Below are 576,716 nucleotides of genomic sequence, written 5' to 3' on the forward strand. Positions count from 1 at the left end.
TACAATAATAAGATTCGATTCCAGCAATAAAATTGCTGGTAAATAACTTTTCCTTGTATTTTGCTAATTAGCCCAGAGTATTAGATAAAACTTTAAACATAATTAAAACTAAATTAGAAAATGATAATACATTGACAACTAGGACAAGACTAAATGTATCAGCTATAATGGAGTTATTGACATTATTTACCTACTAATAATTCATATTTTCAACTAAATAATGAATTCTATAAACAAAATTTTTTTCTAGCAATGGGCTCTTCTTTATATCCATTATTGGCTAATATATTTATGGAGGATTTCGAAACTAATATCATTTCTAAACAAAATTTAAAACCCACAGTATGGTGGAGATACGTAGATGATGTGTTTTCAATATGGCCTCATAGGTCAGAATTGTTGGATACATTCCTGAATATTATAAACGATCAAGAAGAGACAATAAAATTTACAATTGAAAAGGAATACAATAACAGCCTACCTTTTTTCGATGTTTTTGGTCTCAAAGAAGGATACTGGATATGAGACTCAAGTGTATAGAAAACCAACACACACCAACAGATATTTCAATTATTACAAATCAAATCACAACATCAACGTTAAAAAGGGAATCATTAAATCCTTATATGATAGAGCCAAACTTACTTGTTCTAACGAAAATTCATTCTTAGAAGAAAAACCATTAAGTGTTAACATCTGTTTTATTAAAAAATGATTATCCTTTATCGTTTATAAATAAGGAATTGTCAAGATTGGATCGAATGGAACAGAACAACTTAGAACGGGATCCTACAACATTCACAAGAAATAATACGAGGAAAATATCAATACCATATATAAAAGGACTATCCGAGAAACTTAAAAACAATAGGAAATAAATTCAACATTTCAGCAACATTCAAAACAACAAACACATTGAGATCTATTCTATCTAAAACTAAACCTAACAATGAACAAGAAAGAACACAGAATTGCATTTACAAAATACCTTGTGAATGCGAACAATTTTATTTAGGTGAAACATCAAGACCATTAAACGTTAGAATAAGTGAACATCAGTCTTATATTAAAAATAGATAATTTGATAGATCTCAAATATGTCAACACGCATGGGATAATGAACATAGAGTTCAGTGGAGGGATTCAAGTATAGTCCTGAAAGAATCAGATAGTAAAAAGAGAAAAATCAAAGAAGCGGCTCTAATTATGCTAAATGAAACCAATTGTGTCGCAAATTCCTCGGTAGAATGCAGTAGGACGTGGTTACCCATACTGAAAGAGGAAGTCAATAGAAAGAAAATACCACGATTAGTAAGTCAATAACATATCGAGTTAGTACAAATTTTATATTTTAGTATTACTTATTGTATATTAATATTATTTATATATTTATATATTATTAATATTATTTATAATTTAAACATATTAAGTCAGAATTTGGTATTAGTTTTTTGAAAGTAAATTAAATTTTGAAAGTAAAAAAGACCAAATACTTACGATGTCGGGGTAGTATCACGAGGTTTTTTCCTGGTTTTCTCTCGTGATTTATTATGGAATCTCTAACGCGAGAATTTTACTGTCATCGTTGCATTTGGTTGTCTTTTTAAAGACAGATCACATGCTATGATTTTTTTGTGACGGATATTCTTGAGTTGGGATTGATTTCATGTAATCGAATGAACTATCTTTTAGTAAAGTCCTCCCAGGAATACAACTCATAAATATTGGCGATATCATTTTAAATTCTTATACTTTAAAATGTATAATATACGTCTGAATTGCCAATATAAATGAGTTAGATTAAATAAATTATTAGAAGAATTTTTTTTACTTAGCAACAACATTTTTGTTTATTTTAGTAGTATTTTGTATTTTGACAATGAAACCCGATTTGGGCTTCGAAACGGTAATAAAATCTTTTTTTGGTAAAATTGTGGCTTATTTCCCATTGAAAATAGTTGATTGTAAAAATGCCACAAGGAAATAGCTTCAGAACAATATCATTATTTATCATAGAAAAAGCTAAAGTAACTTGAATAAACAAATTATCTTCAATTAATAATTACCTACTAAAAATAATTTATTTATTAAATAGACCAGGAAGGATCTGTTTTTAGGTGGATGCGAGAGGTGGCATTCGGATTTTTGTCGATAAAGTTAGGTGATAACTTCGTTAATAATAATTGACTTATGCTCCTTCTTAAGTATGCTCGGAACATTAATAAAAAAAATTAAATATTTAAAAATTTCAAAAAATTTCGTTGTTTTTTCTACCTTCTTTGCTTATAACTTTAAAACAATTCATTTTGGAACAAAGTCGTATAGAAATAAAACAAAGATAATTAAATTTTCTATCAGATACGATTGGTTACAAATGTCTTAACTTATCACCCTTGCTGAAAAATATCAGTATATATAAAATAAGGGGGCAAAACAAGCCTGTCATTATTCAATGTTTTTCCAATACTTAGGTTACACTTGGAACCTTCCTAATTCGCTTAGAAAATTTGCATAATGTGTTAAAGCCGTCCACCAAACTTCATTAAAATTGACTTACTAGATTTTGCATAATAATTTTGCAATCTAAACTTTGTTAAAAATATTAAAATTTTTAAAAATCTTGCACAACAAAAACTAGAACATACAAAGATTTGTTAATTTTTTTACTTATAAAGAATCACTGCACCTATCTAATGCACTTTACAGAATTGAAATCGGATTATTTAAGCAACCTCAGCAATGTGTTAAAGTTATAAACAATTTTTTGGCTTATAAACAAATTAGTGCTGTGACCAGGAGGGGGTGCTACGGGCTCCTTTATTTAGATGGACTTGCCCTAGTTTTATTATGTATTTTGACCCGTAGAACACGAATTTTTTGGGTAACAGTTGATCCGGATGTCGATAAGATTGTTACAAACAAAGAACTTGAGGAATCACATAACATCGATTTTTCGCAAAATAAAACATTTTTTTGTATTTCTTGGGTAATTCTAAGCAAAAAATGTTCTTACAAGTTTTTTCGTAGGATGCATAGTTTTCGAGATAACCGCGGTGAAACTTTCAAAAAATCGAAAAATTGCAACTTTTGAACGCGAATAACTTTTGGTCTAGCTTTTAAGAGCTAGCAAGGTTTTCGAGAAATCATTTTAAAACGGCTGATTCTTTCATATGTTGTTCCCTATGCTGCCTCGAACACCGTAGTGGCCATCTGGCGGCTGATACAGGTTGCGTTCATCACTGCGCAGCACACCTGTACAGGTAAACACAAAATCAGGGTGATTGATTAGTGTGAAAAAGCTTAGTAGATCCGCTATATTAATAGATAGCAATAAAAGTAAATAACAAAAATTGTAGCTAACTTTGCGCTTCACATTACAAAATTAGTTAGAATGTTACAGGGTGTTCGATAACATAGTGGCAGACCAAACTTTTGTTTTTTTAAATAGAACACCCCATATTTTATTTTATATTCGAAATCATCTTAACTTCCCCATCACAAAAATATAAAGGTTTGCTATGTTATATAGGGTATTTACAAAGTTATAACCAATGTTTTATGAAAATCGTAATAAGTTCTGCTCCCTGTAGTAAAATAAAATTAATGTAAATAAAATAAAGCACAATAGTATGGTATAGTTAGACCCAAACCCAGACATCCAAAATGAAAGTTATCCTCCAACACCAAATTGTTCTATATGGTCCACATAATGTTCAGAAAAAAGTCACACCATTTTGAGCGTCGGGTTCGGGGGGAGAGGGGGGAGAAATCTGCAAATTCGTAGTTTTTTACGTTTTTCGTCAATATTTCTAAAACTAAGCTGTTCAGCATGAACAACCCTCTACACAAAATTGTTCTACATTAAATTTGAAATAAAACAAGCCCTATGCAAAACTCTTCTAAAATGATAAGGGTTCCAAAGTTACGGAGGTAGTATAGTATAATTCGTCCAAAAAAGGCCTAACCCAGACATTCAAAGTAAAAGTTTTCCTTCAACTCCAAATTGTTCTATATGGTCCACATATTGTTCAGTAAAAAGTTACACCATTTTGAGCTTCCGGTTTGGGGGGGAGATGGGGGAGAAGTCGGTAAATTAGTAGTTTTTTTAAGTTTTTCGTCAATATTTCTAAAACTATGCTTTAGCGTAAGGAATGTCCTATAGAAAAATGTTCTACATAAAATTTAAAACAAAAAAGGTTGTATACATACTTGTTATAAAATCAACGGTTCCAGAGTTACGGAGGGTTGAAAGTGGAGGTTTTCTATACTTTTTATATTTACCGATTTCTCCCCCTCTACCCCCCAAACTCGACGATCAAAATGGTGTGACTTTTTTCTGAACATTATGTCGACCATATAGAACAATTTGGTGTTGGAGGATAACTTTCACTTTGGATGTCTGGGTTTTTGGTATAGTTATATCCTAAATATTGCCCAAAAAATATAAAAAGTATCGAAAACCTCGACTTTTCACCCTCCGTAACTCTGGAACCGTTGATTTTATAACAATTATGTATAGAACATTTTTGTTTTAAATTTGATGTAAAACATTTTTGTATATAACATTGTTTACGCTAAAGCATAGTTTTAGAAATATTGACGAAAAACTAAGAAAAACTACTAATTTACCGGCTTCTCTCCCATCTCCCTCCCAAACCGGACGCTCAAAATGGTGTAATTTTTTACTGAACAATATGTGGACCATATAGATCATTTTGGTGTTGGAGGAAAACTTTTTCTTTGGATGTTTGGGTTAGGCCTTTTTTTTTTGACCAGTTATATTATACTACCTCCGTAACTTTGGAACCATTTATTTTAGAAAGATTATGCATAGGGCCTTTTTTATTTCAAATTTAATGTAGAACAATTTTGTATAGAAGGTTGTTCATGCTAAACCGCATAGTTTTAGAAATATTTGCGAAAAACTTAAAAAACTACGAATTTACCGATTTCTCCCCCCAAACCCGACTCTCAAAATGGTGTGCCTTTTTTCTGGACATTGTGTGGACCATATAGAACAATTTGGTGTTGAAGGATAACTTTCACTTTGGATGTCTGGGTTATGCCATCTTTTGGATCAACTATACTACAACAGAATGGTTTATTGGTGCCATATTTTTTTGTTGATTGTCAAAATTTATAAAAATGGTTGATTTGATATTGCTAATTTTCTTTATATCGAATACAGGGTGAGTCAAAACGCAAGTACATTATTTTCACAGTAATTTTAAATAGAACACCCTTATTAATAACTTGCTCGGAAAAATGAGAATATCTCGAAAACTGACAAATTTAGGCATAGGGAATATTATGCAAAAATTAAAGTACAATAAGGATATTTTTCGATAGTAATATAAAATACAGGGTGTTTCATTTAAAATTTCTGAGAAAAGAATGTTCTTGCGTTTTGACTCACCCTGTATTCTTACTTAGCAATATCAACAATTCTTAAAAATTTTCACTATCAAGAAAAAAATATGGCACCAATAAACCATCGTTGTTGTGCTTGTTTTTATTTATACAGGGAGTTGAACTTGTAACGACTTTTCATAAAAAATTGGTTCTAACTTTGTAAAAGCCCTATATAACATAACAAACCTTTATATTTTTGTGATGGGGAAGTTAAGAGGATTTCGAATATAAAATAAAATATAGGGTGTTCCATTTAAAAAAACATAAGTTTGGTCTGCCACTATGTTATCGAACACCATGTAACAAACAATCTAACTAATTTCGTAATGTAAAGTTGAAAGTTAGCCACAATTTTTATTATTAAATTTTATTGCTATCTATTACTATAGCGGATCTACTGAGCTTTATCACACTCATCAATCACCCTGTATATAGAATTTAAATTATATTAGGACGAAACATTTTTTTGCCATTACTTTTTAAACGACAGAAATGTCTGGCAATAACAGTTCATATTTCTAATAATGTTTAAAAAGTAATGACAAAAAAATTTTTCACCTTACAATAATTTTAAATTCGATATATTTACATGTACAAGTGTGTTGCGCAGTAATGAAAGCAACCTGTATCATTAGCCAGATGGCCGGTACGGTGTTCGAGGAAGCATAGGGAACAATATATGAAAAAATCAGCCGTCTTAAAATGATTTTTTCCGACGTTTGATTATGGACCTCTTGGTCCATTTTGATTAAAAAATAAAATAGCAATTCTGTTAACAGCATTTATAAGTCAAATTATATAGTCAATTATATTATATAGTCAAATTATACCGGTTTTAATTACTTGCATTGCTAAAAATTAATTTTTTTATTATTAAACAAAGCTATTTGTTTATAAGCCAAAAAATTGTTTATAATTTTAAAACATTGCTGAGGCCCCTTAAATAATCCGATTTTAATTCTGTAAAGTGTATTAGATAGGTAGAGCACCTCTTTATATGTAAAAAAATTAGCCAACTTCTAAATGGTCTACTTTTTGTTCAGAAAGATTTTAAAAAATTTAAACTTTTTTAACAACATTTAGATTGCAAATTTATTATGCAAAATCTATTAGGTCGATTTTAATGATATTTGGTAGACCGTTTAAGTTATAAGAATTTTCTAAGCGAATTACTAAGGTTCTAAGTGCCATTAAAGTGGTTAAGAAACATTGAATAACAACAGGCGTATTTTGCCCCCTTATTTTGTATTTATTGCTATATTGCAGAGAAGGTAATACCTTCAGACATTTTTGACAAGTCGTATATCATACAAAATTCAAATATCTTTATTTTATTTCTGTACGGCTTTTGTCCAAAATGAATCGTTTTATAGTTATAAGCAAAGAAAGCAGAAAAAGATCGATGTTTTTTTGAAATTTTTAAATATTTTAATTTTTTTATTAATGTTCCGGGCATATTTGAGAAGGAGCATAAGTCAATTATTATTACTGAAGGTGTCACCTAACTTTATCTGCAAAAATCCGAATGCCACCTCTCACATCCAAAAATAGACGTTTTTTACAGATTAGTCCTGGTCTATAAACTGTAATTAAACTTTTTCTATGAATATTAATCATAATCTTATTAAAAAATAGATTTTTGAAAGAAAATTTGTTTTTCAAAAATTGCTTAGATGAACAAATTGGGTAGATTGTTTATTAATCGATAAATTTATAAACACATTGCATATTTGTAATGTACGTACAAATTACATGCACATTAAAACAATAAAGATCAAAATCCATTGAGTACACTCGGAGATATAGAAAATTTTAGTAGTTTAAAATTGTTTTTTCGGTATTTGAACTCGGTGAATTTGTAGGTTCCCCCTAGTCATCATTTAAACTACATTTTTTTAAATTCGTAGAGGGTCTTATGAAGGTACAATGTTTGTGCAATTTTTTTGACAAAAGATACGAATCCCATTCTTTAAAATGGCATTAACTACGAATTAAACAAACATGCCTAACTTTGGCTCAAGTTGACCTAACAAATTGTTTTGTTCGAAAATTCGTGTTATAATGATAGCTTCGCGAATTAGGGCAGTCAATGAGGTTGTTTGGGTCCGAATTCCATCCTACTACATCGATTTACTTGATTGTTCACAATAAGTAGATAATAGCCCAAGAAACAAAGTCTACCCTATGCCGATGTGCGCTTTTAGCTTGGGGGGTGGTTACCACCCCTTCTCGGGGGTGTAAAAATTTTTGGTTAAAATTACCACGGAAGTGGCTAGAGAACCTAATTCTAAGCAAAAATTGTTCAATACCTTTTTTTTAAACTCAATAATTTTTGAGTTATTCGTGGCTGAAAATTGGCAGTTTTCATTGAATAATGACACCTTTTCGTGCGATTTTTTGCGAATACCTTAAAATCTATGCATCTATCGAAAAAAACTATAGAAAACGTTTTTGTAGCTTATAAAAAAAACAAAAAGATTCGTTCTTTCATATATCTTCTAGTTATAATACAAAAAGAGATATGGTAGGTGAGAAGAGTTTGTTTTTTTTTGGTGCATGTTGAAATCGGTGTATTCAACTTGAAATAAAAGAGAAACGGTCGATTTTAGTTGTATAATGCTACCAATACCTTTTGTAGTGATTGAAGAGACCTTTAGAATGAGTAACATTAAAAATGTCGATTACATTCAAAATAAGCGTGATATGCTGCAAAAAAAAATTGATGACTAATGGAATTAAAAAAAATGTGAAGTACATTTAACCCCTCATCCATCAGAATTTAAATGCATCGTTTTCCTTCTACAATACTTTTTATTATAGTGTTATTTCTATGTTCAAAAAGTTGGAAGGGTTTAAAATGAATAGTTTTTGAAAAAAATAAGATCAAATTATAGAACGCATTTTTAAATTTTCTTAAGAATATTCCTTTTTCTCCATGTAACTCGAAAATGATAAGAGATACGAAAAAAAGGTACAATAGAAAAATGTAGAATTTTGTTGAATAAAAATTTTGTTTTGTGTTTCATTATTGTATCTCTTATCATTTTCAAGTTACATGTAGAAAAAGAAGATTTTTAAGGAAATCTAAAAATACGCTCTATAAATTGACCTTATTTTTTTTTCAAAAACCATTCATTTTAAACCCGTCCAACTTTTTGAACCCGTCCATAATACTATAATAAAAGGTATTGTAGAAGCAAAATGATGCATTAAAATTCTGGTGTATGAGAGGTTAAAAATATACTTCTCATTTTTTCTTAAAATGCATTAATCATCAAATTTTTTGCAGCATATTTCGCTTAGTTTGAATGCAATATACCTTTAATATTGCTCATTTTAAAGATCTTTTTAACCCCTACAAAAAGTGTTGTTAACATTATACACCTGAAATCGACCGTTTGTCTATTATTTCAAGTTGAATACAACGATTTGAGCATGCACCAAAAAAACAAACTATTTTCACCTACCATATCTCTTTTTATATTATAACTAGAAGATTTGTGAAGAAACTAGTCTCTTTGATTTTTTATAAGCTACAAAATTGTTTTATATATAGTTTTTTTAGTTAAATGTATGGTTTTTAAGATATTTGCAAAAAACCGTTCGAAAAGGTGTTATGTTTCAATGAAAATGGCCAATTTTCAACCACGAATAACTCAAAAAATATTGAGTTTTAAAAAAAAAAAATTATACAACAGTTTTTGCTTACAATTAAGTTATCTAGTTACTTCCGTGGTTATTGTAACCAAGAAATTTTCTACCCCCGAGAAGGGGTGGGAACCACCCCCAAGATAAAAGCACACATCGACATAGGGTAGACTTTGAATTAGGAGATAAGTCTATTCCCAAAATTTCATTAGAATCCATGCAGTAGGATAGAATTCGGAGATAATATCCTATTTTTGCTCCCATTGACTGGCGTAAATATGTAAATAGTATATTAAGTATGGAGAACGGTAAGGGTTTTATACCGATCGAAGACAATTGTTTGGAGGAGGAGCGGCGCGACGACTCCAATTATTGTCTGAGATCGGTTACCCTTAACGTTCGACATGCTTATAACGTTTTTTGCACGATTGATACCATTATAAATTATAAAATTAAACATTTTCGTCATATTGACTAGTTTCATTCATGTTATCAAGATAGATACTTTGGTTGTTAGGTAGTAACTAGAGTGCATAACAACAATGGAGAATTGAGTTTTTATTTAGTTGTTAATAATTTTAAGTACAATTTTGATTATTATAAATTAAAATATGAGCGAAAGTGAATTTGAAGAAATTGAACGGGCTTGGGAAGAAGGGTGTTCGGCAAATATTCCCGAAAAATCCAAAATCCGTTATCAAAATACCTACCAAAGTTTTAAAAAATGGTGCGAAGGTAAGAATTTAAGAATCGAAGAAAAGACTCTATTGGCATATTTCGTTCAAAGACATATGCAGTTGAAAGCTCCTGGAAGCCTCTGGGCAGAATATTCAATGATTAAATCCACCGTTTTTCTTTATAATGGCATTGATATTTCCAAGTTTTCAACTTTGATCGCGTATTTGAAGAGAAAAAATGTTGGCTATAGGCCTAAGAAAGCGAGCATTTTTACACGGGAGCAATTTGAAAAATAATTCGTTAGTTTTCTTTATTCTTTCAAAAAATAAATTACAATTAAGAGATTTTTTAACTCGACGGTAAGTGAATTACTTACCGTCGAGTTGGAGTACTTACCGTCGAGTTGGATTACTTACCGTTGAGTTGCTAGTAAATGACGTAAATGCTACTGACGTAAAATCTGTCACGGTAAACAGTCAAAAATGATCAATCGTGCAAAAAAGATTTTTTCTATTGACAATATTTTTAAAGTTATTCTAAATGTTTATAAACTACAAAATTTTAAAAATGTGTCATTATTTTTTTTTTGATTATAATAAGTAATTATTTTATCTTTTTTTATTACATTCTGATGGTGTAAGTCTTCTACTTTCATTTGGCATTCGCAGAATTGCCGTATCTTCATTATTTTCTCTGTTATGCTATTGCAAAAAATAGGTATATGGGATAAACAAATATGATAACTTTTAAACTAATGAATCTATCGGTCACAAATTTTGAGGGTTTGTTAAGTACCCCAATACACAACTTTCTACGTTAGTTTTAATAAAAGTTATTAACAAATAACGATTTTACTTTATTTTGCAGTTTGTGAAGCGACAAATTGACTTTTTAACTTTCAAAAATCGGCATTGTGAAACATTTTCAATTTTTTAAAAAATCAAATTTTGTAATTTAATGTCAACTATTTAGCTTTTTTTAATAGGGTGCAAAAAATCGAAAAAAAAACGGGTTTGGTTTGCACTAAATTGTTAATAATTAAAAAAAGGCCCCGAACTATAGGCAGGAAACAGGTATAGGTTTTCTTTCTATATGTCTACAATAACTAAAAAAATTATCAGCTACCTGGATCCTATTCCTTCGTATGCTAGGAGGCGTTGTTCTAATTTTTTAATTTTAGCTAAAGCTGCCTCTAACTCGCTTTTTGAATTGCAACTGCAACCTGCTTCGGCTGGAACAAAAATAATTTATCAAAATTGACAAATTGGCACAGTACTCCGACACGATCGGACTCAGAATAAACACAGAGAAAACCAAACTCTTAAACAATAATAACCACCCAAATAATAAAATAATGATCAATAGGTAGTAAGGAAGTAGAAGAGGTAGACAAGTTCACACATCTGGAATCAGTCATGGAAAAGAGCGGGCGGTGTAAAAATGATATACAGACGAGAATAATTAAATAGAAAAAGACTGACTTGTACACACTTCTATAATATAAATCAATACGGGAACTGGTGTATGTTTTCAAAAAAACTGATAGTGTGTAAATAAAGGACCCCGCAACACTCCTTATGGAAAAGTGGTCCGGGTCAAAGGACATCGCACACATCTTATGGAAAATACACTCAAATTTAATAAAATTTATACGAATAGATTAGTTTTAAATTAACGGTAAAATCTTATCATTGCGCCAACTCTGTATTTTCAATAATAAGAGCAGAAATTGATACAAATAAATCTGAAATCAAATGGGTACGTACATAAGTTAGAGAGAGAAAAAATATTTTAAAATACCCAGATTATCGGTACTCCATAAATCAGCAGATTAGTTTCACTAATCCGCTTAGGCCCAGCGGGGTTTAAGCTGTTTTGAATAGCACTCAGAGCAATAATGATTGTAACTAACACTTAATGGACTCCAAAAATGTGATTTCGATAAACTTTAATTGCAATTTGTGCCGTAATTAATCATAATTAAGAGTTGGCGCAATGATAAGAATTGACCGTTAATTTAAAACGAATCTAATCGTATAAATTTTATTGAATTTGAGTGACATTATATTTTCCATAAGATGTGTGGGATGTCCTTTAACGAAACTTTGGTCAATGATAGTTCTCAGTGAGTAGATTAAAAAGTCCATGGCACCTGGGTCTGAAAAACTATTATTTTCGAGGTATAGCCTTCTGAAGTTCTTAAATTCAGGTACTCTGTTTGCATTAAGTGCACTAATTCACGGTTAAGTTGTAGCATTACAAATTTCTGCTACAATGTTTTGTTAATAGTATTCATTAATTTTGTATCCTATCTCAAGAAAAATATCTATTTTTCTAATATATTTGGTGAGTTTATATATCATTAAAATTTCCTAAGCCGCTCCTGTTCGAAATATTTCAAAATATTTCGCAGCATTGTAAAACTTAGGAAAATTCCTATTTATTTGTGTACGCATTTATTAACTGCGTAGATAATTCCTTGAAAAGTTCTGGTATATATCCTTAAAAGCTTTAAGCGCGAAAAATACTATGATATTATTGGATTAGATTTTAAATATCCTGTAGTTTCTCTCCGCCGATTGGCAATGTTTTCAGCCGAAAGAATGATCGGTTTGACGCGAGAGAGACGTGGCGATGCAAGAGTTAGTTCTGAAAGCATGTTTGAAAGGTGAAGACCTTTTTTTGCTAGAACTCACAAAGAAATGCACTTGCCGGTTTAAATTTGGCTTTTTTTGTTATGGTAAACGAAATGAAGGGCATTCAATTTGTCCAGTAAATGTTAAGGAATGTAGGTACAAAATTTCACAGCATTACATTGGATATATTCATGTGAAAATCGAGTACCTATACAGTATTATTGTGATGAAGTTTAGTTATGCCGATAGAAAAGTGCGTGGTTGCTGTTTTTATGATGTTATGGTAAGGTTCCTGTATTCAATTCCTGATTCCTGGATGAGATTTCCGATTTGGTATCAACTGTATCCTGTTTGGTTAAAATTGAATGTCTTCCCTCCACGCCCTTCTTGAATGGAAAATTTTGGTTAGGTGCGAAGTGACGATTGGATTTTGTTTTAAAAATAAAGGTATGAAATAATGTTGGTTTTAAATATTTAAATAGTTTGTTTTCAACATGGTAACTAATGGAAAGCTTTATGTAAAGTCATGTAAAGTAAATAAAATGGCAGTGACTTTTGACAGCCATAAGTCAAATTTTTGTTTAGAGATACACTGCTAAAAATAAGGTTAAGAATTGTAAAATCATATATTTGTTTTTATTATTCATTTCTTGTTTGAGAATATGTTAATTCTCAAAGTAAAAATAATAAGGTCTAAAGGTTTGAATAAACATTGTAAAATGTACCTATTTTTATTTCTGTAACCTTTTGTTTTGGAAAATTATTAACCAGATGTCTAATACAAATGAAATAAGTTTTAGAGTAAAGAAAAAGTAATGGCATAGAAGCCATAGGATGGTAAATAAGTAGCCCAGTTTGACCCAACAGAGGAATCTCAGATGAATGTCCCTAAATTGGTTCCCATAAGTACGGAATATGTCCAGTAAGTACTCGATATGTGAATTTGAGGATTTTTCAAACGGTGTCCAAATTTCTTTAAATAGTAGGAAAGTCCTCAAGTCTGTGTAAGTATCCTTTGCTTATTTGGTTATAGTAGTTAGTCTTCTTTTAAACCCCCTCACCCCCCCCCCCCCAACGAACCTATGACCCGCCACCGCACAAAAAATGAGCTGCCGTATCGCAAGAAGCTTTATATGTCTGTTCATTCTTCTACTAGCCCCATTTCGACCCCCAGTATCTATATAGGTAGTTCTATCCCTGATCTCATTAGAGCAGACATAGTAAAACGCTTCAAAGTGAATGAAAATATCTATTATTGAAAGAAGAAGGACTCACTTTCTTCACGCATATTTGCATGTTGCACATGAATTCGTGGTCAAAAATAGATGCATCGTATTTTAATCTTCAACAAAAACTTCCAAAGGTCCTCAGAAAACTAAAGAAGTGCGATAGAAAATGTGCTTCTATAGCGGCATGACAATTATTATCATGTTTTCATGAATGCTTCACACTTATCCAATACCAGCATTGCTGCAGTTCCACCTTATCTTTAGAAAACTACTGAACAGTGGCGGATTTAGGGGGGAAATATGGGAATTCCCCTCGTACCATGGTCCAGAATTAAAGAAAAAATTATTGAAACATGATCCTTACACGTTGAAATATATGTTAGCTTACAGACATACAAATTCAACACAATTAACTCGACAGTTAGGAAATAAAGGGAATTGGTTGCACATGTTATTAACTATGTCTTTTATGTAGTTTGGGTTTATCTATTTTATATATTTTTGGGTTGGTGTTTTTATTGGAAGCCGCCTCCTTCCCCTAAGAGCCGTTTTACATGACCGAGATTTACTTCGAAACTGACGCTGATAACTACCATGAAAAGTTATCTAATAAAAATATTAGATGTAAAACACAAGATTTACTCTGAAATTTACCATGATAATTTCCAATATAAAAATTTAGAACCTGTTCTATATTCTAGAAAGTTTTCAGAGTAAACTGCGCGAGTTTCTGCGCAGAACGTTAAATAACGCCGTGGTGTTTACGATAACATTACCTTTATAATTACAACCATTACAACAAGTGCTGATTTGTTTATTCAGTGCTTTGTTCAAATTAATTATTTTTGCACAAGAATTTACATCTCTGTCCAAATATATTACTAAAAAATAAACAAATGAAAGTTGTAACTTATAGCCTTAAAATGTCATTTCACATTTCTTCTTTTCTTATGTTACCTCTAACTTAGTTTTCTTTCATCAGTGGCCTTTTATTTATAATAAAATTCTATTTAATGTCAGTCACATTAGACACTACGCATGCGTTTCACAACAATTATGTTAAGATTTAACTATAGGTGTAAAACAAGAAACAATGGAAAATTGTATAATTTTACTACATAAATTTTCGTAATTATTCTTGAAATAATTCGAAGTAAATCTCGGTCATGTAAAACGGCTCTAAGGCAAATGTTCTGCATTGCTATACCGAATAAACCCGATTTTTCCAAGAAGTAACCGTAATAACCGTTGTAATTAATATTTCGCGTTTACCAACTACCATGTATGTACTTTGTTTTTTCTTTTCGTATTGAGATCAAGTCCATTTTCTCTACTCATATCTGATATGCTGGAGATTATTCTTTGCAAATCATCTAAGATATTTGCAAGAACTACTGCTTCGTTGGCATATCTAATGATTTTTAGAGGCACTCTATTCTGCATGCATGAAAACGTGAGATGTGTTCTGCTCTAGCAGCACTTATGGCGGTCGTTCCTCAATTTTTTGAATGCGCTTTAGTAGCAGTGGCGGAACATTTGCCTCGGGAGAGGGGGCGACTTCCAATAAAACACCAATCCCTAAGTACATAAAACAGATAAACCCAAACTACAAGACATAGATAATAACATGTGCAATAAGTTCCCTTAATTTTCCTAACTGTCGAGTTAATTGGGTTGAATTTGTCTGTCTATAGTAAGTTTCATCATCATTCAGCCTGTACTTGTCCACTGCTGAACGTAGGCCTCCCTTAGTTCACTCCACAAATTCCTATCCTAAGCCGCTCGCATCCACTTTTGGCATATATCCGCTTCAGGTCATCTGTCCATCTTGTTGGTGGTTGTCCTCTGCTTCGAAAGGTGTCCTGTCTGGGTCTCCAGACAGGACGAGAATACGTTTCGTACATCTGCCGTCCTTCGTTCGCGCGATATGCCCCGCCCAGTTCCATTTTAAGGTCGATATTCTTTTGATTGCGTCGGTTATTCCTGAACTTCGGCGCAATTCTGTGTTGGTTATTCGGTCTCTTAGGGTTAATCCTAACATGAACCATTATATTACCCTCTGTGTTGTTCGAATTTTGTTTTATGTTACATGTAAGTGTAAATATAACGAGTATTACGTGTTTTGTTTAAGTCTCATATCAGCTAATATATTTTTTATGTTTTAACATTTTTTTCTCTAATTCTGGGCCGTGTTACGGGGAGAATTACGCTATTTCCCCCCAGATCCGGCGCTGTTCAGTAGTTTTTTAAAGATAAGGCGGAACTGCAGATATGCTGGTATTGGATAAGTCTAAAACATTCCTGAAAACATGATAATTCTTATGTCGCCGTAGCAACACATTTTCTATCGCACTTCTTCAGTTTTCTGAGTACTTTTCGGAGGTTTTCTGAAGACTAAAATATGATGCATCTATTTTTAACCACGAATTCATATGCAACACGCAAATATGCATGAAGAACATGAGTCTTTCTTCTTCCAATAATATATATTTTTATTCACTTGACCGTGAATTAATGCACTTAATCTAAACTGATAGTCTAAGAGCTAGTGAACCCTCCAACTAACGGTCTTCTTGTAAGGCTAGAAATTTGTATAGTGATAATTCGTAGCACACTAAGGCTAAAAGCCATAACCTGGCAGGCATCAGCCCTGCACGTGTATCTACCAGGTGAATCGGCAAGTGCAAATTTAGTGGGTAAAATAAACTTTCTCCTGTAAGGTTTAAATTTAAGTATGTGTTTGAGTAAGTCATTTATAAGAAATGTGTACAATGACAGGCGATTCTGAACAGCATAAGACCTTGCCAGGCGAGGGGAAAGATTAGGGGTTTTTCCTAAAAAATTTTTTTGCATCGAACAAAGTTTTTTTAGGGATTTTGAATCATTCCAACCAGAAAAGGTCTTTAGTGAGTTTTCTCTTAGGTTAATAGTTTTTGACATAATATAAGCGATTAAAAATTTACAAAATCGCGAAATTGGCATTTTTTAACCCTGAATCAGACATTTAACTGATAATTTCAATGATTTCAAGGTAGGTAGATAAATTCATTATCCCAAGAATGGGCAAATTTGAAGAGAAATCCTCAGATAGGTTGATTTTTATTTTAGATTAGAACTTTTTGGCATATATATGTATATATATATATATATATATATATATATATATATATATATATATATATATATATATATATATATAAATCCTACTATCAATTTGGCATCGATACATTATGCATTTACCATCAATTTGGCATCGTCTTGCAAAGTGGCATCTGTATATCGATGCCACTTTACACTACCTTAATAACTTTTTTCCTGTACTTGTTAGCAGAAGTCTAATCAACTCTGTAGTTAGAGATTTGATTCCTTGATGTTACTTTAATATATCAGCTTTCTTTGTTTATTCCTTACTGACTTATATAAGTTTATTCCATAAAATGTTTGAGTTCAAAATGATGGCACAGTGAAAATATTATATACATTTAGTTCAGTGTTTTACCGTTTTGTCGCTGCCGCTATATACATGAAAACGTATATCCCACTTTCATTATCAATCATTTTGGCATCAGAAATTTGGCATCACTGTTGAATACAATATTATCCACAACGAAAAATAGGCAATTTGAGAATGTATATATTATTTTCATCAACAAATCATTCTGGCATCAAGTTGTTTTCACCCAATTTTGAAAAAATGTGAAAGCTTATAATCCAAGGATGGTACTAAAGGTGAGAAATTTGACCTAAACTATCTGTCCGTCGGTCTGTCCGACCGCGAATATAACTCTTACGTCATTATACCAGGTAGAATGACAAATGAGGTGTCAAATGAAAGCGTATAATCCAAGGATGGTACTAAAGGTGAGATATTTGACTTAAACTTTCTGTCCTTCGGTCTGTCCGACCGCAAATATAACTCCTCCGTCATTATACCAGGTAGAATGACAAATGAGGTGTCAAATGAAAGCTTATAATCCAAGGATGGTACTAAAGGTGAGAAATTTGACTTAGGCTGTCTGTCCGTCGGTCCGACCGACCGCGAATATAGCTCCTCCGTCATTATACCAGGTAGAATGACAAATGAGGTGTCAAATAGAAGCTTATAATCCAAGGATGGTACTAAAGGTGAGACATTTGACTTAGGCTGTCGGTCCGTCCGACCGCGAATATAACTCCTCCGTCATTATACCAGGTAGAATGACAAATGAGGTGTCAAATGAAAGCTTATAACCAAAGATGGTACTAAAGGTGAGAAATTTGACTTAGGCTGTCTGTCCGTCGCGTCGGTCAGTCCGACCCCGAATATAGCTCCTCCGTCATTATACCAGGTAGAATGACAAATGAGATGTCAAATGAAAGCTTATAATCGAAGTATGGTACTAAAGGTGAGACGTCGGTCCGTCCGACCGCGAATATAACTCCTCCGTCATTATACCAGGTAGAATGAAAAATGAGGTGTCAAAAGAAAGCTTATAATCCAAGGATGGTACTAAAAGTGAGAAATTTGACTTAGGCTGTCTGTCCGTCTGTCCGTCCGACCGCGAATATAGCTCCTCCGTCATTATACCAGGTAGAATGACAAATGAGATGTCAAATGAAAGCTTATAATCCAAGGATGGTATTAAAGGTGAGAAATTTAACTTGGGCTGTCTGTCCGTCGGTCCGTCCGACCGCGAATATAACTCCTCTACTATACCAGGTAACATGACAAAAGAGGTGTCAAATGAAAGCTTATAATCCAAGGATGGTACTAAAGGTGAGAAATTTGACTTACGCTGTCTGACCGTCGGTCCGTCCGACCGCGAATATAGCTCCTCCGTCAATATACCAGGTAGAATGACAAATGAGGTGTCAAATGAAAGCTTATAATCCAAAGATGGTACTAAAGGTGAGAAATTTGACTTAGGCTGTCTGTCCGTCGCGTCGGTCAGTCCGACCCCGAATATAGCTCCTCCGTCATTATACCAGGTAGAATGACAAATGAGATGTCAAATGAAAGCTTATAATCGAAGTATGGTACTAAAGGTGAGACGTCGGTCCGTCCGACCGCGAATATAACTCCTCCGTCATTATACCAGGTAGAATGAAAAATGAGGTGTCAAAAGAAAGCTTATAATCCAAGGATGGTACTAAAAGTGAGAAATTTGACTTAGGCTGTCTGTCCGTTTGTCCGTCCGACCGCGAATATAGCTCCTCCGTCATTATACCAGGTAGAATGACAAATGAGATGTCAAATGAAAGCTTATAATCCACGGATGGTATTAAAGGTGAGAAATTTGACTTGGGCTGTCTGTCCGTCGGTCCGTCCGACCGCGAATATAACTCCTCTACTATACCAGGTAGAATGACAAAAGAGGTGTCAAATGAAAGCTTATAATCCAAGGATGGTACTAAAGGTGAGAAATTTGACTTACGCTGTCTGACCGTCGGTCCGTCCGACCGCGAATATAGCTCCTCCGTCAATATACCAGGTAGAATGACAAATGAGGTGTCAAATGAAAGCTTATAATCCAAGGATGATACTAAAGGTGAGACATTTGACTTAGGCTGTCGGTCCGTCCGACCGCGAATATAACTCCTCCGTCATTATACCAGGTAGAATGACAAATGAGGTGTCAAATGAAAGCTTATAACCAAAGATGGTACTAAAGGTGAGAAATTTGACTTAGGCTGTCTGTCCGTCGCGTCGGTCAGTCCGACCCCGAATATAGCTCCTCCGTCATTATACCAGGTAGAATGACAAATGAGATGTCAAATGAAAGCTTATAATCGAAGTATGGTACTAAAGGTGAGACGTCGGTCCGTCCGACCGCGAATATAACTCCTCCGTCATTATACCAGGTAGAATGAAAAATGAGGTGTCAAAAGAAAGCTTATAATCCAAGGATGGTACTAAAAGTGAGAAATTTGACTTAGGCTGTCTGTCCGTCTGTCCGTCCGACCGCGAATATAGCTCCTCCGTCATTATACCAGGTAGAATGACAAATGAGATGTCAAATGAAAGCTTATAATCCAAGGATGGTATTAAAGGTGAGAAATTTAACTTGGGCTGTCTGTCCGTCGGTCCGTCCGACCGCGAATATAACTCCTCTACTATACCAGGTAACATGACAAAAGAGGTGTCAAATGAAAGCTTATAATCCAAGGATGGTACTAAAGGTGAGAAATTTGACTTACGCTGTCTGACCGTCGGTCCGTCCGACCGCGAATATAGCTCCTCCGTCAATATACCAGGTAGAATGACAAATGAGGTGTCAAATGAAAGCTTATAATCCAAAGATGGTACTAAAGGTGAGAAATTTGACTTAGGCTGTCTGTCCGTCGCGTCGGTCAGTCCGACCCCGAATATAGCTCCTCCGTCATTATACCAGGTAGAATGACAAATGAGATGTCAAATGAAAGCTTATAATCGAAGTATGGTACTAAAGGTGAGACGTCGGTCCGTCCGACCGCGAATATAACTCCTCCGTCATTATACCAGGTAGAATGAAAAATGAGGTGTCAAAAGAAAGCTTATAATCCAAGGATGGTACTAAAAGTGAGAAATTTGACTTAGGCTGTCTGTCCGTTTGTCCGTCCGACCGCGAATATAGCTCCTCCGTCATTATACCAGGTAGAATGACAAATGAGATGTCAAATGAAAGCTTATAATCCACGGATGGTATTAAAGGTGAGAAATTTGACTTGGGCTGTCTGTCCGTCGGTCCGTCCGACCGCGAATATAACTCCTCTACTATACCAGGTAGAATGACAAAAGAGGTGTCAAATGAAAGCTTATAATCCAAGGATGGTACTAAAGGTGAGAAATTTGACTTACGCTGTCTGACCGTCGGTCCGTCCGACCGCGAATATAGCTCCTCCGTCAATATACCAGGTAGAATGACAAATGAGGTGTCAAATGAAAGCTTATAATCCAAGGATGATACTAAAGGTGAAAAATTTGACCTAGGCTGTCTGTCCGTCGATCCCTCCGACCGCGAGTATAAATCCTCCGTCATTATACCAGGTATAATGGCAAATGAGGTGCCAAATGATAGCTTATAGTTCAAGCATGGTATTAAAGATGAAAAATTTTACCTAGGCTGTCTGTCCGTATGTCTGTCCATCCGCGAATACAACTCCTCCGTTATTAATACAGATAGAATGACAAATCGGGTGTCGAATGAAAGCTTTTAACTTAAGGATGGTATTATTAAAGATGAGAAATTTGACGTCGGAGTTCCGGTTTTAGAGTTGCAACCGTAAGTATTTACTATTTTAAAGTTGCCGAAAGAGAATAAGTGATATATTATTCAACGTGGCTTAGCAAGATGAGAACAAATGTAAAATTTTGGTTTTTACGTAATTTCCGCTTAAAAAGTTATAACCGGAAATGCCATTATTCGCGGTGTGCAAGTACTTGGAACGGATACGAGAAACGATCGTGCGCGAATAGCGGAGAAATATTGCAACTTTCTTAAATAATTCATATTGTCCATTGAAATTGTCAAATTGACGTACATTTCATACCTACTGTCATTGAAGAAGAAGAATTATATGTTGCTCTGCAATATTGATATTATATGCAATTATTATATGAAGGCAAATTAAATTAATTGTATTTTGCTTGCAGTACTGCATTTTAATAACTAATTTTATTTACTACATACAATTGTTTACGTTTTAATAACATAACCTGAATCTTATTTTTTCTTCTTATTATTTTTTTGGATTATGGCCTTGACAATTATCCAGTAACCAGGACTAATATAATTGGCCAATATAATTAAAAGTGCGAATAAAGTTGCAGAGCGTAGAAACCAGGTGTCGTTTTGCCGAACTTGCACGGTCCCAATAGACTCAGAAATAGTATACGAACACATAAATCGAAGCGTATTGAAAGGTTTGAATCTTTAGAGTTATTTCTGTGTAAACAGTTTAGTAAAAATGACTCAAAATTAGTAAATTTGTATATCAATCCACGCAAAGTTACACGAAGAATTCAAATATCGACTTCCAATTCTACTTTCGATTACTTTGGGTGAAAACCTAGGACTTACGAAGTCCAATTACTTGTTTTCTTTAAAAATAAGACATGTCATAAATATGCCTTAGGCATCATAGAAGACAATGACACAGAAAAATCAAACAAGCAGCAGGTCAAAAGGGCCTTAGTTATGTATCTTCGGTCCTATTGGTTCAATCGTGACGTACAGCGCCTGAAACGATGGGATTTAACTGGCAGAATACGATGGTGTAGACAAATGAAAATGACGGCATGTAATAACACTTTAAAATTGTAGAAATAAAATGGATTAACGCACATGGTATGACATATTATGTGAGAGTATTTAACAAATAGAATACGATTACATACGTCCAGTTTTTGACAAGCGACTTCTCTACATATGATAAACGCGAAAGGGCCCCAACGTTCACTGTTCGACATAGGCCTCCCGTTCACTGCATATACCCACTGCTTTCTGACGCTGTGACTTAAGAGGATAGGATTTAACGAATAAAACGACAAAGAAGACTAAACAAGGCAGATCACGGGAAAAACACAACTGTCCGTTTTATACTCCACAGGGAAGCATCAAATATTCAACGTAAGGATATATTATAGTATAACGGTATGATAAATCTTTTTCTTTTTTTTTTCATTTAGTGCATTCCGTACGTTTTTTAAACATAATCAGGAGAAGTTGTTGAATTTCTGAAGTCTATAAAAGAATTTCTTAACAAACCTTTTTTTAATTGTGTTATGGATTATTTTTAAGAATGTGTTTAAAAGGTAGCTCACAGGCTTATTGTTCAATGGTCTTATCACTTTTAAACGCCTGTCTTTTTTGTAGGACTATTAATTGTGATTTCAAACATTCTAGCGGGACAATGCCTTTTGTGTAACTGAAATAAATATTGTTATCCATTTAATTTTTTTCCTCAATTAATTGAATGCCTCCTACTGGTGTTTGGTCTAAGCTTACCGCTTTTCCCCATTTAAGCTAAACTGCTCGTCAAAAGTTAGGGATATAGAAAATTATGCTCATTTTCATAGCTAATTTTTTCGAGAACAGATTAACGGATTCCACTAATTTTTTTTAATATTTTAGATTTTTCGTTAGTATTTACACAGTTGTGCAAAAGTTTACCCAAACTTTTTTTTGTACTTTTACCGAGTGGTATAAGTACAAAAAAGAAGTTTGAGTAAACCTCTTGTTAGGTATTAGTTACGTATCTTCACTCCCATTGGTCCAAACGTGTCGTACGGCGGCTCAAATGATAGGAATCAGTCAACAGAATACAATGACACAGAAAAATCAATTACAGTAAAATATTGAAAGGGCCTTAGTTACGTATATTCGCTGCTATTTTTCCAATCATGACGTACGGTGGCTAAAATGGTAGGAATTAACCAACAGAATACAATGACACCCAAATCCGGTGTCGGAAAGCTGGTCGAGAACACTTCGTCGACGGAAAATTGGTCGACAACAGTTGGTCGACAAACAGTTGGTCGAATGCACAATTCATCGAATGGACAATTCATCGACGAACATTTGATCGAATGGAATTTTCGTCGACAAACTGTTATTTATCTTTAGGATAAAGGGATTAATGGTGACAAACGACGGGTAACTGGAATATTGTATTATATATTTTTTTTTGGGTTTTGTTAATTTTGTACCTAAATCTTACCGGAGGTATTGCGCCTTTTATAAATGTGTAGTTGTGAATTAAGTTTTTGATAATAAAATCAAGAGGGTAAGAATCGCTTTACTTTTAAACTCTTCACTTTTGGCGCATCATGGACGGCTCGTTTTTAAAAGAATCGTTTTAATTTTTTTTTGTATAAACATGCTCTTTCATTCGTTTAAATGTTGCTTTTCAAATTTTCTAATATTTATAAACAAAGCCCCGGTGAATTTTTGAAAAAAGTGGCTAACTCGGGTTTTAAGGGTTGTAGGGCATTAAATTTTTGTTTCAGTTTCTATAAGAATACCAACATGTCGAATAAAAAAAATTAACTTCCTACGTGTTGTTGTTCTGAAGCTATTTTCTTGTGGCATTTTTGGAATTAACTAGTTTTGATGGGAAATAAGCCACAATTTTACTAAAAAAACTGATTTTATTAACGTTTCGACGCTCAAATCGGGTGTCGTTGTCAAAATAAAACCATTTTTTTTAGTAAAATTGTGGCTTATTTCCCATCAAAATTAGTTAATTCCCACATGTTAATGCGGTTGTTATTTTAATTGTTTATTCGCGAACTCAATCGACTATAGGTGGCAGTGCAGTTGCATGAAAATGGCCGATGTAATTGGGATAATGCATTTTGATATAATTAATATTTTTATTGATGTAATTAATTAATATAAATAAATCATTCATTAAATGAACACACCAGACAAGCATTCAATCGACATTGATATATAGGTTAACGGATGTTTTGTTTAAATCTTCATCCCAATTCCTCTAGTTCAAAATAAGCGGCAGCACCCTCGCTTGAGTTCGCGAATAAGCTTAAAATAACACTACTTTTTCAAAATTATTTTATAATTATTTATAATATTTATTATAAACTTTTTATTCAAGACTTGATCTAATTTGATAAATTGAACCTTTCTCTTTGGTTTGATGTCTTTAGAATTTATGTTGACCTAATAGTTTATGCATAATAACGCTGTAGATAGAAGCTTTTTGGGATAAACAATTTCAATTTTGCAATAACTATTAGGTAAAACTTCTTGAAATTTTAACGGCTGAATACTTCTAATATTGTTCCTTTACTTACGCGAAAATAAAGCTTTTAGTGTATTTTTAGAAAAGTTATTAATTATTTTCAAAAAATCGACTTTTGAAGCTATTTTCCCAATAACTAAGCAACAAATTAACAAAAAGAACTTTCCAAACACTCATTTTAAAGAATTTTCTATGCTCTTCAGTAAAATTGTATCACCTTTCCATACAGCATACCGGTCTCCACCTTTAATATTTACAATCAAATAGCGATCTTTAATTGTTTATATATTGTTTATAAGTTAAAAAGTACGTTTGATTTTTTGCATAATTTTTATATTGGATACTGTTGTAACTAAATTTACCCTAATGCCATAAGCAGTTCTTAGATACCTGTATCAACGGATGTCACGAAAGAGGCCATTTATTTGCTAATTTCTCTGGTCTATCACACCCTTTCTTATCTGTGTTTACAATCCAAATCATTAAGCCACATAAAGAGGTAGGGCAATAAACTCACTATAGCTATAGAAATGCTTTTACTACAAAATTTTAAAAGATAAGAGTTATAACGGAACAAGTATGCATACCTGCATTTTAAGACCCAGGTAGATTTTTGGGGATGACACAATGACACTAAAAGATGGCTTTGCCGATGATTGCATTCAATTGAGATGGTAAGTAGGTATGAATCACCTCTAGTTATATTTTAATGGCTTTGTAATTTAACTTCATGGGGTACGAAAGAATTAAGAAACTTTTAAGAATTTGAAAAAACATAGTTTTTGGGGGGTTTAGGTGTTTTACACAATTTTTGAATATCCCTAAAAACTCAGTTATTTCAAATTATATATACGTAACCTATAAAAAACCTTGAGTTAGTCTATTTTGAAGTATATAAAATGGAGAAAATCCCAAAAAACTACCGAAAAAACCAGTTTTCCGGATTTTTGAAGATGGCGCACCTTACGAATAAATCTGAAAAAAGTCAGAAATACAGATTTTGATAAAATTCACAAAACGCAAAAAAATTAGACATGCAGCCATCGCCAAAAAAAGTTATACGTACCTATTAAAAAAACAAAAAACATTGAGGTTATGTACACTCGACCTTCGGGTCCATAAAAATATATGTTTTGTAAAAGCCTCAGCTGTGCGTGTGAATTTTTTGTAATTTATAATTTAATTGCAAACCAACTTAAAAAAAAAAATAAAATCGAAAAATTGACATTTTTTGATGTGGGGAAAGGGGAAGGGGGTGGTGGGCTAAAATTGCGGTGATTCTTAATTTTTTTAATCACATAGAACGTAAAAAAATAAAAAAAAATATTCAGGCTGTATCGACTTCAAAATAATACAGCATCATGCCAAAAGGGCCTTAGTTATGTATGTTCGGCCCTATTGATCCAATCGTGACGTACGTCGGCTGAAATGATAGGAACTAACCAATAGCATACAATGACATAGAGAAATCAAATACAGCCTCATGTCAAAAAGAATAGAATAAACAAAAATTTCTTTTGAATTAAATATTTGAAATAAAAAATCACACTAAATTTTCTTTTTTTTTCACCCTTTCACTTATCAATATAAACATAAAAGTTTTTAGAGAGTTTCGCCCTCGGTTATAATGTAATCTTTCATTCTGCGTTTAAATTTTTCCAAAATTCTTATTAGTTTTCTCAGGATTCGAATAAACTGAATGCATTTAAATAGCATTGGTCATAATTTTGCGCCTACTCCCTCAAGGCTTAAAAAATGTAACATTTCAAAGGAATGGAGATATTTCAAAGATTCGCTGAGACTATAATTTTTATCTAATATACATATATCTGTAGTCCATCCACTCACGGTAAATATTGCAAAACCTCCGAATTTTAAACAACCGCTTGGATTGACATGAAATTGGGTATGCACATAGCTGACAGGTCAAAGAAAAAGTGATATTGTGCCGACGTGTGCTTTTGCCTTGGGAGTTAGTACAACCACTTTTATAATGTGAAAAGACATACATTCAAAATAAGTCCTAAAGTGGATAAACTGAGTAATTCTAAGCTAGTTTTTGTTCTATAGATTTTTTCTTAACATACTGTTTGAGTTATTTGCAAGTGAATATATTATGTTCGTTTTTCAACAAAAAAGTCACGTTTTTAGACGGTTTTAGAAAAAAACTCAAAAAGTATTTTAACGAAAAATATTCTTAGCAAAAATATAGCGTATAAAAAAGTGAAAACAATGGTGTATGTATGAAGTCTGTAGACCCTGTAAAAGTAGAGTTGTAGTTAAGAGGAAACAGTAGCGATCAACAGGTAGCGAAAACGCGTTCCAAGATTGCGGCTGTAATTTTGAATATTTTTTCGAGATATTTGGCACACGTATTCGTAATATAATAAAGAATGGCGGTACAGAGCCCAATTTGAAAAATATATGAATATGTGGAAATTACTCTGTAATTAAATACAATATTTAAAAAACGAGCCTGTACCGCCATTAAGAAGAACAAAAAAATACACTTTCTTCAAATGAACTTTTTTATCCGATGCCTAGATTTTGTGTCATTTTGGAACTACTAAAATTTTGTATTTCATTAGTAGTTCCAAAATGACACAAAATCTAGGCATCGGATAAAAAGTTTATTTGAAGAAAGTGTATTTTTTTGTTCTTCTTAATGGCGGTACAGGCTCGTTTTTTTAATATTATATTTAATTACAGAGTAATTTCCACATATTAATATATTTTTCAAATTCGGCTCTGTACCGCCATTCTTTATTATATTACGAATACGTGTGCCAAATATCTCGAAAAAATATTCAAAATTACAGCCGCAATCTTGGAACGCGTTTTGGCTACCTGTTGATCGCTACTGTATCACCTTAATGAAAAGCAGGTTCTACTTCGTCAAAATACAAATCGAATATTTTAACATGAAATAACCATAAAACGAAGCACTTTTCGGGAAAAACTCATGACTTACAACTGTTATAAAATGTCTAAAAAGTTTTATTTGTATTTTTATAAACGTTTCTAGCATCAAAAGTTAGTTAGCATCAAAATGAAGTCTCTTTTTTGTTAAAAAAATGTAAAAATCACCGCCTAATTTACTTATATATTGTTTATGTGATATGTACATTTTTTACTCTTTGAGATATTTAGTATCACTAATGTTTAAGTTATTTTAAACCAAGGCATTTTTTTTCAAAATTAAAATTTTTTTATTTTAAAACCAATTTTTTTTAATAAGCATTTCTTGCCAATAAATCTTATAGATCATATAAACAGTATAATATAAGTAAATTAACTAGGGCGGTAACTATTAATTTCATATGGAATGCTAATTAGGTGGTGATTTTCACGATTTCTTTTAGCAAAAAAAGGGACATATTTTATTTAAAGCGTAACTTACTTTTGATGCTGATGGTGATAGAATAGATACTTTTTAAATAACAAAAATAAAACTTTTTTAAACACTTTAAAAAATTTGTGGCGAGTTTTCCCCGAAAAGTGCGTTATTTTTTGGATATTTTACGTTGAACTAGTCGATTTGGAATTCGACGAATAAGAACCAACTGTTGTTCAGCTCCAACTCTGTTTTTATTGTGTGTCCAGACTTCATACATACATAATTTTTTTTACTGTTTTATAAGCTTTATATTTGCTAAGAATAGTTTTTTCGATCAAATACTTACTTTTTGATTTATTTACGAAAAACCATCTAAAAACAAAAAATACAAGGAATTTAATTAGTTTATCCACTTACGGACATATTTTTACCTATATTTTTTCACACTCGAGAAGGGGGTGGTACTCATCCCCAGAAAAAAGCACACACTGGCACAATATCACTTTTTTCTTTGACATGTTAGCTATGCTTATGTCAAATTTCATGCCAATCCAAGCGATTTTGTAAAATCCAAAAACAGTGAGTAAATTGTCCAATGATATCTTTAAAAAAGACTAGTGCATTTTACAAAAACTTAGGTCAATAAATAATATGAAAACAGCGGAATATCAACCAATGTTGAATGTTTTTACAAAGTATTGTTTATTTTTCGCTACTCGAAGGGGACAACTATTAAACTGGTTTCTTCCACTTCCAGACATAGGCGTAACCAGGATGATCCTAAGGGGGGGTTACAACTACCTGAAAGGGGGGGGTTACAACTAGTGGAAGGTCTCTGAGGGCTATGGTGTTAAGCGTATAGAGCTCAAAGTCATCCCAATGGGGGGGGTTACAACCCCCAAAACCGCCCCCTGGTTACGCCTATGCTTCCAGACAATTTTTTAACCGCATATGACATCAAAACCAGAATTAAAAAAATTCGGTTTCGACCTCTTAATACACGTAAATTGATCAAGTATATTTTTCTGTGACTATGTGTGTCACTTCCGGGTACACCATTTTAACCGGAAGTGGTGTAAAACTAAAAAAAGTATTTCTTTGTTCTCATTTTTCTAATGCGCGTCAAATTTCTAATCGCTAGTACCATCTATGGGTTATAATCTTTCATTCAACCTCTGTGATTATATCTGACAGACGGACGGACAGACAGGCATAAATATTTGTTCTCGTCTTTCTAAGGCGCGTCGAGTAATACATAGTTTGTACTATTTCTGCGAATTTAGAACAATACTTCGGGTTGCAACTCTTTATCCTGAAGTCGGAGGCCAAATTTCTCACCTTTAGTACCATCTTTGGGTTATAAGCTTTCATTCCACATCTAATTTGTCATGTTTTAACCCGGCATCCGACAGGTGAACTTTTTTGCCACTAACAGACAGGTGGGATGTGACAAACCCCAGCATTGAAAGAGTTAAAGAATCTCAAAAAATATCTCTACGTTTAGATTAGTTAACAGAAACAGTAAAGATGCAGTAGAAATAAACAAACCAAGACACGTTAAATGATACTAGGAGCACTCCCGAATCATAATTTACAATGTGTAAACTTTGGAAATCATGACTTGGAATTTACAATGTATATACTGATGTGATCTTGATTATTGATATGAGATAATATTCTTATATGTCACTTAATTTAATCAATGTATTAATACTAATCTAATTAATTAACCAGATCACATATCAATATGTTTTCAATCTCAGGGCGAATTATAAATTAATTACTTACTTTCGTGGCTTCTGAATATTTCTTAATGGTTCCTAATCGGGATAGAAAAGAAAAGAGTAAAAAAAAATACAAATATGGGTTACAATTATAATCAAAATATTTTTTATTTTATTCAAAAGGCAATCAATGCTTAATATTTGCTATTTCTTATTATTCTTAAACATAACATTTACAACTGGGAATTTTATTTCCTTTTGGTTTTCTATTGAAAGTTTTTATTAACATTTAACTATTAGGAGTTATTAGGGACAACTCTATTTAAGTTTGATGAAGCTTTTCTGATATTATTGATTATGTTATTCAATTTTTTATGTGGAATTTAATACGAAAAACCCATACATTCATGTCCAAACAAATGAGACTGACCTTTTCCTGGTGAACTGAAAATGTCCTCACACAAAACCCTTTCCTGCTATCCTTGGCTGCGATCAAACCTCGTCCTGGCTTCCAGTGATGTTCTCCTTTGAAAAACTAGCTCGAATAGCTCTCGTTCCTGCTTTTGTCGTGATGCTGTGTTCTACCTTTTTCGAAACTGCTATCAGCTACCGGGACACTCTGGGCTCAAGGAGGTTCTTTTACTCTCGACCTGGCCTACTTCTCGTTCCACGATAGATACTCCACACTCACGGAACTACCGGCTTTCTCACTCCTCGAACACTACCGTCTACTACTCGACTTCACTTCTCGACAGCTCAAAACATTCTGATCCCACTTTGTCATTCATTCACCTACTTTCTCAATATCCCTTCCAGATTCACAAATCAACCTTCCACCACCAACTCTCATTCTCAGTATTCCTCAAAAACCAATTTTTAATCTTTCTAAATATGCTTAATGGATTTCAAAAGAAAATATTTAATTCCCATTCTAAAATCACTTTCTACTATTTACAAATTTTAATGACCTATTCTCTCTTTCAAATGAGTCTTATTTAGCATAGGCTAATGATCGAAACCTTCCGCGAAAAACGATAATGAACTATCATCTATTTCACTGAGTTTTATTTAGCATAGGCTAATGATCGACCTTCCGAGAAGAACGATAATGGTACGCGTCATTCACTTTGTTTATTTTAAGCGCACTGTCCCGAGTTCCGTCTAATCACTTCTTAAAATTAAATATAACAATTTGTTGTATACAGGGTGTTCTAAATTTATATGCCCGTGGTTGAGAAAATTGAAAATATTTTATATTAAATTGAATCCTGTTTACAACCATCAAAATTTAATTTTCATATCAAATAGAAATATAACAATACATTGTAAATAATTATGATTCGGGAGTGCTCCTAGTAGCATTTAACGTGTCTTGGTTTGTTTATTTCTACTGAATCTGGATTTTAAATTTAGTATAAATTTCTACGTATTATGACTGTTTCTTGTTGAGAATAAAGAAAAAACTTCACCAATTATGGTTTCATTTCGAAAACAACGCACACATCTTATGGAAAATATAATGTCACTCAAATTCAATAAAATTTATACGAATAGATCCGTTTTAATTTACCGATCAAATCTTATCATTGCGCCAACTCTCTATTTTCAAAAATAAGAGCAGAAATTGATACAAATAAATCTGAAATCAAATGGGTAGGTACATAAGTTAGAGAGAGAAAAAATATTTTAAACTACCCAGATTTTCGGTACTCCATAAATCAGCGGATTAGTTTCACTAATCCGCTTAGGCCCAGCGGGATTTAAGCTCTTATGAATAGCACTCGGAGCAATAATGATTGTAACTTTAACACTTTTAACACTTTATGGACTCCAAAAATGTGATTTCGATAAACTTTAATTGCAATTTGCGCCGTAATTAATCATAATTAAGAGTTGGCGCAATGATAAGATTTGATCGGTAAATTAAAACGGATCTATTCGTATAAATTTTATTGAATTTGAGTGACATTATATTTTCCATAAGATGTGTGCGTTGTCCGTATTATGACTGTTTCTTGTTGAGAATAAAGAAAAAACTTTACCAATTATGGTTTCATTTCGAAAACAACATAAGTCCACAAACTTTAAAACATAATATCAAAAAAATAAGCAACATTTAAACTTTTTTGGTCTTTCAGATATAGGTCTGGATCCCGCGTATGAAAAAAAAGTTGATTAATAGCAAGCTGAAAATTTGTTAATAGCTTAAGGGTGTCTAGTCGGATAAACTTTGATATATGGGAACACTGGAACAGGGGCAGTTTTAATTTTGGAACAGGTTAAAAATTTGAAACGGTCACACCACGAAAACGGCACATGTATTTTGTCCGACAGAACAGACTTAAACTCTTCGAACAGAGATTAAACTCTCATGCAAAAATTAGACTGCTATTTATCACCAAATGGGCCTTTTAATGAGTAGAGCATGTAGAATATGTCAAATGACAGGAATTATGACAGGTGATAAATAGCAGTCTAATTTTTGCATGAGAGTTTAATCTCTATTCGGAGAGTTTAAGTCTGTTATGTCGGACAAAATAAATGTGCCGTTTTCGTGGTGTGACCGTTCCAAATTTTCAACCTGTTTCACAATTAAAACTGCCCCTGTTCCAGTGTTCCCATATATAAAAGTTTATCCGACTAAACACCCTTAAGCTATTAACAAATTTTCAGCTTGCTATTAATCAACTTTTTTTTCATACGCGGGATCCAGACCTAATAGATGCATTTATAACCCATAATACTTATATAAAATATAGTATTACTATCAGAATCTCTAACTACTAATGGAAAGATTTTTACGTTTCCTGAAAAATTTACACATTGTAACATACAGTGCTTCCATAAAGTAACGCATAATTTCATTATTTCGTAAACCGGCGACTTTAAGGAAAATTTTCGAAACAGGTCGATTTTTATTTTTAAATTACAATTTTTTGGCATATTACATATCATACTAGTGATGTCATCCATCTGGGCTTGATAACGTAATCGATGAATTTTTTAAATGAGAATAGGGGTCATGTGATAGCTCATTTGAAAGGGTATTTAATTCTCTATTTACTAATACAAACAATAACATAATTATATATACAGGGTGTCCAAAAAGAATTCTTTAATTAAATTAATTGAGACAAAAAGAAAAATGTATGTAACTTATTTAATTCAAAATTCGTTTTACTTTTGTCAGAAAATTAAATGTTAGAGCTGCCATCCACCTGCCTCTTGGAAGTTTAAGATTACGCTTAAGCGAAAATCAATATTTAGGTTTTAAATAAAACATTTTTATGTTTGCTGGCACCAATAAAATATATTTAGAATTAAACAAATTACATACATTCATCTTTTTATACCAATTAATTTAATTTAAATAACATTTTTTGGACACCCTGTATAAATAATTATATTAACAATTATATTATTGAATAGAGAATTACATACCCTTTCAAATGAGCTATTACATGCCCTTTATTCTTATTTAAAAAAATCAACGATTACGTCATCACGCCCAGATGGATGACGTCACTAGTATGATATGTATGCCAATAAATTGTAATTTAAAAATAAAAATCGACCTGTTTCGGTCTTTTTCCTGAAAGTGTCCGGTTTGTGAAATAATGAATTTATGCGTTACTTTATGGACGCACTGTATATTGTTTCGCAATGACCCATTAAATTATTATAAATGCAATTAACCATTGACCATGTCATGAAAATGGCAATATAAAATTAATTTTTCAAATGTCAAACTTTAAAATTTGTTTTTGTTAACAAAAAAATAATTTAAATATCTATTATGAAATTCGTTACAAACAAAATCTGATATTTCAACTAAACGAAACAAAATACACAATAAAAGTGAATTATTAAACTCATTCAGGGACCCGTTCAGACAAAAGAGCCTACAACTGGTTTTTACCTGAGTGCGAGTGGAAGACTTGTAACGTGAAGCGATCGATATTATGTATCTAACTAGGTACTGTCTTTTCCGTAAAAATGTATATCTTGGCAACATCCTGTTGTTGCCAAAGTGATGTTTAAGCAATGTTTTTGACCTACGGGGGTCAAATTGTCGTTATAGTGTAAGGAATAAAATATATAAATAAATCGGATTACTGAAAATCCGACAACGGTGCCAAGCTTAAAGAAGTGTACTAAGCGAACATTCACGGATTATACCTAGAAAATGATAGCATTTCTAGGTGATGCCAAATGACTGCAACGTGAAAAGATGCCAATTTAATAGCGGGATGTATATATATATATATATATATATATATATATATATATATATATATATATATATATATATATATATGAATTAAAACGCCATAATACATGACATTGGAGCACAAATTCGTCAAAACTTCCGTGATTTAACTGTAATATATATATATATATATATATATATATATATATATATATATATATATATATATATATATATATATGTTGATGTGCTCTTGATTATTGATATGAGATAATATTCTTATATGTCATTTAATTTAATCAATGCATTAATAATAATCTAATTAATTTACCAGATCACATATCAATATGTTTTCAATCTCAGGGCTTTTTATAAAATTAATTACTTACTTACGTGGCTTCTCAGTATTTCTCAATGGTTCCTAATCGGGATAGGAAAGAAAAGAGTAAAATAATACACACATATGGGTTACAATTATAATCAAAATATTTTTTATTTTATTTAAATGGCAATCACTGCTTAATATGTGCTAGATCTTATTATTCTTAAACATAACATTTACAAATGGGAATCTTATTTCCTTTTGGTTTCCAATTGAAAGTTTTTATTAACCTTTAACTATTAGGATTTATTAGCAACAATTCTATTTAAGTTTGATGAAGCTTTTCTGATATTATTGATTATGTTCTTCAATTTATAATGTGGTATTTAATACGAAAAACCCATACATTCATATCCAAACAAATGAGACTGACCTTTTTCTGGTGAACTGAGAATGTCTTCACACAAGACCCGTTTCCTGCTATCCTTGGCTGCGATCAAAACCTCGTCCTGGCTTTCAGTAATGTTCTCCTTTGAAGATTAGCTCGTATAGCTCTCGTTCCTGCTTCCGTCGTGATGCTGTGTTCTACCTTTTTCGAAACTGCAATCAGCTACCGGGACACTCTTGGCTCAAGGAGGTTCGTTACTCTCAACCTGGCCTACCTCTCGTTCCACGATAGATCTCCACACTCACGGAACTACACCGGCTTTCTCACTCTCCGTACACTACCGTCTACTACTGGACTTCACTTCTCGACAGCTCCTAACATTCCGATCTATATTTGTCATTCATTTCCCTACTTTCTAAATATCCCTTCCAGATTCACAAATCAACCTTCCACCACCAACTCTTATTCGCAGTCTTCCTCAAAACCAATTTTTAATCTTTCTAAATATGCTTAATGGATTTCCAAAAAAAAATAGTTAATTCCCATTCTAAAATTACTTTCTACTATTTACAAAATTTAATGACCTATTATCTACTTCAACTGAGTCTTATTTAGCATAGGCTAATGATCGAACCTTCCGCGAACAACGATAATGACCTATTATCTCTTTCAACTGAGTCTTATTTAGCATAGGCTAATGATCGAACCTTCCGCGAACAACGATAATGGTACGCGCCATTCACTTTGTTTATTCACATCGAGGCTATTTTTGAGAGAATTACAGGATCACATAATTTTTTCTAAAATTGACTTAAAACATAGTTTTTGGTTGATACCTTTAGCAGAAAAATGTAGAAACTACACCGCTTTTTCGATCGATGGTATTGTGTACCGATTTAAAGTAGTGCCTTTTGGGTTACAAAGTGCTTGTGCAGCATTGGTAAGAGCTCTGCATACAATATTAAACAGGTATGAAGATTTTATAGTACACTACATTGACGACTTACTAATTTTTTCACCAGATAAATCGAGTCATTTAAAACACATAAAAATTATATTAGAAGAGCTGGACAAGGCCGGATTAAAATTGAATATTGAAAAATGTCAATTTTTTCAAAAAGAAGTGAAATATTTGGGTTTTAAATTGGAAACAAAAACAGTTAGTTTAGCCGAGGACCGGATAAAACTCATAGATGAATACCCAAGGCCAACGAATTTAAAAACATTGAGAGGTTTTCTTGGTACGATCAACTATTTCAAAAAACTAATTTCTGATTTAAGCCAGAAGGAGATTCCATTGATAAAATTACTGAAAAAAGGTGTTAAATGGAATTGGAAAGAAGAACAAGAGAAAGCTTTCCAAATATTAAAAGAAGAATTCTCGAAAGGAACTAAAATATATCATCCCATGTACAATTTACCTTTCATATTACGAACTGATGCGTCCATCGAAAAATTCGCGGGAGTTTTGTCGCAGATACAAAACAATCAAGAAGTGCCAATTTGTTTTATTTCCCGGGTGGCAAAAACACACGAAAGAAAATACAGTGTGACTGAATTAGAGTTTGCTAGCCTACTTTTTTGTGTAAATAAGTTATGGTTTTATCTATTGGGAGCAGAATTTACAATTGAAACAGATCACGCAGCTTTAGTGCATATCATGAAAAATCGACTGGTTAACAATCGTATACATCGAGGAATTTTGTTGCTGCAGGAGTATGATTTTGAGTTTCGATACATAAAAGGAAAAGACAACATTATAGCCGACGCTCTCACACGTGATGAAGACACTGGAAAAAAGGAAGGAATTGTTTTTCAGGTGGGACTAAATATCTTGACACAAGAGGAAGGTTTATTTTCGTTAAACGAAATAAGAATAAATCAAGAAGAACTGGAGGAAAAAGAAAAAAGAAGAGCGGAGAGAGAAAATGACATATTCTTCAAAAGAATCGATGGAAAGGAACTATATTTGGTAACACAGACATGGGCAGAGAGGATCATACAAAAATTACACAATGACAATGGGCATATCGGTAGCAGGAAGGTATGGCTGGTTTTTCGAGAAAACTATATCTGTCGAAAGGATTACCGGATTGCCAAAGAAGTGACCCAAAAATGCGAAATATGTCAAAAATATAAAAGCAGAAATTTCAGAAATGAAAATATTGCTAAAAATATTGTATCCCGTCAAAAATTGGATATTGTGGCAATAGATATGTTAAGTGACCTGATAATGACCACGCAAAGGAACAAGCATATTTTGGTGATGTTTGATATTTTTTCAAAATACGTAAAGTTATACAGTTGCCGTACAACAAAGGGGGAAGAAATAATGAGAAAGATTGACAATTTTATAGCCACCGTAGGAACACCAAGAAGAATTCTTTTAGACAATGCGACGTATTTCCGGAGTGAGCGTTTCAAGGGACAGCTTCAAGACAGGGGAATAGGGACAAATTTCGTCAGTATCCGACATCCTCAAAGTAATCCTTCAGAGCGTTTTATACAGGAGACTACGAAATTCCTTCGCATTGCTGCAAATGGACAACATAGACGATGGGACAGGAAAGTGGCAGAAATAGAAAACTACTTAAACACGATTCCAAGTACGGTGACAAAAGATACTCCGGAATATATCATGAAGGGTGTTATGCCATTACGGCCATGGGAAGAACCTGAGCAGAGGGAATACCAACGAGTCTTGGAAATTGTGCAAAGGAGGCTGCAGCGCAGTAATGAAAAATATCTCCAAAGACAAAATCATAATAGGAGACGACGCCCAGTGACTTTTCAGAAGGGAGAAAAGGTGCTGGTAAGGGCATTACGAGTATCAAATCTCACTGGGGACGTTTGCGCAAAACTAATGCCTATTTTCGAGGGTACATACATCGTGCACAATGAAAATGGAATAAACAGTTATGTCCTGAGGCATGTGGATTCAGAAAAGATACGAGGAGTTTACAATATCCATGATGTGTACAAATACCACGAATAAAGACAAATGCATAAAATTTAAGGTAGGATAAGAGAATTAGGTTAGGATAATATGATAACAAGAGAAAAGTGTTGTTGTCGAGAGAAAATAAAATTTTTTTGTTGCACTTAATAATACTGATTTTATCTCAAAACACGGCGGGGATGTTATTGTGTTTGCATTTTATCAATCAAAAGCAAAATAAAAATTAAATTAAATTTTTTTTTAATAACGCGGGCACATAAATTTGATACACCCTGTATATTGAGCTGTTTTAAAATTTATTAGAATTTAGTTAGGATGTAAATAGATTTCTCTTTTAACGAGCTTTCCGCGGAACCATTAAAGACTTTTGTGAATAATTAAAGTGAAAAGAATTATGTATTTAGATTTAAAATGGAAAAAAAATTGTTTACTGTATAGGTAATTATCAATATTTCTCGAAATTGATAATTGAAAAGAAAGTTGGAATTTTAATATCTTCATTTCAATACGAGTATATGTGGGAGAGTTTCTCCGAAAGTAATTAGGATTGTCGGAACAAATTTGAGGGTGACTGTTGTTTGTCAAATGGAGAAGTCAATGTTTTGATTCTTGGAATGTGGAAGGGGAAAAGATGGATTGGATGATGGAGAGAGGTTGAAAAATTATTCATTATGTTGTTGGCAGCGAGAAAGAGCGGTTTCGACGTGTTAAGTGAAGAGATAGTTAGCATATATCAGTGGCTGGTTGATAGTGGAGAATAGTGTTGAAAAGTGGAACGAGAGACAGATCAAATCGAGACGAAATACCTCTTTGATTCTGTATTATTGTGAGAAGGAGAGCAGAGAATTTTTGGAGTTTTGTTTGAATCGAGAACGTGTCAAAGAGACACGGTTTGTTGGAGAATTAGTGCTGGTATGCTGATAGTTTTGAAGCTGGACAACGGAGAGAGGCTTTGAGGAGTAGCCTTTAACATAATCAACGAGGGAGAGCTGTTTGGGGTCACGAGAAGATATCCGAGTGAGGGAAGCAAAAGGTCAGTCAATTTATGTGAAAGAGATTTTTATGTTCGGGAAATAAATTTTTGAGTAAAAAGCATATGAATTAAAATTCAAATATTTCAAAATATAAATAGTAAATATAGGTAATCTTGCGAAGACATAAATTTGTTTGGTTTAGTTTGTTTTACCAAAGTCATCGGGAACAAACCGATAAATTGTTTTTTTGTAACGATAATAAATTTAAGTGGTATAAATTTCATTCGGACATCTGTGTCCACAGGTTTTTAGATTCGATAGATTTCAGAGTATTAATTTGATAAATAAAAGACAATTCTGTATTTTTATTTTAATATTTTGCTTTATATCTTTTCCCTATTTTATCCCGATTAGGATCAACTCAGAGATACTGAACCCACGAGAGAAGTTAAGTATAACGTGAGATAATTTGGATTGTTTTTTTATAGTATAAAAAAGCACCCTGAGATATTTTATTCAATTTTGATGTATGATTTGCGACAATTAAATAATTAATCAAATAAATAATAATTAATATAAAATAAATAAGAAGCAGATCACAACAATATATATATATATATATATATATATATATATATTTACTCCCAGCGTATGAAGTGAGCCACATATCAAAAGAAACTGCGGTTGAAGTGAGGTCCTGTACAAAGTGAGGTCCAGTATACGGACCTCACTTAGTCAATCAATGTAAGACTTTTTCGTAGACATGTACTGATAGCAAACACTGTTTTTTTACAAAAAAAAGTGGGACCTCACTTTGTATGGTCCACATCAATTTTTAGTTCAGAGATTTTCCGCATAGAGGCGCTGACTTTGGCGTATATTTTCTAACCATGTATATTCTATGCCCTGTTGAATAACTTACGATACACATAGTGAGGACCATACAACTGGCAACATCTGTTCAACCAATCTTTAAAACAGTGGATCGTCAATCGTCGCATAAATTCAAACAGTACAAAAATGTTTAATACTTTAATCCTTTTTGAGAGCCTAGGCGCAAAATTTCGGTCGAGTTCTTTTTAAACGCATTTATTTTTTTCGAATCCTGAGATAACTAATAGGTATTTTAAAAAAATTTAAACGCAAAATAGAAAACTACATTATTCCCGAGGGCAGAAAGTCCCTTATAATGAACAAAAAGTTTCTTTTGAATGATATATTTAAAATTAAAAATCAGACTATTTTTTTTCACCCCTGTGACTTATTAAAATAAATATTTATAGAAGTTCTCAAGGACTTTCGACCATGGATAATACAGTAATATTTCTTTCTGCGTTTACATTTTTTAAAAATACTTAAGGTTTTCTCAGTATTCGAAAAAAATGAACGCATTTAAAAATAATTCGAGCGAAATTTTTGCGCATATGCTCTCAGAAAGGCTTAAAATACTATAAATTTTTGTAATCAGTATTTCAATAGTTATTTATGATATAAGTGTTAAAAGTACACGTTTAAGGCACGCATGTGAAAGTTTGCAGAATGAGCGACAGCGAGTTCTGCAATTCACATGAGTGCCTTAAAAATGCACTTTTTAACAGACATATCATGCAATATTTTTTCTACAAACGTAATTACAGGACAATATCTACAAAAACTTTTACTTGAACTTGACTGACATTCCATTTTTATATTTTTTTGACATTACATCAAAATTGCCTATACGATCAATACGAATTGCAGTGCCATAAAAATTTTAAAGCACTAGTGCCTTAAAGCAGCGCCGGATAAAGGGGCGGGCGAGCCGGGCGACCGCCCGGGGCGCCAGAATTTGGGGGCGCCAAATTTTGAGAGACGCTGATATATAAATATAATATTTACCCCCCTCCGTGGCTCAGTGGTAAGAGCGCCTGCCTGTGGATCTAAAAAATCCGAAAGGTTGTGGGTTCGAATCTCACCAGGGTCGGAAATTTTTCATTTATTATAAATTAATATATGAATATAGTTTCTGTCCTCGTGGGATCGGTTCTCACCGGAGGGACCGCAGACGTTCGGATACAATTAGCGTCTCTTTGCAAAGACAACGACGTCGACATTGTAAAGTAACAAGGCGCTTACTCAACACACACTACTTACACATAACACTAGGTACCTAACTGTTCAAAATTACCGTACCTACCATGCCAATGGCCATTAGTTGTCGAGGCATTAGCTAAACAAAAAAAAAAATATAATATTTTTTACATTCATTATTTTTTTGGACTTTATAGATTATCTTTGGGCTAAGATTACTCCTAAGACAATTAATATTAAATAATTGTAACAATAAGAAAACTATTTCTAGCTCACAAAAATTCTCTAATAAAAATAATGCAACCTAAAAATTGTTATGGCTTTTAAAGGTCATTTGTCAGGTAATACCTATCACTTTTATGGTATTACAATGTTATACATACATACTTAAAATACACGAAGATCAGATTTACGAAGTATCAACAAATTTATGAATAGTCAGTGATATTATTATACTGCTGCTTGTCATTATAGCCTCAATGGTTAAATAGTTTTGTCTTCCTGTTCTGTAAACTTTGCTTTATCAACATTGTCGTGTGTCCGTGGGTGTGTAATTTGAAATAAAAAAAAAAACAAACCAGGTATATCTATATGAATTAGAATTGACAAGTTCTTTTTCATAATATGAATATATAGAAATTTATTTCGAATACTTTGTACGCGTTAAGATGTTTCACTTTTTGCATAAAAACGGCACGAACGACGTATGAAAAAAAGGAATAATAGATTTTTGTATATATCATAAATTGAAGGAGTAATTCCAAAATGATTTGTTATTTGAAATATCTCAGTGGCGTACTATGTTTTTCTTTAAAAAAATTCACACCATTTCAACAGTAGATATAAAATTATTAATTTTATGTCAAAAAATGCGCAATAATTACCTCTTAAAACACATCCAATTTCATTTGCATATCTGAACCGGTTTTAGAACAATAAAGAAATCGTCAGTTTGTAAGAAAAATGTCAACACCCCATATCTCGGAAACGAAGTATTTGCTGACATATGCTTATAGAGCAAACTGTCATTATTTTTTCATATAGAATTACCCTTTAAAGTTTGTCGCATTTATTTAGAAACATCCTGTTTTTTCTTGACCACCCTGGATTTCCATAGTTTTTCCTGTATTATTTCACTTGACCGTTATTTTCAGTTCTTTCTGTTTTTCCAGTCCTGCAGGTTTCTTTTCTAATATTGCTTCGTCCATTTTATCTCTAAAAGATTTTCGGGGTCTGTCTCTCTTCCTTCTTATATACTCGATAGGTTATAATGTTAATATAATGTTATATGTTACATACATTTATATTGCAATTCAGTTTGCTCAATTTTCCTCCCGAAAAATTCCCCAACCAATTCAACCTATAAAAATTTTCCCATGTGCTTTCAAATTACCCTAAAAATGGGCGAAAGTACCCCAATCTGGCATCTCTGATTCGTCGCTCGTTGTAGACGGCGTCGGTGTATATTGCGTTGTCAATTGGGATATTCCCAAAACTCCCAAAAGTGATGATCCTACCGATCTACCGACATGTCCCTAGGATCTATCGAGTTTAAAAAAATATCCAAATGACATATTTTACTTAAGAGGAAACAGTAGCGATCAACAGGTAGCGAAAACGCGTTCCAAGATTGCGGCTGTAATTTTGAATATTTTTTCGAGATATGTGGCACACGTATTCCTAATATAATAAAGAATGGCGGTACAGAGCCCAATTTAAAAAATATATTAATATGTGGAAATTACTCTGTAATTAAATACAATAGATATTAAAAAAACGAGCCTGTACCGCCACTAAGAAGAACAAAAAAATACACTTTCTTCAAATAAACTTTTTTATCCGATGCCTAGATTTTGTGTCATTTTGGAACTACATACTAAAATTTTTTATTTCATTAGTAGTTCCAAAATGACACAAAATCTAGGCATCTGATAAAAAAGTTTATTTGAAGAAAGTGTATTTTTTTGTTCTTCTTAATGGCGGTACCGACTCGTTTTTTTAATATTGTATTTATTTACAGAGTAATTTCCACATATTAATATATTTTTCAAATTGGGCTCTGTACCGCCATTCTTTATTATATTATAAATACGTGTGCCAAATATCTCGAAAAAATATTCAAAATTACAGCCTCAATCTTGGAAAGCGTTTTGGCTACCTGTTGATCGCTACTGTATCACCTTAAAAATAAATTCGATAAACCAATTCATCATTTATTGCCATCAAAAAATTTCAGTAGGTAGTATTTTTTAACACGTTTGTATAATACCTTTCATTTCCTAAGAATTATGTATTATTTAAAAATTACATAATGGAGATTCCTAATCGTATTTCGGTATTCACATTTCATACAAGAGTCTCAAAGTACTCATGTATAAACAATTTTTAGATGATTTTGGGAATATCGATTTCAAGCAGATCACATACCTTTTTATGTAAATATTCATGTGTTTCATAAAAGCTGATGTGACACTTTCGTCCAGTTCTTTATTAGTAAATAAAAGTTGAATTATGGTTGTTTGGGTTAATAATTACTTCGCATATTATTTATAATACATATAGTAGGGGAGCAAAGTATGCTAAATGTGCAGTCACTCGAGCGCTTTGGGGACCTATTGGGTTGTGATTATTAGGTTCTAAAACCAAAAAATTTAAGTAAAATTTTCCATTTTAGTGGGGACTTTCCATATTTTAATTTAATTTTCCATTTCCAACACCCGTTTTCTCCGATTATAGCGCCACCTATCCGTAATTAGAAAAAACGTTTCGAATAAAAGTTGCTTATTTTTACGCAAAGAATCCAAATCTGAAATAAAAAAAGGAGTTCCTATTTAAGATTTTAAAGTAACCCCCCCCCCCCACCTCCGTGGGGGTCGTGTTTGGTACCATTCGATAGATTTCAGAAAAAATATTCAGAAATTGTAGTGTATTACCTATAAGCAGTTACCGTTAAGCCGGGTCCAGACTATGTAACAAAACATGTTAAATAACAAAGTTTTGTAACTTGTTACATAATTTTAAAAAAACAAGTTTTAAAACACAGTGTTGTATAACATTTTTCTGGTTATATAGCATGTTTTATGTTATCCAACAGATGTCGGTAAACATCAAAGAAAGTTATAAAACCGCACCGCGACTGATCTACACCTAAAAACATGTTATTGAAACATTCTCTGGCATAGTACCTACGCGAGCAGCAACCGTTGGAGTCATATCGCCTTGTTCATTCTGGAGTGATTGTGCTAGATTTTTCTTTGCTCTGTTCACGTAGGGTCATTTACGCGATGAAATTGTCGAAAGAACTGACTACTCATTTAATTGAGCTATTTCGTAAGTAACGAGTATTATGGGATTGCTATGGGATGAGCTACATTTATTGATTTAAAAAACAAATAAAAAACACGATGAATAGACTGAAATAGAAGTGAAAATAGATACAGAAACTGTAGTTAAAACTAATGCACGTACGCCTATAACTCAAGCCAACAAAAGAAAAGCAGTACGCGGAACCTTAACAGCAAATCGGTGCAAATCAACTCTAAATTTGACATAAATACTATTCTCTACAGAGCAGAGTGTTCAGACATAAAACCTGTAACATTCACTTCATTCGCTACACAGATGCAGACTGCTTCATCAGCTACTCAAACAGGCACTCAAACATACAATATATCTGAGCCTTTCTATTCCGTCCACTACACCTACATCCGCTACTTCTCCAGCTACACCAATTCAAACAGACAGTGACACTCAATCATGAACAGGTGAAGACGATAATACTGAGGAATTAAATTTTACACAAATGTTATACTTCCTCTCTGAAACAATGAGTAAAAAGTTTAAAAAATATACTTTGCTAATAATATAACTGTTAATCTTTCTCTTATTGGAATTGCATCTCGAAATGTCTTTCCTGCCTATTTTATGGCCGATGTCATTTATAAGAAATTCAAAATCAGAACTTTCTATTCTTAAGAAGTTTTTAAAACTGCCATCACATTTAATGTCTCCTGTCGATGGGTCTATGTTATCTCTTTCCAGATCAGCTAAAAGAGCTGTACCACTACCTATATTTTGCTCGAGCTGCTAATGAAGGACACATCCAAAATATTAATTTAACACGCCGGTGTCGCCTCCACAATATTACACAAGCTGCTGTTGCTATGAAGAGATCCTCCATACTTATATGACGCAATTCTATATACTACCTAACCTACCAGCTATCCATCTAAAATGCTGCAAAATTTATGCGCATGTTGTTGTTTTGTTTTTTGTTATATAGTCTGGATACTCATGCTATATTATACCAAGTTACATAACAAAGTTGTACAACAAATTTGTTGTACAACTTTGTTATTAGCATGTTTTGTTACATAGTCTAGACCCGGCTTTAGAAGTTCCCCGTTTCAGGAAAAAATATTGTCTTAAGAGCGATAGCCTAGTGACCTAGTGGGTAGACCTCGGATCTCGGATTCGTAAAGCAGAGGTTTCGATTTCAAATCCGGGGTGTGGATCTCCGATTTTTTTATTTATTGTTACTGCATTCATGTCTGTAGACAATGTTGCAATCTATTATGAGCACAATAAAAAAATATAGTAATAAAATAATAAATAAATATTTCAAAAAAAAAACAAGAAAAAAAATACAATCACTGGAAGCGAAACTAAACAATACGGAAGAAATATAACCACTGGATTCGGAACTGGATATGGAACTGGATAATATTAGAAAACTGATATTATAATATGTAAGCAGTACGAGCCTAGTAGGCCCATGGCTTGATGTACTATTCTTTTCCACTCCCTTTTGTCAGTCGCTTTTGTTTCCCAGTTCCTTAAGTTAATTCTTCTCATATCTTCTCTAACTCCATTACTCCATCGTGACCTCGGTCTTCCTCTTCGTCTTTTCTCTGCCAATGCACTAGATAGTACCATTCTGGGAATTCTAGATGGAATCATCCTCTGCACATGGTCCAACCATCTAAGTCTTTGCGCCTTAATTACTGCTAGTATGTTAGGATCTTGATAGAGCTCAGTTTCCCACCGGGTGGAACAACAACTCTTGATGTTTTTTTGTTGTGACCCATGTTTCAGAAGCATACGTTACTATCGGCCTTATTACGGTCTTGTAAGTTCTTAGTTTTGCTCTTCGTGATATATGTTTACTTCTTAACAACCCATTAAAAGCAAATATAGCGCGGTTGCCCGACATAATTCTCTTTTGTATTTCTTCTTCACAGTTAGGATCTCTTGTGAAGACAGTTCCTAAGTACTCAAATCTCTAAACTTCTTCGAATTTATACTGTGTTCCCTTCGCTGTTGTCATTGTTATGTATTGCCCCCGAACGAATTGCTTATTTGTTCATTCCATATACTTTGTTTTTGCTTCATTTATATACAATCCTTTGGTTGCTGCCCTCTCCTCGAGTTTCATGACTGTTTCTATAAGTTCTATTTTGCTCCTAGCCAAGATTACCAAATCGTCTGCGAATGCCAAGCACTGATGTTTTTTGTGGTAGATCAGACCTGTTCTATTAATGTTTGCTTCCTGTATAACCTTTTCTAGTAATATGCTAAACATTATAGACGATAATGGATCACCCTGCCGCAGTCATTGTTTGACCTCAAAGCTTTCTATTATAGTATTGTTTATCTTGACTTTATCATACTGATATATCATACTGATATTGTTTAAAAACACTAATAATATTGATATAAAATGTTAATCAATTTTATTTATTGTTATAAGAATCAAAGGTAAATATGATTAGGCGAATGAAGCCTTAGGTTTCGCAGTCAATATCCCAACCACACACACATGTTGCAATCTATTTCAATACGGTTTATAGTACAAACTATACACTTAGTATTAAAATAGTCTGATATATTTTTTTAGTTGAGGACACTTGTTCACATTGCATTGTTTCAGGATAAGGTGAAATATCTTCAATAAATGGAAAAAAGCATGTATGTCATATATTATAATACTTTCTATACTCTTAATATGTAGTCTCGTATAAATTTGTAGTGACATGATTTTAAGTATAAGAACAAGAAGCTTGCAACAATTTTCAGAGAAAATAGAAAACTAAAACTATTTTAAAATGATTATTCGAAATAAAACATATGATCATATTCACTGTATTTGCCATCTAGTGGAATAACTGTAAAATTAAGTCAGTAAAAAAGGTACATTAAGTTTAATTAAATTAAGTAAATCATCTTGTATACTAAAATTAAGGTTGGAAAATTGTCGTTTCAAAATGAAAATCGACAGGGGCAACAGTACCTATACTAAAATACACTCTGTATAGATAATTATGTCAATGTTAATAATACTGGATAGAGAATTGAATATCGTTTCAAATGAGCTAGCACACGCCCCTATTCCCTATTTAAAAATAAGGGGTGGGGGAAATGGAAGGGAGGGGGTTGACAAATGACAGATATGTATGTACCGTAAAAACTGTGTTCCCCTTAGATCAAAAGTCGGGCTTTTATATTTATATGTTAAGTTCAATATAAATTTCACATAACTGAACTATCACTGTATCCTCCATTTTGATTATTATTGTTCTCAACTAACGCTATTTTCAAAATTCTTGCTTTCCTATCCATCTTTAACGTAAATTATTAAAAAATATACCCGGATGATAGCACCCTGTAAGGGCCCCTGCCTAGGGTACAGGCGAAGCTGCTGCCTTGTAGTTAGATGCTGAACCATCAAAGGCTAGAGGAAGAAAACCTTGACAACAAATCACCCGGTCCTCCAGGTTGGGGGTTGAGGCATTGGGCTAACTCCTCAATACTCAGAAAAATGTATAAATGTTAAAAAGCCAAATCTACAGCCTCGGAACGGATGGAATAAAACACGACGACTTAAGCTACGAAAATGGATCAAGAATATAGGAACATGGAACGTACAGGGTCTCTCTACAAAACTCAATGAAGTAATGTATGAAACAAAGAAGCTCAATATGGACATAGTGGTGTTAACAGAAACCAAGAAAAGAGGTACAGGGTCAGAAAACTTAGGGCATTACGACCATTTCTATAGCGGCATATCAAAAGAAAAAAGAGCACAACAAGGTGTCTCAATAATTATTCGTAAAAGCCTAAGAAGGTATATCACCACTTGGGAAGCCATAGATGAAAGACTAATTAAAATAAACCTCAATATACATGGTCATAAACTAACGATAATAGGTGTATATGCAGTTAACGAAGATGCATTGGTTAACAAGAAAGAAGAATTCTACGAGAAACTAAACCGAGAAATAACATCGATAGGAAATACGAGGGAATTAATCTTACTTGGAGATTTTAATGGCAGGGTCGGAAAAAAACAAAACAATAAAATAGTTGGTCCTTACGGAGAAAACATAACAAATGACAATGGGACCAGACTCATCACAATATGCGAACAGAACCAGCTCCGTATTACAAATGGATTCTATCAACATCGAGAAGTACATAAATACACCTGGGGACAGAGAACAAGGAATCTAAAATCTATAATAGATTACTTGATTGTACGCCAAAGATCAAATCTTAAAATCTACGACGTAAGAGCTTATAGAGGTGCAGTTTGTGGAAGCGATCACCATTTCTTAAAAGCAAAAATAATGTTTTCAAGAAGATGCCAGAAGGAACAACCAGTAGTTCGCTCAGAGATGGCAGATGACGTAAGATATAATCTTATAAGCCTAGAACAAGATAGTGTAAAAATATTGTATCAAAACAGACTAAACGAGAAACTTAAAAACATAACTTTCAATAACATCGAGGACCACTACAATTACATTAAAGAAAGTATTCACTCTGCAGCAAAAGAAGCCCTTGGATATTACGAAAAGAAAAACAAAAATACTCCATACTGGTGGGATGAAGAAATAGACACAGCGATAAAACAAAAGAAACAAAAGTATGAACAATATTTAAGTGCAAAAACAGATACCAATTGGTCTAATTACAAAAACCAACAAGCTAAGGTGAGACAAATGATAAGACAGAAAAAAAATGAATCCTGGGATCAAAACTGTCAAAAAATAAATACGTACATAGGAGGAACCAGAAGTACACAAAGCTGGAAACTTATTAAATCTCTTAGGACCAACGACAAGAAAAAAGATTTAATCTCACCAATTTCGTTAGAAGCATGGGACATGTACTTCAGTAAACTGTTACAAGAAGATCGAGTAGAATTCAAAATAAAAGATAATAACCAAAACATACGCGTTGAAGCATCTCCTATAAGAATCACGAAAAAGGAAGTAAAGGATATTTGTACTTCACTCAAAAACAAAAAAGCACCCAGACCTGGCAATATACCCTCAGAACTAATAAAAAATGGAACTGAAAAACTATATGAGCACCTGACAATACTCTTTCAAAACTGCATAAACAAAGTAGAGGTTCCAGCCGAATTTAAAACCTCTACCATTTCAACTTTACATAAAAAAGGAAACAAACAAAATTGCGATAATTACCGTGGAATAGCAGTTACTAGTACCATTAGTAAAATCTATGGGAAAATGATCAAAAATAGAATAGAAAGAGAATACACTGATATGGAGGCAGAAGAACAGGCAGGTTTTAGAGCTGGTAGATCGACCATAGACCACCTTTTTTGTATCACTCAACTTATAGAAAAAAAGGTTGCCGTAAATCAAGAAGTCCACTTTTTGTTTGTTGATCTAAAAAAGGCCTACGATAGCATCCCCCAAAATAAGTTATGGAACACTCTAAGACAAACGAACATCAACTCAAATCTCATAACAGCAGTGGAAAAACTGTATGATAACGCCAACGCCAAAGTTAAAATAGGAACGAATGTTTCCAAAGGTTTCGTAGTAGACAAAGGACTGAAGCAGGGATGCTGCCTATCGCCGACACTTTTCAAAATATATCTGGAACAAGCATTGAAACTTTGGAAGCGGAAATGCAGCGGCATGGGTATACAATTAAATAATAACAACCTGTACACTCTATGTTTTGCTGATGATCAAATTGTGATTGCTAACGAATATGACGATCTGGAATACATGACTCGAAAATTAATCGAAGAATACAAAAAATGGGGATTAGAAGTTAACATAGATAAAACAATGTACATGAACATCGGTGGCAACGAGCAGAGTCTAATTTTAAATGACGGACAACACATTAAGTACAACAATAAATATTCTTATTTAGGAGTAGAAATCACGGACGACGGCAAATCAGATCAGGCTATAAAAAAACGAAACATTCAAGGTAGAAGGGCCATATCGCAACTAAATAGTATTATTTGGGATCGACATATATCCAAAAAAAAATAAACATCGAATATACAACACTATTATAAAGAGCATAGTAATGTATGGAAGTGACGTGTGGCAATTAAAGACAACTACTGAAAGAACACTACAAGCCACGGAGATGGATTACTGGAGACGTGCCGCAGGAAAATCAAAACTCGAAAGAGTTAATAACCAACGTATACGAGAGATTATGGGAGTCACACATACGATTGTCGAAGATATAAAAGTACAACAATTAAAGTGGTATGGACATGTGCAGAGAATGCCAGAACACCGTCTGCCCAAACAGATTCTAGATTGGTCACCAAATGGAAAAAGAAAAAGAGGCCGACCCAGAAAGAGCTGGAGAGAAGGAATAGACAGAGAGATCCGAGAGAGAGGTTTAGACGAAGACCTTTGGGAAGATAGAGATGCATGGAGATTGGGCATCGGAAGACGTCGGAGGACGTTTTAAACCGATTATATATATATATTAAAAAATATAAAACTATTTCTTTATTAACGCTAGTCTCCGATAAGGCTACCGTGATTTAATGCTGAGGTACTAAAATGTTATAAAATTAACAAACAGTACGAGCAAGAACAAAGAGTCCACATCCTTCTTATAACTACAAGTGACTGAAACAACGAAACAATAATAATTCTTACTGTGTTATACAGAAAAAGGCAGTAGAAACGATTAATCTCATATTTATCGACAACACTGTATGGTCCTCACTTGATGAGCTGTAAGGAAATATACACGTAAAGTTGTCCTCACTTTGTGCGCATAACGAAAAAGTATATACAGTCTCACTTTAATAGCTGCGTGTAATGGCCTCACTTGGGTGGCAATATACTTGAACAATACGGGGCACATATACGTAATCTTTTTTGTGTATACTCGTCATTTTTTAATTGCTATTTACTTGTCAAGGTCACTATGAAGAGTTGAAACGATTATGTCTACGTTTTCTACCGGTCCTCACTAAGTGCGCGTAATGTCAGGACCTCACTTTGATATCTGTGCATAAATATATATATATATATATATATATATATATATATATATATATATATATATATATATATATATATATATATATAAGTAGTATAGCAGACGGGGTTCTAACTCACTTTGGTAACCTGTCCATCAGGGTCTCCGAAGCTGATGGACAGAAGAGCCTCCTTTGACCTTGGGGGTGTACAAGAATTACAAGAAGTGATCGTCAATGACCAGAGGGTTGTAAGAAGTGGTCGCTTATCTCTACATCTCTTCTTCTTTCCCGAAGAATTGTCACCTTGTCACCTGTCTCACCTGTATTTTCTTTGTCTTAAATGTTATGAAGAAGTAAAAGAAGCGGTCGGCAATGACCAGAGGGCTGTGTATTTGACCACCTTGTATATCGAGTGCAAAACTCATCGCTTATCGCTTCATCTCCTCTTCTTTTAGTTAAATTTGTACAGGGTGATCGAAATTTGAGACTTTAAAATTGTTTTTGTAGGTGTTGGTGAGTAAAAAAAAGAACTTGTGTGACTTGCTTAGTCGTATCCAACCCAGCCTAGCCTAGCCTAGCCAGATAGAAATGTTTTAAATTTGGAACTTAAAGAAAAAGCAACGTACCAAATCTAAAAGTTTGAGGGAAGTTAATGGTAGAAAAGAAAAACAAAAAATAACTATAAATATTTATTAATTAGAAACAATACAAACTATACAATATACTTAACTAAAATTAACCCTATGCAGCTCCACCAACGGAAAAGGTAACTGCCGCTCTCTTGTCCCAATTGGAAAGTCTCTGTCGTTGTGCAACTCTATTATCCGGCGACGCCCCTGTGGTGGTTGAACTGTAGGAACTTTTATTCTGCAAAATGTAGCTAATTATAATTTTCAAAATCATCTTGTTTTACTGATTGACGTCAATATAAATGATAACTGCATTTTTACGGGTCAAAAAGGTGAACAACTGATGTAAATAAGTATGCATTTTTCCAGGTCAAAAAGGTGAACTTTGATGTAAATAAGTTTTCATTGTTTATAAAATTTACATTTTTACAGGTCAAAAAGGTGAACTATGTTTCCGCTGGTGGTTTTGTTATCGTCCATGGTTGAATATGTCCTAGTGGATATGTTCTATCACTAATATGTAGGTTCTCTAATTGTTTAATAATTTTTCTTAAATCCTGATATACTTTAATATCTTTTTGTAACTCAATGACTTTCTCTTGAAACTGTGCAACTTTATGTCTATACTCACTCAAAGACATGATGCTACTAATAAATGAGTTGGTATCAAACTATACATTGTATTTTATTTTTTTATTTGGTTGGTTATACGTAGTATCATTATCATCACGTTTTCGTTTAGGGGTATTGTTCAATATTTCGTTTACATCAGTTTTTTGTTTTTTAGCATCAATAACGATATTTTCATCATTTATTTTTCGTTTTTCTCTTGTGTCTCCTCTGTTTATAGAGTCATTAGCGAACTCATTTGAAATGTCTACATTCATATCATCTAAAATTTGTTGTTTTGCTCTTTTGTGATTTAATAGCTTTTGTTGTATTTTCTGCTTATTTCTATGCTTGACATTTTGTGTGCGTTTTCTTGATTTTGAAATAGTTAATCCCTGTAGTAATAAGGTACAGTGGTTTATACTTGCAGCTAGTTTTTCTAACATATCTTTAGATTTATTTAATTCTTTAGTACAACTTTTTGTTACAGCTTTATAATTAACAGAACTAAGACCCATACCTAATTTCACTTTTGCTTTCATTGCTCCAGCTACACCAAGTGCTGCCAACTTTTCAGAAAATGCTGTATTTTTTGATCGAAACTGTTCAAGAGCTTTTTCAGCTAGAATCTTATCAGCTTCATGTCGTTTTGATAACTCTTTATTTTGAGAGTATGCAATATCATGTTCACGACACGCTTCATCTAACCCATTTATTCCCCTATCTCCTCTTGCTAATCGTTTATGCAATTTGGTTCCTGGTCCACAAAACCTATATCCACCAGGGATGTGCAGCTCAAAAGGTAGTTTATTAATGGCAGCGTTTAACATCTTCATCAACGACTTACAAATTAGTAAATAAATAGTCTAAGATAAGTGTTTATATATATATTTTTTCTATTCTTTAAACAAATAACCTCACATTTCCCCAAACATACTACTTGGTATATTCTTAGCACCAGATTTCGATTTCAATAATTTTATGTACTCACAATTTATACAATTTAAATTAGGTATATCAGTCTCTCCTCCACACTTTGGACATTTATACTTCACAGGTACAGGCATAATTTTATGTTTTACAGGTACAGGCCTCACTCAAAATTTTCTTTATTGTTGTTGATTTTAAGAAAAATAGGATACACTCTTTTTACAAAAGTACAATCAGGACTGAATTTTTTGTGATCTCCGATTATATTGTCATTTGATTCCCATTTGTATATTTCTACACCACATTTGAAACACTTAACTATATCTTCTACTTGAAGAAAGTAAAATCCACAAGCAGCTAACTCTACTTCTGATTTCTTCCCCTTCCAATTGTTAAAAGTTGAAAGTCTTGAATAGAAATCTTCCGGGTTAAGCGTGTACACCTCGAGACACATATTAATTACTGACTGACAAAATGTCGCTGAATACGCTTATTATATACCCGTAGGACAGTAACATGAAATTTGAATATAAAATCAGATCAAATGCACAATACAGTTAGTTCATTAGAAACTGTTAACATGAATGCTAGTAAGAAAAAGACAAGAAAGACCTCTAAAAGGAAGGTCTCTAAGAAAAAAGGTTCTAAAATTCCAAAACAAAAGTATTTCAGTTTAGTTAAAGTAATTCGAGACATTAGAAAGAAACTATTGGAAAGCAAACCAAGAACGTTAAGGGAAGCTATTCAACAAGCATTGCGAATTGTGAAATCTTACAAGAACATAAAAAAACCACGTGGTCGAGTAATTCAGGTTCCGAAAACTGGAGGTATATTACCTTTAATACCCATATTTGCAGGATTAAGCGCTTTGGGCACTATTGCCGGTGGCACCTCCGCCATCGTGAAGACGATAAACGATGCAAAAGCAGCTAAAGAAGATTTACTTGAAAAACAACGTCATAATCGTAAAATGGAAGCATTAGCAATTGGAAAAGGTTTATACTTGAAACCATATAAAAGTGGAATGGGTATTTTTTTATGAAGAAGGCGGATCAAATAAATATTCCAAAACATGCTTTGACAAATGTAGAGTTACAAAAATACGCAAAATTAATGAAAATTCCATATTTCAGAGGTGTATTTATGAGAAACGCGTTTCCGAAAAAAATTTGGCAACATGAGAGTGGAATTATTAATTTAGATAATAAAGACGGTCCTGGAACTCATTGGACAGCGTACAAGAAGAACAAATCTAAAGTTGTGTATTTTGATAGTTTTGGAAACTTGAGACCGCCTATGGAAGCTATATCATACTTTAATTCAAATGGCTATTGTCACATTGTATATAATCATAAAATTTATCAATCTTATAACACTGTAAATTGTGGACAATTGTGTTTAGATTTTTTAAATAAATACCTGTTTTAAAAGAATAATTTTTATTTACTGTATGATCTCCGTTTGAACATGTCGTTCACTTTTGTGTTATCTGGAAGAGAATCGGTGTTATCAACAAAAATTTATCCACCAATTATTTTAAACGAAAATGAACAGTATGTACTGGGTTTAATTGATTTTATGACATACAATACAATTCCAAATATAGACCAAACAAACAACAAGTTTTATATAAATGGTCACGATATAACGATTCCACATGGTGCTTATGAAGTTGATGATCTTTCAAAATATTTAACTGAAAAAATAACTGAATTAGAATTAAAATTAGATCAAACACCAGGTAAAGATGATACAGAAATTGATAAAAATATAATACAGAAACCACTGCAAGGAAACGTAGTAAAAAGTGTGGCTAAAAAACATCATCATAGTGAACAACCTACAAGTCTGGAAATGAGAATTAATAACAATACACTCAAATGTGAAATAAAAAGCAACAAAGTAATTCATTTTGAAAAACCACATACAATTGCCTCCTTATTGGGATTTACATCAAAACGGCTTTCACCTTCAAAGACTCACGTAGCCGAGAATCCTGTGCATATCACAAAGGTTAATTCTATTTGTGTGGAATGTAATCTAATCACTAATTCATACGTCAATGAAAATCAAGGTCATATCATTCACATGTTTTATCCAAATGTCTTACCGGGATACAAAATTGTTGAAATTCCAAAAAAAGTAATTTATCTACCTGTCACAAATAGATATATTGATGAAATTTTCATTAAAATAGTTGACCAGGATGGTAATCTTGTTAATTTCACACGAGAAGTTATTACGTTAAGACTACATTTAAAAAAAATATAATAATGGTTGTAATTTATAACTCTAATCCAGGTGTGAACAGTGTATATAATACTAAAAGTTTTGACAATAATATTAGTGATAAGCAGACGCTCAAACAGTTGACAACTGAAAACAAAGTATTTTTAACCTCACTGGGATTTAGAATAAAAAACAACAACAACAACGTCAGGAAAAAAGAAAAGCATAAGAAATACTTGGTGCAGAATTAGATTTTTTATAAATACTAGAATACTTAGGATTTTCTTGAGGTGTACTTGTAAAAAGAGCGAATATGAGTTTTAACATTTTGAATATTGGAGGTCATGTATTGGTTGATAACTCAGTTGTGAGTCGAGAAATGCATAGTCATTTACCCTATGCCAACGCAACTTTTAACCATTGTGATGAAATAAGGATACCTATTCAGACTCAAGATATATACACCTTACCTTCTGAGAGTTATCTGTATATTGAAGGGCGTCTAACGGATGATGGGAAAGAAAGCACTACTTTGCGTTTTGTTAATAATGGTTTGATGTATTTATTTGATGAGATACGATATGAAATTGGAGGCTGTGTAATAGATAGAGTGAGAAATTTAGGTATAACAACGACAATAAAAAACTATGTTTCGTTTACGCAAAGTGAATCTAACCGATACAAAAGTATAGGCTGGAACTATGAAAAACCATCATCAATAACAACTGACGCAAAAGGAAATTTTAGTGCGTGTATTCCACTCAAACTGTTACTTGGTTTTTCAGAAGATTATACTCGAATCCTGGTTAACATCCGCCAGGAACTTGTATTGATAAGAAGTTCAACAGATTTAAATGCAGTGACGTCTACAATGGAAAATGCAAAACCAAAAATTGAAATATTTAAATTTATATGGAAAATGCCGCATATTCAAGTGTCAGATTCGGAAAAGTTACGTTTATACAAATTTATTGAAAATGGATCTAATTTAGAACTTGCATACAGAAGTTGGGAATATCATGAAATTCCGCTACTACCACAAACAATGAAATTTAACTGGAACGTAAAAACTACTAGTCTACTAGAAAGACCACGATTTGTTTTGTTTGCTTTACAGACTGCCAAAAAGAATGCCATAAAAGAAGATGCGAGCCATTTCGATCATTGTAATATTACAAACTTAAAACTATTTCTAAATTCTGAAATGTACCCGTATGACAATTTGAACTTGAACTTTGATAAGAAACAGTATGCCATTGCATATGAAATGTATGCACAATTTCAACAGTCGTACTATTATAAAGTTGGAGATCCATGTCTTAGTTTGGAGCAATTTGGTTCTTTTGCCCCCATATTTGTTATTGACTGCAGCAGACAAAATGAATCAGTTAAGTCGGGAAGTGTTGATATGAGAATAGAAATTGAAACCAATAAGAATATACCAGTTAATACAGCAGCTTATTGTATAATTATACATGACCGTATTGTTAATTATAATCCGCTAACTAATGTAGTTCAAATGTTTTAACTGTATTTTATCTATTGTGAAATAAATATGTAATTTTTTAAATAAAAAGTTTAAAAAAAAAAATATTGTTTTTTTTTGCTGACACTACAATTTTATGATATAAAAGCCGGTAACAATCTCATAAACAGTTAAATGAATAAAATCCATCAAAGATGTTACTACACAAAATATTTTGGTTCGTCGCATTGTTAAATGTGTGTTTTGCGTTTAACGTTTTTAGAGAACCATTTATTATTAATAGGCAACGAATAACATGGTGTACTTTAAATGCAGACTCTTCAATTACTAGAGTAGTCCATAAAGCTATCAATACATGGAGCAATGCAAGTGGAATTAAGTTTAAGCAAGTTAATTGTACAGCAGAAGAAGCACCAAAGCTATCAATTTTATTTGATACGCATACCCATAGAATAACAGGTTTATGTTTACCAGCCGAGGAATGTAAGTTATTTTTTGACATTCAAAATGTTAGAAATGAAATAGCCCATACAATAGTTCCTACGTTGAATAATCAAATTCCATGTGGGGAAATACATATATTAAAAAATGTTTTATGGAACTTAAAACTAAACGACTTTGAGACACCAGGTTTTAATTTGCAATTGGTTTTAACGCACCAAATTGGTCACTATTTAGGGCTAACCGATAACCGAAACTACAATTCGATAATGAATAAATTATATCTAGAACGCCGTCCTCAAGAACTGAGCAACGATGATATAAGTGCTATAGAATATCTTTATAAAAATGGAACGGTTAAACCCCAACATAAACTAAACTTTACCTACGTTCCTAATCATCATCATCATTCTTATGGAATCTCAAGGATCCGTTATAGGGCATTAAAAATGTATTCATTTGTATAAATAATTGTTTCTCAATAAAAATATTTACTTTTTTTTTTTTTTTTGTGTAATACTTATTTAACACCATGTACACAATAAATAATTTCATAACTGTTCTGATATCGAACAAATATATTTAGACCAGTTTGAAACCTGTTCAAACCTGTTCAAACCTGTTCAAGACCTGATCAAAACCTGATCAAACCTGTTCAAGACCTGATCAAGACCTGATCAAAACCTGATCAAAGCTGTTCAAGACCTGATCGAGACCTGATCGAGACCTGTTCGAGACCTGATCGAGACCTGTTCGAGACCTGATCGAGACCTGTTCGAGACCTGATTCAAAGCTGTTCAGAGGTTGCGAGCCCTACAATGAATAAGGATATAAAGAGACAACTTATAACTAAACGAAAAAACATTCAAAGTAAATTGAGACAACTAAAGCAAGGACAAATAATCCAAGAAGATTTATTTAATCCAATTACAAAACACTTAAAAAATATTGAGACCAAGTTGAATAAGAATTCAGGTTCTGAAAATGAAACAACCAAATATGAACCTTTAAGGTACATTAAAAATGATGATGACATCAAAGAAGACAACATTGAAGTGGATGATGAAATCAAAGAAGACAACATTGAAGTGGATGATGAAATCAAAGAAGACAACATTGAAGTGGATGATGAAATTGATGAAGCAGAAGGAGACAACATTGAAGTGGATGATGATGAAATTTATGAAACAAGTGATATTAAAAACTCTATATTAGAAAACATTGAAGTGGATGATATAAAAGAACAGATTAAAAATGATAAAAACTCTGAAACTCGATTTGAAGCTAACCAGGAACGTACACTTTTTTTGGATCAGTATGATCCATTACCTAGGAAATATATTACAGAGATGCAGGCTGATTTTTTAAATAAAGAATTTGATCATAAATATGGAGTTAGATTTGATGAAACATCTGAAAAGCTGCTGATTGGGAATTCCGAAATCAACATAGATGGTGCTGATGTTCTTTTAAAAAACAAAAGATATAAAGGTACGTCTGGATTATATGAGCTTTTGTTTAAGAAACACCCAGCTAATTTTACAGATCAAGATGTAAATAACTATGCAAAAATAGTTGTAGCTACGAATGCTCACAGAAGACATTATTTATCAAGTAAACAGATAGATGGTAGTAAATTAAAAAAATATAAAAAAATAATTGCACCAATAACAGAAGGTAAAGGACTACTTATGGAAGTAAACAACAATAAAATAGATTACGTCCACTGGGATGATCCAAACGAACTTGTAGCTAGATTGAGGTTATTACTATCATCACAGTTAGCTGGGCATACAGGACATACAAATGAAATAAATTCAATTATTGAAGAACTAAAAGAGGCAAACATTATAGAATAAATATCATGTCTGTTAAAAGAGATATTGTTAATGAGTTACACAAACCTGCAAGAATTAACTTTAAAAGACGAAGAATTATTATAAAATCTCTTAATGATTTATTCCAAGCTGACTTGATTGATATGCAAAAGTATTCAAATACAAACAGAGATTTCAAATATATCTTGGTTGTAATAAATTGTTTCTCAAAATTTTTATGGGCTTTACCTCTGAAAAATAAATCAGGTGTCGAAGTAGCTAAATGTATGGAGCATGTGTTTAAAGAACAAACACCAAATAATCTTCAAACAGATATGGGAACGGAATTTTTTAATCCATATATGAAAACATTGTTGAAAAAATATAACATTAATCATTACAATGTATACAGTGAGAAAAAGGCTGCGATTGCTGAGCGAGTTATTCGCACGATTAAATCAAAGATTTGGAAACAGTTTAGTTTCAATGGTAACTACAAATGGATTAATAATTTACATCAAGTTGTTAATGAATACAATAACAAAGTTCACACAACAATAGGCATGAAACCGGTTGATGTTAAAAAGAAACATGAAAAATTATTGTTGAATACTGTATACAATCACATTAAAATGGTTGATTTGGAAAGTCAAAAATTTCATATCGGTGATCATGTACGCATTTCAAAATATCGAGGAGTTTTTGACAAGAAATACAATCCAAATTGGTCTAATGAAATTTTCATTGTTTATAAAATAAAACTTGGGAACCCTATTACATACTTGTTAAAAGATTATAGAGGTGAAGAAATTCTAGGAGGATTTTATAAAGAGCAATTGCAGAAAGTTAAACACAAAGATAGTTATTTAGTAGAAAAAATATTGAAGAAAAAAGGAAACAAAGTTTTTGTCAAGTGGCTAGGTTTTGACGATTCTCACAACTCTTGGATAAATAAAAGTGATGTAATATAAGAAGTGGGGATAGAAAAATATTTAAAAGACATTCCACTTGCAAGATTTTGTTGGTTGTTAAAGAATATCGAGAGTGAAAACATGTTCATTGTAGATATCCAAGGTTTCTCTTTTCCTGCGGAAGATGTCTTTCTTTGCAGGGAAATTGCTATTTTAGATCCTACTACAGAAAAGATGATACACAGAATGGTTGTGTTACCAGTAACAGAAGCTATGGTAAATAAATCGTATATGAAATGTATCGAACAACAATTTGTTCAAAACCATGGTTTAAGTTGGCAATCGTGGCATTGTGATACTCATCTAAAATATGAAGACATCTCAAAATTTTTACACGACAACATACTGGATGAAACAATATTGGTGAGAAATCATGAAACAAAGAAATATTTGGAACAATTCATGGAAAACCGCATTGATTGTGTAGAAGATGAACCTAATATACTTTCAGATGAAACTATGAAACATATTTTTAAAGCTCATACGTGTTTTCAACATACCAATGAAAATTTGCAATGTGCTCTAAACAATGTATTTAATATTCATTATTGGTATAAATATTGTAGAAAATGTTGATAATAAATAATAAAAATTAAAAATGGTCTTTTATTAATAGATGCACAACACATTTATTTTCAAATTGATACCAGACATGAAGCTTGTAAAACAAAAGACTACGCTTGATGTGGAGAATAATTTATTGGAGCCAATTGAGAATAAATTTAAAAAGCATGGAGTTTTGTTTCCTTCAACTATTAGATGTCTTATAGTTGGTCCTTCAAATTGTGGTAAGACCAATGTGATGATAAGTTTATTGGAACATGCTAATGGAGTAAAATTTGAAAATGTGTATATTTACTCAAAATCATTAATGCAACCAAAGTACAAATATTTAGAAACTTTATTAGAACCAATTAAAGGAATAGGATATTATACTTACAGTGGAAGTACTGATATAATGCACCCATCTGAAGCGAAGCCCAATTCCATTTTTATCTTTGATGATGTTGCGTGTGACAACCAAGATGTTATTCGGGAATATTTTAGCATGTCTCGACATTCTCAGGTGGATCCATTTTATTTGAGTCAGAGTTATGCAAAAATACCTAAGCATCTTATAAGAGACAATGCAAATATTTTAATTGTATTTAAACAAGACGATTTAAATCTAAAACACATTTACAACGATCACGTTGGAACAGATATGACTTTTGAAGATTTAAAAAAAATATGTTCAATATGTTGGAATGAAAATTACGGATTCTTATCCATTTTCAAAGATAGCGACATAAATGATGGTCGATATCGCAAAAAGATTGATCACTATTTTTTAATCAAGTAAAAGGTGTAAATGAGAAATAAAAGAGATAATAATTAAAAACGCATTTTATTTAATAAATCTACATACTTTTTCCCAATTTTTCTATTTCTGACTCAGGAAATGATCTATATTAAGTTCGTCAAGATCTAGTACCTCCTCTGGGTTTTGTGATGTCGTCGTCCTCGTCATTTTTCGTTTTTGTTTTTTTGCTGGTGATTCTGCTGATGTTGTTGCCCAATTCGTTGGTGGAGCAGTTGAATTCGTTGGTGTAGAAGATGAAGTCATTGGTAGAAGAGAAGAGTGACCAAAATGAGAAGGAGGACGAGGAGGAGGAGGAGAAAGAAATGGTCGCTTTATACCCACCAGCTGTTTTTTTTCTTGGTACCTTTCAAATTCCTCCACCTCATCGTCCAGAAGGTTGAAGCGGTATCTTTTGCAGATATCTTCCAGTACATGGAACTCCTCCTCGTTGTCTATTTTAATTCTCATATACCTTATTGGAAGGTATCCAAACTTCTTTTTTAATGTCTTATTATTAGGTGAGTACGATAGTTTGACAAATATTTTATCTCCCTTAAGTGACACATCCTCTACACCATATCTGAAATAAAAAAAAAAACAGAATCAACCAACAGTCTTTCAAAGAAAATCAGAAATCAAATCAGAACATAAAATTTACAAATGTAATGATCTGGAATAACTTATAATGCTCCAATAAAATATTCATAATAAAAAAAAAATTAAACAGTCAGACGAAATAAAATCATGTAGAACAAATAAAAAATTAAATAAGTAAAATACTTACATAAATAACTGCTTTACAATAACAAAGGCGTCCTTTATTGGTAAGTTATCTGGATCCTCGGAAATAATCACTAATTGACAAGGTACTCCGGTCATTTTGCTAGTGTTTAGTTATTCGTTTACTGACTAACTGATGGATTCATTTAAAATTACACGAGTTTAAGTAGTAAGAATAAAAAAATAAATTAACGTCAGTGATATCATTGACCTATTTGATCTTTATTGAAATGCAGAAAACATGTTTATCATTAAAACGTTTATTATTACAAACTTTGCTTATTTTGAATAAAATGTGCTTATCTGCATATAATGTATTTTCGTGAACTATTTGACTTAAAAATGTATTAACGTCAGCGTTAACCTTCAATGTGTTTTCGATAATATAATCACGTTGAATAGCGTGTTGTAGAAATGCGTCACTGTATTTTTTTTTTCTGAAATGCATAAATACAGGATTTTATTGGTATAACGGTTTGGTCTGTATAACGTTTTGGTCAACATGAGTGCTAAAGTGATCGATGAAATTTCCACTGAAATGGTGAAGAAGATTGAAACAGTAAGTAGATTAATTAAAACTAAAACTGATTTACAAAAATATATAAAATATTTGAAAAAACAAATTTTACTTTTAAAAAAATGTATAAAAAATAGGGCTACCTGTATTAGAAATTTTCATTGTGTAGAGGCGAACATGTCCATCCTTAAAACCTATGTAGAAAATTTTAAAAACAGATTACATGTTAGAAAAAATAGTAATAGAGGGTTATTGTGGCAGGATTTGGAATCTTGTTTTAATAGCAGAGTTAAGACAGGCGTTATTATAAATTTAAAATATAAAGACCCCAAACTATTTATGGAAAAGGCTTTTAAAAGTTTTTCAGTTCAAATTAAGAAAAATTTAGTTTCATGTATGTTAAAAGTTAATGTAATTTTTTATGGACTTTTCATCAAACCTCAAGATGGGGAAACGTCTGTTAAACATTTTTCCACGAAAAATGAAATAATTGATCAAAATACAAACATAAAGGATTGGTATAAAATCAATTGTATAGATCGAGTTTTAAGAAAGTTTGAAGATTTTCAAGAAAAAGACAGTGGATGGGCACTATCTCACATTTTAAACTTAAAAGTTAATATAAACAAATATGATCCATTACTTGGTGGTATTTCAACATACGTTGAGCTACCTAAGTCTATAAAAAATACTAGAAGTGTAATTAATGTTAGGAATTCTGATCCTTATTGTTTTCTTTGGTCCGTTGTTGCTGCCTTACATCCTGCCACAAAAAATGTTGACCGAACATCATCCTATCCTCACTTTAGTAAAATATTAAACTTTAATAACATCAGTTTTCCCATTGATCTTAAAGATATTCCAAAATTTGAAAAATTAAATAAACTTGCTATAAATGTCTTTACATTAGGAACAAGAAACGAAATTCTACCTTTGATATTTAGCCAGACAAATTTTTCTCCTCGTATAAATCTACTTGTATTAAATGCCATGGAGAATAGTGTAAGTGATGATAATGATGAGGAGGAGGACATAAAACAGAGGGTATTTCATTTTGCTTATATTAAACATTTTTCAAGATTATGTGGTAAAAACATTGGGAACATTCGAAATAAAAAATGGTTTTGTGAGCGATGTTTTAATCATTTTAGTAGTGAGACATATTTACAAAATCATTTAGACGATTGTTTTAAGCTAAATTCTGTTAAAATGGTTTTACCTACCGAAAAAAATTATATAATGAAATTTAAAAATTTTAATCACAAAGAACGTGTTCCGTTCGTTATATATGCAGATCTTGAAAGTATTCTTACCAAATGTAATAATAATATTAATTTGAAAACTTGTTTCACTGAAAAGCATGAAGCTTTCAGTATAGCTTATTATTTTAAATGTTCTTATGATGATTCTTTATCCTATTTTAAAATATATACGGGTCGTGATTGTCAAACATGGTTTGTAAAAGAACTGGAAGAGATTGCTTGGAAAATATATAGAGAAAATTTATTTCAAAAATTTCAAAAAGTTATAACATTAACTGATAAAGAACAGAAAGATTTTAATTCCAGTAATTATAGGACTTCGTACACAATTCCTGTCACATTTCATAATCTCTCTGGCTACGACGCCCATTTTTTAATTAAAAGTCTTAACTCTGATATAAAAGGACATCTATCACTATTACCGATAAACAAAGAGAGGTATATATCATTTACCAAATTTATCCATGGCACTAATATTAGTTTTAGATTTATTGATTCCTTTAGATTTATGTCTTGTTCATTAGATCAACTTTCCTCATATCTAGATGATAACCAAAAAAATATTACACGCAGATATTTTAATGATGATTCGAAGTTTAATTTGGTTAAAAGAAAGGGTATTTTCCCTTATGAGTATTTAGACAGTTGGGAGAAGTTACAGGTCACTTGTCTTCCATCTATTGACGATTTTTATAGTAAAGTCAATAACGAGGGAATTACTAAAGAGGACTATCAACATGCCTGCAACGTTTGGACTAGATTTCAGATAAAAAACCTGCAGGAATATGCAGAATTGTATTTAAAAACAGACGTACTACTTTTGACTGATATTTTTGAGAATTTTCGATCTATGTGTTTAAAAACTTATGGATTGGATAGTCTTCATTATTATACTTTACCAGGATTAGCCTTTGATGCTATGTTAAAAGTAACCAATATCGAATTGGAATTATTAAGAGAGAGTGAGATGGTTTTGTTTTTTGAAAAAGCAAAACGAGGAGGAGTTTCACAATGTAGTAATAGATATGGAGAAGCTAATAATAAATATATGAAAGATAAATACAATCCTGATAAAGAAGTCTCTTATCTAATATATTGGGATTTTAATAATCTTTATGGTACAGCGATGAGTTACGCGTTGCCATATGCAGGCTTTGAATGGATTAATTTGACTGATATTTATAAGGAAAACATATTAGATTGTCCCAATGATGGAGAATATGGATACATACTTGAGATAGACATCGAATATCCAAAAGAACTTTTTAATTTACATAAAGATTTGCCTCTTTGTCCTGAACACATAATCCCACCATCTTCTAATTCAACAATTCCTAAATTATTAACCACATTGTACGATAAAAAAAAATATGTTATTCATTATATATATTTGAAACAGATTGTTAGCTTAGGTTTGAAAATAATAAAAATTCATCGATGTTTGAAATTTAAACAATCCCCTTGGTTAAAAAAATATATTGATCTAAACATTGACTTGCGAAAGAAAAGCAAAAATGAATTTGAAAAAAACTTATTTAAACTTTTTATCAATGCCCCATACGGAAAAAGTATTGAAAATGTAAGAAAACATAGAGAAATAAAAATTGTTAACAAATATAATGGAAGATATGGAGCAAATTTCTATATCTCACAACCTAATTTTCATAGTTGTACTATTTTCGATGAACAGACTGTAATAATTGAAATGACAAAACAAAAAGTCAATTTTAATAAACCAATATATATAGGGATGTGTATTTTGGATATTTCCAAAACCATTTTATATGACTTTCATTATAATTATGTCATAAAAAAATTTAAAGATCAAGCAAAATTGTTATATACCGATACAGATAGTTTAATATATCAGTTTTTTGTTGATGATTTATATAAACATATTAAAGAAGATATTGACAAATTTGACACATCAGACTACAAAGAGGATAATGTATATAGTATTCCATTACGGAATAAAAAAGTATTAGGTCTCATGAAAGATGAGAACCAAGGGGAATTGATGACACACTTCATAGGATTACGTTCGAAAATGTACACTATGAAAATTTTAAATCAGCAAGCGGAAATAAAAAAGGCTAAAGGAATCAAAAAATCTGCATTAAAAGAACTGTCATATGATGATTATTATGCAAGTTTATTTAATAAAGTAATAGTGGAAATTTACCAAAATTCAATCATTTCGAAAAAGCATGATGTTTATACAATGTCTCAAATAAAGGTAGCACTCAGTCCATACGATGATAAGAGAATAATAAATTATTTATCCCCTGACACTCTTCCATGGGGTTTCAATGATAAATAATTTATTATTATTATTTTATAAAATTTTGTAAATCGTTTTTTAATTAATCTACAGCCACTCAACACGAAGCTCAGCTGGTACGGTATTTATACATTGAATAAAATATGTTTTTAAATAAAGCTCCTTTTTATTTTAGTCTCAATTAAATAAATGGGAGGCAGTTTTCATAGACCAAAAACGATTTGTAAAATTAAAATTTAAGACTGAAAAAACCATAATACCTCAAACTCTACCTACAATCTTCTGGGATACAAAAACATATGGAACAATACCATGTTTTGATTGTAAGAGATTTTTTTGTTTTTGTGACAGATCCTTAGAAATTCACAAGGACACTAATATGTATTGTTATGAAACTATGCCTGATTCATAAAAAGGTACACTAGTACGAAATATTCATCTATTAGTGATTAATTTTTTTTATTATTTCAGCCCTTAATCCATCGACCATTACCAGCTTCTGGTGTGGGTGTACTTAAAATTAAAGAAGAGATTTTGTCCGATGAAGATTTTAATTATAGAAAAAATTACAATGCCCAAATACCAGATGACCATCCACTACACAGAGACGACTTAATTTGGGCCCGGTACATTGATCAGGTGACGTGGTCGTATTGGATGGATATTAAAACAACCTTATGGAACGACATAGCTGTGTATCACTATTATGAATTAAACTATCTTGTATAATAAACTTTTAGATTTGGTACGTTGTTTTTTCTTTCAGTTCCTCAAAAAAAAAAAAAAAATGTAAATTGATCGATCTTGTATAATAAACTTTTAGATTTGGTACGTTGCTTTTTCTTTAAGTTCCAAATTTAAAACATTTCTATCTGGCTAGGCTAGGCTAGGCTGGGTTGGATACGACTAAGCAAGTCACACAAGTTCTTTTTTTTACTCACCAACACCTACAAAAACAATTTTAAAGTCTCAAATTTCGATCACCCTGTACAAATTTAACTAAAAGAAGAGGAGATGAAGCGATAAGCGATGAGTTTTGCACTCGATATACAAGGTGGTCAAATACACAGCCCTCTGGTCATTGCCGACCGCTTCTTTTACTTCTTCATAACATTTAAGACAAAGAAAATACAGGTGAGACAGGTGACAAGGTGACAATTCTTCGGGAAAGAAGAAGAGATGTAGAGATAAGCGACCACTTCTTACAACCCTCTGGTCATTGACGATCACTTCTTGTAATTCTTGTACACCCCCAAGGTCAAAGGAGGCTCTTCTGTCCATCAGCTTCGGAGACCCTGATGGACAGGTTACCAAAGTGAGTTAGAACCCCGTCTGCTATATTATTGAGAACCTACATATTAGTGATAGAACATATCCACTAGGACATATTCAACCATGGACGATAACAAAACCACCAGCGGAAACATAGTTCACCTTTTTGACCTGTAAAAATGTAAATTTTATAAACAATGAAAACTTATTTACATCAAAGTTCACCTTTTTGACCTGGAAAAATGCATACTTATTTACATCAGTTGTTCACCTTTTTGACCCGTAAAAATGCAGTTATCATTTATATTGACGTCAATCAGTAAAACAAGATGATTTTGAAAATTATAATTAGCTACATTTTGCAGAATAAAAGTTCCTACAGTTCAACCACCACAGGGGCGTCGCCGGATAATAGAGTTGCACAACGACAGAGACTTTCCAATTGGGACAAGAGAGCGGCAGTTACCTTTTCCGTTGGTGGAGCTGCATAGGGTTAATTTTAGTTAAGTATATTGTATAGTTTGTATTGTTTCTAATTAATAAATATTTATAGTTATTTTTTGTTTTTCTTTTCTACCATTAACTTCCCTCAAACTTTTAGATTTGGTACGTTGCTTTTTCTTTAAGTTCCAAATTTAAAACATTTCTATCTGGCTAGGCTAGGCTAGGCTGGGTTGGATACGACTAAGCAAGTCACACAAGTTCTTTTTTTTACTCACCAACACCTACAAAAACAATTTTAAAGTCTCAAATTTCGATCACCCTGTACAAATTTAACTAAAAGAAGAGGAGATGAAGCGATAAGCGATGAGTTTTGCACTCGATATACAAGGTGGTCAAATACACAGCCCTCTGGTCATTGCCGACCGCTTCTTTTACTTCTTCATAACATTTAAGACAAAGAAAATACAGGTGAGACAGGTGACAAGGTGACAATTCTTCGGGAAAGAAGAAGAGATGTAGAGATAAGCGACCACTTCTTACAACCCTCTGGTCATTGACGATCACTTCTTGTAATTCTTGTACACCCCCAAGGTCAAAGGAGGCTCTTCTGTCCATCAGCTTCGGAGACCCTGATGGACAGGTTACCAAAGTGAGTTAGAACCCCGTCTGCTATACTACTTATATATATATATATATATATATATATATATATATATATATTGTTATATTTCTATTTGATATAAAAATTAAAATTTGATAATTATAAACAAAATTCACTTTAATATAAAATATTTTTAATTTTCTCAACCTCGGGCATATAAATTTAGAACAACCTGTATACAACAAATTGTTATATTTAATTTTAAGAAGTGATTAGAATAAGCGTACGAAACTCGGAACAATGTGCTTAGATAAACAAAGTGAATGACGCGTACCATTATCGTTCTTCTCGGAAGGTCGATCATTAGCCTATGCTAAATAAAACTCAGTGAAATAGATGATAGTTCATTATCGTTTTTCGCGGAAGGTTTCGATCATTAGCCTATGCTAAATAAGACTCATTTGAAAGAGAGAATAGGTCATTAAAATTTGTAAATAGTTAGAAAGTATTTTAGAATGGGAATTAAATATTTTCTTTTGAAATCCATTAAGCATATTTAGAAAGATTAAAAATTGGTTTTGAGGAATATTACGAATGAGAGTTGGTGGTGGAAGATTGATTTGTGAATCTGGAAGGGATATTTGGAAAGTAGGGGAATGGATGACAAAGTGAGAGCAGAATGTTTGGAGCTGTCGAGAAGTGAAGTCGAGTAGTAGACGGTAGTGTACGGAGAGTGAGAAAGCCGGTAGTTCCGTGAGTGTGGAGTATCTATCGTGGAACGAGAAGTAGGCCAGGTCGAGAGTAAAAGAACCTCCTTGAGCCAAGAGTGTTCCGGTAGCTGATAGCAGTTTCGAAAAAGGTAGAACACAGCATCACGACCGAAGCAGGAACGAGAGCTATTCGAGCTAGTTTTTCAAAGGAGTACATTACTGGAAGCCAGGACGAGGTTTGATCGCAGCCAAGGATAGCAGGAACGGGTTTTGTGTGAGGACATTTTCAGTTCACCAGGAAAAGGTCAGTCTCATTTGTTTGGACATGAATGTATGGGTTTTTCGTATTAAATTCCACAAAAAAAATTGAATAACATAATCAATAATATCAGAAAAGCTTCATCAAACTTAAATAGAGTTGTTCATAATAACTCCTAATAGTTGAATGTTAATAAAAACTTTCAATTGATTTACAAAAGGAAATAAGATTCCCATTTGTCAATGTTATGTTTAAGAATAATAAGAAATAGCAAATATTAAGCATTGATTGCCTTTTAAATAAAATAAAAAATATTTTGATTATAATTGTAACCCATATATGTGTATTATTTTACTCTTTTCTTTTCTATCCCGATTAGGAACCATTAAGAAATATTTAGAAGCCACGAAAGTAAGTAATTAATTTATAATTCGCCCTGAGATTGAAAACATATTGATATGTGATCTGGTTAATTAATTAGATTAGTATTAATACATTGATTAAATTAAGTGACATATAAGAATATTATCTCATATCAATAATCAAGATCACATCAACATATATATATATATATATATATATATATATATATATATATATATATATATATATTGTTATATTTCTATTTGATAGGAAAATTAAATTTTGATAATTATAAACAAAATTCAATTTAATATAAAATATTTTCAATTTTCTCAACCACGGGCATATAAATTTAGAACAACCTGTATACAAAAAATTGTTATATTTAATTTTAAGAAGTGATTAGAATAAGCGTACGAAACTCGGAACAATGTGCTTAGAAAAAACTCAGTGAAATAGATGATAGTTCATTATCGTTTTTCGCGGAAGGTTTCGATCATTAGCCTATGCTAAATAAGACTCATTTGAAAGAGAGAATAGGTCATTAAAATTTGTAAATAGTAGAAAGTGATTTTAGAATGGGAATTAAATATTTTCTTTTGAAATCCATTAAGCATATTTAGAAAGATTAAAAATTGGTTTTGAGGAATACTGCGAATGAGAGTTGGTGGTGGAAGACTGATTTGTGAATCTGGAAGGGATATTTAGAAAGTAGGTGAATGAATGACAAAGTGGGATCAGAATGTTTTGAGCTGTCGAGAAGTGAAGTCGAGTAGTAGACGGTAGTGTACGGAGAGTGAGAAAGCCGGTGTAGTTCCGTGAGTGTGGAGTATCTATCGTGGAACGAGAAGTAGGCCAGGTCGAGAGTAAAAGAACCTCCTTGAGCCAAGAGTGTCCCGGTAGCTGATAGCAGTTTCGAAAAAGGTAGAACACAGCATCACGACAGAAGCAGGAACGAGAGCTATTCGAGCTAGTTTTTCAAAGGAGAACATTACTGGAAGCCAGGACGAGGTTTGATCGCAGCCAAGGATAGCAGGAAACGGGTCTTGTGTGAGGACATTTTCAGTTCACCAGGAAAAGGTCAGTCTCATTTGTTTGGACATGAATGTATGGGTTTTTCGTATTAAATTCCACATAAAAAATTGAATAACATAATCAATAATATCAGAAAAGCTTCATCAAACTTAAATAGAGTTGTTGCTAATAACTCCTAATAGTTAAAGGTTAATAAAAACTTTCAATTGAAAACCAAAGGGAAATAAGATTACCATTTGTAAATGTTATGTTTAAGAATAATAAGAAATAGCAAATATTAAGCATTGATTGCCTTTTAAATAAAATAAAAAATATTTTGATTATAATTGTAACCCATATGTGTGTATTGTTTTACTCTTTTCTTTTCTATCCCGATTAGGAACCATTAAGAAATATTTAGAAGCCACGAAAGTAAGTAATTAATTTATAATTCGCCCTGAGATTTAAAACATATTGATATGTGATCTGGTTAATTAATTAGATTAGTATTAATACATTGATTAAATTAAGTGACATATAAGAATATTATCTCATATCAATAATCAAGATCACATCAACTGTCGTCCAACGTGGAAAGCATTGAAAAGTATTTCTAGTGGCAAATTTGAAGGATAGAAAGAGTAACGCCGGTATATGAAAATTTATATGCCTGTGGTAAAAAGGGAGATACTTACATTTGATAACATAAAATTTTAGATCTCTTTAGGTACAAATTTTACATAACTGATTTAATATTTTATTTTTACGATATTTACATTTGATATATTTATTGACAATTTATAATATTTGGGTGAGAAAAAGTCGTCTTGGTAACATACTAGTAAAAAATTTCATATTTGGCGGGGACAGTACTTCGTGAAAACAAATGTCTGTGACAAGAAGCCAAAGCAAAGACAACAAAAAACAAAAAGAACATTCAGACCAAGAAGATATTTTAGACACGACAATCATGGCATCAGAACAGCAAGAATTATCAGGAATAGATAAACTATTACAACTGATGCAACTCCAGTCACAAAAAATGGATGAAGCAAAAAGGACAATGGATAAAAATCAGGAGGAAACAAAACAGGCAATGGATAAAATGCAAGAAAATCAGGAAGAAACATCAAAAAAAATGGATGAATCACAACAAAAAATGGAACAGAAAATGGATAAAGTGGAGAAAAAAATGGATGACAATCAACAGGAAACAAAACAAGCGATAGAAGAGAACAATAAGAAAATAGAGGAACGCATAGAAAAGTATGAAATGAAAATTAAAGATCACATGCAAAAACAAGAAATGAGAATGAAGGACCACATGAAAGAACAAGAAATGAAAATTCAAAATAAAATGAAGGAGTTAACGAATTGCCAGAAAAAAGAAATGGAAAGTTTGGAAAACAAGTTGCAAAACGCTATTCAAGCAGACATAGAAGAAGTGGAAAGAAAGATTGCGGAAATCAATACTCAACAGAATGTCGGAGAAAGAAGAGAAATGGTTATACATAGCACAGATGACGTGAAGATAAGGTTTGGCGGGGATGTAAGAAGATTACACCCAGTGCCGTTCATAAATAGCCTGAAAAAGAAAATACAGCACATCGGAAATTTCGAAACGGCAAAAGAAACTATCAGAAACCATCTAAAATATGAAGCAAGCCTATGGTTCGATTGCAAAGAAGAAGAATTTGACAGTTGGCAACAATTTGAACAAAAATTTTTGAATTATTTCTGGGGAAAAGTCCAACAATTGGAAATTAACAAGGAATTGCAAAATGGGAAATACAATGATAGGATGGGTATATCAGAAAGGACATATGCATTACAAATTTACTATAACGCAAAACATTTACAATATAATTACTCATCGGAACAATTAGTCGAACTGATTGCAAGACATTTCGAAGAAACGCTGGAAGACCATATCACATTGCAAAACTACAAAGACATAGATAGTTTATGCCAATTCCTACAAATAAGAGAATTGCGTTTAAGAGAAAGAAAATCAAGAAGGTCGCGAGAAGATTACAGGCCCCGAGAAACACAGGAGTACAGAGATAGAAATGAAAATAGGAGGGACTATACAAGACGAGAATTTAATCCCAGAAGGGAAAACGAAAATAGAGACAACGGAAGAGGAAATTATGAACAAAGAAATAGGCAATGGAATGAGGACAGAAATCGAGAATACCAGAATAGAAACACCACACGCTCAAATCAAGAAAACAGAAATAATGGTAGACAAAATGAACAGGGATATCGAGAAAACCGAAACAGATCCGACAGACCAAGAGAAAATAGAAGAGAAGTAAATAATACCCAGACAGATGGATATGACGGAGAGAGACATTATGACGAAAATATAAACAACGATGAGCAACCGGCGTTTCTTCACGACGGCGCTCACTAAAAACCAAAAATCAAACAGGAATCTTTTGTAACCCCAAGGAGTTTATTAAATTGGCAAGAAACAACGAAAAGAAAAATGGAGTTAATTTAAAATTTGTGGATGGATTTATCAACGAGAAACCAATTAAAATTATGATAGACACTGGATCTGAAATAACATTGGTCAACAGAAAACTAATAGAAGAAGTTAACTTAACAAATTTAATTTACAAAATACCTAGGGTAAATTTAGTGGGCGCAAACAAACGGACATTGGCAACTATAAATGAAGGCATACGAGTAATGGTACGACTGGGTAAGAAGATGTATGCACTACAATGTGTAATAATGCCAAACATGTCACATGACATGATAGTAGGAGTTGACGAATTGGCGGAAAAACATGTAGTGATAGATTTTAAAAATAATACGATGAATCTAACAGAAGAAAAAGAAGAAGAACAGGACAAGGAACAGGAGAAACAAAATACGGACGAATCAGGTAAAGAACAAACAGTGGAAATGAATTTGGCAATGAAGCAAGGACAAAGAAGAAAAGGGAGAAAAAGTCAGAAAAAGACAAAAGAAAATGAAACCTGTGGCTCCTCAAAAGAAGAGCTGAGCCCAGAAGAAGAAAATTTGAGAGTATCAGAAACAAAGGAAACCTGGGATTCCTCAAAAGAGGAGACGAGCTCAGGAGAAGAAGAAATAAAGCAAAAAAATGAAAGCGAAAAAGATATGATCGAAACAGTGGCATTTGAAGAGGAGGCATATGAAAACGAGGATGCAGAATACACGGTAAAAGTATGTGAAAAATCTGAGGAAAAAGACAGAAGATTGATATGGGAAAAAGGGAAAGACAACATAATAGCCGACACTCTAACACAGGGTGAGGACACTGAAAATAAGGAAACAATTACTCTACAGGTGGGACTAATTAGAGTAATACAAGAAGAAGGGGTATAAGACGTAGATTAAAGTAAGGAAATATACAGGGAGTTGGTTTTGCCTCGAGAAAATTTATTTAAAAATGCAGATAAATTTTATCGAATACAAGGCGGGGATTGGTTATATTTCTATTTGATAGGAAAATTAAATTTTGATAATTATAAACAAAATTCAATTTAATATAAAATATTTTCAATTTTCTCAACCACGGGCATATAAATTTAGAACAACCTGTATACAAAAAATTGTTATATTTAATTTTAAGAAGTGATTAGAATAAGCGTACGAAACTCGGAACAATGTGCTTAGAAAAAACTCAGTGAAATAGATGATAGTTCATTATCGTTTTTCGCGGAAGGTTTCGATCATTAGCCTATGCTAAATAAGACTCATTTGAAAGAGAGAATAGGTCATTAAAATTTGTAAATAGTAGAAAGTGATTTTAGAATGGGAATTAAATATTTTCTTTTGAAATCCATTAAGCATATTTAGAAAGATTAAAAATTGGTTTTGAGGAATACTGCGAATGAGAGTTGGTGGTGGAAGACTGATTTGTGAATCTGGAAGGGATATTTAGAAAGTAGGTGAATGAATGACAAAGTGGGATCAGAATGTTTTGAGCTGTCGAGAAGTGAAGTCGAGTAGTAGACGGTAGTGTACGGAGAGTGAGAAAGCCGGTGTAGTTCCGTGAGTGTGGAGTATCTATCGTGGAACGAGAAGTAGGCCAGGTCGAGAGTAAAAGAACCTCCTTGAGCCAAGAGTGTCCCGGTAGCTGATAGCAGTTTCGAAAAAGGTAGAACACAGCATCACGACAGAAGCAGGAACGAGAGCTATTCGAGCTAGTTTTTCAAAGGAGAACATTACTGGAAGCCAGGACGAGGTTTGATCGCAGCCAAGGATAGCAGGAAACGGGTCTTGTGTGAGGACATTTTCAGTTCACCAGGAAAAGGTCAGTCTCATTTGTTTGGACATGAATGTATGGGTTTTTCGTATTAAATTCCACATAAAAAATTGAATAACATAATCAATAATATCAGAAAAGCTTCATCAAACTTAAATAGAGTTGTTGCTAATAACTCCTAATAGTTAAAGGTTAATAAAAACTTTCAATTGAAAACCAAAAGGAAATAAGATTCCCATTTGTTGTTTGTTGTTTATTTGGGTTTATATGACTGCGGACACTAAATCCATTCGCCAAAATTCCCATTTGTAAATGTTATGTTTAAGAATAATAAGAAATAGCAAATATTAAGCATTGATTGCCTTTTAAATAAAATAAAAAATATTTTGATTATAATTGTAACCCATATGTGTGTATTGTTTTACTCTTTTCTTTTCTATCCCGATTAGGAACCATTAAGAAATATTTAGAAGCCACGAAAGTAAGTAATTAATTTATAATTCGCCCTGAGATTTAAAACATATTGATATGTGATCTGGTTAATTAATTAGATTAGTATTAATACATTGATTAAATTAAGTGACATATAAGAATATTATCTCATATCAATAATCAAGATCACATCAATATATATATATATATATATATATATATATATATATATATATATATATATATATATATATATATATATATATATATATATATATATATATATATATATATACATCCCGCTATCATTATGTCATCTTTTCATGTTGCAGTCATTTGGCATCACCAAGAAATACTATCATTTTCGAATTTTAATTCGTGTATGTTTGTTGAGCGCATTTTTTAACGCCCTGTATCGTTCTCAGTTTTCTAAAATTTTAATTTTAAAAATTTAAATTATATACAAAAATTTTTACACTTCATAACCATTTTGACTTCCACCACATAAAAATGTGTATTTCCCATCATTTTGCCGCTTTTCGACGTTGCCACGAGTTAAAAATACCGATCTTTTGAGGACAGGTAGAAAAGGTCTATTGTAAACTTAGAGGATGGAATATTTTGGTAAAATATTCCATCCTCTCAGATTATAAACTACATAAAAGGTAGGTTCTTTACCTGTTCAGCTGGATTACCAAGCAAGGGTCTAAATATTTTACGAGTTGAATTGTGTTTATTTGATTTCATCTGATAAATTAAAATTTCTCATACCGACTTAAAATATTTGTTTGAAAAATTCATTTTATATTTTCGTTTAATTTACTTAGGGTTTTTGGTGAGAATTTTGAAGAAACGCTTGGTTTGACATAAAATTTGGGACACGTACCTATAGCTAATATGTTAAAGAAAAAAAGTGATATTGTGCCGATATGTGCTTTTGATCTGGAGGTGAGTTTCGTCGGTTATAGGGTATGAAAACAAATACGTTCAAATAAGTCCGGAATTGGATAAACTGACTAATTCTAAGCAACTTCTATTTTATAGCGTTTTTCACTAAGTCAATACTTTTAGAGATATTTGCGAGTGAATATGTTCATTTTTCAACAAAAAAAAAAAAACGTTTTTATACGGTTTTTCGCAAATAACTCAAAAAGTAGGTACTTTATTGAAAAAAAATTAGCAAATAGTAAATATAGCTTATAAAAAAGTGAAAAAATGGTATATGTGTCAGGTCTGTAGACCCAGTAGAAGCAGAGTTATTGCTAAGCTTTGTTTTAAAACCAAGAGGAGTAGGTAAACTAAATGGCAGATTCACACCCAAGAAAGTCACTAGAAAAATCTTCTTTTTTGGTTGATCATATCGGCCTTTGACGGTATGACTAAAAATCTAAAAATAAAAGGAAGAACGCAGAAAATACAAAAATTGCTGATAAAATAAATAAACTAACCTATGAAATGCCAATAGTGTCAAAATTTGATATGAGTAAAATTGCCTGAGGTTGTACCAATTACAAACAAGGTGTACGGCGCGGGAAATTTGAATAACTCCTCTTGTTTAAAAACAGACTATAGTGAAAAATAAGCTCTTATATCTCAAATTCCAAATCGAATATTTTAACGTGAAATAAAAAAAAATGAAACACTTTTCTGGGAAAACTTATTACAACTTTCTTAAAGTGTTTAAGAAAACGTTTATTTTTATTTTTTTTTAAGTTTCCAGCAGCAAGAGTAAGCAGGTTACGCTCAAAATACAGTTGTTCTTTTTTTTTGGTTAAAAATATTCTAAAAACTCCCTCTAATTAACAGCCCAAATGGAATTAATCGTTACCACTTCACAAGTAACTTTATGTATTGTTTGTGTTTGTAAGTTTCATCAGTTCAAAGTGCTTATTTGTGGAAAAATTTGGTTTTAAAGTAAATTTTTTTAAATCTTTAATTTTGAAAAAAAAGACTTTTGTCAAAATAACTTAAAAATTATTAGTGATACCAAATATCTTAAAGAGTAAAAAATGTAGGTGTTGCTTTTTTAAATATTTGGAATTTTTTGATTTTCTGGAAGACAAAAATTGGTTAAGATATGGCTGTTCAAAATTTGCATATACATACTCGTGACTAGTGATTCGTTCGAGGCCTTTCAACAAAACCCCTTTCAAAAATAAGCATTTTGAACCAATGCAACTTACAGATCATATACAGGGTTTCCCCGAAAATAGTGCGTTCCTTAAAGGTATAGATAGAAAGCACAATGTAGAGCAAAAAAGTCTTATAACATTTTATTCTAAATTCAGCCGTTTGACCAAAAAACGAAAATACATTTTGATATGAAAATTGATACTCAATTAGTAAATAAACAAGGGGTCCCATTAGATTAAATTTCACAGTCACAGGTTCTTCTACGCCATGTTGCCAGGTCATATAAATTTATGAAAATAAAAATTTACTCTTATGGAGAACAACGTAATTTTTGTTGAAACGGTTAACTTTAGGAAAAAATGTTACAACACCTTTTTGTTCTAAATTGTGTATTATATCCACACCTTAAAGGAACGCACTATTTTCGGAGACACCCTGTATAAACAATACATTTATCTAAAGTAACGTGTGAAGCGGTAACAATTAATTTTCATGACTTTCTTTTGCCAAAAAAAAGGGAACGATTTTATTTTCAGCGTAACTTGCTTACTTTTCACGCTAGAAACTGTTTTAAAAACACCAAAAAAAATTTTTTTTAAACACTTTAAAAGAGTTATGATGAGTGTTTCCCGAAAAGTGCTTTGTTGAAATATTCGATTTGGTATTTGACGAATAAGAACCTATTTTTCATTAGCTGCAACCCTGCTTCTACTGGGTCTACAGACCTTATACTGACACCTCTTTTTCATAAGCTATATTATTGCTAGGAATATTTTCTTCGATAAAATATGTACATACTTACTTTTTGAGTTATTTGCGAAAATCCGTCCAAAACGTGTTTTTCTATGAAAAATAAACATACTCACTCGCACATACCTCGAAAAGTATTGACCTAAAACTTTTATAGAACAAAATTTGCTTAGAATTAGAATTAGTCAGTTTATCCACTTCCGGACTTATTTTGCACGTATGTTTTTTCACCTCCAAGAAGGGGTGAAAGTCACATCCAGGACAAGAGAACATATCGGCATAATCTCACTTTTTTCTTTGGCATTTTAGCTACGTGTGTGCCAAATTTTATGTCAATCCAAGCGGTTCTTTAAAATCTGGAGGTTTTGCGATATTTTATCGTGAGTGAATGGAATAATAATTATTACAACGGCAATTATTGCCGTTGTCACTTTTAGATAAGAAGTCATTATCACAATGATATAGTCAGGTTAACTGAATTGTATAATTATTGTTTTTATCATTAAATGTGAAAACCTAGAATTATCCATGTCTGTCCGTCAATAAACACAACTCGTCTATTAGTAGGACAGAAAGAATGACAAATAAGGTGTCAAATGAAAGCCTATAACCAAAATATGATATTAGATGTGAGAAGTTTGACCTCGGACTGCCTGTTCCAGAGTTGCAACCGAAAGTACTGTTTTAAATTCGTCGAAATAGTACAAACTATTGGTCAACACGACTAAGAAAGACCAGAACAAATACATACTTCCGGTTTCATGCCTGTCTGTTCGTCCATATCTGTAGGTGAACAAAATTCATCCGTCATATCAGCTGACAAAAAGTTACACGAAGGGTTCAAATATCGACTGCCGGTTCAACTTCCGGTCACTTTTTGTGAAAAATTAGAACTTACGATGTCCAATTGCTTGTTACAATTTTTTTTATAAGTGTTCTACTCTATCTATTCTGACTTTTCATTAACTTACTTAGATCACATATAATTTAATACAGTTTTGATGTCAGGGTCTTCAAAATTTATGTGGTGAGTTCCGGTATGTGATGAATGAAAAACGACTCCATAAGCAGAAGAAAAAAGTGTTCTCAAGACCTAAGACAATACATCGACTCACAAGAGCGTTGTGACAGTAGCAAAAATTCGAGTTGGGGTTCTAATTACTTTCTCATGCGGCTTACTCTCCTGACTTGGCCCCCTCCGATTATTAAGTGTTCCCAAATCTGAAGAAATGATGGGCGAGTCACAAAGTTTCACAAAAAAGCGAATATTTCGCGAAATGAACGTCAGATCGAAAAACTAAAAAATGCGTGTTCAATATTTTTCAAAAGTCTATCGAATGATACCAAAAACGAACCCCCACGGAAAGGGGTGAGGAGTAAATTAAAAATTTTAAATACGAACCCTGCGATATTTCGCGAAATGAACATCAGAGTGCCAGTGTGTGCTTTTTTTCTGGGGATGAGTACCACCCCCTTCTCGAGTGTGAAAAAATATAGGTCCAAATAAGTCCGTAAGTGGATAAACTAATTAAATTCCTTGTAACTTTTGTTTTTAGATGGTTTTTCGCAAATAAATCAAAAAGTAAGTATTTGATCGAAAAACTATTCCTAGCAAATATAAAGCTTATAAAACAGTAAAAAAAATGATGTATGTATGAAGTCTGGACACACAATAAAAACAGAGTTGGAGCTAATCAAAAGTTGGTTCTTATTCGTCAAATTCCAAATCGACTAGTTCAACGTAAAATGTCCAAAAAATAACGCACTTTTCGGGGAAAACCCGCCACAAATTTTTTAAAGAGTTTAAAAAAAGTTTTATTTTTGTTATATAAAAAGTATCTATTCTATCACCATCAGCATCAAAAGTAGACCGGGCAGTATCGTCGCCCCCGCTAGCGAAATTATTCCGATTCGATTTTTTTGCACAAACTTACTCAAAAAGAGGTCCTTATAACATATCCAAAGGGTGCCGGGCGGTGCATTGGTCGAAAAATTGTTTAAAAAATTTTTTTGAAACAAATTCACAAAAACAATTTTTTCATTTCGAACAATTTTTTTTAGATAACTTGTGTCATTCTGGGCAAAAAAGGTGTCTTGCCATTTTTGTTTAAAATTGATTGTTGTCGAGTTATATGCGATTAAAAATTTGAAAAATGCGAAAATGGCCATTTTTAAGTCTTAATAACTCGATTAAAAGTTATTATTATGAAATTAAAAAGTGAGCAGATCAAGTTTCAAACCCTTGCTTCAAGGTCCTTAAGAGATTTTTGTCATTATTTTATTACAAAGCTGTTATTTTTAATTATTAATAATTAGCGCTATAGTCCCGGATTTATCGTCGCCCCTGTTAGTGAAATTATTCCGATTCGATTTTTTTGCACAAACTTACTCAAAAAGAGGTCCTTATAACATATTCACAAGGTGCCGTGGTCGAAAAATTGTTTAAACAATTTTTTAAACAAATCCACAAAAATAATTTTTTCACTTTGAACAATTTTTTTTTAGATAATTTTGGACATTCTGAACAAAAAAGGTCTCTTGTCAATTTTCTCTAAAATTGATTGTTGTCGAGTTATACGCGATTTAAAACCTGAAAAATGCGAAAATGGCCATATAACTCGACAAAAATCAATTTTAGAGAAAAATCTCAAGATACCTTTTTTGCTCAGAATAACCCAACTTATCTAAAAAATCGTTCGTAATGAAAAAATTATTTTTGTGAATTTGTTTAAAAAATTGTTTAAGGTGATACAGTAGCGATCAACAGGTAGCCAAAACGCGTTCCAAGATTGCGGCTGTAATTTTGAATATTTTTTCAAGATATTTGGCACACGTATCCGTAATATAATAAAGAATGGCGGTACAGAGCCCAATTTGAAAAATATATTAGGTAATATTTGAAAATTATTCTGTAATTAAATACAATATTAAAAAAACGAGCCTGTACCGCCATTAAGAAGAACAAAAAAATACACTTTCTTCAAATAAACTTTTTTATCCGATGCCTAGATTTTGTGTCATTTTGGAACTACTAAAATGTTTTATTTCATTAGTCCAAAACAAAATTTAAATTTTTTAATTCGACAAAATATTTCCACGCACAGGCTGTGGTCTGTATTAATTCGAGAACCAAGAGAGACAGCTCATTAACCGCCTTTCATTTTTTCTTAGAAAATAAACGATCTCTACACAAAGTACTTATAGGATAATACGCCGCCGTTATGAAATGATTGTAGGATGTTAAAATGACGAAGGATGTTTTACCCGGAAATCCGAATTTTATATACTTTTGTTATATTTAATACCCTAATAGCACACGACGTCCTTTGGACGTCCAAAATAGGTCAATTTTTGGTCCTAACGTCCATGGACCATAAACGGACGTCCTTTGGACGTCCGACGCTGGACGTACTTCGGGTGTACTAAATATGTACGTCCTTTGGACGTCCGGCGTTGGACGTCCGGCGTTGGACGTCCTTCAGGTGGACTAAATATGTACGTCCTTTGGACGTCCGGCGTTGGACGTCCTTCGGGTGGACTAAATATGTACGTCCTTCGGACGTCCGGTGTTGGACGTCCTTCGGGTGGAATAAATATGAACGTCCTTTGGACGTCCGTACTCGGACGAAATACGGACCTTTTCCAATCGTCCATATTGGACATATTCTACCAATAAGGGGATTAAACAGCAAAATTATTTAATAAAATATTAACTTAATTATGTTAATAAAATAGTTTAAATGGAAAAGATTATAAATCATATTTAATTCAAAACTGTATATGTAGTTTAATATCTAATACATGTTTTTGTTTTTATGTAAAGTGTGAAAATCTGATCGGTAAATTATTCGTTATGTCCACTCTACATCAACAATAAATTGAACAAGAAATTGACTAAGTTATTCAAGGCCAAATTTGACGAGTACAAAATGTATGATTTGTAAAAGAAAATGAAGGAATTTGATGAAATAGAACAATTGGATATGTTTTATTTTGTCAAATTTCTTTATTTTCTGTTTATTCACGGCAAAATTGGAAGTAGAATTGTGTTTTGTATAAGCCAAATTTGACCTTGAATAACTTGTCGTTAATTTCTTGTTCAATTATTGTTGATGTAAAGTGGACTTTATAATGTTTTATTATTCCCGTTACCAAGATGATAGAAGTTTGGTGGTTAATTCTAATAAGCAAAAATATAATTTTTATCAATGTATCCTTACTACAGATGAATATTGAGAGCATCTTTTTGAAGTTGAGCGTACGTGTGCCCAAAATAGATCCAGTTTTAGTCCTAATGCGGATGGACTATAAATGAACGTCCTTCGGACGTCCGACGTTGGACGTACTTACGTGTTGAATAAATATGAACGTCCTTTGGACGTCCGTGCTCGGACGTCCGTTGGACATTGACATCGATCCGTGAGCGTCATCTGCAAAGAAGAAAATCACAAGCCAGGACAACCAATCCAAATAGTGAGTGTTTCAAACTTTTGTGTTGTGTTGTCAAAAGTTTATTTAATTATTTATGTTTTTCCTTACATACTTACATATTTTTTCAAGCTTTTTGGTATATTTTTCATATTTTTTACTATATTTCGATAAAAAAATTCTTCGCAGTTTTATCCTAATCAACATCATCATCATTCTATCCAAAAAGGCAAATCGCCAAAATCGCAATTTTATCATAATATGATATGTATATTTGCATTTTACCACATTTTTTCGATGTTTTGAAACATTTTTGTATATCTTTTGTGTATCTATCTATATTTTGTATATCACCCCTCCTCGGGGTGAAACTCACCCCCCAAATTCACATACTAATTTGTAAGTACACATACTTTGTAAGTATGGAATAAAGGTTGCTTAATATTAATCAGTTTATCGAAGTCCGGACTTATTTTGAACGTTTTTCACCCCAGAGAAAGAGTGAAACTCACCCCAGGGCAATAGCACACATTGGCACAATATCACTTTTTTTCTTTGGCATGTTAGCTATGCGTATGCCAAATTTCATGTCAATCCTTTAAAATTTACAGCAAAAACCATCAAAGAATGTAGTAATACTTGTTTTCATGAAGTCGGTGATAGAGTTTGACAAATCTTTATGGTTGTTAAATATCTTTTAATTTGTGTATTCGATTTTTAAAGGTAGGTACTATATACGTCCATTTGACACAATAAAAAATAACCTTCGACCGGTACATATTGCTTGTATCGATGCTCGGTGCATTGTTCAGTCATAAATTTTACCTGTCCCTATAGCGTCGGCCGTCGGGTCCTATTGTAAATTATTATAATAATAGTCCGTCTCGGTATTTTATTATTTCTGTCATAAGTATCTCTGTGGAAATGCAAATGCTGCTTGTAACATCCCAAAAACCAGCTCTACTATTAATTGTACTCGTATAAATAAGTGTATAATATGTACCTACCTACTTATTTATTGTATTCATTTATAGACCTGGATCCCGCGTAATAAAAAAAGTTGATTAACAGCAAGCTGAAAATTTGTTAATAGCTTCACGGTGTCTAGTCGGACAAACTTTGATGTACGGGAATACTGGAACCGGGGAAGTTTTAATTGTGGAACAGGTTAAAAACTTGGAACATCAGACTACCGAAAACGTTCCATGTATTTTGTCGGACAGAACTTCCAATTGATTTGTTACCATTTCATTAAACTCTTATGCAAAAATCAGACTGCGTACCAGTCTACTTTTATTCTCTTAATATTTTTACTTAAAAAAAGTGTACTACAATCATCTCGCTTAACTTAATATAACTGTTTTCGAGATAAACCCATTTTAAATCTGCGATATAACATAATTTTTTGCATAATATTGTAGTTAAATCCGAAAAATCAACTTAAAACCATAATAATAATTGTGCCAATTCTCATTTATGTCATTTATATTTTTGGAGATTTTTATGGTTTATAAGTTATTTTTCGAGTTTAGCGAGACGAATGTAGTATATATTTTTTAAGTAATAATATTAAGAGAATAAAAGTTTTGATTCGAAAAGTATATGTAATGTAGAGTTCCCTCAGCGATGTGATATAATATTATTACAGTATAGCTCCCCGTGCATGACAAGCTTATGGAGGTAGCCCATATAGCCTAGGCTATAATATTATTAAAAAAATCACTTAGATGGGACAATGGCTTTAGGAAATTCGAGACATCAAAAATGGCCCATTTTTAAGGTGGTGCGTTAATTTCTTGGAGAAATGTAATTATAATTTAATGTAAATAATCTAATATTCAATAATTGTAAATTAATATAAGATGTAATATAAGTTCCTTAAAAAATATATTTTTTATTTCCCACAATACATTCTCCACAGGTATAAATATCGTCTCTAGACGTCCACCGAACGTCCTCCCAGGACGTTAGATGGATGATCGGCAGCAATACATTGGACCAAACTGGGACGTCCTATGAAGGCCCAATTGACGTCCACCGAACGTCCCTTCGGACGTTAGGTGGACCTCCATTGGGCGTTTGGCAACGTGGAATTTGGACCAAAATTGGACGTCCTGTTAAGGTCCAATTCACGTCCCCTAAGACGTCCGATTAAGATCCAATTTACTTCGATTAAGGTCCAATTTACGTCCAATTAAGGTCCCATTTACGTCCGATTAAGGTCAAATTTACGTCCGATTAAAGTCCAATTTACGTCCGATTAAGGTTCAATTTACGTCCGATTAAGGTCCAATTTACGTCCGATTAAGGTTCAATTTACGTCCGATTAAGGTCCAATTTACGTCCGATTAGGGTCCAATTTACGTCCCCTAGGACGTCCGATTAAGGTCCAATTTACGTCCGATTAAGATCCAATATATGTCCCCTCGGACATTAGATGGACGTCCAATGGACGTTCGGTAGCGCGACATTTGGACCAAAATAGGACGTATAAAGGACGTTCCTCGGACGAAAACGGACGTCCAATGGACGTCCCTAAAGTCCGTGAAGGACGTCCATTGGACGTCCTTGTGCTATTAGGGTAGGTACCTACCTATAATTCTGGTGATTTTTTAAATCCTCTATTGTTAAGAGAATTTACACCTTTAGCCAAAGTTTTACGATTTTCTAACGGAAATTAACAAGTTATTTTAAATACGCACCAATTATCGATGTTGAAAGGAGTTTTTCAAGTTATAAAAATATTTTGTCTGATCAAAGAATATGTTTCCTCGTAAAGAATTTGGAAAAACACATTGTAGTGAATTATAATCGAAGATATATTTATAGTGATATTGTTGTTTTATTTTAAATAGGTAACTATTGGTAGCAGTTTTTGTAAAAACTGTGAATAAATTGCATATATAAAAAATGATTTTATTTGAAAAATAATAAATAAGATTACTAAATAAGACAGAAAATTTGTGGTTTCCCGAAATGCGCATTTTTTGAATTTTTGTGCATATCTTGCGCATATTTCGTAATTTTTTACCGCATATATATGCGAATATTTCATCAAAATTGATCGCATATAAATCCGCTCCCTAGTCATTGTATTCTGTTGGCTGATTCCAATGATTTGAGCCGCCGTACGACACGTTGGGACCAATGGGAGTGAAGATACGTAACTAATACCTATCAAGAGGTTTACTCAAACTTCTTTTCTGTACTTATACCTACCACTCGGTATAAGTACAAAAAAGAAGTTTGTGTAAACCTTTGCACAACTGTGTAAATACTAAAGAAAAATCTAAAATATTAAAAAAAAATAGTGGAATCCGTTAATCTGTTCTCGAAAAAATTAGCTATGAAAATGAGCATAATTTTCTATATCCCTAACTTTTGACGAGCAGTTTAGCTTAAATGGGGAAAAGCGGTAAGCTTAGACCAAACACCAGTAGGAGGCATTCAATTAATTGAGGGAAAAAATTAAATGGATAACAATATTCATTTCAGTTATAGAAAAGGCATTGCCCCGCTAGAATGGTTGAAATCACAAGTAACAATTAATAGTCCTACAAAAAAGACAGGCGCTTGAAAGTGATAAGACCATTGAACAATAAGCCTGCGAACTGCCTTTTAAACACATTCTTAAAAATAATCCATAACACAATTAAAAAAAGGTTTGTTAAGAAATTCTTTTATAGACTTCAGAAATTCAACAACTTCTCCTGATTATGTTTAAAAAACGTACGGAATGCACTAAATGAAAAAAAGAAGAAAAAGATTTATCATACCGTTATACTCTAATATATTCTTACGTTGAATATTTGATGCTTCCCTGTAGATTATAAAACGGACAGTTGTGTTTTTCCCGTGAGCTGCCTTGTTTAGTCTGCTTTGTCGTTCTATTCGTTAAATCCTATCCTCTCAAGTCACAGCGTCAGAAAGCAGTGGGTATATGCAGTGAACGGGAGGCCTATGTCGAGCAGTGAACGTTGGGGCCCTTTCGCGTTTATCATATGTAGAGAAGTCGCTTGTCAAAAACTGGACGTATGTAATCGTATTCTATTTGTTAAATACTCTCACCTAATATGTCATACCATGTGTGTTAATCCATTTTATTTCTACAATTTTAAAGTGTTATTACATGCCGTCATTTTCATTTGTCTACACCATCTTATTCTGCCAGTTAAATCCCATCATTTCAGACGCTGTACGTCACGATTGAACCAATAGAACCGTAGATACAAGACTAAGGCCCTTTTGACATGATGCTGTAATTGATTTTCATACGTCATTGTATTATATTAGTCAAATCCAGTTATTTTAGGTGCTGTACGCCACGATTGGACCAATAGGAGCGAAGATACGTAAATAAGGCCCTTTTGACATATTGCTGTATTTGATTTTTCTGTGTCATTGTATTCTGTTCATTAAACCCTACCATTTGAGCTGCTGTACGTCACAATTGGACCAATAGGACTAGATATACATAACTAGGGCCCTTTTGACTTGTTGCTGTATTTGATTTTTCTGTGTCATTGTATTTTATTTGTCAAGTCCTATTATTTGAGATGCCGTACGTCACGATTGGTCTTATAGGACCGAAGATACGCGACTAAGGCCCTTTTGACATGAGGTTGTATTTGATTTTTCTCTCATTGTATTCTGTTTGTCAAATCCTATCATTTGAGGTGCTATACATCACGATTGGACCAACAGGACCGAAGATACATAACTAAGGCCCTTTTGACATATTGCTTGTTTGATTTTTCTGTGTCATTGCCTTCTATGATGTCTAAGGCATATCTCTGATATGCCCTATTTTTAAATTGGACTTCGTAAGTCCTAGGTTTTCACCCACAAGCTTTTATTTGACACCTCATTTGTCATTCTACCCGGTATAATGGCGGAGGAGTTATATTGGCGGTCGTACGGACCGACAGAAAGAGTACCCAGCTCAAATATCTCACCTTTAGTACCATCCTTGGATTATAAGCTTTCATTTGACACCTCATTTATTATTATAGCTGGTATAATGATAGAGGAGTTACATTCGCGGTCGGACGGACCCACCGACAGACCGCCTAGGTCAAATATCTCACCTTTAGTACCATCCTTGTATTACCAGCTTACATTTGACACCTTATTTGTCATTCTACCTGGTATAATGACGGAGAAGTTATATTCGCGGTCGTACGGACCGACAGAAAGATTGTCTAGGCCAAATATCTCACTTTTAGTACCATCCTTGGATTATAAGCTTTCATTTGACACCTTATTTATCATTCTACTTGGTATAAAGACGCAGAAGTTATAGTCGCGGTCGTACGGACCGGCGGAAAGACAGCTTAGGTCAAATCGCTCACCTGTAGTACCATCATTGGATTATCAGCTTTCATTTGACACCTCATTTGTCATTCTACTTGGTATAAAGACGCAGAAGTTATAGTCGCGGTCGTACGGACCGGCGGAAAGACAGCCTAGGTCAAATCGCTCACCTGTAGTACTATCATTGGATTATCAGCTTTCATTTGACACCTCATTTGTCATTCTACCTGGTATAACGACGGAGGGGTTATATGCGCGGTCGTACGGACCGACGGAAAGACAGCCTGGGTCAAATATCTCACCTTTAGTACCATCCTTGGAATATAAGCTTTCATTTGACACCTCATTTGTCATTCTACCTGGTATAATGACGGAGAAGTTATATTCGCGGTCGTACGGACCGACAGAAAGATTGCCTAGGCCAAATATCTCACCTTTAGTACCATCCTTGGATTATAAGCTTTCATTTGACACCTCATTTATCATTCTACCTGGTATAATGATTGAGGAGTTATACTCGCGGTCGGACGGACCGACGGACAGACCATGTAGGTCAAATATCTCACCTTTAGTACCATCCTTGGAATATCAGCCTTCATTTGACACCTCATTTCTCATTCTACATGGTATAATGACGGAGGAGTTATATTCCCGGTCGTACGGACCGTCGGAAAGACAGCCTAGGTCAAATATCTTACCTTTATTACCATCCTTGGAATATAAGCTTTCATTTGACACCTCATTTGTCATTCTACCTGGTATAATGACGGAGGAGTTATATTCGCGGTCGGAGGGACCGACGGAAAGACAGCCTAGGTCAAATATCTCACCTTTAGTACCATCCTAGGATTATCAGCTTTCATTTGACACCTCATTTGTCATTCTACCTGGTATAATGACGGATAAGTTATATTCGCGGTCGGAGGGACCGAGTCACAGACCGCCTAAGTCAAATATCTCACCTTTAGTACCATCCTTGTATTATAAGCTTTCTTTTGACACCTCATTTGTCATTCTACCTGGTATAATGACGGAGGAGTTATATTTGCGGTCGGAGGGACCGACGGAAAGACAGCCTAGGTCAAATATCTCACCGTTAGTACCATCCTTGGATTATATGCTTTCATTTGACACCTCATTTGTCATTCTACCTGGTATAATGATGGAGGAGTTATATTCGCGGTCGTAAAGACCGACGGACAGACCGCCAAGGTCAAATATCTCACCTTTAGTACCATCCTTGGATTATCAGCTTTCATTTGATACCTCACTTGTCATTCTAGCTGGTATATTGACGGAGGAGTTGTGGTTACAGACAGACGGACAGACGGACGTGGATAATACAAAGTTTTCACATTTTTTCAAAATTGGGTGAAAACAATAAAATATGATGCCAGACTGATTTCTTTATGAAAATAATATATACATTCTCAAATTGTCTATTTTTCGTTGTGAATAATATTGTATTCAACAGTGATGCCAAATTTCTGATGCCAAAATGATTGATAATGAAAGTGGGATATACGTTTTCATGTATATAACGGCAGCGACAAAACGGTAAAACACTGAACTAAATGTATATAATATTTTCACTGTACGATCATTTTGGACTCAAACATTTTATGGAATAAACTTATATAACTTAGTAAGAGGTAAACAAGGAAAGCTGATATATTAAAGTAACATCAAGGAATCAAATCTCTAACTACCGAGCTGATTAGACTTCTGGTAGCAAGTACAGGAATAAAGTTATTAAGGTAGTGTAAAGTGGCATCGATATACAGATGCCACTTTGCAAGACGATGCCAAATCGATGGTAAATGCATAATGTATCGATGCCAAATTGATAGTAGGATGTATATATATATATATATATATATATATATATATATATATATATATATATATATATATATATATATATATATTTTTGTTTCCACTTTATTAGCAACTCTGTATTTTAGCTCTTGAAAAGGAATGTAATTAACATTCGAAAGCTTGAGAGATATAAAATAGTTTTCTAAAAGCCCTTTTTTATTGACTCCAACCCACAGAAACTTAAAATTGTTTTTTTAAATAAGTCAACATAGTACTTCTTTTTCTTTACTTTATATATATATATATATATATATATATATATATATATATATATATATATATATATATACATAGTACTAGTGACCACATCCATCTGGCCGTGATGACGTAATCGATGTTTTTTTAAATAAGAGTAGGGGTTGTGTGACAGCTCATTTGAAAGGCTATTTAATTCTCTATTTAGTAATATAAACATTAACATAATTGTTTATACAGTGTGTACAAAAAAATTTTTTTTATTAAATAAATTTACACAAAAAGAAGAAAAATTTTTTGCACACCCTGTATAAATAATTATGTTAACGTTTATATTACTAAGTAGAGAATTAAATAGCCTTTCAAATGAGCTATCACACAACCTCTACTCTCATTTAAAAAAATCATCGATTACGTCATCACGCCCAGAAGGATGACGTCACTAGTACTATATATATGCCAAAAAGTCCTAATTTAAAAATAAAAACCGACGTGTCTGAGGATTTCTCTTCAAATTTGCCCATTCTTGAGATAATGAATTTATGAACTCGAACTGTATATTACATATATACATATCACTGTATACTACAGTGTCGCGCCGGCTTGATTAGCAATTAAAAAACAAAGGGGTTTTCGATAGTGTATTGCAAGAAACTCTTCGGGATTTCATCAATCGATGTTTAAAGAATATCTACTTACCTTGGCAATATTGAAATTTTCAGTTAAATGTCCGATTCAGGGTCAAAATGGCCAATTTCGCGATTTTGTAAATTTTTAATCGCTTAATGTCAAAAACTATTAACCTAAGAGAAAAGTCACTAAAGACCTTTTCTGTTTGGAATGATTCAAAATCCCTAAAATAACTTTGTTTCATGCAAAAATAATAATTTTAGGAAAAACCCCTAATCTTTTCCCTCGCCTGGCAAGGTTTTATGCTGTTCAGAATCGCCTGTCATTATATACATTTCTCCTAAATGACTTACTCAAACACATACTTAAATTTAAACCTTACAGGAGAAAGTTTATTTTACCCCCTAAAGGACATCGCACACATCTTATGGAAAATATAATGTCACTCAAATTCAATAAAATTTATACGATTAGATTCGTTTTAAATTAACGATCAATTCTTATTATTGCGCCAACTCTTAATTATGATTAATTACGGCGCAAATTGCAATTAAAGTTTATCGAAATCACATTTTTGGAGTCCATAAAATGTTAGTTACAATCATTATTGCTCTGAGTGCTATTCATAACAGCTTAAATCCCGCTGGGCCTAAGCGGATTAGTGAAACTAATCCGCTGATTTATGGAGTACCGAAAATCTGGGTATTTTAAAATATTTTTTCTCTCTCTAACTTATGTACCTACCCATTTGATTTCAGATTTATTTATATCAATTTCTGCTCTTATTTTTGAAAATAGAGATTTGGCGCAATGATAAGATTTGATCGTTAATTTAAAACGAATCTATTCGTATAAATTTTATTGAATTTGATTGACATTATATTTTCCATAAGATGTGTGCGATGTCCTTTGCACATTCCGATTCACCTGGTAGATACACCTGCAGGGCAGATGCCTGCCAGGTCATGGTTTTTAGCCTTACTGTGCCATGAATTATCACTAAACAAATTTCTGGCCTTACAGGAAGACCTTTAGTAGGAGGGTTCACTAGCTTTTAGACTACGAGTACCTGAATTTAAGAACTTCGGAAGGCTGTATCTCGAAAATAATAGTTTTTTAGACCCAGGTGTCATGGACTTTTTTATCCACTCACTGAGAAATATCATTGACCAAAGTTTCGTTAAATTTGACCGGGACCACTTTTTTAATGCCATCATTAGAGCTATCCTATAAAAAGTGTAACTTTAAGAATCTTATTCATAAAAACTATAAAGTGAAACTTACGTCTTATAGTTGTAAATACCTCAAATGAAGAGTAATCATTGAACAAACACATTCCAATCTTAAAATTGACCCAGGGATCAAACCACTGGTCAGGGTAAAAACCCTTAATAGGTATATAAATTAATCACATTAAAGGCTTGTTTACACGGGTAGAGTTTTGAGGAGGGTAGAGTAGCGAGGAGAGTAGACTCTACTCGCTACTCTACCAAAAATGGCTTGATACCGTTCACTGTACTGAAACTGATGGCTTGATACTAGTACTGATACTAGTATAGTGAACCCGATTTTTTTATTTTTGTATTTTTAACCACTCTTGCTTATAAGTGCACCTTAAATTCTTAATTTTTTGCTTGAGCTCGTTTACTCCAAAGCCCCCCTTTGCCATTCTTTCGACGATTTCATCCTCCGCAGCTTGCCCCATACTTTTATTTCTGTAGTGTACACTACCGAAATTCCATAAACACTGGTATTCGCCATACAGCTCTACAAGTTTTAAAGTTTCATTTTCGGTGAACTTCGTTGTCACTATTTACACAAAACACAATTCCAGCCGGAATGACAGCGTCCCTATGTACTCTTCCTACCTACTCTACTCTACCAGAATTGAGCGCGTTCCATGGGTAGAGTGCACAGGCGAGTGGTCATTTTGGCGGTGGTGGTGGTGGTAGTGGTGGTAGTGGTGGTAGTAGAGTAGAGTTACTTTGCCACATGTTGCTAGTCACTCTACTTTACCACCTACTATACACTCTACTTGCTACTCTACTGTGCTGAGCGTTTTTACGGGTAGAGTTACTCTACTCTATCAAGTACTTGCATCATTACTCTACCCGTGTAAACAAGTCTTAACAGTCGGAAAAATGAAAGAATAGGGTTTTTCATCGATTGTCATTTGTTTTGAGCTTCTGTTATGTGTCACAAAATATTAATATATCTACGTCATACGTCTTTGTTTTGTATCATTGGTATACGACAATAACGTATGACGTAGATATATTAATATTATGTGACACATGACAGAAGCTCGAAACAAATGACTGTGAATGAAAAGCCCTATACCCATGAACGATCACATTAATCACTTATTTTGTATTTGCTGTTTTTTTTTTCTATAAATAACAAACGTTTGTTATAGAAAAAGACAGCAAATAGGGCTTTTCATTCACAGTCATTTGTTTCGAGCTTCTGTCATGTGTCACAAAATATTAATACACTACGTCATACGTTATTGATATAAAAAATGATACAAACCAAAGACGTATGACGTAGATATATTAATATGTGACATATGACAGAAGCTTGAAAAAATGACAATCGATGAATGATGTGATCGTTCATGGGTATTCTTTCGTTTTTCCGACTGTAATGTGTTTTAAAAAATGTCCACCATTTTACAACTAACAGCTGTTATTGACAATATTGCAAAGATGAGGACGGAAACAAACTTCCTAGCGACATCTGTCTTATTAAATAATAATTAAAATTTGAAAATGACTAAGTTGTCATATGTAGGTTAAATGGGTTTGAAGTTAGAAGTTAATATGAAATTCTAAGGTTAAATTTAAATTACAATCGTTAAGTTTAAAGTAAAAAGTTGAATGTGTGAAATTATCAAAATTATCAAAGTTTATTATTAAAGACAAAACAGTCAATTCTGACTAAATATAGACGTGAGATAGATGAAAACCAAGAAGAAGCACCGTTGGACAAGCTCAAAGTTCCAAAGCTGTTTCTTAAAAAACAATATTATTAGTAAATTAAGCCAAATCTAAAATATTTACTTATTTGTAATCAATGAAAGAAAATTCAAGTATATTATAAAGTAATATTAAAAAAAATGATAAACTATGTATGATATTGATCTATACATAACTGCTGTATTGGAATTGTTAAGGACAGAATTGTAAGCTAGGGATCTATTCCTTTTATTCCTTAATTTGTTAAGTATGTCATCAACCTAACTAATTCTGACTTGAAATTAGTCTCTGATAATGGCAGACTAAGTAAACGATAGATATAGCAATTCTGTTGAAAAGGATGGTTAGAAGATCTGGGGTTAGTATGGTCAGTCTGAGTAGGTTTGTTAAAGACTGAACAACTTAAATTATTGTCCATTCTAGTTAAAGTTAGGTCTAGAAAATTAATAGACTTTTTGTACTCGGCTACTAGAGTGAAATTATTTATAGCTGGATGTAAATTGTTGAGCGAAACTAGAATATTTTCAGCATCTGAGGAATTGCCATTTATAATAGCCAATACATCATCCACATATCTGAACCATAATAAGATTTTTTGGAAAGAGTTTTGTTTCGAAGAATTAATTACCAATTGTCAAAGATGTTAATCTCGAGGTTATTAAGAAATAAATCTGCTAGCAAGTGTGATAAAGGATTGCCCTTGTGCCTTTCCAAGCCTTGTGCTTGTCTATAAATAATATTGTTAAAGGAAAAGAAATCTTGTGATAAACAAAATTTAAGTAAACCCAACAAGTGAGAAATTGTAACTCTATTAATATCACTTTTAATAAGTAAATTCTCCACTATAGGAATGGTTTCATCTCTAGGTACATCAGTAAACAAATTACATACTTACATGAAAAGAAACTATAAAGAAGTCTCTAGGTAAATTTACAACTGGCAACTTATTTACTAGATCAGTAGAATTTTTGACAGAATAAGAGGGTTGTAAAGTTATTGTAGATTGTAAAATGGAATTAATGAATTTAGACAATGTAACAACTGGTGTGTTGTAACAGCTAACCACTGGTCTCATAGGAACATTCGGTTTGTGAATTTTTGGTAAACCGTATAGTCTAGGTATTTGCGGATTCGACAAAATGAAGGTTTTTTAAGAAATAACAACTTTGACGTTCGAGATAGAAATCCTCTAAATAAACGAATCACTAACCTAAAAAATACCTTATCTAAACATAAAGATTTCCTACAATTACATAAAATGAAAGAAAAAACCTTCATTTTGTCAAATCCTTAAATATGTACCTAGACTATGCGCATTACCAAAAATTCACAAACCGAATGTTTCTATGAGACCAGTGGTTAGCTTTTACAACACACATTGTTGTTACATTGTCTACTACTACTATTGGTTTACAGCGTTCTCCGACGCCTTCCGACTCCTAACCGCCATTCTTCTCTGTTTAACCATAGACCTGGAGGGATTTCTTTTACTCTAGTTCTTTTTCAATTCCCTCCCTCCAGCTTCTTCTCGGCCTTCCTCTTTTTCTTCTCCCTTGTGGTGTCCATGCCAAAATCTGTTTAGGGATCCTGTCATCTGGCATTCTCTGTACATGCCCGTACCATAACAGTTGTTTTGTTTTTATGTCATCAATTATTGTATGTGTTACTCCCATCATTACTCGTATTTTCTCGTTCGGTATCCGATCTCTTCTTGATTTGCCTGCTGCTCTTCTCCAGAAGTCCATTTCTGTTACTAGTAACATTTTCTGCGCTCTTTGTTTCAGTGGCCAAACTTCACTGTCATATGTGATTATACTTTTAAGTATGCTATTGTATATGAGCTGTTTGTTCGCTTTAGATATTGTCTGGTCCCACAGAATGCCGTTCATCGTGGATATGGCTTTTCTACCCTGTATGTATCAGTATCTATCGCTAGTAGATTAACGACACACGTACATTTTTGTGCTCCTAGTAATTTTCAAGATTACGCTGTAAATAATAATAATTTCGCAAAGAAATTTTGCATACCAGTTCCATATACCAATAGTCATTAGTGGTTGTAAAAAATTTTGTGTAAAAAAAGTGCAATTACAGTGAACATAAACAACTGTGAGTACCATTTCACAATTTATTAATAAAAACAAACTATACTAATTACATACCAGTAAAAAACCCGATCATGCCTTCTACCTCAGTTTGTTCTAACTGCTCCAAAAACATAGCAACAGCTGACCGTAAACTTCAGTGCGATGGTTGTAAGCGACAAATACATATCACATGCACGGATCTTTCTTCCGACGATCGCGTTACTCGACAGAAAATTCGTGGGATAGGTATCCTATGTAATTCTTGCAGCTCAAATATCTCTAATTTTTCGGAAATAAAAGATCTTTTGCTGGACTTTAAAATGGAAATTCGTACGAAAATTAATGATTTTGAAAGTAAAATAACTGAGTTAAATAATAACCTCAGCCAAATTGATTTGTTTAAGTCTACCGAATTCACGGATAATATTGCAAACGAAGCTGTAGATCGCATGACACGTGCGAAGAATATTCTAATCAGAGGCGTTCCAGAATCTTCCTCTGGGGATGCACAACGCAGAAAAGATGACGACGCAAATAAGATTAACCTTGTCTTTGTATTTTAATTTGTATGCACAGTGCAACTTCTTCAGCCACACATTATTTGTATTGCTGAATCCTGGCTTAAACCCTCAATTCCTGATTCTTCTGTTAACATCAATGGATATACAATTTATCGTAAAGACAGAGAAAATCGTGTCGGTGGTGGTGTATGCATTTATTTATCTAATATTATTACCACAACTTTCAAAATTAACATTAACCCATTAGATATTCCTGGAATAGATGCTATTCACGTGTCTATTACTAAAAATCCATTTTGCCTTAATTTAGTCTGTATATACCGTCCACCTCTTACAGTACTTGCACACGATAATATTATGTTTACTAAACTTGAAGAACTATCATCTCTCGATAATCTCATTATTACTGGAGATTTTAATTTTCCGGAGATCACCTGGCCAATAACTTCGTTATCTGACACCGAAAACTCTCATAATTTATTTAAAAGTTTTGTAGTAAATTCGAACTTAATACAGCTCATTACAGAACCTACCAGATTTAGAACTAATAACCAACCATCTACTTTAGATCTGGTGCTTATTAACGACGAACAGCTGATTTCATCTCTCGAAATCAGCTCTCCTATAGGAAAGTCAGATCATGCAGTTATAACGGCTCACATCCAATTCAATCAAATTCTACCCCGCAAAAATAATATTGTAACATACACCACAACAGATTTTTCTGAAGTCGACGCTGAATTCTCTCAAATCAACTGGAATTTGTTTTTTGCTGACTTAAACGACCCTTCATCAATGTGGACTGCATTTCTCGATACCGTCCACAATATAATTTCTAAAAATACTACCATCCGTAAGACTTATAAAAACAATCTTAAACCGTGGATTAATCAAACGGCAACAGAAAAAATTAATCACAAACGACATCTCTGGCGGAAATTTAAACAGACCGGGCTTTACAGCGATTTTCAAAACCACCGCAGATTTTCAAATAACTTACAAACATTTCTAAAAACTTTAAGACGTAATTTTGAAACAAGTGTTATTGAAAGCGGTAACATTAAAAAAGTTTACAAATATATAAGATCCTCATTGACATCTAAAGTGTCCATACCTTTACTACAAAAACCTAATCAGACTTTATGCTCTTCTGACACAGATTCTTTCGAAACCCTCTCCTTAGCATTTTCACAGGTGTTTACTAAAGAATCGAATGATAGCAATCTACCTCCTTTAGGTGTAACCGTGTCGGCGCATCCTTAGAGCAAGTCGAATTTACAGTGGATCATGTCAAACAACATTTAATGAAACTTCGCACAGTCGCTTCACCTGGTTGGCTGGTTTAGATGGTTTAACACCAAAAATGTTAAAAAGATGCGCAGACACGCTTGCAATACCTTTAACGTTAATTATGCAGACTTCTTTTACCCAGAATTCCTTACCCCCTAGTTGGAAATTAGCATCCGTCACCCCTATTTTTAAAAAAGGCAACAAACTCGGTCCCAACAATTATCGTCCGATTAGCTTGCTGTCAGTAGTTGGTAAGGTCATGGAAGCAATTATTTCCGAGGAGATGACTAAATTCCTTCTCCAGGAACATGTCATTCCAACACAACAACATGGATTTGTGTCTGGCCGCTCTACTCTAACCAATCTCCTACATTGTGTTAACGACTGGACGCTATCCCTTAACAGTTCGCAGCCGGTCGACGTTGTTTATCTAGACTTCTCTAAAGCCTTTGACCGTGTCCGTAAGCGCAGACTTCTACATAAGCTAGAACATTTCGGAGTTCGCGGTACTTTGCTTCGTTGGATAGATGATTTCCTGACAGATCGACATTACAAAGTTAGAGTTGGCGAATCTTTCTCACAGGACAGGTTAGTGGAAAGTGGAGTGCCTCAGGGTTCTGTCCTCGGACCTCTGCTTTTTACGGTTTATACCAGCGATGTTCCTTATTATGTTTCCAGTAAAATATCGTTCTATGCTGATGACACAAAAATATATGCCAATCCTATGACAAACCAGTTAACCCTCCAAAGGGACTTGGACTCTATCTTTACTTGGTGTTCCCAATGGTTACTACCCTTAAACGCAGAAAAATGTGTAGTGCTTAGAATTGGTAAAAATAACCCACTTGTGCCGTATTTTGTTAACGGGCGACATTTAGATTCAGTGTTCTCGTATAACGACCTTGGTGTTATCGTAAACAGCAGTCTAACGTGGTCCGACCACATTACTTCTATTTGTAAACGTGCGAACTCCAGACTATATCTTATTCGGAGATGTTTTGCGAGAGTTTCAATGCAGTCATTCTGTAAACTTTACACTATTTACGTAAGACCGATTCTTGAATACGCTGGTCCAACGTGGCATCCTGATTTGGTTCGAGACAAAACATTGTTGGAAAACGTCCAAAGAAAAGCAACTCGAATTCCATTGGGACTGAGAAGACCCTCCTATGCAGAGCGACTTAGTATGGCCAATCTAACTTCCTTCGAACTTCGTCGACAACGTGGAGACTTAATAACCACTTTTAAAATATTAAAATTCAGTTTCGGAAATCTCGACGAAATGTTTACTATAAACCAAGATGAACGCCTCAGAGGTCACCAGTTCAAACTTAAAAAAGAGAACTTTTCTACGAGATCAAGGCAGAACTTCCTACCAAATAGAGTGTTCGAGAGTTGGAATAACCTTAGTGATAACATTGTCACGGCCCCCTCTACTAACACGTTTAAAAACAGACTTGACCGTTTCTTATTATAGCTGAACTATTTTATTTTTTTTTTATGTAAACAAAAATTATATCTTTACTTTCGTTTTATATTGTATCTACTAGTAGGTTAGTTATGTAATTTCTTTGTTTTTGGGCATAATAGGGACTTGTCCCTCTGCCCTTGCTTATGTATAATAATAATAATAATAATAATGTTTCTGTGTGTGATCCAGAAAATAACACAGCTCAACAGTGTCTGGATACATTAAAACAAAAACTCTCCGTCTATTCAGGACGATTAAGAAGGTATAAAGTTAGTAACAACCGAAAATGTGACAATGCACTTTTTGAGAACTCTGAGAAGGCGTTCTACCGAAAACTCAATTCCACCGTAGAAAGTGTCGACAAGTCTTACCCAAGCCAAGAAGAAATTCATGAATTTTGGGGAAATCAACTTTCCACACCAGCTGCTTTTAACAACAATGCTGGCTGGATAGAAGATACGACGCACAACTGTCACCACTACGTCACTGCTAACTACGAACCATTCACGACTGAAGAAGTCTCAAATGTCATCAAAGAGCTTCATAACTGGAAATCTCCTGGACCAGATGGAGTTCAGAACTTCTGGCTTAAAAAGTTTTGGAGTATTCATGAGTGCTTATCAACATTAATTAATCATGTTATTTCTAATCCGCAGGAATTACCATCATTTCTAACTCAGGGAACTACTTATTTAATACCCAAGGATCAAAATAACACCCAAGATCCATCCAAGTACCGCCCAATTACTTGTCTTCCAACTTTGTATAAATTGGTCACATCCTGTGTAACCCGGCGTATCTACCAACACTGTGCTCTAAACAATATCATAGAGCCTCAACAGAAAGGATGCGCTAAGGGTTCCATGGGTTGCAAAGAACAGCTTATCATCGACTCAGTCATTTCTAACCAGGCATTCACTAAAAAAAGGAACCTTTTTACTGCTTTTATTGACTATAAAAAGGCCTTTGATTCAGTACCGCATGAATGGCTAATAGATATATTGAAAATATACAAAGTAGATGATAGCATAGTGACCTTTTTAAGGCATATAATGAGAGATTGGAAGACTAACATTCACCTCCAAATACCTGGTGAAAACAATATCGAAACCGAAAATATCGCAATCAACCGGGGCCTGTTTCAAGGAGACTCGTTGAGTCCACTGTGGTTCTGTTTAGCTTTGAACCCCCTTTCCCAACTATTAAACTCCACTGACTCAGGTTTTAGCATTAAAAGCAATAATACTGTAGTAGCGAAGCTCAATCATCTGTTGTATATGGATGATTTGAAATTAATTTCTTCCACTCGAGAACACCTAGAAGAGATGCTAAAAACTGTAGAAACATTCTCTAATGATATTAGTATGCAGTTCGGTCTAGACAAGTGCCGTGTTTTGAATATAGTCAGAGGAAAGGTACAGCCCGGTGGATTCGATATGCAAAATGGCCAGAACATCGAGGCCATGGGCGATAACGATATGTACAAATATCTTGGAGTAAAGCAGGCGCGCAAAATTGACCATAAGCAAATGAAAACTGAGATAACAACTGAGTTTATAAGAAGGGTAAAACAACTGCTTCGTTCACAGCTTAACAGTAAAAATTTGTTTAAGGCACTGAACACCTACGCTTGTTCCGCGCTTAGCTATTCATTTGGTATTGTTAAGTGGACAAAAACGGATATAGAAAATCTTCAGCGAAAAGTACGAACACACCTCACAAAGGCACAAAAACACCACCCTAAAAGTGCAGTAGAACGAACGACATTACCCCGGTATTTAGGAGGAAGAGGACTTATGGATATAGGTGAGCAATTAGATAAACAGATTGCTAATTTAAGAACTTATTTTCAGATGCAAGCTGAGACATCTACTCTACACCGCGCAATTTGCGCAGTAGATGACACAACACCGATCAAACTGAGGGAACCAGAAATGCGCATAAACCACCTTACTAAGGACGAAAAACTGCGCACCTGGATGGGTAAACCACTGCACGCGCGACATCCCAATGAGGTTAGCCAAGACTATGTCGACAATACAGCGTCGAACTATTGGTTGACATCAGGAAAGATGTTCCCTGAAACGGAGGGTTCATTACTGGCCATTCAGGATCAGGTTATACCAACCAGAAATTACCTGAAATATATCGTCAAAGACCCTCAGGTTCAAAACGACAGATGCCGATATGGATGTCAAGCCCAAGAAACCATCCAACATATTACAGGGGGCTGCCAGGCATTTGCTGCAACTGAATACAAGGAACGGCATGACGCAGTGGGAAAAATCCTTCATCAAGAGATAGCTAACAAGCTGGGTCTTCTAAAAACGGACCATCTCCCATATTATCAATACGTTCCTGAGAGTATGCTTGAGGATGGCAACTACAAGCTATACTGGGACCGCAGTGTGCTCACAGACCAAACAGTGGCACATAATAGACCAGATCTCGTAATTAATAATCTCGTAGTTAATAAATTAACAAGACAAACAACACTAATTGATGTGGCGATACCTAACAACAATAATCTACGTAGTAAATTTATTGAAAAGATCGCCAAGTATAGAGATCTGGAAATTCAAATACGGAGACAATGGAGAATGCAAAGTACCCAGACGATACCTATTGTTATGTCTACTACTGGAGTCATTCCGAAGACCCTCCTCGAAAGCATAAAAAAGCTGGGTCTCAATGAACATATTTATAAGACCATGCAGAAAGCTGTACTACTTGCGACGGCCAGAAGTGTAAGAAAATTTTTGGGAGATACACCTGCATTCCAAGTCACCTAGGGCTCGATAACACGGAAAGAGTCCCACCAGAGCTCAATCCTTTTGATACCGTAGGTATCTGGGATGAGTCAATTTTCCCCTCAGAGGGAGTGTGAGCCGTATGGCTAAATCTGGATATGTTTCTGTCATTTATAGCAGCATCGAGTGTTCCATCTTGAGTTATCTTCATGCCAAAGTACTTGTATTCATCGCAGTGCTTAATTTCTACCCCATCGTCTAATGTAATGGACTGCTTTGTTCCTCCAATACACATGGCTTCAGTTTTCTTAATGTTGACTTCGAGACCCCATTTGTTATATTCTTCTATTAGCTTCCGCGTCATGTAACTTAAGTCGTCATGATCTTGAGCAATCAGAATTTGGTCATCAGCGAAACATAAAGTGTATAGTGTTATAGTGTATAGTGTATAGTGTCGTCATTATAGTGTCGTCATATAGTGTCGTCATTATAGTGTCGTCATAGTGTCGTGGTATAGTGTATAGTGTCGTCATTGAGAGGGATTCCCATGCCATTACATTTTCTTTTCCACAGCTTGAGTGCTTGTTCCAGATAAATTTTAAAAAGGGTAGGCGAAATACAACAACCCTGCTTCAATCCTTTCGTGACCTTAAATCCTTCAGACATCCTTGATCCAGTTTTAATTTTTGCAGTCGTTCCATTATACAGACTTTGGACTGCTTTGATAAGAACATGTTTAATGTTGGTTTGATGTAGGGTTGACCATAGTTTGCTGAGGGGTACACTGTCATATGCTTTTTGTAGGTCTACGTATACCAGGTGAACTTCTTTATTGACGGCTGTTTTTTTCTCAATAACTTGCGTAATAGAGTACAGGTGGTCTACTGTGGACCGCCCAGCTCTAAAGCCAGCTTGCTCCTCTGCTTCGTAATCTCTATAGTCATTTTCTATTTTGTTCTTAAAATGTTTCCCATACATCCTACTTATTGTGCTGTTTACCGCAATTTCTCTGTAATTTTCACATTTGTTACATTGTCTAAATTCATTAATTCCATTTTACAATCTACAATAACTTTACAACTCTCTTATTCTGTCAAAAATTCTACTGATCTAGTACATAAATTGTCAGTTTTAAATTTACCTAGAGCCTTCTTTCCAGTTTCTTTTGATGTAAGTATGTAATTTTTTTACTGATGGACCTAGAGATGAAACCATTCCTATAGTGGAGAATTTACTTATTAAAAATAATATTAATTTACAGTTACAATTTCTCACTTGTTGGGTTTACTTAAATTTTGTTTATCACAAGATTTCTTTTCCATTAACAATATTATTTATAGACAAGCACAGGGCTTGGCAATGTGCCAAGCCAATCCATTATCACACTTGCTAGCAGATTTATTTCTTAATAACCTCGAGATTAACATCTTTGACAATAATTCTTCGAACCAAAACTCTTTCCAAAAATTTTTATATTGGTTCAGATATGCGGATGATGTATTGGCTATTATAGTCTAAAAGAGCTAGTGAACCCTCCGACTAACGGTCTTCCTGTAAGGCTAGAAATTTGTCTAGTGATAATTCATAGCACACCATGGCTAAAAACCATGACCTGGCAGGCCTCAGCGGTGCACGTGTATCTACCAGGTGAATCGAAAAGTGCAAATTTAGGGGGTAAAATAAACTTTCTCCTGTAAGGTTTAAATTTAAGTATGTGTTTGAGTAAGTCATTTAGAAAAAAATTGTACAATGACAGGCGATTTTGAAGAGCATAAGACCTTGCCAGGCGAGGGGAAAGATTAGGGGTTTTTCCTAAAATTATTCTTTTTGCATCGAACAATTTTTTTTTAGGTTTTTTGAGTCATTCCAAAAAAAAGGTCTTTAGTAATTTTTCTCTTAAGTTAATAGTTTTTGTTATATAAGCGATTGAAATTTTTGAAAATTGCGAAATCGGCCATTTTTAACCCTAAATCGGACATTTATCTAAAAATTTCAATGTTGCCAAGGTACGTAGATATTCTTTAAACATTTATTGATGAAATCCCGAAGAATTTTTTGCAGTAAAATATCGAAAACTCCTTTGTTTTTTTAATTGCTAATCAAGCGGGCGCTACGCTGTAGTATAAGTGAGGACGTTTGAGTTGGCATAAATTTATTATCTCGAGAATGAGCAAATTTCAAGAGAAATCCTCAGACAAATCGATTTTTATTTTTAAAATAGGACTTTTTGGCATATATATGATACTAGTGACGTCATCGATCTGAGCGTGATGACGTAATCGATGATTTTTTTAAATGAGAGTAGGGGTTGTGTGATAGCTCATTTGAAAGGTTATTTAATTCTCTATTCACTAATATAAACATTAACATAATTATTTATACAGGGTGTACAAAAAATTTTTTTTAATTCATTACCTTTGATTAAATAGAAGAAAAAAAAATTTTGTACACCCTGTATAAATAATTGTGTTAATGTTTATATTACTGAATAGAGAATTAAATAACTTTTCAAATGAGCTATCACACAACCCCTACTCTTATTTAAAAAAATCATCGATTACGTCATCACGCCCAGATGTATGACGTCACTAGTATTATATATATACCAAAAAGTCCTAATTCAAAAATAAAAATTGACCTGTCTGAGGATTTCTCTTGAAATTTGCCCATTGTCGAGATAACGAATTTAGGCAAACTCAAACGTCCTCACTTATACTACAGTGTAGCGTCCGCTTGATTAGCAATTAAAAAAACAAAGAGGTTTTCGATATTTTATTGCAAAAAACTCTTCGGGATTTCATCAATCAATGTTTAAAAAATATGTACATACTTTGGCAATATTGAAATTTGTAGATAATTGTCCGATTTAGGGTTAAAAATGGCCGATTTTGCAATTTTCAAAATTTTCAATCGCTTATATAATAAAAACTATTAACTTAAGAGAAAAATTACCAAAGACCTTTTTTGTTTGGAATGACTCAAAAAACCTAAAAAAATTGTTCGATGCAAAAAGAATAATTTTAGGAAAAACCCCTAATCTTTCCCCTCGCCTGGCAAGGTCTTATGCTCTTCAGAATCGCCTGTCATTGTACACATTTTTTCTAAATGACTTAAACAAACACATACTTAAATTTAAACCTTACAGGAGAAAGTTTATTTTTTACCCCCTAAATTTGCACTTTTCGATTCACCTGGTAGATACACGTGCACCGCTGAGGCCTGCCAGGTCATGGTTTTTAGCCTTGATGTGCTATGAATTATCACTCGACAAATTTCTAGCCTTACAGGGCGACCGTTAGTCGGAGGGTTCACTAGCTCTTAGACTATTATAGGTGGAAATTCCTCAGAGGCTGAAAATATTCTAGTTTCGCTCAACAATTTACATCCAGCTATAAATAATTTCACTCTAGAAACCGAGTACAACAAGCCTATTAATTTTCTAGACCTAACTTTAACTATAACAATAATTTAAGTTTTTCAGTCTTTAGAAAACCTACTCAGACTGACCATACCATCCCTAGATCTTCTAACCATCCTTTTCAACAGAAGATGGGTTCTTTTTATTGATATATACATCGTTTACTTAGTCTGCCATTATCAGATACCAATTTCAAGTCACAATTAGATATTATCAAACAACTTTCATATAGTAATGGTTACTCCCTACTTTGGTTTATAACATACCCAACAAATTAAGGACTAAAAGGAATAGATCCCTAGTTTACAATTCTGTCCTTAACAATTCCAATACAGCAGATATGTATAGATCAATATCATACATAAGTTATCCTTTTTTTTAACATTACTTTATAATATACTTGAATTTTCTGTCATTGATTACAAATAAGGAAATATTTTAGATTTGGCTTAATTTAATAATAATATTGTTGTTTAAGAAACAGCTTTGGAACTTTGAGCTTGTCCAACGGTGCTTCTCCTTGGTTTTCATCTATCTCACTTCTATATTTAGTCAGAATTGACTGTTTTGTCTTTAATAATAAACTTTGATAATTTTGATAATTTCACACATTCAACTTTTTACTTTAAACTTAACGATTGTAATTTAAATTTAACTTTAGAATTTCATATTAACTTTTAACTTCAAACCAATTTAACCTACATATTATGACAACTTAGTCATTTTCAAATTTTAATTATTATTTAATAACACCGATATCGCTAGGAAGTTTGTTGCCGTCCTCATCTTTGCAATATTGTCAATAACAGCTGTTAGTTGTAAAATGGTGGCCATTTTTTAAAACACATAAAATGTGATTAATTTATAATATTTGAAGTGTTTTTACCCTGACCAGTGGTCTGATCCCTGGGTTAATTTTAAAATTGGAATGTGTTTGTTCAATGATTACTCTTCATTTGAGGTATTTACAACTATAAGACGTAAGTTTCACTTTATAGTTTTTATGAATAAGATTCTTAAACTTAGTCTTTTTATAGGATAGCTCTGATGATGGCATTAAAAATGCTGAAAGTACTTAGCTGATTTATAATAAATTTATTTACACACTATCAGTTTTTTTAAACATACACCAGTTCCCGTTTTGAGAATAATAAAGGCTCAACATGCATTCAACGATTCAAATAGAATGTGGCACAGAATTACGGAGAAGAACAAAGCAAACTAGCATATCTACTACAGTCAAGGCAAAAATGGAAATGGTTGGCCACACTTTGAAGAACGATCAAAGCAAGACAGCAAAATCAACATAGCAACATAACTTGGATACCAACCAGAGGGGCAAAGAAAGAGAAAAAGACTAGAAAACAGCTGGAAAAGAACTATAACGAAAGAACACAAAAAAATTGGACGAAGATGGGGTGAAGTCAAAAACAGAACAAAAATGTAGAAGAGAATGGAAGGAACTAGTCTACAGTTTATCCAGAGGATAAAAACAAAAGAAGATGCGCTCTCCCAGCCAAACAGCAATCTTAGGGAGCTCGCAAACCAAAGCGATATCCCTACATCGCATAACATACATTGCGGAAAGATACGCACTGAGTGTCACATCTGGTTTTCGGTTAACGAAATTCCACCGAAAGCCACCGAAGATTCACCGAAAACCAGATGTGACACTCAGTGCGTATATTTTTGCAATGCATGCCACATGCGATGTAGGATATTGCTTCGGTATGCGAGCTCGCTTACACTTTTGGCCAAGAAACGCATAAGCACCCAATACTTATCAAGGAGGGGTGAAACTAGCGAGAGAGAGAGAGAGAGAGAGATTTCTTGTGTATATACAAACGGCTGGACCGCATAAAAATAATTTATCATTTTAATTTTTTATGTATTTCCATTATGCAAGGTATACTTTTTTTGAACACACCTATAATGTTGAAAGGAAGCTATAATTAGCTTACCTCATCTTAGTATCATCTTTTTAATTTCAGTACTTATTTTTTACATCTCAACTGAACTAATTTTTCTTCGTTATTGATATTCTATTGACTTTACGGTCTTTAAATGTGTATTCTTCTTAATTAGTCATGTTTTGACTGGCTGATTGACAGAGATGCCACCACAAGAGAAAACTTGTATGAACACCTTCAGATTGCAACAAGATCCCAAATGACGAACATATAATCATTATGGGTGATTTTAATGACCGTGTTAGAGGTCATTAGGAGACAATGTAAGATACACTGAATAAACGAATGGACACTAAATAGAAAAAAGAATGGAATAACCACATAAGCAGAATGAGGGAGGCACGTGTGGTCAAAATAGCAAGAAATAGATCACCAATCGGTAGAAGAAGTATTGACCGATGGAGACGGAGTGACAACCTTCCATAGAGGTTATCAATCCGCCAATGAACAAGCAGAATTGCTTATAAAGAGGAAAATAAGAAGGTATAACTAGTACGACAATGGATCTATATGGAGGGGCTAAATATAATTCACAAGAGAGAAATTGCAGTGATTAGGTCCTCTAAAGCTGCAAGGAAAAATAATAGCAGAGAAGATTGAGGAGAATGGAATACTAGAAAACGATATGATCGACGAAAGCTGGGAAAAAGTCAAAGGTTGAAGAAAAGAAGAAAACTTTTTTACCATACAGAACAAAACAAACAACAGGCATATAACCACTATAAACAAATATGTAAATATTAAAGTTAAAAAAGCGGCTTTAAACAGCGTCAGTACTCACAATGAGCGGCTGAATTAAAAAAATCCCCAAACTGCCTTGCCAACGTGGTGTTTCAAGGCACATGCCTCCCAACAAAATGTCCGATTTTAAAACAATAACGGATGCACCCCAGATGAGCACAGCGAGAAATCGAAAATCTCACACTGATTCATCAGCCTGTCTGGGAGGGGGGGCGGGGGGGGCGAAAAAATTGACGACGCAAAAGAAGACGAAAAACGCTTAACACTCTTTTTCGGGTACCTACAATGCTAGAACATTATTATCTAAAGAAAAATACCGAAACGGAAATCGAGATGACAAAAGTAAAATGGGACATCATAGGAGTCAGTAAAGGAGACACGAAGAAAACCTGGCAACACTCAAATCAGAGCAAATATATCACAGTATAGGTAGTGAAAGCGAATCAATCGGGGGCGTCGGTTTCTTTATACACAGAAGACTTACAGATGCAGATGACACAGTAAGTACAAAAAGCATATTCACAAGAGTAGCCTATTTAATCGTAAAGCTAAACCGAAGATATAAAATAAACATTAATCAAGTATACGCTCTAACAACAGATCATCCGGATGAGCAGAATGAAGATTTCTACGATGATATCTCAATGACAGTGAAAGAAACACCAACACACTACACGATTATATTATTCAGCGACTTTAACGCAAAGATCAGTCTAAAGCGGGATTAACAGGAAACAGGACTAGGTAAATTTGGTTCCAAAGGCAGAAACGGGCGTGAACAAAAAATAGTTTTTTTTTTATAAAAAGACCACAGGAGATGGACGTGGAAAAGCACAGATGGCAAGACCAGAACCGACATAGACTACATAATCAGTAACAAAAAATATATATTCGACGATGTCACAGTGCTTAATAGATTTACCATAGGCAGTGATCATAGAATGGTAAGAGCCAAAGTAAATTTAGACTTAATAACACAAAGATCCAAAATAATTAGGAAGAAAGCCAACCCAACATGGAACGACTCAACGAATGTAAATGAATACCAAGACAATATCAATATAATCCTTCAACTAAATGAATGCATGAATAATGTAAATACCCTAAACGAAAAGATCGTAGAAACTATTCTAAAGGCCTAAGTAAAATACTGCCTTAAGAGATGTCAAGACGAAAGAATAACCGCTGAAACAAAGCTACTAATGGAAACTAGAAGAAAAACCAAGGGAAACGAAAGAATTGACGAAGAAAAACTGCGAAAAATGAACAAAGAAGTATCCAAAGTTATAAGGAAAAATTTAAGGAAATTTAAGAATGAAAAGGTCCACCGAACTATAGTAGAGAATAAAAGTCTGAAAGGCCACAGAAGACGGCTAAACAATGGAAAATGTGAAACACACATACTAAAGATCAAAGGAGTCCCAACATCAAATAGAAAAGAACTACTACACATAGTTAAAGACTTCTATTAATAACTATACACAAGTCAAAGAGAAGACAAAACGAACTTGGAAGCCATTACGCAAAATTATCAACCATGGTTCAGGGCTCATGCCAGACATCACACTAGGTGAAATCCAGAACGCGATGAAGAAGATGGAAAACAACAAAGCATCACGAGAAGATGGAATCGTTATAGAGGCTATAAAGATGGGCGAACGTGTCCTTCTTAACCAAATAAAAAATTTTTTTAACCTTTCTCTAATAGACTGTTGCTTACCAGAAACATGGAACAATGCTGTACAATTTTACTATACAAGTTTTGGGGTAATCGCTTCGTTGGATAAAACTCGCTTCTGTTAAAAACTCATACACTTGATTTTACTTAACTTTACTAAAAAAACAAGCTTATAAAATAATTGATTACAGTAATAATGTACTTCTACATTGTGAAGTCATTTCCAACAGTGAACTGCCAATACGTATCGACACCGTGCAACTAGACAGCACTATAACTGCTTTGAACAACAGTAGAATGTAGAATAGACTATCGCTTTACAAAGTTAGTACAAACATTGTACCAGAACGCCACAATGCATGTAAAACTACATGATACCACCAGAGAAATTCATATCAAGCGAGGTGTGAGACAGGGCGACACTCTCTCGCTCACCTGAATTATTTATAAAATAATTATGTAAGGAAAATAGAGGAATGAAAATAGATGGAAAAATGCTCAATCATCTGCGTTTTGCCGACGATATAGTACTTATTGACGAAGACCTGGGTGGAGCACAACAAATGCTACAAGAATTAGAAAACGTATCTTCAACAATAGGTCTAAAAATGAACCTCAGTAGTACCAAATTTATGACAAATTTAGTTCCCAGCGAACACCTAACCATCCTAAATCAAGTGATCGAATTGAAAGAAAAGTACATATATCTCGGTCATGAAATCAGAATAAGCAAGGATAATCAGACCTGTGAATTTCAACGACGAATAGCACTTGATTGGGCGGCGTATGGTTAACTAAGAGACATCTTTAAGAGCAACCTCCCCATAGCTATGAAACGGAAGACATTTGACCAATGCGTTCTTCATATTATGACATACGGATCAGAAACTCTCACGCTCACAAAAACCACACAACTAAAAATGCGAGTGGTACAAAGGCGCATGGAAAGATTGATTCTCAGCGTGACAAAAAAAAACAAAATAAGTTACCAATACCTAAGGAAAAGGACAGGTGTCACTGATGTCGTTGAGCGCATAGCCAAGCTAAAAAGGAATTGAGCAGGTCACGTAGCGAGACTAAGAGACTCAAGATGGACCAGAAAACTAATTGACTGTCGCCCAAGAGAAGACAAAGCAGCAGAGGACGACCACCAACACGCCGGACGGACGACATTAAACGAATGTCCAAGAAATGGCAACAAGACGCACAGAACCGTGAAGAGTGGCGAAAAATGGGAGATACCTATGTCCAACATTGGACGGAAGAGGTTGCATGATGATGATGATGATGAAAGTTATAATAACACTATAAAACTTGTAAACTTGTATCAATTGATTACCTTTTCCTGGTGTCTCCCTAACTGTTGGATTGTTCTTAATTTGTGTCGCTTTGTTCGCATATTTTAATGTGGAGATGGTTTCATCCGCATGGCAATCCGCCATACTCACACAGGCAATCAGTAGTGTATGGCAGTTACCACCGAGAGAATCTAAAAAAAAAATAACAATAATTGGGAGTAATTTTAAAACTATAGACCACGAATTAGTAGTAGAGGATCCGATATAAGAACGACCTTCACCGTTCTATTTATAGTGCACTTACTGAAGGAGGATATGAGCTATTACCTCCGATTTCGTTGAACCTCCATCGATGTTCATGAAAATTAGCGAGTAGTTAGAGGATACCTCAACAAACAAAAGTGACATATTGCCAACTGTAGCTTTTATCCTGGAGGTGGATGCCACTCCTTCTCGTGGGTGAAAATTATTATTTTAATAAGAATAAAGCCCATAAATCAATAGAGGGACAAATTCTAAGCAAAATTTGTTTTATCAAGTTATTAAAATAAATCAATATCGAGTGCTTTTGGAATTATTATTATAAAAAAAATGAAATTTACGGAAATTTTAAAAATTCAGATTTTTGAAGATATTCTTCTTTAGCGGCGAATCGATTGAGGGTAAAATTGTACATAGATCTGCGCGCCTGCGCACACTGACAGTATGTAGTTCTGACAGTATGTAGTTCATTGCTAATCTTTCAAGATAGGTATGTATGTATCTGTAACCGTGCAAATAAGTCATTAAAAGAATATATTAGTGTTTTTAGGAAATGTATTATTTATTATAATTCTTGTGTTTTTGGATTTGTGTTTCTCTGTAGTAAAATAATAAAATATTATGTAAGCATAACATTTTTACACTATATGTCGCCGTGTTGTGTAATTATATCCGAAACTTACATGTCCATTCCTAGGGCCTCGCTGGAGTAGTGGGTAATGCGTTAGCTCTAAGACTGGAATGACGCGGGTTCAATTCCTGGGCGATTCATATTTTTTTTTATTTTTGGTTGTTTTAATAAAAATTTTTTGAAAGTGGTAGATAAGAAAGTTAGTTTGCTTTTTAAATAAAATACAAATAACCTTTTAAGTATATTTACTTCGTTTATATTACCTATTATACAGGGTGTCCCGAAAAGATTGGTCATAGATTATACCACAGATTCTGGGGTCAAAAATAGGTTGACTGAACCTCACTTACCTATATACAATAGTGCACACAAAAAAAGTTACAGCCCTTTGAAGTTACAAAATGAAAATCGATTTTTTTTCATATATCGAAAACTTTTAACGATTTTTTAATGAAAATAGACATGTGGCATTCTTATGGCAGTAACATCATAAAAAAAAATTAAAGTGCAATTTGTGCACCCCATCAACATTTTATGGGGTTTTTGTTCCCTTAAACCCCCCCCAAACTTTTGTGTACGTTCCAACTAAATTATTATTGTGGCACCGTTAGTTAAACACAATATTTTTAAAACTTTTTTGCCTCTTAGTACTTTTTCGATAAGCCAGTGTTTATCGAGATATTTTGAATATTTGTCGAATCTACCACATATTTGTATTCGGTTTAAGTACGATTATAAAAACCTGTTAATAATCTGAAAATTTATTTATAATTTACATTCTTAGGTATATTTTGAAAAAGAAGCCAAATCTCGATAAAAGGGGACTTATCAAAAAAAGACTAAGGGGCAAAAAAGTTTTAAAAACACTGTGTTTAACTAACGGTACCACAATAATAGTTTAATTGTAACGTACACAAACATTTGGGGGGTTTAAAGGAACAAAACCCCCATAAAATTTTTATGTAAATATATTAAAAACGAAGCCGCATCTCGATAAAAACTGGCTTATCGAAAAAATACTAAGAGGCAAAAAGTTTTAGAAACGTTGTGTTTAACTAATGGAATCACAATAATGAATTAATTGCAACGTACACAAAAGTTTGGGGGGGTTTAAGGGAACAAAACCCCCATAAAATTTTTATAGGGTGGACAAATTTCACTATAATTTTGTTTTAAGATGTTCCTGTCATAAGAATGATACATGTTCATTTTCAATAAAAAATCTCTAATAGTTTTCGATATATTGAAAAAAATCGATTTTCATTTTGTAACTTCAAAGGGCTGTAATTTTTTTTACGAGCACATTTGTACTAAGGTAAGTTAGGTTCAATCGAACTATTTTTGACCCCAGAATGTGTGGTATAATTTATGACCAATCTTTTCGGGACACCCTGTATAATAGAAGAATATCTTCTTACGTACGTACAAAGTACACACACATTCTTTTTTTTTTTTCTAAATCAGTCGAAATGTTTGAGGTCATTATTTATGTTAAAATAAATAAATTCTTATAGGTATTACTACATATTTTAATTTTTGTGGAAATGACTGTTTTATTTTTCACTTTTTCCCGAAAAATTCGAAAGGGTTTTCTTATTTTCATCAATTTTGATGCTATCAGCTTCTTATGGGGCTCATTTGATAGGTATTCCTAAGTACCTTAACAAATGTTTAATAAGTAGATATATTTTATAAAATGCATAGTTTTCCCGTTATTTAAGCTAGAATATTTAGATTTGACTACTCGCCAAAAAAATTTACATTCAATTAGCAATAACTCACTTCAAATGAATATTAAAAGGTTTTTCTAGAAAGTAATTTATCGATTTTTTATTAGCTTCAATTTTGATTATAACTTTTTTGTAAAAACTTGTAGTTTTTGAGTTATTTATGAAAAACCGCTTTAACCCTTTTCTTGGCAAACCGATAAAAAACGCTGGATGGAAGGGCAGCCCGAGAACTTTCTCGTACCGATCTATTATCATTATGGTACTAGATACTGGCATTCTATAAAAATAACAAAATTACTCGTTATTTTGATATTTTAGAAACACCTTCTGTACTTGAAAGTATTTTATGGTTCTACGCATCATTAATTCCTGCATTTGAGAAAATGTTCGATGCCATATTTCGGGGACACACTATAGATGTAGGTATAGATTATTGCATATAGGTATCAATAGAATATTATAGTCATACTTTCATTTCAAATTAGTTCATTTTTCTGAGAAATTAATAGTTTACAATAGGTATTTGCATTTCATTCTATTTCGATTATGCCGCCAGTCAATGCCCGAGATTAAGAACAAGATATTATCTCCGAATTCTATCCTACTGCATGGATTTTAATGAAATTTTGGGAGTAGCCCAATCTCCTAATTCAAAGAGATTGCTCTTAATTCAAAGTCTATCCTATATACTATGGCGCTTTTATCATGGGGGCGGTTCCCACCACTTCTCAGGGGTGAAATATTTTTATTTTCGAATTACATGGAGAAAAAGGAAGATTTTTAAGAAAATTTAAAAATTCATTCTTGGATCACATTTTTTACAAAAACCATTCATTTTAAACCCGTTCAACTTTTTGAAAGTAGAAATAACACTATATTAAAAGGTATTGCAAAAGAAAAACAATGCATTTAAATTATGGTGGATGGGGAGTTAAATGTACATACTTTTCATTTTTCCTTAAAGTACATTAGTCATATATTTTTTTTGCACCATATCTAGCTTAGTTTGTATGTAACCGACATTTAACGGTGCTCGTTTTAAAGGCCTTTTCAAACACTACAAAAGGTGTTGGTAGCATTATATACCTAAAACCTACCGTTCCTCTGTTATTTCAAGTTGAATACACCAATTTGAGCATGCACCAAAAAACAAACTATTTTCACCTACCATATCTCTTTTTGTATTATAAATAGAACATTTACGAAGGAACGAATCTCTTTATTATTTATAATCTAAAAAATGTTTTATATAGTGTTTTAAAAATCCGTCCGAAAAGGTGTCATTTTTCAATGAAAATGGCCAATTTTCAACTACGCATAACTCAAAAAGTATTGAGTTCTCAAAAAAAAGTATAGATCAGTTTTTGCTTAGAAATAGGTTCTTTAGCAACTTCCGTGCTTATTTTGACAAACAAATTTTCCACCCCCTTGAAGAAGTGGGAACCGCCCCAAGATAAAAAGCGCCATAGTATAGGGTAGATTTTGTTTCTTGAGCTATTCCCTACTTACTGTGAAAATATCAAGTAGGTATATAAATTTAGTAGGATGGAATTCGGAGCCAAATACCCTCATTGACTGCCCTACAATAATGCTCTGCTATGATCGCGTGAGAGAGGACACACATATTATAGCAAAATTTCTATTTATCGTAACTTTTCGAGTTTTTGAGCTACAGCAATGAATTTTATGTCATTGGAAAGGTAATTTTGCATTCTTTCAAAATGTGTAAAAATATACAGGACGTATCTAAAAAAATTAAGATTTTTTATTCATTTCCGGTTGAAGCCATATTTTTGGTAAAATTTATTGTGATAATAGATAATAAAGTACCATATACGTCTGCAAAATTTCAAATTTTAGTTTCTTTTAAGAAAGATTACGGGCACTCGAATATTTTTTTATAAAAAAGTCATAACTCCCCTCCTATGGGGAGTTAAGAAATCTGACTAATGTCATTTAATTTACCGATAGGATATCAAAAATATATCAAAAAATAAAAAAATTCCTTGGAGCCTGTTTTGAGAAAATCTAGTTCAAATTTATGTCAAATTTTGACCCCTTAAATATAGGCAACCCGTAACTTTTTCTGAAAAAGATAATATTCTTCCTATAGCCCCACCTTTAGGCTATATAACGACTTTTTCAAATTAAACTTATCTTAAACAAGTTTTTAGATAGGTAGGGAAATATGTCGGGTGGGCGGTCGGCCATGTTGGCCGCCATTTTGAATTTGGAAATGTCAAATTCCGTATTTTTATTTACCTATCGATGAACTTACTTTGAGTTGAATTTCATTCATTTCGGTCAAAATTTGCAAAAATGGGCCCTAAATAACCCCCCTATTTCGGCCTCCCTTTGAGAGGTTTTTTTTAAAAGCTTAGTTTCTCGACAAAATTCTCTTAAACTTACTCATACCGAATTTCATCAAAATCGGTCTGGTAGTTTTTGCTGGGCGGTGGCGACATACGTACGTACGTACATACTTCCGACATGTTTTTTTTATTTGCTATTTAGACTCAGGGGGACTCAAATCGTCGAAAGAAAGTGAAATCTGAAATTTTTTTTTGCACGATCCTATAACTTTATCTATTATACTATACTATACTACGTATATAGTACGATAAAGTAAAAATGAGAAAACTGTGTTTTCTTTCTATCAATGCCCTTCTAGAATTTTTTAAAAAATTTATGAAATAAATATTTCACCTTTAATATATTCCTAAGTACCAAATTTGAATTTGTTACAAATTTTTTACATTGCCAAGAATACCATACCCCTTATTATCACTGATGGTCCATGCATTTTCTAAGGTTTGAACCGATTTCTCAGAACAAAGTTGAAATTTCTTTTATCTGAGTTTATGGGAGTGCTCTCGCGTCACAACACCCCCTCCCCCATTAAATTTTATAAAAATTATTTTTTTTTAAATAAAAAAAGTTTGTAATTTTAAAATAGAATTATTTATTTATAAAATATAATTATTATACAATAAATAAAATCCTTTTAATTTAGGTAAACTCCTAACTCCTTATTTGTGATGATTTGATGATATACGTAACAACAGTTTCCTTTGCCAAACGTAAAAAAAATTAAAAATCTACATTGAGAAAAAAATATAACCGTAACCGGCAATTTAACAAATTTGTTACAAATGTTTGATGACGTTTTTTAATAGTTCAATAAACAAAAAAACAACTAAATCGTACACGCTCTATTTGTAGGATAATTGAACAATATAAAACAATCACCAAAATACTAAAAAACACACTATTTTTATAAAAATTAAAAGTTTGTAAAAAGAGTGGAGAACATTCTCGAAAATACAATAGGTGACAGATGGCATCAATTAGAAGTTGTAAGAAATCGGTAGTAATAAAAATATAAGATAACTATTGCCATCCACGGAGAGTTTTAAGTTATTAGTACAAAATGTGAGTAACAAAATGCACCTCAAGTCACCTAGAACTAACCTAGGACCTAAAATGAAAATGTTACAAATTTGTTACATTGTCAAGAAGAGGAACATGAAGTTTTTCACGAAAAATTAAAATCTTTGATCTTTAATAGCTCAAAAAGTATTGGTATATTTTAATAAATTAATATAACAAATTTTTGGTGATCTATGGTGTTAGTTTTACTAAAAAAATTTCACCCTCGAGAAGGGGTCGCATCCACTTCCAGTGTTAAAGAACAAGTTGGCTCCAATCACTTTTGTGATAAAATCTATAAAAATTTAACGAAATCGGAGGTGAAAACCTTCAGTGAGTGCACTATTAACGGATAAAAATTATTTCACATAAATAATGTAATCTAGTATGTTACAAATTATAAAAAACAAGATATAATTTTGTTAAATTCTAACAAAAATTAATTTTAACCTGTAACAGGGGCAGTTTTAATTGGTGAACAGGTTAAAAATTTCGAACGGTCAGACCACGAAAACGGCACATTTATTTTGTCCGACAGAACAGACTTAAACTCTCCGAACAGACATTAAACTCTCATTCAAAAATCAGACTGCTATTTATCACCTGTCATAATTCCTGTCATTTGATATATTCTACATGTTCCACTCATTAAAACGCCCATTTGGTGATAAATAGCAGTCTGATTTTTGCATGAGAGTTTAATCTCTGTTCGGAGGTTCGGAGAGTTTAAGCCTGTTCTGTCGGACAAAATACATGTGCCGTTTTCGTGGTTTGACCATTCCAATTTTTTAACCTGTTCCACAATTAAAACTGCCCCTGTTCCAGTTTTACCATATATCAAAGTTTGTCCGACTAGACACCCTTAAGCTATTAACAAATTTTCAGCTTGCTATTAATCAACTTTTTTTTCATACGCGTGATCCAGACCTATTAACCCGGTTGCAACATTCAATATTATATTTTTCACTTAAAATATGCATTGATATTTCGAGCAATTTTAGTTTCTCTAAAATACACTATACTAAAATAACAATCAAGATGCACTAGAAATAAACAAACCAAGACACTTGAATGTTACGAGGAGCACCCTCGAATCATGATTTACGATGTATAAACTTTGTAAATCATGATTTGGGACTTATACAATGTATATACATTGCAAATATGTATATACATTGCAAATCATGATTTGGGAGTGCTCCTCGTGACATTGAAGTGTCTTGGTTTGTTTATTTCTAGTAATTCTTGATTATGATTTTAGTATAATCTCCTACGAATGCATAGGTTGCATAGGATTGATTTTTTAATAATCGGGAGTTTTTTTAAAGGGACTAAGGCAATGTTGTATACTTTCTCCAATGTTTAACTTATATGTAGAAAAAGCCTTTGCAAAAGCAGTGGTAGACTCAAATATAGATATAAATTTACATTATATTGATTGTTTCTCACCTTTAGACGTATCGCACGAGTTTGGCAACTACCACTGTCAAAGCGACAGTTTTAGTTGACATACTACTCTGATACGTGTAAAGGTGGGAAACAATCAATATAATGTAAATTTATTGGTTAATATCGCTAAATTTCCCAACTCGATTAGTTTCATTTCTATTTATCTCACAACTTAATACACGTTTTCTATCTTGTGTGCAATTTTGCCGGATATTAGCGCGCTCATCACTGTATATATATATATATATATATATATATATATATATATATATATATACAGTGATGATATATATACGCGCTCATCACTGTATATATATATATATATATATATATATATATATATATATATATATATATATATATATATATATATATATATACAGTGATGAGCGCGCTAATAACCGGAAAAATAGCTCAAACGATGGAAAACATAATAAATTGCGAAACAAAAAGAGATGAAACTAGTGGAGGTGGAAATTATCGTTATAAACGTATTAATTAACATTGCATTACATAGTTTCCCACCTTTAGACGTCTATGACAGGAGTATTTTATAAAATTCTACTGTCACAGTGACAGTTGTCGTACTCCTCTTATACGTCTAAAAGGTGGTAAACTATGTAATGTAATGTTAATTATTACATTTATAACGATAATTTCCACCTCCACTAGTTTCATCTCTTTTTGTTTCGCAATGTATTATGTATATGCGCTCATCACTGTATATATATAAACGAAATTCAGCCACATTTATGAAAAATTGAACAAAAGAATTGAACAAAAATTTGGACAAAAGTATGTGCCAGCAATGCCGTGAAAGTCATTAGCCTGATATGCTATTCTTTACAACCCTCTCATATGTACTTTATGATTCAACAAAAAATTACAATCTAAAAAAAATAGTGTTTTATATTATAGACAGAGAACGAAATAGTTGTCAGTGATTTATTTATAAGTTCGTGGATCATTACAGAGGAGTAATTTCAGTGGCGTGTAAAATTATACTATAACTTTACGTGTATAATTTTATAATTAATATACTATTATTTTAGTAAGCAATAAGTAACATTTCATGCAAAAATTGTCTGCCAACTATTTCTTTCTTTGAGTATAAATTCAAATATTTCGAAAATTTTAAAACACTCTTAATGCTATAGACGGTTTCACGTTAAGAAGGGAACATTGCAGAGAGAGGGCTACGTATTTCTTATGGACGATAGAAGCTCGCAGATGCCACGCCGTCTGATTAGAATAAATCGCATATTGACAGTCTAGTAATACGTGCCTGAGAGGTTTGGCAACACTGATATGATCTGCATAAGCCAAACGTTCCGTTATTAACGTGAAATAAAGTATATTCGTCATGAGGTATATAAATGAAACATAAACACACATACCTGATAGCAGCCTCGTTAGTTTGCTATCCCTATACGGAACCACCTTTGCTCCTTCTGCGAGGCTGATAATCACATTATGCAGATTAAACAAGCTTTTATTAATATATACGCCTTCTTGTAGGGTTTTTCCTTTTGTTCCGCTCTTCTTTTGCCTCTCACTTCCTCCCAAGTCCACGAAGTGGACCTTATAGGAGCGTTTATCTTGACTAAAAGTTATTAAAGGTTATTAGGAACAAAAAATTTTAAATCGATTTTTCTAGAAAACGGTGTGTCCTACAGAATTAAAGCAAGTGTACCTTTTAGTAGTAGAAACCTCACAATTTAATAATCCAAAATGCTTAAAAGTTAAAGACAAAAAAGTTATGCGATAAAATAACCGTTGTGAACAATATCCCTTCGTTGGCTCAGTGTAGATGGTCTTTAAGTTGTGATGGAAACACCAAATAATAGTAGCAGAGTTTATTGATGAGACTTACACTATGGATGTTGACCCGGGGTACTTTGAGTAGAGACTTAAATGATGAGCGTTGAAGACAATCACTCGCGTTAATGAATTAATAATAATTGAATTTCTAGACAAGAGATCTTAGTTTTATATAAGTTTAAATTGGGTCAATGTAAACACGGGCCCCGCGTGATTTTGTGTATATAATTAAGGTAAATTGTTTATCTTATGTCAGCAACTTTTGGCTGATGTCCAAATTATATTATTGATAATTGACCAAATGTGTATGTAATTTAATTAATTACGTGTGTGTGTTTAATAACAAATAAATGCATTCGATCTACTGGGTGATAAAATGATACTGTCCAATTTCGGATATGAATACTGAATATTTGATATTGGACATACTGCGGACTCGGGCAAAAACTGGCCCAAGTGTCAATACTCAAAGTTTACATATAAGTATTACATAAAATAGTCAAATTCAAACATGTTAATAAATAAATAGTTTAAGAATAATCAACAATCTTCCAACCGTACTCTAGCTATCAATGTCCGACTCTATCTCTAGATTAAAATTAGGGCAATTGGATGAAAATGTGGAGAGTGGGATGTCGGCCTTTGAAGTCGACGGTACATTGTTATGCCGATTACTACTTAATACAGGTACTTCATATTCGTTAGTCTGAGTATGTGGATTCCCTGAACGACATAGTCGTACAACAGGACGGTATTTCCATAACGTGAGTATCCCAATAATTACCATTATAGTGATGGTCCCGGTGGCTACAAAATAATGCCAATTAGATTCTGGAATCGATTGCCACTGCGTATGCATCATTTCTTGTTCTAGACTTTCCTCCTCAAGTAACGCGTGACGTAGCTCTCCTCCTGGTATGTCCAGGTAGGTGTTTAGAGGCATGTTAAACCTGCGGGGTGTCTTCGCCACCAATTGGGCCACGGGAGTGATTGGCGCCTTCAGGTAGCTTGTTACCGCTCTCTCCATCCCACTGCTAGTGGGGAGTAATGTAATATTTTTCGTTTGGGCGATACATTTGGGTGAAAGTTTCAGGAATGTGACTCGTTCCAGTACTCTTTCGCTCCGATTTCCATCGCAAATAATGGATATGTGTATCGTGACTGGCGTGATAACGAGCCAGAGGTTGGGGGTACCCATCTTACTCCATTGAGTTGTCTGTATTGTCCTGGCTACCACTGGACATGTGCTATTCTTAGATCGCTCATAAATTTCTTCAAGTATGCAGTTTGGTTGGTTATCCATGTTCCTTATAGCCGTTGGTGAGCACGCTATCTGCGTCTTTGTCAACAGTAAACATCTTTCCCTATCTTCTGCGGTCAATTCGAAGTAGTGCAGTGTGTTATAATCTACGACCAGTAGATTCCTTGGGGCGACAAATGTGCGCAACACCGACCCCTCAACGTTAAGTGGTATGGCCGTGACTTTCAGCATGCTGTACTTAATTTTCCCTGTCACTATGAAATAGCCGATGACTGTTATATATCTGTCGTCATGACTGACTTCTGTTTCTATAATGGGCTGTCGTCGTATTTCGACCCCTTGTGGCAGTATCTGCCCTGCTTTCTCTATCAATTTGGTTATCTCATCCGGTTTCACTATATCAATGAAGTGTCCGTGGTTATAGTGAAGGTTTAATATTCCCTCGTAAAATTGAGTATATTCGTTTATGAATTCCATAACTTGCAACGCTATCGTTTGTATTCGCAACGTGCTATATTCGGTTTCTAGTCTCTGTGCTTTGTCTTCTACTTCGTTAAGTCCTTTAGATATTTCTTGTAGGCCTGTGATTGGTGCTTTGTTAAACTTGTTCATTTGCTCGTTTATCCTGTTCTCTGTGTGATTGATTGATGTTATTGTTTCTAACATTATCTTCGCTTGATGCTGTGATCCCTTTATTAGCTCCTTTTGGTTATTGTCTAATGCTTCAATGTTACTGTAGGCTTCGTCATTGACTCCAAATACTGAGGTTAATATTGTTCCTAATATTCCTCTTCTTTCCCTTGCTTTTATTTCTACTGTCAACCCCTCGCTTAGTGATTCCGCCTTTCTTTGTCCTTCCTCTAACTTCCCTATTATATCCTTACAATTCACGATTTTTATATCCTGACATAGTTCTCGTACTCCTTGTATCATATTTCCTATTAGTTGGTGCTCTGTTCGAATTCTTCCCTTTTCTAGTAACACCTTTATTCGAAATGTTCCCCGGTCTATAACGACCTCTCCAAGATCTTCTGTGAAAAATCCTGGTTCCGGATTATATATTTTATATGGTTCTGCCTTTATGGGTTTTAACATCGTTAAAAACATTATAGCTACTAGTATTTTCTTCCATCTTAGTGCTGCTGCCTTCTTCGGCTTTTCCTGTTTCTCTTCTTCCAGTCGTATTAGTTTATGTATGGGTCTTTTTGTCAGTTTCCCGTTCGCCTTTCTCACTGTTACGACTCTGGTTAGTCCCTCCGCTCCAGGGTGTGTTTCTGTTACCCTCGCTAATGGCCATCTGCCTAGAGGTGTATCTTCTTCTTTTATTATAACTATTTCTTCTTCTTTTATGTTAGAGTGCGCCTTATGCCATCTATTTCTCTGTTGTAATTGGTGCAGGTATTCCTGTTTCCAAATTTTCCAGAAGTCTCTTTTTATTTTCTCCAATAATCTCCACCTCGTCGGCATCTTCAAATAAGTCGTAAGCTCTTCTTCCCGATTTGGTGATATAATTTCTCTCCCTATAAGGAAGTGAGCTGGTGTCAGGGCTATTTTCCCTTCAGGGTCTTCTGATGACCCGCATAATGGTCTCGAGTTCATACATGCTTCTATTTGTGTCAGCACCGTACTCAATTCTTCATATGTTAGAACTGTTTCCCCGATGATTCTTTTCAAGTGATATTTCATTATCCGCACTGCGCTCTCCCATAGTCCTCCGAAATGAACTGTTTCCCCGATGATTCTTTTCAAGTGATATTTCATTATCCGCACTGCGCTCTCCCATAGTCCTCCGAAATGTGGTGCATATGCAGGTATGACATGCCATTAGGTACCTAGTGCCAGTAATCCTTGTTTTATCTCGTCATCTATTTTTTGATTTTCTTTTTTCAACAAATTTGCTGTTCCTACGAATGTGGTTCCGTTATCGCTGTATACGTTGTTGCACTGTCCTCTGCGTGCCGTAAATCTCTTGAACGCCGCGATGAATGCATCCGTAGACATATCGCTTACTGCTTCGAGGTGTACTGCCTTCGTTGACAGACACACAAATACTGAGATGTAGCCCTTATAGCTCCTCTGTCCTCTGCCTCTCGTGGTACTTATTTTTATTGGCCCGGCATAATCTATCCCTGTGTTAGTAAAGGGATGACTCGGGTTCACTCTGTCGTTCGGTAGATCTCCCATTAATTGTTGTGCTGCTTGGCTTTTATACCTCCTGCACCTTAAGCATTTTGCTAGATGATCTTTCACGGTTCTTCTGCCGTTGATTATCCAGTATTTCCTTTTTATATACTGTAGTGTTTGTTGTAATCCGCTATGTAGATTTTTTGCGTGACTATCTGCTATAAGTAACTTTGTTAATGCACTATCCTTTGGCAAAATTATCGGATGTTTTTCTCCGTACTTTAGATTCGTGTGTCTCAGTCTTCCGGTGACTCTTAGAATTCCTTGTCTATCCAGGAATGGTACCAATGACGCTAATTTATTTTTCTTGTCTAACTGCTGTTTCTTCTCCAGCTTCTTTATTTCTTGTTTGAAGTAGGCGTGCTGTGAGTGCTTTATCACCTTTAATTGCGTTTCCTCTAATTCTTGGACTGTCAGCTGACTTTGTCCACTGTCCTTCTTTTTTCTGCATTTGTCTGCAAATCTCCTACAGTATGCAAGTACTCTTCTCATTCTTTCTAAATTTGAGAATCTCTCGCATATGTCCTCCTTTATCGTTGTCGTGTGCACCGTTATTTTCGTTTTGACTTCCTCCTCATTTGTCTCTGGTATTTCTTCTGATTCCTGCGTTAAAGTTTTGTTACTAGTCAGCCAAGTTGGTCCCTTCCACCATAGCTCTGCTTCTAATAATTCTGATGCTGTACTTCCACGTGAGAGGATGTCCGCTGGGTTTTCCTTCGTATCTACCTTATGCCAATTTTTCGGTCCTATAACGCCTCTTATTTCCTCTTGCTTAACGTATACACTTTCCATGGTTATTTTTATAAAATTTTAAATTCAGCGGTAAATATATTAAACAATATGAACTGTATTTTATTTATTAAGCAATGTACTTAAATATGCCTATAATGTCTGGCTAATTGGCTAGTCCAAGGCCATCAAATTCACACAAAAAAAATATCTGCTTATTAACAATTATATTAATTTTCTATACCTGTACTATCACGCTCTCTCGTAAGCCAGAATGTATATAAATAAAAATGTAATTGTATGCCCTTGTCAAGTTTGCAATTTTTTCAACGTTACCGTAGGTCGCTTGCCTGACTAAGTGATTTCTGTTTGTAAATAAACTGAATAGTATTACGATTTCACTAACGCTAAAATTGAAATTCTTTGGTTGGATAATGTAATGAACGTTTGTATTTATAAAAGATCTGTAAATGATATATTTAATATTAATACTGGAATCTTATTCAAATTTGGCAATTAGATATCTATGTGATTAATTTTTACAGAAGTAGGTAAAATATTTTCATTTTCTAAAATAGTGAAAATTTAACTGAAATTATTATATAGAGTGGACTTTTATCGTTCTATAAATTACGTAGTATTTTAATTTTTTCGAAATAAAGTATTTAATTGAAATTAAAGCAAGCTATATGTTTATGAACGTTTCTTTTTTTTTTTTCTCAAATTATTTTTCAAATATATTTTTGTCTCTTTATTATTTATATGGTGTACATTCTAAAGTACATTATTTTACTATTGATAGAGTGGAGATTGTTGTTCTAGATTGTTGAATTATAATAAAAATACAAACTTGTTAAATTGTACGATTGTAACAGTTGGAAGATTTTGTAATTATTCAAAAACTTACGGTTTTTTTTTTTTTTGTTTTCTTAGACGTCTAGGGTCCCTCGCTTCTGGTAGGCTCTGCAATCGGCTCTCGGCTATGGTACTGCTCTTAGCTCTGCAATCGGCTCTCGGCTTTGGTACTGCTCTTAGCTCTGCAATCGGCTCTCGGCTATGGTACTGCTCTTAGCTCTGCAATCGGCTCTCGGCTTTGGTACTGCTCTTATCTCTGCAATCGGCTCTCGGCTTTATTACTGTTCTTAGCTCTGCAATCGGCTCTCGGCTTTGGTACTGCTCTTAGCTCTGCAATCGGCTCTCGGCTATGGTACTGCTCTTAGCTCTGCAATCGGCTCTCGGCTTTGGTACTGCTCTTAGCTCTGCAATCGGCTCTCGGCTTTGGTACTGCTCTTAGCTCTGCAATCGGCTCTCGGCTATGGTACTGCTCTTAGCTCTGCAATCGGCTCTCGGCTATGGTACTGCTCTTAGCTCTGCAATCGGCTCTCGGCTTTGGTACTGCTCTTAGCTCTGCAATCGGTTCTCGGCTATGGTACTGCTCTTAGCTCTGCAATCGGCTCTCGGCTATGGTACTGCTCTTAGCTCTGCAATCGGCTCTCGGCTTTGGTACTGCTCTTAGCTCTGCAATCGGCTCTCGTTCTCCCGGGTCTAGTGGTCTCTCTCTGAGGGTGTTGCTGTTGTGGACTGTATAGGCTTTCTCAAACTTCCTTGAAGTATTCTTTTTCTCGATAGGACCATGAACAACATCCCTTCGTTGGCTCAGTGTAGTTGGTCTTTAAGTTGTGATGGAAACACCAAATAATAGTAGCAGAGTTTATTGATGAGACTTACACTATGGATGTTGACCCGGGGTACTTTGAGTAGAGACTTAAATGATGAGCGTTGAAGACAATCACTCGCGTTAATGAATTAATAATAATTGAATTTCTAGACAAGAGATCTTAGTTTTATATAAGTTTAAATTGGGTCAATGTAAACACGGGCCCCGCGTGATTTTGTGTATCTAATTAAGGTAAATTGTTTATCTTATGTCAGCAACTTTTGGCTGATGTCCAAATTATATTATTGATAATTGAACAAATGTGTATGTAATTTAATTAATTACGTGTGTGTGTTTAATAACAAATAAATGCATTCGATCTACTGGGTGATAAAATGATACTGTCCAATTTCGGATATGAATACTGAATATTTGATATTGGACACGTTGCTCTACCCAAAACGAACGCCTATGACCGGTACTATAAATTCGCAATAAATGGAATAGATTAATATCTGGAAGATAAATATGTGTACCAATTTTCATTTTTCTAACTAGATTAAAATTTAAAAATAAAAATCGACCTTTTCGGGATTTATCTCGCAGAAATTTAAGTCGCCCATTCTCGAGAAAATGAATTTATTCCAACTCAAACGTCCTCACCATTAGTAAGAGTCCTCATTATAGCCCAGACCGGATAGCATTTGACCTTGCAGTAGGAGCTGCCCCAAATTTTATTTTTCTAATCTTTAGGGGAGTCAATAGTAGTGTAAATTTAAAATCTCGACTGAATTCCGCTGTTGCGTTAGCCGCCATCTTGATTTTAAACAAGAACCGTTTCTGCTCAATATCTCCGCCATTTTCAACTTTTCGACAAAAATTATACGAACTAAAATTGTTAAAAATGTGATTTTCAGACAACAGGTCCATCTCATACCTAGAGAAGTCATCTAGATGCCCAAAATTTTACGGCCTACCCAAGGTACACAAGGCAGGATTACCACTGCGACCAATTGTGAGCTCCATCGGATCTCCCTTACAACCGCTGGCGAAATTTCTGGCCCAACAGCTGCAACCATACGCGGAAGAAGCGGATTCTTACGTCAAGAACGCGAGCCACTTCATCGAGCGTATAAAAGGTGTGACTCTTGAGCCGGGACATTTGCTAGTGAGCTTCGATGTTGTCTCACTTTTCACGAATGTTCCTATAGATGAATCACTGGACATCATAAGCAAAAAGTATTCAATATCACCGGATACACTAAACCTAACCAAACACTGTTTAAATAACACTTATTTCATCTATAAGGAACAAAGATATAAACAAGTTGAGGGAGCACCGATGGGTTCCCCACTGTCACCAGCAATAGCGAACTTGTTTATGAAGGAAATAGAACAGCGGGCAATAGAAACAGCTGAATACAAACCCAAACTGTGGCTTAGGTACGTGGATGACACTTTTATCATCTGGATCCACGGAGAAGAAAAACTAAAGGCTTTTTAGAACACATCAACAATATCCACCATAAAATTCAGTTTACCATGGAACTGGAAGAAAACGATCAAATTCCATTCTTAGATGTGTTAATAATAAAGAAACAAGACGGACACATAGCCCATACAGTGTATCGGAAACCGACACATACCGATAGATATCTAAATGCTGCTTCACACCACCATCCTGCACAATTGCATTCAGTCATCAAAACCTTGATTACAAGATCCGAAAGACTGACAGACCAAGAACATCAAAATGAAGAAATGCATAACGTGAAAACAGCATTAAGAAAAAACGGCTTCTCAACATACAACATCGAAAAAGCTCAAAATGCTCGAAGAAGAGATAAGGACCCTACAGAAGACAATAAACCGATCGGCAGAACCATTCTGCCATATGTGAAGGGTACGACACAGAAAATAGGGAGAGTGCTGAGAAAACACAACATAGAAACGATATTTAATACGGACAGAAAGATCTCAACTATTTTACCAACACCAAAGACCAAAATATCGTTAGAAAGCCAAGGTGTATACGAGATTCAGTGTGGGGATTGTGGAAAGTCGTACATTGGACAGACCAACCGAAGAATCCAGGTAAGACGAGAAGAACACCGAAATGCTATCGAAAGGGGAGAAACCACGTCATCCCTGGCTCAACATGTCGCAAATACAGGACACACAATAAACCTGAACCAAACAACGATGTTAGCTAACATCGAAGTAAAAAGAAAACGGGAAATCAGAGAATCGATAGAAATTGAAAGAAATCCCAACGGCTTAAACCAAAGAGATGATGCGCAACGGCTTCCTACAACGTGGAAAACAGTACTGAAGAAAAAGACCAAAATAAATCAGGCCGCAACATCCCGCCGACGACTGCAATCTACACCGGACCAATAACAAGAGCCAGAGTTCGCGCAGAGCAAGCAGCAGCAGGATCAACTACATAAGCGACGCTATCGTGAGTAAAAGTAAAAATTCAGTTTACTTCAAGCAGCAGCGAGAAGCGGAACTACCTGACTTGACAATGGCAAGTGAGATCTTGCCGAAACGTCGTCAAAATAATGGTTTTTCTCAAAATCAAAATTATTCAACGCGGAGTCAAACCCGGAAAACAACAGAAAGCATATATATATATATATATATATATATATAAGAAATATAAAATCTTTCCGAAAGTCCTTTTTTAAAAAGATTTATTTAACACAAGAAAGTAGTCTTTACAGTTTGAAAGCAAAATCTGAACTAAACAATTATAATTTTAAACTAAGAAATGTAAATGTGATATTTTGATAACTATGAACGTATGATGTCTTCATCAGCGTTTCTCTGGTTCAGGGACTTCCTCTTCTCACGGTCAATACCGTGTTACAGCTGATGTTGCGGAATATGGGTCGTTAACTCCTCTTCTCCTAGAGTGAAGCCATGCGGGGAAGTTCCATACCGGGGTTATGGTTACCTTCTTTTTCCTTTATGGAATTGTTTCTCTTCGTTTTTGCTATTCTCTTTTTGAATAAAATAACAATTGTTGTAATTATTCCAATGTACAACAGAATTGTCCAAATACTTGGAATGTGGTACAGAACCGTATTTTGAAATAATGGTTTTATTTCGTGATTTGAAATATCTTTAAGTTTTAGCGAATTTAGTTTTATTTCCATTGGTGCTATTTTAATTATATCGAAATTTAATTGTGGTGAGTTTATCATCATTGGTTGACCTACTGTGACGTCCTGAAAGGTTAATTCTTGATTTTTGAAAATAATTTTACAGGGTGCGTTCTCGATCAGATAAATGCCGTTTAGAATTTTTATTTGCGTTTCTTCTGCACATTTAATGATCAGTTTTTCTTCTTTAGGAAAGACAGCTAAATATTGGTTAATTTCTGGAATAATTTCGATATGGTTTCCTGGAATTTTCGCTTTTAGGTATTGGCAGTCTGTAGAGTTGCCAAAAAATAGAATTTGGTCTTCACATGAGTGCTCGTGATTAATTTGCAGATAACCAGGACATTGAAAGATCTTACTATGTGTGCAGATGTCATTTAGAGGAAATATAATTTTTTCATTTTTTAATAAATATCTTGAGTTTGGTAACATGATGACAAATTCTGACTTACTTTTTGTGGGAATTGGCAATAAATGATAAAGATCAAAATTGGATTCATAATTAATAGGAATTGAAAGAAAATATTGTATTTGATTCTTTTCTATTTTGCAAGTTATTTGTAAAATAGCTTCGAAATCTAAAATGTTTTCATATTTTACTTCAAATGGTAGCTGTGCTTTGTAATGTGATGAAATTTTTTGGAGTTCGTTAAATAATTCGCTTGATTTTATTATGCTAGGATGTAATGTTTTCAATTTGCAAAATGTAATCGAATTCTGGACATTTTCCATTGTATCAAGTATTAAGTTGTATGTTATTATAATTTCGTTGAACATGTCTTTCAAATAATTGACGTTTTCAAGATTTGTTTGGAAATCTACTATATCTTTTATTGCTAAAATTTTGGATTTTAAATTAATTTCATTTTCTTGAATATTTTGAATTGTTTCATTAAAGTTACTGATAATTTCATGGCTTAGCGAATATTGATTATTGATTTGGCTTTGCAAGTTTGCTTCGTTTGTCTTTAAGTGTTCTAGTATTGAGTTAATTTTTTCGCCGTCTTCAGCATCTAAATTTCCTGTTATAGCTTTAATAATTGAACCGAAACCGTTGATAATACCTCTTTTATTTTTTTGTAACTTGGTATGTATGTTTAGGTTTTCAAATTTTTCCTCAATATTATCTTTGACGTACTCTACTAAATTAACATAATTTTTTGTTTCATTATTGAAAAATTTACAATTAGAAAGATTATTTTTTAGGTGATCATATTGCATATTTAAGTTATCATATTCTTCTAAAAGTGGATTTAAGTTGTAATAATGGACAAAAGTGTGGCTAGATTTTTGAAGTTTGGCAGGTCCCAATTTGATTGGTAATATGCCTAGATTATGGGTAACATCTTTTATTTGGATTGCTGCGCATCCGATTGCGAGGTACCTGAAAATTTGTAAGGTTTTCTTTTAGGTCGTTTAACATTAGAAAAATGAATATTTTCGGCAGTATTTTTATGTCTAGTTTTTATTTTCGCGGTTTTTCTTTCTTTATTAATTTTACTTATTTCTTCAGCTTGGTATTTATTTTTTGTTTTACTTTGATATTGCTTATTACGAACAAATATTTTAGTAGGGATTGTTTCGGGCAATTCTTCTCGATTTTTGTTAGCTTTAGAGATTACTTTTTCTTTTACGTTTTGCAAGGATTTATTGATATTGGAATAAAGTATTTTCATTTTTTCTTTATGGTTTGAAATATAATTATTTAAAATTTGTTGCTCGATATTGATATCAAAAGGAGAATTACTATCTATATGTCCCGTAATCAACTCATGTGGTTTCATTTTGGTTACTGAATGGATGCTGTTATTATAAGCTAGTAAAGCGTAATTTATTTTTTGTTCAATATGGTCATTTTTGTACTCCTTTTGATTATTTAGTAGTCTAATATGTTCGATTATGGTTGAATGGAATCTCTCAGCAATTCCATTAGATTTTTCATGTTGAGAGCTTATAAAATGTACTTTTACTTTATGTAGCTCTAAAAGTTCTTTGACAACTGAATTTTTTAATTCGGTCCCATTATCAGATATTATTTGCTCTGGTATGCAGTGATGAGTAAAATATCGAATTAATGCATTTGCTACTTCGATACCTTGAGCTGAATTTATTTTATATAATTGACCATATTTAGAAAAAGAATCTATTATAGTTAAAAATTTTGTTTTTTCTAATGTGACTGAATCTAGGTGAACAATTTGGAAGGGTCTAGTTGCAGTAGGTGTTATATTAAATAAGGGTTTTATAGGTCTCCTATCGTATTTTGTTAATTGGCAAATTTCACAATCGTTTATATAAGTTTGGATAGATGCTCTTTGATTCGGCCAATAATATAAGGCTTTTATTCTATTTTCTGTTTCATCTACTCCTCTGTGGTTCTGTTTTCCTTCGTGATAATTTTTTATTATTTCTTCAATTTCGTTTGGTGGGATATCGATTAACTTCTTGGTGCATTTAATAAGGTTTATTTGCGAATTTTTGAAATATTTTTGTATAACGTTACTAAAGGTTTCGTATATAGGATCTTCGAAGTACAGGTGATATTTAACTTTAGGTATTATATAGTCTTTTACAAATTTAACTATGTCACGTTCAGTGTCATTTTTTGAAAATTGTACGAGAGTTCTTTGTTTTTTATCATACAGTTTTATAATAGATGGTTCTGCTGGTTCGTAATTAACTTGAGAAATGATAATTTGATTCATTCCAGTGTTTACTGAGCTTTCTGATATAGGTATACCTGTGATGGGATTTTCTTCATTTGTGTGGATTGTAGCACCGTCATTTTCATTGACATCTTCTTCATTTTGGCCATTTATTGTTTCGTCAGGTTCTACAATCAAAGACTCTGAGTCGACGTTATGTGGGGTACCTAATAAAGTTTCATCAAAATTTTCTACATAATCTAAGAAGTCTTGATTTGTTTCAGGTCCTATGTCATGAGTTTCGTTTGCGTTTAATCGTATTCTTGATAGACAATCGCTATTTGTGTTTAGAGCACCTTTTTTATATACAATCTCATAATCATATTCTTCGAGTTTTAATCTCCAGCGAACTAATTTTGAGCTGGGATCTTTTAATGAAAATAGCCATTGAAGAGGCTTGTGATCTGTCACGAGAGTCACGCGACGTCCAAAAATATAGGGTCGGAAATACTTAACTGCCCAGACTATAGCTAGGAGTTCTTTCTCAATGGTAGAGTAGTTTATTTCTGAATCATTCAGTGTTCTACTCGCGTAGGCAATTGGGAGATCAGAACCAATTTTTCCTTGACTTAAAACTGCACCTATTGCATAGTTACTTGCATCTGTTGTCAGATTAAATGGTTTAGTAAAATCAGGATATTGCAGAATTGGTTCATTTGTAAGAAGATCTTTACAGATATTAAAACACTGTACATAGTCTTCGTCTTTAATATTTATTTCATTATCTTTTTTTAGTCGCAATGTTAAAGGTTTTGTAATTTTTGAAAAATCTTTAATAAATTTTCGATAATATCCTAATAATCCGAGGAAGCCTTTTAACTGTTTGGTAGTAGCAGGTATTGGGAAATTTTTAATAGCCTTTATTTTATCCGGATTGGGCTTTACTCCTTCTGGAGTGACAATATGACCTAAGTAAGCCACTTCTTTCTTTAAAAATTCGGATTTGTCCAACTGTATTTTAAAGTTCACGTAGTTTAAGATTCACGTAGTCTCTGAAATACTTATCTTAAATTTGTAATATGTTCTTGCAGGCTAGTGCTAAATATAATAATATCATCTAGGTAGACAAGGCATTTTTCGTTTTGTATGCCTCTTAGTATGTTATCCATTACTCTCTGGAATGTAGCTGGGGCATTTCTTAGTCCAAATGGCATTCTAAGAAACTCATAGTGACCATTTTCGGTGTTAAAAGCGGTTTTTGGGATATCTTCTTCTGCCATTTCTATTTGATGGAAACCAGAAGCCAAGTCTAGCGTGGTAAAGTACTGACAACGCCCTAATTTGTCTAAGAGGTCAGTGATATTTGGAAGGGGGTATCTATCTCCTAAAGTAATAGCATTTAAACGTCGATAATCGACTACAACACGAAATTTACGTTTATTGGAGGCATCAAGTTTTTTGGGGACAACCCAGATAGGCGAGGACCAGGCAGAATTACTATGTCGGATAATATTTTGGTCTAACATGCCCTGAATTTGATTTTGGACTTCTTTACGATATATTTCCGGATATCTATATGATTTAGAATATACTGGAATCTCATTAGAAGTTTTTATACTATGCTTAATTTTATTGGTGAAAGACAATTGGTTGCCCTCAATATGAAAAATGTCCGAAAATTCTCTTATAAGTTTTAAAATTGAATTCCGCTCTTCGGTATTCATATGTTCCGTGCGGATTTTAGAAATATCAAATTTGAATTTTTCGGCATAAATAGAATTAAAATTAGGATGATTTATTTGTTCGTATTCATCGAACTTTTCAACTTCTATTGATGAAGTTAAATCAACTTTAAAATGTGACTCTGATGAGTTAGTAATAGTGCATAAAGCTTCTTTATTAACAACTTTAGTAAGACATTGGGGAATTTCTAATTTCCCTATTTTTGTATAAGGTACGATAACGTCACCATTTTCTATATTTTTTATATTTAATTTAATTACTTGTTCGGAACGTGGAGACACTACTATACAATTCGTGCTGCCAGCGCTCGGACTATAATAGTTAATTTTAATTGAAGAACAAGGTGTTCTTAATAAATTATTTACTAAATCGATATTTGCTTGTAATAGTTTTAAATTATCTAATCCTAATAAGCAATCAAAATGATCATGAAACTTAAAAATATGATAAGTTAATTTTATTGGCTTTTTATGCCTAAATATAGAGGAAGAAGGAATTACGGTACAGAAATTTTCCTTAGTAGTTCCAAGAGCAGTGGAAATTTGAAATGGTTTTTTAAATATCGAATTTTTAAAATATTTTTCACCTATTTTCGGTGTAATAAAAGATTTAGTGCTCCCAGTATCTATAAGTACTTTTAAATTATGCTCAGGAAAAATTATGTACGGCAATTCGCATTCTTTATTAGTTAAATTTAATAATTCTACATGCTCTGGTTTTCTTCCGAGGCTATCTCTTCTAAAAAATGTTCTTGGGATGAACTTTCGGGACAGTCTGTATTATCTATGTTATACAGTTCTTCCGGGATAATATTTTGACTTGCGAAATTATTGGGGTTACGGAAACGTGTCCTATTTTGGAAGTTTTGTGATGGTCTGAAAGTATTATTAGTTGTTATAGTCATTGGAGTAGGGTTTGAAAATTTTCTGTTTGGATTTGGCTGGAATACATTGGAGTTTCGATTAAAATTCCTACTTGTACTAGGATTATTTTGGAAAGAATTATTTTGATTATTTTGTCTCATATTTTGAGGATTCCGTTGGGGATTCGGAGGATCCATAGTATTTCTCTGTATTGGAAATTGGTTCCTTGGTTGATATTGAATTTGGGGTTGATAATTATTTTGTTGGTTTTGTCGGAAATTGGATTTTGGTCTTGACGAATAATTGTTATTTTGATAAGATTTGTGATTTTTGCTTTGAGAAGAATTATTTTGGTCGAGGTATATCTGAAAATCATTTGTGAGGATGCCTAACGCAGAATTTAAATCTGGAGGATTCTTTGTACGCATTAAGGTACCAAGAGGTTCTTTTAACCCACGTAACAAAACTCTTAATGCTAAATTTCGGAAAAAGCTACCGAGAATATTAATTTCAGCAGCATGTTCAGTTTTTGAGGTCAAGACAGATATTTGAAGATTTAATAATTTTTGTATTCGGTTATAAAAATCAAATGGGGATTCATTATTGCCTTGTTTCAAATCTGAAATTTCTATGCTTAAAGTATAAATATCTCTTTTGTCTGAATAAGAATTAATTAAAGCATTTTTTAAATCTTGCCAAGTTCTAAGATTACAAGAAGAAATATTAACTGCGGCTTCGCCTTTTATTTTTGCAATTATGCTTGACATCAAATATTCATTTTGAAAATCATTCACATCTGTAGCATTATAAAATTTGGTTACAAGTTTTTCGGAAATTTCTAAAAATCTAGGAAGTAACGTGTGATTCCCTTCAAAATCTGGAATCATATCTAAGTATTCTTTCTTTAGTTGAGGAACTTGTGGAACAGCCATTTTAAATTTATTATTTAATTCTAATATTTTCGAAAAACTTATATTATTTTTATTAAAAGGTAAATTAGCTAAATTAGTTAAATTTGAGTCAGAATCTGTATCTGAGTTACTACTGTCTGAATAATCAGAATCTAGTGTTAAATTAGGCTCTCTATATGACATTAAACACTTACAGTAATGTAGCGATCTTGTCCATGGAACTGCTTCGGAATTGGGTCGAGACACTCACAATATTCGCTTGAAAGTCTCTCCGGTATGAATCTTCTCGTCAGGTTACTCAATTCGCCCAACTGGAAATCACTTCGCGAAAACTGTTCGAATAGTCAAAAAATCGTAAAAACGAACCGAGAGTTATATTCGCTAACGCCCGTTTGACTATCCTACTGACTGCGCCAGAAATATAAAATCTTTCCGAAAGTCCTTTTTTAAAAAGATTTATTTAACACAAGAAAGTAGTCTTTACAGTTTGAAAGCAAAATCTGAACTAAACAATTATAATTTTAAACTAAGAAATGTAAATGTGATATTTTGATAACTATGAACGTATGATGTCTTCATCAGCGTTTCTCTGGTTCAGGGACTTCCTCTTCTCACGGTCAATACCGTGTTACAGCTGATGTTGCGGAATATGGGTCGTTAACTTATATATATATATATATATATATATAATAAAGGATGTTAAGTAATCGAGTACAACTATAAATATAGAAAAGAAAAATCATTGGCAAATAACTCGAAATGTGAATGTGAAAACAAAATTTACAATATAAAAAGATGGAATGCAACTGCAGACACGTGTTTCTGACTCATTAGTCGTCATCACTACAGTATAGCCAAGTTAGAAGAATAATAGTTTAACTTGGAAAAAGATCACTACAGGAGCAATATTACCATTTGTGACAACAATGTCAGAAGACCCTGCCTTTCAGGGCGACGACCAACACAGTCACGGAGGTAAAGCTACATGAGGAAAGAAAAGCCAAAACCTTATACAATAAAGGATGTTAAGTAATCGAGTACAACTATAAATATAGAAAAGAAAAATCATTGGCAAATAACTCGAAATGTGAATGTGAAAACAAAATTTACAATATAAAAAGATGGAATGCAACTGCAGACACGTGTTTCTGACTCATTAGTCGTCATCAGTACAGTATAGCCAAGTTAGAAGAATAATAGTTTAACTTGGAAAAAGATCACTACAGGAGCAATATTACCATTTGTGACAACAATGTCAGAAGACCCTGCCTTTCAGGGCGACGACCAACACAGTCACGGAGGTAAAGCTACCTGAGGAAAGAAAAGCCAAAACCTTATACAATAAAGGATGTTAAGTAATCGAGTACAACTATAAATATAGAAAAGAAAAATCATTGGCAAATAACTCGAAATGTGAATGTGAAAACAAAATTTACAATATAAAAAGATGGAATGCAACTGCAGACACGTGTTTCTGACTCATTAGTCGTCATCAGTACAGTATAGCCAAGTTAGAAGAATAATAGTTTAACTTGGAAAAAGATCACTACAGGAGCAATATTACCATTTGTGACAACAAATGGCAGGGCACCCTGAAAGGCAGGGTCTTCTGACATTGTTGTCACAAATGGTAATATTGCTCCTGTAGTGATCTTTTTCCAAGTTAAACTATTATTCTTCTAACTTGGCTATACTGTACTGATGACGACTAATGAGTCAGAAACACGTGTCTGCAGTTGCATTCCATCTTTTTATATTGTAAATTTTGTTTTCACATTCACATTTCGAGTTATTTGCCAATGATTTTTCTTTTCTATATTTATAGTTGTACTCGATTACTTAACATCCTTTATTGTATAAGGTTTTGGCTTTTCTTTCCTCAGGTAGCTTTACCTCCGTGACTGTGTTGGTCGTCGCCCTGAAAGGCAGGGTCTTCTGACATTGTTGTCACAAATGGTAATATTGCTCCTGTAGTGATCTTTTTCCAAGTTAAACTATTATTCTTCTAACTTGGCTATACTGTACTGATGACGACTAATGAGTCAGAAACACGTGTCTGCAGTTGCATTCCATCTTTTTATATTGTAAATTTTGTTTTCACATTCACATTTCGAGTTATTTGCCAATGATTTTTCTTTTCTATATTTATAGTTGTACTCGATTACTTAACATCCTTTATTGTATAAGGTTTTGGCTTTTCTTTCCTCAGGTAGCTTTACCTCCGTGACTGTGTTGGTCGTCGCCCTGAAAGGCAGGGTCTTCTGACATTGTTGTCACAAATGGTAATATTGCTCCTGTAGTGATCTTTTTCCAAGTTAAACTATTATTCTTCTAACTTGGCTATACTGTACTGATGACGACTAATGAGTCAGAAACACGTGTCTGCAGTTGCATTCCATCTTTTTATATTGTAAATTTTGTTTTCACATTCACATTTCGAGTTATTTGCCAATGATTTTTCTTTTCTATATTTATAGTTGTACTCGATTATTTAACATCCTTTATTGTATAAGGTTTTGGCTTTTCTTTCCTCAGGTAGCTTTACCTCCGTGACTGTGTTGGTCGTCGCCCTGAAAGGCAGGGTTTTCTGACATTGTTGTCACAAATGGTAATATTGCTCCTGTAGTGATCTTTTTCCAAGTTAAACTATTATTCTTCTAACTTGGCTATACTGTACTGATGACGACTAATGAGTCAGAAACACGTGTCTGCAGTTGCATTCCATCTTTTTATATTGTAAATTTTGTTTTCACATTCACATTTCGAGTTATTTGCCAATGATTTTTCTTTTCTATATTTATAGTTGTACTCGATTATTTAACATCCTTTATTGTATAAGGTTTTGGCTTTTCTTTCCTCAGGTAGCTTTACCTCCGTGACTGTGTTGGTCGTCGCCCTGAAAGGCAGGGTCTTCTGACATTGTTGTCACAAATGGTAATATTGCTCCTGTAGTGATCTTTTTCCAAGTTAAACTATTATTCTTCTAACTTGGCTATACTGTACTGATGACGACTAATGAGTCAGAAACACGTGTCTGCAGTTGCATTCCATCTTTTTATATTGTAAATTTTGTTTTCACATTCACATTTCGAGTTATTTGCCAATGATTTTTCTTTTCTATATTTATAGTTGTACTCGATTACTTAACATCCTTTATTGTATAAGGTTTTGGCTTTTCTTTCCTCAGGTAGCTTTACCTCCGTGACTGTGTTGGTCGTCGTCCTGAAAGGCAGGGTCTTCTGACATTGTTGTCACAAATGGTAATATTGCTCCTGTAGTGATCTTTTTCCAAGTTAAACTATTATTCTTCTAACTTGGCTATACTGTACTGATGACGACTAATGAGTCAGAAACACGTGTCTGCAGTTGCATTCCATCTTTTTATATTGTAAATTTTGTTTTCACATTCACATTTCGAGTTATTTGCCAATGATTTTTCTTTTCTATATTTATAGTTGTACTCGATTATTTAACATCCTTTATTGTATAAGGTTTTGGCTTTTCTTTCCTCAGGTAGCTTTACCTCCGTGACTGTGTTGGTCGTCGCCCTGAAAGGCAGGGTTTTCTGACATTGTTGTCACAAATGGTAATATTGCTCCTGTAGTGATCTTTTTCCAAGTTAAACTATTATTCTTCTAACTTGGCTATACTGTACTGATGACGACTAATGAGTCAGAAACACGTGTCTGCAGTTGCATTCCATCTTTTTATATTGTAAATTTTGTTTTCACATTCACATTTCGAGTTATTTGCCAATGATTTTTCTTTTCTATATTTATAGTTGTACTCGATTACTTAACATCCTTTATTGTATAAGGTTTTGGCTTTTCTTTCCTCAGGTAGCTTTACCTCCGTGACTGTGTTGGTCGTCGCCCTGAAAGGCAGGGTCTTCTGACATTGTTGTCACAAATGGTAATATTGCTCCTGTAGTGATCTTTTTCCAAGTTAAACTATTATTCTTCTAACTTGGCTATACTGTACTGATGACGACTAATGAGTCAGAAACACGTGTCTGCAGTTGCATTCCATCTTTTTATATTGTAAATTTTGTTTTCACATTCACATTTCGAGTTATTTGCCAATGATTTTTCTTTTCTATATTTATAGTTGTACTCGATTACTTAACATCCTTTATTGTATAAGGTTTTGGCTTTTCTTTCCTCAGGTAGCTTTACCTCCGTGACTGTGTTGGTCGTCGTCCTGAAAGGCAGGGTCTTCTGACATTGTTGTCACAAATGGTTATATTGCTCCTGTAGTGATCTTTTTCCAAGTTAAACTATTATTCTTCTAACTTGGCTATACTGTACTGATGACGACTAATGAGTCAGAAACACGTGTCTGCAGTTGCATTCCATCTTTTTATATTGTAAATTTTGTTTTCACATTCACATTTCGAGTTATTTGCCAATGATTTTTCTTTTCTATATTTATAGTTGTACTCGATTACTTAACATCCTTTATTGTATAAGGTTTTGGCTTTTCTTTCCTCAGGTAGCTTTACCTCCGTGACTGTGTTGGTCGTCGCCCTGAAAGGCAGGGTCTTCTGACATTGTTGTCACAAATGGTAATATTGCTCCTGTAGTGATCTTTTTCCAAGTTAAACTATTATTCTTCTAACTTGGCTATACTGTACTGATGACGACTAATGAGTCAGAAACACGTGTCTGCAGTTGCATTCCATCTTTTTATATTGTAAATTTTGTTTTCACATTCACATTTCGAGTTATTTGCCAATGATTTTTCTTTTCTATATTTATAGTTGTACTCGATTACTTAACATCCTTTATTGTATAAGGTTTTGGCTTCTCTTTCCTCAGGTAGCTTTACCTCCGTGACTGTGTTGGTCGTCGCCCTGAAAGGCAGGGTCTTCTGACATTGTTGTCACAAATGGTAATATTGCTCCTGTAGTGATCTTTTTCCAAGTTAAACTATTATTCTTCTAACTTGGCTATACTGTACTGATGACGACTAATGAGTCAGAAACACGTGTCTGCAGTTGCATTCCATCTTTTTATATTGTAAATTTTGTTTTCACATTCACATTTCGAGTTATTTGCCAATGATTTTTCTTTTCTATATATATATATATATATATATATATATATATATATATATATATATATATATATATTGTTATATTTCTATTTGATATAAAAATTAAAATTTGATAATTATGAACAAAATTCAATTTAATATAAAATATTTTCAATTTTCTCAACCACGGGCATATAAATTTAGAACACCCTGTATACAACAAATTGTTATATTTAATTTTAAGAAGTGATTAGACGGAACTCGGGACAGTGTGCTTAGATAAACAAAGTGAATGACGCGTACCATTATCGTTCTTCTCGGAAGGTCGATCATTAGCCTATGCTAAATAAAACTCAGTGAAATAGATGATAGTTCATTATCGTTTTTCGCGGAAGGTTTCGATCATTAGCCTATGCTAAATAAGACTCATTTGAAAGAGAGAATAGGTCATTAAAATTTGTAAATAGTTAGAAAGTATTTTAGAATGGGAATTAAATATTTTCTTTTGAAATCCATTAAACATATTTAGAAAGATTAAAAATTGGTTTTGAGGAATATTACGAATGAGAGTTGGTGGTGGAAGATTGATTTGTGAATCTGGAAGGGATAATTAGAAAGTAGGGGAATGGATGACAAAGTGAGAGCAGAATGTTTTGAGCTGTCGAGAAGTGAAGTCGAGTAGTAGACGGTAGTGTACGGAGAGTGAGAAAGCCGGTAGTTCCGTGAGTGTGGAGTATCTATCGTGGAACGAGAAGTAGGCCAGGTCGAGAGTAAAAGAACCTCCTTGAGCCAAGAGTGTTCCGGTAGCTGATAGCAGTTTCGAAAAAGGTAGAACACAGCATCACGACCGAAGCAGGAACGAGAGCTATTCGAGCTAGTTTTTCAAAGGAGTACATTACTGGAAGCCAGGACGAGGTTTGATCGCAGCCAAGGATAGCAGGAACGGGTTTTGTGTGAGGACATTTTCAGTTCACCAGGAAAAGGTCAGTCTCATTTGTTTGGACATGAATGTATGGGTTTTTCGTATTAAATTCCACATAAAAAATTGAATAACATAATCAATAATATCAGAAAAGCTTCATCAAACTTAAATAGAGTTGTTCATAATAACTCCTAATAGTTAAATGTTAATAAAAACTTTCAATTGATTTACAAAAGGAAATAAGATTCCCATTTGTAAATGTTATGTTTAAGAATAATAAGAAATAGCAAATATTAAGCATTGATTGCCTTTTAAATAAAATAAAAAATATTTTGATTATAATTGTAACCCATATGTGTATTTTTTTTACTCTTTTCTTTTCTATCCCGATTAGGAACCATTAAGAAATACTAGAAGCCACGAAAGTAAGTAATTAATTTATAATTCGCCCTGAGATTGAAAACATATTGATATGTGATCTGGTTAATTAATTAGATTAGTATTAATACATTGATTAAATTAAGTGACATATAAGAATATTATCTCATATCAATAATCAAGATCACATCAATATATATTGCAACGATATGACTATGTCCTAAAACAGAGTATGTCGAAGATCGATCAGAGAACGTAGTATCCGATTAAAGTGTTTAGAAACCAAAATGGACTGAAATGGCGATTAGGCTACGGCTCCACGGGCGGGAAATTGACGCTAGCAGTAGCAGTAAAATGAACTTAAGGTTCCGCGGAACGGAACGGAGTATTAATACATTGATTAAATTAAGTGACATATAAGAATATTATCTCATATCAATAATCAAGATCACATCAATATATATATATATATATATATATATATATATATATATATATATATATATATATATATATATATATATATTATATATATATATATATATATATCAATTTACAAATTATTGGGTTAACAGCTGAAATGGAAGACTCAGTGTACTCTTTTCTACGATTCCAATATTTCGTTAACAGTCGTTAACATCATCAGGGACGCTGAAATAATATTAAAGGTATAATAGTGAAACTGGGTATTGAAAAATAACTCACCAGTTTGAGATTTTAGTCAACGATGTTATAAATGTGTAAAAAAGCGGCATTAACAAAAAGAATTGCAGTGAAAGTTATTAAAAATTAAAAATATAACAAATAAAAAAGATAAAAAATGGAACTATAATATAAATAACTATGCTAAAAACTATTATACCTTTAATATTATTTCAGCGTCCCTGATGATGTTAACGACTGTTAACGAAATATTGGAATCGTAGAAAAGAGTACACTGAGTCTTCCATTTCAGCTGTTAACCCAATAATTTGTAAATTGATAATTACTAAATTTGTAAATTGATATTCTACACGACGTGTTTCGAGCTCATGTCAAGCTCTCGTCAGGAACATCTAGGTGGATGGTCGAGGTGTAAGAAAATGCTTTTGGCCTTTCTGGTAATAATAAAATAACCAGACTTCAGTACACTTGGTACGACATCTATATTAATTAAACGAAAAGATTTCTCTGGTATACAGAAGAAATCTTTTCATCGAAAAGATATCGGTATGTAGAATATCGGTGGTGGTCGAAGTGAAATAAAATGCAATTGCCGTTTCCTTTCATATCACGGTTCTTCTCCGTTATTGACGAATGTGTAGCGAATAACGTGTCTTTGTAGACAAATCTGTGACACAAAGAGGTGTCTTTTGTCGTTCATCGTCTTTTATGAAGACTTTGAAATTTACATTTTCGCGTCCGCTACGGAAAAGATTTCTTCTGTATACCAGAGAAATCTTTTCGTTTAATTAATATAGATGTCGTACCAAGTGTACTGAAGTCTGGTTATTTTATTATTACCAGAAAGGCCAAAAGCATTTTCTTACACCTCGACCATCCACCTAGATGTTCCTGACGAGAGCTTGACATGAGCTCGAAACACGTCGTGTAGAATATCGGTGGTGTTCGAAGTGAAATAAAATGCAATTGCCGTTTCCTTTCATATATATATATATATATATATATATATATATATATATATATATATATATATATATATATATATATATATATATATATAAGGAGAGGTTAACGCGAGTTAATAGATATCGGCATGGCTCGCAACAATGAAAATACAAAATATGCATAAGATGGAATGCAACCACAGACACGTGTTTCTGACTTATTAGTCGTCATCAGTATGGTATAGCTAAACAGGAGCAACGCAACCAATTTGTGGCTAAATGTTAGAAGACCCTCAGGATTCGAGAGCAACCACTAACACATCCACGGAGGAAGCTACAGCTACCTGAGGAAAGTAATGCCAAACGTTTAAAACGTTTTAAAATCAAATAAGGAGAGGTTAACGCGAGTTAATAGATATCGGCATGGCTCGCAACAATGAAAATACAAAATATGCATAAGATGGAATGCAACCACAGACACGTGTTTCTGACTTATTAGTCGTCATCAGTATGGTATAGCTAAACAGGAGCAACGCAACCAATTTGTGGCTAAATGTTAGAAGACCCTCAGGATTCGAGAGCAACCACTAACACATCCACGGAGGAAGCTACAGCTACCTGAGGAAAGTAATGCCAAACGTTTAAAACGTTTTAAAATCAAATAAGGAGAGGTTAACGCGAGTTAATAGATATCGGCATGGCTCGCAACAATGAAAATACAAAATATGCATAAGATGGATGCAACCACAGACACGTGTTTCTGACTTATTAGTCGTCATCAGTATGGTATAGCTAAACAGGAGCAACGCAACCAATTTGTGGCTAAATGTTAGAAGACCCTCAGGATTCGAGAGCAACCACTAACACATCCACGGAGGAAGCTACAGCTACCTGAGGAAAGTAATGCCAAACGTTTAAAACGTTTTAAAATCAAATAAGGAGAGGTTAACGCGAGTTAATAGATATCGGCATGGCTCGCAACAATGAAAATACAAAATATGCATAAGATGGAAATAAATATGCATATCTATTAACTCGCGTTAACCTCTCCTTATTTGATTTTAAAACGTTTTAAACGTTTGGCATTACTTTCCTCAGGTAGCTGTAGCTTCCTCCGTGGATGTGTTAGTGGTTGCTCTCGAATCCTGAGGGTCTTCTAACATTTAGCCACAAATTGGTTGCGTTGCTCCTGTTTAGCTATACCATACTGATGACGACTAATAAGTCAGAAACACGTGTCTGTGGTTGCATTCCATCTTATGCATATTTTGTATTTTCATTGTTGCGAGCCATGCCGATATCTATTAACTCGCGTTAACCTCTCCTTATTTGATTTTAAAACGTTTTAAACGTTTGGCATTACTTTCCTCAGGTAGCTGTAGCTTCCTCCGTGGATGTGTTAGTGGTTGCTCTCGAATCCTGAGGGTCTTCTAACATTTAGCCACAAATTGGTTGCGTTGCTCCTGTTTAGCTATACCATACTGATGACGACTAATAAGTCAGAAACACGTGTCTGTGGTTGCATTCCATCTTATGCATATTTTGTATATATATATATATATATATATATATATATATATATATATATATATATATATATATATATATATATATATTTATATATATATATATATATATATATATATATATATATATATATATATATATATATATATATATATATATATATATATATATATATATATATGTAAATAATATACGAAATTAATATTCACACCTCCGTCTCTCCTACCATTCGTAGACCGGTTTCTGCATTATTGCGTCATCAGTACGACTTTATAGGAAAGACGAAGATGAGAACATTCCTTTCGTATATCTGAGGCCGCGATGCAGCCAAAAAGTCATTCAAAGACTGGTGCAATCTGAATTATATGCAAACAATCTACCTACTTGTTTTGGTAATGAAACCTGTATGGCCTTCCACTTTGAAGGCACTAGATGGCGCCCGGTATTTAAAATAAAATACCTAGAACGCCGAAAACAAGAGGCAATAATTGCTGCTTTCTACTTTAACAAAAGTATGAAAATAATGTGTAAATAATATACGAAATTAATATTCACACCTCCGTCTCTCCTACCATTCGTAGACCGGTTTCTGCATTATTGCGTCATCAGTACGACTTTATAGGAAAGACGAAGATGAGAACATTCCTTTCGTATATCTGAGGCCGCGATGCAGCCAAAAAGTCATTCAAAGACTGGTGCAATCTGAATTATATGCAAACAATCTACCTACTTGTTTTGGTAATGAAACCTGTATGGCCTTCCACTTTGAAGGCACTAGATGGCGCCCGGTATTTAAAATAAAATACCTAGAACGCCGAAAACAAGAGGCAATAATTGCTGCTTTCTACTTTAACAAAAGTATGAAAATAATGTGTAAATAATATACGAAATTAATATTCACACCTCCGTCTCTCCTACCATTCGTAGACCGGTTTCTGCATTATTGCGTCATCAGTACGACTTTATAGGAAAGACGAAGATGAGAACATTCCTTTCGTATATCTGAGGCCGCGATGCAGCCAAAAAGTCATTCAAAGACTGGTGCAATCTGAATTATATGCAAACAATCTACCTACTTGTTTTGGTAATGAAACCTGTATGGCCTTCCACTTTGAAGGCACTAGATGGCGCCCGGTATTTAAAATAAAATACCTAGAACGCCGAAAACAAGAGGCAATAATTGCTGCTTTCTACTTTAACAAAAGTATGAAAATAATGTGTAAATAATATACGAAATTAATATTCACACCTCCGTCTCTCCTACCATTCGTAGACCGGTTTCTGCATTATTGCGTCATCAGTACGACTTTATAGGAAAGACGAAGATGAGAACATTCCTTTCGTATATCTGAGGCCGCGATGCAGCCAAAAAGTCATTCAAAGACTGGTGCAATCTGAATTATATGCAAACAATCTACCTACTTGTTTTGGTAATGAAACCTGTATGGCCTTCCACTTTGAAGGCACTAGATGGCGCCCGGTATTTAAAATAAAATACCTAGAACGCCGAAAACAAGAGGCAATAATTGCTGCTTTCTACTTTAACAAAAGTATGAAAATAATGTGTAAATAATATACGAAATTAATATTCACACCTCCGTCTCTCCTACCATTCGTAGACCGGTTTCTGCATTATTGCGTCATCAGTACGACTTTATAGGAAAGACGAAGATGAGAACATTCCTTTCGTATATCTGAGGCCGCGATGCAGCCAAAAAGTCATTCAAAGACTGGTGCAATCTGAATTATATGCAAACAATCTACCTACTTGTTTTGGTAATGAAACCTGTATGGCCTTCCACTTTGAAGGCACTAGATGGCGCCCGGTATTTAAAATAAAATACCTAGAACGCCGAAAACAAGAGGCAATAATTGCTGCTTTCTACTTTAACAAAAGTATGAAAATAATGTGTAAATAATATACGAAATTAATATTCACACCTCCGTCTCTCCTACCATTCGTAGACCGGTTTCTGCATTATTGCGTCATCAGTACGACTTTATAGGAAAGACGAAGATGAGAACATTCCTTTCGTATATCTGAGGCCGCGATGCAGCCAAAAAGTCATTCAAAGACTGGTGCAATCTGAATTATATGCAAACAATCTACCTACTTGTTTTGGTAATGAAACCTGTATGGCCTTCCACTTTGAAGGCACTAGATGGCGCCCGGGATACAGGTTTCATTACCAAAACAAGTAGGTAGATTGTTTGCATATAATTCAGATTGCACCAGTCTTTGAATGACTTTTTGGCTGCATCGCGGCCTCAGATATACGAAAGGAATGTTCTCATCTTCGTCTTTCCTATAAAGTCGTACTGATGACGCAATAATGCAGAAACCGGTCTACGAATGGTAGGAGAGACGGAGGTGTGAATATTAATTTCGTATATTATTTACACATTATTTTCATACTTTTGTTAAAGTAGAAAGCAGCAATTATTGCCTCTTGTTTTCGGCGTTCTAGGTATTTTATTTTAAATACCGGGCGCCATCTAGTGCCTTCAAAGTGGAAGGCCATACAGGTTTCATTACCAAAACAAGTAGGTAGATTGTTTGCATATAATTCAGATTGCACCAGTCTTTGAATGACTTTTTGGCTGCATCGCGGCCTCAGATATACGAAAGGAATGTTCTCATCTTCGTCTTTCCTATAAAGTCGTACTGATGACGCAATAATGCAGAAACCGGTCTACGAATGGTAGGAGAGACGGAGGTGTGAATATTAATTTCGTATATTATTTACACATTATTTTCATACTTTTGTTAAAGTAGAAAGCAGCAATTATTGCCTCTTGTTTTCGGCGTTCTAGGTATTTTATTTTAAATACCGGGCGCCATCTAGTGCCTTCAAAGTGGAAGGCCATACAGGTTTCATTACCAAAACAAGTAGGTAGATTGTTTGCATATAATTCAGATTGCACCAGTCTTTGAATGACTTTTTGGCTGCATCGCGGCCTCAGATATACGAAAGGAATGTTCTCATCTTCGTCTTTCCTATAAAGTCGTACTGATGACGCAATAATGCAGAAACCGGTCTACGAATGGTAGGAGAGACGGAGGTGTGAATATTAATTTCGTATATTATTTACACATTATTTTCATACTTTTGTTAAAGTAGAAAGCAGCAATTATTGCCTCTGGTTTTCGGCGTTCTAGGTATTTTATTTTAAATACCGGGCGCCATCTAGTGCCTTCAAAGTGGAAGGCCATACAGGTTTCATTACCAAAACAAGTAGGTAGATTGTTTGCATATAATTCAGATTGCACCAGTCTTTGAATGACTTTTTGGCTGCATCGCGGCCTCAGATATACGAAAGGAATGTTCTCATCTTCGTCTTTCCTATAAAGTCGTACTGATGACGCAATAATGCAGAAACCGGTCTACGAATGGTAGGAGAGACGGAGGTGTGAATATTAATTTCGTATATTATTTACACATTATTTTCATACTTTTGTTAAAGTAGAAAGCAGCAATTATTGCCTCTTGTTTTCGGCGTTCTAGGTATTTTATTTTAAATACCGGGCGCCATCTAGTGCCTTCAAAGTGGAAGGCCATACAGGTTTCATTACCAAAACAAGTAGGTAGATTGTTTGCATATAATTCAGATTGCACCAGTCTTTGAATGACTTTTTGGCTGCATCGCGGCCTCAGATATACGAAAGGAATGTTCTCATCTTCGTCTTTCCTATAAAGTCGTACTGATGACGCAATAATGCAGAAACCGGTCTACGAATGGTAGGAGAGACGGAGGTGTGAATATTAATTTCGTATATTATTTACACATTATTTTCATACTTTTGTTAAAGTAGAAAGCAGCAATTATTGCCTCTTGTTTTCGGCGTTCTAGGTATTTTATTTTAAATACCGGGCGCCATCTAGTGCCTTCAAAGTGGAAGGCCATACAGGTTTCATTACCAAAACAAGTAGGTAGATTGTTTGCATATAATTCAGATTGCACCAGTCTTTGAATGACTTTTTGGCTGCATCGCGGCCTCAGATATACGAAAGGAATGTTCTCATCTTCGTCTTTCCTATAAAGTCGTACTGATGACGCAATAATGCAGAAACCGGTCTACGAATGGTAGGAGAGACGGAGGTGTGAATATTAATTTCGTATATTATTTACACATTATTTTCATACTTTTGTTAAAGTAGAAAGCAGCAATTATTGCCTCTTGTTTTCGGCGTTCTAGGTATTTTATTTTAAATACCGGGCGCCATCTAGTGCCTTCAAAGTGGAAGGCCATACAGGTTTCATTACCAAAACAAGTAGGTAGATTGTTTGCATATAATTCATATATATATATATATATATATATATATATATATATATATATATATATATATATATATATATGTTCGGAAAGGTTTCCGCGGTTAATACAATGAAACTTAAAGCTAAAATCAATATCAACAAAAGAATTAATATTAAAATTAAACTCACCAGGCTTCCGGGTTGAACCGCGTCGTTGGTTTCTAGGCCGAGCTTTCGACGTCATCTTCAGGGCTTCCGGGGTCGCAGTCTCCTGAGGCTCCAGACACTACACTCACTACTCACTACTTCACTACTCACTGCAATACTGTTGTTGCTGACGCTGGGGCGGTCATTTATACCGTGGACTGATGTGACTGACGTGGCTGTCGATGACGTGGCCGAGTGGGAATTAGCGCGAAGACTATTTGGAGTGGCGCGAAGATTTTTGACGGCTGGAATTGTATTTGTAGATGGAGCGGACGATGTTTTCTTTAGGAGGGGTCTCCAAGTCGAAGGTAAACGGATGCCGTCATCTCTTTTATTGAGACAACTTGGCCATTTTTCGATTTCTATGGCTTCTCGGATAATCCTTTGTTTATAGAAGCGGATGGGGGCTATGGTTCTGGAGTTTTCAAAGTCAATTTTGTGACCTGTATGAAGATGGTGTTGGCCTAGGGCTGAAACTGAATCGGAATTGCGAACAGATATGGAATGTTCATAAATCCTATTTTGGATTGTACGATTGGTTTGTCCTATGTAAGATCGGGGGCAGTCTGCACAAGGAATTTCATAAACTCCGTGTTGTTCATTTGGAATGTTGTCTTTGACGGATCGGACAAGAGATGAAAGTTTTTGTTGGGGGGTAAATACTGTTTTTATTCCTCGTGGTTTAAGAATTCTGTCGATTTTGTCAGTAACACCTTTGGTATAGGGAAGAAAAGCTTTCGTATGATCAGGATCTAACTCTTTGGGTTGTGATTGAGCGGGAGATTGAAGTTTATGGATGCTCCTATCGATGTGATTTTCGCGGTAACCGTTTTGGATGAGGGCTTGTTTTAAAGAAGAGGGTTCAGTAGATCTACTTGCATCATCGGAAAGACGGATTGATCTGGAGACAAGAGTATTAATGACTGAATTAATTTGAGAAGGTGGGTGATGAGAGTTGCCATGCAAGTAGCGGTTGGTATGGGTGGGTTTTCGATAAACAGAGTGATGAAAACCTTGTGATTGGTTCTTCTTAATAAGAACGTCGAGAAACGGTAAGGATGAGTTAGTCTCCATCTCCATCGTGAACTGGATACTGGGATGTATACCATTCAGATGGGTCTGAAAAGACGCTAAAGCATCCCTGCCGTGGGGCCAAATGACGAATGTATCGTCAACATATCGTAGCCAACATGTGGGTTTGAGCGTAGATGTGGATAGTGCTCGGGTCTCAAAATCTTCCATAAAGATATTAGCAATTACTGGAGAGAGTGGTGAGCCCATTGGGGCACCATTTATTTGTCTGTAGAATTGATTTTGGAAGATGAAATAAGTGTTGGACATGCAATGTTTAATGAGAGATAAGTGGTCTTGCTGGATACTGTGTTTCGTTTCCAGAATATTTAGGGTGTCATCTATAGGAATGTTAGTAAAAAGTGAAACGATGTCGAAACTTACTAGAATGTCTGAGGGTGAGATAGGATATTGTTTGAGAAGTTCGATGAAATGAAAAGAATTTTTGACGAAAGATGAGGCATTTTCGGCGAAAGGTTGTAGAGTTTTGGCTAGATATTTTGCCAAAGGTTGTGTCGGACAGTTGTATGCACTGACAATGGGGCGTAGAGGAAGATCGGGTTTATGAATTTTGGGTAGGCCATATATTCGAGGTGTTCTAGAAGACTTTTCACGAGGAATTAAAGTTTGTTTTACGGCAAGAGGATGAGAAGTTTTATTGATGATGGTTTTTGTGGTTTTTTCCAAATAGGTTGTGGGATTATTAGAAATTGGCTTGTAGTCGGGGGCGTTAATGAGATTAGAGAGCTTATCGATGTAAGAAGAAGTGTTTAGGATTGAACTCTCTTCTTTAAAACAAGCCCTCATCCAAAACGGTTACCGCGAAAATCACATCGATAGGAGCATCCATAAACTTCAATCTCCCGCTCAATCACAACCCAAAGAGTTGAATCCTGATCATACGAAAGCTTTTCTTCCCTATATCAAAGGTGTTACTGACAAAATCGACAGAATTCTTAAACCACGAGGAATAAAAACAGTATTTACCCCCCAACAAAAACTTTCATCTCTTGTCCGATCCGTCAAAGACAACATTCCAAATGAACAACACGGAGTTTATGAAATTCCTTGTGCAGACTGCCCCCGATCTTACATAGGACAAACCAATCGTAGAATCCAAAATAGGATTTATGAACATTCCATATCTGTTCGCAATTCCGATTCAGTTTCAGCCCTAGGCCAACACCATCTTCATACAGGTCACAAAATTGACTTTGAAAACTCCAGAACCATAGCCCCCATCCGCTTCTATAAACAAAGGATTATCCGAGAAGCCATAGAAATCGAAAAACGGCCAAGTTGTCTCAATAAAAGAGATGACGGCATCCGTTTACCTTCGACTTGGAGACCCCTCCTAAAGAAAACATCGTCCGCTCCATCTACAAATACAATTCCAGCCGTCAAAAATCTTCGCGCCACTCCAAATAGTCTTCGCGCTAATTCCCACTCCGCCACGTCATCGACAGCCACGTCAGTCACATCAGTCCACGGTATAAATGACCGCCCCAGCGTCAGCAACAACAGTATTGCAGTGAGTAGTGAAGTAGTGAGTAGTGAGTGTAGTGTCTGGAGCCTCAGGAGACTGAGACCCCGGAAGCCCTGAAGATGACGTCAGAGAGGACGTCGAAAGCTCGGCCTAGAAACCAACGACGCGGTTCAACCCGGAAGCCTGGTGAGTTTAATTTTAATATTAATTCTTTTGTTGATATTGATTTTAGCTTTAAGTTTCATTGTATTAACCGCGGAAACCTTTCCGAACATTTTATTCGCCTCTACGGGGAGGAATTTTACCATCTCACTAAATCATACAGCAATCTGTTGTTGCGCAAAACTCGTCTTCTTTGCGATCTAACATTCCTTAAAGCCTGTCGAGACCATAAAGTCATTCCCAAATGTCTAAAACTCAAACACCATACTTCTTCTTCTTCTATCTCCCAAATTCTTAGAAAATCCAGTTTCGCGCTTCTTCGTGAAGCAATTCATTCCACTAGACGAAAACTAGAAGTCACAAACACCCATATTTTTAATACCTGGTCATCTATTCATTCTTTTCATGTACATCCTATATTATGGGACAGTTTCGACCGTATAAACACACAAACAGCCCTAAATACTTTCGAGTCTAAGACTGAAACTCAAAAGCGCAAATTAGCTCATCTAATTACCCAACAACTTCCAAAACCCAGAACTTTGAAACCCACCACAGTGGTTCACAACTTTTCTGATACCCCCATTTCTACTATTGCCACTCAAGCTTTAGCAAAAGGTTTCAATTATTCTGTTACCCCAAACCACATCCCAATTGAGACAATCATCTGTCAAACTGAGGAAGCTATCTCTCATTTACCTTCTGAAGATGCTGAAATAGTTAGACAAGACGTCGCTAGAGTTCTTAGGAACTCAAAGCCCCCTACTCCAAATATTAGTCAATCTGAGAGAAAAGCCCTGAAAGAACTTCAAGCAAATCCAGATCTAGTCATTCTTCCTGCCGATAAAGGAAACGCCACTGTCATCCTAAACACTTCTTCTTACATCGATAAGCTCTCAAATCTCATTAACACCCCCGACTACAAGCCAATTTCTAATAATCCCACAACCTATTTGGAAAAAACAACAAAAACCATCATCAATAAAACTTCTCTTCCTCTTGCCGTAAAACAAACTTTAATTCCTCGTGAAAAGTCTTCTAGAACACCTCGAATATATGGCCTACCCAAAATTCATAAACCCGATCTTCCTCTACGCCCCATTGTCAGTGCATACAACTGTCCGACACAACCTTTGGCAAAATATCTAGCCAAAACTCTACAACCTTTCGCCGAAAATGCCTCATCTTTCGTCAAAAATTCTTTTCATTTCATCGAACTTCTCAAACAATATCCTATCTCACCCTCAGACATTCTAGTAAGTTTCGACATCGTTTCACTTTTTACTAACATTCCTATAGATGACACCCTAAATATTCTGGAAACGAAACACAGTATCCAGCAAGACCACTTATCTCTCATTAAACATTGCATGTCCAACACTTATTTCATCTTCCAAAATCAATTCTACAGACAAATAAATGGTGCCCCAATGGGCTCACCACTCTCTCCAGTAATTGCTAATATCTTTATGGAAGATTTTGAGACCCGAGCACTATCCACATCTACGCTCAAACCCACATGTTGGCTACGATATGTTGACGATACATTCGTCATTTGGCCCCACGGCAGGGATGCTTTAGCGTCTTTTCAGACCCATCTGAATGGTATACATCCCAGTATCCAGTTCACGATGGAGATGGAGACTAACTCATCCTTACCGTTTCTCGACGTTCTTATTAAGAAGAACCAATCACAAGGTTTTCATCACTCTGTTTATCGAAAACCCACCCATACTAACCGCTACTTGCATGGCAACTCTCATCACCCACCTTCTCCTCAAATTAATTCAGTCATTAATACTCTTGTCTCCAGATCAATCCGTCTTTCCGATGATGCAAGTAGATCTACTGAACCCTCTTCTTTAAAACAAGCCCTCATCCAAAACGGTTACCGCGAAAATCACATCGATAGGAGCATCCATAAACTTCAATCTCCCGCTCAATCACAACCCAAAGAGTTAGATCCTGATCATACGAAAGCTTTTCTTCCCTATATCAAAGGTGTTACTGACAAAATCGACAGAATTCTTAAACCACGAGGAATAAAAACAGTATTTACCCCCCAACAAAAACTTTCATCTCTTGTCCGATCCGTCAAAGACAACATTCCAAATGAACAACACGGAGTTTATGAAATTCCTTGTGCAGACTGCCCCCGATCTTACATAGGACAAACCAATCGTAGAATCCAAAATAGGATTTATGAACATTCCATATCTGTTCGCAATTCCGATTCAGTTTCAGCCCTAGGCCAACACCATCTTCATACAGGTCACAAAATTGACTTTGAAAACTCCAGAACCATAGCCCCCATCCGCTTCTATAAACAAAGGATTATCCGAGAAGCCATAGAAATCGAAAAACGGCCAAGTTGTCTCAATAAAAGAGATGACGGCATCCGTTTACCTTCGACTTGGAGACCCCTCCTAAAGAAAACATCGTCCGCTCCATCTACAAATACAATTCCAGCCGTCAAAAATCTTCGCGCCACTCCAAATAGTCTTCGCGCTAATTCCCACTCCGCCACGTCATCGACAGCCACGTCAGTCACATCAGTCCACGGTATAAATGACCGCCCCAGCGTCAGCAACAACAGTATTGCAGTGAGTAGTGAAGTAGTGAGTACTGAGTGTAGTGTCTGGAGCCTCAGGAGACTGAGACCCCGGAAGCCCTGAAGATGACGTCATAGAGGACGTCGAAAGCTCGGCCTAGAAACCAACGACGCGGTTCAACCCGGAAGCCTGGTGAGTTTAATTTTAATATTAATTCTTTTGGTGATATTGATTTTAGCTTTAAGTTTCATATATATATATAGAAATAGTGGATGTGTGAGTTATTCGTAAGGGGATTTTTCCACATTCTCTATTTCATTTGTTTTATATATATATATATATATATATATATATATATATATATATATATATATATATATATATATATATATATATATATATATATATATATATATATAAATATATATATATATATATATAAATATATATATACACATTACTACCAATGCTGCGTCTTTTCACTATAAGGTTATTTTGGCGTCCCCTATAATACGTGCAGTATAATTAAATTTTATTGAATATAGTCGTTACTTAACTGATGAACAACACAGTTCGCTGTTTTTTATTGTAATTAAAACAACAATTAAAAAATGTGTATAAGTGTAAATGTGCGTCTTTCAATAACTCAGCTGTTGTTGCGTCCGGAATTATACACTTTTCACAGTTACGTTATTGCGGCATCCGTTTTTTTTTACCGCAACGACTTTGCTACGTCCGCGGTGTTGCCAATGTTTTCTTCACTTCGTGTTTCAATTATTTTAATTATTGTTTGTTCTCGTTCTTCTGTTTCGCACTGTGACCGCTTCAGTCACGTCTAGAGAGGAAATATTGGTTGCTGTGCGAATTGCTTAGAGTTCTGAATCAGATAGATGAATTATTCAGGTAGTTTCATACTCTAAAACCAGTACTTTAAACTACTAAATAACTAAATTAAATTTCTCAAATGGCTAATTAAGGTTTGTTACAGAAATTTTGAAATTTTACTTCCTCACCCAACTTTCCATTTTGATAAACTTTTATGTAAAATATTAGGATGCGTTCTCAATTAAAAGAACACAATGTAAGTTTTTTTTATTTTCTTCAGGTAGGTATTCAATTTTTCCTACGAATAAATTTTTTGAATAATAGTTTGTCATGAAACTTGCAGAAATAGCTTTTGTGTTAAAAATAATATTTTTAGTTTTTTTAATTATTTAATTTTCGGAAACTTGAACTTTAAAATATAACCTATACTGCGAGGCATAAGTTAGGGATATAGAAAAATTATACTCATTTTCATAGTTGATTTTTTCGTGAACAGATTAACGGATTTCGCTAATTTTTTTTTATGTTAGATATTTCTTTAGCATTTACATAGTTGTGCAAAGGTTTACTCAAATTTCTTTTTTGTACTTATACCGGGTGGAAGAAAAGAAATGTTTTTCTTATGTTAAGTTTAATAACAAGAAAAAATTAGCGAAATCTTTTAATCTGTTCACGAAAAAGTCAACTATGAAAATGAGCATAATTTTTCTATATCCCTAACTTATGCCTCGCAGTATATTTGGGGACCTATTGTATATTATTATAACAAAAGATATGTATGGAATTCTAATTAAATAAGACAAACATGTGCAAAAAATTATTTTATTTAGGTATTATTTTTTTTATAAATATTTTGTATAAAAACTTTAATCTGTGGCCATGTTTTATTGTCAAAAATAGTGGGATATTTGGCATACAGTTCTTCCACTTCCTTCCTCTTCGGAGGAAGTTTTTTTTTAATATGTGATGCAAAAAATGATTGGGCAATTTTTTTTTGCTCGGCTGTCCAAGGAACCAAAATTCGTCTTTTATTTGTTGTCTGTGAAGTAGATGGTTCTAACACTGGTGCGGTTTGTACCAATTCATCTTCTGCCTCATACACGTCATTTTCGTTCTCCCAATCGTCACGTTCGGGAACTATTTCCTCATCTAAATTAATGTCAATGTCATCCAACGCTTTACCTTTAAATTCTGCAGCTTCTCCTTTTTCCATCAATAGAAGCAACTTAGAAATCTTGGCAGTTTGGTAGATATCGTCAGGTAACCGATAAACTTGTTTGTGAACATCACCCGTATGACCCATAAAAGATGCCAATTGTTCTATATCGTTCGAAGACATATTAAATACTTGGGTCATTGTTGCCAAATGTTTACGAAGCTTAGTTGAAGTAATTGCTTCTGGATTTTTTAAGCCACTTGCGGCGACATGTTTCTGCATTATTTGATACCCTGTGATTGGGTTATTTGTTTTTAATTTAGGGAATAAGTAGATATTTGTGTTATCTACAAAATTCTTTCTTAATTTAATAAGTTCATCAGTATGCTGCTGCAGATCAGGACTAAAAAGCACCGGTACTCCACGACCACGTTTTCCACGAATGACTACTCTTTTAAATTTTGTGAGCAACAGTTTTTCAGCAGGATTAATCGCACCACTAAATTCTTCACAACTATTATGGGCAGCAGCGTTCTGATAAACATGTAAAAGCATTCTTTGTAATTCACCAACGCGTTTACGGTTTAGAAGAAGTAGTCGACAGTATATAGTTTCCATTAATAATTTGTAGGCGCTTGCATCAATTTCATCTTTTTCAAGAGATTTAAGACTTTCCGATGCTTTTCGTAAAAGATATTCTCTAAAGGTTTTTAAATCAGCTGCTAATGGCAAAATAGTAATTTTATTCCATTTTTTAGAATGTAGATCAGCTGCTGCTAAGGTAGAAATTTCAAATCTCCATGCGTCCTCCAAAAGTTGTTTAAAAGTTTTAAAATTTGCTTCAGCTTCCGCCACTGAAACAGATAAATTTTGAAAATTTCTTTTTAATGTGAATAAAATTGATATGTCGCAACATTGCTTAAGTGATGTTTGAATATTCATAGCGTAAGTTGGCGATTCGAAAACTTCTCGTACCGGGTCATACTTAGCGACAATTTTAGTTGTCTGAACAAATAGGTCAAAATATATAGGTTGGATAGCGTCATACAAGTTTTTTATCGATGGTTGCAATCCCTGTATCTCGATTAATAGTTTTGCAAGTTCACGCATTTTTCTAGAACACACATTTATAAGATGTTTTTCTCTATGGCTTTTGAGGTAGCGAGCTCCAAATTTGCAAATCAGATGATCTTTTTTGGCAATTAGAGAAATATTATCTGCATGCATTCTCGGAAATACAGTATCTCTAAGTTGCTTGTCAACCGGTAAATATTTTGTTAAAAGATCCTGTGCGTCGGCTAAATGGGAATATTTAGTTTTTCCACCAGAGTTTTGAATGCAGTTTTTAATATGTCTCCATAGTTGTTTAGGTTTATAGTATCCCAAGCAATATTTACAAGGGACGTACTTTTTGTCATCATCGGGATGATTGGACTTTTTTACGAGTTTTATGCAGGTGTCAATATTTTTTAAATAATTTCCTTGCTTTCGTAATACCATTATCAATTCTTTTCTTTTTTTATTATTCGGTGGCAAGGCTAAAAACCGTTGAACTTCAATTTCATTCGAATGATTGCGTAATAAATGGCGTGCAAAATTTTTTACGTCTGTTTCACAAAAAATACACATATCTGCCGTTCTTTCAAGTTTTTGCCATTTCCTTTTCGTTGTATTCTTTCCGTGACTTCCAAGTAGTTCCTCGTTATCTGACAAAGAAATAATAGCTACTAATTGTTCAGAAACTGAATGATCTTCATTTGGCGTTGACGGTGCGCCAAATTTTCGCTTCCTCAGGTTCCTTTCACTAGAAGCCACTTCAGTAATTGGTGAAATATTATTTGAAGAAAATGAGGTACCTTCAGACTCTCGTAATTGATTAAATCGCTTCTTGGGAAAAACAAGTGAAACTTCGTTTTCAGACAGATAAGAAGAATCGGAAGAAGAAGAATCAGGAACATATTCCGTGTGGCCTGAGGTAAATGATTCATCATCTGTATTAGAAATAACTTCCGTGATGACTGAACTGTCTGCTCTCCGATCTGACAAGTTGTCTAAAACAAATAATGATTTAGAATTCAACAAACTGTCGCTACCAAATAATTTTAGAAAAGCTTAATCTTAATCCTATTACAAAGTCATTTGTATTTGAGTTGAGCCCTGTTGTTAAGTTTAGAAAGGTAAGGTAAGGTAAAAAATAGTCCAGTCACAGATGAACACAATTTTGTGAGAATTTTTGAAACAGTTGATACCACTGTTCCCTTGTAGTTTAAACATTAAATTTACAATACTTTGATTTAAAATCCCTTGAAATTAAAATAAAAGTTTTTGTATACCAATACTTTATGTAAATGATTCTTAATGATAAATGTCATCAGTAATATATAATGTAATCTTTTAATGGAAATTTGGGAACTTTGTTTCTGTAATATTATTTAATATCTTTGTAATTGTTGTTCCCGTGTCTAAAATTGTAAATCGTTAAAGGTAAACATATTGAATAGCAAAACGAACAATAGATTTATTATCTTTTACCTGTGCTGGAAGTAAACAAAAGAATACATTCAACTAAAAGCAATGAAAATCCTTGCTAATTAGAAATTAATGACGGCACACTCGTTATTATTCTACAGTTCAGTTAATTTAAATATGCACTAGAAATAAACAAACCACGACACTTCAATGTTACCAGGAGCACTCCCAAATAATTACTTTCAATGTATATGTATACATTGTATAAATCACAAATCATGATTTACAAAGTGTATACATTGTACATCATGATTCGGGAGTGCTCCTGGTAACATTGAAGTGTGGTTTGTTTATTTCTAGTGCATATTTAAATTAACTGAAATGTACATTAGAGGTACATAATGGATTTTAATAAGACCTATGATCTTGTAAATAACACGTAGGTAAACTTGTTTACTGCATTGGCATGACTCATTAAAAAATAATGGCAACAGCAGAGGAATATAAAAAATTTCTAGTTCATGTTAATAAATTGATGAAACTAACGTGTATGATTAAATTAATGTATTATAAAGTGCGAAAATCGACGGACACAAAGTGCCTGTCATTGCTATTATTGTCATACGTACTGCTAATATGTAGTTATTTTATCGGATACAAAGTGCCAATTTCCTCCTAAACTATTTTGCGCCTGTGGTAGACTATAAAGCACAAATTAAATTTTACGTCTTGTTAAGAAACTTTTTGATCTCTTCTAATTTTTTCGTATCTACAAACGTTATCAAACGTGTAATATTCAAAATGATAGCTAACAAATTACTCCCTTTGCTTGCGCATGTAGTTTGGATGAAATAATTTGTATAATGAAAATAGAAAAATACAAAAATTACTAAATGTACAAACAAACCTAACATAACAGGTTCAAGCTGTGATTTCTATTATTGTAAAATTTAATATTTTTCTAAAAAACAATTTACAATCTTCTTAACGATTTACAATTTTAGACATGGGAACAACAACCTACAAAAATAATAAATATTACAGAAACAAAGTTCCAAAATTTCCACTAAAACATTATTACATATTTTATATTACATAACATTATATTACATATGTACTGTAATACACTGTATTTATGTAGTATTTATTATTAAATATTATTTCCATCAAGCATTGGTCTACAAAAATTTGTTTTTAAATCAAGATATTGTAAATTTAATGTTTAAACTACAAGGAAAAAGTAGTAAAAACTGTTCTAAAAATTCTCACAAAATTGGGTTCATCTGTGACTGAACTATTTGTTTATGGTAGATATCTCTTGAAACTTAATGACTTATAACTGACACCACTCAAATACAAATGACTTTCTAATAGGATTAAAATTAAGCTTTTCTAAAATTATTTGGTAGCAACTATACCTGTTATTTTAAACAAAATACTTAAAAATATTTTATTTACCTTGCATACATTTACCTTGAATCTTGGCATTGTCCTTTACATATTCAGAATTGTACAGTTCTTTGATTTGTTCTAAATCATTACTTTTTGATATTTCATTGTTTTCTTTATTTCCTAAATTGCATATATTCTTTTCGGTATTATTTTCGTTTACTAAATAAGTCTTATTCTCTTTTTCTTCTATACCAATCCTATCAATTTTTATAATTTTTTTTATTTTTTGTAAACTACGTGTATTTTCTTTCTCGACCTGTTGATGATCCATTTCGTTACAATCCTCTTTATTATCTTTTAACCAAGTTAATACTGGAAAGAGCAAATATTAAGTTAAGTTTGAACAGAAAAGTGAAAATGTGAGTTATTTTATTCTTTTCTGTTTGTACGTTTATTGATTATGTAAAAATATAATGTGTTTATGAAATTTGGACCACAAAAGACTTTTTAATTTTGATTTCCAAAATTTCACAATTAAAAACAGTTTTTGCCTCCTTTAAAGACTGAAACATAGGTACTAATCTTTTTTAGAAGTATAGTAGTAATCGTATGTAAGTATTAGGCCTGTTTAAAAAGGATATTTTTGAATTTCACGGGGGCGCGCAGTTCGTTCTGTAGCTAGTAACTTAAGGAACTATTGTAATTTTTTTCAGATTTTTAAAACCATTTTTCATGTTTGCAAAATCGATCTAAATTTTTCAAAAAATCCAGAAAAGTAAGTGACATAAGTTAACTAAGATTAACCACAGTGCTTAGAAAAGTTATAAATAAGTTGAAAACATGTGTGGCTGTTATAGCTTTCTTTCTCGACGACGAGCACGCTGGCGTACATGCGTAATTAGTTCAAATTGTTACAAAAAACCTAACAATTTTTTGCGCAATTTAATATTGATAGTTAATAAATATTCAAGCAATTGTTATGCAAAGTTATTGCTAATCATTTGAAATGCATTTTTCCGAAAAGGCCGGAGAGCTATATCCAATAGAACGACGCTGTCGCGCCGTCAAAGTTTGTTGTTTTAACTGACTTTACGTATTGCAAATAACAATAATTTTAGTATCCAGCAATATGAAACGATTGTTTTAGGTAGACAAAAAGATTGACGTAATAAGATTTCGGTACAAATCATTATTTCAGGAAGAAAATGAGCATTCAAAATGGCGTCGTTAGTTTTACACGTATTTTTCAATACTATTAAAACGATTTTTCAGGCTTGAAAAATAGTTTTAAAAATTTGAAAAAAATCACAGTAGTTCCTTACGTTACTAGCTATCGAATGAACTGCGCACCCCCGTGAAATTCAAAAGTATCCTTTTTTTGAACTGGCCTAATAAGTATATTTATTAGGTATTGTTCAGTAGGGTAGTACCAATATAGTTCCGTGATAACTTATTAAATAATCACATATTATTATACACTGTGTTTAAAAAGTCCCGTGCTCCTAAATATTCCAAAAATACAAGGTAATCAAAGACATTTTAATAAACCTTTATAGATGTCTCTGTATGTTAACTGTAGTTCTAGATTTAAAAAAGTCAACTATACAAGGTGCATAAACAAATCTAAAAATACATACCCTAGATTGAAAACTATCAACAATTACAATTTTTTGACAATTTTATTAGCATTCGTAAAATTCATGGATAGTTTTTATAAAGTTAGGACAGTTCTATTAAAAGTTCCATCTGAAGCCCTTTGGATTTTATGACATGTTAAATATGTAAAAAGGTCAATATTCCAGGAATTTTAATTGAAGCTGTGATCTAGTGTCATAATCTAAATTTTGGTAGATTTTATAGGTACTGATTTTAAATATTAAAAAATATATAGACCTTTTCATTGAAAAAAATGTAACTTTATTTATCAGCTTGGGTGTATTCGAACTATTAAGAAAACCTCATAGTTTTTGAAAATATTGTTTATGTTTAAATAAAAGGAATCAGATGCAGAACTTGCAATGTATAGTTTAATCTTAAGGTGATATAGTAGCGATCAACAGGTAGCCAAAACGCGTTCCAAGATCGTACAGAGCCCAATTTGAAAAATATATTAATATGTGGAAATTACTCTGTAATTAAATACAATATTAAAAAAACGAGCCTGTACCGCCATTAAGAAGAACAAAAAATACACTTTCTTCAAATAAACTTTTTTATCCGATGCCTAGATTTTGTGTCATTTTGGAACTACTAATGAAATAAAAAATTTTAGTAGTTCCAAAATGACACAAAATCTAGGCAACGGATAAAAAATTTATTTGAAGAAAGTGTATTTTTTTGTTCTTCTTAATGGCGGTACAGGCTCGTTTTTTTTAATATTGTATTTAATTACAGAGTAATTTCCACATATTAATATATTTTTCAAATTGGGCTCTGTACCGTCATTCTTTATTATATTACGAATACGTGTGCCAAATATCTCGAAAAAATATTTAAAATTACAGCCGAAATCTTGGAACGCGTTTTGGCTACCTGTTAATCGCTACTGTTTCCTCTTAAAATTTAAAATACAAAATCTTCATTGTGCCCCATTTCTAGCTGAACAAAATATATTGCAAATATCCTGTCATTTTCAACAAAAAAGGGTTGTCCATACCTTTCAAATGGGCTGTCCGAATCTCTTCGCTATTCTTTGTTTTTTGTTTTTCTATGTATTCCACCTCATTATAATTTTCTTTTTTATCTTTCAGTTTATTTTCTAAAACTTTCACAATCCCTTTCATGTTCTTTTCCTTTTCTAAGTTAGTTGAAATATGTTCGTCGTCTAAATTACCCTCATTATTTTTTAACAATGTTATTGCTAGAAGGATTAAAGGAGAATATTATATTATTCTGATTTTCGTAGTTATTATCATGAAAAAATAAACACTTACCAGTATTCCGATTTTCTGAACTTAATCCTTTGGTAGTTTCATATTTTGGTAAAAATATTAGATGCTTTACTAAGCTCATTATTTTTGCTGTTCTCGAATTCGTAGGACTCTCTTTTTTTTTCATTCATATTCTACAACGAAAAATTTCATATTATTATCTTAACTTATATCTGGTTCATACACTTGCTTTCTTTTTTTTTAATAATCAACCGAAATGACCAATAGCATTTAGTACTTTTCGAAGAAAAAATAGATAAAGCAACAATCTATAAAGTAAGCATTTCAAATAATTTTTAATTTTTTAATTTTTCTTTTTAAAATCTTTCATTCAGTTTTACACGGTGTGTCGAATTACGATGAAAACACCCTTAAATTTTCGACATTCGCGAGAATATAAATTTGAATTTTTGCACATTAAGGGGAAGTTGATACCTGCCCTGGAAACGGATGTTTAAGGTATTCTTTACTCATTAAGAAGTTTTTAATTTTTAAGGAGGCTTTATGCACACCGCCGTTAGTTTATTAAATTTAAATAAAATTAAAAAATAAACGTACAAAACTTTCTGTGTAAAATAGAGATATTCTTGCAATACCCTGTATATTTACTATTTAAATAATATTACAAATATTAGCCCTTACTAAGATTTCTCGGAGAACTTGTAATATATATTAATGTGTCCACGGACTGTCTTCCAAATAGGACGAACTCGTAAATATGCTTTTAAAAAGCAACTCACTATTTAATACAAGTCAAGATATACATATAATCTACCGTAATGTGCATTAGATGCAAAATTTAAAAACAATTTTATACTTACCACGTGTTCACTGCTGCGTCTAAATCACAGATAAAACTAATTTACACTACGAATTATGTACGTTAAACGATGATGCCCTGTTGCCAAGCCATCATGACGCAGCAAAGTCGTAATGGTGAAAAGCAATATAATATACAAGCCCCGGCTCTAGCGCGTAAATCGCGACATTTGAGAACTAAATTATACACTATTTTCTACTGTTCCATCATTTTAACGTCCAGCTGAAAATTTACTTGCACGCATTTAATTTCATTCTGTATAATATTACTAAGTTTGCATTGCTGCGTCTGTATACGGATGCAGAAATACACAGGACGCAGCATTACATGCAAAAACATATACGTATGGACGCATCATATATGTAGGTAATATGTATATATATATATATATATATATATATATATATATATATATATATATATATACATATTACCTACAATGATGCGTCCATACATATATGTTTTTGCATGTAATGCTGCGTCCTGTGTATTTCTGCATCCGTATACAGACGCAGCAATGCAAACTTAGTAATATTATACAGAATGAAATTAAATGCGTGCAAGTAAATTTTCAGCTGGACGTTAAAATGATGGAACAGTAGAAAATAGTGTATAATTTAGTTCTCAAATGTCGCGATTTACGCGCTAGAGCCGGGGCTTGTATATTATATTGCTTTTCACCATTACGACTTTGCTGCGTCATGATGGCTTGGCAACAGGGCATCATCGTTTAACGTACATAATTCGTAGTGTAAATTAGTTTTATCTGTGATTTAGACGCAGCAGTGAACACGTGGTAAGTATAAAATTGTTTTTAAATTTTGCATCTAATGCACATTACGGTAGATTATATGTATATCTTGACTTGTATTAAATAGTGAGTTGCTTTTTAAAAGCATATTTACGAGTTCGTCCTATTTGGAAGACAGTCCGTGGACACATTAATATATATTACAAGTTCTCCGAGAAATCTTAGTAAGGGCTAATATTTGTAATATTATTTAAATAGTAAATATACAGGGTATTGCAAGAATATCTCTATTTTACACAGAAAGTTTTGTACGTTTATTTTTTAATTTTATTTAAATTTAATAAACTAACGGCGGTGTGCATAAAGCCTCCTTAAAAATTAAAAACTTCTTAATGAGTAAAGAATACCTTAAACATCCGTTTCCAGGGCAGGTATCAACTTCCCCTTAATGTGCAAAAATTCAAATTTATATTCTCGCGAATGTCGAAAATTTAAGGGTGTTTTCATCGTAATTCGACACACCGTGTAAAACTGAATGAAAGATTTTAAAAAGAAAAATTAAAAAATTAAAAATTATTTGAAATGCTTACTTTATAGATTGTTGCTTTATCTATTTTTTCTTCGAAAAGTACTAAATGCTATTGGTCATTTCGGTTGATTATTAAAAAAAAAGAAAGCAAGTGTATGAACCAGATATAAGTTAAGATAATAATATGAAATTTTTAGTTGTAGAATATGAATGAAAAAAAAAGAGAGTCCTACGAATTCGAGAACAGCAAAAATAATGAGCTTAGTAAAGCATCTAATATTTTTACCAAAATATGAAACTACCAAAGGATTAAGTTCAGAAAATCGGAATACTGGTAAGTGTTTATTTTTTCATGATAATAACTACGAAAATCAGAATAATATAATATTCTCCTTTAATCCTTCTAGCAATAACATTGTTAAAAAATAATGAGGGTAATTTAGACGACGAACATATTTCAACTAACTTAGAAAAGGAAAAGAACATGAAAGGGATTGTGAAAGTTTTAGAAAATAAACTGAAAGATAAAAAAGAAAATTATAATGAGGTGGAATACATAGAAAAACAAAAAACAAAGAATAGCGAAGAGATTCGGACAGCCCATTTGAAAGGTATGGACAACCCTTTTTTGTTGAAAATGACAGGATATTTGCAATATATTTTGTTCAGCTAGAAATGGGGCACAATGAAGATTTTGTATTTTAAATTTTAAGAGGAAACAGTAGCGATTAACAGGTAGCCAAAACGCGTTCCAAGATTTCGGCTGTAATTTTAAATATTTTTTCGAGATATTTGGCACACGTATTCGTAATATAATAAAGAATGACGGTACAGAGCCCAATTTGAAAAATATATTAATATGTGGAAATTACTCTGTAATTAAATACAATATTAAAAAAAACGAGCCTGTACCGCCATTAAGAAGAACAAAAAAATACACTTTCTTCAAATAAATTTTTTATCCGTTGCCTAGATTTTGTGTCATTTTGGAACTACTAAAATTTTTTATTTCATTAGTAGTTCCAAAATGACACAAAATCTAGGCATCGGATAAAAAAGTTTATTTGAAGAAAGTGTATTTTTTGTTCTTCTTAATGGCGGTACAGGCTCGTTTTTTTAATATTGTATTTAATTACAGAGTAATTTCCACATATTAATATATTTTTCAAATTGGGCTCTGTACGATCTTGGAACGCGTTTTGGCTACCTGTTGATCGCTACTATATCACCTTAAGATTAAACTATACATTGCAAGTTCTGCATCTGATTCCTTTTATTTAAACATAAACAATATTTTCAAAAACTATGAGGTTTTCTTAATAGTTCGAATACACCCAAGCTGATAAATAAAGTTACATTTTTTTCAATGAAAAGGTCTATATATTTTTTAATATTTAAAATCAGTACCTATAAAATCTACCAAAATTTAGATTATGACACTAGATCACAGCTTCAATTAAAATTCCTGGAATATTGACCTTTTTACATATTTAACATGTCATAAAATCCAAAGGGCTTCAGATGGAACTTTTAATAGAACTGTCCTAACTTTATAAAAACTATCCATGAATTTTACGAATGCTAATAAAATTGTCAAAAAATTGTAATTGTTGATAGTTTTCAATCTAGGGTATGTATTTTTAGATTTGTTTATGCACCTTGTATAGTTGACTTTTTTAAATCTAGAACTACAGTTAACATACAGAGACATCTATAAAGGTTTATTAAAATGTCTTTGATTACCTTGTATTTTTGGAATATTTAGGAGCACGGGACTTTTTAAACACAGTGTATAATAATATGTGATTATTTAATAAGTTATCACGGAACTATATTGGTACTACCCTACTGAACAATACCTAATAAATATACTTATTAGGCCAGTTCAAAAAAAGGATATTTTTGAATTTCACGGGGGTGCGCAGTTCATTCGATAGCTAGTAACGTAAGGAACTACTGTGATTTTTTTCAAATTTTTAAAACTATTTTTCAAGCCTGAAAAATCGTTTTAATAGTATTGAAAAATACGTGTAAAACTAACGACGCCATTTTGAATGCTCATTTTCTTCCTGAAATAATGATTTGTACCGAAATCTTATTACGTCAATCTTTTTGTCTACCTAAAACAATCGTTTCATATTGCTGGATACTAAAATTATTGTTATTTGCAATACGTAAAGTCAGTTAAAACAACAAACTTTGACGGCGCGACAGCGTCGTTCTATTGGATATAGCTCTCCGGCCTTTTCGGAAAAATGCATTTCAAATGATTAGCAATAACTTTGCATAACAATTGCTTGAATATTTATTAACTATCAATATTAAATTGCGCAAAAAATTGTTAGGTTTTTTGTAACAATTTGAACTAATTACGCATGTACGCCAGCGTGCTCGTCGTCGAGAAAGAAAGCTATAACAGCCACACATGTTTTCAACTTATTTATAACTTTTCTAAGCACTGTGGTTAATCTTAGTTAACTTATGTCACTTACTTTTCTGGATTTTTTGAAAAATTTAGATCGATTTTGCAAACATGAAAAATGGTTTTAAAAATCTGAAAAAAATTACAATAGTTCCTTAAGTTACTAGCTACAGAACGAACTGCGCGCCCCCGTGAAATTCAAAAATATCCTTTTTAAACAGGCCTAATACTTACATACGATTACTACTATACTTCTAAAAAAGATTAGTACCTATGTTTCAGTCTTTAAAGGAGGCAAAAACTGTTTTTAATTGTGAAATTTTGGAAATCAAAATTAAAAAGTCTTTTGTGGTCCAAATTTCATAAACACATTATATTTTTACATAATCAATAAACGTACAAACAGAAAAGAATAAAATAACTCACATTTTCACTTTTCTGTTCAAACTTAACTTAATATTTGCTCTTTCCAGTATTAACTTGGTTAAAAGATAATAAAGAGGATTGTAACGAAATGGATCATCAACAGGTCGAGAAAGAAAATACACGTAGTTTACAAAAAATAAAAAAAATTATAAAAATTGATAGGATTGGTATAGAAGAAAAAGAGAATAAGACTTATTTAGTAAACGAAAATAATACCGAAAAGAATATATGCAATTTAGGAAATAAAGAAAACAATGAAATATCAAAAAGTAATGATTTAGAACAAATCAAAGAACTGTACAATTCTGAATATGTAAAGGACAATGCCAAGATTCAAGGTAAATGTATGCAAGGTAAATAAAATATTTTTAAGTATTTTGTTTAAAATAACAGGTATAGTTGCTACCAAATAATTTTAGAAAAGCTTAATTTTAATCCTATTAGAAAGTCATTTGTATTTGAGTGGTGTCAGTTATAAGTCATTAAGTTTCAAGAGATATCTACCATAAACAAATAGTTCAGTCACAGATGAACCCAATTTTGTGAGAATTTTTAGAACAGTTTTTACTACTTTTTCCTTGTAGTTTAAACATTAAATTTACAATATCTTGATTTAAAAACAAATTTTTGTAGACCAATGCTTGATGGAAATAATATTTAATAATAAATACTACATAAATACAGTGTATTACAGTACATATGTAATATAATGTTATGTAATATAAAATATGTAATAATGTTTTAGTGGAAATTTTGGAACTTTGTTTCTGTAATATTTATTATTTTTGTAGGTTGTTGTTCCCATGTCTAAAATTGTAAATCGTTAAGAAAATTGTAAATTGTTTTTTAGAAAAATATTAAATTTTACAATAATAGAAATCACAGCTTGAACCTGTTATGTTAGGTTTGTTTGTACATTTAGTAATTTTTGTATTTTTCTATTTTCATTATACAAATTATTTCATCCAAACTACATGCGCAAGCAAAGGGAGTAATTTGTTAGCTATAATTTTGAATATTACACGTTTGATAACGTTTGTAGATACGAAAAAATTAGAAGAGATCAAAAAGTTTCTTAACAAGACGTAAAATTTAATTTGTGCGTTATAGTCTACCATAGGCGCAAAATAGTTTGGGAGGAAATTGGCACTTTGCATCCGATAAAATAACTACATATTAGCAGTACGTATGACAATAATAGCAATGACAGGCACTTAGTGTCCGTCGATTTTCGCATTTTATAATACATTTATTTAATCATCCACGTTAGTTTCATCAATTTATTAACATGAACTAGAAATTTTTTATATTCCTCTGCTGTTGCCATTATTTTTTAATGAGTCATGCCAATGCAGTAAACAAGTTTACCTACGTGTTATTTACAAGATCATAGGTCTTATTAAAATCCATTATGTACCTCTAATGTACATTTCAGTTAATTTAAATATGCACTAGAAATAAACAAACCACACTTCAATGTTACCAGGAGCACTCCCGAATCATGATGTACAATGTATACACTTTGTAAATCATGATTTGTGATTTATACAATGTATACATATACATTGAAAGTAATTATTTGGGAGTGCTCCTGGTAACATTGAAGTGTCGTGGTTTGTTTATTTCTAGTGCATATTTAAATTAACTGAACTGTAGAATAATAACGAGTGTGCCGTCATTAATTTCTAATTAGCAAGGATTTTCATTGCTTTTAGTTGAATGTATTCTTTTGTTTACTTCCAGCACAGGTAAAAGATAATAAATCTATTGTTCGTTTTGCTATTCAATATGTTTACCTTTAACGATTTACAATTTTAGACACGGGAACAACAATTACAAAGATATTAAATAATATTACAGAAACAAAGTTCCCAAATTTCCATTAAAAGATTACATTATATATTACTGATGACATTTATCATTAAGAATCATTTACATAAAGTATTGGTATACAAAAACTTTTATTTTAATTTCAAGGGATTTTAAATCAAAGTATTGTAAATTTAATGTTTAAACTACAAGGGAACAGTGGTATCAACTGTTTCAAAAATTCTCACAAAATTGTGTTCATCTGTGACTGGACTATTTTTTACCTTACCTTACCTTTCTAAACTTAACAACAGGGCTCAACTCAAATACAAATGACTTTGTAATAGGATTAAGATTAAGCTTTTCTAAAATTATTTGGTAGCGACAGTTTGTTGAATTCTAAATCATTATTTGTTTTACCCTCAAACCACACGGACCACGCTGCAGCGCTACGCTGTGGATCCACAAAAGTAGTTTACCGTGGGTTCTTATGCGAGCGACTGTGGCCGGCTACACTCGCTCGTATGGGGTGCGCCGGCCACTCTACATAAGAGCCCACGGTAAATCATCGTCAGCCACTCTGTGGATCCACAGAGTAGCGCTGCAGCGTGGTCCGTGTGTTTTGGCTCTTAGACAACTTGTCAGATCGGAGAGCAGACAGTTCAGTCATCACGGAAGTTATTTCTAATACAGATGATGAATCATTTACCTCAGGCCACACGGAATATGTTCCTGATTCTTCTTCTTCCGATTCTTCTTATCTGTCTGAAAACGAAGTTTCACTTGTTTTTCCCAAGAAGCGATTTAATCAATTACGAGAGTCTGAAGGTACCTCATTTTCTTCAAATAATATTTCACCAATTACTGAAGTGGCTTCTAGTGAAAGGAACCTGAGGAAGCGAAAATTTGGCGCACCGTCAACGCCAAATGAAGATCATTCAGTTTCTGAACAATTAGTAGCTATTATTTCTTTGTCAGATAACGAGGAACTACTTGGAAGTCACGGAAAGAATACAACGAAAAGGAAATGGCAAAAACTTGAAAGAACGGCAGATATGTGTATTTTTTGTGAAACAGACGTAAAAAATTTTGCACGCCATTTATTACGCAATCATTCGAATGAAATTGAAGTTCAACGGTTTTTAGCCTTGCCACCGAATAATAAAAAAAGAAAAGAATTGATAATGGTATTACGAAAGCAAGGAAATTATTTAAAAAATATTGACACCTGCATAAAACTCGTAAAAAAGTCCAATCATCCCGATGATGACAAAAAGTACGTCCCTTGTAAATATTGCTTGGGATACTATAAACCTAAACAACTATGGAGACATATTAAAAACTGCATTCAAAACTCTGGTGGAAAAACTAAATATTCCCATTTAGCCGACGCACAGGATCTTTTAACAAAATATTTACCGGTTGACAAGCAACTTAGAGATACTGTATTTCCGAGAATGCATGCAGATAATATTTCTCTAATTGCCAAAAAAGATCATCTGATTTGCAAATTTGGAGCTCGCTACCTCAAAAGCCATAGAGAAAAACATCTTATAAATGTGTGTTCTAGAAAAATGCGTGAACTTGCAAAACTATTAATCGAGATACAGGGATTGCAACCATCGATAAAAAACTTGTATGACGCTATCCAACCTATATATTTTGACCTATTTGTTCAGACAACTAAAATTGTCGCTAAGTATGACCCGGTACGAGAAGTTTTCGAATCGCCAACTTACGCTATGAATATTCAAACATCACTTAAGCAATGTTGCGACATATCAATTTTATTCACATTAAAAAGAAATTTTCAAAATTTATCTGTTTCAGTGGCGGAAGCTGAAGCAAATTTTAAAACTTTTAAACAACTTCTGGAGGACGCATGGACATTTGAAATTTCTACCTTAGCAGCAGCTGATCTACATTCTAAAAAATGGAATAAAATTACTATTTTGCCATTAGCAGCTGATTTAAAAACCTTTAGAGAATATCTTTTACGAAAAGCATCGGAAAGTCTTAAATCTCTTGAAAAAGATGAAATTGATGCAAGCGCCTACAAATTATTAATGGAAACTATATACTGTCGACTACTTCTTCTAAACCGTAAACGCGTTGGTGAATTACAAAGAATGCTTTTACATGTTTATCAGAACGCTGCTGCCCATAATAGTTGTGAAGAATTTAGTGGTGCGATTAATCCTGCTGAAAAACTGTTGCTCACAAAATTTAAAAGAGTAGTCATTCGTGGAAAACGTGGTCGTGGAGTACCGGTGCTTTTTAGTCCTGATCTGCAGCAGCATACTGATGAACTTATTAAATTAAGAAAGAATTTTGTAGATAACACAAATATCTACTTATTCCCTAAATTAAAAACAAATAACCCAATCACAGGGTATCAAATAATGCAGAAACATGTCGCCGCAAGTGGCTTAAAAAATCCAGAAGCAATTACTTCAACTAAGCTTCGTAAACATTTGGCAACAATGACCCAAGTATTTAATATGTCTTCGAACGATATAGAACAATTGGCATCTTTTATGGGTCATACGGGTGATGTTCACAAACAAGTTTATCGGTTACCTGACGATATCTACCAAACTGCCAAGATTTCTAAGTTGCTTCTATTGATGGAAAAAGGAGAAGCTGCAGAATTTAAAGGTAAAGCGTTGGATGACATTGATATTAATTTAGATGAGGAAATAGTTCCCGAACGTGACGATTGGGACAACGAAAATGACGTGTATGAGGCAGAAGATGAATTGGTACAAACCGCACCAGTGTTAGAACCATCTACTTCACAGACAACAAATAAAAGGCGAATTTTGGTTCCTTGGACAGCCGAGCAAAAAAAAATTGCCCAATCATTTTTTGCATCACATATTAAAAACAAACTTCCTCCGAAGAGGAAGGAAGTGGAAGAACTGTATGCCAAATATCCCACTATTTTTGACAATAAAACATGGCCACAGATTAAAGTTTTTATACAAAATATTTATAAAAAAAATAATACCTAAATAAAATAATTTTTTGCACATGTTTGTCTTATTTAATTAGAATTCCATACATATCTTTTGTTATAATAATATACAATAGGTCCCCAAATATACTGCGAGGCATAAGTTAGGGATATAGAAAAATTATGCTCATTTTCATAGTTGACTTTTTCGTGAACAGATTAAAAGATTTCGCTAATTTTTTCTTGTTATTTTAGATATGTCTTTTGTATTTACATAGGTGTGCAAAAGTTTACTCAAACTTCTTTTTTGTACTTATACCGGGTGGAAGAAAAGAAGTGTTTTTCTTATCTTAAGTTTGAGAAACCCTGTAGGGAGGACGAGGTACAAATGTGAGTATACATCGAAATAATATTGTGGTATTATGTTTTCTGAACATTTTTATTTTTTAAATTTCCCTGATAAGTATCTTTAAAAACAAAGAAAATATACGGTTTTGTAGTTTAACATGTTTTTTAACCGAAACAAAAGTTTGAGACACCCTGTAGGGAGGAAAAGGTACAAAGGTGGTTATACATCAGTACTATATTGTAGTCTCGTACATTGTGAATATTTTATATTTTAAATTACGGTTTTACTTTTAATATGTGTTTTAACTGACGACATGCGATACGTGAGGAGGTCATGACTTATCATACCAACTAAGATGAAATTTTTTCCTATATATCGTGTGAAAGAAAAGAGTGTTAAAAGAAAAAGATCTGTGGAATGTACCTCTCGCTACTTAAAGAGCCTCTACGTAGACACCAAATCCGTACTTACTCTCAAGGAAATTCCAACCAATACATCACAGAACCTCCATTAAACAAGCTCGTCTCTCTTATGTTGCGCTGTGCATATCGCTTACCTGGTCGACAAATAACTCTTTTAGGTGTCGAAAAGAACTGTTTACATTGTGAGCCTTTCTGTGTTTAAAGTTTTGTTAACTGTTATTTTTTATTGTTAATTTTGTTTTGTTTCAGTTAAAGCACATGTTAAAAAGTAAAACCACCTATTTTCTTTATTTTTAAAGGTATCAAGGAGATTCAAACAAAATGTTCACAAAACATAAGACTATAATACGATTTCCATGTATACTCAGATTTGTACCCCGTCCTCCCAACAGGGTGTCTTAAACTTAACATAAGAAAAACATTTCTTTTCTTCCACCCGGTATAAGTACAAAAAAGAAATTTGAGTAAACCTTTGCACAACTATGTAAATGCTAAAGAAATATCTAACATAATAAAAAAAAATTAGCGAAATCCGTTAATCTGTTCACGAAAAAATCAACTATGAAAATGAGTATAATTTTTCTATATCCCTAACTTATGCCTCGCAGTATAGGTTATATTTTAAAGTTCAAATTTCCGAAAATTAAATAATTAAAAAAACTAAAAATATTATTTTTAACACAAAAGCTATTTCTGCAAGTTTCATGACAAACTATTATTCAAAAAATTTATTCGTAGGAAAAATTGAATACCTACCTGAAGAAAATAAAAAAAACTTACATTGTGTTCTTTTAATTGAGAACGCATCCTAATATTTTACATAAAAGTTTATCAAAATGGAAAGTTGGGTGAGGAAGTAAAATTTCAAAATTTCTGTAACAAACCTTAATTAGCCATTTGAGAAATTTAATTTAGTTATTTAGTAGTTTAAAGTACTGGTTTTAGAGTATGAAACTACCTGAATAATTCATCTATCTGATTCAGAACTCTAAGCAATTCGCACAGCAACCAATATTTCCTCTCTAGACGTGACTGAAGCGGTCACAGTGCGAAACAGAAGAACGAGAACAAACAATAATTAAAATAATTGAAACACGAAGTGAAGAAAACATTGGCAACACCGCGGACGTAGCAAAGTCGTTGCGGTAAAAAAAAACGGATGCCGCAATAACGTAACTGTGAAAAGTGTATAATTCCGGACGCAACAACAGCTGAGTTATTGAAAGACGCACATTTACACTTATACACATTTTTTAATTGTTGTTTTAATTACAATAAAAAACAGCGAACTGTGTTGTTCATCAGTTAAGTAACGACTATATTCAATAAAATTTAATTATACTGCACGTATTATAGGGGACGCCAAAATAACCTTATAGTGAAAAGACGCAGCATTGGTAGTAATGTGTATATATATTTTGTTATATTTCTATTTGATATAAAAATTAAAATTTGATAATTATAAACAAAATTCACTTTAATATAAAATATTTTTAATTTTCTCAACCTCGGGCATATAAATTTAGAACAACCTGTATACAACAAATTGTTATATTTAATTTTAAGAAGTGATTAGAATAAGCGTACGAAACTCGGAACAATGTGCTTAGATAAACAAAGTGAATGACGCGTACCATTATCGTTCTTCTCGGAAGGTCGATCATTAGCTTATGCTAAATAAAACTCAGTGAAATAGATGATAGTTCATTATCGTTTTTCGCGGAAGGTTTCGATCATTAGCCTATGCTAAATAAGACTCATTTGAAAGAGAGAATAGGTCATTAAAATTTGTAAATAGTTAGAAAGTATTTTAGAATGGGAATTAAATATTTTCTTTTGAAATCCATTAAGCATATTTAGAAAGATTAAAAATTGGTTTTGAGGAATATTACGAATGAGAGTTGGTGGTGGAAGATTGATTTGTGAATCTGGAAGGGATATTTAGAAAGTAGGGGAATGGATGACAAAGTGAGATCAGAATGTTTTGAGCTGTCGAGAAGTGAAGTCCAGTAGTAGACGGTAGTGTACGGAGAGTGAGAAAGCCGGTGTAGTTCCGTGAGTGTGGAGTATCTATCGTGGAATAGAGGTAGGCCAGGTTGAGAGTAAAAGAACCTCCTTGAGCCAAGAGTTCCCGGTAGCTGATTGCAGTTTCGAAAAAGGTAGAACACAGCATCACGACAGAAGCAGGAAACGAGAGCTATACGAGCTAGTTTCAAAGGAGAACATTACTGGAAGCCAGGATGAGGTTTTGATTGCAGCCAAGGATAGCAGGAAACGGGTCTTGTGTGAAGACATTCTCAGTTCACCAGAAAAAGGTCAGTCTTATTTGTTTGGACATGAATGTATGGGTTTTTCGTATTAAATTCCACATAAAAAATTGAATAACATAATCAATAATATCAGAAAAGCTTCATCAAACTTAAATAGAGTTGTTCCTAATAACTCCTAATAGTTAAATGTTAATAAAAACTTTCAATTGAAAACCAAAAGGAAATAAGATTCCCATTTGTAAATGTTATGTTTAAGAATAATAAGAAATAGCAAATATTAAGCATTGATTGCCTTTTAAATAAAATAAAAATATTTTGATTATAATTGTAACCCATATGTGTATTTTTTGTACTCTTTTCTTTTCTATCCCGATTAGGAACCATTAAGAAATATTTAGAAGCCACGAAAGTAAGTAATTAATTTATAATTCGCCCTGAGATTGAAAACATATTGATATGTGATCTGGTTAATTAATTAGATTAGTATTAATACATTGATTAAATTAAATGACATATAAGAATATCATCTCATATCAATAATCAAGATCACATCAATATATATATATATATATTTGAAAAACAAAAAAAAACAGAAGATGTAAATCTTTGAAACACACTCAGTGATCAAAAGATCTAAGTTATTGGTTTACCGACCAAACGTAACTAAATCAAACAAATGAAATAGAGAATGTGGAAAAATCCCCTTACGAACAATTCACACATCCACCATTTCAGGTTGGGAAAAATTTCTTGAATAGAATCAAAGATCCAAACACCTGTTCTTAGAAATGTGTTTCGCCCTCTTCAACCTCTCTGGGCTTATCAATAAAGATGAGAGGTTGAATATCTTTAGACACATTCCATCAAAAAACAACATTCGAGACCCAGACATAGCAGGAGCGTATATCTACGCCGCATAATCTGACCATGACAGCCTCACGTTTTAATTCCCTAATTACTATAAGTAAAATATATGTTTGAAAAACAAAAAAACAGAAGATGTAAATCTTTGAAACACACTCAGTGATCAAAAGATCTAAGTTATTGGTTTACCGACCAAACGTAACTAAATCAAACAAATGAAATAGAGAATGTGGAAAAATCCCCTTACGAACAATTCACACATCCACCATTTCAGGTTGGGAAAAATTTCTTGAATAGAATCAAAGATCCAAACACCTGTTCTTAGAAATGTGTTTCGCCCTCTTCAACCTCTCTGGGCTTATCAATAAAGATGAGAGGTTGAATATCTTTAGACACATTCCATCAAAAAACAACATTCGAGACCCAGACATAGCAGGAGCGTATATCTACGCCGCATAATCTGACCATGACAGCCTCACGTTTTAATTCCCTAATTACTATAAGTAAAATATATGTTTGAAAAACAAAAAAACAGAAGATGTAAATCTTTGAAACACACTCAGTGATCAAAAGATCTAAGTTATTGGTTTACCGACCAAACGTAACTAAATCAAACAAATGAAATAGAGAATGTGGAAAAATCCCCTTACGAACAATTCACACATCCACCATTTCAGGTTGGGAAAAATTTCTTGAATAGAATCAAAGATCCAAACACCTGTTCTTAGAAATGTGTTTCGCCCTCTTCAACCTCTCTGGGCTTATCAATAAAGATGAGAGGTTGAATATCTTTAGACACATTCCATCAAAAAACAACATTCGAGACCCAGACATAGCAGGAGCGTATATCTACGCCGCATAATCTGACCATGACAGCCTCACGTTTTAATTCCCTAATTACTATAAGTAAAATATATGTTTGAAAAACAAAAAAACAGAAGATGTAAATCTTTGAAACACACTCAGTGATCAAAAGATCTAAGTTATTGGTTTACCGACCAAACGTAACTAAATCAAACAAATAAAATAGAGAATGTGGAAAAATCCCCTTACGAACAATTCACACATCCACCATTTCAGGTTGGGAAAAATTTCTTGAATAGAATCAAAGATCCAAACACCTGTTCTTAGAAATGTGTTTCGCCCTCTTCAACCTCTCTGGGCTTATCAATAAAGATGAGAGGTTGAATATCTTTAGACACATTCCATCCAAAAACAACATTCGAGACCCAGACATAGCAGGAGGAATATTTTTTGATGGAATGTGTCTAAAGATCTTCAACCTCTCATCTTTATTGATAAGCCCAGAGAGGTTGAAGAGGGCGAAACACATTTCTAAGAACAGGTGTTTGGATCTTTGATTCTATTCAAGAAATTTTTCCCAACCTGAAATGGTGGATGTGTGAATTGTTCGTAAGGGGATTTTTCCACATTCTCTATTTCATTTGTTTGATTTAGTTACGTTTGGTCGGTAAACCAATAACTTAGATCTTTTGATCACTGAGTGTGTTTCAAAGATTTACATCTTCTGTTTTTTTGTTTTTCAAACATATATTTTACTTATAGTAATTAGGGAATTAAAACGTGAGGCTGTCATGGTCAGATTATGCGGCGTAGATATACGCTCCTGCTATGTCTGGGTCTCGAATGTTGTTTTTTGATGGAATGTGTCTAAAGATATTCAACCTCTCATCTTTATTGATAAGCCCAGAGAGGTTGAAGAGGGCGAAACACATTTCTAAGAACAGGTGTTTGGATCTTTGATTCTATTCAAGAAATTTTTCCCAACCTGAAATGGTGGATGTGTGAATTGTTCGTAAGGGGATTTTTCCACATTCTCTATTTCATTTGTTTGATTTAGTTACGTTTGGTCGGTAAACCAATAACTTAGATCTTTTGATCACTGAGTGTGTTTCAAAGATTTACATCTTCTGTTTTTTTGTTTTTCAAACATATATTTTACTTATAGTAATTAGGGAATTAAAACGTGAGGCTGTCATGGTCAGATTATGCGGCGTAGATATACGCTCCTGCTATGTCTGGGTCTCGAATGTTGTTTTTTGATGGAATGTGTCTAAAGATATTCAACCTCTCATCTTTATTGATAAGCCCAGAGAGGTTGAAGAGGGCGAAACACATTTCTAAGAACAGGTGTTTGGATCTTTGATTCTATTCAAGAAATTTTTCCCAACCTGAAATGGTGGATGTGTGAATTGTTCGTAAGGGGATTTTTCCACATTCTCTATTTCATTTGTTTGATATATATATATATATATATATATATATATATATATATATATATATATATATATATATGCAATATCTCGATGTCATCTAAATATCTTACTACCATCAACCTCAATTAGGTAAGATAAAAATTGTATAAAAAAAACCATACTATAAAATTGTACCATTTTTTAAATATTGTAGCGTTCGTCTGATGATGCTGATGAAAATCAGCGAAATATAACGTTTTGTTAAACAGAGTACCACTTGGTTTTATTCAGCTGGATACCCAATAAACTTTAACCCCATTTTTATATATATATATATATATATATATATATATATATATATATATATTGATGTGATCTTGATTATTGATATGAGATGATATTCTTATTTGTTATTTAATTTAATCAATGCATTAATAATAATTTAATTAATTAACCAGATCACATATCAATATGTTTTCAATCTCAGGGCGAATTATAAAATTAATTACTTACTTACGTGGCTTCTCAGTATTTCTCAATTGTTCCTAATCGGGATAGGAAAGAAAAGAGTAAAATAATACACACATATGGGTTACAATTATAATCAAAATATTGTTTATTTTATTTAAATGGCAATCACTGCTTAATATGTGCTAGATCTTATTATTCTTAAACATAACATTTACAAATGGGAATCTTATTTCCTTTTGGTTTCCAATTGAAAGTTTTTATTAACATTTAACTATTAGGATTTATTAGCAACAATTCTATTTAAGTTTGATGAAGCTTTTCTGATATTATTGATTATGTTCTTCAATTTATAATGTGGTATTTAATACGAAAAGCCCATACATTCATGTCCAAACAAATGAGACTGACCTTTTTCTGGTGAACTGAGAATGTCTTCACACAAGACCCGTTTCCTGCTATCCTTGGCTGCGATCAAAACCTCGTCCTGGCTTTCAGTAATGTTCTCCTTTGAAGATTAGCTCGTATAGCTCTCGTTCCTGCTTCTGTCGTGATGCTGTGTTCTACCTTTTTCGAAACTGCAATCAGCTACCGGGACACTCTTGGCTCAAGGAGGTTCTTTACTCTCAACCTGGCCTACCTCTCGTTCCACGACAGATCTCCACACTCACGGAACTACACCGGCTTTCTCACTCTCCGTACACTACCGTCTACTACTGGACTTCACTTCTCGACAGCTCAAAACATTCTGATCTCTATTTTCAGTCATTCACCTACTTTCTAAATATCCCTTCCAGATTCACAAATCAACCTTCCACCACTAACTCTCATTCGCAGTATTCCTCAAAAACCAATTTTTAATCTTTCTAAATATGCTTAATGGATTTCAAAAAAATATAGTTAATTCCCATTCTAAAATTACTTTCTACTATTTACAAAATTTAATGACCTATTATCTACTTCAACTGAGTCTTATTTAGCATAGGCTAATGATCGAACCTTCCGCGAACAACGATAATGACCTATTATCTCTTTCAACTGAGTCTTATTTAGCATAGGCTAATGATCGAACCTTCCGCGAACAGCGATAATGGTACGCGCCATTCACTTTGTTTATTCTCGGCGCATTGTCCCGAGTTCCGTAAGCTTTTTCTAATCACTTCTTAAAATTAAATATAACAATTTGTTGTATACAGGTTGTTCTAAATTTATATGCCCGTGGTTGAGAAAATTGAAAATATTTTATATTAAATTGAATTCTGTTTATAATTATCAAAATTTAATTTTCATATCAAATAGAAATATAACAATATATATAATATAACTAAAAAATAATGGCAGTTTGCTCTATAAACATATGTCCGCAAATACTTCGCTTCCAAGATACGGGGTGTTGACATTTTTTTTACAAAGTGAAGATTTATTGATTGCTCTAAAACTGGTTGAGTTATGCAAATGAAATTTGGTGGGTTTTAAGAGGTAGTTATTACGCATTTGTTTACAGACTTACTATTACGAATTTTATATTCATCACTGGCGCGCATACGGGTAATATTCTGAATTAAAAAAAATATAGCACGGCACTGAGGTATTTCAAATTAAAATGAATTTCTGTATTACTTGTTTAATTTGTGACAGAAAATGTATCTTCCCTATTTTTCATACGATGCACCGTTTTCATGAAAAAAAATAAAATATATCAACGCAAATATATCAAAAAGTATTCGACGTAAGTTTCAATATGGTTTTTTAACGATAATTTCTGTAATTTTCAAGATATTTCATTGTTCCAAAGCTTATGTTGTCGGGAATTGTAAGTGCTAAAAGTTCTCAAAAGTTGGACTTTCTGGAGGTCTTTGATTTTAAAGCACGCGATTCAAAGAGCTTAGAAAACTGCGTCTCACACTTAAGTGCAAATTTAAAATATAAATATCTCAGTCAGTTTTTATCATAGAGACATTGAAAAAACTGAAAAAGTTTCAGAATCAAAAATACTACATTTTAGTATTAATATATATTTTCAAATTTCTTTTACTTTTCCAGGAATTTTGAAAAAATGGATAAAATTTATAAACTATCAAAAAATGTTATAATACTAAATTGAAATTTTTTTCAAATTTAAGCACTTTATACTAGTCACAATCTCAGAACATGTAGTCAGTTTATAGATAAAGCTATGGAAGTATATATGTAGTAGTATATGGAAGTAGTATATTGAAGTAGTATATGGAATAATGTTAATTTTTAATTTTGTGGAAAATTCACCGATTTAAATAATTATTTTTTTGTTTTTTCAACGACATAATCGTTTTTTTTGTAATAAGTCGGCCATTTTTTATCTAAATCGCTTTTATCGTAGCGCCTTTTAAATGTATCAGTAAAATCTTTAAAACATACATCCGCAATTTTTTTGGAAAAAACTATCTTTCTTGCCTTATTCAATGATAAAATGTTTAATTCAAGGTTAATTCGAAAAAACCCCGATTTTATGTAGGCTGTAACTAAGGTTGTATTATTGCTATAATAATTTAAGGAACACCACTCCATTCAGTAATTTAAACGGTTTCTTTTTGATTCGTATGACTTTTTCGTAAAAATGCATAATTTTAGAGTTATTTTTGAAAATCCACTCAAAAACATGCACTTTTCATGTAGTAAATCATCAATTTCGATCGTGAATAACTTGCCAAATATCAATTTACCGAAAAAGTCGTATACAACATTTTTTACTCAAAATTGAAATGTCTATCGATTTCTGAGATTATTTTGAGGTTAAATATTTCCACCCCCGAGAAGGGGTGGTACCCACCCCCAGAGCAAAAGCACACATCGGCACAATATCACTTTTTTTCTTTGACATATTATCTATATGTATGCCAGATTTCAAGTCAATCCAAGCGGTTCTTTAAAATTTACCGCAAAAACCGTCAATGAATGGACTAATAGTAGGAACAATCAACGCTTAATGGAAGTGTTTAAGTAAATTGATCCTGAGGCACAAAAAAGAGGGCTTAAAATAAGCGAAACTAATCAAAGTACATAATTTAATATACACTCACCGGCACGAAAAACGGGCAGCCCAAAAAATGGTTCATTTTTGATGTCTTGTATCTCCTAAACCTGTTGTCCGATTTAAGGCTATGGGTACATAATTCGCAAATATTTTACGTGTATCCGTAATTTTTCTGTCTTTACACTGCAAATTAAGTGTAGTAAAATTCACACTGGTATGGATATGTAAACATTACTAGAATGTCATTCTACTTGAAAATGTCATCATTAATTTAAAGAGATGGGTTTTGAATGTTCTTGGATAACTGTTATTTTTATAATTGCAAATTAATAATTCAGTTAATACATGTGATAATTTTTTCACTAACTATGTATTCAGTGATTGTAATAATTTATTTGTACAACAAAGACTAATACTCAATCGAGAAAAGAGGAAAAGTGTTAAAGTGATTTTTTAATAATATATTGTTATGGAACGCTTACAATTTTGAACATCTTTAACAACAAAATACTTGGATCACAGAATATATTAACCTAATGTATTCTCTGCTTAGATCTTCCACAAATAATACACAATAAATAACTTTTTATTAAGTTCACGTCTTAAATCAATTATTTATCAAATACACTATATATCAATAATATTTAATCAATAACTCAACATATTCCCGATGCAATGTCAAATATTTAAAATTGTCACTGATTGTCAGTGTCTGACTGACAATATATGCTGACAATATTATATTCAGCTGAGTGCGTTGTAAGACAAAGATAGATTTGGAAAATATTATCACGGCATTGTGTTAATTTTTTTCGAATCCTGAAAAAACCAATAAATATTTTTGAAAAATTTAAACGCAGAATGAAAGACTAAATTATTACCGAGGGCCGAAAGTCCCTTAGAATAAATAAAAAGTTTATTTTAAATGATATATTTGAAATTAACAATCACACTAAATTTTCTCTTAGTTTTTCACCCCTGTAACTTATTAAAATAAACTTTATAGAAGTTCTCAGGGACTTCCGGCCCTCGCTAATAACGTAATCTTTCATTCTGCGTTTAACTTTTTCAAAAATACTTATTAGTTTTCTCAGGATTCGAAAAAAAATGAATCGCCATTTGAATAGCATTGCAGCCGAAAATACGTACCGATCCTCTTAAGTAATTGTTTTAATATATTATAGCCTTTTTCTGTAACAATATCGCTGTGAGGATATTGTTGCTGGACAGTTAAATTTTCATTGTATACCGGGTGTACCAATCAAACTGTTTTTTTTTTCAATTTTCACAACACCCTGTGGAATATTCTAGCCTTTATAAAATATTAAAATTAAATCCCAACTATAGCTCTAGGTTTTCTTAACATTATTTTTTTTACTCATTCGCTTATGTTGGATAATAAACTAGTTAGGGCCTTTAACAACTAGCCATGTTCTTTTTCAATGCAGGGTGTTTCGGAATAAGTGCGACAACCTTTAAGGGGCAATTCTGCATAAAAAATAATGATCGTTTGCTTGATAAACCTATGGTCGCAAATTCTTCATTTCCGAGATACGGGATGTTGAATTTTGTCCTACAAACTGACGATTTATTTATTGCTCTAAAACTGGTTGAGATATGCAAATAAAATTTGGTGGGTTTTAAGAGGTAGTTATTCCGCATTTTTTGACATACAATTAAGAATAATTTATATTCACCATTGACGTGCATACGGGTCATATTACCCACATGCACGCCAATGGTGAATATAAAATTTTTAATTGTATGTAGAAAGTGCGCAGTAAATACCTCTTAAACTCTACCAAATTTCATTTGCATATCTCAACCGGTTTAAGAGCAATAAAAATCGTTAGTTTATAAGAAAAAATTCAACATCCCGTATCTCGGAAACGAAGCATTTGCGGACATAGGTTTATTAAGCAAACGATCATTATTTTTTCATGCAGAATTACTCCTTAAAGTTTGTCGTACTTATTTAGAAACACCCTTTATTGATAAAGAACATGGCTAGTTGTTAAAGTCCCTAACTTTTTTATTATCCAACATAAGCGAATAAATAAAAAAGAGAATGTTAAGAAAACCTGGGGCTATAGTTGGGTTTAAATTTCAATATTATATAAAGGCTAAAATATTCCACAGGGTGTTGTGAAAGTTGAAAAAAAAACCCAGTTTAAATGGTACACCCGGTCCTATAATTAAAATTTACCTGGCTAGCAACAATATTATTACAGCGATATTGTTAAAGAATCAGAATATATTAAAAAAATTACTTGAATCGGACAACAGGTTTAGGAGATACGAGACATCAAAAATGACCCATTTTTTGGGGTGGCCGTTTTTCGTGCACGTGAGTGTATATGACCGTAAAAAAAACAACTGGCATTCAAATTAATATCGCTGATACACGACAAATTACATGAAAGACAAAAGATATACTTAGATTTGACAAAATTCGTGCTACATAATTTTTTAGTACCTCGGCTGCTACTGTCTCAGAGATTTAAGGGATGGATTCTTATAAGGTGTTATGATATAATATACTCTTATTAGCTTAGAAAAATTAAAAAGATTGAAAAATGGAAATAAGGATTTGAAATAAAAAGATAAAAAAAATACAAAAGATAAAATATTGGGCGCCATTGGTTACCTAAGGGAAACCAAAATTTTATACATAAAACAATAGAAATATAACAAAGAAAGATAAATCAAAATAAAACCAAGAAACATAGTCAAATAAAAAATAAACATAATATACAAAATATTATAACGTAACTTACCTTATGTACTCTACTCAATATATTATACTCAAAATTCTATACTCAGTCAATTATTTATTGTTCTTACGATTCAAGAGAGAAGGAAAGAAAATAAATTTATATTTTGTAAATAAAACATTATTTATTAAAAACACAAAAAAAAATGAATATCTGATCTCCCTGTGTTACAATTAGAGATCTAGATTATCAAAATAAAAGAAATGAAACGAAAACTTCTACACAAACATAATAATGATACCTTTACAATGAATGTCCTGTTTTCTTCTGGCTGCCGGTTGGTTTGAAAGTCCAAAACGCTATTTCACCACGCGAAGAACACTTCACATTGTCAATAGCTACAGCAACAGTACATTAGGTTATCCATAGTTTATTACAAAAGTGCATAGGAAAATTCAGCATTCAACTCGAACAAAATTATTTAAAGTTCATTAAACTGGATCAAAATTTACTTTTACTCGATCAAAATTATTAAAAGTTCATTAAACTGGATCAAAATTTGCTTCTACTCGAACAAAATTATTAAAAGTTCGTTAAACTGGATCAAAATTTACTAGCAAGCTTAGTATTCAACAAGGGGGTTGAAACTAGTAACAAACAAGGAAAGAAAACTTATACGACATCATTCCTGATTCTGACTGCACGAAAAAACAAAATACCAAAAATGGTATCTACAAATTAACGACAATTCGCCTGATAACAACGAAAATTGTCGGAGTTCCGTTCATCCACCATACTGCATTGCCGTGCTAATTTCTTAGCCGGCCGAAGACTTGGTAATTAACTACATTTTGAAACACTGATGGAACTCTTCACAGAACTTAACTTGGTGGCTGCACTACAGGAACTTCTGCTCATGATGATGGCCTCTAGGAACTGACTTGTAGGACCGCTAACTCGACCCTTCTCAAGTTGGGTTCCTTCTCCCAAAAAAAAAGAAGTTACTTCCTACTTTGACCAATAGTAATCATGCCAAACATTTCTCTACCAATCAGGTGGTTAGAAAAATTACTCAAGACATCCCACGAACGCCATATTTTTTACTTTCGACCAATTACAAACACTCTATCTTCGCAATAACAAGATTCCTAAGTTTTCACGAAATGCGCTGATTCATATTATCCCGTTAGTTTTTAGAACCAATATTTAAGGATTTTACTAAAGACATCGGCTTAACTAGGTTGAGCCTTTCCTGTTCCAATACAACTTCAATAGATTTCTTGTCTGTGAATATCATAAAAACCTTTATACTCTAGTTTACAACAGTCTACAGCACAGCAGGGGTTCTTTCTCTAGATATTTGGATATTGACGAAAATAACTCAAGTCTTTACTTAACGTGGGACCTCCTTGACAAAATATTCCGTTACAATGTGCGTCTTGCTTTGCATAAAGACAGAACCGTTATTCTCAGTACTGTAAACAACTCGAAGCACTTATCTAACGTCGCATCCCTGAGAACATAAAATCAATCCAATTGAAAGCAATAACACGGTCCCAACGATCATGACACACAGGGTGCAACGAAACTGTTACAAATGTAATCTGGGTCGGAATTTCTAATATTTAGACGTTGATTTCGAGACTGTTTCAACACAACTATACCACCGAACATGTAGATGCCTTCACATATCTGGGCGCAGAAATAAATCAAAATAACTTCATAAGTAGCGAAATTAGTGCATGTATTTTCAGTGAGAATCGTACATACTATGCTAATAAAAGATTGATGACATCGAAATTATTAGACAACATAATAAAAATGACTTTCTACAGAACATTAATTATTAGACCCGTAGTAAGCTGTGGTTGTGAAACCTGAGTAATTACGAAAAAAGATGAAACCCAACTCAGGACATTCGAGAGACAGATATTGAGAAAAGTATATGGCCCAGTGCAAGAGGAACACCATATTGTAAGATTTGTTAAAAGTCAGTGACTGTCGTTGCTGGGACATGTCAGAAGATAAGAAGATGCAAAATCAACAAAGAAAATTCATATTTATTACTAACATGTCATTCAATATATTTTACATTCGGTTTTCTACAACTGCTGCTTGTCCCGTTGTTCTCTGCTTTTCTGTCAGTCCGCATGGAACATCATCGCAGAACAGTAAGTGTCAGATGGTCATCTCTCTCAGAGCTACCAACTCACTTTAAGTGTTTACACTTAAAACATCCCAACTTATCACAATGGAACAGTGCCGGATTAAGGGGGGGCTATGGGACTATTAACCCCTGGCGGTAAATTTTGAGAGGCGGTACGTCACTTCCATCACGTTTTAATTCTATATGTGGATATTTCAAATTTATGGGGTTGATTTTCTGAAATAGCATGGTAATAAAGCTTCGTCTCGTCACCGATTAGATCCGTGCCTGCGGTAGCAGGTCGCAAAAAAATACATTTCATGTTTCTGGGAAATCGGCCCGAGCCACTGCACCTGGCGGCAGCGTGTCCGGCTCCAACACGCCATGTCGTCAGTCGTGTTAGCGAAGTTTTTGAGACTAGTCTCAAATTTTAGTTATTTATTAGTGAAGTGTTTTCGTGACGTTTCTAAAAAATGAGCAGAAAGGAAGGAGGTGCATTTTGGAAACGACAAAAGTTAGAAAAACAAAAAAAAAGGGAAATGCAGTACAGATTAAAAAAACCCAAGATTCAGCTTTTTTTACCAAATCTAGGCAAGATAGTATACCAACAAGCACTTCTTTTCAAGATGATCCAATTGCAACAGTTTCAGATATTTTAGAAGGTAGGTTTATTTGACTGTTTTAGTTACTTTTTTAATAAAATAAAATTTGCAGCAGGATCTTCATCACGTCGAGATGATTCATCCACAGCAAATTCAGACCCACTTTGTGATATCGAGTTACATCCTGAAAAGAGTTCTACTGAACGTCAAATTCTACTCGAAAGAGGTGTTAATCGAGTTGATTTACAAGATCCAAAATTCTGGCCAAGAAATTGTGTAGATGAAGTACTGAAAGAATTTAAAATTTTGTTATTTTGGGTGTAAATTTTTTCCACGGATCTCCGAGGGTACGCACTAAATCACTATTCAGTAAGGTTTTAAAGAATGGTGAAAAAATTCGGCGTGACTGGTTAGTTTATTCAAAAAACACAGGCTCTTTATTTTGCTTATATTGTCGACTCTTTTCAAGAGTCATCAAACATCTTAAAAATTTTATTTCAAGTATGAGAAATATCGATGATTCTCTGCTTCAACAGATTGAACATGAGACCACATATTGGCGAAACATATTGCAAAGAGTCGTTAGTTTCATAAAATTCTTAGCTAGTAGGGGACTACCTTTTAGAGGAACCGACGAAAAATTTGGTTCTACTAGCAATGGCAACTACCTTGGATTACTAGAGTTGTTTGCGGAATATAATCCTCTTTTAAAAGAACATATTGAAAATATGCTTCAAAAGGCCGTGGTTCAGTATCTTATTTATCAACAACGATTTGTTTTGAATTTTTGCAAGTGCTGTCGAACCACATATTAGAAGAAATTGTAAAACAAATTCATTGTGGCAAATATTATTCAATCAGTGTTGATTCTATGCCTGATATAAAACGTGCAGATCAACTGACATTCAGTATTAGGTATTGCTCGGACACCCGAACACCTGTCGAGAGGTTCATACAGTTTTTAGACAACACTGGCCACAAAGCCGAAGATATGGAAGCCAGCATTGTAAAAATTTTGTCCAACCTGAATATAAATATCGATGACTGCAGGTGACAATCGTATGACAATGCGACTAACATGTCTGGCGTTTATAGCGGTCTCCAAGCCCGAATAAAATCTAGGAATAGTTTGGCAAAATATGTACCATGTCCAGCCCTATTTGTTTGTAAATAATTATGTTAATTCACTTTATAAGTTGTGAGTTTGTGTCTTTGTGGCTTTTTTGTATATTTGTAATAAATTACCTAATAATATTAAAATAGTTTTAATGAATTGTTACCTAAGACGCATCTATACCTACTGGAGAGTGGCGGTATAGTATGACTTAGCCCCCGGCAGTCTATGAACTAAATCCGGCACTGCAATGGAAGCCGATACGAAGACTTGAACGAAATAGTTGGATGACGTTAAAGAGTATATTATACAGGGTGTTTCATTCTGCCGTGCTTAGCAAAAACGCCGTATCTGCAGAGACATCACATTCGAGTAAAATCGATTTTAGTTTAAGAATTGGTATACATTTTACATTTACACAGGATACGGCATAAGACGCGGTGTGTTTAATGTGTTTTGGCTTAACTTACGTCATTTTTAGTAAGCAAACAAGATAGATATGTACATTTGGGTTAGAAAAAAGTAAAAATATCATTTTTTTCAGATTTTTGCAGATACGGCGTTTTTGCTAAGCACGGCAGCATTGGGAAACGGAAATATTTTAACGGTGAATAGAGGTCACCAAGCCGGTTCTAGATATACAACATTTTATGCCCTGCCGACTTTTATAACCAAGTTACAGGGTGTTTTATCGACTTTGCGCCCATTTCTTTCCTAAGCCATAACTTTAGAACTTTAGAACTTTTGATATTTGTTACACATATGTTTCAATCAAAATCCAAACGACCGACTTCCTAACCATAAGAAAAATCCAGGTCCAGATTAACAAAAAATTATAAAGTAATTTTGACCTTGATCCAATACCCTGTATATTGAAATTTTGTCTGCGCATTTTAAAACAGCATAAAAACTGTGATTAAAGGTTCATTATAATTTGTTCGCCAGTGATTTAATTACATCAACTTTGAAATTATATTGAAATTTTCAAGAACTCTGAGATTAAAAACCAGGTATGTATTATTAACTTTTAATAAATTAATGTTAATGAATCCATACTTATTTTAAAAATACTTAATACCTATTTACTACGCTGGCTTCATGGATTCTCTGGATTTGTAGCTGTATTGCTGTATGCACATCATTAAAAATTAGAATTGCAGAATTGGGATATTTTAATTATCTAGTAAAGAATTAAAAAAAACAGCTATATCTAATAAAAAAAATTTCATTTAAACAATTTAACATAAATTAAAAATATTTGAACTATAAACAGTTGCTCAAAATTTCCGCCATTTTGATCGATGCTCGTTTTCCTTGCTCGTTTTGAAAGATTTCGAATCGATTTTCTAATTACATTGGGATTGTTCTTTATTTTCTGGCAGCTTCTTGTGACCTTGACAGAATTAATCAATATGATTTCAAAATTGTCGTAATTAAATTATCTTCGCCAAAATTTGACATGCACCTTTTTGATGAACGCAGTTTTTGGTCCTCTTTTAAAATACGCAAACAAATTTTCAAAATTTCAGTATACAGGGTGTTGTTTCAAGGTCACAATTACTTTATATTTTTTTGTTAATCCGGACCAGGATTTTTCTTGTCATTAGTAAATGGGTCGTTCCAATGTGGTAATTAAATATTGATTATTTTTAAAATGAATATTTATTCATTAACCTTAATAATTTATAACTAAAAGTTAATAATATTTGCTTTTTAATGTCAGAGCTCTTAAAAAATTCAATATAATTTCAAAATTAATAGTAGATTATACCACGAGTCAATAATGGTGGCTATTATTCCCGAGGAATATTTACGAACCGAGCCGCGTTAGCGGCGAGGGAGTAACATTCCGAGGGAATGAGAGCCATTATTGCGAGTAGTATACTCTACTTTATCTACGACAAATTAATTAATTTAAGATTTTTAATGAACAACTTTATTTGTTAAAAACATTAAAATTAGTAATAGTACAATTAATAAACTGAATTGGTTGAGAATCATCATTAACTTTAGTAGAGTTTTTAATACAAATATTTACATAAGGTATTAAGGTAGATGCTGTTGCTGTAGCTAGTTCTACAATTTCTGGTGGTGTACAATTAAAAGATTCTTCATTTTCGTCCATCTCAACACAAACTGTCAAATATACTATTCGTTTGACAGTGACACTTTTTGAGGTTGATTATTTTGTTTCAGTGGTGAATTTTGTGATTGTTGTGCCAGAGGGATTAATAGCTATTAATCCCGCATTATTAATCCCTAAGGGATTATTATATGGCATTATATTGCAAACACCACAAGTATAATACATATATTATGTATCAGTCGTAGATAAAGTCATAAAATTGTCTGGCCGAAAAATTGAAGCGAACAATTAAACTTACTTTTTTGTGCTCTTTTCAAATATGCAAACAGATTTTCAAAATTTCAATATACAGGGTGTTGTTTTAAAGTCACAATTACTTTATAATTTTTTGTTAATCCAGACCTGGATTTTTCTTATGGTTAGTATGTCGGTCGTTGGGTTTTTGAAAAAATATCAAAATATCAAATACCAAATATCAAAAAAATATACAGGGTGGTTCTAAAGTTATGGCTTAGGAAAGAAATGGGCAAAATCGATAAAACACCCTGTAACTTGGTTAAAAAAGTCGGTAGGGCAAAAAATGTAGTATGTCTAGAACCGGCTCGGTGACGTCTATTCACCATTAAAGTATTTCCGTTTCCCAATGAAACACCCTGTATACAAGAACACATTCCAAAATTTGGATCTTAAACACAAATATGGTTCAAATAAGAGAAAAAGGTTGAATAAGGAAATTTTAACAAACAGCTGTATCGTGAGATGCAGTTTAAAATAACAAAAACTTACCAGTTCACTTTGAGCGACATTGAAATCTGTATTGATAGAATTGCATGGCTTCGTGAACTTTTTGAATTTATATCTGTTGCACCAGTTGCCCTTTTTCTTTTACCCATATGTAAAAGTTTTATTGCATCTTCCATTACTTTTATTCCAATATTAGTAGTGGGGATATATATTCCTAAAATTTTATTTGTATTGGTAAATAGGTTAAGCACCTCATTGATACTGTATATAGCCTACCTTTATTTTTATCCTCCCGAATCTCCCTGACCATGGGTCTATCGGGGGATAGTAGGTCGTAAATGACTTCTTTATAAATTTCTACAAAGGAAAGGGACACATCAATGTCATAAGAAACGTTTTCTTTTACAAAATCAAATATTTCATTGACGGATCTGGGAATAACGCCCATATCTTCGGGCGAGCCAAGCATCGTGAACGTTTTTCCTGTTCCTGTTTGGCCATAGGCCATGATCGTAGTATTATAACCCTAGAAACGAGTAAATTAAAGTAAAATTATAATTCGTATGAGATTTAGGCTATTGATTATGTTCAAAATAAGAGGGCTAAAAGGAACTACAATGTTCAAGGGGTTTTATTGTTTAAAATTATGGTCCAATGGCCCTCTAAATATAAAAAAACACGGAGTGCTACCATTTAAAGTGTTATGTTTTTGATAAAGGTGTGAATTAACCCCTACGCACTAGGGTGTATAATGTGAATTCTATGCACTTTCGTACATACAGATCTACAGAAAAAATGTTCCAAATTAAATTTACTATCGAAATGTCACCTTCTAAAGTAAAAAATAATTTTGTGTTACAACATATGTACGAAAAGTGCATAGAACTCACCCTATGCACCCTGAGCTTAGGGACTAATTCTATAGGAAACAGTTCTTCTGATGCAGGCTTATTTAGCATTTTTAGTGTTGTTGTTCGAAATGTTCAGTAACGGTATACATAATTCCGAACGAAATAACAGATGAATGGTCCAAAGAACATAACAATCTCGATACATAAAAAGGGAGATAAGAAGAAATTGGAGAACTCCATAGGCATCAGTGTCATAGAATGTATGGGCAGATTATATGGAAAAATACTGAATGAAAAACTGGAAAAATCTATCTCAAATAAAATCGGAGAAGATCAGGCAGGGTTCACGGTAGGAAGGTCTTGCATAGACCACATATTATACCACGTGTATACACTCCAAAAATTAATTGAGAAATAAATGGCAAACAAATACACCAGTACACAATGTGTACTAAACAAGGCATTCATCGATTTAAAAAAGGCATATGACACGGTTCCCATAAAACAACTATGGAAGGAAATCGGAATAACTCAGAGGTTAATAGAAGCTGTAAAAAACCTTAACAACGACAACAGGGTAAGAATTAAAACCGGCAATAAATACTCCCAAAACATTACTATAAACGATTATAACTTCGAAGTGGTTACAGAATTTAAATATCTAGGAGCAACAATCACAAATGACAACAGAATAGATCGAGAACTTGAAACACGAATAATGGCACTAAACAGATCTTTATTTGCAATGCAAAAGTTCCTTCTCGAACTGCAAAAATCCAGATATATAAGACCATAATACGACCAGCTGTCGCGTATGGAAGTAAAACATGGACGCTAACAAAAAGAGAGACATTTAGGGTACACGACGATTAGACCGAAATCATTAGACCGAAAGCAGTAGACCGAACTCATTGGACCGAAAAGCAATTTACCGAAACCTCACTAGACCGAACAGCATTAGACCGAAATGGTACATAAATTAAAAAAGGTTGCAGTAAATTATGCTAAGATTTTGTATATCTGTCTTTTTTTTTTGTATTTTTTTTGTATTATTTTATATAAAGACTGTGTGAATTGTTACTCTGTACAATCTGTACAGCATGTATGGCAAAAAAAATTAAATATGGCAACAATAGAAAAGAAAAAGTGGCGAAATTATTTCAAAAATCTCTTAACGCAAGAAAACCTACAAGCAAATGAAGCAAAAGAAGATGAGGTCATGGAAATAACAGAAGAAGAACGGCTTGAACAAAACATACCAACGGTAGAGGAATTTAACGAAGTGATAAGCCAACTAAAACAAAATAAAACAGGGGGAACAAACTGTTTAGTTAATGAGTTGATAGAGGAACAGCCATACAGCAAAGATTGTATAACCTGATTAAACAGATTTGGATAAAAGAATCAATGCCTAAAGAATGGGAAAAAGGGTTAATTGTTCCGATATTTAAAAAAGGAAACCCAAAAGTTTGTGAAAACTACAGAGGTATTTGTTTCGAACAAGATAACTTTTACTTTAGATTGACTGCTTATCTCGTTCTACTCCTTAACTTGCCAGGTTTCGAAGTAAGAATCAATCAAATTAGGTTAGCTGCAACTAATTAATAGAAATACAATCAAATTTCGTTCTTTTTTACAAATTTTCTAACTTTTATTACTTTTCTACTGACACTGACAATTATCAATTTTTTATATACAGAGTGTCCCAAAAGTAGTGGAACAGTCGAATATTTCGCAAACTAAACATCGGATCGAAAAACTGACAAATACATGTTCAATCATTTTCAAAAATCTATCCAATGACACCATACACCAACCCCCACTACACCCCCTGGAGGTGGGGTGGAGGGTAACTTTAAAATCTCAAATGGAAACCCCTAGTTTTTCTTGCAGATTTGCATTCGTTACGTACAAAAATAATTGTCAAAGTTAATTTAAATTTGGAAATCTCTCCGAAAAATATTAATTTTTGGCGGATTATTTGATTTATACCGTTCTAATTTAGTTTGTTTAGTTTTGTTAAACTTTTCCTTATTTAGTTTACATTTTGAAAGTGTTCATAAGTTAAACGTTACTTGAAAACTCCTCTATGGAGTCATCTAGTGGAGGCGAACCGCCTGATATTGAGAATTCGATGGATAGTAGCTGTGATTTACAAGATTTAAATGGATTTCTACCCAACCAGCCTCAAAATAAGATAAGTAGTAGTATTAATCTTAACAATATTAATGAAAAACAAAATACTTTAGTAAACTCAGATCAACCAGAAAAAACCAGGCCTGTTTATTTATACGAAAAAATTGATTTAGGACCTTTTTACATTTTCATTGAAAACTCCAGTTTAAATTTTACAGGAAAATTAAACGCTGTTAAAATAGGCGAGATCCTATTTACGTTACATCCAGAAATTGACAATTATATAAAAAAAATTGACTCAATCGGACGCAACCGAGTTAGGGTCTCATTTAAAAATTATAGTAGCGCAAATGCTTTAGTTACTTCCAAATTCCTTATTCAAAAAAATCTGACCGCATACATTCCAAAATTTCAATTGTTTAAACTAGGTGTAGTAAGGGATATAGATTCAGATATATCGGAAGAATATCTTAAAAATAGAATAAAGGAATTTGATCACCATTGCAAATTCTCGGTTGAGTATGTGAAACGAATAACAAGAAAAATAGTAGCAGATGACAAAGTAATATTTAATCCAACAAAATCAGTTATTGTGTCTTTTAAATGCCAGAATATACCAAAGTATGTAGTAATTAATCATGTCTTACACACTGTTGAAAAATACCAGCAAAAGGTAATTATCTGTTACCACTGCTATAGGTATGGGCACATGAGTAAGCAGTGTAAAAGTAATCCTCGCTGTTTTAAGTGTCATGAATCTCACCTTTCCGATTCTTGTTCTTTATCATCGTTTAACAAAAAATGTCTATCCTGTGAAGGTGAACACTTCACTAATGAATGGGAGATATGCCCAGAATTTGATCGCCAAAAGAAAATAAAACATTATATGTCTGAAAACAGCTTATCTTTAAAGGAAACAATTAAACTCTTTCCTAAGATAACTTATGCATCTATAGCAGCCAATAATTCCTCAATAAATTCTCATCAAACTCCAAATATGAATGCACCATCCTCTTCATATTCCTTTACTCAATTGTCCACGTCTCAAACATCTTCCAATCAGTTCGCTCTACCTTCAGTTTCAAATAGATATACAATAATAAAACCACCAAAATACAAACGACCTATCTCTTCCTCACCAGACCAAGTAACAATGGAACATCAAAAAATAATAAAGTTAAACCCCATGTCCAACAGACCTGGTGGTATTATCACCTCTTCTTCGTATCAATCTACATTTAATCCAGAACAAGGATCTAAAATACATGAACCATCAAAAGAATTAACAGAATTAATATCAAATATAGTTACAAGTATTATCTCTAATATAAATCACAAAAATTTTGAAATTCCAGAAAAATCAGTTCTAGTAAATTCAATTCAATCAGTTTTAAGTTCTCTCTTATATAATCATGAATAGATTGGTAATTTGTCAATGGAATTGTAGATCGGCTAACTCTAATAGAGAAAACCTTATCCACCTATTAGAAGACCAGAAAGTTGATATCGCATTATTATCAGAAACTAGATTTAAACCAGAAAAGTATTATAACTTTCACGGGTACAATATTGTCAGAGACGACCGCTTTTCAGTAACTGTTGGCGGTGGCTCAGCAATTTTAATAAATTCAAACCTATATTACGAGGAAGTCACCATGAAAGTAGATTTAATAAACGTCAATAAAGTAGCAATAAAAATAAAGTTTAAGTCATATACTGTCACATTTATATCTATGTATGTTCCCCCAGGAACCAAGTTATTGTTACAACAATGGAACAATTTCATAACATCTATAGAAAGACCATTTATAATAGGAGGTGACCTTAATGCTCACCACATTGCCTGGGGCCTAGACAACCAAACAGATATGAAAGGTAAAATCTTGATGGACTGTATAGACGATAATAATTTAATATTCAAAAATGATGGCTCTCCTACTTTCTTTAGGAACTTCTCGAAATCGGCAATAGACCTGACCATTTGTACTCCTGACTTAAACCACCTGATCACTTGGAAAACACTTCAAGACCTATTTGGTTCAGACCATACACCTATAAGAGTAGAGTTAGAGGATCAACCAACTCATACATATAATCCATATTCACAAAAGTGGAATTTAAAGAATGCCGACTGGAAATTATATGAACAGTATTCGGAAGATGTATTCTCTCAATTTAAAGATATACATTCTTATGAACAAATTTTGCACAATATAAATACAACTGCATCCTACTGCATCCCCAAATTTAAAATAAAAAAACCGACTTCCAGAGGAAAATACTGGTGGGATTTAGAATGTGAAGAAGCAGTCAGAAGAAGACAGGAAAGTTTTTGTATATTCAAAGAAAATCCAAACCATGAAAACCTACTTAAGTATAAAAAATATGATGCACATGTCAAGAAGATCACTAAACAAACTAAAAGAAATAGCTGGAGAGATTATGTCGGATCCCTAAATAGGTCAGTCCCTATTAAAGATGTATGGTCAAAAGTTAACCGAATAAAAAATAGAAAAACAAAGAACAAAGTCCCTGTTATTCTGTCGGAAGCTTCGTGGATAGAAGAGTTCCATCAAAATATCACACCGCCGTCTGCAGAATTAGTAATTCCTGATTTACAACTAAATGCTCTGTACGACTATCCAGAACCAATCCGTTTCCTAGTCAAACCATTTTCTGCCACTGAACTAAACTTTGCGTTGAAGAAAAACTCAAATTCAGCACCAGGTGCCGATAATATCCATTACTCGATGCTATCAAATCTTTCAAGAATTGGTAAGGCTGCACTACTAAATATATATAATGAAATTTGGATGCGCCGCATAAAGATTCCTGACGATTGGCACGTTTACACTATTATCCCGGTTTTAAAACCAGGAAAATCATCAAAGAATTGGGATTCTTACCGTCCAATCGGTCTGGCTTCCTGTATACTAAAAACATATGAGAGACTTATTAAAAACCGTCTGGAATTTTGGCTAGAAAAGAACGACCTATTACCAAGAAGTCAGTTTGGTTTTAGAAAAGGTAAATCCACACAAGATAGCCTCTGCCACTTTTTAATAGACATTTATAGTTCCTTTACTTATAAGAAAGCAGTTAGTGCTTTGTTCTTAGATATAAAAGGGGCTTACGACAACGTTAATCTTCACATACTATACGCGAAAATGTTGGAAATAGGAATACCCGAGATAGTAACATGGAACATCATTAACTTATACATTAATCGAGCAGTTCACGTTAGATTAAATGGAGATAAATCTAACTCCCGATACACATCTTTGGGACTACCTCAGGGTAGCATCCTAAGTCCTATATTATATATACTGTATACTGCTGACTTAGAAACTAAACTTCCTCAACACATAAAAATCCTACAGTACGCTGATGATGTTGCGATATATGCAGAAAATAAGTCAATAGATAGATGTAATAACTACCTTAAATCGACATTGAATATTATAAAAAAATGGGCTACCGATAATAACTTAACAATATCAGAGAGTAAATCAACCATTGTTACCTTCACTAAAAAACGATATGTTCCTCAAAGCCATCTACAATTTGATAATACTAGTATTCCTTATAAAACTTCAATAAAATTTCTTGGCGTATTTTTAGACTCCAAATTAAATTGGAAAGAACACACAAATTACATATTACGAAGAATGGAAAATGCAATGAATATCATGAAGACTGTAAGTGTCAGTAACTGGGGAGCTGATCCAAACATATCAATATTACTATACAGAAATTTGATAAGATCAATCTTAGACTATGGATCTATTTTTTATGGCTCAGCATCAAACTCTGTACTCCAAAAAATCGAGAGGATCAAAAATAAGGCACTTAGGTTATGCACTGGTTATCTTCGTAGCACACCTATATTGGTCATGGAATGTGAGCTTAATGAACCTCCACTTTCATTACGCAGGGAATACCTAAGTGAGAAATTTATAGTTAAAACAGCGGTTAACGATAAACTGCTATTAAATAAAATTGTTCATTTAACCACCTCATACCTAACTCATTATTACTGGGAAAAAAAGAAACTGCTTTTAGTTGTGGAAAGCTTCCTCAACGTTTCTAATTCCATTGGCGACATACACCAAATTGAACAAAGCTCGTCTCGAAAGCTAAATTATGAAGATTATTTATCTCCAGTTAACTGTCATTTAAGTAATATTCGTGCGACAGACTTCCTTACTAAAATAGACCACCTTCAGTGTGTACAAAAAAACTGGGGGAGTTATCAGAAATTATATACGGATGGTTCAAAAATGGAAGGAAAAGTTGTATATGCTATATATTACCCACAAAAAAGTATAAAAATAAACAACAGATTACCTGATAAAATGACAATTTTCACAGCTGAACTCATTGCAATCAAAGAAGCATACAAAATATGTATTAATCAAAAAGAACTCAATTATGTTATATTTACAGACTGCCAAAGCATTGTAAAGACATTGAAATACAATGTACATAATTTTGCAGAAAATTATATCATCAGTGACATCATAGCAATGAACAGTGAAGCTTTGAAATCGGGCAAAAATATAATATTGTGTTGGATAAAAGCACACATTGGTATAAAAAACAACGAAATAGTAGATGATCTGGCTAAAAAAGCAACAACGAAGGAATCCACTCTGCATACTTATCAACTTCCTATGGGAGACATAATTTCTATTATGAGATCTATCAAACGGACGAAATGGCAGGAACAATACAATAATTCAGACAAAGGAAATTATTACAAAAAAATCCAGCCTACACTTCCCATCAAGACATGGTTTAATCAAGTTTCCAACAAAGGCTTTATCAAAACTATTTGTCGAATAAGAAGTAATCACTGTCTGACTCCAGTCTACAAAAGAGAAATAGGACTTGTAGATAATGATGAATGTTTATGTGGAGAGCTAGCTGATCTACAACATATGCTATTAGAATGTCCTTTACATTTTATTGAAATATCAAACTTTTTTGCCAATCTAGTTCAAATTAATGTACAATTTCCTTTTAATCTTATATACCTTTTACAATCAAACAATCTAGATGTTTATAAAATTTTGTACAACCATGTTAATTGTTTAAAATTAAAGCTCTGAGAAAAAAAGAAAAAAAAATTAAAAAAAAAAAAATAATTAAATAAAATAAAAAGTTACTAAGATCTAAACCTCCGCGAGGTTGAATCGGGTTTAGGTCTTAGCGCGATAAAAAAATATAAAAAAAAAAAAAAAAAAAAAAATATAAAAAAAAACTAAAAAAAAAAAAACTAAAAAAAAAAATAAAAAAAAAATAAAAAATGTAATAAAAAAAATGTTAAAAAATATAATAAAAAAAATAATAAAAAAAACAGAGTAAAAAAAAAACAGTAGTACTAATAGTTTTAAATTTAGATACTAAGCATATATTTTGTAAAAGAGAGAATTCAAAACACATTGACTGGCCAGTTGGTTGCTTAAACCAGTGCCAATAAAACATAAACACACACACACATTCGTTACGTAAAAGTAAGCAACTTTTATTCACGACATTTTTTCGAACTGTGGATAGATGGCGCTATAATTGAGAAAAAAGATTTATCCTTATACCATAGGTACATTATAGAAACGGTCTCATATCTCGAAAAATACACTTCCAAATGAGAAACCAAAAAAAAAGGTTTTTAATACTTTTCGAAAACCTATCGAATAACACTAAACATGACCCTCCAACCCACCCCCTGGAGGTGGGGTGGGGGTAACTTTAAAATCTTAAATAGCAACCCCCACTTTTTATTACAGATTCGGATTCGTCATGAAAAATTAAGCAACATGTGTTCGAAACATTTTTTAGAATTGTTGATAGATGGCGCTTTAATTGGAAAAATACGATTTATTAGCGCCATCTATCCGCAATTTTAAAAAATGTTTCGAATAAATGTTGCTTAATTTTTCATGACGCATTCGAATCTGTAATAAAAAGTGGGGGTTGCTATTTAAGATTTTAAATTTACCCCCCACCCCGTCTCCAGGGGGTGGGTTGGAGGGTCATTTTTGGTGTTTCTCCATAGGTTTTCGAAAAATATTAAAAACCTGTTTTTTTGTTTCTCATTTGGAAGTGTATTTCTCGAGATATTAGACCGTTTCTATAATTTACCTATGGTATCAGGATAAATCGTTTTTCCCAATTATGGCGCCATTTATCCACAGTTCCAAAAAATGTCTTGAATAAAAGTTGCTTACTTTTACGTAACGAATCCAAATCTGTAAGAAAAACTAGGGGTTTCTATTTGAGATTTTAAAGTTACCCCTCACCCCACCTCCAGGGGGTGTAGTGGGGGTTGGTGTTTGGTGTTATTGGATAGATTTTTGAAAATGATTAAACACGTATTTTTCAGTTTTTCGATCCGATGTTTAGTTCGCGAAATATTCGACCGTTCCACTACTTTTGGGACACCCTATATAAATAACTTCATAGGAGAGACTTAATACTAACTTACAAACCGTAGATAGCGACTGAAAAACTACCTACGATTTCTTCACTAACTAATTTTCTTATTTTGTTGATAGTCCAGAAGAATAACTCAAACATACTGAAACATTCTCCCTCTCTAAGATTAATTAATCTTAAAGAAATTTAGAACCAATTAAAATAAATCACAAATAACAACCAAATGAATAATGACAAATAAACAAATAAATGAAATTTAAATAAATATTTAAATTTTCAATCTTCTTGACATCCGAAACAGGCATTTTACATAACGGCTCCCTCTCATGAATGAAGTTGCTTATGGTCCGTTTCTCAAGTTGACTGTTATCAGCAGTTGGTAATGTCGAAATCCTTGGCCATGCTACTTTTCCTTTTCCTGCGATGATTGAAACTGTTAAGCTCCCTCTCGCATGACCTCGTACGTAAGCAACAGGTGCAAACGCTTCTTCGCTAGCATCACAAAATATGTGAAGTTGGAGTTCCTTACTGAAATCCACACCGTAGAATCTTAGATCTTCAAACTCAGGACTTACTCGAAGTTCTTCCAACCAGTCCTTGAAGCGGATGTCAATAACGTATGGTACCTACTTGATCATCCCAGTCTACTTTGAATTTCCAACATAGCTGCCCGATGATTCCTTTGACTTTCAATGGGGTGAGAAATCCTAACGAGTCGAAAATACTCATTATGAAACTTACTAGTTGACATTTTGTCTGATTCCTATGTCCTTTTAGAACATACTTGGGTATCCTTTTCGTATCCAGCTCAAATCTGAAACAGTCCTTTACTTGATCCCAAAAAATTCCTAGTGTTTTTTCAATTCCTAAATATGACTTTGATGAAATTTTGATCGTTCCTTCCGCTCGTAGCTCTGATGGAATTGCATTTGTAACTTTCACCGAATTACTTCTCCATTTGACGATGGGAAAACCTCCAATTCCATGAATCATTGTAACTTCTTTCTGCATTTGTATCGCCTGTTCTTCCGTTTTAGCTCCACTTAAGAAATCGTCCATATATGTATCTTTGATGATGGAATTAACCGCAACTGGATATTGGTCCATATCAACGCATGAAAGGCAAAGCTCCCTAACCGACAAGATTTGGTAAAACGACATATATATGTAATTCGACTCGCCATAAAAATCCGCGTCGATTGGTCTGGGTCTCGTAGCGCTGCGTTGAGATTTGTTGTCGCTTAGGAAGTACGTGAATCTTAAGTATTCTCACATTTTCAACTGACTAAGCAACAAAAATGTCCTAATTTTCTATATATCGGTTGGTTGGACAGTTTGAGTTATAAAAAAAAACGAATAGTAATTTGTTCCTGTCTTAAAATTATATTAACCGTTAACTTAGATAAATTTACTGAAAGTAAAATCATATGCACCAAGCAGTAAGGTATTTTTTCCTGTTCTAGATTTTGCTATCATAGTCGCTTACCGATTTTTTTACAAACAGAAATATGATATAAACCTGTCCTTATACATTTGTTCCTAAAAATGTATTTGACATCATTTGTGCTTAGACATTTTTGCTTGTTGCGAAATAGGTATAAAAAAGAACTTTGATAATTTTACATAAAAAAACGATACCAACTTGATGTCGCTTAGATAATTTTACCTGACTAATTAGTTTGGAACCGAATGTCGCTTAGATAGTTTTACTTGCCTTAATGTTGTGCCAAACGTGTCGCTTAGATAATTTTATTTGAATTTCAAAACGAATAATAGGCGCTTAGGAGGCCAACCATGTTTTGAATGTCGGTTATGCATAACGTACTGCATACTGCATTCGTATTCGGAACGAGTCAGTCGAGCGCAAGTGCAAGCGACGAGGAAACAGATGATGCAGAGTCAACGGGTAAAACAAGAAAAAAGAAAAAGAATTTCAGAAGAAGAAAACCAACAACGAATGGAACGGGCATAGAAGAAGAAACTGTAGGTGACGCTGGATTGAGGGAAAGAAAAAATAATGAAAGAAAAGAAAGATCTAAGAAGAAGAGAGCTGGGGAAGAATATACAACTAAGAAGGGAGTGACAGTACCAGCCAAGAAAGTTCTCCCGAATCCATGTCAAGGAAAAAAATGTGGGAATAACTGTGGATCTATCCCAGAAGAAAGAAGAGAAAGCATATTTAACCATTTCTGGAAACTGGATACAACTCGACGACGAGATTGGTTGGTATCATTGGCGCAAAGAGTAGGTGTGAAGCGCAAGCGCAGTGAGTCTCAAAAACGCAACTGTAGTATAAAATATTTTATACTTAAATGAAGGAGAAGGTAAGAGAAATGTATGCTTACAGTTCTTAGCAGCCACTATGAATGTTTCAGATAAAACTATAGTATTGTTAAAAATGCAGAGTGGGGATGTGCCAAGGAAGACATGAGAGGAAAGATGGAGCCGTCAAATAAAACCAAACAAACTACTCTGGATGCCGTTATAAACTTTATGAAAAGTTTGCCTGCTTTACCATCGCACTATGGCCGCCAAGATTCCGGTAAAGTTTATTTACCAGAAGAATTCAAGAACATACCAACTCTTTACGGAATTTAGAAAAATAATGTCATTAATCAAGGTATGGATATTGTGAGTGAGAGAATTTTTTGCAAAATATTTCATGAGCAGTTTAACGTCGGCTTTCATGTACCAAAGAAAGATAAGTGCAATAAATGCCTTATGTTTGAAAAAAACACTGATCCTGACAAACTGAAAGAAAAAGGACAGCATGAGAAAGAAAAAGAAGAAAGTTACGCCCGTTTCAAAAGTCACAAAAAGATCCATAAAGATGATTCTTCTACATTATGCGTCAGCTTTGATCTTCAAAAGGTCTTGAATACGCCATATTCACCTTCAATGCTATTATACTATAGTAGAAACCTGGCTGTTTATAACCTATGTTTCTACGAGAATGGCACTCGTAAAGTATTCTGTTATTATTGGGACGAATCTAATGGTAAAGGAGGTGCAAATGAAGTAGCAACAATTTTGCATAAATACATTAAATCTGTTGATGCCAGAGGAAATGTTAAACGATTGCTCTTATACTGCGATTGTTGTCCAGGGCAAAATCGGAACCGCAATGTTATGGGAATGATTCATCAAACTTTGCAGGAATGTAATAATCTTGAAACAATTCAGTTGAATTTCCTACTAACTGGGCACACTTATATGCCAGTAGGTACGTCTCACACCATCATTGAAAATAACCTTAAACATACAACTGTTTATGCACCTTCCCAATGGTTCACCATTTTCTCAACTGCTAGAAAGAATCCATCGCCATTTAATGTTGAGCGAATATCTTATAATCAATTTAAAAAACGGGATAACATTGCAACTTTTAAGAAAGACAAACACATTGTTTCTATAAAAACATCTATGAATTCTGTTGCCAAATTATTCGATGTTAAAATCCAGCCTAAGACTAGGGTCCCACTTATGTCCTGCTATAAATCACTACTGCCCATTTCCAAAAGAAATATCACGATCTTCAGAAACTTTGTACTGACCAAGTCATTCCAGCTTGTTTTCATCATGAATATTTGAACATTCCACGGGATGTGAATATGAAAGATGTGTTACCAGAATCAGACCTAGAAGATCCTGATTGCGATTTTTAATCTATTTTTGCTACAGTTTTGTTTTGATATTATGTTATTAATATTAGTATTACGAGTATATTATAATTTGTGGTTGCTTTCATTTTGATGTTATAAAATATAAGAAGTCAAAGTGTTAAGCCTGATTAATAACAAGTATACGGTCGGCTTGTGTAACATTTCCTAAATAAATTTATGGGTAAATGCATTAAAATGCAATTATGGTTTCTCCGTCATCTGTTTGGATTAGAAAAAGATGCAATGACATTATTAAATGCGTTTAGGCATACATTGATTTAGGAAGCGTTACGCAAGCCCCCCTAAGTAGCATATTTTTTATAAGTTTAATTATTTGAGGTTCCAGTATTACAGTCTTGACCAAATACGATTTAAAGTTAATTTTTTAACTATTATTTGTTTTGTTTGTTTGCTATCATTTGTTATATGTTTGAAATTGTCTTACATAGGATATTACTCTAAGTACACTTGGTTAATTTTGCATTTAATGTGTTCTTTACCAATTATTTTTCCAATAGTTAGAGTTTTGGATCTTAGTACCATAGTTAAGTGTTAATGAAACAGTACACACGAACATAATATTATGTATGAATTTTTAAAGAAACTTTTTTAACTCTGATGAGTCTTGTGATTTTAAACTGTGCACTGTGCCTTATTTGGAGTAATAATGATTAATAATATGTTGAGATCTCTTTCTTGTTTAAGCAAATTCTTGATGTTACTTAAGTATGTTATTTAACAATTATTTAGAATAATTTTTTTATTCGTACCCAGTGTTTATTATAAAAACCAAATTTTGTTTAAGTTCTTAATTTTTAATTCAAAAAAATACTGCGATACAATAAAAATATTGATTAAAAACAAAAATCGTTTTATCTGTTAAACTCACTCCCTTCAAAAATGTCGGATAGAGTTGCAAATATTACTTTATATTAAGTAATTAGATTATTTTTCTTGAAGGACCTGACTAAAATTTAATTATTTAGTTTTTTTTCCCTATTTGTCAAAAATATTTCTTCGTTATTAATACATTTTTACCTATTTGCATATACAATAGCTTAAGTATGTAACTGAATATACTTGAAAGTTTTTTTGTAGGCTCAGGCGCATAGATAGTTGTACCTGTTATTTTTTTGGGGTAATCTTTTACTAACCAACTCTAAATGGTAAACTTGAAGTGTTGTTTAAATATTACTTCTTAGATAAAAGCCCACAATATTATAATACCTAAACTGTAACAAGTATTTATCTATGATGATAAGTAAAGATTTTATAAGAATTTTTCAATAAAAAAATTTTTTGATCAGCTCTCCTGCACATTTGTATAGATGTCGGTTAGGAAGGATTGCCTTTCATGCGTTGATATGTTCCTTTGCATTTAGGTCCTTGGCATAGATTGCAGAGGTTGGTGAGCATGCTGGTCCAAAAAACAATACTGACATTTCATACGAATCAGGTTTTCGATTACGATCCATTCCACGATATAGAAGCGTCTGGGCTGGTCGATCTTCTTTTCTCAGTGCAACTTGGTGAAACATCTGCTTGATGTCTCCAGAAATAGCAAATCGATGTCTTCGGAATCTCATCAGAACAGCAGCAAGTTGTTGTAGCAGATCGGGTCCAGTGTAAACGAAATCATTAAATGACTTTCCTTTACTTCTTGCAGCTGCATCAAATGCAAGTCTTGGCTTTTTACTCGGGTGAAAGGCAAAGAAATGAGGCAGGTACCATCGCTTGTCTTCTGTTTCGTTAGGATCTACTTTAACTTTTTGTAGAAATCCAGCTGAGATATATTCTTCGAAATTGGTTGTATATAACTTAGCAAAAGCTGGATCCTTATCGGCTTTCCTTTCCATGTTTAACAGTCTCTTTCTTGCCATTTCTTCAGACCACATTAAGCCTGTTTCCCAAGCCCCTTCTTTCTTAATAGTCGTTTCTTCAAAAATCTTCAAAGCCTGCACGTCTTCTTTTGACATTGGTATCACAGATTTGAAGGTTGTGCAATCTTCGGCTGCAATGAAGTTATCCATGTTGTCAGAGAGATCCTCGCTAATTTTCTTGCAAGTGAAAATAGAGAAATTTCCTTGTGTTCCTCCAGTTAACATTTCTTCATTTCCAGCAAGAGTCCATCCTAACTTGGTTTTCACAGCAATTGGTAGATCAGGAGATTGTTCAATGTAATCTCGTGACAGAAACAAGGAGAGATTATCATTTCCGATTATTAGTGATGGGGTTGCATTCGTCAGTGATGGGAATGGTGCTTCTCGTAAGTACGGGTTTTTCTTCTTCAGCTCTGCAGCAGAATAGGTCTGAGACGGCAAGTTCATTACTGGGACTGTATGACACTTCAAAATGTAAGTCTTTGGGTCAACTGGAAGATTTTTTGATTCTTGTAGATCATTCACTTGTGGTATCTCTTCCACTTCAGTTTGTATATTCACTTCATTTGAATGATTGATTTCGACGACTTCACCATCATCATCAGATTCTAAATACTGGTCTTCGGTGATTGATTGTCGAATGGCTTCATCTTTTTTCTTTTTAAGCTCTTCAAGATTGTTAAGCCTTTTTTCCTGAATTAAACTTAACGATTGAAGGCCTTGTAGCTTTAGCTGAAGATGCCTCAATGTCTTCTTACTTTTTTGCAGGTATTACTTTATCGTACTATATACGTAGTATAGTATAATAGATAAAGTTATAGGATCGTGCAAAAAAAAATTTTTCAGATTTCACTTTTTTTCGACGTTTTGAGTCCCCTGAGTCTAAAAAGCAAATAAAAAAAACATGTCGGAAGTATGTACGTACGTACGTATGTCGCCACCGCCCAGCAAAAACTACTGGACCGATTTTGATGAAATTCGGTATGAGTAAGTTTAAGAGAATTTTGTCGAGAAACTAAGCTTTTAAAAAAAACCTCTCAAAGGGGGGCCGAAATAGGGGGGTTATTTAGGGCCCATTTTTGCAAATTTTGACCGAAACGAATAAAATTCAACTCAAAGTAAGCTCATCGATAGGTAAATAAAAATACGGAATTTGACATTTCCAAATTGAAAATGGCGGCCAACATGGCCGACCGCCCACCCGACACATTTCCCTATCTATCTAAAAACTTGTTTAAGATAAGTTTAATTTGAAAAAGTCGTTATGTAGCCTAAAGATGGGGCTATAAGAAGGATGTTATTGTTTTTCATAAAAAGTTACGGGTTGCCTATATTTAAGGGGTCAAATTTTGACATAAATTTGAACTAGATTTTCTCAAAAATGGCTCCAAGGAATTTTTTTATTTTTTGATATATTTTTGATATCCTATCAGTAAATTGAATGACATTAGTCATATATCTTAACTCCCCATAGGAGGGGAGTTATGAATTTTTTATAAAAAAATATTCGAGTACCCGTAACTTCCTTCTTAATAGAAACTAAAATTTGAAATTTTGCAGACATATATGGTACTTTATTATCTATTATCACAATAAATTTTACCAAAAATATGGCTTCCGGTTGAACCGGAAATGAATAAAAAATCTTAATTTTTTTAGATATGCCCTGTATATTTTAACATATTTTGAAAGAATGCAAAATTACCTTTCCAATGACATAAAATTCATTGCTGTAGCTCAAAAACTCGAAAAGTTACGGTAAATATAAATTTTGCTATAATCTTATGTGTGTCCTCTCTCACGCGTTCATAGCAGAGCATTATTGTAGGGCAGTCAATGAGGGTATTTGGCTCCGAATTTCATCCTACTACATTGATGTACTTGATATTTTCACAGTAAGTAGGGAATAGCTCAAGAAACAAAATCTACCCTATATACAATGGCACTTTTATCTTCCTGGGGCGGTTCCCATTTCTTCAAGGTGGTGGAAAATTTGTTGGTCAAAGTAAGCACGGAAGTGGCTAAAGAACCTATTTCTAAGCAAAAACTAGTTTATACTTTTTTTTGAGAACTCAATACTTCTTGAGTTATGCGTAGTTGAAAATTGGCCATTTTCATTGAAAAATTACACCTTTTGAAGGGATTTTTTGTGGATACCTTAAAAACTATGCATCGAACTAAAAACACTATATAAAACATTTTTTAGATTATAAATAATAAAGAGGTTCGTTCCTTCGTAAATGTTCTATTTATAATACAAAAAGAGATATGGTAGGTGAAAATAGTTTGTTTTTTGGTGCATGCTCAAATTGGTGTATTCAACTTGAAATAACAGAGGAACGGTAGGTTTTAGGTGTATAATGCTACCAACACCTTTTGTAGTGTTTGAAAAGGCCTTTAAAACGAGCACCGTTAAATGTCGGTTACTTACAAACTAAGCGAGATATGGTGCAAAAAAATATATGACTAATGTACTTTAAGGAAAAATGAAAAGTATATACATTTAACTCCCCATCCACCATAATTTAAATGCATTGTTTTCCTTCTACAATACCTTTTAATATATATAGTGTTATTTCTACTTTCAAAAAGTTGAACGGGTTTAAAATGAATGGTTTTTGTAAAAAATGTGATCAAATTATAGAATGAATTTTTAAATTTTCTTAAAAATCTTGCTTTTTCTCCATGTAATTCGAAAATAAAAATATTTCACCCCTGAGAAGTGGTGGGAACTTCCCCCATGATAAAAGCGCCATAGTATATAGGATAGACTTTGAATTAGGAGATTGGGCTACTCCCAAAATTTCAATAAAATCCATGCAGTAGGATAGAATTGGGAGATAATATCTTGTTCTTAATCTCGCGCATTGACTGGCGTAATCGAAATAGAATGAAATGCAAATATTGTAAACTATTAATTTCTCAGAAAAATGAACTAATTTGAAATGAAAGTATGACTATAATATTCCATTGATTTATGCAATAATCTACACATCTATAGTGTGTCCCCGAAATATGGCATCGAAAATGTTCTCAAATGCAGGAATTAATGATGCGTAGAACCATAAAATACTTTTAAATACAGTAGGTGTTTCTAAAATATCAAAATAACGAGTAACTTTGTTATTTTTATAGAATGCCAGTATCTAGTACCATAATGATAATAGATCGGTACGATAAAGTTCTCGGGCGGCTCTTCCGTCCAGCGTTTTTTAGTATATTGACTAGCTTCTCAACATCGTCTACACTCAGGTTGCCTGGAGAGATCTCTTTCAGGGTTGAAAAGTTCTCAGAGCATTGTTCGACCGTTTCTTCTTCTTCTATGATCTTAATTTGTAATTCAGCCTTTCAGCCATCTTTTCCTTTGTCTCGGAGAGTTTGTTTCTTGAGGCATATTCTTTTTCAAGGTCGATTAGGGACTGGTTACTCGTTGTTGAATATACTGATGAAGCTCGTGACACTGAGCTTCTTCGGCTTCAATTGACTATTGGTTGTCTTACTCTCACTGGAGTTGGGGCATCTATTGGATTTCCAAACTCGTTATATGTCATTCTTGGAGGGGGTCTTGATATCCGCTTACTTTCACCTTCGCTTACTGACATTGTTGTATACAGTAGTTTACCTTCGAACTTAAAATGACTGATTTCTTCCTTTGGAGAGCAGCTGACCTCTTCTTAATTACTTCGATTCCCTGGTTTCGGCACCAAAATGTTTCGAACAAGATAACTTTTACTTTAGATTGACTGCTTATCTCGTTCTACTCCTTAACTTAGCAGGTTTCGAAGTAAGAATCAATCAAATTAGGTTAGCTGCAACTAATTAATAGAAATACAATCAAATTTCGTTCTTTTTACAAATTTTCTAACTTTTATTACTTTTCTACTGACACTGACAATTATCAATTTTTTATATATAAATAACTTCATAGGAGAGACTTAATACTAACTTACAAACCGTAGATAGCGACTGAAAAACTACCTACGATTTCTTCACTAACTAATTTTCTTATTTTGTTGATAGTCCAGAATAATAACTCAAACATACTGAAACAGTATTACTCATCTAAATGTGGTTTATAAGATCTTGACCACAATGATAAATAAACGATTGATGGAGCATACAGATATAAAAATAGTGGATTATCAAAATGGTTTTAGGAAAGGAAGATCTACCGTAGATGCCATACACATAGTGAGTCAGACAGTCGAGAAATTCTATGAATATGACATGTGGCTGTATATCATTCTTATTGACTTCAAGCAAGCATTTGACAGTATTAAGAGACCAGAAGTAGTAAACGATATGAGGAATATACAAGTACCTGGAAAGATAATAAGACTGGTGGAATTGACGATGAAAGAATCAAAGGCATCCGTATTAACGCAGGAAGGAACGACAGAAGAATTCGAATACAATGCAGGAGTAAGACAAGGAGATGGGCTGTCAACTACGTTCTTAACATAACTTTAGACACCATAATTAAGACATGCAAACTCAATGGGACAATCATTAACAATTTAGTCCAGATAGTAGCATATGGTAATGATCTAGCGGTGCTGGCGAGAGACAAAAGAACCTTAGATGACATAACCAGACAAATTGAAAAGGAATCGGTGAAAAGAGGCTTAACAATAAATGAAGAAAAAACTAAATACATGAAAATAGAGAGGAAAAACAAAGATACAGAGGAAAGAAATATAAAAATCGGGAATTATAATTTTAAAATAGTCTTGTGGAACAGGTTAAAAATTTGGAACGTCAGACTACGAAAACGTCAGATGTATTTTGTCGGACAGAACTTCCAACTGATTTGTTACCCTTCCATTAAACTCTCATGCAAAAATCAGACTGCTATTACTGACCAATAAGATTCCTGTCATTTAACATATTCTTCGTGTTTCACTCACTAAAATTCCCAGTTGGTGATAAACACCAGCCTGATTTTTGCATGAGAATTTAATGAAAGGGCAACAAATCAATCAAGTTCTGTCCGACAAAATATACTCAGTGACATTAGAAGTGTTACACCCAGAAGGAATCATTTCTAGAACTTAATTTTTTGGCAACATTTTGGTACATTTTCATCAAGAATGAAACGATAACATTGGCAAGACTTTTTATTGACATGTAATAAAAAAAAATTAAGAATGTGTTTGGCGACCCCCTAGCTGAATACACCCCTGTACACGTCTAGGCATTGACAACATGAGATGGTCGATGTTTGCTTGTTGCACCTCGTTCCAAGCAACTTGAATTGCATGGATTAACTGTGCCAGAGTCTGTGGAGGATGGTGCAAATTGGACAGTCTCCTCCCCATCATATCCCACACATGTTCGATAGGATTTAACCCAGTGAACAGGGTAGCCACGGCAAAAAATTAAAGCCAGCTTCTTGGAGAAAGTCCATAGTTCGACGAGCAATATGGGGAGGCGCGTTGTCTTCTTGAAAAAGGGCGTTTCGACGGCCGTCTAGATAAGGGAATAAAGTGGTTTTTAAGATGTCATCAACATAACGCGCAACTATCATACTGCCTCGAATAAAAAAAAGTAATGATCAGCTACCATAGGCAATAACGCCCAAAACCATTACTCCAACTGTCCTGCGTACATGCCTCTCAACAGAAAACCTGATATCTCGTCTCTCTCCACGGCGGCGTCTTATCAATTTAAACGTTGATGACAGTGGTCTGCAGTCAAAGGAAGCACTCGTCATGGGCGGCATAAACCCAGTCCAAAGACTTGAATGCTACGGTATAGGGTACGTATAGTAACAAGTCTACCTTCTACTCCAAACCATTGGTCAGCAATTTGACGCGTACTAGCAAAACGGTTTCGCAGATCCAGGAGTCTAAAGCGCCTATCTTGACGCCCTGTGGTATCCTCGGTTGACCAGTTGGTCTTCTTTGTATTCCTCTACCTTCGATTGTACACACACGATACACTCGCATAACTGTCATTGCCGTACAATTAACCCGACGGTAAATTCCGCGATACGACAAACCCATATCGCTATAGGCAATAATTCTACCCCTGTCAAAGTTGCTAAAATGGTGGTCATTTTGATGTCTTCGAACTCGAGACATACTCTTGCACTGAATGCAATTATACTGAGGAATAATAACTAAAAATTTCTGTAAATTTCATAAATTGGTCTTTTCATAAAAGAATTTAAAGACAGAACTTTATTTTTACAAAAACTATAAAAGATAAAACATTGATAATTTTATCATAGTATGCTTTATATAAATATAGTTATTGTGCTGCCAAAAAATTAAGTTCAACAAATGACTCCTTCTGGGTGTATAACACTTTTAATGTCACTGAGTATACATCTGACGTTTTCGTAGTCTAACTTTCCAAATTTTTAACCTCTTCCACCATTAAAACTTCCCCTGTTCCAGTGTTCCCATATATTAAAGTTTTTCCGACTAGACACCCTTAAGCTATTACCAAATTTTCAGCTTGCTATTAATCAACTTTTTTTTCTTATTCGGGATCCAGACCTATTATTACTGAGGGCTGAAAGTCCCTGAAAACTTCTATAATGTTTATTTTAATAAGTTACAGGGGTGAACAACTAAGCCTACCCCCTTAAGATAGGGAACTTGCATAAAATTTTAAAAATTCGAAAAAAAATCACAACAGAACATAATTAAAAATATACAGAGAGGGGCTAAATTATGGAATAAATTCATTTTCTCTAAAATAGACGACTTTGGAAAAAAATACCGAAACAGGTCGATTTTTATTTTTAAATTAAAATTATTTTGGAATATATTTCATACTAGTGACGTCATCCATCTGAGCGTGATGACGCAATCTATGATTTCTTAAATGGGAATAGGGGTCGTGTGTCGTGTGACACCTCGCTTGAAAGGGTGTTCAATTCTCTATTTAGTAATATAAACAATAATATCATTATTTATACAGGGTGACCAAAAAAACAATTTTTGAATTAAATTAATTGACGCAAAAAGAAAAATGTATGTAGTTTATTTAACTCAAAATATATTGTCCTGCTGTCAATAAATGAAAAGAAATGTTTATTACACAAATAAACATTTCTTTTCGCTTAAATTAAATCACAAACAGCCACCCACCTACCTCTTGGCAGTTTAAACATTTAATTTAAGCGAAAAGCAATGTTTATTTGCGAAGTACAAATTTTTTTTATTTGGCCAAAAATTTGCTCAAAATTATGTTTTGGCCACCCTGTACATATATTGATAATAATTTTTACATCACTGAATAGAGAATTGAACACCCTTTCAAATGAAGTGTCACACGACCCCTATTCCCATTTAAAAAAGTCATCGATTACGTCATCACGCTCAGATGGATGACGTCATTAGTATGAAATATATGCCAGAAAATTGTAGTTTAAAAATAAAAATCGACCTGTTTCGAGACTGTTCTTTAAAGTCGTCCATTTTAGAGAAAATGAATTTTTTCCATAATTTAGCCCTTTTCGTATGTAGGTATATCGAAGAAAAAAAAGTTGTTTTTGTCCTTCGTTTGGCCCCTAAAGACGATTAAAATCGAGAGAAAATTCAAATTATAGCAACTAATCCAAAATGTGTCCTAATTAGTCGTGACGTCATATTATCATTGTAATGTCTGAAGTCCGCGCAATTAATTTATTAGGTTTGGATAAGCCAAAAAAGTGTTTATAATTTAAAAACATTCCTGAGGCTGCTTAAATAGTCCAATTTCAATTCTGTAATCTGCATTAAATAGGTATAGTGCCTTTTTATACGAAAATCATAGTTATTCTGGTGTATTATGATTATTCTGATTATTATTGCGACCGTAATCTTATGGTCCGAGAGCTGTGAGACATTTTTGAGTAGGTATTTTAGGCAACCTGAAATTTTTTCAGGTGACTCTTCCATGATAGCCTAATACAAAAATGCCGGTCTGGCTGGAGGGTAGCGGTTATTTTCCCCCAAACCCCAAACCAAACCCTCCACAGTTAAAAAATGGCTAAACATTGTTAATACAAAAAATATAATTGACGTGACTTTAACCCTTAACTACAGACATCCGGTATTTTTTACCGGCGGGCATTCCCAAAATGTGGATTTCGTGGTAACCTCACAACTTACAAGTTCATGTGTCTCTGTACCTCTCGGGCAGTTTGTATAACAATGCTAGTCAAAGCGTGTATTGTGTATTGTCAATATTTTCTTTTCTGGTACACATCAAAAATCTTAACTGGTAAAAATTACCGGATGTCTGTGTTAAGGGAGTATTTTTATATGAATACTATATTTGTAAATCTGAAATGTTTACATTATTTTTTTGTGTTTTTGTGGAAAAAGTAAAGAAATGGAATGTGGAAGACATCCTGGACCTTCAATGAAGGTTAAATTTGAAGATAAAAATTTTGAGGCCACTTTGCAAAAATGGAATTGCCATTTAATTTTATTACAATTTTACCCCTTGCAGATTTTTTTTCATGGATGTAAAAATTTTCGTGGATGCTATTTTATATTTCCTTTGTGATTCTATGTTACGTTTATTTGTTAAAAAAAAGTTTAAATTTTTGTCCATAGCATTTATGATCGTTTGTTTCAATAGACCAAAAATTTTACCAAAATTCTGGTTTAATAGATTATTCTTCAAAAATCTTGTATTATATTATTAAAATCACTTATTTTACCATTTTTCCCATATCTAGAGACTCCATAGAAACACATAATGCAAAACGTTTTTGTTTTTTATTATTAACTTTATATTTTGACTCTATTTTATAATGACCGGTAAAAAATACCGGGAGTCTGTAGTTACGTGATAATATTGGGATGTCTGTAGTTAAGGGTTAAATTAAATTTAGATATTCAATTCTAAAGAAAATAAACAGGACAGGCGATTTGAGGGCGATTTTAACTCTGTAAGATACTTGCATGGGCGCCCCAGGATTAATTTCAGGGGGTGCATCTGAACTTCAGAAGATTTCATCTGATTCTGTACATACTATTAACGCCAGTGATACTCAACCTGAGGCCCGCGGGCCGCTTGCGGCCCTCTAGCGTTTTTTATGCCGCCCGAAGGCTAACTAACGGGCCCTGTAAACGATCAAATTATTTCTTAAATTTCACGTGTTTTTCAAATTATTTGATAGTGTGCCGATGTGTTTGAGGCGTGTTTGTGCGTGAGATTTTTAAGAACTCTGATTAAAAAGCAGGCCTTATTAACATTTAATAATAAATTATTAAAGTTAGTGAACAAATACTTATTTTAAAAAATAATTAATACTTATTTAGTACATTGCAACGACTCATTTAGTAATCACAAGAGAAATTCAGGTCCGGACTAACAAAAAAAAATTAAAATAATTGTGACTTTGAAACAACACCCTGTATATTGAGATTTTCAAAATTCGTTAGCACATTTGAAAAGAGTACAAAAACTAAGTTTAATTGCTCGCTTCAATTTTTTGTGCAGACAATTTAATGACATTAATTTTGAAATTAAATTGAAATTTTTGTTTTGAAAGTTCGAGTATCGAGTTCGAGTTCTTAAAAATTCTGACATAATTTCAAAATTAAAGTCATTAAATTTTCTTCACAAAAAATAGAAGCGAACCATTAAAATTAGTTTTTTGTGCTCTTTTCAAATGTGCAAACGGGTTTTGAAAATTTCAATACACAGGATGTTGTTTCAAGGTCACAATGAATTTACAATTATGTTTAATCCGGGCCTGGATTTTTCTTGTGATTAGTAGTTAGGTGGTTTGGGTTCTAAATGTGACATATCATGTGTACCAAATCTCAAAAAAATATACAAGGCTGTTCTAAAGTTATGGGTCCATAAAAAATGGGCAAAATCGGTAAAACACCCATTAACTCGGTTATAAAAATCGATGGGACAATAAATCCAGTATGTCTAGAACCGCCTCATTTACCTCTATTCATTATTTAAGTATGTATTTCCGTTTCCCAATGAAACACACTGTATACTACTTCACCTTGATTGCGGCCCGCAAGCTATTGCAATGGCTACTATGTGGCCCAGAAAAGAAAAAGGTTGAGTATCGCTGTATTAACCTATTAACGAGTATAAAATACAGTGATGAGCGCGCTAATAACCGGCAAAATAGTGCAGAAGATGGAAAGCATAATACATTGAGAAACAAAAAGGGATGACACTAGTGGATGTGGATATGATCGTTATAAACGTATAAATTAACATTACATTACATAATTTCCCACCTTTAGACGTCTGTAGCATGAGTATTTTATAAAATTCTACTGTCACAGTGACAGTTGTCATACGCCTCTGATACGTCTAAAGGTGGGAAACTATGTAATGTAATGTTAATTTATACGTTTATAACGATCATTTTCATCTCCACTAGTTTCGTCTGTTTTTGTTTCGCAATGTATTATGTTTTCCATCTTTTGCACTATTTTGCCGGTTATTAGCGCGCTCGTCACTGTATAAAAATATACATGCATAGCTATGTACATTCCTTCCTTACAGGGAGGTGTAATTGTTATTTTGACAGAGTATTTTTTAATATTAAAAATACATATTCTAAAAAAGATAGGTTTTTTTTAGTGAACTTTTCCAACTGCCAGGTGATTAAACAAATTACGCATGCATGTGAATGAAAAGGGCTATAGGTAATTCTTCAACACCTAACGGAAATGGATGGATACTAACAGATTTTGCCAAGGAATTAAAAAATATTAAATTTAAGCAGAGTTTTGTAAAATTTTTAATTGAACATTGGTCTACAGATGAGATGGTGCCATTTATTGGTAATTTATTAATAAATTTAAATTATGATTTATGTTATTCGTATGTTGTAAATAATGATGGTATAGAAATGTCGATCGACGATAACATGATCTGCGAAAATCACGAAGAAGCCCACACGAAGATAGTTCATCACGTACGGTAGGAAAAATGAAAGAATACGCATGATAGTATAGTATAGTTGATCCAAAAGATGGCATAACCCAGACATCCAAAGTGAAAGTTATCCTCCAACACCAAATTGTTCTATATGGTCCACATAATGTTCAGAAAAAAGTCACACCATTTTGAGTGTCGGGTTTGAGGAGGAGAGGGGGGAAAAATCGGTAAATATAAAAAGTATCGAAAACCTCCACTTTTCACCCTCCGTAACTCTGGAACCGTTGATTTTATAACAATTATGTATAGAACCTTTTTTGTTTTAAATTTTATGTAGAAAATTTTTCTATAGAACATTCCTTACGCTAAAGCATAGTTTTAGAAATATTGACGAAAAACGTAAAAACACTACTAATTTACCGACTTCTCCCCCATCTCCCCCCCAAACCGGACGCTCAAAATGGTGTAACTTTTTACTGAACAATATGTGGACCATATAGAACAATTTGGTGTTGAAGGAAAACTTTTACTTTGGATGTCTGGGTTAGGCCTTTTTTTGGACCAATTATACTATACTACCTCCGTAACTTTGGAACCGTTCATTTTAGAAGGGTTATGTATATGGCCTTTTTATTTCAAATTTAATGTGGAACAATTTTGTGTAGAGAGTTGTTCATGCTAAACCGCTCAGTTTTAGAATTATTGACGAAAAACTTAAAAAACTACGAATTTAAAGATTTCTCCACCCTCTCCCCCCAAACCCGACGCTCATAATGGTGTGACTTTTTTCTGAACATTATGTGGACCATATAGAACAATTTGGTGTTGGCGGATAACTTTCACTTTGGATGTCTGGGTTTGGGTCTAACTATACCATACTATGAACGAACATATTAAACACGCTGTATTTTCCTGTCACCGTGTCACACAAAAAATTGACCAGCGCAAATACATGTAATAATTATTATTACATAAACTTGCGCTGGTCAATTTTCTTTGTGACACGGTGACAGGAAAATACAGCGTGTTTTATATGTTCGTTCATGGGTATTCTTTGATTTTTCCGACTGTATGTAAGCTTAATGCATTAGCAAAGACCAATGTTCTTATTAAAACTTCTGATATAGATGTTTTAATAATTATGCTTGGAAACATGGATCATCCCCAAAGTGACGATCTGGAGATTTTTATGGAATATGGTACTGGAAATTCTAAAAGGTACATAAATATAACGAAGCTACATCCGGAATTAGAGCCATCTTTATGTACGAGTTTGCCCGCTTTCCACGTATTAACCGGATGTGATTATAATTCGTCTTTTTTCCAAAAGGTCAAGACAAGACCGTTTAAAATATTTAAAAAAAAATTAATTTGTCAGAAAGCATTAACGGATCTTGGAGTTACCCACGTTACCGGTACGCGCGATGACATTTTCGAAACTTTGGAAGAATTTTTGTGCGAAATTTATGGTACAAAAAATTTATCAAATATGAACACAGCACGATTTCAAACATTCTGCCGAAATTATAAGTCTAACAAGAAAAATGAGCCTTTTAAGAAAATATTGAAAAGTGTGATCTATCTACTTTACTTCCGTGCAAAGCCGAATTGAGACAACATCTGCTAAGAGCTCAGTATATCACGAGAATTTGGCGAATCGCATATATGCAAGTGCCCAGTTCTTTAACACCTAACGGAAATGGATGGTAATAAATATGGATAAATTAGATTTTAATTGGTTTGAGGGAGATTGTTTGCCTCAATCAGTTTATGACGCTATACTTTATCAGCGAACCGAAGAGAATTTCAGATATATTGCTGAAGGTAAGCTTACATACATGTTCTTTTTATAACTAAAATCTTTTTTTTTTATTAACTCAATTTTCTACTTCTTCGTGTGCCTCATCCTTTCATAACAATGGCGATTATCACTGCCCATTTTATTCTGTCTGCAGCGATTCTGAAGAGTTCTATTGTTGTTTTTAACACTCCTGTCTAATCTTCGGGGCTCAGTGGAGGCTGCTCTTCAGTTGATTGAAACACCAATAGCACTTGGATAATTTATTTATAAAACCGACACTAGGGTAGTTACCCCGGGAGAACGTTGAGTACTGACTTTGGCTTGAACGCGAGTTAGTTGAAGACTCTATTTTATACTACATATTGATTCTAGTGAGTGAAGTTAAAGGCGCCTCTGGCCTGGCTGAAGTGATTCTTGAGAATGATTCTAAAATGTATATTCTTTCTCAGCGGTGGCACCAGTACTGATGTCAGGCCACGCGCTGAGTAGGTTTACAAAATATTGAGAAGAAAGAAATATATTCATTCGATAATCAAATTAAATATGCAATTGAGCGAATTATTGTTTACAATTTACAATTCGTGAACTAAATTAGAGACCAGGAGATGTAAATATACAATTACAAATTGGTTCATGTGATGTACGGGTGATAAAAATATACTGTTCAATATCGGATATTAATTCTGAATATTTGGTATTGGACACTCCACTAATTTAAAATTTTCAACCAGGATATGCATCGACTTCCCGGTTCTCTTCTTTCTTGCACTTTTCCTTATACACATAACCAATCACATCACGTTTTTTATTTCTTAGTATATGACCAAAGTAGCTCATTTTTCGTTCATCTTTCTGAATGTTTCCGTGTTTGTTACGTGTTGTGTGCATGATATTTTTTACATTATTCGATAACACCACATCTTAACAATGGTAAGTCTTTTTTCAGATGCGCCCGTGATTGTCCAGGCTTCGACTCCGTATAAAAGGACAGATAATACGTAGCAACTCAATTAATTAATCACTAATTAATTTTTAATTAATTCTAAATATATATTACAACTATTTACAGATCATGTAGAAGAGGAATCTGAGTCTCGAGAGAAGTGCAAGATTCTGACACATAATTAATTTAGTTTATAGTTTATTACTTTTCCACCTATATATTTATAATAATAAATTTGTCTTTTTCTATCATATTTGCAAAATCTATTGTAGAGTACGTATTATTTTCCTTTAATTAATAAAAAGTTTCTTAAGAAACTATAATATAATAATTACTCTAACGTTTCGAGGCACAACAACATGGGTATCGCCAGGTCACGTGATTTTTCTCGAGCGAACGGACTCGCTCGGCTACAATATAGGACGCAAACAGCTATCGGCATACGCTCTTTCTTACACTGCTGCTTACCTATAATATCGCTTTTCATTTACATGCACGCGTAATTTGTTTAATCACCTGGCAATTGGAAAATTTCACCAAAAAAAAAACCTGTCTTTTTAGAATATTTACTTGTAATATTAAAAATACCCTTTCAAAATAACAATTGCACCTCCCTGTCAGGAAGGAAGGTACAAAGCTATGCATGTATAGCTGTATATTTTATACTCGTTAATAGGTTAATAGTATGTACAAATTCAGATGAAATCTTCTGAAGTTCAGATGCACCCCCTGAAAATAATCCTGGGGCGCCCATGCAAGTATCTTTCAGAGTTAAAACCGCCCTCCAATCGCCTGGCTTCTTTATTTTCTTTATATTTGAATATTTAAATTTACTTTAAAGTTACGTCAATGATATTTTTTGTAACAATGTTTACCCTTTTTTTTAACTTTGGGGGGGATTTTTGGGAAAAATAACCGCTACCCTCCAGCCAGACCAGCATTTTTGTATTAGGCTATCATTTAAGAGTCACCTGAAAAAATTTCAGGTTGCCTAAAATACCTACTAAAAAATGTCCCACAGCTCTTATAGGTCTGGATCCCGCGTATGAAAAAAAAGTTGATTAATAGTAAGCTGAAAATTTGTTAATAGCTTAAGGGTGTCTAGTCGGACAAACTTTGATATATGGGAACACTGGAACAGGGGAAGTTTTAATTGTGGAACAGGTTAAAAATTTGAAACGGCCAAACCACGAAAACGTCTCATGTATTTTGTCCGACAGAACTTCCAATTGATTTGTTACCCTTTCATTAAACTGTCATACGTATTGTATATCCCATACCCATTGTATATCTCGTGTACGAATCAAACTTTGTTTTTTCTCAAAGTTCGCATCACCTAGTGGAATATTTTAGCATTTACAAAATACTGAAATTAAAACCCAACTATAGCCTCATGTTTTCTCAACATTCTGTTTTTTTTATTAATTCGCTTAAGTTGGACCATAAAAAAGTTAGGTACTTTAACAACTAGCCATGTTTTTCATCAGAAGGGTGTTTTTAAATAAGTATGGCAAACTTTAAGGAGTAATTCTGCATGAAACAATAATGACAGTTTGCTTTATAAACGTATGTCTGCAAATACTTCGTTTCCGAGATACGGGATGTTGAAATGTTTCTTACAAACTGACGATTTATTTATTGCTCTAAAAGCGATTGAGATATACCAAATGAAATTTGGTGGGTTTTAAGACATAGTTATTGCACATTTTTCGACATACAATGTTACGGTTTTTTTTTTGTTAAACCTACAATTCATTTATATGTGTTGGACTGAAAGATATTTAAATGCTTTAAGACCCCCTGGTTACGCCTATGGTAGTACTATAAAATGGTTGATTCGGTTGCGGAATGGTCTGTTGAGTTGTTTTAGGAATGTCTGAGAACATAGAACCGTTGACTGATAAAAATATACTGGAAGATACGAAACTAAATGAGCGTTTATGTACGACACCAGTGGTTTTAGAAATAGATGGCGTTAGCAGCTTTCTAGGTGCGAGATTGAATTTACCTGAGACAACGATGAAACGTATTCAGGTAGCTTTGGTTATCGGAATTTGGGGTCGGTCGGGTCGATCGGATTAAAACAAAAATTATTTATTTCTTTTGATGCATTTAAATTTGAGTTCTCATTCAACGATAACAATAGACCAGTAAGGATCTGTTTTTAGGTGGATGTGAGAGGTGGCATTCAGATTTTTGCAGATAAAGTTAGGTGATAACTTCGTTAATAATAATTGACTTATGCTCCTTCTCAAATATGCCCGGAACATTAATAAAAAAAATTAAATATTTAAAATTTTCAAAAAATTTCTTTTTTTTTACTTTTTTTGCTTATAACTTTAAAACGATTCATTTTGGAACAAAGTCGTATAGGAATAAAATAAAGATAATTAAATTTTCTATTACATGCGATTGGTTAAAAATGTCTTAATTTATCACCCTTGCTGCAAAATAGCAATAAATATAAAATAAGGGGGCAAAACAAGCCTGTCCTTATTCAATGATTTTCCATCACTTAGGTTACACTTGGAACCTTCCTAATTCGCTTAGAATGTAAAATTTTTGTAATGTGCTAAAACCATCCACCAGATTTCATTAAAATTGACTTACTAGATTTTGCATAATAATTTTGCAATTTAAACTTTTTTTTTAATTAAAATTTTTTTAAATCTTGCACAACAAAAACTAGAACATACAACGTCAACGATTTGTCAACGTTTTTTTACATATAAAGAAGCACTCCACCTATCTAATGCACTTTACAGAATTGAAGTCGGATTGTTTAAGCAGCCTCAGCAATGTTTTAAACTTATAAACAATTTTTTGGCTTATAAACAAATTAGTCCTGTGGCCAGGAGGGGGTGCTACGGGCTCATTGATTTAGATGGACTTACCCAAGATTTTTATGTATTTTTTGACCCGTAGAACACGATTTTTTTGGGTAACAGTTGATCCGGATGTCGATAAGATTGTTAAAAACATAAACAAAGAACTTGAGGAATTACATAACATCGATTTTTCGCAAAATAAAACATTTTTTTGTATTTCTTGGGTAATTCTAAGCAAAAAATGTTGTTACAAGTTTTTTCGTAGGATGCATAGTTTTCGAGATAAACGCAGTGGAACTTTCAAAAATTCGAAAAATTGCAATTTTTGAACGCGAATAACTATTGATTAAAAAACAAAATAGCAATTCTGCTGACAGCATTTGAAAGTTTAAGTCAAATTATACCGGTTTTAATTATTTGCAATGCTAAAAATTAATTTTTTTATTATTAAACAAAGCTATTTGTTTATAAGCCAAAAAATTGTGTATAAGTTTAAAACATTGCTGATGCCCCTTAAATAATCCGATTTTAATTCTGTAAAGTGTATTAGATAGGTAGAGCACCTCTTTATATGTTAAAAAATTAGACAATTTCTAAATGGTCTACTTTTTGTTCAGAAAGATTTTAAAAAATTTGAACTTTTTTAAAAACATTTAGATTGCAAATTTATTATGCAAAATCTATTAGGTCGATTTTAATGAAATTTGGTACACGATTTAAGTATGTTACAAAGAATTTCCTAAGCGAATTACTATATTACTTTCTAAACTCGTTTTTAAATTAGCAAGAATAATTGTAGTTGTAATTTGTCTTTTAATTTGAATTCTTGAAACAAATCATTGAATATTCTAAAGTTTATTTAATAATTTTATATAATATACATATATAATAATATAATTTATTTAATAAAAAATTTATTTAACGAGAAAAATACTCACTGGATGATTTTAGATATTGTACATTTCTTATTTGCCTCATAATCTCGATAAAAAATTAGGTAGTTATTTTCGTTAATTACAGTCTCTTCTGATGATTGTATATTTTGTTTGGAGATATTGCAACTGCAACCGTATTTACTTAAATGAAATTGACTTAGTAACCCGCTCGGCCACTTTAAACTCTTCGAGAGAAAAATGGTAAGGACTCGTGAATTGTTGCAACCGCGATTTCCTACAATTTCCTACAAGTCTTTTCGTGCGGTCGACATTTTCCGAGTTAGGGGGAAAATAGTGACTAAGTATAATTATTGAATTATTTATTATTAACTTTACTTCTTAAAGGTGCCGTGTATTTCTGCGTAGGCGTCCACCGTGCATTGTATTGTCAGGTGAGATATTAGATAGTCACGATTACATTATTCTATATTAAGAGTAATTTCATTAATATCATTTGGCGAATATTACCCAGCCATGACATCTTTTTCTAGACCTCTCTTACCCTCTATGTTTCCTTCGAGTTCCAGTTGCCGACAAGTATATCGTTCTCCTCGCAATATGTCCCTAAGTATGTCCATGATATTTTAAGCATTCGGTGCAGGCACCTCATTTCAAAGACTTCAAGTTTGTTAGTGGAGCTGGCCTTTATTATCTATGCTTTCATTCCATACAAGAGAACAAGCCAAACGTAACACTTTAGCGTATTGTATCTCAGGTTGAAACCCAAATTTCAGTGAACAGTCATAAGAGTTTGGAAGTCGACATCCCATTGTTTATGAGAGTTATTTTTCAAGTTGAGCCCGTTTGAGCTTACAGTCGGAGTGAGTGTACATTGTCATACCAAGATAGACGATTATCCAGTTTTATTCCCAAGAAGTTAATCAATTCTGAATAATCTATTGTAAACTCTTTAGGAACTACTTATTAACTTTTGCTCTCAGAACGAATTTCGAATAAACAATACGTTCTTCAGACACAAAAATCAACAAAAATATACATTCAAAAATACAAGAGCACACAGATCCGATATTGATTATATATTGACAAACAGAAATATCCATCATTCTCAAGTACTAGACATAAGATGTTTAAGTGCAGCTAATATCGGAAGTGATCACAACCTAGTACTTAGAAAAATCAGAATACATCTACAAAAAAAAGACAGGAAAAAAGACCCTATTGAATATGAGACAAGAATAAAGGTAGAACAGCTACAAGACTTGTCAACACGAGATCTATACCAGAGAAGACTGCAAAAAGTTCTGAACGAAAACTACATAACGCCAGATGAAGACATAGAAGAAAGTTGGAGGAAGATTAGAGATAATATCAAAATGGCAGCAACGGACGCACTTGGAGAACGTATAGTAAGATAAGTAAACATATACGAAAGAAAAGGAGAACACCATGGATCTGTGAAGAAATAAAAATAAAATGCCAAGAAAAAAAGAAAATCTAGCTAGAATACAAATTCAAAAGAACGAGACAAACACATGAAGAATATAAAAGAGTTTGAAATGAGTTAAACTCAATAGTAAGAAGGAAGAAAACAGAACATTGGTAAGCATTTTCAAAAGAGATGGAGCACGACTTATACGGGATGCAAAAGGAAATGTGGAAAATGATAAGAGGTCAAACAGCAGAGATGAAGGAATTGATAGAAGTAAAACATATTGATACAAATACATGGACAACTTACCTAGAAGACCTGTATCAAACAGCTAATCATGAAGAACTGAAAACCAGGATTAGAATCGGATGAGCAAACAGAAATTAAAGAAGAAGATATAACGAACGCCTTAAAACAGATGAAAAATCGAAAAGCACCAGGGAAAGATGGAATAGCTAATGAACTTTTAAAATACGGAGGAGAGAGACTTCACAAAGAAGTGAATATCCTGATAAGTAAAATAATAAATACAGGAAGAATTCCAGAAGAATGGAGTACCACTCAGATGATAGTACTCAGATATTAGACCAGTTATGACTTACACTGCCGAAACAAGACCAGGTGCAAGCAAAATACAAAGACGTCTGGAGACCAACGAAATGAAGATCTTAAGAAGGATTGCTGGAAAAGGACTACGGGACAGGGTAAGAAGTGAGGAACTCAGATGCATATGTGGGGTAGACAATATAAATATCTGGGTAAAGAATAGAAAAGAAGAGTGGAATGAGCACATAAGCAGAATGTCTGAATCAAGGATAGTAAGAATAGCCAGGGACAAGTCACCGTTAGGCAGGAGAAGTATAGGACGCCCAAGGAAAAGATGGAATGACAACTTAGGGGCACAATGAAAGGCACCGTTGAAGAAAAACAGGCAGTACTGCCTATATAAAAGAAAAAGTAGAAGAAGAAATTCAATGTCAAAAAAACGTCAAAAGTGAAAACCAATATTTTAAATTTCTCCGAAGAAAATATTAGTTTTTAGCGTTTTTTTTTTCATTAAAGTTCTACTGTAGTTCACCTACGATTCAGACGTGTTTATCGGCAAGAGTAAAACCAAATTAAACAATATCCGATTAAAATTGTGTCTTAAAATAGTTGTTCAAATTTGGTGGTATATAAGGAAGTTTGGATAGAGTGTTCAAAACCAATTAAATGGACCTGCAAGTCGGGGGGAAACCCCCTGACCCTGTACCCCCAGATATACCTCAAAAAAAGATAAGTTTAATTAAAGATGTAAGTATGGATATTTATCCAGTCGGACAGGTGACATCCTTAAATAAAAATAACATTTGCAATGAAAATAATCCGGTAAGTACTGATAATAATTTATTAATTAATCAAAATTCGTCAACAAATGATAAAATCGACAATATTATGTCAAAAGAAAGAGAGGAATTTGTGTATGTAAGTACTGATTTAGGGCTATACCATATTTATGTTGAAAATAATACAGCTGAATTCAAAGGCAAATTAAATGCTCTCAAAATTGGAGATATAATTCTCTCTAACTTCCCGCAAATAGATAACAAAATTATTAGTATTGATTCTATAGGTCGGAATAGGATTAGAATCAAGTTAAAAGATTATAAATCAGCGAATTTTCTAATAACTCATAAAAACGATAACATTTTTGTTAAAAATAACTTTGTATTGTACATTCCAAAATTTATTCTTCATAGACAGGGCGTCATTAGAGATATTGAACAAGACTTTTCGGATGAGTATATAAAAGGTAAAATAAAACCATTTGATCAACATTGCAATTTTGAAGTTTCTAACGTCAAAAGAATAAACCGTAAAGTAGAAAAAATTACAGATGAAGGTAAGTCAATAGAATATGTAGCTACTAAGTCTTGTATTGTTACTTTTAAATCCCAAATTTTGCCAAAATATATTTCTATTAATAAGGTTATTAAGGAAGTAGAACCCTACAAACAAAAGGTACTATTATGTTATAACTGCCTCCGTTTCGGCCACCTAGGTAGTCAGTGTAGAAGTAGACCGAGATGTAGTAAATGTCAGGAATCCCACACCACAAAAGATTGTACTAGTACTGACTACCTACCACGTTGCTTTAGCTGTCAAGGAAATCACCTTACAACTAATTTATCTTCTTGTCCAGAATTTAAAAGGCAAAAAATTGTGAAGGAAACCATGAGCTCTTCCAATGTTAATTTCTTTGATGCAAATAAACAGGTCCCAAAAAATACATACGCCAACATAGTCGCTCTTAATACCTCTGCCATGGAAAATAGTGTAATTTCCTCGACAAATTATCCCCAACGGATTCAATCTGGACTTACCCCATCTAGCATAATACAGTCTCATTCTTCTCAACCCCAATTCTCGCAGACCCAGAATTTACAACCCAAATCGTATAAAAATAATTTTACTAATTACATGTTTTCTTCTCCTACATCTTCAAGCCCAAACAAAAGGCACAGGCCAATTAGCCCTAATCCCATTGAAATTTCAAGACAAGAAATTCTTTCTCAACCAAACTCATCTTTTGTCTCGGGAGGAATTTTTAATAGTCAACATTATTTAAAAAACTCAGTTGGAGTAAAATCACAATCAGAGGAATTAAATTCAACAATAAGTTTAGTTTTAGAAGTAGTTCTCAATATTATAAATAATATAAAACAAACAAACAATTTTAATGTATCAGAGTCAGAAATAGTTCAATTAATTAGTAATCATGTAAACCAACCCTTGTCTTCAAATTCGCAGACATCACAAATATGAATATGCTGCAATGGAATTGTCGTTCAGCAGTAGCTAATAAAGTAAATTTAGAATATCTGCTATATCAAAATCAAATTTCCATAGCATTACTCTCAGAAACCTGGTTTAAATCAAAATACTATTATAATTTTAAAGGTTATAATTGCTTTAGATCAGATCGTGCAGACGGGTATGGTGGAACTGCCATTTTATTAAAATCAAACATAAGATGTGAAGAAATAAATCTTAAAAATAGACATCCTTTCACTCATAAATGTATTTCAGTTCAAATTTTTCGAAACAAAAATCCTATTACTATTGTCTCAGTATACATTGAACCAAAAACCCAGATATCTGAAAGACAATGGTTGGAATTCTTTACAGATATTCCTAAGCCTTTTATTATTGGTGGCGATTTTAATGCCCACAGTATCGCATGGGGCTGTGAAATTGAAGACAATTATGGTAAAAAACTTTTAGAAAGTATTGATCATTGTAATTTGATATGTCTGAATGATGGGTCGCCCACATTAGCAACTAGTAACAGTTCATCTGCTATTGACTTAACATTTTGTACTCAAGATCTTTCAAATTTTTTAACGTGGAGTGTCTTACAAGATCCTCATGGATCCAATCATCTTCCGATTATCATAAACATGGAAACAGATAATACAACTTCATCTCCAACTGAAAACTTTCATAAGATCTGGAATCTTAACAAGGCCGATTGGGACTTATACACCTCTGTACTAGAAGCTGAAAATTCTCCCGGTAATTATCAACAGTTAATAGCAAACATCAATAAAGCAGCCAATTTAGCAATACCGAAGTTTTCATCTAACGTCATACATAAGAGACAAATTTCAAACCAATGGTGGTGCGAAAGTTGTAAAACTGCTGCTGATAACCGTAAAATTGCATACGGAAAATATAAACAAAACCCTACAAGGAATAATTTATTTGAATTTAAGAGACTTGATGCTGTCGCAAAAAAACTCTTCAAGCAAAAGAAAAAACAGAATTGGATAGAGTACTGCGAAAGCCTTAACTCCAAAACAAAAATCAGTGAAGTATGGAAGAAAGTAAACGCCTTTAAAAACCGCAAACAGTCCAACAAGTTTCCAATAAATCCAAATTCAAGCTGGCTAGATGAATTTCATAATAAAATATCTCCTCAGTGGGTACCTTCCCAATATTTTCCAGAATACAGCGAAACAGTTTCAAGGGATAAGTTTGGCTTAGAACAACCATTTAAATTGTGGGAGTTAGATCGAGTACTTAGTCAACAAAATAGCAGTGCTCCAGGTAAAGACAATATTTCATATTCCATGATATACCATATACCACTTCAATATAAAATATCATTATTACATATTTTTAATGAAATTTGGAATGACACGTCACAAATTCCAGAGAGTTGGAAGGAATATATTCTAATACCTATTAAAAAACCTGGAAAACCAGAAAATTCTTATAGTTCATATAGACCAATATCCCTAGCTTCTTGCTTCCTAAAGACGTTAGAAAGATTAATAAAAAATAGAATTGAACACTGGTTAGAGCAAGAAGATATTTTCCCAAAATCTCAATATGGATTTCGAAAATCAAAATCAACTCAAGATGCGATAACTTCCTTAGTCTCATCTATACTAATAAACTTTACTGATAATGCGTATACTATGGCTGCTTTTCTAGATGTCTCTTCTGCATTCGATACCGTTAATTTGGACATTATGTATAAAAAACTAGTAGACATTGGTTTTCCCATCAACTTAGCTACATTTCTGAGGACACTGTACACTAATAGATGGACGGTTTTAAAAATCAACAATTCCATCTCCACTCCACGTCTTACAAATATAGGACTACCACAGGGTAGCATATTAAGTCCAATGTTATATATTTTATATAATATTGATTTAGAAAATTGTATTAATAGCACAACAAAGATTATTCAATATGCTGATGATGTAGTAGTTTACACATCCCACAAATCATTGGATATATGTAAAAATAATTTTAATGTCTCAATTAAGGCTGTTCTTAATCACTATCAAAATATTGGTTTAGCAATATCAGAATCTAAAACAGAAATTTGCATTTTCTCCAGAAATCGTCAAATTCCACAAGGTCATTTGGCAGTAGGTCAAATTCAATATCCTATTAAAAATTGTATAAAATATCTCGGTACTTATTTGGATAGAAAACTTCTATGGAAGGATCACATGCATCATATCATAAAAAAGTCTGAAAATGCAATGAATATTCTACGAGCCTTTTGTAGAACTAATTGGGGTGCCGATCCAAATATAGCACTTTTATTTTACCGTACTATGATTCGTCCTATTTTCGGTTACAGTTGTCATCTGTATGGAACTGCTGCAAACACACATTTGAATAAATTAGAAATACAAAAAAATAAATGTCTTCGACTTTGTCTTGGATATTTGAAGTCTACACCCGTTAATATAATGGAAGTTGAGGCGATAGAACCACCCCTGGAATTTCGACGACAGTTTTTAAGTGATAAATTTATTACTAGAACTATAGGAAAAAATACAAACTATCTGCAGGATATACATAAGTTATCAATTTTAGATCTAACTCATAAATATTGGACAAAGAAAAAATGTCCCCTTCTTGTAGATAGTTACTTGAAAATATCTCAATACCGAAGTACTTTCTATACTTATGAAAATCAAGTTTCACCTATGTATTCCCATGTATTAGAAGAAATTTTCTCAAAACAAATTAATACTTTATTTATGGATATTAATTTAAATCCAGCCGTTTTTCAATCATTTATACTTCATAAATGGCCACATTATCAGTTTTACTATACAGATGGATCCAAAGTACAAAACAAAGTAGGATGTGCAATAATCAATATTCAAAGTGGATTTAAAAAATTATTCAAATTGCCTTGTGAATCATCGATATACACCGCTGAAATGATAGCGATACTTTTTGCTTTAAGACACATATTTAGTAACGAACCCTATAGCTGCATAATATTTACAGACAGTAAGAGTGTCGTTGATAGACTAACTAACGTACATAAGTACCAACAACTCAATCATATAGAACTGGAAATTATGACTCTTTATAATAAAATTGCAAATTTAGGAAAAAACATCATTATATCATGGATAAAGGGACACGCAGGCATTAGGGGTAACGAAATAGTAGACAGACTAGCCAAATCCGCCCTAGAAATAGGCGAAGAACTTCCCATGAACTTACTACCCATTTCGGATATTGATATTATTAGTAGACGACACCAAAAAGAAAATTGGCAAAGGTATTATCGAAACACGAGAACTGGTAGTAATTACAAACAAATGCGACCTGAAATTCCCATTAAAAGATGGTTTCATTCTGTATCAAATCGCCATTTCATAAGAGTTATAAATAGATTGAGATGTAATCATGCTCTTACCCCCCTTCATATGTACAGTCTGGGTCTCACAGAGTCACCTAACTGTGAGTGTGGAAAAGAAGGTAATCTACTACATATTCTCCTCGAATGTTCACATCAATCAGTAAATATAAACAAATTTTATGATAATCTTAATATATTAAAAATTCCACTTCCCGTCTACCTGAACAATTTGATTTTTTCTGAAGAGATTAATATATTAAAAACAATTTACGAACATATCAAAAATTGTAAATATAGATTGTAGCAATAAAATTTACCCTGTATTTAAGAAATTTTGTTAAAACAAAGCAGGCATGTTTGTTAAAACAAAACAAACATGTTTGTTTTGTTGTTATTTTGTTTTAAATCCTGTAGATTTAAGTAATTATTGTATATTATAATTGAAAAAAGAAAAGAACAAAAAAAAAAAAGTAAAAAAGAAAACAAAAAAAAAAGAAAAAGAAAAAAAAAAAAAAAAACAAAACAAAAAAAAAAAAAAAAAAATAAATAAAAAATGCAAAAAAAAACAAAAAAAATAAGAAATGCAAAAAAAAAACTAAGAAGATGTAAACCTTCGCGAGGATGAATCGGGTTTACGTCTTAGCGTAGTAAAAAAAACAATTTATAAAAAATAATAATAAAAAAAATTAATAAAAAAAAAACAAATTAACAATATAAAAAAAATGCAAAAAAATACAAAAAAAATAAAAATTTACAAAAAAAAATGAACAACCAAAACAGAGTATTATTTAGATAATAATTGTATATAATAATGTTAGTTTGTTATGTATTTAGAGTTAGAAATACAGAAAAAAAATTTCTCTGATTGAAAAATCAAATTTGTTTGTTTTTAAAATAACAAAATGTCTGGCTAATTGGCTCGGCCAAGGCCATCAAATTCACTCAAAAAAAAAAAAAAAAAAAAAAAAAAAAAAAAAAAAAAAAAAAAGAAGAAATTCTTTAGGTAGATTTTTGGTAGTATAATGTGCTTCTTTGGAGTTTTACTGAAGATTATTGTTTTCGTTTTAGTGGGAGAAAATTCTTGGCCAGTAGTGTTTGACCAATTCTCTAATTTCTAAATGACTAGTGGGTTAAGTGATTTAGCGATGTCATTGATGGCAATAAGGAAAAGTGCAACGAGTAGACCATTGAAGAATGTCGTTTAATTGGATTTTTGAGTCTAAAAGAACGTTATCTATTCGAATAAGTTTCGTCTATATAGGAAATTACTAATAAATTTTATATTTCCTGGAATTGACCAACTTAATAGAATTCTTATATCTAATCCCCAAATGGCACGCGTTATAAAATATCATAAAAGATAGCCATAAGCCAAACATACTTGATCACATCCAAATGGCCATTGAATTACAGATTCAATATCCACTAGGTTGTCTAATGTAGATGTGGACTTTCTAAATCCACTTTGTATAAGCTGTATAACACTATGCATTTTCTTGTATCATTTCTAATATCGTTTCTGATATACATTTTCTTGTATCGTTTCTTGTACGTACATTTGTACCCTGTATGACACTATGCAAGTTCTTGTATCGAAAATTGTATGAAATTCGGCACGTGATTGGGCGAAATTTTGTTTGTCACCCTGTGTCACGTTACATTGGTATGGTAGAACTGCGTCTACAGCTGATTTTAAGGATTTTATAAAATTTATAAACTTTTAAAAACAAATATTTTAATGTTAACTAGAATTTTTACGTTGACTGTTGATTATTTGTGTTTTTTATTTTGTTTTGATATTTGTGCTAAAATATTTGCATTAGAATTATCTTCAGTAGTCCATACCAAACGGTATATTAAGTATCAATAAAAGATTTATAAATAATGCCTACAAAAACACAAATAAATTCATCAAGACGTAAATCATATGATCTAATTGTCAGCCGCCATTATCACATTTAGAAGTTTTACCAGCAGGATTTACGTTTTTGCTCTTTGCGCAGAAATTGGCGCAGTTCTTGTACAAGAATCTGTGCCTGACACAAATTCTTGCATCGTTTCTGATATCGTTTCTTGTATCTGTGTATGACACTATGCATTTTTTTGACATATCAGAAACGATATTAGAAATGATACAAGGCTAGGTATATAGCTATAATATCAATAAGTCTAATACTATCTAGTATCTATCAAGTGGATAAACTGATTAATTGTAGCAAGTTTTGTTCTATTGAGTTTTTTCACTAAACTAATACTTTTCGAGTTATTTGCGAGTGAATATGTTCGTTTTATAACAAAAAAAAACACGTTTTTAAACGGTTTTACGCAAATTACACAATAAGTAAGTATTTTATCGAAAAAAGTATTCAATAAAAATATAGTTTATAAAAAATTAAAAAAAAATGTCTGTATATAAAGTCTTTATACTCAGTAGAACCAGAGTTGTAGCTAATGAAAAGTAAGTTCTTATTCGTCAAATTCCAAATCTAATATTTCAACGTGAAATAACCAAAAAATGACGCACATTTCTGGGAAAACTCATCGCAACTTTTTTAAAGTGTTTAAAAAGCTTTGTTTTTGTTTTTAAAAAAGTTTCTAGCATTAAAATAAGCACGTTAATAAGCTGAAAATAAAGTTGGTCCTTTTTTGTAAAAGATAGTTTTAAAAAAGCTTGAAAATCACCCTCTAAAAGGGAACTTGCATAAAATTTTTATTTCGAAAGAGATGCTATAAATTTGCTATAAATCACAACAGAACACGATTTAAAAAGAAAAAAAGTTGTTTGTGTTTTTCGTTTGGCCCCTCAAGACGAATATAATCAAATTATTGTTACCGCTTCACAAGTGACTTTATTTATGTATTGTTTATAATATGATCTGTAAGTTTCATCGTAAATTTAGTTTTACAGTATTTTTTTTTATTTTGAAAAAATGCCTTTTTTTAAATAACTTTCTAATTATCAGTGATACGAAATATCCCAAAGTGTAAAGGTTTTGCTTTTCTGAATATTTTGTTTTTCTGTAATACAAAACTTGGTTAAGATATGGCTATTCCGAATTTGCATATACCTACTCGAGATTAGTGACTCATTGAAGCCCTTTTAACTACAGCCTTTCAAAAATAAGCACTTTGAACCGATGAAACTTACAGATCCTCTATAAGCATACATACGTAAAGTAACTTATGAAGCGCTACTAATTAATTTCATTTGAGATGCTAATTAGGAGGTGATTTTTAGATTTTTTTTACAAAAAAAAGGGATCACCTTTATTTTGTGCGCAACTTGTTTACTTCTGATACCTACTAGAAACTCAAAAAAAAAATAAAGCTGTTTTTAAACTTTTTAAAAAAGTTATGATGAGTTTTCCCCGAAAAGTTCTTAATTTTTTGGTTATTTCATGTAGAAATATTCAATTTTGAATTTGACAAATAATAAGAACCTACTTTTTATTAGCTACAACTCTGCTTTTACTGGGTCTACGACTTCATATGTCACATTTATATAAAACATTTTTTTCACTTTTTGATAAGCTGTATTTTTGCTATGAATGTTTTTTTGGTGAAATACTTCCTTTTTAAGTTATTTGCGAAAATCCGTCTAAAACGTACTATTTTTTGAGAAATGAATATATTCACTCGCAAATAACTCGAAAAGTATTTACTTGTGAGGTCAAGACTAGTGAAAAAACTCTATAGTCAATTTATATTTTCAACATTTTTGCAGAAACAAAAACAAAAAAAAATAATACATATAATTATGATAGTGACTGCTGCGTTAAAATTTTGAATACGGGCCACGTAAAATAACCGCATGTTCTTGGCTAGTTCCTTGAGTAGGGAGAATTTTACACTTCCATCTAAGGCTAGTTCCAACAAATTTAAGCTAGGCGCGCCACTATACAGGCAGGTTTTAAAGACAACAAAATAATGCATAGGCTTTCGTATCTTTCCGTATTTATCAATCAACGATAGAACTGTGTGTCTTTTTCTGGCTCACGATCTTTGTGTAGGTTCTTGTCGCGTAACTGTGTCAACCATGGCACACCATGGTGTACTTCGATGTTCGTTTGAGGATCGAATGACATTGAGGTAAGACGGATGACATCCGGTCTGTCCATCTTGGTTTTTTGGTCTTGACGACAGTGCTCGGAAATACGGTCCAAGTTTGTGAAAACTTATCGTCTGGAAGAGTTTTGACAGTGACGGATTTGGGGCCGTATATTTTGTAGTGCCGGTGGAAATTTTGACTGTTGCGAGCATAACCTCAACAACCTTCTCTGTTGGCCGCATAACAACCTCAGGTAAATAACTTTAAAGCTATATTAGGCTTATAGCCTCTTGTGTTCCTCCTGTCTTGTCCCTACTGATAGTGTATTTTCTCTCCTTGTTAGGCCAACTTCCTGGAGACACATTTAGGGGACTAGTAGCTGTCCACTGTCCAACTACGCTGTCCGCTAGTAACCACCTACGTAACCAGCACCAGTAACCAGCCTAGTAACCGACATCTAGTACCAGAGTAAGCAAAGACAGAGAAAGTCAGTACCCTTAAAATATCTTTCTTTTTATACATACCATATTTTTTTATACTCCATAGTGTGTCTGTACCTACCATCTTTGTACAGATCTAGGTCCTCCCTCTACCCTCATTGTACACCTGGATATAGCTATAACCAAGTAATTATAGGGTGTATATTAAATTGTACTTTGTTAATTCCACGGGTAGACCTACAGAAGTAGGTATTTGACACTAGAGGGTATAAATTATTATTCACATTATTTTGGTATAAGAATATAAATAAAGTGTGGTACGGTACATATCTGATTCTTGCTGAACGTGGGTAGATTTCATTAATCAGGTTATATTGTATGTGATAAGTTAGGGTTTTTTTGAAGTCATAGCAATATTTTATATTTAATATTTAGTTTCAATAGTTAATACATTTTTCATATATTTCTGAATCAATTTTCCACTTTCTGGTTTATTTTATAGTTTATGTTAAATAAATCTTTGTAGCTATTAGGTCGTTTTAATGCTCAGAAATAACCGGATCACCTTCTACTAACCCACAATAAATCCCTGAGATGAGATAGAGAGATTAACTGAATTTTGTATTGTATCTTGTGAAATATATTGATATTCATTTTACTTATTCAGTAACATCTCTCGATCTTTATTTTCTGTAACAACAATTAAGAGTTTAATATTCACCATTCTAGCGCATACGGGTAATATGAGCTGTCATATCATCCATATGCGCGCCAATGGTGAATATTAATTTTTAATTGAATGATATGAATCCTTAATTGTATGTCAAAAATGTGCAATAACTACAGTTTGTCAGAAAAATTTAAACACCCCCCTATCTCGGTAACGAAGCATTTGCGGACATACGTTTATAAAGCAAGCTGTCATTATTCCTGCATCCAAAATTACCCTTAGATTTTGCCATACTTATTTAAAAACACCCTGTATTGATGAAAAACGTGACTAGTTGTTAAAGTACGTAACTTTTTTATGGTCCAACGTAAGCGAATGAATCAAAAAACAAAATATGTATTGATAAAATATGAGGCTATAGTTGGCTTTAACTTTAGTATTTTATAGATGCTAGAATATTCCACAGGATGGTGCGAACTTTGAGAAAAAAACACAGTTTGATTAGAAACCCGGTATCCAATGAAATTTACCTGCTTAGCAACAATATTATTACATCGAAATTTTTAAAGAATAAGACTATAACCTGTTAAAAAAATCACTTAAGTCGGACAACAGGTTTAGAAAATACGAGACATCAAAAATGACCCATTTTTATGGTTTCCGGTTAATTTTTGTCCAGAGTGTAAATATATATCAGAGTTGTATATTAATCTTCAGATTCGATTCCAGCAATATAATAACTAGTAAATAACTTTTCCCAAAAATGGCCTTTTTTATTATCTGCCTTTTTTGACAAGAAACATTACAATATATTTTTTCTAAACTTACCGTAAACAGATTTTGAACAAGAACAGGTTTAACACAATTTTCGTAAAACTCTTGTTGGTTACAACTTGCATCCATCACCGCGTTGAAATTATAACACTTAGTCTCAAGTGTTTTGACAATTATAGCATCTTTTGAAACTTGTAGTGTTTCGTTCTTTCTTTCTGTCGGTTTTAATGGTCTTATCCTTATTACGACGTTGATTGGTATTGACATTTTTAAAACCTACAAATACGAAACCAATTTTATATAATATATGTATACGCTTATAATAAGTGTAACAATCTTAAAAGACTAAAAAACCGCTAAACGCCGTAAAAATAGTGGCGCATACAATATTCCAGCTACAAAAGAGCTGATATGAAGTACGTGGCGCGATAATGTATTTTCATTTTGATGGAAAATAAAGTTATAGTTTTCTTTTGTACGATTTTTCCATAGTATTTGGTAAATTTGACATAAAACGAGCGAAAAATAAAGAACCTCAAACTGCAAACTTTATCAAAAGTACTCTTTTGTGCGTTTTACTACAAATATACTATGCGAAGTTTCTCGAAAGTGATGACCGAGAAATAACCGACGAGCTTTTTTGCACAACATCGATACAGCTAGACGTAAAAAATGGATAAAGACTGTCCTTGTCAAAAAGCTTGACTTCAAAAAATCAAGCCGGCAGGTATGGTCCCTGTTGTGGAAATTTGGAGGAGCTAACCAGCTGGAATCCAGAGAGCCTAAAATGTCTCCTAACAAGGTTACCTCCCATATAGTATCTCTATCCAGACCTCCACCAGATTGAACACATATTACCAACGTGAAAAGAGACTTAAGGGCATTAAAACAAACGAACAGAACGAACTCCGAATACTCAGCAAGAATACTTATTTCTGAAATCACACGTGTGCTGAAAGAAATGAAATCAGGTAAAGCATCTGGGTTTGATGGTATCCATCCTGAGTTCTTGATACTCAGTGGTGCATATACGAAACAGTGGCTTGCAATGTTCTTTAATGATATACTTCAGTTAGGTAACATTCCTTCCTCACTTAAGCGAACCAAGATAATTGCAATTAGTCCAGGGCGCATCTGTTTTGAGATGGACGTTGAGAAGTGACTTAAATTTTTTTGCAGAAATTACTTGAAAATAGCTCAAATAATAATATTTGAGTTATCCTCCCACTCAAAATGGTCCGGAACATTGTTTAAATAATCAAAATGTCAAAATATGAAGGAAAAATTCGATTTTTTTATTGGTTTTTTGATTATAACTTTAAAACTGTTTATTTCTGAGAAAAGTTGTACTGACATAAAAGTTGCGTAATTAAATTTTATACAATATAAAATTAGTTAAGAATTTAAAAAATAGTCACCCTTGTTGCAAAATAGCAATAATTGCGAAAAAAAAACATACAACAACAAGTATTCGCATTTTACGTTTTTCAACCATTTATGCTACACTTAGGACCTTCATATTTTACCCAAAAAAACTTAATGATATAGTAAAACAACACTGTAAATTTCATTAAGATCGGTTCAATAGATTTTGCAAAATAAATTTTGCAATCTAGCTTTGGCAAAAAAGATTCATTTTTTTTTAAATATTGCAGGACTGAAAATAAAGCAGATAGCAAGTTGAATATTTTTTTTGCTTATAGAAGTGTACTGTACCTTTCATTTGCAATTCGAAAAATTAAAATCGATTAATTACCACGGCGTCAGGAAATTTTTTAAATAAACATTAATTTTTGGTGCTACGCGCAGGACAGCGGTGTTCGATTTACACTAGTTGATTTCCACCAAAATTTCTTCCAATTTTTATCTAATATATTATTTTCTTACTCTATATTTTGTTGTATTTTAATATTTTAATTCCACAAAAATCAAACTAATTTTATTATTGTTTGTGAAATATTGTTTAAACAATTGCATATGTTTAAAAATAATAAACTTTTATTCTCTTAGTTAAAATATATGAACAAAGAAAGTTTTTGCAAAAAAAAGTGTTATTTTAAAGGATAGAGTATGTGTTTTTATTTTGCAATAAACAAATTTATTTATTTATATCGAAATGTAATAGAATTAAAATGTATCAATCATTATCAAAGGTCATTGGAATGCCCAATCAGAGCAAACTATCCGCTGTCCTGCGCGTAGCACCAAAAATTAATGTTTATTTAAACAAAATCCTGACGCCGTGGTAGTTAATCGATTTTAATTCAATCAACTTTTTTTTCAGGGCTGTAACATTTTGAAAAAATTAATTTTTTTTGCGAAAGCTGGATTGCAAAATTAATTTTGCAAAATGTATTGAACCGATCTTAATGAAATTTACAGTATTGTTTTACTGTATCATATAGTTTTTCTGGGTGAAATATGAAGGTCCTAAGGGTAGCATAAATGCTTGAAAAACGTAAAATGCGAGTACTTGTTTTTGTATGGTTTTTTCGCAATAATTGCTATTTTGCAACACGGTTGACTATTTTCTAAATTTTTAACCAATTCTATAGTGTAGGAAATTTACTTACGCAACTTTTATGTCAGTACAACATTTCTCGGAAATAAATAGTTTTAAAGTTATAATCAAAAAACGAAGAAAAAAATCGAATTTTTCCTTTGTCTTTTGACATTTTGAGTATTTAAACAATGTTCCGGACCTTTTTGAGAGGGAGAATAACTCAAATATTATTATTTGAGTTATTTTCAAGCAATTTCTGCAAAAAAATTTGAGTCACCTCTCAAAACGTCCAAATGTACTAATATTTTTACTTTTACAGATGCGCCCGGGTGTAAATTCCCAAACCGGTCAAATCAAACGATAAGCCAGAAAATTGCCGCCCCATTGCTCTACTCAGCATGGTATATAATATAAACTATTAGAAATGCTTCTCCTCAACAGAATTAGTCACAGGATACTAGAAAACGTTCCCATTGAACAAGCTGGCTTCCGGCCTCATCGAAGCTTTACGAACCAAGTGCTGTCATTAACAACTTTTATAGAAGCTAGGTGTCAAAAGAAACATAAATGGTACTGGGTGGAGACAGAGATTAATATATAAACTTGCCCGTATTATCCCCTGCAGAAAGATAATTAACCTCATTGACAACATGCTGACAAACAGAGCCTTCCAGGTTATAATGGGAAAGGAGATGAGTAGACAGATGAAACTTAACAATGGCCTTCCACAGGGTTATGTCATTGCCCCTTTACTTTTCAGCCACTATATTGCTGACATGCCTGAAACCGAATCTCGGAAGTTTGGATATACTGGCGACTGGACCCTTGCAACAAGCCACCAATCTTTAGAAACTACAGAAATCACTCTAACGAATAACCTATCCATCCTTAGCGAAGACCTTAAGAAATGAAGACTACAACCAAGTACTACAAAAACTGAAGTATCAGCTTGTATCTCAACAGCAAGCTGGCAAACAGAGAATTGCGAGTGTATTTTAATAACAAGCTGTTAAAACACAATAAATACCCGAAATACCTTGGGGTTACTCTAGACATAACGCTCACATTCAGAAAGCACCTGACGAAAACAGCAGCAAAATTGAAAACAATATAATACAGAAACTCTGCGGCATTACATGGGGTCAACAGCATCAACTTTAAGATCCTCTGCTCTTGGCCTGATATATCCAGTGGGAGAATACTGTGCACCAGTTTGGCTAAATAGCAGACATACGCACCTGGTCCACACTCAACTAAACCGTGCTATAAATATGATAACAGGCACAATTAAGCCCACCCCTACAATGTGGCTACCTACGCTTAGTAATATAGCACCACCCAACCTACGCCGCGAACATGCATTGGTTAAAAAATATAACAAAATAATGGACAGTTGCCAGCTTCTAGTTCACAACGGCATCCCCGATATTCTTAGAAACCGTCTCCGATCCAGATTACTACCTCTACAATTTGCTCAAGTGCTGCGGCAATAAAACTTTGACTTAAATACCCGATAGAGAGAAGATTGAGAAAGTAAGACAGATCCGCATTACCATAGTCTACCGGACATCATAGAAAAACCTGGCGAATTTGAACATCCCCTTAAGATTTGGGCAGTCCTTAATCGAATTTGAACAAACTGTGGAAGATGCGCCGACTCCCTCTACAGATGGGGCAAACTTCCCTCGCCTTATTGTGACTGCGGCGCTGCGCTGCAAGACAGACGATCAGACACATTGTTCAGGACTGCCCACGCAGAGCATACACAGGCGACCCTAAAGACTTTGTAATGGCAACCGAAGGGTAAATCGAATATATAAAAAAACTGGACATCTGTTTGTGATGCATTGTGTAATGGATAAATCTATAGTACCTATATTGTATACAACAAGTGAGAAAAAAGACATATTTCTCACGAGCGCAGAAGTTTGTTAGCACGAGCCGAGTGCCGCAGATCAAGCTAGGGAGAAATATGTCATTTTCTCATGTGTTGTACATACACTGTACTTTTTCTATGGATGCGGTTTTGTCAAGAGTTCAAACTTCAAAATAAATCATTTAGGTGCTTTTAAGTATATTATATGCTTAAATTGAAATAAAATACATATATGCACATAAATGTATGTAAATATTCAATATTCTTAATAATAACTTTATTTATTTAAAATTATAATTCACAGTTATATTTGAACAGTTCTAAAAGGTAATTCTTGGTAAGTTTTACTTCAACACATTTTGTTTGACAAAAATAATTGTATTTGTATTGTGCATGTTACCATGGAAACGGCGATCATGTGTATGGAAAACCGGCAATGGCCGACTTTTCTCACTGCAATGGCCAACTTTTCTCACTGCATGAGAAATGTTTTGTTTTGAATGTATGCAGGTAGCGAGAGAAGGGGCACTTTGTATAGCATCCATACAAAAAATAAATTCGGTGATCATATAAGTGGTGTGGAAATGATAACGATAATAATTATGTAGGTATGTTAACTACTTCGGTCATAATCGTTGCAGATCTTTTAGTGCAGTTACTCAAGGTGGATATGAGCTATTACCTCCGATTTCGTTGAACCTCCATCGATTTGCACGAAAATTGGTGAGTGGTTAGAGGATATATCAAGGAACAAAAGTGACATGGTGCCAACTTGCGCTTTTACCCTGGGGGTGGATGCCACCCCTTTCTGGGGGGTGAAAATAATTTTTTTAAAATAATGCCATAATTCGATAGAGGGACAAATTCTAAGCAAAATTTGGTTTATAAAGGTATTAAAATAAATCAAAACTTTTTGAGTTATTAAACATCAAAGATTTTAATTTTTCGAGAGAAAAATGCATGTTTTTAACCGATTTTTCATAAATAACTCAAAAACTATAAGTTTTTACAAAAAAGTTATTATTACTAAAATTGAAGCTAATAAAAAATTCCATAAACTGCTTACAATAAAAACGTTATTGTGTTAACTGGAAGTGAGTTATAGGTAATTGAATGTATATTTTAGAACGAGAAAATTATGCATTTTATAACATAAACTTATAAAACATTTGTCAAAGTACTTAGAAATATATATCAAACGAGCCTCCGAACAATTTGATAGCATTAATATTTATGCTTCAAAAATTTTTCAAAATTTATCTTTTAAAAATTTTCTCCGTTAATTTTTACAGTATCAGGTTCTATTAAAAACCGTTTGAAAGCTAATTCTAAGGGCTATTAAACCACGTTTAACCACGTAAAACTTAGTTTTTTAAACCCCTTACTTTTTTAAAAATAAAAGATTAAATCGCCTCGGTTATATGGTTCTCGCAGCAAAATTTAAGCTTTAAACGTTTATATCTCAATTATTTTTTACCCTACAAAAATATTAAAAAAGGTAAAATGTTTGATACAGAAAACCCTAAAATTTGGTTATGTATCATTTTTTACCTATATTGAGTATTTTTGGAGTTATTATCAAAAGAATATGAAAATTAGGATAATATTAAAAATTCAAATTTTTTTAAATTATATCTTTTTTTCAAAAGTATACATTCTAAACCGGTTAAAATTGTTAAAATCATTACCTATGCTAATATAAAGAAACTATTGTAAGAATTACTATAAATTTTAATTTTTGTGGAAATGGCGTACGTTTAATTTTTCACTTTTTCCTAAAAAATTTGTAAGGGTTCTGTTATTTTCATCATAACTTACTTAATTTTGATGCTACTAAATTATTCTGGAGCTCATTTAATAGGTACTCCAAAGTAGTTTAAAAATTTTTTAGCAGATATATTTAAAAATGCATGATTGTCCCGTTATTTAGGATTGAATACTTAGATTTTAATACTCGTCGAAAAAAATATAAGCCACAATTAAAATGAAAAAAATTATTTTATTATTGGCAATAAATATTGGCAATATCATTTTAAAGTCTTCTACTTTAAAATGTATAATATATGTCTAAATTGCCAATATAAATGAGTCAGATTAAATAAATTATTAGAAGATTTTTTTTGCTTAGCAACAACATTTTTGTTTATTTAGTAATATTTTGTATTTTGACAACGGCACCCGATTTGGGCGTCGAAACGTTAATAAAATTATTTTTTTCATTTTAATTGTGGCTTATTTCCCATATAAATAATTAATCATAAAAATGCCACAAGGAAATAGCTTCAGAACAACAAGAAAAAAATATACATTCAATTACCCCTAACTCACTTTGATTTAACATTAGTTTAGTTTTTTAAGTGAGAAGTGTATTAATTTTGTATTATCTTTAATTTTGAGAATTATAACTTTTTTGTAAAAGCTTATAGTTTTTGTGTTATACGTGAAAACAGCTTTAAAACAGCTTTAAAACATGCATTTGTTTACGAAAAAATAAAATATTTGATCTGTAATGATTCAAAAAGTATCGATTTATATTAATAACTTTATATAACTCTTGACACTCTTGACAAAACCGCATCCATAGAAAAAGTACAGTGTACGACACATGAGAAAATGACATATTTCTCCCTCGCTTGATTTGCAACGAACTTCTGCGCTCGTGAGAAATATGTCTTTTTTCTCACTTGTTGTACAATATTATACTATTTCCATCAAAATGAAAATACATTTTTGCGTCACGTAATATCATATCAGCTCTTTTGTAGCTGGAATATTGTATGCGCCACTCCTTTTTACGGCGTTTAGCGGTTTTTTATTCTTGTAATATACAAACATGAAATCAACACAATTCGAAACAACTGAAGGACTAAGACAAGGAGGTATCATGAGCCCAACCCTCTAACAAATTTATGGATGAAATCATAAACCAAAGACTTTGTTTTGGGTGATCATCTTGGTTTGGAATTTTTATTAATAGACACTAAAACTGAAACAGAACAAGGTAAAATAAGTCAAAACGTAGCGTTTAGAAACCTTTCTCAATCGAATTTATTAAATTTACAAAGTAGTTTTTTTACTGAATATTTTGAAGGGGTTTACGAATGTCTCGATGACGTTAATTTGACATTTGAAACATTTTTGAGGGTACTGAGGTACCATATTGACATATCTTCATGAAATGATTTGAGAAGTCTTTTTTGGTTATCAAATAACCTCCAAAATATAGACATGCATTTGAAATATAAAGAAAAAAAGAAGCAATATGTCAAATTAATCGACGAAGCAAAAAAGAGTTTCTTTCAAAATAGTTAAGAATGTATGAATACTATACAACAGAAGCAGAAGTTTATATGGCGCATGATAAGTAACAAAATAGGTAAAACGGTAAAACGTAATAATTGTGACAAAATCCAACTTGCTGATAAAATTATCACAAATAAATATGAGATGGCAAACGCTTTTGTAGAGCATTTTACTACTTGCCCTAAAAATAAAATCATAGATATTTTTGAAGATTCCAATTTTTATCACTACACTACACAACATGTAGATGAATAATTTTATTTTTGAAGTTATACTTCTTTAGGCGCGATTGAGATTGAGGGTGAATTTATATTGATCTGCGCGCATGCGCACACCGACAGTATGGTATTAGTCGTTATACGGGCTCTGATTGGGTGTTGAAATGATCTGTCAATAATAAATAATTGTTCAATATGAAGGTAAACAAATGTATAATATATTAGTATTATTGTTGTGAGGACAGAAACAAAAAAGTTTAACAAAATAATTGTAGTGACTTTTAAATAGTTTTTAAAAGCAACAGGTACGTAATAATTGTAAATGTATTATAGGTACCTACCTATTTGAACCTGCCAAAATACATAGTATGTAATACTTTTATTTACATAATTTGATTACCATCAAAATTTCTATCAATATTCACTTAATATATTGTGTTCTTACTCTATGTTTTGTTGTATTTTTCAATTCTAAATCAGTTCAATTCTAAATCAAAATAATTTAATTTAATTCAAAAATGTCAAAAAGTTTATCCGTTCAAATCCGTTTAGTTAGTTCATCTTCGCAAATAATGACACATTGTCTCCGTGGCGAAGCGATTAAGGCGAATGAACCCCAATACCAACCGCGCTGTAAGCTGGTTCGAATCCCAATAGAAACTTTTATTTTTTTATTTTTTTTATACATTATATGATTGTAAGTATATTTATTATATAATTTTATTTTCAGAAAATACGTATTTAGTTAAAAAAATTTCCGACAATTAATGTTCAGAAATCATTTGTGGCATGTTCAATGTGTTTGTGTGTGTTTTATTCTTTTATTATTTTAATTTTTGGCACTGTTTTAATAAAAATGTTTGAGAAGTAGTAAGTATAAATTAGTTTAATATTTAAATAAAATATAAATAAAAAGTATATTAATTTCATTTAAATCATATAATAGGAGTATAACTTCTTACGTGCGTACAAAGTACACACACATTCTTTTTTTTTCCTGTAGATGAATGTGAAGTCAAAGAGGTTATTGGCTCCTTGAAAAATGTTACCTCAGTAGGTATTGATTGCATATCGACTAAATTAATAAAGTGTATTAGTGAATATATTATAGCAAAACCACTTGCAGACTTAATAAATTTATCAGTGGCCCAAGGTATCTTCCCACATAGCTTGAAGATAGTAGTTGTAACTCCAATATTCAAGAGTGGAGATAATTCTGTTTTAGATAATTATAGGCCAGTTATGGTACCTACTGTTTTGGCTAAAGTTTTTGAAAAATGTGTATACAAAAGAATGTATAGCTTTCTTAATAAATACAATATATTATATTCTAACCAACACGGATTTCTGCTTGGAAGATCAACAAAGGGTGCTACTGCTGAATTACTCACAATGCATTCACAATGCACTGGATCGGGGTGATTTTGTGGGTGCACTTTTCTTTGATCTTTCAAAGACATTTGATACTATGTATAAACGTAAGAGTTGCTGTAGAGAAGTTAAAAAATATTGGTTTTCGGGGTCAGTTCTCATTATGACTGTCATCATATTTACATTATAGGAAAATTCTTGTTAAACTGAATGACTGTCGATCATATTATGGTGATGTTGATGATGGGGTTCCTCAGGGTTCAATACTGGGACCTTTAAGATTCATATGCTATGTTAATGATTTGCCCAGATATGTCAGTTCAAATAACATATTTATGTATGCAGATGACACAACTATTGCTACATCTGCTTCTAGTGTTGAGAAATTAACTGTCTTACTGAATGTTATATCAGAGGACTTTACAGGATGGTGTAAAAAGAATGCTTTGGTTGTTAATGCTAAAAAGACCACTAGCATGCAATTCTACTATAGATCTAACTCAAGTCATCAATTCTCTATCAAAGTAAATGATAGCATGGTTCATTCTACAACTACCACTAAACTTTTGGGTTTGTATCTAGATAGTAATATGAGCTGGGAACCTCAAATTAATCACGTTTGCAAAAAAAATAAATAGTAGCTATTACGCAATTTTACAATTAAAAAGTTCTTTTACAATTGAAAAGTTATTGAATATTTATTATGCAATTGTGTATTCTCACTTGGCCTATAATATAAATCTTTGGTGTAGTGCTGTGAGTGTTAAGAGTATTTGTCTCTCAGAAAAGGATAATTAGATTTATTTTTAATTTGCCATACAGGTTTTCATGTCGACAATATTTTAAATAAAAAAATATGAAAAAAAATCTTTTAGGAAACGCTTTTCTTTAGTTCCTAGTGACTAAAATTAAAAATATTAAAAAATCAACTAAAACGCAAAAAATAAAAAAAATTGAAAAATCCAACACATTCGTCAAAGAAAAGCGTGGCGCGTCTTCATCGAATAAACGGTTTTCGCCCCACGCTTTTCTTTAACGAATGTGTTGGATTTTTTCAATTTTTTTTATTTTTTGCGTTTTAGTCGATTTTTTAATATTTTTAATTTTAGTCACTAGGAACTAAAAAAAGCGTTTCCTAAAAAAATTTTTTTCATATTTTTTTATTTTTTACTTTTTAGTCTTACACTTTTCAAACATTAAAATATATCGTCATGTTTATTAAAATATGTATATAAAACATATGATGTACAAACATAAAAAGTAGTCGGAATCGGCAAAAAATTTGAAACTTCATTGTTTATTTGTGTAATTTGAAATTATGTATAGTTGATATCATTAGCTACAATCCTTAAAAATTTCAAATTTCTACATTGTAAAAAACAAGAGAATTTAAGCATTTTCCATTAAAATCGTTTTTTTTTATTAAAACAATTATTAAACATAAACAAATTCTTTTAATTGACTATTCGTGTATTGTTCCCGCGAATGCATATGTCTGCAAATTTTCATTCATTTGCATTGAAGAAAAGGCAGACAAATTAACCTCTAAAGATTTGACGCAAACTATTGAACTAAAGAAAAGCGTTTAAAAAAAGAAGAATGTGTGTAACTTATTAAATTTAAATTAAAATACATTTTACTGCTGTCATAAACCAGACAAAAATGTTTATATCACAAATAATAATTGCTTTTCGCTTAAATTGAATGTTAAAACTTCCAAGAGGCAGGTGGCTGGCGCGAGCTGGCTTGAATATTTAATTTAATCGAAAAGCAATGTTTATTTCTTCTCAACCCACGCACCAACTGAAGAAGCAAATGAAGACGACAAGGAGGAATTTTATGAAATTCTAGAACAACAGTACAGAATGGCACCCAGACACGACGTCAAAATCATACTGGGAGACTTCAATGCCAAACTAGGTAAAGAGGACCATCTTAGAGCGGTGATCGGTACACATAGCTTACACGATAACACCAATGATAACGGATCAAGAGTTCGCTGTAGCCAACAATATGGTAGTGAAAACTACACAGTTCCAAAGGAAAAATATACATAAAGTAACCTGGGTGTCAAATGACGGAATCACACGAAACCAGATAGACCACGTGCTCATCGACGGAAGACACTCTAGCAATATCATCGGCGCACACAGTTTAAGGGGAGCAGAAAGTGACTCTGACCACTTCCTGGTCAGCATAAAAATGAGAACAAGGCTAAACACGAGACATCCAAAGCAACGCCAACAAGGAAACAGATGGTACATTTCAAGGCTCGATCTACCTGATAATGAACACCAATATCAGTCACTGATCCAAAATAAATTGCAGACAATGGAAGAAGAAGAGACATCAACACCAGAATTGACCATAGACCAGAAATTGCAAAATATAACAAACGCCATAGAAAGCGCCGCAGCGGAAACGATAGGGAAACAAAAGAATAACAAGAAGAAAAACCAGTGGTTTGACCAGGAGTGCGAACAAAGCTTACAGCAGAAAGCAATCAAGAGGCTGGAGCTACTAACGCGACCTACAGAAGAGAACAGGGAGGACTATAACAGAGTAAGGACTCAAACGAGAAGACTTTTGAGAAGAAAAAAGAAACAGTACCTAGAAGCACGAATACAGCAACTCGAGGAGGAACATAGAACCGGTCAGTCTAGACAGTTTTATAGGGACATAAAAACAATGACGGGCAACACGATCAACAGCCCAAGATTTATAAAAGACGATGCAGGACAATTGCTCACTGACGACAAAGAGATAAGCCGCCAATGGAGAAAGTATTTTGAGCAACTCTTAAATACAGAAACCCCACAACGACAGGGCAACAAAGACAGTACCAGTTAGCCGAACCTGAAATACCAGGGCCCACACTAGCTGAAGTAAAGTCCGCAATTTCGTCCCTAAAAAACCATAAAGCTCCAGGTCCAGACGGCATACAGGCGGAACTACTAAAAAAAGGGGGAGACAAACTACATCTTGAGATATATCATCTTATAAGAGAAGTCTGGGAAAGAGAAGAAATACCGAAACACTGGCATGAAAGCCATATAATACCTATTCACAAGAAGGGAGACAAACAGATATGTCGGAACTATAGAGGAATATCGTTAATTAATACAACATACAAGATTATATCCATAATACTGTTTAGAAGATTAACTCCATACGCAGAGGAAATAATAGGCGACTACCAAAGCGGATTCAGACCGGGAAGGTCGACTATAGACCAGATCTTCGTCCTACGGGAATTCAACCGCGATGTACACCAAATCTTCGTGGACTTCAAACAAGCTTACGATTCTGTTAGAAGCATTGTGGGAGACTATGGTAGAAATGGGAGTACCTGGAAAACTGGTACGATTAGCAAAGGTGAGCACGGAGAACGCTTCCGCACGAATCAGAGTTGGCAGCAACACGTCGGAGGAATTCCTCATTGACACCGGACTTAGACAAGGAGATCCTCTCGCCCCATTGCTGTTTAACTTCGCACTGGAACATGCAGTAAGGAAAGCTCAGCCACAACTGACAAACGGATTTGCCGCCCAAGGATCAAAAATACTATTAGCCTTTGCGGATGACGTGGACACAATTACACAATCCACCAAAGATGCAAAAGAAGTTTTCACCCTATTCGAGAACGGAGCCAAGGAAGTTGGTCTTAAGGTCAACGAGGACAAGACCAAGTACATGGTGGTTACGAAGAACCCATGACCAAGGGTTAGACAAAACGTAACAATTAATGAATACAATTTTGAAGTCGTCAAAGAATTTAAGTACTTGGGAGCGATCATAACATCTGAAAATAACTATGAAAAGGACGTGGCAGCCAGGATTATTGCAGGAAACAGGGCATATTACTCGTTAAGGACCCTACTTAAATCAAAAATACTCTCAAGACCAGCAAAAATAAGAGTATATAAGACAATAATTCGTCCCACAATAACGTATGGAAGCGAAACCTGGACTCTGAATCAGCGGAAAACAACAAAATTACTGGTACTTGAAAGAAAGATACTGCGGACTATCTATGGGCCTTGCAGAGAAGAGACAACAGGAGAATGGAGAAGAAGACACAATGATGAACTTCAGACAATATACGGAGATGAAAACATAGTACGCTACATTAAATCAAACAGAATACGATGGGCGGGTCACGTACTAAGATCAAGTGACGAAAGACTTCTAAACGCCATATTCTGGGAAAGGCCCGATGGAAAAAGGTCAGTTGGTCGCCCAAGAAAGAGATGGAAGGACGCAGTAGCCAGCGATCTACGCAAAATGGGAGTACAGCAATGGGAAATAGCTGCTCAGGACCGACAACAATGGAGAGAAATAGTAAACGCGGCCAAGACTCACATAGAGTTGTAGAGCCAAATGATGATGATGAATGTTTATTTCTGAAATACACATTTTTTTCTGTTTACACGGGCAACTGTAAAATGTATTCTGAGTTCAATAAATTACATACATTCTTCTTTTTGTCAAATAATTTAATTAAAAAATTATTTTTGGACACCCTGTAAAAAAATTATATAAATTTTTATATTGCTGAATAAATAATTGAATGACCTTTCAAATGAGCTATCGCATGTCCCCTATTCTCATTTAAAAAAATCATCGATTACGTCATCGCGCCCAGATGGAAGACGTCACTAGTATGACATATATGCCAAAATATCGCAATTTAAAAATAAAAATCGACCTCTTTCGGGATTTTTCCTTAAAGTCACCTTTTTACGAAATAACGAATTTATTCCTTTCATTTGCATCGTACTGTATAAACAAATATATGAGTGTTCAAAATTTAAAACTTTATTGTTTATTTATATGACGCATAACGTAAACAATTAACGTAAAAAGTGAAATTATGTATATGTTATATCATTAGCTACAATCTGTAAAAGTTTTAAGCTTCTACATTGTAAAAAACAAGAGAATTTAATCCTTTTTCCATTAAAATCGTTTTTTTTTTTTATTTAAACAATTAATAAACATAAACAAAAATTTTTTGTTGTCTATTCGTGTATTGTTCCCGCGAATGCATATTTATGTCTGCAAATTTTCATTCATTTGCATGGAAGAAAAGGTGATCAAATTAACATCCAAAGATTTGACGCAATCTGTTGAACTAAATAAAAGCGTTTAAAAATATAACTTTTAACAGTACCTTCTATTTATATTTTTAAATGTATACTATATGTAAAATCTAATATAACTACATTTCATTCGAACTCTTATTATCATCAGTACCCCACTAGACAAAATGACTTTATAAAATAACAGATGACAAAACATAATACTAGATAGGTACTAGACGATACGAAAAATCCCAGTATTATATGGGTATAAGACTTTTCAATCATCTTCCCAATAGTATTAGATCTGAAATAAACCAAATAAACCCAAATAAATTTCGAGGCAAACTAAAATCGTACCTATTGCAAAAAATTGATTCTATAATGTAAGCCAGCTTTTCCCAAATGGTGGGTCGCGACCCGGTACCGGGCCACGAAAGCAAAATGCCGGGTCGCCGAACTATTTAAAGACAGCTTTCATGATTTCAATTGGTAGTACAAGAGAAGGTGAAATCTGCCACAAAAAACTTAATTTGTGGAAACGTCGCACGGAAGCAGGAAATTACTAAGCTTTTTCAAAGCTAACAGAACTACAAAAAGAGTATAAGAATTCATTGCTGGATGAGATTTCAGCGGCTTTCAAGGAACACCTGTTAGGACTGGAGGCAAATCTGAAGGAATAATTTCTCCCCATCCAGAACAACAAAGCATGGATAAACAATCCATTTACAGCGGACGTAGAATCCGAGACAGAACTTCCGGATTTAGATATTGAGTCAGTAATTGAACTGTCGTGTGATAGGGCACTCAAAGACATATTTGACAAAATACTAGGTACTGATAGATTTTTGGCTGTCTTTCCGACAGGAGTGCCCAGTTTTAGCAGAAAAACAGATAAAGTTTCTGATTCCTTTTGTTACGACCTATAAGGGTGAGGCGAGGTTTTCAACACTGGTTTTCCTCAAAAATAAATATAGGAACCATTTGAAAGTCGAACCAGACCTGAGGATAAAATTAACATCTTTTCCTCCAAACGTCAAGTTTGTACTTAACTAGAAACAACTGCATACTTCTCATTAATAAAGTATTTAATTTTTATTTTGTATTATTAAATTTTTGTTTGAGCTAATGATTCTTTACTAGAATATATAAAACTATAATAAATATTTAAATATGTTTTCTTGTATACACACACCAGAGTATGCAAAAAAATTAGTGGGTCACCAAGGATAAGCACATAAATAACCGGGCCACGGAAAAATAAGTTTGGGAAACGCTGAAGCGAATATATGGGTGATAAATTATGGGTAAATAATTGATTCTCTGTACTGTTTGTATTTTATCTTATAATAATTTTTAAGTGATATTTTATATGTATATATTTGTATTTTAAACCGACGTATCCTATATCATGTAAATGATCTTGCAGGACAAATAAATTATTATATTCTATTCTATTCTATTCTATTCTATTCTATTCTATTCTATTCTATTCTATTCTATTCTATTCTATTCTATTCTATTCTATTCTATTCTATTCTATTCTATTCTATTCTATTCTATTCTATTCTATTCTATTCTATTCTATTCTATTCTATATTCTATTCTATTCTATTCTATTCTATTCTATTCTATTCTATTCTATTCTATTCTATTCTATTCTATTCTATTCTATTCTATTCTATTCTATTCTATTCTATTCTATTCTATTCTATTCTATTCTATTCTATTCTATTCTATTCTATTCTATTCTATTCTATTCTATTCTATATTCTATTCTCTTCTATTCTATTCTATTCTATTCTATTCTATTCTATTCTATTCTATTCTATTCTATTCTATTCTATTCTATTCTATTCTATTCTATTCTATTCTATTCTATTCTATTCTATTCTATTCTATTCTATTCTATTCTATTCTATTCTATTCTATTCTAAATAAGTTGCATACCTACAGAAAGAAGAAGACTTGCAAAATAGCATGCAGACGTGGAATGTGGAATAATACCTTGTGTAAACATGGTATGAAGATCAATACATTATAAATAGAAAGACTATGACTATAGTAATCTCGCAAGATAGTCGAGGCATTGAAGCACAAAAAAAGGCCTTACTGTCGATTTTTGGCGCAGTAAGACGGATTTTAATGCAGTTTGGTGCGTTGGATTCGTAATAATGTCAGGAAATTTTGTGAACTAATGTAATGAATAAGAAATCTGAAATTGCATTTGTGCATAAGAAAAATGCATTTCAAAAGTGCATTTTGAAATAGGCAATTATTATAATTTTGCAACTCGGTAAATTTTCTTAATCGGGGTTTTTGGGGTCGCTGAAAACGAATATGACGTCGGCGAGAGTGTGAAAACTAGCTGGTGCCTGCAGCGGGTGTAATAAACGTCTTCCTCTGGAGTATTGTGGTAAATTATCATATAATTGGCTTAAACTCATTACTCGGGGGTTTTTGGGGTCGCTGAAAATGAATATGAAGTCGGCGAGAGTGTGCAAACTACCTGGTACCTGCAGCGGGTGTTATAAACGTCTTCCTCTGGAGTATTGTGGTAATTTATCATCTGATTGGCTTAAACTCATTACTCGGGGGGTTTTTGGGGTCGCTGAAAATTAATATGAGGTCGGCGAGAGTGTGCAAACTACCTGGTGCCTGCAGCAGGTGTAATAAACGTCTTCTTCTGGACTATTATGGTACTTTGTTAAATAATAATTGGCCCAAACTTGTTACTCGGGGGGTCTTTGGGGTCACTGAAAATAAATTTCGCAACGACTAAATTCTAATTTCATAGGATATTATAAAAAAACATGATTATTTTGTTCAGGATCTCCATTTTTTTTTTTAAATTTTGCGCTTAAAATTATGTTGGCAGTATTGATACATTCTTGACTAATTTCATGTAGGATTTATTGCCCTTCTCTCTCACACGTTTGTATACACTAATATAACGGTTACACTGTAAGCAAAACAGAACACGTTTTTTTTTCTTATTTTGTTTTCCTGTTATTTAAATAATTTATTATAAAAAAGTGTAAAAAATATTTTTTTTTTATTTAAATTAATGCGTCTCAGCAACGCAGGCCATTGACACGGTTACAAAAGTAAGGTTTACAATATGTTTAAATTACAAGAATTAAGAAAATTAAGAATTTAAATCAATATCAGCAAAATGATGAAAAACAACATTTATATGGCGTGTATAACTGAGAGCCTTTTAGAAACATTATCACATTATTAAAGTTACTATTATCACTAAGAGTGGTGGTTTGGTCTTCATCCAGTTTATGTTGTCTTCGGGTGTTCGTGTATAGCTGGAACTCAACTAGTATGTGTTTGACGGTGACACGAGTGTTGCAGGTATGACACCAAGGAGAATTTCCCTGGCTCATCAGGTAACCATGTGTAAGACGGCAATGTCCAATTCTTAGTCTTCTCATGACAACTTTGTCCCTTCTACAAAGTGCTGTTATTTTTAAGGCAGGTATTCTGGGTTGAATATTATGGAGTTTTTAGTTTGTTCTATTCCAGAGGTTTTGCCAAACTCTCAAGCAAATTTGGTTTACTGTATGTTGTACCCCTTAATGAAATTATTGACCACGGCTGCCAACTTCTTATGGCTATGTACAATACCCCGATAAGTTTCAGGAAACCGAATATTCCTGAGCAGTTTAAACTGATAGTCTAAGAGCTAGTGAACACTCCGACTAACGGTCGTCCTGTAAGGCTAGAAATTTTTCTAGTGATAATTCATAGCACACCAAGGCTAAAAACCATGACCTGGCAGGCCTCAGTGGTGCACGTGTATCTACCAGGTGAATCGAAAAGTGCAAATTTAGGGGGTAAAATAAACTTTCTCCTGTAAGGTTTAAATTTAAGTATGTGTTTGAGTAAGTCATTTAGAAGAAATGAGTAGAATGACAGGCGATTCTGAAGAGCATGAGACCTTGCCAGGCGAGGGGAAAGATTAGGGGTTTTTCCTAAAATTATTCTTTTTGCATCGAACAATTTTTTTTTAGGTTTTTTGAATCATTCCAAACAGACAACGTCTTTAGTGATTTTTCTCTTAAGTTAATAGTTTTTGTTATATAAGCGATTGAAAATTTTGAAAATTGCGAAATCGGCCATTTTTAACCCTAAATCGGACATTTATCTAAAAATTTCAATGTTGCCAAGATACGTAGATATTCTTTAAACATTGATTGATGAAATCCCGAAGAGTTTTTTGCAATAAAATATCGAAAACCCCTTTGTTTTTTTAATTGCTAATCAAGCGGGTGCGACACTGTAGTAAAGTGAGGACGTTTGAGTTTGCATAAATTCATTATCTCGAGAATGGACAAATTTCAAGAGAAATTCTCAGACAGGTCGATTTTTATTTTTAAATTAGGACTTTTTGGCATATATATAATACTAGTGACGTCATCCATCTGAGCGTGATGACGTAATCGATGATTTTTTTAAATGAGAGTAGGGGTTGTGTGATAGCTCATTTGAAAGGTTATTGAATTTTCTATTCACTTATATAAACATTAACATAATTATTCACTTATATAAACATTAACATAATTATTTATACAGGGTGTACAAAATTTTTTTTTTTAATAAATTAACTTTGATTAAATTTGACAAATAGAAGAAAAAATTGTTTTGTACACCCTGTATAAATAAGTATGTTAATGTTTATATTACTGAATAGAGAATTAAATAACCTTTCAACTGAGCTGTCACACAACCCCTACTCTTATTTAAAAAAATCATCGATTACGTCATCACGCCCAGATGGATGACGTCGCTAGTATTATATATATGCCAAAAAGTCCTAATTCAAAAATAAAAATCGACCTGTCTAAGGATTTCACTTGAAATTTGCCCATTCTCGAGATAATGAATTTATGCAAACTCAAACGTCCTCACTTATACTACAGTGTCGCACCCGCTTGATTAGCCATTAAAAAAACAAAGGGGTTTTCGATATTTTATTGCAAAAAACTCTTCGGTATTTCATCAATCAATGTTTAAAGAATATCTTCGTACCTTGGCAACATTGAAATTTTTAGATAAATGTCCGATTTAAGGTTAAAAATGGCCGATTTCGCAATTTTCAAAATTTTCAATCGCTTATATAACAAAAACTATTATGCTATGCAAAAAGAATAAATTTAGGAAAAACCCCTAATCTTTCCCCTCGCCTGGCAAGGTATTATGCTCTTCAGAATCGCCTGTCATTCTACACATTTCTTCTAAATGACTTACTCAAACACATACTTAAATTTAAACCTTACAGGAGAAAGTTTATTTTACCCCCTAAATTTGCACTTTTCGATTCACCTGGTAGATACACGTGCACCGCTGAGGCCTGCCAGGTCATGGTTTTTAGCCTTGGTGTGCTATGAATTATCACTAGAAAAATTTCTTGCCTTACAGGACGACCGTTAGTCGGAGGGTTCACTAGCTCTTAGACTATGAGTAATATCCAATTAGCTGAAACTTAATGATACAGAATGTACTTAATAGCTATTGCCAAAAATAAAAAGATTGTCATTGGAAAAATTCTTTCATCTGTTGACGCATTTACCCAGCATTTAAAAAGGGTATATTTACAAACACAAATTTGGCTGCATGGAGAGGACAGTAACATGAACCCAACCGATTGGGGATGGGAATTACAAGATAATGTATTAATTCCAGTTAGAATGACTCAGCCACCTGGTCCTCCAAACATTTTAAATTTATTATTCTGTAGTTGTAAGTCAGACTGCGGCAACTCATACGGGTGCAGGAAGCATGGGTTAGTTTGGAATTTAGCCTGCAAAAATTGTGCAGGCTCCGATTGCTCAAATATTGCATTGGACTCGAGAGAGGAAGGCAATAATGAAGAAGAAGATGATAATGATGAATAAAATGAATTTTAAAGATAAATTACGATAAATTTTGTACAATGAACTTTTTTAACCATAAATATATTATAATAATAAAAATTTATGTTTATTTATAATAAAAATACCACCCTTATCGATCACTATAGTTACATCGAAAAAATAGATTACCCCAAAAACCCCCGAGTAACGAGTTTAAACTAATTATACGATAAATTACCATAATACTCCAGAGGAAGACGTTTATTACACCCGCTGCAGGCACCAGGTAGTTTGCACACTCTCGCCGACCTCAGATTCGTTTTCAGCGACGCCAAAAACCCCCGAGTAAGAAAATTTACCGAGTTGCAAATTTATAATAATAAATAAATATTTCAAAATGCACTTTTGAAATGCATTTTTCTTATGCACAAATGCAATTGGAGCTTTCTTATTCATTACATTAGTTCACAAAATTTTCTGATATTCTCACGAATCCAACGCACCAATCCGCATTAAAATCCGTCTTACTGCAAAAAAATCGACACTTCAATCCTTCAATGCCTCGACCAAGAACTATCTACTCATAATAAATATACAAATTAATGGAGAGGAAATAGTGCAAGTAAGCCATTTTCAATACTTAGGCGTTACAATCGAAAATAATGGAAGACAGGCCAAATATATTCAAGAAAGAATTAGTAAGAAATCAAAACTATTTCATGCAACCCAAGATAACTTCTTGAACGAGAAGGGAATTAACAGGTAAACCAAATTAACTGTGTTTAAACCTATATAGACCTATACTGTATCACTGGCGGATCCAGGGGGGTGTCGCGGGGGTCATGACCCCCCCATAATTGTAAACCCACGTATCCTAGGGTTGGTAAGACTAAGTGACCTTGCATCAGAGAAAGGTAATTAAATCATCCTCAAGACCCATGACCCCCCCCCCCCAAACAACATTTCTGGATCCGCCACTGTACTGTATATAGACCAGTACTTACATAGTGCTGCTAATCATGATATTAACAAAAAAAGCTAAAGAGTAAGATACAAGCGTCATAGATGAAATATTTACGAAAGAGTTAGAGCAGTGACAATGAGAAACAGAATAAGAAACACAGATATACGGATAGACCTTAAGACGAAATCGGTAGTTTAATATATTGAAGAAAAGCAACTAAGTTGGTGGTGACACATGAAAAGAATGAAAGACAACATACCGGTGACGAAATGGGAAGTCAAGAATCAAAAATAAAGAAATATAGGAAGACCTAGAGACTATTGGGATACAGCAGTAGCGAAAATCATTCAAAGAAAGAGAAAAAAAACAGCAGAACCAAGCAAATTAACAAGAAACAATAATCAACATTATTTGTACACAAGTGAAAAGATGTGTCAGTCCCGACACTGAAAAGTAAAAAGGGCTCAAAAGACTGAAGCGTAACCAATTGAGAAATCCAAGCAAAACTGTTGAAACGAATTAGGGTTGCAACAATAAAACTAAAAACACAAAATAAAATGCCAAATTATTCAAAACAAAGATCAAAGCCAAACAACTTAATTGACGATCTGCAAATAATAATACACTGACCGGCAAAAAAAGTGGCCTCCCTATAAATTACCGAAAATAAGAATTCATTGAAAGTTTTATGCACTGCTTCATAATGTATACTCAACATTTTTCATTTTTAATACAAAAAATGGCCACTACTGCTTGATTCCTTAGCATAATCATTGATTATAGACACGGATAGATCCCCAGCGCTTATGGACGGAAGCGTGTCCCCTTTACCATCCAAAAAATTAAAATTTTAGTCAAGAATCAGCGACTCTAGTGGTTATTTCGTAAAATAGCCAGTTAGGAATTTGTTCTCGCAAGAGAATGATCGTAGACTGACGTTCGGTTACCTCCCCTATCACTCCCACCACAACCAATTTATGGCAGTACCTACTAAATTAGAAAACGACCTTGAGACACCCAGAGACAGTGTTGCCAACCGGAGGGAAATTTCCCTTTTTGAGGGAATTTTCAACATGAAATTTGAAAAAAGGGAAAAAGTTTACTAAAAAGAGAATTTTTGCTCCAGTCCAAATTGTAAAATATTTTTTAAAAAATCAAAATATTTGAATAATATTCAACATATCTTCTCCGATTTTGTAAACAAGGAGGGAATTTTTTCATAAAAGTGGGAATTTTTAAGGTAAGTTGAGGGAAAAAGCTTACTCAGCGGTTGGCAACACTGCCCAGAGAAGTGAAGTAATAATCCTATTTAGCGTAGCGAACAGTTTGAATGTAATACTGTGGTTATTGTTCTCTGGTAATACCTTGTCGATATTTAAGGGTTTTCTAAAATACGATAATATGAGGTTCTCAACTGTACCGATCTGTCAACGGATAAAAATTGTTTGTATGTAATTTAGTATGTTAATAACACAAACCAAGGAGTGCCCGATATAATTTTTAAATTCTAAATATAAATTAATTAATAATAAAAAATTGACTTTTTTATAAATTTTAAAGAAAATTTTTCGACCCGGGCAGATATTGTTTTGGATTTTTTGGATCATTTAAAACAAAAACGGTCTTTTAGAACAGGGTAGAAAAATAAATATGAGCGATTTCAGGGTAAAAATCAATACAGGTACAGTCGAACCCGCTTATTGGAATAGTCTTTGTGCCAACCAAAAGTATTCCTATAGCCGGGATATTCTAATAACCGATGATTGGTTGCTACTATAAATGTTTCGGGACCTCGACCTCAAATTTCTATTCCTCATAGGCGTAACCAGGATGATCCTAAGGGGGAAGGGGTTACAACTACCTGAAAGGGGGGGGGGGTTACAACTAATGGAAGGTCTCTGATGGCTATGGTGTTAAGCGTATAGAGCTCAAAGTACATCCCAATGGGGGGGGGGTTATAACCCCCAAAACACCCCAGGTTACGCCTATGCTATTCCTTAAACCGGGATATTCCTTTAAGAGGTATTCTAATAAGCGTGTTCGACTGTATTTGAAGGTGCTAAATGGTAGGATGGATATAGTTAATTAAAAATACATACAGAGGTACTCGTAAATCGACTTCTTTTTTTTATAAAAAAAGGCCAAAGTCAGAAAATATGGTTTTTTGTCTATAGCATTTTTAGTATCATATTTAAGCAAAAGTTTGATTTGATTGATTTAAATTTTTATAAGTTAAAATCCATAAAGAATTAACCGAGATAATTGCAAAAAGCCACGTTTTTTTGCATTATTTTGTAACTGTTAATAACTTTTAACAAAACGGCCGTAAGGAATTTATTGTACCTTGATCACGAGGAAATTAAGTGCCTTTATTAGTGTACAAAATTTTAAGAAGATCTATTTGTTAGTTTACGAGTTATGTTAAATGTTCATGGAATGTTTAAACAGTCATTGTTGCTCTATAGTACATTCTTTCACGGTTTTTGCTCTAAATTTTAAAAAACCGCTTGGATTGACATGAAATTTGGCATAAGTATAGCTTACATGTCAAAGAAAAAAAAGTGATATTGTGCCGATGTGTGCTTTTGCCCTGGGGTGGCTTCACCTATATGTCCAAAATAAGTCCGGAAATGGGTAAACTCACTAATTTTAAGTGACTTTTGTTCTATAGAGCTTTTTCGCCAAGTCAACACTTTTGTAGTTATTTGCGAGTGAATATGTTCATTTTTCAACAAAATAATCACATTTTTAGACGGTGTTTCGCAAATAACTCAAAAAAACGATCTCAGCAAAAATATAGCTTATAAAAAAAGTAAAAAAATAATGGTGTATGACTTAGGTCTCTGGATTTCGTAGAACCAGAGTTATAGCCAATGAAAAATAGATTCATATTCACCAAATTTCAAATAGAATATTTCGACGAGAAATTCCCAAAAAATTAAGCACTTTTTGGGAAAACCCATTTTAACTCTTCTAAAGTCTTTAAAAAAAGCTTTATTTCTGTTTTTACAAAAAGTTTCTAGCATTAAATTTAAGCAAGTTGCGCTCAAAATAAAGTTGGTCCCTTTTGTTTTGGCAAAAAAATTCGGGAAGACCACCTCCTAATTAGCAACTTAAATGAAATTAATCTTTACCGCCCCACAAATTATTTTACTTATGTTGTGTTTATATGATCTGTAAGTTTCATCAATTCAAAGTGCTTAATTTTGAAAAAATTTAGTTTCAAAGTAAAATTTTTCAAAATTTTATTTTGAAAAATAGGTTTTGTTTTCAAAATAACTTAAAAATGGTTAGAGATACCAAAAATCTCGAAAAACAAAAAAGTAAGCATTGCTTTCTTTATTAAGCTTTTTTTAAACACTTTAAATATATTTATATTTCATGTTAAAGTATTCCATTTGGAATTTGACGAATATGAACCTATTTTTCATTAGCTATAAGTCTGCTTCTACTAGATAAAGAGACGTGATATATACACCATTTCTTTAAATTTCTTACAGGCTATATTTTTGCTACGAATGATTTTTCCACAAAATACTTACTATTTGAGTTATTTGCGAAAAACCGTCTAAAAGAGTGGTTATTTTGTTGAAAAAATGAACATATTCACTGGCAAATAACTCGCAAAGTATTGACTTAGTGAAAAAACTCTATAGAACAAAAGTTACTTAAAATTAGTCAGTTTATCCATTTCCTGACTTATTTTGGACGAATATTTTTTCACCCCCAAAAGGGGGTGGAAACCACCTCCAGCGCAAAAGCACACATCGGCACAATATCACTTTTTTCTTTGACTTGTTAGCTATGTGTATGCCAAATTTCATGTCAATCCAAGCGGTTCTTTAAAATTTAGAGGTTTTGCAATATTTTACCGTTAAAGAACGGACTACTAGGAATATTTTGAGAGCTGTTTGGCAAAGTGCATTGAGTTCTTAAAAACTCAAAGTACTAAGAAAGTTAAAAAAAAAATAATATATTTGTTTTTTTTTAATGTTAAGCAAGTCGCTAACAAATGGTGAGTTTTTTCCTTATATCTAAACAATTAGAATATCTTTGTCATTTTTCTGATAAATAATTATAATTGATTGTATCAAAAATCTGGTAAAAAACACACATTAAAAAAGAAAAAAGCAACTTTCTAGAACCAATAATAGTCAAGTTATACTTTTTTTTGAAAAATCACATTTTTATTGTTTATAAATACATAGTTGAAATTTTTTACAGAATGATATGTAATAAATATGTTTGTTTTATATTTCAATTGAAGTACGGAATATCTTCTATTTAAAACGAGGAATAACCCTTTAAAGTGAAGCTGGGACCGTGTAATGGGGAAAATTATCGGAGTCCAGTTTAGCGCGTCGAGATTTTACTATAGAAAGTTCAATTTGAAGCGCTTGAAAAATTCTATAATATCTCAGCTTCCAGAGAATGTAGAGCCTTCATTTTTTTTAATTGGAGTAACTCGACGAAAAAATAGCAACTAGCTAATTTTCATTTTCCGGAAAAATCAGAAAAATCTGGAAAATGCACTTTTTTATTCAACATGCATTTACAACGTTAACACATAGAATTTCATAAATATTGTCATAAAATATTATAAATTTGTGAATGAATATTAAAATAAAATTATATTATATATCTATTTATATACAGGTTGGTTCATTTTATTCGCCTCGGTGTCTGTATGGAAAACGACTTGATTTAAAAAAAAATTCTTCATAGAAATATACCGGGCCATTAACACTGCAATCTAAAAATAATGTGAATTATACAGGGTGCTTCAAAAAAGAGTGGTATATCAAAGATATTGTTTTTATGGAACACCCTACACCTGATGAAATTTTTAAATTACCCTTAAAAAATAAGCTAGACTATACCTAAGTACAGGGTATTTTGATTTATTTCAATTTTTAGAAAAATGTAAAGATTTAGAAAAAAATATATATTTACAAATCTAAGAATCGGTGACAATTTTTTTCTTGGATCTTCATAATAGACTATTCAGCATATTTAAACAGATGTTTATTGTAACAAAATTTATAATTACTTAATCGTACATTTTTAGATTTAAAAATTACAGTAGAGCGTCGATTATCCGAACGTCGATCAACCGAACGACCGCTTATTCGAACTATCGACTCCCGCGTCCCGCACTCGAATACCGAGCAAGCGTTAGTAATTGACGCTTAAAATATCTTCAATTTTCTTCAATATTGTATCCAAAAATAATTATGTTGTTGCAAAGACTGCACTTTTTGTTTAGTTGCTAGTTGTCATTATCAAAATATAAATAAGTATGTAGGTATATAAATATGGCTTTTATTCACTTGTGGATAAATATGTATGACTATAAATATGTATCAATATATTGTAGTTCGATTATCCGAACAAACCGGTTTTCCGAACACCTATGTCCCCCAATTAGTTCGGATAATCGACGCTCTACTGTAATTGAAAACAAAAACGTTCTCAAATTAAACAAAAAATTTGTATAGATTATAATTATTCATCTTCGTTAATTCTACACAGTTTTTGTACAGGTTCATTAATTTCATCCACATTATCCATAATTTCTTGAAATAAATCAATTGTACCGAGCTTTAATTCATAGTCAAATTTGATTTTTTTATAAAAAATTAAGTAATCATGTGGGGAAAAAATAAATGTGTCATTTTAATTGCTTATTTGTCTAATTTGTAAAATTCATATTATAGTTTTCAAAAAGCGTATACAGGGTGAAATTTTTTCTAAGACCAAAACGAACTAATTTTTTTGAAGTCGGACCTGATTTTTTCTAGTTTGAATAAATCAGTTGATTAGGTGGTAATAGTGTAACGATTGACCAAAATAAGAGACACATCGATTTGACCGTTCAACAATTATGACGAATACAAATTTCTGTCAAAGTGTGAAACTCGCCCTGTATATTATTAAACAATAGGATCAGACACTTTTTAATGGTCATTTGTTATTCCCCATAGGAGCCTCTATACGAGGTATGAGTATGTACAGTTCCTCATGACTCACCCTGTATAAATAGATATATACTATAATTATATTTTAATATTTATTTACAAATTTATAATATTTTATGAAAATATTTATCAAAATATATTAGTGTTAACATTGTAAATGAATGTTGAATAAAAAAGTCCATTTTCCAGAGTTTTCCGATTTTTCCGGTAAATTCAAATTAGCTGGTTGTTATTCTTTCGTCGAGTTACCCAAATTAAAAAAAATGTTCACAAAACATAAGACTACAATACGATTTCGATATAAATATACTCCCATTTGTACCTCGTCCTCCCTACAGGGCGCCTCAAATTTAAAATAAGAAAAACATTTCTTTTCTTCCACCCGGTATAAGTACAAAAAAAAAGTTTGAGTAAACCTTTGCATAACTGTGTAAATACTAAAGAAAAGTCTAAAATAATAAAAAAAAAATTACCGGAATCCGTTAATCTGTTCACGAAAAAATCTACTATAAAAATTCAGCAGAATTTTCTATATCCCTAACTTTTGACGAGCAGTTTATTAAGAAAATTAAATACCTGCATGTATACGTATTTTATTTCAATTTAAGCATATAATACCTAAAAGCACCTAAATTATTTAATTTTGAAGTTTGAACTCTTGACAAAACCGCATCCATAGAAAAAGTACAGTGTACAACACATGAGAAAGTGACATATTTCTCCCTCGCTTGAACGTGCGTCGGCTCGTGCCAACAAAAAACTTGTGCGCTCGTGAGAAATATTTCTTTTTTCTCACTTGTACAATATACTATTTGGCAATATTTATAATTCGTATTTTATTTAATTTTACTTAATTTATTATACAATTTTGTGCGATGTTAAATAAAAAAAAGTATAGAAACTACATAGTTATCTACTGTATAACGTGCCACTAGTATTTCTTGTGAAGTAATAATTTTTAGATATTATATTAGGTATATTGGGTTAATTTGAATATCGAAAAAAGTAGATGTTATGGAATTTTTTTATTACACGCTTATTAAAATGTAATTCCAGAATAAAGAAATATAGTAGGTAATTATTATAGGCATTGAATTTGTGATACCTACTCTTAAACACGTTCTGTAAAATGTGTTATTTTAAGAATATATCAAAACAACGAGGAATTACTAAGATACCGGAACAAGAAGTTAGTAACGGCAACGGTAAGCTAAAACGTGGGTGTGTTAGTATTCTTTGCTAAAACTATCTGTCTGCTGCTTTTAGCGGACACTAAACAGACCCGAACACAGCACGGGGGGCCGGCGGGTGACCCGAAGAATTCGAAGATCTTCCAAGCTTATCTAGAGTGGGGAAACCGTATTTACGTTGAGAATGTAGGGGAGGCACTGAAAATGAAGAAACCTTTTATGTTGGATTTCTTTCGACTGCCGCGTAATCATCATTCTCAAATATAGATGGCTATACTGTTTTGAGGGGAGAAAATTTGGCACGGTTTTGTTGTACAGCGTTGGGTATCTATCCGTGTCTATAATCAATGGCATCATTTATTGAATTAGAAGGCTACAAAAGAAAATAGTGTAATATAGAAACGAATTACACAATAAAAATTACGACTGAACTTGAACAAAATTGTCTAATATTGGGCATTGTGTCCTAAAACATCAATAAGAGTTTGCAAACAATTTGGAAGGAAAAGGAACAAATTTTTAATAAAAACTTGAGTAATACGTTCATATCTTTCACGAAGCATGTTTTGTAGTTCTGCAAGACTTTCTGGCTGGACTGGTTGACTTCTAATCCTACGATGAAGTTCATCCCAAAGATGTTCGATGATATTCAGATCAGGGTTGCATGCTGAGTTGCATTCTAGAGTATTAATTCCAACTTCCCCCAAGTAATTTGTCACGATTCGTGACGTATGCAGCGGTGCATTATCATGCCTAAAGACTAAATTGTCCCCAATAAATGGACCAAATGGAACTACTGCTTCTTCCAAAACATCCTCTATATACAGGTGAGCATTCAGGGGGCTATTGACGAAAATAAGTTCAGTTCGAGCTTCAAATGAGAATACAGCCCAAACCATGACATCACCACCGCCAAACTTTCTTCTCTGGGACCTACAAGCTTGGACATATTTATCTTTCATTTCTCCGTCTCCAAACCCTTTCTCAGTCGTCGCTAAACAGCGACTACGGAAAACAACAACATAAACGTCAAAACTAAGTTATAAACTGTCAAAATCAAGCATACGTGATCGCAATAAATATTTAAAATCGGACGAAATATGAAACAGTGCATAAAACTTCCAGTGAATTTTTATTTTCGGAAATTTATAGGGTGGCCACTTTTTTGCCTGTCAGTGTAGGTATCTAGCTTTTAACCAACCTAATATTGCATTCACCTAAAACCCCTCAAACAAGGCAATTAAAAAAGTTAATAAAACCATCATGTAATATCATCAGTGAGATTCAAAATAATTAGGTACATATATGCCAAACACAATTAAATAAATTTCAAAGTTACTTAAAAGTATTATAGGATAAAATAGGTACCTGTAAATTAGTCAAAGTTTAAACACAATAATTATTATTGTCATCAAAATTTGTCTAAAAAACTACAGTTCAATTTGATTTAAAATATTCTCAAAGTCTTTCAAATAACCTTTGCTCAAAACATGGTTATTGTAGAAATATATAGGGTGAGGCAGATAACTGGCCTATTAGAAATATCTCAAGAACTAAAGGCAACAGAATCATGAAAATTGGAATAAAGGGGTTTTGAAGTATGATCTATTAAATGAAAATATTTTCATCTCTTTGCAACTTCCGGTTATACCGGAAGTTGCTTATAATTTCGTTTTTTTAAATGGGACACCCTGTATATTTTTACATTTTTGGATTCTCTTTGATGTCTTCTTTCTTAAAATATAAGGTTTTGTAATATTATACAGGGTATTTGAAAAGATAATTACGTTTTTTTTTATTAATTTCGTAGCAACATTCACACCCTGTAGAATTGTAGTAGTTTGACATCTAAAACTCTACTTACGTTCAAATGATTTTTAGTATACTCTACTATTGTTAAGATTCATTAGTATAGCTAAATTTTTAATTTTAGTATACAGGGTTGGTCGAAACTCGGAATGAGTATTTTCTGAGTTTTCTTAAATGGAACACAATGTATTTTTGTATTGTAGTGAAATGATATTTTATAGTACTTTTTTATTTCTTAAGCATTCCCTATACCTAACTGCTTTAATTTGTGAGTTATTGGTGATTTAAGCTAAACATTAATTGCAACAAAAAATACGTAAAATTTTATTAGGTTGGCCGTGAAAATACTCAATCCCAAATAATTTTTCAGAAATAAATACATATTAATCCAGACTGGTCCTTAAAATTACCAATAATGGTTTAGCTATCGAAATACCTACTTAGTTAAGATTGTTGGTGCGATTAACAATTAAGCACAAATTAAAGCAGTTAGGTATAGGGAATGCTTAAGAAATAAAAAAGTACCACAAAATATCATTTCATTACAATACTAAAATACAGGGTGTTCCATTTAAGAAAACTCAGAAAATACTCATTCCGAGTTTCGACCAACCCTGTATACTAAAATTAAAAATTTAGCTATACTAATCATTCTTAACAATAGTAGAGTATATTAAAAATCATTTGAACGTAAGTAGGGTTTTAGATGTCAAACTACTACAATTTTACAGGGTGTTAATTTTGCTACGAAATTAATAAAAAAACGTAATTATCTTTTAAAATACCCTGTATAATATTACAAATCCTCATATTTTAAGAAAGAAGACATCGAAGAGAATAAAAAAATGTAAAAATATACAGGGTGTCCCATTTAAAAAAACGAAGTTATAAGCAACTTCCGGTATAATCGGAAGTTGCAAAGAGATGAAAATTTGTTCATTTAATAGATCATCCTTCAAAACCCCTTTATTCCAATTTTCCTGATTCTGTTGCCTTTAGTTCTCGAGATATTTCTAATAGGCCCTTTATTTGCCTCACCCTGTATAGTCTGAGTTAAAATCCTTATTAGGGAATAGACACTAAAAAAAAAAAAGAGAAGAAGGTTTTTAGTTTTGTGGACAGATTGAGGTTATGTAGATATATGTAAGATGTAAAGACACGAGGTATCAGAATAAAAAGGATTGTTTCAGCATGGTATATTTTATTTAATGGATAAACTAAGGAAGCCAAGAGACAAATTAGAAGACCAACAAATCCTACAGGTTATGGGCCCAGCAGTAATTATTGTCCCGGAGGTGCAGAATATCAATTATAAATAAAAATATATAGAGGTTACAAGATGTCACAAGCCGGTAAGAATTATATTATTACACTATAATAGATCTCGTTCATCACGGGGTAGTTAACTAACTGTGGGTGAGGGTTGACTTTGTAAAAACACTATTCGTTCATACTTTATTTATTGAACACTATTAGTTATCACAGTAACTCGTTGGTGGGCGAAAGTCACCCGTGTTGAGCTGCCCCCCCCCCCCCACTTGCAAAAATTAAAAAACGAATAGCCCTGATTTATGAGCTATTTATGAGCTCTCATATTCCGCAAACTAAAAATTTTGAGCTCGTTCCACTGAGCAGGAATTTAATACTTTAGTGGGGGGGGGCTGAGTCAGCCCCCCCCCCACTACTTAAAAATAGAAATATTGAATCGGTTTTTGCGGCAGAATTACGAGCTATTTATGAGCTCTTGAAATTATATAGTTTCGATTTTTGAGCTCATCCCATTCACCCCCAAACAACCCTTTAATTGATTTAACTTAAAAGAAAAATGCTGAGAAAACTTAAAATATATCGTATTGAGGATATAATTCCTATAGCGTATATACTCTAAGAATAAACTATTAAATCACGTGCATTTCGATTATTGAGCTACAACCCCTTCGCAAGAAAACCACCCTATCTTCCCGGCTTAAGAGAAAGTTGTACTTGAAATGCATTAAATTAATTATTTGGCTACTACATATCATTTAATAATTTATAAGCTTTCAAATTACGAGCATTTAAATCAGTAAATTGCAATTTATTTTATATAGTGCAGTCACTGAAAGTAAAAATCAACGATTACCTTCAATTTCGGTGAACCTTCATCGATTTTCACGAAAATTGGTCAGTGGTTAGAGGATACCTAAAGAAACAAAGGTGACATGATACCACCTTGCGCCTTTACCCTGAGGGTGGATACCGCCCCTTCTCAGGGATGAAAAATTATTTTATAAAAAATAACTGCACAAATCTATAAAAGAACAAATTATAAGCAAAATGTATTATATAAAGTTATTAAAATAAGTCAATACTTTTTAAGTTATTAAAGATCAAAAATTTTAATTATTCGTGAAAAAAATGCATGTTTTGAAGCGGTTTTTCGTAAATCACTGAAAAATTGTAAGTTTTTACAAAAAAGTTTATAGTAGTTTTATTCGTATAGCTTATATTCTAAGAATAAACTCTTAAATCACGCGCCTTTCGATTATTGATATACAACCCCTTCGCAAGAAAACCATCCCATATTCCCGGCTTAAGAGAGAGAGTTGTACTTAAAATAATTTAAATTAATTATTTGTCGACTAGATATTGTTTAATAATTTATGAGCTCGCAAAATATACGCATCTCAATTATTGAATTGCCATTTTCTTTCTATAGTGCAGTCACTGAAGGTAAAAATCAACTATGACCTTCGATTTCGGTAAATCTGCATTCATTTTCACGAAAATTGGTGAGCGGATTTTGATGCTATCAACTTTTTCTGGAGCTCATTTTGGATAGGTATTTCTAAGTACTTTGATAAGTATTTAGTACCTAAGTGTTATAAAATGCATCTCTTTCCCGTTATTTAAGCTTGAATCCTTAGATTTGAACAGTCGCAGAAAAAAATATACATTTAATTACCAATAACTTACTTTAAATTAACATTAAAGGGTTTTCAAGTAAGCACTTTATTATATTTTTTATTATCTTCAATTTTAGTGATAAACACTTTTTTGTAAAAACTTATAGTTTTTGAGTTATTTATGAAAAATCGCTTTAAAACATGCATTTTCTTTCACAAAAATTAAAATATTTGATCTTTAATAACTCAAAAAGTATTAATTTATTTTAATCACATTATATAACAAATTTTGCTTACAATTTGTCCCTCTCTCGATTTGTGGGGTTATTTTTAATAAAGTAATTTTCACCCCCGAGAAGGGGTGACATATACCCCAGGTTAAAACCGCAAGTTGTTATTGTTAATTCGTCAAAATGAATGGAGATTTACCGAAATCGAAGGTCATAGTTGATTTTTACCTTCAGTTACTGCACTATAGAAAGAAAATGGCAATTCAATAATTGACATGCGTATATTTTGCAAGCTCATAAATTATTAAACGATATGTAGTCTCCAAATAATTAATTTAAATTATTTTAAGTACAACTCTCTCTTAAACCGGGAATATGGGATGGTTTTCTTGCGAAGGGGTTGTAACTCTATAATCGAAAGGCGCGTGATTTAAGAGTTTATTCTTAGAATATAAGCTTTACGAATTAAACTACTATTAACTTTTTTGTAAAAACTTACAGTTTTTCAGTGATTTACAAAAAACCGCTTCATAACATGCATTTTTTTCACGAATAATTAAAATCTTTGATCTTTAATAGCTTAAAAAGTATTGACTTATTTTATTAACTTTTTTATAATAAATTTTGCTTTTAATTTGTTCTTTTATTGATTTGTGCAGTTATTTTTAATAAAATAATTTTCACCCCCGAGAAGGGGCGGTATCCACCCTCAGAGTAAAGGCGCAAGGTGGTACCATGTCACCTTTGTTTCTTGACGTATCCTCTAACCACTGACCAATTTTCGTGAAAATCGATGAAGGTTCAACGAAATTGAAGGTAATCGTTGATTTTTACCTTCAGTGACTGCACTATACAAAATAAATTGTAATTTACTGATCTAAATTCGCGTAATTTGGAAGCTTATAAATTATTCAATGATATGTCGTCGCCAAATAATTAGTTTAATGTATTTAAGTACAACTTTCTCTTAAGCCGGGAAGATAGGGTGGTTTTCTTGCGAAGGGGTTGTAGCTCAATAATCGAAATGCACGTGATTTAATAGTTTATTCTTAGAGTATATAAGTTATAGGAATTATATCCGCAATACGATATATTTTAAGTTTTCTCAGCATTTTTCTCTTATTTTAAATCAATTAAAGGGTTGTTTGGGGGTGAAGGGGATGAGCTCAAAAATCGAAACTATATAATTTCAAGAGCTCGTAAATAGCTCGTAATTCTGCCGCAAAAACCGATTCAATATTCCTATTTTTAAGTAGTTTGGGGGGGCTGACTCAGCCCCCCCCCCCCCCAATAAAGTATCAAATTCCTGCTCAGTGGAACGAGCTCAAAATTTTTAGTTTGCGGAATATGAGAGCTCATAAATAGCTCATAAATCAGGGCTATTTGTTTTTTGATTTTTGCAAGTGGGCGGGGGGCCAGCTCAACACGGGTACGAAAGTCTATCTTCTGACTACCTTGATGGTTGAATAATGAATGATCTCTTTCTTTACTTGTTACGTATCTATAATCAATCCCAATTGTTTATTATGATTATTGACACGATTCGACCTAATGAAATAATTATATCAAAATAGCTGACTAAGGTGTTCTTGAAACCAGTGCATTATATTGGGAAATCTGTGTCACCTAGTTATTACAACAACAGGCAATGTTTGTTTTAAGATATTTAAAAATTAAATGAATATGAGTTACTTTTATTTTGGAATGATAATATAAATCCTGTACAACACCTTTAAATGGTTCCAACTATCATAATTGGAAGTTCAGGATGGAGTTAATTTTAGCAGAAAATGGTGTACAAGATTTTACAGAAAAAGAACCAGATTTGAGTAAGGCCGACGAAGTAAAAAGTGATAAGAAAGCCATGTGTTTGATAGTACAATGTGTAAATGATAATCAGTTAGAAAGTTTAAGAACATGCGAAACAGCAAGTAAAATGTGGAATGTACTGAAAGGTAAATACGAAAAAGTTGGTCTTCCTGGACAGTTATATCTAAGAAAGAAGTTATTGGGTATGAAATTAAGCGAAAATGATGATTTACTTAAATTTATAGATGAATTTGAAGAAGTAGTACGGCAATTAAAGGCAGCTAAAGCAGAAGTAAAAGATGAAAATTTAATTTGTACGTTATTACTAAGTTTACCAAGCACATATGAAACTGTTGTAACAGTAATTGAAAATATTAAAGATGTAACCTATGAAATTGTAAAATCAAAACTACTAGCCGAATACGATAAACGTCAGTTGAGCAGTGCCAGTTCAAATGTAAAAAGTAGAACTCCAACAGCTTCCGCAGTACAAGGTAGCTGTTTTGGATGTGGTCAAGCAGGACATTACAAACGGGACTGTACAATGAAAAATCCAAGTCAAGAAGTTTCCAGGCAATACAGAGGTGGCTTTCAAGGGAGTAACAACGTTAGAGGGCAAGTCGAAGGAAGTTCAAGACCTTCTTCTTCTTCTTAAAGTGCCTACAAAGTCAAGATAGCCATGATGATTCACTTTCGTAAATTTTGAAGCCAGGAAATGCGTCTTCTTCCCGGTCCTCTTTTACCATTTACCTTCCCTTGGAGAACCAAATAACCGTGGTAGAGGATTTAGAAGTTTTAATAGAGGTTATGGTAATTACAGAGGCAGATTTCAAGGTAGGGGTAGATATGTAAATAATAATGTTAATCATGTAGAGGTCACAGATGACAGTCAAGGTAATGTAGATACTTGTGATAATGATAATGCGGATGAAACATATAGGAGTGTATGTTATATGGGTGATACAACTTTAGACAAAACAAAAAATATTGTTGATGAACATGATTTAATATTTTATATTGACTCAGGGTGTACAGATCACATGGTTAATAAAATACATTATTTTAAAAATTTAGTAATGCTTAAAGAACCTATAAAAATTGCAGTTGCAAAGTATGACAGTTATTTATTAGCCGTGGGAGTTGGTAATATTGAAGCCATGAGTATGGTGAATGATTGTAAAATTAGAAATAATATTAAAAATGTTTTTTATGTACCAGATCTAAGAAAAAATTTGTTATCAGTGAAGAAGTTGGAAGCTTCAAATATTAAAGTATTATTTGATAAAGGTATGGTTAAATTGTTGGATCAGAGTAATGCTATAATTGGTTTAGGAAAAAGAAATAATTTGTATGAAATATATTTTAAAGTAAATGGGTAAGAATGTTTAAATGTTCAATTAATTGATAATGATTTCATGAAGTGGCATAAACGATATGGTCATATAGGTTTTTCAGGTTTAAAAGAGATTATTAAGTCAAAAATGGTTAAAGGTATAGAAAATGTAGAAGTTCAAGAGGTAGAGTTTTGTGAACCTTGTATAAAAGGTAAAATGTCTAGAATTCCTTTTAGCACTAGGAGAAAGAGTACTAGAATTTTATAAATTATTCACTCGGATCTATGCGGTCCGATAACTCCAGAATCAATTGGTGGTAATAAATACTTCATAACTTTTATAGATGATTTTTCTAATTTCACTGTAGTTTATTTGCTAAAAAGGAAAACTGAAATTTTTGAAAAGTTTAAATAATTTGTTAACATGGTTGAGTCAAAATTTAATAATAAAATTTCCAAGTTGCGTTGTGATAATGGATCTGAATATATATCTGAGGATATAACTAGGTTATGTAGAGACAAGGGAATCATCTGAGACTATACTGTACCATATACGCCAGAGCAAAATGGTAAGGCTGAAAGAAAAAACCGTAGCTTAGTTGAGAGGAGTAGAGCAATGTTAGAAGATGCAAATATGCCTAAAGAATTTTGGGATGAAGCTATATTAACAGCAAATTACTTGATAAACAGAGGTACTACAGCAAATTTGAAAGGAGTTACACCAGCAGAAGAGTGGTATGGCACCAAGCCTGATGTAAGTAATTTAAGAATTTTTGGATGTAAGGCATATAGTCTTATACCGAAAGAGTTTAGAGGAAAATTTGATTCTAAAACTGAAGACTGTATAATGTTAGGTTATGCTCCTACAGGATACCGATTATGGAATACAAAAAAGCAAAAGATTATAATATCCAGAGATGTCAAGTTTGATGAGAATATCAGTTATTTTAAAACAGAAATTGTTAACACTACAAGCAATGATTATATTCCAGAAGTAAATGAATATGAAGAGATGGAGGATAATTCAGAGACACAATATGAAATTGAAGAAGAAAAAGGTGATGACCAGGTAACAGGTGATAATGTTATAAATGAGAGGAAAAGAGTTGTAACAATTCCAAGAAAATTTGATAATTATGAATTATATATGGCATTCAGTGCTATGAATTTTATTAATAATGTTCCTGAAAATGTTTCAGATTTAGAAAACAGGTCAGATAGAAAATATTGGGTAAACGCTGTAGATAGAGAATTGGAGTCCATAAGAGAAAATAACACTTGGATAGAAGTGAAGAAACCAGAAAATGTTAAGATATTAGATACAAAATGGGTATTTACCTATAAGAATTTTGAGGAAAATGAATCTGACAAATATAAGGCAAGATTGGTTGTTCGAGGTTTTGCACAAAATAATGAATTATACAATGTTTATTCGCCAGTTGCAAAGATGATTACTATCAGAATACTTTTGATTATAGGAACTCAATACAAATATTTTTTCCATCAATTAGATGTAAAAACAGCTTTTTTGAAAGGTAAGTTAGAGGATGATGTCTTTATCTTTCCACCACAGGGTGTAAAGTGCATGAATGGTAATGTTTTTAAACTTGAAAAGTCTCTTTATGGCTTAAAGCAATCTTCGAGATGCTGGAATATTGAGATTAATGATTACTTGTTAAAATTGGGTTTTAAACGCTCTGAAAATGATGTTTGTTTGTACATATTGAAATTGGAAAACAAAATATTATATCTACTGATTTATGTGGATGATATTATATTGGCTGGTCCAAATTTGGAACTGATAACAGAAATAAAAAGGTTATTAATGAAAAAATTTAAAATAAAAGATAAAGGTGAATTAAAATATTTTTTAGGACTTGAAATATGTTATGATCGCAAAAGTGGTATTTTAGAGATATGTAGATCAAAATAAATATATTGAAACTTTAATCAAACGATTTAAAATGGAAAATTGCAAAACATCATTGATACCTATAGATCCAAAATTAAAATTTGATTTATATATTGATAAGAAAGTAACTGAGAAACCTTTTCGTGAACTAGTAGGATGCTTAATGTATTTAGTTTTAGGTACTAGACCTGACATTTGCTATGCAGTTAACTATTTTGCCGATATCAAGATAAGGCATCAGACGAAGCTTGGACTTATATTAACCCTTAACTACAGACATCCGGTATTTTTTACCGGCGGGCATTCCCAAAATGTGGATTTCGTGGTAACCTCACAACTTACAAGTTCATGTGTCTCTGTACCTCTCGGGCAGTTTGTATAACAATGCTAGTCAAAGCGTGTATTGTGTATTGTCAATATTTTCTTTTCTGGTACACATCAAAAATCTTAACCGGTAAAAATTACCGGATGTCTGTGTTAAGGGAGTATTTTTATATGAGTACTATATTTGTAAATCTGAAAGGTTTACATTATTTTTTTGTGTTTTTGGGGAAAAAGTAAAGAAATGGACTGTGGAAGACATCCTGGACCTTCAATGAAGGTTAAATTTGAAGATAAAAATTTTGAGGCCACTTTGCAAACATGGAATTGCCATTTAATTTTATTACAATTTTACCCCTTGCAGATTTTTTTTCATGGATGTAAAAATTTTCGTGGATGCTATTTTATATTTCCTTTGTGATTCTATGTTACGTTTATTTGTTAAAAAAAAGTTTAAATTTTTGTCCATAGCATTTATGGCCGTTTGTTTCAATAGACCAAAAATGTTACCAAACTTCTGCTTTAATAGATTATTCTTCAAAAATCTTGTATTATATTATTAAAATCACTCATTTTACCATTTTTCCCATATCTAGAGACTCCATAAAAACACATAATGCAAAACGTTTTTGTTTTTTATTATTAACTTTACATTTTGACCCTATTTTATAATGACCGGTAAAAAATACCGGGAGTCTGTAGTTACGTGATAATATTGGGATGTCTGTAGTTAAGGGTTAAAAGAGTTCTGAGGTACTTGAATGGTACAAAAGATATACTTTTGAAATTTAAACGTTGTAATAATTTTGAAACAAACTTTCTTTGTTATGTTGATGCTGACTGGGCAGGAGATTGTTATGACAGAAAGTCAGTCACAGGTTTTTTATTTAAGATTTTTGATTGTACTTTTATGTGGGTGACTAAAAAGCAAAATTGTGTTTCTTTGTCAACAACAGAGGCGGAATTAGTTGCTCTTTGTGCAGCAGTACATTGAATCGTGTAACAATCAGGCGGACATTTTGACAAAGGGTCTGTCTATTGTTCCATTTTTAAAACACTGTAGCTTGTTAGGGTTAGCTTAAGTTTTTCGTTTATATTGTTGTGAGGATTTTAACGAGGAGGGGTGTAGAAATATATAGTCTGCGTTAAAATCCTTATTAGGGAATAGACACTAAAAAAAAGGGAAGAAGGTTTTTAGTTTTGTGGACAGATTGAGGTTATGTAGATATATGTAAGATGTAAAGACACGAGGTATCAGAATAAAAAGGATTGTTTCAGCATGGTATATTTTATTTAATGGATAAACTAAGGAAGCCAAGAGACAAATTAGAAGACCAACAAATCCTACAGTTATTTCTCTTTCAATTTAGCTTCAAGGTAGAAGGTAGGTATACCTAGTTCTTATCGGTATTTATCAAAAAAAGTGCAAAAACAACACAACACACGAAAACGTTGATAGCGTTCTAGCTTTAACTTAAACAAAAATACAAAACTTTCACAGAGAAAATTCTTTTTAGATTTTATGGTTTACACTAAGGGCCGGTTGTTCGAACGCTAATCAACAATGATCATTATCAAATATTTAATTACTGTCACCAACTGTCAATGTCAACTTTGTTTGGGTTGCTGAAAACATAATTGATTACAATTATGAAATTACTTAATCAATTATGTTAATAATTGTTATGTTAATTGATTAACTAATGTAATAATTATAATCAATTATGTTTTCAGCAACCTAATAAAAGTTGACATTGACAGTTTTGGTGACAGTAATTAAATATTTGATAGTGATCATTGTTGATTAGCTTTCGAACAACCGGCCCTTAGAATAAGAAATAAAATAGCATTCGAAATTGCGAGATCATGTATTATGGAGAGGATTCTCATCGGATGAATATGACGTGATAAGCTAGGCCTGGATCCCCCGTACCAACAAAAAAGTTGATTACTAGCAAGCTGAAGATTTGTTAATACCTTAACGGTATCTAGTCGGACAAACTTTGATGTACGGGAACACTGGAACAGGGGAAGTTTTAATTGTGGAAGAGGTTAAAAATTTGGAACGTCAGACTACGAAAACGTCCCATGTATTTTGTCAGACAGAACTTCCAATTGATTTGTTACCCTTTCATTAAACTCTCATGCAAAAATCAGACTGGTATTTATCACCTGTCATAATTCCTTTCATTTGATATGTTCTACATGTCGGACTTATTAAAATGCCCAGTTGGCGATAAATACCAGTCTGATTTTTACATGAGAGTTTAATGAAAGGGTAACAAATCAATTGGAAGTTCTGTCCGACAAATTACATGGGAATTTTTCGTCGTATGGCGTTAAAATTTTTTAACCTGTTCCACAACTAAAACTTCCCCTGTTCCAGTGTTCCCACACATCAAAGTTTGTCCGACTAGATACCGTTAAGTTATTAACAAATTTTTAGCTTGCTATTAATCAACTTTTTTTGGTACGCGGGATCCAGGCCTAAGAGAGATCCAAGGAGATCCACTATCCACGGTGCTTTTTAATTCGGTATTTGAAATAATAATCAAAAATAGCAGAATTAAAACGCCCGAAGCCATTTTCAACAATGAACATCTCAATGTCTGGCCTTCGTTGATGATCTTAATATTTTACCGAAAACAAGAAAAGAATTACGAACTGTTATAAAAATATTTAAATAGGAATCATAGTTTGATCTAGAAATCAACCAGGAAAAGTAAAAGTACATGATATTCGGAAAGACAGAAAAAAAGGACAGTTTGCGTTCATATCTAATGAAAATAACAAAGGAAAATAATTTCGAGAGAGTGGTCAATTTTACGTATCTGGGGGTTATTATAGACGAAAAAGGTCAAGAAGAATAGGATTTGAATGCCAGATTAAACAATCAGTATTTTACAGAAACAATTAGATTATTCGTCGTATCTCATCGAAATAAATAATTTTTCTCTCTTGGTAATGTTTCGAAAAGACAAAAAAATGCTTCCTTTTCGAGATATTTGCAATTTCTGTTGAAAAAACTGCATTAAATAGTTATTTTTGAAATTGTTTGTAAGAAACTACTAAATAATTTGGAATTCTACAAAAAATAATCTTTAAACCTTTAAATACAAGTAAGAATATTTTGATAAGGATAACTGGATTCTATCTCGCTAAAACCATGGAAATCTTTGTTTAAATTTATACTAAAGTCACAATAAAGATGCACGAGAAATAAACAACCCAAGGCAAGTTGAATGTTACAAGGAGCACTCCCAAATCACGGTTTACAATGCACATACAGTATGGTGCAAATGTTTGGAATAAATTCGTTATTTCGTAAACCGACGAATTTATGGAAAAATTCCGAAACAGGTCGATTTTTAAACGCTTTTATTTAGTTCAATAGTTTGCGTCAAATCTTTAGACGTTAATTTGAGTGCCTTTTTTTCAATGCAAATGAATGAAAATTTGCAGACATATGCATTCGCGGAACAATACACGAATAATTAATAAAAAATTTATGTTTATGTTTATTAATTGTTTAAATAAAAAAAAACTATTTTAATGAAAAATGCTTAAATTCTCTTGTTTTTTTGCAATGTAAAAACTTGAAACTTTTACGGATTGTAGCTAATGATATGAACTATACATAATTTCACTTTTTACGTTAATTGTTTACGTTATGCTTCATAAATAAACAATAAAGTTTCAAATTTTTTGCCGATTCCGACTACTTTTCATGTTAGTACATCATATGTTTTATACATAATTTAAGAAACATGACGATATATTTTAATGTTTGAAAAGTGTAAGACTAAAAAGTAAAAAATAAAAAAATATGAAAAAAATTTTTTTAAGAAACGCTTTTCTTTAGTTACGAGTGACTAAAATTAAAAATATTATAAAAAAATCAACAAAAAAGCAAAAAATAAAAAAATTGAAAAAATCTAACATATTCGTTAAAGAAAAACTTGGGGCGAAAACCGTTTATTCAATGAAGACGCGCCACGCTTTTCTTTGACGAATGTGTTATATTTTTTCAATTTTTTTTTTATTTTTTGCTTTTTAGTTGATTTTTTTTATAATATTTTTAATTTAAGTCACTCGTAACTAAAGAAAAGTGTTTCTTAAAAAAAATTTTTTTCATATTTTTTTATTATTTTTAAATTACGACCTTTGACGTGATGACGTAATCGATGATTTTTTTAAATGAGACCAGGGGTCGCGTGATGTCTCATTTGAAAGGTTATTCAATTCTGTTTTCAGTAATGTAAATAAAAACACAATTATTTGTACAGGGTATCAAAAAATTTGTAAATTATATTAATTGACAAAAAAAAGAAGAATGTACGTAAAATATTTAATTCAAAATACATTTTACTGCTGTCAACAAATAGAAAAAAAAAAGAATGTGTGTGTACTTTGTACGCACGTAAGAAGTTATACTTCTATTATATGATTTCTTAAAAATAAATATACTTTAATCAGTTTGTTTTAATTTTTTTTAAACACCAAAATTTGTGCTTACCGCTTTCAAAAAAATAAAAAAAAAAGTATAGGATTTCACTGGATTCGAACTCACGACCTCTCGATCTCTGGCCGAATTAGTCGAGGCATTGAAGCACAAAAAAAGGCCTTACTCTCGATTTTTGGCGCAGTAAGACGGATTTTAATGCAGTTTGGTGCTTTGGATTCGTGAGAATGTCAGGAAATTTTGTGAACTATTGTAATGAATAAGAAATCTGAAATTTCATTTGTGCATAAGAAAAATTCATTTCAAAAGTGCATTTTGAAATAGGCAATTATTATAAATTTGCAACCCGGTAAATAGTTGGGCAACATCCCGATTAATTATTTTAATTATTTTTAATTGTTTTTAATCATTTATAAGTCCATATAATAATAGTCTAAGATGTCAATAACCATTAATAATAAACAAAAAAAATTTCCTTATGTGGGAATTGAACCAAGTACTAACGGGTCCGTAGCTAAATACACATACCGCTAATCTACGCAGACACTTGCTAGAAAACGGCGTATTAGGTATAAACAAAACAAATTGGTAAGTAAAAATTGCAAAGAAAATTACTGCATATATAAATGTATTATAAAATTAATATATTCCTAAATTTTAGAAGAAACATTCGTAAATAGGTATTATTAATATTTATTAATGTTACTAAATGAAATATAAATATTTTGACGTTTCACAATTTGACAATTCACTTTTAACTGCAATGCCTTAAAATTTTTAAAGCATCGGTGCTTTAAAGTAGCATTTTTGACGCTCCTATGGAGTGCTATAAATTGCATTTTTAACACGTTTGTAGAAAAATATATTTAAAAACACTAATATATTCTCTCCACACCTTTTCTGGACTGATAAATACATAAATTAAAACATTTAGTAACGAACTCCATACTGCCTGTGTGCGCAGATTACTAAAATTTTACCCTCAATGAAATCGCGCCTAAAGAAGTATAACTTCAAAAAGGCAGTATAACTATTAACTAACCTTTGTTGTTTCTCTTCCCACAAATTTTAACACGCAACAACCATACATTACATAACCAAACCGTCAACCGTCCACACCACAGCTGTGCTACACTGCCATACAGTGGCGGCCCGTGAGGTAGTGCCATAGAGCCATGGCACTACCTTGCTAACTATGCAGAAACATATTTTTTATCTTAAAAACATTTTAATGCCTGTTTATTTTTTTTGTGAATATTTCTCTTTATTTTTATAAATTATATCAAATCTGGCAACTGTGTAGCGCAATGCAAATCTACCGACCTGGCCACCCACAGCTGACCGGATAAAGGATGAAAATCATAAAAATCCCAGTGACGAACGGCATAGTGGCTCGTGAGAAAAGAGAAAGATTGTATGAGCATCCTGTGTAAGTGACAGAGAGAGAGCGGTATTGCACTTTTAACATACGTTTAAATTGGAGTCTCCGTGCCAGGCTCGAAATCTCGAAAAGGAAGTTAGTGGATCTTAAGATACAATGTTTTAGATCTACATATTTCTAGTTTCTTTACGCGTTCGCTTGACGCTATTGTGTTTATTGTCTACTACTGTATTGTATATTTGTGTTTATACTCTACTATATTTTTTAATTTGTAATTATTAGTTAGTGCGTTGTGATCGTGGGTGTCGTAGGTATAAAAATAATATTTTGATTATTTTCTACGTTTAATTTATTTATTGACAATGAATCAGATTAGTACATTAAAAAACTCTTTTGGTGATTTTTCGTTAGAAAAAAAACTACAAATTAAAGAACTCGGTCGGCCTTTACCCGATTTAAAAATTGAAAAACAAAGTGGAAATGGACAAAAACTTTGCTGTCGTAAGTTTAATAAAATTATTTATGATAAAAATAGCTGGTTGTGTAGTTGCGAACAAACTAATAAACTCTTCTGTTTTGTATGCGTTTTGTTTGGAGGTGACGAGACTTGGTCAAACAAAGGCACCGATGATCTTGTACATATATGGGAGAAATTGAAATCCCATGAAAAATCTAAAGTGCACATGAATAACGTTTTTAGCTTTTCAATGCTTGGTAAGTTAAATATAAAAACCCAATTAAATTCATCTTATCGTGATACTCTAATTAAACATAATGAACAGGTAGATAAGAATCGATTTTTTTTTTATTTATATTTTATATCCTTTTTGACCGTATCGTAAAACCGCCACAAAAAATTTAGGCAGCTGCCCGGATTCTGGCACTACCTTCCTAAAGTTATACGAGCCGCCACTGCTGCCATATTGGATAATTTTTGACATGTCATTTGAACATCCAATCAGAACAAAGTTATAATGCGCATGCGCCCGGTTGCTAGGTTTTACCATATAAAAATTCACCGTCATTACGCGTGTAAAGAAGTATAACTTCAAAAATGTTTGTTCGACAAATAAGCGTTGCTTGTCGCTTAAATTAAATGTTCAAACTTCCAAGACCAAGGTGGTTGGAGGAGCTGGTTTGAACATTGAAATTAAGCGAAAAACAATGTTTATTTATATAATAAACATTTTTTCTGTTTTCTGACAACAGTAAAATGTGTTTTGAATTAAATAGATTACATACCTTCTTATTTTTTGTAAATTAATTTAATTAAAAAACAAAATTTGGACACCCTGTATCAACAATTATGTTAATATGTATACTACTGAATGCAGAATTGAATAACCTATCAGATGAACTATCACACGACCCCTAGTCTCATTTAAAAAATCATCTATTACGTCATCACGTCCATATGGATGACGTTACTAGTTATACATGCCAAAATATCACAATTTAAAATTTGCACCATATGTATATACATTTTAAATCAAAATTAATCGTTTAAAAAATGTATACATTTTAAATCATGATTCGGGAGTGCTCATCATTTCCGGGAGAACATTCAACGTTCAACGTGTCTTGGTTTGTTTATTTCTAGTGCATCTTTATTGTGATTTTAATATAATATAATATAATATAATATAATATAATATAATATAATATAATATAATATAATATAATATAATATAATATAATATAATATAATATTATGTATGTATTTAGAACGATATAAACCACATAGTACCCTTTCAGACCAAGACACCGGTGCGTGTCAGCCACCAGTTTTCAATTGCAGCAAAGCATGGGCCACTAAAATCAGCCAGACACTCAAAAGTGGCCTGTATGTAGTCGTTCATTTAAAACAATGGTTTACTGCACGGTGGCGGACACCGGTGTCAGACACCAGTGTCTTAGTCTGAAAGGGTACTTATAGACCGGGCAGTATCGTCGCCCCCGCTACCGAAATTATTCCGATTCGATTTTTTTGCACAAACTTACTCAAAAAGAGGTTCCTGTAACATATCCACAGCGTGCCGGGCGGTGCCGTGGTCGAAAAATTGTTTAAACAATTTTTTTTAAACAAATTCACAAAAATAATTTTTTCATTCCGATCAATATTTTTTCAGATAATTTGGGTCATTCTGAGCAAAAAGGGTCTCTCGTGATTTTTCCCTAAAATTGATTGTTGTCGAGTTATATGCGATTAAAAATTTGAAAAATGCGAAAATGGCCATTTTCAAATCTTAATAACTCGATTAAAAATTACTATTATAAAATTCAAAAAGTGACCAAATCAAGTTTCAAACCCCTTCTTCAAGGTCCTAAAGAGATTTTTTTCATTTATTTTATTACAAAGCTGCTGTTTTTAATTATTAACAATTAGCGCTATAGTCCAACTATATCGTCGCCCCAGTTAGCGAAACTATTTCGATTAGATTTTTTGCACAAACTGACGCAAAAAGAGGTTCTTATAACACACCCACAGGGTGCCGTGCGGTGTCGTGGTCGAAAAATTGTTTAAACAATTTTTTTTTAATTCACAAAATAGTTATTTATGACACAGTTCGTGAAGTATGCTTTTTGCGAACGCACGCGATTTTTAGAGCACGAGCGACCACGGAGCGAGTGCTATAAATCGCTTAAGTTTACAAAAAGTATTTCACGCATAGTTTCATACAATATTTTATCTACGATAAACAAATAAAAAAAAGCTGTAACTCTTCGTCACTGGAATTCATTTCTATTCTACAATTTTTAGAACTTTGACATTTAAAAATTCTAACTACTTTCAAACCGCAAAACTGTCAAAACTGTTGTTGTAATTCATTGCTCATATTGTCATTACCATGACAACGCGAAAGTTAAGGATTTTTACCATGACAACGCGAAAGTTAAAAACTGCGAACAAGTAAATCCCATTTAAAATACAGGGTGTAACAAAAATACAGGTCATAAATTTAATCACATATTCTGGTACCAAAAATAGTTCGATTGAACCTAACTTACCTTAGTACAAATGTGCACATAAAAAGAGTTACAGCCTTTTGAATTTACAAAATAAAAATCGATTTTTTCCAATATATTGAAAACTATTTGAGATACTTTATTGAAAATGGACATGTGGCATTCTTATGGCAGTAGTATCTTAAGAAAAGATTATAGTGAAATTTAGAGATCAAATAAAAAATTTATGGGGGTTTGGTTCCTTTAAACCCCCACAAACTTTTGTGTACGTTCCAATTTAATTATTATTGTAATACCATTGGTTAAACACAATGTTTTAAAAACTTTTTTGCCTCTTATTACTTTTTCGAAAAGTAGAGTTTTTATCGAAATATTTTGAGTCAAATCCACCACATATTTGTATATGGTTAAGTACGATTATGGAGACTGTAATAATATGAAGATTTATTTATGATTTACATTTTTAGGTATATTTTGAACCATATTAAAAAAGAAGCCACATCTCGATAAAATGTGCTTTATCAGAAAAATACAAAGAGGCAAAAAAGTTTTAAAAACGCTGTGTTTAACTAATGGTATCGCAGTAATAGTTTAATTGGAACGTACACAAACATTTGGGGGGTTGAAAGGAAAAAAACCCCCATAAAATTTTTATGTAAACATATTAAAAAAGAAGACGCAACTCGATAAAAACTGTCTTATCGAAAAAATACTAAGAGCCAAAAAAGTTTTAAAAATATTGAATTTAACTAAAGTTACCACAATAATAATTTAATTGGAACGTACACAAAAGTTTGGGGGGGTTTAAGGGAACAAAACCCCCATAAAATATTTATGGGGTGCACAAATTTCACTATAATTCTGTTTTAAGATGTACCTGCCATAAGAATGCCCCATGTCCATTTTTAATAAAAAATCTCTAATGGTTTTCGATATATTCGAAAAAATCGATTTTTATTTTGTAACTTCAAAGGGCTGTAACTTTTTTTATGTGCATATTATTACTAAGGTAAGTTAGGTTCATTCGAACTATTTTTGGTCCCAGAATATGTTATTTAATTTATGACCTGCATTTTTATTACACCCTGTATATTGTTTTTTTTTATTGGCTTTAGGATTGGACCATGCGGCCAGAAACAAAGTAAATAGTACATACATAAACATAATATAATATCATATCTAAACTATCTAATTAGTAAACGAAGTTAAGGTTATCTAAGTCTGATCGACCTTTTTGTTAAGAATAGATATAATAAACATTTTATTTTCAAAGTGAATTTTCGCTAAATTAATCTTAATAAAAAATGTATATTGTTACTTCACGCACACTTTAAATCCTTCACGCACTGCTATCTAAAATGACAGTTTTCACAAACTAAAAACTTAATAGACATAATATAACATAGAGTAGATAAATAATTTTTTTATTGCGAACGATTTTTTTTTAGATAATTTGGATTATTCTGAGCAAAAAAGGTCCCTTGTAATTTTTCTCTAAAATTGATTGTTGTCGAGTTAAATGGCCATTTTCGCATTTTTCAAATTTTAAATCGCGGATAACTCGACAACAGTCAATTTTATGAAAAAATCACAAGAGACCTTTTTTGCTCAGAATGTCATAAATTATCTTAAAAAAAACTACAAAAAAAAACTTTGTTCGAACTACAAAAATTATTTTTGTGAATTTGTTTAGAAAAATTGTTTAAACAATTTTTCTACCACGGCACCGCCCGGCACCCTGTGGATATGTTATAGGAACCTCTTTTTGAGTAAGTTTGTGCAAAAAAATCTAATCGAAATAATTTCACTAACGGGGGCGACGATACATTCTGGACTATAGCGCTAATAGGGAACTTGCATAAATTTTTAAATTCGAAAAAAATGTTATAAATCACAACAGAACATAATTTAAAACATGTATCAAAGATAAAAAAATTTTGTAGGTCTTTCGTTTGGCCCCCAAAGGCGATTAAAAATTCAAATTAAAACAGGTGGTCTAAAACGCGTCGTGACGTCATTCGTTTCTACATTTACATTTTTCCAACAAAGTAAACAGAATTTTAAATTAGACGTTATAAACGTCAGTAGAAAATACATTTATTTGACGTTACAAGTGTTTTGATCGTTTGAACTATTCATAGAAAACTGTACTTTTACAAAATGGTTTTATTTTCCGTAGTAAACCTTCTTTCCTTTCCTTCAATAACTAGTTCAAACTCCAATGTCAACAAACTGGTATATATTATTACAATGACATACGATAAATGTTAATAGAATATAAATATTTTTCCTTTATTTCGCGACGAGGTATAACAAAATAGGTGGAGGTCAATAAACTAAAGAAGAAGAAGAAAAATATACCTAATTATAACCATAAACGGAACCATATAGTTAAACTGAGTGACGTCACGGGCCGTTTGACCTATTTTAAGATACCGAAGACTTTAAATTTGTACTTCTAAGTTATTATGAGTTTTTGAAGCGTGAAATTTTGGATATCTCATTTTTATACAAAACTGAACATTATTATGTAATAAAAAAAATGTGCCCTATTGTTAGTAATTAAAAATAACAGCTTTGTAATAAAATAATGACACAAATCTCTTCAGGACCTTGAAGAAGGGGTTTTAAACTTGATTTGGTTACTTATTGAAATTTATAATAATAATTTTTAATCGAGTTATTAAGCCATGAAAATGGCCATATTCGCATTTTTCAAAATTTTAATCGCATATAACTCGACAACAATTAATTTTAGAGAAAAATGACAAGAGCCCATTTTTACTCAGAATGGCCCAAATAATCTAAAAAAAAAATTATTTGAAATGAAAAAATTAGTTTCATGAATTTGTTTAAAAAAATGGTTAAACAATTTTTTGGCCACGGCACCGCCCGGGACCCTGTGGATATGTTATAGGAACCTCCTTTTGAGTAAGTTTGTGCAAAAAAATCGAATCGGAATAATTTCGCTAACGGGGACGAAGATACAGTCTGGACTCTTATCCTTATCTAAATATTCTTACTTGTATTTAAAGGTTTAAAGATTATTTGTTGTAGAATTCCAATTCATTTAGTAGTTTTTTACAAAAAAAAAATCCAAAAATCATTATTTAAGGCAGTTTTTTTAACAAAAATTGCAAATAACTCGAAAAGGAAGCATTTTTCAAAAAATTATCAAGATAGAAAAGGTTGATCTAGCTATTTTAGGTGAGATTTGAATAAAAATTTTATTCGAAGCAATTGAGGAAATTGTTTTTTATGTACCTTACATACATATGAGCAATAGTTTTACTTTTTCTATACTTTTGTGGGGAGGTCTACCGATTTTCCGCAAATTATAGTATGTTGTTGTACTACAATAAAAATGGCTCTCTGAATTTTTTCAGATTTTTTTGAGCTTAGACGGTCATTTTGTGAGCCTTAAAAAACTAAAAAATAACTCTTTTTAACGCTTTTTGAAAATTATTTTTTTCTAGAGTCACCCTTTACAGAAAATGATTTTGAGAACGTCGTATTTTAGATACGGATGTCTACTTTTAACTTGAATTTTTTCAACTTTTGTCAGATGTCAAGGCGCCATTTTGGTAAAAATTAAAGTAGACCCACTTTTTACCAAAAATGACCATCTTCAAACTGCTATAAAGCAGCTTTTAAGTAACGCAGCTATATTTAGGTATTAACAAATCGAGATATCTAGAAAACATCTACAATTTTGTTTTATAAAGTTTTTTTAGTCCTTCACAACTTTTCAAGCTACGGTCGTTTGAAAAGTGCTCTTTTTACAAAAAACGCGGTTTTTCGCATTTTCAAAGAGGTGTAACTTTTTTCTGCCAACTTCGAATTGCACGAAAAACTTTTTGAAACCTCAGAAAAAACCGCATTTTTTGTAAAAATGGCACTTTTCAAACGACCGTAGCTTGAAAAGTTGTAAAGCACGAAAAAAACTTTATAAAACAAAATTGTAGATGTTTTCTAGATCTTTCGATTCGTTACTTCCTAAATATAGCTGCGTTACTTAAAAGCTGTTTTAAAGCAGTTTGAATAATATGGTCATTTTTGGTAAAAAGTGGGTCTACTTTAATTTTTACCAAAATGGCGCCTTCACGTTTGACAAAAGTTGAAAAAATTAAAATTAAAAGTAGACATCAGTAGCTAAAATATGGCGTTTGCAAAATTATTTTCTGTTAAGGGAGACCTTAGAAAAAAATTCTTCAAACAGCTGTAAAAATTGCTATTTTTTTAACTTTTAAGGCTCTCAAAATGGCCGCATGAGCTCAAAAAATCTGAAAAACTTCAGAGAGCCATTTTTATTGTAGTAAAACAACATACTGAAATTTTGGGAAAATCGGTAGACCTCCCGACAAAAGTATAGAAAAAGTAAAAATATTGGTCATATATACATAATATAATATACTTTAGTAATTTATTAATAACAAATAAAAAAAGGTTTGGTGCTATAGGAAGGCAAAAAAATGGTTGGTTTATGTTTGTGGATCTTATAATGGAAACCGATAGGGAAAGCGAAAAACAGGAAGGCCCATAATGAGATCGATAGTTTGTCAAACGTAGGAAAGAGTTTGAGAATATCACACTCACAATCGCCATAACGCCGCATGGCGATCGTAAGATTTTTAAACTCTTTCCTGCAAAACAGTTAACGATTATTTGGGCCATGTTAAACAAAAAGCAAGCAACCCTCAATTTGTAAATTAAGAGAAAATTAACTTTTTATGTTTTTCTAAATATTTAATTTTCCGTCGAATTTTTTTAAATGATAACTTCACTAGTCAATAGTTTAATTTTAGAGCAATTTTATCATAGTAGTATCAAAATTATCCTAATAAATTTTTACAAAAAAAATAGCCATATTGAGGGTTGGTTTCTTTTTGCTGTTGGAAATATATCTAATAAAATGCAATCTGTAAAATCCAACCAACCCACAAAATCCATGAATAAAACCGAATAATTTCAGTCAACTCAGTAATACCATACAGTAGAATTTCTACTATTAGACATAATATCAATACAAATAAAAATATGCGATAATCAGTAAAAACAACAAACTATAATATTTAAAAAGTTAGATAAACATAGCCTGAATCCTAAAACTTACCATTTTCTTCAATTTCGCGAGCCGCTTTAATTATTTTAACAGTTCTTGATTTAAACATATTTTTCGCATTAAAGATTCAAAGATTTCTTCATAATATAATAGATATAACACAACAAATATGTAAGCACTAACTAATATTGGTCAGTACCTCAACGTAAAAACAAAAAGATGCAACATTCCAGGAACCGTAATCGGCATAACAATATCAACCCACTTGGCTGGTACTTTTCGACAGTGCAATGTAATAATATGTTCAGTCACACAAACAATCCAAGTGGGTTGGTTGTCTTATGCGAAATCTTAAATGAACTATTATTAAACAGAAATAATTTAGAGTAGTATTTTTCATGGTTTAATATTTAGAATGGCTTGGTTGCTTTTTACACAATGTAGAATACACATTTTTAAATCGATATGTGACATTATCTTGTTTTCCTCAAAAATGTGGGTTGGTTGCTTTTTGCATAACAAGGCCCATTATACTTCTCCAAAAAATAGGATTTTACAAAGATACTAATATATAAATATATGCTTAAAATAATTATAAACATTACTAATTTTTACTTCATCAAAAAATACAAGCTTACCAAAAATTTGTATTTGTTTTTTTCAATTTGAAAGTATCTATTTCAGTACGTAGTAAACAGTCAAAATCTCGGTCTCGTGGTTGCGAGTAAGTTCAAAGATAGTTTTTATTATTTTTTGTTCACTCGATAAGAAACAACTAGAAACCAGTGGCGTATGCAATTAATATCAGATATTTCAAATTAAGTCCAAAATAATTTAGGTAATGGTAATGATTATTTTGAATAATCAAACATAAAAACTAATGATTAAATAAAAACACGTATTATAACTGTAATAAGAAACTGCAAAACCTTTATAAACTAGGTTTCAATATACAAGAAATTAGCATGAGATGATTATTTTTTTTTGTAAGCATTTATTAACAATCAGAATTACATATTCTATGAGTTAATTTGATAACAAATGCAATAACTGATATCAACTATAGTATTGTACCGTTGACTGATAAATATACTGGAAGATACGAAACTAAATGAGCGTTTATGTACGACACCAGTGGTTTTAGAAATAGATGGCGTTAGCAGCTTTCTAGGTACGAGATTGAATTTACCTGAGACAACGATGAAACGTATTCAGGTAGCTTTGGTTATCGGAATTTGGGGTCGGTCGGGTCGAACGGATTATAATAAAAATAATTTATTTCTTTTGATGCATTAAAATTTGAGTTCTCATTCAACGATAACAATGGCAATCTATAAAATAATTATTGGAGTGTACCTATGTATTACTTTCTACAAACTCGTTTTTAAATTAGCAAGAATAATTGTAGTTGTAATTATTTGTCTTTTAATTTGAATTCTTGAAACAAATCATTGAATATTCTAAGGTTTATTTAATAATTTTATATAATATATATGTATAATAATATAATTTATTTAATAAAAAATTTATTTAACGAGAAAAATACTCACTGGGTGATTTTAGATATTTTAAATTTCTTATTTGCCTCATAATCTCGATAAAAAATTAGGTAGTTATTTTCGTTAATTACAGTCTCTTCTGATGATTGTATATTTTGTTTGGAGATATTGCAACCGTATTTACTTAAATGAAATTGACTTAGTAACCCGCTCGGCCACTTTAAACTCTTCGAGAGAAAAATAGCAAGGACTAGTAAATTGTTGCAATCGCGATTTCCTACAATTTCTTCCAAGTTTTTTCGTGCGGTCGATGTTTTCCGAGTTAGGGGGAAAATAGTGACTAATATAAGTATAATTATTGAATTATTTATTATTAACTTTACTTCTTAAAGGCGCCGTGTATTTCTGCGTAGGCGTCCACCGTGCATTGTATTGTCAGGTGAGATATTAGATAGTCACGATTACATTATTCTATTAAGAGTAATTTCATTAATATCATTTGGCGAATATTACCCAGCCATGACATCTTTTTCTAGACCTCTCTTACCCTCTATGTTTCCTTCGAGTTCCAGTTGCCGACAAGTATATCGTTCTCCTCGCAATATGTCCCTAAGTATGTCCATGATATTTTAAGCATTCGGTGCAGACACCTCATTTCAAAGACTTCAAGTTTGTTAGGAGCTGGCCTTTATTATCCATGCTTTCATTCCATACAAGGGAACAAGCCAAACGTAACACTTTAGCGTATTGTTTGTATCTCAGGTTGAAACCCAACTTTCAGTGAACAGTCATCCAGTGAACATTTGGAAGTCGACATCCCATTGTTTATGAGAGATATTTTTCATTAAGTTGAGCCCGTTTGAGCTGACAGTCGGAGTGAGTGTATATTATCTTACCAAGATAGACGATTATCCAGTTTTATTCCCAAGAAGTTAATCAATTCTGAATAATTTATTGTAAACTCTTTAGGAACTACTTATTAACTTTTGCTCTCAGAACGAATTTCGAATAAACAATACGTTCTTCAGACACAAAGATCAACAAAAATATACATTCAAAAATACAAGAGCACACAGATCCGATATTGATTATATATTGAAAAACAGAAACATCCATCATTCTCAAGTACTAGACACAAGATGTTTAAGTGCAGCTAATATCGGAAGTGATCACAACCTAGTACTTGGAAAAATCAGAATACATCTACAAAAAAAAAAACAGGAAAAAAGACCCTATTGAATGTGAGACAAGAATAAAACTAGAACAGCTACAAGACTTGTCAACACGAGATCTATACCAGAAAAGACTGCAAAAAGTACTGAACGAAAACTACATAACACCAGATAAAGACATAGAAGAAAGTTGGAGGAAGATTAGAGATAATATCAAAATGGCAGCAACGGACGCACTTGGAGAACGTAAGATAAGTAAACATATACAAAAGAAAAGGAGAACACCATGTGAAGAAATAAAAATAAAATGCCAAGAAAAAAAGAAAATCTAGCTAGAATACAAATTCAAAAGAACGAGACACATGAAGAATGTAAAAGAGTTTAAAATGGGTTAAACTCAATAGTAAGAAGGAAGAAAACAGAACATTGGTAACCATTTTCAAAAGAGATGGAGCACGACTTATACGGGATGCAAAAGGAAATGTGGAAAATTATAAGAGGTCAAAGAGCAGAGATGAAGGAATTGATAGAAGCAGTGGCGGCCGGTCAGGGTCGGCAGTGCCGACCCACACATTTATAGATATAGATTTTTTAAATATTTGTATCTCTGAAATAAAAAAAAATCTATCAGATAATACAGACTAAATTTTATTCATGGTTTTTAAAAGAATTTGATCAATCTGAGCGTTAAGTGATCCCTGCGCATAACAGACTTCTCAAAAAATGAATGATCCGAGCCATTTATCTGACTTTTCGGCTAGCCGTCCCTAACATCCGTAGCTTGACAATTTACACGTACAACTCAACAACATAACAAGTCGATGAGCAAGCGATCATTACTTTTCTCCGTGGGCAATAGAAGATACGGCATAGCAGGTTACGCGCCAAGTACGGCACATTTCGGTCTGCCGGTCGGTGTTTCATTTGGAAGCATGCATCGGTAGAAATTGTCAAAAATAATCACGCCGTTTTACGTCGTTTAATTGATATTGTAATTTTTTTAAGTTGTCAGGAATTATTTAGTGGACATGATGGATCGAAGCATTTGTTAAAAATCAAAGTAATTATAGAGAATTAATAAAATTGTTTTAGAAATACCTATTTACTTTCTGATTCGAAGTGTACTCGTAATACAGAATGAACTACATAATACATATAATCAAATAGTTAAATTTTTAATAACGTTGTTGAATCTGAGATTTAGAAAACCATTTGCTTTTCCCTGAAAGTAGATGAAACTTCTGATTATCATGTCATTCACAATTTTATTATCAATTATTTTGTTCGATACGCGTTACGTGGTAATATTTATGAGAGGTTTTTAGGTTTTAGAGATGTGAGTAAAAGCAATAAGGCAGAATATATTTTTGGTGTTTTAAAGAACAGATTCAAATTTTTTTATACCAAAAATAAATTAGTAGGGCAAACTGGGGCAATCTTATGACGGCGTTGCTGTGATGAGTGGTGAATTGAATAGTCTCCAGGCAAAAGTTAAAACTATTGCATCACAAGCTTTATTTACTCACTATTATGCGCATATAATGAATTTAGTTTTACATGATACGTGTAAAAAAATAAAGAATATCAACTTTTCTTGCCAGTTTAGCTCACCTAAACGGATTACTGCTTTAGAACAAATTTGTTTCGAAAAAAAAGCGAACAGTTTGTCAGACGCGATGAAATTTTAAATCTCGGTTAGTTTTATCTAAGCAGATTATCTCTTATAGTTTTAGTATCTGTAGCAGATTTTCGTGAACAGCTTTTGGAAGTTTTTGATTTTATTATCGAAGGCGATGATTTTGAAAGTGGCGATACCTCGATCCGTGAAGCAATCGGTTTGAGAACTTTATTAAATACTAATGACTCTTTCAATATTTTTTTTAATATTTTTAAGACAGAGTTTGCCCAAGATATTCCTCGTTGTTCAAAATCAGTCAACTGACATTATTTATTCTAAAAATAGAATACGAAAGCTGGTGCAAAATCTCAGAGATTTTCGTAATGATAGTAGTTTCCAATATAGACGCAGTGACGTTTTGGATTCGCTTGATATTTCCGAACCACCCCAAAAATGACAACGACATGATACATATCTCGAAAAACGAGTAAGTAGGTATATCTTGAAATTTTGGATACCTACTATTATAAGCAAATAGATACTCGTTTTTGGAATTTTGAAGATTTGCAAATTTTTGACCTCTTTGACGATTTAAAATTTAAAAGTTACGTTCGCCAAAGAATTTCCAAGATATTTATTATTACAAGTTAGGTACTTAAAAATTATGCTGGTCCAAATATTTTCAGAAAGTGGGATAAGTTGCACAATATGTATGTATAATTCTATGTAGTAAGTACTGCAATTCATTACAACAAACTGTTTATCAATTTTCTTATTACCACCAATTTCTGCCTAAAAAAAAACGGGATTTACCTTGTCTCAAAAGAATCAACACGTATTGTCGAAACACCATGAAACAAGAGAGAATGTCAATACATCAAATAAAAAAAAAAGCAAAAAACAACAAAATTTCCTATGATGAATTAAGCCTTTTAGTTTGATGGTATACTTATATGAGGAGACAAAAAAACCTTGCCGACCCTGTCTCCAAGGCCACGAGCCGCCACTGGATAGAAGTAAAATATATTGATACAAATACATGGACAACTTACCTAGAAAACCTGTATCAAACAGCTAATCATGAAGAACTGGAAAACCAGGATTAGAATCGGATGAGCAAACAGAAATTAAAGAGGAAGATATAACGAACGCCTTAAAACAGATGAAAAATCGAAAAGCACCAGGGAAAGATGAAATAGCTAATGAAATTTTAAAATACGGAGGAGAGAGACTTCACAAAGAACTGGTTTAACAACAAGGATTTAGAAGTGGAAGATCATAACGATGCAGTTTTTGTGATGAGAGAAATAGCGGAAAATCATTAGAATATAACAAGCGAGGGTTTTTCTGTGTTATATACCTAGAGAAAGCGTTTGAGAGAATACAATTAAAAGATGTGATACACCTACTATATGAAAAAAATTTACCACTGGATATTATAAAACTGATAGAAAACATTTAAGTACGAAATAAAATAGGAATGAAAGTCAATGGAATAATAACAGAACCCATGTAGAAGCAAACACAGGAATCAAGCAAGGAGATTCACTAAGCCCTCTACTGTTTAACATAACGCTGGATGCAGTGGCGACGCGTGACTTTTTCTGAAGTGTTACCAAAACCAGATGAAAAAATCCTATTTAAAAAATGAAGATATGGCTAAATGTATATATATACACTCACCGGCACAAAATTCCTCCACCCAAAATTTTTGATTAAGTTTGACAATCTATAACTTTATTATTTGTACTTAGATTTTAAAGATTCTTGCACGATTTTGTAGGTACATGTATTGATGTCAATTGCTTTTATTCCGGTAACAAAAAAATTTTGCTTAGATGGCATTATACGGGGGTGAATGTAAGCGTTGTTTTTTCTCCTAACTTAAAAAAATTCTGTGGAAAAATTGGAGGGCTGATTTTGTTTCATACTCCATTTGTATTATCTTGGAGGTATCACTAAGGTCTTGTTTTTTGAATTATCTGAATATCTCTTTTCTTGTAAGAGCTGTAATTAAAGACACTGCTTTGAAGGTTTATTTAATTAAAAATATCAAACGCACTAAAATTAACAAAACAAAACAATTCAATAGCGGTTATGTCCACCTCTTGTAGCAACGACTGCTCGCAATCTGTTTAGCATCTAATAAAGATCTGTTTTGCTTGCCTGGGGAATAGCCCGATATTCCTCTACCAGGGCCATAACTGTACCAAATTTTCTGGAGGCCTAGGATGACGGCAAATAGCTTTTTTATTCATACCATAAATGCTCAATATGACTGAGATCTGGGCTGCATGCGGGCCATTCTAATCTTATCAATCCAACCTCAATTGTATGGGTCAATCAGTGTTTTTATTTACAAAAAATGGTACAGCTCTTACAAGAAAAAAGATATTCGGATAATTAAAAAAAAATGTTGGTGATGCCTCCGGAAAAATATGACAGGACTATGAAACAAAATCAGCTATTCCATTTTTCCACAGAATTTTTTAAAATTAGGAGAAAATACAACGCTTCCTTTCACCCCTGTACAATGACACGCAAGCAAAATTTTTTGTTACCGGAATAATACCAAACAATATCAATACATGTACCTACAAACTGGTGTAAGAATCTTGAAAATCGGAGCAAAAATAATAAAGTTATAAATTGTCAAACTTAATCAAAAATTTTGGGTGGCGGAATTTTGTGCCGGTGAGTGTAGCTTCAATAATATCATTTTGTATATCACTTGAAACTCTCGAAAAAACAGATGTTTCTAGATGTTGACAAAATTTTTGATCTTTTTTGGCAATTAATGTTAACAATTCCCTGTAATTGCCTGGATTGTCAGAGTCGTCGCACTCAAAATGACCACGAAACGCTAGTTCTTGTTTGACCCAAAAACATACAGTATCTATTATAAGTGTGCTAAGGATATATACCCTATTCCAAGAACATACGCCTGTTTTGGATTACTTCGACAACGAATATTTTACTGTGCAAAATAAGAAGAACGAAAGTAAATTGCAAATTACATTGTTGTTTATTGGAATAATTATTAGCGCCATTTACTTTCGTACTTCTTATGTTGCACAGTACAATATTCGTTGTCGAAGGAATCCAAAACAGGCGTATGTTCGTGGAATAACCCATACCTATCTATTTTTTAACAAACTCATTGTGTTTAGCAATATTTGCTTTAAAAGCTTGGTTAAGAAAACATTTTTTTTGGTTTGCCAAACTGAATCAAATTGGTTATACATCTTACATGTAGGTAACGGAGAAATTTCATGTCTCCTTTTTAAAAATCTAACACTATTTAAGTCGTGAACCTGGTCCACCCATTTTTCTGTAGAAACCAGAAGACATGGCCAACAACACATTATATTTTTCTTGCAACCATAATATAACCAAGGATTTTCACTGTACCAACTAAATTTAAAATTTCGAAGTACTTTTGTTGATTCCTTTTTTAAAATGTTTAAAATAGATCTTTCATTTTTAATCTTATTTTTTTTCTTCAAAATTATACAAGGAGAATTACTTTTCACGTAGTTGATCGATTAAGAAGCGACACTGATCCATGGTTAACTGCACGCACACTTTTTATGGGTACTGTCACCAATTTTAAAACTGGTAACAGCGCTACTGATACACAGAGCGCTTACGCCGTCGCTTCTTCAAAATTTTCAGTCACTAGCCGGTCCCGAGCGCGAGCGTGGGTATATAATCATTGTAACCAGAAATTAGTCTGGTAACAGAGTATAATAAAGTGCAACTGAGTCACATAAACTCGCCAATATTTTCGTGTCTACGAGTAGTTGGCCATTCACTGAGTAATGTACTATTGCCACATAATATAATATATTTCTATTGGTAAAAATATTGGTAAATAGAATTATTCATCGTCATAAAATATTTATTTGCAAGATTTTTAACTGTTACCAATGGTAACAGTGGTTACATGGACGCTTCGCCAGTGGCTGGATGCAATAATAGAACAAGTGAAGAAAAAAAGAGGGTAAAAATTGGCGATAAAGAGATAAAAATACTCTGTTACGCTGATGACACCGTGTTAGTAGCAGAGTGCGAAGACGACCTACAAAGATTACTGCACGAATTCAACATTAACGCAAAAGAAATGAATATGAAAATATCAGCCCAAAAAACAAAAAGCTTAGTAATATCCAAAGAACCAATAAGATGCAAATTGGACTTAGACAATAAAAGTAAATACCTGGGAATTAATCTATCAGCCGACAATAATATCGAAGAAGAGGTTATAGACTAATAATTAAAGCCAGTAGAACGGCCGGATGCCTAAACGACACAATTTGAAAAAAAAACTACTTAGAGTGAAAACAAAGGACCGAATATATAAGTCATTTGACTGAAGTTATTAGACCAGTTATGACTTACACTGCCGAAACAAGACCAGATGCAAGCAAAATACGAAGACGTCTGGAGACCAACGAAATGAAGATCTTAAGAAGGATTACTATAAAAGGACTACGGGATAGGGTAAGAAGTCAGGAAATCAGATCAGGGGTAGACAATATAAATACCTGGGTAAAGAATAAAAAAGAAGAGTGGAATCAACACATAAGCAGGATGTCTGAATCAAGGATAGTAAGAATAGCCAGGGACAAGTCACCGTTAGGCCGAAGAAGTATAGGACACCAAAGGAAAAGACGAAATGACAATTTAGAGACATAAAGAAAGGCACCGTTGAAGAAAAACAGGCAGTACTGCCTATATAAAAGAAAAAGTAGAAGAAGAAATCCTTTAGGTAGATTTTTGGTAGTACAATGTGCTTCTTTCGAGTTTTACTGAAGATTATTGTTTTCGTTTTAGTGGGAGAAAATTCTAGGCCAGTATTGTTCGACCAATTCTCTAATTTCTAGACCAGTAATACCAGAGTAGACCATTGAGAAATGTCGTTTAATTGGATTTTGGAGTCTAAAAGAACGTTATCTATTCGAATAAGTTTCATCTATATAGGATATTACTTATAAATTTTATATTTCCCGGACTTGACCAACTTAATAGAATTCTTATATCTAATCCCCAAATGGCACGCATTATAAAATATAATAAAAGATAGCCATAAGCCAAACATACTTGATCACATCCAAATGACCCATGAATTACAGATTCAATATCCACTAGGTTGTCTAATGTAGATGTGGACTTTCTAAATCCACTTTGTATAAGGCTAGGTAGCTATAATAACAATAAGTCTAATACTATCTAGTATCTATCAAGTGGATAAACTGATTAATTGTAGCAAGTTTTGTTCTATTGAGTTTTTTTTCACTAAGATATACTTTTCGAGTTATTTGCGTTAATATTTGCGTTAATATTATTTGGGTTAATAATACTTTGCGAGTGAATATGTTCGTTTTTTAACAAAAAAAAAACACGTTTTTAGACGGTTTTACGCAAATAACACAATAAGTAAGTATTATATCGAAAAAAGTATTCAATAAAAATATAGTTTATAAAAACTTTAAAAAAATGTCTGTATAAGGTCTTTATAAAATATACTCAGTAGAAGCAGAGTTGTAGCTAATGAAAAGTAAGTTCTTATTCGTCAAATTACAAATCGAATATTTCAACGTAAAATAACCAAAAAATGAAGCACATTTCTGGGAAAACTCATCGCAACAAAGTGTTTAAAAAAGCTTTGTTTTTGTTTTTAAAAAAGTTTCTGGCATTAAAGTAAGCACGTTTCGCTGAAAAAAAAGTTGGTCCTTTTTTGTAAAAGATAGTTTTAAAAAAGCGTGAAAAAGCATTTTTTTACAAAAAAAAAGGGATCAACTTTATTTTATGCGCAACTTGTTTACTTCTGATATTACAAACTAAAAAAAAATAAAGCTGTTTTTAAACTTTTTAAAAAAGTTATGATGAGTTTTCCCCGAAAAGTTCTTAATTTTTTGGTTATTTCATGTAGAAATATTCAATTTTGAATTTGACAAATAATAAGAACCTACTTTTCATTAGCTACAACTCTGCTTTTACTGGGTCTACGACTTCATATGTCATATTTATATAAAACATTTTTTTCCCTTTTTGATAAGCTGTATTTTTGCTATGAATGTTTTTTTGGTGAAATACTTCCTTTTTAAGTTATTTGCGAAAATCCGTCTAAAAACGTACTATTTTTTGAGAAATGAATATATTCACTCGCAAATAACTCGAAAAGTATTTACTTGTGAGATCAAGACTAGTGAAAAAAAAACTCTATAGTCAATTTATATTTTCAACATTTTTGCAGAAACAAAAACAAAAAAAAATTAATACATATTAATATGATAGTGACTGCTGCGTTAAAATTTTGAATACGGGCCACGTAAAATAACCGCGTGTTCTTGGCTAGTTCCTTGAGTAGCGAGAATTTTACACTTCCCTCTAAGGCTAGTTCCAACAAATTTAAGCTAGGCGCGCCACTATACGGGCAGGTTTTAAAGACAACAAAATAATGCATAGGCTTTCGTATCTTTCCGTATTTATCAATCAACGATTGTACACTAATATGGCGATATGAGGTACATCACCCAGCGGTTTCACCTCAACTTCAGCGAAGATCTATGGGTCATATTCTTCGCAATCTTCTGTTGTTTAGTGGCTGCAGTAGTGGTACATAATAATAATTGGTTGGGGTGGCTTTCCAATTTCTCGTGGTGTCTGTTGGCTCTTTCTTGAATTACTGTGCTGACTAACGACTAACGGGATGTTTAGGTCTCTGTGAAGTGTTTGATTGGAAATGTACCACGGGGCATTTGCTATCATGATACAATTATACGGAGATATGACATCAGCTCGCACTAAACGCGTACATCTCCGCATGACGTCACCTTGTGCTAAATTTTCAAAATATCCCATGCTTGCGGATGGAACGAACTGCAGAAATTCAAATATAATTTAGTAGACGTTTTATTTACTAGGTTAATTTAAGCTTAAGTATGTGAAATAATATATTGTGCAACCATTGTAAATAACACCTATATCAAATATTCAGAAAATTCTACAAAAGCATAAAAGAAAGCACAGAGAACTAGTAACTGAAAATCAAAAAATTATAATGAGATGAAAAGAGTATTTTGAAGAAAATCTAAAGACAAACAATGAATGATCAAAACGAGATTATAGGCAAATTACATTGTTAAATGTACCTAATATACAACAATCTTTCTGGTATACGTTAAAATAAATTATTAGAATACTCCGAAAATATAATTGATTATCAAAATGAATTCAGAACAAATAACCACTACAGATAATATATTCATACTAAGAAGGATACCAGAAAAAGCTTATGAATACGACATAGAACTATTAATATATGTACTTTAAACAAGCTTTTAATAGTGTGAAAAGAAACAAAATGCTGGTAGACCCTTCTTATGTATATCTAAGAAATATCAGGCTCATAGAAACGACATTGCAGGGTTCAAAAGTCACAGAGGAGATGGAGAACTGACTCCCCTGTTTGACATCAACATGGGAGTGAGATGGGGAGACGCTCTATCAATCCAGTTCTTGAGGCAGTCATCAGAAAAACCCGGTGCAAGAGGAAGAGGGCATATGGAGAATCAGGAGAAACGACGAGGTTAATCAAGTGAATGAAGACTGCGGTATTGTTAATTTGTGAAAAGTCAAAAGACAGTCAGTAGAAGAAGAATTTCCTAGCTGAGAAACTTAAGAGAGTGGTATAGTTGCATCTCAGTAGATATTTTCAGAGCAGCCGCCAATAAGGTACAAATAGCTGTAATGATAGCCAACCTCCGATAGGAGAAGGAACTACAAGAAGAAGAAAGAGAGTCATGGATGGGACATGTTCAGAGAAAAGACCATGCAAAAACAACGAAGAAAATATTACGATGAAACCCAATAGGAATGCGGAAAAAAGAAAGACCCCGAATGAGATAATTAGATGACGAAATGAAAACCATGAACATAAGACAATGGAGAAGAAGGGCACAAGAGAGATCTGAATGAAGGCAGATAGCCAGACAGAAAGACCTATTCAGGGTTATGAAAGCAAAATAAGAATTAATTAAAATGTACAGTTTACAAAGAATTCAACAATAGAACTACTTTCATTCTGAAGATTGTACCATATTATATTGTTAGTAGTGATCACTAGGTCAGTAGGTTCTGGGTAAAATAAAAGAATTAATTTACTTCTTACACATCTTTAATGTACAATTTTTTTCATTTTTCTTTTTCTAGAAACAGTAGAATTATACAAATCGTTATTTAATTGTCTGATGCGAAAAAACATCCTGGATCTAAAAAATAAAGTTTTCGTCTTATTAGAGCACGACACTGAAAAACTCTTATCTAATAATTGTTTTAAATACTGTTTAGAAATAAATAAATTATCTTTATTTACAGAACTAAAAATTTTTTCAAATTTTTGAAAATACTCCAGCATTTGTGGAGTAGGTTTTGAAAGACCACCTTCACTTAAATGGGAAATCCAGGTGAAGTCATTTGAACTGCATGCAGTTACAGTTGAATCTGCCTCCTTCAGCTTATGACATATATAACCTGCCAAATTTTCTAAGCCGTCATATTGGATATCACTTAGCTCACTATCCAACGAATTTGCAGGTGCCTCTGAGTCAGTAACGGTGTTACTTTTAATTGAAGAAAAATATTGTCCACACAAGTTTACGTTATCCAAAGCTACACTAGGGGTTTCATCGTCTTCAACATTTCCAAAGCTGGAAAGAGAGTCTTCATTTCTTCCAAGAATATAGGAACGCAGGCGGTATTTAAATTGTAGGGCGTCTGGATGATCATGAAGTCCTCCTTTGGCTCTTATGGCTCCAAAGAAGTTTTCCATCACATCCTGATTTAATCTATATGTTAATAGATATTTAGTAGAAAATCTAGTTTTCATGTCTTCGAAAAGAAGTTGTAAGGAGTTGTTGGACATAATTATGCCTAAAATAAACATGTGTTATAAGAATAATTAAATAATATACTATTCTAATTGGGAAATAAGCCACAATTTAATTTGAAAAATGATTTTATTGATGTTTCGACTTCCACCTCTGGCATCATTATCAAATACAAAATATTAAAGATTATAATACATTAATATTTTATACTTTGTACTGTGAAAACGACATCCAAGGTGGAAGTCGAAACGTCAATAAAATCATTTTTCAAGTTGAATTGTGGATTATTTCTCAATTAGAATAGTACATTACATAAATGAGTAAAAATAGTAAATTACATAAATAGCGTCAGAACAATAATAATTAAATAGTCTTAATGTACTTTTATTTCACCTTTTTGAAATGGAAGCAAATATTGCTTTCCTTTAACCCTGAGATTCTCAATTGTAGCTGTCATTTTAGTAAGAATATCATCTTGGATATTTAAAGCTAATCCATAAGCTTTTGTTTGCTCCCTAGAATCACTCGAATATTCTCTGACATTCAGAACATCAAACCAGTCATTTACCTAAAATTTATAATTTATACTATGGCCATATTTACATAAAAGTATTTAATTTACAAATAACAGAAAAAAATATGCGTACTAATTTAAAAAATTCTGCACACTCAAGCCAATTTGCTTGTTTTAATAACCCCACTGTTCCACATCTAGAAACTGCCATGGAAATGGTGTGGGAAAATAACTTAGCTGCTAATTTTACTTTCTGTCTTCCAGTTCCTTGAACGTTAAGCGTTTCCTTTGAGATTTTATGTGTGATTTTTAGATCCGAAGTACTAGTTACATCAATAACTTCTTCAATAATTGCTTTATTGATTTCCGTATTGCCATTTAAAATGAATCCTTTATCTACAAAGTGATTTCTAAGTAGTTTCACCAGGTGGGGTACATCAGCCATCACATAGATATTGTGACCATTTGCAGGATTTTTAAAGAAGGGGTTGGTATGACTAACATTCATCTCGTTATAAAGTGCTCTGTTTCCTCGACCTAAATCACTTACAATAGATACCACCTGGAAACCTAAAAATTAAGTGGTTTAAAAGTTTTGGCCTATAATCAGATTCAGTAACAATTAAACATGTATGATTAAAAATAGCATTGCATTTTAAAGAGTACTTACAACTAATAGTAATCATTGAATAGATAGAGAAAATACTTATCATATTTCATTTACTATTCTCATTGGCAAATAAGCCAAAATTTAAGTTGAAAAATAAATTTATTGACATTTCAACGTCAAATAATCTTTCAATCTAAATTGTGCCTTATTTCCCAATTAGAATATTAATTTACTATTTTATAGTATTTTATTGACGTTTCAACACCAAATTATTTTTTTAACTTATTGTTGCTTATTTCCTAATTACATAGAATAGTAAATTACATAAATGCCACAAAGAAATATATTTAGAACAATATTATAATATATTTACCTGATGATTCTGCAAACTCTATGATTTTAAACAATTTTTCTTTTGAAAGCTGACAGTCGAAGTCGTAGAAAACAGGTTGTTTCCAATTTTTAAATAACCCTCTTAGCATTACCACTTGTACATAAGAGTATGGCTTCAAGGTTTCATCATTTGCTTTGTCATAAAGGTAGGCTTTTTTTATTTTTTTTTTTTTTATTTTCATCTCGTCGAATGACAACACACACACCTAAAATAATAGATATGTTATAAATAATTTACTAATAGGTTTGTTCTAGCATCAGTTTCGAACGGCTTGAAACTATCAGAAGCATGCGCATTTGTTTGATGGTTAAATGAAAGTAATATATGTTTGACTATATTACTTACCATTTTTTACGTTTATAACATTAATTTTCAATATTTAGCATAAATCTTAAATTTGGATACTTATAAGAACAATGCATTTCTAATCTAACCTCAAAATTACAAATAAAAACAAACAATTCGACGTTGGTATTTACTCCGATAAAAAAAACGTTCTAGCAAAAAGCAGTTTGCTGCCAGTTTGTGGATTGAACATGCGCAGTAAATCAGTACAATATTCTAATTGGGAAATAAGCCACAATTTAAGTTGAAAAATGATTTTTTTGACGTTTCGACTTCCACTTCGGAGGTATTTTGATAACGACCTCTGAAGTGGAAGTCAAAAAAATCATTTTTCGACTTAAATTGTGGCTTATTTCCCGATTAGAATAGTAAACTACATAAATGCCATTATAGCTTCAGAACAATATTATGTTTTAAAGGATGAGAGAAATTTTCGTAAAAAAAAATATAAATTAATGTACCAACCTTATCTAATGAGCTCATGTCAGAGAATTTCATTAAACTGAACACATTTTTTAGTATGCCAGGAGCAATTTTTACTCTTTTTAGCCAAGATCGGAGGCAAGAAACTGAAGGAAACGGGTATCCTTTTTTTAACAGCAATCTGTAAGGTTAAGAAAAACATGAATAATGTCATGTGTTTGCATTTTATTAATAAACTGACCTATATGCTCGTGGACCTGCTGAATAGATAACAATTGCTTTAGATATGTCGTCAACTTTCCATTTAAGACGAGTTTTTGAATTTTCTAATTTTTTAAGGTGTTGCTCACTAAAAAGGTTTCCAATAAGTTCTTGGCGCTTTTCCAAAAATGCTATCTTTTCTTGAAGCCCAAGTATTATTTTGTCCCGATTATCTTCTTCAGTATTAACCCTAAAAAATCATCAGAGTTGAAGTATGTATATACCATAGATATATTATACTCTAGATTGCGCCTTACGATCTTAAAATGGGTGACGGTTGCGACAGAGATAAATGAGCCTATTTGGTCGGTAGTCTCTTTCTAATTCAAGGGGAGTATCGACGACGTCACTATCCTACTCTATCGACGAGTATTTTAGATGATTTGACAGTTCGAGCGGATGGCGACGAGAACTGGTCGTTTGTCTTCGGACGTGGATAATCCTGGTTCGAATCCCATACCAATCTTTACTTTTTTTATTTTTTATTTAATCAATATTGCGTTTATTAGATATTATTATATCTCTAAAATAAATCTAAGCAAAGAAATATATAACAAATAAGAAAAACTGTGTAGGTACCTATAGATTTTTAAAAATATAAAAGCCAATGTTATTTTGTTTAATAAGTTAATGGTACAATAGTATAAAGTAATTGTTAAAAATATTCGTACAAATTACCAAAAATTAATATCAACATAATGTACCATCATCGATTTATTAATTGAATCGGTCATTTCAAAAACAACACGAGACACGAGTCACATATTCCTAATTTTACAGAAGAGCAAAGAAAACTACCTATATAGTCGAAAGATGGATGAAATGGATATCAAAATTCAGAGTTATATTGTAGTTTTGTTCCTAATGTTTTTACTGGACTGGTGTCGTTTTTGCACACAACGTTTATCTTAAAGGAGTCTATTCCTCTCAAAAAGTTAGTTTCTGAAAATTGTGGACTTTGCTGTTTTTGAAATGACCGATTCAATTATAAGTAATTAGACATTATTTTTATTTATGAAACTATTATTACAATTTTTTAAAAAGGTAGAAGCAATACAAACATTATTCACGTCATTCGAATAAGGCCGAATTTATATTAATAACAAATGACTTTTATTTCACTATGCAGTTCACAAATAATTATGTATTCCAATATTAACTTACTATACATACATTTATTATCTGCTAGATTTACTTAGGTCCATTTTTCAGATGTAAAAATACCTAATAAACGCAATATTGATTAAATTAAAAATAAAAAAGGTAAAGTTGGTATGGGATTCGAACCACGATTATCCACGTCCGAAGACCAAAGACCATTTCTCGTCACCACCCGCTCGAACTGTCAATACATAATACTCGATAAAGTGGGATAGTCACGTCGTCGATATTCCCCTTAAATTAAAAAGAGACTACCGACCAAATAGGCTCATTTATCTCTGTCGCAACCGTCACCCATTTTAAGATCGTAAGGCGCAATCTAGAGTATTATAAATCTATGGTATATACTATAGAACCATATATTCTAGATATCAAAGAACGCATACTAGTTAGGTTAGGATCGAATATAATAGGTCTGTTCCTTTGTTTTTTAGTGTTACACTTTTGAGTGTAAGTGTAAGAAATTCTATGGACATTTGAGTGTAAAATGACAGCGGATGTGACAGCGGCTCATGACAGCGGACAGTATTAAACGAAAATTATCGGTGTGCCAATCAAGCAAAGGAACAAGGAACTTCCGAATATGGCCTAACTGGGGGCACATAACATAACCTAATCCTAATATTTACATTTGTAAAGAATTGTTGAATACCCAGTAAAAATAAGCAACGGCAAATCTAGGGGATTTTTGTTATTGTATGATGTAGTTGGAAACAATGTTATATAAGTGTCAGATGTCAACTGTAAGCAAAAATAAGTGTCAAGGAAAAATAAATGTTGATTTTGATGTTTAAGTTATTTGTAGAATTATTGAGTTTTCTTTTAAAATAAAACTGACTAGAAGTACTTCGGTGTTTAATTAACATCCACGCAATTCTGCAAAACATCAGGTTATGGCCCAGATCACTTGTTTCGTGAGTATTTCGCCAGTAAAAAAGTCAGTGTTGAAGAGCCTGTGTCGGTAGTTTGCCGCGGCCAACGAAAATAAAAAAAAGAAAAGCTGAAAAAAAGGTGAAAAAGAAGCTCGAGTATATATACATAAAAAAAGAAAAACATAAATCCGAAAAATGGAAAATTCATCGGCTGCGTTGAAACTTAGTGGTGGTGACAACTGGGTAGCCTGGAAATTTCAAACAAGGGTAGTGCTAAAAAGCCGTGGTTATTATGACATAGTAATAGGAAAGTCTGTGAGACCGAGCACTACTGGAGATGACCAAAAGAAATGGGATGCTAGTGATTCAAAAGCACAAGAATTTATAGTAACCAGAATAGAGCAAGGCCCTATGACACACATTTTATCCTGTGAGACCTCGAAAGATATGTGGACAAAGTTGAAGTCTGTCTACGACAAAGAGTCAGAGGTGAGCATTCATTTAATGCAACAAAAGTTTTTTCTCTTGGAGTTTTCATCAGGTAAAAATGTTGCCTCATTCATATCACAGCTTGAAGAGATAAAAAATAAGCTAAAGCAAGCTGGTGAAGAGCTGTCCGATAAAATGATCATGACAAAAATACTTATGGCATTGCCAGAGGAATATAAGCATTTTCGATCCGCATGGGAATCCGTACCATCTGATAAACAAACCCTAGATGAACTTACATCAAGACTACTTATCGAAGAAGAAAGAAGTAAGTCAGCACAGGGCAGCACAGCATTGGCGATGAAAAGTGATACAAGCAGAGAATTTAAAGGGCAAAAGAAAACCAGATTAAAGTGCCATTTTTGTGGCAGAGGTGGCCATATTGCGAAAAATTGCTTTTTCAAGAAGAAAGAGAGAGATAATAATAGCCAGAAAGACATAAAAGTATGCAGTCAATGTAAAAGACGAGGACACAACTTACAAGAGTGTTGGTTTAATAAAAATAAAAATGAAAAACAACAGACAAGCAGAGAAGAAAATAAAATTGACAGTAATGCATTCATGGTATATACTGGGAGTAAGAAAAATAAAAATGAATGGTGCTTGGACACAGGAGCTAGCGAACATATGTGCTGGAATCAAGATCTGTTTGAAGAATTGATAGAGATAAGCTATAAAAAACAAGTAAAAGTCGGAAATGGAGAAAAATTACCAGTTAAAGGTATTGGAAAAATAACTCTATGGGCATTTAATGGTAAGAAATTTATAAAGTCAACCCTGTCAGATGTATTATTTGTGCCAGATTTACAATTTAATTTATTCTCAGCTGGATGTGCCTTAGATAAAGGTTATAAGATGTTTTCAAACAATGAAAAATGTGAATTTTATAATGACAAAGGAGAAATAAGAGCATTGGCAACACGGGATAACAAATTATACAAAATGTTATTCTCACAAGAACAAAACACTGAAACCTTTGCAAATATTTTAATTTCGGAACGCACCCCTAACGAAAACTTGTCTGACGGTCAAGTTCAAGAAAACAGCTGTTTAGTAGATGTATTTTTATCAGAGTGTAATTCTGCAAAAACAACAGAAAGTTTGAGAGTTTGGCACTGCAGACTAGCACATCAAAATACTACATATGTGAGAAACTTTTTAAGGCAAAATAACATTGATTTTATAGACGAAAAATTCGTGTGTGAACAGTGTTTAACAGGTAAACAACACAGAATACCATTCAAGTTAAGTGAATCAAGAGCAAGTGAGCCATTACAATTAGTGCATACAGACGTATGTGGCCCTATGGAAGAAGAGTCTTTAGGGGGAAATAGGTATTTCCTGTTGTTAAAGGATGACTATACAAATTATAGGTACGCGTATTTCATGAAAAATAAATCAGAAGTTAAGAAACACCTTAAAAATTTTATATCATTAGCCGAGAGAGAGACAGGCTGCAAGATGAAAAATTTACGATCAGATAACGGTTTAGAGTTTATGAACCAAGAAATAAAGGAGATGCTTGACTATCAAGGCATAAAACATCAGAGATCAGTAGTGTATACGCCTCAGCAGAACGGTAGGGCTGAGAGGGAAAATAGAACCCTAGTTGAATCAGCCCGAACTATGATACAAGGGCAAAAGTTGAATAAAAACTTGTGGGCAGAGGCCATACATACAGCAGTGTATGTTTTAAACCGAACAGGCCCTAGTAGCATAAAAAATGTGACACCTTATGAATTATGGTACAAAAAGAAAGTCAATAATATTTCTACACTCAAGAGTTTTGGTTCTAGAGTATCAGTGCATGTCCCAAAAGAGAAGAGATTAAAATGGGATGCAAAAAATATGCTTGGTTTCTTTATTGGCTACAGTGAGGATGTAAAAGGTTACAAAATATTTGTCCCAGACAAAAATAAAGTTGAAATTCATCGAGATGTCATATTTTTGCCCGAGAAAACCATAGAAATAAAAAATGGGGAGACAGACATGAATAAAAACATACAGATGATATGTGAGGAGATAAAGTCAGAAGAAGATGACAGTGAAGCAGAAGAACCTCAAAATAATAGAGAAGAAAGCAGTGAGAGTGACCTCGAAACTGATAGCAGTGTTGAAGATGTGAATGAAATAGAGCAGGAGCATGGATATGACCTGAGAAGACATATAAAAAGACCCTCAAGATATGATGATTATGTTCTGGATGATGACGAAATGAGTTTGTTGACTTTTAGTGATGATGAAGAACCCCAGACGTATGATGATGCAGTGGCCAGTAGTGAGTGTAAAAATTGGAAGAAAGCTATGCAATCAGAAATAAATGCGTTGCTAGAAAATGAAACATGGGAGTTTGTGCAAAGTAGTGATGGTCAAAAAGTCATTGAGTGCAAGTGGGTGTTCAAGAAAAAGAAAAATGAAAATGGTAAAGTAGTGAAATATAAAGCTCGTGTGGTAGCTAGAGGTTTTCAACAAATTGGTATGTTTTTTAATGATATTTATAGTCCAGTAGCAAAATTACCATCAATAAGGATTTTCTTAGCCATGTGTAATACTTTTGATATGAAAATTCATCAAGTAGATGTTTGTAGTGCATTTCTAAATGGGGATATTAAAGAAAATGTTTTTATTTCACTCCCAAAGGGATTTAAAGAAAAAGAGGGCACTATTTGCAAATTAAGAAAATCCTTATATGGTTTGAAAAGTTCACCTAAAAATTGGAATGACAAATTTCATAATTTGATGCAAAATTTGAGTTTTTCAAGATCTGAATATGAATATTGTCTTTATATCAAAGTAAATGAAAAAGGTAGGATATACATTTTGCTGTATGTTGATGATTTGCTGTTGGCAGGTACAAATGATCAAGAAGTTGAGAAAATAAAATACATTTTAAACAAAAACTTCAAAATGAACGACTTAGGTCAAATAAAACATTTTTTGGGTATGTGCATAACTCAAAATTTGTCTGAAGGCAAAATAAAAATTAATCAAACTGTTTACTTAAAAAATGTTTTGAAGAAATTTGACATGTCAAGCTGCAAACCATCAACAACACCAATGGATAATAATTTTCACCACGATTTTCTCAAACGAAAAAAATCTGAGAGCATAGAGATAGAAAAGAAATGTAGAGTTGCTATAGGATGTTTGATGTATGCAATGTTATGCTCAAGACCAGATTTGTGTATAGCTATAGGTATATTAAGCAGGTATCAAACATGTGCAAGTAACGATTTGTGGGTAGCAATAAAAAGAGTATTGAGATATATTCAAAGCACAGTTACTATGAGTTTGATATACTATAAACATAAATATAAACAGGAAAATTTGATAGTAGGGTACTCAGATTCAGATTGGGCAGGTGACCGTACTGATAGAAAATCTACATCAGGATATGTATTCAAAGTTTTTAATTGCACGGTGTCATGGGCATCACGGAAACAGTCTACAGTCAGTTTGTCCTCTACTGAAGCTGAATATGTTGCACTAAGTGTATGTGTGAGTGAAGCATGTTGGCTAAGATACTTAATGTATGATTTAAAAATAAAACCTGATTATGTAGCGGTTCTAATTCATGCAGACAATCAAAGCGCTATAAGGGTTAGTAGAAATCCGGAATTTCATAAGAGACTAAAACATGTTGATATTAGATTTCATTTTGTACGATAAAATTAAGGAAAATATTGTTGTATTAAAATATCTTAATACAAGTGACCAACAGGCTGACATATGTACAAAACCATTAGGTTTAACTCTGTTTAAAAAATTTAGAGAGTTGCTAGGTTTAGAATAAAAAATTAATTTAGATCTAGGAGATTTACCGTTGAGGGGGGGTGTTGAATACCCAGTAAAAATAAGCAACGGCAAATCTAGGGGATTTTTGTTATTGTATGATGTAGTTGGAAACAATGTTATATAAGTGTCAGATGTCAACTGTAAGCAAAAATAAGTGTCAAGGAAAAATAAATGTTGATTTTGATGTTTAAGTTATTTGTAGAATTATTGAGTTTTCTTTTAAAATAAAACTGACTAGAAGTACTTCGGTGTTTAATTAACATCCACGCAATTCTGCAAAACATCAAGAATATCCTGTTTGTTTTTATTGTCGATTGTGCAGCGAAATTGTGATAGCAAATCAAATATAAAGTAGTTTATCGCCTACAGAACTGAATTAGTCCATAGCAGTTATCAGTTTTTCTTTCTTGGGAAGCTTATACATGTAACTTTTATTGTTGTAAATTGTGGGAGTAGGGCAGACAGGGAAAAGTCTTATTTTGTACTGTTCCCAAGGCTCCCCATGCAATACATTTAAATGAATTATCCAAACAAAGCCGGGGACAATGGATAAAAGCCACAAGAAGAACAGATATAAGGGAACTAAAATTAAAATATGAAAAGTAAACATTTTATAAGTGGTAAGTTTAATGTAATTCAATTAATAAGGATTTTAAATGTCTACAATAATAATAAAAATGTGATAATTCAAGCTTAATTATTAGGAAAGCCAGCCATGTTTCACTTCCATGAAGCAGAGAAGGGAGGTATATAATATACTGTCCCTTTTGTCTTCTCATTAATTTCTCTTTTGCTAATGAAACCTGTAGTGAGGGAGTGATATAATCGTGATGTTTTAGCAATTCTGTTGTTCATTTTTTTTGCATTTTTTGTCTATTATAGTTTATAAATATTCAAAATCATTCATATGTTCTACTAAATTTCCGTCTAGGTTTATATGGATTTCTCTCGGTGTCTTGGAAATAAGTAAGGTTTTAGTCTTTGCTAATTTTATTTTCATTCCTTTTTCTGCAAGTTCTCTCGTCTATAAATTTAGGTTGCTTTGTAAAGATTTCTCTGAACTTGGTATCAATGCAATGTCATCTGCAGATACACATTTACTCAGAGTTATACTTTTTAATCAATGGTAACCTAAATCTAATTTTCGGGACTCTACTGCATTTTTTTTATTGGTTCATTCATATATATAATATAATGAATAGCAGTGAGCTTAAAACTCCACCTTGCCTTACTCCTTGTGTATTAGCAAATTTGTTTGATTCACAGTTTAATGCTCGCACAATGTTCCAGTACATAAATTTTACTTGCATCAATTAGTTCTCCTCCAACATCGAACAGTTCAAGCCCTTTCCAAATGTGATGTCCGGGTACCTTGTCAAAGGCTTTTTCCATTGTCTTATAGTAAAGATATGATCTTGGACACTGTGCCCGGTCAGAAACCTTTTTGTGCATCGTCTAGTTGATGTTCCACTTTCTTTCTCAGTCTCATCTCCAGTGTTCATTCATAAATCTTAGCCAGTACACTTAGCATGAAAATACCTCGATAATTTGAACATTACTTTTTTACCTCCCTTCTTTACCAGAAGAGCCATTACTGCTGTTGCCCAATCTTCTGGGATGCGTTTCTGTTTCCAAATTGTTATCAGTAATTTGTGTAAGTAGTGTAATGCAGATTCCCCCATATATTTCAACAATCGTGTTTTGATATTATCTATTCCTGCCACTTTACCATTTTTCATTTTTGCAATGGCTTCCGTTAATTCTTCCATTGTTATTTCATTACTCAACTCTTTGGAATATTTACTCCATCTATTAACTATATCTTGTGGTTGGGTAAGTGTTTCTCCATTTTATTTTTTTTTTATTTGCACGACAGTACTACCTGATTTACTTCTCATTTTTTCAGACCTTAATAGAACAATTTTTGGTTTGTCCTACTACTGTCTTGCTCCATCTTTTCTCCAAATCTCTCCCACTGTTCCAATTTAGCTTTTTTAACTTTTTCTTTCACAAGCTTCCTTGCTTATTAACTGTTATTTTCTAGATAAGCTCTCCATGGTACTTTCTTTTCTTTCACAGCTATTTTTATCTCTTCGCTCCACCAACTAGTCCTTTTTTTTTGACTACTTTTATTCAATAAAAATATTAAAATACTCTTGTGATAGTGAAGAGACAGTTTATGTTTCCTTTCAATCCAGAGGCAATACAGCTCCGTGAAGTTAGCCCGAAAAAGTCGGGAAAAAAAATGCGATTGATGCCATTCGTTTGTCCATTGATTGTCCACGTTTGTCCACCATTTTATTTCGTTAGTCCACCCATCAATTCTTTTTTATAAACAAAAATTTTTTTTCGGGCTAACTTCACAAATCCACAAATTTTCGAAAATTTAAAAAAACTCTTGCTATATTGTTTGTCCATCGTTTGTCCATCGTTTGTCCATGTTTGTCCACCACATAATTTTTTTGTCCACCCTCTGAAACAACCCCCTGTTAATTGTAATTATTTTTTTATTTCTTAATTCGGGCTAACTTCACGTTCTCTTAAATGGGCATTTAAACGTTAATTCAGGTGCAGAATCACAACTAAGCGTTTGTCGACCCCTTTGCAGCGTTTGTCCAACCCCTTAAAGTGCGAAACAACCCCCCTGTTAATTGTAATTATTTTTTTATTTCTTAATTCAGGCTAACTTCACGTCCGTTTAAACGTGTATTTTAAAGTTAAATCGGGTGAAGAATCACAACTACCCGTTTGTCCAGCCCCTTAAAGTGCGAAACAACCCACTCGTTAATTGTAATTATTTTTTTAATTCTTAATTCGGGCTAACTTCAAGTTCTCTTAAATAGGTATTTAAACGTTAATTCGGGTGCAGAATACAACTACCCGTTTGTCCACTCCTTCGCAGCGTTTGTCCAACCCCTTAAAGTGCGAAACAACCCCCTCGTCAATTGTAATTATTTTTTTATTTCTTTATTCGGGCTAACTTCACGTTCTCTTAAATGGGCATTTAAACGTTAATTCGGGTGCAGAATCACAACTAAGCGTTTGTCGACCCCTTTACAGCGTTTGTCCAACCCCTTAAAGTGCGAAACAACCCCCCTGTTAATTGTAATTATTTTTTTATTTCTTAATTCAGGCTAACTTCACGTCCGTTTAAACGTGTATTTTAAAGTTAATTCGGGTGAAGAATCACAACTACCCGTTTGTCCACCCCTTCGCAGCGTTTGTCCAGCCCCTTAAAGTGCGAAACAACCCCCCTGTTAATTGTAATTATTTTTTTATTTCTTAATTCGGGCTAGCTCCACGTTCCCTTAAATGGGCATTTAAACGTTAATTCGGGTGCAGAACCACAACTACCCGTTTGTCCACCCCTTCGCAGCGTTTGTCCAACCCCTTAAAGTGCGAAACAACCCCCCTGTTAGTTGTAATTATTTTTTTATTTCTTAATTCGGGCCAGCTTTTAAATGCCCATTTAAGGGAACGTGAAGTTAGCCCGAATTAAGAAATAAAAAAATAATTACAATTAACAGGGGGGTTGTTTCGCACTTTAAGGAGTTGGACAAACGCTGCGAAGGGGTGGACAAACGGGTAGTTGTGATTCTGCACCAGAATTAACGTTTAAATGCCCATTTAAGAGAACGCGAAGCTAGCCCGGAATAAGAAATAAAAAAATAATTACAATTAACAGGGGGGTTGTTTCGCACTTTAAGTGGTTGGACAAACGCTGCGAAAGGGTGGACAAACGGGCAGTTGTGATTCCGCACCCGAATTAACGTTTGAATGCCCATTTAAGAGAACGTGAAGTTAGCCCGAATAAAGAAATGAAAAAATAATTACAATTAACGAGGGGGTTGTTACGCACTTTAAGTGGTTGGACAAACGCTGCGAAAGGGTGGACAAACGGGCAGTTGTGATTCTGCACCCGAATTAACGTTTAAATGCCCATTTAAGAGAACGTGAAGTTAGCCCGAATAAAGAAATGAAAAAATAATTACAATTAACGAGGGGGTTGTTACGCACTTTAAGTGGTTGGACAAACGCTGCGAAAGGGTGGACAAACGGGCAGTTGTGATTCTGCCCCCGAATTAACGTTTAAATGCCCATTTAAGAGAACGTGAAGTTAGCCCGAATAAAGAAATAAAAAAATAATTACAATTAACTAGGGGGTTGTTTCGCACTTTGAGGGGCTGAACAAACGCTGCGAAGGGGTGGACAAACGGGCAGTTGTGATTCTGCACCCGAATTAACGTTTAAATGCCCATTTAAGAGAACGTGAAGTTAGCCCGAATAAAGAAATAAAAAAATAATTACAATTAACTAGGGGGTTGTTTCGCACTTTGAGGGGCTGAACAAACGCTGCGAAGGGGTGGACAAACGGGCAGTTGTGATTCTGCACCCGAATTAACGTTTAAATGCCCATTTAAGAGAACGTGAAGTTAGCCCGAATAAAGAAATAAAAAAATAATTACAATTAACTAGGGGGTTGTTTCGCACTTTGAGGGGCTGGACAAACGCTGCGAAGGGGTGGAAAAACGGGTAGTTGTGATTCTGCACCCGAATTAACGTTTAAATGCCCATTTAGGGGAACGTGAACCTAGCCCGAATTAAGAAATAAAAAAATAATTACAATTAACAGGGGGGTTGTTTCGCACTTTAAGTGGTTGGACAAACGCTGCGAAAGGGTGGACAAACGGGCAGTTGTGATTCTGCACCCGAATTAACGTTTAAATGCCCATTTAGGGGAACGTGAACCTAGCCCGAATTAAGAAATAAAAAAATAATTACAATTAACAGGGGGGTTGTTTCGCACTTTAAGTGGTTGGACAAACGCTGCGAAAGGGTGGACAAACGGGCAGTTGTGATTCTGCATCCGAATTAACGTTTAAATGCACATTTAAGAGAACGTGAAGCTAGCCCGAATAAAGAAATAAAAAAATAATTACAATTAACGAGGGGGTTGTTTCGCACTTTAAGTGGTTGGACAAACGCTGCGAAAGGGTGGACAAACGGGCAGTTGTGATTCTGCACCCGAATTAGCGTTTAAATGCCCATTTAAGAGAACGTGAAGTTAGCCCGAATAAAGAAATAAAAAAATAATTACAATTAACTAGGGGGTTGTTTCGCACTTTAAGGGGCTGGACAAACGCTGCGATGAAGTAGACAAACGGGTAGTTGTGATTCTTCACCCGAATTAACGTTTAAATGCCCATTTAAGGGAACGTGAACCTAGCCCGAATTAAGAAATAAAAAAATAATTACAATTAACAGGGGGGTTGTTTCGCACTTTAAGTGGTTGGACAAACGCTGCGAAAGGGTGGACAAAAGGGCAGTTGTGATTCTGCATCCGAATTAACGTTTAAATGTCCATTTAAGAGAACGTGAAGTTAGCCCGAATAAAGAAATAAAAAAATAATTACAATTAACTAGGGGGTTGTTTCGCACTTTAAGGGGCTGGACAAACGCTGCGATGAAGTGGACAAACGGGTAGTTGTGATTCTTGACCCGAATTAACTTTAAAATACACGTTTAAATGGACGTGAAGTTAGCCGGAATTAAGAAATAAAAAAATAATTACAATTAACAGGGGGGTTGTTTCGCACTTTAAGGGGTTGGACAAACGCTGCAAAGGGGTGAACAAACGCTTAGTTGTGATTCTGCACCCGAATTAACGTTTAAATGCCCATTTAAGAGAACGTGAAGTTAGCCCGAATAAAGAAATAAAAAAATAATTACAATTGACGAGGGGGTTTTTTCGCACTTTAAGGGGTTGGACAAACGCTGCGAAGGAGTGGACAAACGGGTAGTTGTGATTCTGCACCCGAATTAACGTTTAAATACATATTTAAGAGAACTTGAAGTTAGCCCGAATTAAGAATTAAAAAAAATAATTACAATTAACGAGGGGGTTGTTTCGCACTTTAACGGGCAGGACAAACGCTGCAAAGGGGTGGACAAACGGGTAGTTGTGATTCTGCACCCGAATTAACGTTTAAATGGCCATTTAAGAGAACGTGAAGTTAGCCCGAATTAAGAAATAAAAAAATAATTACAATTAACAGGGGGTTGTTTCAGAGGGTGGACAAAAAAAATTATGTGGTGGACAAACATGGACAAACGATGGACAAACAATATAGCAAGAGTTTTTTTAAATTTTCGAAAATTTGTGGATTTGTGAAGTTAGCCCGAAAAAAAATTTTTGTTTATAAAAAAGAATTGATGGGTGGACTAACGAAATAAAATGGTGGACAATCAATGGACAAACGAATGGCATCAATCGCATTTTTTTTCCCGACTTTTTCGGGCTAAGTTCACGGACCTAGGCGATACACAATCTCCAGACAGTTGTTTCTGCCTTACGGCGTCCCCAGTGGAGCTGCCTGCACACCTCTGAATCAAAACGAAATCAAAATGTCTATTTAAGTGGAATTTCAAAAATAGTTATCTACTATTAGGATGCTTCAGCGATATCTCTTAAAGAAAAGAGAAAAGTCCCAGATACAAAATTCACTATTAAAATAGTAAATAATTATTTAAATCTGAAACTTTTCTTATTGGAACCCCTTTCTGGTACATCCTTAATCTCTTTTTGACTTTTACAATTTCGGACTTTGAATTATCTTTCTGATCTTTTTTCTAGATTAATGAAAGCAGAATGTAACTGTATACTGCAGAGTCCTTTTCCCTTTCTTTATTCATCATCTCTTGTCTTATAAATTGTAAAAGTCAGAGATTAAGGATGTTACCAGAAAGAAGTTCCAATAAGAAAAGTATCATATAAAAAAATTGTAAAAATTATAGTGAAAATGGATAAATACCTTCAAAATATCATGAAAATTCTTATAGAAAACGAAATCCTGCCAGAAGAATCCCATCCGAAGTTTTCGCAATCCTTTGTTGAATTTTATTAGAGATTTTTGTAGGTCCGATAAACAAAATTTAACGTTAACTGAATTAATGAAAAGAGGAACCCAAATTTAAAGACAGATGAGCGAACAAGAATGAACAAGACTATATTCGATCCTTTTTTGTAAATTTTAAGATAAATTCATGTTGTTTTATAATCTAAATTTAACCCTCACGCACAAGTTGTAGTCCATGTGACTAACAACTTCAGTGAGAAACTGGGTTTATTTATTATGTACTAGGTTGCTGCAAATAAACTCTATTATTATTATTATTATTATTATCAGATATAAATAATTATTTACTATTTTTATTTTAATAGTGAATTTTATATCTGGGACTTTTCTTTATTCTTGTGATACTTTCCACATTTTTATGATTTTTTTATGGTACACAATGTAGAATTTTTATTTATGTCTTTGTTTTAGGAACAACCACCAGATATTTAAAAGGTATAAAAAGAAGAAACTGCTGGAATTTCAAAACAAATGTGTTTGACTAGTAAAGATTTGGATAAATAACAGGAGTTACTTTGGGCTATAGCTACGTGCAGATTTATTTCCTTGTGTTTATTTTTTTATTTCCTATGTTAATTCTTATTAATTATACACTTAAATATGTTTTTAGTCTCAGGAAGATTTTATATTTGATTATTTTTGAATAAACATTATTATTATTATTACCTTAATTTCCATTAAATAAATTTACTGTAATCAATAAAGTAATCGTTTAATTGTTAATAAATTATCAAGTATGATTCCCAAATATTTTATTTGTTTGACACCTTCTATGGGCTGATTGTGAGATTATAGTTAAGGTACCAAAGGTATTATAAGGATAATAACACTTGAGGTCAATGGTGTATATACCGAGGGCCTTTGGCCTGAGGGATATAAGTTGACTGAAAGCGATATTATCGTTAATACCTGTGGTGCCTTCAACATTTAATGTCCGACTAAATTATTCTTTATAGGCAAAAAATTGAAGGAATTTTGAATTAATTAGTTTTCAAATAAGTACATTTACCAGCAATAGTTGTAACGTAATTGTGGTAACCATAGTTTTACTTGGGTTGTTATTTGTCAACTTGACAGTATTTAACTAGTTATTTAAATTTAATACCCTAGGGCGTAATTTTTCAAAATAATGCCCTAGAGCCTAGGGCATTATGTCATACTTAACTGACTTCGAAATCATGTCATTATTTATCAAACTGACTTCAAAATCATGTCATTATTTGTCAAATAATATACCAGTCGGACATTAATATTATTACAGTAGAACCTCGATTATCTGTCAGGGCACCGGACCAAGGGTATGACGGATAATCGAAAAGACGGTTAACAGAACATTAAAAAAAATAAAAATTCATAGTACAACTCTCAAATTTCATTTGTATGGTTTGTTTGACAATATAAGAGGGATTTATGTTCATACAATCGAATCAATTTAAAATATTCTGAAATTTGTGTTTTACTGCTGCTTCATATTTTGCGACGGCTGAATTTCTTAATCGGCATAAGGCATAAGATCATGCAATCTACTTTATTGGCTTCTTCTTGTTGAGAATACCACTCGATGAATTATTGCATATGCGATGCAGCTTCTCTAGATTATTTACGCAAATCTTTGTCAGTTACAATAGGTTCATCAGTATAGCTACAGTCAAGCTTCCTTGTGTCCAAGCATCAATATAGCTACTGTGTCAGCTTCCGAATAGGTTTGGTCCGCCTTTGTTGCCATTTCAATGAGTTCTTTATCTGTCAGCAATGGATAGCCGTTTGTGTCCTCATCACAAATCAAATTACCTTTTTTTTTATTTTTTTGCATTTAAATGATTGCTAATGTATAACTCAATACAACTTCTGTATGTACCCTGACGGTTAACAGAGGTGACGGTTAATGGAGAGACGGATAATCGAGGTTCCACTGTACATGATTTCGAAGTCAGTTATATTATAATGCCCTAGGGCGTTATTTTTCAATATTTATTTTGAAAAATAATGCCCTAGCTAGGGTATTAAATTCAAATAACTAGTTAAATACTGTCGAGTTGACACAATTACGTTACAACTGTTGCTGGTAAATGTACTTATTTAAAAACTAATTAATTCAAAATTCCTTAAATTTTTTTGCCTATAAAGAATAATTTAGTCAGACATTAAATGTTGAAGGCACCACGGGTATTAAAGATAATATCGCTTTCAGTGAATGTTTATCCCTTTAGACCCTTTTAACCCTTAAGATTGTTATCTAAAAAAAATACCAAGAAACTTTACAGAATCAACGATACTGATCTGACTGTAATTAACACATTCACAGACACACTTTAGATGTAGACACATCTTATGGAGTAAGTGGCTTCATATGCAGTTGTGTCTGTGAATGTGTTAAGAGGTAAAGATTGACGAGCTCCTGTATAGGATAATGCTACTGTTTTATGTTAAAAAAAGGTAAATTAGAATCGGACCAGGTTTTTATCGTGAGTAGATCAGAAGGTATAGTAGCAATATTTGAGTTGCTCCAAGTAATACTGGTATCATCAGCAAAAAGAAAATTTTTTCCATCAATTTTTAAACTAGGGATGTCATTAATAAACGTAAGGAAAAGTAGACGACCTGATACTGAACCTTGTGGTTTGTAGAGGACCCCACATACAATATTTTGGAGACTAGAGTCTGTATTATTTGCTCTAACCAGTTGTTTCCAACTATCCAAGTAAGATTGAAACCAATTCAAAGAAATTCTTCGAATTCCATAGAAATTTAGTTATTTTTATCAAAATTTCATGATTTACACAATCAAAAGCTTTGGCATAGTCACAAAAAACAGTGGCAGTGTGAAGATTATTGCTCAGTGCTTGATAAACCTCATGTAGTACAGAAAACATGGCATCAGCAGTACATTTATTATTTAAAAAGCCGAACTTTTGTAATAAAATGTTGTTTTCAACAAGAAAGGACATAAGTCATGCTTTTATGAGTCTCTCAATAATTTTGGAGTACCGGTAGTAATGCAATAGGTATATACTTGCAGAAATTAGATTTTTCACCACCCTTATGAAGAGGAATAATGATAGCTGTGTTTAGGTACTCTGGAAATTTACCTTTCTCAAAAGAATCATTAATTGGCGAGATGAGGACACAAGGATCTACAGATCGAGCGAGTCTCGTAAATTGCACAGCTTCGAGCCACGCTTCACGCAACCATATTTGCGTACTTGTGTTTTGGGTTGTGTGGTCATGCTCTGGTCGATTGGAGTTATAATTTACCAAATTTAAATATAGTCGTTTCTACTGATTCATAATATGTATACTATAATATAATATATTGAAGTTTTTAAATATTGCTAATATTATTAAAGTTTTTAACATTGTATTTTAATATACTTTGTTTTATTAATAATAATATTACCTAAGTATTGCACCTTGTTCAAAAAAAGTTCAAGATAAATACCGCGGTTTTTTCATATGAAAATGCAAAGAAAAAATATACAATTTGCAGAGTATGTAAATGCTTGTTTTTTGATAAAACAATACAAATTGTATGTAGGTAGGTAGAGTAGCAAAGCATTGAGTAGTTATAGCAAAAGTAGCTACGCCATCTGAGAGACAATAAGGATGAAATTAGTTTTATATTTTCTTTTCTCATGGAGCATGCATGATGGAGAGTTTTTTAAAATATGTAACAAAGCATGTTGTTTTGTTATCTATGTTGCAAATATGTTGTTTTTTTTTTCAAATTACAAAATATGTTGTTTTCAATACAAGTACCTAATTGTTGTTATTATTTAATGAGCATTTAGAATTTTGACTAACGCTCGATTTCATAATAAAGTTAAAGTGTGTGTTACCTTAAAAAAAGCAATTGTTACAGTTAAAGAAAACTTTAAATTTAAAGTCCACTTTCACTTTATTAATATAAAATCGAGCGTAAGAAATTTTATAAACTTTGGAAAATAGCATTTCAAAAAAAGTACTGTAAGTATGCTGTATTTTTAATTTTTTCTCAAAAAATAAAACAAAACTCATTTTAAAACATATATTAAATTATAAACACAACACTAAATAAATAATTTTTCTCAACGGTTAAAAACCACACTTAAAAGTTTTAGAAATTCACATCCCAGAATCAAGTTACTCAAATTTTCAAACACCTCACCTGACACAGTGTCTCAAGTATGATTGCACGAAGCTGTTGATGTTATATTTTTACTCACATTAACAAAGTATTCATGGGCCGGTTGTTCGAACGCTAATCAACAATGATCATTATTAAATATTTAATTACTGTCACCAAAACTGTCAATGTCAACTTTGTTTGGGTTGCTGAAAACATAATTAATTACAATTATGAGATTTATTATTAATTATGTTAATAATTATTGGTATATTAATTGATTATAGTCTCAGAATTGTAATTAATTATGTTTTAACAATTGACATTGACAGTAATTAATTATTTGATAATGATCATTGTTGATTAGCGTTCGAACAACCGGCTCTTAGATTTCCAGGGTCTGAAAGCAAAAATGTTTAAGCTGGGTGAATTTTATTTCGAAGATCGTTTATTATGGACTAAGTTTCTTTTGCAACACTTTTAGAGCTTCTCAGACAATTTTGATAGTACGATTTTTTAGCTGATTTTATAAGTTTTAAATAGGTTTTCCTATACTTGCTGATATATTCAGTGACAGAGCCATTGGAAAGTAAATTTCTTGATGTAGAGTAGTGAACGCATATTCATGGCTGATATGCGGATACCGGATACCTTTATAGTAGTCCAGGGCCCAGAATTTGCGATGTTTTGGCTTAATTGTAATTAAAGGAAATGCTTTGTTGAACATAAGGACATGAAAGCATATTAAAAAAATCACTGAAAAGTGATAATTTTAAAATTACAGGAAAGTGCCACTCGGAGGTTAAGCAAAATTAAATTAAAACTTGTAGCTACTTTAGTTTTTTCAATTTATAAATCTAGTTTAAATTAAACTAAAAAGAAATATATCTTTTTTGTAAACAAACAAACAAACACATTTAACGGCTAAACAGCTGGCGCCGGTTGGATGATACTGCGCAGGACGAGTGTAATATCCACCACCGTCTCGGAGGTAGGTGTAGAAAAGTGTTACACTTTTTTTCCTACAGCATTTCAAAGAAACGAGTTGTACGCGTTCTACGACAGAAGTTGAGTGTATCGTGAAAAAAAGTGTAAACACTAGAAAAACAAAGAAACAAGAAAGTGTAACACTTTTACACTCTTCTTACACTTTTCAAGAACTAGTGTTACACTTAAAACAAAGGAACAGACCTAATCTGTGCTAGTTAGATATTTTCAACTAAAAACTAACCCAACACTTCGAAGAGTAGGTAATTCTTCCAAAACAGCATTCTCGGGCATAAAACAAGAGGCACTAACCTTCTGACTGTCATCAGAACTATTTCTATTACTATTGCAAGATTCGGCCCTACAAAAACAAATATTTAGTAAATTAAATGATTATTAGATATTATTATTTATCAGTTTAATGTAATAAATATCACCTACCTATTTAATAGATCATCCACAAGTCTTTTTTGTTGCCTTTTATGTTGGCGGTTCGTTCTATCAGCAGAATTCGCTTTCTGTTTTTGTTTATTTGTTGCAGTAGGTAAGTTTATTGACGGAGCAGCGTCTTTTTTTAAAGGACGATGTTTTGCTGGTGTATACCCCAGCAATTCATGCTTTAAATTACGTTCATAATCACTTTCAATAAAGTGCTTAGAGCAAACACGAGCAAACTTAACATTAAAACTGTCCTTACGTTTACACAAATGTTTCCAAACTGCTTGCATTTCCTTGTCTTTCGGAAAGCTATAAAAAGCTGTACCAGGTACAAAACTCTTGCACATATTGTCAACAGCACAACCATATACTGCACACCTCATATTTCAAAAAATTTAAAGACTTTAACACTCTTAAAAAATATTATTTTACTGAAAATATTCGCTACGAACCGTAACATGCATAAACACAGATGATTTGCTATGGTGCGTGGAATTTTTGATTGACTGGATAATTTTTGTATTTGATTTACTGGCACAACTCCATAGTTTGATTCCGTACGTCCATATAGTTTTGATGACTGTTTTATAAATGAGCGTTTGTTCTCAATTGAGAGTCGAGATTTTCGACCTATAAGCCAGTTCATTTCTTTCACTCTCAACTTAATTTGTTTCTTCTTCTTTAAAATATGTTGTTTCCAGTTTGATTTAGAATCAAGATGAAGCCCCAGGTACCTATTTAACGATATTCTGTTGGGGTATGTTGACTTGATTAAGGCTAAAATTTGGGCATTGGTCTTTCCTTAGTGAGAAAGTTAGTATATGAGATGATTAATGAAATTACAATAACATGACATAAGCGTATGACAGTAACTAAAATGAGAAATAACAAACATAGGCAAGCAAGCAAGCAATTTGATTCAACCCGACCTGTGGGAGATGTCCACCCTATCGAAAAAGTACATTCGGGTGTAACAATTCATTGGGGCGAGGTGTTTTGATCCGAGTTTAAAACAGGGATCACCCCACCTCGCTCCAATGCCCCAGGCCATCCCTTTCCCCCCATAGCACGCTGATGCACGATGGGGGCACAACTATCGTAGCCTAATGCTCTTCACAATGGAACCCTGGGTAATAAGATTCCAATGTGGTGCCCTAATCGAATGCAAAAACTAGGCCAGCGTGAAGCGCTATATGCCTTTATCTTCTTACTTACTTATATCCGCGGGAACTAAAATTGCTTGGTTGCTTGGGCCCCAAGTCATTGTACCAAGCCCAACTGAGCTCAGCCCAATGGCTTGGAGCTCAAGATTTTTTTGTTTTTTGTGTGATTTTTTTGTTGGCTTACGCCTTTTTTGTGTTTTTTGTGTTTTTTTGTTTGGCTTGCGCCTTTTCCTCTATTTTCTACCGGTTTGCTTACCTGGTCGTGATGTTGGACCTACGCTTGGGTTGCGTGTTTTCTTCGGCACTTGGAGTTTCGAGCTACGAACTGACTACTATCACTTTTACTTTTTTATTTACTTTGTCATTTTATTTATATTCACTTTAATCCACTATTTGCTGTTTAGAACGTCTGTGCTTCCATCGGTGGAACGCGTCATACCCTAGCATCTCTCGCAGTATGTGACTTGGGTGGTGCTCCAGTTCCGCGAATTTGACCCTTGCCTTGTCTGTCATAATTTCGGTGACTCTCACCTGTTGAAGTTCTCTAAACAGAAATCGTTCTGCTACGTATCTTGGGACTCTGGCTGCTTCTCTTAAGCTGCTGTTGTGGACCGCTTGTATCTTCTTTTTGTGGGTGTTACATACTTGTCCCCATGCGAGAGATGCGTATGTTAATACCGGTAATATTATGCTGTTTATTAATCTTAACCTTGTTTTTAGTCTTAGTTTACTTTTTCTGCCTGTGAGTCCTCTTAATGTTGCTCTCGCGATGTTGGCTTTCTGGACTGTGGCTTCTACGTGTTTTTGGAAGGTTAATCCTTTGTCAATAACTCCTAGGTATTTAGCTTCATTTTTCCACTCGATGGGGGTGTCCTGCACCGTCAGCTATTCTTCTGGCTGTTGTCTTCCCTTCTTATATAGTACCGCTTGCGTCTTTTCTGAGTTGATGTCTTCTAACGCTGCTTGCAGGTTGGTCACTGCTATGTCTACATTTCTGTGTTTGGCCGCTATCGCTGTATCGTCGGCGTAGAGGCTCATGTAAAGAGCCTCAAGGTTATGTAAAACCCGGCGGTCATCCAAACATGATGCTGTTATGGCTTTGCGTCGAGCTTTCCGACAAGCAATGAAATCTTTAACGAAAATTTCATTGCCGTCTAAAAAGACGATGAAAAATTAGAAGCTAATACAATATTAGAGCATATGAATAATTTCAAATGTGCCGTTAACATTACTATTCGATCTAAAATACTTAACTTAACTTTATTAATCTAACATCAAAATGTTTGCAATCTGAAACGGCAGTTAACGGTAGCCCTTCAACTTTTTGAAAAAACTCGTGATAATCTTCGAGAAATGAGATATTCGTTTTTCGAAACTTTAGCAGAAGCAGCAGGAATAGCAGAATAGGTGGGGTATTATACCGCAATTTAAAAATATACGGATAAAATTAATAAAAAAAATTTACGATGAGCTCAGCGGCGCGGCGACGAAAAAATAACTTGTAGCAAAAACAGTTTTGAAGTTAATGGTTTAAATGAAAATTTAGATATAATATTGCAACAACTTGCTATATATATATATATATATATATATATATATATATATATATATATAAAGGGTTGTCTACAGCTAATGCCGTTTCCCTTCCGTCAGCCAGGACTTCCATTTTTTTCGATCTTCCCAGTCTCCGTCTTCCAATCCTTTCTTAGACATGGCTTCGTCGACTTCATTTTTCCAAGATCTTCTAGGTCGTCCTCTTCTTCTCGTTCCTCTTGGGCTCCATTCTGCAACCTTGTTTATCCAAGTGTTTTCTGCTCTGCGTACGTGGCCGTACCATTTCAGTCTTCTCTCGTCTATATATTGCAGGGCATCTTTTTCCACTTGCATTCTTCATCTTATCTCTTGCATCTCCTTATCTCTAACAACTTGCTAATAGGTTATAATAGGTTTTCATGTCTACTTCCAAAAAAATCTATTAACACTAACTGAAACTGATAAATACTTATTAAAGAAAGGCCAAATATTGTCATTTACACATATTTTAGTAATTATACTGATATTAGTTGTCGTTATGTTTATAATACGGGGGCCCACAAAAATTGTCGCGTGGAGGCCCCCCAATCTTCAGCTACGCCACTGGGCTTCGTCTTGATGGAAGTTTAACCTGCATTCTCTTTCGAGCGTAGACCTCATCACCTCTGCTTTTTCCTCTATTGTGTACACCATGCCTTGTTCTCCATGTAATGGGGGGATGGGTTTTCTGTCGCTTCTCATCATTTTCTGGAGCTTCCAAACGTTTTTCATGTTTGAGTCTAGTTCTTCCATCTCTTGTACAAAGTTATCCCATTTTTCGCTGCGGTGGTGTTGTAGAGCCGTTTTAACCTCTCTGTTTAATGTATTTGCCCAGGTTTTGTCTACTCGGTTTCTTGTTCTTCTGGCTATTTGTTTCGCTCTATTTTTTTCCCTTATCAAGTCTTGTATTTCTTGTGGTATGTCTTTGAACCTTCCCGTGTGGATCTCGACTTCTTCCTCTGTTGTGCTGTTTCTGATTGCTTCTTGGATGATGTTTTCTAGCTCTAGGACTTTTTCTTCTATTTGTTGCGGATTATTTATAACTGGCACTATATTTATTCCTTCACTCACTAATCTTTTATAATTTGTCCACTTTATTTTCTTTTTTATTCTTTTCGGCGAGTTTGTTTCTTCCCATGTTCCTATTTCTAGTAGAATGGGGTTGTGGTCTGTTGTTCCTTCGTTCAACGTGATTAGTTCAGCTTGTAATCCTAGGTTTTTGGCCACAACGATGTCGATATGGGTGGGAAGTCCATTTACTGGGAAGTGTGTTGGTTCTTCTGGGCCCATTGCCAGTGTATCTTCGTTATTTTCTATGTAGCTATTTAGTAGTCGTCCGTTTATGTTCGTAGCTCTATCGTTCCAGTTTGGGGATCTTGCATTTAGGTCTCCTATTATTATGGATGTTTCAGCGATGTTTAGGAACGCATCTAGGTCATCGTCCATTAGTGGGTCTTACGGTCTTACGTAGGCTGTTGTTATTCTGACTGCGCCTTGTCTCATTTTCACTTCTACTGTTGTTGCCTCCATGTTTATCAGTGGTGGGGTCGTGAATCTGGTGTGTTTAATTCCCTTCTTGACTAGGATGGCCGTTCCTCCTGATCTTCTTGTGAGGTCGTTCCTATATACATCGTACCCTGGAAACTTTAGGTTGAAGTTGTTTGTAAGCTTGGTCTCCTGAATTGCTACTATGTCCATCTCGTATCTGTTGGCGAGTTCATCCATGATGTTTTGATTAGTTGATATGCCGCCCGGATTCCAGAAGCCTATCCTCAAGTATCCCCTGGCTGCCAGCATTACTTCTGTGCTTCCCTGGTGCCCAGTATCACTTCTTTGACTACCTTAGTTACTATGTTGGTGACCATTCTGACTAAGTAGTCATCGTCTTGGGGGATCGCTGGGTTGTTCTGCGTGTTCTGGGTGGCTTGGGCGTAGGAGACGCCGGTTGTTTGTGGTCGTCTTTGCTGAGTTTGTTGCTCTGGCCTCTTTGGTGGTGGTCTTCCCCATGTTGGGCACCTAGGGCATCCTCGGTAGCTGGCTGGATGGCTGCCTTTGCAGTTGGCGCAAGTTGCCTTTACGTCTCTGGTACGTTTGCACTGCTTTGTGGGGTGGTCCTCGCCGCATTTAACGCACTTTGGATCTTTATGGCACGCGTTCTGGGCATGGTGGAATCCCTGGCAGTTGAAGCACTGCGTGGGTCCGGTTGCCTTTCGTGGATCCTCTACCACGACCTTCATATGGCATAGGTTGGTAATACGCTTCGCCGCCTCGAGGAGGCTCCAACCTCGGGGCAGGTTGAAGTTGTCTTGTATTGGGGGAGAAGTGGCCCCCATAGCGTTGCCTGCTTGGAGTTCCCATGCCGTCGCCTCTTCTTTTGAAATCGGTGATTTCAGTATTGGGATCTTCTTTGTTTTTCGGTTTATCTTCGGTTCGAATTTTTTCAGTCTCTCTTCAGCGGTTGGTTTTGGCTTCTTGGCTTCAGAGGCTGGCTATGGCTTCGGTTTAGTCTGCTTTTCCTGTTGGTTCTTCTCAAGGAGTTTTCTAGTTTCCTTCAGCTCTGTCAACAGGTCGTCCAACCGGCTTGACATCTTCTTGATTTTTTCACTTTGTTGAGAGATTTCGGCCCTTAGTCGCTCGTTTTCTTCATCTTTCTTTGCCATTTTATCTTCGGCTTTTTGAAAACTGGCCCTCAACGTTTTTATCACTTCTTGCAGGGCTGCTACTTGTTCTTTCGGATCCACTTCGCACTCGGATTTGGCTGTCCGTGCTCTTTTGATGGTACCTCTGCCTGCCTCGTCGGGAACGTCTTCCTCCATGGCCTCTACTTCTGGGTTGTCCTTATTTTTCTCGTCGCTCTCTTTCTCTTTCTCTTTCTCGTCGCTCTCTTTTCTTTTTCTCCTCTCTCTTCTTTTTGGACCTTTCCTTCTTCTTCTCGCTCCTAGGGAGTTTAAAACCATCGTTTTTTGCGCTTTTCTCGTCGTCAGTTTCATCTGAGCTTAATCCCTGAAACAGGTTAGAACCCACTTTGCGTGTGTCCTTATAAGTTGGCGGGGTAGGCGCCATGGAACGGGGGGGGGGTGACCGAGATCTAACTCGAGTCATCTGGGGCTTGGGGACGGATTTACCTAATTTTGGTGAAGCCTTTTTGTCTGCCGACTGGCCCGACACCACGTCGTCTTCAGGGTTGGCTCCCTGCACAAAAGCGCGGTTGTTCACGTACCCAGACAGAACTGGGTACGAGATCCTCTTGATGTTCTCGTTCTACTGACCTAGGGGCCGGGGCTGCCCGATGTAGATTCTAAAGAACTACACCTTGCAGTGTCGATACCCTTACGGAGGCACAGTAGAAATCCCGTAACGGGCTCTCGTCGAGCCCGTTCTGCTTTTTCTGCTAACCGATGTCTAGCTGCGGCGTCTCAGAGAATCCAATAAAATCAAACTCCCTAAGTTTCACCACATCCAGTCGATCGGCCTTTGCCTCAGAGAGTGAAAAACGCTCAACTGCTGTCTTGCTTACATTCAAGACTGAACTGAAAAGTTCACAGTCAAGCTATCCCCACCTCTTTGGCTTCCTTCGCTGCTGCTGCTCCGCTCCGCTCGTACGCGTGTTGTTGCTCCGGTGTCTGGCACATAACTCACTAACTACACTATAACAAACATAGGAGCATGGCCCGGAATCTTATATGGGAAAATTGGGGAATTTCCCCCACCACTTCCATACCGATTAGCTAAATAAAGAGAAATGACAGCCTATCTCGCTTACGAAGACTTTAACCAATCATTTATGTTAACACCATACCTGAATGTCAAAAATAAAATAATCAAACGAGGCTTAACTCGTCAAAATGTCAATTCTGTCAAAAATAATGACAGTAGAGTTAGCGCAAATAATTTTCTATTAGTTTACAGTTTTTATTCTATTATCTTTAATGATTTATTCTTAGTAATTTCAATTTAAGTTGGTTCCTTATCCTTCGTTTATAAAGTGTAGTTTTGTTTTAGTTACGAAAGAACTTTGGTGTTGTGTTAATAAAAACACTAAACATGGTTTATTGTTGTGTACAAATCATAGAAAAGTTAGAAAAATGCATAGGTAAATAGTAATTAGTTTATAACTGTTTTATCTGAAACAACAAATAAATATACGTACCTATATTTAGAAAAACATTGTCTAACTTTTTTATATTCCTTTTCCTTACTAAATTTGACATCAAAAATAATATTATTTTGTAACTGGAGAATTCCGAATAATTTATGAGTATTACTTAGATATTATTTAAATAAAATACTTTAACAAGATTAGTAAGTTCTGGTATTTTATTTTAATAGTATAGGTGAGATTATTTCTTGTAAATAAGAAGATATTTTAATTAGTAACGAAATTGCCCGCAAGAGGCGCTAAACGGATAAAATTAGTGCTTGTCCATTTGAATTTCCCGCCAAATGGTGATTAGTTAACACATCCAGGCGCGGATCTAGAAATTCATAGTAGGGGGGTCAGACGTACCGCAAATATTTTTTTGTCCAGATTTAGCCATACGACTCACACTTACTCCAAGGATAAAATTCAGTCATCTCAGATAGGTACCTATGGTTTCAAAAGAATTGAGCTCTGGTTGACACAAAACAATAATAAATAATAAAAAAAATACTTATAAACTAAATACAATAGGGGGTCTATGGACCCCTTGACCCCCTCTGTATCCGCGCCTGAACACATCGAACGCAAATGGCGTAATGAACCAAATTTTTACAGTGAGTTTCCTACCTATCCGGTAATGCTATATTATTTATCTATGTGTCAAGTCCTTTGTACTTAAAGGACGTAAGTATTTGTAATGAAATAATACTCGATGTAAAATACTTTATTTTAAAGAATTATGCACATGGTTTCCATTTTCTATCGCAGTATTAAGTATGTGACAGCTGTCGTTCAGATGACAGTAGTACCAACCTACATTCATGGTTAAGGGAGTTTTACACGAACATAACACCTCCTCCCTTGACCATGAATTACAAAAGTTAACTAGAAGTAAAAGTACTTACAAATTCAGTCTGGTAACAGGTTTCCTTACTCTAGTGGAACGCCTTAAAATGGGTTCCTCAGTTTCAGTTTGAGCCCCAGGTACACTATTCGAACTTTCCATATTGTTTGAAATTTCGGATTCATCAGTAATCACTTCGGTAGGTGGTGGTGAGACACTGTGCTCTGGAATTGATGCCTCCCTCGGAATCAAATTGTGAGTAATGGTATCCGGAATGTAACATGTTGGATTATTTTGAGATGGAGTATATTCCCCAATTTGCCGTATTTGGTCTACATGACGTTTCCATGTTCTACCATCATCTAACTGAATTAAATAATGCAATAACCCTAATCTGAGTACAATAATGCCAAATTGCCATTTAGAATGAAAATAATCCCTCACGGAAACCCTAGTTCCTATATCAAAGTTTCTTAGACTCATATCAGTATAGGTAACTCTATCACTACATGAAGGTTTAAGTAAATCTAATCTATTCCTTATTTGTCTTCCTAACATAAGTTCTGAGGGACTTTTACCTGTAACTGTATGTGGGCTTCTGCGGTATTGCATAAGTAGCTTACATAATTCAAACTCCCTGTCATTTCCCTCACTTCGCATAGCCCTTAAACATTTTTTCAGTATTTGGACATATCTCTCTCCCTGTCCATTAGTTGCAGGATGGTAGGGTGCAGTAAATTTTTGTGTAATTCCATTATCTTTCATAAAAGTTCTAAACTCATGAGAGTCAAATTGTCTACCATTGTCTGTAACAAAAACTTTAGGAATACCAAAAGTTGTAAAAATTTTTCGGCAAATTTCAATAGTAGTTTTTGTAGTAGTATTTTTTGTAAAATGAATTTCAGGCCATTTACTGAAGGAATCTACCAATATAAAATAATAACCTCCATTGAAAGGTCCAGCGTAATCAGCATGCACTCGTTCAAAACAAAATTTTGGTGGCTCCCATATATGAGAATTATCTTTAATTGGGTTGTTCTTGTGCTTATTGCACTCTAAACAATTTTTACAAAGTGACTCAATATCCTGGTCTATGTGAGGCCACCAGCAATAACTACGAGCTAAAGATTTCATTCTAACTATTCCAAAATGTGCAGTATGTAATTCTGTCAAAATTTTATTTCTCAATTTAGTAGGTATAACTACTCTTTGTCCTCTCATAATAACATCAGATTGTAATGAAAATTCAGCTTGATTTATATTGAAGCTAAATCGTTTATCAACAGGTTTTCCTGTTTTTAACCCAACAAGTAATTTTTTTAAGGTATGATCATTTTTTGTATGAAAAGCTAGATCTCTAATATTTGTAGGCAAAGTTTCAATTTGATTTATTTCAAAAATATCTGGCTCATCATGTGTGAAATTTTGTTCTGATTTTATAGGTAGACGTGAAAGTGCGTCAGCATTGAGATGAGAATCTGTATTTTTGTAACGAATGTCATAATTCAAACCTTGTAAGAAAATTGCATAATGTTGCATTCTTGTTGCACTTAAAACTGGTAGGCTTTTATCAGGTGCAAAAATTTGAACTAACGGTTTATGATCAGTGAGCAAAGTAAATTTCCTAGCACATAAATAATTGTAAAATTTTTTTACTCCAAAAATTATGCTGTAAGCTTCTTTGTCTATTTGTGAGTACCTTTGCTGTGTAGTAGTAAGAGTTTGAGAAGCAAACTGTAACAGTCTCTCTGTACCATCTGGAAAGATATGTGAAAGTACTGCACCTACCCCATAGGGTGATGCATCAGTTGCTAGGACTAATGGTAAATTTGGGTCATAGTGACATAAAACATTTCTAGAACAAATGAGTTTTTTTGCTTTGTCAAACGCAGTTTGACAAGTATTCGACCATTTAAAATTGACATTCTTTTTAAGTAAATTATTTAATGGTTGTAAAATTGTAGAAGTATCTTTTAAAAAACGTCTGTAATAATTAATTAAGCCACAGAAACTCCGAACTTGAGTTCTGTTTGTAGGTATTGGAGCATTTGCAATTGCAGTTACCTTATCTGCACTAGTAGACACACCCGTTTTACTCATCTTATATCCACAGTAGTCAATCTCGTCTTTGAAAAATTCGCTTTTATCCAAATTTATATGTAAATTATGTTCAGATAATTTCTTTAAAACTTGTTCAAGTCTTTGTAAATGTAAGGTATTATTTGGAGCTGTAATTCTTATATCATCCTGAAATATTGAAATACCATCTATTCCTTGTAGCATTTGCTCCATTAAACGTTGCCATTTGGCAGGAGCACTAGCAATTCCAAACATTAATCGATTTGGTTGAAATAAACCTTTATGGGTGTTTAATGTAAGTAAATGTTTCATTTCATCTTTTATTGGCAAGTGTAAGTAAGCTTTCGTAATATCTATTTTTGTATATTTGTCCCCACCTGCTAATTGGGAAAGTAGGTCATCTGGTGTAGGTAAAGGGTATTCATCCACTTCAATGCAAGGGTTTAATGTGATTTTAAAATCACCACAAATGCGTATGTCCCCATTTTGTTTAACTACAGGAACAGTAGGAGTTGCCCAGTCCGAAAATGCTACTTTCTTTAAGACTCCCTGATTTACTAAGGACTCTAATTCTGCCTCAACTTTAGGGCGTAATGCAAAAGCTACAGGACGGGCCTTACAAAATTTTGCTTTAGTACCAGGTTTTAGATAAATTTCAGCCTCTAACCCTTTTATTTCACCAACTGACTTTTCAAATAAATGTTTATATTTATCTAACAAAGTTGCAATTTCAAAATTTTCATGTAGAATTGTATTTACCTGATGTAAATTGATTTCCAGAGCATGTATCCACTCTCGACCAACCAGTGAGTAGCCATCACCATCCACCACATACAACTTTAGAGTGTGCTTTAATTCCTGGTGCTCAACCTCCACTGAAACTAAACCTAAAACATTCAAATTATTTTTGCAGTATGTAGTTAATTTAACATCCGATTTTTGTAATTGTAATGCAGGAAAATATTTTTCAAATATATTTTTATTTATGATTGTAACAGCAGCGCCAGAATCAATTTCAAAATTTAAAATATTACCATTCACTTTTAAATTTATAAAAAATTTATCTTTGCAATTTCCAGCATTTACTTCTAAGACCTCTTGAGCAGAGTTTACTGAATTTACTTGCCTGTGTGAATTTTGTTGTGCCTTTAAACAAACTTTTTGAATGTGTCCGACGTTTTTACAAAAGTTACAGATTAAATGCTTTTTATTACATTTATCGGCTAAATGCGAGGTGTCTCCGCATCTATAACAAGCCCTATTACGGTTATTTGACATTGTAAAAGTATTATTATGGTAGGGGAGCAAAGTATGCTAAATGTGTAGTCACTCGAGCGCTTTGGGGACCGATTGGGTTGTGAAGAGTAGGTCCTAAAACCAAAAAAAGTTAAGTAAAGTTTTCCATTTTAGTGGGCGCTTGCCATTTTTTAATTTAATTTTCCATTTCCCACAATCGTTTTTTTCGATTATAACGCCATCTATCAATAATTCGAAAAAATGTTTCGAATAAAAGTTACTTATTTTTACGTAAGGAATCCAAATCTGCAATAAAAAATGAGGGCTCCTATTTAAGATTTTAAAGTAACCCCCCACCCCACGTCCATGGGGGGGTCGTGTTTGGTGCCTTTCGATAGATTTTTCAAAAATATTGAATAAGTGTATTTTACAGTTTTTCGATCTGATGTTCATTTCGCAAAATATCGCGGGATTCGTTTTTAAAATATTAAATTTACCCCCCACCCCTCTCCGTGGGAAGTCGTGTTTGGTATCATTCGATAGATTTTCAAAAAATATTGAGCACATATTTGTTAGTTTTTCGATCTGTCAACCATTTCGCCAATTATTCGCTTTTTTCTTGTGAAATTTTGGGACTCACCCATTTCCTTACGCCCGGCTCAAATCGTCAGATTTTTGAAATATACACTCTTTTGCATGTACTTAACTTACCGTATCTTAATCTGACAATTTCGAGTTTTTTCAAGGATAGATTTTTTTTTTCGAGCCCCCCTTAACGAACTCCCCTGTGTTAAGAGCCAATATATGGTAGAGGTACATCTGCAGAGTACCAGGTTTCTCCCCATATGCTAATCTGACGCGCTCGAGTAACTGCAAAAATCCCCGCTTGGGCTCCCCTACCATTAGGAGAGCTACTATGATTATTTACTGTATTATTATCATTAAATTTACTAGTGTTTGTATTTTTATGAAAACTTTTTGCTTTCGCATTTAAAACATTTATACTAGCCTGATTGTAATTATTGTTGTGAGAAAATTGATTACTATCCTTTTCTGAAGTTTCCATGCTTGCTGCAATTTCTACGGCTCGGTCTAAGTCCAATCCCTTTGTTTCTAATAGTCTGGCTTGAATCCTCTTTGACTGTAAACCAAAAACAAACTGATTTCGTATAGCACTTTTTAAATATGTGGAAAAGTTGCAGTTTATGGCAAGTTTCTGTAGAGAATGTAGGTATTCTTGTATACTTTCGCCTTCTGCTTGTCTTTTTGATTGAAACCTAAATATTTCAGCAATTTCAAGTGGTGCAGGGTTGTAAAAATTATCCATTAACTTAACTGTATCCTCATATGACTTGTCTTCAGGGACCTCTGGAGCTAGTTTATCGCACAGTGTATCGTATGCTTCCGACCCCATGTAATGTAGTAAATAGGGCAATTTCATTTCCTCTGGAATTTTAAAAACTTTGTATGCTCCTTCCAGCCGTTTTACCCACCTGGACCATTTTGTAGCTGTCTGGTTAAAAGGTTCAACGGAAAACTGGAATGTAGAAACTTGTGTAGACATTACTGGAGCTGTAGCAGGTGCAACTATCGCAGTTGTAGTCGAGGAACTCGTATTTGTACCGGCTGTAGTTGGAAGCGTTGTAGTTGATGTAGTGTCTGTAATATTTGTATCCATTATCCTCGTCGCCAAATGTCAAGTCCTTTGTACTTAAAGGACGTAAGTATTTGTAATGAAATAATACTCGATGTAAAATACTTTATTTTAAAGAATTATGCACATGGTTTCCATTTTCTATCGCAGTATTAAGTATGTGACAGCTGTCGTTCAGATGACAGTAGTACCAACCTACATTCATGGTTAAGGGAGTTTTACACGAACATAACACTATGCATAGGACAACCAGATACAAAAAGAAACAATGGATAACGGGGGAAATCTTAGATTTAATGGAAGAAAGACGTCAGCATAAAAACAAAGATAATCAGATGTACAAAAATGTGGATAAACAAATAAAATCCAAAATTAAACAGGCTAAAGAACAGTGGTTAAAAGAACAATGCGCAGAAATAGAAGAACACCAGAAAAGACATGATAATTTTAACACACATAAAAAAATTAAGGAATTAACGCAGATCAACAGAAAAAGAAAACCGGGAATACTAAAAGATACAGATGGGAAACTTGTGTTGAGTACTAACGAAAAATTAAAGAGATGGACAGAATACATAAATAAATTGTTCAAAGACAATAGAACAGAGCAGATGGAAGTCGAAGTAGAAGATGATACGGTTTTGAAGATATTAAAAGAAGAAATTAAATCGGCATTAAAAAACAGCAAAAATGGTAAAGCAGTAGGTCCAGACCAAATCCCAGTAGAAAGCTTAAAATGTATAAATGATGAAACCTTAGACATTATCGTAGACTTGTTTAACACAGTGTACAAAACAGGAAACATACCAAAACAATGGTTACTCTCAACCTTTTGTGCTATCCCTAAAAATACAAACGCTAAAGATTGCAGTGAATACAGAACAATATCATTAATAAGTCACATTCTCAAATTATTCTTGAAAATAGTACATGGTCGTATAAACAAAAAACTAGAAGAAGGAATAGATGATAGTCAGTTTGGGTTCAGAAACGGACTAGGAACCAGAGAGGCGTTATTTGCTTTTAATGTGTTAGCTCAAAGATGCATGGACATGAATGTGGATGTGCATGTTTGTTACGTTGATTTTGAGAAGGCTTTTGACAAAGTAAGACATGAAAAATTAGTCCAAATTCTAAAGACAAAAAACATAGACAAAAGGGACTTACGAATAATAACAAACCTTTACTGGAATCAAAGAGCACAAATTGTAATAGATAACGAACCCAGTCCAGAAATTGAAATCAGGAGAGGAGTTCGGCAGGGATGTATTATGTCTCCATTACTCTTTAATGCATATAGTGAAGCCATTTTTGAAGAAGCATTGCTATCTCAAAGTGAAGGAATAATAATTAACGGAAGATCTATTAACAACATAAGATATGCAGATGACACCGTGATTATAGCAAGCTCTGCTGAACAACTCCAACTACTACTGAACAAAACAAACAATTTCTGTAACGAATATGGACTAAAAATGAATATAAAAAAGACCAAATACATGATAATAACTAAGAAAACAAACATACAAACAAGCATACATTTGGGAAATGTACCGATAGAAAGGGTTGATAAATACAAATACCTAGGAACGTGGATTTCAGAGAAAAATGATCAAACAACAGAAATAAGGACCAGGATAGAAATAGCAAGAAATGCGTTTGTAAAAATGAAAACAGTTCTCTGCAACAAAGACCTTAGCTTAGAACTGAGAGCAAGAGCTTTGAGATGCTACGTGTTCTCGATACTACAATATGGACTTGAAAGCTGGACATTAAAGCAAGAACACATAAATAAGCTACAGTAATTTGAAATGTGGTGTTACAGAAGAATGCTTAGAATAGCATGGACACAGAGGAAAACGAACACGGAAGTACTGCGAGAAATGGGTAAAGAATGCGAAATAATAAACACAATAAAAATAAGAAAGTTACAATATCTGGGACACGTAATGAGGGGACCGCGATATGAAATGCTAAGACTGATAATACAGGGAAAGATAAGAGGCGGAAGGAGTATAGGAAGAAGGAGAGTGTCATGGTTAAAGAATTTAAGGGACTGGTTTAGATGCAGTTCTATAGAACTCTTTAGAGCAGCGGTGGATACAGTAAAGATAGTGATGATGATATCCAACCTCCGATTAGGAGACGGCACTTGAAGAAGAAGAAGATGCCGGAAAATGTCAAATAAACGAGCACCAAGTATATTACTCTGGAAATACAGAAGGTCAACATAAGCATGGCGTCGGAATAATTTTAAATAAACAAATATACGTTACGAATTTTGTTCCAATATCCGAGAGAATCATGCTCATTCAATTGGATTTATTCCTAGTAAAAACCAACATAATCCAAATATACGCACCCACAGCAGACAAATCAGACGAAGTAATAGAGGCTTTTTATTACGATTTAAGGAAAGTCCTAAGTAAGTTAAAAACCAATAAAGTAACGCTAGTTATGGGTGACTTTAATGCCAAAATCGGTAAGGGTAGTTATGGTGAAGTAGTAGGTCCATGGGGTTTGGGTGAGCGAAATGAGAGAGGAGAACGCCTACTCACATTTGCTACGGAAGAAGAGTTGGTAATCACCAATACACTCTTCAAATTACCATCCAGAAGGTTGTACACATGGCGCTCACCCGGTGACACGTCAGAAAATCTCATAAGAAACCAGATTGACTATATTTTAATAAATAAAAGATTCAAAAACTCAATAACATCAGTGAAAACCTACCCTGGTGCAGATATTAAGTCAGACCATAACCCACTTGTCAGTAAGTTTCGTCTGAAATTTAAAAAAATCCACAAACCTAATCCCATAAGATACGATCTCAAACAACTAAAAGATGATGGCATAAAGCAAGAAGTACGGGAATATCTGAAGAACAACATATCTAAGTCAGAAGTACGTAGTTAATGATGTTGACACAGAAATAAACCACTTAGAAAACATTGGGAAGGAAATACTAGACCAATACCTGCGACCGAAAAAGACAGAAAAGAAAAAACCATGGATGACCGACGGTATATTACAGATGATGGACAGAAGAAGAGAATCCAAGCGGAAAGACTACGTTGCATATCAGTTTCTAGACAAAGAGATAAAAAAAGCTGTCAGAGAAGCTAAAAACAGAAATCTGGAAGAACAGTGTGAAGAAATCGAGATATTGGAACGTAAACACGATTCCTTCAACCTCCACAAAAAGATCAAAGAAGCAGCAGGCATCTATAAATCAAAAAGGCCGGGACACTTAACAGACGCTGAAGGAAATCCAATAGTTGATATTGAAGAAACAAAAACAACATGGATGAACTATGTGACAACAACATTTGAAGACAATAGGAATGTCACCATCACACAAAATAAAAATGACGATACCGGACCACCTATTCTCGATGAGGAAGTAGAAGATGCTATAAACAACATTAAGGAGGGAAAAGCCGCAGGACCAGACGAGTTCTACTCAGAATTTTTGAAAATTATGGATAAAGACGAAGTAAAAAGACTTACCTTGATCTTCAACAATATATACCAAAGTGGAAAAATACCCCAACAGTGGCTAAGATCAACTTTTATAACAATCCCTAAAACACCCAATGCCAAAAAATGTGAAGATTATCGAATACTAAGCCTTATGAGCCATCTACTGAAAACTTTTTTAAAAATTATGTATAGGTACATAAAAGGATATATAAAAAGTGTGAAGAACACATGACAAACACACAATTCGGCTTCAGGGATGCATTGGGTACTCGAGAGGTACTTTTTGCAATACAAGTTCTCTTTCAAAGATGTAGAGACGTGAATTGTGATATATATGTGTGTTTTGTTGATTACCAGAAAGCGTTCGATAGAATAAAACATGACGAACTGATGAAAATATTAAATTCAATTGGTCTAGACAGCAGAGATCGCCGTATAATAAACAATATCTATTACGAACAAACTGCAGCTGTTAGAATAGGGGATCAGTTAACAGACGACATAAAGATAAAAAGAGGTGTGCGACAGGGATGTATATTGTCCCCATTATTGTTTAATACATATTCAGAGCACATTATGAACCTAGCGCTAACGGACATAGACGAGGGAATACTTATAAACGGAGAACGATTGAACAACATAAGATACGCTGATGATACTGTCATTTTTGCAGACAGTCTTGAAGGTCTGCATACACTTGTCTCCAGGGTGGCAGAAGTAAGTAGCAGGTTTGTGCTTGATTTTAACATCAAAAAAACCAAATACATGGTTATAAGCAAAAATAGGATACCACCTATTATAGGGGGTTTCGGGGGTTGTAACCCCCCCATTGGGATGTACTTTGAGCTCTATACGCTTAACACCATAGCCCTCAGAGACCTTCCAGTAGTTGTAACCCCCCCCCTTGAGGTAGTTGTAACCCCCCTTAGGATCATCCTGGTTACGCCTATGTAACCAACAACCTATAACACAAATCACCAACTTTTGTTATTTGGGTGCAAACTTAAATGAACACTGGGACCAATCAACGGAAATTAGGATAAGCAGGATCGAGAAGGCAAGATCAGCTTTCGTCAAAATGAAAAAAATCTTTAACAGCCACGATATAAAATTGGAAATAAAAGTTCGTTTACTAAAATGCTACGTATTCTCCGTTCTTTTATATAATATTATTTATTATCTTTTTTCTTAGACATAGGTCCATAGGTACACTGCACATGATTTAAATTTTGGCACCAAATTCATTCATGACATTGCTTGCACATGCGCAAATAGAGGAACGAATTGGACAAATTAACGTCTCCTATGAAAAAGTATAAGCATTCGAATTTTGGGAAAATAGACAGTAAGCGAGGGCCAGGCAGGAGAAGACACTCGTGGCTCCAAAATCTGCGGAGGTGTTTCGGGCCACATCGATCCAACTATTCAGAAGGGCCATAAGCAAGATCAGAATTTCCATGTTAATAACCAAGGTTCGCAACAAACAGGGCACACAAAGAAGAGAGAAAATCAGAAAACCTTAATTCGTAAACGTTATAGGGACTACAACTTTTATTTTTATTGAATTTGGAACGTGCAAGTTGGAAAACGTTTCAAAGGTCATTGTGTGTAAAGATGCACACATTTTTTTGCTTTTTTGATTGCAGAATGCATCTAGTCTGGAGTATACCTCCATGTATGTGCGCCCTTTCTCCAAAAAGTTTTGTTAGATAACATCAAACAGCATGTGCTGCAAAATATACAAAAAAAAGAGCTAAAATAAATTGATTTCGGTTCTGTCCATTTCAGCTATCAGAAAAACATTAATTTCTTTTATAGTAGTTTTAATACTTTTAATCCAGCAGAGTAAAGCAGTTTCCATTTCACCTTCCCCTTTGACCACTTAATTCTGTCCAAGAAAAGCAATAAGCATTATTGGGTTTCGCAGTTTCATGAATAGTTAAATTGTAGGTAGATAACTTCCTTGCATAATACATTTGAGAAACGTCCGACATTGGAAGATTTAAAACCAAAAAATTGTAGATCAAAAGTTGCACTTATAAAATTAGTACTTATCTGTATTTGTTCTAACCTTGTTTTTGAAATGTCTTTGCGTTAGAACAATGATTTTTACACAAAATTAAGTATACTTGTACGTAACTGTTAGGTTCTACAAATAATGTTTGGTAAATGTGTTAAATATGTAGAGTCAGCTCAGTATGCAACCACTTATACGTTTCCTTCAGAAACGTAGTCGGTACTTGAGACAGAACCTCTTTGGGGAGAACGACAGGATGTCAAGATGGTAGTAGAAGTTGAAATTCGAGACGTCAAGTTTTATTTTTTAGAAAAATCTTAAATCATCGCGTTAAAATTGTTATAAATTAAGTAATTATACTGTAGATATAGTTAGTTAGTGTTTGAACATTAATTTAGTAGTTAATTTAAAAGTTAAAACGGGATAATACGTTAGTAGTGAATTAGAAATACTAAGGACTTTTCTGTAAGTTTTGCCTTTATATAATCATAGTAGCAGTAGTATAGTAGAGTAGAGGCTGGCTTAGGAGATGGACACTAACTCTCCCGGCCCCCCTGACAAAGGGGGCGGGATCTATGCTTTGCTTTCATTGAACTCGCAAAATTTTTTAAATTCCATACACATGCTAGCCCCGAGACATAAAAATAACATTAATTTAATAGAAAAAGAACTCTGTGCTTTAAAAAATAAATTCCAAAACGATCAGATCATGTTAACAGAAGTTAATAACTTATCATCTAGGATTGAAAATATTAGTAGAAGAAAAGTTGAATACAAGGACACTGACTTCGGCCCATTCCTTATTATGATAGAGAGTGACAAGGGAAAAGCAGGAAATATCCATCCTATGGATATTGGGAAAGTATTTCATACAATGGGTACGACTGGAATTAAAGAAATTAGTAGAAAAGGCATGAATAGAATTGGAGTAATTTTTAACACCTCCAAACAGGCAAATATGGTACTAAATAGTACAGAAATCCTTGAGAAAGGATTTCTTGCTTATATACCTCAAAAAATGCTAACATCAAGGGGTATTATTAGAGATGTAAGTATAAATATTTCAATGGAAAACATAGTTAACGACAGTAAATTACAAAAAAACGTGAAAATTATATCGGCCAGAAGACTTAACAGAAGAGTTTTAGATAGCAGTGGGACCGTTACATACATTCCAACAGGAACTGTACAACTACTCTTTGACGTAAGAACTCCCCCTAAAGAAATAATCATATATTCAAACTTGGTAACAGTAGATCCATACATCCCTCCTGTACAGCAATGCTTCAAATGCCTAAGATTTGGGCACTCACAAAGACAGTGCAGGGGAAAAGCAAGATGCCCGAAATGTTCCGATGAACATACAGTACAAAGCTGCACAGTTTCTGTACCAAAATGCCTATACTGCGATCTTGATCACCTTGCCACAAATAAAATTTGCAAAGAATTCGAAAGACAGAAAAAGATAAATGAAGTAATGGTCTTCCAAGATCTCACCTTTTTTGAAGCTGCCAAGCTGTTTCCCCCAATTAAGGAAAAGCCAGAGAATTCGAGAATGTTTCAGAGGAGAAGTAGGGATTTTCCTTCTTTACTATCCAGCTCACCCAGAGCATTTACTCAAGCACTTCAAAAATCCCCATCCTCCACTCCCCATTTCCAGAGTCAAAGTCATGTGGTCCCAGTTAAAAGGAAAAATAAAGTAATTCTTAAAGACATTAGTTATGACAAAGAGGCGCATAAAGCTCTATTAAATGAGGATCTAAGCAGAAATTTACCTAGATTGCCGATTTTAAACAAATTAAATGATTCACAAAAGTATACGGGATCACAAGGCCCAAGTTTTGCACTCTCATTAACAAGCAATCGTGTACATTCTCAGGATAGTGTATTTTCAAAAAACGTTGATTTAACCTCTGATAATAATATGGATTTTGCAGGTTTTGATGAGTCACATAATACATCTAATTTTAGTAAAAGTAGTGTTGACTGAATTTTCATTTATTTCTTACAGATAATATAATATATTATTTTTTATATTAAAAATAAAAAAAAAATAATAATAGTAACAAATTATATATGTGTGTATATATATATATATATATATATAGTTATGATATTTAATATTTTGCATTGGAATATTAATGGTTTCTTTAACAATAAGCAAGATCTAATGGTGTTTCTTAACGAATACGATGTTAATATCATTCTTCTAAATGAAACACATCTGAAATTTTCACAGCACTTGCATATTCCCAATTTTTACTGCTATAGGGATGATAGGATTGATGGATGGGGTGGAATAGCTGTACTTATTCATCAGTCTCTGGCAGCTGATAGGATAGACATTTCACATATTCACTTGCCTGAAAAATGGCAGGCTATCATTATCAAATTTGAAAAATTTTTTATTATAGGATCGTATAAGACACCAGATGTTCGTTTTCGTAAGGAGATCTTTAGAGAATTGGTTCAAATGTGTGATAAACCGTTTTTCTTCATAGGTGACTTGAATTGCCAACATTCTTTATGGGGTTCATCATCTAACAATCCGAACGGCAATCGTCTTGCAGATCTTTTGGAGGAGGATAACTTGTGTTTTCTCAATACGGGTGAGGCGACAAGAATCTCACCGCCTGACTCAAACAGTGTCCCTGACGTAGCTATAGCATCTCCAGGTTTGGCTGTGGACTGCCTCTGGGAAGTTTTTCCAGAGATAGGAGCAAGTGATCACTTTCCTTTTGTAGTGTGTTACGGGCAGGATAGAAATAGTCCCCAAGGAAATGACCCTCTTCAAGATCGCAGTATCTTTAATGTGAAAAAAGCCAATTGGGAACAATTCAACCAATATATTGAGTCTAACATTAACAACATCCCTAATGAGTCTTACACAGATTTTCAAAACCTAATATTAGACGCAGCAAACAGGTTCATCCCTAAGAAAAAGCGTGTTAGATTCCATAAACCACAATTACCTTGGTGGGATGAAGAGTGTTCAGTTTTAATTAAATCAAAGAGGGAGGCAGTCAAGAAGTTCAAACAGGTACCTTCTTTAGAAAACTTCATTAATTTTAAAAAAATTAGGGCACATTGTAAAAAAGAACTTAAATCCAAAAAGAAAAAATCATTTGTTGTGTTTTGTTCCACAATTTCACCTGATACTCCAATATCAGTAATGTGGAGAAAAGTGAGAAGTTTCCATAAGGCTTTCACTAAAGCCTCAGTTAGAACTCCTAGTAATTCATCGTTAGGGGAGGAAATGCTTTGTTCATTGACTCCACCTGTATTTGAGGACATTGCGTCTCACCCAGTGAAATCTAATACTATCGAGTGTGAACTCTTCACTTTAAACGAACTTTCATTGGTTTTGGTTGAACGAAAGGATACTGTGCCGGGCCAGGATGGTATAACATTTTCTATGTTGCAACATCTTCCAGAGTCAGCAATCAAGTTCCTGTTAAAATTTTTCAATTTATGTTTAAAGGAGGGAATGCATATTCCCACTCAATGGAAATCACAAACAGTGTGTTTAATTCCCAAACCCAATAAAAATATAAATTGTCTTTCGGGCTGGAGACCAATCGTTTTATCATCGTGTGTTAGTAAACTTTTAGAGAACATGATAAAAATAAGGTTAGATTGGTATGTAGAACATTTTATGATCCTATCGCCTTTCCAGACTGGCTTTCGTAAAGGTAGAGGGGTGTCTGAAAACATAATTCATCTGGTCAATGAAATCTCAATGAATATCTCAAAAAGGAAACCAGCAGCTGCTGTTATGTTAGACATTTCTTCTGCATATGATAAAGTGTCAATCATCCAATTATTGGACGCTTTGGGAGATCTCAATTTGCCATGGTTACTTATTGAATTGGTTAAACATTTATTGACTAATCGTTTGGTGTCTGTTCGTGATCCTATTTCCTTAAATCTGCTAGGACCAAGAACTACCAATGTGGGCCTTCCTCAGGGTTCCCCTTTGAGTCCAGTACTATTTAATATTGTCATCAATATAATTTCATTTTGTGTGCCAGAGGATGTTCTAATTACTCAGTATGCAGACGATGTTGCCCTCTATTGCACCGGCAACAGCTGGGTGGATGTTGTGGAAAAATTGAATGGTACAGTAGAAAGTATTTCTAATAAACTTCATGATATGGGAATGTGTCTGTCATCTAGCAAGAGTCAAGCAATTTTTTTTGATAGAAATAGGAATAATATTCCGAATTTACTAATATCAGTGAATAACACACGTTTAGATTGGAAACAAGAAGTTTCTCATTTGGGAGTTATTCTAGATAGTTCCCTTTCTTGGAGAAGTCAAATTGAAAAGATGGCATTGAGGGCTTCCAGTGGAGTCAATATTATTCGTTGTTTGTGTCGAACTTGGTGGGGAGCACATCCTGCAACTTTACTCACTCTATATAAGGCATACATTAGATCACATCTTGACTATGGATCCATTTTTCTGGGAGGTTGTGCACGTTCTCTACTTGCAAAATTGGATAAGGTTCAGTATAGAGCTCTTAGAGTGGTGGGGGGATTTATGAGGTCTTCTCCAGTTCATATAATTTTGTCAGAGTGTGGAGAAACACCGTTAGATCTCAGAAGAATATGGCTAGCATCTAAATTCATTTTAAAAGTAGTAGCCTATGACAACCCAATATATGCCTCAATTGAGCAATTTCACAATGTCTTTCTGGGTTACTTTAGTTTTTGGAGAAGAAAATATTTCCCACCAATACTGGCTGCTTTCCAGAATACTTTACATGAAATTCATGAGGTAGCACATAGCTCCTTATTTCCTTGTCACTCCTTTCCACTTAATATTCAGATTTCTCCTATGGCTTATGAAACTGTCAATATGGGCAAAGAAGCAAATAACCAAACCAAGTTTATGGAATGGTACCTCAATAACTGGTCGGAATATAAACTTATTTTCACAGATGGATCCAAAGATAAACAAGGTAATGTAGGTATTGGGATATACCTTAACGAGAGAACACAGTTAACAGCAAGATTACCCTCCGCTAATTCAATTTGCTCAGCAGAAGTATTTGCCATTAAAAAAGCATTAGAGTTAATCCAACAGAATAATTTTACAAAGTGCCTCATCTGTAGTGATTCTAAGAGTGCTCTAGAAAAAATCACAAGATCAAGCTACAAGGCGGCAATAGACTCACAAACTCTCCAACTAAAACAAAAACTATGTGAATTTGATGAACAACATAGAGAAATTAAATTTGCATGGATTCCAAGTCACACTGGAATTATTGGGAATGATAGAGCTGACCATCTTGCGAATCTTGGAAGAAAGCTGCCCATTAGTGAAGAACCAAAGGCCTCCTTTAAAGATTTTCAAATTAAATATAAAGAAAACCTATGGATCGGTTGGGAAAATCGATTCCAACAAATAGGACAGGCAAAAGGAATTACTTATTGCTCACAAGTTACAGTTCCATATAAAAAGGCATGGTTTACAAAATTTCCCAACCTGGGGAGAGGTATAATCACACAAATGTGTCGTATGAGAAGTGGACATTGTAGTGTTCCTGTACATTTATTTAGATTGAAGGTAGTGAATTCAAACCAGTGTTTATGTGGCAGTGTAGGAACTTTACAACATGTTTTATTGGAATGTACTAGGTTCCAAAGAGAGTCCCAGTTGCTTAGAAGGGAACTAGAAGGTGATCCGACATTAACTGATGTGTTGTTTAAAAATTTAAACTCAAAGACATTAATCGCAGTGCAAAAGTTTTTAACATCAACAATGACTCGTGTGTAGCTTGCTTAAAAACTTTATGACTTTATGCTTGCTTGCAATGCATGTGCTTTGTGCTTAGTGCGGTTTTGCGTGGTAGTACTAATAGAACTAGACCATTAATAGTAGAACTTTAGTTATGGAACTTATAAACAATTACAAAGTTTTTTTTTTATCTCCTAATATTTCAGATTCAGGAGCTATGAGCTTAAGCCCAGATGTACCTCAGGTACGGCTCTTGAATATTCAAGTCTATAATCACGGATCCTGGCCGGATAGCCCTGGCAGCTAAGGCCATTCAAATGAAGAGAAGAAGAAGAAGTAGTAGAAGTTAGGTTAATAATATGGATTGTCGCTTGGAAATATAATTGTAATAAAGTGCTAAATAAAGATTGTCTCAATAATTCTACATGGTGGCAGCGAACTTGCAAATACTCCGAGGAATATTTGGCAAGTAGAACCTTCTTCGAAGAGCAGAAATAGAGTTAAATAATTCCAGGGATGGCAGAGAATCAAGCAGGAAGCCATGTGCTTGCCAACATGGCAACAGTATCAGCTCCTTCTGAGTTTAATTTCTCCCTTCCAGGATCATGGAATCAGTGGAAAAAGAGGTGAGAAAGATATATGTCGGTTAGTGGTTTTATAAACAAACCAGAAGCTGAAAAAATTGATATGCTAGTGTATCTAATGGGGGCAGAAGCAGAGGAAATTATAACTCAATTTAATCTAACACCCGCACAGCAAGTATATAGTATTATTATCGAGAAGTTTGACGCTCATTTTATACCCCAAAAGAACGTAATATTTGAACGATTCAAGTTCAACACACGTAGTCAACAGCCAGGGGAGTCGGTGGATGCATATATCACTGCACTTCATAGCCTGGCAGAGCATTGTAGTTATGGGGCTCTAAAAGATGAGTTAATAAGAGACCGCATAGTAGTAGGAGTTTTAGATGTAAAAGTAAGTGAGAGGTTACAACTCCAAAAGAACCTAACATTAGGGGAAGCTGTATTAACAGTACGTCAAGCCGAGCTGCAGAATTCTCAAAACAGGATTCTTAGGCAAGAACGAGTACAAGAAGTAGCTACGGTCAATGCACACAGAGGTAACTACTGGTCACAATCACAAGCAGAACCAAATAAATATGGACAACAGAACACATGGGGGAAATCCAACAAAAACTACAAATGTACATACTGTAGTGTACCAAGCTGCAACAGCCGAGAAAGATGTCCAGCAAAAGATAGTCGTTGTCGATTATGTCGAAAGAAAGGACATTGGCAAGCTAGATGTAGATCCGGCAGGAATGTAAGAGTAGTTGAAGGTCAAAACTGTGCTGAAAGTGAGGTAGGAATAGAAAATGAAATGGAAAACTTACAGGTAAATAACTTTGATTTTCATCTAGGACACATTTACACTAATGATAAAGATCAGTGGTTTGCAAAAGTTTTAGTTGACAATAAATATGTTATGCCTTTTCTTGTTGATACAGGTGCTGATGTAAGTTGTGTCTCTAGAAATATGTTGTCTGATTTCTACAAAAATAAAATGTATGTTTGCCAGGAGTCCATAGGTGGCCCTGATAATAAAAAACTAGAAATTGAGGGTAAAATTGATGTTAATTTGACTTATAATGACAATATGTGTTCAGAATCTTTATATGTTGTAAAAAATCTAAAGGTGCCTATCCTTGGTCGGCCTGGAATTATAAAATTAAAAATGCTTAATATTAATAAAAATAGTTCACGTTATATTAATAACTTAGTATCTAAAAATATAAATGCATTTGGGGCAGAATCAGAGACCTACAGTGCTAGCAAGTACTCATTAGAAACGATAGCTGAGTCATTTCAAGGAATATTTGATGATATTGGGGAATTTAAAACAGAAATGAAACTGGAGCTAAAATCTAATGTTCAGCCATTTGCTCAGTCAGTACCACGAGTAGTTCCATTACCACTCATGCCCAAGTTAAAAGTTGAGTTAGACCGTCTACTTCAGTTGGGTATAATAAAACCAATTGAAGAACATACCAGGTGGGTAAGTCCTATTGTTTGTGTACCAAAGGGTGACTCTGTTAGGTTGTGCGGAGATTACACAAAACTTAACCAAAGTGTATTAAGAGCCTATTTCCCACTTCCAAAAATAGAGCATACTTTGGCTCAACTGAAAAATTCAATAATATTTTCTAAGCTCGACACAACTAGTGGTTACTTCCAAATTAAACTGAAACCAGAAAGCCAATTGCTAACTACATTCATCACACCATTTGGTCGATACTTTTTTACACGTCTTCCCTTTGGAATTTCATGTTCTCCAGAATATTTTGCACTTAGGTTTTCTAAGATTCTTTCAGGTATGAAAGGGGTAGTCTTTTATATGGATGATATTTTAACCCATGCTAGTTCAGTCAAAGAACATGACGAAATTTTAAACCAAGTTCTAATAAAATTACACAGTGAAGGTATAACCCTTAATAAAAACAAATGTGTCATTGCTGCTAAGTCAGTCAAGTACTTGGGGCATATCATCACTACTTCTGGGGTTAAAATCGATCCTGAACGGGTCAGAGCAATTAGAGAATTCCCAGAACCAGAAAATAAAACAGAACTTTTAAGATTATTAGGTATGATTAATTTTGCGGGTAAATATATTAAAAACAAATCTGAAATTTTAGAACCTTTAACATCTCTTCAAAAAAAGGACTCAGTATTCTTATGGGGACCTGCTCAAATTCAAGCTCTAAATACTCTAAAAAAATGTTTAGAAAGTTCCCCAAATTTATCATATTTTGATGCGAACAAAACTATTGTTGTAAATTCAGACTCTAGTTGTTTTGGCATAGGAACTTGTCTGATGCAAGAAAATCTAGATAAATCTCGCGAAATAGTGGCATTTTCATCTCGATTATTAAGTCAAGTAGAGGGTCGATACGCGCAGATAGAAAAACAAGCCCTGGCAATTACGTGGGCAGCTGAAAAGTTTGCTGATTATATAACAGGGGTCAAAGATTTGATTTTTGAAACAGACTCAAAACCCCTTGTTCAAATTTTACAGACGAAAAATGTGGATGAATTATCTCCTAGGTTGCAGCGGTTTCGGATGAGATTAATGCGTTACAATTATAAAGTAGTTTACATCCCAGGAAAACAGTTGGTTGTGTCAGACGCACTAAGTCGAAGTCCCATAAAAAATTCTGTACCTAGTAATGATGAGTTGACAGGTATTGAAGTCGAGGGGTATGTTAAATCGGTAATCCGTAATTTACCCATAAAAGATCGGTTTATAAAGCAAATAATCGAGGAACAAAGCAATGACCCTGTTTTACAAATAATAAAACAATATACGTTGACTTCATGGCCAGAAAAGTCTAAAATTCCTGTGCATGTTTTGCCATATTTTCAATTCAGATATGATATATCATTTTGTGAAAATTTGTTATTAAAAAGTTCTCGAATTATTATACCAGCAGCTTTACAACTTAAATGTCTAGAATATATTCACACAGGTCATCTGGGGGTAGTCAAGTGCAGGGACAGGGCTAAATCTACAGTGTGGTGGATCGGGCTGTCTTCTCAAATAGAAAAAATGATTAGAAGTTGTCCCAATTGTGTGGAAAATCGTGAAAATATAAAAGAAACTTTTTACAAAGAAGAATCATGTACACGACCTTGGGAAAAGATAGCGCTAGATCTTTTTAAACTGGATAAATGGTTCTTGATTGTCGTGGACTACTACTCCAGATATTTTGAAATATTTGAGCTCAGTTCCATGACTGAAATTGTTATTATAAATCACTTGAAAGGTTTATTCTCTAGATATGGTATTCCCAATATTGTGCGTAGTGACAATGGACCACAATTTTCAACATTATTTAAGAAATTTGCTTCAAATTATAATTTTATTCATGTAACTAGTAGCCCATACTTTGCACAGAGCAATGGATTAGTTGAACGGGCAGTTAAGACTGCTAAAGAACTAATCAAAAAGAATAGTGAAGATATATTTTTAGCGCTCTGAGCATATAGGGCTACACCTTTAAGGTGTGGACTTTCACCAGCAGAGCTGTTTTTCTCTAGAAAATTAAGAACTAATCTACCACAGTTGTCATTAAATTTGGAACAATCGGTTGTTAAGGGGGGAGTGTCATTAAGAGAAAGGGAAAATAAGGAAAAACAAGCAGATAATTATAATAGTAGACACCGAGCCAAGGATATGCAACCTTTATATGTGGGCGATTCTGTCTGGATTATTGATATTAGGCAATATGGAAAGGTAATTGAAATTTGTGAAGAACCACGCTCTTATGTTGTTCAAACTAATAGTGGTCAATTCAGACGTAACAGATGGCATTTGGTCCAGGCACCTTACTATACTCCTGATACCAGTAACCAGTTAGTTCCTAAGAAATTTGTTGACGGCAGCGACTTAGCAACTCCAGGCTTCTCCCACAAAGAAAAGGAGAATGAGAATATAAATAATTCCTCTGATACTTTAGAGACTATACATGGGAGTCAGAGTTGTGGAGTCGATGCTTCACCAAATAAAAGTGATGTCCAAAGTGAACACTTACCTGTACAGGAACCTGATCTGTTATTGAGGCCTAAAAGGAACATTAAAAAGCCAATTTACTTGTCCGACTATAGTTGTTAAGTTATGTATATTATGTTATGTTATGTATTCATTCTATATTGGCTGGGGTCCTGGAATTCTCATAGAGAGCTCTGTGGCTTACCTCATTTAAAAAGAGGAGAATGTAGAGTCAGCTCAGTATGCAACCACTTATACGTTTCCTTCAGAAACGTAGTCGGTACTTGAGACAGAACCTCTTTGGGGAGAACGACAGGATGTCAAGATGGTAGTAGAAGTTAGGTTAATAATATGGATTGTCGCTTGGAAATATAATTGTAATAAAGTGCTAAATAAAGATTGTCTCAATAATTCTACAAAATATATTTTATTCTTTATATTAGGCGTGTTACATTTTAATATTACAAAAGGACGCTGTTCATTTTCTTGACATTATTTTATGTATTATCTAACATGACAGTTCTTACATAGAACAGGAACTTGTCATTCACTGTTACCAACACAACATTCTAAAGGTTTGTTCACACAATTCAGTGTACTCTAACACCCTCCCTCAAACCTGTAAAATGCCTCATAGTGAAATAAAAAACTCAAACTAAATTTAACATTTTCACAAATTTACAAAATTTTTCAGTACTTAATGACTTAGTAAACACATCTGCCAGCTGACTCTCTGTAGGAATATATTCTAATTTTAACAAGTTATTATTTACTAAGTCTAACACAAAATGCAGTTTAACATCTATCTATATGTTTGCATCTTTTGTTATTCTCAAAGTTGTGAAGTAATTTAATAGTGCTTTGGTTGTCTTCAAACAAACAAACTGGCAATTGTATATTAATTTCTAAATCTGATAACAAACTTCTAATATATAAAAATTCACATGATGCAGTGCAAACTGCTACAAACTCTGACTCTGTGCTTGACAAAGTCACAAATGTTTGTTTTTTGGAACTCCAAGAAATTAAATTACCAAATATTTTAAAACAGTATCCACTTATGGATTTTCTATCATTAACATTATTAGCCCAGTCGGCATCTGTATAAGCTACCAAGTTGTCAGAAGTACAGTAAAAATACAACTTATAACTAACAGTGGTTTTTAGATATTTTAGAACTCTTAAAAGATGCCTAAAATGTTCATCTGTTGCACAGTCCTGAAATTGACCAAAATAGCTAATACTAAAACAAATATCTGGTCTTGTTCCCATCATTACATACATAAGACTTCCTAGTAGTTCCTTATAAGGTAATTTTGTCATATTATTTTCTTCAACATTTCTTTTTAAATTTAAGTTCTTTTCTATTGGTGTTTTGAAATTTTTTGAATCTTGTACATTGAACTTTTTAATTAACGTTTTTATAGCAGATATTTGATCTATACAAATAGTTTTATTCTCTAAATCTCTAATGATTCTAATGCCTAAAAAATTAAATCTGTCATCAGTGGCGGATCCAGGGGGGGGCGATCGGCCCCCCCTCTCAACCCAAGTGATTTATTTTTTTTTAATTATAATACAGTAAAACCTGTGTTACCGGCCACCTGCCAAAATCGGCAACCTGTACTAACGGCCAGTTTAAAAATTCCCCAAACCAATTATACGTAGACTACAAAAACTGGAAATACCGGCCACCTTTCTATATCGGCCAATGGTTCTTTCATTTTTAGTGGCCGTTACTTACAGGTTTTACTGTACAGTAAAACCTGTGTTACCGGCCACCTGCCAAAATCGGCCACCTGTACTAACGGCCAGTTTAAAAAATCACCAAACCAATTATAAGTAGACTACAAAAACTGGCAATACCGGCCACCTTTTTATATCGGCCAATGGTTCTTTCATTTTTAGTGGACGTTACTGACAGGTTTTTCTGTACAGTAAAACCTGTGTTACCGGCCACCTGTACTAACGGCCAGTTTAAAAAATCACCAAACCAATTATAAGTAGACTACAAAAACTGGCAATACCGGCCACCTTTTTATATCGGCCAATGGTTCTTTCATTTTTAGTGGCCGTTACTGACAGTTTTTACTGTATAAAACGGGCCAGTGACTTGTCTAAAACGGGCCAGTGACGCCACGCCAGTGTATTCGGAAATGAGTAATTTATCATTCTTAGGTATACATTAAGAATTAAAAATGATTACAATAAGCATATTTAAACAAATATGTAATGTATATACTGTGAACGCATACCTAAGCATGTCCACCCTCGTATAATTATAAAATCGGTTGCAGATAACGGATTCTTCGAAAATAGCGTGCCCAGCAAAACTATATTAATTTGCGGAAAATATAAATGTATTATGTTCAAACGATTGCTGACCACGAAAAAAGAACACCCTTTGCTTATTAATTGTTAGTCATTAGTGTATTTTGTCTATCGATGCAAGTAACATCTCTAATACTGATTCGTACAGATCTTAGTTTGTAAATTGTTAGAGTTAATATTATTTTGAGTTTATTCTTCTTTTTTATATTAATATAGTTTGTGATTTACGAAGAGTTATAAAATGTCAAATAAACGAAAAGAAGCTTCTGGCGAGAACTTGAAAAGTAAAAAATTCAAATGTCGCAATATAGCTAATTATTTTTTTAAAAATCAACGTAATTTGGGTGATAGTGATAATATTAATAGTAATGAAGATAATAAATATGTACAAGGTACATCTTATCAGATAGATCATACTATGAGACCTACTGATCTTGGATCAAATTTAAGTTCTGAGAGCATTCAAAACAAGTCATGCGATTTTTCAGTGCGTCAGATACAAATCAACGATGGGTATGTCTTACGAAAAAGGTATGTCTTATATGCATGAAATGTATGTCTTATATACAGGGTGTAACAAAAATACAGGTCATAAATTAAATCACGTATTCTGGGACCAAAAATAGTTCGAATGAACTTAACTTACCTTAGTACAAATATGCACATAAAAAAAGTTACAGCCCTTTGAAGTTACAAAATGAAAATCGATTTTTTCCAATATATCGAAAACTATTAAAGATTTTTTATTGAAAATGGACATGTGGCATTTTTATGGGAGGAATATCTTAAAGGAAATTATAGTGAAATTTGTGCACCCCATAAAAATGTTATGGGGACCAAAAATAGTTCGAATGAACTTAACTTACCTTAGTACAAATATGCACATAAAAAAGTTACAGCCCTTTGAAGTTACAAAATGAAAATCGATTTTTTCCAATATATCCAAAACTATTAGAGATTTTTTATTGAAAATGGACATGTGGCATTTTTATGGGAGGAATATCTTAAAGGAAATTATAGTGAAATTTGTGCACCCCATAAAAATGTTATGGGGTTTTGTTCCCTTAAACCCACCCAAACTTTTGTGTACGTTCCAATTAAATTATTATTGTGATACTATTAGTTAAATTCAATATTCTTAAAACTTTTTTGGTTCTTAGTATTTTTTCGACAAGGCAGTTTTTATCGAGTTGCGGCTTCTTTTCTAATATGTTTACATAGAGATTTTATGGGGGTTTTGTTCCCTTAAACCTCCCAAATGGTTGTGTACGTTCCAATTAAACTATTACTGCGATACCATTAGTTAAACACAGTGTTTTTAAAACTTTTTTGCCTCTTTGTATTTTTTCGATAAGGCACCTTTTATCGAGATGTGGCTTGTTTTTTAATATGGTTCAAAATATACCTAAAAATGTAAATCATAAATAAATTTTCCTATTATTATCAAGTCTCCATAATCATACTTAGCCATATACAAATATGTGGTGGATTTGAAAAATATGCAAAATATCTCGATAAATACTAACTTTTTGAAAAAGTACTAAGAGGCAAAGAAGTTTTTAACACATTGTGTTTAACTAATGGTACTACAATAATACTTAAATTGGAACGTACACAAAAGTTTGGGGGGGGGGGGTTAAAGGAACAAAAACCCCAAAATTTTTTTATGGAGTGTCTAAATTTTTTCTTAAGATACTACTGCCATAAGAATGCCACATTTTCATTTTCAATAAAAAATCTCCAATAGTTTTCGATATATTGGAAAAAATCGATTTTCATTTTGTAACTTCAAAGGGCTGTAACTTTTTTTATGCGCACATTTGTACTAAGGTAAGTTAGGTTCAATGGAACTATTTTTGGTTCCAAAATATGGGATTAAATTTATGACCTGTATTTTTGTTACATCCTGTATTATATAAGTTTATTCTATATCAAGTTTGACAGACGTGAGTATTTATGTACGAGTACGATAGATAGTGATTTATGTAGCGGGATGCAATCATCCACATATAAAATTATGGTAATGAATTAAATTTTAAACTTCATATGGGAAAGTACATCATGTGACACCTCATTTAAAAGCTTTTGAGATAGTGATTACAAAAATGTATAGGTAATACTTGTGCAAAATCTCGGTCCAATGCTTTTTAAATGCATTCATTTTTTTTTATTTAAACACAAAATGCAAGATTACATTATTACCGAAGGACCAAAGTCCCTGAAAACTTCTATAATGTTTATTTTAATAAGTTACAGGGGTGAAAAAGAAGAGAAAATTGAGTATGATTTTTAATTTCAAATACCTATATCATTCACAAGAAACCTTTTGTTTATTCTAATGGACTTTCGGCCCTCGGTAATAATGTAATATGTATTTTATTCTGCGTTTAAATTTTTCAAAAATTCTCGTATTACCTTTCTCAGGATTCGAAAAAAATGAATGTGTTTAAAAAGCATTTGACCAAAATTTTGCGCATGTCGGTATTATACATTTTTGTAATCAGTATTTCAAACGCTTTTAAATGAGGTGTTACATGACATGATGTACTTTCCCATTACGAAATAACATTAAAACTATTTCGACATGAATTTGTTTGCATTGAAAAAAGTAAAGTAGTTATTTTGATTTTTTGAAAATTACATTCGTTTAATTCATTATTACATTTCCGAAACTACTGTAAATTGTTATATGAACTAAACATAATTTCACTTTTTACGTTAATTGTTTACGTTATGCTTCATAAATAAACAAAAAAGTTTTGAATTTTTTGCCGATTCCGACTACTTTTCATGTTTGTACACCTGGTTCCAAAAAAAACTGATACGACTCTTGAAGCGTATTTTGTAGAAAATTGAGCAGTGTATTTTGAAGGATAAATACTTAATATTTACATACTGTCAATGTCACTGCCAAATCTTAAAATTTGTCAGATAGCTTATTCTGTTCCACGGTTATTAGACATTATTATTAATACTTTCTCCGCAACTGAGGGTATCTTATCAACTGTATTGTTTTTAAACAATAGATGATAAAATAAAAATATTGACAGTTCAAAAATGTGAACATTACTGCATTGTGTGTGGCCTAAGTTTGGGCTGAAAACTGAAATGTATTACATTTTTACAAAATTTTGGAATATGTTTAATTACGTAGACCAATTTTAACAGTTGTTTTCAATACAGATTTCAATCCTCTACAAATAGTTTCTAATGTCTTTTGATGTCAAATAATTAGGGAAGCTGGAATTCAACAGTTTAGAATTTTACATTGAGTTAAGGCAAAATTGTGACGCATGTCAAAATTCTCAATGTATTTTAATTCTATTCATTTTTTTTTTCGAATCTTGAGAAAACTCATAAATATTTTTGAAAAATTTAAACTCAGAATGAGAGACTACATTATTACCGTGGGCTGAAAGTCCCTGAAAACTTCTATAATGTTTATTTTAATAAGTTACAGGGCTGAATTGAAAATTAATTTGTTTTGTTGTATAATCCACGTTTACAATAATTATGTGACCTATTTGATGTAAAAACTATCATTTATATACTATTTATAAAATACAGGAATTCAAAATAAATAAACATTTAGACCTTAATAATTAGTACAATTTATAAATTAACATAATATGTAATCAGTTGTTTGTTGTTTGTTTATTTTATTATTTGTCTGTCATAATAAATATAATGTCAGATCAATCAAATACACTGCTCAACATGATCAAATCTTACTAAGAGTCGTATCAGTTTTTTTAGGAACCGGCTGTACATCATATTATGTTTTATACATATTTTAATAAACATGGCGATATATTTTATTGTTTGAAAAGTGTAAGACTAAAAAGTAAAGAATAAAAAAATATGAAAGACATTTTTTTAAGAAACGCTTTTCTTTAGTTACGAGTGGCCAAAATTAAAAGTATTATAAAAAATAAACTAAAAACCAAAAAATAAAAAAAATTTAAAAAATCTAACACATTCGTTAAAAAAAAGCGTGGGGCGAAAACCGTTTATTCGATGAAGACGCGCCATGCTTTTCTTTGACGAATGTGTAAGATTTTTTCAATTTTTTTTTATTTTTTGGTTTTTAGTTGATTTTTTTATAATACTTTTAATTTTGGTCACTGGTAACTAAAGAAAAGCGTTTCTTAAATTTTTTTTTCATATTTTTTTATTCAATTTTTTATTCATTATCAATATGTTCTTACAAATTAAGTACTTAGATAAAATGAAATGATTTCATTTTTGTATGAAAAATTAAAAATATCTAAACATACTTTTGTATTATCTACATTTTTACGCCTACATGATTATTTTTATTATTATCCAGATTTAGCCATACTGTTCACACTCTCTCTAAGAGGAAAATTTACTCATCCCGATACCTGCGGTAACAAAAAGATTGAGCTCTGATGTAACTTTTTCCGTGTTATCGAGACCTAGGTGACGTGGTATGCTGGCTGGATTATCTCCCAACAATTTTCATACACATCTGGCAGTCGAGAGTAATATGTACAGCTTTCTGCATGGTCTTATAAAGATATTCATTTAGAGACTCAGCTTTTTTATGTTTTCGAGGAGGTTCTTCGGAATGAGTCCAGTAGTAGACGTCATAATAATTGGTATTGTTAGGGTATTTTGCATTCTCCATTGTCTTCGTATTCTTAAAGCCAAATTATTATTATTATTATTGTTATTACAGTAAAACCTGTCAGTAACGGCCACTAAAAATGAAAGAACCATTGGCCGATATAGAAAGGTGGCCGGTATTTCCAGTTTTTGTAGTCTACGTATAATTGGTTTGGGGAATTTTTAAACTGTCCTTTAGTACAGGTGGCCGATTTTGGCAGGTGGCCGGTAACACAGGTTTTACTGTATATAGAAATTTAGCCAATCGGCCCCCCCTCTTAATGATGCTGGATCCGCCGCTGTCTGTCATTGAGTAAATTTTTGATTTTAAATGTTTCAGAGAGTTTTGCCTTCAAGTAACTTGAAAATTCAATACTGTTACAAGCAATTAAGATATCGTCAACATACAGAAGAAGATAACATCTCACATTTTGATCAAGAAAAGTGTATAAACAGTAATCAGATTTTGATCGTATAAACTTTAAATCTAACATAAAACCATTGAACGTCTCATTCCATGTCTTTGGAGCTTGTTTTAAACCATATATTGCCCGTTTTAACAGACAAACCTTGTTTCTGCCCTCTTCTGATACTTTTAATCCTTCTGGAATTTTCATAAAAAGTTTTTCTTTGATATTACTATGTAAAAAGGCATTTTTAACATCTAACTGTTCCAATTCCAAATTATAGTTATTGCAAATAGCCAATAAAATTCTTAGAGTTGAAAGTTTTGCAACTGGAGCATGAATTTGACCAAACTCACCAAAATCATGTTGTTCAAATCCTCTAGCAACTAATCTTGCTTTATATAAACATTTTCCTTTTTCATCATCCTTGACTCTAAATACCCATCTGTTTCCAATAACATTTTCTTTTTCTGGTTTTTCTACCAATTCCCATGTATTATTATATTTTAAAGCATCGAGTTCATCATCAATTGCATTTTTCCAATTATTCCAATTTGAACTTTGTTGTGCTTGAGAGTATGATTGAGGAACATCTGAGAATTCACTCAGTAAGGCCAAACAGCTTATGTCCATTTCGTAGTCATCGAATTTAGCAGGTAACCTAGTTTTTCTTTTTGATCTAGCATTTTGCTCCATATCTTCTAAAACATATTCTGTTTCTGTTATTTCATTAACATTTGTCTCTTCTATTTTCCCTTTTGCAACTTCATCTCTGATGCCATTGACATCTTCCCAATCATTTTCAGTTTCTTTCCTATCTGTAAAGTATTTCAAATTGTTCTCATCAAATATGACATTTCTACTGTGAACAAATTTATTTTCATTTTCGTTCCATAGTTTATAACCATTTTCAGTATAGCCGATAAATCTGCACTTCAAACCTTTATCATCCAATTTTGTTCTAAGAGAATCTGGAATTCTTGGATAAGCTATACATCCAAAAACTCGCATATTGCTAACATTCGGCTTCTTATTTAGCCATAACTCATAAGGAGTTTTTTCTTTATCCAAACATGATTGTGTTCTATTGTTTATATAGGCTGATACAAGCACAGCCTCTTCCCAGAATGACTTGTCTATATTTGCCTGATTAATCATTGATCTTGCTTTATCCATCAATGTTTGGTTCATTCTTTCTGCTACACCATTGAGTTGCGGAGTGTATGGTGGAGTATATGAAATTTGAATACCCTTTTGTGAACAAAAATCTATAAAACTTTTTGAATTATACTCACCTCCATTATCACATTTTATTTTAGCAATTTTCTTACCACAAAATAAAGATGTTACCTTTGCTTCATAATCTTTTATACAGTTAAAGACCTCATTTTTATGTTTAATTACATACACCATGACAAACCTCGAGTAATCATCTACAAAAGTTACAAAATATCTATTACCATTATGTGATACTGGTGTAATAGGCCCGCAAACATCTGTGTATATCGTTTCCAGAACTCTACTTGAATTTTTCCTTTTCGAAAAATATGGCAAACACTTTTGTTTGCTTTTTTTACAAATATTACACAACCCATCATTTTCTGAATTTGCAAACTGCATGCCATTAACCAAATTTTTATTTTTTATTTGTAACAGTGAATTATAATTTAAATGACCATACCTCTGGTGCCAAAGATCTTTTTCATTACCAACTGCTAAGTTTGCATACTCAGAATTGCAATGCTTAAAAATGATTTTATATAAATTATTACATCGATTACCTTCAGCATAAATACAGTTAATGAAAGAAGTGAAAGAAGTATATTAATATATCATTCATATATCAATATATCATTCATTTCAAGTGTGTACAAAACCTATCAGTCTTTCAACTTTTAAATACAGTTACCTCTTTTAATGACAATTTTACTATTAAAACATTTTATTTCAAAACCAGCTTTTTCAATTGTTGATATTGATAACAAATTTGCTCTTAAACCAGGCACACATAACACATTTTTAATAGTAATAACAACTTCTTTGTTATTCACTTCACTTATCACTTTTAAGTCCCCGAGACAGGTTGCTTCCATCGACTTTCCTTTTTCTGCTAACTGTATTGACCTTGGCTCCGCAAACTGTCTTCTGTTTATTAGGTTCGAGCTATCATTAATATAATGATGTGTAGCTCCTGAATCAGCGTACCATCTGTTTTATTAGATTTTGACAAATACGCACTCGAAGCACAGAATGCAACAGACTGCGATGATGTTTGAATATCACTGTTTTGATCATTACATAACTCTTCAGCTAAATTTGCCCTATTGTCAACTTGATTTTGTCTACTTTTATTCAGATAGCAGTTTTTTGATTTGTGTCCCATTTTGTTACACGTGTGACATCTTATACCACAAACATTCTTTAGATGGCCCATCTTACCACATCGAAAGCATTTAACCCCTTTTTGAGTCACACTAAATGATGATGGCATAACTTTAGCTACATTTTTATTTTTATTTGAGTTGAATTCTAACAGCCTACTCTTTACAAATTCAACCTTCAGGCCTGCTTCGGATAAGGTTTGTATAGCTGTGACTATCCCCTCAAAATCATCTGGCATGGATAGCAACAAAAAACATGCCATATCTGTCTCTTCAAAACTGCTCCCCAGACTTTTAAGCTCTCGAAAAATACGATCACACTTTGTAAAATGTTCTTGCAAATCAGTACCATAGATATATTTTAAATTTATTAGTTCCTTCAGTAAATAAAATTTTGAGCACATACCTTTTTTGCTAAAAATAGCTTCTAATTTGGTTATCATTTCAAAGGCTACTTCTGTTTCTTTTACATACTCTAAATGGGAGTCTGCCACACTCTGAATTATCACCATACAGGCCTTATGATTCCTCTTAATCCAATCATCATTTCTGGTACTAGCCGGTACCTAATGTAAGACAGCATCCAAATCCATTGCTTTCAACACAGAGTACAGACGAAATTTCCAATTATCAAATCCATTTCCATTGAATGGAATAATTCCGTGTTTATTTTCCATACTTATCAACTTAATTTTTTCACACACCACGCCTAGCAGCAATTTTTAATTTTCAGAAACTTAACCTCACAAGCTTCACACTGAAAAATCAACTTTTAACACATTACTCTTTCTGGGCCCATAACCAATGTTAGGTTCTACAAATAATAGAGAGTTATCAAGTACTTCTAGGAGAATACGGTAACGTTATTTTAGAAATGGAGCATGCGCAGTATGAAGATTGAATCACGGAAATGATTTTAACGTTTACGGGCTCCGTTACGGTACGTCGAATAGCGGGCTTGAAATACGGTAACGTTAGAAGCGAATCGCACCAATTCGGCAAGACTCGGACATTTAAGTTCTGTTATGTGTGGTTATGTAATCTGTTCTTTGTTATGAAATTTTATTTCTGTACATTAATAAGGTGTTTTGTCTTTGTTTTCTTGGTTGATTGACCATCTGCTAACATTTGGAGTTAGTGGAAAGTTGGTGAAAAACATTTTATTTTCAAATTTTTTTTCTAAATCTTCGTCATTGGCCTCAAGTACTAAATTGTACAAAACCAGGCAAAATTACAAAATATTATGTATCTTGGGTGAAAGAAACCAAAAATAGAAAAAAAATTTAAACAAATTTAATTATATTTATATTGCTGTCAAATACAACATTTGACTGACAGCTACCAACTTTTAACGTGAAGCACTTGATAACTCTAAAATTACATAGGTATACGTTAAAATTTATACCGTAAAAAATAGCGTTTACGTGTCAAAATAACGGATGGATAGAATTTTACTTGATAACTCTCTAATGTTTGGTAAATGTGTTAAATATATTTTATTCTTTATATTAGGCGTGTTACATTTTAATTTTAATATTACAAAAGGACGCTGTTCATTTTCTTGACATTATTTTATGTATTATCTAACATGACAGTTCTTACAGAGAACAGGAACTTGTCATTCACTGTTACCAACACAACATTCTAAAGGTTTGTTCACACAATTCAGTGTACTCTAACAGTAACGTCTACTTAAGTTAAATTGATCAGACAAATTCAATATCAACTCTCTACCGTAAAAAGTGACCAAGTCGACTTGGTCAGTTTTCGCAGTAGCGAATACCTACCAGTATTATGACTAAAGGCTGTATGACACTATGCATTTTCTTGTATCATTTCTAATATCGTTTCTGATATGTCAAAAAAATGTATAGTGTCATACAAGAAACGATATCAGAAACGATACAAGAATTTGTGTCAGGCACAGATTCTTGTACAATAACTGCGCCAATTTCTGCGCAAAGAGCAAAAACGTAAAACCTGCTGGTAAAACTTCTAAATGTCATAATGGCGGCTGAAAATGAGATCATATGATTTATGTCTTGATGAATTTATTTGTGTTTTGTAGGTATTATCATTGTTTATTTACACAATGGTATATTTATGGTTATATTTACACAATGGTCTAGTTATACAATGGTATTATTTATAAATATTTTATTGATACTTAATATACCGTTTGGTATGGTCTACTGTTCTACTAATAACCATATATTTAGAATAACTTTGGGTTTCATATTGCATAATTTTTTAATAGAGGAAAATACAATAGTTCCAATTTGGATCAAACTGAAGATAATTATAATGCAAATATTTTAGCACAAATATTAAAACAAAATAAAAAACACAAATAATCAACAGTCAACGTAAAAATTCTAGTTATTATAACATTAAAATATTTGTTTTTAAAAGTTTATAAATTTTATAAAATCCTTAAAATCAGCTGTAGACGCAGTACTACCATACCAATGTAACGTGACAGGGTGACAAACAAAATTTCGACCAATCACGTGCCGAATTTCGTGCAGTTTTCGATACAAGAACTTGCATAGTGTCATACAGGGCACAAATGTACGTACAAGAAATGATACAAGAAAATGTATACAAGAAACGATATCAGAAACGATATTAGAAATGATACAAGAAAATGCATAGTGTCATACAGCCTTTAAGCATTGTAAGCGGTACCTGAAATTAGGCAACCATATTTGTATTGCGGCTTGGGCCTTTTTTCTGAAAAGATATTATAATTTTAAGTTATTTGGTCAATAAACATCAAATTGAGATTTTTTTTTGACTTGGTCACTTTTGGCAGTATGCCGACGATATCACATAATTATTGCAAAAGTGTACATACAACAAAACAAATTATTATTCAATGTAAATAAATAAAAAAAATTGGAAAAGAAAACAAAAATTAAATAATAATCTTACGTTAACAACAATTTGAGCCGATTGTATGTGTAGTATAAAGATGTAAAACAGAATAAACAAAAACAACCTTTTTCATTACTTATTTACAGTCCGTACAGTAAGGATACCGTTGCACGTCATTATCTACGCCAGAGATCTAAGTTGACATTGCTGCCAAAGTATAAAAAAATCCTGAATCCATTTTAAATCAAATATATCAATAATTACTATTGCAGAAGTGTAGGTACAGTCGGAAAAATGAAAGAATGCCCATGAACGATCACATCAATCACTTATTTTGTATTTGCTGTCTTTTTCTATAAATAGCAAACGTTTGTTATAGAAAAAGACAGCGAATACAAAATAAATCAGCAAACAAACTTGGCCCAGTTAGGTAAAATTTACGGCAGATTTCAACGAATAGGTAACTTGTAACTCGGTGATTTATGACGGGAAAAAAACGTATTTCAGAGCCAAATCATTCACCTTTATATTAGTGCTTCCTTTATACACGTTTGACATTAGAATAATATAAAATCATAATGCCGAATATAGTACATGTTTTTTTATAATAGTTGTGAATATCGGTTATATCGCAAAGGTACGTTTATTTCACGTAATAATCACGAAACAGAAATAACTTCCTTTGGTTAAATTTTGAGAAATATTTTGGAAAACACAACAGTATTGGTTAAATATTTACGTATCGCATGAATTTTACTCACTGTATTTTATGGACGTTGAAACATTAGATGTATTTCACACAAAAGTAATGTAAATAATACCAATATTTAAACAAAAAATTTATGACTTCGCTTTTATTTAACATTTAGCATAACTATTTCAATCCAACCTTGATTTGAATTGAAGCTATTTTTGCTATTTTTTTTCCTTTAAAAATATCACAGGAGCTAAACTGATGTTGAGTCTAATTTTCAAATCGTGCGCGGTGATGACGTACTACCAAGTCTTTCTCATCCTTTTCCATACTTTAACTACTATCACGTGACTAAAATAGTTGGTTCGAAAACTAAATTAATCGATTTGTCGAATAATAGGTTTCGATAGGATTATTTTTTTTTGAAGTTATACTTCTTTAGGCGCGATTGCGAGTGAATTTTTATTATCCTGCGCGCATGCGCACAGACAGTATGGCGTTAAGCTGCTAAATTTTTCAAGTTATATATCTTTCAGTGCAAAAAGAATATATTAGTGTTTTTAGTCAATATATTTATTAAATTTTTTTATGTTTTTGGGTTTGTCTTCCTCGGGAGTAAGATAAGTAGTATTATTAACACATTTTTATTTATACTTCACTTCATCTGTTTGTTACCGTGAATTGTCATTATGTTCGAGAAACTATATAAACAGAGAGCTCGTAGCATTATCGGTAGAGCATTCGGCTAGAGATCGATAGGTCTTGGGTTCAAATCCGGACCATTCATATTCTTTTTTTATTTTTGGTAAAGCAGCGTAAGTGGTAAGCATTAAAATTAGTTTAATATTTAAATAAAATAAAAATAAACTATTTAAAGTATATTTATTTCGTTGAAATCATATAATAGAAGTATAACTTCTTACGTGCGTACAAAGTACACACACATTCTTTTTATATTATTTTAGTATTGAAATAGATTTTTAGTAAAGCCAATTAGTTAATAGACAGTAAAAGAAATTAAAAAAAAAAAGAAAAAATGTAAAACTAATTTAACCCGCGAGTAGTAGCGCCGTTTGATAGAATCTCACATTTTATCCTTTTTCGCGATAACTTGATAAAAAATTTTGGAATTTTGAAAAAATTTCGTAAGTGCCTCGAGGAAGGGTGTAGTAATACGTAGGATTTTTTTTATTTATTTTTTTTTCTTCTTCTTTTTGTGGAATTTATGGCTATGGGGAGAGCCAATTAGCTTTAATAATTGTTAGAAATAATATTTCTAAAATAACAAATAAATAAAAATACTATAAAATAAAAATTTGTTGTAAATCCGTATTTAAATTCGTATTTTGAGATAGAATCTAACACGCGACTATAGGGCTTTTCATCGATTGTCATTTGTTTCGAGCTTCTGTCATGTGTCACATACTATTAATATATCTACGTCATACGTCTTTGGTTTGTATTATTGTATATACCAATAACGTATGTCGTAGATATATTAATATTATGTGACACATGACAGAAGCTCGAAACAAATGACTGTGAATGAAAAGCCCTATTCACGTTACAGAAGTGAGCGTGACTACTCCCGGGTTAAAATGAGTAGAATAGTTTAACTTTAATTTAAAAATAATCGATTTTTATAATCGATTATCATAACCTCTAAAATCAGCTATCAGCTTCTCACAACAAAAAGTAAAACGTAAAATGAAGAGAAGAGCTTTCTTTATTCTTTCCCTCGTTTTATTTTAGGCGGGTTTATTTATAATAATGTCTTTCGTATTAATGTTTACCTTACTTCTCGAGGGCTGAAGTGCCGATTGCTTTTTTACATTTTATTGCGAACATTTTATTGCTATTTAAATGTAAATAACACATCTATTGAAGACGAGTTATTCACGTAATTTAAAGACGTATTTTCAATGTGACATTCTAACCAAATTTTCACGTGAAATGCACGTAAGCAATTTACGTATATTGGTGTGAAATGTACCCAAAATTCACGTCATTAACACGTCGGTCTGTTTGCTGGGAAGTGATTCATGTGATCGTTCATGGGTATTCTTTCATTTTTCAGACTGTACATACAACAAATCAAACTAATATTCAATGTAAATAAATAAAAAAATTGAAAATAGAAAACAAAAATTAACTAATATTTTTACGTTTAACAATTAATAATATACACATTAATAATTAATAATAACAACTAGGTCTGGATCCCGCGTATGAAAAAAAAAAGTTGATTAATAGCAAGCTGAAAATTTGGTAATAGCTTAAGGGTGTCTAGTCGGATAAACTTTGATATATGGGAACACTGGAACAGGGGCAGTTTTAATTGTGGAACAGGTTAAAAATTTGGAACGGTCAGACCACGAAAACGGCACATTTATTTTGTCCGACAGAATAGACTTAAACTCTTCGAACAGAGATTAAACTCTCATGCAAAAATCAGACTGCTATTTATCACCTGTCATAATTCCTGTCATTTCACATATTCTACATGTTCCACTCATTAAAACTCCCATTTGGTGATAAATAGCAGTCTGATTTTTGCATGAGAGTTTAATCTCTGTTCGGAGAGTTTAAGTTTGTTCTGTCGGACAAAATACACGTGCCGTTTTCGTGGTCTGATTGTTCCAAATTTTTAATCTGTTCCACAATTAAAACTGCCCCTGTTCCAGTGTTCCCATATATCAAAAGATTGTCCGACTAGACACCCTTAAGCTATTAACAAATTTTCAGCTTGCTATTAATCAACTTTTTTTTCATACGCGGGATCCAGACCTAAACGTTAAAAACAATTTGTAAACAATAAAGATTCAAAATAGAATAAACAAAAACGACACATTTTATTACTTATTTACAGTCCGTAATATTTAGATACCCTTGCACGTCATTATCTACGTTAGAGATCTGCCAAAAGTATGAAAGTTGACATTGTTGCCAAAGTATAAAAAAATCCTAAACCCATTTTAATTCAAATATGTAAGTTATAGGGAGAAGAAGAATATCACACGGCTAAAGAACCTGAGAAAATGGTTCTCCACAACAACAACTAATCTATTTAAAGCCAATATTCTAAACGAATAGGCACCAAAAGAAAACAATTCTAAAAAAGAACAGACCTATCACTTAAATATTTTGTGTTGGTATCATGTGACGTCACATGCTATGACGCGGATGACGTGCAACGGTATTTATATTGTACGGACTGTAAATATTATCTATGATGAACAAAATCAAGAACAGCTATGGTCTGTTTTTAAACCAGGAGGAGTAAACTAAGAAGACAGATTCACACCCAAAAAATTATGTGTTTTCAAAGCGACTAGAAAAATCACCAAATACACCTTCTTTTTTGGTTGATCATATCGCTTTTCCACGATTGTCCATACATACTATATTATACTGATCCGTCGCTAAAGAGTTATAAAAACAACTGTTTTTAATATAAATATGACTAAGAATCTAAAAATTAAAGGAAAAGCGCAAAAAACACACAAATGACAGAAAATGACAGAAGTGTCATAATTTCATAACTGTCATTAGTGTCACAATTTCGTAACAGTGGAGTAAACTTGCCTGACGTTGGACCAATTACAAACAAGTATTACGGCGCTGTAAATTTGAGTTACTCCTCCTGGTTAAAATACAGACCATAGGAAGGTCCTGAGCGATTTCCTTTAAAAAAAACTTGAAGGCACTCGTGGGAGTGCCGACAGAAGTGAAAACTTCTTAAGTAAATAAATTACGAGCTCAATGCTTTTTCCCCATCCAAAAAGAAGTGCTATACCTATATCATATACGCGATGCGTATGCTCTATGATATTTATGTATACCTACATACACATAATTTATATACGTACAAAATTTATTTCAGCGACGTGATGACGGCGACCGTCACACAGTGTTCAAATTTGGTCAAAACGTGATCGAAACTAAATTTGTTTAAACTGTAAGTTATCTCGCTGAAAGCTTGGAATATTTGAGGTATTATACGATATAACGAGTATATGTATAATAGGGGTCGTTTTTTTAGTTTTCATTAGGGGGTGAATTACCCCTTCATTAGGGGGTGAATTACTTAAAAAATATCGTTATACAGGGTGTTTCATTAAGAATGTCCAATCTTTGAGTTGTAGATTCTAGACCATAAAATATTAGGATTTAACCCAAATCGCTTAAATAAAATGTGGGTCCTTACAGAATTACAGGGTGTTTTATTTAAAAATTTAAAAACTAGTTTTGCTCAGTGGTTTAAAACTTTTCGACGTATCCTTTTCATACTTCGCACAAAGTGTAGGTACTGTACACCCTATCAAATTATGTTAAACAAACGTTTCTGACTATTACCAGAGGCGTACGACAGGGGACAGTGAATGGTTGACCCTTGCCAAATTCTACGCCACTGGCGGAAATGCCATTTTAGCGCAATTTTTCGATTCTCCAATACTCTCTATGTAAATAACATGCACTTCATTTGCAACGATAAAGTCATTAGTTTTCGAGATATTTGAAGTTAAACATGTAACGGCAAAGATATTTGATTAATCCATTGTGCCGCTTAATTTTAAACTTCAAATATCTCTAAAATCAATGATTTTATCGTTAAGACTGAAGAGAATATTATTCATTCATAATGATAAAATCATAAATTTTCGAAATATTTGAAATTAAAAATTCAGCTGCACAATACATTAATCAAAATACCGTGCCGTTACCTACTTGTTTAAGTTCAAATATCTCGAAAATTAATGACTTTATCGTTAAGAGTGAGGAGTATGTTATTTATATAGAGAGTATATTCTCTATTGAGGAATAGCACTACTTCATCAAAACTAAAATCTCTTTTCGTAACCCTAACAAATATCATGTGTTTGACATACATGTAAACAATCCGTACGAGTGCAATTATTAATTCAGCTAATGTACTCAGTTGCGCAGCTTTGCTTAGTTTGTCATATATTTTTTTTTATTCCTTACATTGTAATCTTTCATTTAGTGAAGGATTTAATGTGGCACAAGATGGCACAATAAACGTAATACGCTGTCAAACATTAATTTTATCAAAAATTGTAGGGCAGACCGGGGTTGGTTGTTACAGGGGCAGGTTGTTACAGACGCTTTTATTACTTACGAATAGTCGTTGACTCCATAACAAGTCTGAAGAATTTCGCGCATGTCTGTTACCTATAATATATCCAAACGACACAGCGCCAGTCCATCGTATAATCCCGTAGAGTGTGGTTATGTGTTTTCATGCCTCCGAATAAAATTTAATATGCCGAAGTAAGTATTAATATCTTTGGTAATACATAATGATATTAAATATTCTTGTGACGTGTAAATGCATCAGTAATCAGTATATTATGTTTCTTTTTTATTATATAGTTGCTCAATAAATATAGTTTTGTTAAAGTTATTCAGCATTTTTACAAATCATGCTTTTGGGGTTGGTTGTTACGTTTGTCGTCAGCATATATTTTACACTTTTTGTCTAACTCAATAGTGTTTAAGTTTTATTTCAGTTATTTAATAAGTAAAAGAAGTGTTAAACTTTTGTTTGATTTAATTAAAATACATTTCTTAAAAATAGTTTTTGTCATAACCAACCCCTATAGGTTTTTAGACACCCGATTATATCAAAGCCAAAATCACCTTTCCTTGAAGCTAACTATGCTATTTTAATCTTTAAAGTATGTACTTTTATCTCAAATAATTACTTTTATATTAGCTATCCACGTAAATGAAGTAATAATCAAAGTAAAAGGCAGCCCCTGAGGATTTAAATTTGATGTATAAAATTATATCGAATTTTGTACTTTTGATCATTAATACATCTGGCCCTAACAAATATAAAAAATCAATTTTTGCTGAGAAGTTGCATCATGAGTAGTACAAACGAGCCCCTTAATTTCGGCATTCTCAGATTTTTTTTTGTACTTACGATCACGTTGCCTTCAATTTTGAACACTGTGCGTCATCGCGACCATCATCGCTTCGACGAAATAAATATTTGAAGTGAAAACTTCTTGAGGCACGTTGTGCACTTTTTGGATGGGGAAAAAGTATTAAATTGGCGACCGTCATCGCTTCGACGAAATAAATTTTTGAATTGAAGATTTCGTTAGGGACGTTGTGCACTTCTTGGATGGGGAAAAAGTATTAAATTTGCGACCGTCATCACGTCGCTAAAATAAATTTTGTACGTATATAAATTATGAGTATGTAGGTATACATAAATAGCATAGGGCATACGCATCGCGTATACAATATAGGTATAGCACTTCTTTTTGGATGGGGAAAAAGCATTGAGCTCGTAATGTATTTACTATAAGAAGTTTTCACTTCTGTCGGCACTCCCACAAGTGCCTTCAAGTTTTTTTCATCGCAATTAACACAAAATCTACTACTATACTATGATATCCGCCCCTCTATGTGAAGTGCGGCGAGGGCTTCAAATATTTATCTGTCAGGTCGCGTGCAATTATGCCCACAAGCCATTTCTTTAAAAAAAAATGATGTCCCACATGCGTTGCATTTAAAATTTCTCTTCGTAATTGATTGGTGAACTTGTTTTATATGTGTTTTAATGTCTCTTTTTTTTTCCTTGCAAATAATACAGAATTTGCTACTATGCGAGACTAATGTAGATTTACCTAAAAAATAAAAACAATCATTTTTTGAAGTGAAAACTTCTTTAGGGACATTGTGCGATTTTTGGATAGGGGAAAAAGTATTGAAATATATAAATTGTGTAGAGGTATTTAAATTTACAATGAATGTAAAACCTATTTTAGGATGTACTCCAATAAATGACCGTTTTGGAATGTAATTTCCAGGGGCAACTCCGAATTGCATGAAAATTTGGATTTAGGTTCTACTTACCCTCCACTTCAAAGTTGAATTTGTGCCGTTGGTTGCTTTTACTTGGGGGGTGACATTTACCTTCTCGGGGGTGAAAATAAGGCCGGAAATGAATACATTGACTTATTTTAAGCACCTTTTGTTCTATAAAGTTTTTTACGTAAGTCAATACTTTTCGAATTATTCGCGATTTAAAATGTTGATTTTCGACAAAAAAACTACGTTTTCAGACCGTTTTTCCCAAATAACTCAAAAAGTAGATATTTTATCGAAAAAAATATTTTTAGCAAATGTGTAGCCCATAAAAAAAACGAAAAAAATGGTGTACAAATTAAGTAGAAGCAAAGTTGTAGCTCATGAAAAATACGTTCTTATTCGTCTAATTCCAAATCGAATAATTCAACGCGAAATCACCGAAGAAGAAGCGTTTTTCGGAAAAACCTTATTAAAATTTTTAAAATATCAAAAAAAAGCTTATTATTTGTTTTTTACAAACGTTTACAGCATCAAAAATAAACGAGTTACACTGAAAAAAAAGTTGTCCCCTTTTTTTTTTGGTAAAAAAATCGTGAAATCCTCCCTCTATTTAGCACCCTAAATGAAATTAATCGTTTGGCTTTACAATCTATTTTAACTGTATATGTATTGTTTATATTTAAGTTTGATTGGTTTGAAGTGCTTATTTTTGAAAACATTTGGTTTTATAGTAAAAATAAATTTCTAAAAATTTTTGAAAAATTTAATTTTTTCAAAATAACTTAAAAAGTATTAGTGATAAGATCAATCTTAAAGAGTAAAAAAATGTAGGTTTTGGTATTATAAATATGCTAGTTTTATTTTGTTTCTCCGTAAGACAAAAATTGGTTAAGAGATGGCTGTTCAAAATTTGCATACACTCGTGATTAGTGACCCATTCAAGCTTTCTCAATTATAACCCTTTCAAAAATAAACACTTTAAACCGGTGAGACTGACAGATCATATAAAAATTAGATAGGTAAGTAAATTGTTTGTAAAGCGGTAGCGATTATTTCATTTGGGGAGCTAAACACGGAGAGATTTTCATGATTTTTTACAAAAAAAAAAGAGGGCCAACTTTATTTTGAGCGTAACTTGCTTATGTTTAATACTAAAGCTTTTGTTAACAATTAAAACAAAGATTTTTATAAACACTTTAAAAAAGTTTAAATCGGCTTTTCCCGAAAATTGCTAAATTTTTCGGTGATTTCACCTTGAAATATTCGATATTAGACGAATAAGAACGTATTTTTTATGAGCTACAACTTTGTTTGTGTTTGATTGATATACTTTACTGATACACCATTTTTTTGGGTTTTTTATAAGCTACACTTTTGCTAAGGATATTTTTTTGGGTAAAATATTTATTTTTTGAGTTATTTTCGAAAAACCGTCTGAAAACGTAGTTTATTGTCGAAAAATCAACATTTTCAATGGCAAATAACTCGAAAAGTATTGACTTAAGTAAAAAACTCTATAGAACAAAAGTTGCTTAAAATAAGTCAATTTATTCATTTCCGGTCTTATCTAGAACGTATGTTTTTTCACCTCCGAGAAGGGGTGACTGTCACCCCCCAAGTAAAAGCAACCAACGGCAAAATTTCAACTTTGAAGTGGAGGGTAAGTAGAACCTAAATCCAATGTTTCATGCAATTCGGAGTTGTCCCTGAAAATTACAGTATCGCCGAATTTCCCGTTCATTTACTGGGCTAATGGGGAAAAAGGATTCATTTCGCGACCATCATCGCGACCGTCATCGCTTCGGCCAAATAAATTTTGTACATATAAGTATAGGTATATTATGTGTATGTATATATAAATTGTATATAATAAATTAAATTTAAAATAAATGTAAAACCTATTTAGGGATAGGGAAAAAGGATTTATTTCGCTACCTTCATCTCTTGCGAAATAAATTTTGTACGTATATTTATTATATATATATATATATATATATATATATATATATATATATATATATATATATATATATATATATATATATATATATATATATATTTTATTTTTTAATTTGGGTTTCTTGGGCTTAGGTTCACAAAGAAAAAGAGATGGCTATGATGTTATGTCATATCATTTAATCGACGTTTCGACAGGAATATCCTTGCCTTTTTCAAGATCATTACGTGACTAAAAAACATTTCGTCAAAAGTCGTAAACAAAATTTTAGTCACGTAATGATCTTGAAAAAGGCAAGGATATTCCTGTCGAAACGTCGATTAAATGATATGACATAACATCATAGCCATCTCTTTTTCTTTGTGAACCTAAGCCCAAGAAACCCAAATTAAAAAATATATTAAGGTTCAAGAATCATATTCAAACAATATATATATATATATATATATATATATATATATATATATATATATATATATATATATATACTCATTAACCGATAATACGAAGCCAAAAGTTCCATATTGCCCTATTAATATGAAGCCCGCATCGACAATACGAGGCCCGACTCCGGGCTTCCTAAAGATTAACGTGTATATGTTTGAGCCTAAACTGTACGCTGCACAACGCTATCAATAACACATTTTTTTTTTGGGCTTCGAATTGTCAGGGAGTATCTCCAAACATACGCCATTTAGTTCATCGATTTGATGGGTAGGGGGCGTCTCGAACATTAGGTGTATATTTATATACACATTTAATATATTTACAGCGTATTCGAAGCCCGAGTTGATTCACATACAGTACGAGTCCCGTTGAATTGGCAACATTGCTTCAAAGTATTGGCGATTGTTTTTAATACTCGAGACACCTTGTGCGGATTTAATGAGCCAGCTTTCTAAATTGTAATGGTGTTTTTTATAGAAGTATATCAAAAATATATACCGGGTGCTGCATCTCATTACGCACCATAGGAATTACAATGCAAAAATAAAGAAATACATATTCCTGCTTCCCTAATTGTTTTAGCTAAAAGTCCATAAGACTTTTTTTGTAGCAAATTACTTTTTATATCAGATGGCATTCTCAAAAAACGAATTATTTTCGTCGTGGAGTGAAAATTGTCGAAAATATCTTCCCCTTTCCATCACCTATTTGAGTTATTAAGGAACAATCAACACCTTTTTTTAAAAATTTCAAAGATCTGTCATATTTGTTGGCACAAGATTATCGTCAATTTATCACACTAAAATAACGGCAAAATGATTTATTTATTTTAAATGATTTAATACTATAATAATACTAATACTTAATACACTAATCATAAAATTTAACATACAACACAGTTTTAATATTTAATTAAAGCAAGTGCTCGAATATTCCACCATTTTGAACTAAACAATACCTTAATCTATTGTAAAATTCTCTACGAACGTTAGCCAATATTCGAGGAGAAGTTTTTCTACATTCTTCGCATATACTATTTTTAAGTTCTTCTAGTGAATTTAACTTTTTTTCGGAATAAATCCTGGTTTTCAAATGCCCCCAAAAAAATCGTTTGGGGCAAGATCTCCAGACCTAGGGGGCCTCTTAATTTGGCAATTTGGTCCAATAATACAATCATTAAAACAATTGTTGAGAAATTCTTTTACAGTCTGGCTATTATGGGCAGGACATCCGTCCATTTGGAACCACACCTCGTGGTCTTCTCGGACAACCTCTGCCAAAGCAGGCAAAATGTCTTTATCTAATAACATTATAAAACGTTCTGCAGTTAGATTTTCCTCGTAGAAAAAGGGCCCAATTAAGTGATGACCTATTATTCCCAACCAGACTTTGTCTTCTTCGGGTACTGGGTGCGTGTTTCTAGAAAAAGCTGCGGTTTTTCAGTAGCCCATATCCTACAATTTTGTATATTGGGTTCATTGTTCAGAGTGAAAGTACATTCGTCCGTAAAACAGATATTTTTTAACTACGAAAGAAAACCTTCAGCAAGAGAGCGGCCAACAATATGTGCCATTTGCTTCAAAGACGTTATTACTCATTTTACCAGACACCTTTTCAGGCACCATCCAGATAATAAGAAAGTTCAGTTAATCAAATCCCTAAAGCCCAAAAGTAAGAAACGTATGGAACTTGTAGCTGCTTTAAGAAAACAAGGATATTTTATTCTACAAACAGAAAAAAATATTACACGCCCTGTTAAATCTTCAAAAAAACTAGATCCAAAATACTTTGTTTGTAGTCATTGTCTGGGACATTACACTAAAGAGTTTTTAAGCAAACACGTTAAAAGCTGTAAAAATAGGTCATCGTCAAACCCAAAGAATTGTTTATCTGCTTCACAAACTTTTATGGCGATGGTTAATGTGAAAAACTCAACTTTTTTACAAAATGCTTGAATTAAAGACGAAGTATTCAGTATCATGCGTCCTGATGACAAAAGTGAAGCAGTAAAGAATGACACCCTAATCTGTATGTACGGCGAAACTCTTCTCTCAAAACATAAAAGAAAACAAATAATTAATGTTATTTCGAATAAAATGAGAGAGTTGGGCCGTTTACTTATTACATTAAAAAAATCATATGATATTAAAAATTTATTTGATGCCTTGAAACCAGAACTATTTAATTACCTAATACTTGCTACCAAAGAAATAAGTGGTTATAGTGTAGAGAGTAAAAGCTTCAAATCACCATCACTAGCGTTGCATATGGGATCCAACTTAAAAACGGTTTGTGATGTAGCATACAAACTAGTTCTAGAAAAAAAAAACGTCTTCCTGGTATAGAATGGATCGATCAGAAAATTAAAAAAATCGAAATTAAAGATCTAAGAAAGTTAATTGAGGGTCACTGGTGTAACGAACTGTCTAGTTTAGCTTTGAAAACCCTTAAAGAGAAACACTGGGAAAAGCCTTTGCAATTGCCACTAGCAAGTGATACAGGGTGTTTCATTGGGAAACGGAAATACTTTAATTGTAAATAGAGGTCACCGAGGCGGTTCTAGGTATACTACATTTTTTGCCCTACCGGCTTTTATAACCGAGTTACAGGGTGTTTTATCGATTTTGCCAATTTCTTTCCTAAGTAATAACTTTGGAACCACCCTGTATATTTTTTTGATATTTGGTACACATGTGTATCATCCAAAACCCAAACGACCGACAAACTAATCACAAGAAAAATCCAGGTCCGGATTAACAAAAAATTATAAAGTAATTGTGACCTTAAAACAACACCCTGTATATTGAAATTCTGAAAATCTGTTTGCATATTTGAAAAGAGCACAAAAAACTAAATCTAATTGTTCGCTTCCATTTTTCGGCCAGACAATTTTATGACTTTAATTTTAAAATTATATTGAATTTTTTAAGAACTCTGACATTAAAATGAAGCTATTGTTAACTTTTAATTATAAATTATTAAAGCTATTGAATAAATACTCATTTTAAAATTAATCAATACTTATTTACCACATTGGAACGGCCCTATTAATCACAAGAAAATCCAGGTCCGGATTAACAAAAAAAAAAGTAAAGTAATTGTGATCTTGAAACAACACCCTGTATATTGAAATTTTCAAAATTTGTTTGCACATTTGAAAAGACCACAAAAATCTGAGTTTATCGGTTTGCTTAAATTTTTCGTGAAGGAAATTTAATGACTTTAATTTTGAAATTAAATATATTGATAATTTTAAGAACACTGAAATTAAAAAGCAGATTTTTAAAGCACTTTTAACAATAAATTATTAAAGTTATTAAATAAATACCCATTTTAAAAATATTCAATAAGTATTTACGACATTCGAATGACCCACTTACAAATCACAACAAAAATCCAGGTCCGGATTAACAAAACAATATAAAGTAATTGTAACCTTGAAACAACACCCTGTATATTGAAATTTTCAAAATCCGTTTGCACATAGGTATGAAAAGAGCACAAAAAACTACGTTTAATCGTTAGCTTCAATTTTTTGGCCAGACAATTTAATGAATTTAATTTTGAAATTATGTCGAAATTTTTAAGAACTCTGGGAACTCATAATAAAAACTTCGATATAATTTCAAAAGTAATGTCATTAAATTGTCTGCACAAAAAATTAAAGCGGGACATTAAACTTAGTTTTTCGTGCTCTCTTCAGGTGTGCAAACGTATTTTAAAAATTTCAATATACAGGGTGTTTTTTCAAGGTCAGAATTACTTTGTATTTTGTTGTTAATACGGCCCTGGATTTTTCTGTGATTAGTAAGTAAGTCCTTCTAATGCTGTAAATAATAACTGATTATTTTTAAAATTAGTATTTATTCATTAACTTGAATGATTTATTAATAAAAGTGCTTTAAAAACCTGCTTATTAATTTCAGGGTTCTTGAAAATTTTAATATTTTTAATTTCAAAATTAAAGTTAATAAATATTTGCACAAAAAATCAAAGTGAATCTATAAACTCGGATTTTTGTGGTCCTTTCAAATGTGCAAACAATTTTTAAAAATGTCAATATACAGGGCGTTGTTTCAAGGTCAAAATTACTTTATGTTTTTTTGTTAATCCGGACCTGGATTTTTCTTGTGATTAATAATTGGGTCTTTCCAATGTGGTAAATAAATATTGATTCATTTTAAAATGAGTATTTATTCAATGAATTTAATAATTTATAATTAAAAGTTAATAATACCTGCTTCTTAATGTGGAGTTCTTAAAAAAATTCAATATAATTTCAAAATTAAAACCAAAAAATTGTCTGGCCGAAACATCGAAGCGAACTATTAGACTTAGTTTTTTGTGCTCTTTTCAAATATGCAAACAGATTTTTAAAATTTCAATATACAGGGTGTTGTTTTAAGGTCACAATAATTTTATAATTTTTTGTTAATACGGACCTGGATTTTTCTTGTGGTTAGTATGTCGGTCGTTTGGGTTTTATATTAGAGATATGTGTACCAAATATTAAAAAAATATACAGGGTGGTTCTAAAATTATGGCTTAGGAAAGAAATGAGCAAAATCGATAAAACACCCTGTAACTCGGATATAAAAGTCGGTAGGGCAAAAAATTTAGTATACCTAGAACCGCCTTGGTGACCTCTATTCATCATTAAAGTATTTCCGTTTCCCAATGAAACACCCTGTATAAAGCTTTTTAATGACTACTTAAATGCGCTATCAGCTGAATTGTTTAAACTACTTCAGGAAAATACCAATATTAGAAGTAATTATAAAAAATTGACAGAATGTATTTTGGCTAAGACGGTGATTTTTAACCGTAAAAGAGTAGGGGACGTGCAGTATTTAACAGTAGAAACCTACGGGAGGAACTACGATACACTTAATCAAGAAAGTTTTACAGAGGCACTCACTGAAGTTGAAAAGATTATATATAAAAATCATAGGCGTTTTGTAACTGGAGGTAAAGGCTCAAAACCTGTTCCAATTTTATTTTCATTCCAGACGCAAAAATACATTAGCCTTTTACTAAAAGTCAGACAAGAAACCAATGTTGTACCAGAAACCAATCCATATCTTTTTGCAAATCCTGATTCCGAAGATCGCTGGATGTCTGGCGCAAACACAATTAGAAAGATAGCTATTAATTGTGGAGCCAAACATCCAGAACTATTGACATCAACTAGATTTAGGAAACAAATTGCCACGACTCTGCAATTATTAGCCCTCGATGATGACGAAATGGAACAAATCGCCACTTTTATGGGACATACAAAGAAGACACATACCGAGTTTAACAGGTAATGTCAACTTTAAGAGTATGCATGCACTGTTAATTTTGGTTAGGATTTTTTTAAACTTTTTATGCTTGATATGATATATCATACATAATGTAATAGAATTAGCAACAATGGTTAAGTTTCGAAAAGTTTACTTTAAAGGTATCTCGTACACAAAATATTTCAAAAAGCTTTCTTTGAAAAATAGTTAAAACCGGGTTTTAATTGTTCCTTGTCCGAACTTAGCAAAACGCGTGTTGAGTCTAAATTTGTTTAATGAATAAACATTTCTTTTTAAAATTTACCAGCATATTTTCTTTCAGCCTTTCCGATATATTTGAATGCGATATATGAAAAATCGTTATTTCCCCTTTAATATTCGAAAATCGTTGTTAGAATGTATGCTTCATAAATCCGTATTTAAAATAAATTATTGTTCTATTAGACTCTCACTGTTTCCGATAAGGTAAATTCGATGGATACCTAAACCATGTATCTACATAGACATTTAAATCGTTTTAAAATTAATAAAATACTTTTAGACTACCGCAAGATATCTACCAGACTGCTAAAGTAGCCAAGATTCTTTTACTTATGGAAAAAGGCAAGGGAAATCGGTACCGAGGAAAAAAATTAAGTGAAATCAATATAGATGATAACGAATACTATAGCTCTGAATACGAAGGCGATGAAGAACCGATTATGCAGAAGGTGCTAAAGCGGGTTACAAGGGGAAAAAACCTGAAGACGAATTAGATACTGGAGATTCTGACAGATATGTGCATCAGTCAACGGAACGTGATCAACATAATGAAAACACATTATCAAGAAATTATTTTAAAAAGGCGACTAAGCCGTTTTACGAATCTAACGAAGCAAATAGTGAAGAACCACCAACAAAAAAAACTAAAGGTATGAATAAGTAAAAGTGTGATCATCACAAAACAAAATTTTTTGATATTCCGCCATATTTTGTTTAAAGTTACGTTATCAATGAATAAATATAAAAGTAAAAAGATAAAAGAAAGAAAAAACGGGAATACCTGAGATTTTTCCCTACTTTTGTTTTTTCAAAATTACCACCGTTATTACCAGGTTAACATAGAAAATATTTTTGGCGGTTAGAAATTTTAATATTAAAATAAAACTTTAAATGAATATAGGTCATAACTTTTTAAACGACCACTTTACTTTTCTGCGCTTAAAATTTGGATTATTCCTGTGGATCCGTCCCTGGAAAAAATATGAAATAATAATATTAGATATTAAAATATTTAGTCAAAATATATTCATACGTGATTTTTTTTGTATTTTTTTAACGTTTTGACGTTTTTAGAATCATCCACGAAATCCATCCAGAGATTCAGAGCCAAATGGTCAGATAATGAAAAACAAGTTTTACTTCAGTACTTTGAAAAACATATTGAAAAAAAAATTACCCCTCGGAAACATGAATGTGACGAACTACTGAAACTACATCCACACGTGTTCGAAAATAAGGACTGGGTCCGAATAAAAACATATGTGTATAATACATTCCGTGAAAGGAAGTGATTACTTATTTTTATTTTTACTGAACCACATAGATTATTTTTAGTTCCAATAAATTACTTTTAAATAATATATATTTTATTTTCAAAAATGTTTAAACCTAAACAAATCCGATTTTTGTACGAAAAGATCATTTTTAAATATGATCAGGTACGCAATATAAAATAGTGAAAGTTGAGAAATCTGACAACCCTGTCGGGCTTCATATAGTCTGGTAAATATAAACATTTTATACAATTGGCTTCGTATTGCCTTCAAATGTTTGGGCTTCGAAAGACCTAAACCATATATCTACTATTTGTGTATTAAAATAACTTACCCCTCAAAGGTTGCCTTTACTAACTTTAGAATTTCCTATATAACTACATAAAATACACTCCTCTATCGGGCGTATTAAGGGTGGGCTTCCGGTTGTCTGACTAATATAGTGGGCTTGGTATTAATAGAGTAATGTGTATATATATATATATATATATATATATATTGTTATATTTCTATGTGATATGAAAATTAAAATTTGATAATTATAAACAGAATTCAATTTAATATAAAATATTTTCAATTTTCTCAACCACGGGCATATAAATTTAGAACAACCTGTATACAACAAATTGTTATATTTAATTTTAAGAAGTGATTAAATAAGACTCAAGTGAAATCGTTAATAGGTCATTATCGTTTGTTCGCGGAAGGATCGGTCATTAGACGATGCTAAATAAGACTAAGTGGAAATAGAGAATAGGTCATTAAAATTTGTATATAGTAGAAAGTAATTTTAGAATGGGAATTAACTATTTTCTTTGAAATCCATTAAGCATATTTAGAAAGTTTAAAAATTGGTTTTGAGGAATACTGCGAATGAGAGTTGGTGGTGGAATTTTGATTTGTGAATCTGGAAGGGATATTTAGAAAGTAGGGGAATGAATGACAAAGAGAGAGCAGAATGTTTTGAGCTGTCGAGAAGTGAAGTCGAGTAGTAGACGGTAGTGTACGGAGAGTGAGAAAGCCGGTGTAGCTCCGTGAGTGTGGAGTATCTATCGTGGAACGAGAAGTAGGCCAGGTTGAGAGTAAAAGAAACTCCTTGAGCCAAGAGTGTCCCGGTAGCTGATTGCAGTTTCGAAAAAGGTAGAACACAGCATCACGACAGAAGCAGGAAACGAGAGCTATACGAGTTAGTTTCAGAGGAGAACATTACTGGAAGCCAGGACGAGGTTTGATTGCAGCCAAGGACAGCAGGAAACGGGTCTTATGTGAAGACATTCTCAGTGCACCAGAAAAAGGTCAGTCTCATTTGTTTGGACATGAATGTATGGGTTTTTCGTAGTAAATACCACATTTAAAATTGAAGAAACATAATCAATAATATCAGAAAAGCTTCATCAAACTTAAATAGAATTGTTGCTGATAAATCATAATAGTTAAATGTTAATAAAAACTTTCAATTTGGAAATCAAAAGGAAATAAGATTCCCATGTGTAAATGTTATGTTTAAGAATAATAAGATATAGCAAATATTAAGCAGTGATTGCCATTTAAATAAAATAAACAATATTTTGATTACAATTGTAACCCATATGTGTTATTATTTTACTCTTTTCTTTCCTATCCCGATTAGGAACCATTAAGAAATACTTAGAAGCCACGTATGTAAGTACTTAATTTTATAAAAAGCCCTGAGATTGAAAACACATTGATATGTGATCTGGTAAATTAATTAGATTATTATTCATGCATTGATTAAATTAAATGACATATAAAAATATTATCTCATATCAATAATCAAGATCACAACAACTGTCGTCCAACGTGGAGGGCATTTGAAAAGTATTTCTAGTGGCAAATTTGAAGGATAGAAAGAGTAAAGCCGGTATTTGAAAATTTATATGCCTGTGGTAAAAAGTGAGATACTTACATTTGATAACATAAAATTTTAGATCTCTTTAGGTACAAATTTTACATAACTGATTTAATATTTTATTTTTACGATATTTACATTTGATATATTTATTGACAATTTATAATATTTGGGTGAGAAAAAGTCGTCTTGGTAACATACTAGTAAAATTTCATATTTGGCGGGGACAGTACTTCTTGAAAACAAATGTCTGTGACAAGAAGCCAAAGCAAAGACAATAAAAAACAAAAAGAACATTCAAATCAAGAGGATAATACAGACCAAGAAGATACTTTAGACACGACAATCATGGCATCAGAACAGCAAGAATTATCAGGAATAGATAAATTATTACAAATGATGCAACTCCAGTCACAAAGAATAGAACAGAAAATGGATGAAACACAACAAAAAATGGATGAAAATCAACGTGAAACGAAACAAGCCATGGAAGAAACATCAAAGAAAATGGATAAAGTGGATCAAAAAATGGATGAAACACAACAAAAATTGGACCAAAAAATGGATGAAACACAACAAAAAATGAAACAAGCAATAGAAGAGAACAACAAGAAAATGGAGGAACGCATAGAAAAGTATGAAATGAAAATTAAAGATCACATGCAAGAACAAGAAATAAAAATGAAGGAGTTAACGAATTGCCAGAAAAAAGAAATGGAAAGTTTGGAAAACAAGTTGGAAAATGCTATTCAAGTAGACAGAGAAGAAGTGGAAAAAAGAATCGCAGAAATAGAAAAACAAGTCACCGAAAACAGGACGCAACAGAATGTCGGAGAAAGAAGAGAAATGGTTATACATAGCACAGATGACGTGAAGATAAGGTTTGGCGGGGATGTAAGAAGATTACACCCAGTGCCGTTCATAAATAGCCTGAAAAAGAAAATACAGCACATCGGAAATTTCGAAACAGCAAAAGAAACTATCAGAAACCATCTCAAATATGAAGCAAGCCTATGGTTCGATTGCAAAGAAGAAGAATTTGACAGTTGGCAACAATTTGAACAAAAATTTTTGAATTATTTCTGGGGAAAAGTCCAACAATTGGAAATTAACAAGGAATTGCAAAAGGGGAAATACAATGATAGGATGGGTATATCAGAAAGGACATATGCATTACAAATTTACTATAACGCAAAACATTTACAATATAATTACTCATCGGAACAATTAGTAGAACTGATTGCAAGACATTTCGAAGAAACGCTGGAAGACCATATCACATTGCAAAACTACAAAGACATAGATAGTTTATGCCAATTCCTACAAATAAGAGAATCACGTCTAAGAGAAAGAAAATCAAGAAGGTCGCGAGAAGATTACAGGCTCCGAGAAACACAGGATTACAGAGATAGAAATCAAAATAGGAGGGACTATACAAGACGAGAATTTAATCCCAGAAGGGAAAACGAAAATAGAGACAACGGAAGAGGAAATTATGAACAAAGAAAGAGGCAAGGGAATGAGGACAGAAATCGAGAATACCAGAATAGAAACACCACACTCGCAAATCAAGAAAACATAAATAATGGTAGACAAAATGAACAGGGATATCGAGAAAACCGAAACAGATCCGACAGACCAAGAGAAAATAGAAGAGAAGTAAATAATACCCAGACAGATGAATATGACGGAGAGAGACATTATGACGAAAATATCAACTACGATGAGCAACCGGCGTTTTTTCACGACGGCGCTCACTAAAAACCAAAAATCAAACAGGAATCTTTTGTAACCCCAAGGAGTTTATTAAATTGGCAAGAAACAACGAAAAGAAAAATGGAGTTAATTTAAAATTTGTGGATGGATTTATCAACGAGAAACCAATTAAAATTATGATAGACACTGGATCTGAAATAACATTGGTCAACAGAAAACTAATAGAAGAAGTTAACTTAACAAATTTAATTTACAAAATACCTAGGGTAAATTTAGTGGGCGCAAACAAACGGACATTGGCAACTATAAATGAAGGCATACGAGTAATGGTACGACTGGGTAAGAAGATGTATGCACTACAATGTGTAATAATGCCAAACATGTCACATGACATGATAGTAGGAGTTGACGAATTGGCAGAAAAACATGTAGTGATAGATTTTAAAAATAATACGATGAATCTAACAGAAGAAAAAGAAGAAGAACAGAACAAGGAACAGGAGAAACAAAATACGGACGAATCAGGTAAAGAACAAACAGTGGAAATGAATTTGGCAACGAAGCAAGGACAAAGAAGAAAAGGGAGAAAAAGTCAGAAAAAGACAAAAGAAAATGAAACCTGTGGCTCCTCAAAAGAAGAGTTGAGCCCAGAAGAAGAAAAATTGAGAGTATCAAAAGCAAAAGAAAACTGGGATTCCTCAAAAGAAGAGATGAGCTCAGGAGAAGAAGAAATAAAGCTAACAAATGAAAACGAAAAAGATATGATCGAAACAGTGGCATTTGAAGAGGAGGCATATGAAAACGAGGATGCAGAATACACGGTAAAAGTATGTGAAAAATCTGAGGAAAAAGACAGAAGATTGATATGGGAAAAAGGGAAAGACAACATAATAGCCGACACTCTAACACAGGATGAGGACACTGAAAATAAGGAAACAATTACTCTACAGGTGGGACTAATTAGAGTAATACAAGAAGGGGTATAAGACGTAGATTAAAGTAAGGAAATATACAGGGAGTTGGTTTTGCCTCGAGAAAATTTATTTAAAAATGCAGATAAATTTTATCGAATACAAGGCGGGGATTTGTTATATTTCTATGTGATATGAAAATTAAAATTTGATAATTATAAACAGAATTCAATTTAATATAAAATATTTTCAATTTTCTCAACCACGGGCATATACATTTAGAACAACCTGTATACAACAAATTGTTATATTTAATTTTAAGAAGTGATTAAATAAGACTCAAGTGAAATCGTTAATAGGTCATTATCGTTTGTTCGCGGAAGGATCGGTCATTAGACGATGCTAAATAAGACTAAGTGGAAATAGAGAATAGGTCATTAAAATTTGTATATAGTAGAAAGTAATTTTAGAATGGGAATTAACTATTTTCTTTGAAATCCATTAAGCATATTTAGAAAGTTTAAAAATTGGTTTTGAGGAATACTGCGAATGAGAGTTGGTGGTGGAATTTTGATTTGTGAATCTGGAAGGGATATTTAGAAAGTAGGGGAATGAATGACAAAGAGAGAGCAGAATGTTTTGAGCTGTCGAGAAGTGAAGTCGAGTAGTAGACGGTAGTGTACGGAGAGTGAGAAAGCCGGTGTAGCTCCGTGAGTGTGGAGTATCTATCGTGGAACGAGAAGTAGGCCAGGTTGAGAGTAAAAGAAACTCCTTGAGCCAAGAGTGTCCCGGTAGCTGATTGCAGTTTCGAAAAAGGTAGAACACAGCATCACGACAGAAGCAGGAAACGAGAGCTATACGAGTTAGTTTCAGAGGAGAACATTACTGGAAGCCAGGACGAGGTTTGACTGCAGCCAAGGACAGCAGGAAACGGGTCTTATGTGAAGACATTCTCAGTGCACCAGAAAAAGGTCAGTCTCATTTGTTTGGACATGAATGTATGGGTTTTTCGTAGTAAATACCACATTTAAAATTGAAGAAACATAATCAATAATATCAGAAAAGCTTCATCAAACTTAAATAGAATTGTTGCTGATAAATCATAATAGTTAAATGTTAATAAAAACTTTCAATTTGGAAATCAAAAGGAAATAAGATTCCCATGTGTAAATGTTATGTTTAAGAATAATAAGATATAGCAAATATTAAGCAGTGATTGCCATTTAAATAAAATAAACAATATTTTGATTACAATTGTAACCCATATGTGTTATTATTTTACTCTTTTCTTTCCTATCCCGATTAGGAACCATTAAGAAATACTTAGAAGCCACGTATGTAAGTACTTAATTTTATAAAAAGCCCTGAGATTGAAAACACATTGATATGTGATCTGGTAAATTAATTAGATTATTATTCATGCATTGATTAAATTAAATGACATATAAAAATATTATCTCATATCAATAATCAAGATCACAACAATATATATTGCAACGATATGACTATGTCCTAAAACAGAGTATGTCGAAGATCGATCAGAGAACGTAGTATCCGATTAAAGTGTTTAGAAACCAAAATGGACTGAAATGGCGATTAGGCTACGGCTCCACGGGCGGGAAATTGACGCTAGCAGTAGCAGTAAAATGAACTTAAGGTTCCGCGGAACGGAATAGGGATAGCCGAACTGTACCGACTACAGGACTTGTGCGTAGTCGGTTCAGTTCGGCTATTCCCATTCCGTTCCGCGGAACCTTAAGTTCATTTTACTGCTACTGCTAGCGTCAATTTCCCGCCCGTGGAGCCGTAGCCTTATAGATGTAATTTATAGAAAATATACCATAGAATAGTATAAAAATTATTAAAGATCATATCATTTATATGAGGACATTCAAAATTAGCATAAGAAATTTATTAAAACCTTATGTAGGGACTTATATTTGTTTTTTTTTAATAATTGAGATAATGTAAATAGATAAATGGACATTTCAAACAATAATTATAGGTAGTCCTGTCGCCAGGGGGGGTACAACGGCCTCGTTAATTCAGATGGACTTACTCAAGTTTTTTTTATGTATTTTGACCCGTAGAACACGAATTTTTTGGGTAACAGTTGATCCGGATGTCGATAAGATTGTTATAGACCAAGAACTTGAGGAATCAAATAACAGCGATTTTTGGCAAAACAAAACAATATTTTGTATTTTTTGGGCCATTTTAAGTAAAAAATATTTCTACAAGTTTTTTCGTAGGATGCACAGTTTTCGAGATAAACGCGGTTGAACTTTAAAAAAATCGAAAAATTGCAATTTTTGAACCCGAATAACTTTTGATTAAAAAATAAAATAGCAAGTCTGCTTACCGCATTTGAAAGTTTAAGTCAAATTATATCGGTTTTGATTATTTGCATTGGTAAAAATTTATTTTTTTATTGTTTAACAAAGCTATAAACACGTAGGGTTTCCCGTGCTTTTACATGCGTTTTAACGCATGTAACGTAGAAATAGTCTTGATTGCACTAGTACCTATTCTACCTACTCGTTCGATTTTACATGAGAAATCATAGAAACATCACTCACGCACTAGTTGTTTGTAGCTTTGTTTAACAATAACACAATAAATTTTTAGCAAGGCAAATAATCAAAACCGACATAATTTGACTTGAACTTTCAAAGGCGCTAAGCAGAATTGCTATTTTATTTTTTAATCAAAAGTTATTCGGGTTTAAAAATTGCAATTTTTCGATTTTTTTAAAGTTCAACCGCGTTTATCTCGAAAACTGTGCATCCTACTAAAAAACTTGAAGAAATATTTTTTGCTTAAAATGACCCAAAAAATACAAAATATTGTTTTGTTTTGCCAAAAATCGCTGTTATTTGATTCCTCAAGTTCTTGGTCTATAACAATCTTATCGACATCCGGATCAACTGTTACCCAAAAAATTCGTGTTCTACGGGTCAAAATACATAAAAAAAACTTGGGTAAGTCCATCTGAATTAACGAGGCCGTTGTACCCCCCCTGGCGACAGGACTAAGGTTAAAATAATAATATTTAACATTTAAGATGTTAGTTTTATACAGAAGTAATAATTCTGATCTGAAATACCTTAAAATCAATTAAAATAAATAATAAAACAAAAAGAACTCTATAGGATGGTGGATGACTACTAATTTGACATAGTATGTTAAAAAAAGAAGGAATTGAAGTTTTCTATTTGACCTTGGCAGCCATCAAAATCGAATCAATTTTTATATTCTGTATACATAAAGAAAAAAATGAAGCGTTACTTAGGTCACCAGCACTTAGAACAAAGGAGTTGGTTGGTACTTTCGCACATTCAAAAGGTATTGTTCTGCAAGTATTGTGTTTTATTTCTCTAATGAACAATTTGGTCTCAATAAAGGGATGACAACCCAAAGCCTTATCATGAAACCTTTAACCGCTTTCAGAAAACTCATGGGCAAAGACCGAGCTATACAAACCCATGAAAACATCATACCACAAGGAGTGAGTTCAGGTTGGGCTGGATTTTCTACAAAGTTATCGCAACCCGCAAAAGTCAGTTATTAACCAGATAGACTCTCAGAGGTCTAAACAGATACAAGAAAATAGAGAAAGACTACGACCAATAGTAGAGTCTATAGTGTTCTTAGGTCTACAAAATATTTCTCTAAGAGGCTATCGTGATGATGGCCTTCTGCTTCTGGAAAAAGATGCTGGACCTAGCAATGAGGGGAATTGTTACGGTTTAAAATCGCATCAGGAGATAAGACTCTTAAACAACATCTATCCACAGCATCTTCCCGAGCAGCATACATTAGTCGCAGCAGTCAAAATCAATTGATAACATGTTGTGGTGAAGAAATAATTGAACAAATAATGAATCAGATTCCAATTGCAAATTATGACTCTGTCATATTTGACAAAACCACCGGTGATATGTTTTGAATGCCTTTTTGGGACTCAAAAGTGTGTGAAAAGTGCCTTAAAAGAACAAATTGAAAACCCTAATTTTAAAAAATTACCCCGGTACCCCTCCCCAAAAAAATTTAAGGCCCCTCCCGAAAATCGGTCCTGGATCCGCCCTTGTTTCTTACGTATATATATTATGTGTATGTTTACATAAATAGCATAGAACTTACGCAACGCGTATATAATATAGGTATGGGACTTCTTTTTGGATGGGGAAAAAGCATTGAGCTCGTAATTTATATACTATAAAAAGTTTTCACTGCTGTCGGCACTCCCATGTGTGCTTTAATTTTTTTTTTATTTCAGAAAATTGTATCAAGTGTCATTTATGTAGTTTATTTCTGGTCGTCCTTTACTTCAAAAACCTCGAGCAAATTTCTCATACTTTTGTCTCGAGTGGCGCCCATCTTCTTCTCTACCTCCCGTACTTTTTATATCCTTTTTTTTCAGTTGTCTCATCTATTCGCATTGAGTTTTGTACTAAAAAGTGTCTTATTTTCTTCCTTGTTTATACCATATCCCAATATCTTTGTTTTCATTTTTCTAAGCTGATATTCAGTGTAATATAGCTAGCACGAATACCCACTTGAGAGTTTTTGTCTCTCCGTCAGTTTTAATTGGATTCTGTGAGCTAAGCCTCTCTTGTTAATATCTTCCGTAACGTCTCTCTTCAAATTCGTACTCCTTTTCTACACAGTACGTAGAGTATTGGGTTACAGTTGGAACAAGCAAATATATTATAATTGGGTAACCGGAAAGCGAAAAAGGTAACGAACGACTTGTAAGAGCCTATAGTTTTCTAACTTCGCTTCTGTCGCTTCAATCTAAATAAATTGGTATATACATATTTTTATATTGTCATAATGAGAATTGTCATTATAAATATTATGGTATGACGTCACAGACCGTTTGAAATGATTTAAATACACAGAAGATTTAAGATTTGTATTTCTAACTCATTATGAGGTTTTGAGGCCTGAAATTTTGGATATCTTACTTTTACACGAAACTGAACCATATTGTGTAATAAAACAAAATTGTGCAAATTCCCTAGTATTGAAAAATAAAATAGTAAAAATACTTTAAAAAATAAACACCATTGCTCACCTGAGTAATTTCTGTTGTGTATAAAATTGTAAAGAAGAAACAAGGAGGAAACGATAATAAATACCATGATCATGATGAAAACGTAACCATCTAGGCCTAATGGTTTTGGGGGAGGAGTGGGTGGAGGTGGTGCTGGGCAGCTGTCTTCGCAGTCGACACAACTGCATGGAGGTGACTTACCCTACAGGAAAAAAGTGTTGGTTATTACAAAGTTTCGTGACACCACAAACTGAAAAAAGAAAAAAATACGAGATCCATTGTAAAAGGTATATTTAAAATTCCCTAAATAAGAGTTACATCAAATCATCATCGGTGTTACTAAAAGCTCTAAAATAAGTACAACCTAATTAGTTAAGAAAAAATTATTTAAAAAGTTGACTAAGGTTAAAAAATATAAGAGGTCATACTTACAAAAAATGTTTTGGGAGCCACCAAAATGTTTTGGGTAAAAACCCTTTAAATGTTGAAAGTTGTAGTGTTATACTACATATTAATAAAAATTTCATTAATCCCCCCGCATATAGTCGAGGAAATGAAGCTGAAAAAATGGCAAAACCTCGCAATTTTTCGTCCAGCATCGATTTGTACAAAAATTTGGGATTAGGCTCATTTCACCCTCGAGTTCATTTTCTATAATGAGCCGTTGTACGCTTTTGATTTTTTAAGGGTGAAAACCACCCCTAATTGTAAAAAATTATAAAATAAAATTTTAAACTTTAATATTGTCAACATTTGGTTCTTATTAGTTACATAATGATTGTTTTATGCTTTCAGATATACTATCATAATATTTCAACCCTTAAAACCACCCTTGTTGGAGTTATATATAAAAAATTTACTTATCCTAAAAGGATAATTTCGCCTTGCATCGATTTACATAAAAATTTTGGATTAGGATCATCTCACCCTGTACTTCATATTCTATATCATGCTTAAGGGCGTTTATTATTTTTAGGGGTGTAAACTACCCCTTATTGTAAAAAATTATATAAAAATATTGTAAACTTTAATATGGGTAAAATTTGGTTTTAATTGGTTAAATAATGATTAATATCATAATATTTCAACCCTTAAAACCCACCCTTAATAACATTACAGTTTTTATAAGTAGATATTTTAATAGATCTATACAGAAAAAAAAGTAGAATTAAATAATTACAAAAACATTTATTTACACAAAAATACTAATTTACAAATATGTACAAAGACAAATAGTTTTTTAGTCACCTTCCAGTATACGAACCGGTTCTGTGGTATTATACATACATTGAAAATTATCCATAAGCGGACTATCCGAATTTTTCGAAAATAAAAATTCGTTTTATAAACATAGCTCCTTCAATTTTGGCGATAAAAAGTTTTTTCAAAAATGACTGTAGGATTTTTGAAGAGTTATAAGAACTGTGTAAACTAAATTCCGTAAGATCCCTTAGTTTTTAATTAGGGTGAGTTTAAAGGGCTCGAATAAGGGGGTGTTTGCTCGTAAATAGAGGTTTTAAACAGCTATATCTCGCTAACTTTTCACTGTAATGAAAATCTATGCACAAGGGAATTTTAGTTATTAAAATAACCACAATTTAGTAGTTCATCATTTTTTTCGTATCTCCAGTATTTTCGGAGATATTTTGAAGTAAAAGGTGAAAAATGGGAAATTTCAAAAAATTTATTTTTATTTAAACTCCAGTTTTTCTAAAATTAGGCCTTTTAAATAGGTCAAACTTCTTGGGTGTACTGATAATACAAATATAAAAGGAATTACAGAAAGGTGAAGACCAATTTTTCATTAGGAGGGTAGTTAGGGGATTGTTTTCAATGATTTTTTCATAGAGAAAAGCAGGTACCGACATTTTTTTGATTAAGTCGCTTAATTTTCAGGCTAGAAACTTTTTATTATTATTTTTGGAAAGGCGTAACTGTACATATACTTGAAAAAAGATTATTTAAGTTTTCCTCGAAAAATGCAAAGTTTTTCCGTTATTTTAATTTGAATATTTAAAATTATACATTTGACAAAAAAAGCTAACTTTTAACATGCCGTATCTCGGTTTGTATTTTGGTCCTAAAGATATTACAGAAAAAAATTTGGTTTGAGTTACTAAAAGATACAATTTTGTTATCTACAGTTTTTTTTATTAAATGCATATTTTTCGAGGTATTCTCAAAAAACCTTCTAAAACAGTCGATTTTTTCATCGAAAAACTGTTACTTTCAAGCGCGAATAACTCGAAAAATATTAGTTTTACGAAGAAATTGTAAAAAACATTTTTTTCTTAGAATTACATTTTACATCGATTTACATGGTTAAAATGTAATAAAAAAATTCCCGACCCCGAGATGGGGTGGCAACCACCCCCAAGGTTTTAGCGTACAGCGGTATGATATAGAAAATGATCCTTGGACTATTCCCTACCTTATGTGAAAATTTCAAGTAAATCTATGCTGGACGAAATAATTGCGAGCCAAAATGCTTCATTTCCGCGACTATTAATGATGTTCTAGATATGCCTGGATGTTACCCAGGGCAACACAGGACTCTTCTCACGTGGTTGGAATTTGAGGATTAAAACCTCAAATACATATTGAAGTTCAATGGCCAGCTGAATACAAAAGGACCTTAGAAGGATCTCAAAGACAAACTGTCAATGCAACGTTAGGAAATGTTATATTGTTACTTCAGCCACAGAATTTAAAGTTTATTTTGATATTTAAAATAAAAACAGTATCTTTCCATATGTTACACCACGTGGGAAGAGTCCTGTGTTGCCCTGGGTAATATACAGGAATGTTTACAACATCATTAAGTATTTTTATTAATATGTAGTATGTATAACACAACTATAAAGAGGTATTGAATATTGTGTGTGTGTGTGTGTGTGTGTGTGTGTGTGTGTGTGCTCCTCAAACAGGTCTGGGTGAGAATGAAAGAAGACCTTTCTATGACCAATTAGGAGACGTCCTGAGTGATATTCCGTCAGAGGAGAAAGTTATAATAGGAGGTGATTTCAATGCACATGTGGGCCAAGCCAAGGCAGGATACGAAGCAATACATGGGGGATTAGGCTTTGGAACTAGAAATGAAGCTGGAGATGATATGCTTGAATTAGCAACAGCACTAGATATGGCGATTGTTAACACTTTCTTTAAAAAGAGAGAAACTCAACTTATTACGTACAAAAGTGGACAACATCAATCCCAAATAGACTATTTCATGATAAGGAAAGACGACATACGTGAATGCAAGGACTTCAAGGTAATAGTTAGTGAGATAGTAAGCCAACAACATAAGCTGCTTGTTCTGGACATCGAAGTAAAAAGTGAAACTAAACCAAAATATCGAAGAGGACCACAAAAAATCAAGTGGTGGATGCTAAAAGATGAGAAAGAAGGTCTATTCAGGAAAAGAATAGTAGAGAAAATATTTTGGAACATGAAAGGAAGCCCTACTACAATTTGGAGAAAAATGGCTAGTAGTATTAGAGAGACTGCTATTAAAATACTGGGGAAAACGTCAGGAAAAAAGTTTGAGGATAAAGAGACTTGGTGGTGGTCAAACGAATTTCAAGGAAAAATAAAAGAGAAGGGAAAATTATATAAAAAGTGGCAAGAAACCAGATCCAACACAGATCTTCAAAACTATATGGTCGCGAAAAAGGAAGCGAAAGTAGCAGTAGCAAAAGCTAAAGCAGAAGCGTATTCAAACCTATACGATCAACTTGATACCAGGGAAAGCGAAACGAAGATATATAAAATAGCCAAACAGAGAGCTAAGAAAGCAAAAGATTTTAATCAGATTAGATGTATCCGAGATGAAAATAATAAAATACTAGTTCACGAAAAGGATGTCAAAAAGAGATGGAGAAAGTACTTTGACAGCTTATTATATGAAGAATTTGACAGACAGCCTGTGGAGCCAACGGAGACAGTAGCAGCAATGGTCACCAAAATAACAAACGAGGAAGTGGCTCAAGCGCTTCAAAAAATAAAGAAAGGAAAAGCGGTAGGACCAGATGATATTCCTGGGGAAGTATGGAAAGCATTGGGGGAGACAGGAATAAGGTGGCTAGCAGGTTTATTTAATAGAATTATAGAAGTTGGACAAATGCCAGACGAATGGAGAAGCAGTATACTAGTACCTGTCTACAAAAACAAGGGAGATATACAGCAGTGTACAAACTACAGGGCTATAAAACTGCTTAGCCACACCATGAAAATATGGGAGAGAGTAATTGATAGACGGATACGTGAAGAGACCGACATATCCGAGAATCAGTTTGGCTTTATGCAGGGAAGATCAACAACAGACGCAATTTTCATTATAAGGCAGTTGATGGAAAAATACAGGAGTAAAGAAACAAACGCTCATATGGTATTCATTGATCTTGAGAAAGCATATGATAGAGTTCCTCGAGAGATTCTGTGGTAGGCACTCAATAAGAAAGGAGTCCCTGGTGCATATGTTAAGATTGTGAGGGATATGTATGAGGGAGTAACGACTAGTGTTAGGACAGGTGTGGGGAGACTGATAAATTTCATGTGAAAGTAGGATTGCACCAAGGCTCGGTGCTTAGTCCGTATTTATTCTCATTAGTTTTGGACCAGATAACAGCGAAACTACAGGGTAACATTCCATGGTGCTTAATGTATGCTGATGATGTCGTGTTAGTAGGAAATAGTGAAAGAGACTTAAAACAAAAACTGGAACAGTGGACACGAGCCCTGGAGGAAAAAGGTTTAAAACTTAGTAGGACCAAGACAGAGTATTTGGAATGTTCATTTAAAGATGGAGTTACTACAAATAAAATGGTATCTTTGGATGGTGAACTGATTGTAAAAAGCAATAGTTTTAAGTACCTGGGATCGGTATTACAGAGTAATGGAGAAATAGATGGAGATGCATGCAGTAGAATTAGGGCTGGATGGATGAAGTGGAAGGAAGCGAGTAGTGTGTTGTGTGACAGAAAAGTTCCAATGAAGCTGAAAGGAAAATTCTATAAATAAGACCGGCTATGATGTACGGAACTGAATGTTGGGCAGTGAAAAAGAAAGAGGAACAACGAATGCATGTGGCGGAGATGAGAATGCTTAGATGGATGAGTGGAGTGACAAGAAAGGATAAAATTAAAAATGAGTATATTAGGGGAATTCTAGGTGTGGCACCAATTGATGCCAAAATGAGAGAGCTTAGGTTGAGATGGTTTGTTCATGTTCAACGTCGGGACGTTAATCATCCAATACGAAGAGTAGTTGAAGTGCAGATTCCTGGAATCAGTAGGAGAGGAAGACCAGAGAAGACGTGGGGGGAGACGATTAGGCAGGACATGTTGGTAAAGGGGATTAATATTGATATGACCCAGGATAGAATTGTGTGGAGAAATACAATTAGGGAAGCCGACCCCGCATAGGGATAAGGCAAAGTTAATGATGATGAGTATGTATAACACAACAACTTTCAACATTTAAAGGGTTTTTACCCAAAACATTTTGGTGGCTCAGGCATGCTATTTTTTGTAAGTATCCTCTTGCATTTTTTAACCTTAGTCAACTTTTTAAATAATTTTTCTTCACTAATTAGGTTATACTTATTTTAGGGCTTTTAGTAACACTGATGATGGATTTTTTAATCCGAAAACGTTCTGTGATTTGATGTAACCCTTATTTAGGGAATTTTAAATATAAATTTTACAAAGGATCTCGTATTTATGTGATTTATGGTATACAGCCAGCTACAGAAATTTTAATTTCCTCGTGGATTTTTGAAAAAAGAAACTTACATCTACAGACTTGCTGCAAGGAATTATATCGGCAGTCAGAGGCGTGTATCCATTGGTAGGACCAGTAGCGTTGATGAAATCAATGTGGAACGGTACACCCGGTGTATTTGGATAGTCTCCTAAACTGTGGTACCATCTCAGAGGATTACACTTTTCGGCGCCATATTGGCCACACATAAGGTTCATTACCTGCCAAAAACAAAAAAAAATTAGTAACTGTTAAAGTCTATTTATTTTTATTTATATGTTGATCTTTCTTTTTTGTGTTACTTTAGAACGCATGCATACAGCAATGGTTTTTTGCAGATGTGTAGTTCTTGTTTTTTCTTAGATTAAAAAGATGATTTAATTGTACGTGCGCGCCATCGTGTGGCGCCAACGTGTAACGTTAGAATCCCCATAGTAAGTAGAAATTTTAGTGTTCTACATTAACTAACTGATTCCCAACTATCTGTGGTAGTCCTAACGTTGCAATATGATTGCATTGTAATGAATTAGAAATAAGGCACTAAACTAAGGTACGTTAAATTTAGCTTCTTTTCAACATCATGGGTGTGTTCAAAAATTATCTTTCAACTAATTTTTGCCTATACCTAGCAAATTTTATTAAATATTTATAGTTATATATGTACCAAGTCAGTAAAGTTACTCTTTATCGATCGAATCTGATATTAAGAGCAGAGCGAGCGTTAGCGAGCGAGGCGAATAACAGACGAGTTCGTAAAGAGTCTTTACTGACGTGGTGCATACAAAGTTTTATCGCCGATCATAAAAAAACATGGTTATAGTCTAGATGATGTGCACAGCAATTGGAAGGTGGAAACACAAAAAAAATCTTATGTATGTCTTTGTACTCACTTTATAATGCTAAAAAAATCACGGCTTCTAGATTTCAATGCCTATTTTTTTTTATAATTCTCATTTCAAAATGTTCTATTTTGGCATTAATTTTCAAATATATCGTCCATCTTGATCTTTATTTATTTGTAGTTGTGTGTTTAACCCATTTAGCGCCAAAGGTGCGAAAACACACCATTTTTTTGTAGAATTTTTTTTTGACAATTCGTTAATTTTTTTTTTTTTTAAATCTTTGTTTTTTTTAAGCAACCAGAAGATATAAGTGTAACTAAATTTAATTTTGTTTAATTTCCAAACTCATGTTTTTATCACAAAAATATTTTCTAAATGTCCGACATTTTCAATCCTTCGACACAACTTTATTTTTTTCTGTAGTAATTTTATTGGCATAATACTTTTGTGGTCAAATAAATTAAAACATTATTTTTTTAACCTGTTTGTACATCAATTGTTATAAAAATAAAAAAATAAAAATTTCTGAGTCATTAAATCTCGTGTTTGAAAATAATGGTTCGATAACGAACCGTTGGCGGAAGTCGACTTATAATCCTGTCTGATCAGGAATTTCAAGGTGACGCACAGGCAGTAATAATTTGTTGGGATATTTTTATGTGTAAAAGCACGTATCCACTATGCTTGCGCTCTGAGCTCCTGCAACTGCTCCACATAGTGGATACGTTGGCCGCTCCCGGACTGTGCAATTGTGCGCACTCTGCCTCGGCGTTCCAATCTGTGGCGGTTTATACATATGTAAGGGGGTGCATACCCTATCGATTGGAGCAATTGCAGGGAGCGCGGAGCGCAAGAGGTTCGTGAACATAGCCGATGGTTGCGCTCTCGGACCGTGCAACAGTGTGCGCTCCGCCTCAACGGTCCAATAGGTGGCTGTTTATATGTAGAGGAGCGGATACCGTCTCGATGGCAGCAGTTGCAGGGAGCGCGGAGCGCAAGATGTTTGTGAACATAGTGAATGGATGGCGCTCCCGAACCGTGCAACAGTGCCCGGTCCGCCCCGGCGGGCAATAGGTGGCGGTTTATATGTTGAGGAGCGCATGCCGTATCGATGGGACCAGTTGCACGGAGCGCGGAGCGCAAGAGGTTCGTAAAAATAGCCGATGGTTGGCGCTCCCGGATGGTGCAACAGTGCGCGCTTTGCCTCGGAGTTCCAATTGGTGTTGGTTTATATGTAGAGGAGCGCATACCCTATTGATTGGAGCAGTTGCAGGGAGCGCGGAGAGCAAGATGTTCGTGAACATAGTGGCGCTCCCGGATCGTGCAAAAGTACGCGCTCCGTTTTTATGGTCCAGGCCCATTTACACTCTAAATGTTTTGAGACTTTTCCAAAAAATAAAATTGTGTATTTCAATTTTTATAGCTCAGTTCCGCCAAAGGTTCGAAAACGAACCATTTTGTTGTTGTGACACCTGCCATTATCAAAGTGTAAAACAATTTTTTTACGATTGTTTAAATTTATTTTACTCTAGTTAATCAAATATATTACATATTATTGCAGTATTTCTTTGCTTGGCGGTTAATGGGTTAAGGTCATGTCACTTTTCTAACAATGTTGCCATATTTTAAAAAAATATTGGTTGGAGCTATTACACAGGGAAAGCCCCTAGACACTTTAGTTTCTTATTTTTTTGTTGTTCTGGACAAACTAATCTGATTGAATTAAATATTTTTTATTCTAAAAGTACATGACGCTTTTTTTTTGTAGTTTGACAATCAATTCTATATTTTACAATGGCGATGTGACAGTATGACATGGACAATGGCGTATTATATATATTTTAACAAATACCTAACATTGGTTCTTACAGAATTTTTCAAGAATATAAATATAACTGACAAATTTCCAGTTTCCGTTTCCTGTTTGCCATGTTGCCGTCTAATTGATTAGGTACATTGTTTTATTTGATACTTCATCGTATATTTATGATTTTTATTTCTTAAAATTCATCGTATATTAGATTAGATCATTTTTTTAAAGATTGGTTTTTTATTAGATTATATTAAGAGTTATTTTGGTTTGGCTAGATAAAAACGTTAACACTTACTTAATTACGTCCTAATGAAAAAAGAGTGTGTGTACTCGGTACGCACGTAAGACGTTATGCTTCTATTATTATAATTTCAACGAAATGAATATATTTTAAACAGTTTAATCGTATTCTTATTTAAATATTAAACCAATTTTAACACTTAAAATAAAATACCAAAAATTAAAAATATCGTTGATAGTTACGTTATTGTTTATGAAGTGTAGCCTTCCGCTCGCAGTTGTTTTTCCCTTGATGAATAGTAGAAATTCTAAATAAATATATTTGCTAACAAATTATCATTAATATCTGTCACCGTCCTATATATAATCGAATTAACAAAAACACCATTTCATAATATATTTGCATTAATACAAAACTTAAAAGATTTAACAATTTTATTAATTTTAGACGAAAGAAAAATTTCGTATGACAGTAATGACGATGACAGAATGCTTTTGCATGATGGCCGATTTCGATGTTTAATCGATAGTTGTTCAAGTAATCAATATTGAATAAGTACCTAATTACTAAATCTGTAAAGTTTCGATTTGTGTTTTATGAATATAATTGCAAAATACTACAGAATTTCACTTTCTGACATAAATTTAATTAATAATAACGTAAATTTTGTACAATATTTTTAATAATTAAAGTAAATAAATTTTAAGTTCACTCAAATAAATAATCGATTACTGCCATCGACTATTGACTTTCAGTTCAATAAAGTGTTACTTTACTGCCGCAAATGAGTACAATAATGAATGACTTTAGTGACGGTTGGCGATAAAATATATTATTTGTTTTTATACAGTTGAGTCCATAATTCTTTGCCCATGCGTAATCATTTAAAGCATACGAAATAAGTCGAAAGTCTATTCCACGCAACAGCAAGTGACATAAAGTGGATACTGCTTCGATCACGGATTATATAAAAAAATTTGACGTTATCAAATAAATAGAATGTAAAATTTTGCTTTAAAATTTTGGTGCATAATTACAGCTACATTTGAAGTAGCTTAATAAATTCTTTTGATGTCATTAGTGTAATTAAATATTTGTTATAATATAAATATTTGACAATAAAATATTTTCTTGTTGTTATCTATTTCATTTTACGGAAACTTAAAAAAAACCATTCCTTAACTGTGAATGAGGTTAACTTTGTATGGGGCCGTCCATTAATCACGTGATTTTTTTTGGCAATTTTTGACACCCCCCCCCCCTTGGTGATACATTATGAGGTTTTAGACCCTCTATATTACGTGTATTGTGACATTTCGTGATTTTTTTAGACCCCTCCCCCCCTTTCGAGCCTCACGTGAGTAATGGACGGCCCCATACAAAGTTAACCTCAGAGCCAAAAGATACATAACATTATAGGGACCGTAAACGTTTAAACTTCTTAAATTTTTTGTAAGAATGTCCGACTGATGTGTGTACTTCTTACAATTAAAAAATATATGATCTAAGTCTGCCGTTTCATTGCAAATATCACAAAAATTGTTATCAATTATTTTTATTTTGTATAAATGTGCCGGATAGCAAGCATGTCCAAACTTCATCCGAGATATGGTTGTTATGGAACTTCTCGGATAGTCGTAATTATTTGTTGTTGGCACTAAGCATATAACTAATTTTGTTCAGGGCATTATTTGTAGTTATTATTAATAATATGACAGTTTTAGATTAAACGTCAAAAAACATGTATTGTATTCATGACCTATTTTTCAAGCAGTACAAGTATTTAACTCACCTTTCCTCCAGTGACTGGTACACTGACTTCCTTGCAGGAATTGTAAGCACCCTCCATATAGGTGTTATCCAAGTATACATCCACATCTGTGATGTATGTTTTATTCGTTTCTGGATTTAGTTCTGTGGTATTGACATGCATGAATTTGGATTGTGTTGGGGAACAGGTAAAGTGACAAAACGTCTTCACGAAGTTGTTCATACAGGAGGGACATCTGCTCAGCAGAGACTGGGCTTGTTGGAGATTGCTGTCCAGGAGTTTGAGCTACAAGAAAAATCAATGGGAAAATCCCAATAGTTGGCTGTATACCATAGTTTAAAAAACTCATACAGAAGTAAAAACTTCGAAATGTATTCTGGTATAAAACCAGAATACATTTCGAAGTTTTTACTTCTGTATGAGTTTTTTACAAGAAAAATATTATTTTGTAACAGACTTTTTAAATCAGTATTTCAAAATCTCTGGTCTGGGATGAAAAGCAAGAAATAATTTACCTATGATCTACTTGTCTAAGAGCTAGTGAACCCTCCGACTAACGGTCGTAATGTAAGGCTAGAAATTTGTCTAGTAATAATTCATAGCACACCAAGGCTAAAAACCATGACCTGGCAGGCCTCAGCAGAATAGAGAATTAAATACCCTGCAGGCATAGAGAATTAAATACCCTTTCAAATGAGCTATCACACAACCCCTACTCTCATTTAAAAAAATCATCGATTACGTCATCACGCTCAGATGGATGATGTCACTAGTATTATATATATATATATATATATATATATATATATTGTTCGTTATATATATATTGTATATATATATATTGTTGTGATCCGCTTCTTATTTATTTTATATTAATTATTATTTATTTGATTAATTATTTAATTGTCGCAAATCATACATCAAAATTGAATAAAAAATCTCAGGGTGCTTTTTATATACTATTAAAAAAATCCAGATTATCTCACGTTATACTTATCTTCTCTCGTGGGTTCAGTATCTCTGAGTTGATCCTAATCGGGATAAAATAGGGAAAAGAAATAAAGCAAAATATTAAAATAAAAAAATAAAAATACAGAATTGTCTTTTATTTATCAAATTAATACTCTGAAATCTATCGAATCTAAAAACCTGTGGACACAGATGTCCGAATAAAATTTATACCACTTAAATTTATTATCGTTACAAAAAAATAATTTATCGGTTTGTTCCCGATGACTTTGGTAAAACAAACTAAACCAAACAAATTTATGTCTTCGCAAGATTACCTATATTTACTATTTATATTTTGAAATATTGGAATTTTAATTCATATGCTTTTTAATCAAAAATTTATTTCCCGAACATAAAAATCTCTTTCACATAAATTGACTGACCTTTTGCTTCCCTCACTCGGATGTCTTCTCGTGACCCCAAACAGCTCTCCCTCGTTGATTATGTTAAAGGCTACTCATCAAAGTCTCTCTCCGTTGTCCAGCTTCAAAACTATCAGCATACCAGCACTAATTCTCCAACAAACCGTGTCTCTTTGACACGTTCTCGATTCAAACAAAACTCCAAAAATTCTCTGCTCTCCTTCTCACAATAATACAGAATCAAAGAGGTATTTCGTCTCGATTTGATCTGTCTCTCGTTCCACTTTTCAACACTATTCTCCACTATCAACCAGCCACTGATATATGCTAACTATCTCTCAAACTTAACACGTCGAAACCGCTTCTTCTCGCTGCCAACAACATAATGAATAATTTTTCAACCTCTCTCAATCATTCAATCCATCTTTTCCCCTTCCACATTCCAAGAATCAGAACATTGACTTTTTCATTTGACAAACAACAGTCACCCTCAAATTTGTTCCGACAATGCTAATTACTTTCGGAGAAACTCTCCCACATATACTCGTATTGAAATGAAGATATTAAAATTCCAACTTTCTTTTCAATTATCAATTTCAAGAAATTGATAATCACCTATACAGTAAACAATTTTTTTCCATTTTAAATCTAAATACATAGTTCTTTTCACTTTAATTATTCACAAAAGTCTTTAATGGTTCCTCGGAAGGCTCGTTAAAAGAGAAATCTATTTACATTCACTAAATTCTAATAAATTTTAAAACAGCTCAATATATAGGGTGTATCAAAATTATGTGCCCGCGTTATTTAAAAAAAATTTAATTTAATTTTCATTTTGCTTTTGATTGATAAAATGCAAACACAATAACATCCCCGCCTTGTTTTGAGATAAAATCAGTATTATTAAGTGTAACAAAAAAAAATTTGATTTTCTCTCGACAACAACACTTTTCTCTTGTTATCATATTATCCTAACCTAATTCTCTTATCCTACCTTAAATTTTATGCATTTGTCTTTATTCGTGGTATTTGTACACATCATGGATATTGTAAACTCCTCGTATCTTTTCTGAATCCACATGCCTCAGGACATAACTGTTTATTCCATTTTCATTGTGCACGATGTATGGACCCTCGAAAATAGGCATTAGTTTTGCGCAAACGTCCCCAGTGAGATTTGATACTCGTAATGCCCTTACCAGCACCTTTTCTCCCTTCTGAAAAGTCACTGGGCGTCGTCTCCTATTATGATTTTGTCTTTGGAGATATTTTTCATTACTGCGCTGCAGCCTCCTTTGCACAATTTCCAAGACTCGTTGGTATTCCCTCGCTCAGGTTCTTCCCATGGCCGTAATGGCATAACACCCTTCATGATATATTCCGGAGTCTCTTTTGTCACCGTACTTGGAATCGTGTTTAAGTAGTTTTCTATTTCTGGCACTTTCCTGTCCCATCGTCTATGTTGTCCATTTGCAGCAATGCGAAGGAATTTCGTAGTCTCCTGTATAAAACGCTCTGAAGGATTACTTTGAGGATGTCGGATACTGACGAAATTTGTCCCTATTCCCCTGTCTTGAAGCTGTCCCTTGAAACGCTCACTCCGGAAATACGTCGCATTGTCTAAAATAATTCTTCTTGGTGTTCCTACGGTGGCTATAAAATTGTCAATCTTTCTCATTATTTCTTCCCCCTTTGTTGTACGGCAACTGTATAACTTTACGTATTTTGAAAAAATATCAACCATCACCAAAATATGCTTGTTCCTTTGCGTGGTCATTATCAGATCACTTAACATATCTATTGCCACAATATCCAATTTTTGACGGGATACAATATTTTTAGCAATATTTTCATTTCTGAAATTTCTGCTTTTATATTTTTGACATATTTCGCATTTTTGGGTCACTTCTTTGGCAATCCGGTAATCCTTTCGGCAGATATAGTTTTCTCGAAAAACCAGCCAAACCTTCCTGCTACCGATATGCCCATTGTCATTGTGTAATTTTTGTATGATCCTCTCTGCCAATGTCTGTGTTACCAAATATAGTTCCTTTCCATCGATTCTTTTGAAAAATATGTCATTTTCTCTCTCCGCTCTTCTTTTTTCTTTTTCCTCCAGCTCTTCTTGATTTATTCTTATTTCATTTAACGAAAATACACCTTCCTCTTGTGTCAAGATATTTAGTCCCGCCTGAAAAACAATTCCTTCCTTTTTTCCAGTGTCTTCATCACGTGTGAGAGCGTCGGCTATAATGTTGTCTTTTCCTTTTATGTATCGAAACTCAAAATCATACTCCTGCAGCAACAAAATTCCTCGATGTATACGATTGTTAACCAGTCGATTTTTCATGATATGCACTAAAGCTGCGTGATCTGTTTCAATTGTAAATTTTGCTCCCAATAGATAAAACCTTAACTTATTTACACAAAAAAGTAGGCTAGCAAACTCTAATTCAGTCACACTGTATTTTCTTTCGTGTGTTTTTGCCACCCGGGAAATAAAACAAATTGGCACTTCTTGATTGTTTTGTATCTGCGACAAAACTCCCGCGAATTTTTCGATGGACGCATCAGTTCGTAATATGAAAGGTAAATTGTACATGGGATGATATATTTTAGTTCCTTTCGAGAATTCTTCTTTTAATATTTGGAAAGCTTTCTCTTGTTCTTCTTTCCAATTCCATTTAACACCTTTTTTCAGTAATTTTATCAATGGAATCTCCTTCTGGCTCAAATCAGGAATTAGTTTTTTGAAATAGTTGATCGTACCAAGAAAACCTCTCAATGTTTTTAAATGCGTTGGCCTTGGGTATTCATCTATGAGTTTTATCCGGTCCTCGGCTAAACTAACTGTTTTTGTTTCCAATTTAAAACCCAAATATGTGACTTCTTTTTGAAAAAATTGACATTTTTCAATACTCAATTTTAATCCGGCCTTGTCCAGTTCTTCTAATATAATTTTTATGTGTTTTAAATGACTCGATTTATCTGGTGAAAAGATTAGTAAGTCGTCAATGTAGTGTACTATAAAATCTTCATACCTGTTTAATATTGTATGCAAAGCTCTTACCAGTGGTGCACAAGCACTTTGTAACCCAAAAGGCACTACTTTAAATCGGTACACAATACCATCGATCGAAAAAGCGGTGTAGTTTCTACATTTTTCTGCTAAAGGTATCAACCAAAAACTATGTTTTAAGTCAATTTTAGAAAAAATATGTGATCCTGTAATTCTTCCAAAAATAGCCTCGATGTTGAGAGGTGATTCATATTGAGATACCGTGTGTTGATTTATATTCCGGGCATCCAAACATAGTCTCAATTCTCCACTGCTTTTTTTAACAATCACGATTGGGTTGATATACGGAGAGTCACATCTCTCTATGATTTGATTTTCTAACATTTCATTGATTTCTCCTTTCACCTCCTGTCGGTACTTATATGGGATGGGGTAAGTTTTCGATCGAAAATTTCCTAAGTCTTTCTAGTCCTGTCGCCAGGGGGGGTACAACGGCCTCCTGTATTCAGATGGACTTACCCAAGTTTTTTTTATGTATTTTGACCTGTAGAACACGAATTTTTTGGGTAACAGTTGATCCGGATGTCGATAAGATTGTTATAAACCAAGAAGTTGAGGAATCACATAACAGCGATTTCTCGCAAAACAAAACATTTTTTTGTATTTTTTGGTCCATTTTAACCGAAAAATGTTCCTACAAATTTTTTCGTAGGATGCATAGTTTTCGAGATATACGCGGTTGAACTTTCAAAAAATCGAAAAATTGGAATTTTTGAACCCGAAAGACTTTTGATTGAAAAATAAAATAGCAATTCTGTTTACCGCATTTGAAAGTTCAAGTCAAATTATATCGGTTTTAATTATTTGTATTGCCAAAAATGTATTATTTTATTGTTAAAACAAAGCTATAAACACCTAGTGCTTGAGTGATGTTTCAATGATTTTTCATTTAAAATCGAACGAGTACGTAGAGGAGGTAAAAGTGCAAGCGGGGCTATTTCTAAGTAGCATGCATTAAAACGCATGTATTAGGCACGGGAAACAGTATGTGTTTATAGCTTTTTTTAACAATCAAAAAATAAATTTTTAGCAATGCAAATATTCAAAACAGATATAATTTGACTTAAACTTTTAAAGGCGGTAAGCAGAATTGCTATTTTATTTTTTATTCAAACGTTATTCGGGTTCAAAAATTGCAATTTTTCCATTTTTTGAAAGTTCAACCGCGTTTATCTCGAAAACTATGTATCCTACGAAAAAACTTGTAGGAACATTTTTTGGTTAGAATGACCCAAAAAATACAAAAAAATGTTTTGTTTTGCGAGAAATCGCTGTTATGTAATTCCTCAACTTCTTTGTTTATAACAATCTTATCGACATCCGGATCAACTGTTACCCAAAAAATTCGTGTTCTACGGGTCAAAATACATAAAAAAAACTTGGGTAAGTCCATCTGAATTAAGAAGGCCGTTGTACCCCCCCTGGCGACAGGACTATTCACCTCAAATGAATTTTCATACTTTTTGGCTACTCTGTTTTCTTCATTTATTAAATTTTCATACTCCCTCAATATTTCACGCAGTTCCTTCTCCTTTTCTTCTCCACATATCAATTTTATTTCTTTCTCCTCCGATTCTTTACACATGTTTATTGTGTATTCTGCATCCTCCATTTTGTATACTTCTTCGTCAAATACCACAGTTTCCATGATATCTTTTTCGTTCTCTTTTTCCAATCTGATCTCTTTTTCTTCTGGGCTCATCTCTTTTTTCGAGGAATCCCAATCTTCATTTTCTTGTGTCAATCTTTCTTCTTCTTTTTCTTCTGTTGGGCTCATCTCTTCTTTTGAGGAATCCCAAGCTTCATTTTCATTTGTCAATCTTTTTTCTTCTTTTTCTTCTTCTGGGCTCATCTCTTTTTTCGAGGAATCCCGAGCTTCATTGTTTTTACTTATCTTCTACTTCTTTCTTTTCTTCTTTTTCTGTCCTTGCTTAATTGCCAAATTCATTTCCACCGTTTGTTTTTTGTCTGCATTATCCTTTTTCCGTTTCTCATGTTCCTTGTCCATTTCCAGAATGTTAGGTTCTTCTTCTTTTCCATCTGTGATTTTCATCGTGTTATTTTTGAAATCTATCACCACATATTTTTCTGACAATTCATCCACTCCTACGATCATATCATGCATCATGTTTGGCATTATAACACATTGTAGTGCATAAAATTTCTTCCCCAATCGAACCCTTATTCGTATTCCTTCATTTATTGTTGCCAAAGTCCGTTTATTTGCGCCCACTAAATTTACCCTGGGAATTTTGTAAATCAAATTCGTCAAATCAACCTCTTCTATTACTTTCCTGTTAATCAAAGTAATTTCTGAACCAGTATCAATCATAATTTTAATCGGTTTCTCATTTATAAAACCATCTACCAATTTTAAATTAGATCCACTTCCTTTATCATTATTTCCTGCTAATTTAATAAATTCCTTCGGGTGACAAAAAATTCCTGTTTGCTCTTTTGTTTTTAGTGAGCGCTTTCGTGAAAAGACGCTTGCTGTTCTTCTTCGCTTCTTCTTCCGTCGCTTTGTCTCTCATCCTCATATTCATATATTTGCGTGTTGTTTACCGCTCTTCTGTTTTCTCTTTGTCGGTCGGACCCGTATCGGTTTCCACGATTTTCCTGTTGATTCCTTCTATTATCATTTCTGTCCTCTTGATTTGTGCGGGTGTTATTTCTATTCTGGTTTTCTCGATGTCTGTCTTCGTTCCATTACCGATTTCTTTGTTCATAGTTTCCTCTTCCGATGTCTCTATTTTCGTTTTCTCTTCTTGTATAATCTCTCCTAAAGTTCTGTCTTCTATCTCTATAGTCTCGATTTTCGCGTTGTCTATAATTATCTTGCGATCTTCTTATTTCTCTTTCTCTCATTTTTGCTTCTCGTATTTGCAAAAATTAGCACAAACTGTCGATATCTTTGTAGTTTTGTAGAGTTATGTGATCTTCTAAGGTATCTTCAAAATGTCTGGCTATCAGTTCTACTAGCTGTTCGGATGAATAATTGTACTGTAGATGTTTTGCATTATTATATAATTGTAGTGCATATGTTTTCTCTGAAATACCCATTCTATCATGGTACCTCCCATTTTGCAATTCCTTGTTTATTTCTAGCTGTTGTATTTTCCCCAGAAATAAGTCAGGAACTTTTGTTCGAATTTATGCCAATTGTCCAATTCTTCTTCTTTGCTATCGAACCATAAACTTGCCTCATCTTTGAAATGGTTCCTTATCGTTTCTTTGGCTGTCTCGAAGTTACCGATGTGTCGTATTTTCTTTTTCAAGTTGTTTATGAAAATTACTGGGTGTAATTTTTTTACATCCCCGCCAAATCTTATTTTCACATCCTCTGTACTATGGATAATCGTTTCTCTTCTTTCTCCGGAACCTTGTTGTTTTCTGATATCATCAATTAGTTTTTCATTATTTCGGCATCTTTCTTCTATTTCTTTCTTGTCTTCTTGTAAAGCATTTTCAAATTTGTTTTCCAAATTTTCTAGTTCCTTTTTCTGGCAACTTGTTAACTCCTCCATTTTATTTTGAATTTTCATTTCTTGTTCTTTCATGTGGTCCTTCATTCTCATTTCTTGTTCTTGCATGTGATCTTTAATTTTCATTTCTTGCTGTTCTATCTCGTTTTTCATTGTTGTCAAACATCCTTTTATTTCCTTTTCATACTTTTCTATGCGTTCCTCTATCTTCTTATTATTCTCTTCTATCGCCTGTTTTGTTTCCTGTTGATTGTCATCCATTTTTTGCTCCACTTTATCCATTTTCTGTTCCATTTTTTGTTGTGTTTCATCCATTTTTTGATCCATTTTTTGCTGTGATTCATCCATTTTTTGACCCATTTTTTGTTGGTTTCATCCATTTTCTGTTCCATTTTTTGTGACTGGAGTTGCATCAGTTGTAATAATTTATCTATTCCTGATAATTCCTGTTGTTCTGATGCCATGATTGTTGTTTCGAAAATGTCTTCCTGTTCTATATGTTCTTCTTGTTCCAAATGTTCTTCTTGTTTTTTGTTTTCTTTGCTTTTGCTTCTGGTTGTTATCGACATGTAGTTAAAATTTATCCCCGCCTAATATGAAATTCGAAAATACCTTGTATGCTGTCGAGACGAAAATTTTTCTCTCCCCAAATATAATCAATTTATCCCACAAATTTTTAAATATTTCAAAATTCAAATCAATCAAAAATAAAATAAACATGTAAAATTGTACCTAGATAAAAAAATTAAGTCAAACAAATATTTCAAAAAATTTTAAATATATCAAACTCTTTCCGACGGGCAAATAAATTTTCCTTCACCTGTTTTTTCCGTTTCCTATTCCCTTCAAATTCACACCCAGAGATACTTTAATGCCCTAACGTTGGCTCGCCATGTTGTTTTGATCCGCGTCTTATTTATTTTATATTAATTATTATTTATTTGACTAATTATTTAATTGTCGCAAATCATACATCAAAATTGAATAAAAAATCTCAGGGTGCTTTTTATATACTATTAAAAAAATCCAGATTATCTCACGTTATACTTATCTTCTCTCGTGGGTTCAGTATCTCTGAGTTGATCCTAATCGGGATAAAATAGGGAAAAGAAATAAAGCAAAATATTAAAATAAAAAAATAAAAATACAGAATTGTCTTTTATTTATCAAATTAATACTCTGAAATCTATCGAATCTAAAAACCTGTGGACACAGATGTCCGAATGAAATTTATACCACTTAAATTTATTATCGTTACAAAAAAATAATTTATCGGTTTGTTCCCGATGACTTTGGTAAAACAAACTAAACCAAACAAATTTATGTCTTCGCAAGATTACCTATATTTACTGTTTATATTTTGAAATATTGGAATTTTAATTCATATGCTTTTTACTCAAAAATTTATTTCCCGAACATAAAAATCTCTTTCACATAAATTGACTGACCTTTTGCTTCCCTCACTCGGGTGTCTTCTCGTGACCCCAAACAGCTCTCCCTCGTTGATTATGTTAAAGGCTACTCATCAAAGCCTCTCTCCGTTGTCCAGCTTCAAAACTATCAGCATACCAGCACTAATTATCCAACAAACCGTGTCTCTTTGACACGTTCTCGATTCAAACAAAACTCCAAAAATTCTCTGCTCTCCTTCTCACAATAATACAGAATCAAAGAGGTATTTCGTCTCGATTTGATCTGTCTCTCGTTCCACTTTTCAACACTATTCTCCACTATCAACCAGCCACTGATATATGCTAACTATCTCTCAAACTTAACACGTCGAAACCGCTTCTTCTCGCTGCCAACAACATAATGAATAATTTTTCAACCTCTCTCAATCATTCAATCCATCTTTTCCCCTTCCACATTCCAAGAATCAGAACATTGACTTTTCCATTTGACAAACAACAGTCACCCTCAAATTTGTTCCGACAATCCTAATTACTTTCGGAGAAACTCTCCCACATATACTCGTATTGAAATGAAGATATTAAAATTCCAACTTTCTTTTCAATTATCAATTTCAAGAAATTGATAATCACCTATACAGTAAACAATTTTTTTCCATTTTAAATCTAAATACATAGTTCTTTTCACTTTAATTATTCACAAAAGTCTTTAATGGTTCCTCGGAAGGCTCGTTAAAAGAGAAATCTATTTACATTCACTAAATTCTAATAAATTTTAAAACAGCTCAATATACAGAGTGTATCAAATTTATGTGCCCGCGTTATTTAAAAAAAATTTAATTTAATTTTCATTTTGCTTTTGATTGATAAAATGCAAACACAATAATATATATATATATATATATGTATATATATATATATATATATATATATATATATATATATATATATATATATATATATATATATATATATATATATATGAAATGGTGGATGTGTGAATTGTTCGTAAGGGGATTTTTCCACATTCTCTATTTCATTTGTTTGATATATATATATATATATATATATATATATATATATATATATATATATATATATATATATATATATATATATATAAAGCTTGGAACTATTATAAAGAGTTTTCTTTGAGATTGCTGCTACCCCAATATTTCAACCTTGTTTTATATATATATATATATATATATATATATATATATATATATATATATATATCGATGGCTTAGTGTGAAAACCTCGTATCTCATTAAACTACAATTTTACAGGAGAGGCAAAAAACTGATTTTCTGCATAATATAACGTAAAAACAAAAATTACCGCTACATATTTTTAATTCGAGCACATTGAGACAAATATCTGATATTGGCCTAGAGCTAAAAGTGTTAAATGTTGCTATTAAATTGGAAATACAAATGTTAACTATGAAAAACACGTAAATATCCTTGCAGTATATAGAGCCCTTGCCCAAGTAACTATGATATCCTCGTATATCTTGATATACGTGTTTTTCATCTTAAATGAGATTGTGTTCATTATTATTTACGAGGTTTTCATTATTCAGGGCATATTGCACACCTCCAAATACTAGGTTGATACAGTACAAATCTTTTGATTTAAGGTTCATAAAATGTTTCTGTACACAGGACTACCTTTTACTGTTCACAAAAAACGTTTCTCCAAATCGAATCTCTCAAACAAATACTCCAAATTAAGTACCAAAGTCTTGGTTATAAATATACGTGGTATTCACACTAAATCAAGAGAGCAATTGATATACGTGGTTCCCTTTTTTGGGCTGTAGAAAATAGTCTAGTGTATTTGGATTTTTTCTAACAGTTGTAAATCGTGAGATACAATGTTTTCAAACTAAAACCACCAAAATGTCATTTTCGAAAAAAAATGAGATACGAGGTTTTCACACTAAGCCATCGATATGCCAAAAAGTCCTAATTTAAAAATAAAAATCGACCTGTCTGAGGATTTCTCTTGAAATTTGCCCATTCTCGAGATAATGAATTTATGCCAACTCAAACGTCCTCACTTATACCACAGTGTCGCGCCCGCCTGATTAGCAATTGAAAAACAAAGGGGTTTCCGATATCGTATTGCAAAAAACTCTTTGGGATTTCATCAATCAATGTTTAAAGAATGTCTACCTATCTTGGCAACTTTGAAATTTTTAGATAAATGTCCGATTTAGGGTTAAAAATGGCCGATTTCGCAATTTTCAAAATTTTCAATCGCTTATATAACAAAAACTATTAACTTAAGAGAAAAATCACTAAAGACCTTTTCTGTTTGGAATGATTCAAAAAACTTAAAAAAAATTTGTTCGATGCAAAAAGAATAATTTTAGGAAAAACCCCTAATCTTTCCCCTCGCATGGCAAGGTCTTATGCTCTTCAGAATCGCCTGTCATTGTACACATTTCTTCTAAATGACTTACTTAAAGACATACTTAAATTTAAACCTTACAGGAGAAAGTTTATTTTACCCCCTAAATTTGCACTTTTCGATTCACCTGGTAGATACACGTGCGCGGCTGATGCCTGCCAGGTCATGGTTTTTAGCCTTGGTGTGCTATCAGTTACCACTAGAAAAATTTCTAGCCTTACAGGACGACCGTTAGTCGGAGGGTTCACTAGCTCTTAGACTATACATTCTTCTTCTTAAGGTTATATCTTCTATAGAAGGTAGGATATCAACATGGCAACTCTTATTTTACTTACAGCATCTCTAAATAGTTGGTTAGAGGTCAGACTAAACCATTCCCTTAGATTTCGTAACCAGGAGGTTCGTCTTCTTCCTACATCTCTTTTACCTTTTATTTTGCCCTCTATAATCAAACGCAGCAGGCTATAACGAGGACCTCTTAATATATGACCGAAATATTCAAGCTTTCGCCTCTTAATTGTTTGTACAATTTTTTCCCTCTTATTAACCCTATCATGATCCACAGTAGTGATGTTGAAAAAGTAACTATTCGTTACAAAGTACTCGTTACTTAGGAATACCGAAAGTAACGATTACTAATACAGAGAGGTAAAGCGTTACTTTGATTACTCTGATTACTTCGTAGCAATCGTATCAGAGCGAGTACCTATTTTGAGTATTGTATCTACAATCGGTTGATATCGGAGTCGGACCGGTATTCCACGAGTGTTCGGTATCAGTACAGTTAACTAAAATTTTATCTATGAAGGGCGAAGGCTATGACGAGTTTTACAGGATTGCAGAGCGCTGAGAAGTAGCTGAAACAGAGGGAGGTATATCATTTAACAAAGCATGCACCCAGAAACAGATGTCTATACGATTTATCGAGGTAGATAATTCACAGAATTTTACAGATGTTAGTTCCTTTGAAAATAAAAAATGCAACACATTTGATTTTAAGAATGAATACACACTATTCTTATCAGACCTAGAAAAAAAATAGCTTAGATTGACCGGAAAATATGTAGAAATGGTAATATTTCTAGACTCTAAACCAGGGATGGGCAAAAGCCGGCCCGCGGGCCGGATCCAGCCCTTTTGCTTACTTTATCCGGCCCATTGAGAAATCCCGCATGCTAATAAGTATTCTCCCGAAAACTAATAAGTATTTTTGAAAAATTTAAACGCAGAATTAAATATTACATTATTGCCGATGGCCGAAAGTCCCTGAAAACTTATATAATGTTTATCACAGAGGTGAAAAAAAAAATAGAAAATTGAGTGTGATTTTTAATTTCAAATTATGTCTTTCTCCTTTTAATGATGGTCAAAAGTTCTCTGTTCCTTTTCCATTCTGTGCAACACCATTTCGTTCGTAATATATGATTATTCCATGGTATTTTCATAATTCCCCTAAAAAGTCACATCTCAAAAGCTTACAGCTTTTTCATTAAGTCAGCATTAACAATCCAATGAAGAAGAAGAGAGTGGACATAACATTTATATTATTATCCCGGTTTTTTATAGCGTTCTCCGTCTTCCGGTTGCCAGTTTCCAGCTTCGTCCGTCGTTGCATTCGTCAGGGTTAAGGTTCCTTTTCGACATTGCCTTCTGAATGCCGCCTAGTCAGGATTGTTTCGGCGTTCCTCTCTTCCTTCTTTCCCTTGGCGTCCATTTTAAAATTTGTTTTGGCAGCCTGTAGTCGTCCATTGGTGTTGTACATGACCATACCAGATGAGTTGTCTCCTTTGAAATTCATCTATGATGGTTGACTTGATTGACATAACATTTTACCATCCGATATTAGATTTGCAGATTGAATCTTTGGTTACTCAGAAATATCCTCATCTTCAAAAAGGCTGCTCTTGATTACTCTATGCTTGATCGAATTTCTGAAGTTCATTTTTTATCTGGAACCTTGTTATGGCTTAATATAATGGACCATATTAAAAATTTCGTAATTTTACTGGGAACAAATTGTTCGCATGTACACACCAGAAAGACAATTTATTATTATTAACAATTAAATGTCTTTCTCTAAATGTTTAAAATGATACTTATAGTATTTTTGTCAAAAAAATTTCTTGGTAGAGAAAAACCTCCACCAAAAACATTAGCGTACATACTGGGTATGGTCCTCCGGCCCAGTGGCGGATCTACGGGGAGGGAAAAAGGGGAAATTTCCCCCCTAACAAGGTCCAAAATTATAGAAAAAAAATTGTTGAAACAAAAAAGTATATTAGCTGATATGAAACTTTAACCACAGACAGACAAATTCAAACCAATAAACACGCTAGTTATGAAAATTAAGGGAATTTAATATGTCAAACCGGCAAACGAGTGTATGTTCTCAAAAAATTGATAGTGTATAAAAAATGTTTTATTATCAGCTAAGTACTTTCAACACATAACGTGCCATCATCAGAGCTTCGTCCTCTTATAAAACCTTCATAGAAGAGCAATTGCTAAGCGACACAATATTGTGTATTGTGGTTTGGGTTTATCTTTTTTATGTCTTTTGGTTGGTGGTGAACTATTGGAAGTTCCTCCCCTAAGGCAAATTTCCCCTCCCAAGGCAAATGTCTAGATCCGCCACTGCTCCGGCCCGGGAGACCTTTTGGAAATTTCATTTTGGCCCGCGCTTAAAAGTATTTGCCCACCCTTGCTCTAGACTATGATCATCAACTTTAATTTTACATGTAGGTATGGCATTGTTTTATTAGACCAGGACAATTAACACTAAAAACACACGAATAAATCTATTTTTAAATATAGTATGTAGGTACATAGAGACTTGCAACTTTGTGATTTAGGATTAGGATGACGTCTGGAAAAAAGTCTACAATAGAAAAATAGGCGGAAATGCATTATTACATTTTAAAGTGTATAAAATGCATCGAAAAATGCATAAACATGTTAAAATCAGTATATTAAGGGCCAGATTTTTTTATTTCGGGGTATTTGGGGTCACTGAACACGAATATGCAATCAGAACCGACCTCCCAAGCACCTGGGTGCCCAGGGTTACTGCTAAGGTACGTCATCTAGAGTTTCGCTGGATTACTGATATTGTGGAGCAGCAATGACAGAACAATTACATATCATTTAATATCTATCCATTAAATAGATCGGTGAAGGTCGTTGTTATATCGGATCTTATACTTATGCGTAATACTGAGAAATGCGATTTTCGATATGGTTACTGGTACTCAAATACAAGAGTAATCATAGTAATCAAAGTCATGAATACTTGGTATGGTTGGTCTGTGTCCACTGAACTAGCAAGAACCACACGTTGCAGTGAATCATGTTGCCCTTTGAGCACTCTTAAATTTATCTTTTAACATCGGCTTAGAGTAGCTACTAACATCAGTTTTTAAAAATGTAAATCATATTTCTCGATGTTACCTATTCTATAAGGTTGCTAGTTTCATCTCTAAGCAGAACGCACTGAAGATGATCTGATCTAGATCGAAAACGCTTTGCGAATCCTTTTGGATGACTTTTTAATAGTTTTTCAATAAACTTTTTATACCATTATATAAGCGAAGTTTTTACTTGTTCTGTATAATTGGTTAAAATTTGATGGCGCCGAATTCAGTATTCTCGTTTTCTTTGAGTCTAAGTGTCAAACCATCAATTAATTGTTATCTATACATCTTTTGTCTATTATCGTTTCATTAGCCCTATTTGCATATTATTATGTATGTATTCCTTTTCCACCTTTTATTGCAACATAAGCCCAACCCAAAGAACCACGCCTACACCTCTTCCGACTGAGCAACGTGGCCATCGCATCGCAATTGTAAGCGATTGGACATTTCCATCTTCGGTCATTCCTTGTTCCATCTAAGGATAATATCGTCAACAATAATATGTCAAAAATAAACAGAATGTTCAATTTTGACATTACGCATTATACCGTTACGAATTGTGCTAGTTACGAATAGTCACCGTTACTAATTGTCGCCTTTTAACATTCTAAATTTTGAAGAAAATGAAAAAATCATGACGATTATGCTTACCTGCTCGGCGTCGCAGCAAGTGGCGTCTGGCGAAATATACGGACATCTTCTTTTAAGTATACTAATGGCGTCTGTATCATTAAGTGGCTTAGCAGTACCATTATATACACAATTTTTACTTAAGTCGTCTTCGTCTGTATAGCAGACGCCGTACCATATACAGTGACCACCTGCATCTTGACTAGCTTCATCGGCCTGTAATAAAATAAAGACATTTTATTTAACTATTAATATACACTTCCCAACAAGTGAATTGCATAATTCTACACTTCTCCAAGAAATTAACGCACCACCACCTTAAAAATGGGTAATTTTTGATGTCTCGAATTTCCTAAACCTGTTGTCCGATTTAAGTGATTTTTTAACATGTTATCTTATCCTTATCCTTATTCTTTAACAATATCGCTGTAATAATATTGTTGCTAAACGGGTAAATTTTCATTGTATACCGGGCGTACCAACTACCCGTCAAACGGTGTTTCTTTTTGTCAAAGTTCGCATTACACTGTGGAATATTCTAGCATCTATAAAATACTGAAATTGAAACCCAACTATAGCCCCATGTTTTCTTAATATTCTGTTTTTTGATTAATTCGCTTATGTTGGATAATAAAAAAGTTAGGTACTTTAACAACTAGCCAAATTTTTCATCAATACAGCGTGTTTTTAAATAAGTATGGAAAACTTTAAGGGGTAATTCTGCATGAAAAGATAATGACAGTTTGCTTTATAAACGTATGTCCGCAAATGCTTCGTTTCCGAGAAAGGGGGTGTTGAAATGTTTCTTACAAACTGACGATTTATTCGTTGCTCAAAAACCGGTTGAGATATGCAAATGAAATTTGGTGGGTTTTAAGAGGTAGTTATTGCGGATTTTTTGACATACAATTAAGAATTTTATATTCGCCATTGGCGCGCATACTAAAAAGAATTTAAAAGTAAAAATCGACTTATTTCGGGATTTTTCATTAAAGTCGCCATTTTTACCAAGTAACGAATTTATTATATTGTATGTACCACTTCACACCATTTAATAAACGTTTTTGTAAGTTTTATACATGTATTCCTTTGATTGATTGACTTTGTTTAATATATTATTTATTTAATCCCATGAATTAATTGTTGAATAATTAGGTACTTAAAAATAAATGTGATTGGATATTGGATGTTATTATGTTAGTGAACCATCATGAATGTTAAGTACCATCATGAAGTAATAAACATATTTTGTTTATTACCATAAACGCAATTCCTCTTAATGACAACATTAGTGATGTTCGGCGAATGTATTGTACATTTTGCCTTTTTATATTTTATATTTTTGCTATTAGGCCTGGATCACGCGTACCAAAAAAAAGTTTATTAATAGCAAGCTGAAAATTTGTTGGTGTCTAGTCGGACAAACTTTGATGTACGGGAACACTGGAACAGGGGAAGTTTTAATTGTGGAACAGGTTACAGGTTTCGAACGTCAGACTACGAAATCGTCCCATGTATTTTGTCGGACAGAACATCCAATTGATTTGTTACCCTTTCATTAAACTCTCATGCAAAAATCAGACTGCTATTTATCACCAACATAATTCCTGTCATTTGACATGTTCTGCGTGTCGGACTTATTCAATTGCCCACTATATTTTTCGGACAAACATTTTTGCATATATTATACAGTATACAGTGCATTCATAAAGTGTGGAAACGGTCTATTATCTCATGACTTAATTATTTTCAGAGTTAAACCTCTGACATGTCGATTTTTATTTTTAAATTATGATTTTTTGACGTATTTCCCATAATAGTGACGTCATCTATTTTTGTGTGATGACGTCATCGATGACTTTTAAATGAGAATAGGTGTCGTGTGGTAGCTCGTGAAAGGTGATTCAATTCTCTATTCAGTAATATAACCATTAACATCATTATTTTTACAGGATGGCCAAAAAATAATTTTTGAATTAAAATATTGACTCAAAAAGAAGAATGTATGTAATTTATTAAATTAAAAATACATTTTACTGATGCCACATAATATAAAAAAAAATGTTTATTTCATAAATAAACATTGCTTTTCGCTTAAATTAAATGTCAAACAGCCACACACCTGCCTCTTGTCAGTTTGAACATTTAATTTAAGCGAAAAGCAATGTTTATTTGTGAAATAAACATTTTATTTCTCTTTTCTGACAGCAGTAATAGTATATTATTCAACGAGCATGTAATGATGGCTATTACTCACGATGATGAAGTTTACTCATCAGAGTGAGTAATAGCCATTACATGCGAGCAGAATACTATACTTTTTCTACGACCTCTTTTTTTATTTTAATTAGTAAAAAATTTAATTATCAACTACTCGAGATTTAAATTATAATAATTTACAAAAATACCTAAATGCTATTTGCCCCTAGTACGTGGCTGAATAATTGGTTACCTACTATTACTAAATTCTTATTTATTGTAAAAATACAACTAGAAATAGTCAATATAAGTTCTATTCGTTTCCGAAAAAGTATAAGCTTTTTGAACCTACTGTCAGTGAATCTAATAAATAGGAAATGGCTGTTGTCGGTGGACGTATTTCATATAATATATAGTTATAATGTATATTTACATTTTACTATATATTATATAATAATATAACTATACATATGTTATAACATATTTAACACAATATAACTTGAATAACAAACACAATATTAGTTTTAAATTCCAATTAACATAAACAAAATGCGCTAATGTCACTGTCACTAAATTAAATGATAAACGTCAAAATTTTTAGTAAACAAGATATAAACGTAAAAAATATACTGACATTGTTACAGTTAAAATTGCTTTAAAAATTTTTCGAAGTTAATTATTGGTATAAATTACAATAATTATTGTATTAAATAAATAAGTTTAAGTAATCTTATTTGCAGTTTATATACGATTTATATTAAAAGTGGCATGCGCCACTTGAATCTAACTTCAGCCCGTGAGTAATGAATTATTACTCACGGGTACAGTAATGGGTGCTATTATCTATGAAAAAATAGCGAATAATGAGCATGTTATTAAACGGTCGTAGAAAAAATGTATTTTGAGTTAAATAAATTACATATATTCTTTTTTTTGCGACAATTAATTTAATTTAAAAAATATTTTTTTGACCACCCGGTATAAATAATGATGTTAATGTTTATATTACTGAATAGAGAATTGAATCACCTTTTAAATGAGCTACCACACGACCCCTATTCCCATTTAAAAAAAATCATCGATGACGTCATCACGCCCAAATCGATGACGTCACTATTATGTACTATACAACTATACGTCAAAAAATCATAATTTAAAAATAAAAATCGACCTGTCAGAGCTATAACTCTGAAAATAATTAAGTCATGAGATAATAGATCGTTTCCACACTATGAATGCACTGTATAAAGGTTGCTATTGGATGCACTTAAAAACAGCCTACTAGTTTTCATAATCATAAATCTGTCAGGATGACAAGTTCCACAATTAAAATCACGTTCCACAATTAAAACTTCCCCCTGTTCCAGTGTTCCCATACATCAAAGTTTGTCCGACTAGACACCGTTGAGCTATTAAAAAATTTTCAGCTTGCTATTAATAAACTTTTTTTTGGTACTCGAGATCCAGGCCTATATACAGTTGAGTCCGCGAGTCTTTACCCGTGCGTCATCATTTAAAGTTAAAGCACACGAAATAAGTCGGAAATCTATTTCACGCAACAACAACTGACAGAAAGTGCTACTGTTCCGATTACGGGTTTTATTATAAAATTTGACGTTATCAAATATATAGAATGTCAAATGTAAGTTTTGCTTCAAAATTTTTGTGCAGAATTACAGCTACATTTGAAGTAGCTTAATAAATTATTTTATTATTATTGATTAATAAATAAATAAACAATTTATAAAAAAATTCAATAACATATTTCATTTTTGTTATTTTATTCACTTTGACGGAAATTTAAACACAATCATTTCTTCACTATGTGAATAGCATAGAGTTATATATTAGCATAGAGAGAGTGTCATTCAGAGCGAAGTGACGACACCATCTTTTTTATTTGGATTAGTGCTGTCTCACTCTTACGCATAGTAAAGCTGCTACAGTTGTCCTTCTCTTCCGTGCCTATCTTCACACTGAATGTCATCATAGATTTTCAATACAATGTGTTAGAAAGAGATGCAGCAAACCAGTCCATGAGATCTTGTCGTCAGGAAGCGCGGAAGATAGGCTCCCTCTATGTTAATATATACCTCTATGGTGAATAGGCCGTTTCCAGACTTTGACGTTTATGACACTAATATGAAACCTGGGAGGCAAACATTGAAATTATTTATATTTGTACCTCATTGAGTTTCTTGAGTTTTTTACGTTTAATAGTTTTTTTATAAAATAGTTATTGTTGTTATAAAATAGTGGATTATATAATAGTTTTTATATAATAGTTTAATCGTTGTATAATAGTTTTTTATAGTTGTATTTTCCGAACATATTGCTATTGACTTCCTGTAGCTTTTAGCTGTAGAAGTACTTTAACGACTGTATTTAATTTTAAGCAGTGAACAAATAAACATAAGTGAATATTTTCAAAAGCTGTTGGTATATAGATCCATTATACCTCAAGGGGTATGAGTTAACCTACAGTAGAAAAAGTTTTTCAAGGGTAACTAACAACATGGACATAGTTACTTACCTGGACATAGTTTTTTTTTTGTATTTAGAGCTTAGTAATAGTTTTTACATAGGTCAACAAATGAAGGCATTCAAGAGTTTAAATTCTTACAAATATTTTGAGGCAGGATTTGTATATAATTGTGGAGCTATAAAAATAAATAATTTCATCATAGTGGTTGGTAATGTAGGTTTAAATTTTATTACCTCCAATAATGCATGGTTCACCTCAGATATCTTCAAAAATTGCCTTTTTAAAGAATTTGTACCTTTTTTTATGTAATTATGTTTATTTACAATCTACATCATTAAAAGGGTATTAAGTAAATTTGTTCCATGTTTTTGGGCATGAAGAAGAGACTTCCAATGATGTCTCATCTTGTTCTATTTATGTTTAAGTTTTAAAATAGGTCCTGAGGCCAGGTTCTATCTAGTCTCCTTGTGGCAGGGCCATTATGGAATAATTCCCTTACTAACTCATTGTCATGGTGAATGGTACGCTCATTTTGTGACTCCATGGCTCGATGGAGTTCTTCTCTGATGAAAGGTATATTTAAGTCTTCGTGAAGTGTTTGATTAGTTACGTACCATGGTGCATCCACTATTGATCTTAGAACTTTAGACTGAAATCTTTGGAGGATATTCAGTGATGTTGACTTTGCACAGCCCCAGAGGTGTAGTCCGTAGTATCAAATTAGTTTGAGTATTGCTTTGTACAGAAGAATTTTGTTTTGGATGTTGAGTTTTGATCTGCGTCCAAGGAGCCAATACATTTGCCAGAATTTCAAGTCTAGTTGTCTTCTTTTGGTCTGGATATGTTTTTTCCAAGTAAGACGTTGGTTAAGATGGAGGCCAAGGTATTTAGCGTCTGTTACTGTTGGTATTCATACATTTTCCATTCTTACAGGTGGGCATGTGTTGTGGCGGTTGGTAAACGTTATTTGAGATGATTTTGTATTATTTACTTTTGTTCGCCATTTTGTGTACCATTCACTGAGTATGTCTAGATGGTGTTGCAGGTCTTGTGAGGCTTGTATGTGATCTTCATTACAGCTAGTATTGCTACGTGTACCTGCAGTGAAAAATTTTCAAGAGAAGAAACTGGGAATACTGCCGGAAGAGGTGAAATGTTTTTTGATTTCAGACAACGCTCCTGCTCATCCCTCTGAAAATATTCTATGATCAAAACATGGCAACTTTAGTTGTATGTTTTTGCCAAAAAATACAGCATCGCTTATTCAACCCATGGATCAGGAAATAATTTTAGCAATAAAACGAATATAGCACAGAAAGTTTTTAGATGAAGTAATTGTATGATAAAGGAAACGCAGAAGATACAAGAGAGCAGCTACTTTGCAAAACTTAACTGTTACAATTTGAAATCAACAATTTGTTAAGTTTGCTATAGCATGGAAAGGCAAACATTATAGTCCAGAGAAATAAGGTTTTTCTCGTGACACATCCCCCTCCAGGCCGAAACCAAATTTTTTGAGTAGTATGGACATCTATATTATTAACCTATATGTTTCCTGCAGCCGATTTTGATGATATACATAGTTATAAACAAATGAAGATCGAAAAACGGTAAATTATCGCTTTTTTCGTCTATTACCAAAAAGTTAAGCACTTTAAACAAATTTGAGAGTAAGAAACTCATAAATCGTATAAAAAAACTTCAATATGGCATTCGCTGAATATGTCCAACCTTATTGGTTGCTTAGAAAATTGCAAAATAAATCATAAATATTGAGTTTTTATAAATATTCGTAACTTAGGTAAAAATTAACTTAGAATCTTCTTATTACGCGGAATGCCGAGACTTCTTGTACTTAAATTATATTTTAAATTTCAAAGCAATTGGTCAAATAGTTTAAAAGTTATTTAATTTATTTTTACCAAATTCATTTTTTTTTGCAACACTATAAGTCAGAAAATTATGAGGTTACAATAATACTTCGGACAGTTTATGAAAGAAGAACATTTATACTATTACCTTAATTAAAAATAAATGACAAAAAATAATTTTAAACAGTATAAAATTATTTTGCAAAAACATGTCCATTTTTTGCTTACTTATAAACAATTAGAATAACTTTTTAACCGTTACCCGTAGAAAAATTATTTTTTCATATTTAGAAAGACTGAATTTTTATACACAATTAGAAAGAAAACAACTGTTCTAGGACATTTAGGGACAAAGTTAGCCCCCCCATTTTTTTAATTCACATGTTTTTGCAAAATTATTTTGCAATATCTATAATTATTTTTTGTCATTTTTTTTTTAATTAAATTAATACTGTAAATTTTCTTCTTTCATAAACTATCCAAAATATTACTGTAACTTCATCATTTTCTGACTTACAGTGTTGCAAAAAAAATTAATTTTGGATAAACAAATTAAATAACTTTTAAACTATTTGACCAATTGCTTTGGAATTTAGGGTGTAATTTAAGCACCATAAGTCTCAGCATTCCATGTAATAAGAAGGTTCTAAGTTAATTTTTACATAAGTTATGAATATTTATAAAAACTCAAAATTTATGATTTATTTGGCAATTTTCTAAGTAACCAATAAGGATAGACATATTCAGCGAACGCCATAAGTTTTTTATACGGTTTATGAGTTTATTACTCTCAAATTTGTTTAAAATGCCCAATTTTTTAGTAAGAGACGAAAAAAGCGAAAATTTACCGTTTTTTGATCTTTATTTGTTTATAACTATGTATATCATCAAAATCGGCTGCAAGAAACATGTTATTATTATAGATATATTACTCGAAAAATTTGGTTTCAGCCTGGAGGGGGATGTGTCAGTATAAAAACTTACAAATTTGATTAGATATTAAAAAATTTTTAGAAAAATTAAAAAAAAAATTTAAAAGGAAATAATAGACAAATTATAAATTTGTTTTTAATCTGAATTTTCGTTGTTATTATTGAAATTTATGTTTCTAAAAAAACATTGTTCAGTATTTGATCTTTCAGGTCCTTTTCTTGTACAGAAATTTGCTTTGAAAAGTTGAAAACACGCTTTCTGTCGATGTAGGTGTGATGCTTTTTAGTGCAGTGAGTAATTTTTTTAAATGTCTGGTCGGCTGATTTGCACCAATATAATAACGTCTTAAATTTCCTATGTAGTAATTCTTCATAAACATAATTTTAATTCAAAATAAGTATTTATGTTATAATTCTGGATGCTTCAAAATGAATCAGATCGGTCGTATAAACAAGAGAATGTTTATGCTGACCGATATGACATAATGATACATTCTGCTTTAACGCCAAAATTGGAATTAAAATGTAATTGAAAAAAAAATATTGTAAATGGAATAATTTAAAATGATAGACAGAGATAATTGTATCAGAATCATTTATTCATTGCGAGTTAATAATATCTCCGCTCATAATTTAAAAGAAAATATTTTAAAAAATCCCCAGAAATCTGTAAGAATTCCCGGGAATGGAGCTCTACTTTCTTTCTAGAGTTTCTTGTTCTCTCCATCTTTTATTAATATTAAAAAATGTTGTTCTGCTTATGTTAAAATGGTTCGCTACCGCAAATAGTGACCAACCATCTTCTAATTTCGTTACAATTCTTGCTTTTAGTTCTTTGCTAGCATGTGGAGCCATTTTTAGAGATTGAACAGAATAAGTTATCTGACAAATTTTAAGATTTGGCAGTGACAGTGACAGTATGTAAATAATAAGTATTTATCCTTCAAAATATATATATATATACAAGCTGTACGCTCCCGAGGAAGCTGAAGCTGTTTTCACTTGAAGATCCTTTTTGTGGGGGATCATCCCATTCTGACTTTAGTTTTACAATTGCTGGTGTGACTTCGCTGTTTCCACTACCTTTCTCCATTCTTCTCTCTCTCTGATTTTGCTTCCTATATTTCTAATTTTCATACTTCTTAAGTCTTCTTCCACTTGTTGTCTCCATCTGAGTTTAGGCCTGCCTCTGGTTCTTGTACCTGGTGGTATCCATTCGGTTATAACTCTTAACGGATTGTTCTTTTCTCTTCTCATTATGTGTCCATACCATCTAATTCTCTGTGCTTTTGTTGCTCTTACTATGTTCTCTTGACCCATCCATTCTTGTATTTCGTGGTTCATCCATTGCCTTGCATCCTCTTCGTTTTCCCTCTTTGGTCCCAGAATTTTTCTCATAATTTTTCTCTCAAAAACTTTCAGCTGCTCTTCTTCTCTTGCTGTTAATGTGAATGCCTCCAAAGCATATAGCACTATTGGTCTTATGGTCGTTTTGTAGATTTTCATTTTTGTATTCCGGCTTATCTTCTTATCTTTGAAAATTTTTTTATTTCTGTAGAATGCTTTGTTTCCTGCTTGAATTCTTCTTTTCATATCTACACTTTCATTTCTTCTGTTGACTAAGACTCCCAAATATTTGAATGTTTCAACCTCTTCGAAGCTGTGTGCGTCTATTGTCATTTCTGTCAGTTGCGTCTTCTTTTTTTTACTTACATTCATGTATTTTGTTTTATTTTCATTTATTTCCAGTCCTCTTAGTTTGGATTCGTTTTCTATTTCTTGAAAGGTTTTCTTTAATGCCTTTTTATCTGTTGCTACTATGGTTATATCGTCCGCATATCCAATTATTTGTACTGTATTTTTATTTATAGTTCCTGCGTTTGACAACTTTTTTATTATCTTATCTAATGATAGAATAAATAGTACAGTTGAGAGCGCATCTCCTTGTCTTACTCCATTTTTAATTTTTATTATTTCTGTTCTCTCTCTTCCGGTGTCTATTGTTGCTTGGGAATCTCGCATTGTCATTTCTATCATTCTTATAATTTTATTTGGTATTTTGCTCTCTTGTAAGTCTTGGATCATTTTTCTTCTACTTAGTTTGTCAAAAGCCTGTTTAAAGTCTAGAAAAAGTATATGTGCTTCTCCGTCGTACTCGTATGTTTTCTCTATCGCTTGTTTTAGTGTATGGATAGCATCTATCGTGGATCTTCCTTTTCTGAAACCGTACTGGTAGTCTCCTATGCTTTGTTCTGTGTATATTGTTAGTCTGTCTCTAATTATACCAGTCAGTACTTTATATGTTACATTTAGTAAATTAATTGCTCGGTAGTTTTTACATATCCTGTGGTCTCCTTGTTTTGGGATTGTCACAATAATTCCTTTCTTCCATTCTTCGGGCATTGTTTCCTTATTCCATATATTCTGTATTAGTTCATAAATCTTTCTGTATAGTGCTTCACCCCCGTATTTTATAAGTTCTGCACATATTCCGTCGTCTCCCGCTGTTTTCCCGTTTTTCAGTTTGCATATTGTATCTTTTACTTCTGTATAGGTCAATTCTTCTTCTTCACCTTGTTCCGGGTTCATTATTGTTTCTCTTTCTTCTTCTACATCCGTTTCTTGATACATTTCTTCGAAATACTTCTGCCATGTTTCTGCTTCTATGGCTACATTAGCTGTCCGTTTTCTACTACCTAGCTTTAAGTATTGGTACAGTGGTTTTGAATTGTGTCTCTTATTTTCTGTTTCGATCTCGTTCATAATTTCGTCTACTTTTTTATTTTTCTTTGATTTAAACAATTTCTTTGTCTTTTTCCTTTGATCTTGGTATTTTTCTCGTTCCTCTTCTTTACCTGTGCTTAGCCATTTCAATCTTGTTTTATTCTTTTCGTCCACTGCTAGTTTGCACTCTTCGTCAAACCAATTGTTTCTTCTTTCTTTTTGCATTTTTCCAACTACTTTCTCTGCTGCAGTGTTTATTCCTTGTTTGATTTTTTTCCACTGCTCCTCCATTTCTTGTTCCTCCTTGAACTGCATCTCTACATTTACTTCTTTTACAAATCTTCTTTTTACTCCTTTATCTTTCAATTTATCTACGTCCCATCTTCCCTGTGCTTTTCGTCTTTCATTCTTTGTTGTTTTTATTTTACATTTTGCAATCACTAGCATATGGTCCGAATCGATGTTTGCTCCTCTGTGAGATCTCACGTCATTTATCGACTGTTTGTGTGACTTTTTAATAAGTACATGGTCTATTTGATTCCCCTCCAGACTGCCTGGTCTCATCCATGTTATCTTGTGTATGTTTTTGTGTTTATATCTCGTGCTACTTATGTCCATGTTTAATGCCGCTGCTAAATTACATAATCTTTCTCCATTATTGTTTGTTGTGCTATGTAATGAGTTTTCCCCTGCAACCTCCCTAAAGCATTTTTCTTTACCTATTTGTGCGTTGAAATCACCTATAATAATTAATATATCTTCTCCCGGGATTTTTTCGGCATTTTCTTCTAGTGTTTCATAGAACTGTTGTTTTATTAAGTCATCACTGTTTTCTGTGGGTGCATAGACATTTATTATGGACAACTTGTTCGGTTTGCTGTTTACCCTGATGTATGATAATCTTTGACTTATGGGTTTAAATTCCATAACTTTATGCCTCATTTCCCCTAACACAATAAAAGCAGTTCCTCCATATCCTTGTTTTTCTTCTCCAGCATACCATACTGTATAATTTTCTTTTGTGATTTTTCCATGTCCCCCCCACCTGGTTTCTTGAATTCCTGCAATATCTATATTGTATTGTTTCAACTGTGTCGCTAGCTCTTCTATTTTTCCTTCTTCTAGCAGTGTCCTGACGTTCCATGTTCCAATTTTTTTTGTCATTTTTTTAATTCTCTTCCTTTTTTTTGTATTTTTCTTATTATTTTGAATATACCGTGACTCATTTACCTCTTCGTTTGCATTGTCTGTTTCCTTTTCATCCATCCGTTCTCTTTTGTCTAGTTTTTTGGGACATTTTCAATTTCTATAAGTTTATTTTCTCTTGCATTCCATTTTAGCACTTTGTCATTTATTTCTAATTTCTGGTATCTGATTTTTACTTTTGCTCCTTTGCTTCTCTGTTGTTTTGCTATGTCTCTGATTTCTTTTTGTATCTTTGCTTCCTTGAACGTCAGCGCTGCATCTATGTATATTTCTCTACAGTCTCTTTTGTATTTGAGTTTACCTTTTTCTTGCAGTATTTTCTGTTTGTCTTCCCAGCTCTTCGTTTCTATTATACACTTCTTGTATCCTATCTTAAACGCACTTTTAACTTCTATTTTCAGTTGCAGCTCTGTTTCCATCATTTTTTGTATGTTTTCTCTTAGTCTAACTTCATCTTCCAGATCTACCTGAATTCCTGTTATGATTAATTTATTGCGTATTTTTTCTTTATCGATCTTCTCTAATCTATTCTCCATGAGTGTTAACGCTTTTTTGAGTTCTTCGTTTTCTTTCTCCCACTTTTGTTCTTTTTTTTCTACTTCTCTTTTTAAATTTTCTGTTTCTGCTTTGTTTTGCTTAAGCTTCTGCTTAATATCTTCCAGTTCGTTTTTCATATCCTTGATTTCATCTTTAATCTCTGTTTTGCTTTCCAGAATATCTTCTTTAATTTCTTGCCTCATCTGGCTCAGCAATATCTTAATCTCCTCCATGTCAGTTAATATTGTACTTACTTTTTTTATGCGCGTGTCTGGAGCTTTTTTGCTTTTATGTTGCTCTTCTTTGTCTTCTTCAATCGAGCTGTCGTGCTCCGGTTTGTGTCTTTTTCCTACTGTTTTATTTTCTTCGTTGTTCATCTATTTGTCTTGTTGTTTGTTTTCTAGACTGAAAATCTTTATCAATATAATGCGAGAAAAATATATTTTTAGTTCACTTAAAGCTTATAATATACACAAAAAATAGGAAAATGTAACCTGTGTCTAATAGTAATTATTATTATTATTATCTTCTTATTTTTAATTACGTTTTGGTAAGGTCTCAGATATTTTGCACACGCCGGCAACGTCGCAGAATATTTGGCCGTACTTCTGTTTGCTAATTTATTTATGGCTTTCAGTAATTAAATATTCATTAATGTTTAATTATACACGTTTTTGTTATATTCAATGTTTGTTGTATTTGGAACTTAAAAAAATATTGTTCTGTATAATATTATTGCAAATCTCCTCTCTTACGTGCATCAAATTAACAAAAAGATGACTTACAGTTGAAATGTTGAATTCACCACACACTTTGTGAAAATTTCACCAAAAACCAATGTTTACTTCCGTACTAAAACAACTTTTTTCACCAGAGAGCAAATCAACTTGTGTTCACACCAACTTTTAACACTCGAATCCTCCTTCAAAATACACTGCTCAATTTTCTACAAAATATGCTTTAAGAGTCGTATCAGTTTTTTTAGGAACCAGGGCCCGGATTACGTACACTCGATACGCATCGTATCCGCCATGTTTTCCCATAAGGCGCTACAGTAAAACATGGCGGATACGATGCGTATCGAGTGTACGTAATCCGGGCCCTGCTGTATATGTACATAGATCCTTTATGCACTTACATTTTAAAATTTACTGTGTACATAGATCCTTTACACTCTAGTAACTTAGAAAATATTAATTTTAAAACGTGTTTTACTTGTTTGAAAGATTTCTAGGTTCGAACAACGTACTTTTAACATAAAAAACATATTTTGAAAAAATTGTCACATATACCCTTCATGCACTTGTGTCTTCAATTTTTAAATTGACTCTCATTAAGGAAGTATTCCCTATTCTAATAGTGGGTTATTGTGCATTAGCCCGAATCTGTCATCTCCAATATTACTGGCAAGTCATGATCTTCTAAAATGTTTTCAATGTACATGTCAGTTGGCATTCACCTTATCACCTCCACATCTTCCATATGTCCTTCCAAAGCAATACCGCTCTATAGCACTATGGATCCAATGGCTTGGATATCTTCCACTCTGTCTTTTTGCTTCAACTTTGCCCTCAATGATAAGTTTTTCCATGGTGCCTGTTCTTCTGTAAATGTATCCAAAATACTGTAAGTATCTCTGTTGTTTTAAGCAAACTATCTTTTAAATTGAGTTGTTCTATTATGGATACATTTGTTCCATGTTCAACCCAGGATATTCTCAACATTCTCTCTTCACATATCTCTCAGCAATCCGCCTGCTGTATCGCCATTGGTCAGTATGTCAGACCCCTTTTGGAATATGCTTCTTCAGTCTGGAATACTCTCTATACATGCCATGTACACAAATTAGAACAAGTGCAAAGAAGATTTTTGCGGTACTTGGCCTTTAAGGCTGGATTGGATCCCCCTGATAACTACCATTACAACTATGATTCACTTCATACGAGATTTTCTCTCTCCCCTGTTCAGATTCATAGGCAATGTAGGGACTTACAAAATCTTTACAAAATTTTTAATGGTATTTTTGTCTGTTTGTGACCTACTCCACTCTTGCCCTAAATCTTTCCTTGGATGATTGCTCTTGGCATCCTTGAATGGGAATTGCTCTTTTTGTACCTTTGAAAAAATATATATCTAGCAGTTTTCCTAAATGGTTTTCACCAGAATTGCGATACATAACATCTCAAAAGAGAAAAATGCATAAAACTTACAGTAAATCACAATTACATTCAGATTACCTAAGATTTTGTCAACTACGTACAGAATGCAGACGAGTCAGAGAAGTATGTTGGTCTCAGTATATATCTCATGTAAATAATGAGTTCAAAACTAATCCTAGGTACTTTTAGACCTGGATCCCGCGTAAGAAAAAAAAGTTGATTAATAGCAAGCTGAAAATTTGTTAACAGCTTAACGGTGTCTAGTCGGACAAACATTGATGCACGGGAACACTGAAACAGGGGAAGTTTTAACGGTGGAGCATGATAAACGTGTCGTCCTGACAAGTTTATGATGGTGAAAAATAGCAAGTTGTTTTTAAGTTTATTCAATAGCCAACGTTATATAATATATGAAAAAATGTTTGTCCGACAAAAAGGTTGGGCATTTTAACGAGTCCGACACGTAGAACATGTCACATCACAAGAACTATGTTGGTGATGAATAGCAGTCTGATTTTTGCATGAGAGTTTAATGAAAGGTTAAAAAAGCAATTGGAAGTTCTGTCGGACAAAATGAATGGGAAATTTTCCTAGTCGGACATTCTAAACACGTAAGATATAGACAAAAATTTTGGTGATAAGTAGCAAGCTAATTTTGATTTGTTTATGTACAAATTATATTTTGTAACGCAAAAAGTTATATGTCGGACAAAAAGTTTGGGCAAATCGAAGGAAATAAATAAAAAACATTTTTTCAGAATGACTTAGTCACATATTGATAAAGCTATTTTAGTTGTATATTATTATTTATATTCACATATTTGCATGTGCATATATATACATGCACACTCCAAAAACAGTGAGCTAAGTATCAATGCATGTATATATTGCAAAACTTCGGTGCTTATAAGAATAGACGTAAATATGACACATTATGCTTAGAAGTATGTATTAGAAGGCTGCATTTGTCAGTGTGACACTTTGTGCTATTCTTGTTCTCATGATCATTTTTCAGTGCGTCATTAATTATGACGTCATATACAGTATTGGGTGTGTCCAGACTTATTTCATGTAATTATTGACGAATCTGACAGATGCTAGAATCGTACTTAGCCATAGGTGAAAAGCTGGTGGAATTAAACTAATTAGTAATTTAGTATATTTGATTTTTACACAATATGTTAACATGTAGGTATTTTTTATAAAGGGGAATAAAATTAAAAAGTAAACAATATTGTTAATTAAATTTATAAATATGGAAACATTAAAAAATGACACAAAACTATCCATTAATTGTGTTTTTATCTCCTTCTCTAGGTGCTGTCTCCGCTTCAAAAGTTGGCAGTCATCAGAGCGATCTTTATTTCTGAAACCGCGGCTCTAAATAATTCATTGTTATTACATCCAAACCAGTTCCTAAGGTTCTTCAGCCATGAGTTACGTCTCCTTACTATAGATCTTTTTCTTGCATAATGACCTGGAGTATTAGATATACATCTCTCATCACATGTCCCATATATCTCAGTTTTCTTCTTATTTGTTAGTTCTCTCGTTCCTTATGCGTAAGTCTCATTACCTCCACGTTGGCTATTCTATCTACTCATGAGATATTTAGCACTCTTCGGTACATCTCAAATGTCTCTAGTCTCCTCACGCCAATGACTAACTTTTAACGAACTAAATTCTAAACCAAAACACAAAAAAATGCACAAAGACGTTGTGAAACACAAGGGAAGTTGAATTCGAAATTTCAAAATGACAGGTACACAAAATACTGACCTGAATAATAACCGTCACTTGACTCTTTGACACTTCTAAAAAATGGCCAAAATGAACGAAGTTTTCGTCAAATGTTCGTAATACGTGTATTTGATTGGCTAGAAAAAACGCGCATTCTAAATATCAACGAATCAAACGTAGGTTAGGAATAGACATCTTATGTATATAACCATTGTAATGCTGCATTATTTTTGTGTTTAATCACGGAGCTATACTACATTCGCTCTCGCGAGATTTTTTTTGACACTGACGTTAGTAATTTCTTTTTTGAAAAATTCAGTTGTCAGAAGTGACTGGAAATTACTACAAAACCAACGCACCTGGTCATATCCAATATTATTAATAGTAAACAGACATAAAAATAACATAAACCTTACGCCAATCAATATTTATTTATTTAAACCATTATAATGTATTGATAGCAAATGAGAAAATTATTTATTGTACAAAATAAAAATATTTTGTAGAAATAAACTTCACAAAATGTTATGAGATTAGTAGACACTCCCACTATTTCTAATAATTCTTCTTTTTTTAATGAAAGATTAAGTTGATTTGAGTTGATTTTAGCAGTTAATAGTGTGAGGTAGGAATTTTTGTGTTGTACGTTTCCTATTCCGAATGTCTCAAAAAAAATCTCGCGAGAGCGAATGTAGTATACCGCTTTTTCCGTCTCATCTAACTTAATGCATTAGAGAGAAATCGAAAAACTGTGACGCACTGAAAAATGATCATGAGAACAAGAATATACAAAGTAGTATTTGAAAGTACATGGTCTCTGAGTTTCTGTTTGCCACGTGTGTTGGAAATTAAAATTTATATTAACTATGGAGTGTTTTTGTGTCTATTTTTGAGTGTCAACAGTTTAAATTTGAAGTCGCCAAATCAAAAGTAAAACCATTCAACGGAACATTTTTGAGTAATTTTCGAACATTTTACAAAGTTAGTAAAATACTTGGTGATCAATTCAATGAGGTTCAGTTGCCAGATAATTGTGAAAGTTCTATTGAATATCATTCTTCGTGCTATAATGCTTTGCTTGATTGAAAAAGGGTACCTAAATAAATTATTACTAAAATTGTATAACGTAATTTTTCTCAACTTTCTACAAATGAAATAATAATGTAATTAATATGTCACATGGCAAGAAATAATTTGCTGCCAAAATAAATCGATTAGTTTAAATTTGAAGTTACGATTGCAATTTATTATGAATTATTGTCAAAAGTGACAGTTTTTCTTAAATGGAAATGTATTCATAGACATAAAGGTAGACAGGGAATACAGTGCAAAAAGTCGATAGGTGGTCTATCTATCTCTTTTAACCAAGCGATCCCGCGCATCTGGCAGACAAAGATAGCTAGACCACTCAATCCATAATATAATTTGCCTGATCTACTATAAATGTATTACAGTGAGGTATCTAAATGATGTTGACATAAATCGAAAGATATCGATTGTAATTGATTGCAGGTACTTTTGACATAGAATAATCAATCACCCCTTATTGAAATTTCAAAAATTATTTTTTTAAATTGTCCGACTACAAAATCTACCCCTTTTTTTTCCGACAACATTCATTCTTGGTAAGGAATAATTTACTTAATTAAATTTCGTCTTTGTCGGAAAGCTATTTATTACCAGCATTTTTGTCTATATCTTACCTGTTTAGAATGTCCCACTACGAAAACTTCCCATTAATTTTGTCGGACAGAACTTCCAATTGCTTTTTTAACCTTTCATTAAACTCTCATGCAAAAATCAGACTGCTATTCATCACCAACATAATTCCTGTGATGTGACATGTTCTACGTGTCGGACTCGTTAAAATGCCCAATATTTTTGTCGGACAAACATTTTCGCATATATTACATAACGTTGGCTATCGAATAAACTTAAAAACAACTTGCTATTTTTCACAATCATAAACTTGTCAGGACGACACGTTTATCATGCTCCACAGTTAAAACTTCCCTTGTTCCAGTGTTCCCGTGCATCAAAGTTTGTCCGACTAGACACCGTTAAGCTATTAACAAATTTTCAGCTTGCTATTAATCAACTTTTCTTTCTTACGCGGGATCCAGGTCTATTTTGGAAGTATGTGCGCGACCTAAAGTCTAATCACTCACTACCACACTCAATGCAGTATAATGAAGAGTTGGCAGAAAATGGCCAAGACATTGTGAACCTTTTTAAGGAATACTTTCAGACAGTCTACACTCCTGGAGACCAAAATAGTTCTGTGGATAATTTAGTTTTACCTGTAAATTGTTCACAAAACATTGACTTTGCAGACATTTCTATACAAGAAATTTATAATAAAATTTTGCGTTTACCTAGTAAAACTACATTAGGTCTTGATGGAATACCCAATATTCTATTTAAAAGGTGTATCTGTACTCTTACAAAACCATTGCATGTTTTATATAATTTGTCCCTAACAACATCTGTTTTTCCTGATTACTGGAAAAATAGTTATATTATGCCTATTTACAAGAACGGAGATAAAAGCAATGTCAAGAACTATAGAAGTGTTTGCATACAGTCATCTATTCCCAAACTTTTTGACAGCGTGGTTTGTGGTCAGTTAAGTTGGTTATGTCGAAATTTAATAAATAAGAATCAGCATGGGTTTTTTTCGGGTCGATCTACTATTACCAATTTAGTTTTATATCAGAATATATTAATAAATGCTATGGAAGACTTTAAACAAATTGATACAGTGTATACAGACTTTTCTTAAGCTTTTGATCGAGTTGACCATAGCGTTTTCCTTAAGAGGCTCATCATTATTGGTTTTGGCATAACCACAGTCACCTGGGTCAAGAGTTTTCTGTCTGGCCACCAGCAGAAGGTTAAGGTTGGATCCTTTCTGTCAAACTCTATTGCAGTTACATCGGGCGTTCCTCAGGGCGGGCACTGCTCACCGATTTTCTTTGATTTGTTTGTGAATTCTATTTTCGACTGCTTTGAAAACAGTGATGGTTTAGCTTTTGCTGACGATTTTAAAATATCAAAGATAATTTCTAGTCCTTTAGACCAACACCTTCTTCAGGAAGACCTGGATAGATTGACACATTGGTGTACAGTAAACAAACTCAACCTAAATGTCTCAAAATGCTGTTACCTACATTAGTTTTTTCAAAGGTAATAAGAAAATCAATACTTCATATAAAATAAATAATGAAGATCTGAAATATGTTTCAAAAGTTAAAGATTTAGGAGTGATTTTTGACGAGAGTTTGAGTTTTGTTGAACACATTAATTACGTAACAGTTCAGTCTTCAAAAATGTTAGGATTTATTTTGAGACACTGTAGTAATTTTTCAGTTGGCACTGTAAGAGGAGTTTATTGTTCTTTGGTGCGATCTAAACTTGAATATGGCTCTATAGTATGGTCTCCATACCATGCAGTTCATAATATGACTGTTGAAAAAATTCAACACAAATTTTTGAGGTTCTGTGCATTTAAATTAGGTGAAACTATTGTAGATCACGATTATTCATTAATAGAAAACAGTTTAAAACTTAATACACTGGAAAATAGACGTAATCAAGTAGGATTAGTATTTTTGTATAATTTAATAAATGGAAATTTAGATTGCTGTGATCTATTACAGTGTATTAATATTGATATACAAACTAGAAATCGAAGAGGTGATTTTATAACATTTTATATTCCTTTCCATCGCACAAGTTATGGCCATAATTCACCTATAGATCGTTACTGTAAACTTATAAATGACAAACACATTGAAATTTTTGATATATCTCTGAATATGTTTAAAAATAATTTAAATAGAGTATTTATTTAATTTTTTTGTTAGTTCTAAGGTTACAAGTACCTACCTATTCTTATTTTAATATTTGTTATCTAATTATAATGTTGTTAAAGTATTATTAGTACATATTTAGCTCGTAAACTTATTATTGTTAATTGTATAACTTTTAATGGGGTAATCCCGTCAATAAATAAATAAATAAATAAATAAATGATTAGTTGAGGGATTGCGTATTTTTCCCCTCTCAGGATATGCCCAGGTATCCAATTTTTCGTGCCTTGATCAAGTTGAACAATTCACTCTTAGCTCTGTTTAATACAAAAATACACATGAAAGATTGAAAGAGAAATGTAAGAGTGTTTTGGTTGCACAGCAAATTGTTTAGAACACCAGTAAACAAATATAAATGAATATGAAATTCAATGTCCAATAGAAAAGGAACAGAAAGAAGAGGAAGAAAACATACATTAACATTATAAACATGATGACCCTGGAGAAATCGATGAAATGGAAAGTGATATTTACTATATTTTTTTACAGATTAAAAAGATAAAAACTTACCTTATTAGCTACAGCGAAAAACACTAGCAATATAATGAAACATCTAAGCTTGGCAGCCTTGAACATTTTGCACCTGAACACTTTGGACTATAACTACCTAATAAAAATTGATTTTATATTTTAATTAAAATCATGAAGAATTAATCATCCACCTGTTTTAGTTAATAGACAGGTCGAAACGAAAACAAAGGGACGGATGGTCATTAAACAATCACTGGCCGACGAGAATAATACGACGACTGATAAGCTTATCTACTACAAACATTTTTTGTTCAAAGCACAGTTTTTTTGCTTATCCAAAACAGTTAATTTACTCTATAGTGGAGTCAATGAAGGTTTTCACCTCCGATTTCGTTGAACCTCCATCGATTTTCATGAAAATTGGTAAGTATGTAGAGGATACCTCAAGAAACAAAGGTGACATGGTGCCAACTTGCGCTTTTAACCTGGGGGGGGGAGGGGATGCCACCCCTTTTCGGGGGTGGAAATTATTTTATTAAAAATAATACCACTAATCGATAGAGGGACAAATTATAAGTAAAATTTGTTATATAAAGTTATTCCAATAAATCAATAGTTTTTGAGTTATTAAAGATCAAAAGTTTTGATTTTTCCTGAAAAAAATCCATGTTTTAAAGCAGTTTTTCATAAATAACTCAAAAACCATAAGTTTCTTCAAAAAAGTTGTTATTACCAAAATCGAAGTTAATATAAAAATAAATAAGCTCCTTATTCGAAAAATCCTTTATTATATACAAAGTGATTATATGCAATTGAATGTATATTTTTTTTCCGCGAGTACTCAAATCTTAGTATTCAAGCTTAAATAACAGGAAAACGATGCACTTTGTTAAATATAGATACTAAACATTTTAATAAAGTACTTAAAGGTAACTATCAGAAAGCTATATAAGAAGTCGATAGCATCAAAATTAAGCAAGTTATGATCGAAATAAGAATACCCTTTCAGATTTTTTAGGGAAGAATGAAAAATGAAACATACGTCTTTTCCACAAAAATTAAAATTTATAGTAACCCATTTAAAACTTTATTTATTTTAACATGAGTAATAACTTCAACAATTTTGACCGGTTTAGAATGCATATTTTTGAAAAAAAAAATACGATTAAAAAAAATTAGAATTTTTCAAATTTTCTTGAATTTCATTTTCTTTTGATAATAACTCCAAAAATACTCGATATACTTAAAAACTGGTAGAGAACAAAATTTTAGTTTTAACTTTATTTAAGCTTCTTCTTTTTTTAATATTTTTTTGCGACAAAAAATAACCGAGATAGAAACATTTAAAACCTAAATTTTAATGCGAGAACCATGTAACCGGGGCAATTTCACCTTGTATTAAAAAAAAAGGATTTAGAAAATTAGTTTAATACAGTGTTATAGACCTTTTACTTAGCTTTGTAATGGTTTTTGGATAAATCTCATATTTCAAAAATTAACGGAGTTATTTTAAAAAAACCAATAACATTTTCTTTGAAAAAATTTTATAGCGGAGATTTTGTATGTATACAGGTTGTGGGAAGTCCAATTAGTCGTTTGTTGTAGGAGATACGAAAAGTTTATTTAGGTGAGATTGGGGCATAGATAATATCAGAATTTAAATACATTTCCAAATATACAGGGCCACCTATATTGACAGGGTGAAACAAAATTATCTTTTGTTTAATGGAACACCCTGTATATTTTTACATTTTTGGATTCTCCTCTATGTTTTATTTCTTAAAATATCAGGTTTTGTGATGTTATACGGAGTAGTTTAAAAGATAATTACGTTTTTTTTTTCAAATTTCATAGCAATATTCACCCCCTGTATAATTGTAGTGATTTGACATCAGAAAATCAATTTATGTTCAAGTGATTTTTAATATAGTCTATTATTGTTAAAAATTATTAATCTAGCAAAACGTTTAATTTTAGCTAATACATCGTTGGTCGAAACTGAATGAGTGTTTTCTCAAAGTTTGAGAGTATGAGTTTTCTCAAACGGAGCAGCCTGTAATGCCTGTATATAATGAGCATTGTAATGAAATGCTATTGTATGGCACTTTATTATTTCCCACCCTGCCAGTGAGAACCGAATTTATTTTTGAAATCTCTAACTTTATATCTTTAATTATTTTAAATATTGTAAACGATTAAAAAACAATCAAATTAAATTGAAATGAATAACCAGTAGTCCTGTCGCCAGGGGGGGTACAACGGCCTCCTTAATTCAGATGTTCTTACCCAAGTTTTTTTTTATGTATTTTGACCCGTAGAACACGAATTTTTTGGGTAACAGTTGATCCGAATGTCGATAAGATTGTTATAAACAAAGAACTTGAGGAATTATATAACAGGGATTTTTCGCAAAACAAAACATTTTTTTTTTGTATTGTTTGGGTGATTCTCAGCAAAAAATGGTCTTACAAGTTTTTTCGTAGGATGCATAGTTTTCGAGATAAACGCGGTTGAACTTTCAAAAAATCGAAAAAGTGCAATTTTTGAACCGGAATAACTTTTGATTAGAATATAAAATAGCAATTCTGCTTACTGCATTTGAAAGTTCAAGTCAAATTCTATCGGTTTTGATTATTTGCATTACTAAAAATTAAGTTTTTACTTGTTAAACAAAGCTATAAACACATAGTGTTTCCCGTGCCCAATGTATGCGTTTTAATGTACTAATATACTATATACTATATACGTTATGTACTAATATACTATATACTATATACTATATACTATATACTATATACTATATACTATATACTATATACTATATACTATATACTATATACTATATACTATATACTATATACTATATACTATATACTATATACTATATACTATATACTATATACTATATACGTAATATACGTAGAAATTCTGTATACGCGCCTACTCGTTCGATTTCAAATTAGAAATGCATTGAAAACATCATTTAATCACTATGTGTTGATAGCTTTGTTTAACAATAAAAAAGATTAATTTTTAGCAATGAAAATAATTAAAACCAATATAATTTGACTTGAACTTTTAAATGCAGTAAGCAGAATTGCTATTTTATTTTTCAATCAAAAGTTATTCGGGTTCAAAAATTGCAATTTTTCGATTTTTTGAAAGTTCAACCGCGTTTATGTCGAAAACTATGCATCCTACGAAAAAACTTGTAAAAACATTTTTTGCTTAGAATGACCCAAAAAAAATACAAAAAAATGTTTTGTTTTGCGAAAAATCGATGTTATCTGATTCTTCAAGTTCTTTGTTTATAACAATCTTATCGACATCAGGATCGACTGTTACCCAAAAAATTCGTGTTCTACGGGTCAAAATACATAAAGAAAACTTGGTTAAGTCCATCTGAATTAAGGAGACCGTTGTACCCCTACTGGCGACAGGACTACAGTGCATATCTTCCACATTTACTTCATATTTAACGTAGCCTGTACCATAACATTGCACAGATTATTATCCCTGTATAGCAACGATATACCATGAATGTGAATTCATACTTGGGAAATGTCCTATATCCAGTCTCACAAAAAAATAAGGGATTCCTCAAACATAATATATATGCAGACAAAATCAGCCAAAGTGATTTCCGATATCTAATGAAAGGTATGTTCCGTTTGTTTGTAGAATTATATTTAATTAGATTTGCTTTAATTACTAAAATAAATAAATTTCTAATTATATTTTATGTATTTGTGGAAAAGGAAACCTAGCATTAGCGGCCACATTTCTATAACGGCCAATTGTTTTCTATTTTTAGTGGCCGTTATTGACAGGTTTTACTGTACCAATAATATTTTATTAAATTATGAAACATTATTTAAATAAAAAATTTATAAACTTGATAAAAGAAAGTTTGCTTAGAATTTACTCCTCTATCTAATTATGGGGTTATTTTTAATAAAATAGTGTTCACCCATGAGAAGAGGTAACATCCACCCCCAGGATAAAAGCGCAAGTTGGTACCACATCATTTTTGTTTCTTGAGGTATTCTCTAACTACTTACCAATTTTCATGAAAATTGATGGAGGTTCAACGAAATCAGGGGTGAAAACCTTCAGTGACTGCCTTTTTGGAAATATAAAGGAATAATTTTTTTCGTGATTGTCGATTTGCTAATTTTCTGATTTTTGGTTGCTATAAGGTTTGAAAAATTAATAAAAATTATAAATCATGCACATAAATGTAAAAAATATTTATTTTGCTTAATTAAACGAGATTGCTTGAGCCGGAATGCTGAAATCTGCATTTTTATCATTAAAAAAAAAAAAGGTGGATTTCATCCCTAAAATGCAGAAAGCGCAACTTGGTGCCATATCACTTTTGTTTTTTGAGGTATCATCTAACTACTCAACAATTTTCATGAAAATCGATGAAGGTTCAAAGAAATCGTGGGTGAAAACATTCAGTGACTACACTTTCAGAAATATGGAAGAATAAGGTTTTCGTGATTTTCGACTTGTTAATTTTCGGATTTTTGGTTACTATAAGGTTTGAAAAATTAAAAAAAATGTAATTCATGCACATAAAAATAAAAAAATATTTATTTTTCTTAATTAAACGAGATTACTTGCGCCATAATGCGGAAATCTGCATTTTTTACAATTTAAAAAGTAGGGGTGTATTGCACCCCTAAAATGCAAAAGCGCAAGTTGATGCTATATAACTTTTATTGCTTGAGGTATCCTCGATGAAGGTTCAACGAAATAGGAAGTGAAAACTTACAGTGACTGCACTTTCAGAAATCTAAAAAATAATTTAAAAAAAAAGGGTGTATTTCACCCCTAAAATGCAAAAAGCGCGAGTTGGCACAATGTCACCTTTATTCCTTGAGATATCCTCTAACCACTCACCAATTTTCATGCCAATCGATGGAGGTTCAACGAAATCGGAGGTAATAACAACTCATATCCACCTTCATTGACTCCACTACTAGTTTTTATGCGGTTCCGGCGCGTTCTAATCTTACACACAGAAACTCCTGGCTGCAGCGCAGTAGACTAGGAGGAAAATGTGTGTTGTTGCCAGATTTAAAATACTTATTCCGATAAAAAAATACATTCCAAAATTATAATAAAATAATTATTATCATCGATTTTTTTCAGAAAGCTGAAAAATAAATTCATAAATGATAAAATCCTTTACGTACACACTTGTATAAAATTTAAAAAATAATATTTTCTATTTATTGATTCAGGGGCGTCATTTGACAGGGGGGCATTTGCCCCCCTCTGGCTCTGAAAATGACTGAAATTTACAAAAAATACATCAATTTTCATCATTTCATCATATATAATGTATTGTATATATAATGCTTGCCCCCCCCCCAATAAAAATTTCAAATGACGCTCCTGTATTGATTGAATGTATTCAAACAATTAATCACAAGTAACTCTCTCAATTGATGACATTTGGCAACAGTGAGTAGACTTGGATATTCATGATGCAAATTTCCATATTCATTTCCATTCCAAACTCCAAACATAACCTTATAAACATAAATTTCAGTTGTTAAATGAGTAATTTATTATTGTTTTCTTATATTTTGCAATTGTTAAGTTGGTTTACTTCTAATTTAATACGCATTATTTACCAAAGAATATGCATTACTTTGGTATTTTCCAGTTTTCTAAGAAGTTTGGTGATTTTGAATTGTGATTATGATGAATTCAACCCAAAGGCAATATTATGCGTATATTTTATGTGAAAAAATTCCGACACCATAAAAATTTGAGTTTCTTCCTGTTCCCATGGATGAAAATCGGTAAGAACGTAAATTCTATCATTGACATAATTTTTGACTTTCTTTTGTTTTAGGTTTGCAGAATGAAAAGAAATTGTTCAATGTAATAAACTTTCTATGAACAGTCCTCAATATTATTGTTACATTAACTTTGAAATATGCACTTTACATTCTGAGGATCAGGCCTTTGCAGAAATGCTGAAAAGCGGTTGAAAAACAATGCAAAATAAAATAAACAAAATACATCTTGAGATTAAACATTCCAGTTGAAGGTGTGTTCTTTCTTAAACTGGAATGATAATTTTGTAATTATGTAGGCACATCTATTGAGAAGTTACAACCAGTGGCAAAGTGCCTCAAGGGAATCTATGACATATAATTGGAGGTATGAGTATATGTTTCAAAATAATAGGGAACTTGCATAACATTTTAAATTCAAAAAAAATGTTATAAATCACAACAGAACATAATTTAAAACATGTATCAAGATAAAAAAAAAGTTTTGTTTGTCTTTCGTTTGGTCCCTAAAGACGATTAAAAATTCAAATTATACCAGCCAGCCCAAAACATGTCGTGACGTCATCGGGTTATGTGTTTACATTCTACACCAACAAAATAAACAAAATTGTATATAATTTTAAATTAGACATTATAAACGTCAGTAGAAAATACAGTTATGTGACATTAAGTGTTTTTGATCGTTTGAACTATTCATAGAAAACTTGTACTTTTACAAAATGGGTTTATTTTCCATAGTAAACCTTCTTTCCTTTCGTTCAAAAACTGTATCAAACTCCAATCTCAACAAACTGGTATATATTATTACAATGACATACAATAAATGTCATTAGAATATAAATATTTTTCCTTTATTCCGCGACGACGAGCTGGCCAAATACCCAAGTAGGTGGAGGCCAATAAACTAAAGAAGAAGAATATACCTAAATGTAAGCATAAATGGAACCCTATAGTTAAACTATGTGACGTCACGGGTCGTTTGAACTATTTTAAAATACAGAAGACTTTAAATTTGTACTTCTAAGTTATTATGAGTTTTTGAAGCGTGAAATTTTGGAAATAACCCCCTCTGTGGCTCAGTGGTAAGAGCGCCTAACCTTTGGATCGAAAGTTCCGAATGGTAGTGAGTTCGAATCCCACCAGGGTCAGGAATTTTTTCATTTATTATAAATTAATAAATGAAAATAGTTTCTGTCCTTGTGGGATCGGTACTCACCGGAGGGACCGCAGACGTTCGGATACAATTAGCGTCTCTTTGGAAAGACAATGACGTCGACTTTGCAAAGTAACAAGACACTTACTCAACACACACACACTACACATTACACCTGAGTTAGTGATAAGTTATACAATTACGTGGCTAAAGGTTCTAGTTCTAAACCAAGGCCAGAATCAGAGAAAAAAAATTTTGGAAATCTCACTTTTATACAAAATTGAACATTATTATGTAATAAAAAAATGTGCAAGTTCCCTATTGCCGGATGATTCTGAGAAAATGTAAATTTTGGTCATGAATTTGGTACATAACTGTCTTTATCTAAACTCTAAAAACCATTGACACCGGTTTTGAAAAACCATGTTTCTAATTAGAAACCATTGATAACAAATATAGACGGTTTTTAACAAATTTTCTAACAAATTTTAAATTTAAGAGTTAAGCTTACCACAAATTATCGCTATCACTATAAATCATGTTGTACCATACTGTTACATATTGTATTAGATATACACGTATTTATAATATACAGGGTGTCCAGAAACTCTACATACAAACGAAGACAGGAGATTCCTCAGATAATTTTATGACAATTTAACCCAATTCACCTAGTCCTAAAATGCTTCCTAGGGAGCTAGAGCTCTTTGAAGATGGCGCCATGTAATTAGTTTTTCTTAAATACCTCCAGAACGCTTCTATTTAGAAAAACGAAAATTGGTATACATATTTACTTTCCTGAAATTAATCGATCCCATCCATTTCGAATTTCTAGTACCGGTCATAGGCGTACGTTTTGGGTAGGGCAACGGTTATTTTATCGCATAACTTTTTTGTCTTCAACTTTTAAGCATTTTTGATACTGGATTATTAAATTGTGAGGTATTCTATTACTAAAAGGTACTTTTACTTTAAGTCGATAGGATACACCGTTTTCTAGAAAAATCGATTTGAAAGTTTTTAGTTTTGGGAATTTGAAAAAAAAAGTTTAAAAAAATTTAAAAAAAAACCGATGTATTTTATCAACTTAAAGCAAGAGTAACTTTTAGTACTCGAAAATCTCATAATTGAATAATCTAGTGTCAAAAATATTTTAAAATTAAAGACAATAAAGGTATGCTATAAAATAACTGTTGACCTACCTAAAACGGACGCCTATGGCCGGTACTAGAAATTCGCCATTAATGAAATCGATTAATCTCTGGAATATAAATAAATGTACCAGTTTTCATCTTTCTAAATAGTTTTTTTTTAATCTTTTTTTTTTAATTCAAGGAACGAAACATTTTCAAATCGATTTTTCTAGAAAACGGTGTATCCTATCGACTTAAACTAAGAGTACTTTTTAGTACTAGAATAACTCACAATTAAATAATACAGAGTCAAAAATGCTTAAACATTAAAGACAAAAAAGTTAGGCGATAAAATAACCGTTGCCCTACCCAAAACGGACGCCTATGACCTGTACTAGAAATTCGAAATGGATGGAAACGATTCATTTCTGGAAGGTAAATATGTATACCAATTTTCGTTTTTCTAGATAGAACCGTTCTGGATGTATTTAATAAAAACTAATTACATGACGCCATCTCCAAAGAGCTCTAGCTCCCTTAGGAAACATTTTCGGACTAGGTGAATTGGGTTAAATTATCTTAAAATTATCTGAGGAATCTCCTGTCTTCGTTTGTCGGTAGAGTTTCTGGACACCCTGTATACATATACAGTACTTCTCAGATCAAACTATCCATCTTAAATAAATTTTGAACCACTAGGGTTCAAGTCACGCATAATGTCTCCCACAAGGAGGAGACATTATACCACATTTAAGAGTGTTGGGAAAGGCACGCTTTCACCCTCCATACCATCCCTTAATTTTTTTTAAATTGCTTTTACCTTTTTTATTTGATATTTGGATTCTCCTATTTGTACTGATTTCAAAAATGTATAACAAATGATGCTTAAAGTGATTAGTTTATGGGAAAAATAAATACAAAAGCAGTAAAACTGGATTTAAAAAATATGTTTTTTTATTAATATTACATACAAACATTTGGAATAAAGATTTCACACCAAAAATTTTTACACTAATTTTAAACAATTTTATTGTAAAAATTTTTGGTAGTGAAATGTTCATTCTACATGTTTGTAATAAAATTGTTAAAAAAATAAATTTTTTTTTCAGTCAAAGTTTTCATCCTAATAGAAATATTAAAAATATTGAAAAATATTAAAAATATTCCTAAAAGATATTTAATTGAAAACTTATTAGACCATTTTCCTGGTAACACCTCCATGGCTTCTAAAAATTGCAAGCCAGATGTATGCTGAAGCGAAGAAGACAAGAGGGAATTCTAAAACTTACAATTCACGGCCCCGTCTGTTCAGCTGGTAAATTCCAACGGAAAATGGATCCAGTTACTCAAAGGAGTAAAACTAATATAAAATCAAATAAAAATATATACCATTTTTATTCAGTTGCAATGCGAAGGCAAAACTGTGTAATTCTTCACTTAGTACAGAGAGCTCAAACCGCACTCTAAATCGACGATTTTCGACTCTAATTGGAGTCATCATCCGAGAGACGTATAAGCTCTCGGAGTTTCGTCACTTCGGCAGAGAGCAGCAAACCTACGCCTCTCTGATGATGACTCCAAATAGAGTCGAAAATCGTCGAGTTAGAGTGCTTGTTTGCGCTCTCTGTACTAAGTGAAGAATAAGACAGTTTTAACTTCTCGTTGCAACTGAATAAAAATGGTATACATTTTTATTTTAATTTTTTTTCAATTCAGTTTTCTTTTGTATTTATTTTCCTCATTAATCACAATCACTATAAGCATCGTGTGTTATACATATTCGAAATCAGTATAAAGAGGAGAATGAAAATATCAAATAAAAATAGGTGGAAGGAATTTAAAAAATAAAGGATTATACAGGGGTGAGAGGGTGCCTTCCCAGTAAGCTTAAATATGGCATAATGTCTCCCCCCTCAATTATTATTTGACATGTTTTTGCGCTGTTCCTAAAAATCAGTGGTTCAAAAGTTATTATTTAAGGTGGATAGTTTTATCTGAAAAGCACTGTACCTATTTAAACACAAAAGCAGTTTATGTAAATGACAAAAAAGAACATCCAGTATAGACCAGGGCATTTAGCACAAAATAAATCGATTTTTAAATACTTGAGAAATAGAAAATTTTTGCATTGTATTCAGGACGATGGCGATGTCAGGAAAAAGTCTACTGTAGAAAAATGGGTGGAAATGCATCCAAAAGTGCATAAATATGTCAAAATAAGTTATTTAAAATTCCGATGACCAACCTTTTTTTTTGTTACACGGATGACCAACGGGGGTCAAAAATGACCACAGTCAAAAATGACAATTGACAAAGAAATTAAGTTGTTTTAAGAAATAAAATAATGTATTTGTAATTTTAATGTTACTATTGTATCAATAAATGATAAATAAACATTAGTAAAACATATTTTTTTCTACGACCGTTTAATAATATGCTCATTATTCGCTATTTTTTCATAGATAATAGCACTCATTACTCTACCCGTGAGTAATAATTCATTACTCACGGGCTGAAGTTATTCACGGGTCATTACTCACGGGCTGAAGTTAGATTCAAGTGGCGCATGCCACTTTTAATATTAATCGTATATAAACTGCAAGTAAAATTACTTAAAACTTGTTTATTTAATACAACAATTATTGTAATTTATATCAATAATTAACTTCTAAATATTTTTAAATGAATTTTAACTGTAACAATGTCAGTACATTTTTTACGTTTATAGCTTGTTTACTACAAATTTTGACGTTTATCGTTTATTTTAGTGACAGTGACATTAGTGCATTTTGTTTGTGTTAATTGGAATTTATAACTAATATTGTGTTTACTTTTCAAGTTATATTGTGTTAAATTGTTATAACATATTATATATAGTTATATTATTATATTAAATATAGTTAAATGTAAATACACATTATAACTATATGAAATATGTCCACCGACAATAGCCATTTCCTATTTATTAGATTCACTGACAGTAGGTACAAATTTATGCTTATAATTTTTCAGAAATGAATAGAACTTGGATTGACTATTTCTTGCCGTATTTTTACAATAAATAAGAATTTAGTAATAGTAGGCAACCAATTATTCAGCCTAGGGATACACAGCATTTAGGTATTTTTGTAAATTATTATAATTTAAATCTCGAGTAGTTGATAATTATATTTTTTACTAATTATAAAAGAAGGTCGTAGAAAAAGTATAGTATTCTACTTGCATGTAATGTCTATTACTCACTCTGATGAATTACGACACTTGCCTACGGCTCGTGTCGCAAACTTCATCATCGTGAGTAATAGCCATCATTACATGCTCGTTGAATAATATACTATTAATTACAACTGAACAAAAGCAGAAATCATCGTTCTGAACTTAGAAATAAAGAAATTTTAAAATATACTAATTTAAAAATGAAAAATGAATAACCATGTTCAATTTCGTTGCAAAAGGAAAATACAGCCGAACCATATTCCAGTCCAATCAGAGAGTGCAGCAAGCACCTCTGCCGGTTTCGAAACCTATTAGTCCCTCGTCAGGAGGCACATATGCTGCTCTCTCTGATCCAACCAAAACAAACCCCAGCGTGCAGTCCCGGATTGCAACGAACGAAATGGCAGAGATGTCCTAGCGGCACCTGCTAGCAAAAAGACTAAGTTTTCACTCTAATGGCATATAAAACAACATAATGCTATTCTACATCCCACCAGAATGAAAACAATGGGAACCTTCTCTGGTTACACCTCCGAGGCTTCTACAATTTGCAAGCCATACGGATGCTGAGACTAAGGAAGATGAGGGAATTCTACAATTTACAATTCACGTCCCATCTGCTCAGCGCGGTAAAGTTCCAACGAGAATGGTTCCCTTTATACTCCAATCAGAGTAAATGTAAATCAAAAATGAATAACCATTTTCAATTTCGTTGCAAAACGAAAATACAGCCGAACCATATTCCAGTCCAATCAGAGAGTGCAGCAAGCACCTCTACCGGTTTCGAAACTTATTAGTCTCTCATCAGGAGGCACATATGCTGCTCTGTCTGATCCAACCAAAACAAACACCAGCGTGCAGTCCCGGATTGCAACGAACGAAATGGCATAGATGCCCTAGCCAAGGGCGCCCATATAAAAATTTTTAGGGGGGGGCCAAACGTGAAGATGTTGCCCATTACATTTTGTATATTTCGGATGACAATATATACAGTAGACTCTCTCTATAACGAACACGGATATAACGAGGTTTCGCTTATAACGAGGTACATTAGGTGTCCCATGAAATTCCTATTGAACTATAACGCTCTATAACGAGGCATATTTGGTTATAACGAGGAAAATTTAAATCGAAGAATACTTGTCTTTACCTGTTTTTAGCGTTATAATGGTCATAAATAAATAAATGCCCCAACTACCTGTACATAGAAATGCCCAACATCTGTCTTATTATCGAGGCCAGTGCTATAATAAACTCGGCCACCTGTAATAAACATCTGCCTGTTTATAGACCGATATTGAATACTATAGGAAATTTACAATTTATGGCGGCGAAGTCTCATTGTTCACTGTTCAGGTTGACCATCGACACATAATAAACTACGTAAGAGGCATCAAAAGATTTCAATATTATTATTGTTTGATATAACGAGATCAGCTTATAACGAGATAATTAATTCACCATTTCAGTTCTCGTTATAGAGGGAGTCTACTGTAGTTTAAACCACCTAAAAAACCTAGTTTGAACCCTGTTGTGAGGAATTATTCATACATTTAAACACTAGACCAAGTTTTTAAATGGAAATGTCATGGGTACCACAAAAGTTGAGCCTCTCTTTAAAACCCGTTTGAAAAGAATACAATGCTTACAAAGCCTTCCCTTCAACTTTTGCGAGCAGACTAACCAAGAGTATGTGTCGAACCAAGGTTTTACTTTAAAATCTTAAAAAGGAGCCCCCTTTATTTTTGCAGATATAGAATCCTTATGAAAAATAAGGCACACATATTCCAAACATTTTTAGAATTGTTGATAGATGGCGCAAATAAATCGCATTTTCCGAATATAGCGCCATCCGTCAACAATTCTAAAAAAGTTCGAATAAATGTTACTTATTTTTTGAGGAGGAAACTCAATCTGCAAGAAAAAACGGGGGTTCCTATTTAAGATTTTAAAGTTAACTCTCACTCCACCTCCAGAGTGTGGAATGAAAAATCCTGTTTGGTGTCATTCTATAGATTTTTGAAAAATATTAAACACGTGTTTTTTAGTTTTATTTGGAAGTACATATATTTCTCGAGATATTAGACCGTTTCTATAATTTTGCTGTGGTATCACGATCAAGGGCGCCCATATAAAAATTTTTAGGGGGGGGCCAAACGTGAAGATGTTGCACATTACATTTTGTATATTTCGGATGACAATATACACAGTAGACTCTATAACGAACACGGATATAACGAGGTTTCGCTTATAACGAGGTACATTAGGTGTCCCATGAAATTCCTATTGAACTATAACGCTCTATAACGAGGCATATTTGGTTATAACGAGGAAAATTTAAATCGAAGAATACTTGTCTTTACCTGTTTTTAGCGTTGTAATGGTCATAAATAAATAAATGCCTTAACTACCTGTACATAGAAATGCCCAACGTCTGTCTTATTATCGAGGCCAGTGCTATAATAAATTCGGCCACCTGTAATAAACATCTGCCTGTTTATCGACCGATATTGAATACTATAGGAAATTTACAATGTATGGCGGCGAAGTCTCATTGTTCACTGTTCAGGTTGACCATCGACACATAATAAACTACGTAAGAGGCATCAAAAAATTTCATTATTATTATTGTTTGATATAACGAGATCCGCTTATAACGAGATAATTAATTCACCATTTCAGTTCTCGTTATAGAGGGAGTCTACTGTAGTTTAAACCACCTAAAAAACCTAGTTTGAACCCTGTTGTGAGAAATTACTCATACATTTAAACACTAGACCAAGTTTTTAAATGGAAATGTCATGGGTACCACAAAAGTTGGGCCTCTCTTTAAAACCCGTTTGAAAAGAATACAATGCTTGCAAAGCCTTCCCTTCAACTTTGGCGAGCAGACTAACCATGAGTATGTGTCGAACCAAGTTTTTACTTTAAAATCTTAAAAAGGAGCCCCCTTTATTTTTGCAGATATAGAATCCTTATGAAAAATAAGGCACACATATTCCAAACATTTTTAGAATTTTTGATAGATGGCGCAAATAAATCGCATTTTCCGAATATAGCGCCATACGTCAAGTCAACAATTCTAAAAAAGTTCGAATAAATGTTACTTATTTTTTGAGGAGGAAACTCAATCTGCAAGAAAAAACGGGGGTTCCTATTTAAGATTTTAAAGTTAACTTTCACCCCACCTCCGGAGTGTGGAATGAAAAATCCTGTTTGGTGTCATTCTATAGATTTTTGAAAAATATTAAACACGTGTTTTTTAGTTTTTATTTGGAAGTATATTTCTCGAGATATTAGACCGTTTCTATAATTTTGCTGTGGTATCACGATATACCGTTTTTTCCGATTATAGCGCTATCTATCCACAATTCGCAAAATGGCTCGAATAAAATTTGCTTATTTTTACAACGAAAATCCAAATCTGCAACAAAAATTAGGGGTTCCATTTAAGATTTTAAAGTTACCCCCCGCTCCACACCCAGGGGTTGAAGTGGTGGACTTGTTTAGTGTCATCGCATAGACTTTTGAAAATTATTGAACATGTATTTTTCAGTTTTTCGATCCGATGTTCATTTCGCGAATTATTCGGCCTTTCCGCTACTTTTGGGACACCCTGTATATAACACTCATGCATCATGAAAGATCGCCTGTTTTTCATTTAAATAAAATTGTTCTGTTATGTGTTCATCATAATGAACACTTTAAAAATAATCTACTTACTAAAAAAATACTTTTGCAAACTAAAATTTGACTATGCTCAATAAATTTTAAAAATTATTTTTCAGTATGAATTTTTTCAAAATATAAAATATAATTACTATTTTATACCAGTTGTTAAAGACAAATGGCTCATTAGTGATTATCGATCAGATATCTAATTTCTTGCTGATATGGTTTTTTTGCAGTATTATAAATGATTCATTTAATTTGTAATTTTGGGTGTCAATTACAGTGTATATGTTTCCCACGCCTCTAATCTCTTTCAATGTTTTCGTTAGTAGCATACCGTGATTGTGGGAAATGTGTATTATGCACATTCCATACAGACCACCGTCGCAGACACAAAGATTTTCTGTTAAACTATTAATAACTACCCAATATGTGAATTTTTTTTATTAATAAATATGTTGTTTGCAATTTATCTCTCAAAATTATCCAATATTGTTTTGACAAAAATACGTTTATGTAATATAAATTTAATTTTTTTCTTTCCCGAAAAGCTAGGGGGGGGGCACGGCCCCCCCTGCCCGTGTGTATGGGCGCCTATGATCACGATATACCGTTTTCTCCGATTATAGCGCTATCTAGGGGAATGGGGGGCATGACGGGGTCTCGAGGTAAGACGGGGTACCGCACACAAACAAGAAACTACACGTTGGTGAATAGCATGCAGTAACTCAATATGAAGAGTCATTCGACTAACGATCCCTGCAAGAGAAACCGTGAATGAGAGTGCACGCGTTTTTTGTTTACAAACGGAAAACTGTTTTAGCGATCCGTTGATCTAATTTTGTGCAAGGACAACTATCGTTATTTTAAGGTAATTATGATCACCTCATTAATGTCTTTTTTATCGTTGTTTACTAGTATTCTTATTTTGATAATGGCATATTGTTTGTGTGAATACGTTAAACATTTAATTAGTGAATTTTTTTTTTGTTCAAAGTTACCTTTTAGGCAAGATGGGGTATTGGGTGCGGGGTATGATGGGACATTGGTGGTAAGTCTGGGTTAATTTAAATTTCTTAATAAATAACATTGGATTATTATTTTAGATAATACCATGGTACGTACTTACAAGAAAAAAACAAAAAGAGGAGAGTGGTCGAGAGATGCTATGAAAACAGCCATAGATAAAGTGACATCGTCAGAACCCTGGGTAGGCTGCCAGATCTGTGGATGTTGAGCTCACAATGCTTGTGCTAGGGTGGACAATGAAGATCTGGAGCAAATACACATTTTTGTTTGTTTTGTGAGAATTGATTAGCATCACCATCATGCCCCAATTCCATTACCCCATCATACCCCATAGTATGGGGCAAGATGGTTTTTCATAATGTTCTTATTAGTGGCTAATTGTTGAAAAATGTGATAGGTTGATTTTCCAAAGATTGTACCAAATCATAGTTAGATTAATGAAGTAACGTGCCATCAATTAGTAATAGTAATAAACGTAGTAATTATGTTGTATTTTTGTTATTTTCCTTAGCTACCCCATCATACCCCCCCCCCTTCCCCTATCCACAATTCGCAAAATGGCTCGAATAAAATTTGCTTCTTTTTACAAGGAAAATCCAAATCTGCAACAAAAGTTAGGGGTTCCATTTAAGATTTTAAAGTTACCCCCGCTCCACACCCAGGGGTTGAAGTGGTGGACTTGTTTAGTGTCATCGCATAGATTTTTGAAAATTATTGAACACGTATTTTTCAGTTTTTCGATCCGATGTTCATTTCGCGAATTATTCGGCCTTTCCGCTACTTTTGGGACACCCTGTATATAACACTCATTCATCATGAAAGATCACCTGTTTTTCATTTAAATAAAATTGTTCTGTTCATCATAATGCACACTTTAAAAATAATCTACTTACTAAAAAAATACTTTTGCAAACTAAAATTTGACTATGTTCAATAAATTTTAAAAATTATTTTTCAGTATGAATTTTTTCAAAATATAAAATATAATTACTTTATACCAGTTGTTAAAGACAAATGGCTCATTAGTGATTTATCGATCAGAGATCGGAATTCTTGCTGATATGGTTTTTTTGCAGTATAAATGATTCATTTAATTTGTAATTTTGGGTGTCAATTACAGTGTATATGTTTCCCACGCCTCTAATCTCTGTCAATGTTTTCGTTAGTAGCATACCGTGATTGTGGGAAATGTGTATTATGCACATTCCATACAGACCACTGTCGCAGACACAAAGATTTTCTGTTAAACTATTAATAACTACCCAATATGTGAATTTTTTTTATTAATAAATATGTTGTTTCCAATTTATCTCTCAAAATTATCCAATAATGTTTTGACAAAAATGCGTTTATGTAATATAAATTTAATTTTTTTCTTTCCCGAAAAGCTAGGGGGGGGGCCACGGCCCCCCCCCTGCCCGTGTGTATGGGCGCCTATGGCCCTAGCGGCAACTGCTAGCAAAAAGAATAAGTTTTCACTCTAATGTCATATAAAATAACATAATGCTATTCTACATCCCACCAGAATGAAAACAATGGGAACCTTCTCTGGTTACACCTCCAGAAAAGGCTCCCATTGTTTTCATTCTGGTGGGATGTAGAATAGCATTATGTTATTTTATATGCCATTAGAGTGAAAACTTAGTCTTTTTATACTAATTTACTTCGCCACAGGTTTAACAAACAATTTTTTTTCAATAGTGGAATGTTTCTTACATACAATTCCACATACTAGACGGTATTTATTTTATATAAAATTGGAACATGGAAAGCAAAGGAAGTTCGTCTTTGACCCCAAATTCAGAAAAAAAAAATTTCCATAAAATATAGTGAATTTTTTTTATTACAAAATATGAGGGTATCTAGAATGATATTAAAGTAAAAAAAATAATGAGTTTAAAATTGAATATATTTCTGAATTTATTAAATTAAAACATGCACTAGGGTCAAAACTTACCCCCCTTGGTAATCCGAAGTTTAAGGGCCAAGTTTTGTTACTCGGGGGGTTTTGGGGTCGCTGAAAACGAATACGCCATCAAAACGGACCAGGGCCCCCGTAACCGGTGCAACGCGTGCGACGCACGCGGGCGCAGCCCCAAAAGGGCGCCAAACCGAAGGTTTGGCAAATAAGAAATATTTATTTTAACGAGATATTCATTTTTTATACAATTTTAATTTTACATTTTTAACGAACATCTGGAGAACTTTCAAAAATAAAAAAATATTGTGTTATTAGCGAAAAAATAACTAAAATCTTATTTTATATTTGGTGTTAATAATTTGCTACTATTATTGTATTTAAAAAAAAAAGTATAATATCGGAATTCCTAATTTGTAGTACTTATTCGTAAATCGTAAAAATTTGTTTACAGGTCAAAACTTGTTGGGTTGTAATATTCTGTCCAGATTTGAAACTTTCGTGGATTTTTGAAATTAAAATAATTTCATAAAAATTTGGCATTGGGACTTTTTTGAGACGAGGAATTCAAATTTTGAAAAATAAATTTTGACGGTGGATAGGGTGGATTTTGGGTTAAATATATTTTTTAATAATTTAATAGAAACACCCAATTTGATAAATAATACATGTTATAAAAAGGCATAGATAGTAATATAAAAATAATATGTACCTTTTTATTTATTTCTAAACTACCGTTTTTGAAATTCTGGGAGCAAGTAGACATAAAGCAAGTTCTTTACTATTAAATATCCAATCATTTATATTTATTTATAGAGATCATAATGATAATTTGGTATCATGTATATTCCAGATTAATATTATAAGTAAAATGATACAAACTATTTAAAAAATCTAGTTGATCATTTTAAAAATTACAGTCTCCCCTTCTGTGGTTCTCGGCGCTAAGGTATAAGGTGCCTTCCTGCAAAACTAGCATAGGCCCCCTTAGCTTTTTAAAATGAGTATGTATTTTGTATAACACCAGCCACCAGCAGCAAAAAGCTCATTTTGGCGCCCACCAAATAGGGGCGCCTGCCTGCAGTGCATCACTTGCAGACCCGTTATCGCCGGCCCTGTGTGGCTCAATGGCAAGAAAGCCGACCTTTGGATCCAAGGGTTGTGAGTTGTAAATCCCAGCTGAGTATAAAATTTTTCTTTATTCAAAATCAGATAGTAGAAATAATTTCTATCCTTATGGGAACGGTGAAGCGAATGCAGGCATTCGGATACAATTAGTGTCTCTTTGTAAAGACAATGAAATAAACTTTACTATATAACAAGACATTTACTCAACACACATACTACACATTACACTTTAATATGAATGTGAAATCAATTGTACCATTCCAATGGCCAAAAAAAGTACGGAGATGAAAATATTGTTGAACCAATAATTGCCCAAGCGGGAAAATTGGCAGCTGATGAATAAGGTTTTCCTTCGTTAAATATCGTGAGACGAAAATAAAAATCAAAATTTGTCGATTATGAACATAGAAAAGATACATTTCAAGATCCAAAAACCGCGTTTAAAATATTAGTTTTTTTTTAGAATAATTCGTCAAATTCATTAAAGTAGATTTGATACGATGTCTTATTATGATAATGTTTTTGGTTTTTTCAGTGATAGTTTTACATTAAGTGACCATGATATTTTAAAACATTGTCTTGCTCTTCAACAAAAGATAACTGATCCAGTAAAGACGGAGGCAAAAGTAAAGATTGATGCAACTGATTTATTTAGCGAGATAAAAGCTTTATAATTAGGTACTTTAATTACCTAACTCATCAGATCCACTTGATATTCTTAATATATATTTGAAAATAATCTAACTTCATCTTTACCAAAATTTCACTGTTTCATGAAGAATCATCCTCACTTTACCGGTGTCTGTTGCTTCTGGTGATAGATCATTTTCAAAATTAATGTTAATTAAAAATTGTTTGAGCTATGGTACGGGAAAGATTATCTGGTTTGTTAATATTAACAATCGAGCAAGAGCTCGTCAATAAAATTGACTTTAAAGATGTTATAAAGAATTTGCTGCCGTCAAATTTAGAAACACACCCACTTAATTCAATTTAGATACCGATTTCTAGATTTAAGGGCGTTGGCGCAAAATTTCGCGCCAATGTGTTTTACATGCCTTAATTTTTTTCGAATCCTGAGAAAACTAATAAGAATTTTTGAAAAATTTAAACGCAGAATGAAAGATTGCATTATTACCGAGGGTGAAAAGTCCCTGAAAACTTCTATAATGTTTATTTTAAAAAATTACAGGAGTGAAAAAATTTAGTGCAATTTTTAATTTCAAATATCAAATATAATGCATTTAAAACACATTGACCCGAAATTTTACGTCTACGCCCGTAACTAATATACATATTAGCGTTTTATTTGTTTTTTCTTGCCATTATCAGTAAATTAGTTACAAGAAAAATAAAATTTGAGATCTTGCAATTTCTGTTGTTGTATTACGAGTAAAAAATAAAAAATTATAGATTTATTTCATAATTGGATATAGGTAGATTTAAAGGGCGCCAAAATATATCCAGCACGCGGGCGCCGCTCAACCTTGCGGGGGCCCTGAAACGGACCATCTAATTGACATTGGGCTCAGTGACCCCAAAAACCGCCCAGTAGTATTTGCATGCATTCAAGGCAGGGACGCGCCGTCCATATGGGCAAGGTCGTGCGGCGCACGACGGCGCCAAGGCGATAAAGGCGCCCTTTGAGTCGGCAAAGTTAAATAAATATCCAATTCGAAACTAAATAGTTTTTTAAGTAAAAAAAAACATTGCAAAAAATAACTTAGTCTACTCATTCCCAAACATTACTATTGCGTTACGTATGTTATTAACTATACCGATTTCTTTAGCTTGAGCCGAGAGATCATTTTCTAAACTAAAACTAATTAAGAATTACTTAAGATCTAGAATGGGTTAGGAGCGGCTAGAAAATCTTGCTTTCTACAGATTTCTACAGAAATTTCCAAAGAATCTGAGTTTTTAAAGGACCTGAATATTGAAAATCAAATTAATGAATTTGTCAAAGATAAAGCTAGAAAAGTTCAATTTCTATAAGAAATTTTCGTTGGTTTTCATCATAATAAGTGTACATATTTGTTTAAAAAAAATTGCAATATAAATATGTTTTATTTTTTGATCTTGTTTTTTTAATAATGTTAAGTAATGATTTATAACTTTCACATAGTTTTTATTCTGTTCTGTTTTATTGTGCAATATATTTTATATATTGTGAATAATAGTGTTTTATATAATATTTTTAATAACTACTATACAGGTTGTCCAGAAATTCTACCGACAGGTGAAGACAGGAGATTATTCAGATAATTTTAAGACAATTAGCTCAATTCACCAAGTCCAAAAATGTTTACTAAGCTTAAAGGAGCTAAATAGAGCTCTTTGAAAATGGCGTCTTGTAATTAGTTTTTCTTAAATACCTCCAGAACGCTTCTATTTAGAAAAAAGAAAATCGGTTGCGTATATTTATCTTCCAGAGATAAATAGATTCCATCCATTTCGAATTTCTAGTACTGATCATAGGTGTCCGTTTTGGGCATGGCAACGGTTATTTTATCACATAACTTTTTTGTCTTTAACTTTTAAGCTATTTTGACACTGGATTATTAAATTGTGAGGTATTTACTCTGGGCTAATTAGCAAAATTCATGGAAAAGTTATTTACCAGCAATTTTATTGCTGGAATCGAATTATAAGATCCTATATATTAATAATATAGGTATGCAAAGTCCGCAGATAGTGTGCTACTTTTTTTATAAACAAAATGGCGCCGACAAATCGTATTTTTTTCAATTATTGCTCTATAACTCCGAAGATTTTAACTTAACATCAAAAACACTCAAATAAAAATTCACCGCAATTAAATTCTGCATAGAGATATGTTTTTCACGATTTGCTCCAACGAAAATTTTCCTCGGAAAATGCGGGTTTTCCTAACAAAAACTCTAATTTTCAAATAAAGTTTTAGGTAAGTAATTATTAATCAATAATTAAATAACTTAGTGACATCAAAGCTTTCTTGTTATAGATTGTAATTCCAGAAGCCGGTGAAAATTAAACGAATATTTTAGCAACAACTCAATTGTTAATTAACAAATTACGATCGCAATAATAACCAAAATAATCATGATACATTGATCAAACTTATAAATATTATAAAGCTGAGATGCTTATTTAATATTTTATCGACAAAATATAAATTTTTATTTTTTTTGCATAATCTTTAAATTTTGAAAAAAAATAGTTATAATACGCTGGTCTAATTAGTAAAGTACAAAGAAAGGCTATTTACCAGCAATTTTATTGCTGTAATCGAATTATAAGATCCTATATATTATTAATATAGGTATGCAAAGTCCGCATATAGTGTGCTACTTTTTTTATAAACAAAATGAAGCCGACAAATCGTATTTTTTTCAATTATTGCTCTATAACTCCGAAGATTTTAACTTAACATCAAAAACACTCAAATAAAAATTCACCGCAATTAAATTCTGCATAGAGATATGTTTTTCACGATTTGCTCCAACGAAAATTTTCCTCGGAAAATGCGGGTTTTCCTAACAAAAACTCTAATTTTCAAATAAAGTTTTAGGTAAGTAATTATTAATCAATAATTAAATAACTTAGTGACATCAAAGCTTTCTTGTTATAGATTGTAATTCCAGAAGCCGGTGAAAATTAAACGAATATTTTAGCAACAACTCAATTGTTAATTAACAAATTACGATCGCAATAATAACCAAAATAATCATGATACATTGATCAAACTTATAAATATTATAAAGCTGAGATGCTTATTTAATATTTTATCGACAAAATATAAATTTTTATTTTTTTTGCATAATCTTTAAATTTTGAAAAAAAATAGTTATAATACGCTGGTCTAATTAGTAAAGTACAAAGAAAGGCTATTTACCAGCAATTTTATTGCTGTAATCGAATTATAAGATCCTATATATTATTAATATAGGTATGCAAAGTCCGCATATAGTGTGCTACTTTTTTTATAAACAAAATGAAGCCGACAAATCGTATTTTTTTCAATTATTGCTCTATAACTCCGAAGATTTTAACTTAACATCAAAAACACTCAAATAAAAATTCACCGCAATTAAATTCTGCATAGAGATATGTTTTTCACGATTTGCTCCAACGAAAATTTTCCTCGGAAAATGCGGGTTTTCCTAACAAAAACTCTAATTTTCAAATAAAGTTTTAGGTAAGTAATTATTAATCAATAATTAAATAACTTAGTGACATCAAAGCTTTCTTGTTATAGATTGTAATTCCAGAAGCCGGTGAAAATTAAACGAATATTTTAGCAACAACTCAATTGTTAATTAACAAATTACGATCGCAATAATAACCAAAATAATTATGATACATTGATCAAACTTATAAATATTATAAAGGTGAGATGCTTATTTAATATTTTATCGACAAAATATAAATTTTTATTTTTTTTGCATAATCTTTAAATTTTGAAAAAAAATAGTTATAATACGCTGGTCTAATTAGTAAAGTACAAAGAAAGGCTATTTACCAGCAATTTTATTGCTGTAATCGAATTATAAGATCCTATATATTATTAATATAGGTATGCAAAGTCCGCATATAGTGTGCTACTTTTTTTATAAACAAAATGAAGCCGACAAATCGTATATTTTTCAATTATTGCTCTATAACTCCGAAGATTTTAACTTTACACCAAAAACACTAAAATAAAAATTCACCTCAATTTAATTCTGCATAGAGGCATGTTTCTCCCGATTTGCTCCGACGAAAATTTTCTTCGTAAAATGTGGATTTTCCCAACAAAATCTCGAATTTTCTAATAAATTTTTTGGGCCAGTAATTATTTATCAATAATTATATAGCTTGGTGAATTAAAAGCTTTCTTATTATAGATTATAAATTCAGAAGCCGGTGAAAATGAAACGAATATTTTAGCAACAATTCAATTGTTAATTAACAATTTACAGTCGCAATAACAACCAAAATAATCATGAGACATTGATCAAACTCAGAAATATTATAAAGGTGTGATGACTATTTAATATTTTGTCGACAAAATATAAATTTTTCATTTTTTTGCATAATCTTTAAATGTTTAAAAAAAATTGTTATAAACAAATTAACATTTCTCAGAAATTGTTTATTACAGTCTAATTTTAAAAAATATCTAAAATGCGTATTTCATAGGTCTTGAAAATGAATGCTTTAAAAAAATTTTCCAACCATTTGCAAAAAAGTTATGAAACAGCAAAGTAAATATACGAATTCTCCGTTGTTTATAATTTGTTTTAATTGTTTCAAAGCTTAAAAGTGAGAATATGGTACAACCTAATTACTCACAAAGAATGTCAAAAATTAGTGCAATGGTTATATTTTAATCAAATATTAAAAGTATTTTATTTTGTAATTTTTAGCGCAAACGTAGGCCTGATACAGAGTCGGAGCTAAAATGTTCACTCGAAGCGACTGACACGCTGCATACATTATTTATTAAAAGTGTACATCACGCGGCTGGTCGTCGCTCCGAGTGAAAATTTTAGCTACAATACTGTGTTACTCTACTTTCGCGCATGTAAATTACAAAAAAAATATATTTATAATCTTTAATTCAAATATAATTAATAAACTGATAATCGATATTTTTTTGCAAATAATTAGCTTGTACTTTAAACTCACTTCTACGCTTTGAAAGAATTAAAAAAAAATTATAAACACAGTAGTAATCATATGTGAACTTTGCTGTTTCATAACTTTTTTATAAATGGTTGCAAAAAAGTTTTAAAGCATTCATTTTCAAGATATTTGAAATGCGCATTTTAGCTATTTTTTAAAATTATAATATAATAAAAACTTTCTGAGAAACGTTAATTTGTTTGTAACAATTTTTTTAAAAACATTTAAAGATTATGCAAAAAAATAAAAAATTCATATTTTGTCGACAAAATGTTAAATAGGCATCTCATCTTTATAAGATTTCAAAGCTTGATCAGTGGATCATAATTATTTTGGTTATTATTGCGACCGTAAATTATTAATTAACAATTGAATTGTTACTAAAATATTCGTTTAATTTTCATCAGCTTCTGGAACTATAATCTAAACGAAAAAGGCTTTTAAGTCACCAAATTATTTAATTATTGGTAGATAATTACTTATCTAAAACTTTATTTGAAAATTAAAGATTTTGTTGGGAAAACCCGCATTTTCCGAGGAAAATTTTCGTCTCAGCAGATCGAGAAAAACGCGTCTCTATGCAGAATTTAATCATGGTGAATTTTTATTTGAGTGTTTTTGTTGTAAAGTTAAAATCTTCGGAGTTATAGAGCAATAATTGAAAAATACACGATTTTCGTGCGCCATTTTGTTTATAAAAAAAGTAGCACACTATCTGAGGACTTTGCATACCTATATTATTAATATATAGGATCTTATAATTCGATTCCATCAATAAAATTGCTGGTAAATAACTTTTCCCAAAAATGGCCTATTCTCTGATAATCAGCCCAGACTAATTCTAGTACTAAAAGGTACACTTGTTTTAAGTCAGTAGAACACACGGTTCTCTAGAAAAATCAATTTGAAAATTTTTCGTTTTTTGAATTTGAAAAAAAAAATGAAAAAAATTTCAAAAAAAACGGTGTATTTTACCAACTTAAAGCAAGAGTAATTTTTAGTACTAGAATACCTCATAATTTAATAATCTAGAGTCAAAAATGCTTACAAATAACACACAAAAATGTTATGCCATAAAATAACTGTTGACCAACCCAAAACTGACGCATATGACCCGTACTAGAAATTCGCAATTAATGAAATCGATTCATCTCTGAAATATAAATAAAGGTACCAGTTTTCAGATTTCTAAATATTTTTTTTTTATTTTTTTTTACAAATTCAAAACATGAAAAACTTTCAAAGCGATTTTTCTAGAAAACGGTGTATCCTATCGAAAAAGAATACCTTTTAGTCGTAGAATACCTCACAATTTAATAATCCAAAGTTAAAAATGCTTAAAAATTAAAGATAAAAAAGTTAAGCGATAAAATAACTGTTGCCGTACCCAAACGGACGCCTATGACTGGTACTGGAAATTCGCAATACATGAAATCGATTTATCTCTAGACGATAAAAAATATGTGTACCAATTTTCGTTTTTTTTTCAATAGAAGCGTTCTGGAGTTATTTAAGAAAAACTAAATACAAGACGCCATCTTCAAAGAGCTCTAGCTCCCTTAGGAAGCATTTTCGGACAGATGAATTGGGTTAAAATATCTTAAAATTATCTGAGGAATCTCCTGTTTTCGTTTGTCGGTAAAGTTTCTGGACACCCTGTAATTTATTTTTAAACCAGGAGGAGTAAACTAAAAAGACAGATTCACACCCAAGAAAGTCACTAGGAAAATCACCAAATACATCTTCTTTTTTGGTTGATCATGTTTTTTATATAAAAGCAGATTAAAAATCTAAACGTCATTAGTGTCAAAATTTGATAACAGTGGAGTAAACTTGCCTGAGGTTGGACCAAGTACAAACAAGCATTACGGCACGGGAAATTTGAATACTCCTCTTGGTTTAAAAACAGATCGTAGATTACTAGAAAAAACATAGATGAAAATACTTCGACAAAAAACAGGGAAAATCTGTTGGATAGGGAGAGAAGTGAAAACATAAGAAGAGCATGCAATGTATAAGATATAAATGGATGGGTGACAAAACGAAAGCAGGAGTGGAACGAATACATTAGTAGAATGGCGGAGGATAGGATAGTACGAATAGCACGAGATAAGTCACCAAATGGACGAAGAAGTATTGGCAGACCCAGAAAAAGGTGGTGCGATAATCTAAACAATTTATTAGGCTAATATTGAAGAAGAAGCAGGCTTTAAAACCTACATACAAGAAGGAAGAAGAAGAATATATTATTCTTTATAAGTGTACTTGTGTACTGTGTACTTATTGCTTCCTTCCAAAAAACCTAGGTAGATGTAGAAAAATTCATAGTTTTCCACATTGAAATGTGAGGGAGTGACTGATTATAATATCTCTACCCTGGTAATTTTAATAAAGGCGCTTATCAATATCTTGCACGACGGCGCCGAAGTTACTTGGCGCGTCTCTGATTCAAGGCCGAAAACCTTCGAAACTCCAGAAGATGTCGTGCGTTAGCGGTGACACTGGGCAGCAGATGCTCCGGGAGTCGGTTCTGATGGCGTAGTCGTGTTCGGCGACCCCAAAAACATTTCGAGTGACGAAATCTGGCCCTTAATAGGCTTACTTACTTTCCGTGTCCGGAACACCAACAACTTTAAATTCTGTATTTCCAATGGTTTGGCCACATAGATGGCCCTGTCATTTGCTATAATTAAGTCTTGTTCTGTGCAGGTCTCTCTCATCTCTGTGCATGATAGTAGATGCCGGCTGGTCTGAACCGCGCCACAGTCGCAGGTATCGTCCTCCTGGTATCCCCATTTTTTCAGGTTACTAGCACAACGTGAAACGCCAGTTCTTAGTCTGTTTAGCGCTTTCCAAGTCGGATACGGTAAATTGTGTCCAGCAGCCATTTCCTCTGAGGGAGGAAAATGTGTCGCGGTAGCTGACGCTTGCCATAGGTGTATTCGGCGCGTCTCTGGCGCTTCGGGGATGGATCTTGATGTTTTCAGGAAGCTTTTCCGAGATCTTAGTCTGCTTGGCTGAGTTTGGTGGTCATATAAGGGGTGTCTTCGGTCCGTCTCCTGCTATTTCCGTTCTACCTCTGACGTGACCTTCCTCCTGATAGGTGGTGGAGCAATTCCAGCAATGGGAATTGGGCAATGGGAAACCGACACCTCTTCGATAGGTGTCGGTTTCAGGCAACCCAATATTATACAGACCGTTTCATTTTCATTTAGAGCCACGTCGACGTTCTTTGCGTGAGCAGAGTTTGCCCATACTGGTGCTCCAAACTCCGCGGCCGAAAAACATAATGCCAAGGCAGAAGTGCGGAGAGTGTGTGGTTGTGCTCCCCATTTTGTATTAGTTAGCTTGCGGATGATATTATTTCTGGCACTTACTTTCTTCTTGACATCTTGACAGTGGTATCGGTAAGACAGAGTTCTATCCAGACGGACGCCAAGGTATTTTGGCGTCTTGTTGTGTTCCAGCATCTGACCACGCCATTCCACCTCCAGCGACCTTCGGGCATGCCTGTTTCTCAGGTGGAAAGCACATACCTGGGTTTTTGTGGGATTGGGTTTCAGATGGTTTTTATCATAGTATAGAGCTAAGTCTCCCAGGGCAGCTGTCAGTTTCACTTCGACTTCATTGAAGGTTCTTCCCTGAGCTGCCACCGCTGTATCATCAGCGTAAATAAATTGCCTTGTTTGTTGGTGTATGGGTTGGTCGTTGGTGTATATGTTGTATAGAATCGGCGCGAGGACACTTCCCTGTGGTAGCCCATTTTTTTGGTCCCTCCACCGACTGTTCTTGGACTGGAGCGTTACGTAGAAGCGTCTATTCCGGAGGAGACATTTCACTAACCTTGTTAGTCGGAAATCCTTTGTAGTTTCGTAGAGTTTTGCGAGTAGCCGTTGATGGTTAACTGTATCATAGGCGGCAGTTAGGTCTATGAACGCTACTCCTGTAATTTCCTTCCGTTCAAAACCATCTTAAGTATGTTGGGTGAGATTAAGAATTTGACTGCAGCAGCACTTTCCGGGCCTGAATCCTGCTTGTTCTGGAATAATTTTAGTCTCCACATATTCTGCGATCCGGTTCAGTATCATTCTTTCAAAGGCCTTGAAAAGGTGGCACAAGAGAGATACAGGTCTAAAACTCTTTGTATCCGCCGGATCCTTCCCTGGTTTTAAGAGGGCAACCACTCTAGCTTTTCTCCAGATTTTGGGGATTTGTAATGTACGGATGCAGCAATTCATCATTTTTACGAGCCACTCTACGGTTTTTAGTCCAAAGTTCTTTATTTGCTCTGTTCGTATGTCGTCCAGGCCAGCCGCTTTATTATCTTTCATTTGATGGATCGCGCCTCTCATCTCCTCTAGGCAAAAAGAGGTACCTAGAACATCTCTTTCTTCGTCGATATTCCGTTGAGCTCTCACCTTGTTCTTTCTTGATCCAGACTTAGCCATACGGCTCACACTCCCTCTAAGGGGAAAATTGACTCATCCCAGATACCTACGGTATCAAAAGGATTGAGCTCTGGTGGGACTCTTTCCGTGTTATCGAGCCCTAGGTGACTTGGTATGCTGGAGTTTCTCCCAGAAATTTTCGTACGCATCTGGCCGTCGCGAGTAGTACAGCTTTCTGCATGGTCTTATAAAGGTGTTCATTTAGACCGAGCTTTTTTATGCTTTCGAGGAGGGTCTTCGGAATGACTCCAGTAGTAGACATAATAATCGGTATCGTCTGGGTACTTTGCATTCTCCATTGCCTTCGTATTTGAATTTCCAGATCTCTGTACTTGGCGATCTTTTCAGTAAATTTACTACGTAGATTATTGTTGTTAGGTATCGCCACATCAATTAGTGTTGTTTGTCTTGTTAATTTATTAACTAGTACGAGATCTGGTCTATTATGTGCCACTGTTTGGTCTGTGAGCACAGTGCGGTCCCAGTATAGCTTGTAGTTGCCATCCTCAAGCATACTCTCGGGGACATATTGATAATACGGGAGATGGTCCGTTTGGAGAAGTCCCAGCTTGATAGCTATCTCTTGATGGAGGATTTTTCCCACTGCGTCATGCCGTTCCTTGTATTCAGTTGCAGCAAATGCCTGGCAGCCCCCTGTAAGATGTTGGATGGTTTCTTGGGCTTGACATCCATATCGGCATCTGTCGTTTTTAACCTGAGGGTCTTTGATGATATATTTCTGGTAATTTCTGGTTGGTATAACCTGATCCTGAATGGCCAGTAATGAACCCTCCGTTTCAGGGAACATCTTTCCTGATGTCAACCAATAGTTCGACGCTGTATTGTCGACATAGTCTTGGCTGACCTCATTGGGATGTCGCCCGTGCAGAGGTTTACCCATCCAGGTGCGCATTTTTTCGTCTTTAGTGAGGTGGTTTATGCGCATTTCTGGTTCCCTCAGTTTGATCGGTGTTGTGTCATCTACTGCGCAAATAGCGCGATGTAGAGTAGATGTCTCAGCTTGCATCTGAAAACAAGATCTTAAATTAGCAATTTGTTTATCTAATTGCTCACCTATATCCATAAGCCCTCTTCCTCCTAGATTCCGTGGTAATGTCGTTCTTTCTACTGCACTTTTAGGATGGTGTTTTTGTGCCTTTGTGAGGTGTGTTCGTACTTTTCGCTGAAGATTTTCTATATCTGTTTTTGTCCACTTAACAATACCAAATGAATAGCTAAGCGCGGAACAAGCGTAGGTGTTTAGTGCTTTAAACAAATTGTTACTGTTAAGCTGTGAACGAAGCAGCTGTTTTATCCTTCGTATAAACTCAGTAGTTATCTCAGTTTTCATTTGCTTATGGTCAATTTTCCGCGCCTGCTTTACTCCAAGATATTTGTATATATCGTTTTCACCCATGGCCTCGATGTTCTGGCCATTTTGCATATCGAATCCACCGGGCTGTATCTTTCCTCTGACTATATTTAAAACGCGGCACTTGTCTAGTCCAAATTGCATATTAATATCATTAGAGAATGTTTCTACTGTTTTTAGCATTTCTTCTAGATTGTCTCGAGTAGAAGCCATTAATTTCAAATCATCCATATACAACAGATGATTAAGCTTCGCTACTACAGTATTGTTGTTTTTAATGCTAAAACCTGAGTCAGTGGAATTTAATAGCTGTGATAGAGGGTTCATAGCCAAACAGAACCATAATGGACTCAGCGAGTCTCCTTGAAACAGGTCCCGGTTGATTGCGATATTTTCCGTTTCTATATTGTTTTCACCAGGTATTTGGAGGTGAATTTTAGTCTTCCAACTTGTCATTATATGCCTTAAAAAAGTCACTATGTTATCATCGACTTTGTATATTCTCAATATATCTATAATCCATTCATGCGGCACTGAATCAAAGGCCTTTTTGTAGTCAATAAAGGCAGTAAAGAGGTTCCTTTTTTTGGTGAATGCCTGGTTAGAAATGACTGAGTCGATGATCAGTTGTTCTTTGCAACCCATAGAACCCTTAGCGCATCCTTTCTGTTGAGGCTCTATGATATTGTTTAGAGCACAGTGTTGGTAGATACGCCGGGTTATACAGGATGTAACCAATTTATACAAAGTTGGAAGACAAGTAATTGGGCGGTACTTGGCTGGATCTTGGGTGTTATTTTGATCCTTCGGTATTAAATAAGTGGTTCCCTGAGTTAGAAATGATGGTATTTCCTGCGGGTTAGAAACAACATGATTAATTAATGTTGACAAGCACTCATGAGCACTCCAAAACTTCTTAAGCCAGAAGTTCTGAACTCCGTCTGGTCCAGGAGATTTCCAGTTATGAAGCTCTTTGATGATATTTGAGACCTCATCGGTATTGAATGGTTCGTAATGAGCTGTGACATAGTGGCGACTGTTGTGCGTCGTATCTTCTATCCAGCCAGCATTGTTGTTAAGAGCAGCTGGTGTGGAAAGTTGATTTCCCCAAAACTCATGAATCTCTTCTAGGCTTGGGTAAGACTTGTCGACACTTTCTACGGTGGAATTGAGTTTTCGGTAGAACGCCTTCTCAGAGTTCTCAAAAAGTGCATTGTCACATTTTCGGTTGTTACTAACTTTATACCTTCTTAATCGACCTGAATAGACGGAGAGTTTTTGTTTTAATGTATCCAGACACTGTTGGGCTGTGTTATTTTCTGGATCGTATCTCGCGTGTCTTGCAGTGCTCCGCATTATTTCTTCAGCTCTCTTAATGACTTTTCTACTTGTTACACCTCTTATATATTCTGTTACTTGACCAATATCCCTACGCAGTAATTCAATTTTTCCGAGAAGTCTTTTTTCCCAAGGAGCAGTTCTGTTACAAGTCCTTCCGTTATTAGTACCCCGTCGTGTTCTGATCTTAACGCCCATTACATTAGCAATTGCTGTTGCTGCACAGTAGATTAGCATATGCAGATATTCCAATGAGTGGGCTTCTACGACATAGTTGGGTAGGACTTCAGTGTTCACAATTTGTAACAGCGCACCTAGTTTCTTACAAGAGTTTATTCGTGGTAGCGGTGGTCTGCTAAGTGGATTTGTTCCATTAAACTCTTGTACAGCACGAGCCATTTCGTTTGCTAGACTATCGCGCAACTCGTTGTTTTCCTGCTCTGTATTGTCAGGTTGAGTTTCTGCTATAGGAATCTCAGGAATCTGCTCATCAAGAATTGCATTAGAGACTTGATCTATAACTATAACTAGCTCTTGGTTATTAATTTCCCGTTCGACTTCGCTTTTGATCGTATTGCATCTAGTCTCTGGGATAAGGTTGTTTCTTATGATTACCCGGTATTGATCTGATACTCTTTGCTCCGATACTTGAATATCTGGGTACTCCCTGCAGAATTCGGCATACAGCTGTTGTCTGTAGCCGATAGTTTCTTGACCGAGGTTTGTCACCTTAAAATAGAAGCGCAAAATGCTTTCGTTAATGGACACAGTCCATTTCATGCGCTGCCTCGGTCGTCCCGCTTGAGTGAGCGCCGGCTGATGTTCCAGCGCAGCACCTTCAGCGAGTGGAGCTCTTGCTGTTGTTTGGCTCGCTTGTGGTTGTTGTTGTTGTTGGGCTGTAGCTGTTTGTGTGACAGGGGCCCGCCTCCTCAACACCCTGCCACCGACGTCCCGCATGCTGTCACGTCCAGCGCCGGCTCCAGACGTGCCCTGGCGATCCCCAGGCAGCGATCCTAAACATAAACCATAATTCTCCATATTAATGGGTGTGCATTTTATACCTACTGCCAGGTGTCAGTTTTTGTTCCACGGCAAGTATCCCTGCTACTCTCTGGGTACTGGCGCTACGAATACCCAGAAAGCATCCCCCATTCGCAGGGGGCCGCGCCTGATAGAAGAACTGACAAAAAACTCCCACAGGCTTTCTTGATTATTATTATTATTATTATTATTATTATACATAAGCAAGGGCAGAGGGACAAGTCCCTATTATGCCCAAAAACAAAGAAATTACATAACTAACCTACTAGTAGATACAATATAAAACAAAAAAAAAGACATAATTTTTGTTTACATAAAAAAAATAAAATAGTTCGGCTATAATAAGAAACGGTCAAGTCTGTTTTTAAACGTGTTAGTAGAGGGGGCCGTGACAATGTTATCACTAAGGTTATTCCAACTCTCGAACACTCTATTTGGTAGGAAGTTCTGCCTTGATCTTGTAGAAAAGTTCTCTTTTTTAAGTTTGAACTGGTGACCTCTGAGGCGTTCATCTTGGTTTATAGTAAACATTTCGTCGAGATTTCCGAAACTGAATTTTAATATTTTAAAAGTGGTTATTAAGTCTCCACGTTGTCGACGAAGTTCGAAGGAAGTTAGATTGGCCATACTAAGTCTCTCTGCATAGGAGGGTCTTCTCAGTCCCAATGGAATTCGAGTTGCTTTTCTTTGGACGTTTTCCAACAATGTTTTGTCTCGAACCAAATCAGGATGCCACGTTGGACCAGCGTATTCAAGAATCGGTCTTACGTAAATAGTGTAAAGTTTACAGAATGACTGCATTGAAACTCTCGCAAAACATCTCCGAATAAGATATAGTCTGGAGTTCGCACGTTTACAAATAGAAGTAATGTGGTCGGACCACGTTAGACTGCTGTTTACGATAACACCAAGGTCGTTATACGAGAACACTGAATCTAATGGTCGCCCGTTAACAAAATACGGCACAAGTGGGTTATTTTTACCAATTCTAAGCACTACACATTTTTCCGCGTTTAAGGGTAGTAACCATTGGGAACACCAAGTAAAGATAGAGTCCAAGTCCCTTTGGAGGGTTAACTGGTTTGTCATAGGATTGGCATATATTTTTGTGTCATCAGCATAGAACGATATTTTACTGGAAACATAATAAGGAACATCGCTGGTATAAACAGTAAAAAGCAGAGGTCCGAGGACAGAACCCTGAGGCACTCCACTTTCCACTAACCTGTCCTGTGAGAAAGATTCGCCAACTCTAACTTTGTAATGTCGATCTGTCAGGAAATCATCTATCCAACGAAGTAAAGTACCGCGAACTCCGAAATGTTCTAGCTTATGTAGAAGTCTGCGCTTAGGGACACGGTCAAAGGTTTTAGAGAAGTCTAGATAAACAACGTCGACCGGCTGCGAACTGTTAAGGGATAGCGTCCAGTCGTTAACACAATGTAGGAGATTGGTTAGAGTAGAGCGGCCAGACACAAATCCATGTTGTTGTGTTGGAATGACATGTTCCTGGAGAAGGAATTTAGTCATCTCCTCGGAAATAATGGCTTCCATGACCTTACCAACTACTGACAGCAAGCTAATCGGACGATAATTGTTGGGGTCGAGTTTGTTGCCTTTTTTAAAAATAGGGGTGACGGATGCTAATTTCCAACTAGGGGGTAAGGAATTCTGGATAAAAGAAGTCTGCATAATTAACGTTAAAGGTATTGCAAGCGTGTCTGCGCATCTTTTTAACATTTTTGGTGTTAAACCATCTAAACCAGGTGAAGCGACTGTGCGAAGTTTCATTAAATGTTGTTTGACATGATCCACTGTAAATTCGACTTGCTCTAAGGATGCGCCGACACGGTTACACCTAATAGGAGGTAGATTGCCATCATTCGATTCTTTAGTAAAAACCTGTGAAAATGCTAAGGAGAGGGTTTCGGAAGAATCTGTGTCAAAAGAGCATAAAGTCTGATTAGGTTTTTGTAGTAAAGGTATGGACACTTTAGATGTCAATGAGGATCTTATGTATTTGTAAACTTTTTTAATGTTACCGCTTTCAATAACACTTGTTTCAAAATTACGTCTTAAAGTTTTTAGAAATATTTGTAAGTTATTTGAACATAGGCGTAACCAGGATGATCCTAAGGGGGGGGTTACAACTACCTAAAAGGGGGGGGTTACAACTACTGGAAGGTCTCTGAGGGCTATGGTGTTAAGCGTATAGAGCTCAAAGTAAATCCCAATGGGGGGGGGGTTACAACCCCCAAAACCCCCCCTGGTTACGCCTATGTATTTGAAAATCTGCGGTGGTTTTGAAAATCGCTGTAAAGCCCGGTCTGTTTAAATTTCCGCCAGAGATGTCGTTTGTGATTAATTTTTTCTGTTGCCGTTTGATTAATCCACGGTTTAAGATTGTTTTTATTAGTCTTACGGATGGTAGTATTTTTAGAAATTATATTGTGGACGGTATCGAGAAATGCAGTCCACATTGATGAAGGGTCGTTTAAGTCAGCAAAAAACAAATTCCAGTTGATTTGAGAGAATTCAGCGTCGACTTCAGAAAAATCTGTTGTGGTGTATGTTACAATATTATTTTTGCGGGGTAGAATTTGATTGAATTGGATGTGAGCCGTTATAACTGCATGATCTGACTTTCCTATAGGAGAGCTGATTTCGAGAGATGAAATCAGCTGTTCGTCGTTAATAAGCACCAGATCTAAAGTAGATGGTTGGTTATTAGTTCTAAATCTGGTAGGTTCTGTAATGAGCTGTATTAAGTTCGAATTTACTACAAAACTTTTAAATAAATTATGAGAGTTTTCGGTGTCAGATAACGAAGTTATTGGCCAGGTGATCTCCGGAAAATTAAAATCTCCAGTAATAATGAGATTATCGAGAGATGATAGTTCTTCAAGTTTAGTAAACATAATATTATCGTGTGCAAGTACTGTAAGAGGTGGACGGTATATACAGACTAAATTAAGGCAAAATGGATTTTTAGTAATAGACACGTGAATAGCATCTATTCCAGGAATATCTAATGGGTTAATGTTAATTTTGAAAGTTGTGGTAATAATATTAGATAAATAAATGCATACACCACCACCGACACGATTTTCTCTGTCTTTACGATAAATTGTATATCCATTGATGTTAACAGAAGAATCAGGAATTGAGGGTTTAAGCCAGGATTCAGCAATACAAATAATGTGTGGCTGAAGAAGTTGCACTGTGCATACAAATTCATCAAATTTTGCGGAAAGTGAATCTAAATTCGTATATAGAAATAGCCAATCATTAAATCTATCGGTAGAAAAATTATGAACGAAAGTTCGTGATTCTGGGAGTGCCATTAATGTATTTAATCGTTAAGTCATGTTCACCGTTATTTTTGCGAATTTCTAGTTCATTTCGGAGTTCTTTTAAGCGTGTTTGTTGGATGGGCGTCTTATCGTCAATTATTGAGAATTGATGTCGTCTTACCGTTCATTAGAAGATGATGGGCTATCTGATCGGGTGTGACTTCTGTCATGTTGACTGCCGGAGCAGCGGGATCGTTGCCAAGATTCCGAATCAGCTTCCAGGCACGTCTGCTGTTTTGTTTCATGTCCAGACTCGTGACCAGCTTGCACCACCTTTCCGTTCTGTTGGCGGATATCGCATGTAACATTTCCTCCCCAGCCTGTATTGTCGCTTCCGAGAAAGGATCTTCTTCATATAGCTGTTCATATCTTTTAAGTAGGGGTTTAGATTCTTCATTGAGCCCCGCTATGTACTCAGATCGACAACCTCTAGGGATAAATTTCCGTGACATTTGCTTTACGATTTCTACAAATTTATCGTATGAATCAGGGCAAGGTTCTAGCTGGGAAACTTCTTGATCCAATGTTTCAGAGAATTTTTCCCATTTTGCTTTAGTAAAGTTGAACCTTCTCTTGAAAGGAACAATTTGGTATCTGATTGCCGCGTTGAAAAGACAAATTATTGGTCTGTGCTGTGTCTTTGGGAGGGCGCTTCTAACGATTTTTGTCACCTGGTCTCCAATTCTGTCACTGACAAATATATTGTCTGGGTTGTAACCTCTGCGCCATCTTCCGCTGTTGAACGACGCAGGCTGCTTTGGATCGTGAATAAGTTTTAGGTTCATGCTTTCAGCCCATTTTTCTAGTTCTTCGCCATTGGAATCTGTTTCGTTGTAACCCCACGCGACACTGTGACAGTTGAAGTCACCCAGTACGAATTTGATTTGCTGTGATTGAAAGTTATTCGGTTTCTCAAAAGCAAAGTCAGCGTTTGGTGGTTTGTAGATTGACGTTACTGTACAGGAGTTTATCTCCACTGTGAGGATCTCGATGTCATTTTGATCTGTTAGAGATGTGGATGCTACGTCGATATCTGGTCTGACGAAGACTGCGCTACCATATTGGTCGTGTGGTCTCTCCAGTATGAGCTTCATACCCCGAATCCTTGGTCTGCGGCTTGCAGTACCTCTATGGGTTTCCTGAACCAGTAGAACATGTTCTTTCATGTTCTTTGCACATATTAGACAATAGGTCTTCTTTATCTGCTGATAGTCCTTCAATATTAATTGAGGTCGTCATCAAAAATGGCCTTGATAAAGACCGTTTTAATTTTGATTGCATCTGTGTTGTTGGTGCACCGGTGTTGAAAGGATTAGCCGACATTACTCGTTTCCAGGGGACGCCCGATTGTATTCACAAATGATCACAATCTACGTGGAGGCTCCTTTCATGTCCCCCCTTAATATGCTGATGCTTTGCTTATGCAGCTTTGGATGGATTTTAAGCACTTTAAAATGTAATTAGGCATTTCCACTCATTCGAAAACTGTGATTTCTGTTACATCTTTCCATAATTTAGGAAATCTGCTTTTGTTAACTATATAATACAGGTTTTGTTAACTTATATTCAAGTATCCTACAGAGTGATTGGAGTTTTATCGAATGCTGCGACGAAGTAGATATTGCTGTACAAACTTTTTATGATAAAATTTATGAAATTTTTGATATAGTCCATTCTTTCACGGTTTTTGCTCTAAATTTTAAAGAACCGCTTGGATTGACATGAAATTTGGCATACGCATAGCTAATAAGTCAAAGAAAAAAAGTGATATTGTGCCGATGTGTGCTTTTGCCCTGGGGGTGACTTTCATCCCCTCTTGGGGGTGACTTTCACCCCCTCTTGGGGGTGAAAAAATATAAGTGTAAAATAAGTCCGGAAATGGATAAACTGACTAATTGTAAGTAACTTTTGTTCTATAGAGCTTTTTCGCCAAGTCAACACTTTTCGAGTTATTTGCGAGTGAATATGTTCATTTTTCAACAAAATAACTACATTTTTAGACGGTTTTTCGCAAATAACTCAAAAAGTAAGTATTTTGTCGAAAAAAACGTTCTTAGCAAAAATATAGCCTGTGAAAAAATAAAAAAAATGTTGTAGGTCTCTGGACCTTGTAGAACCAGAGTTATAGCCAATGAAAAATAGATTCATATTCACCAAATTTCAAATAGAATACTTCGAAGTGAAATATCCAAAATATTAAGCACTTTTTGGGGAAAACCCATATAACTTTTTTAAAGTGCTTTAATTTCTGTTTTTATAAAAAGTTTCTAGCATTAAATTTAAGCAAGTTACGCTCAAAATAAGGTGGGTCGCTTTTGTTTTGGCAAAAAAAATCGGGATGACCACCCCCTAATTAGCAACTTAAATGACATTAATCATTACCGCTCCACAAATTATTTTACTTATGTTGTGTTTATATGATCTGTAAGTTTCATCGATTCAAAATGCTTATTTTGGAAAAAATTTTGTTTTGTTTTAAAATAAAATTTTTAAAAATTTTAATTTTGAAAAATATGTTTTTTTCAAAATAACTTAAAAATTGTTAGAGATACCAAAAATCTCGAAGAACAAAAAAAGTCAGCATTGTTTTTCTGAATATCATGTATTTTTTTGTTTTTCTGTTAGACAAAAATTGATTGAGATTTGGTGTTTCTAAGTTTGCATACATTCGTGATGAGTGACTCGTTCAACCCCTTTTAACTACAGCCCTTTCAAAAATAACGACTTTAAACCGATGAAACTTACAGATAATATAAACAATACATACACGGGTCAAGAAACTTGTGAAGTCGTAACGATTAATTTCATTTGATATACTAATTAGGGGGTGATTTTCCCGATTTTTTTATCAAAAAAAAGGGACTAACTTTATTTTGAGCGTAACTTGTTTACTTTTGATGCTAGAAATTTTTTTTATAAAACAAAAATGAAGCTTTTTTTACACACTTTAAATAAGTTGTAATGAGTTTTCCCCGAAATGTGCTTTATTTTTGGTTATTTCACGTTAAAGTATTCCATTTGAAATTTGACGAATATGAACCTATTTTTAATTAGCTATAACTCTGCTTCTACTAGGTATAGAAACGTGATATATACCTACACCATTTTTTAAAATTTTTTACAGGCTATATTTTTGCTACGAATGTTTTTTCGACAAAATACGTATTATTTGAGTTATTTGCAAAAAACCGTCTAAAAATGTGGTTATTTTGTTGAAAAAATGAACATATTCACTGGCAAATAACTCGAAAAGTATTGACTTAGTGAAAAAACTCTATAGAACAAAACTTACATAAAATTAGTCAGTTTATCAATTTCCGGACTTACTTTGGACGAATACTTTTTCACCCCCAAGAGGGGGTGAAAAGCACCCCCGGGGCCAAAGCACATATCGGCACAATATCACTTTTTTTCTCTGACGTGTTAGCTACGTGTATGCCAAATTTCATGTCAATCCAAGCGGTTGTTTAAAATTTAGAGGTTTTGCAATATTTTACGATATATGCACGAATCGGAAATGAAATAGTTCCAGGAGTAAAACAAAGATTCAATGAAAACCATGTCAACTCAAATGGAGAACTCATGGCTAATCTCTGTGCTTTTAACGAACTGCGAATCAATAATACATTTTTCGACCATAAGCTTCAGTATAAATATACGTTTGAAAACTCCAGGGGGCACAAATCTATGATTGACTTTATAGTCACTAATAGAAAAATCCACCCAGAGCAGATTCTAGATATTCGAACTTTAAACTCAGCAGACGCAAGGGGTGAACACAAATTAGTCCTAGCAAAAATAAGAATGAAACTAACACCAAAACATTTTCCACAGGAAATCACCGAGGAAAAATTCAATGTAGAATCACTGTGGAACGATTCTACCAAAGAAATGTACCAAAGGAGGCTAGCACAGAAGATACAGCTGAAGCAGATAGACGACATCGAAGATATAAACGCGAGCTGGGAGAAAATTAAAAACAATATTGAAGAGGCAGCAACAGAAGCTCTAGGAAAACGCAAAGTCATACTGAACAAAAGAAACAACAACAATACACCATGGTTCAGAAAAGAAATAAAAGACAAATGTAAAGAGAAGAGAGACGCCTACATGAAGTATAAAACATCAAACACTCCAGAATCCAGAGACACCTATAGAAGAATACGAAATGAAACAAAGCAATTGGTAAGAAGAACAAAAAATGAACACTGGGAACAGTTTACAAAAAGGATGGAAAGCGACTTCTACACGGAACACAAAAACAAATATGGAGATTCATAAGAAACCAACGGAAAGAAATGGCAGAATTGAAGGAATACAATAACATACCAGCAAACGAATGGGAAAGATACTTGCCGGAACTGTTTAAAGGAAAGGAAAATCATAATCAAAATAATAACCTACCTGAATTAAGACACGAAATTGAAATCAGTTTTCAGGAAGTAGGGGTAGCCATAAATTCACTCAAAAATAGGAAGTCACCAGGACCAGACGGAATAACCAACGAGCTTCTAAAATACGGAGGAGAAAGTATAACCCTAGAGATGACAAAACTTATACAAAAACTAGTATTGCACTGCAAGATACCAGACGCATGGAGAAACAGCATAATGATACCAATGTTCAAAAAAGGAGACAAAGAAGACCCCAACAATTATAGAGGTATAAATCTACTAAACACCGCACTTAAGCTAACCACAAAAGTCCTAACCAACAAAATCAATAAACTAACAACTTTATCAGATGAACAACAAGGATTCAGATCCGGAAGATCCTGCGTAGACGCCGTATTTGTACTGAGACAAATCACAGAAAAGGCCATTGAGTACAATAAACCAGCATATCTATGTTTTATAGACCTGACAAAGGCTTTCGATCGCATCCAAGTCGAAGACGTCTTACATTTACTGTATGGAAGAAACATACCAATCAATATTATACAAACCATCGAAAACATCTACTTTCATAATCGAATACAGGCAAAGATAAATGGAAAACTAACGCAGTTTATACCAGTACAAAGTGGAGTCAGACAAGGTGACTCATTAAGCCCACTGCTCTTTAATATAATAATGGACGAAATAATAGAAGCAGTACGTAAAGGTCGTGGTTACAGAATGGGGAATAAAGAAATCAAAGTATTGTGTTATGCAGACGACGCCGCATTAATCGCCGAGACAGAAGACGATCTCCAAAGATTAACACACATCTTTAATACAACAGCCAAGAAATACAATATGATAATATCAGCAGAAAAAACCAAATGTATGACAACATCTAAATACCCACTACGATGTAAAATCGAAATTGATGGGAAAATAATAAAGCAGGAAGCATGGTTTAGATATCTGGGAATTGATATAACCAGTTACGGAGATGTTGAAGAGGAAGTACGACAACAAAGCTTAAAAGCAAGTAAAGCGGCGGGATCTCTTAATGACACAATCTGGAAGAACAAACACTTAAGACAAGACACAAAAGCAAGAATCTATAAAGCAGCAATTAGACCTATATTAAACTACACGGCGGAGACAAGGCCTGACACATCTAAAACGAGACGACTACTAGAAACAACAGAGATGAAAATACTCCGACGAATATCAGGGAAAAGTCTGTTGGATAGGGAGAGGAGCGAAAACATAAGAAGATCATGCAATATAGAAGACATAAATGGATGGGTGACAAAACGGAAACAGGAGTGGAACGAACACATTAGTAGAGGATGGCAGAGGATAGGATAGTACGAATAGCACGAGATAAGTCACCAAATGGACGAAAAAGTATTGGCAGACCAAGAAAAAGGTGGTGCGATAACCTAAACAATTTAGGAGGATAATATTGAAGAAGAAACAGGCTTTAAAGCCTACATACAAGAAGGAAGAAGAAGCAATATTTTACCGTTAAAGAACGGACTAATAAGCATATTCCGGTTTACAAAAATCATGCTCATAAATATCCACCTTGGTTTGATTCCGCGATTATAAAAAACATAAAATTAAAAGTTAAATTCCGACGCAAATATCAAAAATCTAAAATCCATTCCGATTTTATTGAGTTTAAAAGATTACGACGACTAATAAAATATCAGGTCAATGTGGCATATGACAATTACTTGGAGGATATTCAAACAAATATTTCTTAAGACAAAACTAAGTTCTGGTCTTACATTCACTCTATACATAAGTCATCACGAATTCCTGACAACATGAGTTTTGAGGGAAGTGGCTACAAACATCCGCAAGCTATAGTGAATGCTTTTGCGGAATTTTTCAGTAGTGTTTATTTAGTTTCTGATGATGAAGGTTGTTGCAGTTATCCAATAAACCCATATATGACATCAATTAATTTTCAATCGGTTACAGAGGATGAAATAAATGCTGCTATCAGAAAGTTAAAAGATAAGATGACATCAGACCTTGACAAGATTCCCTTGTTTCTTATTAAAGATTGCGCTGGTGCGTTTGTCATACCTTTAACCAAGATTATAAACTTATCCATACAACAAATGAAGTATCCAGAACTATGGAAGGAAGCAAGGGTGTGTCCGATATTTAAGGCTGCGGTGAAGTCAGAATATTTAAGGCTGGGGGTAGAAAACTATAGAGCTGTCTCTATTTTATCTAATTTTTCAAAGGTTTTCGAAATCGTATTATATAATAGGATCTTATCTTTTGTTCAACTTTATATTTCATCTCATCAGCATGGTTTTGTTAATATAAGATCAACTGTAACCAACTTGGTATATTTTACCCAATATCTTTCTGAAGTTATTCACAATAATGGCCAAGTTGATGTTATATATACCGATTTTTTGAAGGCTTTTGACAGAATTGATCATCAAGTATTACTTAGCAAGCTTTCAACATTCGGTTTTACTGACAGTGCTCTTTTATTGTTGAAATCGTATTTTCAGGGAAGGAAGCAGTTTGTAGCATATAATGGTTATACCTCAGAAAATTATCTTGCTGCGTCTGGTGTGCCTCAAGGTTCCAATCTCGGTCCTTTGCTCTTTCTACTATTTATTAATGACCTTGAAAATATTTCATGGGAAAGACTGGGCTTTGCTGATGATTTGAAAATATTTTCTACTATCAAGGAGCTGGATGATTGTAACCAACTTCAGCAGATTATAGAAATATTGGAAAATTGGTGCAACAGCAACAAATTACAACTTAACACAAAAATATGTAAAGTAGTCACTTTTTCTAGGAAATCAAGTTTATTTATATTTAACTCTAGTTGTCACGATAGAATATTAGAAAGGCAGAACACGGTTAAGGATTTGGGTGTAATTTGTGACACAAAACTCACTTTTGTGGAACTTTTTCTTTACTTTAAAATGGTGTATTGTAAAAAATTCTAGGGCCATTTTTAAACAAGATATTTTTTTTCAAAGTGTGACATATACACATGCAATAGGTGTAATAAATAATAATAATCTAAGTCGGAACCACATGGAACTTTATCATTAAAAGGTATTCTTTATAAAATGCTCTGCATAGTCTAAAACTTAAGATGCAATCATCAGATATAAAATTGTATCAATAGTGTACGAGGTATGTTAAAAAATGTGAATTTCGCTCAAGAATAAAGTACCTTTATATTCCAAAATATCGAAAAGTGTTATTAAGAAAAGTTATTTTGAATTAAAAATTATGTTATAATATGCAATTATATTCTTTTAATTAAAAAAATAAAATTTTTTAAAATTTTGCTCAAATTACGGATACCCTTGAATATCCTACGGATATCTTGTTTAAAAATAGTCCTAGAATGTTTTTCAACTCACTATTTTAAAGTAAAGAAAATATGTTTTTTTTATTTTACAATGTATATACCTAAATGTACAAGAAAATTTTAGAAATTCAAAAAATAATCATAAAAAATATCAAAAATCATTAAAAGTATAAAACCTTGAAATAACATAACTTGCTTAAAAATTGTCGTACAACCTTAAGGCGGAGACAGATATCCGCGCCGGGCGTTCGTGGCGCGGTTATTGTTCGTTAAAATTTTTCATTTTGACGATCCAGAGGAAACTTACGAACGTTTAGTAATTGTAGATAATCATGTCTCTGTCCTGTACTTCTACTACATCTTATTTTGGTATTGTTCTGAAACTATTTTCTTGTGTCATCTTATGCAATTTACTATTTTATGTGGAATAAGTTTGGGAATAAGTTTGGGAACATTTCGGGAACTACCTTTTTCGCTTCTCGGCAACACAATTATAATGGTAGGGGAGCCCAAGCGGGGATTTTTGCAGTTACTCGAGCGCGTCAGATTATCATATGGGAAGAAACGTGGTACCCTGCAGATGTACCTCCACCATATATTGGCTCTTAACCCAGGGGAGTTCGTTCAGGGGGGCCCGAAAAAAAATCTATCCTTAAAAATACTCGAAATTGTCAGATTAAGATAAGGTAAGTTAAGTCACAGAATAACTAACCATACAGAAGCGAAACTCAGGCCCAAAATGGTAACAAATTTTCATGCTCATGTGTCAATGTAACTGGTATAACCTCACTTTTAGACTGACAGTGACCATAGAGGTATATATTAACATAGAGGGAGCCTACCTTCCGCGCTTCCTGACGACAAGATCTCATGGACTGGTTTGCTGCATCTCTTTCTAACACATTGTATCGAAAATCTATGATGACATTCAGTGTGAATATAGGCACGGAAGAGGAGGACAACTGTAGCAGCTTTACTATGCGTAAGAGTGAAACAGCACTAATCCAAATAAAAAAGATGGTGTCGTCACTTCGCTCTGAATGACACTCTCTCTATGCTAATATATAACTCTATGACAGTGACAGTTGTTTTTAGTTAAATTTTATATTTATAGTTTATTTATATTTTATAGTTAAATTTTATATTTCAAAATTAATTATTAACTACTTGTCAAAATTTCACATCATTTGAATTGGTCTATTCCTTAGAACATCAAGTTCCATTCTGTAACTAGGGTTCAAGGTCAAATATTTCGGTTCCCACACAATCAATGGAAACGACAGTCAGTTTCGCTTCTGTATGGTTAGTTATTCTGTGGTTAAGTACATGCAAAAGAGTCTACATATATTTAAACAATATGACGATTTGAGCGGGGCGTACGGAAATGGGTGAGTCAAAAAGTTTCACAAAAAATAGCGAATATTTCGCGAAATGAACGTCAGATTGAAAAACTAAAAACTACGTTTTCAATATTTTTCAAAAATCGATCGAAAAATATCAAACTTGACCCCCCACGGAGAGGGATGGGGGGTAAATTTAAAATTTTAAATACAAATCCCGCGATCTTTTGCAAAATAAACATCATATCGAAAAACTGCAAAATACACTTTATCAATATTTTTGAAAAATCTATCGAATGGTTCCAAACACGACCTCCCACGGAGGTGAGGTGGGGGGTTACTTTAAAATCTTAAATGGTAGCCCCCGTTTCTTATTGCAGATTTGGATTGTTTGTATAAAAATAAACAACTTTTATTCGAAACATTTTTTTGAATTATGGATAGATGGCGCTATAATCGGAAAAAAATTTTTGGAAATGGAAAATTAAATTAAAAAATGGGAAGTCCCCACTAAAATTGAAAATTTTACTGAACTTTTTTTAGTTTTAGGACCTAATAATCACAACCCAATAGGTCCCCAAAGCGCTCGAGTGACTGCACATTTAGCATATTTTGCTCCCCTACCATAATATATCTGCTTGTTCCTACAACCAGAAATAAAATTAGAGAACTATAGGTACTTCCAAGTCATGCGTTACCTTTTTCGTTTTCCGGTGACACAATTGTAATGTATCTGCTTGTTTCAACTGCGTAGCTTCACTAGAAACGAAATTAGAAACTATAGGTTCTTCCAAGCCCTGTGTTAACTTTTTCGCTTTCCGGTGACCCAATTATAATATATCTACTTGTTCCAACTCCGTTGCTTCACCAGAAGCGAAGTTAGGAAACTATAGGCTCTTCCAAGTTGTGCGTTACGTTTTTCGTTTTTCGGTGACCCCATTATATCTGCTTGTTCCAACTCCGTTGCTTCACCAGAAGCGAAGTTAGAAAACTATTGGGTCTTTTAAGTTGTGCGTTACCTTTTTGGCTTTCCGGTGACCCAATTGTAATATATCTGCTTGTTCCAACTCCGTTGCTTCACCAGAAGCGAAGTTAGAAAACTATAGGCTCTTCCAAGTTGTGCGTTACCTTTTTCGCTTTCCGGTGACCCAATTATAATATATCTGCTTGTTCCAACTCCGTTGCTTCACCAGAAGCGAAGTTAGAAAACTATAGGTAGGTACCCTTTTTAAGTAAAAACATTAAGAGAATAAAAATTTTTATGCAAAAAGTGTGTAGAGTGGCGGATAAAAAATATTGAACGTATTAAATGAGCGCTGAAAGACGTATGTGGCGCCCTCTGGGTAATACATCATTTTTGGTGGCGAATTTAGATTTCTCATCCCAAAAAACCCCCGCTTACTAAATTTCGTGTTGTTATCGCATGCCTGTCAGGAAATATTCAAGATTAAATAAAATAAAAGTTTAACTTTGACACCATATATTTCAGTTATTATCAACTTTCGTACTAAGGTAAGTTAGCTTAAATCGACTTATTTTAACCTCAGGAATCTAAGGTTAAGCTATGGCCCATTCTTTACCAAATACCCCATATAATAATTTATTATTTTAATCTTTTACATCTATATACATTCTGTATTCAAAAGTTCGATATTATTTTTATTCAAAATACTGTTGATTTAAAAAAACTATTAATCAGATAACAGATATTACAATAAAACAACATATAGGTACTTGCAGAAGCTATACACCAAGTTTCAGAAAAATCGGAGATCCAAAAGTTTTTGACCGAGTGATTTTATATGGAATGTAGGTACCTTACATTAAAATTAGCTTCGCATCCATGAAAACCTTGAGAATGAACTAAAATATCTTTAATGTCCTTTGTAACCACTTTATTAAACTCCGTTTCTTAGCGACTGGTAATCTAATAAATATGTTATTTGGGGTTTTTAATGGTTGTACTTTAATACAATGGTAATAAACAACACTTTCATAGTTTTCCTTTTATTTTTCATAATAAAACACACAATTCAATACTATCTCTTCAAAAACTGTGATAGACTCCAAAGTAAACAAAATCGTATATAATTTTAAGTGAGACATTATAAACGTCAGTAGAAAATACAATGATGTGACGTCACAAGTGTTTGAAATGATTTAAATACACTGAGCGGCACAAAAAATGGCCACCCAACAAAATGGGTAATTTTTGATGTCGTGAATTTTCTAAATCTGTTGTCCGATTTAAGTGATTTTTTTAACATTTTATAGCCTTATTTTTTAACAATATCGCTGTAATAAAATTATTGCTAGACAGGTAAATGATCATTGTATACCGGGTGTACCAATCAAACTGTGTTTTATTCTCAAAGTTTACCACACCCTGTGTAATATTATAGCATTTATAAAATATTGAAATTAAAACCCAACTATAGCCGCAGGTTTTCTTAACATTCTGTTTTTTGATTCATTCGCTTATGTTGGATAATAAAAAAGTTTGGTACTTTAACAACTAGCCATGTTCTTCATTAATACAGGGTGTTTCTAAATAAGTGCGACAAACTTTAAGGGGCAAATCTGCATAAAAAAATAATGCCCGTTTGCTTTATAAACCCATGTCGGCAAATGCTTCGTTTCCGAGATACTGGATGTTGAATTATTTTCTTACAAACTGACGATTTATGCATTGCTCTAAAACCGGTCGAGATATGAAAATGAAATTTGGTAGTTTTTAAGATACAGTTATTGCACATTTTTTGACATATAACTAATAATTTTATATTCACCATTAGCGTGCATGCGGGTAACATTACCCGTCATATTACCCGTATGCGCGCCAATGGAGAATATAAAATCCTCAATTGCATGTCAAAAATGTGCAATAACTGTATCTTGAAACCTACCAAATTTTATTTTCATATCTCAACCGGTTTTAGAGCAATAAATAAATCGTCAGTTTGTAAGAAAATAATTCAACATCCAGTATCTCGGAAACGAAGCATTTGCCGACATGGGTTGATAAAGCAAACGGCCATTATTTTTTTATGCAGATTTGCCCCTTAAAGTTTGTCGCACTTATTTAGAAACACCCTGTATTGATAAAGAACATGGCTAGTTGTTAAAGTACCTAACTTTTTTATTATCCAACATAAGCGAACGAATAAAAAAACAGAATGTTAAGAAAACCTGCGGCTATAGTTGGGTTTTAATTTCAATATTTTATAAATGCTAGAATATTACACAGGGTGTGGTGAACTTTGAGAATAAAACACAGTTTGATTGGTACACCCGGTATACAATGATCATTTACCTGTCTAGCAATAATTTTAATTACAGCGATATTGTTAAAGAATAAGGCTATAAAATGTTAAAAAAATCACCTAAATCGGACAACAGATTTAGAAAATTCACGACATCAAAAATTACCCATTTTGTGGGGTGGCCATTTTTTGTGCCGCTCAGTGTACATAAAAGATTTTAAATTTGTAACAAGTTCTAAGTTATTATGAGGTTTTGAGGCGTGAAATTTTGGAAATCTTATCTTTAAACGAAACTGAGCATTATTATATAATAAAACAAAAATGTGCAAGTTCCATATTGCCTAGACTGTTGTGTCTCACCCCTTACAATTCGGACACTTATTCCCAATATTAAAGAAACACTTGGGTGCCATATGCTTCACTACCGATCCGATGTTCAAGGAAGTCAAGGAAGACGTTACCTGATTCCTCAAAAGTTTGGCGGTGCGATTCTACACTCACCGGCACAAAATTCCGCCACCCAAAATTTTTGATCAAGTTTGACAATTTGTATGGTTTTATAACTTTATTATTTGTACTCCGATTTTCAAGATTTCTGCACCAATTTGTAGATACATGTATTGATATGTATTTCTTCCCTGGATGTAAGTCATGACACATTTAATAATTATTATTCATCTATAAAGTGTGATTCTTTGACAGCGGAAGTTATTTATGACGGTTTGTCAAAACTTTCTAATAATGTAACAGCTGGACCGGATGGACTTGCCGATTTTTTCTTGAAAGACTGTGCTTGTAAAAACTCAACCATTGTTTGTTCTATATAACTTATCATTGAAATTAGGCATTCTTCCTGATAAATGGAAAACTAACCATTTAATTCCAATTTTTAAATCTGGCGAAAGAGAAAATATAGAAAATTACAGAGGTATATCTAAACAATCGACCATTCCTAAACTACTTGATAAGTTGATTTATAACCATATTAGTTTTCATCATCATCATAGTCATTAACATCTTAGTAGATGTGTTGTGGTTCATAATTGGGCTTCAGCAGCTCGGACAGTTTGATTGATAATATTTCTCCACTGGTCGCGGTCATCAGTTACATGTATTGCCTCAGTATACTGTTTGTTGAGAAGCTTTTTAGTAATGTCCGCCCATCGCTGTGGAGATCTTCCGCGTTGGCGTTGAGTCTGAGGCCTTCCTTGGACCACCAACCGCTCCATTTTGTGATCACTCCGATGGATATGACCAAAGAACTTTAAAATTCTAGAGTAAACGGTACTGGAGAGACGCTGATCCGGTTTAATTTCATCCAGAACCGAGACATTTGTACGGCGAGCCGTCCATGGAATTCGAAGCAGGCGTCTCCATGTCCACATTTCAAAGGCGTCTATACGTCGTCTATCTGATTCTTTGACTGTCCATGTCTCGCATGCATAGTAAAATATGGAAAAGACCAGAGTTGAAACGAGTTTCTTTTTGTTTGTCATAGTAATGTGACGATCACGCCAGACCCCGTTTAGTTCACTCATTGCTGCTCTTGCTAGTTGAATGCGTCTTCTAATTTCGGGTTCACAACTGCCTGTGTTGTTAACTAGAGCTCCAAGATATATCATAGATGAGACTACCTCGCATCCCGCAATAGTTTGGGTTTCAGGAAACTGTTGTTGGCGATCAATAACCATGATTTTGGTTTTGTTGTAGTTAACCATGAGTCCAAATTTAGCACTTTCTTCCTCGAGTTTTTTTAATAATTCAATAATTTCTTCTGGAGTAGAGGCTAGAAGTGTAGTGTCGTCTGCGAAACGCAAGTTAGATATCTTAACACCACCTAGGTTTACTCCTCCCTCCCAACCATCCAAGACTCTGCGCATTATGAACTCCGAATAGATGTTAAATAATAAGGGAGATAAAACGCATCCTTGGCGTACTCCCTTCTCCAAAGTGCATTTGTCAGACAGGTATCCGTCCATTCGAATATATGCCAGGTTATCTTGGTACAGTTTGCTAATAAGGTGAGTCAAGTGTTTAGGTACACCCATTGTCGTCAATATGTTCCATAGTTTGTCCCATCTAACATTATCAAAGGCCTTTGTATAATCGACGAAACATATAAATATCGGGATCTGGTATTCTCTGGCTTTTTCTATGATGTTTCTTACATTAAGGATTTGTTCTCTAGTACCTCTGCCCTTTACAAATCCAGCCTGCTCAGGTGCTATTTGCCAACTTATGAAGTTTTCTAGACGCCGTTGCAGTATGTAGAGGATCACCTTACTGGCGTGTGATATTAGAGCTAATAGCCTGTAGTTGTTACAATTATTTGTTGAACCTTTCTTATGAAGAGGTATGATTATGGTCTTTCTCCAATCCTCAGGCCAAACGCCTGTGTGCCATATTTCATTACACAATCGATGTAATATTTTCACTCCACATTCCGGAAGATGCTTCAAGACGTCTGCAGTAATGAGATCATATCCTGCTGCTTTGTTTAACTTAAGTCTTTTTAAAGCGAATTCCACCTCGGAAAAAAGTATGTCAGGTTCAGATTCAAAACTAGTGTGGTGTGTCTCTGTTGAAGGAGAATGGAAAGTGGAGGTCTGGCAGTCAGGTACAAACGGGGTGTCCGCCGGCATCTGGTCCGTATTGGCGTATAAAGACTTACAATACGCCCTCCAAACATCAATAACCTTGTCCAAATCCGTCTGTACATTACCTTCATCATCTTTGATAGACCAAGATTTCTGTTTGAATTTACGTGTGAGTAGTCTGACTTTATCAAAGAGTTCTTTGGTGTTATTTGTGTCGGCATGTAGTTGAATTTCTCTGCAGATTTTCTCTATATGCTTGTTTTTGTCTCGTCTACAAGCAGCCTGAATAGCTCTAGATAGCTGTCGGTACTGGGAATTCCTGAGAGGGTTCTCGATTCCAGCAATTTTAAGTTTTCTACGTTCTTCAACGAGGTCAAAAGTATCTGCAGACATCCACACTTTTTTTGGTCCGGTTGAGACGGCATTAGACTGTGCCTCGCAGTCAGCCAAGGTCTGTATCAAGGTATTTTTAAAAGATAACCAAATCTTTTCGGAATCATGAGTGGCGATAGTTGGTAAAATATTTTCGAATCTTTCATTACATTGGCTTTTAAATTGTTGTGTATCTTTTATTTTTGATATCCTCTTGTTTCGGATCCTAGCACATGCCTTGAATTTTTGCTTTAGCGTTGCAAAAAGAAGTTGGTGGTCAGAGCCGCAGTCAGCGCTAGGTCGTGTTTTACATTGGCTAATAGATGTTTTCCAGCGATGTTTAATCATTATGTAATCGATTTGATTTCGGTGTCGTCCGCCAGGTGAGATCCAAGTGTACAATCTTCTGGGGTGGTGCTTATACATAGAGTTCATTATTGTCAAGTCATTGTCAACGCAGAACTGGATAAGGCGGTCTCCCCTTGAATTACGTTCACCTATTCCATATCTACCTAGTTTTACTTGTCAACAATTAATAATTATCAACATGGCTTTATGCACAAGAAATCCACAACTACAAACTTACTATCTTATGAAACATCTATTATCAGAGATCTGGAAAGAAAATGTCAGGTAGATTGTGTATACACAGACTTTTCAAAAGCCTTTGATAGGATTGACCACTACTTACTGTTACATAAATTTAAGTTATATGGTTTCAGCGATCAGTTTTTAAAGTGGTTTGCTAGGTATTTTAATAGGTCGCACACAAAAAGTCAAACTGGGTTCATTTATGTCAGATGCAATACAAATAAAATCTGGAGTTCCACAAGGTACTCATTGCTCGTCCCTTCTGTTCAATCTATTTATTAACGACATAGGTGAATGTATTAATCACTCTAAGTACATGCTATTTGCTGATGATTTAAAGATGTACAGATCTATCAAAGATCATGAAGATTGTAGTCTCCTTCAATACGATCTCAATAATTTGGTTGAGTGGTGTAACAAAAACAGACTCTTTTTAAATGTTAATAAATGTTATTTCATCAGCTTCCACAAAGTAAGAATATCAATCATCATATATGTCATCGACAGTAAAGACAGCGCTCTCTTATGTTAAAACAGTAAAGGATTTAGGATTAATATTCGATGAAAACAACGTTTGTGGATCACATTAACTATGTGACAGCAAAGGCGTCAAAAATATTGGGTTATATACTTCGCAGTTGTGCTGATCTTTCCCTTACTACAATAAAGGCTGTTTACTCATCATTGGTTATATCTATATTAGAATTCTCCTCTATTGTCTGGTCACCATTTAATAACGTTCATGTTGTTTGTCTCGAGAGAGGTCAAAATAAGTTTTTAAGATTTGCAGCGTACAGATTGGGATATAATGTTATTGAACTAAACCACAACTATACTATCATCCGTAGTGATCTCAATTTGCACTCCTTAAAAGACCGTAGAATTATAAATGATCTAGCTTTTATTTGTAAACTATTAAATAGTGAAATCAATTGCCCTGATTTATTAAAATTAATAAACTTTAATATTCCAAACCATGATCTGAGAAATAATAACTTGTTCCATGTACCTCATCATTCAACAAACTATGGTCTTAACTCACCAATAGATAGAACTTTTGAGTCGCCTGAATGATTTGGACATCGATTTATTCTCTTCTTCCAGTAGAGTGTTTAAAAACCGACTAAAATCAATTTTTCCGGTCAGCACTTATGTTTAATGTTTAATATTATATTTTCAGTAGATTTGTTAATTTTTGCCATAGACAATGCTTTTGTATTATGTAATTTATTAACTTTTTATTGTCTGTAGTTAGTTGATTAATATCGGTTTATATTATATTATTATTATGTATTGTCACTGCATAACGTGGATTGTGTGTATGTTAAATTTAGTTTTATTGTAATGTACTTATTCTTTTTCTCATGATCATCTTTCAGTGCGTCACAGTTTTTCGATTTCTCTCTAACGCATTAAATTGTATGTGACAGAAAAAAAGGCACGTCTTTGAATACTTTGGTAATTATTCTAGTTCGGTGATTATTCTAGTTGTCGATAGATGGCGCCATAATCAAAAAAGAATTATTTATTAAATAAAATAATAATATTATCAATATAATCTGTACAATTTATAAGACTATACAAATGAAAGAAAATACCATTTTATAAATGCAATAGACACAATTGATTTGGTTTTATTCCAAATTGAAAATAAAATGTGACAACTGTCAGATTTAACAAAAATGTCACGTTAGAATAAATGTCATAAATGTGTATTATCACGGACTAACCTTTTTTTCTATAATTTGTGACGCACTGAAAAATGTTCATGAAAAGGAGAATACTACAGTTTTATGCTGTCACACTTTCATTTAATTTTATTTTTTGTTTTTTTACTGTTTTACTGGACTTTACTACTACTACTTTTACTTCTACTTATTGTTTATATAATATGTATATTTTTTATGAAATTGGGGAAACCCGTAAATAAATAAATAAATAAATAGATATGGTTTGGTATTATTCCGGCAACAAAAAAATTTTACTTGCTCGGCATTATACAGGGGTAAATTGAAGCGTTGTATTTTCTAATAACTTTAAAAAATTCTGTGGAAAAATGTAATAGCTGATTTTGTTTCATAGTCATGTCATATTATCACGGAGGCATCACTAAAATTTTGTTTTTTGATTTATTCGAATATCTCTTTTCTTGTAAGAGCTGTACTATTTTTTGTAAATAAAAACACTGATTGATTGACTCAAAATGGAGGTATGATTGATAAGATTAGAATGGTCCGCATGCTGCCCAGATCTCAATCCTATTGAGCATTTATAGGAGGAAGTAAAAAAAGCTATTCGCCGTCATCCTAGGCCTACAGAAAATTTGGTACAGTGATGGCCCTGGTAGAGGAATATCGGGTTATTTCCCAAGCAAGGATAACACATCTTTATTCGATGCTAAACAGATTGCGAGCAGTCGTTGCTGCGCGAGGTGGACATACTCGCTTTTGAATTATTTTGTTTTGTTGTTAATTTTGTTTTGTTTTGTTAATTTTAGTGCGTTTGATATGTTTAATTGAATAAACCTTCAAAACAGTGTGATTATTTACAGCTTTTACAAGAAAAGAGATATTCGGGTAATTAAAAAAACAAAACCTTAGTGATACCTCTAATAGCCACTTCACACGATGAAACTAATTGCGCAATTAATTGCACAATTTCTTGCGCAAGAACTTGTGCAATAAGTTGCAACTAACTTTCTGCAATAAAGTGATTACACGGTGCAATAAACTGACATGAAATAGAAAGAAACTTTAGACAAAATAGCATCAATTTTAGGTTATGTTGTTTTTATAAATTAAATATTAAATGTGATTTTTTGAGTAGAGTTATCAGATATTAGACTATTTATGTTATATAATTTGAGAAAATTATAATATTATGTATTTTAACAAAATCAATTAATACCTAATGCAAGTATACCTATAATATAATACATTATTCATTTACAAAAGGAAACAAGTTGTAAGAAATACAAATAGAAATTTTTAATCCCTATGTTGCATAATGAAAGTTATCCACAAGAATAATGTTATCTGTGAAGCGTGAAATTGGTAAAAAGTTCCTCTAGTTTTGTTAAAAAATTGTTTAGTTTGAAATTTTGGATGACAGAATGTCAATGTAGTGAAAACAAACAGTGTAACCCATGTGTAACCTTAAAAGTTACTAAAAAGATAACCAAATTGCAGAAAAAATTGCATGAAAAATAGGACATATTCTATTTAGCTGCAACTTCTTGCAGCAAGAAGTTGATGCAAGTAATGGCACCTTTTCTGTGCAATTCGCGTATGACACGATGCAATTTCTATTGCTGCAAGAAATTGTGCAATTAATTGCGCAATTAGTTGCATCGTGTAAAGTGGCTATAAGATAAATACAAAAGGAGTATGAGACAAAATCAGCCCTACAATTTTTCCATAGAATTTTTTAAAGTTAGGAGAAAAAACAACGCTTTCATTCACCCCCGTATAATAAAAGCAAAATTCTTTATTACCGGATAATAATAAACGACATCAATACATGTACCTACAAACTGATGCAAGAATCTTGAGAATCGGAGCACAAATAATAAAGTTATAAATTGTCAAAAATCAAAAATTGTGGGTGGCGGAATTTTGTGCCGGTGAGTGTATAATATGAAGGTAGAAAAGCTGGAGCATTATCTGCGAAAGTGTTTGGACAAAAATAGCAATTTTATAGAAAAATGGCGTAAGTTTTGAAATTATGTATAACACTAAGAAAAAAATAATAAAGCTTTCTATTTTTAAAATTCATGGGAACTTTATGAGTGGCCTCGTATAAATTTCAAGAATTATATTTGTATATTTCGGTTGTATTCATTCTATGATTATAACTTAAACTAAATCTTTGTACAACTATAGACATTCAGTAGCCTACATTAATAGTAGCTGTTTTCTCAGTCTCTGTAAAATCTGTACTGTCTACTTCAACTAGTCCATTCTCATCAGCTTTGGACAAGATATCACAGATCAGTGGTGATTCTACTCCCAAGATATATTGGCACACCTTAGGTTCAAGTAAGTACAATGAAACTGCATTAGAGCTACTAGGATTCTGTAAACATTTCAACTTAACTTCTGTCTGTCTTGGTTTACCAGTTTCTTTGCAAATAGAACCTCCAGAGTACAAGTGAGACAGCTGTTTTCTTTGAGCTACTGGTTTTGGTCGTTTGTGTGGATTTTCAAGTATCCAATCAAGATGAGCTTGCTTGTTAAACACACCTAGATTTATGGACACTCTTTTACCGTCTTTTTCCACGTGATACTGCTCTACTGACTTTCCATAACAAAACTCAAACTTCCACCAACCAGTTCCACCATGCAAGCAATTCTTTCCTCGTAAGAAGTTTTCTACAGGTGCCGGATCTAAAGGTTTAGATTCTGCATTACTTACAGGTTCATCTTTATCTTTTTCCAATTTTATGAGTTCTACTTTAAATCGATCTAACTCTGATCTTCTTCTTAACTGTGCTGAATCATAATTAAGTTTAGCCAGACTGTAGGGCATTTTGTAGCTTCCATCTATAGGCACACAATTTAATTGATTCTCCCCTGATTCCTTGGGTTTATATCTTGGGTGGGCACAGAGCAAAGGTGATAAAATTATGATTTCATAGACACAAGTTTGTGATTCATCTACAGAATAGATCTCGTGCTTGCCATGAATATAACAAACATAAAGAACTTTTGTCATGCGAGGTTTGTTGTTGTTCAAACTACATTGGGTGCCGTTGTCCATAATTACTTCATAATAAGGTAAATTAACGTTATCAATTTTTTTAACAGGAGGGTCTATATGTTTGTGTTGTTCTTCAGCTTTGGCTCGTGCCAAGAGCGTCTCATAGTAATTGTTGTCCCACTTTCCAATTAAATACTCTTGTAACTTCATTGATTTTCCTTCTCTGTCTTCATGATATTGTCTGATCTTCCTGCCATGACAGACCTGAAAAGTTATAAAACCTATTATAATTTACATACGAATATAATGTACTAATTAAAATTAATACAACATCTGGAATCTTCCACAAATATTTTTCGAGAAACGATATCACCGTAGAATGCACAAAGCATTCTACAGAAATAAAAAAATATTCAGAGATAAGAAGATAAGCCGAAACACAAAAATGAAAATCTACAAAACGACCATAAAACCAATAGTGCTATATGCTTTGGGGACATTCACATTAACAGCAAGAGAAGAAGAGCAGCTGAAAGTTTTCGAGAGAAAAATTATGAGAAAAAGTCATTACAATATCTCAAGTATATGAAAGGATGATGACGTTAGATGTGAACAGAGGTGCTGGTCCTGACAAAATACCTCCTATAGTTTTAAAGAAATGCAGTTTTATTTTGGCCAGATCATTGTGCAAAATTTTTAATTCTTCTTTGTATACTGGTTACTTTCCTGATCCATGGAAATTAAGTTTTGTAATGCCAGTACATAAAGCTGGTGGTAGATCTGACATTACAAATTACAGACCGATTTCTATATTAAGTACTATTTTTAAGTTATTTGAAAGCTTAGTGTCAGACTGCCTCTCGGTATGTTTCAAATTGTTTCCAGTAGATGAGCAATATGGTTTTCAGAAACACAAATCATCGGAATTAAATCTTCTTTGCTATTTGGACGTGTTGTCAAGTGCTTTGGAGGGTGGGTATCAAATTGATTCTATTTATACCAGAGCTGGGTAGTATTCGGATACTTCTGTATCTGGATACAATATCCGGATACTTTTTATGTATCCGAAAGCTGTATCCGGATACTTTTTAAATTTTGTATCCGGTATCCATATCCGTGAAATTTGATATTCGGATACTTTTAAATATGGAGGAGAACATCTAGCAAAAATGTGCATTAAAAGCTTAAATACTCGTTTTGCAAACATTTTAAATTTGGAATGGGAAGATCCAATTATAGCTGCAGTTCTTCTTCCTAAATTTAAGATTAAGTGGTACAATGTCGTAAAAAATTCCAAAAAAACTATAGAAGGTATAAAAAATGCATTATAACTGTCGCCAAAATAAAAATGGAATTGGGAAGTTGCAATGAATCAGATGAAAGTGTAGATCAAAATTTGGATGACTTTTTTGATTTTTATCTATTTATTTATATATATTTACGAGCAAAGCTCATTACAATAAAACATTACAGAAGATATGAAGAACTAACAAAATATTACAAATATACGTAAAATACAATAAGATACAATAAACACTACGACAATAAAGCAAGTCAAAAAGTAAAAATAACAGGTAAAGATATATAATCACAAGTTTAAAATATTCAAGAACATAAAACTAGAGGGTGCAATCCTTTAGCGTTTTTAAAAATCGCGAACTATCCGCAAAGAAATCCACACAATTGGAGCAAGCATTTGCCTGTCTAGAAACCCTCGAGATGAAAGAATTTGCAGTGAAGTTAGTTCTGCTGATGGGAGTATGAAACGTAGATCTTGAACGTGTGATTCTGGAGGGAATATGTAAACCTACTTCCTCAAGGAGCTCAGGGCAGTCGTGAATTGAATTTATAATATTATACAACATGTACATGTCCTTCTTTTTCCGTCTGCTTGATAAGGTGTCAATGTTAAGTTCTAGTTCAAGATCCATATAATTCCAGTCTCTACGGTTTGTTTTGAATGCAACGAACCTAAGGAATAGGTGCTGGATCCTTTCAATCTTACAGTTGTATGTCTCATAGGCGGGTGACCAGACGCAAGATGCATATTCCACGATTGGCCTCACCATTGCACAGTACAACAGTTTAAACGATCTCAACTGCTTAAAGTCTTGGGAGCATCTTTTAATAAAACCTAACAGTTGAAGCGATTTTGAGATGATATTGCTTATATGAATATTGAAAGATAGTCCAGAGTCATTTTAGCAATTTTCGAGACCAGCAAGTGGATAACAGCTGTACTATTAATTATACACAGAATGAACAGGGCTCCAGCATCAATAATAAAACTTCAAAAGTACAGTTGGAGTTGCTAAGATATTTGGAGGACAAAAGAACCAATTTTTTTTTATTTATTTATTCACGGGCAAGCCCTATTCAGATATAAATGTTACAGTGTTCTAAATTATATAACATAATTATACAATTATATAACATTAATGTTAACCAAATATATAACATAAATTATCATAATATAACATAGCAAAGTGGTTTGAGAGAAAATAATTCTATGAGTAGTACAGTTACAAAAAAGAAAAACAAGAATAAGATAACATACATGTCAGTACAAATACAAACAAAAGATATCACCTAAATCAATTCAGAAATGTTCCAAGGTATAACGGTTTTGAGTTATCTAATACATACATGTCATGTAACACTAATCAAAATACAAATCACAATACAAAAGCTCTGGCCGAAAATATTAAAAAGTTAAAAAGTTAGGGAAGAAATATGGTTTTTAAAGCAGGAAACTGATATATTAAAAATTTCGAGGTTATTTAATGAGTTAGCTAATCGAAGAGCTCTAGGAATAAATGTGTTGTAAGAATAATTGAATCTATGAAAAGAGACATAAAAGGTTTGTACCTGCCTAGTTGAATGACTGGGGACAAATAGAGATATTTTGGAGAGAAGCTCGGGGCAGTTACACAGCCCGTTGATAATTTTAAATAAAATTATTAAGTCTCTTTGTTTTCTGCGTACCTCAAGAGGAGGTAAGTTCAGTATGCACTCTAATACAGAACAGTCGTAGTATACATGCATCTTAGTAGCAGTACATCTCAGAAAATTGTGTTGGACAGCCTCAAGTTTCAGTTTATGAGTAAAGTAATAGGGGGACCAAATTGTGGAACAGTAATCGAAATGAGATCTAACCAGGGAGAAATAAAGTGATTTAATAGCTGAGATGTATACATCTTAAATGAATACCCAATATTTAAAAGGGTGTTGAAAGACTTTTCTCTTTTGCAACTATGATTGATACGCCTAAAAGAAAAGCTTGAACACTTTGAGGTACTTACAAAGGCAAATTCAAAGGCTCTTCACTTCTGACTTCGTCAGCAATTGGAATACTTTCTGTATTAGTACGTTTTTATTTTAATTTAATGTTTCCTTATAAGTTTATGTTCTAGTTTTATTATTCATAAGCAATAAACAATTTTTTGTGTACTTTCTGATTTCTTTCTCCATCATTTAATGTATTTTTATTATTATATATTACATTAAAAATACATGCACATCACATAGTTCTAATACTAATAATTGATGTCCTTCTTAAAAAAAGTATCCTTCAAAGTATCCTAGGAAGTATCCGAAAAAAATATCTGGATACTTGTATCCGAATACATTTTTAAATGAAAGTATTTGTACTTTTTTAAAAAGTATCTGGATACATTTTGAGTATCCGTATCCGGTATCTGGATACTTTTTTTCAGTATCCGACCCAACTCTGATTTATACAGACTTCTCCAAGGCATTTGACAGGGTAAATCATAACATCCTATTGTCTAAATTAGAAGCTGCTGGAGTAGATGGGAAACTGCTTGAAAGGCTGGAAAGCTACCTAATAGGAAGACGCCAAGCAGTAAGGATCCAGGATTATCTCAGGATGTAGTTGTCAGTTCTGGGGTCCCTCAGGGTTCACTATTATTTATTATATTTATAAATGATAGTGCAGATATAAACTGTGATAAGCTTTTGTTTGCGGATGATTTAAAAATCTTTTCGGAAATATCTAGTCCTGACGATTCCGAAAATCTGCAATTTCAATTAAATAAAATACAGGATTGGTGTAAAGAAAATGAAATGGAGCTTAATGTCAAAAAGTGTCATAAAATTAGTTTTTATCAAGATAGAACGTATATTCCGTTTGAATATAAACTTGATAACACACCACTAGATTGTGTTAATACAATAAGAGATCTTGGAATACTGTTTGACAAATCGCTAAAATTCGCAGATCATATCGATTCTATTATTTCAAAGGCATTACAGATGCTTGGCTTCATGAAACGAAACTGCTATGATTTTAAAAGTCCCAATACCCTGAAATTGTTATACTGTTCTCTTGTTAGACCTCACTTGGAATACTGTTGTAGTATTTGGTCACCTTACTATAATGTTTACGCAGAAAAAATTGAAAAAGTTCAAAATAAATTCCTTAGGTTTTTGGGATTTAAAATTAGAGCTATTACTGGCAGTAACAGGTTTTACAGTTATGACGAAATTAGAGCATTTATAAATATCAATACCCTGGAAGAATGTTGTTATCACCATGATTTGAAAATTCTATATAGTTTGTTAAATGGTACAGCAAATAGTCATTATTTATTGTCTAAGGTTGGTTTTAAAGTTCCTTCATACAGTACTCGAAATGCAGTCGAAACCGAAACCACTTTTCATGTACCATTTCATCGATGTAATTATGGCCTCAATGAACCTATAACTAGAATGTTACGTCTAGAGGCAAATCAAAATACTGAGAGGCTTAATTTTAGTTCCACACCCAACCAATTTATACGCCACTTACAACAAATTAATATTGCCTCTTAATTGTTTTGTTATGTCCACCTTTACCAGTCAGTCTGTTTCTAATTTGTTCTGTATGTAATTTATATTATTTATTTTAACTATTATATTTTATGTGTTATATATTTATATTTATATTAGACTTATATTTAGTATACTAAATTGTTCCAAAATTTGTAAAAAATTGTAAGTGCATTGGGCTTGTCCCGTGGAAATAAAAAGAACAAAACAAAAACAACAATTCTGGGACCAAAGAGGGAAAACGAAGAGGATGCAAGACAATGGATGAACCACGAAATACAAGAATGGATGGGTCAAGAGAACATAGAGCAATAAAAGCACAGATAATTAGATGGTATGGACACGTAATGAGAAGAGAAAAGAACAATCCGTCAAGAGTTATAACCGAATAGATACCACCAGGTACAAGAACCAGAGGCAGGCCTAAACTCAGATGGAGATAATAAGTGGAAGAAGACTTAAGAAGTATGGAAATTAGAAATATAGGAAGGAAAATCAAAGAGAGAGAAAAATGGAGAAAGGTAGTGGAAACAGCGAAGTCACACAAACAACTGTAAAACCAGAATGGGATGATCCACCACAAAAATAATCTTCAAGTGAAAACAGCTTCAGCTTCTCCGAGAGTGTATAGCTTGTATATATTTATATTGCTTAATCTTTTGTATTCTGGTATTGGCTTGGTCAGATTGCTTAGGAACACTAACAGCTTGCTAGAGAGGTGTAATTATTGATATTTTTAATTTGTCCCTATATCAAGTAAGGTTAGCAGTTAGAAGGTTATAATGTCCTTAGGTATGATCATTTGTGTAATTTGTATATGTGTTATGTACAAGATCCTTTTTGTCTAAAAACGTTATTTCTTTTCTGTTTTATATTGTAATATGTATTCTGTTTTTTGACAAATAAACTTTTTGTATTTTTTTATTATATTTGTATTTTTTGTTCTCTTTATTGTTATTGGCGTTTTTTAATGTATTATTTTCTTTTTTTGTAAATGATTGTCACCGTAAATAAATAAATACATTTTAAATGTCGTTTTCTCTCTCCATACTTTGTTTTTTTTTTACTTATGACACTGTTTGAGGGGAGATGCGATATGCATTTTATAACTTAAGTTTTCTTCTTCACCAGTAACCATATTATTGGCGGGTTAAATTTTATGTACAAAATATTACTTAAAGCATGGTTATTATTGTTACCCACCTGATATGTCCAGTAGGACTCTAGTCTAAAAGAACATGGTGTGTTTGGTGAAAACAATGGTGAAAGTAATTCAAGAGCTGTAGGGCCATCATACTTTTCTTCCAGCTCAGCCTCTTCCTCTGCAGTTGTGGGCAAAATACACTTATATTTTTCCTTATGTGCAGAAGTAACTATAATAGCTTCTCCTGTTAGTTCTTCCTCTTCAAGTAATTCTCCAGGAAAATTTATGTTGTAGATAATGGTATCATCAAATCCTTTGATATCATTTTGAACAGCAATTTGCCAAATAAGGGTAAAAATCACAAAGGGTCTTTTCATGATTCTAGTTTTTTATATTATCCATACGTTTGAATTTGGTGTTATGAATCTATGGATTTACGACGTGACAACGTGACAGATGATCTGTCAATACGTCATCAACTGTTCAATAGCTGTCTTAGACTATTATACTATTTAGCCACATGAGTTTTAAAAGTCTTTTCCAAAACATTAAAATAATAATATCATCTTGTTTTATAACGCACAAAATGGGAAGAATGTCTAAAAAAATTACAAATCGAGCTAAATACCTGAAATTCCAATCAACAGTTTTACAACTATACGCATCGCATATCAGTAGGTCATAGAGATAGAGTGGTTTGAGTTTGGGCGACGTGAAATTGGAGAAAAGAAGAATGGAGAATGGACTAACCTCAACACGTAACACCTAACCTAAGTCCTAACTTAAACATTTTAATTTAAAATATAACAGAAACATGGAAAACATTATAAATTAATTATTAGTTCTCGTTTTCAGTTCATTAAAATGCCACAAAAAATTCAGATACGTCTCGCTACTCACAGAGTAAATCCATCAGTTGCCCCAAATAAAAGGTATCCAAAGATATTTACTCCAGGAGAAGTTATCACTGCTCAAGATGAATTCATGAGGTAAATTGAAATTTTATATTTGCTGAATCCATATTAAAGTCGAATCTGTATTAAAATTATTTTTATTAGGTCTTATAAAATTAAAAAAAGGTTATTTTAAAATCTTTTTACACAAAATTATTATTTTTAGAGGTCATGGAACATATGAAGAGAATGGAGAACTGAAAGCTTCAGTAGCAGGTGTAAGAGAACAAGTTAATAATCTGATATCAGTAAGACCTCTAAAAAGTAGATATAATGGAGAAATAGGTGATGTTGTAGTAGGACGGATTACAGAGGTTCAGCAAAAAAGGTGGAAAGTAGATACCAATTCAAGACTGGACTCGGCACTGCTCTTATCTTCAGTAAATTTGCCAGGTGGTGAATTGGTATGTGTTTACAAATTAATTCTTATAGTGCCGTAACAAATTTCTGAGCATGGGCAGCTCTGATTTGATCCATTTTATCTTTGCCTAAAACATCATGATTCATTTTCAAACAAGTTAAATCTAAACATTAACTGAAACTTAAGTCGATGTGTAATATCATTGATAGGTACATACTGTCAAGGTAATAATTAGTAAATGGCTGTTATCCTGATGGACATATTTTATAAAGTTATTTTATTGAAGTATTTAATATTTCCTCACCATTGAGGAGATTGATGGACTCAACATTAAATAGCTTGAACATCATACCAACCATTACTATGCTTTTTCTCATGAGGATCTTTCAGTGTGTCACAGTTTTTCGATTTCTTTCTAACGCATTAAATTGTATGTGACAGAAAAAAACGCATGTCGGTGATTACATTTACATTTACAGTTATTCTAGTTGTCAATAGATGGCGCCATAATCGAAAATAAAATAATTTGCGAATTATATATATATATATACATTAGCACTTCGAGCCAAGCAGGCTCATGGCTTGGTTTACAATCTTCCTCCATTCTTGCTTGTTCTTCGCTTTTTCTTTCCAATTGGTTGCATTGAGATACTTCAGGTCATCATTAACTTCATGGCTCCATCTGGTCCTAGGTCTTCCTTTTCTCTTTTTACCACCTATTGTAGCGCTTAACATGATTTTAGGCATTCTAACTTGGGCCATTCTTTGGACATGTCCTAACCATCTAAGTCTTTGTGATCTTACAACTGCAATTATATTAGGCTCCTTATACAATTCTTCTAACTCCTTGTTTGTTCTTCGTGTCTACTGATTGTTGATTATTTTTCCCCCAAATATCCTTCTAAGTATTTTTCTTTCCCATACTTGTAACATTGATTGCTCGGTTTTTGTCATAGTCCAAGTTTCTGAGGCATACGTAACTATTGGTCGTATCACAGTTTTATACGTTCTTAATTTAGCTGCTTTGGATATATTTTTGCTTCTGAGTATTTTATTGAGTGCATATATGCAACGATTCCCTGACATTAGTCTTTTGTGTATTTCATCCCGGATATTTGGTTTACTAGAAAATAAGGTCCCTAAATATTCAAATCTGTCTACCTTTTCAATTTTATACATTGTTCCTTCATTCGTTGTTATCATTAAATATTGCCCTTGTTCAAATTTTTTGTCGGTCCATTCCATATACTTAGTTTTTGTTTCATTTATATAAAGTCCTTTTTCTCGAGCTGCCTTTTCTAGTCGTTCTACTTCCTCTTTTAGTTGTTCCTTGCTTCTGGATAGAATTACTACATCATCCGCGAATGCCAAACATTGATGTTTTTTGTGATATATATGTCCTGATCTGTTAATATTAGCCTCTTTTATTATCATTTCCAATACTACATTAAATAGCAGTGATGACAACGGATCCCCTTGTCGTACTTCTTCTTTCACTTCGAAATTTTCTGTTAGTTTGTTATTAACTTTTACTTTATTTTCTGTTTTCGTAAGTGTAAGCTTTATCATTCTTATTATTTTTGGTGAAACTTCTAGATTTTTTAACGCTTTATATATTTCTTTTCTTTTTATTCTATCAAAAGCTTGCTTAAAATCTAAGAAGAGTGCCATTGTTGGTTTATTATATTCATAGCTCTCAGCTTGTATTTCTCTTAAAGTAAAGATGTTGTCTATAGTACTTCTTCCTTTTCTAAAGCCACACTGGTATTCACCTATGCTATTGTTATGACTTCTTGCTAGCTTGTTTTTGATGTGGACTGCTAATATCTTATATATTACATTTAATAGTGCCACGCCCCTATAATTTTGACATTCTGCTTTGTCCCCCTTTTTATAAAGAGGACATATCACTGCTTGCTTCCTCTCCATTAGTAGTTCTTCCTTTTCCCATATGTTTTTTAGTAATTTGTGTATTTTGTCTGTCAGCTGCGCTCCTCCATATTTTAACATTTCCGCTGTTATAGAATCACTTCCAGGACATTTATAGTTTTTTAGATTCTTAATAATAATTTCAACTTCATTTAGGGATGGTGCTATATCTTCCGTACTGTCTCTTTGCATACTCATTATGGCGTCTGTGTATCCTTCATTATCGTGATTTATGTGTTCTTCATTTCCATGATCTGTGTCTTCTTCATTGTGATTATTTGTGTACTCCCCGTTTAACAATTCATCAAAATATTGTTTCCATCGTTTTAATATTTCTTGGTCATCAAATATCATTTTTCCTTCTTTATCTTTGTAATAAATGGGCTGTGGTTTATATTCTCTTTTTTGATTTTTAATGCCTTGATAAAAATTTCTAATAAGATTATTTTTGTAATTCTCTTCAATGTCTTTCAACTTATCTTCGTAAAATTTTCTCTTTTTATTTCGTAAAATTGCGCTGGTTTTTCTTCTTTGCTCTATGTAAAGTGTTTCCGCTGTTTTTGATTTCAGTCTTAGACTTTCTAATCGTAGCTTGTTCCGTTTCTCTATTTCTAGTTTGCATTCATCGTCGAACCATGCCTTTTGTTGTTTCTTGATTGGCTTGTCAGTATCATCTGCTACGGCTTTTAAAGTATTTTTAATTAAGTCCCATGTTTGTTCTACATTGTCATTTTCTGTAATAAGTTCCAGTTTCTTGTTAAGTGTCAACTGGTATACCTTTTTTTCTTCTTCTGTTTGTAACCTGACTAGCTTGTTCATCATGCGTTTTTCTCTGTTTCTGTTTCTATTTATAGGTATTATTTGTTTCATTTTTATTCCCACTAAAAAGTGGTCTGAATCTATATCTGGCCCTCTATATGTACGTATATGCATTATGCTTTTTTCTACATCCTTCTCTATTAAAACATGGTCTATTTGGTTTACCGTTTGACCGTCCGGCGATCTCCAAGTGCCCTTGTGTATTTCCTTTCTCTGGAAGTAGGTACTTTTTATTAAAAGGTTTTTTTCTCTTGCAAAGTCGATGAGCATGTGTCCATTGTGATTCGTTGTTGGATGCAAGCTGTATTTTCCTATAGTAGGCTTAAATATGTCCTCTCTACCTATTTTGGCATTGGTATCTCCAAGGACTATTTTGAGATCATATTTGGGGATGCTTTCATATACTTGGTCCAGTAGGTTATAGAACTCTTCCTTTACCTCTATTTCTTTTTCTTCCGAAGGTGCATGAATATTTACAAATGAAATTTTTTGGAATTTTCCCTTTACTCTAAGAACACTCAGTCTATCGGATATTGCTCTGAATTCGACAATTGATGCTCTAAAGTTTTTATGTATTAAAAAGCCTGTACCCAGCATTCTACTTTGCCCTCCACTATTAAAGAATAAGTAATCTTCTATTTCCTGACTGTATTGCCCTAATTGCTTTGTTTCTTGTAATGCGACAATCTGAAAACTGTATCTTTTAAGTTCAAGTACCATTTGTTTTAATTTTCCTTCTTTGTGACTTCCTCTTATTCCATGTCGCCATACGTATTACTTCGTTTGATTTTATTGTTTTCTTTTTTGTTTCGTCGTTTCCCTCTTGTCTCCTTTTCTTTGCCGTGTCGTCTTTATAGTATTGTTCTGTCCGTTATTGCTTATTAGTTTTTTGAGTGGTTATAATTTACTCTTTCCAACTTTTCTCTTTCTCTGTTCCATTTCCATACTTCATTATCCAAAATTAACTTTTGATATCCCACCTTAGCAATTTTCCCTTTGGTCTTCTCTTCTTTAGCAGTTGCTCTAATTTTGGATTGTATTTCTCTTTCACGTTTTGTTAGATCATCATTTATGTATATGCGGTTCGGCAGTTCTTTGAGTTTATGTATGTTTTTCATTATTTTCATCTTTTCGTATTTGCTATCCAGTTCGACTAAGTATATTTTATCTCCCAATTTCCTTGCTTCATTTATTTTTACTTCTATGCCCATTTCCTTGTCGATAAAATTTTTTACTGAATCTCTTAATACCTTTGGATTATTTGTAGTTATCGGGATGCCTTGTATAACTATATTTTTCCTTCTTTTGTCGCTTTCAAGGTATTGAATTCTCTCGTTGCAACTCATTATTTCTTTCTGCAAATTATTAATTTCTTTTAACATTTTTTCATTATTATTCTTCATTGCTGATATTTCGTTTTTATTTTCAATCTGTTCTTTTTTGAGTTCTTTTAGTTCCTCGGAAATCTCCTTCATTTTCTTATCTTGTTCTTTTTGTTGTTTTCTTATTTCTTCTGTGTCCTCTTTAAGATTTTTTAACATAGACATAATTTGCGTTAGCATTTCTTTATTGGAACCGTCATCTTTCTTTGGAGATCTGGTGGTTTTTTTAGATTGTTGAAAAGCATCCAAGACATCTGTAGCTTTTCTTTTTCCTGATTCATCTGCTGTAGTTGAGTCATCGGAATCATACATTTTGATTAGGTATACCGCGATAGAAACTGGTATCCAGGTCGACCCTTTAAAAAATTGCCGTTTCTCACAGTGTAGCAATTTCTGTGTATTTTTAGTAATTAAAAAAAAATTATTATTCTATTTTTAATAATTAATTATATCAATTCTTATTGTAGTTATTTTGTAACTTTTAAAATTATTCGTTCCCACCTCTACAGGTCTACCAATATTTACAAATTTTAACAGTTTTTGTTAACTTTCGTTCTTTTAATTATTGATAATTAGTTTCAACATTAATGGAGTTTATCAAAATATAAAGCTAAATTCAATTTAAAACGTATGCTACTGTAATACTGGATGCCTAATCTTTAGAAAGTACTCTCACAATTTGTACTTACTAGTTCCCACGTCACTGGGTTCGGTGTGAATTACTGGTTGCCTACACAGCTTCGCACAGCTAGCGCCAGAAGTTAGTTACAATTCAACCTTGCGGATAACTAACCTCTACCCACTGGTCCCACTGTTAAAAAATCACGTTATTCGTCGTAGAACAGTTTCTTTTACAACCAATAATAATTCTGAGTCTACCTTACCCGTTAAATACCACTTTCACTACAATTTTTCACCAATTTAGTTCGATATTACCGGATAACGAATTAAATATCGGAACACCTATTTTTGTGTTGTTGTCTGGACAGTGGCGTATCCATATCCAATTTGCGAATTATATAAAATATATTATCTACGAATATAATCTGAACAATTTATAAGACTATACAAATCAAAGAAAATACCATTTTATAAATGCAATAAACACAATTTTGATTTTATATCAAATTGCAAATAAAATGTGACAACTGTCAGATTTAATGTATATTATCACCATGGACGTATAAATAAAGACGATGGACCGGGCTATTTACATCTTTGCTTGAAGTCATGAGATTGTCACAGTCTTAGGCACAAATTCTTAATTCGACGTGGTCATATTATTTTGTTTTCAAGTCAATATTCAAAATAATTTTCAATTTTTAGTATAATTTACTTTTAATTTATAAATCAAAATATATTACTTAGTTACTAGAAACCATTTCTAAATATACTTATTTCGCAACTAAGGAATTAAAAGAAAAACATTAATTTTGTAATTAATAAATGAAACTTTATTCTGATAATTTTAACTATTTGTGAAACTTGGCACCATTGGTAATATCAACCAATCATCGCGCTTTCAAGAAGAAGGAATATGCCGTTGTGTTGTTTACGTTTGTTTTGATAATTTCATAATTTCCTTATTTGTGACATTTGAGTGAATTTGTTAGCGTATTTTGACTTTGAATTGAACAATTGTAATCGTTAAGTGTCCTAATTATGGTGCGTAACTGTGTTGTATGCAGAAAAACTGCATATTTACATCCAGAACTGTCATTTCATTCGTAAGTATATTATCAAGTATTGTATTGTAAACAACATTCATTGTCGTAGTACAGGGATATGATATTACTTAATCCTTGAATTGAAATAAAATAAATAAATAAATAAAACTTAATTTTGTGAAATAAAGTAGATTTTGTAGTATTATAAATACGTTTATTTATTTATTTATTTATTTTAATCTACAATATAATTTCTATAAATATATATTGATTCGACGAAATATAATATGCAGGTTCCCAGTAAAGAATCAACAGCTGGATATGTGGTTGTCTATATTCAGCTTAAATAAAGAACAAACAACCAAAACTTCTATGGTCTGCTCAGAACATTTCAGAAAGCAGGATCTAATTAAACAACAAAGTGGACGGATTAATTTGAGGAAAGGAGCCCTTCCAATAAACATTTATAATAAAGCACCAGAACCAAGGTATTAATAAGGAATTTCTATGTAATTTACTATACGGAGTATAATAAATATAATCTGCGTACTCATAGTCCGGTACTCATAGTCCGTTCTTTAACAGTAAAATATTGCAAAACCTCTAAACTTTAAAGAACCGCTTGGATTGACATGAAATTTGGCATACACATAGCTAACAAGTCAAAGAAAAAAAGTGATATTGTGCCGATATGTGCTTTTGCCCTGGGGGTGGTTGTCACCCCCTTTTGGGGGTGAAAAAATATTCGTCCAAAGAAAGTCAGGAAATGGATACAATGCCTCATTTTAAGTAACTTTTGTTCTATAGAGTTTTTTCACTAAGTCAATACTTTTTGAGTTATTTGACATTGAATATGTACATTTTTTCAACAAAATAACCATGCTTTTAGACGGTTTTTCGCAAATAACTCAAATAGTAAGAATTTTGTCGAAAAAACATTCTTAGCAAAAATAGAGCCTGTAAAAAATTTTAAAAAATGGTGTATATATCACGTCTCTACACCTAGTAGAAGCAGAGTTATAGCTAATGAAAAATAGGTTCATATTCGTCAAATTCCAAATGGAATACTTTAACGTGAACTAACCAAAAATGAAGCACATTTCGGGGAAAACTCATTATAACTTATTTAAAGTGTTTAAAAAAAGCTTCATTTTTGTTTTATAAAAAAAATTCTAGCATCAAAATTAAACAAGTTATGCTCAAAATAAAGTTAGTCCCTTTTGGTTTTGGTAAAAAAATCGAGAAAATCACCCCCGAATTAATATCTTAAATGAACTTGATCGTTACGACTTCACAAGTTTCTTGACTCGTGTATATATTGTTTATATGATCTGTAAGTTTCATCGGTTCAAAGTCCTTATTATTGAAAGGGCTGTGGTTAAAAGGGGTTGAACGAGTCACTGATCACGAATGTATGCAAATTTAGAAACACCAAATCTTAATCAATTTTTGTCTAACAGAAAAATTAAAAAATACATGATATTCAGAAAAGCAAATCTGACTTTTTTTGTTTTTCGAGATTTTTGGTATCTCTAACAATTTTTAATTTTTATTGAAAAAAAGCATATTTTTCAAAATTTATATTTTTAAAAATTTTAATTTGAAACCAAATTTTTTCAAAAATAAGCACTTTGAATCGATGCAACTTACAGATCATATAAACACAACATAAGTAAAATAATTTGTGGAGCGGTAACGATAAAATTCATTAGGGGGTGGTCTTCCCGATTTTTTTTGCAAAAACAAAAGGGACCAACTTTATTTTGAGCGTAACTCGCTTAAATTTAATGCTAGAAACTTTTTGTAAAAACAGAAATAAAGATTTTTTTAAACACTTTAAAAAAGTTATAATGGGTTTTCCCCAAAAAGTGCTTAATTTTTTGAATATTTCTCGTCGAAATATTCTATTTGAAGGTGAATATGAATCTATTAAATATCGTTTCAATTTGCAATTGACAAAATTTTAAGTTTTCTTTAATTGATCTTAGATAGAGTTAGCACATATTTTATTCCAAATAAAATAAATTGAAATTTCCATAAAAATCAGATATTTAATAAAATTCAAGGTCGTTGGGAAGGCAGAAAATTTGTTTAGAAAAAAAAATTAAAAATACTAATATGCTAAAAAATAACACTAGCAACTTTGTCACGCTATTAGATATAACATTTTCAACATTTATTTTTTCGATGCACCCTATTATGTATTATTTTAGTTTAAATAAAATATTGTATATAGCATATTGTAATTTGTGATTTTGAATACTCATTCGTCTTTGATCTTTTGTGTAAAACAATGTTTGTAAATATATTCTATACATTGAAAATTAAAATTATTTATTTTTCGTTGTTTCTCACCTCTGTCAAATATTTGTATATGTTTACGATACTAAAAATACCAATGATCATCATTTATTCAAATAAAAAAGTTGTTTCAAATACCTTTCAGTTATTGGAAGGTACGCCACTGACAAAGCGGGAAGTGTCACAGTCTATTGCCTCGTCTCTTTCTCCTCGCCTATAAACTGTTCGGCTTCAAATTTAGGCGAACAAAGAGTACAGCATGCCTAGTCCATCGTTTTTATTTTTATACGTCCATGATTATCAGGGACTTACCTTTTTTCTATTATTTGTGACGCACTGAAAAATGCCCATGAAAAGAAGATTAGTATAAGTATAAAACTGTAATAATTAAATTAAAAAAAGCCTTAAAGTTAAACAGTTATCTCGAAAATAAACAAATAAGTTTCCATTCGACAGAACTATAGCCACACTCATGTAGTATAATGTATAATGACAATTTGTAGATTAAAAAATATATTTGTGTTATATCTAGGGTCATTCCATTTCAAATCACTCAATAGGGAACTTGCACATTTTTTTATTACATAATAATGTTCAGTTTTGTTTAAAAACAACTGACTAAAAACTGATCCGACTTTTTTGTGTCATCACCAATTTATTTGAAGATAATTGTTCTGATTGCGAGAACGTTGTAGCAAAAGTAGAACGTTGTTCTACTTTTGTTCTGATTGCCGACTGTCATTCAAAAGTGTGCCCAACATTCTAAGAGAAGTTGAAAACCTGAAGTGCGAAGTTACCTTACTCAAAGATGAAATCCAGATGCTAAAAGATAACAAGAGTAACTTTCCAATTACCGATGACATCATAAATGAGCTACACGAATGCCAAAAAAGGTCAAATAATTTACTTATCTTCAATCTCCCAGAACCATCAACTTTATCTGAGGATATTAATCAAATAAAAACACTTTTATCTGGAGCGAGTGAAGCTGCGATAAGTGTCAACAGTAAACATATCTTTCGTTTTGGGAAGAAGAACAAAAACGAACATAGACCAATTAAAGTCGTTCTTTCCTCGGCTCGCGAAGTGTATCAAATCTTAAGAAACAAAGTTAAATTAGGCCAGGCAAATAAAATATTTTTCCTATCTGATCAAACTCCCTATCAGAAAAAGCATCTCGAGTCAGTGAAAAATGAACTTAGAGTGAGTCAACAGGCTGGTGAGCAGAATTTAACTATTAAATACTTCAACAATACACCGAAAATCTGTAAAAAAAACTAAAACCGGGCAGCCCTTTACTTTATTACCAAAATGTTAGAGGACTAAGAACTAAACTGTCTGACCTCAGCTTGAATGTCAGCAACTGTTCCTATGATATCATTATCTTAACTGAAACCTGGCTCACACCTGAAATTACGGATGCTGAACTTAAGCTTCTCAACTACAATATCTACAGAACCGACCGCTCTAAGGACTCCAGTGTCTTCAGTAGAGGTGGTGGAGTATTAATTGCCATTAAGAACTCAATTCCTTCTTATCAAATTCAGTCTGATCCTTCGATAGAACAGTTGTTTGTTCTCTTTAATAACAAATCTATAATTGGTACAGTATATTTTCCACCTAAATCTATAGCTACTTTATACCAATCGTACTTTGAACAGCTTATCACTATAAGCGAGCAGTATGATAGAGCAAACCTTTTTCTATTGGGTGATTTTAATCTTCCAGCTGCAGTTTGCGATGTCGATGATTATTGTTCCGTTGCTTCTCCTCAGCCTACAGCTACACAATCCGAAGCTGATTCTATTGAAACTATATCCAATATCTGTGCTTTTTTCAATCTCTTCCAGACCAACGAAATAACCAACGATAGAGGAGTTACGCTTGATCTCATTTTATCTCCATTGGGTATTTATGTATTGAAGGCTATCGACATTTTAATTCCAGTGGACACACATCATCTTCCGCTTGAATGCAGTTTGCCACTCAAAATCACAAATGATCATTCATCTGGTGAAGAGTATTATTATGACTTTGTTCATGCTGACTATGCAGCAATTCGTTCTTCCCTTGAAGCAATTAATTGGGATGGTGCACTTCAGGGAAAAGAGCTCTCTGACATGGTTTCTGTATTTTACGACATTTTTTATTACATCATTGATCGTTTTGTTCCGCTAAAAAAAAAAAATCTGTGATAAGAAATATCCATGCTGGTACTAGTCTGAGCTGAAGAAGTTGCTTTACAAGAAGAAATCAGCGCACAAGATATATAAGAGCACAAGGTGTCCAGAAAGTTATGCAGCATTTAGTAACTTAAGAACTAGATGTAAATTTTTATCAAGACAGTGTTATGCTGATTGCATTCAACTTACCGAACATTCTATTGTTAATAACGTTAAATCCTTTTGGAAATTTGTAAGTAGTAAAAGGGAAAATAACGCTATACCTAATACAATGACTCTTGGAGATCGTACTGCCTTCAATGGAACTGATATTGCTAATCTTTTTGCTAACCAATTCTCTTCCATCTATACTAACCAATCCTTACATCCGCATGTAACCCAGATTTCACCTTTGGTTAATGTGTCTAATTATTACATTGAAATTTCAAAAATCTACGAAAAACTATCTGAACTCAATACCAACCAAGGTCCTGGTCCTGATGGAATTCCCCTTACTTTCCTTAAAACATTCAGCTTCATTCTATCGGGCCCACTTTTTTATATATTTAATATGTCTCTATTATCAAGGGAATTTCCAGACTACTGGAAAAACTCTTATGTCACTCCAATATATAAATCAGGTTGAAAATCAGATATAGGTAACTATCGTCCCATTTGTATTCTTAGTGCTATTCCTAAAGTTTTTGAGAGCATTATTTCCGATTATTTTAGTTATGAATTCTCGCCAATTATAGGGGCCCAACAATTTGGATTTACATCCAAAAAATCAGCAGAATTGGGTCTCATAACATATGTTGATTTTTTGACAGATGCTCTTGAGAGGGGTTTACAACTTGACTCTGTGTATACTGACTTTTCCAAAGCTTTTGACAAAGTTAATCATGAGCTCTTGATTCATAAACTTTATTTATACGGAGTTATGGCCGTATATTGAAGTGGCTCAAGAGCTATCTTACGCAAAGATCGCAAATTGTCAGGGTTAATCATCACTATTCTCATACCATCCTGTTACCTCAGGTGTACCACAAGGATCACACTTGGGACCTCTGTTGTTTAATATATTTATTAATGATCTAATACCCTGTTTCTAGGTAAGTGAAACTTTGTTATTCGCTGATGATTTAAAATGTTTTAAAATAATCACATGTTAGGCTGATTCACTTAGTCTACAAGGTGATATTGATCGCCTATCTAACTGGTGTATACAAAATGGTATGTATTTGAATGCATCCAAATGCCATATTCTTCGTTTCCATCGAACTCATCATCCAATCATCTTTGAATATAGTATAAATAATCTGACCTTACATTCTGCCTCTGAAACTAGGGATCTAGGTGTGATCCTTGACTCCGCCCTTAGCTATAAATCACACATTTCCATTACAATACAGAAGTCTATGAAGATGCTTGGCTTTATAAAAAGAACCACCAGAGACTTTACAAACATCTCAGCTATTAAATCACTTTATTTCTCCCTGGTTAGATCTCATTTCGATTACTGTTCCACAATTTGGTCCCCCTATTACTTTACTCATAAACTGAAACTTGAGGCTGTCCAACACAATTTTCTGAGATGTACTGCTACTAAGATGCATGTATACTACGACTATTCTGTATTAGAGCGCATACTGAACTTACCTCCTCTTGAGGTACGCAGAAAACAAAGAGACTTGATAATTTTATTTAAAATTATCGGGCTGTGTAACTGCCCCGAGCTTCTCTCCAAAATATCTCTATTTGTCCCCAGTCGTTCGACTAGGCAGGTGCAAATCTTTTATGTCTCTTTTCATAGATTCAATTATTCTTACAACACATTTATTCATAGAGCTCTTCAATTAGCTAACTCATTAAATAACCTCGAAATTTTTAATATATCAGTTTCCCGCTTTAAAAACCATGTTTCTTCCCTAACTTTTTAACTTTTTAATATTTTCGGCCAGAGCTTTTGTATTGTGATTAGTGTTACATGACATGTATGTATTAGATAACTCAAAACCGTTATACCTTGGAACATTTCTGAATTGATTTAGGTGATATCTTTTGTTTGTAATTGTACTGACCTATACGTTATCTTATTCTTTTTTTTCCTTTTTTATAACTGTACTACTAATAGAATTATTTTCTCTCAAACCACTTTGCTATGTTATATTATGATAATTTATGTTATATAATTTAAAACACTGTAACATTTATATCTGAATAGGGCTTGCCCGTGAATAAATAAAATAAAATAAAATAATTAGAATTAGGCCAGGAGTTGAGGTGACTAATTGTTTTTATTGTGACCGGGAGGTTAAACCAAAGCAAATTTCCATTGAGTGTATCACTTGTTGCTCATGGGTCCATAAGGGATGCACGGGTTTGACTATGTGAATATGAAAAAATCTGTGCTGACTTCCGCAAAACTAAATCGCATAACTGGGAATGTAAAGTATGCAAAGAGACGGTGGTGAAGAGATTATCTTTGAATTCTGCGTCAAATAGCCGGAAAAATTCGGTATCAAGAGAAAGTGCTGACAATGAAAAACAGGTACCCAATGCTGATTTTTCAAGTCTACTGTGCAATACTGTGGATGCTGTAGAGAGTGAAACTGCAATCAAGGATGAAATAAATAATTTATTAAAGAAAAGTACCACTACTAATAAAGATGTACTAGTAGTTGTTGTTCACATAATTAACCTATTGTTAAATCAGAGGACTGAAGTGCAGGCAACAATAGAAACAATTAAAGCGTCTGTAAAATCTAATGAGGCGAAAGTTGAAACTTTAGAAAAGAAACTTGAAAGGTTACAAGAAAAAATGGAAACCATGTGTGGAAATGGAAGTGAAGAGATAAGAAATCAAAGTGTATCTATTATCAAAGATGAGCAAGATATGTTCCTGGAATTAGAAGATAGAAGTAGTCGATCTAAAATATACTAATCTATAAAGTTGATGAGAGCCAAGCTAAGGTTACTAATGAGAGAATAGATCATGACAAGGCAAATACTCGAGAAGTACTAACGAAACTGGAGGTTGGAGCAACTGAGTTTAAGGTTTTGAGGGTAGGACGTGGTAATAGCAGTAGTGACAGGCCAAGACCACTTAAGGTAATTTTTCAAAATAATACCATAGTGATTGCATGTCTTAAAAACAAACATAAGTTGAAGCCATCGAGCATACTGATTAAATCAGATCTTACTCAAATGCAACGAAATCATCTCAAGAAATTATATGAAGAACTTGATAGGCGTAGAAGAAATGGTGAATCAAACACTTGGCAATACGATACAAGAATGGTAACCCGTTTATTTCAAAGGTAAAAGAACAAAACCACCAGAGTCCAAAAAACTCCCAAATGCGAACATAGTATGAATAGTCTATCACTTTACTACCACAATGTGCGTGGTCTGCGTACGAAGCTAAAGAACATATATTTGACATCCTGTTCAGCTACATATAACGTTATTTTCCTAACAGAGAGTTGGCTTGGTCCTGAAATTAAAAGTAATGAAGTTTTCTGTGATTTATATACCGTATACCGTCGGGACCGTGATCATATTTCCAGCGAGAAATCAAGAGGAGGTGGAGTGTTAATTGCAGTTAGAAGTGATATCAGTTCTTGTCTAGTGGAAATTGCCAGTTCAAATGTAGAACAGGTTTTTGCTGGAATTACTATTAATTGCATTAAATCTGTTTTTGGCTGTGTCTACATTCCGCCCAGATCTAGATTGGATGTTTATTCCAATCACATTGATACTGTAAAACTAATTATGAATAAGTATAAAGGTTCTAAACTAGTATTATTTGGGGATTATAATCTACCAAATCTGATATGGGACGGTGAGACGACTGCTAAAAATATAAGTAATGATACTGAAATTTTGTTTTGTGACGAGTTAAATTTTTTAGGATTAGGTCAATATAATTATTTTAAAAACCAGTATGACTCAATTCTTGATCTGTGTTTCTCTGATACTTATTTCAATCTAAAAAAGCGGAAGCTTTAATGACGTGTGACACGTATTATCCCTCACTTGAAGCATTAATATTATTTGATAATCAATATATTAGTTTGGAAACTAATATTTATTATAACTTTCACAAGGTGGATTACGGTGCCTTGAATAATTATTTGCTTCAGATCAATTGGATTGAGTTGTACTGTTTAGAGGATGTAAATGACATTTTAGATGCTTTTTATTCCATTATTGGGAACGCAATTGAACTTTTGTACCAAAGATATCTGTAAAAAGATCGAATTTTCCTGTTTGGTTCTCATCTGAACTTAAGAGTAAAGTCATTGCCAGAAAGATTGCGCATAAAAAATATAAAACTATAAATAAGTATCACCACTATATTGAATTTAAAAATTTGAGAGATGAATGCTCATCACTCACTGAGCAGTCTTACAATGCTTACGTTTCAAAGATGGAAGTGAGAATAAATGAGGGCGCTGGTGAATTTTGGAAGTTCATCAAAAATAAAACTAACGGACATTGTGCTCTCCCTGGCTCTAGTGTTTCTAAGTGAGGAAAGTGAGAATGACAAACAAAAAATAACAGAGTTGTTTGCGAAACATTTTGGTACTGTATACAGCACTTTTGATGGTAAATCTCGGGATAACCTGGAGAGTAATGAAATTTTCTCACAACAGCTGAAGGTGGAAATTAGTAACCTCGAAGTCACTTTTGACAATTTACTGAATGTGTTGTTGTCATTAAATGTCAATAAAGGGGCTGGCCCTGATTTGATACCGAATTTGTTCCTAAGAGAAAGTGCAGTGTCCTTGTGTGAACCATTAGTATATGTTCTTAATAAATCTCTCCAGACGGGAATTTTCCCGAACAGATGGAAACATTCCTTTGTGTGTCGTATTTTCAAGGCAGGAGATCATAGTGATATCAAAAATTATCGGCCAGTTTGTATTCAGTCAGCCTTATCTAAAGTATTTGAAAAAATGGTTTTGCCAAGTTTGGATAATTGTTTTAGGAACATTATTACGGACAACCAACATGGATTTGTAGGCGGACGTTCTACTCTCACTAACCTCTTTTTGTATATCGATAGTATAGGTACAGCAATGGATGAGGGTTACGAGGTGCACTCTATATACACCGATTTCAGTAAGGCCTTTGACCTTACTAGATCATAATGTCTTAATTACAAAGCTGAGAAATTTTGGTATCACTGGTTCTTTATTAGCTTGGTTTACTTCGTATTTGCAAGGAAGAACATTGCAAGTAAGATCAGCAGGATGTGTTTCTAATGGATTTGAAGCCGAGTCAGGGGTTCCGCAGGGTTCCCATTTGGGTCCTAAGCTTTTTCTGTTGTTGGTAAATGATATTGGTAGGAACTTTAAATCTGAATATCTGATATTTGCAGTTGCAGACGACTTAAAGATATTTAAATACATTAGGTCAGAATCTGATTGTGAGGGTTTGCAGAGAGACTTGGATTCTTTAGTACATTGGTGCCAGGAAAATAATCTTAGATTGAATGCTTCGAAATGCTCATATATTATTTTTTCACGTAATAAGACCACCAGTGATTTTAAATACAAGATAGGAGACGCGGATTTATCTAGGGTTCAGGTTATTAAGGATTTAGGTGTGTTACTGGATAGTAAGCTAAGTTTCGTGGACCATTATGATGCCATTATTGCGCGTGCTAATCGGACATTAGGGTTAGTCATCAGAATGTCATATGGTTTTAATAATTTGTTTGTAATTGTTAGATTGTTTTTGAGTTATGTTCGTTCTTTACTAGAGTATTGTTCAGTGATTTGGAGTCCAAGTTATGAGAATCACAAATATCGAATTGAATCGATTCAAAATAAATTCGTTAGATATCTGCGGTATAGATTAGGTACTAGATGAATGCAATTGAATTCCAGTCAGGTCATGCAGATGTTTCATTTGCACCGTCTAGAGGATCGCAGGCGATACTTTGACCTTAATTTCGTATTTAAAGTGTTAAATGGTATTATTGTTGCACCTAGCATTCTGGGTCGAATAGATTTTTATGTTCCAGCTAGGAATTTGAGAAGATATCCCTTGCTATCCGCTAGATCGTGCAATACACGTCATGCAGAAAATATGCCTTTAAATAGAATTGTTTGTAGTGTAAATGAGTTTCCAAATATAGACTTTATGGGAGTCACACTAAATGCTTTTAAAAGGACTATTTCACGTGAATTATTTTAATTTGATTTTAATTTTTTTTTATTTCGTTAGTTTAATTGTAAGTAATGTAAGTTAACTTGTGTTCAATGTTTAATTTTGACTTTTAATTTTAATTGTAAAATGGAGTTTTCCGTCAATAAATATTAAAAAAATGAGATTTCCAAAATTTCACGCTTCAAAAACTCGTAATAACTTAGAAATACATATTTTAAAGTCTTCTGCAGTATAAAATAGTTCAAACGACCCGTAATGTCACATAGTTTTACATTAGTTATTATTATGATTATATTTCGCTGTGTCTAGGTACACGCTAACGTGTACGCAAATAAAAAAGTTAGGTACACGCAAATTAAACTTCATCAAGCCAGTGACGTCATTATTTACCTAACATGCGCAGTGACTGTATATTTTGTGCTATTTTGATATGTTTAGTGTTTGTTTGATAGAAAATTTTTTGCTCAATTAGAAATCCAATGAAATCAATTAATTTGTGGTCATCTGATTAAATACAACCAATAAAACCAACATTATACTGAAAACAGATCCCATGGGCTGTTTTCACTCAATCATGTAGAGCTATGGATACCTACATTTCGTTTCATTTCGATTTTGACATTTCAAATATTCAATATTTCAAAATGTCACGATTTGGTTGTAATACTGATGAGAATATTAATTTTTCTATTATATATTTAATGATTAAATATATTTAATGATTAAATTTTTCTAATTGTTCCTTTGTTAATTGCACATTTAAATAAATTGTTTCTGCTCTGTATTTTTTTTTCATAACCAGCAAAAAATTTTCTATCCGAATAACCCTCGAACATTGATAAATGCTCAAAAATTTTTTAACAACTTTCTCAAGCTTTTTGCTTACAGGCAACAGACCTCCGCCTACGGCGTCGGTCTGTTTCCAAACAACAAGCTTTCGAAATCTGTTATAAAATTTTTTCGAACAATTATCAATGTCCTTGGATTATTACTACTGAAAAATATTTGTTAAGGGAAGGGAAGCAGAACTATTCAGATGTTTCAAACTTAATTGTAATAAATCAATGTATATATAAAACCATATATTTAGGTTAGCAAAATAAATATATGTATTTAGTTGATATGACACATACAAAATATTGTTAAAATAATTTTTATACATAAGTTAATTATTATAATCGACTATTCTAAATGGGCCACAATTTAACTAAAAAAAAAATGATTTTATTAACGTTTCGACGTCCAAATCGAATGTCATTGTCAAAATACAAAAATTACTCAGATTAAATAAATTATTCGGTGCGGTCCTGAACTTAGTAGATTAAGCACACCGAAATTTAGTCTCGAAGTTTTCCACTGTTTTACTATAGTAAATCTTTAAATTAATTATAAGAAACATAATCAGTAGTTTGGTTATTAGTGGTGATTTGATTGCCGTAAGTACTTTTATCAATATTTTTACGGTTTCATCAAAATCTTACAGAATAACAAATTTCAATACAGCCATACAGTTTTGTAAATTCAAAGGTGATTAACAAAAACTTGTTTTTGCCTTTAATATCTTCGATAAGTTAAAGACTTTGTAATTAACAGAGTCGTACTGACCCATTAAAATATAATGAAACGAAACAAGAAAATTAAAAATTAAAAGTATTTAACAATTTTACCGATGGCTGGTACTTCTGACTACAGGGGTCCTCCAATGTTACCCGATCAACAAACACCATCTTATTCTACAATTACCAAACAAAAAGCAGCTACATTCCCTTTGAAAGACCAAGCCGTTATTATCCCAGCAGTAGACACACTAAAATTAGAAGACTACGTTACAGCAGTAGGATCACTAGTACAGCCCAAAAATGTACTTTTTTCGTCAAGAATTTCTAACGCCAGAATCTGCATCTACCTCTCCAGCAAAGAAGTTGTTGATACTTTTTTAACAGACCACGGAGGTATAAAAATAGGAGATAATGTTATTAGAGCGAGAAGACTAGTCACTCCTGCTAAAAGGTTACTGTTATCTAGTGTCTGTCCGTCTATTCCTCATCACATCGTTGAAAAATATCTTGCTGAAAATGGCTTTCATCTTATTTCACCGATGACTTTCTTAAGAGCGGGAATTCAAGACCCTCAATATAGTCACGTATTAAGCTTCCGTAGACAGGTGTACTATACACCTGACGACAATCTTGTTATTCCTGAATCAATTCTCATTGACTTCGATAATACATCGTACCGAATCTATCTTGCTGATGGACTCACCTGCTATCTCTGTCATCAATCTGGTCATATCGCCTCAACATGTACCAATATGGCCATCCAACCAAACCCGTCCATACCTACATCCCAAACTGACCAAGACTCTATTACTTCCTTTAATGCAACAGCTGAAAACAACAATGACTCTGTTCAGAATCAAACAGAAAACACTCGTGAAGTAATGGATTCCCAAGAACTCCCTACAGAAACTACTATACCGAAACGTTCTCATTCTGAAATATCGTCTCCACTTAGTGAAAACACAGAAATAGATTTTCCAAAACCTAAAGCAAGATCAACAAAAAAGCCAAGAGTCACTAAATCTGATACAAAAAGTGGAGAAACAGTTTCTACTGAATCACTTATCCAACCTGCAAAGGAATTTATTGATGAAGCTTCAACCCAGTTTGAATTAAACTATACAGAGTTAGTAAGCTTTCTGGATGATGCACATGGTTCCCCCAATCCATTAAGTATCGCACAAGAATACACGAAAAACATAACAGGACTATTAGTAATGCTAACAGAAATCTACCCCAAACTCGAAGACAGACGCATTAAATCTAGAATTACACGAATAAGGAAGAAAATACGTCGTCAACTAAATCTAGACCAAACTGAAAATGATAACTCCGAAGATACAGATGTTTCCCAAGAAAACCTCAATTAAAAACAAAAATCAATAAAATAAATATTAACAATAAATGGATATTATTCAGTGGAATATACAAGGATTATTTACACACATCGAAACACTTCAACTCCTAATAAAAGAAACAAACCCACAAATTGTATGCCTACAAGAAACAAATTTTAAAAACAACAAAAAATATAACTTAAAACATTTCGATTCCTACCACAAAATCAGAAACTACGCCAACAAAGCAAGCGGTGGAGTATCAATATATGTTAATTCTAATTTAGAATCAGAGGAGTTTCGCTTACATTCTGCTTTAGAAGCCGTAGCAATAAAAGTTCAATGTCCAACACAGCTCTTTGTGTGCAATGTTTATATCCCATCGGATGTGGATTTTGTCTCGAGAGATCTGGAGCATTTAATAGAGCAAATTCCAAAACCTAGACTTATTCTAGGTGACTTCAACTCTCACAGCATTTCCTGGGGATGCCATTCCACAGATAAAAAAGGAGAACAAATAGAAAAATTTCTTAATGAAACAGATTTTGTACTATTAAATACAGGAGAAAAAACTCGATTTAACTCTGTTACAGGCAACCATTCTGCTATTGATCTGACTATATGTGAAAGTTCCCTAGCTCCTAGTCTAAACTGGGAAGTATTAAATCATACCTACGATAGCGACCACTGGCCTATAATAATAAGAAACAATAATACCACAAAAACAAACATAAATTTTTCAGAAACATGGAAAACTAAAGATGCAAAGTGGATAGCTTACCAACAACTTATTGAAGACTATCTGCCTAATTTTGGAACAATAGGAGATAACATAAATTCCGTTACAGACAAATTTACCTCAATGTTAACAGAAGTAGCCACAATTATTATAGGCAAAACAGCAAAATCAAAACGTAAACATTCAGTACCTTGGTGGAACAAACAATGTGAAAAGGCACTTAAACAAAGTAAGCATGCATTTAATGTATTAAAAAAACATCATACACCGGAAAACTTATCTAATTTTAAAAAACACAGAGCCTACGCAAGGTACATAATTAAGAAAAGTAAACGTGAATCATGGCAAAATTATGTTTCCACGATAACCGACGATACTCCGGCATCAGAGATCTGGAATAAAATCCGTAGAATTAAAGGAATTTCATACAGCAACAAAATTAACTCTCTTGACATTGAGGGAAACCTAATTACAAATAACAGTCAAATAGCCAATGCTTTAGCGAACTCATTCCAGACATATTCAAGTGATTCCGTGCATGACCCATTATTTGTCAAAAACAAAAAGAAAATAGAAAAGGAGGTCAAGATTACAGATTCCGTCAGCCCGCTAAATGTTGCAATAAGTATGCAAGAGCTAAATGAAGCACTACAAGGACTTAAAAACTGTAGCCCTGGATCAGATGAAATTCCAAATTGTTTTTTAATTAATCTTCCTTTAGCTGCAAAGCATCTACTCTTAGATATATACAACTTTTTATTTTCCACCAAACAATTTCCTAAATCGTGGAGTACCGCTACAATAATTCCTCTTTTGAAACCTAATAAAAACAAGTCAAATCCAGAATCTTATAGACCAATATCTTTAACATCTTCCTTAAGCAAATTACTAGAAAAAATTATAAATAGACGGTTGCAATTTTTCTTAGAATCAAAAGATCTAATAGTTCATCAGCAAAGCGGCTTTAGGAAAAACAGAAGCACAACTGACAATTTAGTGTCACTAGAGTCTGCAGTTAATGAGGCATTTGCAACTAATCGACAAGTTATAGCTGTCTTCTTTGATATAATTAAAGCTTATGATACTTTATGGAAATATGACATTATTGTTAAATTGCAGCATTGGGGCATAGATGGAAATTTTCTAGCATTCGTCAAAAATTTTCTAGATGACAGAAATTTCAGAGTTAAATCAAACCAGGAATTTTCAGAATACCATACTCAAGAAAATGGCATACCCCAAGGATCTACACTAAGTGCAACACTCTTTTTGGTTGCAATTAACGATATCGTGAGCAGTGTCCGAAACCCTGTTAAAGCAATCCTATATGCAGATGACCTTGTAATTTATACTTCTCATAAGAATCTTAGTATGGCATCAAATATTATTCAACTTTCTATTAATTCCCTACAAGAATGGTCTAAAACAACAGGACTAAAATTTTCTACGGTTAAAACCAAAGTAATGTGCTTTTCTCGAAAACATCAAAATGTTGCAAATATTCCAAAATTAACACTGTATGATCAAGTTTTAGAAAATGTTGAGGAACTTAGATTCCTAGGTATGATTTTTGATTCAAAACTTACTTGGAACAAACACATCGAAGTACTTAAAAAATCATGTTTACAGCACATAAATATTCTTAAAGTACTAGCAAATCATAACTGGGGCGCAGACACGACACAGTTACTCAATATTTATAAATCCTTAATCCGCAGTAAATTAGATTATGGATCAATTATATATAATTCAGCTAAGGACTCAACATTAAAAAAATTAGATATTGTACAAAATACCGCACTAAGACTAGCTCTAGGAGCCTACAGGACCAGTCCAGTTGAAAGTCTTTATGTAGAAGCAAATGAGTCGCCACTCTCGATTAGAAGATTACGTCTAAGTCTACAATACGCAAGCAAGCTATCAACTAATCCAAACAACCCAGCCTACCCCTATGCCTTTTCCACACATTACCATTCTAATTACATTCAAAATCCTAATCTTCGACCAACATTTAGCAAAAGAATTAGCAACTTCACATTTCCGAGTATTATGCATACCAGCTTTGATTATACTCCCCCTTGGACTATACAAATTCCATATTGTAATACAGATCTGTCCACTTATACTAAGGACAACACCCCTTCATCTCTTTTTCTCCAATACTTCTACAATATTAAAAATAAATATCCATCCTGTCAACTAGTGTACACCGATGCATCAAAAACCCCCGAATTTGAAACAGTGGGATCTGCCATTGTCACAGATGATTCTGTGCGCAAATTTCCACTACCTAAGGACTACTCAATATATTCCGCCGAACTTTTTGCAATATCCAAGGCAGTGCAACAAACTCTTAATCGACCTGAAGACATGGCAGTAATATTCACCGATTCCTTAAGTGCAGTTCAGGGCATTCAGAAAATATATCCGAATCATCCGTTCCTAGAACAAATTAAAAAAGACCTTGTGGCTCTACAAAATAACCATAAACAAGTACATATTGTGTGGATACCATCTCATGTGGGGATACCAGGAAATGAAATTGCAGATAAAATGGCCAAAGAAGCTTGTAAAATGAAGAGATCCGAATATAGAACTAACCAAATTCCTCACTCTGATATGAAAAAATGCATCAATGAGTACACAAAGAACTTATGGTTACAAAGATGGCAACTCTTACCAAACAATAAATTGCGGCAAGTAAACCCAGATCTAACTGCGAAAACACCAAATTTAGTAAAACGAAGGGACCAGGTTGTACTACATCGTATCAGAATAGGGCATACCAGACTGACGCACGAACACCTACTAAGGAAGGAACCTCCTAGAATGTGCTACGCCTGTGACACCAATATAACTGTAAGTCACATTGTTATAGACTGTCCATTATATCATCTGGAAAGACAAACTTCTGGACTACCAAGTGACATAAAGTGTGCGTTAGACAGTGCGGAGTGTAACAAAATCATCAGGTTTTTAAAGGAAACTAAATTGTATAACCAAATATGAGTGCTACGTTATGAACAATTTAAAACCAACTTTGTAAAATCTCTATAGTTCATAGTTTATATCAATTTAATATGTATCGTAATTGTACCACCGCTAATAACCTTTTATGGTTGATGCGGGTTATTTCTAATAAAAAAAAAAAAAAAAAATAAATTATTAGAAAAAAAAAAGAATGTGTGTGTACTTTGTACGCACGTAAGAAGTTATACTTCTAAATATGATTTCATTGAAATAAATATACTTTCGGACAGTTTATTAATTTGTATTTTATTTAGAGATTAATTAATTTTAATACTTACTACTTTCCAAAAATTTTTATTAAAACAATACCAAAAATTAAAAAAGATTAAAAAACACCAGGATTCGAACCAGGGACCTCTTGATCTCCAGTCCAACGCTCTACCAGTGAGCTATACCCTTTTGTTTATCCGGGCTACAAGATTTCTCAGACATAGTGACAAACAGACGAAGTGAATTATAAAATACTTTAAATATTACTTATTATCTTATTCCCGAGGTAGACAAGTCCAAATACACAAAAATTATAATAATAATTATTTATGATATAAATGTTAAAAGTACAATTTTAAGGCATGTATGTGAAAGTTTCGTGTGAAAGATTCGCTTCGCTCATTCTGCAATTCACATGAATGCCTTAAAAATGTACTTTTTAAGACGTATATCATACAAAAAATACAAATTTCACAGCCATTCGCCAAAGTTTAGAATCCATTGACTATGACAATCTCCTACATCATAAACAACTCAATGAAATGATTTCTATATTGTATGACTACTAAAAAAAAGTATGCTCCAAAAAATTTCCTTGCTGGTTTACACCTAATCTTAAAGAATTAATGCATAACAAAGAAATTGCTCATAAAATGTTTAAAGCTACCAGATCACCAGAAAGCTATGTAGAATTTAGTCGACTTAGAGCTCAATGTAAACTATTAACAAGGGATTGCTATACTAATTATATTCATGAAACTGAAAACTCCATTAAACTTAACGTTAAGTCATTTTGGAAATTCGTTAATAGCAAAAAAGAAAACAACGTAATACCTGACACAATGAAACTAAACGATTCTATTGCCCAGTGGCGTGCGGTGACTTTTTCTAAAGGGGAAGCGATTCAATAAGGATATAAAAATATTTTCTTAAGGGTCGAGGGTCGAGCCACTTCCCACCTGATAACACTCTGATGCGCTATAGGGGCTCTCTATCAGCAAAGTGCTTATATGAGACGTCCTGGGTACAAGGAGTCACACACTAAATTCTACCGCGATCAATGCGTGAGGCACTCTATTGCCGCTATTTCTAGTGACTATAGTGACCTATCATTGATATGTATTGCTTGCTCGGGCCTTAAGTCCTAGCTCCGGGCTTCGTTTATTAAAGAAAAAATCTATTTAATTTTTTTTAATTCCTAGGCATTTTCCACAACACACAACTTTCAACAATATGACACTTATTTATACTTAAGCTCTATTCTCCTATCAACTTCTGATAATTGTTGAATGCGGTTTTTTTCAATGGACTTGTAAAGTCTGTCTTCGCTTGTTGAATTTCTTGTAAAACTTTTAATGCATTTTAATACTGAAAAACTTCGTTCAACTGATGCACTTGTGACTGGGATAGTTTGTAGTAATTCACACAACTTCGACACTTCACACAGGGACTTTTTTAAACCAGTAGTTATAAGAAATACCCAGATTTCTGAGTATATCTTTATCACTAATGTGAGTTGTTTCATAAACAACACTTAACTTATAATGCAAAGCTGGCATATCAAAATATTTTCATTATTTAATCGTAGTGAAATAAATTCCTCTGTGGGAAATTTTGATGAATTATAATTAGAAATATTAAATAAGAATATATATAATTCTACAAATTTTAATTCGTTAAAATTTTGAAAGCGAAAATTCATTTTTTGTAGAATATTATCAAAAGGTCTCTCTGTTGTCGATATCATCAATCTTCATTCTTTTTCTTTCATGTTCAAACCCCATATTTTCAGTTTTATCCCAAATATTTTTAAACTGCTCTCGTTTTTTAATAATTGTCGTATTAATAAAGTCATCAATTTGTCTTATACAAAATGCAATGTCAATTGACTTCATCTGTAAAATGTCAAATAAAAGATGCGTAAAAGGAAAAATATCTGCAAAAAATTTAAATCGAAATATTCTTTAAGCGAATGTATGTACCTAAGCACCCCTTAGCAGTCGGAGCATCTCACTTTCGGAAGGCGATAGGACGATCGCTTCCGCAGGGTACCAAAATTCGCGCGACTAGTGGGTGCCGTCATTGAACCCTGACCAATTTTTAAACGGGACAACTGCATGACAAGCGGCGATTTTAAGATGCGCTTCTGTCAGGAGTGGACCGAATAGTTGAATTGTGTGCATAGTGCATATTGAGTTCGTTCCTATGCGATTAATTTTTAATATTTTTCAATGCCTATTGCCTAGGTAATATTATGTAGATTACTGGAATTGGGAAAAAATTTTGATAATTAAATATTAGTTAATAAAATATATTTTGTTATATCGAAGTATATAATAGGGAAGCGGTGCTTCCCCCGCTTCCATGGACCGCACGCCTCTGCTATTGCCTCTCATGGAAATGATATATCCAATTTATTTACTAATAATTTTTCATCTGTGTATACGCTGTGAGCTCGTACGTAGAAGGGATATTTACAAATTCGCGAGCGCCAGTAGTGGCAAGTCTGTAAACGATTACTGGAAATTTGACATAAATGTCAAAGTGATTAATTTAAAATTAAAATTAAAAACATTAATTATAAAAAGTATTAGTTTGTCAAAGCTGTGTTATATATTTTTACCTTAAATATACAATACGTTTTAAATACTGAATTTAAGTTTTTTTAATGTTCCGTAATATCTAATTATAAATTAATATATTAATCTTACCGCCATCTACACGATAATTGTGAAAGTATCCGAAGTACGAAATTCATATTTTATCAATAGAACGTCAAAATGATTAGCAAAATCTTAAAAAAATCGATTATAATTTAATTACTTTTTTGCGTTGTAAATATTAAGCGATAACAATTAAATAATAAATTTAAAAATTACCAGTGAAAGTTGATTAGTAATCCGCCAGGAGCGACACCAGCGAAGCTCACAGCGTATACTAACCAAAGACTAAATTATTACCATAACCAAATCGACTTCAACGTTAGTGTATATTCCTACCACATTCTAATATCAAAAATATATGATAGATTGTCACAACTGAATATTAATAAGGGACCGGGACCCGACGGGATTCCTCCTATTCTTCTAAAAGAATACAGCTTTATATTGTCTAGACCCCTTTAACATATTTTCAATGCCTCTCTTGATTCTGGTGAATTCCCCGACTTCTGGAAACAATCTTATGTAACTCTTATTTATAAATCAGGTGTTAAATCTGATATTAAGAACTACCGACCCACATCTATTCTAAGCACTATCCCTAAAGTATTTGAAAGCATTATAACTGAATTTCTTACATACGACTGCTCTAGTGTTATTACTAACTCACAGTGTGGGTTTTCTTCCGGTAAATCTGCTGAGCTAAGTCTACTTAATTATACCAACTACCTATCTGAAGCCCTGGAGGAGGGTTTGCAGGTTGATTCAGTGTACACTGACTTCTCTAAAGCCTTTGATAAGATAAACTTCTATTACATAAATTACGTTCTTATGGTATTGATGGTCTGATATTTAGGTGGTTATGTAGTTATTTAGAAAACAGAACTCAAATGGTTAGAGTAAATCACTGTTATTCCAACAATTTTCCTGTAACTTCAGGTGTTCATCAAGGTTCACACCTGGGACCGCTACTATTTAATCTATTCATTAATGATATTACCACTTGTTTTTCCCATACAAAAGCTCTCCTTTTTGCTGATGACCTTAAGTGCTTTACAATAATAAGATCTCATGATGATGCTCTTGAACTACAATCAGATATTAATAAATTATCCCAGTGGTGTCTCTTAATGGCATGGAATTAAATGTTGGTAAGTGCTATATTATGCGTTTCTGTAGGAATCACCATTTGCTAACACATGACTATACTATTAACGATCAAGCATTGCAATCATGCATACAAATCAAAGATCTAAACATAATATTAGACTCTTCACTCACCTTTAAACACCACATTAGTACCGTTGCACAAAAGTCTATGAAAATGCTTGGTTTCATTAAAAGAACATCTTGCGATTTCACAGATATAAATTCAATGAAAATTTTATATTGCTCACTTGTTAGATCTCATCTTGATTTTTGTTCCTCTGTGTGGTTTCCATATTATCTAGTTCATAAAAATAAACTTGATAGAGTTCAGCATACCTTTCTCAGATACGTAGCTTTTAAAAAACATATATATCGTAGCTACACGGATATTGAATTATTATTGAATATTACTTCATTAGAAACCCGTAGAAAAAGAAAAGATCTGACAATCTTATTCAACATTATTAATGGTAATAGTAGCTGTGCTGATCTTCTGTCAAAAATTAGTCTTTCTGTTCCTACTAGGTCAACAAAACAAACTCAAACTTTTCACATAAGCTTTCATAGATATAACTATACTTACAACAATTTTTTACCACGAACACTTAAACTGGCGAATTCTCTAAATGACTTAAACATATTCTGCAATTCCTTGGATAGTTTAAAAAAACATTTGTTGAACATACAGATATAATATAACTAGATATAATATAACTAGATATAATATAACTAGATATAATATAACTAGATAATATAACTATATTGATGATATAATTTTTATCAGCAATTTTAAGCTTGAACTTTGTTTGTTTTTTTTTATATCATAATGTTCTGTTTTTTCCTTTAACTTAATATTTGTTCTTTGTGTTGACACTGTTTATGTTTTTGCTTTTGTCTTTGTAATATATTTTTTTGTAATAATCTTTTCTGAATTGGGCTTGCCCGTAAATAAATAAATAAATAAATATTTTTTCTACAAACGTCTTATATATCAACAATTATAATTTATTCATTCTCAATTACAGGACAATACCTACAAAAACTTTTACTTGAACTTGACTGACATTCCATTTTTATATTTTTCTTGACATTACATCAAAACTGCCTATACTGTCAATACGTAAATCATAACAACTATAGAATAACTATTAGGTACATTTATTTTTGTATATTCTAACAAATTTTAATAGATTTTTTCTACAAACGTGTTAAAAATGTAATAATATAGTTTAAATTAAATTTTAAAAAACCTTTTAAACCACCTTTTTCAAATTGCGCAAGTTGTATGTTATATATAAAAATCAATTGCTGTTCGTGTGTCTCGCTAAAACTCGAGAATGGCTGGACCGATTTGGCTAATTTTGATGTTGAATTATTTGTGGAAGTTCAGGGAAGGTTTATACGGTTTTATATTGTCATATTAGTAGCCACCAAAATTTTTACAGCTATATTTATAAAATGCTCTTTTTACAGTGTTTGTTGCCATACTCCTCCGAAACGACTTAATCGATTTTTATGAAATTTGGCAGGTATATTCGACTGGACTGGTAGAAGATTTTCATCTACATTTCATACCCGTACGTCATAAGGGGGTTGCGTATGACGTCATGACGTAAGTAGGTGTACTCCTTGCTGAATTCCGAACAGAACCCTACTAAATTTTTTTCTCTAGCGCAATCGGTGTCCAAATACAATATCTTAAGCCGTAGAAATATTCTGAGGACAGAAGAAGAACGAGCAACAAATTTCATCGAAGAAAAGTGCAACTGTTTACCTTTTGGACTTAAATTGGGCAAAGTATGAATTTTTTAATTTTTCGAAACTTTCAAAAAATATCTCCATCGAACTTTTTTGACGAACGGCAAGCAGGAGGAAAGCTCTGAGCACACGAAAAGTACAAGCAGCAAATTATAAAATTTTATTTAATTTTAATTAATTTTGTTTCATTTTATTTAATTTTATTTAATTTAAGTAGTTTATTTATTTTCGTTTATTTAATTTTATTTCATTTTATTAAAATTTAATTATTGTTAGTAGATTCTATATACATTTTTAATTTTATTATTTTTTTTAAATTAAGTTATTATTTTTATTCAAGTTTATTTAGTTTTATTTATTATTATTTACTTTTATTCAATTTTATGAAATTTTGTTTCTTTTCGTTTAATGATATTTAATTTTAATTTTATTTTATTTTGATTATTCAACACCTATATAGTTGGACAACCCCGAACCCAATTATAAATACAGGGTTGTTTTGAATGTAAATAAAATAAAGCTCTCATATTCATTTTAGGATAAACAAATTTAAGATTGTAACTGTTGCACTGCAGACTTTGTTTTGTTACTTCTAACTAAACTTTATTACTTCAAACATCATGTGTAATTCATTAAAAATAATAATAAAAACTCATTCACATCGAGCATTTTTTATTTATTAACTAGCTGACCCGGTGAACTTCGTTGCACCTTAGATAATGTGTCATAATTAGATAATGTGTCATAATTTTAATTCTAGATCAATCGGTCGAACGCAATTGCTAGAGATCAATAACTCAAAATCAACTTCAAGATCTACTTCAATAAAGTAATAAGTAAATATGATATAGGTTCTTGGCTTGTGGCAGGTGTCATCCATTGACGACTCTCTGGAATTTACCTAGCAGCTAGGTCTTCCGGCCAAAGTCTTTCTAGGCATCTATCAATCAGTGAAGGGTTGAATAATTCGTCTATGAGATGGTTTGGATGGTCTGCGCTGTGATTCATGTATCTTCTGGAGTGGTCAGCAATCACATCATTGATGAAAGGACAATTATGCTTGAAAATTAAAATGACATATATGTACATACTAAAAGTTAAGTAATTTGATAATTTTTGTAGAGGAGAAGATCAGTGGAGGATGAACACATGATGAGGCAGTTTTTACAAGAAGGTGATCTTATAAGCGCAGAAGTACAAAATGTATTTTCAGATGGAGCTTTGTCTTTACATACAAGAAGTTTGAGATATGGAAAGGTTAATATTATTTCTTAGCTTTTTTAAATACACTGCGCGTCATAGAAAACGGCACCCCAAAAAATGAGTCATGTTTGATGTCTCGTATCTCCTAAACCTGTCGTCCGATTTAAGTAATTTTTTTAACATGTAGCCTTATTCTTTAGCAATATCGCTGTAATAATACTGTTGCTAAATAGGTAAATTTTCATTGTATACCGGGTGTACGAATCAAATTGTGTTTTCTTCTCAAAGTTTGCAACACCCTGTGGAATATTCTAACATTTATAAAATACCGAAATTAAAACCCAACTATAGCCTCAGGTTTTCTTAACATTCTGTCTTTTGATTCATTCGCCTTTGTTGGATAATACAGAAGTTAGGTACTTTAACAATTAGCCATGTTCTTCATTAGTACAGGGTGTTTCTAAATAAGTGCCACAAACTTTAAGGGGTAATTCTGCATTAAAAAATAATGACAGTTTGCTTTATAATAGTATGTCCGCAAATGCTTCGTTTCCGAGATATGGGATGTTGAATTTTTTCTTACAAACTGACGATTTATTTATTACTTTAAAACAGGTTGAGATATGCAAATAAAATTTGGCGGTTTTTAAGACATAATTATTGCGCATTTTTTGACATGCAAATAATAATTTTATATTCATCATTGGCGCGCATACGGGTAAAAAGAGCAATCATATTACCCGTATGCACGCCAATGGTGAATAAATTCTTAATTGTATGTCAAAAAATGCGCAATAATTACTTCTTAAAACCCACCATATTTCATTCGCATATCTCAACCGGTTTTAAAGCAATAAATAAATCGTCAGTTTGTAAGAAAAAATTCAACATCACGTATCTCGGAAACGAAGCATTTAGACCAGTAAGGATCTGTAAAAAAACGTCTATTTTTGGATGTGAGAGGTGGCATTCGGATTTTTGCAGATAAAGTTAGGTGACACCTTCAGTAATAATAATTGACTTATGCTCCTTCTCAAATATGCCCGGAACATTAATAAAACAATTAAAATATTTAAAAATTTCGAAAAACGTCAATTTTTTTCGGCTTTCTTTGCTTATAACTTTAAAACGATTCGTTTTGGAACAAAGTCGTACAGAAATAAAATAAAGATAATTGAATTTTGTATGATATACGACTGGTCAAAAATGTCTTAACGTATTACCTTTTCTGCAATATAGCAACAAATACAAAATAAGAGAGCAAAATACGCCTGTTGTTATTTTGGTGTTTAAAAAAATTAAAACAAACTGTTTAAAGTATATTTATTTTTAAGGAATCATGTAATACAAGTATAACTTCTTACGTGCGTACAAAGTACACACACATTCTTAGTTTTATATACAAAGACTTTGTGAATATGCCTACTACAATAATACTATTAATCGCTTGACAGAGACTTAATTAAAGGGAACGGAGCAAAATGCAAAATTTTGACGCATGTTAAAATTTTCTATGTGTTTTAAATGTATTATTTTTTTCGAATCCTGAGAAAACTGATAAATATTTTTGAAAAATGTACTTAAACGCAGAATGAAAGCTACAGAAGTTCGCGGAACTTTCGAAAATCAAAAATATTGATGGTGCGCTAATGTTGCCTCTTAAAGTCGTCGGTTTAAGAATTAATGAATTTATTTGAAGCATGGTCCCTGACAGAATCGCTTTTAAAAAACCTAGAAGCATTTGAAATGTGGGTTTACCGCCGTATTCTGAAGATCAGTTGGGTAGAAAGAGTCACAAACGAAAGGGTTTTGCAACGTTTGAATAAAAGTTGCAAAGTAGTGAACACGGTTAAAAGGCGCAAATTTGAATACTTTGGTCATATAATGCGTCACCCAGAAAAATATAACATACTTCACCTTGTCATGCAAGGTAAAATAATGGGAAAAAGAAGTGTGGGCCGCCGTACAACTTCTTGGCTTAAAACCCTACGCCAATGGTTTGGGAAAACTAGCACTGAACTATTTCATGCGGCTGTAAATAAGACAATGATTGTTAATATGCTAAGAAACATGAGAGCCAACGATCGACAAGCGGTCTCGTCACCTTAAGAAGAAGAAGAATTTATTTCTTTCATTTGCACCATACCGTATAATAACTTATCAACGTTATAAATAATGATTAATATTTTACAGCTTGGACAAGGTGTTTTGGTAAAGGTATTTCCATCTTTGATCAAGAGAAGCAAAACACATTTTCACACTCTACCCATAGGAGCAAGCATCATATTGGGAAACAATGGGTTCATCTGGATATCTCCAATTATTGTTAATTCTGAAGATAGCGTCGGAGGCTTCATACAAAATTTGGAAGAGGTAATATTATTATTATTCAGATTTAGCCATACGGCTCACATTCCCTCTAAGGGGAAAATTGACTCATTCCAGGTACCTACGGTATCAAAAGGATTGAGCTCTGGTGGGACTCTTTCCATGTTATCCAGCCCTAGGTGACTTCATATGCTGGAGTATCTCCCAAAAATGTTCGTACACATCTGGCCGTTGAGAGTAGTACAACTTTCTGCATGGAAGATGTTCATTTAGATCAAGCTTTTTTATGTTTTCGAGGGGATTCTTTAGAATGACTCCAGTAGTAGACATAATAAATAGGTATCGTCTGGGTATTTTGCATTCTCCATTGTCTTCGTATTTGAATTTCCAGATCTCTGTACTTGGTGATCTTTTCGGTAAATTTAGTACGTAGATTATTGTTGTTAGATATCGCCACATCAATTAGTGTTGTTTGTCTTGTTAATATATTAACTAGTACGAGATTTGGTCTATTATGTGCCAATATTTGGTCTGTGAGCACAGTGCGGTCCTAGTATAGCTTGTAGTTGCCATCCTCAAGCATACTCTCAGGGACGTATTGATAATACGGGAGATGGTCCGTTTGAAGAAGTCCCAACTTGATAGCTATCTCTTGATGAAGGATCTTTCCTACTGCGTCATGACGTTCCTTGTATTCAGTTGCAGCAAATGCCTGGCAGCCCCTGACCTGAGGGTCTTTGACCTGAGGGTCCCATTAGGATCTACTTTGAGCTCCATACGCTTAACACCATTATGTGTGGTTGACAAATCAAGCCATTTTTAAGTTGTAACCCCCCCCCCCCTTAGGATCATCCTGGTTACGCCGTTGATAGTCTTGGCTGACCTCATTGGGATGTCGCCCGTGCGGAGGTTTACCCATCCAGGTGCGCATTTTTTTCGTCCTTTGTAAGGTGGTTTATGCACATTTCCTGTTCCCTCAGTTTGATCGGTGTTGTGTTTTCTACTGCGCAAATAGCGCGATGTAGAGTAGATGTTTCAGCCTGCATCTGAAAATAAGTTATTAAATTAGCAATCTGTTTATCTAATTGCTCAACCATATCCGTTAGTCCTCGTACTTCTAAATACTGGGGTAGTGTCGTTCTTTCTACTGCGCTTCAGGGGTGGTGTTTTTGTGCCTTTGTGAGGTGTGTTCCTACTTTTCGCTGAAGGTTTTCTATATCCGTTTTTGTCCACTTACAATACCAAGTGAATACCTAAGCGCGGAACTAGTGTAGATGTCTAGTGCCTTAAGCAAATTTTTATTGTTAAGCTGTGAACAAAACAGCTGTTTTACCCTTTGTATAAAATCAGTAGTTATCTCAGTTCCTTTTTTGGTGAATGCCTGGTTAGTAATGACTGAGTTGATGATAAGTTGTTCTTTACAACCCATGGAACCCTTAGCGCATCGTTTCTGTTGAGGCTCTATGATATTGTTTAGAGCGCAGTGTTGTTATTATTATTACTTACATTAGCTTCACACGCTATTAAGGCTGCATATTTTGATTGAACAGAATTGAAATTCTTATAATTGGTACAGTCAACAGAAATATTGAATTTATGTTGATTGGCTGTGATTTGCTTCTATACAGTTTGACATATCTAAATACAGTTGCAAAAATACAGAAGAATTAGCACCAGCAACTCAGTTGTAGTCGGTTTGCTAAACTCAGATACTAAGGCTAGTGATTTTAGTAGGTAATTTTTTTGTTTTTGGCCAATTTTGGCAAACTTGGCAAAACTACTAACTATTTAGTAATTACTTGTTTTGCCAGTTTTACCAAATTGGCCCAATTACTTACTAAAATCACTAACCAGTTGTGTCTGAGTTTAGCGAACCGACTACTATACTATTGTGTAGTTAACCCAAGCCTTTTTAATTACCTATTTAATACCATAGCTCTAGAGAATGTTTTTATTTAATTTTTCGTAATTCTGTGAGAAATATATAAGTTTTTCAAATGTGTTTTTTTCATTTAGGTAATTCCAAGGCAAGAGAGAGAAATAATAGGACGTTTAAGAAACTGTGTCTTGGCGTTAACACAAAGCAAAATGATGTTGTATGATACCAGCATTTTATATGCTTACGAAGAATCCTTGAAATATTCTGTAGCCGAACTACTCATCCCAGAAGCGATGGTAGATGTCGCTTTTTTAACACAACATAGGCTGTCGATGCTGGAAATTGAATAGTGAAGTTTTAATGAGAATGAATACAGCCTACAAACTGAACATGTTTACTCTATTTTTTTTTATTTTCCGCCACGTACACTTTTTTTACAATTAATAATAATTGTTCTTTTTTTGTCGCGGTATGAATGCATATTGTAAGAATTGAATAAACTGTAAAATAAGTGGTTATTAGCCAATAATAATTTTTGGATTATCAATTGGTTAGTGAATTAATAATATTAATTTTATTTACATGGAGGCAAACCGATGGCAGGTGCTGTGAGGCAAGTTAATGCAGATCCTCAAGTATCTTGATATGGATCAAAAAGACATAAGATGCATTGGGAACTTGTACTGGTATCAAACGGCACAATTAAAAATAGACAATTCTATATCCAAACCCATACATATAAGAAGGGGTGTGTGCTTTCCCTGAAGAAAAATACTGCATAAATATTTCGAGAGAGTAACTAAATTAATCTCAGAAAAGTATTTCCAGGAGCTGGCTCAAAATATATAAAATTAGTTTAGACGCGCGCACTTTTGCATTAAACGATTCGTTGATCCCGATTAAAGTTTGTACCGGGTGTCCCAATAAGAATGGCTCTCGGCCATATCTCAGGAACCGTTTATACTACAGCTTTGGGGAAAAAAATTTTATAACAAAAGTTGCCTCGGGAAAAGCCTGGAAATTATTTTCATAATTGTAAGTCCACCGCTAGAGGGCGTAATTGAATATAAAAAATTAAAAAATCTAAATTTTACAAAATTTTCCTAATGAAGGGGCACTGGAAATCCGATCGTCGTATTCTTCATAAAATTCTACGCATATTTGATATGACAAGTTTAGGTCTACCTTTGGAAATAAGAGGTGGGGGTGAGTGGGAACCTTGTTATGAAAAACTGGCTGTGAGTCCGGTTCTGCTTAATTAAATTTTGCAAACTTGGTCTTGTTGAAGACAGATCTTTTTCGTCAATGTAAAAGTTATGATTTCGAACCAACTTACTGAGTAATATGCCAGCTAGAAGGCGTTATTTAATTTTTTTCAGAAATCTAGTGTTCCTTGGAAAATATTAAATACAAACATGCATTTTTAATACCATATTACAAAATTAGCAACAGAATAGCGAAAACCGCATGTTAATACCTTTTTTCTATCTCGAGATATCTTACAAAACGTGTAAATTTAAAAACATAACTGTTACTGTCACCGGTAAACGAAATAATTCATTAAAAGTAGTGTGCTATGGAAACAACAAAGAAACATTTTCCAGCTGTCAACGTATATTAGGTCTTTTCAACGCTTCTCATTTGTTTCGAGCCTCGTTCGTATCTCGTATATTAATATTATACACGGATTATACGACATATGACAGAGGCTCGAAACAAATGAGAAGCGTTGAAAAGCCCTATTACAAAGAAATAAAAACAACTATTTAGTGATGACATAAACGTTCAAATTTTTGCCCATCATTTTCGTTGCAAACATTTACCCTTTCAAGAGTAGATTGAACAGCAGTCTCAATTTCTGCTCTCGATATGCTTTGAATGGCGTTTAGTATTCTCTGGATAATGTATTCTAGAGTAGTGTATGATGGGCAACAATTTGAATATTTAGGTCGTCACTAAGTAGTTCTTTTTGTTCTGTGTTATATTTAATTTTAATAGTATTGTTTCTCTTTATATTGTTGACATCTGGAAAATGTTATTTTGTTTTTTTCCACAGCACACTACTTTTCATTAACTTAGTTTACCGGTGATAGTAACAGTTATGTATAAAATTTACACGTTTCTCGAGATATCTTGAGATAGAAAAAAGGTATCGACATGCGGTTTTCGCTATTCTATTGCTAATTTAATCTAATTTTATAAAGTATGATTAAAAATGCATACTTGTATTTAATATTTTCCAAAGAAAACTAGATTTCTGAAAAAAATTAAATAACGCCTCCCAGCTGGCTTATTACTTATTAGGATGGTTCAAAATTATCACGCTTACATTGGAGAAAAAGATCTGTGTTCAACAAGACCCAGTTTTCAAAATTTGATTTAGCAGAACCGGACTTACAGCCATTTTTTCATAACAAGGTTCCCACTCACCCCCACCTCTTATTGGCAAAGGTAGAGTTAAACTTGTTAAATCAAATATGCGCAGAATTTGATGAAGAATACAATAATCGGATTTGCAGTGCCCCTTCATTGGGAAAATTTTGTAAAATTTAGATTTTTTTATTTTTGATATTCAATTACGCCCTCTAGCGGTGGACCCACAATTATGAAAATAATTTCCAGGCTTTTCCTGAGGCAACTTTTGTTATAAAATTTTTTATTTCAAAGCTCTACTATAAACGGTTCCTGAGATATGGCCGAGAGCCATTCTTATTGGGACACCCGGTACATGTTAAAAGAGAGTTACTGGTAGAAAACCAAACTCACCCTGCTTTGTGTTTCCTTGTAGTTAGTTGTCTTCTATCTGGCCAGATATCTTTGTGAAGCTGCTAGGGCACATGAAAGAAAATATGCGGTGTGCGGGAACTATTTAACGCGCTTTTTACGCACTCGAAGTTTAATTGGCTTAGTAAAACCGGTAGATTTTTGCGGTAAATTTTCCACGTGCATGACGCGGAACCGTTGATGAGAAGTGTTTATAGTTGTTAACTCCTCGAGATTTAAGACAAGTGATGGAGGCAAAGTCTTATCGGAAAGGGAGGAACGCTCCGCGCAAAAAATAGTTATTATTTACGTCGGTAGAGTCTGTATGTAGGGGTTGCATTACGAGGGAGCGTCTGAAATTATTATTTTGGACGCCAGTTAAAATGTGTATTTTAACTTTCCCCTCTCTTATGTAATATTTATTCGGAAGCCATATTTAAAGAGTCTATGGAAGATGCAGGGTTGAGAATCAAAGTGAATGGAGTATTCATCAACAACATACGATATGCTGATGATGGTGTTTTAATTTGTGACAACATAGTCGATCTTCAATAACTTGTCACTATAATCGGAGAATACAGTAAGCGAATGGGATTAGAGATTAATACCAAAATGACCAAATTCATGATCATCTCCAGAAACTTGGATGCACTTTAAAACTAAACCATAACACTGAATACCAATTAATTAATTTTTTTTTAAATATTACCACACATGTAAGTTAATACTCCGGTCATCTTACGCATCCGAGGCTACAAAAATTACCATCAAGCTGAAAATTGGCAGGATTGTTCAAAATACCATCATAAATGAAATCTAAAAAGTCCTCATAAATCCGACCCGTGCTAAAAATTTTACGCGGGATCAAAGGTCACCAAATATGGTTTTTAGCGATTTTCAGCGAAACGGTAAGTTTTATCGTAAAATTAGTTCTAACAAAAAATGTAGATTAGATAATTATCTATAAAAAATGCCTTATTACTTTTTTTCCTGAGAGCCGCCGTTTTTGAGATATAACGATTCAAAAAGTGGTAATCGTCATAATATTATGCGCACACGTTTCCACACCACCTTTGAGGTAGTGTACTTAGCGCGTTTTTTATAACGTGGTTTCCCAGTAGGCCTATTCCACGGATCTGTTATGATTCTGTTTAATTTAAAGCTATTTAATAATTGATATTGGCAAGGGTTAAAAATGATAAAAAGCGGTATAAATAAAAAAAAGGGAAATTCATCCAACTGGTTCATAATTTTCTAATACTTCTGCTTCCCTTGTTCTTCTTCTCATTGTTCTTCTTCTTCTTTTTCTTCTTTTTCTTGTTCATCCTGGGTGCAAGTAAATTGTCCCAATAATGACACATCGCATGGCTCCTCGATAGAATCAAATGAACCCTCAATTGTTGGTGATTCAACATTGGAGCACGACCGGTTTTGACAATTAGTGCATGCTACCGAACAAAACAGTCCAACCTTTTGCAACCACATTTAGCGCTACATCCCCATTTACAGTTGCAAAAAATTGTGTTCAGGAGTTTTTCCGGCGCAGGGGGGAGTAAAGTTTGAATTGGTTCTAATGAACTGTCGACTAATTTCCATCCCCAGTCTTTTGGATCTAGTTGATAACCAAGCCACACTTGAACTTGGTAATATACCCGAAAAAGATGTTGATGAGCAGCCGCTGAGGTTGCAGGAAGACAAGATAACTGCACTTGTTTTTTGTTTCGAGTACTTTTTAAAAAAATAACATGCATATCGAAACTTATCTAAGCATGTAGTGTTCTTAGGCGCTCCATACATAGAGAGAAGAAAGCTAATTCCGTTGGAAATAACTTCTTGTGGAGTTGAATTAGTTTTTCTAAAAACTTCAGCACATTCAAGTAAATCTTGTTTTTCAGACATTTTAAAAACAGTCGTTTTACCCCTCCTGGAAAATGCAGATGTCGTATCACAGCCAATTATTGCGTGTAAAAATAGTATATGATTTTGACATTTTGCAAAAGTAGATAAACTTTTCGATGAATATATTTCCGATTGGTGTTGAGATTTTCCAGGTTTTAAAAAAAAGATAGTTTTTTCGATTGGAGTTCTACCAGTGAGTAATACGAGCTAAGTCTACATCTTCACCTACAACAATAGTTGTATTTGTTAAATTGAATTGCTCTATGGCTGTTTCAATTATCATTACGTCAGCATCATTATTGGCTTGTTTTACCGATATATTTTCAGCAATAAACTTATCTTTCAGCATTGAAATGAACCGATATTTGTTGTGAGTATTTGCAATAAATTTCTGTTGAGTGGTAGATACTGTCATAGATTGATCAAATAAAATATTAGGAAGATTACGGTGTAATTTGCATAAGTATTTATTAGTACTTAGCAATAAACATTTTGCCTAGAAAGTTGTCTTTCATTATTATGTTCAAACCCTTCTGAGAAAAGAATAGGTAGGGTGATTAGATTAGCCGACATATCTATAGAACGTGTTTATTCCGGCAAAACCCATCTTTACAAATTGAACTAAGGCGCATAAATAAAAAGAATATAAGAAGTTAATACTTTGTCATATCAATTTACTATTTTTGGTGGGATTAAGCCGTAAAATTCAAATAATTCTTATTATTTTCGCGTTACATTCACTTTGTAAAGATTTTTTTGTTGGCACTGTAATATAATACAGCTTAAACATTGCATCCCTCGGTAGACCGCAAGCTGTATTGTAGAAACAATATCATATTTATAATCTTATATCATTATGTGTAATATAAGTTAAATTGACCGATAGAATATTATGTTTACATGTATTACAGCTTCAGTGATGTATATACGTGGTGTACTAATACATATATTATGACGATTAGAAGTCTTTCAACTCTTTGAATCGTTGTATCTCAAAAACAGTGGCTCTTAGGAAAAACTATTAAGATATTTTTTATAGATCTAACCTACATTTTTTGTTAGAGCCAATTTTACGATAAAACTTAGCGTTTCGCTGAAAATCGATAAAAACCATATTTGGTGACCTTTGATACCGCGTAAATTTTTTAGCACGGGTCGAATTTATGAGGACTTTTTAGATTTAATTTATGATGGTATTTTTTTGAACAATCCTGCCAATTTTCAGCTTGATGGTAATTATTGTAGCCTCACTCCTATTTTGAGTCTAACTAGACCGGTCTATAAGTTAAGTTATATTATATTAATATCTCCTTTTTTGAATAGTAGAATTATTGCTTTAGTCCTCCATTTTTCCGATGTGACGTTAAATTTTTACTCTAGAATTAAATTTTGACGTTAAACTTTTACTGTTTGTTAAAATTTTACTCTCTGATTCGGAGTGAATACCAAATTGTAAAGGTATATCTTCGTTATCACTGTCACGTTTAACTTCTCTCGTTTATAATGTCTCTGTATGTTACATAGGCTACTGTGGGAAAATCGATACTTGTCGACTTGTTCCATCTTTGTTGGCGAGCCACAAATCTTCGAGGGTACACCGATGAGGACAGTTTCTGCATGTAAGAAGATGTTCCATATTCTGTGTTTTTCCACAGTCACAGTTCACATTATCTTGGTCTATTTTCCCCCATTTTACCATGTTTGATTTTACTGGAGCGACCCATCGTTCTTATCCTATTCATAGTTTTACACGTTTTAAAGTCTAGAGACTGGTCGGTCAATTGAACCTGAGGAAGAGGAATATACTCAGGCGGTTCATCCTGCACTGTTCCAAAGAAGCTTTTCCTGGATTTTAGTCGCTTTCGTGATGTTCGAGCTTTGTATAGGGCATGCAGCTCGTTTGCGATTTGATTAATTTTCTCTATGTGCTCTGCAACGCCTCTGCGTGTTGAGGGTTCTGCAAAACCCGCTGCTCTATATACAGGGTGAGGCAAATAAAGGGCCTATTAGAAATATCTCGAGAACTAAAGGCAACAGAATCATGAAAATTGGAATAAAGGGGTTTTGAAGAATGATCTATTAAATGAAAATATTTTTATCTCTTTGCAACTTCCGGTTATACCGGAAGTTGCTTATAACTTCGTTTTTTTAATGGGACACCCTGTATATTTTTACATTTTTGGATTCTCTTCGATGTCTCCTTTCTTAAAATATGAGGTTTTGTAATATTATACAGGGTATTTTAAAAGATAATTACATTTTTTTATTAATTTCGTAGCAAAATTAACACCCTGTAGAATTGTAGTAGTTTGACATCTAAAACTCTACTTACGTTCAACTGATTTTTAATATACTCTACTATTGTTAAGAATCATTAGTATAGCTAAATTTTTAATTTTAGTATACAGGGTTGGTCGAAACTCGGAATGAGTATTTTCTGAGTTTTCTTAAATGGAACACCCTGTATTTTAGTATTGTAATGAAATGATATTTTATGGTACTTTTTTATTTCTTAAGCATTCCCTATACCTAACTGCTTTAATTTGTGCTTAATTGTTAATCGCACCAACAATCTTAACTACGTAAGTATTTTGATAGCTAAACCATTATTGGTAATTTTAAGGACCACTCTAGATTAATATGTATTTATTTCTGAAAAATTATTTGGAATTGAGTATTTTCACGGCCAACCTAATAAAATTTTACGTATTTTTTGGTGCAATTAATGTTTAGCTTGAATCACCAATAACCCACAAATTAGAGCAGGTAGGTATAGGGAATGCTTAAGAAATAAAAAAGTTCTATAAAATATCATTTCATTACAATACAAAAATACAGGGTGTTCTATTTAAGAAAACTCAGAAAATACTCATTCCGAGTTTCGACCAACCCTGTATACTAAAATTAAAAATTTAGCTATGCTAATGATTCTTAACAATAGTAGAGTATATTAAAAATCATTTGAACGTAAGTAGAGTTTTAGATGTCAAACTACTACAATTCTACAGGGTGTGAATGTTGCTATGAAATTAATAAAAAAACGTAATTATCTTTTAAAATACCCTGTAAAATATTACAAAACCTCATATTTTAAGAAAGAAGACATCGAAGAGAATCCAAAAATATAAAAATATACAGGGTGTCCTATTTAAAAAACGAAGTTATAAGCAACTTCCGGTATAACCGGAAGTTGCAAAGAGATGAAAATATTTTCATTTAATAGATCATCCTTCAAAACCCCTTTATTCCAATTTTCATAATTCTGTTGCCTTTAGTTCTCGAGATATTTCTAATAGGCCAGTTATCTGCCTCACCCTATATATTTGAGAGTGCCGTTGGTTTCATGCACCCGTTACTATCCTGCATGTCTAATTTAGCGCAGTATTTACTTGTTTGGCATGGGCAGATCTGCCCCAAACGGAGCACGCATATTCAGCAGTTGAGAAACACAATACCTGTGCCGTTGTTCTTAAGACGCCAAAACATGCACCATGCACCCCATTTACTTCCCGTTAGTTTTCTGAGTATGCTGTTCCTAGTTGTTACTTTCCCTCTCGTTTTTATGCAATGTTGTCTGTAGATGCGGGACCGGTCCAGAGTTACTCTAAGGTTGGTCTGTGTGTTCTAGTTTATTACCATTCCACGCAATTTGGAGTTTTCGCTTGGCTTCATTTGCGCGAAGGTGGAAGGCGCATACTTGGGTTTTAGAGGGATTGGTTCTCAGGGAATTCCGCAGATAGTATTCTGTCATTATTTTTAAGGCAGTTTCGAGTTTCTCCTTCACTTCTTCAAAGCTATTTCTTTGAACACATATTGCGAGATTGTCCACATAGAGGAAATTCTTGGTTTCAGTTGGCGTAGGTTGATCGTTTGTGTATAAGGGTCTCAATCTGCTACTCTATTCACTTCTTGATAATAGAAACAGACTGTATGACTTGTACACACTTCTATATAAATCAAAACGGCAACTGTGGTATGTTTTCACAAAACTGATAGTGTGTAAAAAGCTTTATTAAAATTCAGCTAAGTACTTTCTATTGTCTCATAGGCATAAATACCTCAAATGAAGAGAAATCATTGAAAATTAATTTTTGTAATGTGTTGTTCAATACTTTCTCTTCATTTGAGGTATTTATACCTATGAAGCGATAGCTCTGATGATGGCATTTTGATACGCTGAAAGTACTTAGCTTCTTCTTCTTCGTCTAGCCATACACATCCACATCTGAACATAAACCTCTTCAAGTCTTCCTTTCCATTGTTTTTTGTTGTACGCTACTTGTAGTCAATTTTTCCCGGCAGTTCGTTTCAGATCATCTGTCCATCTCATAGGAGGTCTGCCTCTGGGTCTTTTGTGTTCGTATGGTCTCCAGGTTAGAATTGTTCTGTGCCATTTGTTAAGATCGCTCCTAGCTACATGTCCAGCGTATTCCCATTTCAATTTTAGTGATTTTTGTACCACATCGGTGACTTTGGTTTTCTGTCTTATCCATGTGTTTGTTTTCCTGTCCTTAAGTGATACGTCAAGCATTGCTCTTTTCATCGCGTGTTGAGTGACTCTGAGTATGTTCATATTAACTAAAAGGGAAGTTCCCTAGGTTGGCTGTATACCATATAGTTAAAAAACTCTAACATGAAGTAAAACCACTTCTATGTAATTGGTATATTTATTAAAATTTAAAAAATCCCAATGGATTGAGTAAAATGTGTCCAATTCAGAACGTTTTCAGACCTATCGGTCCATCATCAGTGAATGTGAATACTTGGTGTACTATGTGTTTGGTTCTGGGGCTATTTAGCAAGTATTCACATTCACTGATGATGGACCCGTAGGTCTGAAAACGTTCTGAATTGGACACATTTTACTCAATCCATTGGGATTTTTTATATTTTAATAAATATACCAATTACATAGAAGTGGTTTTACTTCATGTTAGAGTTTTTTATGTTCATATTCTTTTTTGTGATTGTCCATGTTTGTGCCCCATATGTTAATATCGGAATAATGCATGCATCAAAAACTTTAGATCTAAGATGTAGATGAATTTTCTGATTTCTGAGTATATAGTTCAGTTTGCCGAAGGCTGCCCATGCTAACTTTCTTCTTCTTTTTATTTCTTCCGTTTGAATTTACCTATTTAGTATTATTTTTTGTCCTAAGTATATATATTCTTCAACTTTTTCTATAAATGTGTTGTTTATTATTGTCATCGTTTCTTCGGAGTGCATGACTTTTGTTTTGTTTAAATTCATTTTCAGTCCTATTTTAGAAGATTCTGTGTGTACTTCTGAAAGCATGATTTGCAGTTCTTGTAGGTTAGTAGCTATCAGGATTATGTCATCCGCAAATTGTAGATTACTGAGGTAGCGGCCATTGATGTTTATTCCCTTATATTTCCAATTTAGATTTTTAAAAACGTCCTCCAAAACTAAGGTGAACAGTTTGGGTGATAGAGTGTTACCCTGTTTGACTCCCCTGTTTAATGGTACAGGGTTCGTGTATTCACTTTCATTTAGGTAGTATGTAGCTGTAGCTTGGTTCATAGTTTTTTTTATTAATTTAATATATCTGCTGTCTATTCTACAATTTTGCATTGCGTTTATTACGGCCGTGTGTTCTAGAGTGTCGAAATCTTTTTCGTAGTCTACAAATGCAAACGCATTTTCGGATTTTAAATCGCTTATAACTTTAAAACTATTAACTTTTGAGAAAAATGGCAAGAAACATATTTTATTTAGAATATCACCAAGAATCAAAAAAAATATTTTTCGGAGGAAAATAGGAGATTTTTGAAATGGAGCGCACCGCACCGGCAAAAAATCGGATAAACACGCATATTTAACAATTAAAAAATAACGGTATAAATTAAAGTTAGACGCGATCTCTCTTCAGAATCTTGAAGCTGAATGTTCAGTTTTCAATCTAAGTATCTGGCAACCTCAAAAAAAAACTAATTTAAAAATGAGTTCTTAAGCCTCGAAAATGCGCATTTTCGCATTTTTCAGATTTTAAATTGCCTATAACTCCAAAACTATCAATTTCTGAGAAAAATTATAAGATACCTTTCTTGTTTAGATTGACCCAAAAAATCTAAAAATATATGTTCTAGAGCAAAAAAAGAATGTGTGTGTACTTTGTACGCACGTAAGAAGTTATACTTCTATTATATGATTATATGATTATAAACGAAATTAATATACTTTTTATTTATATTTTATTTAAATATTAAATTAATTTATACTTACTACTTCTCAAACATTTTTATTAAAACAGTGCCAAAAATTAAAATAATAAAAAAATAAAACACACACAAACACATTAAAAATGCCACAAATGATTTCTGAACATTATTTGTCGGAAAAATTGTTAACTAAATACGTATTTTCTGAAAATAAAATTATATAATAAATATACTTACAATCATAAAATGTATAAAAAAAATAAAAAAAATAAAAGTTTCTATTGGGATTCGAACCAACTTACCACGCGGCTGGTATTTGCGTTGTATTGGGATTCACTCGCATTAAAACTTCGCCGCAGAGACAGCTTGTCATTATGTGCGAAGATCATCTAACTAAACAGATTAACCTTTTGACATTTTTAACTTATGTAAATCAAATTATTTTGATTTTGAATTGAAATGATTTAGAATTGAAAAAATACAACAAAACATAGAGTAAGAAAACAATATATTAGGTGAATATTGATATAAATTTTGATGGTAATCAAATTATGTAAATAAAAGTATTACATACTACTTATGTATTTTGGTAGGTTCAAGGTAGGTATCGGAGCCCGTATAACGACTAATAAATTTCGCAATCACATGCGTCGTGCAAAGTGGCTATGTTCAAATATCATAACAAAATTTGATCAACTAGGTATTTATACAACACTTACCAGTGAAAGATTCTTTTGCTTTGAATAAGCGAGATCTGCGGCACTCATATACTAGTCACAGTTTGATGAGCTTTCACATTGGCATGCAACAATCATCTCTTCTATGTAAATAAGTCCAAAAATATAATATGAAAACTATTTAAAAAGGAAGTATAACCATTAACTAACTTTTTGTTTGTTGTTTCTCTTCCTACAAATTTTAAAACGCAACAAGCATACATTATAACCAAACCACAGTCCCACTGCTGTGCCACAGCTGCCATGTTGGATAATTTTTGTCATGTCATTTGAACATCCAATCAGAACAAAGTTATAATGCGCATGCGCCCGGTCGCTAGGTTTTACCATATAAAATTTCACCGTCATTACGCCCGTAAAGAAGTATAATTTCAAAAAACATGATCTTTTGTATTTGTTTAAAAAAACTGTTTAAACAATTTCTGCCCAAAAATTCCGCCCGGCATCTTTCAGATTTGTTTAAAGGGGACATTTTTGAATAGGAATCCACAAAGAAACCGAATCAGAAATTTTTCCAGGCGGGAGCGGTCTCACCACATGGACTATACCTATCTGTCGAAGTAGGTACTTGAATATTCGAGAGTCAGATTAAAATAATTGGTTATCTGCATAGAGAAATAACAACAAGTTATTGTTGTTGTTATTTCTCTATGTCGTATATCAGTCAGAATCAGTCAGTAGTCATGTCTGATGGCGGTCGGTCGTGTGCCGTATGCTCGGATAATTTTATAGTTAATACCAAGCTTGTTAAATGCGATTTCTGTTGTGAATGTTATCACACGAACTGTGCCAAAGTCAAGGATCAGTTTCTTAAGTTGAAACAGGATGCTGATAATTTTATGTGGTTCTGCAACAATTGTTTGCCCAAAGTTCGGGTTTTTACTAGTGGCAGTGGTGATTTATGATTTATCGAATAGCAAACATGAAGAGTTGCTCGAAAGAACTAGTAAGTTAATTAATTTATTAGAACCTTCGGATTCATTATCATCCAATAAACCTAGTTATGCGTCATGGTCTGATGTAGTTAAAAAGAATAAAACTGAACCATTGATAATTAAACCTAAAAACCTGAATCAAAACAGTTCCGTTACAAAAAGTGTTCTTTCGCAAAAAGTGGATCCAAATAACATTAATGTCGCATTAACTGAAGTAAAACAAGGCACCCAAGGCAAATTGATGATTCACTGTCAAGATAAACAATCCTTGGAAAATCTTAAGAATAAAGTGGAACAGCAACTTGGTAATCAATACGATATTAAAATTGGGAAATTAGCTAGTCCCAAAATTAAAATAATTAATGTATCCTCAGACGATATATTTAGTTGACTCTAACGTGTTTATAAATAAATTTATAAGAGTAGTTTCATACTTCTTATTCGTGTAAGAGATAGCCGTATGAATTCATCTAAAAAGAGTTTATTTACAATATGTACAATAAAGATTATAAACATTAATACAACAATACTAAAATAACTTAAAAATACAAACCTAAAAAGAGAATCAAGAACATGCTATTTCTTACTCTATGAGTTTTTGACAACTATCAAATAATTATTTTACAAATGTCATTCAAACTAAAATTACACAGTCATGCCACCTAAAACTATAAATAACTTAAAATAACTAAATGTGGTTTTATTGAAAATAAACATAGTTTTATTTTTACCAATTTATATCTCAGAATTTTCCCAAAGATTTAATTAATTCAGAAGCCAAAATAATTCATAAATTTAAATCTGTAAAAAGTACTAATGATTCTATGCATGTAATTGTTGAATTGTCCTCTAGTGAATTTCATTACTTAATTTCGAACAGACATCGAGTTCATATTGGACGGAACAGTTACAAATTTTTTGAATTTGTAAGTGTGATAAGATGTTTCCGGGTGTTGGAAAATTTGAACATTTTATCGATAAATGTGAAGCCAAACAAGATATATATATATATATATATATATATATATATATATATATATATATATATATATATATATATATATGAAAATTACTAAGTTCTCGGGAAGAACCGCGTTGAGAATTTATAACTCGACGTTTCGGCACCCTTTTTGGAGCCATTATCAAGAGGGGTATGGTTCCGTTCGAGTTCGGGGTCTCAATCTGCCTACTCCCCTCACTCGTGACGTACCAGTAGTGTCTTGTTCTCTAGGAGAACGGTCAAGCGGCACTGAGGTCTCAATCTGCCTACTCCTTAGTGTCGAGTGACGACCTGTCTTCGCCTGTGTAGTTCCTTTTATACTCTCAGTGCGCGCGGGAACTGTATGCGCGGGAGAGGCCTGAGTGGGATCGACTGACGTGGGGATTCGCCGAAGCAGCGGTCGCCATGTTGCCGGCAGTCTTTTGGCGTCATCGCGTGTGTTTAGGCTGTGAGGGCGTTTTTCAATTTCGATGGCTTCACGGATGATTCTCGATTTTAAGGAGCGGACAGGGGCGATGGTTTTTGCTTTCTCGAAATCTATTTGGTGATCTGTCTGAATATGATGTTGGGCAAGGGCTGAAGTAGTGTCGAATGTTTTACAGATATGGAATGTTCGTAGATACGGTTTTGGATTTGTCGGTTTGTCTGTCCTATGTATGTCCGTGGGCAACTGGAACAAGGTATCTCGTAGACACCATGGTCTTCATTGGGGATTTGGTCTTTTACGGATCTGACAAGATTGCACAACTTGGAGTGAGTAGTGAAGACGGTTTTGATATTTAGAGGGGTAAGAATTCTACTAATCTTGTCAGTGACACCTTTGATAAAAGGTAGAAAGATTTTGGGTTGATCGGGCGGCAAGTTTTCTTTATTAGATGGAATGGGATTTAGATGTTTCTGAATGCCCTATTGATTTGGGTTTTATGGTAGCCGTTTTGTAAGAGTGTTTGCCTTATTGAATTTATTTCAGATGGTCTGTATATATATATATATATATATATATATATATATATATATATATATATATATAGATACATCTTTAGTACAAAGCCAGGCCAGAAATAGTAAACTGAATGCACAAACCCAGGCCAGTGCCGCAATCCCAGGCCATATAATTGGCCTGTAATTGTTTTGGTCTGTAATTGGCTTGTTAGTAAAGATCAGTCCACCAAATTCGGTAGGTTTAAATCTGCCGCGCTACTGGATCTAACTAATGGACAGCAAGGTTGATATAACCTGTCTGAGTATAGTTATTTCAAATTTTACTGTGGCCTGTATATGTATCATAGTCATTTTGTAATGTTTGAAATGACCACTTGGGGCGCTGATTTTAACGAATTCGTATAGGTATTTCAATTGATAAATCCGGGCCAAGTAAAATTGGCAACATTGTTATTCTGTTCTTCCCGCACGAGTTCGCAATTCGCAATGTTTTACTGGGAACTAAACGCATTACATATACATTATTACATCACTACGGTGCAAAGACGGACGTGGACAGTAAATGAGGGTGTATTTTAAATGTAGACAGTAAATGAAAAAAATTAAAACATTTCTTCCAAATATTTTAAACTACAATTTAATCTTTAAAATCAATATAGATGTCCACGACGTGATATTTGATATACTAATAACTGTTCACGTTATTGGCACTCTAAGCAATAAAAATTTAATGTGGTTGGTGGATGAAAGAAATGCGATATTACCATGAACTTATTAAATTGTGATTTGACTGGAGTAAGAATTTTAACCGAAATATCTGATTAAGCGTATCAAATAGACGTCGTTATATTTTCAACAAAAACTTTTCGTTTATAAATTAGCAAAGTCTGTGTGTTATTGTGTTACCGCTCCTGCAATATTTAGAGGCCACCTAGCAATGGATTCCTATGTAGTTTTGTCTTCTGAATCCAAATCTGAAAACGGTATTTCGCTATCTCTAACCGTCTTCGAGATATCCGACCTCAAAATCGTCATTGTGACGTCACAAGCCTACTTTAAATATTCATATTCTTCCGACATAGAAACGTCAACGCAACTTGTTTTCGTTTGACGCAACTAAACGTCAATATAAAATTGAAATGTCAAATAAATAAATTTTATTTATCTATGTTAATGTTATGTTAAATTACAGTTCACTATTTTCAACGAAAACTTTGTTTATTTATTTTTTCAATAAAATAGTTTAAATATTAATTTTCTGACAAATATTTATATAAATAAATATTCAACATCACATTCGGCTATTATAAACGCCTGTAGTCGTAATATTCACAGCCTACCCGAGACGCTTGTTTTATTTGAGCTGTCTAATACTCAATGATATAATTATAATACATAATATTATACTATTACGTAGTATATTATAGTTCGTCCGCTATAACTTTTCCCATGCGTCACGATTCATTTTCAAACAAATTAAGTCAAAACATAATGTGAAACGAACTTCGATGTGTATATACATTTTGTATACTGTATACTATATACTACACACAGCGGCGTACGTTTCACGTTATGTTTTGACTTAATTTGTTTGAAAATGAATCGTGACGCATGAGAAAAGTTATAGCGGACGAACAATATATTTATGTATATCAAATCTATATTATACGATGTATGTCCAAAATATGAAGTTCGGTCAAGATTAAAGTAGGTACCTTTATTTTTTACATTATTGAAAAATGTTATTATAAAAAGTTGTTTTTATAAAAAGCTTTTATTATTAATTTTACGAAGAAAAGTTATTCTTCATAAAAATATCTTCATGGCCTAAAATCTAAGATGCAATCATCATATTGTAGCAGATGGATTTCTACTACAATATTTTATAAAAAATATCCATTAATTTTAATCCTATCCCAAGAAAAATATTAATTTTTCTAATATATTTTGCGAGTTTATATATCTTTAAAATTTCCTAAGCCGCTCCTGTTCGAAATATTTCAGAATATTTTCGCAACAAAGTAAAATCATAGGAAAGTTCCTATTTATTTGAGTAGCATTTACCAACTACGTAGATAGTTATTGTGAAATCATTCATTATTCGAGAATGAATCCTCTAAAAGGTTTGGTGTTTTTCCTTTAAGTTTTGAGCGATAAAAATCCCATGTTATTATTGGTCTGCATTTTGAAAGATCCTTGAGTTGTAGTTGACGATTGGTCAATAGTTTTGGCCGAACGATCGAGAAGAAATGCATCGTTTGGACGCGAGAGAGACGTGACGATGTAAAGTTAGTTCTAAAAGTACATCAGCTCTGTAAGCATCTTTTTGTTAGAACTCAAAAAGTCGCACTTTGCCGGCCAAAATGGTTTTCTTCTTATAGTAAAAGAACTAATGGATTTCTAACATGTCAAGGAATATAATGACAATAGTTTCACGGCATTTTAATGGATATATTATTGTGAAACAGTTCTATTGTTATGCAGTTTGATTTGCCGGTAAAAGAAGTGCGTGGTTTCCTGGTTCCTGTCCTTTATGTAGCTGTTGCTATTTTTATGATGTTTTGATTTGTTCATGTTCCAGTAAGAAATGCCCAGATGATATTATTTGGTATCGATTTTATCCAGTTTTGTAATGATTTGAATATCTTCCCCTCCCAGCCCCGTCTGAATGGAAAATTTTGAAGTTCCAAGTGTTGTGACATGGATTTTTGTTTTAACAAGGTATGATAATGTTTATTTTAAATAATTCACAAGTGGATATTATTGGTAAAGGTTTTACATAATTAAAAATGTTTGTTTTCAACATGGAAAATATATTATGTAAAGTAAATATTAGATGGCAGTGACATTTGACAGCCATGTCAAATTTTTGTTTTGGTACACTGCTAAAAATAAGGTTAAAAATTGTAAAATCATGTATTTTGTTATTATTATTCATTTCTGGTTTGAGAATGTGTCTATTCTCAATAAAAATAAAAAGGTATTAAGGTTTAAATAAACATTATAAAATGTACACATCTTTATTTCTGTAACCTCTTTATTTAAGAAAATTATTAACAGATATCTAATACAAGTGAATAAGTTTTAGAACAGAAGAAAATATAATGGCATAGAAGCCAAATGATGATAATTTGTAGCCCACTATAACCCCAATGAGGAATCTACGATGAATGTCCCCCAGTTGCTTTCCAGTAAGTACTCGATATGAGAATTTGAGGATTTTTCAAACGGCGTCCCAATTTGTTTAAATAGTAGGAAAGTCCTCAAGTCTGTGTAAGTATCCTTTGCTTATTTGGTTATGTAGTTTAGTCTTCTTTAAACCCTCCTACCCCTCCCAACGAATCTACGACCTGCCACCGCACAAAAAATGAGCTGCCGTTCGTATGAAGGTTTGCGTGTCTGTTCCTTCTGCTAGCCCCATTTCGACCCCACAGTATCTCTATAGATAGTCTTTCCTTGTCCCCATAGAGCAGACATGTAAAACGCTTCAACTGGCGCCCAACGTGTGGGGCTCAAAACGCTTCAACTGTCGCCCTAGAACGTGGGGCATGTCTTTTTTGCCTCCCTCAGACCCCATTTGCATGTTCCCACTACCATGTCCTTTTAGCCTCCTTTCGGTCTCATTTGTACTACAACTGTTAGGCAGTGCCCGTCCCCTTGGGCAGCCGATCTCAGTTTGTGGTGCAGGTGTTTCCGATAACATGGAAGCTTGACTTTTGTCATATTTTTTGTATGCCCATTGTTACAAGTCTAGCTTGTAGACATGTTCAACTAGTAGTTAGCCTATCTACTAGTCCCCAATGTCTTTAGCCACTCCCACTTAGTGTTACACTTGTAATACTTGTAACGTACACCCTGAAGTTTGACCCGAGTAAATATCGCCCCAGTCTTTCCAAGTAGTTTAGCCCAGATTCCTCTTGTCTTGTCCCTAGAAACTGTTTCAAGTCTTTTAGTGCCCCCGAAACTGTTTCAGTCTTTTAGTTCCCACAAAAGAGCCCATTTTTATAAATTTTGTTTACGAATGTTAATAATTTTTCCAAAGAGGTGTAAGTATGTACACATTTTGTTGTGGTGTTGATTTGGTCATGCTGCTGATTGTATAGGCATGTACCATTTCATACATCATAGTGTATTTAACTTATAACCCCATATTATGTAAACCGTAGTATACTGGTATTGTATTGTATGTATCGTACAAGAGAATAGTATGTTTAATATAGTAGCGTACTTACTATATTGTATTGATATTGTACCCATGATGAAAGCATTGGTTAAATTTTTTGGAAAATATTGATGAATTATATAGACATAGACAAACAGATGAGTAAAAAATAAAGTATAAAATTTTTTTTAGAAAATTTTGGTAAAAAAAGTAACGTTAAAAATTTTTTTTAAAATTTTGCTAAAAGTTACAATTAAAATGTTTAGAATATTGAATCCACTTATAGAGTATAACAATATGTTATATTTTTTTGCATGTATTCTTGTAGATCATCAGTTTTTTACAGAATAAACGTTTTTTGTGATTATTGATTTGGTCGTTTGAGTAGATGTGTGATAATAGTTGGTATGGTCCGTGTATGAGCTAATTCGGTATGGTCTGTGTGAGTAAGTTCCGTGATTTTCCAGCGAAGCCTATCTATATTTGGGTATATTATTGCCACAGGTTAGTTGGAGAAGTCATCCTTGAAGAAGTAACCCCATGAAGAAGTGAAGAGGGAAACCGTGGCGAGGCCCCTCCACTTATTAATGAAGAAGTAGACCCCTTGTTTTTTCAAGCAGCCAGGAGAAAAGCTATCACTTTTTGATTTGAAGATAGCGTACTCTGTCGACACTGTTTTGAAAATAACCCTTGATATATGGATTTGTTCATGTTAGAAGTGAAGAAAAAGTAACCCCATGAAGAAGTGAAGAGGGAAACTGTGGCGAGGCCCCTCCACTTATTAATAAAATGATGTGTATGTTTTCTTGTATCTGGCATATCACAAGTGTAATACTCGTGATGAGGAAGTGTTTTACAGTTGTCTGGGAATACTCCCATTAATAGTCGGAGCAAGAACAGTTTTATTTGTGTAAGCTCATATAAGAACCAAGTTTCAATATTTGTTTGTGTTTGTAAGCCCATGTATATGGAGTATGACTAAGAACCAAGTTTCAATATTTATTTGTGTTTGTAAGCCCATGTATATGGAGTATGACTAGAAGTCTTAAGTTTTTTGTTCCCTGCTTGTTTGTCTATCCCTTTTTTGTCTGAAAATTTTAGAGTCTGTTATCCCGTATTGTTCTGTTAGCCCCTGTCCATGATAGAGATTGATTTTTTTGGCGAATAGTTCGTTGACCTCTCTTGTGTTTGTTTATTGAAAGTAGGCTAAGAGCAGAAGCTGTGACAAGGCTGGTGAGCTTAGGATCTGGCCGCGTTGAGTACAGGTGAAGCTTGCTTTCGGTGGATAAATGGAAGTGGTCGTTCGTCGGAATTGTCATTCTTTCCAATGTCCCTTTGGTCTTTCCCTTGTGTGTTTGCTTTCATCCCTGTTTTGAAAAAGTAGTCTAACCCCAGTTTGGAAGAGTGAAGTCTACTCATGTTTTGGAAAAATAAAGTCTACCCATTGTTTTGGAAAAGTAAGATCTACTCATGTTTTGGAAAAGTAAGATCATATCCCCGGTTTTGAAAAATAAAGAATATCCCAGTTTGTGATTTGAAAATGTGAAAGTTGTCTTGTGAACTTTCATGAAATTGTTTTATGTCCTAGGTAGGACTGTTGATTGAAAACGTAATGATGTAGTATTTCCTATGTCATGTGTTACGTTTATTTTTTTTTTTTTTTTTGGTCTTGATTAAATAGTTTGATATCCCGTTTGAATCCAGTATACTAGTTTTTTTGGTCTTTTGTATGTTGTCACACGCGTTTCCCCCCCCTTGTTGGTCTTGTTTGAATGAGTTGTTGAGATGTCATTTTTGACATTTTATCTCAACGAGGTATTTAGACTGGATTGTCTAAATCCTCCTTTTGCAGAACCGTTGCCGAATGTCCCGTGAAACTCGCTAGGTGTTTAGAGTTTAAGCAGATGCCTATCTGCTGAGCCAAGAGCTCAGAAAGATTTTTTAATTTGTGAAAACCAATCCTAGTTAGGCAACGAGGTGATGAGGCTGTGTCTGCCCTGCTATATGGTATATATTATATGGTATATATAGTATATATATATCACTTGTGTTACTACAGTGGATGTCAGCGAGGTCCACATAGGGCACAAGATTATTTCTTTCCCAAGACACAGAAACTCTTGTCACCTACAGTTCTCAGTAGAGTCTATAAACATTTAAGTCTACTCGACTTTAAAGAGTCTGGCGATTGATGGCACGCTAGCCCACTCCCTAATGATGTTTTGTTTTTGTTTAATCCCCACTAGCCATTATTTAAATATTTTAGTATTGTTTATCCTGTCATACCCAAGAAGTCAATGTTTTTTTTTTGTTGTTATCGAAAACTGAATAGGTAATCCAGTTTCCTCTCTTCCGAGGAGGCTATTGTAGCAGATGGATTTCTACTACAATATTTTATAAAAAATATCCATTAATTTTAATCCTATCCCAAGAAAAATATTAATTTTTCTAATATATTTTGCGAGTTTATATATCTTTAAAATTTCCTAAGCCGCTCCTGTTCGAAATATTTCAGAATATTTTCGCAACAAAGTAAAATCATAGGAAAGTTCCTATTTATTTGAGTAGCATTTACCAACTACGTAGATAGTTATTGTGAAATCATTCATTATTCGAGAATGAATCCTCTAAAAGGTTTGGTGTTTTTCCTTTAAGTTTTGAGCGATAAAAATCCCATGTTATTATTGGTCTGCATTTTGAAAGATCCTTGAGTTGTAGTTGACGATTGGTCAATAGTTTTGGCCGAACGATCGAGAAGAAATGCATCGTTTGGACGCGAGAGAGACGTGACGATGTAAAGTTAGTTCTAAAAGTACATCAGCTCTGTAAGCATCTTTTTGTTAGAACTCAAAAAGTCGCACTTTGCCGGCCAAAATGGTTTTCTTCTTATAGTAAAAGAACTAATGGATTTCTAACATGTCAAGGAATATAATGACAATAGTTTCACGGCATTTTAATGGATATATTATTGTGAAACAGTTCTATTGTTATGCAGTTTGATTTGCCGGTAAAAGAAGTGCGTGGTTTCCTGGTTCCTGTCCTTTATGTAGCTGTTGCTATTTTTATGATGTTTTGATTTGTTCATGTTCCAGTAAGAAATGCCCAGATGATATTATTTGGTATCGATTTTATCCAGTTTTGTAATGATTTGAATATCTTCCCCTCCCAGCCCCGTCTGAATGGAAAATTTTGAAGTTCCAAGTGTTGTGACATGGATTTTTGTTTTAACAAGGTATGATAATGTTTATTTTAAATAATTCACAAGTGGATATTATTGGTAAAGGTTTTACATAATTAAAAATGTTTGTTTTCAACATGGAAAATATATTATGTAAAGTAAATATTAGATGGCAGTGACATTTGACAGCCATGTCAAATTTTTGTTTTGGTACACTGCTAAAAATAAGGTTAAAAATTGTAAAATCATGTATTTTGTTATTATTATTCATTTCTGGTTTGAGAATGTGTCTATTCTCAATAAAAATAAAAAGGTATTAAGGTTTAAATAAACATTATAAAATGTACACATCTTTATTTCTGTAACCTCTTTATTTAAGAAAATTATTAACAGATATCTAATACAAGTGAATAAGTTTTAGAACAGAAGAAAATATAATGGCATAGAAGCCAAATGATGATAATTTGTAGCCCACTATAACCCCAATGAGGAATCTACGATGAATGTCCCCCAGTTGCTTTCCAGTAAGTACTCGATATGAGAATTTGAGGATTTTTCAAACGGCGTCCCAATTTGTTTAAATAGTAGGAAAGTCCTCAAGTCTGTGTAAGTATCCTTTGCTTATTTGGTTATGTAGTTTAGTCTTCTTTAAACCCTCCTACCCCTCCCAACGAATCTACGACCTGCCACCGCACAAAAAATGAGCTGCCGTTCGCATGAAGGTTTGCGTGTCTGTTCCTTCTGCTAGCCCCATTTCGACTCCCCAGTATCTCTATAGATAGTCTTTCCTTGATCCCATTAGAGCAGACAGGTAAAACGCTTCAACTGGCACCCAACGTGTGAGGCCGATTCATTTTTCTGCCTCCTTCAGTATCCAGTTGTTGTCTTGTCCAGTTGAACGCTTCAATATATCAAATTTTATCAATTTTATTCGAGGTATGTCAAATGTCAAACAATATTAATTTCGCTCGAGAGTAGAGTACCTTTATAGTTCACAATATTTAAATTAGGATATAATTGTATATTAGAACATATCTTTTAATACTAAACAACTTTTCATAATAGAAATTTTTCATATTATGAATTTAAATACATAAATAAACAAAGTTTTCGTTATGATAATGCTCGCATTTTCAGCTTGTTATGACAGTTTTGAACGTTTTGCAATGTGAATTATAATGGCTTCCACCAAAGGGAAGTTTTTATGTTTGAAAGAAAAAGTCGATGTGGTTAATTATGAGGAGACGCATAAGTTATGTGTTAGACCGTTAGCAGAAATATTTGGAATAGGAAAACCTCAAGCCAGTGAAATTTTGAAACATAAAAGTGGAAATCTGGAAGCAAAAAGAAAATTTTTGAAAACCGAGAGTGCTGCATTTAGACATAATAATTTTCGATTGGTTTTGTAAAGTGCAGTCTCAAAATATTCCTGTTTCTGGTAAAATAATTCAAGAAAAGCTATTATAAGTTTCAAGGGAACCAGGTGTTGATATGAAAGCTCCTGGTGGATGACTCGACAAATATTGTTAGAAACACAATATTTCCTTCAAATCTGGATTTATCAGTGGTTTCTAACTGGAAGCAAAAATTGCTCACTTTAATGAAAGTACATTAAGCATACAGCACATAGAACATTACCCAAGACAACTTATACAATGAAAGGAGAAAGGTGCCCTGGGGATGTGGCTTCTAAAGATAGCATCACAATTATATTTTGCACCAATATGATGGGAGACAAAGAAAGGCCACTGGTAACCGAAAAAACTAAAAACCTTTGGTGGTCCAAGAGTTCACACGCAGAACAATTACCTATCGAATGGTACCTACAACAATAATTATAAGTCGTGGATGACTAGGAAAACCATGACAAACTGGCTAAATTTAAGTTCATTTGTTCCTAGACAATACTGCATCTCATCCACAACCAGTGTTATGTAATGTTAAATTAATATTTCTATTTATCTATACAGACATACCTACATACAGTTATTTTTAAAAATTTTATGCTAACATAATATTTTTTCTTCAACAAACACCTCCTTTTAAACGGACACTTTATGCGGAACGACTCCTGTGCGTTCAAGGGAAAGTTCACTGTAATTCGTTACTGATTTTTGTGTATTTTATTTGTTAATATGTATTGATTTCCGCTCAGTCCAAAACAAGTACATGCACAAATTCTCAACATAATTGACAAGACAAAATTAACTTTACAAACTTATTTTTTTATTATTTAAGGTTATTGATTTAGAACGATCTTCTAAAACGTGCGAAGACTTCCGGACTATCAGCCTTATGAGTCATGCACTTAAGATTTTTCTTAAAATCATACATGCCAGAATTTACAAGAAATGCGAGGAAAATGTCGGTGAAATGCAATTTGGATTCCGCGATTCCATGGGTACACGTGAAGCACTTTTCACCTTACAGGTTCTACTTCAGAGATGCCGCGATGTTAATTGTGATGTCTATGCTTGTTTTATTGACTACGCCAGGGCATTTGACCGTTGCCAGCACCAGAAGATGGTCACCGCCCTACGAAGAGTAGGATTAGATGAGAAGGACATTCGGATCATCATGAATTTATACTGGAACCAGCGTGCTCAAGTCAAGGTCGAAAACCAGTTGACCGACAAAGTGAAGATCATGAGAGGAGTAAGGCAGGGCTGTGTGCTCTCGCCGACTTTTTTCAATATATACTCTGAGGAAATTTTTACTAAAGCCCTCACAAACCTAGAGATGGGAATCCGAGTGAACGGTGAATACACCAATAATATCCGCTACGCCGATGACACTGTATTACTAGCAACCAGCCTAAATGATCTACAGGCCTTACTAGACCGTGTGAGAACTGTGAGCGTAACATACGGACTGAACCTTAATATTAAGAAAACTAAATTCATGGTTGTCAGCCGTGTAAATTTAGATCCCGGGGCACTAATGGCAGATAGCGAAGAGATCCAGAGAGTCGACAGATTCACTTACCTCGGAACTACCCTCAACTCACAATGGGACCACGCTCAAAAGATTAGATCCAGAATTGAAATGGCACGGTCTACATGTATCAAGATGAGATCCTTGCTGTGCTGCAGCGATCTCAGTTTGGGAACCAAGATGCGGATAGTGAGGTGCTACATTTTTCCAGTGCTACTGCATAGAGTTGAAGCCTGGACACTGACACAAGCCACTGAAAAGCGGATTGAAGCCTTCGAGATGTGGATCTACAGGAGGATACTAAAAATATCTTATGTGGACCATGTCACCAACATTGAGGTCCTACAGCGCATGACAAAAGAAAAAGAAGTGCTCAATTTAGTAAAACAACGTAAGCTTGAGTACATTGGCCACGTGATGCGAAACGAAAAAAAATATCGAGTTCTTCAACTTGTCATGCAAGGCAAAGTATTTGGCAAGAGAGGACCGGGGCGCCGTCGTATCTTGTGGTTGAAAAACCTCCGACAATGGTTTGGGATAAGCTCCGCGGAGCTGTTTCGCAGAGCAGTCAACAAAACAATGATAGCCTTGATGATCGCCAACATCCGGACGGGATAAGGCACTGAAGAAGAAGAAGATTGATTTAGAAAGAACGTAAAAAGTATATTTTTCCAAAATAAAATTAGGTAATACATTAATATTAGATATTAAACTTTATTTTAATTTCACAGTTAAGGAAAAGAGCAACTAGAAACTAAATATTTATTATTAATCTCGCGTTTGTACATACCAAAATCTATAAATTATCTTATGAACATTCATACTTATCTTATTCTTATTTCTATTAACACAGTAATCAATACACAGGTTTAACGAAAATTCACGAGGTTATACGAAATCGATTAAATAAGTTTGGCAACAGAGCAGTGGCCTGAGTTTATACCATTCGATACAAAATTGTGTATACCCTGGTCTGACTTTGTCAGGAAAGTCAATTGGGCTGGGATGGTGTTATATTTTTAGGTTGATATACAAAACTTTTATAAATGAAAAAATTAATTGTATATTGTGATTTCCATGTGCCGCATACCTCATTTGAATATTTATACACCACAATTTACTGTCTATCTATATTAGAAAGTGGTGGCCTGGGATGATAAGTAGGACCGATTGGCCTGGCTTTGTACTAGAGATGTATATATATATATATATATATATATATATATATATATATATATATATATATATATATATATATATATATACAGCGTGTCTACTTGAGTTGGAAACATATGGGAAACTTTTTTATTATTAATTTTACGAAAAAAAGTTATTCTTTATAAAAAGTTCTGCATGCCCCAAAACCTAAGATTCAATCATCAGATATCAAATTTTCTCAATATTATACGAGATATGTCACAAAATATGAATTTCGGTACCTTTATTTCTCTCAATATCGAAAATTCTTATGATAAAAAGTTGTTTGGAATTAAAAACTAAGATCAAATATACAATTACATGCTTCTAATTGAAAAAAAAAATTTTTTTCTCAAAGTTATGGATACCCAACATCGTTTTTAATTATTTCAAATATTATAACTCGTTTATTATTCATTTTACGAAAAAAAGTTATTCTTCATAAAAAACTTTGCATGGTCTAAAATGTAAGACACAATCGTGATATATCAACTTTTATTAATTTTATACGAGGTGTGTCAAAAAATATGAAATTCGCTTAAGATTATAGTACCTTTATATTTCACAATATTTAAATTAGAAGGATGTAATTGCATATTGAAACATAGTTTTAATTCTAAACAACTTTTTTAATAACCTTTTTCAATATTCTGAAAAATAAAGGTACTTTAATCTTGAGTGAAATTCATATTTTTTGACATACCTCGTATAAAATTAATAAAATGTGATATCTGATGGTTGCATCTTCGGTCTTACGACATACAGAGCTTTTTATAAAGAATATCTTTTTTTCGTAAAAGTAATAATAAAAGAGTTATCGTATGTGTAATAAAGAAAAACGAAGTTAGTATCAATAAATTTGAGAAAAATTTGGAAAATATATTTTTCCAATTAGAAGCATGTAATTGCATATTTGATCTTAGTTTTTATTTCCAAACAACTTTTCAGAATAAGAATTTTCGATATTGAGAGAAATAAAGTTACTTTACTCTTGAACGAAGTTCATATTTTTTGACATACCTCGTACAATATTGACAAAATTTGATATCTGATGATTGAATCTTAGGTTTTAGACCATGCAGAACTTTTTATAAAGAATAAATTTTTTTCGTAAAATGAATAACAAAAAAGTTTCCCATATGTTTCCAACTTAAGTAGACACGCTGTATATATATATATATATATATATATATATATATATATATATATATATATATATATATATATATTAATGTGATATTCAAAGATCGGTGTGCTCAAAGCAATTGATTAGATAATTAATTAATTAATTAAATTTAATTTTAATGATGCACTTATGATTTAGGGCCAGTTGTTCAATCAGTAGTTAACTCATTGATTAAGTAAACCCTAATTAAATTTAATCTAAAGATTATTTTTTAAGAAGTTGTTCAATGTTAGTTAACTTTCGGATTTATTAAACCCGAGTACTGAAGCGGCGACAACGTTGCCAGTTATTAATTAACGACTTGGAACAAACTTTATAATGAAAATTGTACATAAAAATGTGTTCTGTGTTATAAAGTTAATGATTTTTGACATGTATTGTTTAGTACATGTCAACTACTACTGACAGAGATTTTAATTTACATTATTAAACATATTTAAAATGGAAGAAAGTATTAAAAGTACAACTGCTAACTTTGCGTAAAAAAACCTGTTTAAATAGGAATGTTAATTTTTTAGCTTATAAAAATAATTCCTATTCCTTCACAAAAATTTCATTAAAAGTTTTTCCAATTTGTTTTTACCTGATTTTTAAACATAATGAAAAAAAGCGAAACTTCTGGAAATATGCATTTATAAATAATTAATAATAATTATCATGCATAAATTTGTAGAAAGCATAAGTACTATACACTGAGAGATCTAATTTATTTTTGTACTAGCTAAATGTGCATATTTACATTTAGCATTTTTTGAAGCACATTTGAAACACATTTGAAACACATTTTTTGAAGTCAAAAAAATTATATTAAAAACAGCTAAGAAATATTCGTCCTCTGTCATATCTCTGTCATCAAAATCAAAATAAAAGAGAAATAGCCATTATTATTAGAGACACGAAATTGTAATAGATTATTACTGCAAATCTTATCTACGACTGAAAATTTATAGAAAGAACAATTCAAAATACATACATATCTAGCTAGTGCAATAACTATGGTTGTTCAAATTTGGAATTTTCTTGAAAATATTTAATTTAAAACCAGAAAGTAAGGTTACAAATCTTTAGTTAAGTTAATCCTTCGTTTCTGAGCGATTAAGATAATCTCTTGTTAACAGATGGTTAAGTGTTAAACTTGTATTGAACAACGCAATATTAAGTTTAATTGAAGATTATTTTTAATCTGAAGATAATCTCCAATTGAACAATCGGCCCTTAATCACACTATTTAATGCTCTAATCTCAGGGTTTTATATTCTCGTGCTTCAATATCTCCTTTGCTTTACATATGATAAATAAGGTCAAAGACTAACGGAATAAAACACATATATGGTACAAAAACATCTATTGAAATAAATTCACCCTCAAAATATCCTCTAAAAATAATATCTCATATTCTGATTATTGAAATACTCCTACCACTATCTAAAGTACTTATTGAAATTTGCGTTATGAATAATTCTACAAAAAAAAATAAAACTGTCTCTCGGATGATGAGTTGTCCAAATTCTTGTCTCTGGTCGCCTACAATTTACTCTTAGCAGCCCCCTATGTAGTCAGCAATCTCGCAACAAACTATTGCAAGCCTATTGTCATCAATGACCCCCTACAGATGCACGTATCTTTCAAAAAACAATACTAGCCTTTTCTCCTCTCAATAAACTGAATCTATTTCTCGTCCCGGCATGCAACGGTGACTCTTGGAATATAAGTAGAACAATATAACTTACAATGCTTTACGTGATGAGCCTCCGTCAGGACACTTATTTCAACAAACTCACAGCTATTCATTTATCTGCCTTACTACTTCAGGAGACTCTCAGAGATCACCACTATTCGACTTGACGATCATTTAACAACTATCGTCTAGAATCACATTCGTTTAAAGGCCAGCACTAAACAGTCACGTTGAAAAAATTATTCTACCGTAAAATTAAATTATCTAAAAAATTATGAAAGTCCACTGACAACAGAGATGCACAAAATCCTCCGACTAGGAATATGAACAAACATAAACAACTCTCCGGTATATTTTGTCATCCGAGAGAGTTTATACAGTTGGCGGGAAATGAAAGACAAAGTTCTAATTCAAATTTAATATTCTTAGATGCATTTATAAAACATAAAGCGATTAAAATTTTGATTGATTCTGGATCGGAGATATCGTTAATCAATAAGAAACTAGTAAAAGAATTAAATTTGGACAGATTTGTGTATAAAATTCCTAGGGTTGCTTTAGTGGGTGCAAACAACAAAAAATTGACGACAGTAAATGAAGGTTTGGGAGTGCGGATCAGAGTGGGAGACAAATACTATATTATGCAATGTGTGGTGATCGAAGATTTAAACCCTGAGATTAGAGCATTAAATAGTGTGATTAAATCATAAGTGCATCATTAAAATTAAATTTAATTAATTAATTAATTATCTAATCAATTGCTTTGAGCACACCGATCTTTGAATATCACATTAATATATATATATATATATATATATATATATATATATATATATATATATATATATATATATATATATATATATATATATATATATATATATGAATTATTTGCAAACAATCTACCTACTTGTTTTGGTAATGAAACCTGTATGGCCTTCCACTTTGAAGGCACTAGATGGCGCCCGGTATTTAAAATAAAATACCTAGAACGCCCTAATTTCGTATATTATTTACATATATATATATATATATATAGTGGCTAAACACCCCTTTAGGGGTTACGCCGCTTACGCTCTCTAGATCTATGGTTTGAGGTAGATCAGTCCTCATGTTCGTTATTTAATTTTCTCGGTTATTTTTCTCCACTCTTTCCTGTCTCTGGTTTTTTCTTTCCAATGTCGTATGCCCGCCTTGTTTAGATCACTTACTACTTCTTGTAACCATTCCAATACACAGCTGGTGTCCATTCCAATATTGAGAATATCGTCGTAGTTGATCCGGATCTCCATATGTGTCCTAGCCATTTTGCTCTTTGCTGTTTTATTTTACACACTATATCTTCCTTAATTTCATCCAGTAGCTCAAGGTTCGTTCTTTGTCTAAATTTATTGTCACTTATTTTTATTGGTCCTAGTATTGCTCTTAGTATTTTTCTTTCTTGTATTCTAAGGTTTTCCTCTTGTTTTTTTGTCATGCTAAGAGTTTCTGCTGCATACATCATCGTCGGTCGAATTATTGTTTTGTATACTTTCATTTTTGATTTCTTACTCAATAACTTATTTTTAAGTAATTTTTTATTTTCATGGAAGCTCTTATTTGCTGTAATAATCCTTTCTTTGATTTCGGTTTCTCTTTCTCCATTGTTTGTTATTAATATTCCTAAGTATTTAAATTTTTCGACTTCTTCAAAAGTGTATTCTTCTACTCTAACCTTTCTCTTTTCAAAGTTTTTGTCAAATCTCATTATTTTGGTTTTTTTCTTGGTTTATTTTTAATCCCATTACTTTTCCTTCTGTTACCAATTTGTTTAACATTCGTTTCATTGTTTTTCTATTTTTTGTTATTAGAACAATGTCATCAGCGTATGCTATTATTTGTCCTTCTCTCGTTCGGAGGGTGCCTTTGTTGATCTTCCTGACGATGTATTCTAGGGCAAGATTAAACAGAGTTGCTGATAATGAATCTCCTTATCTCACGCCTTTATTGATGACAAATTCTTCTGTGTCGCCTACTTGAGTTTTTATGCTAACTACAGTTCTACTCATTGTCATTTGTATTAATCTTCTTAATTTATTTTGTATTCCCATTTCTTTCAGAGCTACCATTAATTTTGATCTTTTTATTGTATCAAATGCTTGTTGAAAATCTATAAACAGCAGTTCAATTTCTATTTTATATCCATGTGCTTTTTCCATAATTTGTTTAACCGTATGTATGGCATCTGTTGTAGACTTTCCCTTAACAAATCCGCATTGATAGTGTCCTATGATATTCGTGGTAGCTTCGGTCAGTCTTCGTTGTATTAAGGCGGACATGATTTTATATGCTGTGTTTAATAGCGTCAGTCCTCTGTAGTTATTGCACATCTGTTGATCTCCTTTTTTATGAATCGTGATAATTTGTCCTTTGTACCATTCTTCCGGCATTTTTTTTTCGTTCCATATATCTTTTATTAAATTGTATAATTTATCTTTTAATTCTTCACCACCATATTTGATAAGCTCCATATTGATACAGTCCGATCCTGAGGCTTTACTATTACGGCTGCTATTAATAATTTCCTCAACTTCCTTTTTTGTTGGTATTTCTAGCTGGTTTCCTAACATCATTGTCTCTTCTTCTATGTTTTCATTTAGGTCTTGATCTTCTTGTTCTGTTAATAATTCTTTAAAATAGTTAGTCCAAATTTCTTTATACTCTTCATCGTTTTCCGATACTTTTCCATTTTTATCTTTCATGCTTTTTATCTTTCCTTTAAAAGTTTTGTTCTGCTCACTAATTTTCTTATAGAATTCTTTTGTGTTTCTGTTCTTACTTTCTTTTTCTATTTCTTTTATCTTATCATCCAACCAGTCACGTCTAATTTTCCTTATTTTTTTCTTGCATTCATGTCTTATTCTATTGTATTCTTCCCTATAATCCTGTCTATTTGTTCTTATCCACATTTGTCTCATTTCTACCTTCTTTTTTAGCATGTTATGGCATTCTTCGTTATACCATTCTTGTCTTTTTTTGTTTCTTTTTATCCCGATGTGTACATCCGCTGTTTCATTTATACATTTTTTTATATTTCTCCAATCTGTTTTTATATCCTTTGTAGGTTTAGATTGTTCCTTCAGTTTTTTGTTCATGTCGTCAGCATACTTAATCCTTATGTCTGGAGCATTCAGTTTTTCTACGTGCCATTTATTTTTTGTTGTCGTGTTTTTTAGAGTTCTTTTGACTTTTTGTCTTACCTTTGCAGTTACCATAAAATGGTCTGTGTCTGCATGTGCACCTCTGTAGGTTCTCACGTCTGTTACCGATGTTTGCTTCCTTCTTGTAATCAGTATATGGTCTATTTGTGACAATGTTTTTTGGTCTGGGGAAATCCACGTTACTTTATGATATTTAGGATGTTCGAATTTTGTACTAACGATAATCATATTGGTACTAGCTGCTAGGTTACATAATCGTTGACCATTGTCATTAGTTTTTTCGTGTATTGTGTGCTTACCTGCTACTTGGTTAATGTAGTCTTCCTTTCCTATTTGGGCATTAAAATCTCCCATTACCAGTATTGTGTCTTCTCTAGGTAAATTCTCTATTTCTCTATTTGTCTTTTTCCTCCGCAGCAGTACTTTCAGTTGGGGCATATACGTTTATGATTGATATATTAAATGGTTTGGCGTTAATTCTCAGGTAAGCCATGCGTTCATTTATTGGTTTAAATTGCATAATGTTATTTTTTATTTTTCCCATAATTATAAAAGCAACTCCATATTGACCTTGTTTTTCATGTCCCGAGTACTGTAGTGTGTAGTTTTTTTTATTTATTTCTCCTTGACCTGCCCATCTAATTTCTTGAATCACTGCAATATCAATTTGGTATCTTTCTAGTTCTGAGACGATTTCCTGCATTTTTCCTGGTTCAAGCATTGTTCTGATGTTCCACGTACTTATTTTTATTTGATCACATTTTTTCGTTTTTTTATTATATTTTCTTCTGTTCGTGTGTTTTATTTTATCTAATCTGTTCAGATCCTTTTCCTTTGCCATTTTCGTGTCCGTTTTTTGTGTTGTATCCGATATTTGTTGTTTTATCAGTTTTTTGGCGTGTCTTGGTTTGCCCTTTCCAGTTCATTCTTCTCTTTGTTCCATTTCCATATAGTCCCGTCAATACTTAGTTTTTGATAACCTACTCTAGTGTTCTTACCGTTTTCTTTTTGAAATTTTGCAATTTTCCGTATTTCTTGTTGTATTTTCATCTCTTCTTGCGTTAGATCGTTATTGATGTATATTTCCGGCTTTGATTTCCTTAGTTTGTTTTTATTCTTCATAATTTTTATTTTTTCATTTTTGTTTTTTAGTTTTACAAGACATGTTTTGTCCCCTATTTTATAAGCTTCTTCTATTTCTACTTTAATACCTAATTCTCTTTCCACGAAATTTGCCATAACCTCGTTGACTACATTTGGGTTATTTGTATCCATCGGTAGACCCTGGACAATAACATTGTTAGCTTTTCTCTCCTTCTCGAACTGTTCTACCTTCATTTTCACTATCTTTAGTTCCTGTTTCATTTCATCATTTTCTTTTTTAGCCAAACAAGATACATGTCCTTTATGTGCAGGTAAACATAAAAAAAATCAGTGCAACAGTACTAATTATTCTTGTTCTAACTGTAATTATGCGAAGAATGTAATGAAAATAGATGGTGTTGATACAGGTCATCATGTGTTTGATACAAAATGTTCTAGCTATCTCCGACAAATTAATAAGAACAAAGAAAAGATAAATTATCAAAAATAGCAATCAAAAAATAGTGTAAGTGGTCGGAAAGGTGGTAGAACTATACTAAATGTGTATTTTCAAAATGTGGGTGGTTTAAGAACAAAGCTTAAGGATTTAAGCCAGGCATTTAGAGAGTTATTGCCACCGGCAAATAAAGGATCTTTTATTACAGGATACTTTAATAAAGGACAAATATAGGACATGTCTAAAGAGTGGTATTGCAAACGCAGTTAAGGAATCTTTTATTTTGACAAATGACATGAAATATTTTTGTAAATAAAAATAACCTATAAAATTCCATTTAACATAAAAATTAAAATAAGATAATTGAGAAGAGTAAAACCACCTAAAACGTTAAATTTAATTATTTTGTCATTTAAAGATGTTTAGAGAACAACATACATCCCATAATACTCATCGTTCAATAATGTGGAAGTGCAATTGGAAATATTATGTACTATTTTAGGAGTTTTTAAATACTTTTGCATTATGGGTATCTAAAATGGGGAATTTCTGGAGATTATTTCATTCATAGGATATTCTGACCAATAGAAAGCTACAGAGATGCAAATTAAGGTGATAATTTTTGATAATCTCCCGTCGTTAAGCATATTACGTCAGATGCCCTTTGTTTGCTCTGAACCCTTTTTCTTCGTTGGAGGACTGTAAAAAGCCAACGAGGGTATTCAGCACTTTTCGTGATGTCCTATCTTTTTTGCACAATGGTTTCTGCTGTAGGAAATTCACAAGGTTTAAAGATGGTTTGATAGGTTCTTTATTTCAGCGCATTCCACAGCACTAAGCGAACGTAGATTCCACAAAAATATATTTTTTCTCGTTGAAATTTTTTGATAGATATGATATTTAATTTTCTGACTGTTGCTCTGGGTTACCGATTCCAAAAACTACTCGTCCCCCGTGAAATAGTATACGTACTTGTTTTACTTTAATTTATATTGACAATTTAAAATATTTTATACAAATTAGGATCGAACATACCGCCGCCCTTGAAGTTATATAGGGATACACTTCAATAAAGAAAGGTAGTGACTAATTACTTAAAAATCGGCTCGCTTAGGCTGTGGCTTGCAGAATTACAATGACTTATTATACAATACTTATACATACATACCTAAATACTACATAAATGAAAGAAAATTTAAAAGTAGTTGTTTCGGTTAAAGTAAAAAAAAAAAAAAAAAATAAAAACCGAATGTTTATTGTTCATGGGGTAACGGGCACAGTTTAGTAATGCTACGTTTGATAGTTCCATTTGGGGTAGCGACGCTCACGACGCGCACAAGTCCGTCTTTGCCAGGATGAAGAGCACTTATACGTCCACGGGACCATTGATACGGAGGAAGACCATCATCCTTCAGGAGCACCATCTGTCCTTGTAATTTGGCCGTGTCTTTGCTATATCTCCACTTTTCTCGTTGCTGCAGAGTATGCAAGTATTCATTTTTCCACCTCGACCAAAAGTGCTGCATCATATGCTGCAAGAGCTCAAATCGGGTGAGCCGGTTGATCGGAAAATCCTCATAGTCTATAGCAGGAACCATGTTAAGCGGATGACCAATGAGAAAATGGCCTGGAGTCAGCACTTCCATATCATTGGGATCGTTGCTCATAGGAAACAGGGGTCGAGAATTTAATACACCTTCAATCTGAACTAAAAGAGTATATAATTCCTCATAGGATAAAGGATTGGAATTGTTTATAATACGGTACAAGTGAGTTTTTATTGATTTTATGGTACTCTCCCATAGCCCCCCAAAGTGTGGAGATCTGGCAGGAATGAAATGCCATGTTATTTTATTTTCTTGAGAAAAATCTCGGATGGCATTTGTTTTTAATACATTATATATACCTTGCAGCTCGTTGTTAGCTCCAGTGAAATTTGTACCATTATCTGAATACAAATCGGTGCATAGACCTCGTCTCGCAACAAAACGTCTTAAGATGCTCAAGAAGCATTCCGAAGTTAATTCACTAGCTAATTCAATGTGAATCGCTTTAGTAGTTAAACAAACGAATACGCAAATATATGCCTTAGTAAACCGACGATTTCGAAATTTCGATTCCTTAAGTTTGAATGGTCCAGCGTAGTCGACGCCAGAGCGCGCAAAGGGATGAGAGATATTGACTCGAGAGGGTGGTAAATCCCCCATTAAATTGTCCATGGGTTGAGCATTGCTTCTAAAACATGGAATACATTTACGAAGAACATTTCTGACCACATTTCTACCGTTTAATGGCCAAAAGGATTGTCTGACGAAGGATAGCGTCGCCTGGGCTCCAGGATGAAGGTTTCGCTTATGCTCATAAAATATAATTAATTCTGTCAGAGGATGCTTATGTGGAAGTAAAACCGGATGTTTAGCTGAGAATTGGATAGAAGCGTGTCTTAAGCGACCTCCCACCCTGATTATGTTTAGGTCGTCAAGGAATACGTTCAGAGAGCTTAATTTGCTGGAAGGTTTGACTTTACCATGAGACTTTAATTGGTGAATATCCTCAGGAAAGCTTTCTCTCTGAACGTGTCTAACAAGATGATGTGTGCTTTGGACCATCTCCGTTAAGGTGAGATCTCCAATTATCCGGAATTCCCTTGAAGTCTTGGCGTTGTAGATAAATCGAAAACAATAGGCCAGAACGTTCCGAAGTTTAGTATAACTAGAATATCTATTAACTAGTGAAGATATTAAGATTGAATGAGATACTTGAGATGATAGAACAATAGATTTTGGATTAAGTTCCATTAAATCGAGATCAGGAGTATGAGCTGTGAAGTTCGATATATGATTGTTTGAGGGCCAAGTATCCTGAGATTGCAACAAAAATGAAGGTCCATCCCAAGTAGCAATTTGTCGACGCGACAACGTTGTCTACCGCGTGGCAACGTTTTGTTACAACGTTGTTATTGCCTAGAAGACGACCCAATTCTGCACTAATTTGGTGGACGATTTTTGAGTTGTCTTGACGTTGCCTAGGCAACCTTAAGCGTTGCATAAGACAACTGAAGCGACTATAAAAAGTGCCTGCGTGCAATGGTTGCTCAAAGAGTCGGACTGGTTATGTTTTTTTACCTATATAAAAAGTAAACTATTTTGACATCATATCAGGTATTTAAATTTATATAATTACATAAATAAGGACTTAAACAAAATTACCTGATGTGAAATTTATAAACGCATCTCAGATTACCATCAAATATGGATATTCCACCTTTAAAAAACACACGCGCTCATTTTTTACCACCTTTTTAACAAAAAATATGTAAATTTAAAAAATCTAATTTTAATATAAAAGCCAGAATTTATGTTAAAGATGTTTTGTATAAATTTAATGTATTGATGGTGCTTTTAAAGGTATTAGAAAATGCCTGCATTTTTTATATTTTGTGTTTTTATTTTCTTTACATCCCAAAAAAACTAAAATGGTGCATTAAACAACATTACCAATATTACTTAAAATATACCTTATTACCAACCATAGACGGATGAGACAACCGAGAAGTCCAATCGCCGACCAAACACGGCCTGGACCGACTATCCCAACCACTTTAGAACGCACTCTCTTATTGGGTGACAGAGGTCATGTGACCAGTGCAATGAAGTGCATCATTCTCCTTAACAGCGTTGCCACATTTAGTAGATATCTACTGTTTTGGTATATTTTTGATATTATCTAAAAAATTCTAGTAGGCAATGTTTTTTATTAGATGTTTGGTATATTTCAATATTTTGTTATCACTAAAATAAAATTTGCTTTTTAATAGTATTCACCCCATTTCTAAATTAATTTTCAGACATTTTGTTACAATTTCCCAATGTCATTACCGAAAATAAGATTCAGGACGTAGATGATGATAATAGATAGACAGAGAATAGACAAGGCGGAAACGGCGGGTTCGTTGGGAAAATATTCCCATGAGATATTTTTGCATAATCACATTCGTGAGACATCCCAGAATAAGGTTCAAGAAGTCGCCCACGAGAAAAGTGGGCCAATTTTTTTTTAACAATTTTTTTTAATCAAATTGCAAAAATAAATATTTTGGCCCGGGCTATTTTTTTTTAGATTTTTTGGACCATTCTGGACAAAAAAGGTCTCTTATAATTTTTCTCTAAAGTTGATCTTTTTCGAGTTAGAAGCAAGTTAAAATTTGAAAAACGCGAAAATGGCCATTTTTAAGGCTTAATAAATCGATCAAAAATTATTATTTTGAAAGTCAGAAAGTGACTAAATCAAAGTTTAAAGTCACCGTTACATGATCCCGAAGAAATCTGTTTCATTAATTTACTACTAAGCTGTTATTTTTAAACAATGAGTGGTTGTATCGTATTGACGCTGCTGTAAATGTGAGTGCGAGGACTGCTGGAATAGCTTCTCTCTCGCACTCAGCATTTACAGCCCCGCACACGTGAATGGCGCTTATTATTATTACTTAAAAATAACAGCTTAGTAATAAAATAATGACGAAAATTTCTTCAGGATCTTGTAGGGGGGCTTCAAACTTTGATTTAGTCATATATTGACTTTCATAATAATAACTTTTAACCGAGTTATTAAGCCTTGAAAATCGCCATTTTTCGTTTTTTTCAATTTTAAATTGCTTATAAGTCGAAAACGATCAACTTTAGAGAAAAATTATTAGAGACCTTTTTTGTCCAGAATGGTCCAAAAAATTAAAGAAAAAATTGTTCAGGCCAAAAATATTGATTCTTGCAATTTGATTAAAAAAAAAATTGTTAAAAAAAAATTGGCCCACTTTTCACTTGGGCGACTTCTTGAACCTTATTCTGGGATGTCTCACGAATGTGATCATGCAAAAAAATTTCATGGGAATATTTTTCCCTTCGAACCCGCCGTTTTCGCCTTGTCTAGAAATGAAACTGATAAATACCAGATCTAAATAAGGAAATCTTCATATAATTGGTTTGGAGAATTTTCAAAATTATTGTAACGCTCGGTTTCATAATCAGTTTTTTAAATTTTAAGTAAGTTGGTACCTCTACCTTTATCACAATTCATATATAGGGCTTTTCATCGATTGTCATTTGTTTCGAGCTTCTGTCATGTGTCACATTGAAACACGCTGAAAGTCCTCCGTCTAAATATTTGAAATTCCGACCCAGTAATACTTTCGCTACACCCTGTATATCGATCTTTCGCATAATGCAGAGTATGGCGTTGTCCACTTCTCACGGGATTTGGAGGTTTATTTTCGTTGTTCGTACAATTCTTTGAAATTTATTGTGTTAAGGTACCCCAAATCGTTGATATCCTACAAAATTGTAAACGGAATATTTTTCAAAGAGATTCCACGTTAAGTAGAGACTCAGAGTATAAAGGTTTTTATGATATTTACAGTTTTGGTTTGTCGGTTATATGTTTCGTCGGTATATCCAAATAGCTAGAGGAAGGACCCCTGCTATGCTGTTAGGCTGTTGCAGTCTAGAAGATGAAAGATTTTTATGACTTTCTCAGACACAAATTTATTGAGGGTGTATTGCAACCGGAAGGCTCAACCTAAAATAAGCCGATGTCTTTAGTAATATTGGTTCTCAAAACTAACTGTAATATATTGAGTCATCGCATTTCGTGAAAACTGAGGGATCTTGTTATTGAGAGATAACGAGTCCTTATTGGTTGAAAGTAAAACCATCATGGCGTTCGAGGGATGTCTTGAGAGTTTTTCTGACCATTTGATTGGTAGAGAAATATCTGGTATGATTCCTAATTGGTCTAAGTAGGAAGTCACCTTTTTTGGGAGAGGTACCCAAGTTTGAGAAGGATCGAGTTAGCGGTCCTAGAGAGGCAGTTCCGTAGAAGTCACCATCAAGTGAAGTTGAGTTCCACCAGGGCCACCATCGAGTTAAGTTGAGTTTTGGTTCCCTTAGGGCCATCGTCATGGAGTTGAGTTCCATTGGGCTGATTCTAGCCCGGTGAATGTGATGGTGTATCGTGAACCCCGGCGATTTTTCCGCTGTTTCTAAGCAAATCGTCGTTATCATTTTATACCAATTTTGGTATCCACTAATTTCGTTTAAGCAGTCAGAACCAGAAGTAGGAGAGAAGAGT

General features: G+C 33.1%; 8 protein-coding genes across 11 annotated transcripts; 4 read left to right on the plus strand and 4 right to left on the minus strand.

Moving 5' to 3' along the window:
• Positions 1-55,904: 55,904 nt before the first annotated feature.
• Positions 55,905-56,513, plus strand: LOC126880628 (uncharacterized). The gene has a single exon (XM_050644644.1). It carries the CDS (start codon positions 55,905-55,907, stop codon positions 56,511-56,513), a length of 609 nt encoding a protein of 202 aa, XP_050500601.1.
• Positions 56,514-61,071: 4,558 nt separating this feature from the next.
• Positions 61,072-62,059, minus strand: LOC126883315 (uncharacterized). The gene is made up of 2 exons (XM_050651170.1): positions 61,827-62,059; positions 61,072-61,622 (listed from the first exon to the last, which is right to left on the minus strand). The coding sequence occupies exons 1-2, from the start codon at positions 61,919-61,921 to the stop codon at positions 61,124-61,126; spliced, it is 594 nt and encodes a 197-aa protein (XP_050507127.1). The 5' UTR covers positions 61,922-62,059; the 3' UTR covers positions 61,072-61,123.
• A 125-nt stretch (positions 62,060-62,184) lies between these two features.
• Positions 62,185-66,628, plus strand: LOC126887958 (uncharacterized). 2 transcript variants are annotated; one of them, XM_050658080.1, is made up of 2 exons: positions 62,185-62,381; positions 66,354-66,628. In XM_050658080.1, the coding sequence occupies exons 1-2, from the start codon at positions 62,325-62,327 to the stop codon at positions 66,609-66,611; spliced, it is 315 nt and encodes a 104-aa protein (XP_050514037.1). In that variant the 5' UTR covers positions 62,185-62,324; the 3' UTR covers positions 66,612-66,628. The 2 variants fall into 2 exon arrangements, with proteins under 2 accessions (XP_050514037.1, XP_050497147.1); XM_050641190.1 differs by lacking the exon at positions 62,185-62,381 and adding an exon at positions 65,173-66,298.
• A 3,357-nt stretch (positions 66,629-69,985) lies between these two features.
• On the plus strand, positions 69,986-386,264 carry LOC126879562 (uncharacterized protein DDB_G0283697-like). Of its 2 annotated transcripts, none has more exons than XM_050643341.1 (2): positions 69,986-70,390; positions 383,709-386,264. In XM_050643341.1, exon 2 carries the CDS (start codon positions 384,750-384,752, stop codon positions 386,262-386,264), a length of 1,515 nt encoding a protein of 504 aa, XP_050499298.1. In that variant the 5' UTR covers positions 69,986-70,390; positions 383,709-384,749. The 2 variants fall into 2 exon arrangements, with proteins under 2 accessions (XP_050499298.1, XP_050498862.1); XM_050642905.1 differs by lacking the exon at positions 69,986-70,390 and adding an exon at positions 74,199-74,615.
• LOC126881087 (uncharacterized) lies at positions 324,611-330,315 on the minus strand. Its single transcript, XM_050645130.1, has 2 exons — positions 330,077-330,315; positions 324,611-325,142 (listed from the first exon to the last, which is right to left on the minus strand). Exons 1-2 carry the CDS (start codon positions 330,313-330,315, stop codon positions 324,764-324,766), a joined length of 618 nt encoding a protein of 205 aa, XP_050501087.1. The 3' UTR covers positions 324,611-324,763.
• Positions 386,265-390,189: 3,925 nt separating the features above from the next.
• LOC126881113 (NPC intracellular cholesterol transporter 1-like) lies at positions 390,190-438,876 on the minus strand. Its single transcript, XM_050645167.1, has 6 exons — positions 438,659-438,876; positions 418,445-418,639; positions 402,638-402,901; positions 397,982-398,170; positions 392,211-392,391; positions 390,190-390,236 (listed from the first exon to the last, which is right to left on the minus strand). The coding sequence occupies exons 1-6, from the start codon at positions 438,722-438,724 to the stop codon at positions 390,190-390,192; spliced, it is 942 nt and encodes a 313-aa protein (XP_050501124.1). The 5' UTR covers positions 438,725-438,876.
• Positions 438,877-494,523: 55,647 nt separating this feature from the next.
• Positions 494,524-501,906, minus strand: LOC126880125 (endoplasmic reticulum lectin 1). Its single transcript, XM_050644059.1, has 2 exons — positions 501,514-501,906; positions 494,524-495,744 (listed from the first exon to the last, which is right to left on the minus strand). Exons 1-2 carry the CDS (start codon positions 501,829-501,831, stop codon positions 494,668-494,670), a joined length of 1,395 nt encoding a protein of 464 aa, XP_050500016.1. The 5' UTR covers positions 501,832-501,906; the 3' UTR covers positions 494,524-494,667.
• A 270-nt stretch (positions 501,907-502,176) lies between these two features.
• LOC126880612 (exosome complex component RRP4) lies at positions 502,177-537,607 on the plus strand. 2 transcript variants are annotated; one of them, XM_050644877.1, is made up of 5 exons: positions 502,177-502,443; positions 502,574-502,811; positions 532,773-532,907; positions 535,047-535,226; positions 537,198-537,607. In XM_050644877.1, exons 1-5 carry the CDS (start codon positions 502,319-502,321, stop codon positions 537,408-537,410), a joined length of 891 nt encoding a protein of 296 aa, XP_050500834.1. In that variant the 5' UTR covers positions 502,177-502,318; the 3' UTR covers positions 537,411-537,607. The 2 variants fall into 2 exon arrangements, with proteins under 2 accessions (XP_050500834.1, XP_050501309.1); XM_050645352.1 differs by lacking the exon at positions 532,773-532,907.
• Positions 537,608-576,716: the final 39,109 nt, after the last annotated feature.

This window comes from Diabrotica virgifera, chromosome 1 (assembly GCF_917563875.1).
Source record: "Diabrotica virgifera virgifera chromosome 1, PGI_DIABVI_V3a".
Lineage (NCBI taxonomy): Eukaryota > Metazoa > Arthropoda > Insecta > Coleoptera > Chrysomelidae > Diabrotica > Diabrotica virgifera.

What these genes read in the sequence shown, in the direction of transcription:
- LOC126880628 (XM_050644644.1), top strand. Translation starts at nt 55,905, where the DNA reads ATGCCGCATATTCAAGTGTCAGATTCGGAAAAGTTACGTTTATACAAA.
- LOC126883315 (XM_050651170.1), bottom strand. Translation starts at nt 61,921, where the DNA reads ATGACCGGAGTACCTTGTCAATTAGTGATTATTTCCGAGGATCCAGAT. An exon ending in ATTGTAAAGCAGTTATTTAT is followed by an intron (nt 61,623 to 61,826) that starts GTAAGTATTTTA and finishes TTTTTATTTCAG; the next exon opens with ATATGGTGTAGAGGATGTGT.
- LOC126887958 (XM_050658080.1), top strand. Translation starts at nt 62,325, where the DNA reads ATGAGTGCTAAAGTGATCGATGAAATTTCCACTGAAATGGTGAAGAAG. An exon ending in TGGTGAAGAAGATTGAAACA is followed by an intron (nt 62,382 to 66,353) that starts GTAAGTAGATTA and finishes TTATTATTTCAG; the next exon opens with CCCTTAATCCATCGACCATT.
- LOC126881087 (XM_050645130.1), bottom strand. Translation starts at nt 330,315, where the DNA reads ATGGAGGAAGACGTTCCCGACGAGGCAGGCAGAGGTACCATCAAAAGA. An exon ending in ATCAAGAAGATGTCAAGCCG is followed by an intron (nt 325,143 to 330,076) that starts GTTGGACGACCT and finishes TTGAAATATGAG; the next exon opens with GTGTGCAGTATATGGTTGTG.
- LOC126879562 (XM_050643341.1), top strand. Translation starts at nt 384,750, where the DNA reads ATGTCTGTGACAAGAAGCCAAAGCAAAGACAATAAAAAACAAAAAGAA.
- LOC126881113 (XM_050645167.1), bottom strand. Translation starts at nt 438,724, where the DNA reads ATGTTCAAGGCTGCCAAGCTTAGATGTTTCATTATATTGCTAGTGTTT. An exon ending in TACCAGTCACTGGAGGAAAG is followed by an intron (nt 398,171 to 402,637) that starts GTGAGTTAAATA and finishes TGTTTTTGGCAG; the next exon opens with GTAATGAACCTTATGTGTGG. An exon ending in ACACAACAGAAATTACTCAG is followed by an intron (nt 390,237 to 392,210) that starts GTGAGCAATGGT and finishes ATTGATTTTAAG; the next exon opens with GTATTTCAGATCAGAATTAT.
- LOC126880125 (XM_050644059.1), bottom strand. Translation starts at nt 501,831, where the DNA reads ATGAAAAGACCCTTTGTGATTTTTACCCTTATTTGGCAAATTGCTGTT. An exon ending in AGTCCTACTGGACATATCAG is followed by an intron (nt 495,745 to 501,513) that starts GTGGGTAACAAT and finishes ATAACTTTTCAG; the next exon opens with GTCTGTCATGGCAGGAAGAT.
- LOC126880612 (XM_050644877.1), top strand. Translation starts at nt 502,319, where the DNA reads ATGCCACAAAAAATTCAGATACGTCTCGCTACTCACAGAGTAAATCCA. An exon ending in ATTTGCCAGGTGGTGAATTG is followed by an intron (nt 502,812 to 532,772) that starts GTATGTGTTTAC and finishes TAATTTTTGTAG; the next exon opens with AGGAGAAGATCAGTGGAGGA. An exon ending in TCATACAAAATTTGGAAGAG is followed by an intron (nt 535,227 to 537,197) that starts GTAATATTATTA and finishes TTTTTCATTTAG; the next exon opens with GTAATTCCAAGGCAAGAGAG.